This window comes from Paramisgurnus dabryanus, chromosome 3 (assembly GCF_030506205.2).
Source record: "Paramisgurnus dabryanus chromosome 3, PD_genome_1.1, whole genome shotgun sequence".
In the NCBI taxonomy this organism is placed as follows: Eukaryota; Metazoa; Chordata; class Actinopteri; order Cypriniformes; family Cobitidae; genus Paramisgurnus; species Paramisgurnus dabryanus.
In genome coordinates this window covers 33,807,259-34,320,991 of record NC_133339.1, presented here as the reverse complement: position 1 = coordinate 34,320,991, position 513,733 = coordinate 33,807,259, and the positions used below count along the sequence as shown (strand labels likewise).

Here is a 513,733-nt window from a genome sequence, read left to right as displayed (position 1 = left end):
CCTATTTAATTGCTAAAAAACAACGTTATTTTGTGTATTTGGTAAATATACAAAATAACCTCATACCGTACATTTTGGTAGCTCCAGATTTCACTATTTTCCTGAAACGCACAGATCTGAAAAGCGTTGTGTCCCTTATTGGACAGCTAATTTGTGCATTGTGATTGGCCTGAAAATCTCTGAAGTCAGCAGGAAATGTGACGCTCCTTACCATGTTTGAAAGATTCGGACACAATGCAATGCTAACAGGAGTTCAATTCCAGGCTGTGAGTCCGAAGCGGGAGGAATTATGGTAATTTCGCCCTTCTCTACATCACCAATCCCAGGAAGTAAACTGTTGCCTACAATCCATGTGTCTGTTGTAGTCCAAGAAAAGAGATTTATGTTGGATAAGATAACTTGCGTCATTGTTTACTTTGGGGTTTGTACCTTTTGCATATCGTTAACATGTACTAATACACACATACACATCAAAGGAAATGTAAAAACGTGAATCTGACAATAGGTGCTCTTTAAATGTAAATGATTTTATAAGGATTTTACAAGCTTTAACAATCATTTGTTGCAATAATATATTGTTTTTAGATTTTTGCTGTAAAATGTTATGTCATACAACAATAAATTAGTACAAATAAATAAAATAAATCACATGGTATCATGTGATATATATAATGTGAATAGCTGTTTTGTTTAAAGTTATTGATTTGGTGATTAATGGTTGATGACTTCTCCCAATGTAATAGAATACAATTGGTTGCATTGTTATGTGAAAAAAAACAGGCTTAGCCTAATGACTAATGAATGCTTAATTCATAAATTATAATTAGACGTATTATCTACTGTATGTAGTGCATGCCAGGAAACTACGGGAAGTGTCAGTTACATAAGGAAATTGTGTGACATTAATCTTGTATAAACAAATACAAGCGATAACTGTTAAGCAGGCTATTATAGTCATTATTTGGCCCTGTTTACTGTGAGGTGACAATATATAGTTGTTTCTGTAGAAATACAGTACAAATTGCTGTAATACTGTGACAACTAGTAGCCAGAAATGTACTAAAAATTCACTACAGTTTCCCTAAGAAAGAGGCAGACCTGCTAACGAATAAAACATTGGAATCACTACAAAGCACAACATGGGTTAAGAAATTTCATCAGTCAGAAGTGATTCAGATACAGTCGCTGATAGACTGCTGATCCCAAAAACTCCCACGCCTGTAACAAGATCACTGTTCTATTGTCAAGAACTTCATCATCTAGTGCAGAGGAAAAGATCATGTTGCAACTGTTTTAAAACTCAGACAAAGCAAAAGTTCATGTTTATTATTCACATAGTCAAAGCTGTAACAATAAAAATTATTGCATTCAGTTATTAAACTCCCAATACGTCTCAAAATTATAACAGTGCTATATTATAGCATATAAAGTATTAGTTAAAGCTGGATATCGATGCTATTGATGCTTTGATTATATGGCTTGTACATAGACCACTTGTACAGCAATCAAAATTGTGGGCAGGTAGTTTATTATTGCCCAAAAATACAGCCAGCCTTTGTTCATGGAATACATTTTTTTTTTAATTCTGTCATGTTTTCCACACCTATAATTTACCTCCACATAACACAAAAGGACAAATAATGAATAATTCACAGAGCTCTTAACATTCAACAGAAGCATGTGGTGACGAGGGGTTGTTAACATTTAAAAAGAACAAATTATTATAAGGCACAATTGAATCTTATTCCTGTATATTGATTTAAAGATATCATTTATTACACACACAGAGTTGGGATTTTTTAAAGGGGATATATCAGTGCTATAATTGGGTCCGCAGTGCTTCTATCAACCTAGAAAATGTGAAAAGATTAACCCAGACCCAGTATCTTAGTTTTGGTAAACCACAGCATGAGAAAAATTGTGATGTCAAAAGGGGATAATACCGCCCCTTAATCTACACTTTCCAATCACAGCACTGCCATTTAGTGCAGAGATCAGCTCATGTGCAAAGGTACACACCCAAAAACGTCACATACTCTGGAGACACAAGATTTAATTTACATCTTAAAAAAGTAAATGTCCCCTATAAGTGCTTCATAGCTGAGATTTTCAAAAAATACGTCCACTTTGGCCCTCTAGTGGAAATCCATAAAACTCCAACTTTGTGAAGAAACACCGATTTGTTTGAGCTTCATGGATAAATGGATCAGTAGCCTACAAGTGAACGGTTTAAAGCCAAAATTACAATACAATTCAGAATATTAAACCTCTGCCTTCCACTGAAAAGAAATCACAATTTGAACAAAGGTGGGTTAGATGAAATATCTTATGAGAATGTAAGTAACAAATCGATTGCATGATTTTTTTTTTTTAAAGCATAATACACTGTAAAAAAATACGCAGCATTTTTGTCAAATCAACACATAACTTCAAAAATAAAGTTTATATAAGTTATGTTAACTTTTAAAATAGTACTTATATTAGGTTGAATGGACTTGCAAATTTTAACACAGTACTGTATGTGTCATTAGGGCCCGAGCACACCGGGGTGTGAGGACCCTATTGTTCTTCAAGGAGTTATTATTAGGGCCCGAGCACACCAGGGTGTGAGGACCCTATTGTTTTTGCTCCGTTTATTATTAGGGCCCGAGCACACCAGGGTGTGAGGACCCTATTGTTTTTGCTCCGTTTATTCTTCTTCTTCTTCTTCTTCTTCTTCTTCTTCTTCTTCTTCTTCTTCTTCTTCTTCTTCTTCTCCGAAATGGATCGCATTTTTGAGGGCCTAAACATACCCGAAAACTCATGAAAATTTGCACACGCGTCAGAAGTGGCGAAAATTTACATGTAGTATAGGCGTCAGAAGTGGGCGTGTAGAAATGGCTCAATAGCGCCACCTGCAAAATTTCAAGAGAACAGCCCCCCTACTACGAAAAACGTACAGACACGAAATTTGGTAGGGTCATCTATTACTCCAAGACCTACAAAAAAGTCTCTTGGAGCTAAGCTCTAAACCCCACAGGAAGTCAGCCATTTTGAATTTTCTCTGTCATTTTTTGACATTTCCAAGCGTCGTACTTTAACAAACTCCTCCTAGAGATTTAATCCGATCATCATCATATTTGGTCAGTATCATCTAAAGGCCTTTGCGATGCTAAATTGCGGAGCTTTTGACTTTTCATTGGAGGGCGTGTCCGTGGCGGCCTGGCAAAGTGTAATGTTTCGCCATGAAACAGGAAGCTGATGTAATTCAGGCATACATTGTCCGATCCGCCCCTGACTTCACACGTTTGATAAGGGTCCAGGCCTGAACACATCAACATGGCATAATTCAGTAACACTCATAGCGCCACCTAGAGGCAGCAGGAAATACCATGTTTGATGCTGTGACTTACTGCTCTTAGGTATTTAACCATATCAACATCATATTTCACCAGTGTAATCTCAAGACCTTGTGTGATGATAAAAAGCAACGACCTTGACTTTTCATTAAAGGGCGTGTCCGTGGCGGCCTGGCAAAGTATCGCTAATTGAATCGCATTTTGACAGGCTAAACAAGCTCAAAAAGTCATAAAACGTTGCACACACGTCAGAAGTGGCAAAAATTTACATGTGGCATAGGCGCCAGAAGAGGGCGTGCAGAAATGGCTCGATAGCGCCACCTGCAAAATTTCAAGAGAACAGCCCCGCCGCTACGAAAATCCTACAGAAACGAAATTTGGTAGGGTCATATATCACCCCAAGACCTACAAAAAAGTCTCTTGGAGCGAAGCTCTAAACCTCACAGGAAGTCAGCCATTTTGAATTTTTGCTGTGATTTCTGTGCAAATTTTGTCATTTCCAGGCTTCGTACTTTAACGAACTCCTCCTAGAGATTTTGTCAGATCGTCATCATATTTGGTCAATCTCATCTAAAGGCCTTTGCGATGTTAAATTGCGGAGCTTTTGACTTTTCGTTGGAAGGTGTGTCCGTGGCGGCCTGACAAAGTTCAGCGTTTTCGCCATGAAACCGGAAGTTGTTATAACTAAGGCATACAATGTCCAATCTACCCCACACTTCACATGTTTGATAAGAGTCTTGGCCTGAACACGTTTCAATGCCAATATTCAGCTTCAGTCCTAGCGCCACCTAGAGGTAGCAGGAAATGCCTTGTTTTACGCTGTGATTCACTGTTCTCAGAGATTTAATCAAATCATTATCATATCAGGTGAGACTGATCTTAAGCCCTTTGCGATGATAAATTGCGAAGATCTTGACTTTTCGTTGAAGGGCGTGTCCGTGGCGGCCTTGCAAAGAGTTATGTTTCTCCATGAGAAAGCTGTTGTAACTCAGGCATGCAATGTCCGACCTGTCACAGACATCATACGTTTGACAAGGGTCCTGGCCTCAACACATCAATGTTACAACAATCAAATACAATCATAGCGCCACCTGCTGCACAAAGGAGGTGTGGCACTTCAAAGTTCCTTTGAATATCCGCCTATATTTACCCACTGCAATTTTAAACCCCCTGGTTCATTGCTTTACTAAGGCCATAGAGTGGCGGTGCACATGCGTGCGAGGGCCCTTCCATCACTGCTTGCAGTTTTAATTAGGGCCCGAGCACCGAGGAGCAGGCCAGAATGGCCTGCACCGTGGGTGCAAAGCCCTATTGTTTTTGCTTCGTTTATTATTATTATTATTATTTTCCGAAATGAATCGCATTTTTGAAGGCCTAACCATGCTCAAAAACTCATGAAATTTTGCACACGCGTCAGAGGTGGTGAAAATTTACATGTGGTATAGGCGTCAGAAGTGGGCATGTAGAAATGGCTCGATAGCGCCACCTGCAAAATTTCAAAAGAACAGCCCCCCCACTACGAAAAACGTACAGATACGAAATTTGGTAGGATCATCTATCACCCCAAGACCTACAAAAAAGTCTCTTGGAACTAAGCTCTAAACCCCACAGGAAGTCAGCCATTTTGAATTTTCTCTGTCATTTTTTGACATTTCCAAGCGTCATACTTTAACGAACTCCTCCCAGTGATTTAATCCGATCATCATCATATTTGGTCAGTATCATCTAAAGGCCTTTGCGATGCTAAATTGCGGAGCTTTTGACTTTTCATTGGAGGGTGTGTCTGTGGCGGCCTGACAAATTTCAGCGTTTTCGCCATGAAACAGGAAGTTGTTCTAACTCAGGCATACAATGGCCAATCTGCCCCACGCTTCACATGTTTGATAAGGGTCTTGGCCTGAACACATTTCAATGCCAATATTTGGCTTCAGTCATAGCGCCACCTAGAGCTAGCAGAAAATGCCATGTTTTACGCTGTGATTTACTGCTCGTAGAGATTTAATCCAATCATCATCATATTTAGTCAGACTGATCTTAAGCCCTTTGCAATGATAAATTGCGAAGATCTTGACTTTACGTTGGAGGGCGTGTCCGTGGCGGCCTGGCAAAGAGTGATGTTTCGCCATGAAACAGGAAGCTGTTGTAATTCAGGCATACATTGTCCGATCTGCCCCCGACTTCACACGTTTGATTAGGGTCCCAGCCTGAACACATCAACATGGCATAATTCAGTAACAGTCATAGCGCCACCTAGAGGCAGCAGGAAATGCCATGTTTGACGCTGTGACTTACTGCTCTTACAGATTTAACCATATTAACATCATATTTCATCAGTCTAATATCAAGACCTTGTGTGATGATAAATAGCAACGACCTTGACTTTTCATTAAAGGGCGTGTCCGTTGCGGCCTCGCAAAGTATCGCTAAATGAATCGCATTTTTGACAGCCTAAACAAGCTCAAAAAGTCATGAAACGTTGCACACGTGTCAAAGGTGGCGAAAATGTTCATGTGATATAGGCTTCAGAACTTGGGGTGTTAAAATGGCTCTATAGCGCCACCTACAAAAATTTAATAGAGCAGCCCCCCCGCTACGTTAATCGTACAGATACGAAATGCGGTAGGATCATTTATCACCCCAAGACCTACAAAAAAGTCTCTTGGAGCAAAGCTCTAAACCCCACAGGAAGTCAGCCATTTTGAATTTTCTCTGTAAATTGACGGCAAATTTTGGCATTTCTGGCCTTCGTATTTTAACGAACTCCTCCTAGAAATTTAATCAGATAATCATCATATTTGGTGTGTGTCATCTAAAGGGCTTTGCAATGCTAAATTGCAGAGATCTTGACATTTCAATGGAGGGTGTGTACGTAGCGGCTTGCCAAATTTCTGTGTTTCTCAAAGAAACAGGAAGTTGTTCTAACTCAGGTTTAAAATGTCCAATCTGACCCACGCTTCATAGGCTTGATAAGTGTCCTTTCCTGAACACATCAACATGGCAATATTCAGTAAAAGTTATAGCGCCACCTGCTGGAAGCAGGAAATGACATGTTTTACACTGTGATTTACTGCTCATTGAAATGTATTCAGATCATCATCATATTTGGTCAATCTGAACTTAGGGATTTCACAATGATAAATTGTGAAGATCTTGACATTTCGTTAAAGGGGCGTGTCCGTGGTGGCCTATCAAAGTTTGATGTTTCGCCATAAGAAAGCTGTCGTAACTCAGGCATGCAATGTCCGATTTGTCACAGACATCATATGTTTGACAAGGGTCCTGGCCTCAACACATCAATGTTGCAACAATCAATTACAATCATAGCACCACCTGCTGCACAAAGGAGGTGTGGCACTTCAAAGTTCCTTTGAATATCCACCTATATTTACCCACTGAAATTTCAATCCCCCTGGTTTATTGCTTTACTAAGGCCATAGAGTGCCGGTGCACATGCGTGCGAGGGCCCTTCCATCACTGCTTGCAGTTTTAATTATTCTTATTCTTCTTCTCCGAAATGGATCGCATTTTTGAGGGGCTAAACATACTCGAAAACTCATGAAAATTTGCACACGCGTCCGAAGTGGCGAAAATTTACATGTAGTATAGGCGTCAGAAGTGGGCGTCTAAAAATGGCTCGATAGCGCCACCTGCAAAATTTCAAGAGAACAGCCCCCCCACTACGAAAAACATACAGATACGAAATTTGGTAGGGTCATATATCACCCCAAGACCTACAAAAAAGTCTCTTGGAGCGAAGCTCTAAACCTCACAGGAAGTCAGCCATTTTTAATTTTTGCTGTGATTTCTGTGCAAATTTTGTCATTTCCAGGCTTCGTACTTTAACGAACTCCTCCTAGAGATTTTGTCAGATCGTCATCATATTTGGTCAATCTCATCTAAAGGCCTTTGCGATGTTAAATTGCGGAGCTTTTGACTTTTCGTTGGAAGGTGTGTCCGTGGCGGCCTGACAAAGTTCAGCGTTTTCGCCATGAAACAGGAAGTTGTTATAACTAAGGCATACAATGTCCAATCTACCCCACACTTCACATGTTTGATAAGAGTCTTGGCCTGAACACGTTTCAATGCCAATATTCAGCTTCAGTCCTAGCGCCACCTAGAGGTAGCAGGAAATGCATTGTTTTACGCTGTGATTCACTGTTCTCAGAGATTTAATCAAATCATTATCATATCAGGTGAGACTGATCTTAAGCCCTTTGCGATGATAAATTGCGAAGATCTTGACTTTTCGTTGAAGGGCGTGTCCGTGGCGGCCTCGCAAAGAGTGATGTTTCGCCATTAGAAAGCTGTTGTAACTCAGGCATGCAATGTCCGACCTGTCACAGACATCATACGTTTGACAAGGGTCCTGGCCTCAACACATCAATGTTACAACAATCAATCACAATCATAGCGCCATCTGCTGCACAAAGGAGGTGTGGCACTTCAAAGTTCCTTTGAATATCCGCCTATATTTACCCACTGAAATTTCAATCCCCCTGGTTCATTGCTTTACTAAGGCCATAGAGTGGCGGTGCACATGCGTGCGAGGGCCCTTCCATCACTGCTTGCAGTTTTAATTAGGGCCCGAGCACCGAGGAGCAGGCCAGAATGGCCTGCACCGAATGGTGCGAAGCCCTATTGTTTTTGCTCGGATTATTATTTTTTTTTTTTTTTTTTTTTTTTTTTTTTTTTTTTTTTTTTTTTTTTTTAACACTTTTGGCCATTTTGGGTGCCTAAACATACTCGAAAACTCTTGCAATTTGGCACACACGTAAAAGTCGTCCGTCATTGCGACCGGGCAAAGGCTGGAACACAGGCGTGGCACGGGGGCTCTGTAGCGCCCCCTGTAATGCAAAAACAAAGATTGTTGCGCAGTTCGGGCAAACATGTACGCACATGTACGAGAGTTGGTACGCATATAGATCTCATCGACCCGAACAACTTTCGCCCTCTAACATTTAAGCTCCGCCCAACAGGAAGTCGGCTATTTTGGATTGTTTAAAAAATGCATGCCTTGAACTTTTAAATACTCCTCCTAGAGGATGCATGCGATTGACACCAAACGTGGTGAACATGATGTCGAGACATTGGACTTGCTAAATTGCGAAGGGATTTTTGATATCTTGAACGGTGTTGCCATGGCGAGGCGACAAATTTATGGCGACATCAGAGAAACAGGAAGTGTCTAATATCAAAGGCAAAAAATGTCTTATTGTGATGACACGCGGTGTGTTTGTTCGTCTGAAGATTCCGATCGCATCGATGTGCCTATTGTGACTCCCGGGTATAGCGCCACCACCAGGCGCCAGGAAGTGTGTCAGTCACAAAGGTGGATTTTTTTTGACAGTTCCATGCGATGTTCTTTTAAATACTCCTCCTACAATGTTTATGCGATTGACACCAAAAGTGGTCAACATGATGCCAAGACATTGTAGATGATAAATTGCGAAGGGATTTTTGATATCTCGAACGCTGTTCCCATGGCAACCTGTCAAACTTTACTTTCATTTTTAAGGAATATTTAAACCTTACAGCTGCATGCGGTAAACTTTTAAATACTCCTCCTGGAGAAATAATGTGATTGACTCCAGAAGTGGTCAACATAATGCTGAGACATTGTAGATGATAAATTGCGAAGGGATTTTTGATATCTCAAACGCTGTTCCCATGGCAATGCGTCAAACTTTACTTTCATTTTAAAGGCTTATTTAAGCCTTTAAGTTGATGCCGATGTTCTTTAAAATACTCCTTCTAGAATATTTATGCGATTAACACCAAAAGTGGTCAACATGATGCTGAGGCATAGTAGATGATAAATTGTGAAGGGATTTTTGATATCTCAAACGCTGTTCCCATGGCAACGTGTCAAACTTTACGTTCATTTTAAAGGCATATTTAAGCCTTACAGTTGCATGCAGTGAACTTTTATATACTCCTTCTAGAATAATCATGCAATTGACACCAAAAGTGTTCAACATGAAGCCGAGATATTGTAGATGATAAATTGCGAAGGGATTTTTGATATCTCAAACGCTGTTCCCATGGCAACGCGTCAAATTTACTTTCATTTTAAAGGCATATTTAAGCCTTTCAGTTGACGCCGATATTCCTTTAAATACTCCTTCTAGAATATTCATGCGATTGACTCCAGAAGTGGTGTACATGATGCCGAGACATTGTAGATGAAAAATTGCGAAGGGATTTTTTATATCTCAAACGCTGTTCCCATGGCAACGCATCAAACTTTGCTTTCATTTTCCAGCATATTTAAGGCTGACAGTTACATGCTGTGAACCTTTAAATACTCCTCGTAGGAAGTCGGCTATTTTGGATTGTTTAAAAAATGCATGCATTGAACTTTTAAATACTCCTCCTAGAGGATGCATGCGATTGACACCAAACGTGGTAAACATGATGCTGAGACATTGTACTTGCTAAATTGCGAAGGGATTTTTGATATCTCGAACGGTTCTGCCATGGCGAGGCAACGAATTTATGGCGAATTCAGAGAAACAGGAAGTGTCTAATATCTAAGGCAAAAAATATTTTATTGTGATGCCATGCAGGGTGTTTGTTCGTCTGAAGATTCTGATCGCATCGATGTGCCTATTGTGACTCCCGGGTATAGCGCCACCACCAGGCGCCAGGAAGTGTGTCAGTCACAAAGCTGGATTTTTTTGACAGTTCCATGCGATGTTCTTTTAAATACTCCTTCTAGGATTTTCATGCGATTGACACAAGAAGTGGTCAACATGATGCCGAGACATTGTAGATGATAAATTGTGAAGGGATTTTTGATATGTTGAACGCTGTTCCCATGGCAATGCGTCAAACTTTACTTTCATTTTAAAGGCATATTTAAGCCTTTCAGTTGACGCCGATGTTCTTTTAAATACTCCTTCTAGGATTTTCATGCGATTGACACAAGAAGTGGTCAACATGATGCCTAGACATTGTAGATGATAAATTGCGAAGGGATTTTTGATATCTCGAACGCTGTTCCCATGGCAACCTGTCAAACTTTACTTTCATTTTAAAGGCATATTTAAGCCTTACAGTTCCATGCGATGTTCTTTTAAATACTCCTTCTAGGATTTTCATGCGATTGACACCAGAAGTGGTCAACATGATGCCGAGACATTGTAGATGATAAATTGTGAAGGGATTTTTGATATCTCAAACGCTGTTCCCATGGCAACACGTCAAACTTTACTTTCATTTTAAAGGCTTATTTAAGCCTTTAAGTTGACGCCGATGTTCTTTTAAATACTCCTTCTAGAATATTCATGCGATTGACGCCAGAAGTGGTCAACATGATGCCGAGACATAGTAGATGATAAATTGCGAAGGGATTTTTGATATCTCGAACGCTGTTCCCATGGCAACGCGCCAAACTTTTACTTTTATTTCAGGCATATTTAAGGCTCTTGACGTGCTTAGATTAACCTAAAAGTCGGCACAAACATCAGAGTTGTCGGCTGTTAAGTGTACACAGAAAGGTCAGATATAGGCGTGTCTCTTAAGTGGCTCACTAGCGCCCCCGTTTGTCTAAAATGTGGGGTTTCTTTTACCTACAGACCCCAAATGGCTCAGTAACAACATTAAATAGCCCACTGATATTTACCCACTTGATGCCCTTGCCCACCGTGCATCGTTTTCTCGGACGCACCGCGTAGCGGTAAAAAAAACGTGCGAGGGCCCGCCATTGCTGCTTGCAGCTATATTTATTATTTATTCTTCTTCTTCTCCAAAGTGAATCGCATTTTTGAGGGGCGAAACATGCTCGAAAACTCATGAAATTTTGCACACATGTCAGAAGTGGCGAAAATTTACATGTGGTATAGGCGCCAGAAGTGGGCGTGTAAAAATGGCTCGATAGCGCCACCTGCAAAATTTCAAGAGAACAGCCCCCCCGCTACGAAAAATGTACAGATACGAAATTTGGTAGGATCATCTATCACCCCAAGACCTACAAAAAAGTCTCTTGGAGCGAAGCTCTAAACCCAACAGGAAGTCCGCCATTTTGATTTTTTGCCTTGATTTTTGTGCAAATTTGGTCATTTCCAGGCTTCATACTTTAACGAACTCCTACTACAGATTTAATCCGATCATCGTCATATTTGGTCAATCTCTTGTAAAGGCCTTTGCGATGTTAAATTGCGGAGATCTTGACTTTTCGTTGGAGGGTGTGTCCGTGGCGGCCTGACAAATTTCTGCATTTTCGCCATGAAACAGGAAGTGGCTCTAACTCAGGCATACAATGTCCAATCTGCCCCACGCTTCACATGTTTGATAAGAGTCTTGGCCTGAACACATTTCAATGCCAATATTCAACTTCACTCATAGCGCCACCTAGAGGTAGGAGGAAATACCATGTTTTACGCTGTGATTTACTGCTCTTAGAGATTTAATCAAATCATCATCATATTCAGTGTGACTGATGTTAAGCCCTTTGCGATGATAAATTGCGAAGATCTTGACTTTTCGTTGAAGGGCGTGTCCGTGGCGGCCTGGCAAAGTGTGATGTTTCACCATGAAACAGGAAGCTGTTGTAATTCAGACATACATAGTCCGATCTGCCCCCAACTTCACACGTTTCATAAGGGTCCCGGCCTGAACACATCAACATGGCATAATTCAGTATCAGTCATAGCGCCACCTAGAGGCAGCAGGAAATACCACCTTTTATGCTGTGACTTACTGCTCTTGGAGATTTGATTATATCAACATCATATTTCATCAGTCTAATCTCAAGACCTTGTGTGATGATAAATAGCAACGACCTTGACTTTTCGTTAAAGGGCGTGTCCGTCGCGGCCTCGCAAAATATTGCTAAATGAATCCCATTTTTGACAGCCTAAACGAGCTCAAAAAGTCATGAAACCTTGCACACGTGTCAAAAGTGGCAAATTCATGTGATATAGGCTTCAGAACTTGGGGTGTTAAAATGGCTCTATAGCGCCACCTACAAAAATTCAATAGAGCAGCCCCCCCGCTACGTTAATCGCACAGATACGAAATGCGGTAGGATCATGTATCACCCCAAGACCTACAAAAAAGTCTCTTGGAGCAAAGCTCTAAACCCCACAGGAAGTCAGCCATTTTGAATTTTCTCTGTAATTTGAGTGCAAATTTTGCCATTTCTGGCCTTCGTATTTTAACAAACTCCTCCTATAAATTTAATCAGATAATCATCATATTTGGTGAGTGTCATCTAAAGGGCTTTGCAATGCTAAATTGCGGAGATCTTGACATTTCAATGGAGGGTGTGTATGTGGCGGCTTGCCAAATTTCTGTTTCTCAATGAAACAGGAAGTTGTTCTAACTCAGGTTTAAAATGTCCAATCTGACCCACGCTTCACAAGTTTGATAATTGTCCTGTCCTGAACACATCAACATGGCAATATTCAGTAAAAGTTATAGCGCCACCTGCTGGAAACAGGAAATGACATGTTTTACACTGTGATTTACTGCTAATTGAAATGTATTCAGATCATCATCATATTTGGTCAGTCTGAACTTAGGGACTTCACAATGATAAATTGTGAAGATCTTGACATTTCGTTAAAGGGGCGTGTCCGTTGTGGCCTATCAAAGTTTGATTTTTCGCCATGAGAAAGCTGTTGTAACTCAGACATGCAATGTCCGACCTGTCACAGACATCATACGTTTGACAAGGGTCCTGGCCTCAACACATCAATGTTACAACAATCAGTTACAATCATAGCGCCACCTGCTGCATAAAGAAGTAGTGGCACTTCAAAGTTCCTTTGAATATCCACCTATATTTATCCACGGAAATTTCAATCCCCCTGGTTTATTGCTTTACTAAGGCCATAGAGTGGCGGTGCACATGAGTGCGAGGGCCCTTCCATCACTGCTTGCAGTTTTAATTAGGGGTCAAGCCACGAAGTGGCGTAGACACCTATTGTTATTGTTAGTTTTCTTATTATTATTCATCCTAGTTCTTCCGCCATTGAAGTCAATGGCAGCCCATAGAACCGTACGTAGGAAAGTTATGTAATTTGGCACACATGTAGAGGACAGTCTTAGAAGTTACTATAGCAACATTGGTGTGTCTAACTCAAACCCTCTAGCGCCACCAACAGTCCAAAAATCCACTTATGTTCATGCTCATAACTTCTGACCCGTGAGTCCTAGACAATAAATTCTTGTTTCCTCTGAATCCTTGGCTCATGATGATTCAATTGCACACATTGATGTCATTTGTGTCATGCACATCTTTCCGCCATTTTGAATTTTCCGTAAAACCTACTTTTTCGAACTCCTCCTAGAGCGTTTGTCCGATTTGCATGTCATTTGGTATGTAGCATCTAGAGACACCCCAGACAAAAAGTTATCAAAAGCTTTTTGATAGACCAATGCGTTCTCGTATACAGTGACAACATATAAGGCGGCGAGCACGCCAAAACGGACGTGAGGCCGTATCTTCGCAAAACTTTTGTGTATCGACACGAAACTTGGTATATGTCATTACAGTCATGACCTGAGGGTGCCTGCAACGTTTCGTCTCAGCGCCACCTAGTGGTCACGAGATTCGAAAAATGCTTATTTTTGCTTATAACTACTTCAAACTTGAGTCTAAAATCATGAAGGTGGTTTTGTTAGATTCCTTGAGGCATGCCGAGTCAAACGATAACAAACGGTTTTCGGTCGGCCATTTTGGGTGTCGGCCATTTTGAATTTTCTCATTAAGTTCAGTATTTCACAAACAAAATTGCGTATCGCTACGAAATTTGGCATGGTTCATCAGTGACATGTTCTGAGCGCACCTATAAATCTTTAGGACAGCGCCACCTAGTGGTCAGGATATGTAAAGAAATTGTTTAAAATCTTTATAGCATTTGATTCATTTGCCACACTGACATGAGACTTCACTCTATTGATTCCTTGGCTCTTGCTAAGTCCGACGGTACCAAATATGTCTGAGTCAAACCTACTTCCTGTCGGCCATTTTGAATTATATTGAACACCTACTTTTTCGAACTCCTCCTAGAGCGCTTGTTTGATTGGCTTGATTTTTGGTACACATCATCTAGAGACACTCTAGACAAAAAGTTATCAAAAGCTTTTCGGTAGACCTATCCGTTGTCGTATTACACATCAAAGAATGCGAGGGCGAGCACGCCAAAATGTGTTTGAGCCTGTATCTTCGCAAAACTTTTGCGTATTGATATGAGACCTGGTATATGTCATAACAGTGATGACGTAAGGGTGCATGCACCGTTTCGTCACAGCGCCCCCTAGTGGTCACGAGATATAAAAATTTCTATTTTTGCTTATAACTACTGCAAACTTAAATGTAAAATTATGAGAGTAGTCTTGTTAGATTTCGTGAGGCATGCCGAGTCAAACGATACCAAATGGTTTTTGGTCGGCCATTTTGTGTGTCGGCCATTTTGAGTTTTTTTTAAGTTCAAGCATTTCAGAAACGCAATTGCGTATTGTTATGAAACTTGGTATGGTTCATCAGCAACATGTTCTGAGAGGGCTTGTAAACTTTTTGGCGCCCCCTAGTGGTCAAGAGATTTGAAGCTATATCTCTGCATCTCTTTATCGTATTTACACCAAATTTGGTGGGTGTCATCACAATCATGACCTGAGTCACCATCTATTGTTTTGGTCAGTGCCCCCTAGTGGTCAAGTCATTTAAGGCTATATCTCCGTATCGCTTTATCGTATTTACACTCAATTTGGTATGTGTCATCACAGTCATGGCCTGAGGCACCATCTATTGTTTCGGCACAGTGCCACCTAGTGGTCTCAAGATACAAAAAAATTGCAATTTTTTTCCCTAAAACTAATGCAAACTTAGATCTTGAATCATGACCGTCATCACGTATGAATCATTTTTGCCATGTTTGGCTTGACCCCGGTATCGCTGCTTGCAGCTATATTTATTATTATTTTTTTTCTTTTTCTTCTCCGACTTCAGCGGGACTTTAGAGGGCCTAAACATATTCGAAAACTCATGAAATTTTGCAGAGATGTCAAGAGTGATGAAAATTTACATGTGGTGTAGGCTTTGGAATTAGGCGTGGGAAAATGGCTCTATAGCGCCACCTACAAATTTTCAACGAAGCAGCCCTCGGACTGTGTTTGACGTACAATTACGAAATTCGGTACCCTTCTGTAGCATGACAAGACCTACAAAAAAGTATCTTGGAGTGAAGCCGTAAATCAAACAGGAAGTCAGCTATTCAGAGTTATTTTTGTGATTTGGGCGCAGTTTTTGTCATTTCCAGGCGTCATACTTTAACTAACTCCTCCTACAGTTTTCGTCGGATCATCTTCATATTTGGTGATTCTCATCTTAAGGCCTTTGTGATGCTAAATTGCGAAGGATTTGACTCTACATAAAAATTTGTGTCGGTTCTGGCCCGACAAAGTTTGATGTTTTCCAATGAAACAGGAAGTTGCTGGAACTCATGCATACAATGTCCGATCTGTCCCAAATTTCACATGATTGCTAAGAGTCCTGACCTGAACACATCTACATAACAATTTTCATTTATAGCCATAGCGCCACCAGCTGGCAACCTGAAGGAACATGTTTTAGCGCCACTTTCAAATATTGAATGAAGCAGCCCTTGGACTGTGTTTAACTTACAATTACGAATTTCGGTATGCTCATGTATTATTACAAGCCCTACAAAAAAGTCTCATAGAGCAATGCCCTACACCAAACAGGAAGTCAGCTATTTTGAATTATTTCTCAGATTTTGGCTCAGTTTTTCTCATTTCCAGCAGTCATACTTTAACTAACTCCTCCTACAGTTTTAGTCGGATCATCTTCATATTTGGTGATTGTCATCTTAAGGCCTTTGTGATGCTAAATTGCAAAGGATTTGATTCTATATTAAAATTTGTGTCTGTTTCGGACAGCCAAAGTTTGATGTTTCGCTATGAAACAGGTTGCTGGAACTCAGGCATACAGTGTCCGATCTGTCCCAAACTTCACATGATTAATAAGAGTCCTGACCTGAACACATCTACATGTCAATAGTCACTTATGGTCATAGCGCCACCAGCTGGCAACAGGAAGTGACATGTTTACACTGATTATGCAATGTCCGATCTTTCCCTAACTTTACATGATTAATAAGAGTCGTGGACTGAACACATCTACATGTCAATAGTCACTTATTGTTATAGCGCCACCAGCTGGCAACAGGAAGTGACATGTTTACAATGATTATGCAATGTCTGATCTTTCCCTAACTTCATATGATTAATAAGAGTCCTGGACTGAACACATCTACATGTCAATAGTCACTTATTGTTATAGCACCACCAGCTGGCAACAGGAAGTGACATGTTTACAATGATTATGCAATGTCTGATCTGTCCCGAACTTCACATGATTAATAAGAGTCCTGGACTGAACACATCTACATGTCAATAGTCACTTATGGTCATAGCGCCACCAGCTGGCAACAGGAAGTGACATGTTTACACTGATTATGCAATGTCCGATCTTTCCCTAACTTCACATGATTAATAAGAGTCCTGGACTGAACACATCTACATGTCAATAGTCACTTATGGTTATAGCGCCACCAGCTGGCAACAGGAAGTTACATGTTTACAATGATTATGCAATGTCTGATCTGTCCCAAACTTAACATGATTAATAAGAGTCCTGGATTGAACACATCTACATGTCAATAGTCACTTATGGTCATAGCGCCACCAGCTGGCAACAGGAAGTGACATGTTTACACTGATTATGCAATGTCCGATCTTTCCCTAACTTTACATGATTAATAAGAGTCCTGGACTGAACACATCTACATGTCAATAGTGTTGGGCAAGTTACTGAAAATTAGTAATTAGTTACAGTTACTAGTTACTTCTTTTAAAAGTAACTGAATTACTCTACCAGTTACTGTATATCAAAAGTAATTAGTTACTTGTATGTCTGCTTTTTAAATGTAAATATGAACAGTACTGAACAGTCAAACAGTAAAATGATATGGATGGGCTATTTTACACGTAAGACTCTAATATATCACATACTGTAGGAGCCTATTTTGCTTTAGATTCATCCTTTGAATATTTTTGTTAGAAATTATCTTAATATGTAAACTTAGTTTATTTATGTATATCATTTAGACCATTTAGACAAATATTCTGCATGTTTACAAAAATATATAATGTGTTAAAATTGTGTAGTGTCTTAAAAAACTTGGAGACAATTGTGTCAACATGTCATATTTTCTAAAATAAATTATAATTTTTCTGATTTCATATTTATTTTAATAAGTTAGAAACGTCTCCGCTGTGTCCTGCTAACAGGCGCGATGCGCGTGCACCAGTTGAGGCAAATTATGGGTCCTCCGAAGGTTAGACCGTCTCATTTCAGTTCTATTTGCGAACTTCTGAGCGCCTTGAAAGGCCGAGTGCTCACCTTTTATCACATGCTTAGTAGGGTGCAGCCCTTGAATTGGAACACAGCTTGTGAAGCTTGCCGCAGGGACTGCGCTCTTTGGTCATATATTGTTTGATTTCTGTTGGATTTAAATGATACACAGGATTAAAGGAAGATATTTAATCAGAAAACGGAGTAGGCTACGTGGATTGTTTTGTCGGACGGACACAGAGCGAGTGGATTGTTTTGTCAGACAGACACAGAGCGAGTGGATTGTTTGTTCGGATACGGAGAGAAACTAAAACTAAAAGCAAGCTCACACATACTATGGCGTTTTACCACGGGTGTACAGCGCAGTGTGAATATTTTAGTGGAAACAACAATCGCGGATCGTTCTCTTCCATGAAGCCGATGTAAACATCTAAGAATATATGAACATTTCTTAGATTTATTACCTTTGTGGACTACAAATGCAAGTTGATGTCATACTGCGATTGCTTGGTGAAGATAATTTACAAACATGAACCTGGATGGATTATGACTTGCGCACAATTTTTAAACAAAGGTATGTTGTCCCGTTTAGATTTTTCATGTTCATTCTATATGCACTGTCAGCTATGATGAAGTGTAATGAATCATTGCGCCGCCAATTACGGTCCTGCGACATCAGATATGTCTTGTCTATTTTTTACAAAATAGAGTAACGCGAGTAACGAACTCATTTAAATTTCAGTAAATGTAATTGCGTTATTTGATAAAAAAATACTTCGTTACATGCTCGTTACTGCTAAAAGTAGTGGAGTTACAGAAACCCGTTACTTTGTCACTATGATGCCAATAGTCAGTTATGGTCATAGCGCCACCAGCTGGTAACAGGAAGTAACATGTTTACAATGATAACGCAATGTCGGATTTGTCCCAAACTTCACATGATTGATAAGAGTCCTGGACTGAACACATCTACATGCCAATATTTACATGTAGTCACTCAAACTCACACACACTCGCTCACTCTCTCTCTCATGCTATCTTACACGATGCTACCTCGCTGTCATTTGTAATTAGCAACAGGAAATGTGGCACATTATACTACACTTTTAAATGGTTCACCTATGTTTACATGCTTAAATGCCTATTTACTACTGTTCCCTTTCATTCTTATGCCACGGCGTGGCGGTGTCATGTGTGCGAGGGCCCTTCCATCACTGCTTGCAGTTTTAATTTTGTGTTGATTTTGTGTTAAAATAAAACACAAGTTGTGTTAAAAGTAATACACAAAGTGTATTCTGGGATATCGCATTTAGTGTGTTTTCCCAAAATCAACACTAATGTGTTGTTTTTAACACATCCGTTCTAAAAGAGTGCAGTGAGTGCACCACATGGCCTTATGAATAATTATTTGTGCGATGCGGGCAAAGGCCAGTGTAATACTCAAACAGTATATGTAAAATGTGAAAAATCACATTTCAAAATCACAAATCTATTATGTTGAGTTAAAAAAGTCCTTTAATTCAAACTGCACAGTTACACAATACAGCGATTATTATACATTTATGCTGTGCTGGACCACAATGATGAACTCACAGGTCATATTACATACAAAAAATCATCTGTTGGGTAGCAATATGTCATTGCCAATTACAAGCTTACCTGATGGATAAATCTGCCCTACATAGACCTATTATAAATCAGGGTAAAGTATGCTATTTGTTTTTGGCCTACATGGATTTTTTATGTACTTAGTTGTAAGATAACTATAGTTAATAAAAAATATATAATAATAATAAATATAAATAAAAAAGGATGTTGTTTGTTTAAACCTTGGAACATGAACATAAGGATTTCTATGATGCTTTTATTGTTTTGTAGCTTGACAGCCTCTGTACATACAGTACTTTTTGTTGTATAGAAAAGATGTTGTGTTTTACAAAAAAATGTTTTACTGAATTTGAATGACATGAAGATGAGATGTGACAGAATTGGGTGAGCTATTCCATTCATTTTTCAGTGTACCAGACATCTGTTGGTCCAAAACCTGTCCTTGCAAAAAAATAGCTCGAATAGAAGCAAGTAAATACTTGTGAATGAAGTGTCTTGTAACAAATAAACAATTGTCGGTGAAGGATGCATGGTTAAGCCTTACATAAAATGCAGTAAACGCTGATCCACAACACTTTGACTGGACCTGCAATTTCACCTCGGAAAAAGATGTCTGTGCCGTAACATCAGCCATCAGCCACACAAGCTGAACTCTACAGGAGATCCATGCCTTCATTTCCCCTCATGTCTTCAACCAGCAACAGAAATACTTCAGCAGGGGTCTATCATCTCTCTCTCTATCAATGCTCAGATCCGAACCAAATTGTTGCTGTAATTTCATGAGAGAAACAGCTTCAATTGATACATTTTCTGGCATTAGAAATCATGTTGAACCCCCAAACAGTGCATATTTTCCTATTTGGATTTCCTCCCATATAAACACATTTAATTTCAATCAAAGTGAATATGTTATAATCTAATTATATGCTTGGTGGGCCTTGTTTTGTTTCTCACAAACCATCATCTAGAATATTTATGTTTTTTTTAATATAAATTATTTACGACTTTCATGGTCTTTGAATGTCTGAATGTCAAATTTTCAGAATTTAGTGACTAATGAGAATGTTAACCCTACTCAGCAAGTCAGTCCCCTTGGGACTTTTCCTCTTACATTTATGTAATATGAACCCACACATCTTTAATAATCAATATGAGTTATTATCCCATGAGATCCATATTTATAATCTAAATCATATGGAGGATATAGTGTTGAAATATATTGCTTCTATGCTGAAACCCTTAAAGGAAAACACCACAGTTTTTTTATATTTTACTATGTTCTTACCTCCACTTAGACAAATTAATACATACCTATCTTTTTTCAATGCATGCACTTAATCCTTGTACAGCGCGTCATAAATGTGTTTACAATTAGCCTAGCCCCATTCATTCCTTAGGATCCAAACAGGGATGAATTTAGAAGCCACCAAACACTTCCATGTTTTCCCTATTTAAAGATGTTAGATGAGTAAGTATGGTAGCACAAAAAAATGTGGTGATTTTTTTAAGCAGATAAAAAAAAGAGAAATATTGTATGCCAGAAGAGCACTCGGGTGCAGCAAGAGGGGGAGTAGTCAAAGTGCTCCAAACTAAGTGCTCTTCCACCATGCAATATAGTTCTCATTTTTTATCTGCTTAAAAAATCGCCACGTTTTATTTTGTGCCACCACTTACCTGTGTAGCTACTCGTGTGAGATTCTTAAAATAGGGAAAACAAGTGTTTGGTGGCTTCTAAATTCATCCCTGATTGGATCCTAAGGAATGAATGGGGCTAGGCTAAATGCTAACACATTCACAATGTGCTGTACAAAGATTAAGTGCACGTATTGAAAAAAGATAGGGATGTATTAATCACCCATGTGTTATTATCACCCATGTGTTATCTGGCTCATACTTTATCCTGGGTCAGGTTTCAGATCTCACACTAAATTTAAGTCAATGTTTTTATTTGCATTTTTAAAAAGTCAATAAGAAATGAATAAGATTGATTGGACAAGTGTGACACGAAATGAGCATGCAACCTGTTTTAATAACCGTTGGTCCATCTGTGAAAATGTTGAGATGTAAACCAGCTCCGGTGTCTCAAACGTAATCCTCTGGTGAATGTGTTTGCTGTCACTGTTCAACACAAATGTTTCCCTCAGGTGCATAAACTAAATATAGTGTGTGAAAGCTTCTGCAACAGTACATTCATATTTAATGAAGTTAGCATCGAGTTTATGATTGATTGCATAATGCTAAACAACTCGCTAAAACATCACAACAATATTCTAATCAAACGGGGCAGGGTTGCTTCCCAAAAAGCAATTTTGCGTTTAAAAGATGTCTAATAGCCATCCAAACACAGCCCAGACATCTAGGCTAAAAGAGGCAAGATCTGGGTGATCTGTCAAAATGTAACTGACGTCTAACCCAAAAATAAATGATAAATAAATGAAACCAAACATGTTGTTGATGGAATTGCATACATCGCATTTTGGCAAAAATGACATTTAACCAAATTCAAGTTTATTTTGGCTAGAAGTTGGTTACTCATAGCCAGACTAGATATCAAGTCTATATAACCTAAACGGTGAAATGGCGGCTATTGCTTGCTAGGTTAACCCAGTGTTAAAACAAGGTTTTAAAGGGGCCATGGCATGAAAATCTGACTTTTTCCATCTTTAAGTGCTATAATTGGCGAGCACGTAAAAAATTAGGTAATTGAAATTTGGTTCTCCTTATGATGTCATAAGGAGATCTTATTATAATAATACATCCCCTTTTTCTGCACTATCCAACCATGGCACAGCCATTTAGTGCAGAGATAAAAAGAGAGAGAGAAAATAATTCGCAGCACAATTGAGTTTCAATTGCAACAAACCACCATCATTGCGTGTTTGAATTTCATCTGTTAATTTGCATGTTAAAGGACACGCCCAAAACGCCACATTTTTCCTCACACTTACAAAGTGTCAATTTTAAAATGCTATTATAAATTATCTATATGGTATTTTGAGCTAAAACTTAACATACGTTTTCTGGTGACACCAAAGATTTATTTTACATCTTAAAAAAGTTTTGTGACATGGCCCCTTTAAGAATTAGTTCACTGGAAAAATGAAAATTCTGTCTCTATTCATTGTTTTGTGTCACATGTATGACTATGAAGTGCCGCAGGGATGACACATTTTTTTGTAGTGGGACATTGATTCCCTCGCTAAAAAAAAACATCTATTTTTCCTATAGACTTTTGGATTATCACTAAAAATAAGCTCTGTGTTTAACAAAAGTTTATGACACACATTTTGTCTAACTAGATAATTTTGCACAGATTTTATTAATTTTAAGTATTCATTTTGTGATAATCCAAAAGTCTATAATGTTTGGGTTAACTTTCCCGCTAACTTCCAGGGTCAGCATACACATCATCCTGCGGCACTCTACAGACATGTTGAAAAACTACCTAGCCACTCATTTCCATATTAAAAAGTTTCATAGGAACGATGTGAGAAATATTTCAAGCCCTTTGCACAGTTGCTTACTTTTGCAATAAAATAAGAGTTTATACTACCTGTTTTGTATCACCTACAAATACATTTTAGCAAACTGAAGCATATTTTCATTTTGAGAAGCAGTCGACCGTTCGCTTTATCTAGTGGAAATAAACCGGGCAGACGCTTGAATTCATTGTTGATGCATTTCATGTTCGAAGGACTACACATAGCCGCTGAAGCGACGGCAGGCACGCGCGTTTGCTGCGTAATTTCAGGGTCAGATGTTATTCGGGGGCATCCTTTGCTGAATTAATTACATTTCCGAGTGCTTTCCCTGATAAATCCTTATCCCTGGGACAGCAAACTGAAACGGGAAGCTGATAAATGTTATCAGAGGTAAACGAAACCATCAGGGTGACTTCGGTGCGTCTCCACGGTAACATTCAGGTCACTTAATGTAGATTCACACCCATGCACACTTTACTTCCACAGAACCTGCAAAATGGGCGGACTGCCAGTTGCCCCCTGTGATTAGTTTATGGCATTTGTTGAACCAGCAGTTCATGTCTAATCAAACAAGGAGATTGCGCACGGATTGGAATGGCTGGATTCATTTGATCATAGCGAGACATTCTGGGTGACTTCCGTCAGGGCAGTGATGGATAACAACAAGACAGCCTAGTAAACCAACAAGAACGTGTGGTACGCTTAGTCATAACTGGAAATGATGCTGCGTTCCAGGCAACCCGTAACCCGTAACTCACGAGTTCAAAACCACGCCTCACGACTCTGAACTGGGAGTACATCGATCTAGTACGAGTTCACGGGTGGGAAGTCACGGGTTTGACTGCCGTTCCAGTGCACTTTCACCGGTAGAAGGTTGTAAAAACACGAGTTACGGGCTGCCTGGAACGCATAAGGTCGTGAGTCGTGGTTTTGAAGTCGTAACTCACGGGTTTAAAAACCTGCCTGGAACGCACCATGAGTTCAGGTTCAAACTGGAAACACCAATAAACTGTAACTACCACAAAGAGTGAACAAATATACAGATAAACACCAGAACAAGCCTTTATTGTCCTTTCTGCCCAGAATGGGCTTAAAACAACCTGTCTAGTATTTCTATATTCATGAACATTTCGTTATTAGTCATAAATTGACGGTGAAGATGAGATGTTTGGAGTGTTTGACGGGTGCAGTTCATTCATTGTGCCAAAGGGGGCACTGTTGGGCTGTGCTTCTTTCTATATTACACTGCAATGGTTTGTAGGGGCACTGTCACAGTTCAGCTGAAAGGTGCCAAGATTTAACATGAAAAATTGTATATTTTTTTGCATTAAAAAGGCTTTTTATTAATATCGTATTACAAAAATACATGTACTTTAATGAACAATTAAAGAATAAAAGCTATTAGTACGTTTTTAAAGGTGGTTAGATAGATACAGATTTATGGAATGATGCAACCTGTAAGCCAGCAGCTTAAGCATTTATTGATATTGCATTTTATCTCATGACAGTACACCGTAACTCCCACACATACAGTACGACTTAATGATTACACATCACCAAGCACCCACACATTTAAACCTCGTATGTGCTGTGCCAGTTAGCTTGTACCGGACAGCAATAAAACATCGCTTTTCAGGGTCATTCATATAAGGTGTCAGATGCACCCACACGCATTTGCATAAAGTAATTATTCTCTAACCAATATGTTAGCCATGCTCGTCGGTGCTTATAGCGAAGTTTGTACTCATCCAGATTGCGCTGTAGCTCACAGCAGTGTCTTTCCTCCGTTGCGAGATGAAGGATTTTCCGCATCTGCTTGGTCTGTTATGAGGCATACTGAGTTTGGCAAGGAGACAGTCAGTCAAGCCTCGTAATGAGTAATGGGGGCTGTTTATCAAGGCAACAGGCGGACACAGACTTGCCCTAGTGTTTTTCAAACAAAACAGATACAAAAAGCAATTTTAGTACCGTGAATGATCGCTGCCATATTACATCGTTCTTGTGAATGTGATTGTGCGGCACAACAAGAGAATATGCACAACCCTTTGTAGCTCAAAGCAGTACAAGGTGCCTGATTTCCTCAAAAGTGATACTTTCTGGCACTTAAGGGAACCAATCAGAAATCTTAGCAGACATGGATACATACTCTGGAATCTGTCCAGAAAGCGTATCTTTCTTTGAACAGAGGAGGATGTTTATTGCCATGAGAATGTATCATTTATCATCCTGGCACAAAGATACATTTGCACAAGATCTTCAGTTGGGAATTGATGTGTATCTGACCAAGGGTTGAGGTACTTCACAGACAGTGCATGACTTCTTAATCCAGGCCATGTTATCTAATCTCTCTGATATCCAGCACCCCTGTCCTCCGGCATAGTGACTGCAAACCCCACGGCCACACATGCACTACATGTTTGATGTCTCTTTTTCATCTGATTGCCCGCCCCTCATGGCTCTGCTTTAGATAAGGGGAAAAAATGATTTATTGGATGGCGGTGAGGTGAGGTAGCCCAGATGGCTCAGAGTCAAAGCCCTGCTCATTGAGATATAACTGTGAATGTGGACAGCAGGGATGGGCTGTGACAGGCTTGAGGAAATGTGGGATTGGGCGGAGACGCAGGGTACTGGACTCAATGAGAATCTTTGGGACAAACACGCCCTGACCCCAACGATAAAAATTATTATTTACTTATGTTGTTCCAAAGCCATGTTTTCATATCTGCAGTAGAGCATAATTTTGGAAGAATTACCTGGAAACGGTTTTTCATGTAATTCAAGTAAATGAGGACTGGGTCATGCTGACAGTACAGACTGAAATATAAGTTATTTCCTTGTTCACTACGCCAGTGTGCAAACAACTCTAACTAGATTATCAAATAAGTGAAAGTTGAACAAATATCATTTTGACCAGTTTTTTTCTGATCAATGGAAGTGGATGGTGATGGGGTCACTATCCACTCCCATGGTAGTCAAATATTGTGAATTTATATTGTGAATCTGCATTTGGATTTTGAAGAACAAAGAAAGACACTTTAACAAATGACATTAGGGGAAACTTTAACATTGCAAAGGTCACGGGTTTGATTTTTAGGGAACACATATGGATAAAATACACTAACATTTGAAGTGGATCAAAACCTTTCCTAAAAGTGGTCTTAAAACCAATATCCAATACCCGTTCTTGTCTTGGGACAAATTTGATGAACGTTTTTGATCCACTTCAAATGTTAACTAGTATAGCTTGAATGCACTTTAAGCCACATCTTCCACATGTATAAAATGTACAAATTTCAATATTTGGATTTGATCACCTATTTAGGAAGTTTTCATTCACTTCCGATAAATGAATGGGCAGTTTTCCAGACAGAGCGTATCCTAGTCTCAGACTAAAATGCATGTTTGAGCTACCTTAATTTAAAAACACGTACTATCTTGGCATATATCAGTGCCCAGTGGTGCCAGTGACTTCTCTTCCGAGGGGCGTGAATTCAAAATATGTGTTCGGTGCGTCAGGTGAACCATGTGCATCATGCGTGATGTCAAAATACAAGCCTGCTGTGCATGTGTCAAAAGAGTTTATGTTAAAATAGTACTTAAGAGACACTCACTTAACACTAATCTCTAATTACACATGAGATTAATGTGGCAAATGTTAGCGTCTCTTTTATCATAACCCCTTGGAAGCATCTGCAGCAGACCCGTATTTTGACATGACACATCATGTACATAAATTTACATGATGGTATGAACAGATATTTTGAAATGACCAAACACACATGGCGGGCTAAATACATATTGTGACGAGCTTCGCATCGTGCGCCCTTGAAAAAGAAGTCGCTGGTTGCCACTGTCAGTGCCATTGTTTTGTCTCAAGATGCACATCTGCATTGTTTTTGTTTGTTTGTAAAAACTACTTTACCTGTTCATCCTACCCCCTATAACACCAATTATGAAAAATGGCAGCTCCTAAACTATTTCACCTACATGCCGGCATGATTGTGATATATTCTGAAAGACACTTGTAACTTTATTTTAAGATAAGTTTAAAAAAAAAGAGTTACACATGTTAACCCCTTAGCATTCCTGAAAATGGCAAAAAAATCCTAAAAAGGACACAAATTGTACCTTCTGTGTTGATTGTATCCTAAATTGGTATACATCGCTCGAATCACAAGAATTTCATTATTTTAATTGTTTTATTTGATGAAGTTTTCTGTCAAATAATGTAGTGTCCCTCCCACAATACACTGGGATTTTAAGGGGTTTACTATAGTAGAACTGAAATGTTATGCACAAACAAAAGTCCTGTATCAATTTACACCCTGTCCACGAAGCCACCGCAAAGAGTAGCCATGTTGTTTAGATATTGAGATGGTGTTTCATGTACCAAAGAATGTCACACAGGTTTAAAACATCACACTCAGGGTCAGTAAATAATGTCAGATTTTTTTAAACATAACTAAACTACTTATCTTTAAGCATACGAGACAGACCATTCTCAGTTAAACAGTTTACACAAACTATTTATTGACTGGAAACAGGACCTGGATTTGAAAAGCATAAAGTAAACAGGTCCTGCTGTTGCATGCTTTGTTGCAGCATTGTTGCACGCAGACAGGGTTCTGAAACAGATGCAGAAGCATTTATACTTGAGCAGCTTACCATATGCATCATCACTTATCAGAAAAACGAAACGGCCTAGTGGGAAAACAATGCACAGATCCACTCGGGTGCAGCGACAAACACGCAATAATCATGTATACTGTCGAAAATCCATCACAGGCCTCTTTGATTATGAAAAATCTCAGGAGGAAGCGAATCATTGCTGTGCATTGATGAATAACCCAGACGTCATGTGACTAAACAGCCTTATCAAATATTCTCTCAGCATTTCTGAGTTGACAGTTACAGCTCAGGTAAACACAGAGAGGTTCATTTACGAGATGCATTGGCATAAATGCTCTTGCGCAAATTTGTTAACACAGTTGAGATGAAAGGAGTTGGTGCTGATTATTTGTATTGCATTAATGGAACATAATCTGTATTCATGAAACAGGGGTTGTATCCTGCTGGGATGACTGAGGAAGTTTTCAGCCATTCTTTACCTTGTTTCTTTTGTTTTATTCGTAAGAACACAGACCTGACCAAGGTATTGTCCATAAGCAATGAGACATTTCAGGGTGGATAAGGTTATTGTATGTGTGGCATTTACAGTCTTATAAAGCATCAAGCTCAAGCTAATAGGTTTTAATGACAATGCAACCATTACGATATTAAAGGCGGAGTCCACGATGTTTGAAAAACGGTTTGGATAAGGAGACGGGCCGACTACCAAAACACACTTATAGCCAATCAAATCAAATCAAATGCCGGGTTGCGTATGTGTGGGGCGGGTCTATCAACAGAAGGTCCAGATTCTATTGGGGTAGGGGCGTGTTTGTTTAGGTGATTTCAAATATCAACATTGGCTTTCAAACATCATGGACTCCGCCTTTATGCACGGCTGTAACTGGATTTTTACATTCTGTGAAGAGAATTTAAAAGTTGCCTACATCCTGCTGAGGTGTTCTGAGAGGTTGAAAGGTCATTGCTTTGTGATTGCCAAGGTGTTCATGTATTTGGTAGATTGTTTTAATGGTCACTAGATGGTTGTTTACTTGCCCAAGTCAAAAAATTCAAAGATTTCCAAGATTTGGGTGTAAAATTAACTTTCGGCCTGTTTGTTTATCAGTCTGGCTAGTGGCTACCCAGATAGCATGCAAACCATTGAAACAATGTTAAAAACAGTTGATTTGTCAATGTTAACTGCATGAATTTGCACCATTCATTAATATTGAAAAAATATTGAGATTTCAACAAATCACCGTTATTGTGATCAGTGTTTGCTTTAGTTGGGTCCTTGACCCTTGTTATTCACTAAGTTAAATCTTTCTTTTCTTTTTTATTAGTGTTTGTATGTGTTTATATAGAAACACTTGTGCATTGGAAAATAAATATGTGTTTCAAAGTTAAGTTGAAACTTATTGCTTTTTGTGAAGAAGTCAAGATTATATAAATTTAAGCTGCTTTACATGATTATGTTGATCCATTTTTGACATTTATAATTGTTTTGGTTTGTAAATACACTGTGACAAGACAAATAGAAAAATTGCTAAACACATTCAGACATCATTACTCATCCTACAAATCTCGACAATGGTGACAATCATCAAACAAATTCATATAAAACGATCAACTGCAATGCATGCTGGGAGTTATAAATTAGTTTAGTACTACGATGATACCAAGCATGCATTGCAGCATGAAGCTTTCTTTTGTTAATCGTCACCATTGATGAGATTCATAGACCGATTCATGATATCAGAGATAAATTCAGTAGTTTAATTATTTTAATGTGTTTTTGTAATCCTCAAAATAACAGACCTGACACGGTTTCCAACTAGTACTGTGAAATCAACTTTTTGCATAATTTTAACAGTATTTCATTAATATCATTTAGGTATATCTACAAGAATTAAACTACTTGATAACAATAGATCTTTGTTTTCTTTGCGATAGCAGATGTATTTTAAAACACTGCTTCAGCAGCCAAAGAAAACTTACCATTAAAACACAAGAGTAAAGGGTCCAACTAAAGCAAACACTGATCACGATAATGGTGATTTGTTGAAATTTCAATATTTTTTCAATATTAATGGAAGGTGCAAACGTGATATTGATTCAATGGTATTAACATTGACAAATCAACGATTTTTAACATTGTTTCAATGGTTGCATGCTATCTGGGTAAAGTGACCCTGGAACAAATACCTTGTTGAAAACAAAAATGTTTCCTAAAAACGAAGGGATACAGCGAGCATCACAGCTGTTTGTAGAGAGGTTTGGTGGTTAAACAGGAATTTAAGGATCTTTAGCTAAATAACATTGGCTCAGTGTAGTAGTCACTTTAGCTATCATTTTAACTAAGGTAATTTAGCTTGTTATCAAAAATAATAGAGTGTCTCTGTTGTTACTGATTCTTTGTGGAAGTCTACATTTGGGCCATAAATGCCATTTATGTTGTTGACAATGCACTCTAAAAACATCGTGTTCTTTTTTATGTCAAAGGCGCCATGAAAATAAAATGGAAAACATTTGTTTTGGAATATTGTGACATTTGTGAGCTTCCTTCTTTTAAAAAAAATCATGTGCCCTCATAATCTATAATCAAAAATGCAAATCTCCTTCTCCAAATGATCTCTCTTTACCTCTGTTCATATAGTATAGCAGGTGGGCGGGGTCCGGGAGAAGATCTCTGATATAAGCAATAAGCAATACGACCTAACTTCAAATGATTCAATCAGATCTCAATGGACAAATTTAAATCCAGCCCTGCCACGTGGAAAATAAGCCAATCACTACTTACCTTTCAAGGTCACTTTAACCTCGGCGAGCACTACTTCAAGGCAAAACTTTGTCAAACTACTGTTATATCATAAGAAATCCAAAACAGCAGTCTGTCACCTCAATTAACATTATTTCAAACATATTCATTTTCTTATAAGCTGTTTACTTATCTAATCTTATGACAGGTTTTAAAGCTACAAGGTTAATTATATATAATCAGATATGTCATTACTGTATTGTGAATTTGACTTATCATGGTAAATGCTTTACAAATGGAAATGTCTTTTAAGAATGTGATATACAGCATTGCACTGCAGTGGTGAATAAATCTTTCTACAGGTCTCATGAACATGTCAGAGATGCCGAATGTATACTATTCTTCACAATAGTTTTTTAGACTCTATTCTGCATGTAAGTCTGACTGTGAAGTCACAGAGCACAGACAATTCTGCCTTCATTCACTCGTGTGTGAAAACATATGCAACTCAGCCTTTTCAAGTTCATTTCCTTTTTTCCTACATTGAGGCCAAGTCAAGCTGTTTATCTCTGCAGAACAGAGAGCTGTTGCGCACATATTTACATAACCAGAGTTATGTTAATATATATAAACAATAAGAGAGCTTGTGTGCAATGACTCGACCTGGTGATAGAGGAAGAACAGCACAATATTGTATATTTAAAAAGTAGGATCTGAGATAAACCTTATGAACAATAGCCATGCAGCATGTTTATAACTCTTACAAAATGTCCTGTGACAACCATACCTCTGCCAAAATACCATACTTACTACAATTACTTATGTAATACCATAATGAAAGTGTTATTCTTTAAACAGAGTAGAAGCTTACAGGATTTTTTTAAATATAATTTTGTTCACAACTGGTGCCAATGCCAAGTTAGTATTGTAAGTTAGTAACATTGAAAACTTTTTAACGGGCTTTTCTATTTGAACTGAGTCTTAAAGTCGCCAAGAAACTGAAGTAGCAATCGTCTTATTTTCCCCATGGTGGTGTATATCCGAGTGAAACAGCTTCTGAAATGAGAAAAGGACTGGACTTGAATTCATCCATTAAGAACTTAGAAGTTGGGTCATGTAGCTATTTTGTTTCACTGCAATCTTTTCCTGGACCCTGCCCACCTGGCATACCATATGACCAGAGGTAAAGAGAGAGGGTAGGAGATTCTTGTTTTTTTATTAAAAATCTTTTTTATTCTTTTTAAATAATGAAGCACACAGATAAGTCATGTGTAAAAATATTCTAAAACAAATTACAGTTTTTCATTACAATTTCATTGTCACTTTAAATATCCACTGAAATGCAATAAAATGTGCAGCTTTTTTGATTTACGTAATTACAGCATTGACGTAATTACTACTGAAACAGGAAGCTAGGGCGGGACATATTGAGCAGCTCCTCCCACTTTTAAAAAGCTAATAGTATTTAGTTTACCTTAAAGCCTGTAATCTGATGAGTGGCTGAAGTGCAGAATGATTTATAAATTGTGGATTTGTACTGGGAGAAGTGAGAGACTTTTTTCATGCATATCTTCTGAATGTGAATTTTGCCAACCTTTTAGAGCACAGTTTACATACTCGTATTAAAAGCCAACAAACTTTGGCTGCGTCCAAAATCGCATACTTTGACAGTACTGAATTAGATGAAGTACCTACTCATCGACCATTGAAACAGTAGGCACTAGTATGAGTATGGATAGTATGAATGAATTCTGACGTACTACATCTGCCATGTTGATGCAATTTAATGCAATTTAAACACAAGGGACAGCTGTTTATGTATGTATTTGCATTTGAATAGCGCCTTGTTACCGCCTTTGGACATTTTTAATAAAATAATGCCTCTTCTTCTTCGTTGAATAACTCCTCTCCCAGGGGCTTACAGGAGAGTAAAGGGTTAACTTCGGGATCCTTCCGGAAGTAGTAGGTCATCCTGGTATTTTTCGCCTACTGTTTTTTGAATACTATGAATTCGGACATATTCTTCGACTCGCCTACTGCTTTTCTACTACTATATAGTATGGAAGTAGACGGTTTCGGACGCTGCCTTTGATATTAGGGGGACTTTTATATTCAAATGTGATGTATCGATCGCTATTTACTCCCAAAATACAATTGTTTTTCTCTCACAAACATATCGTTACACTTTAGAAGACATTTTACACCTACCGTTTAATGACATTACAAAGCTAGGAAGACCAAGGATATTACTTAATATAAGGACATTATTATTATAAAATGTGTTCGGCTAAAGAAAGGAAGTACACCTGTGGCATTAAGATGAGTAAATTATGGGGTAATTTTCAATTTTCTGTGAATTACTAGCCTACTTGAAAAACTTGCTGTAACCTCAGTCAGATTGATTTATACTACATGCTACTTCATAATAGAGGTCGAGCGATAATGGATTTTACCGATACTGTTAACTAAGTTGGTCCCTATGGTACTTGATGATAACCGATTAATCGACCGATAGTTTTTAAAAAGGATGCTGGATAAAAACGAACATAACACTTAAAGTGAAAAAGTGCTGAAATATATTACAAAAGTAATACAACAACAGTACTGAAAGATAAAAATGTGCTAAATGAAATAAATATATTAACTATATTAATAAGTGAATACTTCTGTGAAATACTCCAACTGGTAAAATTGAAATTACATAAATGTGTATTATTTGTATAGTCTTGTACTTTTTTGCTTCTGTTAAAACATTTAATGATTATCTAATCAAAATAACAAACAATATATAGCAGTTATAATAAAAAAAGAACTTAATTCAGATTCTGATTAGTTGGATATGTTAACGTAGCCGACAGCTGCATATAGTTCATTTTATCTTATTATTAACTTAAAATATGGATAAAAGTACCAGCTGGAAATAAACGAATGCAAATCAATTGTTATAATCATGACATTAAACATTTGGGCTGCATGTATTTTTGTTTGAGGTACTAATAGCATCCTGTCAGTCTTGACTACAAACTTAGTTCCTGCTGTTGTTTCTCTGCTAATGCAAAATCTATTCAGCAAATTAATTAGTTCATAATAATAAAAAGCAATGGATGAACAACATGGATTCTTTTGCCCTTTGCTGATTGTCCCACCAATGAACTATCGGTGCCGATTAATCGGTAAAACCAATAAAATTGGTTTATCTCAACTTCATAATATTTTTTTACATTTTTTATATTTACAAGTGTATTGCATGCACATATAGAAGTATACATGAGCAACGTAAAATTATGCCTAAATGAGTTAGATGCGGTTTTTAATGTATATAGGTATACTGAACAGATCAACCTAAGGCATTGCAGCATTACTGAAGAGACTCTTTGAAGGATGGCAGAAAGTATTGCCTCCAACAGCAGCAGCCAATGGGTCTTTAGCAGGGCGGGAGGTGAGCGAGAGAGAAAGAGAGAGAGAGGCTGCTGCTCTCAATGGAAGTTGCTGTAAGTGCATTGGATATGTATACTACACTTCACTCGCTTTCAGCCGGAGCTACGTACACTCGTTTCCAGTCAACAGCCGCTTGTTGCTTTAGCTCATATACAGTACGACATTTTTAAAGTAAGCCGGTAACTTGTATATCTCACTATAGTTATTTATCCATTCATTTATTCGTGTTGGTTGAGGTCGTTATACAGTGCAGAGTACGCACTACGCGTACAGTTTGTGTCTCTCACCGGTTACCGCTGCAGCATGTGTAACGTTTGAATTTTTGTCGATAGTTGATATAGTTATCCAATAGGTTTGTGATATGTCTGCTTGTTCGCGTTGAAACCTTCAAACATTTTGAAATAACAACAGAAGGACCAGTACTGCAAAGTCAGGAACTACAGTATGAGAGGATTCTACCATCACATTTTACACGAGACTTTCATCGTTTTCAAAGTGGGCTAAATACTATTTACGAGACTCCCTAGTTTTATTTTCACCTTATTCCGGAAGATTAAAGATAACGAGACAGCTGGAAAGTGAAAACTGAAGGAATGATTCGTTGTAAGGTTGTCAGTATGATGCCTGAATGTAATGACAGGTAGGCGCAATATATTCATAAACCTATTACGACTTTGGCAGCATCAAGCGTATAAACTATTAACATATGGCATATTAATCGCCGATATCACCAGGAATTTTCAACTGGACAACATTCATGCTTTATCCAAGTAGTTTTGATGCAAGTTAATAAGAATTAAAGTTGTGGTTGCTGAACGGAGCACACGCGACACACGGACATCATAAAAGTGGCGTCACAGCGCGAGGCTCCAGAATGAGCGCCAGCGGATCGTATCCCAAATCCACAGAGAGACAATTCACAGGTCTGCCCAAAGCACACAGATCCGGGAGACTAAACAGGAAAGTGGATTGCGCGGAGAGCAGACACGACTCTTTCTGGAAAACCTTTACTCGCACATCGACCCAGCACAGACTGGCTTTCACGTGCATGGACGGGAATGCCATCATGTATGATACCCAGAGCACATCTTCCAAGATTTTCACACATTGTCACGGGAGGAATGTCAGCTGGAATGGAAAAAGAAAGTTTGCATTGTGCACTTGGAGTTGGTGGGCGTTTTTCTGCGTGCATGTCCACATGTTGAGAGCAGTAGCACAAGGTAAATACAATCTTATGATGCCTTTTACACCTGAAGTAACACATATGACACAACAGGTTTCGTTTAGGTCATGCATATATGTTCATGTGGATGTGATTTTATGAATCAGTATGATTGGTGCCATATTGGAGATATGAATAGTGCTTGATCAATGTGTTTGACACTGATGTCACAAACTTGATTTCAATGATAATGGTGGTTGAAAATATTTGTCTGTATGTGCAACAGACAGTTGAGCTGAGATCTCTGGACATGAACAAAGGAGGAGTCATTAGGTCAGACTGCATGCATGGTCACAGATGGCATATGCATCATTCAGCGGTCCCCTCTATATAGTTTCTCATAGGAGGAATATGATGCATACATATGTATGGTGAGGCACGTGGGGAGAAGTGTAACAGTTGGTATGCTGAAGAGAAACTTACTGGATTTTTCCTTTTGTATTTCTTTTTTAAGCAAGCCTGCAATGCATTTAGTTACATTGATTCAAATGACAAAATGTATGTTTTATTAATAACTTACAAAGCAATTTGGAGGTAAGAACAAAACATTATGTTCTTAGAGAGGTCACATTAGAATAAGTGCAGTTTGCTATTTATATTTATGAGCGTAGTTATTGTAGACATTGGAGGATATAATAGAAATAATCAGTCGTGCATGATTATTGATGATGGTACTTTTATGTCTCTGCAAATTATTTTATTAAAAAAAATAACGCAGCATGCCTCATTAAAAAGCACATTTATAATTTGCTAATACTGCACAGATTAGAGTCATTTTAGTCCATCGAAAAGATAAATGATCTATAAAAAGCCACTCAAAATTCTGATGAATAGAACCTTATCCGGCTTTAAGCTCTTTCCACCCACAATACTTGTATTTTTGTCACATTGAACGTGCTATTTGCATTCCTTAAGGCAATTATTGGCAGCATGTTTTGTTAAAAAATAGGCAGGAATTGTTTCAATCAGATGCAGACTAGATTGAGCCATTAATATTAAGTAAAATATGTACATAAGCCACAAGCTTTGCGTTTTGTTTTTGTAACGAAGATTTTGTGAATTCACAGGATGACACAAAAGAGATAAAACTCCATATCACATTCACACTGCATGTCTTAGACAAACATGTTTGAGTTTCTGTTTTGCATGTGTCCCTTCACAATGTTCCCAAGATAAGCACTTACTGTACAGTACTAGAGATAAATCCCCATCACTATCCAGAAAAAACATGGTCACTTTTTATGTATTTCTCTCACTTTGTTTGAATGGCAGATATATTGTGTGTACATATCATAAATACTGTCCCGAGTGATGCTTCAAAGTCTACACATCTGAGATTAATGGTTAACTTTAAGGAACCCTAAGTGGACGCTTAGATCATATATGGACCAACGTATATTTGTTAAAAGCAGAAATAGCCAGTTGGAGGTGTACAGTTATTTAACGCACGATTGCAATATTTTATTGCACGCTAGTTCAAACTTTATATACTTTATTTAATTTCTAAAGGTTCAGCGATGTTGTTTAGGTACGTGCAGTGTCAGCCCTTTACCAAGTCCTGTGTCAAGGTCTTTGATGTTTGGAGAGCTCCCAGCACTGTTCTGGGAATGGGCTAGATGTTATTGATCTGAATTGAGAAGCCAACCGCTTTCGGAGCTCGCGTACCGGGATGAGGTCAACATTTTAACCTATTACATTGCATTTACATGGGATGTTTCTGTTTAATTCCTCAGTCACCACAACCACACAAAAATATAAATCTCAGCACTGAGATTTATTTCTTTAAGATGTCCCCTTTATTTTGAGACAAACTGTGACTACACACTTAATGTTCCTGCTTATGTCCAAATGAAAAACTGCTTGTTATAGTCTTTAAGGTACTTGGCTCTCATATTGATACATAAAATGCCTGGCAAATCTAGATTTTGCTTGTGTTTATATTTGCTCAAATCATAAACCTCGCTGGCAGTTGAATTTTCTGGCTGCTTGGGTCTGGCAGAAGACCACGGTGCCCTTAAAACCAAACACTGGGGCAGAGAGGGAGTTTGTCAAGCAGTAGCAGGTGCACAATCCACTGCTGTGCTCCAAATAAAAGTCTCTGGGCTAATGATGTTTGTGCCAGAGCATTGTGCAGGTAAATGCAGTTTCTTTCAGTGCCTGCGCCCTGTATATAATCTGTTAGCTGTGCCAGCAGACAAATCCGTAGTACTTATTTATTGCTGTAAACTTTTATATTTCATTGCCTCGCCATCTGTGCAATCAGGCACTTCAGAAAAAGTTGCTTTTCACTCACCGTTCTTCTGTATCAGAAAAATCTGCCTCGACTCGGATAAGAAACATTGGCAGAAAGCGCAGCGACGCAACTCCATGTGATTTCCTGACTGCAGTCATTTTGATTATTGATTTGCACACAAATCTTTGCGTGTACATGTAATGCACGAGCTGCCATTCATTCCACAGCTGTGCAATGCTGCCAGCTTGTCCAGGTGAAGGATAACACACAGTAATTCATGTCAAAGTTGAAAAATGGCCTTCTATCCTCCAGATTAAAATGATGAGTAATTCCCAGGATGAAGAATCGTGCTGGTGCCCCTTAACGTGAATTCAATTTTTCAGCTCTCTTTCATGTACTGAAGGTTAATAATCACGTCCGTTGTTTCTCAGAAAGGTTAATGAAATTATGAATTGTTTTTCAGGATTTAGATGACTCAAATTAGGGAATGTTTTACCTCTTTTGTTTGCGTTGCTCAAACCTTTGATTGCGTTTTCAACATTTCTATGAACAGATTTAATACTTTAAATATAAAAACTAGGGATGCACTGATACAAAATGCCTGTGCCTTCATCCAGGGTTTCCACGGGTCCTTAAAATCCTTAAAAGTTTGTGAATCTGGGTGGGGGGGTTTCAAGGCCATGGGAAATTTTTAAAAATATACAAGAGTTTTCTTGAAAAAAAATCCATATTATTCCTTGTGTAGTGTAGGATAATATAATAAAAATTCTAGCCTTTTAAGCACACATGCTTAACTGTTCGCTTTAACTGCTTATATCTTCTGTATGCGAATGTTGATTCATATAATGCTTTTTTTGCATAGTTTTGTTTGACACATGACGTCTCGGGTTACGTATGTAACTGTTGTTCCCTAAGAAGGGAACCAGATGCTGCGTCTCTCTATCACATACTTCCTGCGTCCCTGTAACGCCGTCTTTGGCAATATTTCAGATAGCAATATACTTTCTAGCTCCCGCGTCACCCTGTCTTTGTCGTTAAGCCTCAACATTGGTTGAATTTGATATAAACATTCAGACGCACTTACCCCTGGAGGCGTCCCCAAAGTGTCACCGCAGTGACGCATTGCGAGTTCCAGGGGCGGATCTAGAAAATTATTTATGGGGTGGCAAGGGGGTGGCATGAGAACTACAAGGGGTGGCAATGAAGTAAGCGTCCTTGCATGGTTGTCGTGGATTCAAGAAATTATATACTGTATATACTATTTTCAGTGAACACTGGACCTCAAATTTTTATAACATTAATAAACGCAACAACAAATGTTCCTATAAGTAAGTACCCAAGCAGCTACCTTAAGCATCTCTGTAGCACCCTTTGTCTTAATACTAAGTTAATACATACAGCATATCAATATCTAAAAACACTGACTGGTTGAACATAATGGTATAAAGACAGTTATATAAATAAAATAGGATTGCCTAGTTTATATTCATGTAAAACATATTTGAAAGGCACACATCTCTTTCTCTCATAACCCTCTTCTTTAATCCTTTCACTCACTTCATGATGGATTTCTGTCTTTTCACTTCTTTTTAGCTCTTTGCCATCCATATGTTTCTTTCCTTCATTACTTCATCTATTCCTTTCCCTTCCACAACATATTTTTCTGTTTTATTTGTACCTTCCACTCCCATAGTATTTGATTTTTCTATTATTTTTGGTAAAAAGAATGGATATCAGCCTTTCTTTTCATAATATCCTGGAAAATGCGGCATTAAGTTGTCTTTCAAGCTTTCTTAACATACACAACACTGAATAGTTTTGTCTCCTTAACGAAGACAAATAAAAACATTAGACTATATCATAACGAGCGATTTCATATACACGTATGGAATATTTTGATTGCTGCAGTAGCTAAGACATGACGGGCTAACTCTAGAAAGAACTGCTTAAAATATATTTACTCCTTACACAAACCTGCAGTTCAGTTGTTTTAACTACCAAGCAACTACCTCGTGCAATATTTAACATCAGTTTAATTTTTGTATTTTTATCCTGATGCAACATTAATCTATAAATATGACCGTATTTAGTACTCTGATTTGCTGATGTGATGCTCAACTTAATCACTTAAAGACACTAAAGAGAAACCACTAATGTTTTGGCAGCATGTGATGATGTGAGATGCTTTATTAGATCAGAATTCCTCGCTACAGACGTGAAGAGACTCTTTCTTCATGGGCATAAGTTGCACGTTCATAAACATTCTTGCCTTTAACCTCAACGATGGAAAAGTAACGTTTGTGCTTTTTATACTTTGTGCTTGCGTCCGCTACCTTTGTTTTGAGCTCGTTGTACTTTCCATCGCTCTGTTGTTGTGGGTTTGTGCGGCTCGGAAGGGATGGACTGCAGCGCGAGAACCGGGCTGCATGTGAGTGCCTTGGATGGGGCGATGCATCCTTTCACCGCAGTTTCCAAACGTCTCCAACCACGCCAGAAAAGATCGCTAGATTTGTCCTAGTCGCTTTTTTAATAAAGTCGCTAAAGGGGTCTAAAAAGTTTCTTAATCTAGCGACAAAGTCACCAAGTTGGCAAATCTGCGCGGACTTTTTTTTACACTGTAAAAGACTTTCTGCTCGGACTGACTGCATGCTTGTGTATGAACTCTGCTGCCTCTGGTTGGCTAACGATGGAAATTAAGCCAATCACCATCAGCTATGTGGTTGTCCCACCCCGTCTAAGACACACACACCAATCATCGTCAGATATGTGTCTCCCACCCCCAAACACACGCAGAGAAAAACTACATTGCCTTTCTGGTTAAAAGAGCCTACTCGGGTATAAATTATATATATTAGGATACCCGCGCTGGGGTGGCATATGGGGTGGCAATGCTTTTATTTAGGGTGGCAACTGCCACCCCGTGCCACCCCGGTAGATCCGCCCCTGGCGAGTTCCCTCGAAAGGGAACTGTAACAATGTATCTTTAAAGGTAACATAATGTAACCTTGCTCTTACTTAAAATGTGTCCCCACATTTAGTCCTTCAATTTGAGGTTTTTGGACCTGGAAAGTTCTTGAAAGGTCAGTGAATTTGAAGTTAACTAAGGTGTGGGAACCCTGGATATCAGTATTCAATAACCCATAATAACTTCTACCAATAATAATAGATTGTGTACTTTTTACTCATTTTTTCAAATGAATATGTTGTCCTTATCCTAAAAGTGCACAGATGTCTGAAATGTCTGTGCCGATAGCGATATTCGATTAACCAGAATTACATCTTATGAAACTGTAGGGGTGGCACGGTTCACAAAGCCCATGATTCTGTTCGTATCAAGGTTTTCGGGTCACGGTTTTCGGTTATGTACAGTTGTTGTTGTTGTTTTTTCTTTTAATCGTTAACACTCCAGAAATTTACTTCAGCATATGATATATAGCTTAATTATCCACAATTTGCAGTCCTGTCTCCATTTTCCAATCGTGCCTTGTTTTGTTTACTTTTGGTTACTAGGTTACCAATACCTCCATCATTCCCTCAAACAACTGGATGGAAACACACCAATTTAATATAATCACACAGCTTAAGTTCTGATGTGTTTTTTCGACCGCTTTAAAAAAAAAAACTGATGTCCGCTAATGGGAAAAAACGCTTTTCTGTTGATACATTGGTGCATCTACAAAATAAACCACACATGGGAAGAACATTCAAACTTTATATGCAATTAATTATTTAAAAGACAAAACACAATATTATCAGCTCAACAACATTCATTTGTTAGCTAGAAATGAATGTATTTGCCAGTTAAATGCAAACTATTACTTAGAGTATTCCCTATAGTGAAAAGACATACTGACGGTATAAACTTTGTTACGATCAATCCCAAGATTTAGAAGCATTTCAAATCAAGAGTCCTATTGATTGCCTCTTAACATAACTAGGGTTAAGATGCAATGAAATGGAAAATAAATTGGGAAATTATACATTTGAAAATGAAGTAGATTTAAACAGAAGAAATATCATCCTGAAGAATTCATATGTCAGCAGGATTGTAACGACTGGGACTTTAAACGGGTGATAAATGAGAACAACTTTGCCTGGGAATGGCTAAACCAAAATTTACTTCTTTAATTAAGAAAAATCTGTATTGTCGTTTAATCCCAGCTGTATAACACTGTATTTCCTCATTAAAAGCATTACTTTAGTTATTAATGTAAGTTTATCAAAGCACACTACAGTGTTTTAGCTTTTATGGATCTGGTGCTTTTTGTTAAGTTTATGATGGAATTACAGGGACTCATTCACAAGAGTTTATATCAAAGTATATTCCTAAACTACATGCATTCAATACAGTATAAAGACCAAAGCCTCAGCAAGAGTCACTATTAATATTATCCAGAGTGATCTAGCGCTGTTTCTTAAACAGGGGGCCAGGGCCCACTGGGGGACCTCAACAGATTTCCAAGGGGGCCTTAAGGGTGACTTAAAATTATTCAAAATAAGACAAAAATGGCATTAAAATATGATAAAACAACCAAAAATCAAAATATGTTTTTATTGTTCGGTTATTTTTGTAATAAATAACCATCTGTCTACTCATGCCAAGCTCTAGAACATTCAATAGAGGATTATCACGCTGATACGTACTAGTGTGCACGTCCACTTCCGGTGGATCGTAATGCCAGTTCTGCTGGTCCAGATTGAACAGAAAAGTTGTTGAGAAAGGTACGCAAAGGAACAATGGTTTTGTAGAAATGTAGTAAAGTAAAAGATAATTTGTTGCAAAATGTAACAAAGTAAAATTCAAAAGTATGCACTATAGATTCTACTACACTCTAAAAAATGCTGGGTTGTTTTTAACCCAGGGCTGGGTCACTATTGGACAGAACACACTGCTAGGTTAAAATAACCCAACTGCTGGGTTGTTTTAACCCAATTGCTGGGTTATTGTCAATCAACCATGTTGAAACAACCAAGCAGTTGGGTCATTTTAACCCGGCAGTGTGTTCGGTCCAATAGTGACCCAGCCCTGGGTTAAAAACAACCCAGCCTTTTTAGAGTGTAAAGTAAAGTATAAATATGTGGGAAATTTACTTAAATTACAGTAACAAAGTATTTGTACTTTGTTTACTTACATTCCACCACAGGATGTTAGATACCTAACCTAACTGCGCCGGAAGTGGACATGCACAAAGTTGACAAGTCCCGCCCACGAAACCCAAAAGCGTGATAATCCCCTATTGGGTATAGATGGTGTGAGTGGGTGGGCCTATAAATATTGTTTTGAGTAATGGGGGGAGGGGGCAAGAAGTGATAACTAGTGGTATCTGGCATGTTGTCATGTGAAATTACACAAAACGATTTAAAACAAAATGAAACTCGCTCAACAGACATGCATCGATTCTTTTAATTGGAATGAAATGAACTTGGTTATTTCATCATAGGAGCTTTTAGCAGCGTATCAGCAAAGTAACATTTTCAACAGTGGCTCTTAATAAGGCATTGATCTTCACTATAAAAAGTTAATAAATATATCGCTAAATTGCTAAAACAAAAAAGCACACAATGAAACATGTTGACTGAATGTCGATATTTTCAGCACAAACTCGTTTGAGAGCTCGCTTGTATTGTTTGAAGAAACTGAAAAGTAATCAAGTGTTTATGATTCCTTAATATGATGAATTAAGCCAAATTCCTTTGAAAAGACTGATTGTTGTCACAAAACAGTGATTGATTGCTTTATTGATTAACTAAGCAGACTACTCTGAAACAGGTTTCATTCTTACAATAATATGTCAGAGATTCATCATTTCTTTCATTTATGGACGACCTGGTAAAACACGATTAAAACCAGTATAAGTTATGTCATGTCATTTAAATGTTAAGGGGTAAAGGGTGTCTGACAGTGTTTCAATACTGAAACTCATATTCTTCAGATTCAATTGAGATGCTGGTGACTATAAAATGATTTCAAAAGTCATCGTATGACTGCTTGCAAATCTTAAACAGATTTAGCCAGTGCTTTTCGATTCACAGTCATTTTATCTGACATTAGAGACCGTTTTAAAAAGAGTGGTCACCTGTTGCGATACTTGGCAGGCTTTATTAAACCCCAACAATAAAAGTCTTTGAGCAATAACAGTACTTCTGTTTATAAGGACTTCCATATGTAAGCTAATTCCTGAGGTTGAGCCGGCACACTTTCAGCTATTGTGCATAATAGACACAAGATGTGTTTAACTCAGTCTAGATAATGGGGCTTTGCTAACTTAATAGTCTGAAAAGTAGCTTGCGTTGACCTTTAAAATCTTAACAGCCTTAGATGTTTTTTGTGTGGGCTTTAAATTTCATTTTGCTTTTTGTTTGAGGATTTGATCGTCAGTTCAGTGCTTTAATCTTAGCAGTGTTTAAAATAGCAACATACAGTATTTGCCATGAATTTAAACGTACGGTAACCTTTGATTGTAAATTGGGCAGTTCTGACTCTTCTGATTGGATGAGCTGTATTTTACTGCACTTTTAAGCAATATTACACAAGCAAGACACCGCTCCGCGCATTATTAAAGATCATTTTCTTATTGCACCATTGCCTGCTAATTTACATTTATGACATTAAGCAGACGCTGTCATCAAAAGCTACTTAGAAAAGTGATTGAGCCTCACTTGATTCCAGATCAGTCCATGTTACAGGTCTCCACACATACTTATAAGAGAAAAATAACACAGTTCTTCTTTAAGGACACCAATTGCATGCTCGAGTCTGAAATGCTGCAAGACACAAACAAACCGAGTCAAAAAAACAGTGTAACATCCCAATGTTTTTCTGTCAACACTTGCAACACTGCAACTAAATTACAGGACCAGAATAAACTGTTGTTTACAATATTAATGCATAAAGTTGTTTGAAACTTGTTAAAGTCTGTTTAAAGTCATATCAGAGAATTGTTTCTAATCACATTATAAATGTTGGAAATGTTGCTGAAACACGTTACAAACACTTGGGGCGTGCTTGAAATCATGGCTTGATGATGCACTGGAGCCCCCGAGAACTGCCCCGCCTCTAACACTATAATAACTAGAGTTAGTTAGCTTCAGCGTTTCGCCCACCCAATCACGAGACGCCAGCTTTCCCGCAATTGGCTGTACTTTCAGCGCAGACAGCGGGCACACCCCCAGCGTTTGAGAGCAGATAATACAGATTTTTCCCCAAAGATTTTAATAACTTTTTTATTTGGGTGAGTAATAGTAATAGTATTGCGTAGCCAGAACTTTATATGCTTTGAATGGCCAAGGACCCCCCCAAGAGGACATATGACTGACACGTAAAGCAACCAATCACGCGTGGCTTTGTGCCGCATAATGTTAAGAGGAGAAAATGTCTTCACGATAACAGACCGTATCTGGTTGCATGAACTGTTTAGACTGGTCTTAGAATCAATTTTGATGACTAATCTCATTTGAATCCAAAAAGTAAGACTGATTAGCACTAACTAATTGCTAGTTGGTCAGACACAATCTTAAAGGAACAGTATGTAAAAAATGTATATCAATTAATTATAAAATGGCCCTGATATGTCACTAGACATTAAGAAATCATTTTCATTTCAAATACTTATATCACTGACAACAGTGGTCTGGCCAGGATTTTGTCATTTAAAAAGTGGAGTTGCAGCCCTGAACTGATGTTTATGTTGTCATTTTGTGTATTGGCCACCAGTTGTGTGATTGCAGTACCAGTTTTGGCCACAATCCTACAAACTGTTCCTTTAACTTACTGGCTATGTTTATGCAACCGGCCCCAGGTGTGCAACCACTAAACCATTTCATTAAGAAAGCAAAAACTCTTGGACGTCTTTTAAAACCTTTAAAATCAAACTTTGTTTGGTAGGCTTACTACTAGAGTACAAAAATTAGATTGGCAAGCATGTTTTGAAAGAAAATATTGTTGAACGTCACTTTGAACAATATTGACTATGGCATTGTTGTTCATCTTGGTTGGCTGGAGGACAAAAACACACATGGATGTTGGAAATTGGTAACACTTAACGATAAGGTTGTATTTGTTAACGTTAGAAAATGCATTAGCTAACATCAACTAACAATGAACAATACAAGTTTTTTAGCATTTATACATTTTTTTTACAGTTTTTAATGTTAGTTTTTATTGACTAATGTTAACGGTTACAACTTTTGATATTGAAAACGTATTAGTAAATGTTGAAATTAACTATGTGTTAATGTTAACAAATACAACCTTCTTGTAAAATGAATTGCACAATGTTTCAGTATACTCATCCACACAATTATTAATCTCATAATGCAAATCTTACACCGTTTGAAGGCTATCACAGGCTGTCTCACTCTATTGACCAATTTTATTTTTATGTTAAACATTAACATGAGCAAATATTTTCTGACCATTCACGTTTTCTTTGCAAATAGAATTCGAACAGTTTGTGCTCTTGAAAGCATCTGTTTAGTGCCCCATGTACTGAAGTAGGTCACCTGTAATGCCTCGTTTAGACGATAACATGAATGAGATGATGTCGCTCTGCTACTATTAGTCACTGGCGGTCTGAATGGGGCTTAAATCTGTTTAGACAGTGGGCAGCATGGGAACCAGGCTGTGGTTTCACAATAACACAGTTGTTATCAGCTGAAGTTTCTCCATGGGCTAAAAGAGCAAAAGCACAGAGTTCAAAGGAGCCGAGGCAGGAAACACCTGTTGAAGTGAGCTGTGCCGCCACCACGCAGAGATTGACACAGTGACATTCAAAAGCGAATTCGTGCCGAAAGCCACTTTAATCACAGGGATCATAAAATTGCAGGGCCGCCCATTAGCACCAGCTCTGAATTCTTATTTGAAAAGAAAGGCTACGAGTACAGGGCTCAACCTCCTGCCAAATGCCGAGTCGCTATGGACTGGAATAATTATTTTACACACTCAGCATTTCCATGCGCTGCCGGATTATTGTCACCGTAATCACTATTTCCCTCTTTAATATATGACTCAAGAACTCCATAGGCAAGCTGTCAACTGAATCTGGTGAAATGGTGAAGTCATTTACATTTCTTCACTCCTGCTATGCAAACACAAGGTGTGCTTTGAATGTCAAGATCAGTAGAAGTGGATTTCCCTGCGATTTTCACACGCAACATATGTGAACACGAGCTTCAGTGAAGCTTTGTGTTTTGAAACAGAGACCGGCTGAGCATTTGAACCTAGCACTTTGCCTTTTATGTGCCGACAGTACAACATTTATAATCAGGCAAGTGTAGTTGAATTACATTAGTAAAAGATAATGGAAAGTTAACTGGTCATTATTTTGAAATAAACCCTGATAGCGTGATCTTGTTTCACCCTAAAGGGGTTTATTTAGCAATGATGACCGACCGTACATTATTTTGATTACTACATAGCTTCTTGGCAAATAAATAAATGAGCTGAAATTATAAACGGAGAAGAAAGGGACCGGAAAAATCTACTAGAGACATGAAACTTTCATAGTGTAGAATGATCGAATCAATGTTGAATATTTGGCCACAGAAATATTTTCGATTTAGCTATTATAGTAATGTACAATAATTGTGAATGTGGTTTATTTTTTAGTATTTGGGATATTCATTTTCTTAAAGAAGGCATTTTGACACTAGTAGCCACATAATTTGACACACTGTCAAATGGGTAAAAAATGTACCCCAGCTATCACTGGAGCTGTACCCATTCCAAAAGTACAGCTTTGCATGACTGGTACCAATGAGAGCTTAGCTTATTAGTACAAAAGATACATTAGTATATTAAAGGTACATATTTCTGTTCATAATATATACATATCTGTACCTTATGGTACATATTAGGACCTTTTTAAAGGGTACTGCCCTAGTGACAGCTGGGTGCATATTTTGACCATTTTTTCTTACAGTAGCCTCTTTCACACAGTAATTCTGGTAAATTACCATGAATTTACCATAATGAGTTTACCAGTAAATACAAAAATGTGCTGTTCACACATGCAGTGACTTTCCGTCTTTTTACCAGTAAGACATCATTCACACATCAGTATCAAAGTACCGGTAAACTCGGAGAGAAAGCGGAAGTTACCTGTGGCGCGCGGCTGGTGAGCTCCGTGTCGTATTTGTAAACAATTGCGGGTAATGACTTAATATCATCGGTCTGTATTTTGTTGTTTTCACATCTGTGGCAAACGGTCGCGAAGTTGCTCGTGACCAAACAACATTGCGTTAGGCGCCGTCAAACGGAACCTGCGTTTGCGCATTAGGCTTCACAGAAATTTGACATTTGTTTAATAGAGAATGTCAAAATATAAAGAACTAATTTTTGAAAATTTGCTCATTCCTTATCATTTTGCCAGCACGGAACACATATTATACAAGGATCAGGGGTGATATACCAGGTTGTCTTTTTGAAATAAGTTCCTCATGTTGACCTCTCAAAAGATGCCTCATGGGATTACGATTAGGCGGAACTTAACTCAGTGTTTCTATTTCCACTTAAAGCCCTATAAGTCAGTAAAAGGCTGAACGCTTTCCCCCTGAGACTATAAATTTGATTTCCACATGCCTCCCTCTGTGCAATCGCTTTGAGAGGTAGCATACAAGCATGAATGTATAAGATTCCTTGGCTTCCTTTAAGTATGTGACTGATGTTGAGTGGGTAATAGCTCTAGTAACCAACCCATGGTCATAAAGGCAGCCCATGCGCTCTGTTGTGGTGGGGCAGTATGAAAATCAGCATGACAGGACATTGGGGGTGAGGAGGGCGTGTGACTCCGCCAGCTGTGGTGGCCGCTGGGGCGCACGGTGGCAGGTGGTTGATTTGTGACCAGTGTACGGGTCGCCAGCATCCTGACCCGAACCCTGTGACATTATGCTCTCAGTTGCAGACTGTCAAGGATTGTGCTCACATTTAATTATGCAAGTTTAAATGAGCTCTCTGCAAAATTAACGCAACAGTTGGCTTGGCTTTTTCTGAATTTAATTAATTTACTTAATTACTTTATTCTCTAAACTTAAGATGCTAGGTTGCCATGCCTTAGAATTTGCCACCATTTTAACAATTACCTACCTTAAGCTGTTTTTTAGAACTTTTTTTAGTTATAATAATTAGGCATAAAAATGATTGAGGAAGTAAATAAAATCAGTGTTCATAAATATCTTTTTACCCCCTTCATTCAAAAAGCATGAAAATGTTTTTTTTATAATTTGAGCTGTTGGATTTTTCTGCTAAAAAAAGTTAGTAATTTTTCAACAAACGTAACAATAACTTTGTTTCAAACAGAGGCAAAAGTTACGAATTGCAGCTTTAAGAAAGACTTTCTTGAGCAATTTAAAGGAACAGCTTGCCCGAATATTGTATATACTCTTATCCTTTACTCATTCTCATGTCACCTCAGATCTACAGTATAACAAATTATTTGCAGAATAAAAGTATTTGTTTACATCATGTTTGTGTGTGTACTGTGTATAATAATTCTGTATATATAAATACTAGGGATGCACCAATAGGATTTTTTTGGGCCGATACCGATTTAAACAGACAACTTCTGGCCGATACCGATACCGATATTAAACACTTGTATACAATACTATACAGTTGGTCTATAAGCTAGTTTATTTCTGCATCAAATTATTTTTACTGAACATGGATTGGATCTTATTAACATTCAACTGACCAACATAATAAGAGAGGCACAAATTAAGCTAAAACAAATATAATAAGACAGCATGACAACCTTAAAAGGTGGTTTTTGCTATTCAGCATTTATTTTATTAACAACATTAACTCATTTTTTACATAAAATGGATTTCTTTATGCAGTTAATTAATAAACAATCGGTATCGGCCTTTCTCATGCTATTGCCGATATGCCGATGGTTTCAAATTCATCAAAAATCGGCCGATAAATATCGGTGGCCGATACATCGGTGCATCACTAATAAATACACACATATGTATATATTTAATAAACATAATTTACATATATACATTTGCATATTTAAAAATAATTTATATTATATAAATATTTAATCTATAAATATTTTTTCTTAAAATTATACATGCATGTTTGTGTTTATTTGTTTTTGTATTTTTTATATTTATTTATGTACATTATAATTATACACAGTACACAAACATATATGATGTAAACAACAACTTTTATTCTGCAAATGCTTAGTTGCGATTAGAGTATCAGAGTATTTTGTCTTATTGCATTAAATTTTGCATCGATATGTGTACATGAAAGCTGCAAGTTGGTTATTTTTCCAGATTGATTGATTTAATCTAAATAAATAGAGGGCTCCACCCTAGGGACATGGATTAGTATCACACAAGACCATATCCAGTAGAGTAGACATTATGATCTGTTGACCCTATCTAATTTTCAGTCGACATATTCCATGTGGTCATTATCATCATCCTTATTGTTGTACTCATGCTTATGCAGATGGGTCAGTTTCAGAGTGATGCATCAGCCCTACGCAGAAATGTCAGTGGATAGTGAGATGTCGCTTGATGAACCGCTTCTAATTCCAGATTCTCACTATACATGCACACATATTGGCCGGGCCGTGATAATCAGGTTAATCGTGTCTGTGGAAGATGTAATTGTAGCCATAATGTGGAGAAATAGCCGCTCGTTCCTGCATCTGCTGTTGGCTAGTGCCGCAGGCTCACGGATCCACATCATTTAAATGTTAACATCCATGTCCCTTTAAATATCACCACATTGCAGGAGCCAAATTGATGTTCGATAATCGCGGGCACAAATGGACTACATTCATATGAATTAGTGTGCGGTCCAAGCATGGCTGTTTATTTACAGCACATATAGAGATGATCGTCATACCTGCGTAATAACAAATGCATAAGAATGACGTAGTATGCGCATGGCTGGTCATCAATGCTTTGATTGCAGTTTAATCAGCATGCACTTGGTACAGTACTGTATGTTTTCCTCCTATATAGGCAGTGGGACAGCTTGTATTTGGACACATTATGGCAATTTTATTCAAATCAAACAAAGCCAAAGAGTGACTGCGTGTATGATGGCGACAAAGTGTCTTTACCATGCATTATCAAACAAATGAAATGCAAATTTGCAACTCTCTCCAGGGCATTTGGACTTAAAATACTTGTATAAACACAAAGAGCCACCACTTTCCCAACGTGAACCAATTGTATTTCACAATCAGTAGCACAATGACAAAATGTTGACAAACACACTATATTTGATAGACGTACATCCCTTAAAGCCCTCAAGGGGGGGTTTTTACCTCCAGTCTTGAAAAAGCAGAAAAGCAATTTAGGTAATATTTGCATTTTATAAACCTATAAAGCATTGCTTTGAGGATTTAAATGAGTTTGTCTATTTTCCGGCCAAGAAATGAATCTGTGCCGCCGACGATTGTATGTCAGTACAATGAAATCTCTCTAATGATATCGTACTTACACAGACAGTTTAACCGAAGTACAGTACAGCTGCTAATATGCTTGCCACACATTTATATCAAGGTAAACTGTGTGCTGCCCGCGGAAATTACAAGGTCAATTAAGCCCGATAGACAAACTGATCATTGCCGGGTAAGTAATTAATTGTTATCTGAGTGCAGAAAATGTGGGCTGTGCAGGACACAGGTGCATTCTGGGAGAAACTGTGCATGTGATAAGAGCGTCTTAATTTGTACTAGTATGTTGTTTAGTCACAGATAAAGCACACAGTACGGGTAGTAAAAAGTCAGGGTTGTAGTTAATTCAACTTTAAGGTAGCAGTTTAGTATTGACACTGGGGTACCATTGGTTGGTATTGTACCAAAGTTTTGTTAAAAAAATCCAACTTAAACAATTAACATTGCTGCATGGAGGGATGATTTAACAAAGAAAGCCATTATCCAGCCTTAATGATGATGTTGTTGTTGTTGTCAGGGGCAATGTATCTTGGGTGATGAGATTGTGTTTTCATGCTTCTTTTGGAGCTCTTTGGTTCACTAGATTTAACCATCTTGTTGCAATTGTGTATGAGTATGACAAACGCTGAGAGAGGGAGAGAGAGAGAGGGAGAGAGAGAGAGGGTCAAGCACCAGTTTCCCAGCTTTTTGTACTGAAGGTGACTCACATCTGGATTCTGAGACCTGCAAGTCGAAATCTGAATTGAAAAAGGCTGCACGCTTCTAAGTGACTGTTCTCTGACCTTTTTTTTTACTACCTGCTTTTAATACATTTGTCTCAATTGTACTTGAGAACAAAGGATGGTTTTCCGCTGTGATTGAGAACATGGGACGCCGTGAAAAAAGGCAGACATTTATTAATTTTCTAATTAGGAGCAGTACAGCTCCTCAACTGAGTTTTTTCATGTTTTTGAGACAAGGACAAGAACAATTGTGAAAACAATAGGCATTCACTGAAACGGCTCAAGGGTTCAGTGTTCAATGGACCGTTGGTTTTATTTGATTAGAGAGTCAAGAAATATTTTCTTGTCTTTTTGCATGTTGGCAAATGGTTCTTAGATGCATTCATTGACCCCAGTCAAGTGTGTTCGCTTCAGAACTTTCACTTTTATCTGAGATTAAATTCATCTGTTGATAAAAGAGAGGGATATGGGTGCCTTCTCGCAAGCCCTTGTGCCATAAACTCAACAGCTCTTGAGCAGAGGTTGCAGCTGACTGTATAGCCTTTGTATATTCACGGGTGAGTGCTATGACTAAAAGTTTATATTACATTTGTGATTTTGCTATTGGCAGAGGCTTTTATTCAAAGTGACTCACAATGTGTTTGTTTCCTGAGAATTGAACCCATGACCTTTGTGCTGTTAACACAATGATCTAATAATCGAGCTACAGGAATGCTGTTTAAATGTGTATATCACAAACTAGACTTATTAACACTGTTTAAAGGGTTCATATTATGAGACTTCTTTAAGATGTAAATAAATCTGGTGTCCCCAGAGTACAGTATGTGAAGTTTTATTTATTTATTTATTATAGCATGTTAAAACGGCCACTTTGTTCTGTTTTTGGGTGTGTCCTTTTAAATGCAAATGAGCTGATGAAATGCAAACACTGGTCGCAATGATGGTGGTTTGTTGAATTGAAACTCAATTGTGCTTTCTATCTGCACTAAATGGCAGTGCTGTGGTTGGATAGTGCAGATTAAGGGGCGGTATTATTATAATAAGATCCCCTTCTGACTTCACAAGGGAAGACAAATGTAAATGAGCTTTTTTTCACATGCTTGCAAAGAATGGTTTACCAATACTAAGTTACTGGGTTGTTTCTTTTAGGGCTGAACGATACATCGAATTTTCATCTTCATAGCGATATGAACTCACGCGATGAACACATCGCAACAGACAGCCTTGACGCGATGAATGAAAGGAAAACGGTAAGCGCATGTAATAAACGTTTGACCTATCAGGTTTAGTCCTGAAGACATGGTTTGCGCGTTCATGCTATTAGGCCAATCAGGGGAACCCCCAAGTCAGCTACGCTCAGATTGGTTTGTGAGGTGTCAGTTGCGACGCTGTGCCTGTTAGCAAAAATTATGGCGGAGGAAGGAGAGAAGAGAGAGGAAAATGTGTTGTCAGACGAAGACCTTGTGGTGAAAAGGAACAGCATTTCAGCTATATCATGGAATTATTTTGGATTTAGGAGAGATGGTGCCGCACCAAAAATGGTTCGGATCAAAAATATAAGCAAATGAGTCAAGTCGGGTCGGACCTCGGGCTTAATCTTTTACACTTTGTGAAAAAATTATTAATCATTACCGCTGTTCATCGTAAAGAAAGTCTGGTCTGGCTGCTGCGTGCATCACAGAGAGGGGCGGGGGATAGCAATAAGCTCCGGCGCGGATCAGCAACGGATCCAGACCGGAGCTGCCGGCTTCAGAGCGGATCCGCCCCGGAGCTTATTGCTATCACTGCGTGCACGCCTGTTGTCTGGAGAAGAAGAGATGGAGAAAAGTAAAATTGCCGCAGGTAATTCACCGTTGCTTGCTACTACAGGAGGAAAGGCCGCTGGCTGGGTACATGTTTGAGTTCTTTGTATTTATTATTGTGTCATTTTTATTTAAGGCACATTTATTTAGCCTATATTTAAAGTTTATTGTTTCAGTTGTTTGTATTGTTAAAAGGCATGAACATTAAAGCTTGATTTGAATTCCCGTCTGCTGGTCATGATAATAGCCTACGTGTATGAGAAAAAAAAGGCAGGGGGGGTCGGAGGGGTTGGGTCGCGGGTCGGGTTCGGACAGATAATTCACGTTGATGTGTCGGGTTATATCGGGTCCGGGCTTTAAAAGCCACGGGCCGGGTCGGGTCGGGTTGTAATTTTCAGGCCCGTTGAGAACTCTAATGTGAATGGCCCCTAAAACATGAAAAAAATATAAAATATTTAACGCAACTCACATCGTCATCGCAACATTAAACAATGTCACCGCACATCACAAATTTCCCTCACATCGTGCAGCCCTAGTTGCTTTACACCTTTTTTAGGTTGAAAAAAGCACCAGGGACCCAATTATACCACTTAAAGAGTAACTAAACCCTAAACCAACTATTTTTAGTTACTGATCTTTAAGAATTATGCTTTATTAGTGCTGTTCATTGATTTTAATAACTTTTTTGCCATTTGGATATAAAGTGTTTCAATACTGCAATATATGGTGTAAAAACGTCTGAGTGCTGCCCTCTTCAGGTTGAACAGTGGCTACTGCAGTTGAATTTTCCTATTGGGTATTGGGTCCAAAAAATGACTAGTGACGTAAGCAGGTTCAAGCTCACCACGCCCTTGTTACGATCTCACCACACACTTGATACGAGCTTAGTTCGTCCCCTCTCCGTTGGGATCTTCCCACTTTTCTTGCATTTTTCAAATATTGCCAGTGGGCGGAGTCAGGCTCTGACCAGGGGTTTAGTTACGCTTTAAACATGGAAAAGTCAGATTCTCATTATATGTTTCCTTTTAAAATTCAACCTTATATTTTATACATAATCAGGTAAAAACTATTTTGGACAATCCAACAAATTAAATAGTTTACAATAGTAAAAATAGTTTATTTAAAAATATAAAAAGAGTTTATTTGGATGTGGTTTAAAAGAGATAATTCATGGCAAATTATGTGTCATCAGTAAGTGTATACGTTAAGCAAAGACTCACACTAATACATTAGAAATGTGATTACTCACTCTAAATATCACTGTAAAATAGCCACTTTTCAAAGACCTTTGACCTCACATCAGTTTCCTGAATTGTGTATTAAAGCACTCAATTGCGATGTTGCTAAGCAACCATAAACAACCTACTGTTTCCACATCATGCATGAGTGGCACGTCAAAATTAAATGGCCCCCTATTATAATCAACAAAGCTGCATACACTAGAAGTGGTCTGTATGCCGCGACAGCTTTCTGCTTGGGCTTCAGTTTGATTAGTGTCTGATTTAGTGCTTGGTGTTGGATTTATCCCAGGTATCAAACTGCGTAGCAGGATCTCTACTGGCTGACACCTGCCATCACACATTATATACTGTCATAGCCCTGGTGTCTCCCGTCCACTTTTATTCTATAGATTCTGGTGAGGCACGTGGCGTGATCTTGCCCGTGAGAAGTGAGTGATGAAAAGGAGACGACGTGCGGAAGGTGTGAGGTGACACATCTGACAAACTATAAATAGGGCGTCTGAGAGTACACACTAGCAGGCGCATGCTGAGGTGAGAGCATCTCACTGAGAGACATACAGGCACTCAGTATAAGCGAAAGAGGGATGGCTTCTCTGACTGGGGGTGTGTCCTTGGGGGACGCGCTGGTCACATCCGTCTCAATCCGCTGTCACTCTCCGGTAACCCAGTTTGGTCTCATGAGAAACCAAACCACTTAGTGACCCCATCTTATGTGATGTTGGCCTAGAGACTGACACCCTTGTCTAAATGTAAAATTTGATGTGCATTAAGTGGACCAAGGAAATTTAGTTTTTTTGCATAATTTGATGTTCAGTTTTGGAAATTTCATCTTTCCCTATTCATGAAGGCCAGATGGACATACAGGGCTGTTATTTTAGCCCAATATGATGGTTTTATGGACTTCACCATCTAGCTTTCATAAAAGTTATTGCTTTTTTGGAAGGTATACTTTATCAGGCTATGGTGAGCCTGACATAATCCAGAGAAACCAGGCTGTCAGATTGCCAGGGGCCAGATATTTTCCTGGGACTGTGCTTCGGATTGGCAGTGTCTTAGTCAAAATAATCACAGCCAGAGGCTGAGGCTCGTGTCATTGGTAGAATGAGGATTATTATGTGGTCATGAAAAATAGCTGCTATTTTGGTGGTAATAGAGTACTTGTCTATGTGGAAATGGGCGAACAACAGTCCTTTGTTATATTGAAGTGTTACAATTAAAGAAAAAGATGGTAGATTATAGAGAGAAAGTAAAAAGAGAGATCACAAGAGAAGAAAAACCTAATTGCTTAAGTGAGAACCACTTCCCCAACTCATTGTCATCAGTAAGAGAATGTTGGTAGGCTACCATTGAGTATTTTGGACACTTTAAGTAGTGAAGTGGGTTTTTCATTAGACAGAAATACTTCATTGAAGCACGTAGCTACTCTAACCTACAGTCCCTTTCTTTATCAGAGTAAGTTAGGTTTCTGAAAATAATTAGAAAGAAGTCACTCAAGTCCTGTGTGAACTCTGCAAGGAACTTTGTGCATTCAACTGAGTGTTGGAAAGCTGGAAGAAAAGGGCAGAATACATGTTTGCTTTGGCTATTGGTTTTTCTTAAAAAAAATACAGGCGTCCCGGAGCTGTTGCAGGTACCGTTACTGAAGACAAAAACAAGTGATGTGTGTCATGTGTAGCGCCGAACCATAGACGCCATGTCGCATCTTTCCATTGTAATGAATTGAAGCTAAAAATGTCTGATCATGGTTGCCGCCATGTTACGTAATAAAGTCAGTTTGGAGCCGAGGCATGCGCAGAAGGAATTGTCCGTGGAGCCGGAGGCGAAACCATGGTATCAAACATCAAATAACTAGCTAAAATGAAACTTATCACAAAAATGCATATCATATACACTCACCTAAAGGATTATTAGGAACACCATACTATATACTGTGTTTGACCCCCTTTCACCTTCAGATCTGCCTTAATTCTACGTGGCATTGATTCAACAAGATGCTGAAAGCATTCTTTAGAAATGTTGGAGCATATTGATAGGGTAGCATCTTGCAGTTGATGGAGATTTGTGGGATGCACATCCAGGGCATGAAGCTCCCGTTCCACCACATCCCAAAGATGCTCTATTGGGTTGAGATCTGGTGACTGTGGGGGCCATTTTAGTACAGTGAACTCATTGACATGTTCAACCAATTTGAAATGATCCGAGCTTTGTGACATGGTGCATTATCTTGCTCAAAGTAGCCATCAGAGGATGGGTGCATGGTGGTTATAAAGGAATAGACTTGGTCAGAAACAATGCTCAGGTAGGCCGTGGCATTTAAATGATGCAATATGGCAATAAGGGACCTAAAGTATGCCAAGAAAACATCCCCCACACCATTACACCACCACCAGCAGCCTGCACAGTGGTAACAAGGCATGATGGATCCATGTTCTCATTCTGTTTACGCCAAATTCTGACTCTACCATCTGAATGTCTCAATAGAAATTCAGACTCATCAGACCAGGCAACAATTTTCCAGTCTTCAACTGTCCAATTTTGGTGAGCTTGTGCAAATTCTAGCCTCTTTTTGCTATTTGTAGTGTATATGAGTGGTACCCGGTGGGGTCTTCTACTGTTGTAGCCCATCCGCCTCAAGGTTGTGCGTGTTGTGGCTTTACACATGCTTTGCTGCATACCTCGGTTGTAACGAGTGATTATTTCAGTCAAAGTTGCTCTTCTATCAGCTTGAACCAGTCGGCCCATTCTCCTCTGACCTCTAGCATCAACAAGGACTGCTGCATACTGGATGTTTTTCCCTTTTCACACCATTCTTTGTAAACCCTAGAAATGGTTGTGCGTGAAAATCCCAGTAACTGAGCAGATGTGAAATACTCAGATGCCTGCCTGGCACTAACAACCATGCCGCGCTCAAAATTGCTTAAATCGCCTTTCTTTCCCATTCTGACTTTCAGTTTGGAGTTCAGGAGATTGTCTGACCAGGACCACACCCCTAAATACATTGAAGCAACTGCCATGTGATTGATTGATTAGATAATTGCATTAATGAGAAATTGAACAGGTGTTCCTAATAATCCTTTAGGTGAGTGTATCAGCATAACAACTACCTTAAAGGACCAAAACCATATTTCTGAAAATCGTATTGGAAGTTATTGGAAATAATTTTTTATTTAGAGCAGAGTCCCATTCGTTTGAATTGGAGAGGGCGGGGTTTATGACTTGTACTGCAGCCAGCCACCAGGGGGCGATCAAATAGCCATAGACGTATGAGGCACACGCGCCAAACACACATCAATACATATCAATTCCAATAAGTACAAATTTTTCACGTGTGGAAGAATGTATTATCAAGCTATTTAGTGGTGAAATTTATTACAAAGCGTATAATTGGGATTAACCGCCATGTAATTACTAAAATCTCATCTAGATCTCAGGCGTCTGAGGCAAGATTCCACACATCATTCAAAATCTGTAGGAATGCCCTCGCTGTTTCCCAGTGGCAGGCACAAATGACTTGAAAGACTTTAAGTTCACAGTTGTAATCGCAATGTTAAATGTTCCCTGTGATTAAATCAAATGCTCGTGAAGCCAGGATACTTCACAGAGCCGCAGTCGAGTGCATAGCCCGCAGTCAGACTACAACTCTTGGGATCGTACTGCAGTGACATTACTTGTTTGTCCCGAAGGCACCTGGTCTATAAGTAGAAACTAATTGACAGGGATGGCTGCAACCTTGCCTTTGGCCAGCTCAAGTGCACTTTGAGAAAGCCCGCAACCATACTGAATGGGGTAATTAATCTACTGATAGAAACTTGTTTATTACGCTTCCCTTGACTTCTACATTTTTTTTAAAGGGGGAGGATGTATTAAAGGCTTCTAGGGAGGTTGCTTAATTTCTCACATGGCTTTTATACCTCTGTGTTGCCTGTAATTGAGTTATCAATAAAATGTTGATGCCCTGAGTTCAGAATGGATATTTCACTTCAGATTATTATATGTTAATCCTTAAATCCATCAGTAATGACGTATTTTTTGATATACTGTAGTTAGGAACGTACCTAAGGGCCATTATCCAACACTGTAAAACCTAAAAGTTAACTCAACTCAAACCATTTAAGTAAACTGGTTGCATTATTTTTAAAACACATACATTTGCGTACTGTGAACTTAAACAAATTGAATCATATGCAGTTATGCACTTAGTTTTAAGTAGTTCACACTACTTAAATATAAGTGCATAATTGCACATGACTCAAGTTCACAGTACTTAAATGTATGTGTTTTAAAACTTAAATGGTCTAATGCAACCGGTTTACTTAAATGGTTTGAGTTAAGTTAAATGTTAGGTTTTAAAGTGAAGGTGTGTTTTTCAGTAAGGAGCCGGTTGCTTTTAATAAATGTTTATATTTTAAACACCTCACAAAAATTGTACAATTATGCAGTTTTTGTACTTCAGTACAGTTATAAAAAAAATAATTTTTACAACTTTTATTTATAGTAATATTTTACAAAATATTTTGGTCAAATCGGAAACATCCCGCCCCATCCCATCAAAAGATCAGATGCATCACAATATGACTAATACAGTATAAATTAAATTATTTATAAAGACTTTACACTAATATCATAAAAACATTGTTTTAGTCCGATTAGTAGTTTAAAGAAGCAGGGTGTCACTTTCAGTGTTGACATATTCATTTATTGTAATTTAGTCATGTTATATTATGGTGCACAACACTGCATGCACCCAATGTAGACAAGAGATATGCTGGCCCCTATTCCCTATGAAGTGCACTATGTTGGATTAGTGAATAAGTGAACAATTGAGCAATTTACACAGGTGCTGTACACATAACTAAAGTTAGACTGATGACTTGTTTGTTATTGCCAACACTAAGCCACTATATATATATATATATATATATATATATATATATATAAAAATATATATATAAATATATATATATATATATATATTTGTTTGTTTTTTGTTTTTGTTTTTTTGGAACTTGCTTGTTGTATCCAACATCACATATTGGATTTTCTGTTTTTGGTGAATAGATGTAGTACGACCACAGACTTACCTGCTGGCAACTGAAGTAGGTTATTTTCTCTTTTCAAATTTCTGTTTATCATTCAAAAGAAATGAATCCAAACATGCTGAATAAGGAATTCACAGCAAGGCAACTGATATCAAAAACGTCTGACGAAATGAAAAGGGAATACGCAGAGAACAGAGATACAGAGTCATATTGTCTGGAAGAGGGCTGTACAGATTGGAAACATTGCGCTGGAACGGTCTACATAACAGAACAGAAATGCAAGGTAGTCAAAATAATTCATTGTGTGCTGTTATTATCTCTACATGTAGTCAACATATCTTGGTTGTAAGGCAAGGTTCTTTGGGTAGAAGTAGCTCTTGGGAATCTTTAAGATAGTGTCTGTGGAAAAGCCTTAATATTTTTGATACTTATCGTGCTTCCATTGCCAACCTTGTTTTATATTCTTCTGATATGACTTTTTTGATGAAGCACCGTTTTAAGTTAGTGTGTGTGTGGTGGTAATGGTGTTTGTTTTGTTTTTTAAATCTATATGGCTGCCAAAAGACTAATTAATTTGTGTACTTAAAAGATATATATATCATTGCTGTCTTTCCAAAGCTTGTACTGTAGGTCTGAATTCATTTTTTTCCTGATCTCTTTTAAATGATTACACACTGTGTTGTCTAAGTTGACAAGCACTTTTTAATACTTTTTATTGGTTAATATTTGCAAAACCTACTTACAAACTGGCAGACCTATAATAATGATTTATGACAACAACAACAAAAAAAGGCAAAATATGGAGATACAAGATTTCAGAAGGACAGCCATGATATGTTTTGTTGTGCTCTGTGTCTCTGTCTTTGCGAACAAGAATACATATCATATAAACACCTGTGTCCGAACAAGTGCATACGGTCAGGGTCTGGTGAACCAGAAACTAGCATAATTAAACTTTTATTTATTATAAAAGTAAATTACAAATGAGGAAGCATTTAACATTTTGTATTAGGGGCTAACAATACTGTAGCTACGTTTACATGCAGTCAAATAATCTGTTTGTAATCGTATTGATGGCTCAACCGAATTCAAAAGCATTCATGTAAACACCTTAATCAATATGATTGGGGTTGATTGGATACAAATTTCGATCGTATTGAGAGGGGTGGGGTACTCCGATCTGTAATCCAATCAGCACAGCAGGAGAAAAGTATATTGTGTATGCAAAAATACATTGTGCACATGCACAGAACATTTGTGCTGAAGTTCACGTCTTATATTTACCCCTTATTTACATCTCACAGAAACATGCAACAGCAACACTCATTATTAAGTTAATGGGGCCACGTACTCAACATTCTACGGCATTCATATGTACCTTCATAACATTAGGCTACATAAAGCAATAAAATAACATTGTGCCTTTTGAAAATTGTTTTTATTGGCTATATCTGAAAACTTTCTTTATATAGAAAACAACTTTCTTCACCTCAGCTTTGACTTTAATCCAGACATAAAGCATGAACTCAATGAGAGATGCTGTCCGCAGTGTGGTGTTGCCAAGTCCTCTGCTTTTTCAAAGTCAGATTTGAGCTACTGTTTAACCTGTCTCCACGGGTAGTTTTCTTGCGGGTTAAAGATGAAAGGATCTCGTTCATTCGTTATTGGTATTTGGACTGTAAATAGTCAATAGGAATGCTTTGGAGCTAGTTTTGAATGTCCATTGGAATGGTTTTGATACGCGAAGCTGGCAACCCTGGCATTGTGCTTGCACAGACGTTTGGTTAGGATTATAAACAATGTACATGTAAACGAACATTTTAATGTTTAGGTTGGATATAAACTGTATTGTCACAACCTTCAATCGTATTAAATTAAGTTGGATTGACAAAATTTTGGCATGTAAACATAGTTGACACTACTTGAATACTAGTACTAATCATCAACTTACTAACAAGTCGATTTTGAAAATATAATTTTGACAGGCATAATCATTGCGTAGCAACAGACTTTCCCATCTGTTCTCTCTGTTAGATTTATACATCCATCCATCCATCCATCCATCCATCTATCTATACTCAATAGATGTTAGATAATGTTCTTCAGGGCATTGAGAACCCTGACGATCAGACCACTGCCGGTGTTTCGCTGTGTTCACTCTTGTGAGATGTGCTGGCTCCTCATTACTTCCGGCTGCTACACATCCATTCATTGTCACCAAAGGTGGCAACACTGGGCTTTTGTTGTTGGTCCCTCATTATAATGTGCAGGTACCAGGAGTGAAACATTTCATATGAGTGAATGTGTTACTTAGATTACTCATCGTGAAAAAATTGATGCCGTTCATGATTATCCTTGGATGGTGATTCTATAATAGCCTCATATTTATTTTACAGAGGCTGCCATTTAGTGTTTAATTGGTTGTTTCAATATAAAGAAAGCAGGGAGGTTAATAGCAGGATATACAATGTACAATTTAATGACAGCATGTATGATAAACAAAGAGAGCCTTAATTTAAATGCACTTAAATTATGTATTATATTGCTTTTGAATAATGCTTTAAAAAATATATTTATATGAATTTGAAAAAAATCCATACACATGTTTACTTTCTGTTATTCAATCCAACCATCATCTGCTTTGTGCTTTCTAAAAGTACATAAAGTACATACTACACTGCAATGATAAAGTATGAAGTTTTGGAATACTCTACAATGTCACAAAGTTCCTCCCTACATGTATTGTCAAAGTCACACGGAATAGCTCTTGTTTTAATTGTGAAGTAATGGTGTGATGTCAGAAGAGCGTTTATGACATCAGTCCTAAAAAATCAAATGCTTCTGTGTGTTGTTCATATTTATCATCAAGGAGCGAGTGTAATCACACGGTTCATTAGTTGTGTTGCTTGTGATGTACACTGTATATTATCTCTAATGATGCCAATCTGCATCAAGCCAGTTTGAAAATCGTAAGCCCCCCTGGATACTAGCCAAATGATTTTATAATTAGATGAATTAATTAGGTTAAATCAGAAAATAAGAGTCAAGACACGCAGATAATGGTCTTGCGAGGCTTCAGGTTCAGGCGAGTTAAGGGCTTAAGTTCCAATGCTTACATTGGCGCTATGAAAACATCTTCATAATTGGTCTGTTAAGTCATTTACTCATGAACACTCTGTCATGCATTTTAGATCGATATACGTGTAGGGCGATATGGCCCATTTTGAGATTGTCCAATTGTCAGCCTGTGAGATCGGCGATACACGATAGTATCAGGGGGCATGCAGTAGTTTACTCATTTATTTATTTGATCATTTTTACTCATTACGACAAGTCACTTGATTGGTGGATAAAAAAGAACAAGAGCAACACCGTCATGATGACCGCAACCTTCTTAAAACTGATGACATTAATGCGAGCGCGTCAATAAAGCCCTGGCTCTCTAAAATTTCCTGTGGGAACAACACACTCGCTTGTTTTAACCCTCTGTGCGCTAACAATCTCTCTGGGGCAAGGAAATGTCAGAGCTAGGGCTGCTCAATTATGGGAAAAATCATAATCCTGATTATTTAACATGATTACTTAATGACTATAAAAACATGCACCTGGGTGCACACACACAATTCACTGCTTTTGTTTAGTGTAGTTCCAGACATGTGTCAAGCAGTGGTGCTCTCAGAGGTGCCTTTAAACACATGGGTCCAGCGGAACGCAATTCATATTTTAAACATGAGAGATGTACTGCTACAACTCCTTGAAATGCATATCATAAACAGGATTACTACCTAGTGATCTGACTTCGGACAGAGTGCAGATCTCTCCACATGCGCGAGAGATGCGCCAAGATGCAGCGGGTTATATTTTAAACAAAAGGGATAGTTTTACTCAGCTCACATGAAACACATATAACTGAACAAATACATAAGGATTACTACTTTAGTTTATGTTCAGACTTCTGACAGATGCGAGAGTGCGTGTACGTGAGACGAAGAGAAGCGCAGCTGCTCATGACGCGCTGGATTTATTTCAGGTGCTAGAAGGAGTCCAAGACGCCTTGACTCTCTTGCGGAAAGTGAAGCCCACAAATGCGAGGAAAAGCATGCCAAGTGCATGTTAATGTGAAACTGGGATGACAATAGTAATAACCATCGCCAACTATCGTCATCAAAGCCTGCTATTGGCGATATGTCTGAAGACTGTCGATACTATCATCTATCGGCACAACCCTAATCGATATACGTCTTACATCAGAGATGTGACCTACAGTTCAGTCTCCACTTAAAAATGACTTCTTATTGCGTGTGCATCCTTATCTTTATTTGGTCAGACAACTGATAAAAGCCTTTTTTGGCAACCTTAGTAAGTCTAAGTGTATATGGGATTGAATTGTTAGTGCAAGACTACTTCACTTTGTAAAGCTGAGGGGGTGCAGATCAGTATCCTTTTAGCCTCAAGGGCCTGCACTCTTAACTTTATATTTTAAGCTGTATTTATTAGTTAGGTGTGTAACAGTTAAAATTTCACACATTTTATTTTTTAGGTCTGCTCCGAATGGTAAATTCTTGGCCGAAGCTGAATAAAATGAAGAATTCAGCTGAAGGCCGAATACTGAATAACCAAACATTTTCTTTACTTTCCTAATTATTTTTCCAATTTTCTCACCATTGCACAAGTTACATTTTCGGAATGTCCTTTTTACTATATTTATTTCACATTATTTAACAATTACATTTTTTTTAACATTCCAGCAGTCATTTTAGGGCCTTTTACACCTTGTCAGTTCTCTGATCAGATAGCTATAGATAGACTTGTTAAAACTGTCCCATTTACATTCAACCACTTAAATGAGTTTTGGCTTAACGTATATTAATTCGATCTTCTATTCCCGCGCAGAATGCAAATAACCTATTCATTACTCTGCCTTAAGAAACTTGCATTAACTTGCTTAATGCTATAGCATTATATGTAGGTATGATGACAAATTTGTCAAAACCCCCAAAGCTCAACATTTATCACATGACTAGAGCAGACATTCCCATTTACAAAGATACAGGAGGACCGAAAAAGTTATGTTATTTTTAATATTAGAAATCAAAGGAAAAGGATTCCTGCAGTTTTGATGTTCTGAAGGGTCTTTTACTAGACTAAAAGACTGTAGTCTTTTACTAGAAATGTGACTACCAAATTTCCTGACAAGAACCCTGATGTTGTTTTAGTACCAAAAAGAGGATCTTATTCCGGAGTGTGGGCTTATTCCGGAGTATTATATCTTTTTTTATTGCCATCTTATTTGTTAACCTAATTTTCAGGGGTTGTAAATCTTTAAAATAAAAAAGTTCTTGAGAATCGTGAGAGAACAGTAATCTTTATTTTAAGCAAAAGAATGGTGATTCTCATTTTATACAGAATCGTGCAGCTCTAATAAGCCTGTTTGTCACTGTATGACTTTACTGATTCTAGGAAGTTTTTATTACATACCGCTGATGCTCTTCGACATGATATGAAGAACTAAAGTCTCTCGTTCTCCGAGCTTGTGCATTTAGCAAATACCCAGGATCCCAGCTGCCGTGTCTTTTATCATACGCTGCATGGTGTTCAGGATGCCGTGATTTAAAATGATAAATTAAACTTTTAGTGCAGTATGTTTTCGCATCTTTAAAATGCCTTTATTAACATGTTTGCTGGATTTGCACGCCTCTAAGTATGCGCTGATTAATTTGATCGCGTCATGAAAGACCTTATTGAGACTGCAGTGTACACTATGAGTTTATAAAATGTTCGCTTAAAGGATAGTTCACAAAAAAACTTTGTGAGCCCCATTCACTTCCATATTAGAAAAAAGGAACGGTTTGATTACAAACATTCATTAAAAATATTTTTTTTTCGTGTTAATTAGAACAAAGACATTTATACAGGTTTGTAACAACATGTGAGTGAGTAAATGATGACAGAATTTTCATTTTTGGGTGAACTATCTCTTTAAATGTGTGATATGACTAAATAGTATCCTCTATTGAAACGAGTAGAGACATAGACTCTGAAAAAGTATTCCTTACGTCATGCCTTAAAAAACTGATTCACAACTACAGCCAAGCAACTTTGCGCAAAGCACCTTAACCCACCATTTGACCCACAATTTCACATTGAAACCCCCTGCTCTAAACCACAGCACCAGTAATATTAATAGTAGCCAACAAGGCTATTGTAGCACTTTTAGCAGCACACAGTTGCTAGTTATCTGGTAGTTATGTCAATCATAACAAGATTTATCAATATTACAAAGCCATCTCTCAAGTTACAACCTTTTAGTTGTATACTGAAACTCTGGACACAAGTCATCAATACCGAACATGTCCTAAACAGCAAGCTTGTTTGTTTCAGTCCGCTGGCTAATTGTACATTCTGAGACTGTAATGAGCAGCTCAAGCTGTTTCTGCCACTACATTTCCAATATTAAAGATCTGGCAGCCAAGCTTAATCAATGAGATACATTGGAGTGTACATCATTTCTCCTTATCGATGCAGCACTGAGAGAAGCTAGTTGCCAGAATTGCAGCACTTTTTCCTCGTAGTTACGATCAAGTCCTCTTGCCCTCATGTGCGATTCTTTCTGACTCATCAACAGATTCGAGATGCAGAGATGAGCGCTTTGAACGGTCAGTACCGTAATTTTAGAGCAGCGAGATACTGTAGTCAATGTTTATTGATGCAGAGATGTTGTATGTGTGTCAGACTTTTACTTTCTTAGTTTTGCAGACAATCAGCTGTTTGAGAACAGAAGATCAGAACATGATCAGATTACAAAAACATACAATTAAACAGAGATCAACATGTGCAACCATCATAGAATAGCAGTTTTTAACCTGAAATGAATGCGTTTGCCTAAGTATGGATGAAAAACAGCTCTGCACAAGTAATCAAGTAAGGACACCCTGTATAATTATGTTGGTTTAGGGTCACGTGAACCTGACACCAATCAGAGGCTTTTATTCAAACCGGTAACTGACAGATACTTAACAAATAACTCTGTGGGAGAAAATGTGGCAGGCATTCAGAAAGTTTCCGATGTGTGTTTAACTTCAGGTTGGTTGAAATAGTTTTTTTTTTCATTCACAACTGAAACTAAAAATATTAAATGAATAATAATTTCACCTCACACTGATTTTCCATTGTTGCCACCTGTTTGCCATAACTCCACTGCACAGTTGTACATTTCTGGCATAGATCGGGCAAAGACACCTTTTAAAATACAAGTCTGTATGCATATTAACACCACTTACAGTATTAAAAATGGATTGTTGAAGATAATAAAATGGATACAAATGCAGTGTTTTGAAAGTGTTGAATTTGCAGACGTACAGGAACCTGTACACAGTGCCGTGTGACAGCTTAATGTGACGGCTTTAAAAAAGCTGTAACCACTCTGACACTATTTACAATAGGCATAAACCTTCGCATTATATTATAAAGGTGTCAAAGAATGCATTAATACAATATGTTAAATTGTTCTTTGATGTTTTATTCAGTGCAAAAATAATCCAAAGACGGTTTTATGTGTCCATTTACAACCCTAGGATTTTTCCTTATGCTGCGTTTACACCAACCGCCGTAGAGGCGTGAAGCATGAGTGATTTCAATGTTAAATCAATGCTAAGACGTGTTGACGCTTGTCTGGAGGTCCCGCGGCGCGGAAGAGGCGTATGGCGCGGCACGGAAGAAGCGTTTCCGCCTAATTCGCGTGTCTAGCTTGCGCGAACATCGAGAATTGAGCGGTGTGCGCGGTATGGTGCTTTTTGTGCATTTTGCAGTTCACGCGAATTTGCGGCTGACGCCCGAGTTGAAAAATTTGAACTTTGGTGGAATTTCACGCCGCGTTAACCAATCAGGAGCCTGCTTGCTGCTGTGGTGGCAGCCCCGCCTGGAGTCACTCATTCAACCAATGCTTGATATTGTCCGTAAGCAGTCACCTGGAGCTATACGACACAAGTTTTTATTTCTATAGAGGAGACAGGAATAAAAAGGACCTCGCTTGGAAGAGTGTCAGTGAGGACTTAGACTTTTGCACAGTACTGTATATCTTCAATTTATGAAAATATGTGTCTGCTTTCAGTTATAAATATGGCCCACCAGTTCTTATGCCAAAGACTCTCACCAGCACATTGTGCCAATCAGCACAAACCCATATGGCAGTAAAAATGCCATGATCACTTTTTCCATTTTGCTTTTCAAATGTGCTGCGGTATATTCAGACCTTTCTTTCCCCAGCAATTTTTCCTCATTGAAGGTATTTTTCCTGGAAAATGCACAGCGCTTTTCCGCCCCCTCTAACACTGCGCTGTTGCTTGGGCATTCTGGCATATAGTGCATGAATCAACAGATACCTGACAGTGCACCAATCAATCCATGAAGATGTGGCTTTTTATTTACAGAGGCTGCCCGAGAGATCAATGCTTCTCTCTTTTCATTTAAAAGGGTATAAACAATCATTTTAAAAAAGAATAGCTGAAAATCAACAGTCAGCCAGTTTTGCATTCAGATTTTAAGTTTTGCATGCAGACCAGACAATACAGACAGAATGGGCTGTTTTCAGTACTGTGTTATCCAGCTGTTAAATACATTGATCGCTCTTTGATTAGATGCTTCTCTACATGACTCCCACATTTTTATGTGTCTGGATGGAAAAGAGCAAAACAGACACAATTAGTTGGGTTTTTTTTTCAGTATCACCGACTAATGAAATTCATCTAATGTTCAGGCTCGCACACAACTATCTATGAATTCTAGTCTGTGGCGCCAAAGGTCAGTGGTAATAAATGAAGCTCTGCGAAAGCGTCTGCAAAGCAGACATTCCCAGGCTTTATTTGTTCTTTGTCTTAAGTCCACTGTCCTCCTTTTTCCGGGAGTAAGGCTTTTTTTTTGATGGACCAGCTGTTGGTAATAACTTCTACGTCTTGGAACTCCATCTCTAGTTAGGAGGAATGGACCAGGACAGACCTGACATTGATAGGCTCTGAATTTATAAGTCAGGTGTGCATTTCTACCCAGACAGAACAGTCATTAGTGCTGGAACATTAAGCACCAGTGTGTTTTTTTAAATGACTTTCTCATGCGGTGCAGTCTGTTATCTGCTGCGGTTCTCATTTGAATACACTACGTAGGCTCGCGAGGGCCTGTGCACCTCAGTGTGGCGTGGCGTCTGTTTTTAATTCTCCTCCGCTCGCGGACCTCCACGACCCGTTGCGAGAGCGCCAGGATTAAGATTAAGTCCCCCTGTTGTTCTCGCTCGCTTGGATCTATCGGCGCTATCTCGAGTCGTCGCTGGACTGTGTTTCAATCAAGTCTGACGACAAGGGTTTACGCAGTGGGAGTTCGGATATGCTTCCGTGAGCGGAGCAATCACTTACGTGCAAGTGATTTGCACATACATGAAAACATCTCGCCCGGATGTTCCTGCCTTGCTCTGATCATAACCTCAGGGAAAGATGACTAATTTACAGCTGCACTCTGTGCAAGTGACCTCGAGTTAATTATATTACGCTATTTAGCAGTACGCACTTGATAGAGCGGTATGGGAACGTATTGGAAATGTCAGTTTGGTACACTTCAAAAATATTAATTAACAAGTTAGCGGCTTCCTCGTTCAGTGTTTGAATGATAATTAAACTTGAGCATGTGATGGAGATGTGTAAGATGGGCTCATATCACACTATTTAGAGGTCCTATATTTAGGGACTGTCAGAAAGAATCTCGGTTCACATCGTTTTCTTCTTTTATTTAAAGTACAGAGTGTTCCTCTAAAGGCAATGATTACTAATGGCTGCTCTTAGCGTCTCATTTCTGACAACGTGTGCTTTAAAGTCGAATAAATTGGGCATATCTCAATCTCTTAATCTTCTTCTTATGTTGCTGAATAAAAAGTTGTGCCCCATTGCTCGGTTGTAGGTGTAAAAGTTATATTTTACCCATCGGATTTCTTTATATCACACCTGAACTGTTCAGGCTAGTATTATCTCTTTATTGCATGAAAGGCAAGAATAAAGCTGGAGAAATACTGTTGACATTTCATTTTAATTGTTACGCGTGATCCTGTTTATCATTTACTATCTTTTTGTATGTAGCACAGAGAATTGTAACAAGTTGTAGTATAGACAGTAACAACACAAACAATCGGCTTTCATGGAAAACATGTAACTTCTGGTAAACTCTGCTAAGAATAAATAACAACAAAGTCCTTTTAAAGTAGATTTTTTATATAACAAGCAAAATAAACAACACATAGATTACCTAGGAAACCAAAACATTTGTTATTTTCGACGAGGTATGTGTTTAAGAGTTCACTTTAGCAACTAGTCAGACCATTAAACAAACAGAAACCTGTTTATACAGTGTAGTATACATCAATAAACTACAGAATTAAAAAGGTATCTACCCTTCACCCAAAAAGTTTCATTGATATATTTTTAATGGATAACATTTTTTTTCATACAATAAATTATTATAAACATTTGCCATTAATCGTTTTTCTGACATACATGGTATGAACAATTTATTTTTGAATTTAGCAAAATACCAAAAAACTATTAATTTAATTTTAACACAAATAAATTAAGCAAACTTGCTTTTATTTCAAATTTCAATTAACGGCATGCAATAAATCTAAGTTGTGATAAAATTTTTAATTGCTTTTCACTGTAAAAGTAAAAGATGGATCAACTGGATCAAATTGTAAAATGAATTAAATTGGTAACTAAATAGTTAAGCCTACACTGTAAATATGTAATTTTTACTTTTTTGTTACTTTAACTTAACTTGATTTATTAAGTTATGGCAACTTTTCACAAGCCAAAACTTAAAATAGTAGGTTGAATTAACTTGCAAAACCAAGTTGTTTTAACTCCGTGTTGCACTGTAAAAAATACTTTGCTGCCTTAAAATTTTTTGTTGAATCAACTCGGATTTACAAGTCATTTCAACTTACTATTATTTATCTTGATAGAGATGAGTTGTTATAACTACAGGTGAGTTGTTATAACTTATTACTTTTTTCAACTATATTTTATAAGTTGTGACAACTCATCTGTGTTGACATGACTTGTAAATCTGAGTTGATTCAACAAAAAATTTAAGGCAGCAAAGTATTTTTTACAGTGTGCTTTTGCAAGTTTTTTTAACCAAACTTTTCGGGCCGAGTACCAAAACACACTTGTAGCCAATCAGTAGTAAGGAGCGTGTCAACTTAGCGACATTGTTGCCTGGGTGGCGTATGTATAAAAAAAGGTCCAGATTGTATTGGGGTAGGGGAGTGCTTGTTTGTGATTTCAAATCTCAACATTGGATTTCAGAGATCATGCACACTGCCTTTAAGTTGAAAATGTTCAAATATTTTATGTATTACCAATTTTTTTTCACCTTAAATATCCACTTAAGTGAGAAAATGTACGTTGAAAAACGTTTTAAGGTTTTAGGCGTTACCAATGGAAGTCATTTTTTAAGTTGATCCAATTTTTACTTTATATGTAGCTCATTTTAAAACGTTTCCAAGTTTAATTAAATTATGATGAATATTATTATAAACTATAATCAATTATTTTACTGATAAATTGCTATTATTAATATTAACTGTTAAAACTGATATAGATATTATTATTTTTTTATGGATAGTAAAGAAAATGTGAATAGAAAATAGAAAAAAATTAATAGAAAAACCGACCACCCTGTGCTTACAATATGCAGAGATTTTACTGAGGCTAAGGGTTGCTACTTAGAAGCTAAGGCAGTTTTGATTCGTCAACATTTTTGGTCCATTACATAACTCCCAGACTTCTGTTTTCCATTTCATAGCTGTGATGACTTTTGGCTGGTAGTGTACCAGAAGTACTACTCATAGGGATCCTATCGCTATGGGAACCGCTGAGGTAATAGAGAGGTAGGTTACTCACGATTGGCTCACTCAACCTGAAATCCAACCGCCTGTGTTTCTTTGGAAGCCTGACCTGAGCCAGGTATCACAGCGATTCGAACCCTGGGTGCGAGTGGCGATACGCAACATGAAAAGCTCGGCTTCATCCGAGCTCCTGTTATTAAATTCTAATGACTGCACCTCAAAAGAAAATATCAGCCTCCATCAGTGCAACATCAACAAAACTTTACCAAGAGTCTGGTGTGCACTGCATATCATATCAGAAACAGAGCACCCGGGAGACTGACAAAAAAGAAAGAGAGAAAGTTATGTGCCCTGGTGCTCCTGCCGAATAACACTCCACCCTACACATGGTGTGGTCATGACTGATAAAATTGAGTCTCGTCTGGTCTGTGTCCTGGAGATTTTCTCATGCACCCTTCACCGACGCCTGACCTCTCCGAACCTTAAACCTCAAATGCCAACATTCTTTTACCAAATGCAAACGCACATTTGCAAAAGTACATATTTGCCTTAATGGGTAGTCGACTGATCTGTGTTAATCAGCCCTTGATAGGTGGCAAATTTTTGCTCATCTGCACCAACCACTGTTACTGTTGACCTGTATCTCGAAATGCCATTCGGCATCGCAATATTTGCATTGGAAACCTCAGAGTACCAGGTGGTTACATTCCCTGTGAAAGCACGTTTACCAAACACACACAAACCAACGCGCACATGCGCACCTGTCAAACAATGGTGTCTTATGTCCTGTCTCTCTTTGAATTTTTAACCAGTCTCAGCTAAACACTCAGAGCTCTGCATGATGTAGTGACACAGCAATGACACTGAAGATTAGCCGCGTGGTGATGTGGCGTAGATCAAAGGTTTTTAAACGATGGGGGTTGTGCTGATACTTGTTGAATAGCTCTTTTATGTGTGCTAACATTGGTATTCAGACAGAGACTGGGTCACCATTCAGTCGCCAGCGTCTAAAGGTGGGGCGTGCACCTCGCAACAAACCCACATGGTGTAGCGTTACATGGGTTGCTAAGAGGCAGGAGTGGACAGAGACAAAAAGAGAAGCCCCATAAACAATGCCATGCTTTTACTGCTGTCATACAAGGGGACATAAAGGGAAGGGCAGATGGTTTATTGAACGTTTGTTATTAAACTGTGGCTAATGATTCTGTTTGACCCTACTGCGGGTCTGGTTCAGCCGGATGATGTTTTCAACACAGAGAAAGAATGGTGTCTATATCTATGATGTTTATATCCTTTTTTATCCCAAACTCCATTTGTCTAATGATAGATTAAATGAGGTGATAAATTCCATTTTTAATGACTTCTAAAGGTCAGAGAGGTACTTAGCATTTTTTAAGTAGAAAAATGATCCTCTTTCATAATCCTCTTTTTTTTATACAGTAATACAATAAAGCATTGATCTTACAGTGGATGTTTTAGGAAATAGTAATATACTAAATGTCCGCAATGCGATTTAAAAAGATTTCCTCCAATATGTTCAATTAGATTTTTCCTAAAATAATACATTTCTGTCATCATTTGCTCACCCATGTTGTTCTAAACCTGTATGAGTTTCTTTATTATGCTGAGCACAAAAGAAAATTTTGACAACCGCACAGTTGACAGTACCCATTGACTGGAAAAACAAATACTATGGAAGTCAATGGCTGCGTCTGAAACCGCCACTTCCATACTATATAGCAGGCGAAACAAAAGCAGTAGGTGAGGCGAGTAGTATGTCCGAATTCATAGTATTCCAAAAACATTAAGCGAAAGTACCCGGATGACATACTACTTCCGGTTAGATTTTGCCGTGTGCATACAATGGACACTTCACTATATATCCCATGATGCCCTGGGAGAGGAGTTATCCAACGAAGAAAAGAGGCGTCGTCATATTAGGAAATGGCGGAAAGGCTGTATTCACTCTGGAATGACGTGACGTGATGACGGCGTATGTCACGTGATGTATCAATGCCGGATGTAGTACATCCAAAACTCATTCATACTAGAGGTCTTCTCAGGTCCAAAGAAATGTACCCAACCCGAAATGACCCGAATCACTTTATACCCGAACTCGACGTGCATAAATAAGTTTTTTTTTTAAGAAAGACCCGACCCAAGAAAATTAGACCCGAGTCCGACCCAAACCAGTGGCAATTTTTTTTTACCTGAATGTAAACGGCTCTGACGTGTGTGCAGACGCAGCCCCGCACGGAGAAGTCAGACAGAAAGAAATCCCGCTGGTCTCGCGACTAATTTGGCGAGCTGCTCATTTTGTTTTACTTTGTTATCTGACAACGACACAAAGGTAACCGCTTAAATTTAGGCTACATTTAAAATTGACTGACATGTCTGTCTCAATGAAAATTAACCTAACACAAGCCATACAATGTCGCAAGCGCTCATGGCAAACAGAGGAGAGATTTGAAAAGGACATTGACGCACACACGCAAGAGAGTTCGGGTCTTCAGGTCCGTTAGGCAGAAACTCATTAATTTTAAATTACCCGAGACCCGAAACCGCTATTATTATTCCCGACCCGTGTCCGAGGCACTTATGAAACTGTTAGACCCGAACCCGATCGGGTCTCGGGTCGGACCTCGGGGTTTCGGATCTAAGTGGCCCGTGAAAGCCTCTAAGGGCGCACTCACACTATCCAAACCAAACCACGCTCGGGCGCGTTTGACCCCCAAAGCCTGGTTTGTTTGACTAGTGTGAGCCCGGAAGGCTGTGGTGTGAGCACAATTGCGCCTGAGCGCAATTCAAAAGGTGAAGATGTCAGTTGCGCGACCACTCACCTTCATCTGCCTCCGTAAAAACCTTTTGATGCGAGCAGCGGGGTTACGTGAATGTCCGAGCGGCACACGTGACAGATAAACTAAGCAATATGATGACATGTGAGAGGGCTGTCTGTAATCGCGCACCAAACGACTCCGAACAAAAAACACAGACTTATCATTACTGTGGGTTCCAGTGTTAAGAGAGAGCTTTACTTCCTGCTTTTTTCAAAACAATTGAATCTTAATGACGAAAGGGCGCCCGGACTCGAATCGATAAAAAAGTACAGTGTGAATGCGTGCACAAGGGGGAGTAGGGAGGGGTGACAATCGCGCTGGGGCATGGTTTGGTTTGGATAATGTGAGTGCGCCCTAATACTACCAGGATTCATACTATAGACTAGAGTACCTATGTTTTAACTGTCAGTAAGTAGGTACTTCATCTCATCCCAGGGTTTCCAGCAGAAAATGTGTTAGTTAAGGTGGTAGGATTAGACGGGTGGGCGGTGCTGGGGGCGTGGCTTACCCGTCATGATAAAAATAAAAATATTTTAGTTCTCCGAGATGCACTTGACGGCCTTTTGTGCAGCACGCCTTTTTTTGGATGACCTAGTTAAGGCGGTAGGGTTAGGTGGGCCCTTTCTTTTACTGTCTATGGGTGGGCCACCTGAACTGCAAAATGCTGCGGGAAACGCTGCATTCAGTACATACTGTCACAGTATGCGGTTTTGGATGCAGCCAATGGGTAGCTTTAACTGTGTGCTTTTTGTTATTTATCAAATGGTTCCTTTGTGGATAATGTGAGTAAATGATGAAAAAACTTCAATTTTTGGCTGGTATTACTTGTTAACATGTTTTACGCTGCCTCATACAACTTTAAAATGCATCACACTGTGTAGTATGTAAGCTTATGATGTTTATGCATGTTTGTAGTGTACAATCGATTGTGTGCTGCGCATATACCTCATGCATGTTTGATTTATTAATATACAAAGAACAAGATAAAAAAAAAACATAACATTAATTATAAATTATAATAATACCCCTGGCTCAGTTTCATTTTCTTTTTGTGGTTAATATTAACATCTGATGGGAGATGCCATCTTTATCACTTTCAATTATTTATCCCGAACGTATTAGTAGTATATACATTGATTAATACAAATTAAATTAATTTATTGCATTAAATTTAATTAACCAGCTGAATCACAGTGCCAACACACTCCAACCATATGTTTTATTTATAAATATGCACTATGTACTGACATCGCGTTTAATAGCCTCTCTTATTACACAATCATAGATGAATCTGCATTAAGAAAATGAAATTTACCATTTAATTGCGGATCGTGGTTTGTTATGTGTCTAATGTTATCCTCAGCCTCCTAGCCTGACCCGTGTTCAACAGTACTAACATCCTTTAAATATACTGATTTAATGGAAAATAATCCACTAAAAACGCATTGATGCACAAAGTCATTTGATTCACATGTAGTGCTAATATACAATCTTATTATTTTACACGTCTCAAGTTTAAAAACGTTTATCAAGTTCATCACATTCAGTCTTCTCTGCTGTAGCTCTGTGTGGCTGACAGTAACTTCTGGGAACTCTTGGGAGACTCCATGATCCGCCATTGCTGTAAAAAAAAATATTGGAGTGAAGAAAGGTTACGCGACTCTCTTCCTTAAGTGCTCTCAGTTAGGTCAAATTCATTGTGTAACGTAATACATTATTAAAACATTAGTAAAACAAAGCAGTTTTACTTTGTGTAATATTTTTATTGTGATTAACAATTATTATTTGTCAGGCGCAGTTATCAGTGTGTTGTAGACAAAATTGTATTTATATGAATCCACCATGCGAGATGTGTAATTGCATTCTGCATAATGCATTAAGCACAGATTTTTGCATTGAATTTCCTAAGTGAATCGGGTGCTAAAGCAATGAAGTGCGTGCAAATAAACAATACAGTCAGCCCACACAATTAATTCTTAGTGAATTCCCCACAGTTTTTTTAAAAGGCATAAAGATTTGAAAGACCAGAGGCTTTCCTTTCATGCTTCCACTTTTATCTCCGTTGTTTTTCACCTTTTCAAAGTTCTCATTTTTAGACTGACAGGCGAATCCTTGTAGAAAATGATTGAAATCGGTGACCTTGATATTTGCCGTAGGACCCCGAGTTCAGAAGGTAATGACTTTTAAATAGTCCAGCAGCTCTGAATGGTTGAGCTGTCTTTTTGACATGTCTACAAATCCAAAATGTCAGAGCGTGTGAAGACTTTCTGCTGTTCAGCCTTGAAGAACATTTCTCAGCAGGTCTGAATAACGTCAGTTCAAAACAACTACGCTAGCTGTAAATGGTGGGCGATTTTCAGCATCTCTCGGTTTCCAGCTGTGTAATAGCGGCATTGACAGAATCGTGAATGCCGTTATTAATTTCACTGTGACATTTTGCATATCATTTAAGGTAGGCATTGATGCCCACTGACATAATGAACTGACAATTGTGAGGACTGGAGCATTTGATGGAGGTTTCAACTGTATTGAGGGAAAAGAGAGACCGATTGTGAGTATTCAAACAGTTGCAGTGTACTAAGTATTAGAGTCTATGTGTATCTCTAGAATTTGTAAATCTTTCGGTGCTGCAATTCTGTTAGTAATGACACAGATTTGAGTAGATTAAAGCCAAGTTCACTCCATTTATTTTCTGTAGGAAAACTAATACAGTGTTCTGTTCTGGTGTGCTGGAAACTTATCCTCTATCTGCTTGTTAAGTCTGACGTCATACACCGCTTCCAGGTCCAAACGATCTCAAAAGCCATGATTAAATAACAGAAAAATCACGTTAATACACTCGTATCATAATGCAAAAGTACCAAAAAACCCAACCCTAACAAAATCCAAGATGACCAAGATTGATGGACATGAAAATGTATGATGTGAACAAACGCCTGTTTAAATAATATCCTATATTGAAGTGAGTGGAGACTTGGACCCAGAATCAGTATTCCTTACATCATGACTTAACAAACAGCTTGTTTTTTTGGGCCATTTTGCCTTTATTTGAAAGACAGTAATTAAGAGATGACAGGAAAGTACAGAGTGGAGAGATATGGGATTGGCAAAGGAGCCGGGATTCGAACTCAGGTCACCAGAAGTGCGTCTGCACCATATGTCGGAGCACTGTCCATTACACCATTGGCTCGGACACAAGCGGCTTGTTTTACCAGAAGATTAACAAGTCACATTCAAATAAAAATTTCTCAAATTTAGGATAGCTCTGTCCTTGATTCACGTTTTTACATTTCCTTTGATGTATAAGTGTGTATTAATTTTAACGATATGCAAAAATGACATTCCCCAAAGTAAACGATGACGCAAGTTATCGTTTCCAACATAAATCTCTTTTCTTGGACTACAACAATTACACGGATTGTAGGCAACAGTTTACTTTCTGGGATTGGTGATGTAGACAATTCCCAATTCGGTCTCAGCCTGTAAGTTAACTCCTGTCAGCATTGCATTGTGAGCAAATCTTTATATATAACCGTGACTTTTGTTACGCGGTTCGGTCGTTTGTCCACACGGAATCGCACATCACTGAAACCGAAAATTTTTGAAAACCCCTGCCAGAGAAAGATTTTTCAGAAACACCGGTTGCAGTGTTGTGTGTAGCCAGTACAACCGGAGTCTTTGTTGATGATTAAGGCTTCTGATTGGCCAACGTGGCTTAAGATTAGGGTTATATTACCGCCTGCTGGTGTGGCATGATCTTGACAGCGCGTGATCACGTGTTTTTTGCGTGTTCATGTAGGCAGAGATTTATTTTAAACCGAGCATGTGTGGAGGGGATTTTTTTAAACCACAGGAGGAAAAACTTCAGTTAAATACCCTTGTCCGTGTGGACTAGGCCTAAAATGAGGAAAAAATGTAGGGTGGGACTTGATTTCGTCCATCAGGAACTGATTGGATCGTTGGAAGTTGGGCGTTGCCAACAAAACACAAAGATGATCAACTGCGACGAGTCCTCAAAAGCTCCGCCTTCGCGTCATTACTCGTAACAGGAAGAGAAGTTGTTTTTATAGAGGTTAGAATTAACATTTTGATTAAATATAATGAACTAAAAAATAAATAAAGTGCACAGATAAATCATTTATAAATAAAACACTACAATGTTCCATTAAAAATAAATGGTTATGTCATTTGAACCTTATATTTATGTTTGCTACAAAACATGAAATGCAACAGAGGGGAAGTTATTGGAAGTTCTTCCTCAGTATTTATTTTGATTGACAGGTGATGGTTTGAACTCAGGGTAAGTTTTAACTCTCAGTTTCGCTACTTCAGACATGGATGAGTTCAACTGTCTGAGACTGATTCAGAAGCCTTGATTTCCCCAGAGATGAATTCACTAGTTGTTTGCATAAGGACTCTCAAATAGGACAAAAGACCCTTGAAAAACTTTAAAGACTAAAATCGTGAAATGTGTTTAAAATGCAAAATGTAAAAGCAGTGGTAAATGTTTCTATATTTATACCATCATTATTACTGTTACCAGGATAAATGTGTGAAATTATCCATATTTCGCTACTGTTACTCTCCTATAATGTTAATCAGAAAACATGGCTAATTTTTGGTCTAATTTTTCCATTCTTTCAGATTTGTGCATGTGCTTGAATCCACTAATGTGTGCCACATCGGTCTCCCAAAATCAGAACTCTTCGTGTGTCATTTTACATGCCAGTCAGTCCGCAGTCAGACTCAGTTGTCCGGAAAAGGCATTGGGCTTTCTAATCGGAGTTTTCAAATCTGCACAAATTTTCTGGGCTATGAAAGTCTCATAATGCTTGGCTTATGGATCTTCTGCAGTGTGAATGCTAATGTTTGTTCCGCCATCTCCAGAAAGTTTTCCTCACCTGTCTGTTTTATAGGGTCAATGCAGTGAACACAGAAACTTTTACAAATGTAAATAATCCTCATAAGCGGACCTCTCTAAGCAAAGTATTGCAACCTGCATTATTAAATATAGATTATTTTCATTAGATAGTAAATTCACATTAGCGTTATTTCAACTTAGAGCTGCATCTCTGTTGTTTTAACTGTGCGGCTGTAACAGGGAAAGGCTGCTGCACAACTCTGTTATGACTGGATAAATGACCTTATCTCTGATTAGCCAATGCAATCTCTTATACTTCTGGTGAGAAGCTTAGTCTGTATCCACAGAAGGTGATTTACCGTCACCAACACTTGTCAAGAAAAATGTAACCGTCTCATTCCTGGCCTGGCCTTCCTTTCCAATACATCAAGAGAGCAATAATATCTTTCAGGATCGTTTTCCTGAGGGATGGCTACCTTATGTCAATGTGTTTTACACAATAGACATGTTTGGGTCTTGAGTTGTTCGACCATATGGTGCATAGATTAAGGGTATTAAAAATGAAACCTTTGTGATCAAGATTATTAGTTTGCATTGAAACTGTGATTAAGGACTGTAAGACAGGAAACACCCAATGCCATTTTGGTGCAGCTACAGATTTTAATGGATGCCAAGCTAACGTGCTTAATAAAGAGCACAACACTATTAACTTGTAGAAAGGTCTATGAGACATTGTGTTATACAGTATGTACTGAAGAATGCATAATGGGATTGTTTGCTGTCAAGGTAAATTGATATTTTAGTTTTTAGATCTGCAATAGTGGAGTGAAAGTCGAAAACGACCTGTCAGTTATGTTTCATAATTTGGAGTCAATATCACAGAGAAAGTACAGACGGAAGATTAAGAAAGACTAAAAAGGCTACATTGTACTATTTTCCAGATTTACCTGTCACCATGTAACCCCATGTTAATTGAAAGTTGATATAATTAAATATGATAAATAAATTATGAGCACAAAAGTATCTTGTGCTTGTAAAAGCAACCTTAAAGCAATTAAATATCCTTTAAAACTATCCAGATTACAGAAGAAACTATAAAGCCTATCATTAGAAAAGTCTAAAGAGGCATTCACATTAGACTTTGAGCATGCAAATATTTTTCGACATTACTGAAAATATGGACAAGGAGTGCTTTGTTAATATAAGTTTTTTTGGCTTTGTGCATTTTAGCTTTTTAGTAGAAAAATGTCATACCGTGATGTGATGTACCGTGTTTCTACTGGTCACATGTCTCCACGTGATACAAATTTGCAGATTAGAGTTCACCAGACTTAAACTTTGGTACGCAGTGCAATACGAAATATCTATTTTAAATAAGTATTTATGGACCTCAGCAATGAGCTTCTCCACAGTGTCATCGGTCATTTCAAATGCGTGTGCACTTGAAGTTCAAATCGATTTGATTGGTTGTCAATTATTTATCATTCATCAATTAGAAAAAAAAGCTCAGAAAAGGGATCCAATCGATATCATTCATTGTTCTTTTTTTGTTATAGTTGTGGTGTGAACTCCGCTATTCTCTTTAATATAAAATTTTTTTTAAACTAGATTTTTTATACTTATTGTTAATGGTTATATTGTGAACAGCCTTTAACAGTGTAATTTTAAAAGAAGCTTAGCAACTTCCAAAAGTGACAGTGCCCGTTGGCGACAGGAAGTGGGCGTGTCCAGTTTAACCTTATGGAAATTATGAGTGACTTTAAGAAGCGACTACCAATTGGAGTGGAGCAGTGGAGTTCACATCATCTAATGAGAGGATGGTTAACTGATTTGTTTATCATTGTTACTATGCCAACCAGAATTAGGAATGCCTCCTAATGACCTCATTAAAAGCGGGTGTGCCTCATACTCCTTGTGGGTGGCTGCAGTACAAGTCATAAACCCCACCCTCTCCATGTAAACGAATGGGTCTCTGCTCTAAATAAATTATTATTTACACTTCCAATAAAAAAATCTGCCTCTTGCTCTATGGACGATTCCTTCTGCCCATACCTTGGCTCCAAACTGACGTTTTTACATAACATGGCGGCGACCATGGTCAAACATTTTTGGCTTTATTTCATTACAAGGAAGGAGGCGACATTGCGTCGTCCATCTTTTTTTACAGTCTATGATTAAAAGAGACAGCGACAAAGTTGCTGGTCGTGTGCATGCAGCATAAGACTTATGCCTATATATTTGATCAGTGTTTAACAATGCAAATCTATAGGAACCGTCATTTTGTAAAACCAAATGTGTCCAATGCAGAATTTTACAAGGCGCTTTATTAAACATATTCTTTGTATGCTTGTGGTTGGTTAATCCAAGACAGATTTTTATACCAGGTATAAACAGAGCCTCAGGCAACATTGTTAACATGCAAAATATAACCATAGGCAGGTTAAATAATGTGCTGTAGGATCCTCACTGTTTATGTCTAACAGATGGAGTCTGAACTTTAAGTCCCTGTAGAATTGTTACCCACGGGCTGCCTTGAATTTTGCAATTCCTTCTGCCATTTTGTTCAATAATTATCTGAATTTATGTAAATATTATTCCGGTGTCATTAGACATGATATATATTACAGCTAATAAATTGTGTTTGTGCTTTGTTAAATTCATTGCCCAAGGCAATTTCTAGTTCATCGTACGAAACAATACTTCCTCTTTACTGATAAAGATGTACATAGATTATACAAAATAATTCCCTTGATTTATTGAATGTTAATCATTTCGGTGTAAATAACCGTGGTAATTTCCATTTGTAAGTGATTAATCCGAAATCAAGAGAGGCGTTCATGTGTCATAATCACGCTAATCTGCATCTTTACCCAGAGTCCCTGTGTGAGGGCTCAGTGATGTGATCAGGGCTGTCCTACACTTTCACAGGGGAGGATTTTTAAAGGTCTTTTGATCTGGATTTCACACCACTTATCCTCTTTATTGGCTGGTATCCTTTCTGCCCTTTTTACAGCCAGGTACAGTACTGAATAACTGACAAGTGACATGCTGTGCTGCTTTTGGCTCTTATTGTACCTTTTTTATGTCACCAGTTCTGAGTGTGTGTGGACACATACAATATGATATGAGATGGCTGAACTAATCAATTCATTCGCTGTTGAGTTTACTTTGAAGTTTGGACATGGAAGCGTGTGTGTGCATCTTTGAAGGGTTTTACAAAGATCTTTTGGTGTTAGAACCCAATATGTTTTTGCTATCTGTCTAATTGAAAAAGCTTTTTTAAAAATGCTGTCTTGTTAGAAGGGAGTCCTCTCTTGTGAATTGCTTTTTGGATTTGAATACTGTTGATAGCTTTATCAGGAGTTAAATAAATAGTCCGCCAATAAACAAAGGGCCAGATTTACTAAGCGCTTGCGCCAGCGTAAACCATCATTTTGGCGGTAAATAGCGATGTCGGAATTTACTAAAGACGCGCAGTGGATCATTAGCGCTGAAAAGGTGTGGTCTAGTTCTTTTTGCGACTGACCTGATTGCATATGCATTTCTAGGAGTTTCCCTTTCAGACGCAAACATTTTGGGAGGAGACTATTTAAATGATTCACGCAACGCGATTTACTAATGTTTGCGCATGTGTTATGTATGGCATTTGCGCGTCTATTTAACGCCGAAAAAAAGCATGTCTTAAATCATTTTGCGCTCGAAATGGCTGCAATTGTTGTTGCTAGGAGGAGACATCGCAGAAATCAGAGACTGCATGGTAGAAGGGAGAGGATTTCCAGGATCATTTTACCAGATAAGTTCACGCGTCTCTCTGCCTTTATTTATCGGCCTGTATATCACATGCACCTGCAGGAGCATCATCTCTGCTTATTTGCAACCATGCGCTAATTTGCGCTGCTCTTTGTAGATTGGTTGGTCATTATGGAAATCAGCTGTTGCGCCTGTGTTATTTAATTAGCGCTTTTTTAGTAAATAACCCGCAGATATCACCACTCCCATCAGCGCATTTTTGGAATTGCGCTCATGCGCTAATTTGCCCTGTTTAGTAAATCTGGCCCAAAATGTCTGTCGAATTTATTCATACAGTATATCACATCACATATTTTCTTCAGTGATATGTCTGCTTTTCTGTAGATTGCTATTTACACAATTAAAGGGCAGCATATGTTTGCTTTATGACAAGTCCTCTGAAGCTATACAATATGTTTTAGGTGATGAACAGTTGTTTTTAGGTTGTAGTAGAATTTAAGGCTGAAAATTATTAGCTGAAAATCTTCCTCCCTTTTGTGGCTCCTAAATCTTGTGTGCATTCAATCGCATTATGTTTGATGTATGTGATGTCATAGTGTTTTTTTATTTATATGTAAAGCATTTTTCACCAAAGAAATCGTAGCAAAAACAGGGCCTTACAAATCCTCAAGCCAAAGATGACACTGGCATTCCCAATATGTTTCAGGAAAGAAATCTTGGGAAGAGTCACACCCACACACACATATTTATAGAAATTATTTATTTATTCTACTACTATAATGAATAGAGTAGGAGTCTATGTAAGGTTGTTAGTTGTAAAATCTGATGTTCACTAGTCGCTTCTTAAATGTTTTTTTTTTTCAGTATTTTATCAGTTAACAGACAAAGGAACACGAGCGCAACCTATTAAACTAATAAAATATCAATATCTCACAGCTGCCATTTCATTTACATTTTTAAATGATATATGGCTTCTACCTAGACTGACAAACACCAAGATTTAATTTCATGTCTATTCCCATTTTATTACTAGAAATGTTCAATAGAAATTTTAGTGTGAATCAGTCTATGCCGGACTTAAGTCAGGTTTCAAATGATTCGATTAACTGATGATTATACTATCAGTGGATTATATTATCCTCGAGTTTTGTCTGGTGATGTCTGGACTCCTGCTGGCAGCTCGGGGCTTTGCCTCGCTGGTGGTACAGCCGAAAACCCAGTTATCACGGCAGGAGATTCTTCTTTCTAAAGCAAAATATTTTCTGAACCTTGTCACATTATTATCTGGTTTTCTTAAGGGAGTCCATATCTTTCCTTAATGGCCTTTCCATTCACTTTTATCATTATTATTTATATCATCATCATTTGTTTTTTTCTTAACTATCTTGTGTGAATCAAGATCATTTTGAAGAGGCTATAAATGTAGAATTTAGAAACAAAATAAGTGAACTGCAGCCAGCAACTCATTGCTCTGCCCTTGTGTAGACATAGTGACGTGAGCCTTGGCCAAAACAGTAACTGAATGTGATCCACAGACATCATGTTGACAGATGAGGTGAATTAAAATTAAGTTAAGGGACCACAGAAAAAACGTCCTGAGTCCTTCACTTAAACATTAGTCTACAGGCTTTCTTAGACAACCTAAGAAGGTGGGGAAAGTCTCTCTTTTTTTAAGCTGTTTACACTAAAAAGTGATTAAAGAGCACCTATTGTCCGATTCACGTTTTTAAATTTTCTTTTGTGTGTAAGTGTGTACTAGTACATGTTAACTATATTCTAAAGGTACAAAGACCAAAGTAAATGACAACGCAAGTTTCCTTCCTGGGATGGGTAATGTAGACAAGACCGACATTATCATATTCCTCCCGCTAAAGACTCACAGCCTGTAAGTTAACTCCTGTTAGCATTGCATTGTGACCGAATCTTTCAAACATGGTAAGGAGCGTCACATTATTCAGGCCAATCACAACGTACAGATTAGCTTGCTAATCAGGGACACAGTGCGTTCCAGGAAGAGCGTGAAATCTGGAGCTACAAAAATGTAATTTGCGCTTAAAGCCACTGTAAGTAAAGTTGGCATGTTTCAATCCTAGTAAATTACTCTAAAAGTACTGGAATAAATTTTGTGGTAAATATACAACAGCATTTCATAACACACTGGACACTTCAGTACAAAATACGCATAATCTTTTGGATGTCAGTAGGAGGAAATATCCTCTTAAAGGCTGTGTTGTCGCTAGTGATTTTTAGATAGATTTCTAGGGGTGTCCTCAACTAAGGATTTACATATTCGAATCAGAATTTTCGAATCTTTCCATAGTCGACCGATAGTCGAATCATCTATGTTTGTGTTCATGGGTTGGGAGGGGGCCAGACCAGGTACAAATTGGTAACTTTTATTTTCTTTCACAAGCAGCACACATAAACAACTGTCTGATGTGACCAAAACTGTCTTTCAAGTAATAAACGAAGACAAAACTGACGATGCATTTATATATATATTTTTTAAGGTAAAATGTAAGGCAACATTTGTTTAATTATTCCTCATAACATTTTAAAACCACGATCTAAAGAAAAACACACAAAAATACATTTTGATAACTTAACCTAAAAAAATAGCAAAGGTGATCCTGCCTTGGAAACTCCGGCTACAATTCAGTGTTTTTATTAAATTTGGAGATAGCGCGTCAAAGCAGTCATGACCAAAAAAACCAGACAAATGAGAAATGACAAATAATTTGTGATTGTGACTGTAAATGATAAAAACTAATCTTTATATACAATTCATTAAACTTTAATTTATAACAAGAAAAACACTGAAATTAATGATTTTATACACACTACGCGTTATTATTTAGCACAGAAATACCTGCTTGCTTGCTTTGACTTTGATCATCTCTGTATTCACTTTAGATACAGAAAGACCGGATGATATTATTTATTTCAGGAATCTCTTTGCTATCATTTGAAAGTGAACACCGACTGACCATAATATTAAATCACAAGAAAGACATTCGTGTCAGGCAGAAATAGGTTCGGTGCAGATACTAGTTTCCGTTTCATCACCGAAATAAAAAAAACTCCTTACCTGTTTTGTAGTTTAACTTTAAGATAGACAATATAACCACTCTGTTTTAAATACATTTTAAAAACTTATACTCGTCGAAAAACATCCGTTTTTAAATGTTTAGTTTGATCAACTCCTAAATATGAGATGCAGATCACCTAGCCCGTTCGGCTAAATTACATGCGCAAGTATGGCCAGCACGCAATAGCGCAACATCGATACAACGAAAAGCTATCCAAAATTTACATACTTAAATTAGATCGGAATTTACGTTTATAATAAATACAATTTTTTAAATAAAATAAGGTCAGAAGTAACAAAGTGCAGAACAAATATGCAAAATGCCTCAAGTGCACGGAAACAAAACACAAGCCAAATAGTTAAATCAGATAACCCAAAATGATTTATAAATAAAATAAAATATAGAAATTATTAAAAGAACGAAAGTCATAGTTTAATTTGCCAGCTTTGTCTTTTAAATGTCGAAACAAAGAGGCAAGGCTTTATTAACATAGAGACCTCTTATGGACGTGAAGCCCAGTCACAGGGGTTGTTGGATTTATTAACGCATTTTAAAAATATTTATTGAAAGCTGCTACTTCACATATTATTTGCAGCATTATCATAATATGCAGTATATTAATATATTGTGAGAAAGCTGTTATATGTGAAATCAGATAATGTGTGCACCCATATACGGCCAAAATTGAATGATCCTCATTTCATAACACATCTGCGACGATTCGACTATGAGATTGGTAGTCGAATCAGGCTTCTCCTATCGATGCATCGAATCTTCGACTATTCGGGGTCACCCCTATAGATTTCTTTATTTATTAGATTCTTAAATCCTCTTTAGTGAAATTGGTAGGAAATAACGGACTAATAGTTATGAATAGTTTAAAGGGACACTCCACTTTTTTTGTCTTTTATAATCAAGGACTTTGCTGCGGTAACATAGCTGCAGGAGGGGCGATGATATTACACAGTGCCCAAAAATAGTCCCCTGCTATTTTTTAGCACGATGCTAATGGTCTAATCAGATTCAATGGATTATGCTTAGCTATGCTAAAAGTGGTACCACCAGACCCGGAGATCAGCTGAATGGATTACAAAACGGTACAAATCAGATGTTTAACTCTAAGGGAGCTGCCTATTTTCAAAAAAAGTGGAGTGTTACTTTAAATATTTGATATTATAAAGATCATGGAGTTTTTTCTTCATCAATAGGAACATGGAAATACAGTGAAACTAAAATACATATGCAGTACTTTTGGTGGCCTTGATGTATTATATTTAGTATTATTAGCAGGAATGCACAGAGGGGTCGTATTTATTATTGGGAATATGTTGGAGCAGGAATAATGCTGATATGCTGTCTTTATAATAAACCCATTATTATTGCAGTCCATGTAAACATGACCATGGTTGTTTTTTAAACTATTGGTGCAGAAATCCAGTTAATCCCCAGGAGTTCACAAACTTCTGTTCATGACTGTATCATAATGCATTATTAGACCAATACAATACCAAATGGGCCATTAGCTGACAAATAAACGGTAATGCTTTAGCAAAGGATTTAATGCACTTTGTTAAAATCGTTTATTCCTATTGTCACTGCAATATCCCATCTTCTCCTATTACATATGGCATCATTCAATATTTGCATGCTTTTGCAACAAACAAATGCTTGAGTCATTTTAAATGCAGCTCTGCACTCAACAAATGCCTTAATGCAGAAACCACAACTCTGCCCACTGAAAGCCATCCCTCTTTCTCCCTTTCTCTCTCTCTCTCTCTCTCTTTCTCTCTCTGTCTCTCTCACTCACACATACACACACACACACAGAGTTTGGTAAACACACATATTGAAAGGTATTAGATGACATGCATATTCAGCGTCCACGGGAAGAATATGGATGTGCGGTGCACAGTAAATCAATAAGCATTCGTATAAGCATCTGGGATGGTGCCATACATTTCAAATCAGATTAATTGTCCCGTGGGATGGCTTCCCAGTTTTAGAAAAGACATAGTGGAGATTTTGATGGATCGAATGTCTTTATTCTTCCCCAACAAACAAGTCATACGTCAGTGTATTCAAATCATATTTGGAATCAAATGAAGCGCTGCTCGCAATTGCACTGTTGGAGTTTATTGCCTTTAAGAATGCGGCGACCTGCTGAGGCCAGCATATATTGTGCTGCACCGTCACCTGAGAAGGCAAAACGTGTGTGGACCGTCTTTCAAAAGAAATCTGCAGCGTTCTTCGAAAAGCATTTCTTGAAGTACCTGCAGAGTGATTTCACGTCTTATTAATTTCTGTTTGATTCATTGTTTCGGTGTTATCCCTGGACGTTAGCATTGTTGGCAGAATACATTACATTCTGTTTTCAGAAGACTTTCTGTTTCATTGTTTGGTTCTGATTCAATTTTATTGACTGCAGTTAGACAATCAGTGCAATCTGAATTAAATAGCATAATATTAAGTCCTATGTCATGGCATAATTGGCGTAGTTGTGGACTTATGATTAGAGAATTGGAATTGTAACACAAAATTTTGAGTCTCACGGCTGGCAGGTTCCGACTTGCAGTGCGTGTATCTACTACTCTATGGATGGGTTAAATGTAGAGGTCACATTCCAAGTATGGGTTATCAAATGTTAAAAAAATTACGTTTGTACAGCTTCCCACTAATTGCATCTCATTTTATTCATTTTAGCAACATAGGCATACAACTGTTGAATCTGAGGGCTCAGTAAAGACCCCAGATTCTGCATGAAGAGTCCTGATAAAGACCTGCTGTGACACGCCAATAGAAATAGATCAAGCAGCTTTAATAACATTAGAGGCAGCTCTGTGGCTTTGGTTCTTTCTAAGTGCAATACCACATCAGAGTAGGAATGAACCGGTTAATGGCTTCAAGATATACTGAGGTTTTAAAGAGTCAAGGTTTTAAAATCACTAAAATTTTCTCTGATACAGTTTCCAAGGTAGGAGCTGTGTTTACGCAATATTAATTAAATCATTTAGTCATGTAACTAATTTGATGTTTACATTTAATATATATTACAAAATATATTTTTTAAAAGATTATTATAATTTAAAGGCTTTATTTTTTACCTGGCACACATATCAGAATCATATCATTCCCCGGTTAAATAAGGCATACCGCAGGGATCAGTTCTAGGTCCTATCCTATTCTCTTTATATATTTTACCTCTAGGAGACTTTATCAGGAAACATAACGCAAGTTTTCACTGCTATGCAGATGATACCCAGCTTTACATCTCCTCACATCCTAGCGAAACCCACCAGTTTTCTAAGCTCACAGACTGTATTAGCGATATTAGTGACTGGACGGCACGTAACTTCCTTATGCTAAACTCCAGTAAGACAGAGATACTTATTATTGAACCGCATTGTTGTCTGGCAGCACTGCATATCACATGGCATTTAAATGTATCTGTAATGTTTTGTTATGCCTGTGCTTTTCAATGACTACTGTAGATTTTATTAAATCTATGCAAATGTCAACCTGACATTGAAAACATGTTTTATCCATACTGATATCTTAGATGTCAATATTTCATAGTTTAAATACCCATGCAAGGTCTATATAAAAACATTTTCAAGCATTTTTAAAATTATTTTCCAGTAATAATAAGTTAATAAGTGCAGCTTTTGGAATTGTCACGTCCATAATGAAAAAAATACATCCAAAACATTGTTTTGTTACTTATTGTCAGGAATAGCGGACGAATGAACCCAATAGCAGACGGTGACGGGGAAAACAGAAAAGACTTTATTATTAAACACAGAAACAAAACAACTACGAGGGGGTACAGAACATGGAACACGATATCAAGACAAATAACAATAAACTTGACAAGATATAGGTTGCCTAGAACCGACACGAGCACAATACAAAATTGATCCTGCACAGAACTAAAGATACACTTACATTAAATAGAAGAAAGCAAACAAGATAACGAGCGGGAACAGGTGATGGGAGAAAACCAATGATTACTAATAAGCAGGAGAGCGAGGGGGCGGGGTCACAAGACAAGACACCGGAGGCACATGCAACACAAAAACAAGGCATGAACCTCCACAAAAGGCCTGGGACTGCCAGAACTCTGCCACCATGACAAAATACAAATATAACACAAGACTTCAAGGCAGAGTCCTGACACTTATAAACGTGCACACAAAAGTTAGAAGTATTTTTTTTTGAAGAGCCATCCCAAAAGTATTATTACTTTTGGTTTGTGCATTTTAATTCACAGAATTTCTACAAAGTATGTTGCCCTCTACAAACATCGATAATGTGTAGTTTCCTCAACTAAAATAAAAAATTATGTATAGAGTGATACTTTTCTGATGTCTGGACTCTATCATTAAAGGTCTAGCAAAGTATAAACAGATGTTTTAATATGTTAATAATAAATACATTCACTGAGAGTTTATATACTTCAAATTTTGACTGCAAATATCATGTTCGTAATGCTGGAATTACTTATTTATTAATTATTGATGTAATATTTCAAACGTGATAAACTGCTAGAAAAATCTTTTTTTTCTCATTATCCTCTATTTAAGGTGGACATAAGATGGATTTTTAAGCTCTGAGCATATTACCTTTAATAAACGTATTGTTGAATGAAACTTAAGGTCATTCGCCGTCTGAAATCGTACATTTTGATTGATCAAGAACAGCTTGACTTTCGTTTTGTGATTAAAGCCTCCAGCTGTCTCTCCAGAATTGACTTTACCTTCCACTACAGCGAATTCCTTGCTCTTAAAGTGCTCTAACCCAAAAAAAAACACACACAGACAAAAACAACCAAACAAACAAATGAACTCACAGCCGCAAATGGCTTTCATGAACTCGGGCTTTATGTGAAGTGTCTGAATGTGTCACAGCGGCGCTGAGCCATGCTAATTAGTTAAGGCGTAACGGTTGAGCGAGAGTTCTCTCAAACAGAGAGCATGCTGGGATGAGTGATGAGCTTCTCTGCAGAAATGACATTTGTCAGCCTGATAAACCTGCGTGTTTTAAAACATTTTAACTAAAATTAGCTTAATGTGGATCCCGCAGCAGGTGTCCACACTCCCTCAATGACTCTAATTGGAGAAGTTCGCTGTGCTGTGGGAAGAAACATCTATGCGACTCTGGGATGCAACATTAGTGACTTTGTTTTGTCAGTGTTACATATTTGTCTTTTGTTGACAATTCGCATAACTATTGTTGCGTGGGAATTGTTGACGGTGTCTGGCAGATGATCTGTCTGGAATAAATCACACTGTGAACTAATTCTGATACTGCGAGTTGTGTGTTTACGAATGCGTCACAGCTTTTCCCTGCCAGATGCGGTGGTCCATTGTGGGTTTTTTACAGTTTATAATTGAGGGATTTACGCTGTGATAATTTAAGAGACCATGAAAAGCTAATGCTGTGGCTTAGCCGGCTGTTAGGGTGCTGCAGGTTTGCAGTTATCACTGTAAAGCAGGACGCTTTGGGCTATGACTTGTTTTTATTTGTTTATATATCATTATGTAAATCTTTAGCTGTCAAATTCCCCATCACATTGTTTTCTTTAAAATAATTTATTTCAAATTCATTGTTTCTTAATATTTTTAGTACAAGTGATTAGATCAGTGTTTGTATTGGATGTTATTATATCATTTCAATTTTTGTAATGGATTTTTGCAGGTTGTTAATGAAAACTGAAATGAAAATTAAACTCCTTTTTCTAGACATATTTTGTATTCCATTCACACATAATCATAATGGCTCCTAATAGCCTGATATTTCTCTGACTCATAGTATTGGCCTATCAGAGATCATCTAGTTTCTGCCATCCAGATGTCTGCTCTGTCAGGTCCCTGCCTCACAGATCTAAGGCCATTAAACTCAGGTTAATTTCTCATTACACAACTTCACAAGACTTCAGCTCATCATCTTGGGGGGAGACTCATTGAGCAGGCAAAGCTGATTCCCGTATAACCGCAACAGAGGTTAATTTGATTCTTCGACTTGTCTGGAGCTTACAGGTCTTCCCAAACTAGCTTTTTCGTCTTTTCCACTGGTAAAGTTACTTCCAATTTCAGATCCATCTGTTCTGTTGGATTTCAATTTCTGACCTAGCAAAGCTTACAGGCAGGTAGGCGAATCCCCTATTTCCCTCAGCTGTGTGACCTCTCGCCCTGACTTAATCTGGGAGCGGAATTCCGAGAATAAGGATTCATTTGTTCCCAGAGCAAAAAATTGATTGTTCAGATGTTGCCATTTTATAGCTCAAGAGGCTAAATGGAGGTATCAGTTACGTTTTAAGTATTCAATTTGGACAAAAAAAGTATGTAATTAATATATAACTGGCTGAGATTGAGCCATTTGTATCTTGGCAGTTTTCAGCACAGTTTGAGATTTGCAAAAATCTCCATTTATTCTGTATTGTCTCCAGGAAAAACTGCTAAAATATCATGCAAGTCAGTCAGCCCAACTCTCTTTGAGACAGACAATAGGCTGATCATATCATTGGGTTTTACAAAGATGAAAAGACTTTAAGTGCTTTTGTAAAACACTGTTGTTTAAAATGATCTATGCAGGTTTCTGCCCTAGTCCAAGTGTAAAAAGAAGGAACAGAATAATCCGAATGCAAATGATAAGCGTCACAGTTTGTTGCTGACATGCTTCAGGATGCATGAATGAGCAGTCTGAGCTAATTTGAGTGGCGGCTCTGAGATTCTGCTCTTCTGTATCTCTTCTTCAATGGGGAATATCCAAAGTTACTTGGTTGGTTTACACTGTCAATTTTGAAATATTTGGTTTGAAACCCAGAGCTTTTCTCATTTAAAAACAGTCAATCTTGGCACAGATGAAGAAAAATAAATGGGGAAAAAACAACAGTTGCCTGACATCCATATGAATTGCCAAGGTCTGATGTCTCAGTGTGTACGTTCAAGGACTCTGTCATGCGATAAATCTCGATTATCTCATGAATTGTGCGCTTCTTGTGAACTGATGGAGATACAAATGGCCTCTTTCAGGCATTGTTTATTGGTGAAGCCTTGGCCACTGTCCCTGATTCTGTCCATGTACAGAAATCACACACATGTGCTTTGATTCATTGTTAGCGGCTTAATGAAGAGAAGTATAATTTTGTTAATCAATATTAAATTGAAAGATTAAGAGTTTGAGTTGGTCTCCAGTAGCAACACCAAATAGAATTTTAAAAATGGTTGTTTCCAAAAATACTCATGCTACTAGTTGATCCAACAACAGTCATACAAATTAAAAGTGCTATAAAAGGTTCTTCACAGCTATGGGGTGGGGATTCCTTGTCCTGGAGGGCCACTGTCCTGCAGAGTTTAGTTCCGGCACTAGTTAAACACACCTAAAAATCAAATCAATGTCTTCAGGATATCTTGGAAATAAAAAGCAGGTATGTATGATAAGGGGTTGGAACTAAACTCTGCAGGACAGTGGCCCTCCAGGACCAAGGGTTCCCCACCCCTGCCATAGAAGAACCATATTGGTTCCCCAAAGAATCTTGAAATCAAAGGTTCCTAAAATATTTTTTTTCTTTATATAGCCTAGATAACCTTTTAGAATGACAAATTTTTTTGTAAAGCTTGTGTTAGAATGTTCTTAAAATGGTTATGGAAACATACAGGCAGAAAGGTTTCCTCTGTGGCATGGTGGAGCACCTTTATAGGATAAAATATAAGATATATAAGATATATTTTTGTATAGTGTTTGTAAGCACATCAATTAATATAAAATCATTTTCTACACATTTAGTTGGGATAGGAGAAAGAACAACAAAATTGTATAGAAAAAAATGAAGGCGTAGAACTATCTCTATGGTTTAGTAGTGCTGGGACGATGCACTTATCTCCTCCTATTGAATACTATCTCAATAACTGTGTACTGATTCTATATATAACGAGGGCATAGTGGTTAGAGCGTCGGGCTTGTAACCCGAAAGTTGAGGGTTCGAGGCTTGTGTCTCGGATGTCACGGTGAATTGCGACTGTGGTGCCCTTAACCCTGCTCCCCGGGTGTTGCAGCGATAGCTGCCCAATGCTCTGGGTCTGTGTGTGTTCATGACTTGCAGTGCGTGTGTTCACTACTCACTGGATGGGTTACCGTACATTGGCAAATACTTCACTTCAGAAATTGTTGCTATTCTTGGGAATTGCGGTTTTATGATGTTTGCGATTCGAGTTCACAATCTTTCTTGTGGGGGTAATATTACAGCCTGGGAAAGGTTTTATCGTTCACTTAAAGAGACTGTATATGATGTATATAATTCCATATTTGAATATGAAATGCTGAATGTATTTTTTTGGTCAACTATCAATTTGCGTTGAACACAGACTTTTTGTTTTTTGTTTAACCCTGGAGATCCCATGGGTCAAATTTGGCCAATGTTAATTGCTGCTAAGAAAAGGGTTCTTGGCTTCTCCAGTGTTAAATTGTTACCTGTCCAAGAGTTTCAGTCAAGTGACATTTTTCACAGTGCAGGAGCTCCTGTTGTTTGCTTATATCAACCAGTAATGATGTTTGCTATAAGAAACTTTGCGCCATTGGCAGAATTGATGAATGATTTAGTGTCTAACCAAGTGAGGAGCTAATGTGTGCAGTTGAACGCATTCGATTAGACAACAGAGTGCTGCTGTTACATTAGAGAATCACCATGTCAAAGCAATCATCTCGCGGCATCAGACGCAGCACCAGTAGTCCATGAATGTTTTTTATTATTAGTTGCATGCCGTTTTTTGCAGGCGTGTACAATAACACTGTCCTTCAGTGGGTCTTCCTGTCTTTAGTAATTAACTCTCATGGCTGACTAGTGACGACTTGCAAATTTGTTCGCAAATGAGAAGAGCTGCTTGTCAAGCCGTTAGACCGGCCTCCCTCACTGATCTTCATTGGAGATATATTAAAAAAGTCTCTGTGGCTCAGAGCACTCATGCCTTATGCCTGTTTGCACGTCTCATTTGGCCTAGTTGGGCTCGGGTGGTGTATTATCTTGACTGTGTGAATAATTATTGACTGCCCTCTCAAGGATCGCTCTTTCTCATTCAGATAAATGAAGCCAGCAGACAAAACGCTGAATTCACATATAAACATCAGACAAAAAAGTATATTTGCTTCTATTGCTGTTTGATTTTCTGCTATGTTCTGCCAACGACTGGTTTTTCCATGAGTGTGAAATGACTCAAAGTTGCTTTCCCACCGGCGCTCCACTGATAATCTCAATTAGCTTAAAGATTTCAAGTTGAGAATTTGGTATTTAGATTTATTTCCTAGTTGCAGAAGATTTGCCAGGGATAGATACTGTCATGCACATTGTTTACATCAATAGCCACATCGCATCATCTCTGAGATGGACGGACGATACGACACGGCTCGCGCAACCACGGCCTCGTCTCGGAGCATTATGTCTGTGTGCCTGTACAGCCTCCCCTGACTGGAGCTAATTTGTCCTGGAGTAAGATAACACAGGAAGCCATTTCTTCTGGACACCTCGTATCTGCTTCTATCAGTTCCCCGCAATGCCTGACAGTTCTGCCCTCTGTTCCTTAAAATGAGATTTTCGTAGCATGAACGCAAGGTGAATAAACATGCCTTGATACACATCAAAAGACTCAGGCGAGTGTGGCAAGAGGTTAACTCTCTCATCTGCTTTTCATCAGTGTCTTCAAAGGAAGAGTATTTTTCCTCCTGAATGTGCTGGTGGGTAGAACAGGGCTGCTCACAACACCTGCGTCTCCCTCACAGCTTATACAACGCTCCCGCATTCCTCAGGTACACTTACAGTGAAACAGATTGATGCGAGTCTGCCGTACGGGCTGCATTCACCTTCAAAGAAGTGGGTATATATCTGGCACCTGTTCAAATCCCATAGTTCGCAAAGAAATAAGTGTTTCTGACAGATATTTTTGCTTTAAAGTTGATCTGTGATTGAGTATACAAGCATTGTTTTTATTTCTAGTACAAAGAATGAATTTCTTCCTGTTGGATTTGTATTTATTATAAATGCATCTCGTTCGTTATAAATAGTGGCGTGACGGATCGTAGTTGATCCATGATCCGTACGGATCACGGCCCACGGTTCAGCTTGCATGCGTTTTTCGGATAAATACACAAATTTAAATAGGGAAAGTTTATCATGTGCACGTGTTTCAAAGGCTTGCAAATGTTAACATTCAAGTGATTTTTAACAATTTATTCGCAAAAAGGTGCTTAAGTTTATTGTGTCTGGTTTAGGTCCAGTCAGACGTGATCATCACTATGCCCTTCAAAGATCAGAACTCATGATGTGTAGACAACTACTGTATAGAGAGAGTTGCGCTGCTATGTCTCATCCTAAAGTCGATTAAAATACATCTGGCAAATAGAGCAATGAAAAACAATGTAACATTCTTATGTGGAGCAACTGTTTATGCTGTGCTGTTTGGAATTCGCCCTCCGTCTCTGTGTGTGCGTGGGCTTTTAAGTGCACTCTGTAGTGCATACACGGAGAGACGCATTTCAAAAAGCAAGCGAGAATAAAATCTTCCTGTTCTTGACAGGACACATACAAACAAAATGATCTCAACAGTATTTTTTTTCTCATAATAACATTTTTTTATGTCTAAAATTTGTATAGATAAAAACCAGTCCATGCTTAGCTTAAAGAGACAGTAACCTCAATTAACCTTAAGTCTGTGTCATTAATGTTACCCAAGACAGTGTTTCCCATAGGTTGAGGATTTACTTGTGGTGGTAAACTTTTCTGGAGTGGGGTGGTGCGGCACAGCACAGAGTGGGGTGGTGTGGCTCAGCGCAGTGAGGGGGGGTTAGAATAAACTGGTCAAGCAAAGGTTTATGATCTATTTATTATAGTAAATAAATCATTTAGAAAGATATTCACATATTAAATAAATTATACTAAGAGCATTAACAAAATAAATGATCATCTATTTACAAAGATGACAGTTTCTGTCAGAGCAATGAATTTTTCTCTGCTTTGAGAAAAACTTTTCTAAGGCCTGCATGTATGGAAAGGCTTCAGGGGCAGGTCCGTTTATACTAATCCGTAAGCATGCAGCAAGGTGCTCTCCTTGGAGTTTATTTCGCATATCAGTTTTGATCTGAAACAGAAACAAACTTGCATAACCATTTTGGAAGATAGCACAAGATCAAATTAACTGACATTTCACCTTGTGCTCTCTTGAAATATGGTTTACAATCACTTACCCTGTTCAGTGCAGAGAAGTCTCGCTCGCAATTCACACTTGACACCGGGATGACCAGGGCAACAGCAGCCAGTTGACTAAGGCAAGGGTAAATGTCTGCCCACTCATCAAATTCACTGGCCAGCTTTTCCATAATTGCTCCTTGACTTTTGTCCTACCAGGATAGAAAAGAGTTTATAGAAAATACAAAAATGTCATAATTGAATCCTGATTTAAAGAGAAATCATCCCTGCAAAGTTTTAATTAGAGTTTAAGGTAATATTTTAAAAACAAATACAGACAACACAAAAGTTATATATTTTATGTTAAAGGGATAGTTTTTTAAAAAATTTAATTCTGTCATCATTTACTCACCCTCATGTTTTTACAAACCTGTATAAATGTCTTTGTTCTGATGAACACAGTGGAGTGAATGGGGTCCAACAACGATTTGGTTACAAACATTTCTCAACATCTTCCTTTGTGTTCATCAGAACAAAGACATTTATTAAGGTTTGTATCAACATGAGGGTGAACTATCCCATTAATAGTACTAAAAGAACCAAGTCTAACTTTGAATGCTCCTGACAGCACATGTCCTTTGAAAGACATCCACTCTTGGACAACTGTGGCATCCTGTCCAGGAAGAAATTTTCTGGTGAGGGTCTGCAGGTGGGCAATGTTAACAGTATCATCCAAGGTTGGTGCTTGTGGCCCAAGCACACTGAAGGCTCCAAGGATGTGTAGATTCACAAATCTGCTCTCAAGATTGCTGATGAGGCTGGTGATGTAAGGTTGAAGGACCTGCAGGGATGAATGACAAAAATATTTTTCAGGAAATTGAGTTATAAAGATAGTAATTCCTGAAAAATTATGGTGAAAATGTATGCATTTACATCTCTGAGGAATCTGGTCCACATCTCTTCCCGCCTTCCTTGTTCTTTACAGCCTCTCCTGCTCCTCTCCTCTTCATGGGTAATGCTAAAGGACCCAAGTACATCCGGGTCATCAAGGTCCTGATGAAATCGGGAAAGGAATGACCCGGTGGGGGGAGTGTCACTTGCCTCCATGATGCCTTTCAATACTGTGATTGTGATAGGAACCTAATGAAAAAACAATAAACGAGCCATGACACCAATCATATAGCATATTATATGACATAAATCAGAATTAAACTGGAAAATACCTGCTCTTTGATGTGTAGAAAGTTGACGTCTGTTTTCTGGAACACTTTGGACAGACGTGCAAGATGGGGCAACACATCAGCCTGTAGATAAAGTGCAGCAACAAATCTGTAGGTGGCACAGAATGTGTACAGTCCTCTGGCCACTGGACACTTTCTTATTTCTGCCTCCTCAGCTAATGTAGCAAAGACAGCTGGAAGATTCTTCTGTAGGTTCTGTATGGCGAGGTGTTGTGAAAGCCATCGGACATCCTTCACTGCCTAGGAGTAGAATGTTGATAAGTATTAAAAAAACAACATGATAAACTTTAGGCTATATGGATACTGTATACAAAAGCAATGAAAGCACACCTTGATTTTCAAGTCACTGATGCCAAGGACGCTGGCTACTGACTTTAGTTTTGCTGTTCGATTAGCACTGTTGTGGAAGTACAGATGGAGGTCTTGGAGATGGTCTCTGAATGTTCCCATGTACTTGACCTCGTTGGATGAGTCTTTGCATGCAAGAGCAAGACGATGCGCAGCACATGCTACTGAAACGAGCTTGGGGAAGCTGTCAGCAAGTTGCTTTGCAACCCCATTAACCTTACCTTTGAAGAAAAAAGGACTGTCAAATAATATATAAAAAACAGTGTATGTTATAGAGTACAATTTGAAATACTGATTGATAATAAATGTAATACCCGTCATTACAGCTGCACCATCAGTGCCAATACCATATAGTCGGTCTACTGGCAGCTCTTTTTTCTGTATAGCATCCTTTACAGCAGCAACAATTGTATCAGCTTTACCATCGTACACAGATACCATGTCAAGAAACTGGTTAAACACTCGTCCTTCTTTGTCTAGGTATCTGAAATAAAGTGATGCTTAATGGCATATGATTCAAAGGTATTAGCATGTTATTGTTTTATTTTTTTAACTTTTAACAGCTCCCATATTCATACCTGATATGTATGTCAAGCTGTCGGTTTACAGAGACATCCGTGGTTTCATCTATTTCCAGGCTAATGGCTTGAGAAGACTTGATATCCTTCAGGAGTGGCTCCTCAATTACCATTGCCAGGATCTCCAGCATCTCGTCTATAATTCTGTGGGATCTGTAGTTGTTTTTCTGATCAACCTTTGGATTGATTAACAATTTTACTATGTACATCATATGCAATGGATCAGTTACAGACTTAGTCACCATTTAAATCCAGTTTACCTTCAGTTTCTTAAAATAATCACACCCCAAAAGCTCAGCCAGACTTAACAGTTTGGGGTAGTTGGTGTGGTGTGCTATTTCATTTTTAACAAGCCAATACAGGCACTTGAATCCTCCTATTATGGCTTCATGCTCAACAATGATGTTGGGTTCGAACGCCTGTACCACTGAGTAACCTATGCAATCAACACAGGAATGCCACGTTGAAAAAATAAAACTTATTTGGTTATGTAATTGCATATGATAAATAATAACATACCAGAGGCAAGTGAAATCTGCTTTTCAATGCTTTGTTTATGAGGCTCAGAGGCAATGTGTCGCTCCAGGTAATCTTTTCGGAACACAAGAGCTCCAACTTCAATAAACGTCCTTTGTGCAGGACCTTTTTTTGCTGTTGGCTTATGCTGCCTGCACATACGGCAAAACATTCCTAAAACAAAAAATGTATCAATCAAATGTGGTAAGCTTTTAAAGCTTTAACACATGCTAACAGTCCTGGTGATCAGACATACCATGTTTTGTGAGGTACAGCCAGGACTTGAACTGTGGCATGTCTAGCCACTGTGGGTTCCACCCAGATTTCCTGTGCCTGGGATTATCTAAAATGAATGCATTATGTTTGGAGAGTCAATACATTGTTCACATTGTCACATTAACTTTCTCCGATATAGCAGGATACCTGTAGCGGTGGTGTCTTCTTGGGCAACTTCACTTGCTGGCCTTATAGCTGGCCTTTCTGTCACTACACTCGTCCCTGTCTCATCCACTACACTCTCCCTTGCCATGCTGCCGCATGGCTCTGCACTTTCACTATCTGATGTCTGGGATTTGGAATATTTCTTGAATTATTTGGTCATTAATTTCCAACATCATTTACTGGGGTTTAAAGGGGCCATGGCATGAAAATCTGACTTTTTCCATGTTTAAGTGCTATGATTGGGTCCCCAGTGCTTCTATTAACCTAGAAAATGTGAAAAATATCAACCCAGTAGCTTAGTTTTGGTAAACCATTCTCTACAAGCACATCAAAAAATAGGTCATTGAAATTTGCCCCCCCTTGTGATGTCATAAGGAGCTATTGTTATAATAATACCACCCCTTAATCTGCACTATCTAACCACAGCACTGCCATTTAGTGCAGAGAAAAGCACAATTGAGTTTTAATTGCAACAAATCACCATCATTGTGATCAGTGTTTGAATTTAATCAGCTCATTTGCATTAATGCTAATAATAAATTATTTATATATATTTTGAGCTAAAACTTCACATATGTGCTCTGGGGACACCAAAGATTTATTTGACATCTTAAAAAAGTATTGTGCAATGGCCCCTTTAAGGCAAGAATACTGCCTGATGTTTAAAACAAGGCATGTTACCTGATAAATGAAAGCAATCATTTCATATTAAATACAATATTGACTTTTAACTAAAATTATTTGCTAATTTAGTTTTCCAAAAGCATGTTGTCTGACATTTCCATTGTTAAAACTTTGCATCATACCTCTGGTCTTCTTTGTCTCTCTTCGTCGTCTTGTCTTTTTCGTTTAAAATATGAGTCAATTGGCTTCATTGCTAAAAGAAAGAAAAAGTCAGTCAGACTTGTTATTTTAGTCCAGTTTTCCAAGTCACATACAAGCATCTACAAAATAGGTTGATACTTTGTGCAAAACTGTCTTGTGCTAATGTTAAATATGATTAAATTGCAACTGAAGTCGAGATAATCTGGTGATGTGTATGTGATTGTGATTACATGTTAACTGTGGGGTGCAGTTGCTTTGGTAGCAGGTTTCTGCGTGCGATAGAAATGTTCATGTGTAGTAAAATAGCCAAAGATGTTCACCACGTTTTCTACTATATCATATGCATTATGCATCATAACATATTATTAGATCATTTAACTTACTTTTTAAGAGACTATTAAGAGATTTTTTTTTGCCATGAAAATGATGAAATTATGCAGGATCCATAGCGGCCGGTGACTTATCTTCCGAGGGGCAGTTCATATGTCGCTTTGAAAACATGTATGTTCGTTGTTCAACCACGTCGAAATGGTTTCACTCACATAACACTAAACTCTGATTACACATAAGATTAAGCGAATATCTTGCAAACTTTGCATTCGTGCCCCTCGAAAAATAAGTCACCATCCACCAATAATTTAGTTGATTTTGCATTTTCGTCTGTGTTCACGGAATCGCGAAAAACTGGAGGGACTTATTAAGTCTATGTTGTTTAAATGGATATCATATAACGTTAGATGACTCGGAATTCCATTTTACAGTTTTAGCGCATTTTTAAACTTAGGCTGACATGACGGTTCCCAGCTGAAGCAAAAACTATATATATTTTTAACAATTAATCTTTGTTTGGTAAAGTAAAATAAAGTCAAGATGACTTACCTGGATTAGGTCTTGAATGAAACAGCTGCTCAGTATATGCTGCAGTTTATCCGATTTGGCGCGTTGGATGATGAGTTTATGACGCGCTGAATGATGAGTTTGGCGCGTGCATCATCTTCACGGTCACCCGACCCCCACCGTTCCCTCTCTCTCTCTCTCTCTCTCTCGCTCGCTCGCTCGCTCTCGCTCTCTCGCTCTCGTTCTCTCTCAACAAAACTCGGATCATCCAGTTGATTTAAAAAATACGGGAATTCGTAAAGTGATTTTTTTTTACCTGGGCGGGTCTCAATTTACCTGGGCGCAGCGCCCAAGTAGAGCCTATGTATGGGAAACACTGCAAGACAAAGAGAAAATCACTTCGGTAGCTCTAAAAAAAATCATTGTATTTCATTCATACAATAAGACAGTGTTATTATTCATTTGATTGGATTTCTGTACCTAATGCTAATTTTAGATCTTACTTAATGTGCAACTTTGTTCTTTTTTATAAATGTTTGTAATTTCTTCATTTTTTATAAAATTTTTCCCACCCCTTTTTTGTTGATCCGAAAAATTTTCCGATCCGTGCCTAAAAAACATTATTTGACCCGAACCTTGACTTTTGTGATCCATCACACCCCTAATAAAAAAACATACTTGTCTGTGTAGACAGTGCTTAAATGTGCAGGATTTAATACAGGTTTTTCTAAGCAGATATTAGGACACGCAGTATAGACATTTAAGGCGGAGTGCACAATTTCTGAAAAACACTTTGGAAAAGGGAGTCGGCCCGACTACCAAAACACACTTGTAGCCAATCAGCATTAAGGAGTGCGTCTTCTAACCGAAATTGTTGCCTGGGTTGCGTATGTGTGGGGCGGGTCTATCAAAAGAAGCTCTAGATTCTATTAGGGGAAGGGGCGTGATTGTTTGGGTGATTTCAAATAACAACACTGGCTTTCAAACATTGTGCACTCAGCCTTTAAAAGAAGCTTTTGAATGTATAAAATTATGGTAATGTATAATTGCAAAATAATTGTACATTAGCAATACCAGCTGCAAAAACAATAGTCTGTAGGTTTTCCTTTGGACCGTTGTATTTATAGTGTTATCTAACAAGCATGTGCATGTACTGTAAATATTAGCAGTGCTTACTGTAAAAATAACAGGCTGTAGCATTGTATTCGTAATGTTTATTCATAATTCATATAGTTCATTCATGTATATTAGCACTGTAAAATAATAAACGTCTCTACTGGTGCATAATAGATGCACATAGATATGTGTTTATGTATATGAGTTACAGTAACTCAATTAGTAAAGCATTTGCTTTAGCTGTGTGCAATCCCAAATAGCACACATACTGATAAAACATGTATACCTTAACTGCACTGCAATACACCTTGGATGAAAACATCTGCCAAATAAATGTGGATACATACTTACTTGAAGCTATAATGTTACTTTGGTTCTTGCAACGATATAATCAGAAGATTATAAACAGTGTTCATAGTGAGTGTTTGGTATCAGTTTCAGCATGGCATTGATTAGAATAACCATTCCCATGGAGGGAGTATAGCTCAGAAAATGTTGTGTTTGTGGTATAAGGGCCATCGGCAGGATGAGGGTGCACCTTCCCTGGGCACTCGTGCAGCTGAGACGTGCCAGATGATGGGTGGTGGCATCTTAGTGATTCAAAATGAGCCGCCAGCCAGCAGTGTGCACAGAGCGTTGTGTGCCCCAGAGACATGGCTATCTCTTCAATCTGCTAAACAGATGTTGATGTTGCTAAAGAGAGTATTGAGTTTTATTAGAGACTCCAGTAGGGGATGGAATTTAAAGGTTTGGGTTTTTAAGATCTAAAGTATGGCTCTTGATGAAACTGGTGAACTGTGTTGGGTTAAAATTATAGCCTAGGGGGTAGGGTTGAAGACTTTCATAAAAAAAATGTTGAAATCAATCCCAGCAGATCTACTGTATGAGTTTATGGAGAAATATCTACCAGTACCTATAATGTAAAGTAACACAGTACGGGACACTTATTTGCTATTACCAAAAAGTGCTTGTGTACTTTCTTATTGATGGGAGGAAAACGTGAAGTGCTTTAAATTGAATAAAGTGTATGAAGGTTTTTTAAAAGTATTTTAAGGCATGCAGATATTGAATTTGAAGTAAAAGTGAAACAGCTCAGAGAGAAGTGTTCAACATTTGTTTCCACACCTCATTTAACCCTTGTAAAAAAAAAAAATACATCACAGCGGGCCAAACGCTGCAACACTGTTCTGTATGTGTGCATTCACTCTCTCTAGTAGCTATGGATCTTTCTCTCATTATCACCAGGAAGCAGAAATAGAAACACAACTGTAGCTGTGAACCGCTGTTCAGCGATGAAATTTGAAAGCGTTCATTTTAGTAGCGTTATTTAGCTTGACAACAACACACACAGTTACAAAATTGTTATATAAAATGGTTACTCAAACAGTATTCTGTTCTCTGCGTTTAACCTTCTTTTTATAGTTTCATCTGGCCTGCGATCACACACTGTCACACGCTTACACCTCTGATTGGCACTTGCTGGATTCTTCGTACGTTTTGTAAGCGCATTGTTCGCACGAAGAAACAGAAAAGGGGGAGTCTGGCCAATCAGAGACCTTCCATCCCAGGTCTGAGGCTCTTGAAAGACGGAAAATTTGTTGAGAACTAAGCAGCGAATCAGACATTCAGATCCTGGCCTTTATTTCCCACACAGGTGGTTAAGCAGACAAGGGTGCGCTAATTCCTTTCCGACGAAGCGGTCGGGGGACACGTGCTGACTGACAGATGATGGGCAACTTTGGAAGGGATCAGACAACTTCTATAAGACGTTTGAAGTGCCGGGATCAGGGTTAATTACCCATATTTAAAAATGTGCTATTTTCTATACCAATTATGAGTGCTTCACTCACTGCAACGGTTTTTGAGTCGGGGTTGTGGCTTTAAATGCATATAATTATCCGTAATTTGTGGGCGATTAAGACTCCCGCCCACCTGTGACATCGCGCTGTTTGAAGTCGCACTGACTCCTTGCTGTTGTGCTTCTGTCTGTTTAGCCATTGTAACACTTCATGTTTGTAAAATACATTTGTTCAATATTAGGTTCAAGTATGAATACATGCGTTTGAGTGCGTGCAGCGCTGTGCAAATCGATCGTGCTATGACATCCGTAAGAAACATTTGAAAGTCTAATAATAAGCCTAAGGATCAATGAGTACGTTTACATGCACAGAATTAGCGGATAACTATCAAAAATCTGCTTATTACAGAAAACTGTTTTCATGCGTTTACATGCAAATCAATAAGCCGGCTATGCAGACAAATGCGTTTACATGGGACTTGAAGACTTATCGGTTTTCTCGCAGGCAGTGACGTCACCACCTATAGTACACAATAGTCGTTCAAAAAGTCAACGGCATATCTGTGTTAAGCTGTACTGTTGTATCTCTTCTTGTGTGTGACGAACCTGTAATTGTAACATGAGCTTCTATTTTAACAGGTTCTCTGCCAACTGCTTTTGTCGAGCGGAGACTTTTATGCGTTACTTTGCGCTTACTTCCGCGTGCGACGTTTATCTTTCATACTCGGAGACATGCGCACATGGACAAAACCGTGAGAAAGCCGGTTAAGGTGTTTACATGCCACGCAAAATCGGCGTAATGAGCAAAAAACTTCCTGTGCCGATAGTTTTTTGCTGACGCCGTTTATGAGCTTTCCCCGATTAAAGCAACACCAAAGAGTTTTTTTTACCTTAAAATAACGCTTCCAAAACAGTTTCAGTCGTTCATCCACTCTAAGCAGGGTGAACAGCACTTTCACATTCGCTTTGCAGCCCTCTATCGACCAAAACCGCACTAAAGAAGTTTCCAAACGTCGGGTAGTGGTCCTGTAGTCCGAGTGAATACTACAAAAACTTGCTTTACGGCAGACCTACAATCCAATCAGAGCCAGCTATGCCTCAGTATTTATGACAGTGGTAATGAACAATTACGCTTCTAACCTGTAGGGGGAGCAAAGAGCCAGAGTTCTTTAGTGTTGCTTTAAAGAAAACAGTTTTACGCGTTTACATGACCCCACGTGTTATCAGTTTATTAAGCATAATCGGCGTAAGACTGTGCATGTAAACGCACTCAATCACTGGAATCGCATTACAATAACATCATAGGCCGATAAATCTGCGCAGCTGCGACACATGTCGTCAAACACAGCTTACATCTGAGTCAGTCACAGGTGATCCACAGGGTAGATAGGATGAGAATGGCAATGTCCACGATACAGTAGATTTGTGTTGTATACCCTGTTTGATGGTGATGTGAAGACCGAGTGGCAACCTTCCGATCTCTCTGATTAAGCCAATACGGAAGTGACTTAAACTGTAATTCATCGAAGGCTGGCTCCAAAAGGTATTCAATTCAACTAGACCTCCATGTTAAAATTGCCATCTTTAGAGCAGAAATAAATATTTTTGCAGCCAGGTACAAAAAGTGTTTTTGGTCTGTATAGCTAATTTTAACCTTCATGACAACTGTGTGGGGTTGAATTATTTTGTAACTCATCCGTTTAAATTAAATTAAGCTTTAAATTCTGCATAATTAAGGGCGTGACCACTTAAGTGAGGGCTGAACTGCCACTGCTGTCACTAGACTTGAGCTAGACGGGCATGGTTTGAGCAACCAGCCACCTCAGCTTCACCCACGTCCCACCTCTTTAGCCATTTTTGGTTATCCGCGAGTGATTCGCTGTGACGCGCGGCCAAGATGCCGACGGCAGGCAACGCCTACTTTAAGCTTCAAAAACGATCTTCACAAACCAATGGGTGACTTCACGGACACTACATCCATTTTTTTACAGTCTATGGTGAAGACACCTTGTGCTGTTAGGACCGATGCACATCTGTAAAGAAAATGCAAATTTCTCTGTAATGGCCGAAAGAGAAATTCAAATTTGCAGGTCGCACATGAGCAACAGGTTGTAAAAATGCTCACACTGCGTAAAAATGGTCTTCAATTGCAACCGCATTCAGGAGCCCTATGATGACGAAAGTAAACAAAGATCGATTCATAAGATTGGCAAATTTAGCGAGTACCGATCGAGTCATTTAACCGATACCGATCTGCGGACGATTGATCAGAGCATTTCTATTTTTCACTACTATCTGTTTAGAGTAGGGATGCTAAACAATTCATCGCGATTAATCGTTAGCAGAATAAAAGTTTTTGTTTACATCACATATGTGTGTAAACTGTGTATAATAAATATGTATATATATAAATATGAACACATTAACATTCAAAAAATTTTTTTATATATTAAGTATTTATAATTATATATAATCTAAATTATACATAAATATACAAATGTATATACACATGTAAACATTTCTAAAACATATACATGCATGTGTGTACATTTATTTATACAAAGTTATTATACACAGTTCACACACATATATGATGTAAACAAAAACTTTTATTCTGCTAAAGATTAAGTACGATTAATCGTTAAGCATCCCTAGTTTAGAGTAAACGAAAAGATCCCAGGAATTTGATATTTGTTGCTTTCTTTTTTTAAACAGTACTCGTACCGTGTGACCGCTGAACCAAGGAACTTGTACGTACCGAACAGTGGTTTCTGTATACCATTACACCTTTATCCAATATGCAAACCCCTGCAAGTGCGATTTATCACTCTAGAACTGAATGTGATAGTTAAGTGAAAGGTAAATAAACCTGAGAGTTGATAGATCCCAGGGTGCTGGTGTTATCTTACCGTATAGAATGAATACGTTTATTTTGTTCTCATTCCCAGCTGGAGCAAACTAACTTTTGTGCATGTTTTGCAAGATCTAGTCTCGTCCTGCTGACTGTGCCAAAAAGCCTCTGGCTCGCAGTCTCGGCCCAACAGGAAGTACTTCCTTCATTCAATTAAAAGCTATCAAGGAACTGGACACAAATTATATTGAGTAACAAATCATGATTTAATGCGGTTTTTTTATAAGTTGGTACAGTAACTACATTTAAGACTACACTGAACTTTTTTCTCTTTTCAAGCTCAGCCCCACTGTATAAAATTTGTATAAGACTTAGGTTTCCTTCAACAATCACTCTGTAATTTCATTCTTGGTGTTCCACTTATTGAAGTTTCACAATTCCAGCAAAGAACATGATGTTATCAACCATCTCACTTACTGTAGCGGCTCGATTCAGTCGAAGAGAAACTGATATCATCAAAAAACGCTGCACTGGCAGCTAAATTATGGGTCACTCTTTTGCAAACCCGCACTCTTTTTTTTGAAACATTGAAACGGCTCTGAAATGATTATTAGATTGAAATGAAAGGGGAAGGCCTCTCCTGTGTCTGTTTAGTGGTAACTGGAGAGGCTGCTCATAATTCAGAGCATTTGAGGAGTTGAGAAGAGGTTTTCTTTGAACTGCCTGTGTAGTGGTTAAAAAAGAGAAAATGAGTATAACAAACTCAAAGCATGTGAAGTAAAAATACCACTCCAGCGTGCTCAGCCGAAGAAAGATGTTGTTTCATGTAGTATTTTAATTTATTTGTCTATCCATGTGGCCATACTTTACAAAATCATGGAGAGATTTATGGAGTTACTACGCTTTTTACGGATTCCACTTTGGTGTGTAATTTTGTAATTTTTGAGTTTAGATGGGCTTTCATTTTAAAAAATGTATTCTTTTCAACAAAATCTCAAAACTTTTCTAAAGCTTTGAGTTGAGGATGAACAAAGTATTTAAATAATGAGAGAGAATGATCTGCAGCGGTCCTCTGGGCTGGATAAAGATGCTTGTGATAAGAAGTTGTATGTCAGTTCTTTACTGAAGATCTTTGAAGAACCAGGCATCATTTGTTCAATACTACAAAAGATCCTCATTTATGCACAAAGCCTTAGAGTTCAAGGTTTAGACACATCTTACAGTACATGTTTTTATTGAGGAGCGAGTGTAATGTAAAGAAATGGAGACATGGACTCCCTAAGTCCCTTTAAATAGCCTCAGAAAACATAAAACTCATTTAAAGTTTTCTAAAAAGTTTGAAGCGAATTTCTGAAACGTGCACAAGTATTTTTGAGTTAACACAGATTGTGCGTTGAGAGCTAAAGAAAGGCAAAGTTCTGCACTATATAATTCATATTTGTTTTAAAACTATATGTACATAACACCTAGCTCTTTAGCAAATGCATTTAAGAAATGTTCATATTTATAGTACATTCAGATCTAAAAGCAGCATAGACCTTGGAGTAAATTCGTCTTAAGTTTAATTTGATATGAATTGAAATTAAATATGGACTATGAATGAAAGACAGCTAAATACATTTCTGCATAATTGTTGCACTGAATTAAATGCAATTAACAAAAAAGTGGTTTAATGAACAATTACACAGAACTCCTCTCACCTCATATTCAATTAAAATGCCCTCTGTATTGTTCTGCTCTTGAGTCTTTTTTTAGCTGATGAAACATTGAACATTTCCACAAATCGGATGACTTATAAGCTTACAATGCAGTGCATTTTGCTTTGCAGTCTTTGTGGACTGTACCTGCAGACAAATGAATGGTTACTGTTTTGAATTCAAGTAAGTTTTTACTTTTATCCTTTTACCGTACCTTTTAACATGAACAGTCAAACTTCAGATATATCAGATTAATGTTCACGCTACAAAGCTCCAGATTGATGCAGATGCAGTTGGAAGAGATTGCGTCAAAGAGGCAGAAATCTGAGTGCTGCTCTGCGGATTGACGCCATGCCTTAGTAGGCAAACAACAGATGGAGGAGCTTCTTGTTCCTGAAACTTTGAGACACAGAGATCCCCGAAGATCCTCCCAATCCATCTGCAGTACACGGTTGGGCGTGTAGTTATGACACGTCTCTTAATCGAACCAGCGCGCCGCCTCTGACCTCGTCCCTGAGGCTGCCTGATAAGAAGACTTCCGCCACCTGCCATGCGTCAATCACAGACCAACTCTCTTAGCTCTCTGGGAAAGCAATCCCCGTAGTGATGTCCCATTAGATTACCTTTCCAATATCCCACACATCTCTGATCAAATCAACTGCACAGCCAAATTTATCACTGCACTGTAAATACAATAATTTTCGAACAGTTTAATAACAGGGCATGTTAATATGAACGAAGTGAAAATCCATTTTGAAGTGGTTGACGTTTTTTTGGAATGTAGTAAATGCTGCTTTTATGTGTTATCGGAATTATCGTAAATGCTAATTTCCTAGTCAGGAAACGGCCTCTCAAGTCGTATACCACTCGTGAACTCAAAGCTACCTCTGATGCCCAAGTTTCCGAAAAGGGCGGCTCATATAATTTAAATATGGTGGACCGATTGAAGTAGTTTAGTTTTTCTTCACAGCAGCTACATTGCCATATCTTGTCATTAATGTCTTGCATATTTACATATATAAATTTGTATATTTTATGCATGACCAAAATACAAAGCAGTCTCTTGGCAATTTCTATGTTTTTGTGCAATTCATTGTGGGAGTTTCATTATTGTTTTTTTTACAATTATAATCATGTAACCACTTCGTACGAGTTAGACAACTTGTAAAGTACCTACAAATTCCCATGAGATCAGGCTGGAAAATAGCATGTATTTGACTTAAATTCCAAAAGCTGCCTATGTATATAACATGGTGAAAAAACGCAAAAGAGTAGAGGATGCTTAACTTTAGACGCAGTTGGACGTATGACGTATTGGAGCGTATTTCTTTACCGAAAGCCACGGTTCGTACATGTTTCGGTAAGTTTTTTTCGAACATGACAGATTCATACGTAACAATCTTGCTTTATATCTTTTATGGGCAATTTCAGTACTGGAAGTACAGTGGAAGTCCTTATATGGGCATTTCACACAGAACAGCGGCGCACACCCCAACCAAGAGCTGGCACAAAATCAACATCACCAGAGAAGTTGTTATTGTTTGTGAGGGAAATTTAAGCTTGTCCAGCTTTCCAAAGAACCCAGCATTATGGAAACATTGGATATAGATTGTTTATCCAGGGTAGCAGCGGAATTGTGCATGTGTGTTTGTTTAACTCTTTCCCCGTCATTGACGAGATATCTCGTCAATTAAGAGAAAACGCTTCCCCGCCAATGACGAGATTTTCTGTCTTTCCACAATACCGCTATTATCCCTTCCGCAACTTTTTAAACCCGGAAGTATTGCCCTATGGCAAGCTGCTGCATGTCCGTGTCTGTTTTAAAGATGGCTCTGAATGGGATCTCTATAAAAAGTCTGTCACAAAAATGGAATTATCTCTGCTTTTTGCTCAAAATATGGTGTTTTTGCAAAAACCTAACCATATTCAAAAGCTGATTGCAAAAGAACCACTAAAGGTAGGATGAAACTTTTTTTTTGTTTGAAAGCAGAGGGTCTGTTCTTTCATTTGATATATTGTATGTTTATATATTTAAAGAAGAACATTTTCTGGAAGGCATTAAACTTTGGTGAAAATCATGAAAAACGCTTGCGCTGGCTGGCAATTTTTTGTTAAAACGCTGGCGGTGAAAGAGTTAAAGGGATAGTTCACCCCAAAATGAAAATAATGTCATTAATGCCTCACCTTTATGTCGTTCCTAACTCGTAAGACCTCCGCTCATCTTCGGAACATAGTTTAAGATGTTTTTTATTTAGACTAAGAGCTTGTTGGCCCTTCATTGAAAATCTACGTAGGGTATACTGTCCATGTCCAGAAAGGTAATAAAATCATCATCAAAGTAGTCCATGTGACATCAGTGGGTCAGTTAGAATGTGGTGATGCATCCAAAATACATTTTGGTCCAAAAATAACAAAAATGATGACTTCATTCAGCATTGTCTTCTCTTTCGCGTCTGTTGTGAAGCGCATGTGTTATCTGGTGCACTCTAGCTGTTTTTTTTTGTGCTCCTGGGCTTCGTTTTTAGGTCTGAGGGAGACACACAATGTAAGTTTCTTAAAAAAAACTTTGCAAACATGTCTGAGGATAACACGTCATCCACGTCACGACATGGGGGTGAGTCATTAATGACATTAGTTTAATTTTTGTGGTGAACTATTTTCCTTTATCTGTGAAATTTGTTGAAATGGGGTCAGTCCCAAACGGGTCATGAGTCGCAAACGCTAAATGAAACTGCAACAAATATTTGTGTTTTGTTGCCATTCGTCGCATTAGTGCATATAATAGGGCTGTAACGATTAATTACGCAAATGCGCGTTTTTTAAATGAATGAATTTTAATGAATTTCGGTGAATTCCTAGCACATCCAAAAGCCATAGGGCGCTCTTGTGCAGAAACTCCACCTGTGCCACAGAGGAACTACCATTACAAACACTATTCTAGGAAATGTCTATCTAAGAATATTTATATCGCCATTCTTCAAATTGTTTCAGGTATTTTCATGATAATAAAGAATATTTTTAATTGAGTGTGTTTGACAAGTGTTGCTTTTTTAAATGCACGTTATAAACAAGATTTAAAGGACTTCCTACTGAACAAACGCCGTTATGCATGCATAAGCTGGAAAATGAAATCCTTGCCATTCAGAATCAATTTCAGACAGGTCTTTTTAATGGGACACGTGATTTATCGTCACAGCCCTAGCATATAATGTAAACACATGAACCTGGTTATTGGCTGGTGTTGAAAGATGACCAGTAAGGGAAAACGCCAGGCTGATGCCCACTGTAGGCGCTTGCCAGGTTTTTTCAGCTGGGCACTTTGGTTGCTTTGATACTTCTGCTTTGTCGTTAAACAATGCACTGGTTGGTTGATTGGTTGTTGTAATATTTGAATAGTATGGTTCCAAAAGCAATAAACGCCATTTTTGAAAAAAATTAGTTACTGTCAGAATCAGTATTATATCAGGTCAGTATTTTAAAGTAAATTCTTAATTTTACGCAAAATCCAATATCCGCCGTGTTATTCTGTCATCTTTTCTCCCTTTTCCCCAAAACGCAATAAACGCCACTCCTCCTTTTCTACAGAATGCAATAAATCCGCTCCACAAATTACAGCGCACCATTCAACACAATGTAAACAAACAATGGCGGCCCGTTGAGTACACAGAGTCCTAGTTTTCCTCATCTACTTTGTACTTCGTGATCAACAAACAAACAAAAAAAGAAATAATACTTTAATAGCATTGATAAACCTGTGGTTTTCATCTTGTCACTTTCTTGGTATAGAAAACACGTTTTTACCGAAATTTGTCAAAATGGATTTATTGCGTTTTGGAACCAAACTCTTCATTTGTCTCACCCCTCCTCCAATGTTATTGGATGACTGACCGAGAAGTGACATTGATGAGCTGAGTGTTTCACCTAAAGTTGAACATTTTTCAACTCTTGATGCTCAGCGCTGAGCACAGAAAAACTGCCGAGCACCAGCCCTTGGCACGGACAAAACCTGCCAGCTGCTAGAGTTTTACATTTAAATCTAATAACTTATACATTTGTGGACACATCATGCATTAACTACCCAGTTTTCAAATTGTACCATCACTGTACCATTATATCAGCAAAGTAGTTTGTTGTAACAGACATTTTTGTGAAATCTAATAATGAAATATGTCATGAAAAGTTCAGATAAGTTTTCAGTAGTTTGATGGTTGCACATATTCTTACTCTACATTGTTCTGTAGGTGTGGTGCCTCAGAGGATGCATGTTGTTAAGATCTCTTCAAAAAATGTTACCCCCTGCTTTTATGTCTCTCTACACCATCCTGTCCAATTAAATGTGCCTAAAAAATTCAACAAGCTTCAGTTCTGTATGGTTTAGATTTTTGTCCTTCAGAATTCTTATACGGTTTTATCTTCCAACCACACAGAGCTGCTGCATAGCGGGATGTGGAAACAAACACAGAATCAGAATTCCCAGTGATCTCCCAGCACATGATCAGAACGTTTCAACAACAACAACCTCACATAGAGCCTGCTGTTCAAAGTCTTATGAGAAACCCTCCACGGGGGTTCAATCAAAACAGATACCCGGCCAAAAGTTTTGACGCTTCGTTTTCATTTGAGGAGCCCTCCAAATGTGGAGGATCAGGCTCGTTTAGCCAAAAATGTTTACTTTGGTTCCAAAAACTAGAAGTGGAGATGGAATAAAAAGGGTGAGAATCAATGAGCAAAGTTTTATGTGCCCCACACGTAAAATAACAAATTCCCACAAAAAAAGCATCAACTGTAGGGTGTGGACTACAAAACATGAAAGATGCTTTTTATGAGCATCTCTATAAAGTGACTCCCTATTTTACAACATATCAAGGAGATACAGAACGTGGAGTGCAGTGGGGACAGCAGACCTTCTGATAAAATAGGACTTGCTGTTCGATGGAATAAAAAGCTTTTTAATTTCTCTGGTTTGGCTAGGGAGCAACAAACAGGCAGACAGTGTGCGCATACTGTAGGAGGGAAGTCTTCCACCTCTCCCATCAGAATAAAGACCCAGCATGTGTGTGGCTTCGGACCGCAGCGTTCAAGTGTTTCTTAAATAGAGGGTCTGGCCTGGGTGGGGAGTTCCTCCCGCTAGGTTCATTAAAATGGGACAAAATTGTTTTCTTAGCTGTCACGGTGTGGTCGTTCAACGCAAGCTGAGGTCAGGCAGATTTGCGGGCGAGGACACTTTTCATCTTGCTGTTGTTTGTTGAGCTTTCAGTGAGACAGCCTGTAAGGCGTGTGTATAGTGCCTTTGTTTTCAGAGCATTATGAAAGAGCTTTATCTGAGTCAGCTAGATAAACAGTAAAACATCTGTACACTCCAACCTGATCTTGTGGAACAATGGTACCAATTTCACGTGGCAGCGATCTCATGAAGTGAATAGTACTAAAACATATCATTATGCAAAAAACCCACAAATGAAACCCACAAATGTCATGGGATAAAAGCAGATTGAAGTTAAATGTATGAATGACATCTGAATAAGCCAGCTTGTAAAATAAGGTACACATTGCAGATTGTGCTATATACATTCACTATTTTATTTGTGACTGTAAAAGTCACATTTTGCGCCATGTATCTTATAACTGTATGGGGTGGTTTCCCAAACAGGGCTTAAGTCTAGTCCAAGACTAAATGCTTGACTTAATTGAAAAACAACTTGGACTGACAAATCTTAAAATATGCCAGTGCCAAGGTGCACACAAGCTATTTTTTTGGATGGTATGTTTGTAAAAACTACTTAAATTTCTCAAAACAACCTAGTCCTGGTTTAAAGGCGGGGTGCATGATCTCCGAAAGCCAATGTTGACTTTTGAAATAACCTACACTCTCAGAAATAAAGGTACAAAAGTTGTCACTGGGACAGTACCCTTTCAAAAAGGTACAGCTTTGTTCCCAAAGAGTGCATATTAGTACTTCAAGGGTACATATTGGCAGTTCAACGATACATATTTGTACCTACATGGTAAATATTAGGACCTTTTTCTAAAGGGTACTGCCCTAGTGACAGCTTTGTACCTTTATTTTTGACAGTGTAAACAAACACGCCCCTACCCCAATAGAATAATCTGGACCTTCTTTTGATAGACCCGCCCCACACATAGGCAGCCCAGGCAATAATGTTGGTTACTGCTGATTGGCTACAAGCGTGTTTTGTTACTCGGGCCAACTCCCTTTTCCAAAGTGTTTTTTAAGAATGATGCACCCCGCCTTTAATCTAATCCCTGTCCGGGAAACCACTTCTACTGTATGTCCTATAATGATGACCATGACCTCTAACCTATAACCTTTTCTTTCTCCCCTCATGCTTTGCCTCCCTGTGGTCTTCTGGTGTGTCCTGCTTTAGGTAAGAGCACTGCAGTTATGATTAACCTGCAATCTGTTTTATTAATCACAATAGATAATGACTATAAGAGCTTCTTTATTCCGTGGCCAACATATGATGATCTTAAAAATTGCTTACAAGAGTTTTAAGTTGTTATTTAAAGAAGTATAAGTGATATTTTACTATAACATTAAGAGAGGTTTATTTGGCATAAAGATAGAAATTTATTGCAGTAATTTTTTTTTGCACCATTTCATGGTGTTAGTTTAGGATGGGACTATAACATCTGTTTGGCTGACTAATTACCACTGATTACTTAATAACAATGATGATCATCTAATGCAAATTACCATTCATAAAAATGGAAATTACAAAAACAATGTAAGAATTTGGATGAAAAATATGTGTAATTATCATGTAAAGAAAGTCACAATAGATAAATGCTAACAATTTAAAATTGCATAGTACTTTTTAATGCTCAATATAGCCTTGTTTTTTATCTGTTTGATTTTGTTGGATACGTTTTCGTGAGATTCAGCTCAGTATGCTACAGTATACAGTGAAAATCTACTCATCGCTGCGTTGCATGGTTAAAGGCGGGGTGCATGATCTCTGAAAGCCAATGCTGACATTTGAAATCACCTAAACAAACACGCCCCTACCACGATAATATTTGGACCTTCTTTTGATAGACGCGCCTCTCACATATGCAACCCAGGCAACGATGTCGGTTAGTAGACATGCCCCTTACTGCTAATTGGCTACAAGTGTGTTTTGGTAGTCAGCCCGACTCCCTTTTCCAGAGTGTTTTTCAAAAATCATGCACCCTGCCTTTAACTTTTTATGCCACTTTGGTTGCCATGATATGGAAATATGAACTTCTGCTTTGTCGTTGTATGATGCACTGTTGGTCGTTGTGGTATTTGTCCTGCCCCTCCCTCCTCACTGTGATTGGATGGAAAAGTAAAAATTGACATTGACGAGCTCAACGTTTCAATCATTGAACATTTTTTTAAAGTTGCATTGTGTAACTTTTAAAAAGATCTATTAACAGAAATGCAATATAATGCACACAACTATATTATTAGTGGTGTACAGTGGTGTATCGTTTTATTAGATTGAACTATTTTTATCTAGATACACCGCGGTTCCCCTTACATGGAAGTCACCATTTGATTGGACAAACTGCTCTACAGAGCGCATTTTGTCACTATGTTGTCTCGGACGACAACATTTGTCTTGTGGCGTAGCTTCACTATGCATTTCGAAAGTAAGGGGTGAGGTTGCAATTCACAATCTCACTGATAGATGCCACTAAAAATCTACACAGTGAACCTTTAAACACTCGGCGAATGATAAAACGCGCTGAGTACCTGGCACTTGGCACAGAATGAACGCTTAGCGCCTCTCCAGCTCTCCGACGTTTTTTAAAAACACGGTTCTCCCATAGCAAACACTTAAAAAATATGCTGGACTAAGGAAAAATCACTTTGGTGGATACACCTACTCGCATTCCTGCGAAAATAAGCCGTTTTTCCAGTTAACCAGCTCATGCAGCTCATATTGTCTCCTTTTGGCATGTAGATATATGTGCACAGTCTCGAATGTGAAAACGGGCAGCCGTGTGACATTTAATTCACGTGGCTGATCAGCAAGGGCAGCCATAATTTACAAATCCATTGCCAGCCTTGTTATTGCAGATACCTAACAGGTTTTTCACTTTCCTTGGGCAGACCTGCCCAGCTTTCTTAATTCCACCTGGGAGCGCTGGCCGAGCTCTGGTGCGCCTGGGTACTTTACCAAGCACCCGTCCTACCTCCCTCTTTCAAGCGTACCTGCATGAGCGCGGCTATGGAAATGAGTCTGCGGGAAGCCCCGTTCCCAGGAGGTTTGGACAACTGACAGCATGACAGAAAGGAGCTGACGGTGCCCATCCATTTTGCCTCTTTGCAGCACCGCTAGGTGAACCACGCAATTACCAATTCCATCAAATAGATTTTCCTTGCAACTCTGGAGATGAAACTCTCTGGTAGGGGAAAGAAAAGCACCCTTGGAAAACAGTCTCAGGACCATTTCCATGACCTGCTGAGAGATTTGTTATACTTCTGCCAAATCCCAGCGGCTGTCTTGTGTCGTGATGGAGTAACAGGGTATGACATGGTGCTAGAACTGGGGTCACTGACGTCTAACTGATCTGCGGTACCATCAAGTCACTTTGAAAACTCCAACTTTGCATTTATTCATGAGGTGGAAGAGGTGAAGAGCGGTTATTTGTGGTTATGTCAAATGGAGCTCTTTCATATGATGTATATAAAGTGATCTGTAAGTAGATAGATATATGCAGTTTACCATAGTAAGGTTTGCATCATTTGTTTGTAGATGGCATTGGACTTGAAAAACGTTTTGGGACTACTGTACCTCTGCATCGTATTTAGCTCTTGACAATTTTTTTCCTTACCTGTGAAAACATCCCGGAAAAGTTATCGCTGACAGTCGAAAGTTTATACTAATGGTCTTGAACTCTGTTTTATTGCGGTGCAAAAGTCAGCGACTGTTTCCCCCCAAAATACATTACTGCTCAAAGCGCATTGTATTTCTCCATCTGTCTTGTTCTTCTGTATGCAGAGATGTTTTTGTTTCTCTCTGTGAGGGATTTTCTCTAGCTACATGCATATTCATCAGTTGGCCATTATCTGGGCCTATAGGGGAAGGGCTCAGTTATTGCCAGCATCATGCTGAATTCTGTTTGGTTGTTCATAATCCATGACCTCCCAGCATTGCCACATGCTGTCAAATGAGGCAGTAAGGTATTGCTCAGGAGGTGTGGGGTTGCCTGCACTGTTGCTTAGTACAGTACAGTTTATTCACTCCATCGCATTAATGTGCAGTAAAGTGGACTACAGGTTATGCAATGAAATCTGAGTTTGTGGAAGGTTATGTACTTTCTTTGCTCATTAGCCAAACTAGTTTTAGCTGCGTATTTCAAAGTTTGTATTTGGTGTATTTAAACAGAGAGGACAAAAGCTGATCTGTGCATTAGGGATTGCGGTGTAAATGCAACCTAATAGACCTGCCACTGTTTATTGTGTGGTTAATAGTACTCAAACAGTAAACCTCTCACTGTCTTTGTCATGTGCTTCTGACTATTAACTTGAATAATTACTGTAAAATGATGTTTACATAATTGGGAAATTCATCAAGGCTGAATGTAATTGATTTATTTTAATTAGCTAGTATTTATATGCACATTTAAATAAAGTATTTATGTAAAGGAATGCACTCTATAACACATTAAGTGGTTGCTGCGGCATTGAATATCATGAAATTTCTCTTCCTTATGAGTATGGACTGCTGAAATATATCTCAACAAGCCTAGAAGTGAGCTTTTCTTGTTGAACCGGTCATAAATATGAATGGTTTCTTCAGAAGTGCTAACACATACCCCAAATCCAGAAAAATGTTGAGTTCAACAGTTATCTGTTGCACAGTCCCCAGAGTGCTCAAAAAATGAGTGTGTCCGGTTAAAACGGGGCTGGGGATAGCAGAGGTGAAGCACTTACAAACCTTGACTTTGGATTACTGAGACACAACATGACAAAATGATCCATTTATTCCTCTGTAGCCAAGTCCATTCCAGTTTTCCTTTAGTCTTTGGCTTATATGTGTCCCCAGAGTCTGTATCATTTGTTAGTCCATCGAGCATCTGGGTAATTCAACGCACTGAATCATGCAATCGATAATGTGTCACGCACAAACTTCCTTTTATAAAGTCCTTTTCACACTTTTCATCATCTGAGCACGAACAGAAATGACTTTTTCTATAGTTTGGCGCATCATCAATCCCATGGTTCATTCTGCGGTGTCCTCACCTGGGCACACACAGAGATATTTCACAGTCTGTGTCACACGATTGCTTAGAGATGCGACTCTGTATGTACGAAGAACTGAGGTTAAACCCATTATTTATTCTGGCAATAGTGAATAACGGATGTAACCATAGCAACAGTGACTGAAGTAAATATAAAAGATGGCGACTTGCATTAGACAAAAGTTTATCCTGTCATGTCGTAATTAACGCACAATAGATCTGAATAGTTTATTGTAACTACAGAGCAGATCAAAGGATATAAATCACACACCGAGCACAAAACTGATGACAGCAGCTTTCTTTTGGATGACACATGGCTCATATCCGTCCCTGTGAGTCACTGACACCACAAAAAAATCAACACAGATCATGGCTGTGTCTCAATTCCAAGAACGTTGGAATTGCATTCTCGCTGAGATGCCAGGCGACCTTGGAAGAACGAATTGAGAAAGCCGCGAGAACACAGAACACACTTGTGAGAATTAAGATGTGTGTGATCTTCCTGTTGGTCACCTGACCTCTCCTGACCTCTCTTTCACTGTCCTCAAAACGGGCTGATGTCTTCCTTGTTCTATGAAGTCCCTCCTTCAGAAATACGTAACGAGTTCTGATTGTAGTTTGTTTAGTGTGTTGTGATTCGACAGCAGCTTAGCTTGCCGTTAGCTTAGCTAGCGACTGATGTATTTCTGTGGGCGAAGGTTGGTCAAAAAACTGTTCTACTGACGTCATTAAAGGGGCGGTGAATTTGTTGATTTTGCCTAAATTACCGTATACAACACAGTAAGCGGGCATCAGGATCTAAATTGCGGCTGGTAAGTCCTTCCTTATCACTAACTTTTTATATTTCTATTATTATATTACAGTCGTATTCTTAAGTGTGTACCTTTATTAATCGTTTAATGTTTTAAGTAAATTAAAACAGTCAAACATTACAACAGGACATATCAAGCAATCTATTCTAACAAAGCAATATTTAAACGCAGTAACTTAAATAATGTAAAATGTTTTATTGCTATTTTTTTTGTTAGATCCAATATTTGTGGTGCTTTTAATCACAGTCTCTCTGCAAATCCAGCATCAACTTCTTAACAAATGAATCTGCGGTACACAAAGTAAATAAACACTCCCCACCCGAGCTGGAACTTCTTCAAAAACAAACTTTATCCACGCATTCCTAATGTTATGTTCTGAGCCTCCGTTATCCAGCGTTTGTGTTCTTTTCATAGACGGTTCTTCCACAACTGAAAACTGCGTTTCAATGGTTACACTATTATAACAGATCACCGCGTCAAAATAAAAGTTTCTTAGAAAAAATATATTTCATATTTAAGTAGTTTTGGTTACATTTGGTAATCTTTAAAGACATGTTTACTGATTGTTGAGACTCATGTGTGTCACGCGAAGCTGTTGGCGGGGCTACAAAAGTGGTCGTTGTATTTGGCTTTGGGGAGGTGCTTCAATTGTACTCTGACGTCATATTTCTCCGAATTCCTCACTCGGTTGGTTATACTGGCTTGGTGCCAAAAACTGTTATATTTCAGTAGCACGGACGTTTTCAGTTCTGAAACTTGCAGGATGTTTATTTAAGTATGATGACCTCCCATAAAACAAATTATCAAAAATTGAGAATTTGATTCACCGCTCCTTTAAAGCAAGAAGTAGAGGGCTGTAGTCCAAACCGGCCGTTCGCTGTAGGCTTTGAAAGGTGAATTCTGGCAAAGAAAATACATCGCCTGGCAGTGAACTTTAAACTTTATCATTTTACAGGTATTATTTATGCTGTAATAGCAATATTAAAATTCTAACTAGGGTTTTAAAAATGGGATCAAGAAGAACGTGACCTTTAATACTTAAAATGTTTACAAACAAATGTTTACTTTAACCAGCATCTCACTCTCGCACGCTCGACGCAGTTAAATAAAGTTGTGCATAGCTCTTCCTTCCTCCGCCATCGTTTTGCCGCAGTGACTTCTGGGACGTAAAACGATTTCAGCGTGCAAGTCTGCACTTAATGCATCTTCGATATCAAGAACACATCCAGGTATTTTTATGCGTCCCCTGTACTTGCGTTCTTAAATATTGGAGTTGAATTGGAGTTGACGTTAATGATGACATAGAGCGTTATCACAAGGACGGAAGATCGCTAAAGAGCGCATATTGAGAAACAGCCGATGTGTGTACTGTATGTGCACTTTAAAGTGATGTCACATTGTATAATGTAACAGACAACTGGTTGCCATTGGTTGTTGGTATGGTGTTATGCACATGGTGCAGAATTACTAAAACAGGCTTTAGTTTCCTTAAAATTTGAAGGGTTTGTGTATAAATTGTGGTCTCCACTTTTGTTAGTAACTGAACTGTTGGTAAACATAACTGAATTTAGTATGTAATTTCTCTTTTACACCAATATCAGTATGTTAGAGCGTTCACGCAGCATGCTGAAGCAGCACGGCAATGTTGATAGATATAATGGGTTGACACACAAGTTAAAGCAATTACACAGCAACATCATTTAAGTGTACTCTAGTTTGTTAAATGTTAATGTATGGGGTGATTAAGCTAGACAATATTTAAAAAGGATGAGTTAAGCTGAAGATCATTACTGGGATCATCACTCAATGCAAAACATTTATAAATATTACTGATGAACTTCAGTGTTAAGAACATTTCAAGCAGGTTGCATAACAGGGGTGTTTAACGCATACTGATGTGTGATTTATGTATATAGGGAAATTCATACTGAGAGTATGTAAGAAAATGACTTGCCCTGCTGTTTTACTGTATTGTAGCTCCCAGTTTCAACATAACCGAGATTAACAGAAGATTCACAGATTTGATAACTGTTAAGATAAGTATGAATAGTTAATCCGCTACTGTCTGTTGTGATTTTGACTGACATTTACAATGTAATTAGCATGCCAACATAACAGTTGATTTCATGGTGAGCGCCGACAATTATTGCATTCAAATCGTCGGGGCATATCGCTCTTTTAAAGGAATAATTGCTAGACACTTCAAATTTATTAAATGATTTCTTTTCGGTGGAAAGAATATAACGGTACAGAAAAGCAAACATGTTTTTCAGCAGTGTTGATGGGTTCAGTTAGCAAGATGTATTGATCTCTTTAGAGGTGGACAGTACTTAAAGGGATAGTTCACCCAAAAATGAAAATTCTGTCATCATTTACTCACTCTCATGTTGTTACAAACCCGTATAAATTTCTTTGTTTGGTTTGAGAAACAAACCATTCGTGGACCCCAATTTCTTCCTTACTTATCTGTATTTTGGTCTTGGAAAAACTTTTACTTCATTACATTCTAAAGCATAGAATCATACTGTTTATGTAAGGATTAATTGCGTAGGTGCGCATGCGTACATGCACATATGTATATGCATGCGTATAGGCTTATATATAATGCATACATATATTTTAAAATAAAAAAATGTAAACAAGGATCATATATACGTTTCTTAACAAACACTGGTTTCTTTTTCCGCTGGTCAAGCAATGCTTAGGTTACTTAGCAACGACAGACGCTCTGGAGCACCCACGCGCTTTGAAAAGGAGGAAAGCTGTGCGGTCACGTTTTCTGCATGTTTTAGACGTGAAATGTGATGCAAATGAGCATATGTGCTTGGCCATTTCAGTGGGTGCTTGAGCCCGACCCTGGAGCACCCACGGTATTGGCGCCTATGTGCATGCTGTAGCACTTTAATCCGTAAAACAACATCTTTTTGAGGTTATAATGTTTCGGAAAAGGCGTTCTGATGGTGTACTGGTAGTGCAGATTATTACTTCTTTGCAACCTTGAGTGACCAAGAGAGAACAACTTGTTCCAATGTACCGGCCCCGAGCAGCGTGTCATCAATAAGTTGCCTCCCCTTGCAAATAGCGCACTAACTCTGAGTCTGCTGGCCGTTTGCATTCACACGAACTTGAAGACATCTTGTTGTGCGAGATTGTAAATTGAAATTTTCATTTTTGTGACGTGCACACCAACGCGGGCCCCACTTCACCACCGCGGGTTGCACTTCACCACCGCGGTTGTGCAGTGCTTATTACAACCGGCACAGCCCTAGCTGGGGGTGTATATCATTTTCAAATAATTCAAAGGACCGGAGTCACTTATTCAGCTTATACCACGGTTACCAGGTGGTTATTTTAAGACATATGACAAGTTAGTTTTGCATTTTACATAAAAATCATTAACGCCCATGGAACATTTCTCAACCAATGAGAATAAAGAATTCAACAGGCCTGTGGTATGCACCTTTATGTTGCATATTCAATTTTATTCAATACCTAATTACATAAAAATGTTATGCTTTTGGCGGGATGTGTAATTTTTGAAAAACACTTTTTAAAAGGGAGTCGGGCAGACTACCAAAACACACTTGTTGCCAATCAGCAATAAGGGGCGTGTCTACTAGCCGACATCATTGACTGGGTGGTGTATGTGTGGGGCAAGTCTATCAACAGAAGGACCAGATTTTATTGGGGTAGGGTTGTGTTTGTTTAGGTGATTTTAAATGTCAACATTGGCTTTCGGAGATCATGCACTGCGCCTTTAAGTAAGTACTAGATGTTTAATGTACCTAAATATTAAATATAAAATAATAACTTATGTAGTGGAGTAAAAAGTATGATATTATTCTTTGGAATGTATGTTTTCCAAAGAAAAACACTTATAAAATACAAATCCTTGAAAAATGTACTTAAGTATAAAGTAAATATACTTCACTACTCTAAGCCCAGAAAACATATTATGCATGAATTCTCAGTAGGTGCGGCCTATTCTAAAGGGGTCATCTTTATATGCTGTTCCTGTAAAGGGTCGGCCCCTTTAAATTACCAGGGGGAGTATGACTCACAAATAAATCATAAATAGAGCATATATATAGAAAAGATTTTTCACAGCATTGTTCCTTTAGCCTGAATACGAGTAAATTCAGCGATTATGTTTTCAGATGTAAAACTCTATATTGAACACCTGAGACAAACTTGAAATTTTTATTTCAACGCTTTAAAGAAATATAATCAAGTAGCTTTTAAACACAAACCCATATGGACGGTACGGTATATGTATTTTTAGCCGTTTTGCAGCGCTTTTAAACGTGTTGGTCGCCAAGCAATGTTTAATGGACATTGAGCGCAGGTGTTTCAGTAGGGTAACCATATAGATATCGTACATTAAGTTTGACGAAAAAAGTAATCAAATACCTTATAAAACCATATAAAAGTGTACGTGTGAAGAGAACTGTGCTCTGTATAGCTAGTGGAAGAACATTGCGCTAGCAGCACAAAAGGTCATGGGTTTGAACCCAGGGAACACGTTCTTATAAAAATGTATACCTTGTAATGCACTGCAAGTCAATCTGGTTTGCCAAATGCATAAATGTAGAAGTGATGGGGCTGAGGTCAAACGTATATAACATTGTGGCATCTCTAACAGGGTTTATTTATTACAACTGACTTGCAGAAGTGCTGTGGATGATGTTTTTGCTCTATATCATCAGCATGCTCTAGTTTACATAGTGTTCAAAACCTTTTCGCCTTGTATTTGCTTTGCGACAGAGGAATAAATCTTGCTTGTCATCTCACCTTTTTCCCAACCATGTTCTTCCAGACAGTATGTGACAGCACAAACACAATGTGATTAAAGGCAAATTTTGAAAAAAGGACAGAGCTGAGGTAGCGTGTTTCATTTTAATGCTTAATCGTCTATATTTAATAGATTCATGATTTGGATGTCATATTTTTTCTTGATTTAAACATATTCTTTCTGAAAATAATAATAATAATTGAAACTTTGGCAGAATAATTTAGCTGTTCCCTGGTAAAAGAATTAGACTTAAAAGAATGGCCACTTGATTCAAGCGTCCCATTAGAATACCTTCTTTCCCATTGTTTCTGTGGAAGCCCTTTGAGCTCAAATTGACAAAAAGGAAGAAAAGGTATTAAATATTCATGGGCTAAGACTCATTAAACGTATCTGAAGTGTCAGTCAAAAGCAGGTCTATTTCTGGGATAAGAGCAATCTCTGCTATTTGTTTCCCTGGGCCTGTCTCTCATAGCTTCCAGAACTACCACTGGCACATTTCTCCGCTTTTGATGTCGGGAAACAGTCACACAACTTTTCTCAGCTTTCGTGTGGACTTGTCAGATTCATGAGCGTTGAAGGCTTGAGGAAGTTCACAAAGACCTCACATCTTGTGGTTGCAGCTGCCATAGAGAAAAGGAATCTCGCATGAATCTTCAGCTTTTCTCCATTCTGCTGAGAAGCTTGACAGACTCAGGCTGCAGTTCTTTATATGCCTCCTTTTCACCTAAATGGTTTTGGTAGTTGTGTCTGAGCCAGTGCTGACTGCTTAATCACATACTGTAACCCACTCAAGAACAAACACACAGACCACATCTGATTACCAACTTGCTTCTTTGGATGCATTTAAGTTGATAACATATTCAGAGTAATCTTTTCATACATATCCATCCATCTGTTTTCTGATCTCATATATCCTATGGGCCAGGGGAGGGCTGGGTTCTATCCCAGCATCATAGGCAGGGCTCTACACTAACTTTTTGCACTGGTGGCACTGGTGCGCCTTTTTTTCTTAGGTGCACCAGCACAAAAGTTAGGTGCACCCAAATTTTTGACTGCACTGCGCGCACAGACTCATAATTAAGGCTGTTTCACGTGGTATGCGGTGAGCTTTCTCGTGTATAGTGGAAGCGTTTTGTGCAGCATTTAGTGCAAATATGTTTATCTTCATCGGGGCCTGCGTGGAGAGCTGTGTCCTTCAAAGGGACAGTTTTTTGGGGTGCACAGGCAAGGTGTGTGGACCAACTCCGCTTCACCTCTGTATCCCTCCGTTTTGCCGCTTTCTCGCGGTTGCCGCGTACCGTGTGAAACTCGCTTAACTAGGGAGGGAGGTGTCCGCCGTTCACTAGTGTGTGTCTAATGTACATCTGTTGTTGAACCAGAAGACGGCTTTCAAGTTGCGGAGACTTTTTACGCTTGAACGGCTGGTCGCACTGGTGCAACCTCAGATTTTTTAAAGTCACACCATTGAAAAATTAGGTTGCATGTGTGACCAAATTGGTCATACTTTCGAGCCCTGATAGGCCGCATTTACATCACGTTTAACCCAAAACAGTAAACTTTTTATATGTTTAAGCTGTTCGTTTTCATGACAATGGCATTTTGGTATCCTTTTGAAAACAGGTTTTAAAGTGCAACCCTAGTGGGGTAGCACTGTTGCCTCACAGCATGAAGGTCACCAGTTCGAGACCCGGCTAGGTCAGATGGCTTTTTTGTGTGGAGTTTGCATGTTCTACCTGTGTCAGCGTGGGTTTACTCCCACAAGCCAAAAACATGCAAGTTAGGTACATTGGAAATGTCAAATTGCTCTTCCACAACCTGGATTAACTTGTGTGGATCAACTTGTGTATGAAGTTCTTGCCATGAATATAGCCATAGATGCTGGAATGGCGTAAAGAAAGAAAGAAAGAAAGAGCAATCTACTTTTTATGTGTCATACTTGAAATAGTTATAATCCATCTTGAAAAACGTGACTTACTAAGACTAGTCCATAGTAGTGACAACCAGAACAACACTTGTGGCTTACAGGACTTTGTTTGTGCTTCTCTACTCACTACTTAATCCTCTTCGTCCCGTGTGTGACCCATAAGGCCGCTTTGTGCTACTTAAGATACTGAATTTGTTAATGCTTCTCTTAAAAAAAGTGTACAAAATGTGTCTGGTTTCGCACCTGCTCCAGAACCCTTTCAGCGTGGTGGAGGACCATTATGAAGAACACATCTGTGCCTGTTTATGACACTTGTTTTTGTCCTCGGTTTTTCTGAAAACAGAGATGCTCATTCCTCCAACTCAGAAGATTAGTAGAAATATTGTTTTTTCACTATGAGCTCTACGATGCTCATTAGAGTCTCCTCCAGCTCTCAACTGACTGACCGTGTTGTTTCTCAATCACCTCAACAGTCTCTAGTGAAACCTCACTCAACGTGGAGAAAGAATGGCCGCAAATATTCAAATGTGCAGTCTGTTCCCCTGGCGTATGTATCTGAAGCCCTGCCACACTCAAATAGATGAACATATGTCTCTTAGCTGAGTCAAAGCTAATTGAATTAAAAGATGTCTGCACAAACTGGGTGAATAACAGGCCGGTCTTGAATCAAGAAAAACACAAGGGGAGAATTTGTGCTTGGAGTTTCACAGTGAGATATGACATGCTGAGCGTTCAAATGTTGAAAAGTTAGTTATGCTGTTATCAAATGCATACATGTAAATGTAATATAAGGGTACATTTAAAGGGTGCAAAACTTTTCCGTTGTGAAACTGAGTGAGAACTTAATCATCTGTCAATCACATACTGAGTCAATAATGAAAAAGCTCAGCATTGAAGCAATCGAATTGGATTAAAACTGCCTCATTTTGTTTATCTTCTCTTTCTTTGAATTTAAGTCACTGAAAGTGTTGAGAAGTACCTCCAAATCTCTTTGGACTACAGCTTCTTTTGATCGTCTTTGTATTCTCAATTCAAAGTCAATTTTAATCCTGAATTCATCCCTATTTTTTGTACGTTTATGAGTATACAACACATGGAAAGGTTATACTTTTTGAGGTACAATATTATACTCTAATGGTGCATTCACACCAGCCGTGGTAGAAGCAGCAAAACCCACTATTCGCTAGTAGTTGGACTCTTGAACATTTAAGTTTACTCGCTTAATTTTCACGTGAAAGCCGTGCGTGCAATCCTAGTCATTCATGACAATTACGCGGAAATTCGCGTCATGGGAGTGGCTTCTCCGACTCCACTGAGACTCTACTCGCTTTCTGTAATCAGCTACACATCACTACTGCAGCAAGGTCCTGATTGGTTAAAGTTCAGATTTTTCAACTCGGGCGTTTCCAGCGGCAACGCTCAATTCTTGTGGAATGCCCCGTTGAATGCCAATTTGCATCTTTTCATTGACTAAACATGTAAATCACTCATGCTAGCCGCCTACCGCATCTGGTGTGAACCCTGCATAAGGACTAGTGTTGTCGCGGTACCAAAATGTTAGACGGTACCGATACCAGTAAAAATTTGCGGTTCTCGGTACCAATTTCGGAACCAAAGCAAAACACAAAAACGTGCTAATTAAACACTATTTTATTTATAAAGTTAAAGGTCAATACAAAGGTACAGTTTTGTACCTTTTTTCTAACAGTATACACGACAGTGTATTCAAAAGTAAAATTCTGTTTATTTATTTATTTTTAAAGTAATTTTGGGGGCATTTTTGCCCTTAATTGAAACTCGGGTCACCAAAAGCATCTTCCTTTTTACGACATTTTATAACAACAGGTCCATAAAAACAATGCATGCCAAGCCAGTAGTTGGTGATGTCACACAGTATCTGAACGTGTAATATGCATGCGCATGACCTCTCCAGTTTCACAAATTCATCTTTTGTGTAGTTCAAATAATTGGTATTGTTTTTAAAAACATGCACTTTGAACCACGTTTTTGAAACATTTTTTGGTTTTGCTTTGTTGAAAACAAAATTCTTCCTTAATATAGTTTGGCTAACCAGCTGAAAAGAGAATAGCTGCTTGGTCAGTTTAAACCAGTATATTTTTCCAATTTGGCAGTATTTTCGAATGCCAGAAGTGTAATCCAAGTTTCTTCAAATTTTTCCCCTTACTTCACTGTTTGTATCCTTTCTCCTACAGCTGTTTTCCAGAATATTCTCTTCTAGAGATCAATTCATGACTTTGATACCCAACGGCAGGATGTGTGTTTAGATGTGATTATGTCATCCCAGGAACATTTACGACACATTGCACAAGGCTTCCTGACCTTTGATCCCCCGAGTACAGTGATTGGTGCCTTCCCACAGCCACTTCCTGTGGGCTTCTCTGCTTTCTCACAGTGATGTCTGTGTGGCAGGACAGAAAGTGTTTGAGACCAGGACATAGCTGAAGTCAACAGTTTCCCCTGTTTTCGTGCGGGATGGTCTTATCATTGCTATGCCTGTCCGTCGGCCGTCATGAAACACCTTCCTGGGCATCCAGGCGAGCTCTCTGGGGTGTTTTTCCTCCTCAATCTTTTCCATGAGCTGCCAGGAGTGAAAGGCAGGGATCTGATGTAGTAATTAATGAGGCTGGAGAGAAGGGTCGCGCCGGCTGGCTTGGGTGTCGTGAGGGCACCCTACGGGGAGAACAGCGGTGATACAGTATTCAATTAAGAGCTTCGGCATGCTCTGACAGGATCCCAGCAGGGGCCTGACATAGCACTAACCAGACACTTACATGCCTTGGAATTAGACACGAAATAATAGGGAGCAAGGATTACCTGCTGATGAATGAATTGACCGATGGAATACGTATCCGACCTGAGGCTGATTGTAATTTCATCTCAGACTGCTATAAGAAAGTGTAATATGTAATTTCTAGATAGTATTAGTGGCTTTGCAATCATTTATCTAATTTTGGATTCATTTAATGGTTTCTTTTCTTATCTCTCAAAGCATGTTCTTTTTTTTACTTCTGACTAAAATCTGCTTCTCTTTCCAACTTAAATAGGACTGTATGATTGACATGTGAAGTGACCAGTAGGCTTTGGTTTTATGTGAAGGTTAGGTGTGTATGTAGTAGGGATGCACCAATACATATCGGGCCCAATACCAAGCTCATATACTTACGCCGATACCAAAGACCAATACCTCACGTGACATTCTTTATGACACTTTATTACAAATTTGATTGTCTTGTTTTCTGTGATTTCTTTAGCACTTTGACAGCTTTGTGAGAGGCAGGTAAAAGTTACATGCATTACGTCCTTGGTTTTGCCCTTTGGAGGTTATTGGACATTGTGAAATTTTGGCTTTGAAAATTTGTGATAATAAGCACATAAGAATGATTTGTTTTTTCATAATATAAGTTGAAGTTGTTAAAAATTAAGATGCTGATATGTAGGGCTGGGCAAAAAAATCGATTTTTCGATTAATCGTTTTTTAAATCGTGGTCGATTAAAAATCGATTCTCAAAGGCCCTGAATCGATTTTTTTTTTTTTTAATTAAATAACCTGATCCTGTTTGATCAAGGAATGCGACTGTTTTGACTTTTTTATGCATTTGTATGCATTTGAAAATTAGAGATGGGTTCTGTTTTAATGTACCCAAGTGTACCTAAAATAAAAAGGTGTAATATACAGTTTGGTGGCTCTTAAATTATTTTTATTAATTACCCACTTGTAAACTTATGTTCACTGTTTTTTTTAAATAAATAAAGTATTTTTATTAAATCTATATTCACTGAATTGAATCGAGTATTAAAATCGCTCCATGAATCGCGACACCGAACCGAGAATCGATCTGATAGCTTATGAATCGAAATCGGATCGATCCGGAACATCTCAATCGATATCCAGCCCTACTGATATGTTCATTAGTCTCATTGTGTTTGTTCTTAGAAAATTGCCACATGAAAAAAAAACAGTACAACAAACATCGGTATCGGCGAGTAGCAGGGAAAATATATCGGTACTCGTACTTGATCCTTAGAAATAGGTATCGGTGCATCCCTAGTATGTAGCCTGGCTAACACCAGACCAGTCTCATAGAGAAAAACGCTTCCCTGCCAAAAACAAGTTTTTGCGTCAATCTGTATTTCCGCTATTATGCAGTAGGTGGCACTCTTACCAACCTTATAAAATACTACAGCATATACAGATCCAAAAGCAGTTAATATTCTCGTGTATGTTTTGATCATCATTCTGAATCTCATGTTTAACAAAAGTAATTTACAAAAATTTTATTATCTCAGCTTTTTATTTAAAATTTGGTATTTTTGAAGAAACCAACCCATATTTGAGAGGTGATAAAAAGGGAACAAATGAAGATAGGATTTTCTTTTGTTGTTGTTTAAAATCAGATGGTATGTTTTTTCATTTGATGTATTGTATGTTTATATATTTAAAATATATATATATATATGTAAAGCATTTAACTTTTGTAAAAATCATAAAAAATGCTGACGCTGGTGGGGAAAGAGTTAATAGTGACGTGGTTGCCAAGTATGGTGGCCCATATTTAAAATACAACCTGTCAGCTGTGAGACTCGAACCAGTAACCTTTAGGTTACAAGTTTGACTCTCTGGTCCCAGACTTCAATGAAAACGTTTAAGAGATTAATGTTAAAGGCAAATTTACGCTGAATAAAAAAATGAGGTAAAAAATATTTTACTTACCTTAAAAAAGAATCATAAGCAGCAGGGTTAATTTTACCTTGAAAATGTCCATACTGTATTTGACCAAACCATGGTTTGAAACAACCCAGCAACCGATAAAAACCGATATAATTGTGGATACATAACAAATATAAACAAACACATAAACAAAACCCGTTTACAGATAAATCCCGACTGCTGAATGTTACATGAAGCCAGCCAGTTACTGTAGATTGATCTGGATGATTTCTTCCCATCTCTTTTCATGTTGGTGTGTGGTATGCACCAGACAGTGAATGGACTGTGGGTGGTTTGTAGGTGTGCAAGCTGAGCCTTTGTAAACCTGTGATTATTTGCAGCCTGTATCTCTGTGGATTCTCCGACATGTAAATACAATTACTAATGTACAAATCTGTTGTGGTTTACAAGCAGACATTGTCCATCTGCTTAGCATTTCATCACGACACGACTTGAAGGACACAATGCTCGTGTGCTGTTGTAAAGACATTGTTATGATCACCTCTGAGGAAATCTCCACATCTCCACAAACCACCGCTATCCATCCCTAGACGAACCTCCATCCTTTCGCACTCCGCTTTGTTGCAGATCTCATAATTTTTTCAGGGCCGATCACACTTGATGAGTTCTGAGACCTTCTATTGTTTATTCATCTGCTCATCTCACATTCCTAATGGCCACGTGTCCAAGGCTTGTACTAACTCCTCTAAGACGCTTGTCCCACAGTGACTCTGTTTCAGGTAAACAGGTCTGGATAAAGCCAAAGCGCAGCTGCGTGTCTGGGAGGCCACTGTCCCTAAATATCAACCACAGGGATGTGACGGCTCGGATCATCCGTCACGCAGGTGGTTTCCTAGGACCGCCTGACAAGAAGGAGCACTTGTTTTCAGCAGGAGATTAAAATATCTCTCTGATCATATTCAAACAGACACCTTTGGTGAGATGAGTCAGGAGTTACGACCCCTTCAAAGGTTTTTGAAGTGTCCTGACAATGGAGTCGAATGCAGGATGACAGGGCGCGTTGTGAAGAAAGAAAGGAAGGAGCACGTTTCTGTTTGGCTACTAAACACTATTGAATTCTCCTTGGTCTGTGGCACAAAATTGGTCGGAGAAAAGTTTTTTAAAATTAGATACTTAACCTTTAGAAAGTGTTGACTGTCAAACTCATAAAGTGAAACGGAGTATTGAATGAACTGATGCACTTTTTGTTCATATTCTTTGTTATATTTGGAAATTCTTTTACCAAAATGATGACCACTGTGCATCAGGGATAAAACGAGGCTTACACTTTAAAAAATCCTGGGCTATTGGGCTTTTCTGCTTCTCTGCAAATATTGTTTATGGTATTTTTCATCAGTCTTGGCAAACAGAGGAGAAGTTTGAAAAGGACATTGACGGACACACCTGAGAGAGTTCGGGTCCTCGGGTCCGTTCGGCAAAAACACATTCATTTTAAAGCAACACTAAAGAGTTATTGCTCTTTGCTCCCCCTACAGGTTAGAAGCGTAATTGTTCATTACCACTGTCGTAAATACTGCAGCATAGCTGGCTCTGATTGGACTGTAGGTCTGCCGTAATTTTTGTAGTTTTTACTCGGACTACAGGACCACTACCCGACGGTTGGAAACTTCTTTAGTGCGCTTTTGGCCAATAGAGGGCTGCAAAGCGAATGTGAAAGTGCCATTAACCCTGTTTTGAGTGGATGAACCACTGAAACTTTTTTGGAAACGTTATTTTAAGGTAAAAAAAACTCTTTGGTGTTGCTTTAAAATAACCCGAGACCCGATGCTGCTAATATTATACCCGACCGGTGTCCGAGGCACTCCTGAAACTTTTAGACCGAACTCGATCGGGTCTTGGGTCGGACCTCGGGTTTTCGGATCTAAGTGGACCCGTGAAGACCTCTAGTTCACGTCACATAATCACGTCACTTCATAACGTTCCCATGGCAACAGTGGACATGGCTGCGCTTGTGTGAAGTAAATGCAACATTTTTCAACTTTCTGCTAAGATACATGTGATTTTTGCTCCGAAAATATTTTGCGCATGGAAATCTGGAATTTTGGCTGCAAAAGTGCGGCGTATTTGAAAAAATGCAGCCCTCGCATAAATATAAGGACTTTGGATGATTATGCTTTGAATCATGCAATCAAAAAATCGCGTTTTTCTGGAGGGAGTGTGTAACTGTACCTTTAAATGCAAACGAGTTACTGCTCCTCACTAGAGCTGGGTATCGATTCAGATTTTCCAGATCGATTTGATTTCGATTCACAAGCTACCAAATCGATTCAATTTCGATTCTCGATTCAATTTTCGATTCTGGTTCTCGGATCGGTTTTTATACTCTATTCAACTCAATGAATATAGATTTAATACAAATTCTATATTAATAAAAAGAACAGTGAACAGCAGGTTACAAGTGGGTGATTAATAAAATTGATGAAGCACCTGAAACCGTCATTTTAAGCACTGAATGAATGAATGATAGGCTTGCCTCTTGCTCCTAGGTAACATGCGCTAGGCAAAAAAGAGGGTGACATCTAGTGAAGACGACTAGTAATTCGATTAATGTTAATCTTACGTTCAATGTTTGCAGAAATAAATATGAAAGAAAAAAATCGATTCTGCACTTTGAGAATCGATTCTGAATCGACCATGTTTTAAAGAACGATTCATCGAAAAATCGATTTTTTTTTGCCCAGCCCCACTCCTCACTCACTTACCAAAAGAGACAGTAAGTGCTTTCAGTTAAAAAAAGTCTGATTCAGTCTGATTTCTGTGAATACCGTCTGAGAGTATCCCACTATTGAGACTATTGACAACTCGCTTAAGGCGGAAACTATGGTAATGCAGGACTGTCACTCAGTTTCCATAGGCGGGGCTTAATCAGTGTGACATCACATTAACAAGAGAGTCAAAACAGCATGTCTAATGAGACTGCTTTGGTTTTCCGGGGATAAAAAAGAAGTGGTTGGATGTTTTTCCATTGTAGGGTGGTCGTGTTCACACACTGCCAACACGCATATATGTCCAAAAACCTTGTAAAAGTGGATTTTGCATAATAGGTGCCCTTTAAGACGTGTATTAAAGAAAGTTTTATTTGCCATTTCCGTAGGGCTTAGTCTTTAATAAATAGTTAATGGCCACGTACTACTCATTTGAAATATGCTAATTCGAAAACTAAATCAGCGCCATGGAAACAGTTTGGCATTCTAGTGAGAAATTAATTAATAAAATTGAAAACTCAAAATAAAAGGAGAAACAGTATCCCACCGTGCAGCAAAAAAATACAGACTGTTAAATCTAAAAGAAGTGCAATCTTAAAGCTTCACAAAAGGGCATAAAGCGATGGCATACGTTTGAAGTATGGAGCGGCATTAATAAAGAATACTTTAATTAGTATTGGAGTGACCTTTTGTGCATCCATTCGGAAAAACACTCGGGCAAGGACATGAATTCAGGAGACGACAGCCGACTGTTTAGTCAGTATGAGTAGAAGCTCATGACCGTACTGAACCCACCGCTGTTCGGCAGAAGTCATTTACATCATTATTTCTACCATTATATTATATCGGTCCTAACAGAGTGTAAAGAATGTGAGTGACAGCAGAAGATGATATCCGTCGACTTTCAATAGCCACCTCACAATATGAGAGCACCTTGTCTGAATGTGACAGCAACAAAGGCAGAGATGATAGGAGTTATTACTGTACATTTACGTGAACTGAGCATGTCTGATTGGACTGAAAGATGTCTAAATATCTGGCTGGCATGGCAACAGCGTAAGATAATTATAGAGCACTTTCGTCATTTCTCAACTCTGTCATAGAATAAAATACGCCGTTGGGGTCCGCAGGCCGAATCAATCAAATAATCAGTTTTTAACTGTAAACCAGGGCATCTATTACTCGTCTAAGGATGATTATTGCAAAGCGTATCTTTGATCAGCGCAAATTGCTTTTGCAACATATTCATAACAGCTTATTTAAACTGCCGGCTGAGGAAAAGCCCTACGTATTTATTGCAATGTTTGGTCAGGTCCCACATCTCGGGCGTTACGGATTGCGGGTCAGGTTTAATATCTGGCAATCTGCCCGTCCCAATCTGTGTTTTAGCTGAGTGGAATAATGAGAAGAATGGCTCTCTGTACGTTTATTACCATACCTCATTCTCAGCAGAAGAGGATTCTGTTCACACCCCAGCTAATGGAATTCATACAAGCTGTTTATCATTGGATCAGTTTAATAGACAGATATTAGTGCTGTTCTGGGCTTATGTATCGCCTGTGAATATGCTATCAGCTCAGAGAAGATTGCGTCTGCACATTGTGCCTGCATTTGTTCAGCATGGCCAGAACAGAGAAACAGACTTGTAAGGTAGATTATAAAATTTCTACCCTCCATGTATAATAGAAACATTTTGTTGTTTTGCCCTCTCTCTCTCTCTCTCTCTCTCTCTCTCTCTCTCTTTGAGGCTGTTTACACCTGGTATTAAGATGCTTTTTGGCCAACCCGTTTACACCAAAATTTTTGTGAGCTTGTCCACTTCCGACCACATTCAGAGGTAGTTGAAAATGCATTTGACTGGATTGCTTTTGTGGTGTAAAATGTGCATGTGGTCAAATGTGTTTGAACAGCTTTCTTTCGGCCTATTGCTCTAATGTGATCTTTTAACATCGATCCCGTCTTTTATTTAGCACAAGCTTCAGCTCGTTTTAGGCTTTCATTAAAGGCACACCGCAGAACTTTTTGGCCACTAGGGGGTGCTAGACATGTATTTTTTACATCTAGCGCCCCTAGAGGCCACAAGCACCGCAGCACTGTCGCAAAAGGAAAAGAAGACAACTCTTTAGGTCACAAAGTGTGCCTTCCAGCATGTCATATGAATATAATTTCATGGATTTTATTTTTTTCAAACGGCAAACGATCACGTAGCTCAGATTTACAAGCGAGTTGTAATGGTGGTCGCTTGGTTAAAGTTTATATAAAAAAAATATTGCCTTAAAGGGGAATCGAACTCGTATTGCTCGTGTCATACACTGTAAAAAAAAACTTTGCTGCCTTAAAATTTTTTGTTGAATCAACTCAGATTTACGAGTCATGTCAACAGAAATTAGTTGTCACAACTTATAAAATATAGTTAAGAAAAGTCAACTTAAATTTATAAGTTATAACAACTCACCTGTAGTTATAACAACTCATCTCTAGTCAAGATAAATAATAGTAAGTTGAAATGACTTGTAAATCCGAGTTGATTCAACAAAAAATGTTAAGGCAGCAAAGTATTTTTTACAGTGTAGGTCCATGACGCTACCACGGCACCACAGTGTCACATGATAAAAAAATAGTGTTCGGGCACCAGACAGGACTTATATAAGCATGCAATATAACATTACTTACTAGTCCAAAAGCATGACGGGCAAGTCAGCATCGGCCAGGAACCCCTCCTCCTGCTTTAATTCACGGCAGCGAGCGAACGCTGGCCCAATATTGATCCTCATCCTTCCTTTTATTCTGTCACTCTCCTGTTTTTTCTTTTTGGTTTCCCCGACAAAACCTTGGGTTTCTTTTCTTAGTTGCTGCTTTGGCCATGACAAAAACATCAGGGAAATAAGTAGTTGCGCTCTCACGTCCGAATTTGAGGAAGTGGAGGAGGTGACGTTTGCTGTAAAGCAGATTTTTGTAGTTCTTTTTGTGCTCGAGTTACTACCTGAAACCCCAAGTTTAAAAGTACGAGTAAAAGCGATACAGACCCCGTCAGGCTATGGTAGACATGTCATTTAACCTATTTTAAGTCGATGTACCATCACAAACTACAACTACAAAGCGTCACTTTAATAAAACTAAAGCGGCTACTCTTCGCCGCTTTCATTTTTGTTTCATTTTGCGAGTGTGTGAAAGTTGCCTGAGCTTATATCATAATTTGCGCACAAATATCAGAGAAAGCTCTTACATATAGATGTAAAAAACGTTGTGCAGTATGTTTACTGACAACACAAGCAGCAGACTCTTACATAATATTAGTTTGCGTCAATTTAAACCCATAATTTCTCCTGCTCACGTTTGTAAGAAAGCAGAGGGATTTACCCAAAGATCAACCCCTCAAAGTAATTAGGACAGAAGCGGTCGAAAGTAGACAAAAGAGATAGATTAAAACACCAGGTGAACATGAATGTGTCTCTCTCGTCCACTAGCAGGCCAATCGACCAAAACACATCATAATTCCAGGTACAATATAAACAGCCTCTCTCTCTCTCTCTCTCTCTCTCTTTCTCTCTCTATTCCTCTTCATGTCGTTCTTGATCTCACTACATTTCTTTGCAGTTTTATTGTAATGTATTACCGAATGTAGCTTTTCCAGCACATTAAATTAAGCGTAGAATTGCACTAAATAGCTCAAGCTAACCTTCTTAACAAATGTGACAGTTTGATCAATACCAAAGAGATTTGTGTAACATTGTTAAAGTGATAATTCACCCAGAAATCTGTCATCATTTACTTAAACCTGTTTTGTTCTCAACCTATATAGTTTTTTGTACTGTAACAAAAATTAGATATTGAGCTGAACTCGAAAATTGGATTGTTCTTTCCAATAAAGCTATTACATGGCTTCAGGAGAATTGGAGTATTGTGCACTACTTTCTTTTTGCTTTTTTGTAGTTTAATTTAAAAATACCTTTTTTTATTTTAGTATTTTTCATTAAATTTACTAAGAAAATGATGTTTGAATTCTTCCTTTAACCATTACAAGGCAATACTGTGGTATCATGGTACAGTGATGGTACTGCGTCATATCAGACCTTAAAGGATTAGTCAATTTATCTTAAAAAAAATCCAGATATTTACTCACCACCATGTCATCCAAAATGTTGATGTCTTTCTTTGTTCAGTCGGGAAAAATTTATGTTTTTTAAGGAAAACATTCCAGGATTTTTCTCATTTTAATGGACTTTAATGGACCCCAAAACTTAACAGTTTGAATGCAATTTAAAATTGCATTTTCAAAGGACTCGAAACGATCCCAAACGAGGCATAAGGGTCTTATCTAACAAAAAGATTGTCATTTTTGGCAAGAAAAAAATATGCACTTTTAAACCACAACTTCTCGTCTTCCGGTCCGGGGACATGACTTTTTTAAGATGTCAAAGAAATCCCCAGAGTATGTATGTGAAGTTCTAACTCAACATACCATATAGATAATTTATTATAGCATGTTAAAATGGCCACTTTTTGGGTGTGCCTTTAAAAATGCAAATGAGCTGATCTCTGCACTAAATGGCAGTGCTGTGGTTGGATAGTGCAGATTAAGGGGCGGTATTATCCCCTTCTGACATAACAAGGGGAGCCAAATTTCAATGACCTATTTTTACGTGCTTGCAGAGAATGGTTTACCAAAAGTAAGTTACTGGATTGATCTTTTTCAAATTTTATAGGTTGATAGAAGCACTGCGGACCCAATTGTAGCATTTAAACATGGAAAAAGTTTTTTTGTGATTTTTGTGATATGTTCCCTTTAAAAAAAATCATCCTACAGTACATAATGTAAAGAACAATCTGTGAAAATATAACCTTGAAATCTTTAATGTTGGCTAAGTCAGGTCAAGTCAAAGATTGAAATTAAAGTGAAATTATTGACTGAGTCAAACTTTGATGCTCCTAATCTCAAAATTAGACGATGAGACTTTAGTCTTACAAATAAATGTGACCCTGTCTGTAAAATTAAAGCAAAAGTACAAGTAGTGTGCTCATCCAATGTTTTTTCTTTTTTTTCCTTATTTTTTGAGCTGGTAAACCAGTTGGGGTGAAGCCGAGATGTTTTCAATCATGTGCTATCAACACGTAACATGCAGTGACTTGTACTGCAGATCTACTTTACGTTGGCTTCTCCAGTGCCCTTGTATCTTTTCAACAGTTACAAAAAGTGGATTTGGTTTGTTTGTCCCATATTTACTCCTGGGCTCAAGCACTACGGTGAGGGGATAGCCTTGTTTCATATTTGTCATGGAGCCACAGCATATTGCAGGTGTAACTCAGACCCCCTCCTTAGACAGATTGTTTCCCCCCATGACTGTGAGTTATTGCATGGGACCACATTTCTGTCAACAAGCCCAGCTCGGGGACCAACCAATCATAATCTAATCTTCTGAATGGGTTCGCTGCTGTGGGTGATTGAAATTGTTTATTGTACGTGACACAACATTTCAAGTCCTGATTAAAAGAAAATATACACAGGAACCATATTGACCTGTAGACTTTTCAAGGCGTCTTGGAGGCAAAGGGCAAAGCAGAAATATTGTCTCAAAAGTAAAGATTGAAATGGGACATTAAGGATGCAGAACCATAAATGAGCGTTTCTGTATTGTTTATATTGGTGTGACAGCATCAGGCACGTGCACAGATAGGGCTCAACCTGTGCAGAACACATGCCCTTTTTGTCCTTACACTCCGAAGTGCCCTTTTTTGGAGGTGTTTTATTTTTTTTTTAAATATATAAATTAATGCTATTGTTAAACATTTACGTCTGTCTGTGTGTTTTACAAATATATTTATCAAATAAAATTATTAAAAAACTAAATATTTTTGGATCCGCTCAAACTGTCTGTCAAACCTCTTAACTCCGCCCCCTGAGTGCAGCGAGCTGAAGTTCCACAGCAGTCAGAGGCAGCTGAACGTCTTGCAACGGTAAATAAGTATCTTGTTGTTTGAGTACAATGCTGTGTCATTACGAAAGAAACACTAGTATGTATATAACGGCGCATGTTTTATAAATTTGAGCAGAGCCCAATTATCCATAGACGGGATTGGTCGAGTAGGCAATCAGGGGGCACTAAGGGCTCCAAACTGCAGCAAGGGCTGGCACAAAATGCGACCAAATTGAGTTTTTGACAAAGCGCGAGCAGTTTTTAAACAAGTGTTCACCCATGTGAAGGGCACCCGTGACAACAATACGGAATGCACGGTCGGGTTTTAACCGCTTTTTTAGCATGACGCGTCTCAATCGTTAAACTAAAGTCAACACATCTCACGCGAGAAGACGCGCCCGCGCGGGTAAATGTTTAGCCTACATTAACACCAAAAACATATCAGATTAGAAAGGTCTTAGACATCAGATGCCCAGTTGGGAAAACTGGATAGAGACGAAAAACGTGTAAAGGATACAAGTATGTACATTATATTGCCCTGTCACTCATTACAGTATGCAATCTGGATATAATTTATTGTATATGCATGTATCTTATGCCTTGAATTAGTCAAGGGAGTTGTATGATTATTTGGTTCATAACTTTTTATTCTGAAATTAACTGCATCGAGTTAAGTCTATTTAGTATTTAGTATATTTTTTTAGTAATGCAGTTATTTGCACCTTCAAAAGACCAAGGTTCCTGGTCCTCAGCTCCAGGTAGGCAGATACATGTTGAATATGCTTATGGTATGGCTATAGTATAGTATAATCTCCTATTTTGATCTTTAATATCCTATTTCCCCCTCTTCTCAATCACATACATAAACATGTTAACCAAATAATACAAATTAGCTTATAAAACCAAACAGAATACCTTTTTTTCTTCAAACATATTTTTATGTAACTTTATGTATGTAAGCAGAGGAAAAAAATTAAATTAATATATTCTACAATTAAATAAGAGCGAGCACTTCACAAACACATGACTACAAATAGGCCTAATACAGACAAACACCCAGGATGTAAATTGTTAAAGCCAACTTACAAGGGCAGATATCCTTTGCACTGTATAATGCCAAGCTATCATAAAATGTCATTTTTCATTCATTAATAGTGATTTTTTTTCAATCATTAATAGTGAATAAATAAAAAGCTATTAAGATGATTATTAAGTGATATTTATTTGGAGGGGGTGCCCTTTTTCAGTTTCAGCACATGCCCCTCAAAAGGTCTGTGCACGGCCCTGGACAGCATGCATTATTAGAAACTATCAAACGGACGCTTGTGTCCTCTTTTGATAATGCAGTGTTTCCGCTATATACATTCAACCGCGGCGGCCCGCCACTCCTAAAACATCCCCGCCACGCCTGCGGTTGTGGATAGAAGGGATATAGCAAACGAAATCTCGTTGGATGAGCACTGTTTTATCCTAATTCTTTAACCAAACCCAACTCTAAACACAAAATTTCACACGATTGTATGATGTATTTGTATCCAATTTAGCCAGAACCGCTGTTTTCATCCTAATAATCCTACCTCCAAATCTAATCCTTAACTTTTCGGCATTTGCTGTATCCCTTCTAGACAAAACCCACAGCGTCAGCTCGCAAAAAAGCTACCGAAATGTCCGCTCTGCGAGACTGGCTGTCTAGAAATAAATTCCTTTCTGGATTTGCGTTGTTCACTCATTTATAAATAAATCTCCTAAAATATCATAATTTCCTCCATGGGTTTAGTTTCATGCACAAATAGATTTAAATCAACAGAGGATTAGGGTTTCTGTTTTGAGAAATAATAATAAAATAAAAAAGCCTATACGAAATATGTTGCACTTAAATAATTATTAAATTGACAAAACGAATAAAAAAGTATTTGAGTTTCTGTTCTTTTTTTGTGACGCGCTCTAAAACCAAACCAGCAGAAAGCACGTCATGTTTTTAATGATTATAAATAAGCACAAGGTTTTCTCCTTATTGTGAGTTTACACAAATAAAAATACATCATTTGAAGTTTCGAATGTTGTTTTACTTTTATCTTTATGACTTTAAATTTAGGGTAATTTAAGCTGCAAGGTCATCACGCATATGACGTTCACCGGCGCATATCTACACCAACACAGCGCAGGGCTGCGAGAAAAGACATTATTAAACTTTTGATTTAACATATTACGAGTTTTTTGGACATTCATTTGGAATCACTGTACTCATATTATCAACTTATCGGGCCATTAGTTATTCAGTATAGGCTATAAGCGCAGCGCACTGCTGAGCGCTCAGCTGTCAGTCAATCGTCTGTGCTTTAGATCGACACTCACAAAGTTTCACATTAAATGATAAGATATTGGTCCCAAAACAAAAGGCTAAATACTGAATACTACTTATATGCGACTGCAAGACATTAATAGTCGAATCTGTTTGGAAGGAAACTTACATTATTCCCGTGGAAGAGAAGAACGTTGGTAATAGAAACTTGAGGCAGACGGTGAGACTGTTTTATCTGTTTTCAGACGAAACAGCAGGGTCGGGGTACCCGCGGGTGAACCGCATAATATTTGATCTAACGGGTGTAATAGGCTATTTGCGTGTCATTTGTGTTGTAGATGCAGGTCGGGACTCAATAGACAAGAGTAAAATGCGGGTCTAACATCCAAGACCAAAATTCGACTCGTTTTTAAATGTCCCGTGCTTATTTGTGTTTAAGATCTGTCTGAAGACCGGTAAAGGTTTATATTTAACTGCGCGATTTGCGGTGTGACCGGCTCGGGGTCACAGTCTTTATGTCAAATGGTACGGGTGTGAAATAAAATTGCTGCTGATGTCGGATAACTGGTCGGTTGTTCTGTCAATCACGGCGGTGCGGATTATCAAACAGGACTGCATGACTTTGTAACAGCTCTGTACGCTAAACACGAGCACCAACTTGCAATGCACACTACATTAAAACTACAATGAAATATCCGACGTAGCTGTGTAACGTTTTTTTAAGAAAATACAGTTTAGATCAAACATTGAAAAGCAATATGCTATAAATATAAGGAAAAGTAAATGACAGCGTGAAAATTATAAAAAAAACATGTTAGTTTACTGTAGCCTATATTCTACATAAATTTTTTTTTTACATTTATAATCCTCATGGGCGCCCCCTGCCGCCACAGCTGAAAAAAATCCTAGAGGAAACACTGTAATGTATAATAAACATTTTCATTATTTTATAAATGTCTGTTAACAAATAGTAAGAACACAGCTGTCTACCAACTTTTTAGGCATATATTATTTTAATACTGTATATATGAAGTATTGTGCAACTCAGGAAAAATGTTATATGGATAATTAGTAATAATGTTAAACCAAATAAATCAAATTAGGTGGCATTTGTGTTGGGACTACAAATGTTGTGATTTTCACAGGTAATTGTGGGATATTGATTTTATCCCATGTCTTTCAGTGGTAGGCAGCTTCCTAATATTCACATTGAGCATTAAAAAAGCATTCAGTGCCCACCAAACAGGTGTTTCGGTGTCTAAATGTACACCTGGGAAGGTTGTGTGTTTAAAGTCAAACATGCACAGCTGTTTGCTATTTCTGTCTCCCTGTGATGAGTGGTTTACTTTAGATTCTTTCAGAATGTGTCAGTTGTGTTTTAAGCCACCTTGGACAAGATGGCGGCTAGCTCTTGCAAACCTTATGTGAACCGTAAAAACAGTATGTGATACGTTTGAACATGAATGTTAAAATATCCAATAACCAGGGTTCCCACGGGTCCTTGAAATCTTTGAAAGTTTGTGAATCTGGGGGGGGGGGGAATCCAAGGCTGTGGGAAGTTTTTGAAAATATACAAACATAGATACAGGTCATTGAAAGTGCTTGAATCTATTTTATGCAAGAAGTTTTATGAAAAAAAATCCATATTATTCCCTGTGTAGTGTAGGATAATATCATAAAATTCTAGACTTTTTAAGCACATGTGCTAAACTGTTCGCTTTAAATGCTTATATCTTCTGTATGTGAATGTTGATTTATACCAAAATGCTTTTTTGCATAGTTGTGTTTGACACATGAAAACGTCTCGGGTTACCCATGTAACTGTTGTTCCCTTAGAAGGGAACGAGACGCTGTGTCTCCCTTGCCATACTTCCTGCGTCCCTGTAACGCCGTCTTTGGCAATATTTCAGAAAGCGATATACTTCCTGACTCCCGCGTCACCCTGCCTTTCACGTTAAGCCTCACCATTGGTTGAATTTGATATAAACATTCAAACGCACTTACCCCTGGAGGCGTCCCCAAAGTGTCACCGGAGTGACGCAGCGCGAGTTCCCTCGAAAGGGAACTGTAACACTGTATCTTAAAAGGTAACACGATGTAACCTTGCTCTCACTTGAAATGTGTCCCCACATTTAGTCCTTGAATTTGAGGTTATTGGACCTGGAAAGTCCTTGAAAGGTCCTTGAATTTGAAGTTAACTAAGGTGTGGGAACCCTGAATAACTGTTTCTGCCATAATTGGCACAAGAACACAAAATAACGACATCATGTCGTAAACATGCAATGTGACGAGTGATTGGCTGGTACCCACTGAGGTCAAACGTGGGACATTTAAACTGGGATGTCGGCTTCGTCTTGAACGTGGTGTTAGTATTGTACTGCGCGTGTGCCTTGAACACACAAGACCATCATTGAAAACCAACACAGCCTTTCTCAATTCATTTGCACAAAGGAGATTATGATGTAGGCCCTACATTATGTTAAATCTCAGATCAGACGGACCACCAGAATGCAAGATCTCACTGTGCTTTATTATTGTACATGCTGTCGATATCGCGTTCGCATCGCTGTTTGAAGTCTTCAGGGTATTTGGGGTAGCATTTCCTGCGAGAAGACTTTGATATGCCTTTGAAATACTGCCTAGCCTCAGGCTTTCCCACTGTGATCTCGTATTAAGACCCACCGGGCTTGTGTGTTTCTCTGTACGGTCGTGTTTATCTCGTCCCGTTAGCGATGAGCCTCCAGTGTCTCCTTTCACCGTCGCTCAAGCGCACCGACCCCCGAGCTGCACGCCACGGGCTCATGCCGCTTCGGTTCGACAAGCGCTTGATCAGGTTTGATGGAGAGGAAAGGGTTCAGAGTATACAAAAGCAAACGCTATACACTCAGGGAGGTCAGGGTGCTTGTCCAACCCCTCCGTATGTCATTCGCGAGGGGGACCGGTTGAATGTAATGGCTGTGAAATGAAAGGTGAGGCAGCAGTCTTGGCTCATTCGTCAAACGATGGGGCGCTGGGAAATCGGGGCGGTCCGCATGTGTATTCCCAGCGTCCACAGCTGTCAACGTGAAAGGCCGAATGACTGTTTAAATAAGAGATTCGTGTTGGAGTTAAGCAGAAATTGAAGGCAAGAAATGGATGTTGTATTCTGTACATGTAGCTTTAAGGCCACACATAACAAACAGGCTCGCTGGTGCTATTGATTCAAAGTTGAGGCTATTTATGTTCCAGTGGGGACATGTATATGAGAAAAATAGACTATAAATGCCAACCTTCATGTTTAAAGTGAGAAATAAGAAAAATGTTCCTCTAACTCAACATTATACAGTGGAGCCATAAAGTACTGTGTGCTTTCTGAACACTTCAACCACTTATCTATACAAATGCTGTCTGCAAGCAGAGTTAAAAAACGCATTGTCTGATAGCAAATGTGGATAAGGGTTTCATCTATTTTAACATTATTCCAGCATCTATGGATGGCGAGAACCAATTAGTCTATACACAAGTTAATTAAACACATTGGGTGAGAGGCTATTTGGCATTTTCAATTTACCTGACCCGCTTATTTTTGTGAGAACTGAGATGTGTGCGATCTTCCTGCTGGTCACGTGACCTCCCCAGATTTCAACGCGCAAGTCTGCACTCGATGCATCCTCGATATCAAGAACACATCCGGGTATTTTCATGCCTCCTCTGTACTTGCGTTCTTGAGAATTGGAATTGAACTTCGACTGTTAATGATGACGTAGAGCGAGAACATGAGGACGCAAGATCGCTGAAGAACGCATATTGAGAAACAGCCCAAGACTATGGATGGATACATCAGCAGTGCTAATGCTAGCGGGGCTAGTGCTAATGACAGCCGCCCCAACTAGCCTTCCGCTAAACCTCCAGCTATCACGTCAGATATCACGTCCATTGACAAAACCCACATGTACGTGATATGCAAGGAAATATGTAAGGAAATGTCAGAGACGATTCTGGAGAGGCTTGATGAACGTTTTGATGCATTCGACATAAGTTTCAGTCTGTGCTGTCCGTGCAAACTGACCTGCAAAACCGCATGGTTAGTCAAGAGCAAATGACCAGTGCGCTCGAAGAGCGTGTGGAAATGCTTGAAACTAAGTGTGAAGATTTAGCAAAGCACGCCAGTCAGCGTCAAACCAAATTACTAGATTTAGAAGAAAGGCCTCCTGACCTAGCCAGGGCTCGAACCGGGGACCTTCTTGCTGTATTTAAACAGTGCTACCCACTGAGCCACTGTGCTGACCGGATAAGGGTTTTAAGCCCACATTTTTGTATGTACTCGATCATTCTTTCCGTATTCCTTAATCCAGGATAATAATGTTTACCCTGCTTATAGATATGCTTGTCAAAGTTTAAATAACCAGAAAGTGTCTGGTGCTCTTGTCTCATAATTGTTTAGCTTTGTTTAGACATTTATTACACACATTTTAAACATGGATTAAAGGAGCTGTGTGTAAAGTTGAATATGCCACTGCAGCCTAAATTCAAAATGTTGGAGACGTTTTTTACCCAACAGCACCACCTCGGGTGGCTAGATACATACAGGAGTGCAACTGATGATGAAAAGCATGTTAATCTCATGTTTACATGTTTTGACCCCATTTGTTAAGGGGTATGGAGGGTTGTAACAAAATGTAAATGATTATGATGTGTTCTTTTATTTATGGTGTGTGTGGCAGCCAAGGACAACGACAACAAGTGTTGTGTAAAATCTGTGATTTATTATTTACATGGGATGGTGGTGGTGACACATGAAAAGGTGTTTATTACTATTTATAATATTTATAACAGTCGATGCACACAAAAGGGAAAAGGGACAAGAGTGGTGCCAAATCAAAGAAAGTAACATAACACTAACAAACCAGGCAAACAAAGAAAAGCAACAGCGGTAGAACAACCGAATTTCGGGATATTGGATTGCGGTGAGCTTATAAAGGCGGTAGCAGTGGGCAATTGGCTTAACGTGAGAAATCATGTCATCAGGTGAATATGAGTGACAGGAAAAATGACCAATGGAAGGTACCTGTATAGATGATAAGTGGAGACAGATAAAAGAGAAACACCAAACAAAAGACAAACAGCACAGGATGTAACATTACTGTATGTTTGCACGTTGTTTTGTTGACTGCAAATTAGGGCTGGAACGACGCGTCGACGTAGTCGATTACGTCGATTACGTAATTACGTCGATTTGCCGGAAATGCGTCGATGCGTCGCACTGTTTACATTTTGAAATGAAGGCGGCTTCAGCTCCGACCGGGTGATACAAGTGTTATACCAAACAGACAGAACGCGCTCAAAAGTGTGGGAATAATTTAAGCGGAGACCAAATAAAACACATCCCGTGTAAAACTGAAATGGCATACCACAGCAGCGCAACACCTGTGTATGATCATCTTAAAAGAAGAAAACCTGGAGCTCTCCGACCTCAAAATGACGAGACGTCAGCGTAAGAATTTGAACTATTACAGTAAGTTTTTATACTTACTCTATAAACAACAGAATCAATACATATTGTGCTTAATACAGCTGCGTTTACATCTTCGTTTAATACGAGCTGCGAGACGCCTGACAGACGTGACATTGCATCGCTTCTGGGCAGTATGTTGAAACAGTAAATAAAGAGCAGGACATGTTTTTATATTAAGAAGTTATGAAATAATAAGTTACTGTCACATTGAGAACTGATAGGCATGTGCCCGCGTGCACTGAAAGCCAGCTGGCAGTGCGGAGTTCCCAATGAACGTCTTTTTTGCGAATATGTGCGCAGATATTACAGAAGCTCGTCTTGTAAGGTATTCCTGACATGCGTTTATTTAAAGTAACAGCGGCGTAAACGCTGTTTATAAAATATTAGAAGATCATACTAACTGAACTTGTTTTTTACCCGGAACTTAAGAAAAGTTAAATGTTAAAGTTAAATGAGAATGCAGTACTACTAATAGTAATAATATTAACAGTAATAATATAACCATTACATCTTATATAAGGGTTCATGAATCACAATGAACTTATTTTTACTTCAGTCTGAACTAATGCTGAGTTAATGCATGTACTAATCATAAACAAATGTTTAAAATATTAATATATGCCTATTTTATTGTTTAAGGTGAATAATGCCTCTTTTAAAGTGGCACTGCCACTTTATTTTTCATGTTGAAAATTTTGGTTTGTGTGTTTGTTTAATTAAGAAAATGCTTAAATAAAATGTTAGCGTTAATGGCAGATGTTACATTTATTATTTGTTGGGGAATTATATGTATAAAAAAATCATTAGACTATTCGATTAATCGAAAAAATAATCGATAGATTAATCGGTTGAAAAAATAGTCGATAGTTGCAGCTCTACTGCAAATTACAAATTAGCAGTGGGCAGAATCACACTGACCTGTCAGAGTAAGAGTATTTCGGGAAAATGTCTGGCCTTTTTTCAAAATCTCGGAAAAAGACAACAAAAAAATATCGCCAAAATTGTATCTTATTTTTATGTTGGTCAGTGAAATGTTAAATAGATCCAATCCATGTTTAGTAAAAATAATTTCAGAAATAAACTAGACCAACTGTATAGTATTTAGGGGTGTGACGAGATCTCGTGCGCCGAGATCTCGCGAGATTAAATGTGTTTTGCGAGATTAAATGTGTCTAGCGAGATTTCTTGTAAAGGTGAAATGCTGGCCGTTTCTCAAATAAAAGACTGGATTCTTTGGAGGTTGCATTTTTAAACTGCATTTACTTCATAAAGACTGTCTTATTAGAGAATATTAACAATTATAAAGTTTACTAATTATTTAGTTAATCGCAACTTGTAATATACTCACGACATGCGAATGTAATGCTCAGATAATTAACTGAAATAACCTGTGATGACGTATGCAGCCTGCATTTGCGACCTCCGGAGGATGCAGCTTTCTGTTAGATCCTTTTACTGTGCATGCATTATATTCTGTCTTTTACAGCGTTTGCTTTTTTGTTTGGGTTTCCAATAATGTTCGTTTGTGAACTCGTGTGAAGTCTGAGACGCGTTGTTTTTGTCTGTTGATCAGTGTCAGATGTGAAGTCTCAGCAGATTAAACCCTCACTCAGAGTTAACATGATTTAATGTCTGCATGTTCTTGCTCAAAAATGACGGTGGCTGTATCATTTATATTGTAAAGAAATGGACATATATTAAATATTCAAATGGGTTTAAACATTGTTTGGCTAAAAATAAGCGTTTCTCACCTTCTAAAGTGAAAGTGAAAGTGAAGATAGCGTTTTTTATATAACATACATAATGCTTTCTATTTATAGGACACAAATTTAATGTGTTTGTTAATGTAATGTTGTCTAATGTAACTTGGTTTTAATACTTTATTTGAACAATTATTGCATCTTCGTTATTATGTAATTTTAAAGGTTACTGCTCACTTGGGTCTATTTTTATTACCCCAAAATAACAAATTACTTCATTATCAGTTAGCAAAATAATTGTTACTGTAGGGACAGTCCTTGATTAGTTAAAACTTTTAAAAATGACGTGATTTCAGTTTCTTATTCATTCATTTTATCATTGAGTATTTCTTAAAAAGTGTAAAAATATCGTCTCGTCTCGTTCTCGTGAACCCAATCTCGTGTTTCTTCTCGTCTCGTGGATTAAGTGTCTCGTCACACCCCTAATAGTATTGTATAAGTGTTTATCGGTATCGGCATCAGGCAATAGTTGTTAATCAGTATCGGACCCAAAAAATCATATTGGGGCATCCAATAAATGTTAGTATTTTTATTAAGCACAGTCAAAAGCTTTCATACGGCTTTTTAAATGTACACATTTGTTAAAATTTTTGTCACGTAATTCCCTTTTCGAATATAAAAGTCTCACCCACTTGATGTCTTTCAGTTCTTTATTGGATTCGTGACTGGAATTTACACTAGAGTAAATGAAACACTTCTTTATCTGCATCTGATTCAATTCTAGAGACACATAAAAATCCAGTCACACATATACTGGCCTTGGGTAATTTTAACCAGGCATAGACATTGATTCAATAAGTCAGGTAATTGCCTTAACATTGTGTACTGTTCACAGGTGACAGAGAGGATTTCCTTTAACAATACAAGGTCGAAATACTGTAATGACTCGGGGGTAGAGATTTTGGTGATAAAGGTTAAATGTACGAACTGTATTGTACTGGTGGGCATAAACGGTGCCTGTTCTGTCATATTCTGACTCATCTACAGTAGTCTCGTGTACCTGGTTTCATTTATCAGAAATGGCTTACAGTTTCTCTTTCAATTCAAAGTGAATAAAAAAGCTTAATTTTTTTCTGTACGTTTCTCATTAATGTTTAATGCTTTTGTGTAATTAATTTGCTTTTGGTTAAACAATTAAAATTACTTTGACCCCGATTAACATTTTATATTTTGTGCATGAAAGGAAACTTTGAGCCTTCTAATGATATTATTCTTTATATTTCTACTTTCACTGAGTGATAAGCAGTTAAATATTGGCTGATTTTCCACAAAGTTATAAAATTTAAGAAATGTTTCTGTGTCAAAGTTTGTTCTCGAGTGACATTGAGGCAAATTTTAAAAAGCAACAGATCGAATGAGATTCAAGAGCTGTGGTAGACTTCAAGATGCTCTTTACACAAAGCTATTGCACTATATGGCTTCAGAAAACTGAGTCTAGCACACAATTCATATGAATTACTTGTTTTTACAGTACTTTTTTTAGCTTGACACCCCCTAGACACAGAATACTTGTGTTTTTATGGAAAAGGGCAGCGTGACATTCTGCAAAACATATTGTTTTGTGTTGCACAGATGAAAGAAAATCACACTTGTATGGAACAACACGAGGGTGAATAATTGATGACGGGGTTTACAAAAAAGTATTTTTCAATAAAAGAATGTGCCACATAATTCCTATGGCTTTGAGTTTAGCTGAAATTTCCCTCTTTTTTTTTTTTTGTGGTGCTGTCTGAGACATATTTTTTGCTTCCCATTTTTGTTAAACTGAAATAGGTTGAAACCCCTCGATAATTGACAATAATTCAATAACTCGCACATATTCATCCTCTCCAAGGTGAAAGCATTGTCCTGTGCCCGCACCTCATTCTGCATGCAACTCCATCAGTGCCAGGACACAATTGTCATGAAAGATGACAGCAATATGAAGCCTATTTTTTACTCACTTTTAGAGAGTGCCTTCATAGCATCGCACTCATCTCTGGGGGAAAAGGCCATTTAAGTCTGGTGATTGAGGATTGTTTTCATATCGCATCAGTCACCCGGTTGATCTCTGCTGCGTGGCATCTGGTGTCAGACTCTCAAAAGTGAGGAATCGGTACCTGTTTAATGGCTTTCGTCTCCTCATCAAACTAATTGGCACTGGGGTCGAGCTTCACAATTCAGGGTTGTCATAGTAAGCCTGCAAGAAGTCTTTATGTATTATGTATGAAATATGATGTTTGTTTGGTAATAATGGGAAGTATATTAAAGCTGTAAGCCATGAGATGCTATATTCAATCACAGTAACAGCTAAATGTTTACATTTGCTAAAGGTTTTTTTTGTTAGAGCTCCCATAACACAAGCTGTTTCTGCATATCTGATGTTAATCAGGAGTACCTATAGGGTAGTATTACAGCCTTCATATCTCCCGAAGAGTCTTGTAGTGCTGGGCAAAGATTAATCATAAACAAAATAAAAGTGATTTTTTTTTTTGCGTTATATATGTGTGTGTGTTGTGTGTAATTATTATGTGTATTTAACCACACACATACATATATTCATTTAAGTTTTTTGTAAATTTATGTATAATGTTTTAAAAATTTAGTAATATAATATAGAATAATATAAAAATATAAATAAATATATATTTACAAATGTAAATGTTTCTTAAATACATACATGAATGTGTGTGTATTTATATGTAATAATTACACAAAGCACACACTCATATATTATGCCAAAAATCACTTTTATTTTGTATGCGATTAATCACGATTAATCTTTGCCCAGCACTAGTTTTTAGTTTTATCAGATTTATAAAAGACAGATTATCTTTAGCGCTTCTTTCCGATAACATACGAAAAAACACGGAAGATGGAGTTACGAGCTGCCAAAATATTATGTTAAAAATCACTTTTTATTTTGTATGCGATTAATCACGATTAATCTTTGCCCAGCACTAGTTTTTAGTTTAATCAGATTTATAAAAGACAGATTATCTTTAGCGCTTCTTTCCGATAACATACGAAAAAACACGGAAGATGGAGTTACGAGCTGCCAAAATATTATGCTAAAAATCACTTTTATTTTGTATGCGATTAATCACGATTAATCTTTACCCAGCACTAGTTTTTAGTTTTATCAGATTTATAAAAGACAGATTATCTTTAGCGCTTCTTTCCGATAACATACGAAAAAACACGGAAGATGGAGTTACGAGCTGCCAAAATATTATGCTAAAAATCACTTTTTATTTTGTATGCGATTAATCACGATTAATCTTTGCCCAGCACTAGTTTTTAGTTTAATCAGATTTATAAAAGACAGATTATCTTTAGCGCTTCTTTCCGATAACATACGAAAAAACACGGAAGATGGAGTTACGAGCTGCCAAAATATTATGCTAAAAATCACTTTTATTTTGTATGCGATTAATCACGATTAATCTTTGCCCAGCACTAGTTTTTAGTTTTATCAGATTTATAAAAAACAGATTATCTTTAGCGATTCTTTCCGATAACATACGAAAAAATACGGAAGATGGAGTTACGAGCTGCGGGGCAACATTGAAATCACTCGCGCTTGACGCCTCTACCGCGGCTGGTGTGAACGCATCATTAGGCCACCACCACCAGACTTGTTGTTTTAGAAATTTTAATGTCCATCCATATTTATTTTTCAATCTATTTTATTAAGATACAAAAAGAAAATACAGGAAATATGTAAAAAAAAATCAGGACTAAATGTCGTCTTTAGGCATCGTCTGTGTTTAGTGTGACCTCTCTTGGCACTAAACACATCTTATGGGTTTTTGAGCATGAAGTAAAAAGGCTAATTTCTTTAAAATTAGAAATTAGGATTTAATTTCATTTAGGTTTAAGAGATATTGCAGTTTCCTGCTATTTCTTAAGTGAAAGGGGACTTTACCCTAAAAAATTGACACATCACTTTACATTTTTATACTGTTTTAATACTACACAATTCCTGTATTTTCTGGATCTATTCTATTAAAGAGACACAGTTATATATGATCACTATAACATTGCAAAAGCAACAAATCTAAATGTGGCATGGTGGCCTAAGACGTACTTTTGCACAGTACTGTAGACAGACTTGAAGGAACAAAATAGCCATTTTTGTGTAAAGTTCACTGTAGAACCACAATAAAATAAAACTTTAGCCTAAAAAAAATGTGTTTATGGTTTTCTTAACAGCTATAGAAGAATAGCAATATATTTATATCTAAAACATCTCAACTTTACATACAGAGTGTGTCAGGTTTCATTCAACAGTGTTTTGGTAAAATTCTGCCAGCATCTCCTCTAATAGTTGGTGCTTTGCGAGTGTAAATGTAGAGAGTAAGTCATCGCCCCAGGACAGCCTGCAGTTCCATACATCAGCAAAGATGCTGTGAGAGTTCAGACAGGAGATCACAGCAACGCCAGGTCAGCATGCAAATCTAACAAATGCACCATGTGAGTTATTCAGCCCTAAAACCATTGAAATGAGGGGTGACCTACCCGGGCATGAAATACCCTCGGACTGTTGGCCCACAGCAGCTGCTGGGTTTATGCCTCCCTGCAAAGAGGATGCATCATGCAGGTTGTTTACGCCCGTGTTTATGGCGATTTAAAAGAGATGCAAATTGACTCCGGTAATTCAGTGGATGCCATTTTCGAAATATTCAGCAGGGTAAGCGAGACGACTTGTTTTGATAGACACAAATGCTTCTATTCCAAGATCTATTCCAGAACAAATCCATGCAAATTTACATGCTCTTGTGTGTGGGTTCAGGCAAACATCTGCATCAATTGACTTGACTGTCTGTGACGGTGCATAGTCATCTGAGAAGGTTTGTTTCAATAAGGCAAGAAGATCCTCCCTAGGGCTACAGAGCCTTACACAAACAGATGAATGGTTACAGTGCTCGCTAATTTGAAATGCATTGAGACTTTTGTTTGTCTGCGCTGATGGAATGCAAAAACAATTCATGACCCAATACGTCTGCAAGATTGCAAATTTGATTGTGTAACTATTTGGATATATTATATAACTCATGTATGTTATACCACACACAAAACTTTTGTGTCCTCAAGCCATAACCTTACTGTTCACCATTTAAAGGTGCAATCTGTAACTTTTAGAAGGATCTCTAGACAGCTACCGTAGCATCTCATTGTGTTTCGAAATTGAGGCTGGTTTCAATTCGCAATCTCACCGCTAGATGTTGCTAAAACACATTACATTTTTAATGTTATTAAAAGCTACCGAAAAGTAGTTGAGTGCCTTTATCCAGTGGCTGTGTGGTCTGATCAGGGGAATTGATTTGAAAAACAGGATTTCCTAAAGTCATGTGTTTCCCAAGACATGTCAAAATGTTGACCAGAGGAAATGTAGCCCATTCCTCAACAGCATGCTCATAACACATAGATGTCAACAGATCGCTTTCCTCTGAAATGTGACAAAAACGCATCTCGCAGGCGTGGTAATAACTCTTGCGTGAAGGTAAGGCTGGCCGCCATTGATTGAATTGAATCAGTAATTCTGTCAGGCTAGCCTAAATGATATTTTTTGTCTACAGGCCCCGAGAAAGCCAATGTTTTAGTATCACACCTGCTAATGTAGCAGCAGGCAGTTTAATAAAAGATCCTGCAAGATAAGAGACCTCATTAATAGTATGAACAGTTAATGACCACCGGGTCTTCTTTATACATGTCATTTCACAGCTTTGAAAAGATGAATCTGAATGAAAGACGTCCACGTTTACCTTTTCAGGTATTGTTGGCCTTACACTCTTGCTGCATATTCAAATCAAATGGCTCATTTGAAAGTCAAAAACGAAACATTGTTTGAGATCCTATTCATGGTTCGTTTCCTTGTTTCCAGGCCCGAACATTCATAAGACAGATGTAAAGGGTATGTGTCTGTGATCTGAAATTCCTCTCTCGCTGTGATTAGTTTTTAGTGTATCTTAACAATGAGATAAAGAAGTCCACATTAAAGTCTGTGCATGTTTTTAAACCTGTTTTAAAGTGTAGAGTGGCTTAAGGGGGTCACACAGCGGACGAGAAGCACAGCGCCGGATCGCATCTAGGACAACTCGGAGGTATTGTACACCTGAAGTGCACATTAAATAGTGCGTGCTTAGTCAAATAGCGTCTAATTCAAAATGCAAGCAGCCAATGTTAATTGCTAACGATTTGGGACAAATATGATGTTATTTAATGTTAAACTATGTGAGGGATTTGAGCAGCGTCCATAGCCGCCAGGGCCACCGGTGTTCGTACATTCATAGAAAATTCATCTGTTTTGTCGTTCAGTCATCAGTCGTTGAACATTGCGCTGATGGGTTGTTGTGATATTTTGTCCCGCCTCTACTCCACTGTGATTGGACGGCTGAGTGAAAAGTGACATTGACGAGCTGAGTGTTTCACCAACGTTGAAAATCTTTCAACAAAAATGCAGAACAGCGGCGCTCAGTGCAGACGCATCCCGCAAGCTGCTGCCATTTTTTAAAAGCGCCTTGGTGTACACGCCCCCTAACTTCTGTTGTACAGTACCTAAGGAAAGTGTGACATGTTTATTGTCATTTTATATGAGATTTTGCAGTGTTTCATGGTTTCTGACCAAATCTAATTAAGGGATAATGTAGAGGCAGCCGGTAGTTATCGGGAAATAAGCCCCGACAGTGTGTATCACACTGAAGGGGCTTATTTCGCGATAACTACAGGCTGCCTCTACATTATCCCGCTTATTACACGGCTACTTGCCACATAAGAAAAAAAACTGGACATGAATATGAATTTGAAACATTTTATTGGCATATTTGTTTTAAATTAACATTTTTATCCTTCCGCGAAACTTTGCACAGATGCATAAAATGATCGTAATACCTTATTAAGATGCTCTGCTTCATAATTGTCTGTCTCCATTTTTTTCTCTTTTAGCCAGTCTTTGAGAAGTTTTAATGCCCATTCTGTATTTTTTTGTGTGTTGGCTTTGTAGCTGTCATGCTCTATTTTGTCAAGTTCAGTCTCAGTAAGCTCTCTGTGTCTTGTCGTTGTTCGTTCTTCTATCCACTGTTTAAATGTTTTGTTTTTTCAGTACATGTTAAAATTAATGTCAAAATTTTCCATTGGCGGTTGTCCAGTATTTGTCACAAGATGGCGCCAAACAGTAATCTTTATTGGCGCGGAGCGATTTTAATCGTACAAGTAGTACCGGCTATGCGTTATTACTTTGGAGCGGTTATTATTTGAAAAGAACGAACCTGCAAATGTCTCAACTGACCAATCAGAATCAAGCATTCCAGAGAGCCGTGTAATAAGCAAATGTATGACATTGCCAATGCTATTAAAGCACACAAAAAAACACTTAATTTGAGATCCTGTTGGGATCAAATAAATCATCACATTTTGCTAAAACATCTAAAGTTAAAATCACTATGACGGTACATTCAGATGGGGCATCAGTGTTTACGCTTCTCATTTACTTTGAATGGGTGACGTCATGTGTTGCCTGAACAACTGAATTGTGGATCCGTCAGCACACTGGTGTTGCTCATGGCAACTTCTACTGTGAGCAAGACCAGTGAAGCCGACGGATCCACAACTTTCTTAACTTTACAAGTGTCAACACAGGCATGAGCCGTTTACATAGCCTTACTGTATGCAAATAACCAAATGCAGATGCTAGCCAATTATGTTTATGAAAGACCGGAAAACAGTGGAGCATGTGTTGCGGTCCACTGTGATTGGCTGTTGTCACTATTACGATCAGGTTAGTTCAATGCTATAGACACGCCCCTGTCGAGCGTTAATGCTGACGCCTTGTGTGAATGTATTTTCAATGCAATTTTCAATGCAACTTTTCACTAAGAATGTTCAAACTATAATTGTATTGAGAATTAGTACTAGTGGCATTTTAGATCCCACTTTATAATCTTTATATTTTGTAGTGAATGTTTATTGACAAAGCTAGCTTAAATCCGCTTTGTCACTTGGCGCTAATAGAAAAGCATCGGGCTGAGTGTGATCACTTTATTATTGGTAATCCTGTTGAAGGCCATTAGAATAAATCCTCTCCTTTCTCTTTCTTATTCCAGCCCTTGATCCATTGTCAGCTTTAAGAGTTTTTTTTGTTAATAATTATCCTACAATTATAGCTGTTTGCTCTTGACGATGAACAGGGAAATTGTCCTCTGTGCTTTTCTCCAAAAATTAAAAGGAAAAAAAGCTTTGTTCAATTGGAAATCTTTTGTTTAGGGCTCTTGTCTCTGGTTTTAATGTTTTCATTCAGACGGTTAGCCCTCCAACGTCCACGAAGGACAATTAAGAGAGAGTTTTTCTGCCATATTGCAGTGCCATGCTAATTAATTAGCGCGCTGTAAACTAACACGCTGCTGTCTCTCCACACTGTTATTTCAGTGCTTTAAAGACTATCATTAACATTGTTTTCATAGGCTTCTGATTGAACGAGCTTCCTCAGTGAGAAGAAAAAGTCTGGATAACTGAGAGTGAAACAGCATTTATAACCTGCTTAGCTGTTGGCAGGTTGCTGAGCATAGGTTGACTCAGGGGCAAAGCTAACTGAGCTTGTCTATCAAGTTAAGAAAACTCCCGTGTGCCACTACTGTAACAAATATTTTTCTGTTCCTGTTAAGATCTGTGGAATTGCTTCTCTCTACCTGTCTGTCTACTGTATGTCTGTTATTCTTTGAGCACTTTAGTAATTTAATGAAAAAGTGTGCATTACACAGAGCCGATCCTGGCCTTCTGGGGGCCCTAAGCAACTTTGTGAGGGGGCCCTGTCTCTGCTTAAATGTAGCTATAAATAAAATGTTAAATAAAACACGTTTTATCTTATAGCTGTACATTTTTGCCACATGTACATTACTGTGCCACTCATCAGAATACTTCCTAAAAAATGCAGAATCCCGCCAGCTGCTGCCATTCAATTTGAAACAATTGAACACATAGGCCGGCAGTAGGCGTAAACGCCTTGGTGTACACTACCTTTTACTTCTGTTGTAAAGTACCTCAGTAAGGTGTCACATGTTTACTGTCATTTTATTTGAGATTGTGTTTCATGGTTTCTGATCAAATCCAAGCAAATGTATGACATTGCCAATGCTAACTTTTTTTTTTAAAGCACACAAAAAGCACTTAATCTGAGATCCTATTGGGATAAAATGAACCAAAACAGGCAAACTCAACTTTGAAAAAGCAATTCTTGAAAACAATAGCACATATCAATACAAAGAAAATAAAATCAGAAAAAAAGTTATTTTTATTAAAAATTGTTATATCTTTCAAACACTAGGTGGCGCTGTCTTTTACCTTAGGTATCTGCAGGACTTCATGGGAAATTTTGGCGAAATATCAAATTCTGTGCCGATACATCACATAGTTATAATACTACTTTATATATTGAAGCAATGATATACATACAGTGCAGACACTGAGAACTCGTGGATTATGCACTGTAAGCAAAAAATATTCAAGACGTGAAAAGCGAGCGATCTGGTTAATTGTCGTTGGGGAGACTCAGCTCACCTGTCATTCAGAGTGGTAAAGGTTCGGTTAATGCTGTCTGGCGGAGGCGAGACAGAGAAACGCTCCTCTTACTCCTGAATGATTTAGAGTTTGACCTTAGCGCTGTTCCTCAGCGCTGAGACAGATGCAGCACTTCCTCTACAGCTTGAGGACAATCTGTGCTCTGCTGTTTGCCACAGATTTACGTCCTGCCTGGGCAAAGATTGTTGTCCTGTGTAGTTTATGGTTTGCAGCAATAGTCTATACTGGGTTAACTCAAGATCCCTCTGTTCCTCAGCCTGTTACGCAGCGCCGTTGGCTTGCAGGAGGTAATAGGTCAACCATCTTTTATAAGGCCATTGTTTAGGAACCGGTCCGCTGTTACCTTTATTGGATGAAAAACTGTCTGTCCTCTGTGAGTGTGCTGCAAATAAAAGCAAATGTCACATCTAGAATGAGATTTTTCATGTCGACGATCATTTAAAGGAACATGTAGTAGATCTTTACATTTTAATATTATCAGTTTTTATCCACCAGTCTGTCTCTTTTGAGAACTACATTTACATTTATGCATTTGGCCTTACGGTGCATTCAAGCTATACATTTTGTGTGTTCCCTATGAATCAAACCTACAACATTTTGCAATGCTATGCAATGCTCTACAGTTGAGCAGCACACATCTCCTCAATAAAACATTCATATTGAAAGATGATGGTGCAGGATGAGTTTTATGGCACATTGTAATGCAGAGGATTAAGGATTAGCCCTAAGTATGCTGATAAATTAAATAGCTTGAATACTCCGAATGTTGCTTTAGATGAAAGTGTTTGCCTATTGTGAGAAAGTGTAAATGCCAAATGAATCACACATTCCTACTGAGGACATGATGCAGGATGTTAATTATTTCTCATGGTATTTGCATAAGCCATAAATATATACTGTACTTTTTATAATGGATGTTTCCAGGGAACGTCTGTGCTCAGAATTACAAATGTACAATACGTCTGGTACCGAAATGATTCAACCTTATTTCCCATGATTCACACGGACATGCAGTGCATATGCTCAGGTAAACAAAGACGGCAGATGTTTCACTCAGATTATTATCAGTGTATTTAAGCTGCAAATTAAAAGCCGATGTTGATTCGTTCGTGCACGTTCTGTCATTCCTGTACGGTTTCTTGTGACTTTGAAATAATTGCCTCATGGGCTGCGAGCAGGAAGCCTCAGTGAATGACAGGACTGGGCAGAAGGTCAGAACAACATCTACCTCCGCCGTGTCCCAGACTGGGAAAGACAGACAACCTTTTCCTTTACTCCATTCTGAAGTCTAGCTTGAACTTCAGGGTCAGATTGGATGCTGTTTTTGATGGGTCATATCTAAATAAAGAATTAAAGGAGCTGAATTGATCAACTCTGTCAAATAACTGTTGTCGGCTACGCTTTTAAAACAACAAAGTGCCTCAAGGGAAAACCTTGCGACAGTCTTTAAAACAAGAATAAGTGGCTATTTCAGTCCATTAATGATTTTACAATAACAGTTATTTTGTAAATATCCGTCTCTAAATGTTGTGTGTACGGATGTATTTTAGTCTGACTCATCCGAGGGTCTGTAAAGAAAAATAAAAAGGCTAACACACGTACACAAACCCACACACTAACAGCTTTTCCAGTGGCTATAAGTTGGACAGCATGTTTTTCTCTATGTGTGCTGCTTTTAATTAGTCTAAGATCCTTTGGATATTGTAAACATAGAAACAATCTCTGTCTGTTGCGTTTTTCAAATTGCAGAAGAGGGCAAAATATATTGATCGTGTTGGTTGTGTACTACCAGGTGAATTCCCATTTGACTAGTTTAGAAATTCAATTGACTTTTAACCAGAATTGACAGGTTTCTGTAATATTAATACTCTGCCAAAAGCAATTGGATTTTCACAGACTTTCTTTTTGTCTCCTACTGTATCTTAGTTGGACTGCTGACACCTTCATTACAAATATATCCAGTGGGCAACATACCGACCACATTGACGACAATTGACAATTATTATTGTGTTATGCTAAGTTACATGTTACGCCACCAATAATAAAATCTCATTGGTCCAAAACACGTTCTACATTATTAAATTATATGCAATAATAACTATTCTTTAAAAAAATTAAGTACATTTAAGTACAATCAACTTGGATTGACAAATCATTTCAACTTTTATTTTTTATCTTGACGAGTAGTGAGGAGTTCCTGTAACTTGTAAAATAAAGGCAAAATAAGTTAAGCTAATTCAACTTTAGTTTATAAGTTACTCATCACTAGTCATGATAAAAAATGAAGGTTAAATGCAAGTTGATTTTACTTAAAGGGTACCTATTTCATTGCTAAACAAAAACATTATTTTGTGTATTTGGTATAATACAATGTGTGCGTGCGGTTTATGGTTAAAAAAAAACGCAATCTGTACGTTGTGATTTGTCTGAATACCTCTGACGTCAGCCCGAAATGTGACGCTCCTTACCATGTTTGAAAGATTCGGATATAAACCGTTGCCTACAATCCATGTATTTGGTGTAGTTCAAGAAAAGAGATTTATGTTGGAGATGATAACTCAATTTTTGAATCTTTGAACGGCTTCACACGAATCCTTTGGGGATCTCTGAGAAATGTGGTAAAATTACATTTATATTTTTGAGAAAATTACAATGTTTTTTTTTTTTTTGACCTTGCATGCATTTAAACCAGTTGTTGGGGACTCCTTAACAATATTAGGAAGCTTAGAAATTAGACTTGACTGGCACTTTAAAAGATTGTTTTAAAAATTGTTACAAAGAATTTGTTAAAGAGAATAACGGAGTTCACACCACAACTATAAAAATAAAGATAATAGGAACGATATTGTTTGGATCCGTTTCATTGCGTTTTTCTTCTGCTGATTAAAATGTCTTTTTATGTCTGGATTGGGAAGTCAGGAAGTGGTGTTTTTATTGATATAATACATACATATGTTAAGCATGAGCAAGCTGACAGGATATATGCCCATGCCAGTGAAGAATACATTTAGGACAGTTTTTTGGTCAGATTTTGGAGGATAGATGTTCGACATTGAAAACTAAGAAAAAACAGAAGGCCATAAACATTTTTGTGACTGTAACACTTTATTGTTAGTGTAGACGCTTAGTTGGTTATAGTTATCGTTCAAGTTTGAATGTCCCATTAAACCATAAAATCGAATATGTTTTGATTAGCTATGTTTTTAAAACTTCCGCCGGTATTTTATTTTATTTTAAACTGCAAAAGGATTTTAAACTGTATTGTCAGTGAGTGTAAACCCAGGGAAACAAAATAAATCCTGTCAGCCTCTATTTCTCTCTGTCAAATCCAGGTAATTTATGAAGCATATAAATGCTTCTCTTGTAATCGTTGTGATGCTAATGCCGTGGGCTGAATTCAACATCATCACTCATACAATGTACAGGATACGCGGGTTATTCATTTCTGTACAGTGCATATCTGTACTCAGAGGGAAGTGTAGTGTGGCTCTGTGACTCACAGTATTCAAAGACGCTCTTGTTTATCGATGGTTCTCGACTTCATTGCTCTAAGGCTCTTTGCCCAATTTACTCCATCTACTGCAGTCAGCGCTCCCACACAGACATCCAGACTCCCACACAAGTCACGTTAACCCCCGTGCCCTGTTCGCGGTCCCTCACTAACCGACCCTATACTCTAAGGATGCATATTCACAATCCAACGCTACTGTCACCAGTCTGGGTTCCCCGGCGGCAGAGGTGGGAGTCGGTCATCTTTACTTTTTACATTATCTACCTTTTCATGCAACAGCACAGAAGGCCACTGAAATCTTTCATGCCCGAGAGAAAACTGAAAAATCTCCACGCTTCTTTTACGCATTGCATAGGGCTCGATGAATGCTTAGCAGGAACGAGCTCTCTAATGCTTAAAATTCTGCATGAAATCTTTCCTCCTGCAGTCAGAGAAGACAACTTTACCTTGGGCATTTTATAAAACATCCATTACCCATCTACTCATGGTGATATTAACTGTAGCCAAACCGCGTAAGCAGGCGTCTCCAGGGCACTGCGCCCATGTCTTATTACTTCTATTACAGGTCAGACTCTGTGCTTTAGGCGGTCCACATTTATTTCTGGTCTTCCTGTTCATATAGGATGCTCATAATGCATTTAATACATTCAATGGAATGCTATCATATTGCACTATGGTAGATGCATTGTTACAGATATATTTACTTTTATCCAAAGCAACATATATTGAATTCAAGTTTTTGTATTAGTAGGGATGCGCGGGGAAAAAACTAACGCGGGGTTAGTTGTAACATGGACTGTTTAAATTGTTTTGTTTTTTCGCTGCCAAAAGACGATTTCACACAAATTATTGGAAATGTATAATATTTTTCCAGAGAGTTATTGATGAACGAGTGTTTTGGTGCCATGTAAGTAAATTTTTTCATCATTTTGTTTTTTTTGTTTGTTTCTAAGTTGGGTGTGTAAGATATCAAATCCAATGCTTTGTCATTAATCAGTGTCTTGTTGACTAAAACATAGCATCATTTTGAAATATGTCTGCAGCTCTTAGCAACTTTTTTGGTGTGCTTGAAAATATTTTGACCCAGCGGGGTTAATTGTAACGCTGTGTTACAACGAACCCCTCAGCACTTAGATATGAAAACCGCTAATGTTAGCGTAATTCTTGCTGTTGTTTTAAATCGGCTACACACAAATGATTGCTGGCTGCCAACAAAATAAATGTGCCTGTCTTATCAAAAATCGTGTGTCAAATTTATTTTTGTTCATATCTTTAATATTGATTGAATAAGGTCACGTCAAAGTTTGAAATCATAATGAAATAAATATCTAAAATCAGACTTTGATGCTCATTATCTCAGAATTTGATTTCTTCTTTGAGTCAAATGTTTTGTCATAATTGTGCTGCTTTTTCTCACATATTTAGACATTTGTATCCATTTATAATTGAACTATTGTTAGAAAAGGGCTGGATGAATGAATACAGTGTGGATGTCTGTCTATTATAGACAGATACATAAACAATATCCACTTTAAGTATATAGACAAAATAGTACTGAAATATTTGCCTGCAAACTTAATTTTTAGCAAGTGTTACAACTAACCCCCTGCCTGTTACAATTAACCCCACCTATGGGATAAGTTGTAACGTTTGCACTTCTGTCACGTTTGGTGTAATTATCCAAGAATGGTAAGTACTAGAAACAACCTTCAAATGTTCATATGTAGCAGAGATGTGCGTGTTGCTTGTGTAAAAATATAATGAATCAAACTCAAATATTTTTTGAATGACTGAGCCAAAACCAAAAAGCGTTAGGTTGTGCCCCACTCTCCCCTATGTGTGTTTCATGGAGATCAAATCCATGACTTCTTGTTGCTCTACTAATCCTCTATTAAGTGTGCTACAAGAATGGTATTGCCTTATTGAAGTCTTGCATGAATAAGAAGGTTTTGTAACTTGACTTTTTGTCTTTAAACACAATGCTGATGGCAAAGGTGTCCATCTGGATGTGTTTGGTTATAGCAATAGTGCTTTAAACAAGATAAGTGCAATATGGCAAACAGCTTTAGCATGCTCATTAAAAGGCTACTGATAAAAAATCGAACTGGGAAAAAAAGGAAAGTTATTCCTACTTCATGAAAATCTTTCACATTACAAATAGAAAGACATTGTGGCATCGCATACTGTACAGTGTCAGCACCATCACGTTGCTGTAGAAACGCACTTCGAATCCCAGTTTGGTAACAGTTACAGATGTCAGCCTCCCACTGCGTTTCAGCTTGCAGAAGCCCTCTGGATCTGCGCCAAATATCCATAACTAAATAACCTTCAACATGAGCGTCTGTGCACGACTGGCAGTCCGTGGGATCGGGACCGTAATGGCTTCAATGAAGCATCCGAGTGCAGAGGCGTCCTCATACAACATGATTGATAGGAGCTTAATTCAGTTTTACTGGCCTCTAATGATTCTTTTAAAGAATGAGATGGGCTAGGACAGGCCCGAGAAGTGATGGAGGCTCTTTTGAAGCGTTCCCGAATAATGAATGCATCCATTATGCAGCGTAACCAATGTCTGTATAGTGTTCGAATGATCACCGTGGTATAAAACATGGATCTCAACGCGTTATTGGTAATCATTGGTCATTTACGGCCATCCGGTCGCATTTTATATTCAGCATCGCAGGGTTTGATTGGCTGCGCACCATTTTTGACAGATAAAATGTCGTTTTTTTTCACAGACAGCAAATCGTTATTACTTTGCTTTCCCCTGTGTGTTCATTCTTCTCTGACCTTAAAATGCTCTTTTTCATCAGGCACATGATATTTGGTTTCTGTTTTAATATTGCTACTTTCAATCCCATGAAACCTACTATAGCTTCTAGAAAGAGCAGGGAAGGTGTGTGCAATGACAAAATAATATATCTGACAATTTATGAATATCAGTTGTTTAATGGTGAACACACAGCTTATTTTCTAATTCACGTGTTGATTTAAGAGATTTTTCTGCACCAACTGGCCCTGTACAAAGTAGTTATTGTACCGTAGTTAAATACCAAATTGAAGTAATAATCTCAGTCAGGTGGCTGAACATACAGTATCCAGACTTAAGCACAGTAAGCACTGCTCAGTATTGAGTTTTTAACAGGAAGTTCCCGTGAAATAGATAAAGCATGGTTGTATCTATATTAAAATCTATTAGTCTGGAAATTGTTACAACACGTTGACTGACAGTCTAAGTCATATTCATAAAATTTAATCTTTAATCAATTTCGTGTTTTGTAGCCTAAACAGGAAAAAACTTCCAGTTTTAACCTTACCTGTCAATCCTCCCATTTTCCCGGGATTCTTCCGTATTTTCCGTTCTATCCCCCCATCATCCAGTTTAAATAATTTCCCGTATTTCTCTCGTTTTTTATCTGTTTATGAAAAATCCCACTGACCATATTTGATGTTTGCTACATTCACCTCTGGTAAACCAGGGGCGATTGAGGTTTGAGGATGAATAGCCGCACACTGCGCATGTCCAGCAACTCCTGGCGTACACAAACTCGCACATGGGTGTGAATATTTTATAACTTTACGTGTTGGGAAAAACTGCTTTTTGTGCTTAACTGCTTATCTCAAAAGGTGCAATGTCTGAGAACTATGTGTATAACAAGTCCCTTGCAGATGAAAGAGAGCCATACAAAATAATAAAAGGCATACCCATCCATTCCCTTTCGTAATAGTTTTAAAATCCCAATTTTGACAGGTATGGTTTCGGGATAGGGGATTTCTATAGTATGTCAAACAGTTGAGGTTAAAATATATACGATAGATCTTAAGCTATAAATATTTCTTATATTTACATTTCAGTAAATCATTTGTTCTGATAAATGTTATGGCATTTACTTAGAGATTTGGTTTCTTCCTTCATTGTTCACCCATGTCAGGTATTTCAACACTACCTGACAATTTAAAGGTGGAGTTTGTCATTTGGAAAGTTAAGTTATGGCCTAATGGTTAGAGAGGCAGTCTTGGTCGGAGCGGATGGTATAGTGGGCAGCGCTCCGACATCTGGTGCTTTCGCACTTTCAGCGACCCGAGTTCGATTCCCAGCTCGTGGTTATTTGCCGTTTCCATACACCTTTCTCCTCCAATGATATTATGCAGTGCCCGAAAATAGTCCTCTGCTATTGAAAGTTACCAAGGGGACTATTTTCAGACGCTGCGTAATATCACTATCTGCTGCAGCCATGGTATGACAGCAAAGTCCTTGATTATTATGCCAGAATGAGAGTTTAGTTCCTAGTCATATCGACCTAGACAATTTCATTTTTTAATTTTCCGTCAGTCTTAGTACACGATGTAACTAAAGAAGAGTTGAGTTTTAAATAGGAAAAATATTGAATCTCTTTGGTTATTTTTGAGTGTGATGCTAATGGCCAAATAAGATTCAATGGATTATGCTAAGCTATGCTAAAAGTGGTACCGCCAGACCCAGAGATCGGCTGAATGGACTCCAAAACGGTAAAAATCTAATGTTTTACTCTATGGGAAAATTATCCTATTTTTTTTAAAAGTGGGGTGTCCCTTTAACTTTAGCCTGATGGCTTTGAAAGCATATGCTCCCAACCTTCCTGTAAATCACTGTTCAAAGCCACACTTCCTGCAAAACGCATAAATGCACAGCAGAACTGAACCGAGACAAAGATGATAAAAGTTAGGAAGTTGATGTTTGGCTGCCATTCTCGTTCCGACGTAAAATGTCTGTGTGAATTGATTCTAAATGCGGCACAGCAAAGGTCATATTTACCTTGTCTTGCAGGGGGATTTTGTGTTTTTTATGTTTATTACAGTGATTTAAGTTGTAAAAAAGTGTGATTTATTTAACCTGGTTTTTCTAACATACCATTAAATCTCACACGTCTGTGGGTTACAACACTCACGATTTGCTACAATTTAGATACACAGGGACGACAAAAAATGTCCTAAAATGATTTATAAACACAGTGACTGGTAACATACTAAGTGCAGACATGAGTTAACACACAGTGAAACGTGTAATTGAACCCTGTACCTCATGTTATGATGCTCAATAATGAGTTTCAAGTGATAAAATTGAGGAGCATAGATCACCATTTCTGTCAAAATTTAAATAATGATAATATCTGAATGCGCTTGGCAGGTATTATATGTCCATCAAATACTTTTATTTCAAAATTGCTTAATCCCGGCCTCAGGCCATTCAAAAATACCAGTTTGTTGTCAGAATCAATTAAAAGATAAAAATACTAATTTACAAGGAAACATGTCAAACACACTTAGAGGGTTTTACATCTGAGCTCTTCAAATGTTGACTACAGGGGGACTTTAACATAGTGATTGCTATCAGGATATGAAGAGTATTGTAGAGAATCACCTATTACATCTTTAAAGGGATAGTTTGGCCAAAAATGATATTAAACCCATGATTTACTCACCCCCAAGCTGTCCGAGTTGCAAATGTCCATCGTTTTTCAGACAAACACATTTTCGGATATTTTAGAAAATGTTCTAGATCTTTCAGTTGATTAAATGAAATGTTACGGGGTCCACCCATAGTCCACGACCTTCAAGTCCAAAAAAAGTGCGTCCATCCTTCACAAATGAAATCCAAACGGCTCCAGGATGATAAACAAAGGTCTTCTGATGGTAATCCGCGCGGTGTTGTTGTAGAAATATCCATATTTAAAACTTTATTAACGTAAATAACTACCTTCCGGTAGCGCCGCCATCTTAGTCGCGTCCGCATTCAGGATGAGAGCTTACGCAGCCTACGGAGGTTACTCTGCTGCTGCTCTGTGCCCCCGCCCTCCGAATTTGTCATACGTAACTAAGAAAAGTGCGTACACTACGCTAATACTCTCTCCTGAATACAGAGGAGTCGAAGATGGCGGCGTTACCAGAAGGTATTTACGTATTTTCGTTAATAAAGTTTTAAATATGGATATTTCTACAACAAAACGGCACTGATTACCCTCAGAAGACCTTTGTTTATCATCCTGGAGCCGTTTGGATTTCATTTGTGAAGGATGGACGCACTTTTTTTGGACTTGAAGGTCGTGGACTATGGGTGGACCCTGTAACATTACATTTAATCAACTGAAAGATCTAAAACATTTTCTAAAATATCCAAAAATGTGTTTGTCTGAAAAACGATGGACATATGCAACTCGGACAGCTTGGGGGTGCGTAAATCATGGGTTTAATATCAGTTTTGGCCGAACTATCCCTTTAATCACCTATTAAACTACACATAGAAGACTCTTCCACGCAGGGCTTAACCTAGATGCTTGAACATACAAGCATTGAGAAGCATAGGGAACCAGCAGCGACTCACTAAGTACAACAAACAATAGAGAAAATATAAGCCCAGACTAATCCCTTAATAAGACCAATTAATAAGATTCACCTGCAAACACATAAGCAAATATTGTCAGTTTGTTACATAAACTTTGCCCTTTCTATAGATCTCAATGTATCTATTTTTCCCATTTTAGACAGTTCTGTGAGGGCGTACAGATTTAAAATTCCTTTTTAGTGATATAAGCCTGATCTGGAGTAACAGGATGTGTTTAAATACAGTAATTGATGCTAAAGGCGGCAAAGCAAAGGTCATATTTACCTTGTCTTGCAGGGGGATTTTGTGTTTTTATGTTTATTACAGTGATTAAGTTTTTTTAAAAGTGTTATTTGTTTAACCTGTTTTTTCTAACGTATCATTAAATCTCACACGTCTGTGAACACTAGGGCTACAACACTCACGATCTGCTACAATTTAGAAATTTAAAAATGTCCTAAAAGGGTTTATTTTAAAAACACAGTGGCTGATAACATACTAAGTGCAGACATGAGTTAACACACAGTGAAACGTGTAATTGCATTTTTTGAAATGCGCTCTGACAGGTTGCAGAATGAATGAAAGGATTAAATCCTGTACCTCATGTACACGGAAAAAAATTATTCATTCAATTTAAAAATTGAGTACGGTAAATTAAATGAATAATTTTTGAATGAAGTAGGGTAAACTTTTGACATTGATATACAGTACAGTAACTGTCAAAAAGTCTCAGTTTATCTGAATTCACCCTGATTTGGCCTTAGTTCGAAAGATGATTTCTGGAATGAGATCTGTAAGTGAGGTGTCGTTGAATAGCACTGTCTGCATGTCTATGCTTGGGTTCGGATGAACAGAAAGAAATAGTTGAGACACAATGAGTGTGTTAGCCATGAGATGCCAGACACAACAGAACTTGTGAGATGCTATGTAAGCAGCCGAGCGACACCATGCACGTTTAAGTTTGGCACGTGCAAAGATATGTATTCATTCGTGTCTCTGTCTTCATCAAAGCCGTGAATCCTTTCGGCACGGATACATACCTACTAGCAAACATCCTCCGTGACAAACGTGCCAGAAGGAAATTGTATGGTTGCAGTACTTTTCTATGGCACAATAAATGCTGAAAATGAGGATTAAAAATGTACACTGCCTGAGTTTCTTGATCTGTATGTGGTGTATTGATATTCAGTGAATAATGTAGTCCGATAAGCACGTAGGACAACAGGCCAAGTAATGATAAGTTTTTGATAAGTTGATAAGTTGACCTCAGTATTAAGAGTGCCAGGGTGAGATTACTGGTTGTGATGGGTGCGTGTGCATGTGAGAGGGGACCTGCTGTAATATTAATATCTGAATGTTGTAACACTGATGATTTTTGAGTTGTTTATGTGGATGATAGACATCGAGGTAGATGGCTGTTTAGATTATTACCGCAGCTTGGCATATTTGAGACATTGTTGTTGTGAGTGATTTTTTAGTTCACAGTCTCCTCTTAGACGGCAGTGAGATTCAGTGGGGAGCAAATGAAACTCGACACTCGGCTGACCAGATTTATCTCCTATTAAAGTCTCAGGTGTGTCCTGTTCGGATCTGTTTTAATTAAATTCAGGAAACAGTTAAAATTCAACGCGAGTGTTTAGCAAAGACTCTGCACGTCTGCTGACTGTTTTCTGTTTTATGAATTCAGTTTTATTATTGTTTAATGTATCTTCTATTTTAGAATTTATGTGGTAAAGCTTTCACAATTTAACAGGTAAGACCTGTTGAACTTTGTTCTTCCAGAAAAAGTTTCTTCACATTGGGTGTTCAGAGTGAATCTTCAGGGTCTACAGTATCTGTGCTGGGCTGTGAGTGGACGTCTCCACAGTGATGTGTAGACAGGACTGATTGCTCTCTGTCTGTGCTGTCAGACAATGTCAGACAGTGGAATGATCCTCCTCCACCATCCAGCCAGGAATAAACTTTAAAAGTTTCACTCTACATGCAAAACGCTACAGATTTTTTGATTAAAAGTTTTTACTTTTCAAGATAAGGTTCTAATTGGTATTCTTAAAGAGATTTGTCCTTTGGGTTATCGCTTCAGGAGTAATTATAGTTAGTTTAACAGTAATCTGACTTTTAGAGAACATTTGAAACTGAACATTGGAGTTTTCCTAAAAAGTACTTAAAATTATTGTTAACCCAATCAAAAAAGTTTCTTACTCACAAATTGGTAAGTGCCTTTTTTCACAAAGCGACTTACAGTGCATTACAACAAGGTATACATTTGGTGTTTTGTGTGTTCCCTGGGATCCCTTTTGTACCACTTGAGCTATACTCCCAGCTAACAGAAAAAAGTTCTAAGAACGTTCCCTGAAAGTTCCCAAGGTTCCCAAAAACGTTCTGCCAACGTAAAAAGTGTCCAGTTTTCTTGACGTTCTAAGAACGTTTTTATGTTGTCTCAATGTTAGAGGAATTTTACATTTTACCATTTTTAAACGTTATGACAATGTCATGTTTTAATGTTCATACAATGTTTAAAACAACAACTGTTTATTTTGCTTAATTGTTATGTAAATGATAGAGAAACATTGCATTTTATTATTTTATAAAACATTATTTCTGAATGTTCAGTAAATATATTGCTGTAGAAAACACAATTCACTTATTAGGCTTAGATGTTGATGTTTTGTTTAATTTTAAGTCACCATTATTGTGATTAGTGTTTGTTTTAGTTGGACTCTTGACTCTTGCCTTTTTGCTTGCTAGTTTTGTCCCTGGCTGTGTTAACTTTGTGTATATACACCACATTTGTTATGAACATGTAAAGTTAATAGTGTAATTCTGTGGTAGTTGGTACATAATGGTAAAGATCACTTCCTAATTAATTTACTAATCAAAAGTTTATTTTCTGTCAATAATGTAAATGAGATCCAGCACTTTCACAGCAGTTTGTCATTAAGGAGTGTATATATACATAATAATTACACACAGCACACACTCATATATTATGCAAAAAATCACTTTTATTTTGTATGCGATTAATCGTAATTAATCTTTTCCCAGCACTAATATTAATGTGTTTTACCTGTTAGAAAAAACATGATTTTATGATGTTTATTAGTGGACTTTAAGTTTGGATTAAACTTGAAACGCACGTGATCGTTGTCATCAATGAGGCGACCAATCACGAAGAGCTGTGTCGTCATCACAACTGGCATGAGCCAGCCGGCTACTCTCGAAACGCTTTCGTGTAACTTTAAAACCCTACGTCAGAATCACATGCCTGTAGCCCAAAAAATTACTAACCGGCATGCACTGCTTCAAGTCAGCTGTCGATCCGACTGTGCAGCGCCGCATGAAGTCGAACACCCCTATTGTTCATGTGTGTGTGTTTTCATGACCTGCAGATGGGTTAAATGCAGTGGCTTTTCAATTACGAGTTTTGTCATTTATTTGACACCTTTTCAGATCTCTTTTGCTACAGTAAATATAGAAAAATCTTTTGAACGTTCAGTGTCATTATGAACATAATTTGAGAAAAATTGCTGCTGGATTTGGCAGTATATGCAATCTCAGGTGTTCCCCTTTTGTGTTAATGATCCAACAGAACTTGTCAAACGCTATGCACTCAGGTTCAAAGCTGTGGCTAACACTTTGATTTGTAGTCAGCTCATCAAATGGATGGTAATGAGCTAGTTTTGTCAGCTCTGATTGTCAGTGTGTGGGCTTTACTTCCTCAGACAGACTGACAGATAAAAAGCACCCAGTACTCCCAGGAGCCCTTTTAAAGGTAATTGAGTTAAGAGTCAGAAGGCAAGCCCGCGTTTTCCATTGAGTGCAGAGGTAACCAGCACTGGGAGGCTGTTAGCTTCTTATCTGACGTTACGATTGATTGCAAAAGGTTCGTGATTCGACAAGCAGTGTGATGTTAATTGCATGGTTTGGTGTTGGATGTTTGAGCTATACTAGAACATGTTAAGGCTAATTCAAACTGATCCAACAAACTCATTCATTTTAAATTTGATTGTTGGTGTTGGTTGGAGCTTGTTGGATCATTGTAAACTGGCCTTTCACCGTTGCCGATAGCTACATTAGAAAAATTCAGACAGTGTGTTGTGTTTTGTCTATGGAAATCAATTGAATCTGTACCAGTTTAATGGAAAAATGTGAATATGTTTGTCTAAAAATTACTTTATTTTAGAGCTCTAGACATGATGTGGGCACTAAAATGGGAGGTACTTTTATGTTGCTTTTTATGTTGCAAACCATTTTTATGTTGCTTTAAAAAAAATGTTTCTTCAGAATACTCTTTTTGCAGCCAGATTGTGTAGTGTAGGGGTTTTCAAACCTTGAAAAAAACTGGGACTGGGTATGCCTCATACATCTTGAAAAGTGAAGCTGTTGGCTCTTTGATCGCCCCCTGGTGGCTGGCAGCAGTACAAGTCATAAACCCCGCCCTCCCCAAGCAAACGAACGGGACTCCGCTCTAACTAAAAAAAAAAATTACACTTCCATATAAAATTTTCCAAAAGATGCCTTTGGTCCCTTTAAGGTAGTTCTTATCACGCAGATGGGTGTTCAATTGTTCATTTTTGTGATAAGTTTCATTTTAGCTAGTAATCTGATGCTATATAAACGGGGCGTGACATTATAATTGATATGTGTGACTGAGCGGACTGTCGGAGCTTCAAGGGAAGATTGAAGATAAAACTAATTTTCGATTTCTTTGTTATTTCACACACAGATAAAATTAATTGTATTTAACTTACCTTATTTTAGCAAGACAGTCAAACGAGACTTTCAAAGGGCTTGGTTGAATTGGACATGCAAACGTTTGGGGGAAAGTTTGATACCGCGGGTCCGACTCTGATTCCACCCCAGCTAACAGAAAAAAGTTCTAAGAACGTTCCCTGAAAGTTCCCAAGGTTCTCAAAAACGTTCTGCCAACGGAAAAAGTGTCCAGTTTTCTTGACGTTCTAAGAGCGTTTTTGTGTTTCCTCAACGTTAGAGGAATGTTACAATTTACCATTTTTAAACGTTATGACAATGTAATGTTTTAATGTTCACACAATGTTTAAAACAACAACTGTTTATTATGCTGACTTGTTTGACTGTTATGTAAATGATAGAGAAACATTGCATTTTATTATTTTATAAAGCATTATTTCTGAATGTTCAGTAAATATATTGCTGTAGAAAACACAATTCACTTATTAGGTTTAGATGTTGATGTTTTGTTTAGTTTTAAGTCACCATTATTGTGATGAGTGTTTGTTTTAGTTGGACTCTTGAATCCAGTAGTTGGTACATAATAGTAAAGATCATCACCTAATTAATTTATTAATCAAAAGTTTATTTTCAGTCAATAATGTAAATGAGATCCAGCAATTTCACAGCAGTTTATCATTAAAGGTGCCATTTGTAATAATTGAGGTAAAAGATTTTTAAAAATTAGTTACACGCATCAAAAGAATGAGAAGAAATAAGGGCAAAGATGTCATTAAAAAAATGACAAGGTATAGTGCTGCAGAAATATCAATCTGAATTAGCATGCTAAATTACTAGCTACAGCCCGACTGGTGTTGTAATACCAGTTTCGACCATGGGAGGCGGTATGCGGGCCACGCACATAACCGCCAGCCAAACTGCAATACACGAATAAGTGGGAGTACAGCCCTCTACTACTACCGCTGCGTCCGAAAACTAAGGCAGCTGACTTGTTGATTTAAGATTTATGAATGCAGCTCAGAGAAATGCAATTCGGACAGCCATGGATTCGGACATGCCTTGATGCCTTCCTGCCTTGCAATAGGGGTTTCGGACGTATTTCAGTTCAGGGAAGAGAGCGGAAGAATGGCTAAAGCAAGAGACATTTACCACTACCACAAACATTTGCTGCAGGGAACAACGCGCTCGGAATCACAAATAAAATATGATAAATAAAGTAACCGAACCAGAGTAAATACTGGCACTGCTTTTCATCGCTGGAGACAACTAATGAACATGAAAGAAATGAGATTCGACTCCGAAATGACAACTTTTCTTTTCGATTGGTAAGTAAGATGCTGTTAGTATTTCGCTAGAAGTTCACTTATAATAGGCATTGCCATAACCTATGCTCAGCTTGTACATGAACTACGGCTTTGTGCAGTAAATGTGGCTCCATCTGAAAGCAGCTGATGGCGATTCACTTTTAATCAATAAACCGGCTGCTTCACTGACGAGAAGCGCAATGACTATCGCATGCAAATTATTGCGCATCCTTAGCTGTTAACGTTTAATAGTTAGCTCTACCCACGGATCTGATCCGGTTTTCACCCGTTATCTACCAAGCTGATGCTAAAATGTAACATTAGCTAAGAAGCTTGAAATGTCTTCGATTATAATGAACACCAAATGGACGCACGAAACGTAGCGGAAAACATTGCAATTTTAATGAAACCGAATGTTTTTTTTTGTGACTAATGATAACTTAGTTGCTAATGTAAATCAAACTTGATATATGCTGCTGAATTTGCAGCTGCTAAATTAAAATAGACCAACTCACTTTTCTGGAGGTATACTGCCCCCGTCTGTTTGGCGTGTGGAGTATGAATTGATTTTTTTTGGGGCGGACATGTTAAATGGTCCCTTTAAGGCGTTTTAGAAACTTTGGACAAAAAATATCCGCTGTATAATTGGGACGCACAAACATCAAGAATCAGAATATGAATCTCAACCATGGTGACAAATAAATAAAAAACTTCATGCTGCAATGCATGCTGGGTATCAACAAATTACAAATCTCATTCAGGACTCCCAGCAAGCACTGCAGCATGGATAAATAATGTTTTTTTTTTACAATTTTATTTGTCACCATGGTTGAGATTCATACTCTGATTCTTGAGGTTTGTGCATCCCAACTAGACAGCAGATATTTTTGTGTTAAGTTTCTAAAACTCCTTAATGACAAACTGCTGTGAAAGTGCTGGATCTCATTTACATCATTGACAGAAATACACTTTTGATTAGTAAATTAATTAGGTAGTGATCTTTACCATTATGTACCAACTACCACAGAATTACACTATTAACTTTACATGTTCATAACAAATGTGGTGTATTAACACAAAGTTAACACAACCAGGGAAAAAAACTAGCAAGCAAAAAGTCAAGAGTCCAACTAAAACATACACTAATCACAATAATGGTGACTTAAAATTAAACAAAACAAAACATCAACATCTAAACCTATTAAGTGAATTGTGTTTTCTACAGCAATATATTTACTGAACATTCAGAAATAATGTTTTATAAAATAATAAAATGCAATGTTTCTCTATCATTTACATAATAGTCAAACAAGTCAGCATAATAAACAGTTGTTGTTTTAAACATTGTGTGAACATTAAAACATGACATTGTCATAACGTTTAAAAATGGTAAAATGTAACATTCCTCTAACGTTGAGACAACACAAAAACGTTCTTAGAACGTCAAAAAAACTGGACACTTTTTTTGTTGGCAGAACGTTTTTGGGAACCTTGGTAACTTTCAGGGAACGTTCTATAACTTTTTCTGTTAGCTGGGACGGAGGATTCCTTCTGCGCATGCCCTGGCTCCAAACTGACGTTTTTAAGTAATGGCAGAGCCCATGGTCGGATATTTTTGGCGTCAATTCATTACAATGAAAGGAAGCGACGTCGTGTCGTCTATCTTTGTTTACAGGCCATGGTCAGGATTCACTTGTGGGTCGCACAGTGGGATTAGGTGTGTTGCGCAAAATCACTTTGTTGTTGTTGTGAATGATACAAAAATGTTTTAGTCCAATTAATGATCAGCAGTGACAATGATTTTGATATGATATAAATTATTTTGATATTTTAAATAAACTGAGATTTCATTAGTAAAATTAGGAAGGAAAATAAAAACTACTAAAATATAAAATGTGTATTTGTATCATATTTCTGTTTAAAAAAATATGTTGGTGGGTCCCGGTGGGATATGTTTATACATATTTCAGTGGGTTGCAAAATGAAAAGTTTGGGAACCACTGGTGTAGACTATAAAAATGCTGAGTTGTTTTTACCTGTGGTTTGGTAAAATATGGACAAACCCAACAATTGTTTTTTAATTAACCTATTAAACATACATATCACCTTCAATTTTGGACTGAGCATAGGTGCATTTTAGACAGTTTGGATGTGAGACACCATCTCCAACTAAACCTACAATAGTCAAGACTGAACTTCTTGTCCTTCCGGCCAACTTCACCATCCACCTTGGGGCTGCATCCCCAACAGCCAAAACCTTGGTGTAGCCATTGATGACCAGCTGACATTTTGTGAACACATTGCAAAGACAACACGGCCTTGCAGATTTGCACTATACAATATTAGAAAGATCAGGCCTTATCTGACTGAGCATGCAGCACAACTTTTTGTCTAAGCCATGGTTATTTATAGACTGGACTACTGCAGTGCTCTGCTAGCTTTTTGCATGAGCAAAATGATTCAGAATGGAGCTTGACTGGTCTTCCAGCCAGGAGTCTAAAAAGCATATCACGCCTTTCTACATCTTTCCACTGGCTACCGCATCAAGTTTAAGACATTGCTTCTTGCATTCAGATTGGTCTTTGGTTCTGCACCGACATATCTCCAATCCCTCTTACACATTACATCCCATCTAAAACCCTGCGGTCAGCAAATGAAAGATGCCTTGTGGTACCTTTTGCTAAAAGGTACAAAATCACTCTCCCGCTCATATACCTTTACCATTTCTTGCTGGTGGAATGATCTCCCAAATTCTGTCTGGTCAGCCACATCTCTCAAAAAAGCATTTAGGGGTTGCGCACACCAAAACTTTTAAACGCGGCTGAAAACACCAATTGCCAGCTGTATTTTCAGCTGAGTGCCAGCTTTCTTCAGCCGAGAGCTTTGGTAGCTGTGGTACTTAAGCTGTGAGCCGGTTGGTTGTTGTGTTACTTGTCCCCCCCTCCTCCACTGTGATTGTACGGCCATGTGAGAACTGACATTAACAGGCGGAGCTTTTCACCCAAGGTTGAATCTGTTTCAACTCTCGACGCTCCGAGTGCCAGTTTTCAGCTGCTGGCTTATTTGAAAAAACCCTGAGCTTACATTGAAAAAAATTAAACACATAAAAGCTTTGGTGGGCACGGCCCCTTAAACTTGTACTGGACTTCTCATGTTATTGCTTTCCTAGGACTAATCGCTTTGCTGTTTTTTTGTAAGTCGCTTGACTCGCTTCATATAAAAGTGTCTGCTAAATGCCTAAATGGGTTAGTGTAGACTTCCGTTGATTTTGAAACCTCTCGCCATCAAGTTTTTGTTATTCTCATGTGTCATGCCAAGTTAAGAAAGTTAAAGTAACTGGCGAAAATGCAAGGAAAGGGGTTTGATATCATCAGCGTATCCCATCAGCCCGGTGACAGACCCATTGCGTTCACTTTTAGCCAAGCTGTCTCCTGTCGGAACTTTTCATCTTTGATAATAATCCCGCCAAATTGAATTTCCTGCTCGGGCCCTGCTTATGCATTCCCGGAGCCGTCCCGCACCGGTACGGTCCACTGGAGAGGCGGCATGCTGATGAGCCTCGCACTGCATCTCCGGCTTCATGCGCAGACAAATGGAAAGTGAAGGCTCCATTGAGCACACCTGGCAAAATGGGAAAGGTGGAGTAGACAGGAGACGCCCGTGCAATACCTGTCTTAACAGGCATCTGCCTGAGTTGCACAGGGACCTGAAACAGATGGGAAAGGTCTTCCTGTAGATGTAGTATACCTTAAATGTGTACGACGGCCTGTTTTTAGATAAATAGCACGAATTTAGAAAAGTTGATGTCAAAACTAAGAAATGTTCTGCCATTTTTACAATTATAATCATTTTGATCATAAATAACATTCATTTTGAATAGTTCGCACACAGAGATGTTAAAAAATAGGTACATTATTGTTGCATTGATAAGCAAAAGTACATGTTTCCATATTTCTTAGTGGGAGGTAAAGAACTGATTTGGTGCATCTTTCATTCTGTTCTCTTCTTCTTTTTGTCTGCTTGATTTGAATTGAATGAGAATTTGCTGAAGGCTTGTTGGTATTCACAAGGCTGGACATTTGCACAGCATATCAAACAGCATCTCTCAAGAGCAATGTACAGTCATTGTGAATTCTTCTTGTTGCTTTCATTGGGAATACTTAAGGCACTTATGCTAACACAATCAAGGACTTCATTGGCTTTTTCAACAAGATGACGGTGCTAGATCCAAACTAATAACAGCCATCATGTAATTACGTTTTTGTGAGAAGAGGTTTCACAAGCATCGTCTAAACCTCTTATATTTCTCTTATATAGGCTGCATACAAAGCTCTTTTATTGCAAAAGTTTAGATTTTTAGGTTGTAGCTTTTTGATTTATTCACTTATTTCATTTATAATTGTCACAATTTCTTGCAACCAATAACAATCAGTTAGGGAATAGGAATGTGCACAGTGCACTGTTGCCTCATAGCAAGAAGGCGGTTTAAGCCCCAGCTGGGTCAGGAGGCTTTGCTGATTGGAGTTTGCATGTTCTCCCTTTGTCAGCGTGGGTTTACTCCAGGTACTTTGATTTCAGTCCATAGACATGCAGGTTAGGGTAATTAGAGATGCCAAATTGCCCTTCCCCGAATTGTGTGTGAATTATCTTGTTTGTGGTTTAACCAGTCTGATGAAGAGCCTGCATGCTTGAAACGTCACACGCTAGTAGATTTTGTGTGCCCACGTTACATTTAATCCTTCACTCGATTTTTGGTCGAGCACCCATTTGAGATTGTGCGCATGCTTTTTTACCAGTTCTTGCCATGAATATAGCCTTGGTTAATAGAGTCCAAAGGAATAAACAAAACAAAGTTTCTCATAAGCATTTTTCTAACCATTAGAGGCAAACAAGCTGGATTGACTACAGTGTGTATAAGACTTAGTTGTAACACAGACTGTTTACATTGTAAACTCAGGCCATTCAGAAATACCGTTTTGTAGGCAGAATCCATTAGGAGTCGGAAAAAAAAAATGCCCATTTACAAGAAAACACTTGCATGCATACACACAGTACATATAAATTGATACAGTCAATACAGAAAACATGTGCAGTACCACAAACATTTCTCAATAACCTGCATTTGTAGTTTAGTTTTAATAAATGCTGGCCTTGGGAGGAAATTTCGCACTACATTACAATATCACTAAATATTACATCAAACTTGTTTAATAATAAAAAAAAAGAAATAGGCTGTTTTCTACAATACGTCCCCTTGTAAAGCATGAGAGAGACCAAACTTAAATTAAAAATGCATTTTCACCTCATCTTCACAGCAATAAGAATAACAATGAGGGTAAAGCGAATCGAGCTGTCAGAGAGGAGCTGCCAGCTAAAGATGTGAAATACGTATGAAAAATGGATTGATACTAAAGGCAGGAAACTTTCTAACAAGATGCTCCGAGCCCCCAGTAAGGACGATTAAATTTGGATGCACAGTTTCCTCGCCACTCTTATTGCTTTTTTATATTTACAACCAACCATAAGGCCACTAACATTTTACAGGTTTTATGCTGGTGCGGGAGGAGTGAAATAAGAGCCTGGCACGTTCCTCCACGTTTGCCTCCAATATAGAAAAGCATTTTTACGTGGAGCTTGATTCCTCAATGATGGTTGAGCCCCTGACGGGTGTGCGATGTCCACAGCTGTGCCATGTTAGGTGTCTGTGAGTTTCTGAGTCGGATATGTGGTGGGTTTAAAATGCCACAGGGAGATGCTCAGCCCTCAACACTATTTTTAATTAAACGCCTTAAAGGTAAGCCGGTAACAGTCCTCACGTCTGGCTTTTCAAAACAGACAGAGAGGAAGTAATATTGTGTCCTAACAAGACACATAATGATGAAGTGATAAAAGTTGTTCCTTGTAAAATCAGAACTGACCGTTCGCTGCAAATTACAAGCATCTATTTGTGTCGGTGTAAAATGTGTTTTGATTGGCTGTGTGGAAAAACAAGTTTTTGTCACTGAAATCTTCAGGGCGCAGTGAGGACATGGTGAAACGTTGAATATGGGAGTTAGAAAGACAGAATGTTTCAGCAATACCACAGTGATTGAATTTTTAGTAATTACTACAAATGCAAAATGTTCATCTCAAAGCTCTAAAAGCCTCAAGCAAAAAGAAAACAGCTCTGTGATTAAAAAGAGATGCCCAACTAATATCCATCTTTTATGAGGAAAGGAAGCCAATTTCGTCTACTGCATCACCAACTCTGCCCTCCCTCTCTCCAACTTTTTATTTGCCTGCTTTATTTAGGCTTTAAATGACATCAGGATGTCTATTGAATAGAAGCTCTAAAAAATCATTTATATTTTGGAAGCTTGTTTTTGATTGAGTCATATGAAAACATAGAAACAAATAAAAAATGCAACCAAATGTGATTTAAATACACTGTTAAAAAGTTGGTTCAACTCAGTGTTAATTTTGACAGCAAATTCTGATATAGTCTTAGTCTTTTGAATAACACACCATGTAGTTTTAGTTGAAGGCAGTGTACTGTGTCTTCCATTCAAGAGACGATAACATCATCAAACCCATAAAAAATGACATGTAACACTGACTGTCTTTTCAAATGGTCACTCGCAGATATTACTCTGACCTCAGGTACACTGTGCCTCACAGCCACCACCTGGAATCTCACTGGCCCTTCAATCCCAACTCGCACATTTGCTTCTTTCATCTTGTTATTTAAAGCCTCATTGATATGCTTTACAGCAGAGCCGCTGCATCTGTCTTCAATCCCCACCATGTGCTGTACAGCAGGCTTGTGACCCCTTGACATTTAACCTGTTTAACCGAAACACTGCTATTCAATAGCCTGTACATTAGTTAAATGTGCCTGTGTGTACTTGTACATAAAACCAAAAAAAATCAATATAAACGATTCATAATTGGTTCCTTTTTGTTTACTAATGCATTTGTATCATCTCAGTGCTAGAATCTGAAGAGAGCAGGTTTAAAAAATATAAAAGCCCTCATCATTGGATCGTAGTTATTTCAATTGTATATTCCAGCTGTATAAAAGAGCCATTGCATGGCACAATTGATTTGTCTGAGCTCATAGGGAAACATGGCAACGATGGTGACAGAAGTCAAATTCACTTCACACCGTTGTGCTGGCTGTAAGTCGTCCTTTTTAAAATCAAAGCTCAGAGCCTTTCTTGTGTGAAGTGTGGAGAAACCCGCAGATGGAGGATTTAAAGGTTTCACGCTTGCTGTCTTTGGTTTTTTTTTGGCTCTTTGAGGTGCAGTCGTGAAAGATTTTTTACCTTTATAGGAACGTGTTGTGATAACCTTTGTGTGACTGTGTCTGTTTGTTTTCTTATACTGAGAAATTAAAAGTTTCTGTTGGACAGGCGAATTGTTGTGCCTTTTTTACAGCGACAAGACTAGGGATCCTAATCTTTTCAATTAAAAATTGTTCTCAAAACTTAAAGGTGCAGTGTGTAACTTTTAGAAGGACTCTTGACAGAAATGCAACATAATATACATAACTATATTATCAGTGGTGTATAAAGACCTTTCATAATGAACCGTTATGTTTTTATTTCCATAGAATTAGTTGTTTTTATCTTTATACACAGCGGGTCTCCTTACATGGAAGTCGCCATTTTGTGCCGCCATGTTTCTACAACACCCCTTAATGGGCAAACTTTTTTACTAAGTTGTCTCTGACGATGACATGTTTGTCTTGTGGCGGCTACCGTAGCTTCTCTATGCGTTTCGGTGAATGATGGACTGAGCCATTGGTTGCAATTCGCAACCTCAACACTAGATGCCGCTAAAATTTACACACTACACCTTTAATAAAAATAAGAAATGTTTTACAATCATCATAAAATGATTGCTATGAGTTTCATTGGTTACAATTTTGACAGAAACTTAAAGCATCTAGTGATATCCAGATACTGAATTACAGAACTCATACGACATAATTAAATGTGAATCGACACTGTTCACAAGAACCAAAAACATTTTGCTGAAATAAAGAATAAACTTGCCCTTCATGTTCAAGATAATAATCCTGAATTTAGAATCTATCTTTAAGGTTCATGATTCAGGTCAGAATAACGTGACAGGGAGTGCCTCCACTTATCACTGCCTTTTCATGTCTCTCTGCAGTCGATGTGGCCCCGTACTTCAAAACAGAACCAGGACCTCCGGAGATCCACCTAGAAGGAAATCGTCTAGTCATGACCTGCCTGGCTGAGGGCAGCTGGCCCTTGGAGTTCAAATGGATGTTTAACAACACCGATATCACAGCCTTCTCCCCTGAGTACAAGTAAGTGGCTGCTTTCATCTTCTAACACTGTGTGTTTACCAGACACGACCCTGCTACATGCAAAAAAAAAATATTTTCCATTTAATCACAGTTTTGATCCCAACAAGTCACGATGGCTATACGCAACTGTGACGTCATAGCTGACAGCTCTACCCACACAGAAATCTCATACGATGGAAGTTTTGTGCATTATGAATATTAAAATCCACAAAAAAAGCGACATGAGATAACTCACCTCAGATCTTGAAAATAAATAATAGGAAAAAATTAAATCTTAAATTAAGAAACATTTACTTGATTCAATATTTCACCTGCGCATTCAGTCTTCATGATTAATGGTAAACAAACTTGGCTTGCTGTCCTTGAAGAGAGCTCTTAACCTGAGCTCTGAACCTTCAGAGAGGGCGAACCTGATGCCTAAGCTCGAGCCCCAAGTTCAACCTGTCCTGCAACAGAACTGCAGAGAGGAAGAAAGAGATTAGTGAAGGAGGAGGGATACAGGTAGAATTGCAGCTGGATGCAGAGGCCTGGATGGCTGCCTTATATTCACTCATAGTAATAATTGACAGGCCTGAATGTTAAGGCTCCTCCCAAACCTAACTCTAAGTTACGTATATATTATGCATATATAACCTCTTTTCCCAGAGAAGGGAACAAGACGCTGTGTCTCCTTGGCCATGCTTCCGGCGTACCTGTACACCCGTTTCGGCACATGCAAGCTATAGTGGGACTTCCTTTTTGTCCTTTTATGCTCTCTGGCTTCCACCTGTGACGTCACACCCAACCATTGGTTGAAATTTGATATACATACTCAGATGCTGTCACGCTGTAGGCGTTCCCAAAGCGTCAGCTCTATGACGCAGAGTGGAGTTCCCTCGGAAGCGAACTACATTAAACAAAATGACCGAAGATACTGAGTGTTTTCTAAAAAATATATTTTTTTTTAATTTAAGACATTATTTTTTGCAGTTTGTTGAGTGCGTATTTTTTATAATGTTAAATTGTTTATTTTATTAGTTTGATTACTAGTTTAATTTTTCCAGGAATCTTTCTCAAAACTTTTTTATTTTTTATGAAATATATCGTTAATTTGAAGAAAATACTACTGATGCACCGATGTATCGGCCGCCGATATTTATCGGCCGATTTTTGATGAATTTGAAACCATCGGCATATCGGCAATAGCACGAGAAAGGCCGATACCGATTTGTTTATTAATTTACTGCATAAAGAAATCCATTATATGTAAAAAATGAGTTAATGTTGTTAATAAAATAAATGCTGAATAGCAAAAACCACCTTTGAAGGTTGTCATGCTGTCTTATTATATTTGTTTTAGCTTAATTTGTGCCTCTCTTATTATGTTGGTCAGTTAAATGTTAATTAGATCCAATCCATGTTCAGTAAAAATAATTTGAGGCAGAAATAAACTAGCTAATAGACCAACTGTATAGTATTGTATACCAGTGTTTAATATCGGCATCGGTATCGGACAGAAGTTGTCTGTTTAAATCGGTATCGGCCTAAAAAAATCCTATCGGTGCATCCCTAGAAAATACCTTTAAAGAGTAACTAAACCCCAAACCAACTTTTTTTAGTTAATGATCTGTAAGAATGATGCTTTATTAGTGCTGTTCATTGATTTTAGTAAGTTTTTTGACATTTGGATATAAAGTGTTTCAATACTATAATATATGGTGTAAAAACGTCCGAGTGCTGCCCTCTTGAGGTTGAACGGTGGCTACTGCAGTTGAATTTTCCTATTGGATGTTGGGTCCAAGAAATGACTCGTGACGTAAGCAGTTTCAAGCTCACCACGCCCTTGTTACGATCTCACTACACACTTGGGACGAGCTTAGTTCATCCCCTCTATCTCCGTTGGGATCTGCCCACTTTTCTTGCATTTTTCAAATATTGCAGTGGGTGGAGTCAGGCTCTGACCAGGGGTTTAGTTACGCTTTAAAAAACAAAAACATTTGAAAACATGTTTCCAGCAGGCAATTATTATACTTTGCTTTTGAGTGGTTTTCATTTTTAAAAGTTTTTTTCTCAACTGTTTTTTCTTGTTGTTTATGACCCTGAAAGGACAGATACCACATTATAAACTTCAGAATCCCATCTTATCAGTTTAACAACCTTGCAGATTTCAATTAGGAACCCTTTTAAAACTTATCATAGGAAGTTTAGCAGCATAGCACTTAAGATCCACTGGTCTACTGGGTTCAAAAAAGTTAGGGTTTATTGATACCATCTGTGACGTACTACTGAAAAGAATTTCTGTTTAGTTAAAGTAATGCACGTATAAATGACTGCAGGGTTTACAAGCAAAAATGCCTTAATTATTGTTCCATACCAAAATGTAGTATTTCATTAAAGGTACAATGTGTTAATTTTAGGAGGATCCATTGACAGAAATGCAATTTTATATACATAACTATGTTTTTAGTGGCATATAAAGACCTTACATAATGAACTGTATTGTTTTTATTACTTTAGAATGAGCAGTTTTTATCTACATACACCGGGGGTGCCCTTGGAAGTTGCCTTTTTGCACCGCCATGTTTCTACAGTAGACCTAAATGGGCAAACTGCTCTACAAAGCATATTTTGTCACTTTATGCTGGTGTCTCAGATGAAAGCATTTTTGTCCTGTGTCAGTTACCATAGATTGAGGGGTGTCGCTAAATTTACACATTGCACCTTTAAAGCAACACTATGTAGTTTCCATGTAAAATTGACTTACAGCTCCCCCATGTGGTTAAAAAGCGCAACAGTGCCTGGTATCAGACACTCTTCTGCAGGCAGGGGGAGGGGCGGGGCTGTGTGCTCTACCCTCCACCGCCACTTTCAGAGTGTGCTTGTAGCAGCTAGGAGGCTGCTCAGGTTACAGCAACAGTACAATTTGTCCAGTTAAAAGTTGTTCTATCACTGAAATAATTTTAGAGACATTATTTAAAGGTAAAAAAAACTACATAGTGTTGCTTTAATATTTCTTAAAATTGTCATTTCAATATTAGTGCTATGTTCGAGGCAGATTAACATCTCCATCTTCGACTATTTTAATATATTTTTTTAAGGAGTATGTGCGTAAACAGATCATGAGACTATATGTTCGAAACATTGAGTCTTTAACATCCCGAAGTAATGCATTGCCACAGACGCCCACTGCAAGACAATTATTATTAAAACAAATTAAAAGACAGCAAAGTCTGAATTATTTTCTGTTGTACAATACTATTACTATGTATTAAACCCAGAACATTAATTTATTCAAAAATAAAATGACTTGAGGTAAAGCTGATTGGAATAATTGTTGTAATGAAGGTTTTCTAGAGAGATTCCTCTAGTTTATGTAATAGTACATTTAATCAACCATGTAATTTCCTAGTTGAGTTCTCCTCATGTTGTATGTTTAATTTCCCAGTAATAATAGCCTCTTAAACTGACCTTTTTTAATCAGCATCCAACCTCTGTAGCGCACAGCATTTCCACAGACATGTGGAGCGTTAAACCTGCAGAGGAATCGGCCCTGCGGGTTCCCTCTGTCTTAATAGAAGACTTTTGCAACATCTCCCGGCTCTCCTTAGAGACAAATAATACATGCATTCGTTTTACCTTAAGTGCACCGCTGACATCTGATTCATAGTTAGTGTCAATTCTTTACATTAGATGTTTTGATTTATCCTCCATTTACGAGTCGTATACACGGTAAAGTATGGGCTTCACATCTTCCAGAGTTTCCGTATACAAAAGGTATTTTGTCCATCCCTGGAATTGGTCTGCTCTAATTGGTATTGCTTTTCCTATTATCTTTCGTCACCTATGTAGCACGCGGTAATGCTGTCGAGGGATGAAAGCCACCTTCAGGACGCACGAGCCCACTGGGTGGCATTTTCAGAGATGTAAACAGATTCTGCTAAGTAGTGAGCAACAGCACATTAGTCATGTGTTCGGCACATTCGGAAATGCCAACACACTTTAATGCTCCTTCTTCTTTCGTCACCTCTGCTTTTGGTCAAAGCAGCCTTTTTGGCTGTAATCTGATATTTGTCATCACAGAACAAAGCTGTGCGATGTTTTGATGCCCCGTTTTCACAATAAAGTGCGAGCTGGTGAACAAAGGGTAGTTTTTAACCCAGCGCCTGTAAATCGAAATGCATTCGGGTTTGAATGTGTAGGCAAATAGCTATAGGGAACTGTTATGTTTGATGGTTTTAATACAATTATGTAAATGAACCAATGGCATGTTTTGGAGCAAAAAATAAGTGGTATTAAAACTATCTGCCTCAATGCTAGAGGGTTGTAGATGGTTTTAAATGGTTGTTAGGGTGTTATTTTCAACCTAGCATTAGGTCAAAAAGGGATGAACCCAACCGGCTGGGTGGAAATTTAACCTGCAGTATGCTAGGTTGTTTAACCATTGTTGGGTCAGATATTTTCCGGGGAACTTTAACCCAACAGTTGGGTTTGTCCCTTTTTGACCCATAATCCATTTTTTTTCTTTGAGAAAGAGTGATATGCTGGCTGAAGCAAGTACCAATAATGAATTTTGGAAATGAATGAAGTTAATTCTCTTTCTCTCTCACACACACTTTCAGGTACACCATCTCCTCTTTGCAACGCTCCGATATGGGTGTTTACCAATGTGTGGTGAGAAACAGGATGGGCGCTTTGCTCCAAAGAAGAGCCGAGATACAAGTGGCATGTAAGTTTTCATATCACACATCTCATACACCTAGAAAGACATTTATCTTCATCCAGTTCGACTCCTTGGTTTCTCTTTATCTTCCTCATTACACTTGGTTTTCATTTCCAGTTGTTTTAAGCACATGAATGTGATGTAAAAACTACATCATTGGGATTTATGTCACCCAATTCAAAGCGCAGTCCTTCGTTTTGCATCGTGATGCAATCTCGCTGCGCAGCGTGGCATGAATAAATGCCTTTGATTGAACACCTCTGCAGTTTGTGGCCAATATGTTAAAAAGCCTCTGTGGTCTTGAATGTATCATTAGAATCGCTTTGTATTTTGATGCTCTGTTCCAAAAACTAGCGAGTTGCCTACGGGGGCAGCATTTTAAAGGCATTATTGGCACGCACCCAACACTTTTCTGTTCCAAAAGGCAGACATCTTTATCATGCTGCTGTTTTAAAGACCTCGCCAGATTTGAAGGCACGTCTTCGTGTATCTGTAGCAATGAAAACGCATTGCAATGGGTTCGGTGCCAAAACATCCGGAGCACAGTTGGTGCCAGCGTGTAGTATTTCAAATATTATGTGTTGGTTTATATAGCCTTACACTGTCATTGCTTGTGCTGGCTTGTTAGATTTTGCAACAGAGCTTGAGCTGTACCATCTTTACACTAAAGACTAATTAGATCTCTGTTCTGGCAGACATGGGCGATTTTATTGACAATGACCAAAGAAAGACGGTGACGCAAGGAAGGGCCGCCATCCTTAACTCCCCGACGGTCAGCGGCTTCCCGCGGCCACAGGTGACATGGTTCAGGGACGGCTACAAGATCATTCCCAGCAACAGAGTGTAAGTAGAGCTTAATTGCTTGTCTAATCTTAAAACGTTGCCCGCCACCCCAACATCCGTTCATTAGGAAAGTTCTGGATGACCCGGCACAGGTCCCTTGGCTTTTGGTCCACGTTGCGCCTTGTAAGAGATGTAATTACCTTCAGTGTTCAGCTTTAATCCTTCAGGGCATCCGTTTACTGCAGCCCACACCGAAATAAAGAAAAGAGTTGTGTAAGACATGGATACCGTGTGCTTTGTGTGTGTGCAAGTGTTTTTTTTTTATTGCTTTGTGACAGAAGCGTAATGAATGCCTGTTGGTGGCTCTTCTTTAATCTTATTACGGTACTTCTTCATTGCCTTTTTCTAATTAGCAGCTTACCGGGCAGAGATCGACGAGACCGATCCGATTTGCCGTTGTCAGTCAAGTGTCTTTCATTTAGACGAGACTCCAATAAAAGCTTGTCTAATGACTCGCCTCACGCTCCACCTATACAGCACTTGGCCCGTTCGAGACTTGCATTTGATTTCAACAGCCAGCGTAATTGAAAAGCAAGCAGACTAACTAAGGGTAAATTAGAAGCGGACTCGTGCTAGTAATGCTTCAAGCGAAGGCAGACAGGTGTGGCATCTTGTCTCGAAGAGACAATTGCGTTAAATGAAACAAACGTAAAATATTTAAAGGGGGGAATAAATTGCCTGTTGGAAATGCAGTGAAAAACGAAAAAGGCGGCGTTATGGTCTTGCGAGAGTGTTGAGAAGATTTAAGGGCTGTTTACACTATAGACGATAACTATAATAGGGCGGCAACTAGAGATTATTTTTATAATCGATTAATGAGCCAATTATTTTTCTATTAATCGATTAATCTGATAAAATATAAATATTTAATTAATTAGATATTTTCACGTATTATAAGGCACTAAATTAGGGTGTTCACATGTAGGAGTGTACTTTTAAAAGTGCAAAAGCCACAAACTACTACAGAATTTTACTCATATAATATTTTTGATTTAGATATTTTAAGCCTTGAATAAAAAAGTTTGTGCAGCTTTTAAATAGTAAAACATATTTAAATGTCAAAATATCCAGAAAATTAATTCAAGGATGTGCTGAGAATTTTGCCACAGATTAATGAATTTTCATCTTCAGCTTTAGACCTTAAAGGAATAGTCTACTCATTTTCCATATTAAACTATGTTATTACCTTAACTAAGAAGAGTTCATACATCCCTCTATCATCATAGTGCGTGCACGTAACCGCTGGGGCGCGCTGCGACACTTCGATAGCATTTAGCTTAGCCCCATTCATTCAATGGTACCACTCAGAGATAAAGTTAGAAGTGACCAAACACATCAACGTTTTTCCTATTTAAGACGAGTAGTTATACGAGCAAGTTTGGGGGTACAAAATAAAACGCAGCGCTTTTCTGAGCGGATTTAAAAGAGGAACTATTGTATGGCGGAACAGCACTTTTGGGAGTACTCTTTTGAGCCAATTTGTTATCGTTCGGTCGTGTTGATATTGTTGGACGCTAATGTATTTATTGTTTTTTTTTTACATTTTGCGCACTGAGGTACAAAAATTGTCAAATGCCGGACTGTAATAATGCAAATATTTGTTTTTGTTCAGAGGTAGAAATGCACATTTAGTTGAAAGGCTTGTTGGAAAGATGGATGTATATGAGAGTTTCCAGCATAGATGCAAAGATGCCTTGGCTCAGATCCAGCTCAGTAATTGGACGGTTGCTCTCCCACTAGTATTTTGACAAGATATAGCATCATGACAGAAAGCAGGTCACATACTGTACATAAAATCAATATGCAACCGCTGACAGTGTTCGCCACCGCATATACAGTGATGCATTTGAGCATAAGCATGTGCTTGAGAATCCGTGCCTATGGGAATCTAGCCGGTCATCCCAGGCACGAACACTGTTTCTTTGACCCTTTATGTGGGCCATCTGGTGTCTGTGTATCCGGGATCAAACCCACAGACTCGCGCATCCCAGAGGACGGTAAAGGAATATCAAGCAATCATACATCCAGCCAAGCCCATTAACGCACTATTGGATGTGATGTCACATCCTTAATTGTTCTGTGGCAGAGGCAGAAGCAATGCAATCAGCTTAGCCATTTAAACTGGCACTATGCGTTACTGGGCAAAATCCCCAGGATGGACTCTGGGAAATTGGGCTGTACTTCATAAGCACTTGACTGGCACGGGCATTACATTAACTGCCCTTATAGGATCAAAGTTTATCTATGTGCTCGGATCCAGGGCCCTGAATCAATATTAACTTGGTGTAACATAAATCTGTTTGTGAGTCTCGTAAGATGTTTTTGTCTCACAATTGATAAATGCTGATAGATGTTTTGCAAAGACACTAATGTCCACTGTAAAATGCTGGAGAAAGGGAGGAAAATGAATGCTTCCATGTTGTAGAAGTTCTTTTGGATTCTGCATCAAATAAAAGCTTTTTGAAATGCTTGGTACGGAAATCTACTGTAAACTACTCTGACCATGCCAGTGGCAATTTCCCAGTCAAAATTACCCAAAATAACATTGCTGTTTCATCGATTGAGTTTTGAAGGAAAAGGAAAAACAGAGGAAGATATGTTAGCTTTTTAAAATTCTGCTCGATTTCGACTTCGAGGATCTGTTTAGTATGCCAAACTGGTCATGTCAAGGCTGGCGCAAGCAGACTTTTCTGTCAACAATTTAGCTTCCTTTATTATCTGATTTACTGATAAATTCAAATGAGTCAGGCCAGATCCACACCAGAGTTGCCGACTTTGGCACGGATTCGGTGCTGGTCCGGCTCGGAGTCATTTTCTGTCTGGGAGTTGCCCCAAAAGTATTTGGGCACTTAACTCTTTCCCCACCAAGTGAAAACGCTTCCCTGCCAACAACGAGTTTTTCCAGCAATCCGTAATTCCGCTATTATCCACCAGGTGCTCTTTCCCAACTTATAAAACCTGGAAGTATCCCCTTAGGGTAAACAGTTCAAACTCTGTGTATGTTTGTGATCACTCTGAATCTGATTTCTATCAAAAGTCCTTCACAAAAGGCAATTATCTCTTGAGCTTTTTGCTCAAAATGATGTATTTTTGAAGAAACCTACCCATATTTTGTAGGAGATAAAAAGAGAACAAATTTTTGTTTGAAAGCAGAGGGTCTGTTCTTTCATTTGATATAGTGTATTTTTATATATTTAAAGAAAAACTTTTTCTGCAATGCATTAAACTTTTGTGAAAATCATAAAAAATGCTGGTGCTGGCTGGCAACTTTAAAAAAAGAAAAACGGTTGCGGGGAAAGAGTTAAACCATACTTAAAGGGATAGTTCACCCAAACATGCAAATTCTGTCATTATTTACTCAATCTCAAGTTGTTACAATCCTATAAAAATATTATTGTTTTGCTGAACACTAGGTAGATAATTGTAATAAGCAAGAAACAGGAGCATCATTAACTTCCATAGTAGAAAAGAAATGAAGAGTTTTGTTGCAAAACGAGATTTTAACATTTTTGTCAAAACATGTTTATTATTATTTTATCATGTTATTATTATGTTTTATGGTGCTAATTAGCTGTATTTTTTAAGTTTTGAAGTTTTAAAACAAAACAAACCAACTGCAGTTGAATTGATATTAATTGGAATGCACAACCAAAAAACAAGATTATCTCGTTTTGCAACATAACTCTTCAAATATACTATGGAAGTTAATGTTTACTTAAAAACTGTTTGGTTGCATTATTAAGTTTTTTCTCTTTATGTCCCTACTGAAAAATCCAGCTAATACCAGCTTAAGCTGGTTTAAGGTGGCAGTAGCAGGTTTAAGCTGGTCCTCCCAGCCTGGCAAAGTGGTCAAGCTGGTGGGTCAGCTGGTTTTTCAGCCTGACCAGCTAAGTCCAGCTAGACCAGCTTAAAAAGTGACCAAAACCCAACTACCTACACCAACAAAACCAGCTAAAACCAAGCTGGGAGACCAACAAAAACCAGCTTATGCTGGGCTTAGCTGGATTTTTCAGTAGGGGTGTGATTTTCTTGCATTGAATAAGAAAATATCTGAATCTCTGTATACAAATGCACAGCTATCCTAGCAGAGAAACCACATGTTTAGTATAGAACATTAACTATAAACATTTGTTTAACTAAAGTCTGAATAGTTTTGCATCTACTGTTTTGTAATTTCAAACCTAACCACCCTTTTTGTAAAATGTTTAGCTTGGTATCTTTTGCATTCATTTAGATGCGGTTTGGTATGATCTCCTGCTATCTAATGCAATGACTTTCATATATTTCTGTATGTGACTGGAGTATCCAAATACGTTTTTGGGTGGCTGTATATTTCAAGCTGTCCATTAGGGATTCTGGTATGAAAATGTATCTCATTGAGATGTAGACAGCAGCGTTTATTGATATCAGATGTGGTGGTCATATTTATTCCAGTGCGACTCTCTCCATTTTTATTTCAAGTGTTTGTTCCCTTTACCCTGCAGGTTTTTGCCTTTGTCTTGATATCGGCGCTCCGAGTTGTTTGCTCAGCTACGTATACGATGTACTAATCAAACTTTGCTGTTTGATAGCAAACCGAAGATTCCCTAAGAAGAAGACATCATTTAGAGCGTGGTCACATGTTGAGCCGTTCAGTATTTCAGCATGGAAAACTTGTTATGCTTTCCTATTATTTCTTGAACTTTGGGACTTTTCTAGTTTTAGTTTTGCTTCGGCCTCAGAAATATCTCTTTGGTCTGTTAATGTAGCGTGAAATAAGCGGCCGTGCAGACGCTCTGTGTGATTTCTATCTCTGCTGCATGCTGGGGGATAACCATGCCACAATCCAAATGGTCCACAGTCGTTTTTATTTCACTCCTCCTCTGTTTGGTTATGGCTTCCCTTTACTCATCTCTCTTAATTTGTCATTTTTCGGCCATCCTTTCTTCTCTTGGAACCGCACAAAAGCCGAGAGTTGTTAAAGCAGAAGGGTCCAGTTGTGAATGCCGGCGCAGGGAAGGAGAGGAAAGCTGAGGCCTTTGAAAGTCACTTTCATTGTGCCACCCTTGCCTTCCCTTTGGACAGCATGAAACTTTCATGATGGTGATAATTACCCCATTGGTGAGAAGTGCTCTGTGTTTCCACCGTAGATGAAAGTGGCAGGTTGGAAATAAGATATTGTGTCTACCTCTCATGGCTTTGTCCTTGCGTCCTCCTCTACCTTGTTGAATTTTTCATCATTCATTATTGAAGAGAACTTTGATGTTTCTACCCATTACGAGCCATTCAGCCACCCATTGCGCTCAGCACATGAAACAACTTTGTTGCTAGAATCATGTCATCCAAAGCACCACCAACAAGAAACAAGACAGAAGAAGTGCAGATTACTTTTCTTGTTATAAGCAGCAAAGCTGTGGGGTTTATTTTAATGTGTCATGTCACATTCACATATAACCCGGTAGTCATGGGAGCAATGTATGCTTATCACGACTTCCTTATTTCTCCACTCAAGAAGTCAGAAGCTGTTACTTGCATGACTGGTAAACAGCTGCATGGGGGCATTACAAATATGGCCACTGACTTGCTTAAAAATGCCTTTAACAAAAGTCGAGGGCTGTCGGGGGAGCCGTTTTTCGAGTCCGCTTCCCAGGAATCCGTTTGAGATATCAAATGCGCTCCGAGTTGAATTTTGCCCGTAATGTGTTTGTGATTTGCTTTTATTTCTTAAATCAAGTTAGCTTGCTTTTCTCATCTTCTTTATTCGGCAGTTTGTCATCGTTCCACGCACTCCTCTCCACAGGTTGTAAATGACGTGTTAGACAAATACAATCAGGAGGAAATGACACGATTGATAAATACGTCTTTGTCTTATCACTCGCGAGAGAGTTCAAGCCTTTGCTCATTACAGACACGTCCATTTCAAATCAGTGCCGTTTGGCTCGGAGGAGTTCGGTGAAAAATGACGTAGGTTTTGCTAATTCGATGGAGGCCGTTTATGGAGTCTGGTTTTAATACACCTGCTGGGTGGTACTGCCCCCTTTATGAAGTTAATTATTGAGAGCCATCATCAGTCAGTAGGGGGGATAAGCGGGTTGGGTCTGCTTCGGCCCACATTTGTCTTCATCCACTCCTTCCTTCACTCTTAGAGTACATAAATAAGTCTGTTGACACTGCTTTAGCAAAGACTCAGATTTAAGTCAGAACAGTCAACCCAGTCTCACCCCATGGCGTCAATACTTGACGCCACTTGACCATGCGTCAACAGTTGACGTGGAGGGTATACCTTTCAGGTCATTTTTTGACGAACTGGGGACTTCAATACTATTAAGTCCGTTGCATTCTCTTTCCTATTTTCTTACCATTTTCGCGTCGGTTAAGGGTTAGATTTACATAACGACATCCCTACCCAAACCTAACCCTAACCCCAACGCCAGGTGACAACTGTTTAATTTCGCGTACCTAATAGTATTGAAGTCCCCAGTTCGTCAAAAAATGACGCGAAAGGTATACCCTCCGCGTCAACTGTTGACGCATGGTCAAGTGGCGTCAAATATTGACGCCATGGGATGAGGATGTGTTGGAACAGTACAGTATATGAGACAAATGCACAAGGCATCTTTCACACGTACTATAGCATATAGTTGTCGACATCCTATTTAATATTGAACCATTAAACTCATGTGTTTTTGATAGGTATCTTAGACTACAAAAGTTTGTCCCAAATAAATACAAGCCCATATTTTACTCACCCTCAAGCCATTTTAAGTATATATGACTTTCTTTCTTCAGCCAAACATAGTCAGATTTATATTAAATAATACCTTTTCAGCTTTATAATGGCATTGGATAATGTCCCATTTTAAAAGCTCCAAAAAGGCCATCCATCCATCAAAAACGAATCCATACACTTATTAAATGTCTTCTGAGGCAAAACGATGGGTTTTTGTAAGGAAACATTTATATTTCAAACTTTATAAACTGCCGGCCGTAGGCGTGATCACGAAAGAGTTGAGGTCAGTAAAAGATCGGTTTTAGGCCTAAATCTGATATGAATCGGATACTGTACATGCATTCACATCTGCAATGTAAGCGGACAGATCAAATATTCCCATCGCAAGAAGTGTCGTACCTCATTGATAAAGCGACGTTGGTCAGTGACGTCAACTCAGGTGGACATGACATCACATGACTCTTCTTAGCAGCACAAAGGAGGACGACAGCTCATGCAGTAACATGGCTGCAGGAGGTGCAATGATATTACGCCGCAGCCGAAAATTTTCCCCTTGGTTACTTTCAACAGCAGGGGACTATTTTTGGGCAGTGCGTAATATCATTGTGCCTCCTGCAGCCATGTTACGGCAGCAAAGTCTTTGATTATTACGCCAGAATGAAAGTATAGTTCCTAGCCATATCTGCCTAGAAAATCACAACTTTAAATTTTCCGTCTGTCTTAGTATACGATGTAACTACAGAAGAGTCAAGTTTTATATAGGAAAAATATTGAAACTCCTTGGATAATTTTTTAGCGCAATGCTAATGGTCTAATCAGATTCAATGGATTATGCTAAGCTATGCTAAAAGTGGTAATGCCAGACCCGGAGATCGGCTGAATGGATTCCAAAACGGTAAAAATTAAATGTTTAACTCTAGGGAAGATAGAAAATTAGCATATTTTCAAAAAAGTTGCAAACTACAACTAATTTTCATGAGTTGCACCGTCCAGTGTTGTTCTTTACAGTGTATAAAGAACAACACACGTTAACAGCAGGTACTTTGGAGTAAAATGCATACCAAAAAAAAAAAACAGAGTGAAACACTGCCTAAAGTAAAGCTGGCAGCTCTAGGGTCTTTTTACACTTGGTATTAAGATGTGTTTTCATCGATCAGATCACAAGTGGACGAGAGAGACACATTACGTTTACACCTGGTATTTAAATCCGTCTCTTTTGTCCACTTTCGACCACTTCTGTCCTGAATACTGTGAGGGGGTGGTCTGTGAGACGGTGGGCGAGTCTCTCTGCTGTCATTCAAACGCGAGCGGGAGAAATGACGAGTTTATATGGACGCAAACTAATATTATGTCGGAGTCTGCTGCTTGTTTAACAAGTAAACATGCTGCACAGTGTTTTGTACGTTTAAATGTTGGAGCTTTCTCTGAATTTTCAGCGCAATTGATGAAATAGGATCGCGCAACTTTCACGCTTTCAAAACGAAACTACGGAGAACACCCGCAGTAGTTTTATCAATGAAAGGCTAAAAATAGCGCTGTTCACCTTATGTTCATGCCAGAAGTCAAAAAAAGACATAAAATTTGTGTTTAATACTTCAGATTAGATAAATGGGCGGAGAGAAGGCGGTCGCGTGTGGCTGTTCGAACACATTCAACCACATTGCGTTCCGCAACTACAAAGCGATCCGATCGAAAGTGGTTTCGACTACCTCTGGATGTGGTTGAAAGTGGTCGAACGTGGACGCGTTCAAAACGTTTTGAACACCGTTTACACCTGGCATTAACGCCGTCCACTTGTGATCCAATCGACGAAAATGCATGTTAATGCCAAGTGTAAACAGCCTCCTAGAGTCCAAACACTTTGACACGGTGCATGCTGTGCTCTTCTCTCCTCAGCATGCTAGATGCTTAAGATCCTACCCGTTTCTCCTGTGTGATTAATTACTACTCTTGATCAGTTATGTGCAAACCTCAATAAAATGAGTAACATAACAACTCCTACATATTTGTTGACCTCCTAAGGATTTCTAAAGTCAAAATGACCATTTGGTATAAAAGAGTAAACTGCTGTTTCGCACATTATTGTAAAAGTTTCACAAGTTGCATCCAGTGAGCTGCTGAGCCATTGCATTTGATCTCTAAAGGATCTCCAGGGCCTGTGGTGTCCAGCGAAAGTAGCCAGTAGAGTTACAGGCAGCAGGATACCGCTGACTGGAAAACCATGAAAGGAGCTGAAGCTTGGAGGAGCGCTGTGCCCTCATCTCTTCTTTCACACCTCACAGCCAGAGGAACAGGAGGAGCTTGCCACCATACAGGACGTCAAATCAAACCTCTTCAGCAGAGCGGATACACACACAGCTCTTGTGCTGCATACGCTACGAAGAAATCCCATTGCACTAGAGGAATTCTTCTGTTTCCCTTTCAATGAAAAACGAGGGGAAAAGATGCAAGTTGCAGATAAGAAAAAAGTAATCAAAATGTGAATGAATAGTCTGCCCTGATCTCACACGCCTGACTTCCCCGACGCCCACATCGGTTTTCCAAAGGCAGGCTGTCTGTCTGACAGGAAGCTGTTAGACACAATATAGAAATGTTGGGGTGGCTCACAGACAGAAGGGTTTTGTGGATTTGAGACTATTTTGGGGGCCTCAGCTTACGGGCATCTCTGTTGAATGTGAAGTGTGATTAAATGCTTCTAAAGAATGATCATTGACTCCAATTACACATTAATCAGCAGCGTTATCGAGCGAATCGCAGAATGATAGATAATTGCCTTTTCACCGGCTATTCCTGAACAGTTGTCTGATCATAGTGAAAAAAAGAAGAGCCTTGCTTGATGCAAGGGAAAATATTGAGGCGGTGAAGTGATAAATTGACCATAATCAGAAAATGCAGAACAATTATATTATGCCAATTATTTCATCTGGTTTATGAAATGAATAGACCCTTAATCATCTACACTTTCAACTTTTCGTTATACTCGGCTGTCCCATGTCTTTAACATTGTATAATTGTTTGTGGGACCTATGAAATTGAATAAAGTTTTTTGTAATTAAGTATAATTTTATTAATTTAGTTTTTTATTGAAGCTGACATAACACAAGATGTTTTTGCCAATCTAATGTTAATCTTGCTTACCTATAGAGTAGTATTTCATCATTCATATGTCCAAAGAGTCTTTCGTGTTGTCAGATTTATAAAAGAAAGAACAGGCTTTCCGATTTTTGGCGGAAAAGGACGAATTCTTGAAGGTGTGCGGTGGGCGGAGCTGAAGAGTTACGAGTACATGCAGCTTTGCATGCTACTTTTGGATTCACAGCCGTCATAGATGGAAATCAAACTTTAAAAAAACATTATACATTTGATCCAGAATCGGATACTGAATCAGTAATGGACGAACAGAAACAACAGCAGGATTACAGCCTCTCTATCTGGTAATTAATCCTTGTTTGTTTATCCGCTATTTTAATAAAAAAGCAACGCCTGTGGTTGTGACTCCTAAACGGGGTCTTTTAAAGTTTGGACCACTCCAACAGTTGTAAACAAGTGTCAAACTGAGCCTTGTTTGTAAAGCAGTCCTCTCCGAAATGCAGCCAGGGAACAAACGAACTCATTCGCAATTACGTTGCTGTCCAGGAAAAACGAACTGCATCCACTGTTGTCTTAAGACAGGGAAAGCTAAATAAGGTTTTCTTCTCCTAACATCCAAAAACACACTTCTTTTGTCAAACTATCTTGCTAAAACAAAGTTGTCGCCTGCTGTGCAGTGATAGCCTACCGGTGACTTCTTCACGATGAAGCAATGTTAATGCGCGTTCTCGCTCTCATTTGACATGCAGGGCAGGCATGCTTTTCTGGGGGCAAAGGCCCATAAAAGGAATATGGGGTCAATCAGTTGTAACCGATACCCCCATTTGAAAAAAACTTTCCGAAACTTGTAGGATAAAGGAGGAGTGAGTTTGGCTCAGAAATACACTGCTACAAGCTCAACTGCTTTTTTGAAACTTTGCTTATGTTTAGCATGAGGACTCTTAAAACTGTGTTAATAAGTCAGAATTCATGAAATAGCATTAAACCACCCTTTTAAGAAGACACATCTATCAAATTTCTTTTGTTTTGTTTTATTGACTTTTTGCCCACAGTTGATGAGTTAAGAGATTAAAGGGATAGTTCGGCCAAAAATGATATTAAACCCATGATTTACTCACCCCCAAGATGCATATGTCCATCGTTTTTCAGACGAACACATTTTCGGATATTTTAGAAAATGTTTTAGATCTTTCAGTTAATTAAATGTGATTTTACGGGGTCCACATCCTTCAAGTCCAATAAATGTGCAACCATCCTTCACAGAATAAATCCAAACGGCTCCAGGATGATAAACAAAGGTCTTCTGAGGGTAATCCACGCGGTGTTGTGGTAGAAATATCCATATTTAAAACTTTATTAACGAAAATAAATACATTCCGGTAGCGCCGCCATCTTAGACTCCTCTGTATTCAGGAGAGAGTATTAGCGTAGTGTACGCACTTTTCTTAGTGACGTATGACAAATTCGGAGGGCGGGGGCACAGAGCAGCAGCAGAGTAACCTCTGTAAGTTGCGTAAAGCTCTGATCTTGAATGCGGACGCGACTAAGATGGCGGCGCTACCGGAAGGTATTTATTTTTCGTTTATAAAGTTTTAAATATGGATATGTCTACAACAATACCGCGCAGATTACCATCAGAAGACCTTTGTTTATCATCCTGGAGCCGTTTCGATTTATTTTGTGAAGGATGGATGCACATTTTTTGGACGTGGACCCCGTAACTTTACATTTAATAAGTGAGAAAATCATGGGTTTAATATCATTTTTGGACGAACTATCCCTTTAAGAGAAAATGCTTCGCTGCCAATGACGAGATTTTCCAGCAATCCGTAATTCTGCTTTTATCCACCAGGTGCTCCCTAAACAACTTATAAAACCTGGAAGTATCCCCTTAGAGTAAACAGTTCAAATCTGTGTATGTTTTGGGGATCGCTCTGAATCTGATTTCTGTCAAAAGTCCTTCACAAAAACGCAATTAATGCTCAAAATGTGGTATTTTTGAAGAAACCCACCCATACCTGAGAGGTATGAAATATGGGAACAAAAAGAGAACAAATACATTTTTTTGTTGTTGTTTGTTTGATTAAAAGCAGAGGTTTTGTTCTTTCATTTGACATATTGTTAAACATTTTCTGAAAACATTCCAGAAAACATTTTCTGGAAGGCATAAAACTTTTGTGAAAATCATAAAAAGTGCATTTTTAACCCAATCAAACGTTAATGAAAAACCACAAAATCAAGATCTTATGCTGTGTTAAATTTAAAGTTTTGGTAGTTGCAAACGTTGCCTGGTATAAAATGAATGGAAAATAAAATAGATTGAGTGACCCTTTCTTTGAAATCCAGTCTGACGTTTATTTCAGTCATTGATTTCACTTAACTTTAGTTTTTGGCATGACCTTACTCAGTCAATATTAAAAATATCAAGGTTATATTTTCACAAAATGTTCTTTACACTACTTAGTCCGATTCTATATACAAAACAGAAAATCACCAGAAGATGACTTTAACTGGGTTTCACAGGCAGGGTCACATAATATTTGGTTTGACGGATGATTGATGATCATTTCTATATAATTTTCTCTTAAGGCCATGTTGTGATCTACTTGTGGAAAGTCAGTGGTTGCCACTGTAACAGAAAAACACTTTCTTTTTTGACGTTATTGGAAGTGTCTTCTTTCAAAACACATCCCTGAAGTCACCAAAGATTACGCCTAGTTCACCACCCCTTTTCAACTGAGGTAAAACTGGACTGAAAGGTCTAGACGTGTGAAAGGAGGAGAGGTCTGGGGTTTGTTGAAAAAGATGAAAAGGAAGATATCTATCCCCAACATGTTTATCCCTTATTCTGCTTTTCACAGAGCGACCGGCTTGTCAGTCAATCCTTTTATGTGGCGCACTCTCGCTCATCCCCCGTTTCATGTCTGGAGATGCGTGCGCCTGTCTCGGTGATGGCGAGCAACAGAAGTGTGTGGGTAGACGGAAAGCAATCTGCTCTGAAAAGCAAGATCAAGCTGAAGATTTCGTGTGTGACATATTGAGACACTTCTTGTTGTAGGGACGCAGCCAAACGGCAGATGTGGCGCATAGAGACGCAGGCGGCAGCAACGGCGACCCGGAGTTCATTTCGATGATTAATATAGTCATAAAAATAAATGGTGAAATGTCAGCCTATTATGAAGCTCTGACTTTTCTCCAACTAAAATCTCATATGCGCAATTAGTTACCTGTTGAGAGCATAATTCACTTTCAAAGAAAAAAAACGGCCAGTAAAGCCTGGCAGAGCAGCCATTTGGATTTGGCTACAAATTATGACATAATGAAGTCACAAAGAGTGTTTATTAAATAGGAGGAATTGTCATTGAAATTGTCTTTCGGACTTTCATCGAAAAGCCCATTACTGCTCGCCGTGTTTAGCTAAGGAACAAAACAACTACACCTTTAATTTTGAATTTAAGAATAGGATATTTTCGGAAAGCAATGTGGTCCAACGATAACTGATTGTGCATTAACTATTAAGCATTGCGATTTATTCCCGAGATCCATTTGTCATGCAAATAGACCATTGAATAATGCATACGTTTTGACTCATAAATAACTAATTTATGCAATTGCTCAGCACTTTTTAAGATAAATACAATTAAAGGTCAATAATGATTAAATAAACACAGTGAACGTTTAACATTTTTAAATGGCGACCGTAAGGCAGTTTGCAAGATTGGATGAGAAACGTATGAAAAACTTTTAATTTATTTCTCCAGTTCCCGGCACACAGTGCTGTATTTCACCTCAGACCTTCTGAAATCCGGCTAAGCTTTACATCAGAGGGCTTTTAATTCTCAACATGCTTACCAAAGCGTATGTTAGCTGGAGGCTGACTTCCAGGCAATCAATTTTATAATTGAATTAGAGTAAATGCTACAGCGCGTTTTGACATGCAGGGTTGTTGTGTCTGTCCATCTGTCGCACCGCTGCCGTTCTGCTGGTGCAGGAAGAGTCGCTGTAGCCCGCAGAGTCCAAAGCTGCTAGAGAGATCAAGACTCACAGCTTATGGACCTGATGGATACGGGTCAGTCCTGCGGTCCTGAGCCTTTATCTCAGATCTTCTTTTAGCAGTCCGCTAAAAGTACCAGGTTGAGGGTAAACACCTTTGACGGAGAATTAAAGAGGACCTATTTTAAAATTCACATTTTTAAACATCCTTTGGTGTGTAAGTTTGCAGGAGTACATGTTAACGATAAACGTGTAAGATGTGAGTTTTCGTCACCAACTTAAATCTCTTTTCTTGGACTACAACAAACACACGGATTGTATGCAACAATTTACTTCTTGGGATTGGTGATGTAGAGAAGAGCGACATTATCATAATTCATCCCACTTCGAACTCACAGCCTGTAAGTTAACTCCTGTCAGCATTGCATTGTGCGCGAATCTTTCAAACATGGTAAGGAGCTTCACATTTCCGGTATTCAGACCAATCACAATGTACAGATTAGCTGGCCAATCAGGGACACAGAGCTTTTCAAATCCATGCATTTCAGGAAGAGAGTGAAATCTGGAGCTAAAAAAATGTATGGTATGTGGAAAATACGTGAACACATTGTATTACACCAAATACAGCAAGTAACGTTGTTGTTAGCAATGAAATAGGTGCTCTTTAATTATTGGATTTAATGAAGTTTTAATAAAGGGATATAGTCCACTTGCTATCTTATTGTGTTATTGTGGTATAATCTCTTTCAGATAAACCCATCAGTGGTACAGTAGGTAAAAATAATATATGGTTACATATGGTGTCTGTTATTTAGCTTGTGCATCAGCGCGGCTACAGTACTTTGTTTCTAAATGCAATAAAAGAAAAATGTTAGACACACACATTTTATCAGTACAAACATTTTCTACTTTACATTTGAATGTTAAACGTTTAGTCCTAACAACCTCATAAGTCAAGGACTTTAATCTACTATATAAGCGTTTAGGCAAACATTGCAAGGTTTATTTGAGTTAGTCGTGCACTACAAACAAAGCAATATGTTAGACGGGTGGCACAATTAGAGCTAGCGTGTTGTTTTTACTTCGGGCATTATTCTTTTTAATCCTATACATTTGCTCAAGGTTGCTGCTTTCTAATAGGGAACACGCACCAGTACCATTGCTGTTCGGCTGCTATTGGCTAGTCAAGAAAGGCCTGGCAAACTAAACCTAATTTTTGGGTGATTTATGCCACTTTTTTGCAGCTTTTCTAAATGTGTCATTTTGCTGATAAGCTCTCGCTTCTGTGAAAGAGTCCAGCAGTTCATACTTCAAACCTTTAATTACATGTTTTCTGGGATAATGTGCAAAGATTACAATAATTTCGGTAAACACTGCTTTTCATGTCGGTGCAGGAAAAATAGCTTTTTGGGATGGATCTAATTATCACTTGCAGTGTCCCACAAAAGAAGGTGTTGTTAAAAAACAAAACACAACACTTGGCAAGCCAAAAGCATTGTATTTCTGTTTTATTTAGATGAGCATCTTTTCTGAACTCAGTGGAACGCTTCGCTTTTTGTGGTAGGACAAGATTGTAAATAAAGCCTTTTTGAGAAGGCTGAAGGAAAGTTTCTCTCTGGTGAGTAAAACTGGGTCATGTTTGCTGAGAACTTGCCTATATAGAGGATTATATAAAATTAGGGTAAAGAATTTGCAGAGGTATTTAAGTTTTAGGTGAATCATGGTGCTTTTGAAACGTAGGATTAAATAATACAGAAGTTTAAAAATATACAGACTCTAATCATGCTTTACATTTCTTTTAAGAGTAGATATATATTTAATGTAATCTAACTTCATTTATAAATGAACATCCAACGTACTAACTTTTCAAATGATGGTTTGTATTTCTGCAATGTTGCATTGGGTAGCTCCGCCCATAGAGACATTTCCTTGGTCAACCACCTTTCCATAGTTCCTGACTGTTAAGGCCGAAGTATGGTCCTTTTTAACCCATAGAGTATCCGCTTACAGTTCGTGTGACGCAGTTTTCGTTATTGGAAGAGTACAAGCATAGTTGAAACCCAGTTGAAACGTTTATTGTATGTGTAGGTTGCGCATGTGCCTACAGGATAATGTAGTATGTAGCCCAGGAGAAGCATTACTTTTTATCGCAATGCACATGCATCGAACGTCTGTGTGCATATGAGTCAAATAAACTATACTTTGCAAGGCTGTGTGTCTGACTGTGCATGTACGTTCTTGTACATGTAAAACAACAGACTATACTTTGGGCTTTAGCATAGGTGTCACTTTCAATTAACTATCAATAACATTATAAAAAATTATTTCCGATGTAATGCTTAACTCTTTCCCCGCCATTGACGAGATATCTCGTCAATTAAGAGAAAATGCTTCCCCGCCAATGACGAGTTTTTCCGTCTTTCGACAATACCGCTATTATCCACTAGGTGGCGCCCTTCCGCAACTTTTTAAACCCGGAAGTATTGCCCTATGACAAGCTGCTGCATGTCTGTTTGAAAGATCGCTCTGAATGGGATCTCTATGAAAAGTTCGTCACAAAATGAAATTATCTCTGCTTTTTGCTCAAAATGTGGTGTTTTTGCAGAAACCTACCCATATTCAAAAGCTGATTACAAAAGAACTACTGAAGGTAGGATGAAACGGTTTTTTTTTGTTTGAAAGCACAGGGTCTGTTCTTTCATTTGGTATATTGTATGTTTATATATTTGAAGAAGAACATTTTCTGGAAGACATTAAACTTTTGTGAAAATCATGAAAAACGCTGGCGCTGGCTAACAGCTTTTTTTAAAAACGCTGGCGGTGAAAGAGTTAAAGGGGCCATGGCATGAAAATCAGACTTTTTTCATGTTTAAGTGCTATGATTGGGTCCCCAGTGCTTCTATCAACCTAGAAAATGAGAGAGAGACAAAATAATTGACAGCACAATTGAGTTTCAATTGCAACAAACCACCATCATTGTGATCAGTGTTTGCACTTCACCCGCTCATTTGCATTTTAAAGGACACACCCAAAACGGCACACCTACAAAGTGGCAATTTTAACATGCTATAATAAATAATCTATATGGTATTCTGAGCTAAAACTTCACATATGTGCTCTGGGGACACCAAAGATTTATTTGACATCTTAAAAACGTATATTGTGCCATGGCCCCTTTAAGCGATCATTAAAACAACACCGTACACTCTTATGGTACATTCACACGAGGCAAAAGCGTTAACGCTTCTCATTTACTTTTAATGGGTGACGTCATGCATTTTCGAACTTAAGTGTGGATCCGTCAATGTCGCGTCACTTCCATAGCTCGTGTTAGAAATTGAACATTTCTTAACTTGTCATGTGCCAACGCAAAGTGCGAGCCAGCCAATTACGTTTATGCAAGACCGGAGCATGTGTTGCGGCCACTGTGATTGGCTGTTGGCCATGCTTCAGTCTAGCCTTCCTTCAAGCGTTAACGTTTTCGCCTCGTGTAAATGTACCATTAGAAAAAGCTATCTCTAGGAAGGTGCCCTTTAAAAGGTCATTATATGTACCACTAGGTGCAGATTTTTTCCCTTTTGAGGTATCAATATCTACTAAAATGCGCTCTTTACGTACAAATTTGTACCTTTGGAAAGGGTACTGCTCCAGTGACAGCTTTTGTTTCTTTTTTCTAAAAGAATGTATGCAATATCATCACTTACAACTGCTACCCTGATAGTGTCATGGTTTTTTCATACAGTATAGCCCAGACAGAATACATAATGTTTAATCTTTCTTTGTCTTTGCATTGAAGACCAGCTTGATTTCTTAAAGTGTGACCTTCCCAGTTTAAAATACGTTTTTTTTGTGACAAATTATGCAGTAGATGATCTGTATCTCAAAGACCCGGCAAACATCACGAGGAACACTAATCATAAACAGACAAGCTTGTTGTAATTCAGAGAAGTCGCACAGGTACTTACAGCTTCTCACCTTAAGGTGACATTCGAAAGCCCTTTTAATCATCCCTCTACCATCCAAACACCTTCATTCATCTGCATTACACAGCACTACTGGCCAGCCCCCATTCCTCTTTTTTCCCCACGCGTTTTTTCCAAATCAGGGTTCGGAGAGCTTATCTCACCTCGTGCGAGGTGAAAAATCGAGTCGAGGATGTCTTCGTTCTTTGTTATTGAACAGATGTATCTGATCGATGCAAATCTACTAATGAGACTCCAGAAGCCTCCCCCTTCCCGCTTTACGTATTAGAGCTGCGGGCCGCCTGCTTTAATTGAGAATTAATTACAGATGGGAAGGAGATGCTACTGGCATCATTAAAGGAGAATCGGAGACACTCCCCATCCCGTCGGTGGTGAAAGGGTAACGCTGCACGCTTTAGCCCCCTTCACTCAATGCTGCTTCGGTCCTCTTTTGAGAGATCATTAAATAGCTGAAGGCGCAGATCAATAATGGCTGATTGGTGGCATGTATTGGCTAAAGCAGGTTTGCTTCACATATGAGCAGAGCTGAGCAGCGACAAACCACAAATGTCAAAGGGTCCGTTCACAATCCATTAGACAGGCCCCGCCCTCAACTGGTGACATCATGCATTTGTTTCAAGGGTGAAGTAGAGACGGTAATGTTATTTTGGGTAATTTAGCTCACTTTATTTTACAGATTCTGTGCTGATATTTCTTAGTTCAACTTTGCATAATTCTTGTGGCTTAACTGTTAGCAGTGCCAAAGACTGTGGGTTCGATTCCAGGGAACACACATATACTGATAAAATATATATTAGTATTTATTTGATCTGAATTAACAGATAACCTATGGTATAAGTACAGTCATACTGCATGGCAAATAAAAAGTAAACTCCCCTAATCATTCAGAAAAGCTCGAGAGGAATTTCCAGATCTCCTTGAGTAAATTATAGCAATTATACAGCTAGATTAAATTCAATACATTATTCACTTAATTGAAGGCACTGATAATTACTTATAATTATCATCTGCGGTTCCAAAGCGTGATTGTTGCGCACTGAATTTCTGTCTCCTAGTTGATGCTGGTGTTGTGAAAAAAAACAGCATGAATGTTTAAAGCAGGGAGAGCAGACATGGGCGTTGAAGAAGCAATGCTTCAATAGATAATGACCTGACGGTAATTGCATTTCCTTGAATAGTCAGTGTTTGTTTTGTGGTGTCACACAAACAGCGATGCCTGTGATTGTATAAGAAAATAGCAACTGTCCAGGTAGCTTGATAGACATACAAGTGAGATGCCTATCAAGTATTTCATTTCAAGGACATGTATAGAGAGAATGTGTTTTTCAATGAGTCTGCGCATTGAGAACCTGAAAACTAGCTCTCAATACTGTCCCTTGAAAAGACTACTTTAGTTTAGGTCTGGTGTATGCTGGTTAATATGTTGGTTTGCTGCTGGTGAAGATGGTTGACTGACTTAATGGTGAAGACGAATGACCAAAGATGTCTAAAAATCTTAAATTTTGTATGATTTAAAGATTTGTCAATGTTAAAATGTAGCTCAGTTGTAGAGCATTGTGTCAGCAGTGATATAATATATATATATATAATGTTACAGTTCAAGTGCAAATCTGAAAAGAGATAATGTGGTGATACGACTGCTCATGAGATTGTCATTGACTGTTAACTGTGGGATGCAGGGTTGCTATGGTAACAGAATACAGCGTGCTTAAGAGAGTGAGGTGAATTAGTCAAATAAAGCCAAAAGTGTTCCCTACGTTGTCTACATCCTATCAGGACAGATTATAGACCCCTTAATAGCCTACCACACTATGACGTCACCGCTCTAGCTGGAGGCAAAACATAAGTAGGAATTAATAGCAGGCGCGCTAAAAGTTTGAGGTTTTGACTTAAAAATGTTTTCTTCTTGTGTTTTTTGGCTGCCAGAATAGAAGGAACGGCACTTTTGGTTCAAAACTAAAGTTTTACCGGATCCCGTCAGACATTCCTTCACAGAAATCAAGAGTGGTTGAATGCAATATGGGGTACAGACTGATGCCCGTGTGTGCAGTGCACGCTTTATATCAGGAAAAAAAATTATCTGTGCATATGTACTGGTGTGTTGCTTTTATCTAGTACAAATCAGCAAGTTACTGTTTTATAGGTGAAACGTCGCCAACCTTCAGCGCTATAGCTTAACTCTTTCCCCGTCATTGACGAGTCATCCGCAATTCCGCAACTTATAAAACCTGGAAGTATATCCTTAGGGCAAACAGCTGTATGTCCATCTAAACGGGGTCGCACACCAGACGCGCAGCTCAGTGCCGCGCCAAGGACAACTCGGAGAATTGCACATTAAATAGCGCAAGCTTTTAGCGTCTACTTCAAAATGCTAAATATACATTAGCAGCCAAATGTTAATCGTTTAAACTCATAGAAAACAATGTGTTAGATTTTTTTAGAACGGCGCGGCGCTGAGCTGCACGTCCGGTGTGCGACCCCCTTAGGTTTTGAGGATCGCTCTGAATCTGATCTCTTTTAAAAGTTCTTTACAAAAATCTAATTATCTCAGCTTTTTGCTTAAAGGTGCCATTTGTAATAATTGAGGTAAAAGATTTTAAAAAAAGTAGCTACACGCATCAAAAGAATGAGAAGAAATAAGGGCAAAGGTGTCATTAAAAAAATGACAAGGTATAGTGCTGCAGAAATATCAATCTGAATTAGCATGCTAAATTACTAGCTACAGCCCGACTGGTGTTGTAATACCAGTTTCGACCATGGTAGGCGGTATGCGGGCCACGCACATAACCGCCAGCCAAACTGCAATACACGAATAAGTCGCATGTGTGGGAGTACAGCCCTCTACTACTACTGCTGCGTCCGAAAACTAAGACAGTTGACTTGTTGGCTTAAGATTCATGAAAGCAGCTCAGAGAAATGCAATTCGGACAGCCATGGATTCGGACATGCCTTGATGCCTTCCTGCCTTGCAATAGGGGTTTCGGACGTATTTCAGTTCAGGGTTAAATGGTCCCTTTAAAATTTGGAAACCTACCCATATCTGAGAGTTGATAAAAAGAGAACTGGGATAAAACTTTTTTTTTAAGCAGAGGGTCTGTTCTTTCATTCAATATATTGTATGTTTATATGTTAAGAAGGGCATTTTCTGGGAGGCATTAAACTTTTGTAAAAATCATGAAAAATGCTGGCGGGGAAAGTGTTAAATGTTACACAAACATACAGCGATAGATCGTGTGTGTGCCATTCTTCATGGTCTCTTAAAAAAATCCACATTGCTAATCATAGTTAGCCCAGCGATAGGTTACATTAGACAATAAGCCTTGACAAAATTCCCCAAACCACCAGAAAGTAATTCATATGTTGTCTAGGAAATATTCAAAACCTGGTTAAAGTTAATTTACAAAAATAGCTGTCACAGTCCAGCAGAATCAGTGACTGTACAAATTCGGACAGTTACGAAGTTTCTTCTGCATCCATGTTTAATAAATCCCTCCTAAAACGTGCTAGCTTACGTTTGTCAACATTGCGGCCACGCCTCTTTTTGCCTCCAGCTAAGCCCCGCCCACCCGGAGATGTTGCAATGTTTACAAACTTTTAAGGGGTCTATTGGATCATTTTATTTATTTATGAGATTTATTTATTTTTTGTGATCATTTTGTGATTAAATGGCAAATTATGCAGGATCGTGTTCCATGATTGTGGAATCGCAAAAATGGAGGGACTGGCTAGTTGTACAGAAATACTTCTACATGAGCAGCCTTGCTTTCCATGATTGGTCCGATAGAAAACATTCTAGCTTTTTTTTTGCATAGGCATTAAAATTCAGTCCAGCGGCTGCATCAGCCTTTTGAATCTGCCTTATGTTCAGAGAGCGTGTTACTCTCTGTCCTCCGCTGGTGTCAGCTGTTAATGCCCCCTGAATGCCATGTGCATATTTTGTCCGGTAATGCAGTCATCATCAGATGCTGGAGCTTTGCCCTGTTGACCGCACTGATATGGAGTAAAGTGCCGTGACTTGGCCGGGCCATGCAGAGGTCGGTATTTCCCTGCATCAGTCCATTCTGCAGCAGGCAACACCTAAAAACCTGCTGCCATCAGAGATCATAATCCAGCCCCTATGATCTGCCTAATCCACATTCTTAACCAGTCAATAGAAATTTTGCCCATGCTGTTTCTTCTTTAACCCTGGCTTATACTAACAGATGGGTTTGATAACATTAGAGTCCAGTGGTCTGGCATATTTCTTTGTAATCAGACTGTGTTTTCTGGGCTTGGAGCCCACTGCTAGATCGCAAAGTCAAATTCTTATCTCTCTCTTTTTTAACTCTTTCCCTGCAAGCTTTTTAAAAAAAAATTGTCAGCCAGCGCAAGCATTCCAGAAAAGGTTCTTCTTTAAATATATAAACATACAATATATCAAATGAAAGAACAGACCCTCTGCTTAGAAAAAAAACTTCATTTGGTTTTTTATGACCTCTCAAATATGGGTAGGTGTCTTTAAAAAATACTAATTTTGAGCAGGTTTTATAAGTTGGGTAAGAGCACCACCTGCTGGATAATAGCAGAAATACGGATTGCCGGAAAAACTCGTCATTGGCAGGGAACCGTATTTCTCTTAATTGACGAGCTAACTAGTCAATAGTGGTGAAAGAGTTAAAGTCGCACAATGGTTCTTGTTTTTTCCATAATCTTGTGTGGGACCTGGTGTCTCATTTATAAAACTGTGCGTAGGATCTTTACTAAACGTTTACGTGCACCCAAAAGCCAAAAATGGTAAACAAAAAATAAAACAAAGCAATGTTCCCTTTATAAATCACAGATCACCTGCAAGTGTGTATAAATTAATCATCCTCTGATCCCACCATTCAAGCCCATTCTCCAATAAAGTTTGTTTATAGATCACAACCTTTGCATGGGAGCTGGTGTACGCACGTTTCCAGCCCCGTTTTATATGTACGCACGCTTTATAAATGAGACCCCTGGTCACTGATGGGCTTTAGCTTGATGCTGTAAGTATCTGCTGTGGACTTTGGCCTTATTGCAGCACACAGCTTGGCTCACTGAAGCGTAAAGTTCTTAATAGTGTTGGTGGCAGATGCGAGATCAGGCAAATGTCCACATCTCTTCCTCTTATGTTCCTCATTATAGTCTGAAGCGTCCCACTCATCCATAAGCTACAGTAATATATTGAATTTTTATCAGATTTGGAGAATTAGGAATCAGTGTATGTGCATTTATCATTTTGAGGTATTTACAAAAACAGATAATGGTTTTGCGTATGAGCCGTGGGGTTCTTGTGGTCATTGAAAGTGTGTGAATAACAACGAATTTTAAAATTGTGATTCCCAGGCCTGGGAGAGTCATGGGAGTTGAAAACATTATAAAAAACCTAAGTGTGCACATGACTGTGCGCCCAGATTGCATCCCATGCTATCACAAATCCATCAGTGCTCGAGCTTTCTATAGTAAATAAACCCTACTGGGTGCAGGAAGTGCTCATGGGAGTTTTAGTTTCGTAGTGCTGCATTGCTTATTGTTTATTTTTCACATGACTTTGAAGAAAACTACTAAAAATGTTTATTAAGCCCACCAGAGTGGCTAGTGGAAGTGGTTGACTTACCTATCTCACGGCTGAAATCTACCCACATTTGGTAGATTGGCAGGTGTTTATGTCACCCATTGCTTAGAGTTTGCAGAAATGTACTCTTGACATTTTATTAACGGCTTTGTAAGTTGTTTTTAAATGCTATTAAAGGAATTTCTATCTATTATGGCAGGGCTAGTCAACTGGCGGCCGTCGGGCCAAGTGCGGCCCGCCAATCATTTTTATCCGGCCCGTGTCACAGTCTGACAGCCATAGTCTGATCTAAATTCAGCGTGGTTACTTTCCACTGTACATGACAAATGACGGCCGAAAACACGGAAAGGGAGTCAGAAAGAGGCTGGGTGGGGTGCCAACCATCTGGTGCGTAATTATCTGATCCAATTCAAGCTTTGGATGCATTAAAGAAAATAAACTTGTGCGACTTTACCGCATGTGACACAGCGAACAGAAGTGACGTATTTTAGTGTTCAAATCAAAACTGTGTGCAAAGAATTATTTTTTGTTTCAATTATTGGTAACCCTTTAATACTTTAAAAACGATTGATTACTGGTAAGTAAATTATTAACTATAAATATATTTGTAAGATAAAAGGTTCTTGCACTGGATTGAACTTATCTCCCATGACAGATTTACGATTAAACTGCAATTTCATTACGACTGCCACTAGGGGGCGAACTCCCGACAGTTATATCTGTATGTGATCAATGTACAATGGAAAGGCTGTTTAGCATATATCTATAAAATATAAAAAAAGAAAACATGTAGTGCAGTTTTAGTATATATATGTTGTGAATACCTGACATGTAACAATTAATGAGTTAAACAGTTATAAACAAAATATGTTTAAGAGTGTTGAACTTATACTATCAACATTTGGCTCTTAAATGTTAAACTGCAATTGTTTTAAAATATTAAAAAAAGAAAATATGCGTTTTCACTGATTAAAAGGAAACACTGGATACAAGAAGTGTGCTTTTTTTTGAAAATGCATGTTATTTAATATTTATTTTTTTAATATACTACAAAAGTAACACACACACGGTAAAAGTAAAAAATATATATAAAAAGTAGAAATAGGGGTTTGGCCCACGTCATAATTACAATTTTAAAATCTGGCCCCCGTAGAAGAGTAGTTGAAGACCCCTGTATAATGGGCTTGTATTGGCTGCCTTTTCTTCAGTATTTTATATATTTTCTTATAAAAGAATTTAATATGTTGGCACAATTATATTTTGTCAGATCAAAAGATTTTTAAAATCACGAGAAACATTTCATGTAAGTGTTCAAAAACGTAATTCTTACAAAATACATGATTTTCACAGCTGAAGCATAACTTTACTTTTTTCACGGTATGTTTCACCAAGCCTCGAATGGGCTTGAGTTTCATATTAAACTAAACTCATGCAAAATGAATTAATATGTAAATAAATGAATGAGTTTTCTCCAAGGCCTCCTCGCCTCCAAAGACCAATTTACAGTTAATACACTACATGCTTGTGCCCTGACTAATGCTATTAATCAACAGTGCCACAGTTCTCAGTGCTTATTAGGCAGAGCTGATTGGCTTGTGTTTCTCATGTTTTATATGCACGCTCATATCTCTACGGTGGAACAGAGTGCATGTCAAGCATGGGAGGCTTCCTCATACAATTTCTTTGGTGCTGAGGCCCTTCATTGACAGTTTTGGCCTCCGGTTTCTTCAGACAGACAGACCTATCTATCGATTTAACAGACCCAGTCTGTATGTAGCTGGGTGATTCTCACGAAATCCAGATTTAGGTGTCCAGCATCAAAACATTTTAAAAGCCCTTGAAGCCAAATGTTCTCCATATAAGAACTTACTATTATCATTATTTTTAGAGGATTTAAAACATATTTCCCATATAATTATTTACATTTGTTTAGATTATCATTATCAAAAATTATTATTACCGCAACATGATATTACATTAAATATATGCATTTATAAACCCATGTTTCGGTAATGAGAACTAAAAAGTTGTCTAGGTACTATGACAATCAAAATTGTAACTTTTATTTGGAGAGAAAAAATAAGAACTGCTTACTTGGTAGCCATTTTAAATGCCACTGTCACTTATGTCCCTTACAACAAATGTTTTTTGTTTTTTTTTTGAAAATGTTAGTTCCTTTAGGGCTTAAACAATGATTGAAAATTGTTGCGGAGGATGAGAAAATTGGTCTTGGACACATGTATATTCCTTATTATTGTTTACCAATGATCATCAAATACCACATGTTTTTTTACTGTACTGTAAATGTTTATAATTATAAATATTTCCATGTCAAAGAACCCAAATCTAGTCATGGACATGTTGCGGTAATGAAAAATTCCCCCTTAAATCTGGAAAAATCAGCTAAATTGGTTTTTATGATGTCATTTGAAATCATGTGCAAAATAGTACATGAAGAGATGTTTACAGTATAGCTGTATGCTTATTATTATTTTGACAGCATTTACTTTTATTATCAAAATGTTTCGTGACACCTCGCAAGTCTAATTTCTCGATAATCACCCAGCTGTGTGTTAGAGATCGTGTCTGATGTGCCATTCCCAACTGATTTGTCACATTAGTGTACGTAAAGATATTTTGATCGGACATACTTTAACAGAAGACTTCCTGTAACATGTTTCCGCACTGTGCTGCATCCACTCCCTATGCAAAGACACATCAACTCTTCTGTTATGAGATTGTGTCTTCCACGTTAGATTTTTTGACAACAGCAAATTGAATTTCACATGTCTATTTGTAAAAAGTCATTCATCATTTGCTGTTGGCTAAACAATATATGATGTGATATGATATAATGGCCTTAAAATATTACAGGCGTGAAATTTAAAGCATTTGTTACACGTCACTGTTAAGCCCTAGCGTTGAGGACTTTGTGAGTCAAGAATTACCTCTGAAAGCTAATATATATGGCACTTTTTTATAATTTGCCTTGTGTAATGCAAATTCACCCAACGAAAAACCCAGAAAACAAATGTTTTTTTTTTGTCTGTAGGGCTTGAATAAATGACCTGTCTCATCTTAGCCACCCACTATATTCAGGCTTTCTCTTTCTGATTTGTTCATGAAAATCAACACGGCCCCCAAATGAAAACTATTTTATTCAGCAGAGAGCTGCTATAAATAAATTGATTTTTTCCAATGGAATTTGTCTTTGTTTGGAATGTTACAGAGAAGCAAACGCATCAAAAAATCCTGTCCTGTTATTGCCTGGGGTGTCTTATGTTAAGCTTTGAATGTCAGTCTCAGTTTTTTTTATACAGTTGCTACTGTTTATCTGTAAATGGCAGAATCGTGGCTCCCTCTCACGTGAGGATACCAGTGTTTTATATTAGATATATTTTTAATTCTGGGCAGGACTGTAACTAAAAAGCAGATTTTGTACATACACCTGTCTCTTTCATCAGCAACAGGAAAGCAGTTGAGCTTGGCCAGTTATACTGCAGACGGTTTTATTGCAATTTAATGGGTTTCAATGGGACTGGCACCGGACTGTTAGAGCGAATTTGCAAAACAATTCCACCTCATAGTAATCCCATAGTAATGACATGTCTAGCTTTGAATTTTCAGGCTGATGTGTATTAGGGCTGGGCGAAATGGCAAAAAAATCTATTTTTTTTTTTAGTCGATATCAGTAATTGTCAAGATAAATGACACATCTTTATTCCTGTCAAATTTTAAGGCAGATTTTTGCTCCTGAATGGTTGTAAAAACCAGACAGTTATTTATGGTTTTAAAATACTTTTAATTCAGATCATGACAAATACTCTACTTTCCAAACAAGTGATCAATTGAGGTAGAATACAAATTAGATTATTACTAGTAAAATCAATATCACAACGTTGTCTTAATGCCCTTGCTGCTAGTGCCTTCATCAAAAAATGCTGCATTCCTTCTTCCGTGCACAGCATTCAGTTTTTTCAATTATAAGCTACACTGCTTATAAATAAATAACTTGCCCGATTGTGACTAAATGCATTTTACTTTTGGTTACTAGGTTACCAATACGATTGTCATTCGCTTGAACAACTTGATAATACTCACCTAATTCGCATTTGTGTTTCTTTTTTGCAAATTTAAAAAGATTTGCTTCATGTTTGTATGAAAACCCAGCTACTGTCGCTCATTTTTTGTACTCATTTTTCTTACTCGTATGGATAGCTCAATAGTATTGAAAAGCTTTCATGTAAACACCTTAATCAATAAGATGCAAATGAAAATCACATAATTCTGGTCACAGAAACATGCAATAGCAACATGCATTATTTAGGTAATGGGGATGCTGTGTGCTGAGTGGCGTTGCCAAGTCCTCTGCTTTTTTAGAGTTTAGATTTGGCTACGGTTTAATATGTCTCTGCGGGTTGTTTTTTTCTTGCGGGTTAAAGATGAAACTGGACTATTTGAACTGTGAATAGTCATTAGGATGCTTTTGGGATAGTTTTAAATGTCCATGGATGGTTTTGATGCGTGAAGCTGGCAACCCTGGCTGTGCGTTTGCGCAGACGTTCGGTTCGGATTATATAGAATGTACATGTAATCAGATTGCAATGTTTACGGTGCATGTAAACTGTATTGTCATAACCTTCAATCGTAATAAATTCAGTCGGATTGACAACATTTTGTGCATGTAAACATGTGATTTTAAATCAAGACCGCATGAGGCATCCGGAAGTGCAGTCTGCAAAATGCCGCGCAGCATTACACAAACATTGTCGACCACTTATTGAGCTATCAGTACTGTTTATCAGAGAAAATTATATTGGAACTATCGAATTATCACCCAACACTAATGTGTACTATGTAGTAGTGGTCAATATGAAATTTCACAATGACTGATGCCAGTATTACAGTAGTGAGTAGGTTAGATCCCGACCAGGCCCACACAAAACCCACAGGTTTGTGCGTAATAAATGTGTAAATTAGATTAAATTCATTTTATTCAACATTCAGTTTATTCGGTATTCATTGATGGTGTCATGAATATGCTAATTAGGATAGTCCACTTTAGACATTTTGTTATATAGACAAAGTATTTTTGCAGCTTCTTGTCAGCTATCAGTCATATCTGCTAATACTTTATTGTGATGATCGCACAACAGACATTTTGATGACTAGTATTTTTTTTATTGTAACCAATAAAATCCTTTTCTCTAGCTGACCACAGGCGGAAGTTTGCGGTTTTTCAGCTTTACACAAATATGCAGTGTCTGATATTAATGGAAACTGATGGGCTGGGTAGAAAAGGACTACAGTATTCAGAGAGGCTCTTTAGTGGAGGGGTCTGGCCTTTTGGCTATCTGTACATGAATGAAAAGTCTTTGAGGGGTAGTTGAGTTGAGCTGCTATAATTATTCCACAGTAATGGTAATTACTCAAAGTAAAGAGAGCATTTGTGCTGACAAGCTTGGCGGTGTGGCTTTGGAGAGATCTGGCCTGTTCTTTGAGCAGACGAGAAGCCCTGACTTAAGTATATTATTCCTGAACTGTATCCCTCTTATTTCAAAGAGAGGAATAAGGAGGTATTTCAAGTGACTGTCAAGATGGATCTCACCAGAAGTCTCAGTGGAGTGACTTTGCTTAACGCTTCTTTAACTCGGGAGATCACGGTGGGATCGGGTAATCTGCATAATCTGATGAAATGTATACCTTAAAGGAATAGTTCAACCGAAAATGAAAATGCTGTCATTTACTCACCCTCATGTTGCTTTAAACCTGTATAAGTTTCTTTCTTCTGTTGAACACAAAAGAAGATATTTTGATGAATAATGTTAAGCACACAAATGACTGTACCTACTGACTACTACCATGGTATTTGTTTTAATGGGTACCATCATTTTTCAAACCACCATCTTTTGTGTCCATCACAGATTAAAGAAACTAATTTTTGGGTGAACTGTTCCTTTAAGTGGCTACCACTGTATATGCATAAATGTATTACAGTACATTAAAGGGATAGTTTGGCCAAAAATGATATTAAACCCATGATTTACTCACCCCCAAGCTGTCCGAGATGCATATGTCCATCGTTTTTCAGACAAACACATTTTCAGATATTTTAGAAAATGTTTTAGATCTTTCAGTTCATTAAATGTGAAGTTACGGGGTCCACGACCTTCAAGTCCAAAGAAAGTGCGTCCATCCTTCACAAATTAAATCCAAACGGCTCCAGGATGATAAACAAAGGTCTTCTGAGGGTAATCCGCGCGGTGTTGTTGTAGAAATATCCATATTTAAAACTTTATTAACGTAAATAACTACCTTCCGGTAGCGCCGCCATCTTAGACTCCTCTGTATTCAGGAGAGAGTATTAGCGTAGTGTAAAGGGCTGGGTATCGATTCAGATGTTCCAGATCGATTCAATTTCGATTCACAAGCTTTCAAATCGATTCGATTCCGATTCTCGATTCAATTTTCGATTCCGGCTCTCGGGATGCTTCCATACCTCTTACTTTTTATGTTAAGGTGGCATCAACGTCGATGAAGCACCTAAAACCGCCATTTTATGCACTGAATGAAAGAATGACAGGCTCCTTGGTTACATCGCGTAAGGCAAAAAAGAGGGTGACATCTAGTGAAGAAGACTAGTAATTTGATTAACGTTAATCTTACATTCATTTTTGCATGGAAAAAATATGAAAAAAAAAAAATCGATTCTGCTCTTTGAGAATCGATTCTGAATTGACCACGTATAAAAAACGATTAATTGAAAAATCGATTTTTTTTACCCAGCCCTAGTAGTGTACGCACTTTTCTTAGTGACGAATGACAAATTCGGAGGGCGGGGGCACAGAGCAGCAGCAGAGTAGCCACCGTAGGCTGCGTAAGCTCTCATCCTGAATGCGGACGCGACTAAGATGGCGGCGCTACCGGAAGGTAGTTATTTTCGTTAATAAAGTTTTAAATATGGATATTTCTACAACAACACCGCGCGGATTACCCTCATAAGGCCTTTGTTTATCATCCTGGAGCCGTTTGGATTTATTTTGTGAAGGATGGACGCACTTTTTTTGGACTTGAAGGGCGTGGACCCCGTAACTTCACATTTAATCAACTGAAAGATCTAAAACATTTTCTAAAATATCCGAAAATGTGTTTGTCTGAAAAACGGTGGACATATGCAACTCGGACAGCTTGGGGGTGAGTAAATCATGGGTTTAATATCATTTTTGGCCGAACTATCCCTTTAAGCTATTTTACGTTTGTTAAAGGTAAACAGGATTAGTTTCCATGTTTTATTGCCATAATACGTCGTAGCTTTTATATTAATATATATATATTAATAAGCTAAAGTTTTATTTTAGTTCAGAAGTGTCAGAATAATATAGATTTTTTCTTATATAAATATCCTTCAAGACTTTCAGGGTTTTCTGACAGAGTCACGTCTTTTTTTAATTAGATGAACACTGTCGAATAATATTTAAGATCACTAGCACAGTACGGTGTTGAAGTGTATAAAATGCATTTCTCAAGTTCATTAACATTCATGAAAATGAATTCTCTTCTCCCCGAGAGCAGACCATTTATATTATCTATCATTACTCATGATACCAAGATCCTAATTAACTACCATGGCCTATAGCTTCATTTCTGCAATGTCAGGTTGTGTAAAGAAATTATTTTCAAATTTAATATAAAAGGAAAATAGGGGATACGGAAAGGTTAAGAGAGCTGTATATATATTATTGTTATTTTGTTTCTTCTTATTTTGTTTCAAGATCTCGTCAAGGTTCACAGATGGAGAATCAGTAGGTTAAATTATTACCGAGCAAATCATTTTTAATCAGGCTTTGGAAGTCATCCATAATGAATTGCACGCAAAGACTTTGAAATGTCAGATAGCACTTGAAACCCCCAGAGCAGACGGGTGCGCACCATCCAGACCCACACAGGCTGCTGGGTTACTGAAGGAGCAGACTGAGACCTGGTTGCCTGGCAACCTCATTAATTCTCTCATCGAGAGCTATTTGCATCGGGCGATTCCAAAGAAATTAGGTTTTTAAAACATATTGTGTTACAGCAGATCAAAAACAAGTGTTTATGGATATGGCATTTTTTCCTCAATTTGCTTAATTAAGTCCTTCAGGCATGAAAACTCCCACACTTTTCAAAAAAAAAAAGTCAACCGCTTAGTATTTCTTTAAAATAGTAAAAAACTGACAATACCTGCTGTGTTGATTGTATCTTAAAAAGGTTTACATCATTCAAATCACATGAAAGATATGAGACTGTTTAGCTTTTTATTTTTGAGTTGTTGTATGTCATGAGGCTTACTGTCAAAGCATGCAATGTTACACCCAAGGTACATTGGTACTTTAAGGGGTTAATGTATAATTTTTAACAACAAATTACATTTTCACCAAGAAAATTAAATCAATCACATGGCCTTTAATTAGGTAAAAGGAGCGTCTTTGTTTTTCCATGTACAGTAAGTCTGTAAACAAAGAACAAAGAAAGCAAATGAACAAATAAAAACAGAACAAAGACACAAATTAAGTACACAGTGCTTTATGAAATATTAAAAGAAACAAACATAACATAAAAAATACTCAAGAGTAAAACAACTATTATTTTAACCAATACTGAACTGTAATACAAAATATACAAAACAATGTTCACACAAAGCTTTATGCTTTTATAAACCTTAAATATAGACAAAATTGTATGAGCTATGATGTTCTTTAACATTACATTTTCCATTTATGCATTTTGCAGGCACTTCAAAATTATCTAAAGTTTAAACTAAAGCGATTTACTGTACAGTGCTATACAAGGTATACATTTTTAATCAGTATGTGTGTTCCTGGATTTAAACCATGACCTTTTGAACTAACGTGCTATGTATTGCCATTTTGTGTGTCCTATCCAGTCATTTTAAGTGCATTTGCATTCTTCAGAATAGCTCCTCTTGTGATTGACAGAAGAAAGAATAGACCTTATTTATATTGTTTTGTACCTGAATGCTAGTCATTCAGCCATCAAAACACATAAAATACAAATTATCATGAAGTGTTTTGAAGTGTTTAAATTGGAAAGGACATTAGACATCATTTGTTTTATTTTATCTACACAATACAGGCTGAATAACATAATAATAATAATAGCAACAATTGCATTTAGAGAAACTCTGCATAGTGTGTAAATAACCGACCTGAACAGCTAGTTGTTGATAAAGTATTTAAACACGCATCATGGACATAACAAGTCTCTCTTCTGAAAAATAAATGCCTAGAAGGGGAAAAAGTCTTCTGTATGCGTGGTGCAGAACATAAGGCAGGAGCGTTTGCTTACTAGTGTTGCCAGATCTTGCTAGAAAAAACAGGGAACATGAAAAATCCAATACTAAACCAAAATAAATCCAAATGCTTTACCTCAAAGATCAAAATATTGTGTCCTGGTTTCTTATCAACACCAAAAACCTGATCGCTTCGTCAGCCAAAAGCCATACACGGTTAAGCGTCACAACAGTATGTTAGTGCAAAAAAGAAGGGGACCTGGCAACACTGCAAGATGCAGTGCATACAACACACCAAGACGGAGGTTTATTGCAAAACAATGCTGTGATATTATTTTGGTAAAAGCTGTGAATAACAAGTGGCTGATTGTTGGTATAGTTACCTCTGTGTCAATCATCGCTTTTTTGGAAAGCATGGAACATTCAGGGGATTCACTTTCGCATTTAAATGCGATTGTCACTCCTGAAGTTTGCAGCGTGTAGACTGCTGCTCTTGTTAAATCCACATACAGCACCCACAGAAAACAAAAGTGGCAGTCCGGAGGGCAACCATTGCAAAACCTTGTGCATCAAAAAGAATAGTGCATGCTGCGTTTTCTTTTGGTGCAAAGGCTCACAACAACACAGCATTTCTGATAAGGCACGTCTATCTCATTATTAAGTCACAATGTCACTGCACCCAGATACTGTATGCTCCCCACCCTTTGTACTTCTGTCACTTCGACTGCATCCCAAGTGCAAGCTGACAGTCTCAGGACCCAAAGACATAGCCGTCCCGATCGTAGTCTGTTCAGGGTGCCACAGAGATGCCCTAAAATATGGCTGGAGAGAGAGTTCAGTACTCCGCGTTGACAACCGCAGATATATACATTTTGCATTCAGTGTTTATTTTTTATACTTTGATTGGCAATAAAACTTCTGCCTTTGCATAGTTTGCGAAGTAATGGTAGAACAGACCCATCTGTCTGTGCTTTAAAAAAAATTTTATACTGTAGCTGCTTACTTGGTGAACTTGTAAACTTTGCTTCTGTGCTGTGTTAGTTCATCTCTCAGTGATTGTGACTGTAACGGTGTCATGCGGTGGCTACAGGACCCGCAGAGCAGAAAGAAAGATAGATGAGTGACTGCGCTAGCGCAGGTGTAATTGCATGCAGAGTGTTTGCATGTTTAATGTTTTCCTGAAGGGTGAACCATGCCACCCACAGGTCTCAGCCGGTGTCTTTGTGTGCAAAAAACCAATGCATTTCTACATATAAAATGTTTACAAAGCAGTAGATTAAGATTCATGGGTTTACGGGGTTTCAACCCCAAGTCTGTGGCTTTCCTTACATCTCAAATTCACATCCAATTAAAGATACTTCACCTGTTGCGTCCACACTTACAGCCAAACTGTATTTGTTTATTTCTGTCACAAAAATGACAGTCGGTTTATATCACTGTAAATTCCCAGTACAGTATATGCCTGGGCTTGATTATTTACTCAAATATTGCAGCAGAAAAGATAGCTTATACTGTATGTGTGTGCAACCGTGTTTATTTATCTCTCCCCGCTTCCCAGCTGAAGTGTTTGGTAACCCTCACCCTGAAGGTATGCAATGCTAACTAATGAAAAAGACTTTTGATCCAGGAAAGAATGCTATTTATTTCATTTTTATGGGGGCGGCATAAAAGCACACGCATTAAAAGTTAGCTTTCTGGAGAAACCCTAGAGTTATGTGGTCTGCCGTGTTTGGTTCCGGGAGAGACGCAGAGAACCCATTTGATGTGACTTAAAAGTTGTGTAGATGCGGCGCGTTTATTCGCTTTGTCAAACGATACCTTAGGCAGGACTTTTTTTAGATGCCGAGTTGAAGAGGTTGGAGTTTCGGTGAGAGCTTTAGCCTGTAACACCGCCACGCTCTTCAATATTTAAAGCGAGAAACTATTTAGTCTGGATGTCTTTTTTTTGCTATTGTCCTGGCGGAAATATTGCTTCAGACTTGTTTATATTTAATCGTCTGCGTGATGTGGACCTGAATATTTCATTGAAGTAAGCAGAGGAGATGCCGGGTCGGTGCGCTCGGCCAGGCCACGTAACGATCCGGGAGATGTTTGGATTTATTTGCCATGCCCTTACACAAACTTGTTAGATGTTAATGCATAATTAACAGTAGGTTTATTATACCAGCCTTGGGAATGGCAGCTTTTACTTAGACATCATGAACAGTTCAAGTTGGAAAATTGGCTCCGGACCGACTCTCACTGATGTGCAGAGAAGCAAACAGAGCAAACAAGGTAATTTTCCACTATGAGTCAAGCATAGCCATGTAAACCAGGATTTAAAAAGCTGTTTAAAGAGATATTTAAATAGCATTTCTGCCATTACAGCAAACTGTCTCCCATGATTTTTTTTACACACTGGTTTAAAAATAATGTCTGTTGAATAATGTCTTATGTTGCTATAACACTACACTCTAAAAAATATATTGGGTTAGTTCAACCCATGGCTGGGTAAATATTAGGCAGAACCAACTGTTGGGTTATAAATAAACCAGGTTGAAACAACCCAGCATTTGTGATGAAACAACAAAGCATAGGTTTATTTATAACGTTCACTATAGTAACTCTCACATACCTACACGTATGAATCTTACAGTATGAAAATGGTAGTGACAGGTAGGACAATTGACTACTTAAGGGCTCATTATAGTTGTGCGTACATCCTACGGCATAGCCACAATGGCGTAACAGGCTAAGTGTCGGTTTATATATATATACTTCTGCGTTGTTGTCCGCGTTGACGTGCAAACACAGGCGCAGATTGCTGGTAGGCAGTATCCTCACGTGTAACCCCTCGTTCAGACAGCCAGCGACATTATCGCTGTGTGTCGCTCGTCTCTTTCAATGAGGCGTTTCTAAATCTGCTTGTCATAAACAAATGAGTACCATCCACGCCAGAAACTGACGAGAGAAGGATGATGTGAACTCCACTGCTCTCATTGGTAGTCGCTCCCAAAATTCGCTTGACATTTGCATAAAGTTAAACTTTTCTTAACTTTCTTGCGTCGCTGGACACGCCCATACGGTTGCCAACGGTCACTTTCGCTCGTGTCGCCGGAAGTCGCCCGGTTTCCATTGAAATGAATGAGATCGCGTCGCTCTGCTACTGCTGGTCGTTGGCTGTCTGAATGGGGTGTAACCGCAGTAGCAGCTCAACCATCATAGAAGAAGCAGCTTGGCAAGTAAAAAATTTTCGACGAGGCATTTGTTCAAGAGATCAGTTTAGCAACTAGTCACAGACCATAAAAAAAATGAAACCGGAAGTAAAGTTCGGATCCAGACGCATATCACGTGCGTCCGATGAAACCGTCTATACAGGGGCTGCACTTTTTCAAATACGCTGCACTTTCGCAGCATAAATTGCAGATTTCCACGTGCAAAATATGCGGGCTTGCATGATTTCATAATTCACACATTTTTGTAGCAAAAATCACATATATCTTAGCAGAAAGTTGAAAAATGTTGCATTTACTTCCCACAAGCGCAGCCATGTCCCCTGTTGCCATGGGAACATTATGAAGTGATGTGATTATGTGACGTGAACATCATTGAAAAGCTCAAAAAGCGGCAAACAGTTTTTGCAAGTTCCCGCAAAAATGAAAATTCTCTCATCATTTACTCTCATGTTGTTACAAACCTGTATAAATTTCTTTGTTCTGATGAACTCAAAGGAAGATATTTTGAGGAATGTTTGTAACCAAACCGTTGTAACCACATTCACTATCACAGTATTATTTTTAGGGATGCACCGAATCCAGATTTTTTAGGTTCGGCCGAATCCACCGTTTAAGATTCGGCCGAATCCGAAACGGAATACTGAATCCTACTCGCATCCTTATTCCATTAACACAGTAAAACACATTAATGAATTATACAACGTCCACAGCATGTATTTTTCATTTTATTTAATTTTAACTGTACATTATGCCAGGATGACAAGTTGGAAAACTATTTTGACAATTACCATAAGCCTATGCATAATGAAAGCGATGCGTTGCGACACGCTCGTTTTTCCAATAAGCAAGCAGCTCCGCGCTGAAAACTATATTTAACTTTGAGTTAGAAGCTCCGCTCATCAATGTCAGTTTTCACACGGCCATCCAATTACAATGGAGGAGGGGCGGGACATTACCACAGCAACCAACCGGCTCACAGCTGAAGCATCACAGCTACCAAGCGCTCGGCTGAAAAACAGCTGGCATTTGGTGTCCTCAAGGCGTTTTGAGCCGTGTTTAAAAGTTTTGGTGTGTCCAGCCCCTAAAGCTCACCGAAAGAAAAAGCTCATCTCCACGTCAGCACCCGATGTGTGTAATCAACGGCCGCGTGACGTCGAGCAGCGTAGCGCAAGCCTAGGATTCGGTTCGGTGGAAAAAAATTCTAGGATTCGGCCGAACCCGAACCCCGTCAAAAAGCCCAGTATTCGGCCGAATCCGAATCCTGGATTCGGTGCATCCCTAATTATTTTTCATACTATCAAAGTGATCGATTTGGTTGTAAACATTTCTCAAAAGATCTTCCTTCTTGTTTATCAAAACAAAGAAAATTAGCGAGAAAATTATGACAGAATATACATTTTTGGGTGAACCATTTCTTTAAAATGAACCCAAGAGAAGTTATGACTCCCATGGGTGTTTGTAATCTATCATATATATATATAGTTTAAATTAAGATTTTCAGGCCCAGGAAAGGTATGGCATTTTAAACATATCTTAAAATGTCATGCTAATACCTATATTATACATTTTTGTTGTTTGAGATTTATATCTATAATGTTGCTTGAGAAATAGCTTTTTCTGTAATTGCTCTTTGTGAAAAGGCCTTCAGTCCCAGAATTCCATCGATCAACAGTTATGGGAACCTTGATTAGTAAATGTCATTGTTATCTAGGTTCTACTTGTATTCTGTAACTTTTGGTAGGTAATTTTAATGCATCAATGTCTTCATGGCCTTCAGATGTGCCCACGGTCCTGTTGCTGGAGATTCACATGGATTATTCAGTGTTATTGTGCTGGGCTGAAAGAGTAACAGGGTTATCTTCATCTCTACCATACAAACCAGCAGCACATTCATCACAGAGAGGACATTTCAGAGGACTGTGGATTTTAATGGATATTATGAGAGCAAACGTTGAGATCCTCCTGTGGTCTGGATACGGTCTGCCAGAGAGATTTTCTGCTGTCATTACATTTACATCATTGATCACCTGAGCTCATGTTCAGCTTCTCTTTGTTTGTGTAAAAAGCGGGAGGTAAAACATGATGTTCTACATGACAATAGTTTCTACTGTATTTAAATTACTAGCACATAATTATGATTAAAATATTACTTTTCTTTTGTGTATGGATCTCTTCGTCTTCTATCCTATCTTCTCCTGCTCTCTCCTCCTTTAATCATCTCTTCTGTCCTGTCCTCTGCTCCTCTTCTTTCCTTTTTTCTTTTGTCATGTCCTCCTCTTCTCCTCACCTTTTCTCTCCTCTTCTGTCATCTCATATTGTCTCATCTCCTCTCCTGTCATATAATCCTCATCTTTAGTGTTCTCTTGTATCCTATCCTCTTCTCTCATCTTCTTTCTTTTCCTCTTCTGTCCTCTCCTCTTCCTCTCCCCTATTATTTTTCTCTCCTCTTCCTCCCTCCTTTTCTCTCCTCTTCTTTTCTCTCCCCTCCTCTACTCTTCTCTTCTACCTCTTCTGTCCTATTCTTAATTCTCTCTTCTTCTGTCCTGTCTGCTCCTCTTCGTTCTTTTCCTCTTCTGTCCCCTTCTCCTCTTCTCTTATTTTCTCTCCTTTTCTCTCCTCTTCTGTCATTACCTCAGATTTTCTCTTGTCCTCTCATGTCATATCATACTCTTCTTTCCTCTTCTCTTCCATCCTGTCATCTTCTCTCCTATTACTTTTTCTACTCATTTTCTCTCCTCTCTTCACCCTTCCCATCCTCTCCTCTTCTGTTCTTTTATGCCTTTTCTGTCATCTTCTCTTCTCTCCTTTTATTTTTTCTCCTGCCCTCTCTCTCATCCTTTTCTCTTCTGATTTCTTCTCTTCTGCCCCTCTGTCCTATTCTTAACTTCTCTCCTCTTCTGTCCTATCTGCTCCTCTTCATTCCTTTCCTCTTCTGTCCTCTTCTCCTCTTATTTTCTCTCCTGCCCTCTCCTCTTCTTTCCCATCCTCTTCTCTTCCGTCTTCTTCTACTGTTATCTCTGTAGCTCTTCTGTCCTCTCCTCTTTTCTCCTCTTCTTTAATCTCCTCCTTTTCTCTTCTGTCCTGTCATATCCTGCTCACCTCTTCTCTCCTCCTTTTCTCTCATGTCATCTCCTCCAATTTTCTCTCCTTCTTAATTCTCTCCTCTTTTGTCCTTTCTGCTCCTCTTCGTTCTTTCCCGCTTCTGTCCCCTTCTCCTCTTCTTTTTTGCTGCTTCTCTTCCATTTTCTTCTCTTCTTATCTCCGTAGCTCTTCTGTCCTCTTCTCTTTTCTCCTCTTCCTTTTCTCTCTTCTCCTGTCCTCTTCTCCTCTTCTGTCCTGTCCAATCTTCTTTTTGACACTTAATTTTTTTTCTTTGTCACATTTGTTTTGTATTTGTGTATGTATCAGTATGGACCTATTCTCCTCCTCTTCCCTTCTATCGTGCTCTCCTCTTCTCTCCTCTCATTTCATCTCCCTTTGTCATTTCATCTTTCCTCTTCTCTTCTACCTTTTCTGTACTATTCTTAACTTCTCTTCTCTACTGTCCCCTTCTCCTCTTCTCTTATTTTCTCTCCTGAAATCTCCTCTTCTCCACTCCTTTTCTCTACTTTTCTGTCATCACCTTATATTTTCTCATGTCCTCTCCTGTCATATCATCCTCTTCTTTCCATCCTGTCATCTCATCTTTCTTTCTACACATTTTCTCTCCTCACCCCTCCTCTCCTATTCTGCTCACTTCTTTTCTCTTCTGTATTCTTAACTTCTCTCCTCTTCTGTCCTGTCTGCTCCTCTTTGTTTCTTTCCTCTTCTGTCGTCTTATCCTCTTATCTCTGTGGCTCTTCTGCCCTCTCATCTTTTCTCCTCTTCTTTTATCTCCTCCTTTTCTCTTATCTCATCGTCTGTCCTGTCCAACCCTCTCTGTAGCACTATTATTTTATAATTAACATTTGTTTTGTTTTTTATGTATATATGTTTACAGATCAATTCTCCTCCTCTTTTCCTCTGTCCTGTCATATCCTGCTCTCATCTTCTCTCCTCATTTTCTCTCCTTCTATCATGTCATATTTCCTCTCCTCTCCTCTATTTTCTGTCCCTTATCTTTAATCCTTTTCTTTCCTTTCCACTCCTGTCCTCTTCTCTCCAATCCCCTTCTCTTCTGTTGTCTTCTCCTCTTCTCTCCTTAGCTCTTCTGTCCTCTTCTCCCTTTTCTTCTCTCCTGTCCTCTTCTCTCTTTTATCCTGTCCAATCCTCTCTGTAACACTTATTTTTTTTCTTTGTCACATTTGTTTTGTCTTTTGTGTATATGGATTTATTCTCCTCCTTTCTCTTAACACTGAGCACTTTCTAGCCTGGTTTGTGGACTTCAGAATGCACACTCAAACGGAGGGAACAAAAAGTGTGAATTGTGAGAGGTCAGGTTGAAGGGACAGGGGTGGAAATTCTGTCTTTTAGTTAGGACAAAGGGTCTATAGAGGACACACAGACTTCTGGTTCAGCGGCTCTCCAAAGGTCCTGCGCTTCATCTGTACTTTAAGTGTGTTTTTGAGACCCTTCTCTACCCACACAAAGCACAGCAGCACCTCTTGCCCACAGACCACCTTAGGCAACCGATCCTCAAACAAGAACATTGCCATGACCTGATTTCCTTTACTTGGCGCTTTTATTTGTTTGATCCCGGGGCTTTCACTCTCTTCCGTCTGCCCCTCAAGATACTTTTACTGCTCGATAGTCTCACATAAACAGACATTTAGACCGCCTTTTTGCTACACATCTATGGCACATTTCCTGGCGAGATAGTTTCCCTGCATGTTTTACTTAAAGACACACTTTGATCTCTTCTGTTGCGGCATCATTGTGAGGTAAACACTTTGAAGGCTGTGTATTCCCTGATTCCGACATAATTCCAGGTCACACCGCCTCAGGGTAGCAGAGCTTCTGTCTCTCTGCCCACTCCCAAGGCATCAACGCAGTAAGCTTTTCTGTCCTCAGATGAGGGTGGGAGAAGAAACTTTTCAGAGGCCTGGGAGCATCATAAATCAAACTGGAATGACAGTCAGATCTACACAGCTGGGCTCCAAGGAACTAGGAGCACAATATGAGTTGCTGACATTTTAATTACTTTGTCATACATCCCAGACCGGTAAGCCTATTTTGAGAGTGTAATTTATGGCAGTAAATGAAAACAAATATTCTCTAAACCGGCTTTTTGAAAGCTGGTTCTCGCCATGTTGATTAATGTATTATCTCTAGCGGCCCGTCCAGTGCCTAGGAGAATTAGGTCCTGGACCCCACCGACGTGCCCACGCTTCTTAGCATTACAGAGGCTTTATAGTGTGAATGGCTTTTCTGGTTGCAAAGAACTGAATACAGATATGTCCAACTGAAACAGCAGGTACTGAATAATCATTCGTTTTTTACAAAAGCAATTTTTTCGTTACTTATCAAAAGAGATGTTTTGACTGTAAATTGATCTTCAGATTTGATTGTTTCATATTGAAAATGGCGGGTTGGTCAAATGACTATGGCACTATACAAATTGGTGCTTTTGCCTGGAGAGGCAGTGCGTCTTTTTCCACAAATCAAAGTTGCCATCCTCGTATAATTACATTACCTGGGCTTTCCAGCACTTTTTCTAAGTGAATTAACATTTTACGTGGCCCCCAACTTTACGTGGCATTTTTAATAAGTTCATATCAAAAAATCCTTAGGGATCAAAAGAAAGCCTTCCCAATTGCTTTCCCTCTGTGCTTTGTTTACTAAACATCGAGTCGGGGCCATTCATTTTGACAATTGTAATGGAATACAAACTATCCGGACTAAACATAAAATCACTTTATATACACAGGTTGCATCGATTGCGCTCGCAGCATAAACCAGGTAAACACTAAGCCCCCGCCTTCCCCCGCTTCACAAACCTCCGCTGGCAGCGTTATACGGCGTAGCGGCATCTCGCATCTGGCTATTACACCTTTAAATCATCACGAAGGTGAGCTGTTTATGTACACATGAATTGAAAAGCTCTGACGCTTGCCAAGCTATTTCACCCTTTGCATATTTAAAAATTAAAAGTCCATCAAGTCGAGCCGCTTTGACCTTTTCGAGCCGTCGCTAGCATCTGTGAAGGGTGCCTTTATTTCCCAGTAGCAAACCAACCCGGATCTGCGGCCAGGTGTCAGGGTGCAGACTGCGATGGAATGTATTCTCATCAGTGGTCGCCGGTCCATCGCAAAGCCCCCAACCATTTGCAAACTTTTGATGGATGTCTTCATTTTAATCTCCACTTAATCACAAAACTGCAAAAGAGGCAATAAGCAGAATCGAAGTTTGTTATAATTGCACGTCAATATCGTTTGCAGTTGCTGCTTCTGCAAAATCTTCTCTTTTTTATTTATTTGTCTATTTGAAAACGTCTCCATGACTTGACAATCTTTCGTAGAGAAATAAGTAATTACTTCACCATTTGTAAGCCCAGTGTGTAGGAAGACGCTACAGGTCCCACAAACCTGAAAAACTAATCATAAGTTTCAAAGCATCCCCAAGTCGTGCTCAGCCTCTTAAGGGCTTTTCGCATTGGTCACGCCTGAACAGAAAATCTCTTAGACAACAGTGATGTGTAATTGAGGATGTCATCAATTAATCAGAAATCAAGGGAGGGGAATGAGTCTGTAGATGAGTAGGAGTTAGGGACGGAGAGACGCAATCCTGTCTTTCTTTCATCTGTGGAAATAAAGGGAAAACAATTTCATTCAACCTACGTGGAGTCGGATGTAATCAAAGCGCCTCTGTGTTCTTCGTGGCACGCTGGTGGTTTAAGATGGTAGATTCGCCTTAAAGAAGCATTGGGAGACTGGCACCTGATTAAATTGATAATGATACACATCTGTCGCAGTGTCTTCACAGCAAACCTGCGAGTGATGGATGAAGTGTGGCATGTTCTGATGGATCATTAGAGCAGCAGCTTTGTCATCAGTCAATAAGTGTCTGAATCAGATAGCCATAAACCCTGCTTTACTGTTGTCAGAGCAAACTTTTGTGCAAGTATACAACTGTTTGCAATTCGTCATCCTGTCTTTTTGTAAACCCATCTAAAGTCATTTTGGTAACACTTTACTTGAAAGGGTGTGCATATGACTGACATGACACCATAATCATTTTATGCACATTGATGACAACTGTCATTAAGTGTCATTTGTTCAGTTATTTGTAATGAAAATATGACATTGTTTGAAATGTCTTTGTTATGACAACTTGACATTAACCAATACATCTGAACTTGTCATCACAATTGAACATTTTACCAAGATAACATAACTGACCACTTTTTACCAGTGATACAAATTGAATTTGTCATTAAAATATCATTAAGTGTTAATACTCTGTCATACAGTTTTATAACAGCGTCATGAATATTCTTCATTTCATAAAGTTCCCTCCAGGTGTTACGCTGCGTTTACACCAACCGCGTTTCAGGCGTCAAAATCGTGTGTACCACGCCTAGTTTGCCGCTTGAACAGTTTAAATGCATTCGCGCGACTAGAGCGATGTAGACGTAGGGAAAAAGCAAGCAATTGATGCACGTCAGAAGCCACATCCGCTTCTTGTGGGAGGGGCAAGTGCTATGCGGTTGTCTGTTTGCAGGATGACTGATGTTGTTTGTGCATTTATCGAGAGAGTTACCGGTTTGTATTTAGTTACCTTACTTCAGGGGGAAAATAAACGGTGTGGGTCGATAAACGTCACGTGACTCAAAAGTGAAATGTGTATTAACAACTTACCAGGTTGCCCAATGTCCTCACTGACACTCTTCCAAGCTTGGTCCTTTTTATTCATGTCTCTATAGAAATAAGAACTTATGTCGTATAGCTCCGGGTGACTGCTTATGAACAATATTAAGCCTTCATGTTAAATGAGTGACTCGGGGCAGGGTTGCCGGCACAGCAGCAAGCAGACTCCTGATTCGTTAATGTGGCGCAAAAAACAACCAAAGTTCAAATTTTTCAACTCGTGCGTCAGTCGCAAATTCACGTCAAATGCGAAATGCACAAAAAGCATCATTCGCGTGTACCGTGTGTACCACGTCATACGCTGAGTTCGCGCCATTCATCCGCGCCGTGCTAAACGCCGCATCAACGCGTCTTTACATTGACTTAACATTGAACTCACTCGCGCTTGCCGCCTCTACCGCGGTTGGTGTAAACGCAGCATTAGAGAAATAAAATCAATCATCCAGTAATAATAATAAAACTAATTAAAATTGATAAAATTATATTGTTATATTTAAATGAAAACAGTACAATAATGGGTTTAGCCATGTAGCGCTGGGTCCATATCACTGCAAAAACAGTTAATTACATTAATTTAATTAATTTAATATTTAGTTTCTTTTATGTCAGAAAATTTCAGAACCCTCTGTGTGAGGAAGAACAAGTTCAAGTTGTCAGTTTTTTATGTATTTCTAAGCTGCATACGTCATCAAGACTGTCTTATTTCAGAATATTAACAATTATAAAGTTGACTATTATACTTAGTTAATCGTAAATTGTTGCAGTATGCCTATGATTTGCGAATGTAATGCTCAGTTTACCTTAACTCTTTCACCGCCAGCGTTTTTAAAAAAAGTTGCCAGCCAGCGCCAGCGTTTTTCATGATTTTCACCAAAGTTTAATGCCTTCCAGAAAATGTTCTTCTTTAAATATATAAACATACAATATACCAAATAAAAGAACAGACCCTCTGCTTTAAAAAAAAAAAAAAAAAAAAAAATACGTTTCTTCCTACCTTTAGTGGTTCTTTTGTTATCAGCTTTTGAATATGGGTAGGTTTCTGCAAAAACACCACATTTTGAGCAAAAAGCAGAGATAATTCCATTTTTGTGATGGACTTTTCATAGAGATCCCATTCAGAGCGATCTTTAAAACAGACACGGACATGCAGCCACTTGCCATAGGGCAATACTTCCGGTTTTAAAAAGTTGCGGAAGGGCGCCACCTGGTGGATAATAGCGGTATTGCGGAAAGATGGAAAATCTCGTCATTGGCGGGGAAGCGTTTTCTCTTAATTGACGAGATATCTCGTCAGTGGCGGGGAAAGAGTTAATAAACCAGTCTTGATGACGTATGCAGCCTGCATAGTTGACCTCCGGAGGCTGCAGCCTTCCAATTGAGAAACGACCAGAAGTATTTCCTTGCCTTTTTCAAAACAAATATTGTTGCATTGTCCCTCTCTCCCTCGCCACCAGGATTTTCCGCAGTGGTGCTCGTTTTTCCTCGCTTTTGTGTGAAAATTGTCGCTCCAAATCCAAGTAAACCGATGTGTTTAGGTCTGCCACTTTGAAATACGTCAAGCGAGTGACAGCGGAACGCAGCAAATGAGGAAGAGAGAAGTTTTTGTAGTTTTTTTTGTGCTCTGATTACTACCCGAAACCATATGTTTTAAAGTACGAGTAAAAGCTATACATACCCCGTCAGGCAATGGTAGACATGTCATTAAACCTATTTAAAGTCGATGTACTATCACAAGGGTCTTGAAAATTTATTATGAAGGTTGAAAAATTACATGGTGTCGCTTTAACAACATTATTAACACTTAATGACATTTAGTTTTTAAATTAATGACGTTTTAATGTTAAAGGCACACAAGGCAAGTCTGAGTATAATTTCTCTACTAGCTCCCCCTAGTGTCTGGGAGTAAATGCTTTCTATATCTGAGACTTTACAGACTGAAGGACACCGGGTCGGATACAGGGAACTTGCAAGTGGGGTATTCTTCCTACAGACGGTAGGGGCGGGCGAGAGAGTCTTCATTCGTCATTTAACCATATACCGACTTACGAAGATGATTTATTAACATAAAAATGCTGCCTTGTGTCCCTTTAACCCATGAAACTAGGTAGTTTCTTAAGTTGATAATTATTCTGCTATATCATGTTTATGACAGATTTATGACAAGTTATGATGTATTGGTTTATGTCAAGTTGTCATAACAAAGATATCTCAATGTCATCTTTGCATTCAAAATTACATAATTGAACAAATGACACTTAATGACAGTTGTCATAAACATGCATAAAAGCTCCTTCATGTTCATGGCACGTTTCAGGCCATGATTATGAAGGTGTCGTGTCAGTCTTATGACACCCCTTCAAGTAAAGTGTTACCGTCATTTTTTTGTAATTTACTGATTTCTACATAAAATCATCCTACAAAGATAAATTTGTGAAAATATAACATTGATATCATTAATATTGACTGAGTATGATCATGTCGAAGATTTCACAATAAAGTGAAATCAAAGAGTAAAGTCAGTTAGATTATGAGACTTTAACATATTAAATATTTAAAAAAATTCCCCATTATGGGGGGATTTAAAAAAAATACAAAACACACAGGGAAAATCTGTTTAAGTTATTATTTGATATAATTGGTCAGTCTGAACAATTATGGCTGTTATATAAAAACCAAATAAACACCAGTTACAAAGACACAATAAATGCTCTGCTAGAATGCATTTTAAATCATTAGGATAAACAAATGGCCGTGTAGCTTAATTGGTTGAGCTTTGCGTTAGCTATACAAAGGTCATTGGTTCGATCCCCAGGGAACACGCATACTAATAAAATGTAAACTGTGTAATGCACTGTAAGTCGCTTTAGATAAAAACGTCTGCCAAATGTATAAATGTAAATTAAGAGGTGCCTGTGTTAGATAATACAGCTTTCAACATACATACTGTTGATATAATCACTGGTTTATTTTTTGTATGTATTTTAATACATTGTATGCATTCTTGTCTCCCTCAGTGGCATTTTTGTCCCAAACCCTCGTTGATTTTATTCCCAGCATAACCAATTCGTGGGTTTCAGCATTCAGTTCCCGCATTTAGACACAAGCCTGTGGGTGTTTTCACATCAACAGCTGTATTTCTGTCCGTAATGACCCTTATCGCTCATTGATTATCTCAGTTTGTGTCAGAATGAGGGATCGTGTACATTGAAAACGCTCAGGGTCCCATGAAATTTCTCCACGCTAGACATCTCCCAGTCCCGAAGCGCAATGAGTTTACTGCAAAGATAGTTTTATGGAACCCAATGAACATCAGTCCGGCGCTAATTAAAACGCTGTCACTCTATTCCGATTGCGAAATTTGTTAGGCTACCAGACTAATTGTCGATAATGGTTTAACAATGCCCTATTTCATTCCCTTTGTTGTCCTCCGCAGAGCTATAACATTGGAGAACCAGCTCGTGGTGCTGGCCACCGGCGCGGCAGACGGCGGGAGATACTACGTCCAAGCTGTTAATGAGAAGAACGGAGAAAACAAGACAAGTCCATCCATTTACCTGAATGTGGCAGGTAAGTAAAGAAGCTGGAATCTCTTTATATCATTTCTATTACCCTGTATCTAATGTCACACGGTCAGCCACCGATACAGCCCAGACAGAACTATCGACTTGGCAGGTGAATTACGAGTCTCGCTTTGACGCTTTTCCTATTTTGTTTTTGTACCACATGACACGTTTTAATGTATGCGATTCAACCATGACCATCGACAGTAGAAGCCTGCTGCTTTATGCGGCTTTCACATAGGATGCGGTGTGCGCTGCGCTCGCCGCTGGGTTCGGCGCAGCCAAGCGATTGTGCTCTGATGGCCAGACCAAAGTAGGCGGGGTTTTCAATAAATTACTACAGTGTTTATATTTGCGTTAAATAGTCGACGAGGAATACAGAGACTGATGTTGCTCATCTCCATTTCACGTAACTTTAAGCATACCTACAACAAGCTGCTTGACTTAAACCACACCTAACATGCCAACTTGAATTGCTTACGTGTTTCCATGACACGGCTTTCCTTCCGATGTCTCTGTAGGAGCATAAACTTGTATTATAAAGCTCTGAGAATCCCGAGTATAAGCTTTCGTCCATTTTGTTTTTTGGATGGCCCATTTCTATTGGCCGCGCGGGTAATCGTCACAGAGCGCAGCGCAAAAGTTAAACTATTTTGAACTTTGACCGCGGCGTGAGCGCAAGCTGCGCTCCGCTGCGCTCGCGCTTTGCTCGGCGCAACAAAAAACCGCCCTCGCGCGGCGCAAGCCATTGAAATGAATGGGTTTCATAGCGCAGCGCAGCGCACACCGCTTCCTATGTGAAAGACCTATTACATTTTGAAGCTGACAAAGGTTTCTGGTTACTGCACTGCAGGGGTCAATAACTACTCTTCTTCGAGGGCCAGATTTTAAAACTGTAAATATGATGCGGGCAAAACTCTTTTACCATGATTTTTTACTTTTATATAATTTTTACTTTTACACACATATATATATATATACATGAGTCATATATTAAAAAAGATGCACACTTCTTGCACACATAGTATTTTGCATTTTAATTACGGAAAACACTTTTTTTATATTTTGAAAACATTTGCAGTTTAACATTGAAAGAGACAAATGTTAATTGTTGAACTATGAACATTGCACAAAAAGTGCATAAAGTGTGAATAATCAACACATTTTTATAGCACTATACAGGGCCCGGTTCCCCGATAACGTTCACTCTTAGCGTGCTAAGAAGACTCAAAAAGATATATCTTACCAAAGTTGTTGATGTTCCTAAGTGTGTTCCCCGAAGTGTCTCTTAGGAAGCTTCTTAACACGCTGCCTCTAAGAACGACGTACAATGGCGCTGTCCCAAGTGAAGGTGCTGAATTATTTGCGATCCATCACTCAGGGATCGATTTTCCACTTCACGCGAAGGTGCATTACGACGTTAAGAAAGACAACACGTTATATACAAATGGAACATTACTCAAATTATTCCAGTCACATTTATTTTAACATAGTTTAAGTTATCCGTAAAATATAGACTATTAATTAAATGATCAAATTGTCAGTAATACGGGTAGACGAACCGGGTATCCCTCGCTCTTTATCCACCCTCCTTATCCCGTTGTGCCACTTGTGCGGCTTCTTGACATGGGTTTTGACTTTAAAAAAATATGTAATACACTTTTATACGACTGTTAAGGTACTTAACAATCAGAATTGATTGCAGTATTTCTGTTTAATGCGGTAGGCTATTGCTTACCATTAATGTTTTCAATAAAAAGCAACCTAGGTAGAGAATATGGTCTGAGAAGATCTAGCAGCTCCATAATGAGTTGTCTTGGAAGGCGATTTTTTTATTTAGCCTCATCAGGCAAAATGTCAAAAGGTTTAAGGGTTGACGAATAAAAAAATTGGCATGGACTAAACAGTTACGCGGCCGGTGTTGTGTGGAAGTCTGTTCCCCCTATGTTTCCCTTTAGTGTAGTGTTTTTATAGCATTTTTATCACATTATACGTTTATTATTTATATACATTGAAAGTTTTAATGGCTACTGAGATGTATATGTGTGCATTTATGTAATGTATCTTGACTGTTCTTGATTGTAAGTCATTTATTTTTACAGTATGAATCATATTATATGTATAATATATATTTATTATGTTTGGAAACATAACAGTTTTAAAACAAACAGTAGAGAAAAAAAGAAAAGAAAAAGACAGGCTATGTTAAAAGACATAAAACTGTCACATATGAAATATTTAATAAATTGTATAATAGAATACATGATATTATTGCTTTTTAGTATAACCAATTGAAATCTTTAATCTTTCTAAATAAATTATAAATGTAACGTGATGAAAACGCTATAAACATAGAGGGAACAGACTTCAATGAGGAACAAACACCGGCGCCGTCTTTGATTTATTAGTTCTGATACCAAATAAAGTCAACTGCATAAATAGTCCTGTATCCATTGCAAACATATTTTATTATAAGTCTTAAAAATGTCCATAACATAAAATCATTGTCAGCATACCATAGTTTGACTTGCACTGCGCTGCACTGATTTCTAAAGACTGCGACGATAGCGTTTTGCGCTCAAACAACGCTAAGAGAGAGCTTACGAATGGTCCAGACCAACCTTACGAAAGTGTGACTTACAGAAGATATACTTAGCGTACGAACGTTTTGGGAATCGTGCCATAGAGTTAAGAGAGAGGTTAAGGAATAGGTTAAGAACTACTTAGCGATAAGAACGTTTTGGGGAACCGGGCCCAGAGCTCTTGAACTTCTTTTGTTTATAACTGTTTAACCTTCATAAATTGTTACATTTCAAGTATTTACAACATATAGGCATTCTTCTCCTCATGACTTAAACTGCACTTCATTGCACACATTTTAAATATGTATAGGATAAACCGCCTTTCCATTGTAAACTACATGCGGATGTGACTGTCGGAGTTCGCCCCCTAGTGGCAGTAGTAATGATATTTCAGTTTAATCGTAAATCCATTTAAACAAGGGAGAGAAGTACGGTGATGTACAAAATTGTGCAGAATTATATAATATATACATATATATATATATATATATATATATATATATATATATATATATATATATATATATATATATATATATATATATATATATATATATATATATATATATATATGTTAAAAACATTTAAAGTACATGTGACTCTGGTCTTAAGTAGCTCGGGAACATCTTTAGCAATGGCCAACAATACATTGTATGTGTCAAATTTATATTTTTAATGTCAAAATCATTAAGTAAAGATCATGTTGCATGAAGATATTTTGTAAATTTACAAAAATAATTTATCATTACTAATATGTGTTGCTAAGGACTTCATTTGAACAACTTTAAAGGCGTCAGTATTTAGATTTTTTGCACCCTCAAATTCCAGATTTGCACATTTTGGTTTCTCTGCCAAATATTGTCCAATCCGAACAAACCATATACCAATGGAAAGCTTATTTATTGTATTCTAGAAATCTAGACGCACCCTAGTGGCCGCAAAATATATTTGCTGCAAGGGTTTAGTCTAGGCACTCACAATACACTTAACAGCTCCAAAAACCAAAATTTGGTCAGGCCAATCACATCGTGTGTAGCGTCTGTGGGGCGGGCTTAACATGATGACGACAGAGCTGCAACGAATGGCTGCTGCTGCTGGCGAACAGCTTTCTTTTGAAGCGGCTTTGGCCGCGACTCTGGAGGACTTAGACTTATGTTTTTCTTTGAGAGAAGAGCAAATAACCCTACTGAAGTCCTTTTTAAGCAAGAAAGATGTGTTTGGAGTTTTGCCGACTGGTTACGGTAACTACGTCACCTTCTTCGTTGTTCTCATTGGTCATAGCGCTATCCTATTGCGTGCAGAGGCATTTTGAGGGACAACCTTATATCCCGCCCCTTGCATTGAGCCGTTTGTGTGAAGAGTTGCCAGACCATACATCTTGATGTAGGTCTGGCTAACCAGGCTATATTTATTGATGTATAAATCAAAAAATGTACCCTTGGTTTTGTGGTCCATAGTCACATACGTTAAAATCTGTACTGTGTAAAATCTATAAAAATATGTTTAAAATAGGGATGCACCGAATCCAGGATTCGGATTCGGCCGAATACTGGGCTTTTTGACGGGGTTCGGGTTCGGCTGAATCTTAGATTTTTTCCACCGAACCCTAGGCTTGCGCTACGCTGGTCGACGTCATGCGGCCGTTGATTACACACATCAGGTGCTGACGTGGAGATGAGCCTTAGGGGCGGTTCACATTTCGTGGACGCGCCGTAAAAAACTAACGCATCACATCGCATCGCTTTCATTATGCATAGGTTTATGGTAATTGTCAAAATAGTTATCCTTTTTTATAGTTAAAATTAAATAAAATGAAAAATACACTGCTGTGGAAGTTGTTTACTTCATTAATGTGTTTTACTGTGTTAACTCTTTCACCGCCAGCGTTTTTTAAAAAGTTGCCAGCCAGCGCCAGCGTTTTTCATGATTTTCACCAAAGTTTAATGCCTTCCAGAAAATGTTCTTCTTTAAATATATAAACATACAATATACCAAATGAAAGAACAGACCCTCTGCTTTCAAACAAAAAAAACCCCGTTTCATCCTACCTTCAGTGGTTCTTTTGTAATCAGCTTTTGAATATGGGTAGGTTTCTGCAAAAACACCACATTTTGAGCAAAAAGCTGAGATAATTCCATTTTTGTGACGGATTTTTCATAGAGATCCCATTCAGAGCGATCTTTAAAACGGACACGGACATGCAGCCGCTTGCCATAGGGCAATACTTCCGGATTTAAAAAGTTGCGGAAGGGCTAATAGAGGTATTGCGGAAAGACGGAAAATCTTGTCATTGGCGGGGAAGCGTTTTCTCTTAATTGACAAGATATCTCGTCAATGGCGGTGAAAGAGTTCATGGAATAAGGATGCGAGTAGGATTCGGTATTCGGTTTCGGTGCATCCCTAGTTTAAAAGCATTGAGTTCAAATTTGTGATGATGAGCATGATGACTTTTTTATAGGTAATTCTTTAAATATAAAAAGTAAAATGTTTTAATGAAAAGTACACATTAACAGCATTACATCAGCATTAATTTTACTTACTTTAATTCTTTGTTTTTTACAATACCTCAATTAAAATTCAGCAATTAGGTCTAAGATTTTAAAGGCATTGTCAATCCAGCTGTAAATGTGAAATAAGCCTGGTAAGAAAAAAATGCCAGAGATTAAAGTTATATGGATAATCTGTTGGTTCTAGTGAGATGAGGTCTGGTAGCTAAACATTATTTTGTTGCATGTGCCATCACTGCTCCATCAAAACTAATGCATGCATCCCATCCATTCACATATGACCGTTAAAGGGTTGGAAACCCAGGACCAAAGAAACATAAACTATCTTTTTTTATCCTAATGAAACCATGATTTAAAGCTTGAGAAAATGAGCAAGGCAGAGGCTGGAGAGCATTAATAAAGACCAGCACTGTGCTTCTGTACCAACTGTGGAGTTAATAATTGAATTGAATTATGAGTTTTAATATCCAGATGAACGGAGCGCATTTATTCCTTCCCAAAAAAGCCTTTTGCATAGGGGGAAACCTGTTGATTTCTTCTACATTTGTTCCGGTTTGCAGATTATCACATCAGCTGATTAGCACACAATCTGTGAATACAATACAGATACAATTGCATTATCATAATGAATGTGTGTATGAGCGTGCCGTGTATGTGTTTGTTTGTTTCTGAACCAGGGATTTGTTAGGTCGCAAAGCTTCTTTTTGGTGCCGTTGAAACTAAGAAGTTAATTAATTTTCCTATTGAAGCGTTAACTCCACTGATATTTGGGAAACAATGACGGCGGGCAAAGATGAAAGACTCAATCACGTGACTGCACTGTGGCATTTCCATCGCAAGTCTCGTTTAACACTCCGCTTTTTCAGCAAGTACACATGGAATGGGACAAGGAAATAAAGAGTATCCTTGTGGGAGCGGTTCTCCTGATATCCTGTTCAGTTTGCAAACAGAAAACTGTAGAATTCCAATGTCAAAACCACCCTTGTCGCTTTCTTTATTTAAAAAATTACCCAGAATTCACCCCAGAGCTGTAACTCAGGTTAAGACTATTAATGTGGAAAGGAAGAACAACCTCTGTCTGGAGATCCCTGACTTTGGTCCCGCTGTAATTAGCGGTGTTTGCTAAAGCAAGCATGACTATAAGTATTGCTCATACAGAGGGTTAGGGATTTGAACAAACCCTAAACTTTAATGCACTGTTCACAGTACAAGTGACACGCAGCGACAAAGTGACACAAACCCATTAATTTCAATGGAGGGCTGCCAATTTTCGGTGACACAAGCAACGGCTACCACTGGTGGCCAATAGAGGTGTATCGAGCAGTGCGACAAAGTTGAAAAACATTTAAGTTTATGAAAATGAAAAGCGATGTTCAGAAGTGACAACCAGTAATGAGAGGCTAGAGGTCACATGATCCTTTTTTTCTCAGCACATGCACTGTAAAAAATGCAGCGTTTTTTTGTCAATCAACGTATATTTTTATGTTATTTTTACTTAAAAATTAAGCTAAACAATGTCAACTTGTTTTTATCAGTAATGTCTGTAACGTGTTTTCCAGACATGAAACAATGGCAGGATCTAGAAGTTCAAAATTAAAGACTTGAACATGAGAGAAAACAGAACCCTTACAATGTCAACTTTTCAAAGCTTTGAATCAATTGAACCAATTGCTTCGCAAATTGATTCAGTACCACACACACTGGCAAAACCTGCTGGTCAAAATAATGTAAAAGCAACAAGATCTGTCCAAACATTTGACACTTTTTACAAAATAATATCAAGACTTTTCTAAAAATATGTTTTAAGAAAAAAATATTATTTAACTTAATTAAGCCATTTTTAAAAGTATATTGTGTGTTTTTAGTTTCAAACAAAGCATTAAAGGTGACATAGAATGATTGAACGGAGTATTTATCCTTGTTCTGTGATGTGACATGTAGACAAAAAAATTTATGTTTGGGTCTGTAATGCTTTAGAAGCTTCCTAAAAACCTCTCTCAGATAGCTCTATTAGGGTGGGGGATTTTAAACAAGTGGTTTTGCACCTATTTGGCTCCCCCTACTGGCTTACCTTGCAATCTCATTACTGATTGGCTGACTTTGCTGCCACTCAAAAAATGTAGCCAATTATTTTAAAGTGGTGGGGCAGTGAGATGCCTGTGATGTCACAAACATCAGTTTTTCAGATTGGGCCGTTTTCTGGCTGACATTTCTAAAAGAGGAATTTCTATGAGACTGAGATGTTTAGCATGTTTAGCACTTTTTGTATGTTTGTGAATGTGGGTATACTACCATTATTCACCAAAGACAAGGTAAAAATGTTTTTTCATTCTCTGTCCCCTTTAAACCTAACTCCCCTTTTAATTAAGCACAAGTTTGTCATTAAATCTGTCTATTAACAAAACGTAGACAAAATGGTAGTGTTATTAGTCAGAAGGATGAATGTTTTATGCATTAACATATATTAATGGTTGCAACTAGGGTTGTGCCGATAGACGATAGTATCGTGTATCGACGATCTTCAGACATATCACCAATGGCAGGCTTTCATGGCGATAGTCATGACGATAGTTGGCGAAAAAAATGTGAACTTTGGTGGTTTTTCGCGCCGCGTTAACCAATCAGGGGCCTGCTTGCTGCTGTGGCAGCAGCCCCGCCCGGAGTCACTCATTCAGCATGAAGTCTTGATATTGTCCGTGAGCAGTCACCCGGAGCTATACGACACAAGTTCTTATTTCTATAGAGACAGGAATAAAAACGACCTCGCTTGGAAGAGTGTCAGTGAGGACATTGGGCAACCTGGTAAGTTGTAAATACAGTACTCTCTCGATAAATTCACAATCAACTTCAGCCATCCTGCAAACAGACAACCGCATAGCACTTGCCCCTCCCTTGCATTTATACTGTTCAAGCGGCAATATTTGTGGGGGAGACATGATTTTGACGCTTGAAACATGGTTGGTGTAAATGCAGCATTAAAGCCTTGCTAAAATCATGTGACTTGGCCAGTTTGAAACACTCTTCGAACCACTGATTCAAAACAACAGATTTGTAAATGTTTCGAAGCCTCATGAAGCAGTGTTTCCAAAGCGACCATCACTAATCGCAGGTAAAAACTTAAAATAATAGGTGAATAAAACCTGTGTTTTAACTTCATGCCGAATTTTTTTACAGTGTGCAGCGACAGAAAGATGGAGGAGAGATTGATCCATCCCATGGTTTATTTAAGGGACAAAATTAATTCAAACGCCATTTTCAAATGGGGCTTTAGTATTATTATTATACTCGCTGTGCAATCTCCGAACCTGGGGGGTTTTCGTGGACCCAGACAGACTGGCGTTTGTGCCACAATGGAAAAATCATGCTTTGATTCTCGTGCATTTTTCATTGTAAACTTCTTTGGATGAAGTATTTAAGTGTTTAATCTCAGGAACACATATACTAATAAAATGTTTAGATTAAATGCACAAGTCACTTTAGATAATCTAAAATGTTGATAAGATTAATATTTTATTTAGAAACATTGCAACGCACAGACAAGGTAACGATTGCAAACAAAAATCGATCTCACTTTCATTGCTTGAAATATTGAGTGAAATGCCTTTGTCAGGTGTGACATGAACTCTATTTGGAGACGTCTGTCATGGGCTCAGTGCTCTCGCACCTTTATTATCCCTCACATGTGAATTCAGAAAGGTCACCTGAAAGCATGCGACCATAGTTGATTAATTGATAATACTTAAGAATCTGTTCAATTACAGTTGAGTATCAAGAGTGATTTCAATCTACAGGGTCGCCGTGAGGTCGCTATGAGGTCTCCAGTGTCAGATGTGGCACGTTTTGAGATTTTATCATTTTAATAGAGGCTGAATCTATTAGACCATATTGTCGTAAGCATGCAGACGTGGTTTGTCTGACACAGACAATTTATCTGAATGTGGCCTGTCTGTCTTAGTTTTTTTTTCTGGCAAAAGCAGCATTTTAACTCTCACAGCAGCTTGATTTATTTGAAAGGAAATAGGCTTCGACTAACCAGCTCAGTCATTATTTGCCGTTACTAATGATCTCATTTGGAGGCAACTGTGTGCTTGGTTCTGTTTCATTTCTCTCGGCTGAAATAATAATCCACCATTTTAAAACCGAGCTGGCACCTCTGCGGAGATGTTTACAGTACGTTGTCTGATGTTTCAGTGCGGTTAAATAACATCAAGATTCACATCAAGCTTTATGTCCATAGGTGGCTTTCTTGGCTCACCCGTTCATACTTTGTCGCTGTCATAAACATTGACTACACAGTAGGCACTAGACAACAACATTAGGCTGCATTTCAAGAGACATCATTTTGGGTGGATTTTAGAGCAGCATCACATGTATCACAGAATGCAATCCCACAATGCATTGCAGCAAGCTTAGTTAGATTAAAAAACATATGCTGACATGATGTATGTTATGCATTGATATATGTAGTTAGATTTAATTAAGACTATTTGGCTGAATTATACTTTGTGTGCTATGCAAATATATACAGAATGAGTAATGTAGCTTATCTTAAATATCAGTCAATACTGCCCATATGAGTCTTCATACAGTGGCTACCTTAGAATAAACCGCCTTTGTAGACGATAAGGCAGCTCAGTAGATTTTAAAATAGAGCTATAAAAGATTATAAACAACATCACAGTTTGGAAGTTTGGGGTTTATTTAGTGTGAAATGTGCTCGGTTCCCTTGGTTTTCATTTAGAAAGTGAAGATGCTTTGCTTTCTGACTACAACTGAGTTCTGGCCCGCATGTGAGCAGATATTGAATTTATAGTGGACATTGAGGATCTGGATGTAATGTTCTGTCCGGGTATCTCGTGGGTACCCTGAAAATGGCTTTCAAGGAAATCAGTTTTTCAGAGCCCAGCTGCCTTTCATCATTTTGGATTTTTGAAAATAAAAGCGAACCAAGGCTTTGGCAAGTAAAATCATTTACTGTTCAGTTCCTAACACGCTCGTTTGTGCACAGACAGAATCAAAGCTTTACCTGTCCCTGGCATCAACAAATCTGTCTCAATCAATGTAGGTTCTGTGGCTGTCCAATTAGAGATTAGCTGTTTAAGATCTTTAAATTGAATTTGGCTAAAAAACATAAAAACTTAATAGGAGGCCATGACATGAGTGTGCCTTTCCATATTTAAATTTTTCCTATGTTTAATGATTGCATACGTTCTTAAAAACAGTATTTTTTAAGTATTCTTTCATTCTTTCATTCATTCATTCATTCATTCTTTCTTTCTTTCTTTCTTTCTTTCATTCATTCTTTCATTCATTCATTCATTCTTTCTCTCTTTCTTTCTTTCTTTCTTTCTTTCTTTCTTTCTTTCTTCCTCCATCATTTCTTTTCCCCCTTCCTTTCTACCTTCGTTCCTTCCCATTTTTCTTTCTTTCTTTCTTCCTTTCTTTTCTTCTTCCTTCTTTTTCTTCTTCCTTTCTTTTCTTTCTTCCTTTTTCTCTCCTTCCTTATTTTCTATCTTTCTTTCTTCCACCCACCCATCCTTTCTTGCTTACTTCATTGCTTTTTTCTCTCTTAATTTCTTCTCTCCTTCCTTTCTTTCTTCTCTACTTCATTCCTTCCATTATCTTCCTTCCTTTTGTTCTATCTTTCTTTCCTTTTTTTCTGTCCTTCTTTTCTTTCATCTTTCTTCCTTTTTTCTTTCTTTCTTTCTTCCTCCATCATTTCTTTCTTTCCCCCTTCCTTCCTTCCCATCTTTCTTTCTTTCTTTCTTTCTTCCTCCATCATTTCTTTTTCCCCCTTCCTTCCTACCTTCGTTCCTTCCCATTTTCTGTCTTTCTTTCTTCCTTTCTTTTCTTCTTCCTTCTTTTTCTTCTTCCTTTCTTTTCTCTCTTCCTTTTTTCTCCCCTTCCTTTTTTTCTATCTTTCTTTCTTCCGCCCACCCACCCATCCTTTCTTTCTTACTTCATTGCTTTTTTTCTCTCTTCATTCCTTTCTTCTCTACTTCATTTTTTCCATTATCTTTCTTCCTTTCGTTCTATCTATCTTTCTTTCCTTTTTTCTTTATTTCTTTCCTTTCCTCCGTCCTTCCCACCTTTCTTTCTTTCTTTTTTCTTTCTTCCTCCATCATTTCTTTCTTTCCCCCTTCCTTCCTACCTTTCTTCCTTCCCATCTTTCTTTCTTTCTTTCTTTTCTCTCTTCCTTTTTTCTCCCCTTCCTTTTTTTCTATCTTTCTTTCTTCCGCCCACCCACCCATCCTTTCTTTCTTACTTCATTGCTTTTTTTCTCTCTTCATTCCTTTCTTCTCTACTTCATTTTTTCCATTATCTTTCTTCCTTTCGTTCTATCTATCTTTCTTTCCTTTTTTCTTTATTTCTTTCCTTTCCTCCGTCCTTCCCACCTTTCTTTCTTTCTTTTTTCTTTCTTCCTCCATCATTTCTTTCTTTCCCCCTTCCTTCCTACCTTTCTTCCTTCCCATCTTTCTTTCTTTCTTTCTTTCTTTCTTCCTTCCTTCCTTCCTTCCTTTTCTTCTTCCTTTCTCTACTTCATTTCTTCCATTATCTTTGTTCCTTTTGTTCTATCGTTCTTTACTTTCTTTCTTTCTTTTTTTCTTTCTTTCTTTCTTTCTTTCTTTCTTTCTTTCTTTCTTTCTTCCTTCCTTTCTTTTCTCTCTTCCTTTTTTCTCCCCTTTCTTCTTTTCTATCTTTCTTTCATCCACCCACCCACCCATCCTTTCTTTCTTACTTCATTGCTTTTTTTCTCTCTTCATTCCTTTCTTCTCTACTTCATTTTTTCCATTATCTTCCTTCCTTTTGTTCTATCTTTCTTTCCTTTTTTCTTTCTTTCTTTCCTTTCCTCCTTCCTTCCCACCTTTCTTTCTTTCTTTTTTCTTTCTTCTTCCTTCATTCCTTTCTTTCCTCCTTCCTTCCTTCCTTCCTACCTTCCTTCCTTCCCACCTTCATTCCTTTCTTTCCTCCTACCTTTTTTCCTTCCCATCTTTCTTTCTTTCCTACTTTATTCCTTTCTTTCTTTCCTCCTTTCGTTCTTCCTTCGTTCTCTCTCTTCTTCCTACCTTCCTTCTATCCTTTCTTCTCTACTTTTTTTCTTCCGTCCTTCCTTCATTTTGTTTGTTCTTTCTTTTCCTTCCTTTTCATTTCCTTTCTTTTCTTCCTACCTTTCTTCCTTCCCACCTTTCTTTCTTTCTTTCTTTCTTTCTTTCTTCCTTCTTTCTCTTCTTCTTTTCAATTTTTCTTTCTTCCACCCACCCACCCATCCTTTCTTTTTCCCCTTTCCTCCTTCATTCCTTTTCTTTCTTTCCTCTTTCCTTCCTAACTTCCTTCCTTTCCACCTTTCTTTCTTTCTTTCTTTCTTTCTTTCTTTCTTTCTTTCTTCTTTCTGTTCTTCCTTCCTTTCTATCTTTCTTTCTTCCACCCACCCATCCTTTCTTTATTTTTCCTTTCATCCTTCATTCCTTTTCTTTCTTTCCTCTTTCCTTCCTAACTTCCTTCCTTCCCACCTTTCTTTCTTTCTTCCTTCCTTCCATCCTTCCGTCCGTCTTTCTCTTCTTCCTTCCTTTCTCCTTTCTTTCTTCCATCTTTCTCTCGTTCCTTTCTTTTTTCTTTCTTTATTTCTTTTTTCTTCCTTCCTTATTCCCTCCATCCTTGCTTCCCTCTTTTCATTCTTTTTTCTATCTTTTGTTTGATATGCATGTTTCACTAAATAAGCACCACATTTCTAACTTAGCATCATCTTAAAAGGTGCCAAAGAATGCATAGAAATAATATATTAAATTGCTCTTTGATATTTACATAGAAGGTAACTTTAATAAGTGAAAAATGATTCAGAAACGTTTTTACATGTCCATTTACAACCCTAGGATTGGTACTTTGAATGAAATTCTCAATTTTCGCCGTATTTGGCAGGGTCATGAATAATAATATTGAGCTCTGCTCTGAGGCTCATGCCAGTAGCTCACATTAGTAAACAGACCTTATATGTTTAAGCCTGTATCAGACAAAAATACAGATTTTGAGGAACAACTAATTGTTTGGAGATTGCGCTACCTGAGCAGTCCCAACTTTGTTTTTAGCATTTTAACAACTTTGTACTTAATGTTGGGGACATACATCATCAGGTTTACATAAAAATAAGAAAACAAATGCGTTTGAGGCTCATGATATGTCATTACCATGTACAGAGCTCTCTTATTATTCATCTATGCCTAGGTTAATACAGTTTTACATCCTATGGCACCTTTAACCCTTGTTTGCTTGCTCTTTGTGGGATCTCTCTCTCTTTTTTCTGTCATTCTTTCCCTCATTCTTCTAAACTTTCTTTCTTTGAAAGGCACATTGTTTGGTGTTAGTGATTCAGAATAACAGATCACCTGTGAGTGTGAGTGAGCAGCTCTTTTAAAATGTCGTTCCTCAAGGGCAGCCGAATATAATAACATTTCTACATTATTTTGAATGAGCAGCTACTGTTGCTGCAGGGACAAATTTATGCCACGCTCAGTCAGCGCTACGTGATAAACACTTCCACCTGCAGCTATCATTTGCAGGTCCCGTTCCCGCGCTTCTCATGTCCTGAGAGTGAGCCAAAGCTTTTGCCGAACCCTACCTAAAGAGGCAGAGAACGCAAGGCAACGATTTCCATAGGAACAGCTGGACCGTCATCGGAGTGAACAAATGACAGCGTGTGGAATATTGCATAAACTGTGTCGTTACGATTTAATGAACACCTCCATAAATTTTTATCATGCCCTTCCTGCTGGCAGATTACATTCAAAGGAAAGCTGCTTTCTTGTGTTGTAAGCTGACCCGAGAGAATAAATATGATTAAAGCAGAGCCTTCTTCCACACGTTATCAGCTTTGATTTTTTCCCTTCACTTATTGTTATTATCGCCTTCATCCCACTACAATCTTTCCACTCCGCCCTCTCCCTTCAACCCCCCCCCACCCTCCACCTGCCTGATTTCCTCGAGGAGTTTCAAATTAGCTTCGCCGCTCCGGCAAGCCTTTCATCCCTGACACTCAGCACCTTGTTTAATTGGCTATATCTTAAACAAATAGGTCTCCCGGGAGATCGTGTTTAGTTTGTAATATCTCAGATTTGATAACTTGTCACCTGTAATTTGAGCCGAGATTGATAGGAGGCGACAGCGGGCGTTTTGAGGCCCGCCAACAGACTGTCTGCCGAAGAGATCCTCCGCTTCTTCTCATTAGCGTAGGAGAGACACGCCGAGGTTCGCCGCTCGCAACAACTCTTGACGGAGAAATAATAAGATGCCTGTCAGCTTTCGCGATAGTAAATGTTTATAGGTTTACGGGCGCTGTTAACCTGTTTAGATGATAACATGCATGATTATAGAAAGCGGAAGTGTCAAACACTGGCACTTCTTTCTGTTCTTGACAAGATTTGTCTAACGTCATTGTTGTTTTTGATAGTTTGCCTAAAGCAGTGGTTCTCAAACTTTTTTAGCATGCGGCCCCCCTTGTGTATGGTACATTCCTTCACGGCCCCCCCAAAGACAATTTATGAAAAAAAAAACTTTTTATTTAACATAACATTAAATTATACAAAGTAGTGCTGTTTCATGATACAGAATTCATGATAAATAAATGTATATAAAATGTCATAAAACTGGGGCCCTCCTGGCAGTTTGAGAACCACTGGCCTAAAGTAATGGACATAGCATCAGAAGTAGAGAATGCATTAGATATGCCCCACAGGACCTGTGTGAGTTTCTTCCTTGCAGCGATGCCCAAGGACTTAATGTGCCTCTCGAAAACAAATCGTCAAACTACTTCAAAGTTAGAGCGAGGACAACATTGTCAGCATCCTTACAGTTTTTCTGAATTGCTAAAACACATTTTTTGAAACCATCACTCATTTTCTCAAAACCTTAAACACAAATCCCAATTTTAAACAAAATTCACAGAACCCCTGACTCTTGTAGCAAAATCAAACAATTCCTTCAAAACCATTTTACTTGTTCTCAAAATCAAACTAAGCTTTCAAATCATACACACATAAGTCTATAATAGAAAACACTACAAGCATCCATTAGACACTACCTTAAAAAATTGAAAACACAACATCCAGGAGATCTGCTTACAGAAAAATACATGTTTTTTGTACATAACAACACACTTGACAAATACTGTTAAAAATCTATATTACTGTAATCACAAGTTTAGTTCAGTGAATATAGTGAATACTTTACTGTAAGTACTGCAAGTAATAGTAAGTTTTCAATATTACTGTAAGCAGCACTTGTATTTTGTAAAAAGTCAGCAATCCAACTGCAAATTTTGCCAATTGCATCGTCTCTGGTGTCCTTTTCTTCCTCATACTCTTCATCTGCCTCTCAGACTGTTTCCAATCCACACAATTGGTAAAAAATACCATTAGATAAAAGTGTGTAGAATTTTGAGTTGTTGTGTTTACTCGATGATAACGGTGTTGTAGTTGTGTTCAACTTTTGCCTGCCTGTGTTTAGCATTTATAAAACAACTTCATTGCAGTGTGAAATGTGTGTTTTAGTGAAAAGTTTGTGTTTAGTGTTTTGCAAAAAGAGTGCATGATTTGACAAATGGGTTTAGGCCACTATGAATTTGGTTCAGAGATTGGGGTTTAGTGTTTTAGCAATTCAGAAAAACTGTAATATAGCTGTCTTTGCTAATAGCATTTAAAGCAATCCAGATGTGTCTGTATTGGTTGGACATTACAGCGATTTTAACAGTTCTGGGATTTAACAGTTGAATGTTTTTTTCTGGCATTTGGATCAGCTGCAACCCAAAGCTCTGCAAATGTTTTTTATCAGGTAACTTAACTTTGATGTAGACTACATCAAAAAATGAAATGAGTGCACTTCATTTTGGGGGGTTTTCCCCTCGAGAGGAGGAAACAATTTAAAGGCAGGGCGCACGATTTCGGGCCGAGTACCAAAACACACCTGTAGCCAATCAGCAGTAAGGAGCATGTCTACTAACCAACATTGTTGCATGGGTTGCATATGTGGGCAGGTCTATCAAAAGAAGGTCCAGATTCTATTGGGTTAGGGGTGTGCACCCGCCTTTAAATATTCTGTTTACAAACAGTTACAGAAAACCCTGCATATTGCGTCTTTAAAATATGCATCTTATGCACATGGATACTTCATTATATTTATATGGAATACTGTTGTTTAATTAAATACATTTTAAAATAGTTTTAAAGGTGCAGTGTGTAGATTTTTAGCGGCATCTGAGGTTGCGAATTGAACCCTCTCTTTCGAAGCACATAAGCTGTGTCCCATTTCAAGGGCTACTACCTTCTAAGGACGTATTTTAAGACCGATTGCATCACGGCAGCGAGACATGAGGCTAGTAAGGCCGTTCCAATTCAAAGGATGCTTAGAATGAAGCCACAAAATGCGTCTTTATTTCTCTGCACTGTTAAGGATACAATGAATGGAGGCTTTCCCAAGATTCATTGCGCACCTGCAACGGCTGGATATTCTAAAATAAACAATTTAAAGCTTTATTAAATAAAAATGTGTATTTATCCAGAAAACATTTTTCTTGTCACTGTTTAAGTAAGTTATATTTCGTGTTTATGTTGCGTATATTTCTAAGGTTGATTAATTTGATATACTGTTGAATCTATATCAACGTGTCATATTTTCTAAAATAAATGAATATTTTTTCTGATTCCATATTTATTTTAATAAGTCAGAAACGTCTCAGCCGTTTCCTGCTGACAGGCGTGGTGGGCGCGTGTAGCAGGTGACGCAAATTTTGGGTCCTCCGAAGGTTAGACCGTTTCATTTCAGCTTGAAAGATCAAGTGCTCACCTTTTAAGGTTGTATGCTTAAAACGTCACAGCCCTTGAATTGGGACACAGCTATAGAGAAACTACAGTATCCGTCACCGGACAGACATGTCATCGTCTGTACAGCAGTTTGTCCGTTTAGGGCTTTGGTAGAAACATGATGCATCAAAATGGCGGCTTCCATGTAAGGCGACCCACAGTGTATGTAGATAAAAACAGCTTGTTTTATGCTAATAGAAACAATACAGTTCATTTTGTAAGGTCTTTATATACCACTAAAAACATAGTTATCTATTTTATATTGCGTTTCAGTCAAAAAAATCTTCTAAAATTGACAGACTGCACCTTTAACACTTGTGGCTGCTAATAGACACTTTAAACTTTTTTTATATCAGCTCCCACTTTCTTCCCAAATACTTCTCGTCATTTAAGTTATAAAGATGTCAATGTTTAAAATGCGTGCAAAGAAAGCCGCTTCACTGATGCAGAATAAACGTGAAGCCTGTTGACCATACACTGCTTTTCAGTGTTCCTAAAGGAAGTACAGAATGATTTTGCATTGATCCCCTTTTATAAACTCATAGATCTGGATTCGGACGGCAATTGAATTATCACACAACCTTGGTGTTCATCAAAAAACTTTAGGTAGTTTGGATGGGGATTTTTATGCGGGTGGTCGGCGAAAAACATGAATTCGGATGGCAATTAGATCACAGCCTATCTCCTGTAAATGATAATTTACCCCTGAAAATACCTTACATCCCTACGTGAAACAATTACCATCCGAATAGTGCTCGTGTAGTGTAATCATACATATATTACAATTAACAGCCACTTTTGAATGTGTCTCTCTTTCTGACCTCATGAGTAAAGGGAAGTGCAATTTAGCAGCAGGACAAAGTCATAGACATGTATTGCTCAAATCTAATTGCATTTTTAAATGAGACCGTAAACACAAACAGAGATATGCACAGCACAACATCTGCAGTAGCGAGCTTGTGACCCACAACCAAAGGCCTTGGATTAGCATACGATTCCTCCCTCCCGTGTGTTGCTGGCATTGAAAATAGCAATAATAATATTCTAATTTAATGACACTGCATTTTCTTACAAACAGTAGGAGCGAGAGTAAACATAATTAAATCAACAGTCGCACAAGCTTTGCCAAAAGCCGGGCCCGTAAATATGTGTCGATCAGACACTGTGCTTCTGTGTGCATGCCAGCAATGAAAATATCAGATGTGTTTTGGGAAGATAATCAAAGCAGACATCACTTCTAAATTCGAGACAGCCCAACTGCTATAGCTGGCACGTCTGTCCTTGGATATCAGCGTGCATTTCCGCTAGTACTCAAGGTAGCACAGGTTTGCGGTCAGTACGATTTAGTTTAGTCACTCAAAATCACAAAGTCAGCTTGGCGTTCATATGCTGGTGGAAGTAGGTCATGGTGGTACAGTGGTTAAAGCTGTTTACCCGCACGTTTCGCTTCCCACACCGCAACAAACGGTGCATGTAGATGAGGAATTCACGGCGGGTTGGTGTGTCGGAGATATCTCCTTCGCGAAACTTGCGGAGCGATTGTGATGTAAAAATAAACAGCCATCTCTTTTTTGCAGGATTCACACTGAGCACGGGGGTCTCTACCGGCTTTTATTGTACTGTAGCTGTGCCGAGACTCAAAGTGTCACTGCAATCATTTTTGTATATCCACAGTAGCATTCTATTTCATGGATTGTAAACAGATGGCAGAGGCATTGAAGTGAAGTGTTTGCATATGCAACCGGCATCATACTAACATCAGAATGGAATGGGGTGAAATATATAAAAATATATATTTACATACACACACAAACACAGACGCATACGCCTCCCCTCAATATAAGAGCGCTTTCGTTGTTGTGCCCCATTCAGGCGGCTTATTTCGTGTGAAAGAGACGCGCCTGCGAGCAATGATAACAAACTTTTCATTCTGGGGAAAAGTCGGTAATGCGGTTTGCTGGTAATAACATTTTTAGTGCCTTCTAACCTTTTTATGGCAGCATTTGCAAGAAGTCGTACAGCAATACAGGGGAGACAATATCCGTAAACACAATCTTATTTTATTGTGGCCATTTTGTTTGTGTTTTGATTGTAATCCGTGTTAAGGAATGGTATTTTTAAAAGTAACACGTTTACTGCATTGGATTTTTATTATCATAAAGTAACTAAGGATAAACATAAGCCATCATTCGCCTACAACTCCTACAGTGCTTTTGTGAAAAATGTTTTTTTATATTATTTAATTAAATAAACAAGTAATGCACATTGCTTATTAAAATATATGTACTCTCACCTAAAGGATTATTAGGAACACCTGTTAAATTTCTCCTTAATGCAATTATCTAATCAAACTATCACATGTCAGTTGCTTCAATGCATTTAGGGGTGTGGTCCTGATCAAGACAATCTCCTGAACTCCAAACTGAATGTCCGAATGGGAAAGAAAGGTGATTTAAGCAATTTTGAGCGTGGCATGGTTGTTGGTGCCACACAGGCCGGTCTGAGTATTTCACAGTCTGCTCAGTTACTGGGATTTTCACGCACAACCATTTCTAGGGTTTACCAAGAATGGTGTGAAAAGGGAAAAACATCCAGTATGCGACAGTCCTGTGGGTGAAAATGCCTTATTGATGCTAGAGGTCAGAGGATAATGGGCCGACTGATTCAAGCTGATTAACCGAGGTATGCAGCAAAGCATTTGTGAAGCCACAACACCTTGAGGCGGATGGGCTACAACAGCAGAAGACCCCATCGGGTACCACTCATCTCCCCTACAAATAGGAAAAAGAGGCTACAAACTGCACAAGCTCACTAAAATTGGACCGTTGGAAACTGGAAAAATGTTGCCAGGTCTGATGAGTCTCGATTTCTATTGAGACATTCAGATGGTAGAGTCAGAATTTGATGTAAACAGAATGAGAACATGGATCCATCATACCTTGTTACTTCTGTGCAGGCTGGTGGTGTTATGGTGTGGGGGGTGTTTTCTTGGCACACTTTAGGCCCCTAAGTGCCAATTGGGCATCATTTAAATGCCACGGCCTACCTGAGCATTGTTTCTGATGTCCATCCCTTTATGACCACCATGTACCCATCCTCTGGTGGCTACTTCCAGCAGGATAATGCACCATGTCACAAAGCTCGAATCATTTCAAACTGGTTTCTTGAACATGACAATGAGTTCACTGTACTAAAATGGCCCCCACAGTCACCAGATCTCAACCCAATAGAGCATCTTTGGGATGTGGTGCAATGGGAGCTTCGTGCTCTGGATGTGCATCCAACAAATCTCCATCAACTGCAAGATGCTATTCTATCAATATGGGCCAACATTTCTAAAGAATGCTTTCAGCACCTTGTTGAATCAATGCCACGTAGAATGAATGCAGTTCTGAAGCCAAAAGTGGGTCAAACACAGTATTAGTATGGTGTTCCTAATAATCCTTTAGGTGAGTGTATATATGTATAATATGTGCCCCAATCTGTGAAAACACAGCTTAAGTAATTTTTTTATGATTTTTTGATTTTTGCATAAAATCATCCTTCGTAATGTTAAGTAAATTGTGTGAAAATATAATCTTGATATCTTATATTGACTAAGTAAGATCATGTCAAAGATTGAAATTAATGATTAAAATCAAACTTATCATTAGATTATGAGACTTTATCCATTACGTAAATTTAACAAGTATGATAATTCACAATACTTTAGATCCCACAAACAGATAATCTGGTAGGGTGTGCTTTAGGGCGTTGTGTTATCCCTGACAATGATAAAACATTAAATCACAGAATCTTGGATAATACGGTTTGTTGTCATGTGGATAAAGCAGCTCTTATGTTGAGTCATAGTGCAGTAAATTGAACACACACACAAAGTCACCGGCCAGACCTTTCACAAACTCCTTGGCAAACAGAAGCATCATGGGGAGTCAGAAAATCAGCTGGCTCCTCATCTATTGTTCACATTCTGTATTATTAAGATCATGTGCATCATTTCTCATTCCTCCATCTATCCGAATCACCTCTAAAGCAAATTGCCGGAAGTCAGATGTTAATGCAGCGACCATAAAGGGACACTTACCAAAATACTGTTTCCATTTACTATTGGTTTGCAACCCAAGGCCAAAAGAATCATAAAAGTGTAAGCAGAATGTAACTGGAGCCACTGATGATACCGAGTTACTGGAATGACTTCAGCATTGGGCTGGCAATTTGTGACAGCTCAGATATGCTAATGGATTACGGTCATTTTGCACACATTTGTTAAGCAGGGGACATTTTGGCTGTTGTAATACTGGCACAGGCTTCACAGCACTTTCAGTGCAATTAAAGGACAATTAACATTCAAAAGTAGCATCAGATTGAGGGCGTTCACATACCCGTCTTAAAGTGCACCGTTAAAAACACGGTTGTTTGTGTATTTGGCATAATACAATGTGTTCGCTTGGTTTATGGTTCAAAAACACATTATTTTCCACATACCGTATATTTTTGTAGCTCCAGATATACTGCTTTCCTCAAACGCATTGATTTTGTACAAAACTCATAGATTTGAATGTCCCTGATTGGCCAGTTAATATGTACGTTGTGATTGGCCTGAATATCTTTGACGTCAACCGGAAATGTGACGCTCCTTACCATGTTTGAAAGATTCGCTCACAATGCAATGCTAACAGGAGTTAACTTACAGGCTGTTAGGCTGTGAGTCTGTGTGTTTGTTGTAGTCCAAGAAAAGAGATTTACGTTGGAGACGATAACTCAAAGCATCGTTTACGTTGGGGTTTGTACCTTTTGCATATCATTAACATGTACTAATACACACTTACACACCAAAGGAAATGTAAAATCGTGAATCGGACAATAGGTGCTCTTTAAAGACACAGAGGCTGTTTTGAAGCATTGTGAAAGTCCTGCTGTGGCCTTTATGCTAAGAATGATTCATGTTTGATCTTAAGACCAAAGACTCATTTCTTTTAGATAAAATTAAATTATGGAAAATCTTTACAAATGGTTTGAGCAATTTTACTAAAGTGAATAAAATAAGAGCTTAGCATTGCATTTTCACCAAAGTGAGAAATGCCATCTCAGTTTTAGGTTGTAGGCCTAAATCTTTTAACAATTTTTGCATTTTAATCCTGTTAGATTATTTGAATATCATTTATTACAAACGTAGATTTTGTTTAGGTCCCTGGGTGAGAGTCTCTGGTAAGACTAATTTTCTGATTTGAAAAGAAACATTGGCAGCAGGTGTGTACGCCTAAGGGAACACGCCGACTTTTTGGGACTTTTGCTTATTCACGTATCCCTCAGAGTTAATCCATACATACCTTCTCCGTGCGTGTCGTAACTCTGTCTGACGTACCCATCGCTAGCCTAGCTTAGCACAAAGACTGGAAGTAAATGGCTCCAGCTAGCATACTGCTCCCAATATATTTAACTGTATACATACTGGGAACTAGGGATGCTCCGATCGATCGGCCGCCGATCGTAATCAGCCGATAACGGCATTAAATGACGCGATCGGCACTCGCTAAATCCTTATGACGAAAGTTTATTACTTGCATTCGTTTTAAAGTTTTGAAGATTTAAACTTCCATTTTCCTCACAGCTGCTCTTGTTTGCAGACACCCGCCGCACGCATACACAGCAGCCTGTCATCAGTGCACGTGAAGAGAACGATCTCTCCCACGTCTTAAAGCTACAGTATCCTAATTCATCTCTCAATAAAATTACTCTCTGCTCATCAGTGAAAAACTGTTGTACTTCATACGAATGCGTGTATATTTAATTCATACAGTAAAGACTGTGAATTGTTTTATTTTAATTACTTTTAACAGACATAAACCTTTTTAAAGGCATATTACATTTCTCTTTGCAAGAAGAAATATTTGTTGTGCTTATTTATTTGATTCTCTATTAAAACAATAATATACCTAATTTATGGTTAGTTTCATTTCTACAAATGGTGCAAACTCTGCTAGATTATAGATAAAAGATTCCCATTCCACTGCCATTCTGTGATCGGCACTGATCGGCGACCGGCAGATCATGATCTTTGTGATCAGTAATCGGTGATCGGCCCCAAAAATGCTGATCAGAGCATCTCTACTGGGAACTATATTCTCAGAAGGCGAAGCACTGCTACAGAGAATATAGTTCCCAGTATGTATATGGTTAAAAGATGTCTGTGTCTTTTATTTGCACACTCTGTGACTATACAAATCACAACATATAAATATGAAAATGTTAAGGTTATTTTGTCACTTACTGGGAGCAGTATCCTAGCTGGAGCCATTTACTTCCAGTCTTTATGCTAAGCTGGGCTAGCGGTGGGTGCGTCAGACAGAGTTACGGGATGCACAGAGATGAAAAGGTTATGTACGGACTTATCTTACTCTGGGGGATACGGTGAATAAGCTTAAGTCCCAAAAAGTCAGCGTGTTCCTTTAAACGTGACTGAAACATCATATGGACGCCCACTGTGGGTTGCGCCGGTTGATTGTTGTGGTATTTGTTCTGCCTCCTCCACTGTGATTGGACAACTGAGTTAAGAGGGACATTGATGAGCTGAGCATTTCGCCCAAAGATCAACAATTTCAACTATGGGTGAAATGCTCAGCTCGTCAATGTCACTCTTCACTCAGTTGTCCAATCACAGGGGAGGAGGGGCGGACAAATACCACCATTTCTTTCAACTCTGGGTGCTCGGCGCTGGGAGTGGAAAAACTGGACAAAACCCACCAGCTGCTGGTGTTATTGAAAAGCACTGCGCTTCTATTGGAAACACTTGAAAACATACGCTGGCCGCAGGTGTAAATGCCTTGGTGTACATGCCCCCTTACTCCCCATACCTTTTACAAAAAAGCACTGTGGTAGTTTCTTGATAAAGCAAAAGTATCATTCAGAAATACCTTTGATATACAATTCATTATGGTGCTCCTGTAAAGCTCAGTGGTAGAGTTTTGCATTAGCAGCGCAAAGGTCATGGTCTCGACCCCGGGAACACACATAAAAAATGTACTTTGCAAGACGCTTTAAGTCGCTATTGATAAAGCATCTTCCAAATGCATAAATGTTCATGTAAATGGTGCCGAATGATTGATAGTTTCATATGCCATAATATTTGCATGGTACTTTAAGGAAAACCATGGTATCACTAAAATAAAATTACTATACCATTAAACTGCCACAGTCCAAAAAAGTCATGGTGCTACCATGGCAACAAGTCTAATAAAAATGGTAATATGATGGTACTTTTTGTTAGCTCCAACTGTAATAGAAGTCACTGCAAAGTGGCTCTATCTGTTCTTTTAAATGCATTTTTATATTTAAATAGTTTTTAAAGTATAATTATTCTCCTGATAAACAGCACTCCCTCTTTTTAATTTACCTGCTGGGAGCATGGATCAATATGAAGAGAAAGATTTTCCTGTGCAGTCATAAAAGGGACGGTTGGGTTTCGTTTCCCCTCTTTTTCCATTTTCTCACACGCCATACCACATGTTTTGCCACCGGCATGCTCCTCTGGGACAACAGCCGTCAAGTCAGCAGTTATGTACAGTAGGAAGCCTACCGATGTCCCGCTATTGTGTACATATGCACAAGTGCTCTGTGAATATAACAGGCAGCCTTCATCTCTAAACCTCAGACTTTCCCGAGGCTGCACATTGCTACTCTCTCACTGTGTCTCAGGGGAGTGGTTCTTTGACTGCTGGATCATTAACCTCTCACTGAGCGAATGCCCTTCCTCTCCCTACACGGCCGGGGAAGAAATTCCCCCTTCAGCAGCTCAGGAAAGAGCAGAGAGCTGTATCCGTATCTCATGTCTGCCACCATTTCCATCCCCTCCTTCTATTGGTAATGTTAGAAGAGGGAACTACAAGAGTCACTCAAAGGTACATAGCACATTCAGTCCTGTATAAGGATCTGGATGTGAGAAAGAAATTAGTTGTTTTTTTTTCAAGTTATAAGCTTGCATTGTCATTTGAGTATCATTGGAAAGAAAAACTGGCATTGCAATATAATTCACAGACCGTAAAATACAATACCGTTAATTTGCAAAATCCTCTTTGGTTGCATGCAACAATAAACAAAGAGCGTGATTGTAGTCTGTTAAGCATCACGATTTATGAATCTACCAGTTATTTTATTGTCGCTCAGACTTTTTGCCACTCAGTGGGCATAACCGTAGTCACTTTCACCAAAGGAGACGTCACGTGCATACACTTTATAATGTATAGTGTAATAGCAAATTGTTAACAAATTAAAACCTTAGCCTAAAGTGTTACCCTTTCTTGTATTTTGTAGGTTGATTTTGGTTCAGTCAATCCTTATTTTTAGTATACTGTAACTTTCTCAGACTACCTTTTTAGCAAAGGCTTGTGGTATTACAGAATGTACTGTAGTTTTATACTCTATAAGCAAGTTTAGTTTGGTGTTGACTTCTATTACTGTAATGGCCTGCTTTGATCATAAAAAAACTTAAACGAGACATTTCCATAAGCACAAAGCCAGAGGTCGAAAGCCACGGCGGACTCGTATTATTTCCCCATCCTGCTCCACTGTACATGGTTAACTTCATTTCCACTCCAGTCGGCTCAGACTCCAACCGTGTAATTTTGCCGGGAGATGGAACTTCGTAATGATCTCCCGTGTGAGGTGACTACAGGAGGACCTCTGACACCGGAGATTGGTGTTGAGGGAGTGTAACATTTAAGCCTGTGAGATAGCCTGCAGCGCTCCGATCAGGCAGTCCGAGTCTCTCCACAAATCCTCCGCTCTGTGGATTTAGGTTCTAGGCGTTTGCCCCTCTTACTCATTCTGGGTTTTACAGTGATGCCGTAGTCGGGCTTTGTTAGGCATCTTTAGTTGAAGTTTGTAAAATAATGATTTCAAAACATGCTGTCAAAACATACAATTTTTTATCTGTTTTTATCTAAAATTGCATTAGTTAATAACAGATTTTGTCTTATTATTATGTATATTAATGGACCAACTTGAGTAACTTTCAAATCAGCTAGAAAACTTAAAAAAGTTAGCTGTTTCACACTAATGTTTATCTAGCATGTGAGAGTTTTTTTTTTTTCGAAAACAAATGGCTTTCAATAAATTACAATTACTGATCATTACTGTGTTGTACACCTTTCAAAGTTCGAGAGTGACATCTGCATTTAAAGGAACATTCCACTTTTTTAAAAATATGCTCATTTTCCAGGTCCCCTAGAGTTAAACATTTGATTCTTACCATTTTCCCCAAAATAGTCCCCTTGGTTAATTTCAATAGCAGGGGACTAGTGCGTAATATCACTACGCCTGCTGCCGCTATGTTACATCAGCAAAGTCCTTGATTATTACACCAGTTTGAGAGTATAGTTCCTAACCATATCTGCCTAGAAAAACACAACTTTTAATTTTCTGTCTGTCTTAATACACAATGTAACTACAGAAGAGTCGAGTTTTAAATAGGAAAAATATCAAAACTCTTTGGTTATTTTTGAGGGCGATGCTAGTGGTCTAATCAGATTCAATGGATTATGCTAAGCTATGCTAAAAGTGCTAGCGCCAGACCTGGAGATCAGCTGAATGGATTCCGAAATGGTAAGAATCAAATGCATAACTCTGAAAAATGGAGTAACTCTGGAGCTGGAAAATTAGCATATTTTCAAAAAAGTGGAATGTCCCTTTAAATGCGGGAGTGAATTCTTTAAATGTCTGTACGGGAAAAGACTCATTCCCGAAAATGCCCTGATTGACACAGAGGTTGTATAACTACAACTTTCTGCCGTCTTGCGTGGTTACCATTTACTGCTTTGACCAAAAAAATGTACAGAATGCTGGCTTGCAGTGTTGCCTTGTCCAGATCTTTTTTGGTCTTACATGCAGTTGTGGTGCTTAACCGCTTTTTGCCTTGGCCCATGAAGCGATCCAGTTTTTGCTGGTATTATAGTGGGAAGGTGCCGGTCCCAATATTTTGGTCTTTGAGGTAAAGCATTTGGATTTATTTCGGGTTTATTGTGGGACTTTTCTTCACAGTTTTTTTGTGTGCAAGGTCTGGCAACACACATGAGTAAATGCCCATACATCTGTGATTTTCTGCATCGCGCAGATATTTTCATCCTTCTAGGCATTTATTATTTTTCAGAAGAGAGACATGTCATGTCTATGATGCATGTTTTAATACTTACTCAACAACTGGTTGTTCAGTTCGGTTCTGTACACAATTGTCAGGGATTTCAGGACGTGAACCCAAACGCAGACGATGAGGGGTTAAATAAAAGACACTTTAAAATACAAAACAAGAAAACAAAGGCCCATGTGAGGGCAAACAACATTAAACAGGGCAACAAGACTAAAACAGAAAAATCACAAAATTTGGCACATTATAAAACACTAAACTTGAACACACAACAGTACAAAATAGTGATGTTAGGTTCTTGAACGAATCGTTCTTTTGAGCCAGTTCTCAGGAAGTAACCGGTCGAGCCAGTTCATAAATCGAACTTTAGGTTTTTTTTTTAATAGAACTTTAGTTTTGGCCATAGGTTCTGGGTTGATGACGCAGGACGCACAGATGAAATAGCACGTCGAACTAAAAAAGAACCGAACAAAGTTTGTCGATGATTGCCGAGGCGATCACCGATGATTCTGACGGATGAGTTGCTGACACTGCGTGTGAATCACAGAGGATTTGAACGAGCCTGATATGCGAAGTTTCTTGTTTTATTAGTTTCTTGACATGCTTGTTTTATTAAAAAGCTTTAGTTTTAGTAGGAGTTATTGTGCATGCAAATCATATTGTAGTTGTTTAAGGAAGACCAATGAGTTTAAAAGACAAGTTTATTTATTCTTTATACTTACACATCCACAATTGTGCATCGGTGTCTTTTAGGAATCTTATTCAAGTTGTAGGCTAGTCAAAACTGGTATCTGGCATTTACAATTCGCGATTGAAACTGTGACCACAAACATTACTAACTTGTGAATGAAAGGCTATAAATCAGCTATGCCTTCACAAAAACAACTTTTTATTTGAATGTTTTAATTTGTTGACACAAACGACTTTATTTGAATGTTTCATTGCTACAAGTAATTAGAAAATAAATGCGTAGCAATGTCATTTCTTGATGACGTCAGGAACCGTTGAATCAGCTTTTTGAACCTGTTCAATGAGCCGAACTGTCCGAAAAGAGCCGGTTCGCGGAAATGAATCGGACTTTGCATCACTAGTACAAAACTAGACTAGGCATAAGATCACACGACTCATAGGTAGTAGGACAACACACGAGTGAACAACATCAAACACAAGGACTCTTAAATAGGGAGAAAATAAATTACAAACACCTGAAACGAATCACAATTAAGGGACCGGGAAAAGGTGACGAGACCCGGGAAATGCGAGGTCAGAATAAATCAATACTAAAACCACGCATCTCCCTCATAGAACACTGTACTGTCAGAACCCTGCCATGCTGACTAGACCTATATACAAACAAGGATCTGGCAGGATCCTGACAACAATACGCAGAGTTTTTGTATTGAATTCGGTTGTCACTCCTGTATAATTACTGAAGTGTGTGTAATGATTAGGCACTTAAAGTTACACAGATGCAGTGTGTACATAGACAATAAATTAAAAAAACTGAAATAAATGTTATTGTTTTTATTTAAAAATATTCAGAAAATCTAACAAATGGTAAAATAAATGAAGCTTGGATGTGTCAGCGACAATACATCTGGTTTAATCTCATTAATAATGAATAAAGTGAAACAAAGCAGTTGTTCTGCATCAATTAGTAAAAGATAATTTTTATATGATTACTGAATAAGCATTTATTTCAAACGGTTCTGATTTTATTGCTGTCCTGAATCCTGCGTTCTCTTGTTCAAAGGCATCACTACACAATAATTAATTTGTGCAAAAGCAGTTGGTGTTCTCATTATTTCACAGACACTGTAGCCCAATTTGAATTACAAGACCCCATTCTGGATAAATGGACAAGCATGCGTTTATTTGACAGGGCCGGCTGCCAATTCCAAACATTTATTCAGGAGAAGTCTGAAAGGCACTTTCACTTTAACCAGCCTTTGATCAAAGCAGCGAGGAGAATCTGTGCAGGGCTTTAGTGTTTCTGACCCCAGCCGTACAGCACGTTTTCCCACCGTAACAGCATAATTAAACTATTAATTGGTAAAAAAAAGTGTCCTCACCTTCTTTTATTAACATGCTCAGTGACTGGGAATTATTTTACTATCCAATTAGACGCTTATTTACACCTGGTGGGTTCGCCTTCTCGCCGATATAGTGCTTTAATGAAGCGAGGCACAACAGAAAGCGAATCACACGCCGTGCAGTCTCGTGCCACTCTGCCATGCCCTTCTTTCATGTCGAAATGCCGCCCTTGTTTGAGGTTTGAGGCCGGCCCTCTGGTTGCCTCTCAATTTGATTGACACAGAGCAGTGAGAAGGTCGACAGCATCAGCGGGTTGTCTGATGCTCGGTGAGCTGTTGTCCTCTTTGTTTTCTCACCATTCTTAGTAGGTAAGTGAGTGAGAAAACAATCACATGTTTGAACTGTAGGTCACAGAAAGTGCGATCGGAAACGGGATATTTGAGAGAATACACACCAAATGACCTGGTGGACAAACATCTTTGATTACAGGGCTTCACAATTAATATAAGAAGTAACTGAGATTATAATTATGGTTTATATCAAGGGTCTCCAACCTTTTACGAGCAAGAGCTCCCACATGGAATGGAAATTGCAAGTGTCAGTTAATATTACATTACAATTATGCATTTAGCAGACGCTTTTAGCCAAAGTGAGTACCCATGACCTTCTGCACTGCTAACACAATGCCTTACCACTGAACTTTACAGGAAGCTGTACAGGAGATATAATTGTAATAATTATAAAATCAAATAACCATATGGAACCATAAAGTCCAACCATATGCTTATTCATAGACATTACAAAGAAATGCAAGAGTTAGTCGATAAAATGATCTCCCGAGCAGAGAATGCAGTGTATCCCCAATGCCATCAGTGAAGACAGACGTCACGTGACTGAAGAAGAGCTATTTTAGAGTCTTCATTTTTAATGAGTTCTCTGAACTCAATCTATTGTCCGTGGCGAGAGCTAATGCGGTGTGTTACCTGGCCGAAACAAGCTCGACAAAAGCTTTAACAGTGCTTCAAGCTTTTTACGCCTCGTCCAGCATACCTGAACCGCAAATGCAAGTTGAGTGGGGTCTGCTCAAAAAAGAGGTCCATTAAAGTGAGAGAGGTAAAGAGAAAGAATATGCCTATGATTTATTTAATAAAAGGATTCTGTATACTGTAGGTCACACCAGATTTGAGGCATATTGTGCATTTGCAGTTTGTCAAATTCGTAGTGATTGCCCAGGGGAAACCTGTTGATTGACAGTAGCTTAGTGAAAACTGTGCGGTTATATAAGATTAAAGTGGCTTGCTTACCCCTGAGAGAAAATATTTTTTTGTCTAATTTAAACCTTTTTATTGTCAATTTCTCAAGAGGAAGGAGGAGGATCAACTAGCATTTTTGGTATCAAGGACTTTTCTTGCGAATTTTTACTATCACTCCTTACATTTTTACACAAATATCTGTATGTTCTACTTCTTGCAGTACATTTTTCATAACCAGGCTTGTTACTTCACGTTTAATCTGTATTTGGCATGATTAGTGTATACTTAATTTGACTCAAACGTGTACGCAGCCGTTCAACGCATATGCATTTTGACAAACTGCAATACCTCTCCTGGCCTAACGGCGTCCGTATGGAGCAGTGATGCAGTCTTCGACTCATAATGTAGGGCTGTCACAATGATTAAATAATCGTCTCATTGCGATTGTGACCTCTTTTACTTTGACTTGAGTGAAAAAGTGTAGTCAGTAGTTTAAAACATGAGTGTCTGTACTTCTACTTAAGTGAAGGATGTGTGTATTTTTGCCATCTCTGGAAATGAGAGACCGTAGCAACTGAGGAAAAACAAAGCAATCATGGTTTTTAACTACCCGCATTTTATGTTGGGTGACAGCCATTAAATCCTAAATGCTGCATTTTCAAAGCCCGTAAAGAGTACATCTTGACCCACAAACCAGGCTAAAATATAACTTAAACCAAAAGTACATACCAAATGTTCGGAGAGAAAAGAACATCAGCCAGTTTACTTTTAATTGCACTCCCCTTATGACAAGGTCACACAACATATTGAAATATTGCAAATGGGGATATGTCAGTTTGCATATCACAATGATCTGCAAAAACTGAATGTTTTTATTATTTCAAAGTTATATATAGCCAGTAATATGAGGATGCAGATAGCAAAGAGACTGGACTGATGTGTACTGTAAGTGCATGAGCATTATCTGACATGTGGAAGATGATCAGTAATCAAACAAGTTGTTGGTGTATGGTTGCTAATTATTTATTTATTTGAAGTCTTTTATAAGTATATTATAGTTTAAACAGAGTTTACAAAACATTATTTTTATTGCATATCAAATATTGCATTAATTAAATATAAAAAAAAAATCTCAATATTTTTCGTGTGCAGCTCTGATGAGAACAAAAAAGTTTAAACCACTTATGGGTCCAAACGTTTGATAATAGGCTTTATGCCCAGCTGCACTACTTCCTGAACTTCAGTCAGCTCCTTGTTTCCTGTCTGGCATTATTGGACAAACTGATTAATCCAGGTGTGTCTGATTATTGTTGTTGTGACTACTGAGGTCAGGCACACCTGGATTAATCAGTTTGTCCAATAATGGCAGACAGGAAACAAGGAGCTGGCTGAAGTTCAGGAAGTAGAGCAGCTGGGCATAAAGCCTATTAATCTATAGTTATAGTATATTATTAGCTTATTTTCCACAATATCCAATGTGTAGCATAATATTTAAGTATAGTGTTTGATGCTTTGAGAGTAGACTATGTCCCAGCCAGCAGTTATAGGTTTAAAAGATGTCTAATAGCCGTCCAAATAACATACATCCCCCAAGTTATTTTGACAAAAACGACATGTAACTAAATGCCAATATATTTTGGCAAGAAGTGGGTTACTCATAGCCAGACTATATCGAGTCTATAGTTAACCTAGATGGTGAAATGATGGCTATTGCTTGCCGGGGTGCTCGTATTGTCCATAGTTTTGTGCCTTTCACCAAACCAGGATCAAAAATTCTCTCAATCTTCCCTATTCAAAGAAGCTGAGGTGAATGTAGTCTCCATTGTTTCAGTCTACCATTACTTTGAAGCTCTGCATCTAATTTAGGGGAAATAATGAAAGGGCATGTCTAAAATGTGAAATTCAAAGCGAGCAGGCACAGCTCAGGCTAATTATCCAATGTCCCACACCTACTGTACCACACGCTTCCTGAACACAGTTTTACAAAGCTGATAATGAAGTCTCACTCATGGCCCTTCCAAGAAACCTTCGATTTAGGGGCGCACTCACACTATCCAAACCGTCCCCCAGCTTTCTACTACCCCAGAAGCATGCACTCACACTGTACTTTTATTGTACAGATGTCATAGAGGAACCATTATGGTAGTTCAAATAATTTTTCTCCACCACAAGAACCTTGTGTAAAACAGAAAGAAAGGTTCATCGGATGTTAACTGTTCCTTATGGAACCATAAAGCCAAAAATTGTCCTCATTTTTGTTCGGCTTATCCCGTAAGGATGCATCGCACCGAATGGATTGAGTTTGAGTGCTGCTGGTCCGCCTATGTATCCCAAAAGTGTTAAATGTGAGAAAGATGGAGTAAGGCCACAGCGTAGCTATTGTGATTGCCTGTGGAGAGAAGGCAAGCCAAACTAGCAATGAATATGGATCACACAGACACGGCAGCCAGGGACAACAATCCTGTTCAAATCCATTTAGGTTGAGTGTGTCTAAATAGGACCTGAGAATCAACCTCGGCCTCCGGGACCTTAGGGACAACCCGGCAAAGCAGTCCATCCACAACATCCCCCCTTTACCTGACAAAACAAGTGACAAAACACAACAAGCCTGCAAGGATCCCCTCCTCCGTCGTACCATCAACAAGCATCGAAATAGCCACAGCATAACCAACACCTGCCAGCAATTCACCTTAACCGAGAAACAACAAGCACTTCAAATCAGAAAGCACACAGCAGCTGTCAGTGCCAGGTGTGGATGAGGTCAAAATGACAGTAGAGACAACAGTAACAGACAATTCACTTCTTTGTGAATGTTGCTGTTTTTAGGTTACATCTGTCACAAGGCAAGTCCAGATTTGAAATGCTTTCTTGTTTTCTGTTATTTGTAATATTTATAAAGGAAAAATCCCCCCTTATAGAACATAAATTATGGAACAAGCATGTGCTGATATCCTTAGTGCTGGTTTATCTCATAGACCTTCAGGTTATGCATGTCAAGCAGGCACCTCAGACCAAATGTTGAACAATGTAGGTGTCCGTCCTTTTGTTATACAGAATCGCACTATGCCTCCTGTCCACACTAAAGCGACCGTGCAAAAACAAAGCAAATATTTGTCTCACAGGCATGATCTACAAATGCACATATTTTCCTTACAATTTTTTCTGCTGTTCCTATGGGCTCCTGGCTTGCCGATTTGGCCCGTTTGTGTGACAATACCTTCTGAAGTAGCTCCTACACGTGCCTTGATGTCTCTCTGGTCCCTGAATCTTTGAATATTTTATAGCTCCGACATCTTTTTTTCCCCTGTCAATCTGCCAGCGGTCCTCGAGTCATTTTTGCTTTTTTATAGTTGTGTTATCGGATCACCTTTCTACGCTTCATAGGAATTCATTAGCCATTGTGTAAATTAGGGCTACGGCGGATTTAGGGGAGGAAAACAAGGACGTCTTCACCCTTCTGCTTCTATTTATTCTCTCCCCGTTCTGGTTTGTTCCTTCACATCTCGGCAGCAATTAACTTTAGGTCATGTACTTGTACATTATCTTTATATGAGTCTCGTGGTTGTCGTGCAATACAAACCGACCCAAATATAGATGTACACACTATATACGGGCAACGTAAGCTTTTTTTGTCATATTCATCATCTTACTGTCAGAGTTTGTACATATTTTTATGTATAAATGTGACCCTACCTGTAAAAAAACAACTTAAGTTATTATTTTATTTATTTATTGTAAAGAACATGTAACCTTGATATCTTTACTGTATGTCAAAGAAATTATTGTGAAATCAATGATTGAAATCAAACTTTGATGCTCCTAATCTTAAAATTTGATTATGAGACTTTAGCCTGTTCCTTTGGTGGTCTTGGTTTAAAGGGATAGTTCACCCCAAAATAAAAATAATGTCATGAATGACTCACCCTCATGTCGTTCCAAACTCATAAGACCTCCGTTCATCTTCGGAACACAGTTTAAGATGTTTTAGTTTTAGTCCGAGAACTTTCTGACCCTCCATTGAAAACCGACATACGGTGTACTGTCCATGTCCAGAAAGGTAATAAAACCATAATCAAAGTAATCCACGTGACATCAGGGGGTCAGTTAGAATGTGTTGAAGCATCGAAAAATACATTTTGGTCCAAAAATAACAACAATTACGACTTTATTCAACATGGCCTTCTCTTCCGCGTCTGTTTTGAAGTGCATGCGCGAGACCAAAGTCACTAAAGTCACAGTGACACCGATGACGTGTTATCCTCAGACATGTTTGCGAAGTTTTTTTTTTCAAACTTACAGTGTGCGTCTCCATCAGACTGTAAACGAAGCCCGGGCGCACAATAAAAACAAAAGAAACAGGTGGGGCGCACCAAATAACACGTCAGCCGCATCACTGCAATCATGTGACTTTAGTCTCACACATGCGCTTCACAACGAAGAGAAGACAATGATGAATAAAGTTGTATTTTTTGTTATTTTTGGACCAAAATGTATTTTCGATGCTTCAACACATTCTAACTGACCCACTGATGTCACATGGACTACTTTGATGATGTTTTTATTACCTTTCTGGACATGGACAGTATACTGTACATAGATTTTTTAATTAAGGGTCAACAAGCTCTCGTCCTTAAAACATCTTAAAGGGATAGTTCGGCCAAAAATGATATTAAACCCATGATTTACTCACCCCCAAGCTGTCTGAGTTGCATATGTCCATCGTTTTTCAGACAAACACATTTTCGGATATTTTAGAAAATGTTTTAGATCTTTCAGTTGATTAAATGTAATGTTACTGGGTCCCCGACCTTCAAGTCCAAAAAAAAGTGTGTCCATCCTTCACAAATTAAATCCAAACGGCTCCAGGATGATAAACAAAGGTCTTCTGAGGGTAATCCGCGCGGTGTTGTTGTAGAAATATCCATATTTAAAACTTTATTAACGAAAATAACTACCTTCCGGTAGCGCCGCCATCTTAGACTCCTCTGTATTCAGGAGAGAGTATCAGCGTGGTGTACGCACTTTTCTTAGTCACGTATGACCAATTCGGAGGGCGGGGGCACAGAGCAGCAGCAGAGTAGGCTGCGTAGGGTCTCATCCTGAATGCGGACGCGACTAAGATGGCGGCGCTACCGGAAGGTATTTATTTTCATTAATAAAGTTTTAATATGGATATTTCTACAACAACACCGCGCGGATTACCCTCAGAAGACCTTTGTTTATCATCCTGGAGCCGTTTGGATTTATTTTGTGAAGGATGGACACACTTTTTTTGGACTTGAATGTCGTGGACCCCGTAACATTACATTTAATCAACTGAAAGATCTAAAACATTTTCTAAAATATCCGAAAATGTGTTTGTCTGAAAAACGATAGACATATGCAACTCAGACAGCTTGGGGGTGAGTAAATCATGGGTTTAATATCATTTTTGGCCGAACTATCCCTTTAAACTGTGTTCTGAAGATATACGAAGGTCTTACGAGTTTGGAACGACATAAGGGTGAGTCATTAATGACATTATTTTAATTTTTGGGTGAACTATCCCTTTAACATTGATATACATGACCAGTCTGGGCCTTTAAAGCTAGGATGTTAATGCAAGCACGTGCCCTACTTATGTACAACACAGTGCAATTACACTACATGCATACACTTAATTCACTGTGTTGGCTGGTATTTGTCCTCTCTTTTTGCCATGCTGCCGGACAGCGAACAAGAGGTACCGCGGATCGCATGGTAAGATATTTTTGAAATAAAAACAGCACAGCTAGGATGAACATTTTTCTTTATGGTGCATTAGCTAAAACAGATACAAGAATGTCAGTCATTACTCAAAGAAAACCATTAGTACCGCTGTAACTTCTGAAATGTCTTGGAGCGCCTTCGGGTTCAGATAGCAAGAATTGGTTTAATTAAATGGATATTTTATTTGCGCTACCTGTTCTGGAAAACAACTTGTTCAGACACTTCATGGGAAATAATTGATTTACAACTGTTGACTGCTTATAATGAATAGTAAGACTGGCAAATTGTTGTAGATTTGTAAAACACACATTTCACTATGCAGTGTGCTATTGAGAAAACACTAAAGAGTGTGCCCTACGGGCAAAATAACGGGTAGTAAAACCAAACATTATTTTTCTCTCAATAACTCACGCTAGCCATTCAGAGCACAGATTCAGCAGGCCAGGAACACTTTGAAATTCAATTATTTGAGTACAAGACTAAACCGTGATAACAGGCGTACGCAAACAAGGAGATAACGTATCCTAATATTTAACTGACAAAACAGAATATACCAAAGCTCTTAAAATAAAGCCTTTTTTTACTGAAAAAATACAATATGGCCAGCGTTCTCATGATAAAAAGAGGGAATTGTGATGTGTACTGGCTCCCTGATGATTTCGGTCCGATTATTGCCTCTCATGGCCACAGGTGAGGCAATGCATGCACTGAAGCAGAATGAAGCGACTAGAGGAGACAGACTCGACGCCCGCCAATCAGATCTCGCGAAACGCCCTTCACGCTTCACAAGATCACATCACAGGAATTACACTCTTAGTGCTCGAAAAACAAATATGAGTTTTCCAATAATATCTTAATGTCTTGCAAAGGGTTACCCCATCTGCAAATACTGTACAGAGGGAAGAAGGGAGGCACTTGTGCCCCATGCAATCTGTTTCGGTCTCGTCTGTTACAGACAAAAAGCCCACTGGAGGCTTAAGTGGAGGAAATTCATTTTATTACTGGATTCCTGTTTACATTGTGTTTGAAACTTACATTAGCTTATATCTTGCGAAGCGTGAACAATTATTTATTTTGCGTTTTGTGAATACTGGTTGTTAAAAGCCGGAAACTAGCGAAACAAAAAGTGTAGTTTTTTTTTAATTACTGTATTGTTATTATCAAGTAATATTTTCAACTGTGAACTTCATCTATTCTGATAAATAATAGTAATATTTGCTGAATTTTTAGCCTAAGAGTATACACATATATTATAATGCAAAAGGCATTTTTCCGACCTGACCTTTAAAATTCTTTCTGTGATACATCATACAATTCCAGACTGTAAGTACCTTTGACATAACCAATATTAAGATTAGTGGGCAACTAGTATGGATTTTTCTATATACAATTCATAACCATTCTGAACATGCAACTTTGTCCTCCATACGGTCTTTGACACATTTAATAAATCATCCCAATGCTGTCTTTAATTGGAAATGACCGTCTCTTTTAGGACACCCGTAGTATCGCATGAAGTTACTGACGTGCTTGAATTTTTTAGAGACTGAACTTTCTGAAAGTAAATGAAGTTCACTTCAGCTTCCTACTTTATGCATTTCGTCAAATTCAACATCAAAGGCACAATTCAGGCATTCGACTTAGTTATTTAAATCCTCATTATCATATGTTCTCAATATTTTAAATATTCTCTAATTTCCGATTTAATAGGCAGTGTTTAATTTTTTACAATTAGAAGAGAGATATGCCTGGGTCATTTTAAAAATGTAAAAACCATATTTTCACGCAATAATGATTTAGCATAACAGTCAAATGAGGGGGTGGAGAGAGAACCCGACCGTTTGAAGCACAGGACCAGTGCCAAAAAATTCATTATTTAAAATATTGTGTGCTAGCGAGGCTCAATTCCTCATCTCTCTAATTAAGTGTAAATGAATACACTTGCTAATGTGAGATTTGTTGATGAGTTATAAAAAATATGTTTTTTTTATAATTAAGGATCAGTAATAACAAAGTACTATTTGTATGTGCATGCATTGTAAGTTTGGATTGGAATTAAGTTACAGATAAACTTCTCTTTTCTGCCCTGGTTAGATTCAGATGCCCTGGCAGACCCTGTGGCTCCAGTGATTGTAATCCCACCCCGAAATGCTACAGTAGTGGCAGGGGTGAGTGAAGCCACACTGGAGTGTATAGCAAATGCACGGTGAGTTCATCTGGACAAAAAAAATCATTATTCCAAACACAACTATAATTCATTTGATATTTCATTTTTGAGTTTGTGACGCAATTTAAATTTCAGAAAAAAAGCATGGTAGCAGTCGGAAGCTGGTGTTAATATATATAATATATATACTATTATACTACTATTACTTATACTGTATATACTAATGTATATACACTTGTAAATTAACAAAAAGGCAAGCTGGAAAGATTTTTGCTTTGCATTTCAGCTGCAAGGGCATTTTGGAGGTGAGAAGTTTAGTATTGAAACTTGCACAGATGTTTTAAATAGCTTGTTAACTCATTCCCCGCCGGCCTTTTTTGTGAAAAGTTGCCCGCCAGTTTTTTTTTGTGATTTTCACAAAACCTTTACAAAATGCCTTCCAGGAAAATTTTCTTTTATAAATATATAAACATACAAATATATCAAATGAAAGAACAGACCCTCTGCTTTCAAGCAAACAAACAAACAAAACTGGGGAAAAAAACTTTTATCCTATCTATATTTTATGTTTATAAACTCTTAAATATGGGTATTTTACTTCAAAAATACAAAATTTTCAGCAACAAAAATAAATGCATTTTTGTGAAGGAATTTTGTTCAAAGATCAGATTCAGAACCATTATCAAAACAATAATAAATAATAACATAAATAATGTTTTACTTCAGTTTTTTATAAATTAGGTAGGGTATAACAAATTACCCTAAAAACGTATCAATAAAAAAAAATTTTCATGCAAATATTTTCTCTTAATTGACGAGATAACTCGCCAATGGCGAGGAAATTGTTAAAATTAAATTTTCATCTGACAATATAGTAAGTATCTTTGCATCGTCTTCTCCTGCAGCCCTGTGGAGAAGCTGAGTTTGGTGTGGCGGAGAAACGGCGTAGAAGTTGCCAGCGGCGTGGGCTCCTTTGGCAGACGCTTGACCATCATCAACCCCACAAGCACCGACGTAGGCATGTACGTGTGCGAAGCATCGCTGCTGGACAGCAATGTGAAGCCGGCGGAGGCCAGAGCATTCCTCTCCATCACAGGTAAACTACATCATCCAATAGCTGCATATCTTCTGTCTGACACAATGCTTTCACAGCCATACGTCTACGGGGAAAATCCACAATCTTAATGGTTTCACTCAGTGGGGAGTGATGAACAGCAAAGCGCTGATAGATATAGCACGACATTACTGCGCATAAAACCTGAAATTACACACTGTATTAGCCAAGCCAAGAGCTTTTAGGAGAGCCTCAGGCATTATAGCTATCGGTCGCAGCACTCTATGAGAATATCACAAGATGATGTTACACATTAAGGATCATCCCGAACACATGCCACTAATGTGCAATCAGACATATTTTTACGTCATTTGATTTACTTAATAAGAGAAACCACGCACGTCTTGTTTTGAAATGGAGAATTGATAGGAAATGAATGTACAGTATGGTGCTCATTGCATGACAAATATTAAGCTGCGTTATTTTAGTTTTTGTGTGTGTGTTTTTAATGAATACCTTTTGTGTTACACCGCAAAGTGAAAATGGGCAATTAAAAATACATTTGTTGTGGGAGTGAATATAGCCAGGTGGCATTTTAAAGGGATAGTTCATCTAAACATGAAAACGCTGTTTTCATTTACTCACCCTAATGTTGTTCTGAACCTGCATACGTTTCTTTATTCAGTTGAATACAAAAGATAATATTACTGTAGTATGTAGTGGGGGTGTAAGAAAATATTGTTAGGTGTGCACATCGGGATATTTAATTTGGGGCACCATGCACATCGGGATTTTTTGTTTGGCACACCATGCACATAATAATCACCATGACTGTAAATATTTTATATAAATAGTATAAATACTAATTATTAATGATTTGCTGGATGGATGGATAGATAGATCTACAATACAATAGACAGCGTATGCTATGCTATATACTGGCTATATCTAAAAATTGTCAGATACCACGGATTCAACTTTAGAATTAGCTCACTAACCCTATAATAGGAGGAAAAATGATTCTGTTACTTAAAAATAGTCATCTGTATTGTGATTTAACACCTCAATTTAGATACAGAGATGAACAAGAAGAAAAACATGCAGGAGACTAATTGATTTTACATTGAAGAAGATGGTTTATTGAATATTCTTAGTTGCATTCTTGATGTTCTGTCTGACTTCGTCAATGGTCTGACCGACTTTGTCTGACTAGAAGCAGATTTAGCAGGTGTTATACCAAACACAGAAAGTGGAATTTTCTGTTTCACAACATTCTCATGCCCTTATAATATAAAAAACCTTGAATGGCGAGCATCAGAAACCCATATATTCTTGTGAAGACAATACAACACCAACATTAGTTACACTGCAACTAATAAAGTAAATAAATAAAAACTAGTAAAGAATAAGAAATGAAATGAAATGCAGATGTATGTCTATACCTACCCAGTCTCACAAAGTTTCGTGATATAGTCACGTATTTTTTTGATTCTTTTTTCGTGCTATTATCACGAAATTTCGTGTTTTTTCGTGATCGTATAACGAATTCCTGTTTTCGTGTGATTATCACGTATTGGTTACTCAACTGCTTTTTCCTATTTTTAAACCATTGTCGCTTCGGTTTAGGGTTAGATTTGGTGCTTGCATTAGAATGTCACTTTATATATTGGTTTATACTATTTTTTTTTATATATTTTTTTATATGTCGCCTGGCGTTAGGGTTAGAGTTGGGTTTGGTTAGGGATGTCATTTTATGTAAATCTAACCCTAAACCGAAGCGACAATGGTAAGAAAATAGGACAAAACAGTTGAGTAACCAATACGTGATAATCACACGAAAACAGGAATTCGTTATACGATCACGAAAAAACACGAAATTTCGTGATAATAGCACGAAAAAAGAATCAAAAAAATACGTGACTATATAACGAAATTTCGTGAGACTGGGCTGGTCTATACAGTACTCTTGAGTCATCTCTCAAATACACACACAAGTTACTTTTAAGAAACGCAGATGCTAAGATCCTTCAGATATATAGATAGATTGAACTTGTACGACTACATAAATCACTGCATGTACTGTGCTAAAACTGATTTTATTCCTCAAAGATTTCTTTATCTCCAAGCGAGTTTGATTGTCAGTCACACTGTTGTTGACAGCAGTAAACAGATTCTTAAGAATCTCAATTAACTGTCTCCTCAGTGATTAATCTTGAACTTTTTCTCTGGGATGTAGGCGTCAGATTGAATTTGCAGTTTTTTCTGTGTTTGCAGATTTTTCACAGAGTTCATACAGTACAGCTCATCAGATGTTTCTCTGTACAGTTATATATATGGAAACCCATCGAGCTAAACAGCATATTAAATATTTATGTCTTCGCCTTAAACTCGGTGTCCATTGGAGAGTGGAGCTGACAGGTGTTCTGAGCACCACGTGAAGTCCAATACATATGTATAGAGTGACGAATCCGTATCGGGAGCAACACTGAGTTGACTTAAATTGATGAATGTGGGCTGTCAGTGTGGCGTTGCACATAAGTCAGGAGATTAGCGACTGTTTGGATGACTGTCTGAATTAGATTCAAGATTGCAATTTATCTGTTTGGTTGTGTAAAACATGCACTTCAGCTTTTCAATTGTAGATTTCTCTTAAGGAAACATGCGTCACAGCTCTCTCAAGCTTAATTGTCTACAATAATGCCAGCTTTACAGCACTACAGAGAAAATTGAAATTGATCAAAAAATGCACCTACAGTATGAATGTTGCTTTTCGTAAACCTCATGATTAACCTATCTAAATTATTGATTTAAAGGAATAGTCCCATTTTCTTAAAAGAAAAATCCAGATAATTTACTCACCACCACGTCATCCAAAATGTTGATGTCTTTCTTTGTTCAGTCGAGAAGAATTATGTTTTTTGAGGAAAACATTCCAGGATTTTTCTCATTTTAATGGACTTTAATAGAGCCCAACACTTAATACTTAACTTAACACTTAACAGTTTTTTTCAACAGAGTTTTAAAGGACTATAAACGATCCTAAACGAGGCATAAGGGTCTTATCTACCAATACGATTGTCATTTTTGACAAGAAAAAAAAAGTACTTTTAAACCACAACTTTTCGTGTAGGTCCGGTCCAGCGCGACCTAACGTAAATGCGTAGTGACGTAGGGAGGTCACGTGTTACATATATAAAACGCACATTTGCGGACCATTTTAAACAATAAACTGACACAAAGACATTAATTAGTATCAGTTGATATACAACAACGTGAACGGTCCTCTTTCAACACACTTGTAAACACTGGGGCGGAGTTTCGCGTTCGTTCTCTGTGACCTCTTGACGTCATGACGTATTGCGTGGGGTCATGCTGGCGCATCACGACCGGATCTACATGACGAGAAGTTGTGGTTTAAAAGTGTATATTTGTTATTTTTATTGTCAAAAATGACAATCGTTTTGCTAGATAAGACCCTTATGCCTCGTTTGGGATCATTTAGGGTCCTTTAAAACTCAGTTGAAAAAAACCGTTAAGTGTTGAGTTAAGTATTAAATGTTGGGCTCTATTAAAGTCCATTAAAATTTAAAAAATCCTGCAATGTTTTCCTCAAAAAACATAATTTCTTCTGGACTGAACAAAGAAAGACATCAACATTTTGGTTGACATGGTGGTGAATAAATTATCTGGATTTTTCTTTTAAGAAAATGGACTAATCCTTTAAGTTTTATCAGAAGTAAGAAAGTAATAGGGGTGATTAAGCGATTTAATTTTCCTTTATAGGGCACATATTATGCAAAATCCACTTTTTGGACATAATTGTGTGTGGGCAGTGTGTGAACAAACAACCCTACAATAAAAAAAATTGTTTAATCCCTATTAGACCAAAGCAGTCTCATCAGACATGCTGTTTTCATTCTCTTGTTAATGTGACATCACAAAAACAAAGCTTCTGGTTAAAGCTGACTGGTTAATTTTAACCAAAGCTTTTCTAAATTAGTTTGTAAGCACAATATAGCACTAAAGCAGCTAAAGATATTATTGTCTAAGACTGCATTCACAAAAAATTAGATGTATTTTTAACCGAAAGTGCTCACTGTCTGTTGATAAGGGAGTGAGGAGCTATAGCTCATTTGCATTTAAAGGTACAGACATAAAGACAGCCCCTTTTTGGCTTTTGCTATAACAATGCTATTTTGAACTGACACATTCTGGGCACACTTTAGACCTTTATAACGTCTTGGAAAAATGTGCATGATATGTGCACTTTAAAACCAAATACCATACTGTATGAATCTTCTTACAGTATTATGCGGGCACAATAAATTGCAGATATTTGTTGTTTTGGGGTCATAACAGATGTTTCATGACTATGAAATCTCTAATGAAAGTCTTCAATATAATGAGTGCAGCCTCAGTGACCATCTGTGTCTCTGCAGGATGTCCAGATATTAGAGTAGAGGATGACGTGCATTGAGTGAAGTGAACGAAATGTGCCCACCAGGGCTCTCAATCTTAATGCGACCCTTCCACATGTCCGACTCCCATCACAAACGTCAAAGACACACGACTACATAAACTACACAACTCCAGCGTTTCACTTTTGACAGTTTTTGAATTCATTACTCTTGCTCCAGTAAACTTTCACTTGCTATAGAAAAGGGAATAAATTTGTCCCACACCCATCTGTGCTCAATGAAAATCTCTTTTTTTTTTAAATGTGTTTCCTCATTTCCATCGATGGCGTGACGTGATTATTTTTTAAACCGTTTATGTATTTTTATACCTTGAAAAAAATCACCTTTGAGCCACGTCTGTGTGTTCTGAAATAAGCTTGTTTGCTTTTCCAGAGGTGCCCTATTTTACTGCCGAGCCCAAGAGGAAGCTGCTGGGAGAAGTGGAGAAAACTGTGGATATCCAGTGTCAAGCTCGAGGTGAGCATTCCTGTGTTGCTGTAGTTCAACTTGGGATCACATCTCATTTTGCATTAAGAGTAATTAAAGGTGACATAGAATGATTGAACAGGGTATTTTTCCTTGTTCTGTGATGTGACATGTAGACAAAAATGTTTTTGTTTGGGTCTGTAATGCCTAAGAAGCTTCCTAAAAACCTCTCTCAGATAACTCTATTAGGGTGGGGGATTTTAAACAAGTGGTTTTGCACCTGTTTGGCTCCCCCTACTGGCTTAACTTGCAATCTCATTACTGATTGGCTGACTTTGCTGCCACTCTAAAAATGTAGCCAATTATTTTAAAGTGGAGGGGCATTGAGATGCCTGTGATGTCATAAGCATCAAGTTTTTCAGATTGGGCCGTTTTCTGGCTGACATTTCTAAAAGAGGAATTTCTATGAGACTGAGATGTTTAGCGTGTCTAGCACTTTTATATGTTTGTGCATGCGGGTAGACTACCATTATTCACCAAAGACAAGGTAAAAATGGTTTTTCATTCTCTGTCCCCTTTAAAGTTTTATAAGTATTCCCACTTCAAAAGTAGTGGGAATAGTTTGTAGTTTGGACCCATTTTGATCTTTGAGTGCTTAGAGCTTTTGTAGTTTCCAAGCTAAAAGTATTTACAGCATCTCCATTCACATTTAGAAATGAACTCACATCGGTTTATTAACTAACTCAGAAGTGTGATGATGAATCTGATGATTGTTTGGATGTGATTCCTAAAATTTCTACAATTCGGAGAATGTCACTGTCCCTTTATCGAGGACAAATGGCGGCCTTTTGAAAGAGTGAAGAAGGGTTTACGATTAGCCATGAGATATGAGGTGCTGATGGGAAAGGGCTTAAGCCATTATCATTATATAGTGAAGAAATGGGCGATGAAATGGTGTTGGTTTTCTGCCCGTTTTCTAATAGCGTCGAAATAGACCAGGGGTTCTCAAAGTCCGGACTCCGGTCCGGATCCGGACCCGACGGGAACTTGATCCGGACCCGCGTCCACTTCATAGTACAAGTGCATTAATTTCCATGTGATTGATTAAATGTGTGCATTTGCTACTTTACAAATGCATATTAAACTTGTAAACCATTCGTTTAGTTTTCTTTTCTTTTTAGATTTAAGAGTATTCCTGGGCCGAAAATAAAACGAGTTATTAAAAAATTTCGTCACAAAAGTGTCACGCTGTAGCCATCACACCCAGATATTATGCACAGCTACTTCATGTACTACGGCTTTTGATCATTAAGTCCTTATCAATCTGAAATCACTGTTGGTTTGAGTCGTTTAAAACATGCATTTGAAAAATCAACACTCGTCAAACATAATCTTTATACATATTCTTTATTATCATGAAAATACCTGAAAAGGTTTGAAGAACAGCAATATAAATATATCCTTAAGACATTTCCTTGAGCTGCGTGTGTCTAGTTCTTCGTCTGCAGCGCATATTAAGTTTCTGCCCGAGAGCGCCCCCTGGCTTTTGGATGTAGCGGTATTTCACTTTAATTAATTGAGAAGCATAGGAAGCATCATCAGCCAATTTATAGGTGCACCCCTTATTTTGGTCAGTGTCTCTGCTTACCAACCACACTTTTTTGCCATGGTTTATGCTTCTGATGGAAAACAAACAGTGCCATTTCTCTCATTAGGTTGCTCTGTATCTTGCACCTGGTTACTTTTGGCATATTTCTTGTGTTTATGTTTAAAAAATGTTTTTACTTTAAATGCAAAATACACTTGTTATTTTTTTTCCCAAACCATTTGTGTTGATTTGTTATATAAACAAATGATTTACATAAAGTTATTACTATGCTTGACAATTTTTGTAATAACCATTTTTTCCGGACCTATGAAAATGATGAGAATTCAGATTTGGACCTTTGAATGTAAACTTTGAGAACCCCTGAAATAGACAGTCAGCCCGACGGTTATAACCGTACTTATGATATTTGTCCGCCGTGGTTCAAGCTCGGCTCGGCTGCAATTTCAGCGAAGGTAAAAATGATCCCTCAGCATCAGATGGGCGGCGAGAAATAAAAACAACCAAGTCACAGCGCCGCATTCTCGAGAGCTGAAAAGGAATCAATCCATTACCTCTTTTATGTGCTGCTTCTGGGACCATTCACACTTTTTTATGCGTCTGGATAGAAGGGAATCGGTTTTGTTTTGAGAAGTTGCGTCTCTCCGGAGCAGATTCGAAATGATTGAAACTCAAAAGGATCAATACAGAGACACGATCAGAGCCTCTACATCTTTTGATATGTCATTGAAGATTTTTGCACAGCGAAGTCTGGAGCCTGTAAACATGGAATGATAAATGAATCTGAATCATACAATCTGGTGGTCTCCTCAAGAGCCACAGCAAGTGATGATTGTCTCTGTTAGTTCCTTTAGCTGTTACTGAAATCTTTATCCCCAGAGAGCACACTTTCCAAGCCGACGAATATGCTTAGAAGCGTGCTGGCGGACTCTGTTTGGAGGCTTAAGGCCTTAGATCATCTCATTTCCAGTTGACACTTCATCTTTTTTATGTCCCATAAAGGCACCAGCCTGCATTTTCAAAATGTGGCCTCATACCAAGAATGGAGATAAATATGATGTAATTTCACATACGCAAAAAAGATTCACTGAAACTTGAAATTGTGGACACTATAATATAACACTGCTTTAGGCCAGGAAAGACACAGACAGTAGGAGAAATACTATACTATTTTTAATAAATTTCTTAGATCTGACCTGCTGAACCCACTATGTTGTGTTTACATTGTATAGGGGTGCCCGTTCCCAAGCTGGAGTGGTATAAGAATGCCGTTCCCCTTAGTAAACTCAACAACACGCGCTACAAGGTCATCTCCAGCATGGGTCTTCAGGTCAGGAGGCTGCAGCCCAGCGACGTTGGAATCTTCCAGTGTTTTGCCAGGAACTCGGCTGGAGAAGCTCAGGTCCACACTTATCTGGATGTCACGAGTAAGTCAGAACTCTACCGTGCTTCCTTATCTCAAATTTCCCAAAGGAAAAGTTTAAAGGTCATTACATACTCTTCCTCATGTTGTTTCAAACCCGCCATGGTGTCTGACGTGTCTTTACTGGAATGGAAAGTCGTATTAGTTCAGATTGACACTTTTGTTCAATTCTAAGATATACAGTTGCTCTCCACTTGCTACGGGGAGTGATATCCAAATCGTTAAAAAGCCCTGACTCAAAAGTATTATTCTTTTTTTGAATAAAACACTTTTCTTAAGAACTTTTATCAACAAAGCAAGGTCTGGTGGATGGTAAGATAATCAGTAAATAATGACTTCTCAGTCTGTTACTTACATAACACTTACACAGCTCGTAAGCTTGAATAGAAAAAGCGCTGCATTGCAGTGCATTCTTCAACAGTTTGTACTTTTGTTTTCCACGGAGGAACAAAACAAGGGTTTGAAACAAGCAAAAGTGAGTAAATTAATTGTATTTTTGGTGAAATGCTACTCAAAACAAACGATTTAAAAGGGGACATTTAACAAGCCTTTTTTAAGATGTCAAATAAATCTTTGGTTTCAAGGTCAATTATTTTCTCTTTTTCTCTGCACTAAATGGCAGTGCTGTGGTTGGATAGTGCAGATTAAGGGGCAGTATTACTTTAATAAGAAACCCCCTTCTGACATCACATAATGTGCTCTGGGGACACCAAAGTTTTATTTGACATCCTAAAGAAGTTTTGTGACATGGACCCTTTAAAGCTACAGACACGAAAAAACGTGTTTTTGCTCCCTACCAAATAGAGCCATTTTGTACATGCTATAATAAATGATCTGTGGGATATTTTGGACTTGAAACTTCAAAGACCCATTCTAGGCCCACCTGAGATTTATATCACATCTTGTAAAATGGGCATAATATGTGCCCTTTAAATCTAACATATTGTGTCTATAGCTATCAATTATTGATGCAAACAAGGGCATCAGGTGTGACCAACCAGAGGATGTATCTTATCTCAGCCGTTTCGCAGCATTTCCCCGGTCTGACAGATGTGTCTGTGGTCATGTGTTTCTCTTCTATGAGAGATGTAAACGCTCCCTGTGGAGAGTTGCCTGTCTGGAGTTGATTACATCGTGGTGTATGTCGGGCCGCGGGCCCTGATCTGTGCTGGATGAGAACATTAAGATCCCCTCAGAGGAGCACTTTCATCACACTGATAATTACCACAGACCCGACTGCACATATTTATGACAGGTAGATTGCCGTAATGATTGTAACTTCGAGCTGTGTTGACCTTTGTATCATCGGATTCTCCATGATTGCACAAAATGTTTTCGGAAGCGCTTCAGAGTGCAGAGGTCATTTACATATAAAATACTTAAAAGTGCGTAGCAAAAACATCTTGTTTAAAACTAATATAAGTAATGTTTCGACTTTCTTCTATCTAGTTTAAAATTCACAGAGTACATATTGTAAGTATAAACCGTATGAACTAAAACTAAGCCATTTGTAGGCTGACATGGTGTCGGTTTTTTCATAATGGCAATAGGGGCTGAAAAATAAACTTGAATTAAATACTTAATATAAAATAAAGTAGTTTTTTACAATAGTGACACAATTCTCTTGTTATTATTTTAAACTTAATTTTGATGTTTATTTAGGTATATGTACTGGAAAACAAGACAAAGGGCCATTTCTTTCACCAGGCGCAATGCTACGTCAGGCACTAAGGCAGTGTTTTTTTCTAGGTTCAACCATTTTCATGTCCAGCACCACATTGTTTAAATAATAAATGCACTTGTGCCAATCTGTTCGCCCCAGGGTTTCCCACAGCATATTTCAGTTAAGGCGGCCCGCCTAAGCTTGGAAACCCTACCGCCTTAAGTAGTTCATAAAAAAAATTTGCTGAACATCTCGGAGAATGCATCTCGGAGAATAGTGCGCACCCGTATAACACCGCGAGCGGGGACGCGCGCCACACGGCTGAAATGAGAAAGACGTGGTCCGGACCGTCACTGTCTGGAGGATAACTAGCCAGTTGAGAAAACATCTCGGAGAATAGCGCAGACGCGCTTTACACCGTGAGCCGAAATGAGATAAGACGTGGTCCGTCATGTCTGGAGGATAGCCCGTTGATAAAACGCGTGTTTGTGAGAACTGTAAGTGGATTTATGTTTTGGGGTTATTTAAGCCTGTTATTGTATTAGTTCTTGCAATTTTTAAGTTAGCTGGTGATTTTGTTGTTTGAGCAACCTGCTAGCTAGTTTTCACGTGCCTGTTGATTAGATATAATCAACTTTGCTCACTTTATTTATGTGCATTATTTACATAATACAGTAGTTATACTCCTTTAAGAAAAATTACGAAATAATCAGTTTTTACAATTTTTGTGCTATCTATCATCGTTCGCCAGACGTTCTACAACATCTGCTTTAGTTTGTGTTTATTAAACCTTTAGTTTAACTTCATCACGCAGCTATTCCCATTAGAGGTACCTGTTTAAAACATTTAATTCATTAATAATCTAGTATGTGTTCATTTTCTGTCATAGTTTCTTCAAAATTAAGCTTTATTTGAGTGTTTTAAATAAAAAGATTTTAATTTTCATCATGACGCATACGCCCCGCCCCTTTGATTGCCACGCCCTCGGACACGCACAACCCTACCACCTTAACTAACACATTTTCTGTGGGAAACCCTGTCGCCCATAGGCGCACTGGTCTGAAAAAGAGGTGTGTTCAGGTACATTGTTGGTGTGTTGCTATTTAAAGGCTGAAAATTTATTTTTTATCTAAAGACACGCACACGTTTAGCAGCACACAAACATGCCAAATATTAAAACTGAAAGGATGACAATGTAAAATACTTTCATTGAGTACATAAAGATAAAGATACCCACTATACTGTCATAATAGAGAGTCAGTATCAGAATGACCTATTTGCAGTAATGATGAATAAAATTGGTTTCCTCTCTGAAAAAGCATTCGGTATTTGCTCTTGCAATTCTGTAATGCATGCAAATAGCGAATCTGTCGTGGTGCAAGCACAACTGGCCTTTAAAGGGAATGGGAGATGAGAGTCTCATTGGTGTATTGCACGGTATGCCCAAAACACACCCATGACTCATTGCGAGAATAGGTACAACCCTTTTGGACAATGCACGTTGGATGTTAAATAATATAATTTAAATGCAGTACCTGTACAGAAATATATATGTTTTTTTATGTTAAAATAGCACTAAGACCCTCTGACAAGATGCCCATCTCAGAATTGGCACCAAGCCAGTTTGAGACCCCTTGCTTCGATAATAAAAATACTAAGAAATCTGTTTTTCAGTGCATCCCATTCCCAACAAAGAAACACAGCCTCAACCTGTGATATAAGTTTATGGCAGAAATATCTTTCTGCCGGCCAAAGAAACGCTTTTGAAAATCATTACTTTTCCAAAGCTAGTGGGGTAGAAATTTTACACTTCAGCTAATATTAAGGGTCAGAGAGAGTGAAGAAAAGTTAAGTAAAACTAAATTATGACTGTTTGTTGCAACCTTGACTGATATTAACTTTAGAAAAAGTAGTGCTGGTATAAAGACCTTTTCGCCCCAAGAAAACTTTAAAGTGAAACTCCTTTGTTTGTGCACTCAACCTGTACGATTGATATCCAGCTAAAGATCAAGCATGCAATGCAGCGCACTGTGTCTCGCTTATTGACTTCACATATCTGGACTCTCTCATTGACCGGCAGTTCAATCAATGATGCGTTAGTTCGTCTGCAGGCTTTATTATTCCTGTATAGATCTGTTTCATGCTAAAGTGATCAAGGACAAGTACAGTAAATGAATGTTAGTGTGGCATGTAATCGCTCACCATGTCTTTATCTCCCCAGAGAGGATGTGAACAGGGTCACTGCAGAAACATCAGAGCATAAGTGTTGATTTTCAATGCCAGTCTACCTCTGATTTTTAAGTGTATATGATTGTGTCAGGATGTAATGTTCAAGTGCTCTGGCAAAGAACTGAGATAGCTTTACAATATATGAATTTTGGAGAGATAATAGCCCTGTATGAAAAGTGAGCCGACTTGATGCCCACATAGACAGCTGAAATTGAACGTCATAAGTGACAGATTTTGGACGCTGTGCTCTGTGCGTCATATAAACTGTGCCAAGCATACAACAGGCTCTATTCCAGTAGAGTCTGAGATTATGTTGTTGCCAAAATCATGTGAAAGCAGTAACATATGCCATTATTGCTCAAAATAATCACATTATGGGATCGCCATTTTACCCTGAGGATTACATGCGGCTCTGCCTCATAATTTGGTCGGACAGTATATTTGTAATTCTGCCTGTGAAAACCAAGCTAAATTGATTTTAAATCATCTTTAATGTAAAGAACATTATGTGAAAATACAACCTTAATATCTTTAAATGGGACATTTCACAAGACTTTTTTAAAGGCACACCATGTAACTTTTTGGCCACTAGGGGGTGCTAGACATGTATTTTTCATGTCTAGCGCCCCTAGAGGCCACAAGCGCCGCAGCACTGTCGTAAAGGAAAAGACGACAACTCTTTAATTCACAAAGTGTGCCTTTCAGCATGTCATGTGTCATATAATATAATTTATGTGTTTTTTTTCAAACGTCAAAAGATCGCATAGCTCACATTTACAAGCCAGTTGTAACGGTGGTTGCTTGGTTAAAGTTTATATAAAAAAATTGCCTTGAAGCGGAATCGAACCCGGATCAACCGTGTCGTAGGTCCATGACGCCACCACAACGCCACAATGTCACATGATATAAGTCTCTCTCTAAACTCTCCAAGTATCCTTCAGTAAAATTCACGTAAAAAATGACTTATAAAAGACTTATAACATTACTTACTAGTACAAAAGCATGAGGGCCAAGTCAGCATCGATAAGAAACCCCTCCTCCTTCTTTAGTTCACAATATAATTGACCCTCGTACTTATTTTTATCCTGTCACTCTCCCCTTTTCTCTTTCTGGTCTCCTCTGACAAAACCTTGGGTTTCTTTTTCTTAGTTGCTGCTTCGGCCATGACAAAAACATCAGGAAAATAAATAGTTGCGCTTTACGTCGAATTTGAGGAAGTGGAGAAAGTGACGTATGCCGTAATCAGATTTTTGTAGTTTTTTGTTTTGTGCTCGGGTTACTACCCGAACCCCCAAGTTTAAAAGTATGAGTAAAAGCGATACAGACCCTGTCAGGCTATGGTGGACATGTCATTCAACCTATTTTAAGTCGATGTACCATCACAAGGGTCTTAAAAATATATTATGAAGGTTGAAAAACTACAAAGTGTCACTTTAAGATGTCAAATAAATCTTTGATGTCCCCAGAGTATGTATGTGAAGTTTTAGCTTAAAATACCACATAGATAAAATTGTTAAAATTGACACTTTGGAGGTGTGGGCAAAAATGTGCAGTTTTTGGGTGTATCCTTTTATGGCCTGTTTATGTACAAATATTTTATCAGATGTACCTTTTGTTTACACGGCGACTGCGTTTTTGGGGCTTAAAAACGCAAAAAAAGTAAAACCACCCTCCAGAGTCTTAAAAATCTTAAAAATGATCTACCATCACGTTCCCGTCTAAAGGGTAAAAACGCAAAAAGTCTTCTCATGGTGGATCTTTTACATCAAAGGCATGCGCAAGTTCAAGAACATAACAACAAACATCGAATTATTTCCATTCATCGGACCTTCATGTGCCTTAAGGAGTCTTTCCAGCAGTTCTAAATATTCACAGCTAGTATTACTGATCAGAGAAGGTGCATTCATTACCCCAATCAAATTTTTGATGTCCCAATTTGTCGGAGGCAAACCAGGCTTTGGACGAGACCTGGGAGAACAAGGAAGAAGGTTGTACGCAGGCGTGCAGACTTTGTGTTGTTGTGTGTCAGTGTTTCACATTGCCACCTAGCCACCTGGAGTGCATACTACATCAAAAATCACACACTTTTGCGTCAACATATGCACGCAGATTTCCCCCCCCTTAAAAATGCTCGTTTAACGCAAAATAAAAAGTGATAACGCAACGTCACTTTTGCGTTTTCTTTTTAGATTGTTTCCATGTGAACGTAGCCTTAAATGCAAATAAATTAATATATATATATATATATATATATATATATATATATATATATATATATATATATATATATATATATATATATATATATATATATATATATTAATATTCTAAATGGCAGTGTCGTGGTTGTATAGTGCAAATTAAGGGGTGCTATTATCCCCTTCTGACATCACAAGGAGAGCCAAATTTAAATGAGCTATTTTTTCCACACGCTTGCATGCTTGGGTTGATCTTTTCACATTTTCTAGTCAGATTTTCATGATATGTCCTTTTTAATATTGACTGAGTTAGGTCTGAAATGAATGTTTTAAATGAAACTTTGATGCTTCTTATCTCATAATTAGATTATGAGACTTAAACTTGGATTTCACAGACACGGTCACATTTAAGCTTCTACCTTTTGAAACAAACACACTGATGCCTTCTTCCTCAGGCAGCTCTGAAACAGAGAAATTGAGTTTCTAAGCCATGGCATCAGTATTTTTCTCATAAAAAAGAGGGTTGCACAGAAATTATACACCAAGCTGTAATGGGTTTTGTTTTCCTGCCTCGACTGTTCCAAATTAATATGGCACATTTTCAACGATGCATCCAAATGGCGCTTTTTTCTCTCAACCGGGATTACGTTCTACTTTCCAAATGAAAATACCTATTCATTTACACATCTCTAGCCATTAAAAATGACCTACTAACTTCACAATGCATTCATTATGACCACCCAATCACAATAGCATAATTAGATTAATGCCAGTTACCATTTCAGGCTTGAAACACACATTTGCAGGCATGTACTGGTTCGTAATAAAAAGCATCAGCATTTTAGGGGAAGTATGGACAGTGCAGTGCTTTAATTCTATTTCCTAGCTTAAAATAATTTGTGTGTGTTCCATTGGGGATTTGTGGATGGACTGTGTAAAGTTTAAATGGGAGATTCTATGAAAATCGAACTTTTTCCATGTTTAAGTGCTATAATTGGGTCCCCAGTGCTTGTATCAACCTAGAAAATGTGAAAAAAAATCATCCCAGTAAATATTTTCTGCAAGCTTTTGAAAAAATAGGTCATTGAAATTTGTCTCCCCTTGTGATGTCAGATGGGGATAATACCGCCCCTTAATCTGCACTATCCAACCACGGCACTGCCATTTAGTGCAGAGATCAGCTCATTTGCATTTTGAAGGACATTGCATTTTGAAATTTTACAAACTTTAACATGCTATAATAAATTATCTATATGGTATTTTGAGCTAAAACTTCACATATGTGCTCTGAGGACACCAAATATTTATTTTACATCTTTAAAAAGTCTTGTGAAATGTCCCTTTCAAATGAGGCACACGGTCACAGACAGAATGTTCCGTTTTCCCATCTCATTAAAAATGCGACGGTGTGTCCTCCAGGCATTGCTCCAGAATTTACAGCAGCACCGGTTGACATCACTGTCACAGATGGAGCAGTGGCCACGTTCACTTGTCAGATGTCTGGGGCTCCTAAACCTGCCATCACCTGGAAACGAGGTAAGTGTAATGTGATGTTTCAATTATAGCATTGCTACTTGAGTTTGGGCCACTGAGTCAAGCCCATAAATCAGGTTAAGTGTGCAGGTTGTGGATGTCAGAAATACCGGTTCTCCTTCACTAAGCCGATACAAAAAAAAAGTAAAGTAGTAACTTAAACACTATTTTTAACACAGTATCAGTACAGTATGAGTACTCAAGTATGACTGACAACACAGCTGTCTTGCATGCATATCAGTGTATTTTTTTAGTAAAGAGTGTGTGCCTCGTGAAATATATGGTGTACATCTGAAATGTAAAGGTAATCCTTATATGTCCAGCTCAATGTAAACCTTCCTTGTCAAGCAAGTTTGTAGAGTGTGTAACGTAAACACAGCTGGTTATGACAGAAGAAAATGTGAAACAGAATAGACATCTGTGGTGTCACGTTTCACAATATTGTTATTGTGAATTTGTTAAACATTAATTCATACATTAGCTTTTAGCATAAACTGTATTTTGGGCAGTTTCCCAGACAGGATTTAGATTCATTCAGGGCTAGGCCTTAAGCCGGGTACACACCACAAGATAATCAGGCCGAATTTGGGCCAATTTTACAACAATCCTAGGTAAAGTCCCGATCGTCTTTGTGGTTTAAACCGATTATCTTGTCAGATTTTCCTGTGGTGCACGGTGTGTTAAAGGGATAGATCACTTTAAAATGAAAATTCTGTCATCATTTACTCATCCTCATGTTGTTTTAAACTTCCATAGTAGGAATAAAAATATATTTTGGAATTTATTGGGTACCGTCAACTGTGGGCTTACCATCATTTATCAAAATATTTTCTTCAGCGTTTATCACAATACTTCCAAAATATTTTTTCCTACTATGGAAGTCAATGGTCACTATCTGCTGTGTGTTTACCATCATTTCTCAAAATATCTTATTTTTTGTTCATCAGAAAAAATAAATTCATACAGGTTTAGAACAACATGAGGATGAGTAAATGATGACAGAATTTTCATTTTAAAGTGAACTAGCCCTTTAAGAGCATCTGAATCTGCTCGGAAGCACGTCAGGGCCGCTCCGATCTCAAATTATTATTTTAACATGTTAGCAAAAAGCAAATTATTATTTTAACATGTTAGCAAATCGCCATGTTTGTTTACTGTGAAGTCACGTTTGTCCGCGAGAGAGATTGTGAGATCTGATGGTGCATGATGTGCTGTCATGACCACATAGCGGCACTTCACACCCTATAGGAACAAAAGTGTTAAATGGTCGATTTTTTCATCATGTTTGTGGTCTCTAACATTTTGAAAATCTGATTTAAAAAATCTTTTTGTGTGGCCCTAGCTTTTGTTATATTAGGACATTTAGGTTGTTTTTACAAGCAAACCTTACAAAAAATAATACTGGTCTTCAGACAAAACAATGCCACTGATATATGTTAGGAAATGTCAGTGCAATATGTTTTTAAATTAAGGCAACTCAAACATGCATTTTAGTCTGGAACTAGGATAAGACCTGTGAGGAAAACCATCCCTAAATGAACATTGGTAATTTAAGGATTTACTTATACATTAAAATCATTGACTAATGCATTTACTGTACTATTGTTACATGCAGGGTTCCCACGGGTCCTTGAAATCCTTAAAAGTTTGTGAATCTGGGGGAAATAATTCAAGGCCTGGGAAATTTTTGAAAATATACATACATAGATACAGGTCATTGAAAGCGCTTGAATCTTTTTATGGAAAAAGTTTTCTGGAAAAAAATCCATATTATTCCCTGTGTAGTGTAGGATAATATCAAATAATTCTAGCCTTTTAAGCACACGTGCTAAACTGTTCGCTTTAAATGCTTATATTTTCTGTATGCAAATTTTCATACCAAAATGCTTTTCGCATAGTTGTGTTTGACACATGAAAACATCTTGGGTTACTTATATAACTGTTGTTCCCTGAGAAGGGAACGAGACGCTGCGTCTCCCTTGCCATACTTCCTGCTTCCCTGTAACGCCGTCTTTGGCAATATTTCAGATAGCAATATACTTCTTGGCTCTTGCGTCACCCTGTCTTTGTCATTAAGCCTCATCATTGGTTGAATTTGATATACATATTCAGACGCACTTACCCCTGGAGGCGTCCCCAAAGTGTCACCGCAGTGACGCAGCCCGAGTTCCCTGAAAAGGAAACTGTAACAATGTATCTTAAAAGGTAACATAATGTAACCTTGCTCTCACTTGAAATGTGTCCCCACCTTTAGTCCTTGAATTTAAAGGTATTGGACCTGGAAAGTCCTTGTAAGGTCCTTGAATTTGAAGTTAACTAAGGTGTGGGAACCCTGTACATGTGTATACATGTGTATCAAGTGCAAATGCCTCTTAATAAATCGCCGAAACCTTTATGATAACCATATAAACAAGAACATGAAAAAACACTACCTGCTCATACTGTAATTTACTCTATTATTGACTATTATTTATTTATTGTTTGGAGGCTTTTGTCATTGATATAACTTTGGGAAACACTAGACTGCTAAACTTTTTCAGATATCATTAATCTCCGAACTAACTTGTATGTCTTTTGGCATGCCGTTGTTTTGTTATGTTTACTAGTGTTTATATTACACACATTACAGTCGCAGGCATCCTTGCTGTAAATTGATGTACTTTATGAGGCTGTGTGTCTTGAGCTATACAGGAAGTCATTAAGATGTCTTTGTTTGTAAAACTCTTTGTTCCAACTGATTGGCATGACAAAAGATAATTTCATGCAAGAGTAATAAAAAAAATCTTATATTATATTACATCTGCTGTTTTGGCTATAGTCATTTCCATAGCCTTCACAATTATGAAGGGGTGTATATTTATATATATATATATATATATATATATATATATATATATATATATATATATATATATATATATATATATATATATATATATATATATATATAATAGCAGCCCCCCTAACAAACCAGAGAAGGATTTTCCTCCGGGAAAACTTTAAGCTTGTAATAAAATCCTCCGTGCTTCAGCTTTATGCATACCAATGTTCTATTAATCTCTTATATGAAGGAAAGTAAGCTGTTGAGCTGATTTGTTTGTGTGTCTGCACATCAGATTCCCAGATTCTAGCCAGCGGTTCGGTGCAGATTCAACGTTTCACCCTGCTGGAGTCTGGAGGTCTACAGATTCAGCCTGTGATTCTGCAGGACACCGGGACGTACACCTGTTTCGCTGCTAACTCGGATGGTGCTATCAACGCTAGCGCCTCTCTCACCGTATGGAGTAAGAGAAACACTTTTAAATACCATACAAATGTTGTTGGTACCAGACCAGGCGATCTGCAAAGCTGTGGCCCAACTTTGTGACAAACTTGAGAGCTGGACCTGCTCACTAGCAAAGGCTTAACACATTAGCTACATTTACATGCAACCCAAATAATCTGTTTGAAATTGGATTGATGGTTTAATCAGACTGAAACGTTTTTTATCTGTCCAATTGGTGTCAATCCGACTGAAATTTTGAACAGATGGAAACAGGTTTAGATCCATTTAACAGGAGAAATTTAAGCATGTAAACCAGTGGCGGCCGGTGACTTGTTTTTCAAGGGCGCACGACGAGAAGTTCGTCACAACATGTATTTAGCCTGTCATGTGTGTGGCTCGTCATGGATTGGATTGGATGTGAACCATGTGCATCATGCGTCATGTCAAAATACATGCCTGCTGCATGTGCGTCAAAAGGGTTTATGATAAAAGAGATGCTTGCGTTTGCCAGATACTCGCTGAGGGGCTGTTTACACTTGATAATAATATGTGTTTTCGTAGATCAAATCACAAGTGGACGAAAGAGACACAATCTATTTACACTTGGTATTTAAATCCGTCTCTTTTGTCTACTTTTGACCGCTTCTATCCTGATTACTTTGAGGGGGTGATCTGTGGAGACTCTGCGAGTCTTTGCTGTAGTTTAAATGCGAGCGGGAGTAATGATGGGTTTAAATGGATGCCAACTAATATTATTCAAGAGTCCACTGCTTGTGTTGTAAGTAAACTTGTTGCATAGTGTTTTGTACATGTATATGTAAAAGCTTTTTATTTCAGCGCAATTGATGAAATAAGCTCACGCAACTTTCACACGCTTGCAAAATGAAAAAACTAATAAAAGACGCGGAGATCAGCTGCTTTAGTTTTATCAATGAAAGCCTACAGATAGCGCTGTACACTTTGTGTTCACGCTAGAAGTCAGAAAAGATGTAAAACATTGTGCTCAGTAGGCTACCTCAGATTAGTTAAATAGGCGGAGAGTAAGCGGTCTCATGTGGGTGTCCGAACACATTTAGCCACATGCGCGTCTACAGTACAAAAACAATTCGATCGAAAGGGTTTTCGACTACCTCTGAATGTGGTCAAAAGTGGACAGCTCAAAACGTTTTGAACACTTACCACCTGTCTCCAGCATTGTCCACATGTGATCCGATCGATGAAAATACAACTTAATAGCAAGTGTAAACAGCCTCTTAATCTCATGTGTAATCAGAGTATACTGTTAACTCTTTCCCCACCATTGACGAGTTATGTCATCAATTAAAAGAAAACATTTGCATAAAAAAACGTGTTCCTGATGAATTTTTATGTTAATCTCCAATACCGCTTTTACCCAATTTATGAAAAAACTGAAGCCAAGACGTTATTTACTAATTTTAAACTCTGTGTATGTTTTGATAATCGTTCTGAATCTCATCTCTAACAAAATTCCTTCACAAAAATGCAATTATTTCAAAAAAATTTTTTTTTTAGAAAAATACCCATATTTAAGAGTTTATAAGCGAGAAAAAGGATATAGATAGGATGAAATGTTTTTTCCAGTTTTGTTTGTTTGTTTGTTTATTGTTTGTTTGAGAGCAGAGGGTCTGTTCTTTCATTTGATAAAATTGTGTGTTTATATGTTTTTTGGAGAAAATTTTTCTGGAAGGCATTTTGTGAAACTTTTGTGAAAATCACAAAAAATGTTGGCGGGCAACTTTTCAAAAAAAGGCTAGCGGGGAATGAGTTAAGTGAGTGACTCGCGAGTATTTTGTGAACGTGAGCGTCTCTTTTATTATAAACCCTTTTGACGCGTGTGCACCAGGCACGTATTTTCACAAGACACATGATGCACATGGTTCACATTTTATCATGAAGAGCCACACACGACACTCGCGCTCCTCGGAAAAAAAGTGACTGGCCGCCACTAGAATAAACTGATGTGAACTGTTTTCTCAATCGGTTTTAAAAATACTTTGTTCACATGCAATAGCAAGTTATGGGCAGTGAATTTTTTTGTGTATATTGTTCATGAAAAACAATTTTCATTTAAAACACCACATTAGCTGGGTTTCCACCACCCCGGTTTTATGCACATTTTAAAGTATTGCATAAGAAACGAGTGATGGAAATGCCAGATTTTGAATAAAATAAGTTTTTACACTCACTTAAGGTGGTTTGCGAAATAAAGTATATGTGAATTTGGCCAAATACATTTTGACATAAAGAACATTAAACCCACGTGACTGAACATCTAGCTGTATCAGCAAACGTTGTTTTTACCATATATAGGGCTCAATGTTTTCGTAAAAGCCTTGCTGCTAGTGCCTTCATCAAAATTTCTGAATTTCTTCTTCTGTGCACAGCATTCAGTTTGCAGTCCTGTCTCCATTTTTTAGCATGCATTGTTTTATTTACAGTACTGTTGGTTACTAGGTTACCAGTACCACTCGAACAACTTGATGGAAACACACCTAATTCACATTTTGAAATGATTCGCTCATGTTTGGATAGAAACCCAATTGTTGATGTATTGCGACATACACATTTATATTGTTTTAGTGATCTGGTTTTGTTTCTGTTTTTTTATTTTTTTTATTTTGTGAAGACATTATTCTGCCTTCAGCCTCTAAAAGGCTTTTAAGTTCTAGATCAGCAAGTTTATGAGCTGGTTTTACTAGGACAGACGTTTCTTTGGTGAAAATGGTCCAGGTCGAGAACTAGTGTTGGGAGAAAGCAGGATTCTTACATCACCCTCCCTTCTTTTAAAGAAATAAAGTCTCTCAACAGAGAAGGATTAAACCATGCCATGTAAAGCAGCAACATTGTGAGACAATGTTTACAGTACCCAGACTTGTTATTACACGCTGATCAGTGCATTTAAAGTCTAGTCGTTGTCCCAGCAGGAGGGAAACAAACCCGACTGATGAGTTCATAGGAGACTGTGATGCAGGGAACCTCAGTCATCCGATTCTTAGAAATTTTAAACTCAACCAATACATTGTAATTGTTTTTTCCTCAAGGTCGCACTGCCATATCCAACCCTCCCACTGACAGACGTGTCATCAAGGGGACCACGGCCATTTTGGAATGCGGAGCGACCCACGACCCGCGCATTGCTGTGAGGTGGGTGATGACGATCGCATGGCCGCTAGTGGCCTGGTTTCATTCTCCACACCCGGTTAGATTGTAATGTTAATTCAAAGTGTCAGCCTACGGGCCTTGAAGTTGATTCAAAGTGCAATCCGTAATGCCGTACAGTTAATTCAGCGCTAATATGCTGGAAATCAAGGTAATGAGCCGGCGCTTTTCCCGCGCACCACCCCCTCCTTCAGCCTGACTGTGACAGGCTTCTCCATCTCTCCCGTCTCTTTCATTTGGCAGGTACGTGTGGAAAAAAGATGAGGAGCTGGTGAGCCAGACCAGAGGAGGGCGTATCAACCTGCAGGAGGGAACCTTGCACATCAGTCAAACCTGGTCCGGGGACATCGGGGACTATACCTGTGATGTCATATCTCAGGCCGGCAACGATTCAAAGTCAGCCCGTCTGGAGGTCATGTGAGTGTCTAACCGTAGCTTCCCTTAGGCTGTGAGTTGATGGATGCGTGTCACCTTCTGGTTGTACGTAGTCATTATTCTTCTAGCTAGCTTATAAGTGTAAGGATGTAAAATATACTGTCTGCACAAGCTTAGGGTTGGGAAAATGTTCCCTTAAGCTCCCTTAGGCTCCCTAGAGTACATGCAAGTGCACACAAAAATGCAATTTTTATTCCTGTATGGATTCAGGGATGTAGCACCTCTACTGAAAGAGGTCTGATAAATTCTCAGCATTCTTACTAGTGGTGTTTGAAACATTGTTATTATTGCTCATGCTTGCCCTGCTCTCAAAAATAGTTTAAATCAGTTTACCGGATCTAGCTAGTCTTCCACCCAGAACAGGATGCTCGGGTTTGGTGGTTTTGTGCATTTGTCATCTGATCAAGTTGGGAGATTAGCAAACCAGCTTATGCAGGTTTAGGGATAGGGTAGAATGGGGTTAGAGATTTAAAACAAACCTTCAACCCATTGAGTTTGGCATGTAACTCTTTCAGCCTGTTTGTGAAGAATTTATAAGAATAAGAATTTATATATCATAAAATTCTAGTTAAGGGTAAGCGTTAGTATAAAGCAGGGGTTCTCAAAGTCCGGACTCCGGTCCGGATCCGGACCCGATGAGAACTTGATCCGGACCCGCGTCCACTTCATATTACAAGTGCATTAATTTCTATGTGATTGATTAAACGTGAGCATTTGCTACATTACAAATGCATATTGAACTTGTAAACCATTCGTTTAGTTTTGTTTTCTTTTTAGATTTAAGAGTATTCCTGGTCCGAAAATAAAACGAGTTATTTAAAAATTTCCTGTGTGACGCTGTAGCCATCACACACAGATATTATGCACAACTACTTCACGTACTACGGCTTTTGATCAGTAAGTCCTTATCAATCTGCAATCACTGTTGGTTTGAGTCGTTTAAAACATGCATTTGAAAAAGCAACACTCGTCAAACATAATCTTTATACATATTCTTTATTATCATGAAAATACCTGAAAAGGTTTGAAGAACAGCAATATAAATATATCCTTAAGACGTTTCCTGGAGCTGCGTGTGTCTTGTTCTTCGTCTGCAGCGCATATTAAGTTTCTGCCTGAGAGCGCCCCCTGGCTTTTGGATGTAGCGGCATTTCACCGTAATTCATGAGAAGCATAGCAAGCATCATAAACCAATTTATAGGTGCACCCCTAATTTTGGTCAGTGTCTCTGCCTACCAACCACACTTTTTTGCCATGGTTTATGCATATGATGGAGAACAAACTGTGCCATTTCTCTAATTAGATTGCTCTGTATTTTGCACCTGGTTACTTTTGGCATATTTCTTGTGTTTATGTTTAAAAAAATTTTTTACTTTAAATGCAAAATACACTTATGTTTTTCCCAAACTGTTTGTGTTGATTTGTTATATAAACAAATGATTTACATAAAGTTTTTCCGGACCTATGAAAATGATGAGAATTCAGATTCGGACCTTTGAATGTAAACTTTGAGAACCCCTGGTATAAAGTCTCGAGTCTCGACTTGTTTCTATGGCAAAAAATACAAATAATCAAATTTGACGAGAATTTGGCGTGAAGTCTCTCACTCTTCCATGCATAAAAGCAAAATGCCCACATATCCTGTGCATTAGGGGGCGTACACACCAAAGCTTTAAAAGGGACACTTCACCCATTTGCATTAAGCGTTGTATCGTTAGATCCCCAGTCATGTTTTTTGAATGTTCGTGCATCATTTCCTCAGTTTCCGCTGAGACTGAAGAAATAGAGATTTCAGTGTTGCACTTCCTTCTTTTAATGATGTAAAATCATCATTTTGCATCATTGAAAGCAGGAAGTCCAATATCTTTTTTGAAACCCCTTTTCTCGGTCAAATAGGCACTAAATTCTTAATGTATGTTAAATTTCGACTACAAATATGACACACTTTCAATAAAGATTAATGTTTTACGGGTGAAATGCTCCTTTAAACGCAGCTGAAAACACCTGGAGGACGCCGAACGCTGGACGACAAGCTTAGCTTTAGTGTTAATATTGTCAGACGAGGCAAAACTAAATATGTTCGTCAACAACCTTTTTTTCCATGACTAAGACTAGACGATGATGAGAATGCACAGACCACTGACTAAAACTATATTAACATGCATTATTGTTGACGAAAAAAGACGAGACTAAAATGTTTTGCATAAAATAAAAACTAAGTCTCTTCATTTTCGTCTACAATCATCATTCAAAATCATTCAACTAGTGTATTTTGTCAAGTGATTATGACATTTAACCAATATTTGAGATTTGTGAAACACTATTTGACTGAAATCAGAAATAATCTAAAAAAAGACAAAAATGTTTTTACTAAAATTTGACTAAGATACCTTGAGTTGTCTTTTAACTAAAAATAGACTAAAATGATGAGACTTTTAGTCGACTATAACTTGACTAACAAAATAAGGGGCCCTATTTTAACGATCTGAAACGCAAGTGCGAAGCGGATCTTGGGCGCTGTTGCTATTTTCCCGGCGGGAGAAATAACTCTTGCGCCAGGCGCAAATCAATAAGGGGTTGGTCTGAAGTAGGTTCATTATTCATAGGTGTGGTTTGGGCGTAACGTTAAATAAACCAATCAGAACGCTATCCAACATTCCCTTTAAACGCAAGGGCGCAAGTTCCATGGCGGGTTGCTATTATTATGACGGATTTACCAGGCGCACGCCAGGAGCGGTTTACAGCCGAGGAGACAGACGTTCTTGTAAGAGCAGTCAAAGACAGAGAAGTTGTTTTGTATTGGGATAGGAGAAACCCCCCCAAATCAGCGTAGATTAAACAGGCGTGAGAGGAAATAGCCACAATTGTCTCATCAGCTGGCATCCCCATTGTTGCGCTAAGTGCTACAATGATGTCAGGAGACGGGGGAATCCCAAGCTTGCCAGCATAAATCAGGCACGCCGTGTAACGGGAGGTGGATCTGCCTCAGGACCTGACGCCAGCAGAGGACATCGCTGCGTCCACCCTCACCGCTGAAAGGGTTTGGGGGCTTTGAAATCGGACCCAAGAAACGCAAGCAAGGTCCAACCACAAAGTACACTTACAAATCAAGTTCATATACGTTAAGGTTTCTTATGAAAATATTTTAATCGTTATTTGCATGATATTTTTTTAACGCAGCCACACAATAAATAAAAACTATCACCACAATGCTCACCACTATGATTCCCCTTATCTCATGTGTTAATATTTTTTTTGTAAAAATTTATGTTTGCAAAAATAACTGTTGCATCTGTGTAGATTAGATAAGCAAAGTGTGTGCGCGTTGTGCACGCTATACATTATGGTCAAGCATGCGCCCTTAAAATAGCATAATGAACCACGCGCAACGCGCCACTGACTTTAGACTACTTTTTTTGGTCAGTGGCGCAATTGTTTTTGAAACTGCAAAATAGCATCAGGGATGGTTTGCGCCGCAAAACGCCTCCTTTTTTGCGCTGAACCGCCCAGGGAGCGCAAGTTCATTCCCTAGTTTGCCGACGTGCGTCTGTGACGGGAAAAACCCGCTGTGTGCCGGTGCAAAATACGAATGATACATGCGTCACTGACAAAGTCAATTGCGCTGGGTGCAAGATAGGGCCCAAGATATGTGAATGACTGAACATGACTAAAACTAGCAAGGACATTTGGCAAAAGACTAGCTGTGGGTTCACACCAGATGCGAGTTCAACGATTTGCGCGAGTAGATTACATACAAAGTCAATGCAAAGACGCGATCAGATGCGTCCTCATGTGGGGCGATGCGGATGACGCGATATGGGTGGCGCGAATGCCACGAAAGCACGCGCTATCCCCCAATTTTCTTTTCATGCGAAAGTTGAAAATATTGAACTTGAGCGAAAAACTCGCATGAAAAGAAGTTAAATCCCACAAGTAATGTAGATGGAGTAACGTGATGCCCCGCCTTTGGTGTGTACGTTGCATAAGACTAAGACTAAATAAAAAATAGGTGACAAAATTAACACTTGTCGGAGTTTTTCACCCAACATTGAATCTCGTTCTAATCTTGGCGCTCAGTGCCAGCTGCTGGCTGTTCTGCGCTTCCATTGGAAACAATTGAAAACATACGCCGGCTGCGGGTGAAAAACGCCCCCTTAGACACACCAAAGTTTCCTCAAATTTGATTATTTAACAAGTGGAGACTTCATACTTACGCCTACCCTTTACTAGACGTAAGATTTAGTCTCAGATGTACGCTACGCCTAGAAGGTGCAACAGGTGTAAATTCTACGTAAAGCACATTTTATGTCCAGACTAATCTTACGGCCGGGTTTACGCCCAGCTGGTGCAACCGGCCTCCGGTTTATTAGTTACAAAAAGTTTCATTTACAAGACCACTGTACTTTTATTAAAATGTATGGCTTACTTTTTACTTTCTTTGGCTTTTTGTTTCTTCGCCCCACTGTGGCATCTGCATACACTATCCGAGCCGAATGCCGTACTCTCAGCAGGAGCGTTTCAACTGACCTTTTCTTCACTAACCTTCTTTCACTCTAACCTTTCCATTTGGAGTCCAATGGCTTATCTACAGATTTCATATTTGTTAAAGGTCTTGTAATTGTAAGCATAAAAAGCATTTATTTGATCAAATGAAGGGCTTTCGCGATGTCTTTTAGTTTTTTGTCTATAAAGACTAGCTTTCAAATGCTAGTTACATATTTATGTGATAGAGTGCTTTTCAAACTCTATCCAGAAAGGAATTGCACTGACCATCTCTCAAAAGCTTTTGACCTTTTGTCCAGTCTTTGAGTGGATAGATATCTTCAGCCCAGCTATTTGAAACTTCATTTCAAATCATTTTGGCGCCTGGTGAGTCCTTAAACCCAAAATAACACCTGAATCGTGGTGCCATAAACATTTTAACACTTAAAGCCTTTGCTTTCTACTCCCTACCACAACATGATAAGGGAATAAAATCCCCTCTAAAATGAACTGCTGGAAGACAGCAGTAACCAGCGGGTGTGTGGATTTTGTGCAGATTTCACGAAGCTAATGTTGTGTGGAACTAAGACTCATTATCTGTGTGGGGCTTTCTGGCTCCTCATTAAAGTGAAAAGATGCTGTGGTATCAGATGCTGTCTTCCCCAGTGGTTGAAGTCACCAAGCCGTTGTCTCTTCTTCACCGTAGCCCAATGCATCTTCAGGGATCACTTTGGAAATGAATCCTGATTATTCTGTCTCTGAAAATTGCATCAATCAACAGATTTTTTAATTTAGCTTCAAGTGTTGTCTACAATTATTATCTAATATAGAAACTAATCCTTAGCCGTTTCTCAATATGCGTTCTTGTCTGTACTTGTGTTCTTGTGGACTTGTGAAACGTCATCAGTCGCGGACCAAGTACTGTTCCAAATCAAAGTTCGCATCAAGCCCAAGTTCACATAAAATCCCTGGATGTGTTCTTGATCTGCCCATTTTATCGAGGATGCATCAGAGGAGACTTGTGTGGTCTTTTTTTTACTTATCCTGCCAGATTAAAACATAAACATTGCAAATAACACCAGAATTTAAATTTAATCTACGTACACATATCCTAAAAATTTATTTTGTGTGACTGATACGCTGTTTACCAGGTGAATTTAGATCATGATTTTGAATGAAAGTCAATAGCTGTGTCCAAAACCACTCCCTATCCACTATATAGTGCACTATATCGGGTGTCGGCCATTTTGTAGTGGTGTCCGAAACCTGAGTGAACAACTCATTCCCTACATTCGTTCAATACTTTTTACCCACAATGCACTCTGATTTTGAGGGTACATTCAGGATGTACACTCGCTCACTCATATTTCCCATGATGCAACAGGAGACGAACATATAAGTGGAATCAGCTCAAGGATACTGACAGTAAACACCAAAGATTTACGTTTATAAACAATTTTTTAATTCTTGTTGTCAGTTATTTTTTTTTTTTTTAAATAAAAAAATTCAAAATAATTGCTATATATATTTTTTTTAAATATAATAAATATTTTTATTACATAAACAACAGTAAATAAATATGACAAGCAGTTGTTTTGTTTTCTTTATTCATAACTAATATAATAAACATGACCAATGATGTAACATAAACTTTACTGTTTCACAGTACAATCAATAATACATCAGTGTCTGAAATCATTTTCACTCATTTTCGTTCCCTTTCTCCCCATATAGTGGACTCAATTGTCATTTGCTATATAGGGAATAGTGAAGGAGTGAACGAGGGAGCGGTTAATGACGCAGCTACTGATGCCCTTTGCCGGTTGGGCTTACCAAGATGGCCGCTCAAACTCTGCACTGGCTTCACCTCACGCTGTTACATTAAACGTTCTGTACACAATCCATTAATTTATATAGATCAGTGACCTTCATGTTCCTTTAATTCTGAAAGTGTACATTTTTATCTCCAAAGGTTAAAAAAAAAATTATTTCCTCTTGATTTGACCAAGGGATTTATCCTAAATACAATTATTTTGCTCCTTAACTCATTAAATGTATTTTTACTTTTCAACACCCATTTTTGTTAGGTTTCTAGAAAGTTCTAATGATATAATCAGAGGTACACAGAAGAATCAATTCTCATACACCTGTGGAAACTTCATAGTCCTCCCTGCTAGTTAAAAAAGAACACAGGCATGTGATGAAATCTGAAGCTTCTCTCCGTGGGTTTAATTTAGAGGAGAAAACAAACATCCCAAGCACATCTTTTTGTGCTCAGTGAGTGCCTGCTCTCGGCAGGAACTCCATTTTCCAGAAATTATTAATAAAGTAATAAATAAAATAAAAAAGTGAGGGTGAAGGCGAAACTTAAGACAAACATAAATGACTGTCTGTCTAAAGCCTGTGATACACTGCAGGATTTTTGCATTCCTATAAGACCATAACCTTATCACACTGTGCGATATGGAGTGTTTAAACTTGGGTACGACAAGCATGTAGACCAGTGGCGAAGCTACGGGTGGGCCTGGCCGGGCCTGGGCCCGCCCACTTTGAGTTGTGGCCCATCCAATCAGAAGGCCATTTTCCAGACAAATGTGTAAATAATTTAACAAAAATAAATAATAGTACTACGAATAGACGTCTTATCACACTATAATTTCATATATGTAATACAATTATAAATATAATTAAAATATAAGTGCAAGTTTGCATGTTCAAGCAGTTTCGCAGTTTTCTTTTACCCTATTGGTGCACACGCTTGTCAACATGAAACGTTGAATATGATTCGTCAGTCATTGTTAGTTCCGCCTACGCGCGATTGAACTGAATTTGAAAACAGCGAGTCGCAAATCATCAAGTTTAACAACCTTTCCACGATGAAATCTGCTTATGCCTGTTTACTTTTGGAGACGGAGACTATTACATCACTCATGGAAATGTTGGATTACTGAGGACATCTTTTCAAACGTCAACAAAATGAAACGAGCACGTATTACGTTGATAATGACTTCATGCTGTGTTGAAAGACCTATAACGTTACGCTCATCGATGATAAATGCTCGTCTGAGAAATGTATTTCTGCTTTTCTTTGCGCGAAGGGACATTATGATCATATTGGACTTTGTTATTATGAACCAGAAGCCCCGTCTCAGACTACAGGACATGTAATGGTGAGTTTAGACATTTTCTTAATGTTTATAGTGGTGTCATTATTATTTACAGTTTATAGTCAGGAGTATTACTCCAATCAACTATTTAGGGGGCTGTATGATTTAATGTTGTTGGAATATTTACACTTAAATGACAACACATGCAATTTTGTATTGCGCCATGTTGTTTGATGGCCATTGTCTCATTACATAACAATCTTTCGAACGAGTTCTTTAGTAAAATCACTATCTGTTGAATCTGTCGTAGCCTATGACGCTTTCACGTCATGCATTTTGCTGAGGAGGAATGACATATTGTTCGGATCTACGTTCACGCAACGTAAATAACGTAAAAACTAATTCCGTTACTAATTCAGTTTATATTGAGTTCTGTGTTTTCAAGTGGGTTAATAATTTGGTGGGGCACTGCTCATAGACTGTATAAAACAGGCACAGCCCCACCTGCCCATATACTGTAGACAAGCTGGTTGGTTATTTAAGTTGTTTTATAAATTTCCCCTTGAAACATTGTGCTGCCTGCATGGCATTAAGGTAACTTGGCTTAGGTAGCGTGCACCAAAGCTTTTAAACCCGGCTGAAAACGCCTGGAGGACGCCAAATGCCAGCTGTTTTTTCAGCCAAGCGCTTTGGTTGCTGTGATACTTGAGCTGTGAGACGGTTGGTTGTTGTGATATTAGTCCCGCCCTTTCACCCACTGTGATTGGACGGCTGTGTGAGAACTTACATTGACAAGCTAAGCTTTTCATCCAGAGTTGAATATTTTTAGACCACAGCACGGAAAAAATGGACAGCTGCTGGCTGTTTTGAAAAAAGCCGCACTTACATTGGGGAAAAAAATATACGCCGGCCATGGGCGTAAACACTCCCAATTTATGTACATTCTATGCTTTGCCCACCCTGTTTTATAAAGGCCCACCCACTTGAACATTTCTGGCTTCGCCACTGATGTAGACTGTACGATGATGACACCTATTGAATCGGAGGCTGTGACGGCTGTGTCATACGTTAGCGCAACGTCACCAGCATGCGCTAATGGTAAACAAATACTGGGGACAGACAAAAATCGTGCAGTGTATCTCGTTCATAAGACTGGCTGTGAGATGATAGCTGAATTTGGAATCAGTGCCTCTTTGAACTCAGAAGAAACGGGTGTTGGGGTAAAAGTATGAGGAGATCTAAAAATGGGCCGGAGGGCATGTGGGGAGGGGCAGTTCCCAATCCACAATGCTAGTAGTGGTCCTTTAAAACCCTGTGATTGATGTCTGTTTGCCTTGTCTTCAAATCCAAAGTCTTTTTTGTTGTCTTTTCTCACAGCGAGCTGCCACACTCACCTCGAAACCTACAAGCCAGTCTGAACTCCAATGACAGCCGCAGTGTGGACCTGTCCTGGATGAGACCCTTTGATGGAAACAGCCCCCTGCTGCATTATGTGGTGGAGCTGTCAGAAAACAGTGAGATACATATATATACAGACATACTTGTACATCGTGATTTCAAACGATCCTCCTTACTAGTACTTGGGCCTTAAGTATTTGGGATAAAGGTGCTATACTTAAAAGTATATGAATGTCATATTTTTAGATTAGTATCTTACAGGAATTTATAAGTATTTTACAAGGTGGGTAATTCGTAGGAATTCCTATAATGTGAATCACACAAATGTGCCATTATACAAAAAGCAGTAATAAAGCCTAATCCAAAACCCAATGCCATTGAGGTGAAAACGGTTCACACTAAACCATACAAATTAGATTGTATGTATGAATTAGCCACCTCGTAAAATAGTTATGAAATGCTGTGAAATTGTGTTGGATGTGTCAGTAGGAAGACATCTAAAATGTATACTGTTAAGGGAACACTGTTGGGAACAACTGCATAAATAAAATATCAATCCAAGAGGATTTTTTAAATAAAAATAAGTTTGTTCGAACAGATATATCGTTCAAAAATTAAGACAAAAAATATTTCTGGACAATGTCTAGTTGTCCAAACTACGTGAAATTTAATCTGAAAGTCAGAATTGAACATGCCGGTGTTGAAGAAAGTACTCGGCTCAATTTCTTATTCACAATATCGCTATAAGTTGCAAAACAAGTACGCCACTGTTCTCGGTCTCAGCAGTACAAGCTGAGTTGATCTCGGTTAAGTATGGTCGCCCCTCGACAGTGGTGTAAAATGCTATGGCGTACAGAACCTGGGAAAAACCCACCCAGATAAATTGATCTTCCCGGGTTGGAACAGGACAGTGAGGAATGTGTTGGAGTGAAGGTGAAGATTGCTGCCGTGGGCTTTAATAGAGCCGGGAAGTCCCATTAGGAACAGCTATCAGGACCAGTGAGAGAAACCTGCTCTGTTTCGGACGGCAATTTTGCCGTCTGCTCTGAGATAGCAATGCAATTAAAAATTTTATTTTTTTGCATTTCCAGGTTCATTCTTTCATTGTTAGGTAATCATATAAAGTCTCATTGTGAGCTGTTTTAATCAGTCAGAATTTGTTGTATTATTCTTTTAATATGATTTTTTTTTAATCATTTTTAAGTGACAGGGACATTTCTTTATAAGACTAAGAGGCCAGTCACACCAAACTCGTTCTAAACATTTGGAAACCCAAGGCACTGCCTTTCTTGGAAAATTTAAGAAAGAGCAGTGCGGCTTCTTATTTTGCTAGGCAACAACTGCATTAACTAAAGTGCAAGCGTTTGGGAATTTTTTTTTGCTACAAATGTACAAGCAAAGCGATGATCAAGGGTGAGAGGTGCACAAACACACAGAAGACAGTGAGTGAGTGCAGTCTCCGGTTGTTCCAAGCAATTGTAAACTTTTGGCACTACAAAGAAAAGGCCCGCCTCTCCCCGCTCAGATGGCTTCTTCAAAAACGCTTTCAAGCTGTCACTGGGGCAGTACCCTTTAAAAAGATCCTAATATGTACTTTTTGGCAGAGGTGGAAAAAGTAATAAAATATTGTTCTCAAGTAAAAGTAAAGTTACTTTTATAATATTTTACTTAAAGCGGAAGTCCACCCTAAAACAACATTATGCTCCAACACTATATTTCATCACATATATGTATTTGATTGTGCTGCCATCAAATGTACTAACTCCATATAAAAAATGAAAGCTTTTAACTACTACAGTAACGGTGATTTGACGTGTCGTCAAATTACGGGAAGAAAAATGCATGACTACATAATTCTGAACGTTCTAAATGGGGGCGGGTCTTGAGGCGAGATGATTGACAGTAGATGATAACGTTTTTGATTGACAGCTGCACAGGAGCTAACGTTAGCTTGCTTTGCTCGTGTTCATAATAACAACAACATGATAATAACTTCCTACGTAGTATGTTTACAGTAGTTACACAAAACAAGCAACAACAAAGCCAATAGCCAAATGATGTTTTAGATATTTTTACAATTTTACATTACCTGAGTCCGCGGAAGAACTGGGCTGAAAACAGTACTCAAAATCTTCCTGACGAAAGTGCTGGCTGCATATTCAAATTTTCGAGTAGTGGTGGGTCAGCTGAGGGTCGCGTTGATGTCAACAATAAAAACTCCCGATGGCCTGAATTTGTTGTCCTTATATCCACATACTGCACAGGTTCTTGTCATCTTTTATCGAGGGCTTTGGTGATTTCCCCTTCAGAGACTGTTAAAGCGGAGTTACTCTTTGGATGGGTTCGTCTGCTGGCTAACTTCAAGTTGACTTGAGTTGATTTGAGAGCAAGTTGAGCGGTAAAAGAAGTTAGGCTTGTTCAACTTCATGTGGCGTTGCAAGAATCGACAGCCGGATGACGTCAAAGTACCGCAAGAGCGATTCGCGAAATCATACGGAGGAGTTTGCTTTTAAATCGCTCTCGCGGAACCTTGACGTCATCCGGCTGTCGGTTCATGCGACACGCATGTAGTCAAACAAACCTGAAGACTGAAGGTGTGTTCGAGATCATCCAGCGCTCCGCAGACCGATCGGCGATGTTTGCCGCTTGCAGTCGAGGGAGGAACTGAAGACGGGGCCGTCAAGCCGGACACCTGCTGCTTGCCGTAGTGACGAGTGCACCGTGTTTCCTTGTTTTAATCGCAAATGAAGTGAATTAAAAGCTGAATTTGATAAAAACAAACCTTTTAATAAAAAGTTGCAACCAGAAACATTTTATATTGAATATTTTAATTGCTGCTTATACTGTATACCCGAAAATAACGGGAAACAAGCCTATATTATTAAAATACCAATAGAGTTTGTTATTTTCATTTTTATTTTATTACACGACACAATATAACATATTTAAGCATATTAAAGTGTTTTTTCCTGTTTTAAAACATGAATTTATAATGTTTATTAGTGGAACCAAAGGTTGGATTAAACTTGAAACGCACGTGATCGTTGTCATCAATGAGGCGACCAATCACGTAAAAGCTGTTACGTCATCCCAACTCGGGGCAGCCGCTCTGGAGAAGCTGCATCGGCTGAGCTAGCCGGCTACTCTCGAAACGCTCTCGCGGTACTTAAAAACCATATGACACAGTTACGTGCCTGCAGCGCCAGCTGAAGTCGGACAAAAATACTAACCGGAATGCACTGCTTCAAGTCAGCCGCCGATCGGTCTGCGCAGCGCCGCATGAAGTCGAACACACCTTGAATCGAACAGCGGTTAGTGGGTGGAGCTAATGACTCAGTTTCGCGCAGTGCATTCTGGTTAATTGAGTCCATTAAAGACCGTTACGAAAATTCAGCTTCAACACACTATCAATCTAATAATCGAAATCGTGCAAATTTCTTTTTTTTCTCTCATGTAAAATGCAAAATGGACATAAATTACCCGTGATAACAGGCTAAAATGTCTAGATTGGACTTCCCCTTTAAGTAAAAGTAAAGTTACTGGTCTAAAAATCTACTCAAGTAAAAGTAAAAAGTAAATCATTTTAACTTTACTCAGAGTAAATGTTACTTTTTTTTAAAGCGGGGAGAGGTGGAGGATTCTAGTATAGTTAAAAAATGACAAGGGAATATAAATCTCAAACTAGTTGTTTTAATTGTAGGAAGTTAGGAACATACAATTAAAGTGCAATAACAAAAAGTTAATCAAATAAATAAGCTTTTTTAAAGTAAGAAACATTTATGGAATTGTTTAATGATTCTTACATGTGAGTTATGCACTTTTGAAGGCGGTCAGCAGCTTGTAAATACAATCACTATAGTAAAGTTGTAATTGATGTATTGCTGATAACATACATTATTTTATGAAACTATGGTTTAAATGAGCTTATAATGAGATGAGTGCCATGGCTTTATATTTTTGACACGTTTATTATCTTCTAGCTTTCCTGACCTGGGTACCTGATGTCAGACCTTTATTCTTCTCTCTCTCTCTCTCTCTCTCTCTCTCTCTCTCTCTCTATCTCTAATGACCTGCGCATTATCGAGGACGTTCTGAAGTTGTGTTTGACTTCACGCGAAGCTGTTAGACCTCGGAAGATAATGCGCATGGTATTAAAAACGCGTCGTGCAAATGAGCGCTAAAAACCCGGTCGTTTCGTACTCAAGAGCATGAATTCTACCTTTCATAGGAATGAAACACTCGCTTCGCGTCAGTGGAAAGTGGTCGCTTATATATGGCCAGGGGTTTCTTTCATAAGATTTAAACTGAGGAGGGTCTGCATTAGCGCACGCCTGTCCGTCTCCATGGTTCTTTTTGCACGTTCCCCGGATATGATTTAAAATGTAGCGAAGTACAATACTTTAAACAAAACATACTTAAAGGTGCAGTGTGTAATTTTTAGAAAGATCTCTTGAGAGAAATGCAAAATAATATACACAACTATGTTATCAGGGGTGTATAAAGACCTTTTTATAATGAACAGTTTTGTTTTTATTACCTTAGAATGAGACGTTTTTGTCTACATACACAGAGGGTCCCCTTACGTGGAGGTCGCCATTTTGTGCCGCCATGTTTCTACAGAAGCCCTTAACGGACAAACTTTTTTTACTAAGTTGTCTCTGACGATGACATGTTTTACCGGTGGTGGCTACAGTAGCTTCTCTATGCGTTTAAAAAGCGAGGGGTGAGCAGTGGATTGAGCCATTGGTTGCAATTAGCAACCTCACCACTAGATGCTGCTAAAATTTACACACTGCACCTTTAAGTAAAAGTAAAAGTACAGATTTTAAAAACGACTCAAAAAAGTAAAAGTACACAAAAAAACGACTCAATTACAGTAACGTGAGTAAATGTAATTCGTTACTTTCCACCTCTGCTTTTTGGTATTTGGTACCAATATGTACTTTTGAGGTATTAATTTGACCTTTTTGGGAACAAATGTGTACTTTTTAAAAAGGTACAACCACAGCGATGGCAAGGGACCATTTTTGACATTTTTTTGACAGTATACAGAATTATTGGCCCCTTTAATATTTCATGTACATTTATGCATTTGATGCATATTTTTTTACTTTTTTTACTTACATTGCATTCAAGGTATACATTTTATCAGTACGTGTTCCCTGGAAATCGAACCCCCAACTTTTGCATTGTTAATTGCATTGGTTATTTGTATTAAAGGTCCTTTTCTTTTTGTGTTCAGTGTTTCCTCTAGGATTTTTTCCAGCTGTGGCGGCAGGGGGCGCCCATGATGATTATAAATGTACATTTTTTTTTTAATGTAAAAAATAGGCTACAGTAAACTAACATGCATTTTTTATCATTTTCATGCTGTCATTTACTTTTCTTATATATATAGCATATTGCTTTTCTATGTTTGATCTAAACTGTATTTTCTTAAAAAATACGTAAGTTTTATAGCTTCATACGGATCTTTCATTGTAGTTTTAATGTAGTGTAAAAGTTCGTGCTCGTGTTTAGCGTTACAGAGCGGTTGCAAAGTCACGCACAATCCTGTTGATAATCCGCACCGCTGTGATTGACAGAACACCCGACCAGTTAGCCATCCGACATCAGCAGAAATTTTATTCCACAACCGGCCTGTTTGACATAAAGACCCCGACCCGGTCACACCGCAAATCGCGCAGTTAAATAGAAACCTTTAATGCTCTTCGCAGACAGATCTTAAACACAAAGCACGGTGCCATTTAAAAACTGTTACCTATCGGAATCCAGTCGAATTTTGGTCTTGGATATAAGACCCGCAGTTTACTCTCGCCTATTGAGTCCCGACCTGGATCTACAACGCATATAGCACGTTAATATTATTACACCTGTTACATCAAATATTAGGAGTTTCACCCGCGGGTACCCCGACCCTGTTGTTTCGTCTGAAAACAGATGAAACAGTCTCACCGTCTGCCTCCAGTTTTTATTACCAACGTCCTTCTCTTCCACGGGAATAATGTAAGTTACAAACAGATTCGACTATTAATGTCTTGCAGTCCCATTTAAGTAGTATTCAGTGTTTAGCCTTTTGTTTTTGGACAAACATCTTATCATTTAATGTGAAACTTTGTGAGGGTCGATCTAAAGCACAGAAGATTGACTGACAGCTGAGGGGTCAGCAGCGCGCTGCGCTTATATATTCTGAATAACTAATGTCCAGATAAGTTGATAATATGAGTACAGTGATTCCAAATGAATGTCCAAAAACCTCGTAATATGTTAAATCGAAAGTTTAATCATGTCATTTCTCGCAGCTCCGCGCTGCATCCGTGTATATGCGCCTGTGAACAGCATACGCGTGATGACCTTGCAACTTAAATTACCTTTAATTTATTGCCATACAGATAAAAGTAAAATAACATTCGAAACTGTAAATTGTGTATTTTTCATTTGTGTAAACTTACAATAAAGAGAAAACCTTGTGCTTATTTAAAATAATTAAAAACACAACGTGTTTTCTGCTGCTTTGGTTTAACAGCGCGTCAGAAAAAAAGAACAGCAACTCAAATACTTTTTTAATTCGTATTGTCAATCTGATAATTATAACATATTTCGTGTAGGCTTATTTATTTTATTATTATTTCTCAAAACAGAGACGTAGCCTAATCATCATCTGTTGATTTAAATCGATTTGTGCATGAAACTAAACCCATGGAGGAAATTATGATATTTTAGGAGATTTATTTATAAATGAGTGAACAACGCGCAATCCACAAATAAATGTATTTCTTTTAAGACAGCCAGTCTGGCAGGGCGGACATTTCAGTAGCTTTATTTATTTTGCGAACTGCCGCCGTGGGTTTTGTCTAGAAGGGATACAGAAAATGCCGAAAAGTTTAGTATTAGATTTGGAGGTAGGATTTTTAGGATGAAAACAATGGCTCTGGCTAAATGAGATACAAATACTTCCTACAATCCTGTGAAATTTTGTGTTTAGAGTTGGGTTTGGGTGAAGGATTAGGATAAAACAGTGCTCATCCGGCGGATTTCGTTTGCTGTATCCCTTCTATTCACAACCACAGGCGTGGCGGGGATGTTTTAGTCGTGGCGGGCCGCCACGGTTGAATGTATATAGCGGAAACACTGGTGTTTTTGAAGCTTTGATTGTGTTTACAGTGCGCAATAACACGTGTTCATGTTTCACATGTAAAAAATGCAGTATTTTTCACATAATTTATTTATCTGTATAGCGCTGTTTTCACTGTCCTCAAAATGGGCTGATGTCTTCCTTGTCCTATAAAGTTCCTCAGAAATACGTATCGAGTTCTGATTGTGTAGTTTGTTAAGCGTGTTGTGATTCGATAGCAGCTTAGCTTGCCATTAGCTTAGCTGGCGACTGACGTATTCCTGTGGGCGGAGTTTAGTCAAAAACTGTTTTATTGACGTAATTGAAGCAGGAATTAGAGGGCTGTAGTCCAAACCGACCGTTCGTTGTAGGCTTTGAAAGATGAATTTTGTCAAAGAAAATATATCACCTGGCAGTAAACTTTGAGCTTTATCATTTTACAGGTATTATTTATGCTATTATAGCAACATTACACACTAACTATGGTTTAAAAAATGGGATCAGAAAGAACGTGACCTTTAATATTATTTGTATTAGGCATAATATAATGTTTAAGAATGACCCATTTTGTAATTTTTGTATTCATTTGTATAATTGTGTACCAGATTCCCCTTGGAAAGTGTACTTGTCCGATGTGGACCCCACTGTGACTGGGGCAATGGTAAAGGGACTAACTCCAGCCCGCTCATACCAGTTCAGGGTCTGCGCTGTCAATCAGGTGGGCAAAGGACAGTACAGCTCTGAAACCAACAGGTAAGAGAGAAAAGCTGTTACTTTGGACATAAATGCATGTTGTCCAGCCACTGTTTTCATTGCTTTGTTCGAATCATCAGCTCTCTGTGATCATGGATGGAAAATAACAGGAATCTCAACTATCGCATAACACTTTAACCTATTGCATCAGGCTTGTCCTTGTTTAAACTCAGTATTACTGAATTCACGACACATTGTGATTTTCTCTTTCACGTCATAAGCAGCAGGTTTCTGTTCTCACCTCTCGGTCTAATCAGACCCCTGAGTCGCTTGCTTTCATAAAGCCTGCAGTTGCAGGTGGCAGACGTCTCGTTTCCAAAGGCTCCTCCATCTCTTATCTGCTCCAGATGTGGCATAACACTTCATTTCAGGAGAAAAGAAGGTGGTGTTGTCTCACTTTAAAATTAATCGGTTTTATTTAGCTGCGCTTTGAGCCTGGCTTACATATATAGTTCATATACTGTATATAATTCCTCTGCTAAACAAGTACGTTTTCGGCATCCAAAATTCAGTGTAATGCACTTACTCTCCTGACTCCCATTTTTTCACATCTCCTTTTACATAATAATGCCTGCACGTCTGTCTCTCTGTGCACTGCAAATTTCTAAATTAAACATTTTTGGTCCTAATCTATGAATAATTTATGTATTAGATTTATTTTGAAACATAATAACTTCATTTAGGTTAATGCGGCGTATGATATGATACCGCATTCCACTTTAAGGACCTATGGTAGCTTCTTAACTTTTGTTCAACCTCATTTATATCCTAATTCCACTAAACGTGTTTGCATTACACATTTAAAGGCTTTGTTTGGTAAAGAGCAGCCGGCTAAAAGCAAGTCATGCCTGCATTCATTTTGCTATCATATCATTATGAATATCCATCTGAAGTAGACTTGATCTTGACTGCTCATTACTGTATTTATTTTTTATTTAGTTTTGTATGAATATCTGTTAGATGTGTGGGTGCTATATGTGGGTGGGTTAAAAAATCATTTAGACTTTTTAGTACAGAACATACAGTACTTTAAAAATAAAACTGGTAGGTCTTGGTAATTTACTGTCACCTCATATGACCAACACAATTTTTAAATCTCTTTTAAGCACAATTAATGCTTGACTTGTGAGTTGGCGGTCCTTTGTTCGTGTCCTTAATGCAATCTGACTACCTTTAAATATGTCTTAAGTTATATGAAAACTTAATTAAAAAAAGTGTCTGTATTTAGCGCTGTATACCAAGAAATTATTACTTAAAAAAATCAAACAGAACATGGACTTTGGCCATGTCTTCACATTTGTTTCAATTATACTATAAAGCAAAAAACAATTCCATTCATAACATTTAGTAATAATGGAAGATAAATATTTCCTATAGAATCTCAACCTAAAAATCTTAAACCCCATTAAAACAGCACGTTGATTATGGAAAATGTGCATAAAATTGGCAGTGTGCCTTCTGTGTGAATGCAAACACGTTCCGTAATTGATTCTAAGATTTTTCCCGAAACTGCTTTACTTAAAAAACTAGTTTAAAACATAGTTTTATTAAATTTGTTTGAACTGTCTTTATATTTCAATACATAAGTAAAATGTAAGTACTCTAAAAAAAAGAGTATAAAAATCGAGTGTCTGTAGACCTCTCACGATTGTTTTAAACACAGCTAATTATTTCCATTCACTCCACCCCCTCCCTTCTGGGTTTCTTCTAAAGCCACGCCCCCAAAACACATGAACATGCGACTGCTTTGCTGGGAGAAGCATTTACCTCAGACGAGCGGAGAGGAAGGAGCACGGTGCATGTAGTTACATCATGTCACAATCACATGTAATAATACTCCTAACTTTATCACTATGAATGAATATAAACAAATAGGATGGCTTTTAGTACTCACTATCAAGCTAGCATATCGATACTGGTAAAGTTTCAAATATATTTTGTTTGATTTGGTAACGAACGAGCTAGTTATATTTAGCCTATAAGACATCTAAAACAGGTTGCATTGATACAAGTTTTTTCATTACCATTAGTTACACTGTGATGAAGGTGAATTTCGTGGAAGATTCATAACAAGGTGTTTTGCATGTAAGAGTTTCCGTGATGAAAGCATTGTTGACTCTGATGAGGACTACACTCCGGAGACAATACCGCTACCGCATCGTCGACTCGAGGAAAAGCCACGAGATATTTACTCTTGTTTGATTTCTTCATTTATTCCTTGTTTGCCTTCGCTGACTGCATATGCAGGTACTGAGAGTTCTGAATGCTCTTTCTCTGCCATACTTTTGCTCTTCCTAGAGTGCCTCGTGCACTGGATAATCAATCGGTGTGCGCATGTGTGGACAGATCCCATAGCAACAGGGGTGGTGCCATGGTTGCGAGAGAGAGTGACAGTCGCGCAAGCCAATCATTTTGTTTCGTCCCGAATGGTAATAATGAGCTGTGTTTAAAACAGTCGTGAGAGGTCTACAGACACTCGAGTTTTATACTCGCTTTTTCAGAGTACTTAAATTTGACTTATGTATTGGTATATTAAGACAGTTTAAACAAATTTGTAAAAAAGTTTTTTAGACAATTCCTGCCTATTCTGCCTTTGTACAGGTGAAAAAAATGTATTGGGTAAAAATTACTTCAATTGGTAACACCTAAAATATTTTTAACTTAAAGTGTGAAAATATAACTTTCTAAAACAAAATATTTTTAGTGATTAAAAAAAATTTAAATTTTTTTAAGCCTCATGCAGCGTGTGGTGAGGAAGACGAAGAGAATGAGGAATTTCCTAGCCTGGGAAAACCCAGACAACTTCCGGCAAATTTAGATTTGCTCTGCAAGTAGTCTGGCAAAAGGCCATTCAAGCCCATTTCTAATGCGGAGAAACCATGACACCAATCAGAAAAGTTGGGGTGGGCTTCACAAGATGACGACAGCACAGCAGCAACGGTAAAGCAGATTTTCTACATTACACAGATTGATGCCGCTGTGAAACATCACTCATTCGAATCAGCTATCGCGTCTGTTTTAAGCGATTTAAACTTTTCCTTTTCGTTAAAACCCAAGCAAAGAACAACGCTCGAAGCCTACATATCTAAAAAAGATGTTATCACTGTCTTACCGACTGGATTCGGCAAAGTCTGATATACCACCCAGATTGGGACTTAGCGAGAGCGGCGAGCCCTCTGGTAGGGGTGAATACATAATCCCCTTCATCGCTCTGATTGGTTTTAGATCTATCCAGTTGCGCCCAGAGGCATTTGAGCAAGGTCCGTTGGTGTTGCCCCTTTGGAAATGATTTTTCTATGAAGCCTTGCCCCAGACCATAATAACTCAGTTACTACTGAGAATGGTCTGGTTTTAACCAGGCTAGGAATTTCTAAAAACATATAAACTTAAATTATGAATAAAACAACAAACAAACAAAAGGCAGAAACAATGCTGTACGGGTTGTGAAATAATAGAGCATGTGTCATTGACACAAGAGTTTTAAATGCAGATTGACATTCACAATTAAAAATGTCTGCAAACTGGAATAAAGCTTTTCTCACTACTGCGCTGAAGCTAAAATCTTTTGCCATCATAATAGAAGAGCACGTCTAGGGCTAGTTTATGATCGAATCAGAATCAAAAAAATTTGTTTCCAGAGAGAGAAATATAATGAGCAAACTTAAGATTTCGGACAATCATTGGCAGTGGGAATGAACCAAAATAAAACAATCCCCAGACAAATCTTGGAAACATTTTCCATATATTATCCGTAATTTGTGTGTGTAAAGGTCTTGAAAGACATAGATTACACAAAAATGAAAATTCTGTCATCATTTACTCACCCTCGGGTTGTTAGAAACAAACCTGTATAACTGTCTGTTCAACACAATGGGAGACATTTAGACCAAACTGTTTTGGAATACCATTGACTTCCATAGTATCTTCCCTACTGTACAAGTAAAAGGTGTTCCTGCTTCCTGCTTGATTACAAATATATTCTTTTGTGTTAAGCAGAACAAATACATTTTAAGTTAGGTTTCTATGGAAACTTATCCTAAAAACATGCTATCTTTCCATCCACGTCACCCTTTGTCCTGTCACATCTGTCAATTTTAGGCTTATTAAGCCGAGGGAAGAGTACATGCATGACAAGCCCATTAAAACACAGCAGTGTAGCACTTATTTTTCTGCCACTGGGTTTGTCCTCAGATGAAGAAGAGCTTAGCAAAATCAGCATTAATATCTAATCACAGGCCATAATAAAAGCCTCCAACATTACTGTTGATTCAGAGCTAATTAATAAATAGTTGTTCTTATGTATCATACAGATGATTGCCTTATTTTTCTCTCATCCCCTCACAGGACACTTTGCCACACAAAGTACACCACACTACAATTAATAAACACTTCAGCTGTGTTTTTTATGTTTGGAGACAGATGTTTAATGGCCGATGGCACAGTGCAAGTGTGTAAAACAAATGTGTAAATAGGCATTGCCAGAAAAGCTCTGTTCGATCGAGCGCTCGTTCCTTGCGGTCATAATAAGGCAGATTTACGGAGTGCTGTCTGTGGAAAGCTTCATGATATTGGTTATAGAGGACATTAATTATGAAATAGACTTCCGGGAAGAAATAACAAGTGTGGTCAGAGGTTTAAGAGGACTCTGGCAATAAATCTAAAAGGACCCAATGATCCTGTTAAAGTTTAATGCACATTTAACTGTCCATTAATATGAAATGTAAAGAACAGAATGAGTCAGTGGACGTTATTAAGCATGCAACACCAATTCGTTTTTTAAACTTCGTTAATTAACAAAATGCACATTTTTAGGTGGAATGAACTGAACATTGGTTACAATGTTTTTTTTTTGTTAATATACAGTATGTAAAAGAGGTTTGACAGTTATGGGTTAGTCTGATAAATGCTAAACATGTGTGTTTACTTCAATATGTACTTTATTATATAATTTACTTTATTAACTCATTCCTCACCAGCCTTTTAAAAAAAAAAGTTGCCCACCAGCTAGAAAATGTTCTTCTATATATACACTCACCTAAAGGATTATTAGGAACACCTGTTCAATTTGTCATTAATGCAATTATCTAATCAACCAATCACATGGCAGTTGCTTCGATGCATTTAGGGGTGTGGTCCTGATCAAGACAATCTCCTGAAATCCAAACTGAATGTCAGAATGGGAAATAAATGTGATTTAAGCAATTTTGAGCATGGCATGGTTGTTGGTGCCAGACTGGCCCGTCTAAATATTTCATAATCTGCTCATTTACTGGGATTTTCACGCACAACATTTCTAGGGTTTACAAAGAATGGTTTGAAATGGGAAAAACATCCAGTATGCGGCAGTCCTGTGGGTGAAAATTTCTTGTTGATGCTAGAGGTCAAAGGAAAATGGGCCGACAGATTCAAGCGGATAGAAGAGCACTTTGAAATTTATATAAATTAAAATCAGTTTTTATAAATTGTGTCGTGGAAACTTGCAGAATTACAGATTACCATAAAAACTCGTCAGGAAAGCTGTAACATGGGCTGCTAACACAGAGAGATGAATCCATATGCAAGGAGGTTTTATTGTAAAATCCCCGAAAAGGGCAGGCAAACAAATCCACAGGGCAATCCAAAAGAGTAATCCAAATAAACAGGAAAGAGTCGAGGCAGGTAGCAAACAATCAGAATCCAATGTTACAGGCACGGGTCAAAACAGAAAGACACAGAACAGGAAAACAGGATAACAGGATGTAAACATTTGGTAATGCAGCTGTGAGACATACAATACTTTGTGGGGAATGATCAGATTTAACCGTTTATATAGTGAACAGACAGGAAGTACAAAGTGAAGTGGAACATGACAAGATTTCAAAATAAAAGCCAGAACAGGATATCAAAATAAAAGTACAAAACACAAAACAAAACAGAACACGAAACAAAACCCTTACAAAGCGTCATTGGCAGGGAAATGTTTTCTCTTAATTGACGAGATAAATTCTCAATGGCGGGGAAAGAGTTAAAGTGGTCATCAAGTCAGCAAACATCTGTTTATTTCATTACAAACCTTTTATAGTAAGCTAAAAAGAATGAAGTCTTGTAAGGAGATTTTGCATGTCTTTGTTTTGAATATTTTCCATGAATAGGCACTGCTGAAGTACATTACATAACTTGTGTATCTCATGGAGCTGTTTGTTTTTACAGTGTTTTTGAGCTGGATTGTTTTGACGGGAAATGTGTTGAGGTCTGACATATTTTGATGTTTGCCCAAAGCCCTTCATTTTTAAAACTTTCACAATATCAGTCAACACGTAGGAATTGAGACCTTTAATAAACCACAAAATAATCTCTAAAAGACAAGAAATGTTGCTCTATCCTTTCAGGATGAAACAGATAGTGATGTTTTGTTCATTTCTTCAAAGGAAAGCTAGCAAGTACCACTGGGTTAAAATTGACTCCTCCACCAGACATAAAAAGCTGTGGCCAACAGTAAACTATGAGATGGTCTTATCCTACATAATAGTGATATTTGTAATTCAAACGCTTGAATAGCTGGGTGAGTGCTGAACCAATGAACACAACAACCCTACGTATAAACATACAGCTGTCATTTAAGCAGCGATCTCACATATTAAAGGCCTGCGGTGCTTGAAGCAGCAGGTCTCTTTAAAGAAGCCATATACGTAAGAGCTTTTGTTGATGTAGGCGGATGTAACACAGTGTATCTGGTTGGTGAATGGACTTCTGTAACACTTAAACGGCCATATTGTTGTGCCCTGGAGTGACTTAAATAACCTGAATCCAGCAAGGGCAGGTGGGCTACTGAATTAGATATAGAAGAACATTTTGTATTTTCTCTCCAGACTGATGCTGAGAGAGGAACCTCCCAGTGCTCCACCCAAAAACATTGTAGCCAGTGGCAGAACCAACCAGTCCATTATGGTGCAATGGCAGCCGCCTCCAGAACCTCAGCTGAATGGAGTCTTAAGAGGCTATGTGCTCAGGTAATGCATGCACACATTTTACCAATAAACACTGTCTGATGTAATGAGTGGAAATGCCATTCTTGTTGTTTCCACAATAATGTGGCTTCCAAGATTTCATTGGCGTTTCAGTAGTGTGATTTCAGCCAAGCTGTTTTTTAAAGGTTCCCCTAATTCATCTTAATGTTCTGAGAATACTTTAAGTAACCCATGAAATAATTCCCAAAACCTGTAAATTCTGCAACCCTGTTTTGTTTGTTGGAGAAGCCAGACATAGCAACATTGGTTAGGATCAAGATTGTTTTCACTTTATTAATGAAATTATATTCTTTGTTGCTGGAAAACTGTTGCAGATGCGTATTTACCTACACCTTTTCATATGAGCAGCCAGTCAGAAATTATATCAAGTTTCATGAACCGCTTTGTGATTCAGACATGACTAAATGTATTCACTTGTAGGTTAGACTTGAAAAATCAGATGTTAATATAATTACATCAGCAAGGTCATTCCGTAAAGGATTTGTCAGACTGATTCCAAAAGATAACTTGAGTCTTTTGGACCAAGTTAATAAGAAAATTCCCCTAAAAGTGTTGCTCTTTGATGAATCAGACTACAGTGGTACATAATAAAGGTGCTTAACAGTAATGCCACAGAAAATCCCCAAAGTATCTTTTAGTGGTGCTTAAAGCACAGTACACAAGCTGATGGCCATGGTTGGTGCGTCATCTGACAAAATCTTTCCAGTGTGTTTCACATCTTCTGCTAGAAAGTAGGTTACCGTCGTCTTTTTTGGGCGATTCACCTTCTCGAATCAATGGAGGCTCTCGTATGGGAGTCAGATCATTCTGATTGGCTGTGCACATAAACAAAAACGGAAGTGAAGAAGCAAGCAAACAACGATATGAAGAAGGAACTCACTAAACACTAATATCATTTATTGCATTTTTTATTCAGATATGTGAATATTTTTAAAAGATACATCTCATAATATGGATGTTTTTTTCTGCCAATTTGAAATAAATAAATTAATGATAAAAATGAAATGGGAACTAGATTTACAATTTCATTATAGACAACTGTACAATTTTTTTTAAATTAAATCATTTTATATTTATTATGATAATGCATCATAATGGAAAAAAAGCAATTGATGATTTGACTTTTAATTTACTTGTATAGTCTCGAGGCAATATTGCAAAAATTAAAAGGAAAACCTAAAAAAGGAACTGCAACATTTTTTTATTAATGCTTATGCAATAATAGTGACCAAAATCCAATTTCATTTTATGTTCTATTTTATTCCATAGTTTTTATTTTTACTTTTATTTTTAAAGTCAACTTGCAAATTCTATGTTAATCAGTGGGTGGGGTTAACTTGCTCACATAACAAATCAGCAACCTATTTTAATGATCTAAGCGCATGGTCTAAAGCACACAGCACAAGTGCATTTAGGGCGTGTCCGAATCCCCTTTTGCTAGTTTAATGATGGGAAAAATGGTCTGTGCGCCTGGAGCACAGTCTAAAAGGTTTGTACCTATTCTCGTAATGTGTGTTTTGGGCGTAACATGCAATAAACCAATGAGAATCTCATCTCTCATCCTCTTTAAAATCTGTGGGGTAGCATTTAGAAAAATCTAAATAAATGCAATATATATTTACACTTTTTAAAAGCAAAAAACTCTGCTCACTTTCCAAGCTACAGGTAAAACAGCCCTTCTGCCAGCTGATCTCCGCTTCACGCCTTCTAAAGTCCTGTAAACTGTCCTCATTTATAAGGCTCAATAATAATCTTTTAAATTTTAATCCTTTAATTTGTCATATTTAAAAACATTTGTGTGCTGCTGCACATCCATTGTGTGTAATAAGCAAGCGTGCATTGTTGTCCCGTTTATAGGCGCATATTACTAACGCGCTCTTTAAATAGCAAAAACAATATTGCGCCATTGACTTTAGACCATGTTTTAATTGGTCTATGGCATAATCTATTTTAATTGACTCAAAATAGCAAAGCACCAACAATGCACCTGAACACACCCACAAATGGGCGCAAATGCATTTGCTATTTAAAACACTGTGACGCTGGACTTGATGATAACTGCGCATTGTGCTGCATTGCGTCAGGTGTATTATAGGGCCCTCCGTGTCTCAGACAGTGTTCATTGCTAGATTTAGTGACTTTTAGACCTCTTTAGGGATGTTTTTTAGTAAATTACTAACGTGTGTCTCTACCCTAAAAGAACAATTTTTTACTTTTTCTAGTATGAAGAACTTTTTTTCCACTACATGAAATGTTTAAGCAACAAAAGGCTTTTGTGAATTTTTAAGATTATTTATGGAACCACATATTATTTGACCACTTTTACCCTCACTTTAAACACAATTTGTGTCCTGGGAAAGACAGAGTGAATGTAGCTAATCATTACCTACCCCCTAGAATGGCTTCTAACAGAGCAGTGACCTGGAAAAAATCATTGTCGTTTACTATTTGTCCATCGATTCCTCTCATGCAGGTACAGGCTCGCGGGTCTCCCCGGAGAGTATCAGCAGAAGAACATCACCAACCCAGAGATCAACTACTGTCTGATCACAGAGCTCATCATCTGGACCCAGTATGAGATTCAGGTGGCCTCATACACAGGGGCGGGTCTGGGCGTCTTCAGTCAGCCTGTCACAGAGTACACACTGCAGGGAGGTGAGACCTCATTTGTGCTGTTGAGTCGTGTTGTGCTTCTTTAATCTTCTATGTTTTCATTTTGCTTTAATCATTTGATCAAATAAGAGGCAGGATTTGCGCTGGTTCAGACCGGTCGACGCAGTACTTGTTTACATGACACGCTGAGGTCAGCTTGGCCCTCATTTATTTTAGACCCCTCTTTATAGAAAGCCGACTTTCATGATAATCCTCTTCAAAACAATTAGGTCCATTATCCATGAGGTCTCTTCAGACTTAATTACACCTCCATGAGAAAAGACTCTCTGAAAGCCAACTTGGGAAGTTTAGTCTTCTGATTGGCCATTTGGATGATTATCTGAGGAACCGCAAACGTATCTACTTAGCATTGAGGGCCCTATTTTATTACTCATGGTCAGATGAGCCCTCTTGATGACATCAATGCGATAATTGAAACGAAAAATTATAGTCACAAAAAGGGCTGTTTAAATATAGTAATTGCATGAAAAACATTGACCGGTTTCGATTTTCTCTTTCCACACAAGAAAGTCAGACGAGTTTGAGTGAATAAATGATCACAAAATTTCATTTTGGGGTGAGCTATTTTAAATGAGACAATGTCATTTTTACTTCTTCCAGTTGATTTTAAGGAATAAAATAAATAAGCACCAGGTATATGTGCGGTTTCAGCACACGTTTTACACGTCGAGGGATTTGAGGTGGGAAGCTGCGCCTCTGGTAGCTGAAGAGCAGAGACTCAGCTGCATAATGAATGTGTTTACACCGCTTGAAGAGCGAGCTATAATTGGCAGAGTTTTAAAAGATAGTCTTTTCATTGAAAATAAGTCAAAGCTTGACAGACAACCTGAAAAGATGAGCCTCAGAAAAAAGCTCTCACTGGGCAGACATGAATATGCTTTTTGTATGAATTTTTGCCAGGGGGTTATAAATGTACGCAACTGATTCCACAAACATGTATTGCACAGATGTAGTCGAAAATTAAGTTTAGTTTGAGACAACAGGTAGGATGCAGTCAAAGCTGCCCTTATAGAAAGCAATGATTATGGCAGAGATCCGGATTGTTATGACAATTATGTTGTGGCTAATATAAAGCTGTTACTTTTATTCGCTTCGGCCTTTTATAAGAACACAGGATATATAAAAGAATACAAACTGAGCCTTGTTGCAATTGTAACATCGTATATTTTACTGGCCTGCTTTATTGGTTGATATTAACGTGAGTTAATAATGTTGTGGAAGTTATTAAAAACACAACTGCAAACCATAAAACCTCTGGCTGTTTATTCAAAAGACCTCAATAAAACTGTGACTATATCAGAATCCCTCAGGAGGTGGATATGGCTCTGGTGCTGTGTTCAGATATGTTAAGCGCTGTTTGACCCGGTGCACCGTAGACTGTATATGACTGTCAATTTATAAGGATTTGTGTATTGAAAGCATCTTGTCATATCAAAAATACAGGTCTGATGCAGAACTGAAACATTACTGTTTTTAGCATTAAAGAGCACATTTTGTCCGATTCACGTTTTTACATTTCCTTTGATGTGTAAGTGTATTAGTATGTTAACAATATGCAAGAGGTATAAACCCCAAAGTAAACAATGACGCGAGTTATCGTCTCCAACGTAAATCTCTTTTCTTGGACTACAACAAACACACGGATTGTAGGCAACAGTTTACTTCCTGGGATTGGTGATGTAGAGAAGACCGACATTATCATAATTCCTCCCGCTTGGACTCACAGCCTGTAAGTTAACTCCTGTTAGCATTGCGTTGTGAGCGAATCTTTCAAACATGGTAAGGAGCGACACATTTCCTGCTGACTTCAGAGGTATTCAGGCCAATCAGTAATTCAGTACAGATTAGCTGGCCAATCAGGGACACAGAGCTTTTCAAATCCATGCGTTTCAGAAAGAGAGTGAAATTTGAAGCTACAAAATGTATGGTATGTGGAAAATAATTTGTTTTAACCATAAACCACACAAACACATTGTATTATACCAAATACTTAAAATAACGTTGTTTTTTAGCAATGCAAAAAGGTGACTTGACATGATCTATATCAGTGGTTCTCAAATGGGGGTACGTGTACCCCTAGGGGTACTTTGGGGTACTGCAGGGGGTACGTGAGAGAAAGTGGAAACTGACATTTAGGAATAAATCAATAAAATCTGTAAATCATGATGATAGTATTTTACATGACATTAGGACTACACAAAGATGCATTAAAAAAATCATAAATTTTAAACACATTGTACAAAATGCATGTACGAGTTCAACCTGTTGATCTTGTCTGGCGCACGCGCTAAGGTTTCAGTTCAGCAGCTTCAGCAACAGAGATACACGGAGTCTGCTCCTGTTATCATTTCATACTTAAAGTTTACTTTCTTTTGTGGTGTTGCTGAATATATATATATATATATATATATATATATATATATATATATATATATATATATATATATATATATATATATATATATATATGTATATATATATATATATATATATATATATATATATAAGTAAGTAACAACTGTCAGTGTTGTAGATATGTTTTATTTGGTTAAATGTATACCTCACTCTCATTTCACTGTATTTTAAAGCTGAATGTTGTTGTCTGGTTAAGGGGTACTCGGCTTGAATCATAAAAAGGGGTACTTCAGCCAAAAAAGTTTGAGAACCACTGATCTATATGAACAATGTATCACAGTTTATGCAAAAATGCCATACAGCAAAAAAAATACTCTGGCCAGAAATATGTTTTTAAATAGATTTTGTAGAAAGTAAAGCTTATTATATTTTTGAATTTGAAAGTCTATTTAGTTTTAACCTTCATATATCAACATATATTTCAAAAAAACATTCAGGGGCAACAAATACATTGCTCATTTTACCCATATGGTAAAAAATATTTTGCTTTTTAAAATATATTTAAAAAGCTGGATCCCCAGTTAAAGATTAATGTTAAACTAGATAGTAAAGTTTGAAGACAAACTTTATGTTGGCTTGAGAAAGCGTAGCCTGAACGTTTAAAACGGTTTGACATAAGTTTAGTTTAGTAGGCTATCTGGCTGTTAGTATGTTTAAGTATGAAGGTAGCATGATTAACCATGAAGCTAGCATGATGTTAGCATGATTAACATGAAGCTAGCATGATGCTAGCATGATTAGCATGAAGCTAGCATGATGCTAGCATGATTAGCATGAAGTTAGCATGATTAGCATGAAGCTAGCATGATTAGCATGAAGTTAGCATAATTAGCATGAAGCTAGCATGATGCTAGCATGATTAGCATGAAGCTAGCATGATGCTAGCATGATTAGCATGAAGCTAGCATGATGCTAGCATGATTAGCATGAAGCTAGCATGATGCTAGCATGATTAGCATGAAGCTAGCATGATGCTAGCATGATTAGCATGAAGCTAGCATGATGCTAGCATGATTAGCATGAAGCTAGCATGATGCTAGCATGATTAGCATGAAGCTAGCATGATGCTAACATGAAGCTAGCATGATGCTAGCATGATTAGCATGAAGCTAGCATGAAGCTAGCATGATTAGCATGAAGTTAGCATGAAGCTAGCATGATGCTAACATGATTAGCATGAAGCTAGCATGATGCTAGCATGATTAGCATGAAGCTAGCATGATGCTAGCATGATTAACATGAAGCTAGCATGATGTTAGCATGATTAGCATGAAGCTAGCATGAAGTTAGCATGATTAGCATGAAGCTAGCATGAAGTTAGCATGATTAGCATGAAGCTAGCATGATTAGCATGAAGCTAGCATGATTAGCAGGAAGCTAGCATGAAGCTAACATGTATTGCGTTGCTAGGGTACTAAGTTTGGTTGCTAGGGAGAAAATTGGCATCCCATAATGATCACACTTCAAGCCACAAGTAAAACGGTCCAACCCCCGTGTCTCTATGATGTTCTGAAGCGGAGATATAAGGCTTTGTTTATTCCGTTGCTAGGGTACTAAGTTTGGTTGCTAGGGAGAAAATTGGCATCCCATAATGATTACACTTCAAGCCACAAGTAAAACGGTCCAACCCCTGTGTCCCTACGATGTTCAGATCCAGAGATATAAGGCTTTGTTTATTATGTTGCTAGGGTCTTCATATTTTGTTGCTAGGGGCGTGGCTTAATACCTCAATAAGAATCCTAAGAGACTGATTGGATGCCTGAGTAAAATGAGCCCACCCGTATGTCTCTATGACACTCTGGTGCAAAGATATCCATCTGGGCTTTCTATATTGGTAGTCTATGGGAGATGTTGCTAGGGTACCCAAAATTGTTGCTAGGGGCGTGGCTTAATAGCTCTGGGGTGATCCTAAGAGACTGATTGGATGCTTGAGTAAAATGAGCCCACCCCCATGTCTCTAAGACACTCTAAAGTGAAGATATTCCATCTGGGACGCTTTTATTCCCTTTTATGGGCATGTTTCCTGCCCCATTATAAGTCAATGGGAAATTTTGGGGGCCTCTTACACCCCAGGGGTACAGCTTACACCCCATTGTGAGGTATGTTCTTACACAGCCTGTCAGCCTCCTTAAATGTGGTAAGCCACAAGTTTCTACAAGTTTCTCACTCGCAGCTATGACCCGTCAAAGTTTGTCTCAATGTTAAGTCAATGGAAATTTTGGGGTGTTTCAGCGCCCCGTTTAGGAATTCGGAAGGTCCCATCAGTTAGAAAAGATATAGCACACCTCGTCAGATCAGACCGAAAGTCTGTCCAAAGTTTGATGGCTGTAGCTTGAAAGCTCTAGGACGAGTTAGAGTTAGAAATTTTAGTCTCAGAAGAAAAAGAATAATAATAATAACTAGATAGGTACATTTCCTGAAGAAAATGTGAAGTGGTGCTTGCCGTGGCAAAATTCTCGGGACAATATATGATATTCTCCAACCCAAAAGTAAAACGGTCCAACCCCTGTGTCTCTACGATGTTTTGATGCAGAGATAAAAGGCTTTGTTTATTCGGTTGCTAGGGTACTGTATTTGGTTGCTAGGGAAAAAATTGGCATCCACTAGTGATTACACTCCGAGTCACGAGTCAAACGGTCCAACCCCCGTGTCTCTACGATGTTCTGATGCGGAGATATAAGGCTTTGTTTACTCTGTTGCTAGGGTACTGTATTTGGTTGCTAGGGAAAAAATTGGCATCCCATAATGATTACACTCTGAGTCACGAGTCAAACGGTCCAACCCCCGTGTCTCTACGATGTTCTGATGCGGAGATATAAGGCTTTGTTTACTCTGTTGCTAGGGTACTGTATTTGGTTGCTAGGGAAAAAATTGGCATCCCATAATGATTACACTCCGAGTCACGAGTCAAACGGTCCAACCCCCGTGTCTCTACGATGTTCTGATGCAGAGATATAAGGCTTTGTTTACTCTGTTGCTAGGGTACTGTATTTGGTTGCTAGGGAAAAAATTGGCATCCCATAATGATTACACTCCGAGTCACGAGTCAAACGGTCCAACCCCCGTGTCTCTACGATGTTCTGATGCAGAGATATAAGGCTTTGTTTACTCTGTTGCTAGGGTACTGTATTTGGTTGCTAGGGAAAAAATTGACATCCCATAATGATTACACTCCGAGTCACGAGTCAAACGGTCCAACCCCCGTGTCTCTACGATGTTCTGATGCGGAGATATAAGGCTTTGTTTACTCTGTTGCTAGGGTACTGTATTTGGTTGCTAGGGAAAAAATTGGCATCCCATAATGATTACACTCCGAGTCACGAGTCAAACGGTCCAACCCCCGTGTCTCTACGATGTTCTGATGCAGAGATATAAGGCTTTGTTTACTCTGTTGCTAGGGTACTGTATTTGGTTGCTAGGGAAAAAATTGACATCCCATAATGATTACACTCCGAGTCACGAGTCAAACGGTCCAACCCCGTGTCTCTACGATGTTCTGATGCAGAGATATAAGGCTTTGTTTACTCTGTTGCTAGGGTACTGTATTTGGTTTCTAGGGAAAAAATTGGCATCCCATAATGATTACACTTCGAGTCACGAGTCAAATAGTCCAACCCCCGTGTCTCTACGATGTTCTGATGCGGAGATATAAGGCTTTGTTTACTCTGTTGCTAGGGTACTGTATTTGGTTGCTAGGGAAAAAATTGGCATCCCATAATGATTACACTCCGAGTCACGAGTCAAACGGTCCAACCCCCGTGTCTCTACGATGTTCTGATGCGGAGATATAAGGCTTTGTTTACTCTGTTGCTAGGGTACTGTATTTGGTTGCTAGGGAAAAAATTGGCATCCCATAATGATTACACTCTGAGTCACGAGTCAAACGGTCCAACCCCCGTGTCTCTACGATGTTCTGATGCTGAGATATAAGGCTTTGTTTACTCTGTTGCTAGGGTACTGTATTTGGTTGCTAGGGAAAAAATTGACATCCCATAATGATTACACTCCGAGTCACGAGTCAAACGGTCCAACCCCCGTGTCTCTATGATGTTCTGATGCGGAGATATAACTGTTTGAATTTTATGTTGCTAGGGTGCTCAAAAGTGGTTGCTAGGGGCATGCCTTAATACCTATGTAAGAATCCTGAGAGACTGATTGGATGTCTGAGTAAAATGAGCCCACCCCCATGTCTCTATGACACTGTGGTGCAAAGATATCCATCTGGGCATTTTATAATGGCAGTCTATGGGAGATGTTGCTAGGGTGCCCAAAATTGTTGCTAGGGGCGTGGCTTAATAGATCTGAGATGATCCTGAGAGACTGATTGGATGCCCGAGTAAAATGAGCCCACCCACTTATCTCTACAACACTGTAAAGCAAAGATATCCCATCTGGAACAATTTTATTCCCTTATATGGGCGTGTTCCCTGCCCCATTAAAAGTCAATGGGAAATTTTGGGTGCCTCCTACACCCCAGGGGGACAACTTACACCCCAATGTTATGTATGTTGTTACAGAGTCTACCACCCTCTTCAAATGTTGTAACCCACATGTTTCTACAAAATCCTTGAGCGGAGCTATGACTCGTCAAAGTTCGGCCCAATGTTAAGTCAATGGGATTTTTCGGGTGATTTTTTGCCCCCCTTTCGGAAACCCTGCACCCGATCACTTATAAAAGATATAGCCACCATCTCCTCAACAAGCCGGTTGATTTGAGCCCTCTTTCATGGGTCTGCGACAAACCGTGCGGGACGAGTTACGCGCCGAAATTTTGTCCAGAAATAAGAATAAAAATAACTAGATAGGTACATTTCCTGAAGAAAATGTGAGTGGTGCTTGCCGTGGCAAATTTCAGGGGACAATTTATGATTATACTCCAAGCCAAAAGTAAAATGGTCCAACCCCCGTGTCTCTACGATGTTCTGAAGCAGAGATATAAGGCTTTGTTTACTCTGTTGCTAGGGTACTGTATTTGGTTGCTAGGGGAAAAAATAGCATCCACTAGTGATTACCCTCCGAGTCACGAGTCAAACGGTCCAACCCCCATGTCTCTACGATGTTCTGATGTGGAGATATAAGGCTTTGTTTACTCTGTTGCTAGGGTACTGTATTTGGTTGCTAGGGGCGTGGCTTGGGAGTGGCCAATTATGTGCCCAGTGATTACACTCCGAGTCACAAGTAAAACGGTCCAAACCCCGTGTCTCTACGATGTTCTGATGCGGAGATATAAGGCTTTGTTTATTCGGTTGCTAGGGTGCTCAAATTTGGTTGCTAGGGGCGTGGCTTGGGAGTGGCCAATGATGTGCCCAATTGTTACACCCCTAGTCACAAGTAAAACGGTCCAACCCCCGTGTCTCTACGATGTTCTGATGCCGAGATATAACTGTTTGTATTTTATGTTGCTAGGGTGCTCAAAAGTGGTTGCTAGGGGCGTGGCTTAGTAAGTCTGTAAGGATCCTGAGAGACTGATTGGATGCCTGAGTAAAATGAGCCCACCCCCATGTCTCTATGACACTGTGGTGCAAAGATATCCATCCGGGCATTTTATAATGGCAGTCTATGGTATAGGTTGCTAGGGTGCCCAAAATGGTTGCTATGGTAACCTTACATCCCATTGTGGGGGACGTCCTGACAGAGTCTAGCACCCTCTTCAAATTTAGTAACCCACATGTTTCTATGAAATCCTGGCTCGGACCTATGACCCGTCAAAATTTTTGCAATGGTAAGTCTATGGGATTTTGCCCCATTGACTTTTCATTGGGGCACTTTTGGGCACCTCTTACACCCCAGGGGTACAACTTACACCCCATTGTGATCCATGTTCTTACAGAGCCTACCACCCTCTTCAAATGTTGTAACCCACAAGTTTCTACAAAATCCTCGAGCGGAGCTATGACTCGTCAAAGTTGGGCGCAATGTTAAGTCAATGGGATTTTTTGGGTGGTTTTTCGCCCCCCTTTCGGAAATCCTGCACCCGATCGCTTATAAAAGTCATAGCACACCTCTCCTCAATAAGCCGGTCGATTTGAGCCCTAATTTATGGGTCTACGACAAAGCGTGCGGGACGAGTTACGCGCCGAAAAAGTGTCCAGAAAAAGAAGAATAATAATAATAATAATAATAATAAGTATGCAAGATAGTAATAGTGATGCTTTGCATAAATGCAAGCACCACTAATAATAATATCCCTGAGCAATAGTAATAGTGATGCCTTGCATAAATGCAAGCACCACTAATAATAAGTTTAATAGCAATAACAATATATTGGCTTTTTCAAAGCCAACATAATAATAATAATAATAAGTTTAAGTGCAACAACAGTATGTTGGCTTTCTCAAGCCAACATAATAAGTTTAATAGCAATAACAATATATTGGCTTTTTCAAAGCCAACATAATAAGTTTAAGTGCAACAACAGTATGTTGGCTTTCTCAAGCCAACATAATAATTGTTGTTTTTCACTTGTATTGAAATTGTAATTTTTTTATTAAAACCTCTAAAACCCGTTTTCTTTAATCATGGAAGTAAAAAAGCAGGCTTTTAATTGCTTTAAATGTATGGCTATCCAATATCATCAAAAAATAATTTACAAGTATGTAAGAAAAGGTTTTTACTCTAAAAATACTTTATTTGTAACAAACAGGAGACAAAGAATTTACAAACGGCTCTCCGCACGTTTCAGCACTCGGACAGCATCATGAGTTTTTTTTAATCATTACTTAAAAATGTTTCTCATCTCACCATATCCACAGGTACAGAGTCATCATATACAATAAATCTGTGAGGTAGCATTTAAAAAAACATTTAAAAACAGATGCATTTGTTTAAAGCAAAGCATTTATTTACTTACCAGACTGCAGGTGAAGCAGCTCTTTGTGCCTTCTAACGTCTCATAATCGGTCCTCATTTATGTCCAAGAGACTCAATAATAATCTTTTATTTTCAATCCTTTAATCTTTCATATTTAAAAGCATTTTTGTGCTGCTGCGCATTCATCTATGTGATAAGCAAACCTGCTTTGTTGTCTCGTTTATAGGCACATTTTACTAATGCGCTCTTTAAATAACAAAAAACATATTGCGTAGTCTATTTTAGTTACCTCAAAATAGCAACGCACCAACAATGTGCCTGAACACACCTTGTTTTCAGACCAGAACGCCCATGGGCGCAAAAGGGGGCGCAAATGCATTTGCTATTTAAACAACGTGGCGCTAAACGTGAAAATGATAACTCCGCAGGATGGATACTAGCAAAAGACGCTTGCATCACGCATTGCGCTGCATTGCGCCGGGTGTAAGATAGAGCTTTTAGTTTTTGAATGAAGTTAATTGTATTGTACGTTGTAGACCAGGGGTAGAAAACGTCGGTCCTGGAGTGCGATGTCCTGCAGAGTTTAGCTCCAGTTCTAATCAAGCACACCTGAACAACTAATCAAGGTCTAAAGAGGCACTTGAAAACTACAGGTAGACGAGGTTTTATCAGGATTGGAACTAAAATCTGCAGGACGTCGGCACTCCAGGACCAACGTTGCCTAACCCTGTTGTAGACAAATCTAGTTTACACGTGTAGTCTTCACTTGAAATAATTAGTTTTTTCTAAAAAGAACTGACAAGCTTACAATTCTTGTTTGATAAAATAAACTCGTTCTCATTATAATTCAGAAGATGGAAATTATAACAGACTCATCAAATAAATAAATCTGATTCTCCAAAAAAAATCCACATCAAGATCCATTTTGACATGGAGAGACATGGAGACAATATGCTAAACAGGGTCCATAAACTGTAACAAAGCACAACATTAAACAACTGAACGGTGACTTTACAGAATTGACAATAAAACAACATCAATAAATTGGCAATAACTGACAATAAATCAACATCAATAAAACAAAAATGAGTTAAACTTTCCATGTCCCTTTTTACTATTTTAATGCCCCATCATTTCTCATCATTTTATCATAAGTCTAAATAATCAAAATATTCAGGGGCGAGGGATTATGGGTATTTCTCGTGGCATTTTAAGTATTCTAAAAAAAAATGTTATATGTTTTCACGGATTTTGTTGGTTGAAGTTACATAAACTAGCTACAGAACTATATTACAGAAGTATTCAGACAATGGTGTAAAGTATATGTCCTTGGCTCTAGTTCCTACAGCACCACCACAAGGTGTGGAGGCCAAAGCAGTGAACTCGACCACTATTGAATTTACTTGGAATCCACCTCCTCAGCAGTTCATCAATGGCATAAATCAAGGTTACAAGGTAAATCCTTTTCCCATTCACTGTCGGTCAAACATACATGATCATATTATAAAAGTTGGAGAGTAAACAGGAGCTGCAGGTAGCGACCATTTCACATATGATTTATGAGTCATGTTTTCTCAATGAAAGTTTTAAAGGCTGTTTGAGCATGCTTAAATGACATTGGTTTGACCCGCAGCTGATGGCTTGGCCTGAGCATTCACCAGAAGAGGTTATTAGCGTGACCATCACCCCTGATTATCATGGAACACGCCACATCGGGTACATCAGCGGTCTGAAAAAGTTTACCTGGTACTTGACGTCAGTACTGTGCTTCACCACACCGGGGAACGGACCCCGCAGTGTCCCCAGACTGGTGCAAACACATGAAGACAGTAAGTAATCTGTCTGTCAGTCCATAACCCATTTATCCATATTTCAGTAAATCCTGTTACTATTGTATGTGAAACAGTCTGTCTGTACTTCACAGACTTCATTTTACTTACTTTATGCATGTTTTCGCTTTTATATTTGTAATCTGTGGAATCGCTTTATAAAAGCAATAAGTTAAGGGCTAATGCTGTGTCACATAAGACTTATTCATGATACAACACAGCGTCTCGTACCGTATTGCTTATTTAAATATCAGTGAAGAGTCATACAGCGCATACACAGATGATACAGGTTGTAGTGGTTGAAGCATAGGGCTGATACACAGATATTTCTGAGCTCCTATGAAGAAACAAGCTGGCACATTTCTCCAGGGACAGGGTGATTTTTCCTGTAATAAGTGTACTGTAATTTAGTTTGGATAAAATTGTTCGGTAAATTACCACTTACTATCCCCCCAATAGCATTTGCACCAAGTGGTATCAACTCTCAAAGTGCTTAATCGGTGAAATGTACCACAGTCATTAACATGGTAATTTACATTATTGTGAACCAGAAAAGAAAAACAAGGTACCTGTTGCAGGAACTATCAAAGCTTCCAGATAATTACATTAAAGCAGAATTATACTGCGCAAAATGTTGTTTATTTAAAATACAGAGAATCCCAAACCACAGATAATTGCTTTTATAATATCTTTAGGTGACCACAAGCGTTTGCCCTTTTACCTCAGCACCATGACATTGTGTTGTTGCTATGAAACTCTCTGGGCTAGTGTGCGCATGATAAAATACTAAATTACACCATGTCTTATAAAAGTCACTTTAATTAAAGTGCTGTTCAGACTCCAGCATAAATACTGATCTCTGGGTCAAGTCCACATAATTATACCAACATCTTTAGGTGTCTGTGACACTACAAGTGAGAAATTAGCTTGGCTAATTTTAAGAAAAATGTTAATGGAAAAAATTGAACCCAAGCAGTGTTTGGTTGTGCGTGTCGTGTTTTGCTGGCTCTCTTTGCTGGACATTTGTTATGGTCCTCAGAAGGAAAATGGTTTCATGTCTTAATAAAATACTTAATAATATATTATGTTATGTGTAAAAAGGCTGTGTGTTAGAGTTAGATTAAAATGAACTAGATTGCAATAAAATTCACCTTACTGGGAGGACTAGATAAACCAGGAAATTTCAAAACAAACATGTTTGTATGTGTGTTTAGTCCCAGGTGCTGTTGGTCGCCTGAGTTTTACAGAGATCTTGGACACATCTATGAAAGTGAGCTGGAAGGAACCTTTGGATAAGAATGGTATCATTACCGGTGGGTATCTATTATGTTTTTTTTACTGCTTTAATTGAAACACAACTCTAGTAGGGATGTTAAATTAAGAACAACTTGTCTTTTCAATAGGCTTTATGCCCAGCTGCACTACTTCCTGAACTTCAGCCAGCTCCTTGTTTCCTGTCTGCCATTATTGGATAAACTGATTAATCCAGGTGTGCCTGACCTCAGTATTCACAAACAAACTGATTAATCCAGGTGTGCCTGACCTCAGTTGTCACAACAACAATAATCAGACACACCTGGATTAATCAATTTGTCCAATAATGGCAGACAGGAAACAAGGAGCTGACTGAAGTTCAGGAAGTAGTGTAGCTCCTAGTTTTTTGTTGTTGTTGTTGTTTTGCAAAATATCCAGTTTCACTAAAAATACATCATATTTCAGAAATTTCATAAGCACAATTTTATGTTAACTTAAAATGGTCGTTCTTCCAATATTCTATGTTCTCAAAATAATTAAGCAAAAATAATCTTTCATAAATAAATTTGGTAACACTTTACAATAAGGCTGTATTTGTTAACATTAGTTAATTCATCAGTTAACATGAACCAGCAACAACTTCTACTTCTACTTCTACAGCATTTATTAGTCTTAGTTAATGTCAAACTTTTTTAGCTTTATAGCTGTATAGTGCATCCCTTTGCATCCCCCTCAAACAAAATTCATAACATAAAACAATCTCAAACCTAGAATTTTAAACTAAACATATTAAATTATACATAATTTATGATGAATTAATGTCTTAACAAATGTTATAACCCCCCCCCCCACACACACACACACACACACAGACACACACTTTTTATTTACATTTTCAATCTCCATAATTCTATAGATAATGCACAATGAACACTTGTGTTGGCATTAAAGCAAAACAACATTGTTTTTCAATAATTTTCTATGTTCTTATACCTCAACTTACCTCAACTTACCTCAACTTAGAGGAATTCATATTTATACTTAATAATTATCTTTTTTCAATGCATGCACTTAATCTTTGTACAGCGCATTGTGAATGTGTTAGCATTTAGCCTAGCCCCATTCATTCCTTAGGATCCAAACACTTCCATGTTTTCCCTATTTAAAGACTGTTACATGAATAAGTATGGTGGCACAAAATAAAACCTGGTGAATTTTTTTAAGTGGATAAAAATGAGAACTATATTGTATGGCGGAAGACTCTCGCTCAAACTTCAGTCAATATTACTGCACCAGTGGTCGAAGTGCTAAGTGCTCTTCCGCCATACAATATAGTTCTCACTTTTTATCTGCTTAAAAAAAATTGCCATGTTTTGTTTTGTGCTACCAACCTTACTCGTGTAACTACTCATGTAACCGTCTTTAAATACGTAAAATATGGAAGCGTTTGGATCCTAAGGAATGAATGGGGCTAGGCTAAATGCTAACACATTCACGACGTGCTTAACAAAGAGTAAGTGCACACATTGAAAAAAGATAGGGATGTATTAATATGTCTAAGTTGAGTTAAGAACATAGTAAAATATTTAAAAAACTGTGGTGTTTTCCTTTAACAAACATGAACAAAAACTAAATTGCTCATCGTTAGTTTTATGTGGATAGATTCAGCCAATCCATTTACTAATGTTAACAAATACAACCTAGTAATGTTTAACCATAAATCTATATAATTTTGTTTGCTCCAGCTCCTGAAAACTCTTAAATGAAATCTAATCTGCCCCCCTCTGTTTAAATGTAGACAAACATTGCATGAGACAAAGCAGGTGGGGCAGTAAAAGATCTCAATTTTCATTTGGCAACTCTTTGATGATCATATAACTTTATTAATGGATACGCTTCTATTTAACACATCATTGGGTTTTTGCACAAAGGCAATTATGGCATCATTGTTTGCATTGAGTCGGCAGAAACAATTCTCGCTTCCTGTTGCACAGCTGTTAAAAGGTGCTGTTGTGATATGTTTGTGTGAGGTCGCCTGTCTCTGTTCAGTGGGTGTGAATGCATGCTTTTTAGCAGTCCGGTAATGCCATTTATCCATATTATGCTCAAATCGGTACCATAAGGAATGAAAAGAAATTTAATGAAAGAAATGTTAACTGCGATCAGGAGACTCATTAGCATGAGTTATCGCTGAAAAGCATGAAGGGTAAATCTGTGAGAGACTGTGAAGAACATGTCCAGCTCATATTTCACCTTTAACTCCAAAGGAATAGGAATTACATTTTGCTTAAGCACACTTTCTCCTCAATTATAATTACTGTAATGCAAAAATCATACTGGAATATAATAAATGCTGCTATTATTATTAAACTGTGTAAGAACAAGTATATTTAATGGTAATATCTGTTTGCACTGTTTAAATGATTTACTCTGATGGTGTCCTGCCCCAGACAGATCTTAAAATAAAGAGAACTTAAATGCAAAACCCTCTAAGTGCATCTGCCATGTTTTCGGTTTTAATCAGACTCTTAATGGTTTCTGCCAACAAATGAATGGCCGGGATTAAACAGATTTGAAGTGAAAGTATTTGATAAACAAATAATTTGGTTAATATCATTATCTCATTTTTGACAGAAGTGGCGTTTAGCGGCTTTTGCATCTGAACTCATCAAATGTCAATTTGAACAGTTAACCAAGTATGCTATAGCAGTTTTGTGGAAAAGATTAAAAACATGACTATATATATATTTTTTTAATTATAAAGAAGCATTAAGTTCAAATCATAATAGTCCTAAAAGACTTCATTTTCTGATTTGATGATGAAATATGAGCTGGGCGTTTTCGTACAAAGTCTCAATAGGCCTGAGAAAGAATTAGATGAGGACTAATGAGCCAGAGATAGATTGATACTGGACGTAGATTAACCCGAATGAGTTACTGGATGTAGATTGAGAGCAAAGAGACAAATGTTATCAGACACGCATTAAACTAAATAGCTGCTGTCTATATCAATGCACACAGCATTGTTGCTCTTTGAATGTTGGGTATGCCTGTTCTCCAGCAGGCTCTCCCAGCGCAAAGCTTGATTTATGAGCGCCTCAATGGAAAAGGACATTCAGCGATTGGAAACACTGCTGACTGTGGAAGAAAATACTCCCAATAAACAGCGAATTACATAGGATCTCTGCTGGCTATTAGTCTCAGTTAGATGTGGGTTAGGGGCCAGAGCCCCAGGTCTAGACAACTCACTACTGCAGTTCCCCACATTTCACTCGCCTTGTTTGTTAGGAGCTATTGTTTATTTCAAGTTCAAGACCTTAGAGAAAGTCCCTCGGGCACAGTTGTCATCACAGGTTAGCCAAATTGGAGTTTTGGGCCATTAGGTTTCCATTTAAAGCTCAAACTATCTCTTTAAACTCCAATGAATGGGATTGGTGCGTTTCAGGGTACCTTGTGTCCTGGGAGGTCCAGGGGATAAACCAAACGCGGGTGGCGAGGACGTTGTCGAACACCACGCTGGATTACAAGGTCACCGGCCTGACGTCCCTCACCACTTACACGCTGGAGGTCGCGGCTATGACGGAGGCAGGCGTGGGAACTATAACATCCTCCACGATTTCCTCCGGAGTGCCACCAGGTACATCGAGGGTCCTATTTCATATCCATACTGTAGCTGTTGAAAATACAGAACTGTATTGTAAAAACTGTTATTATTGGAGCTATTCAAATTTACTCGTGTACAGTGCATAAACAGCATGGAAATGAATGATGATCTTTTAAGCTGGACTTTTCTGCTCAGAAGCTGGAAGTTGTTGCCCACGCACTGCCATAAATCAAATATGGCACTAAAGGAGAAATATTCATTTATATTCGCTTCAAGGCAGAATTTCTCTCAAATGCTGAACTGGCTGAACGCCAAGCCAAACCATAATGTCTGCTGATAAATTGCATATTGTGAGACATTAGGGAAACAGACGTGTACTCGGCTCAGCTGGGATTTCAGGCAGATGCTAGACTATCGACTGTTATTTGATTTAATTCCAGTGTAATTTCATCAAAGGTTTTTTTTTAACCAAATGAGACTTCTTATCTCAGCACTTCAAAAGCATCAGAATCCCTTTTCTGACCGAGTCACCAGTGCATTTTCGATCTGAATATTATACATTTTAAATAACCCAGGCATGTTATTGAACATTTTTTAGAAGCTGCGCTTTTAGATGTTTCCTGTTTATTGATGGTTGCGATGTGCCGGCGTTACTTTTTAACATTTCATGATTTTAATGCAGAACTTCCAGGACCTCCATCAAATCTGGTCATTTCCAAGATTAGCTCACGATCGGCTACGCTGAAGTTTCGTGCAGGGGATGATGGGAAGACGACCATCTCCAAGTGGATTGTTGAGGGGCAGGTGAGCCATATTTCACTGCTTTTTTAATAATGTAGTCTACCATGTTACTGGACATAAGCTGTACTGTACATCTAGTCCATCTCTGCAGTTTACACTTATGATATAATGTCTAACTCATTCCCAACCAGCCATTTTTTTAATGTTGCCCGCCAGCATTTTTTTGTGATTTTTGCACAAATGCCTTCCAGAATTTCAAAATGTTCTTCTAAAAATATATAAACATACAATATATCAAATGAAAGAAAAGACCTTCTGCTTTCAAAGAAACAATTAACAAACAAAACTGGGAAAAAAAATGTTTCATCCAATCTTGATTTTTTTTTTCTGCTTATAAACTCTTAAATATGTTTTTTTGTTTGGTTTTTTTAGCAAAAAGCTACAAATAACAAATAATTGCATTTTTGTGAAGGAATTTTGTTAGAGATCAGATTTAGAATGTAATCAAAACATACATAGAGTTTGTAATTAGTAAATAACGTTTTTGCTTCAGTTTTTTCATAAATTAGGTACCGTACTTTCTGGATTATAAACCGCACCGGAGTATAATCCGCATCATTCAAAAATGCGTCATGAAGACGAAATAACATATATAAGTCACAGTGGACTATACGTCGTGTTTATTTAGAAAATTATTTCACAAAATCCAAGCCGAAGAACAGACATTTAACCTGGAAAGGCAAGTTATTCAATAAAACAATAGCGGACAGAACAGCAGGCTGAATAGATGTCTGTACATTAAAAGTAATATTATCAGTTATTTAAACGATAAACCATAGCACACAGAACTTACCTGGAAGGTTGAATAGGCTAAATTAACCAAACAAGCCAACTAGCGTGAAGTTCGCATAGTCGTCATTCCACATCACTGAATCCATTGAATTACATAACTACAGAAGCAGCTAGGGCGGACTCTCACGGCTGTAGACAGTAATGTTGTCTCTTGCCTCAAAAAAAAAATTTATTCATACTGACTTACAAGGCTGTAACACGCAGCACCAGCCAAGTTATGAAAAAAAACCGCGGCTTATAGACCGAAAAATGCGGTAAGTGCCATCTAGTGGATAATCGCGGTATTGGAGATTAACATAAAAATTTGTGTTTTTTTATGCAAATGTTTTCTCTTAATTGACGGGATAACTCATCAATGGCGGGGAAAGTGTTAAAATGTCATGGGTGATGAAAGCTTTGTCTCCTGATACTTTAAATGGGCATTTGGTTATACAGCATCTTGACACAAGTAAGGAAGAACCCGGGGTAAAAGTAAAATTTCATCACCGTTTTGTGCATCTAAGTCCTGAAAGATGTTTTTGACCACGATAATTACATTTCTATAGCGGGAATTCTTATACTGCGTTGTATTTCTGGTTTCATGTGTTACAGTACTGATCAATCTATAGGTTATTTATTGCTGTAACACATCCTGAAGTTTGCCCTCTCAACGTCTATTCAACGTCCCATCATCAATTCCTTACATAATGTATACCTTGTAATGCACTGTACTGTTAATCGCTTTGAATAAAAACATCAAGTGTAGATAGTATGTAATGTAACCAGAGACATAATTACTTGTGACTTGTTTATTTTTTGTTTTAAGCATACATTCAATCTATTTACATAGGTTTGGTGCATACAATTGGTGCATAATATCCTATTTACTTACTGAATGTGCATATTGTGTATTATTCACTGTGTGCATATATAACAAACGTGTTTCTTATGGCTTATGCGAATTGTTTAAAAGTTAAAAAGTCACAGAATTATGTTTGCATAATTATTTCTATTACATCTGAGTATTGTTGCACATCTCTGCCTGATACTAAAGATACTGTTGACACAGTTTCTCTTGAATTTTGGTTTCCTCGGTTTAATGAAAAAGAATCTCATCTTTTCATATTAGTAGCCAACACCATGTAGTTTCAGAAACGTTTAAGGGTTCAAAACTGCATTCATCCATCACCACAGGGCTGAAAACTGTCAATATACATACTGTACTTATCACACTTCTCAGTTCACATCGGCTCAGCACTTTCATTTTAACAGGAATAAAGCACAGTCCCCGTCCTGATTGCCCTGCGCTGTATTGAAAGCGCATCCTCGTCACATGCGGCTCGATGAAATGACGACAGATTAACGTGACCGGCTCCTAATTTCTAACCGACATCAACTTGACGTGACCAAGCCCGAGGCTCTCAAAGGAAGCTTTAGCTTTTCATGTGGCGGCACTTAAATTTCTAAGTTGATTGAGGCCGGGCTATCTGCGGCTGCAGAGACCTGTCATGGAGGGAGAGAGAGATGCTGCATACACACCCGCTATGAAATACAACAGCGGTCTCAAGCATAAGGTGCCACGCGTCGAACATCTATCACGTTGGCATAAATGCTTACCGCATACAGTACACTCCAGTGGTCATAGTAAATCTTTTTGAGTGCTGGGAGCTTTGATTGGTTTAGACTTGGCTCGCACAACGTGTTTGAAATGGGGCAGTGGTTGGCACTGTCCGGGACTCAATTGAAAACGCTTTAACCTGAATTCCTGCCGAAGGACTTGTTCCCATAGAAAACACTCTAAAAACCTTTGGCCTGTGACGTGCTGGATATAATGAAGTGCAGTGAGTGGATTTTTTTTCTTTTGTTTGCTTCACTGGTCGGACTTTGACTCAACAAATGCTGAGATACCATTTTTAAAGGGTCTGAAAAATGGTCCCTTTCTGATGTTTCTAAATGGTGTAGTAGATTAATATCCAGGTACTGTCCTGTAGCCAGACTATCAACATAATGTCCGGTCCACAGTGTACTTTTGTCCAAGAATAATAGGAAGTGGCTTTCTGACGGACTTATAAACTGTTAGAGAAAATGGTTTTAAGATGTTACTGGGCCTGTATCAATCCCCATAGTCCCCCATGTTAATTATGCCAAACTTTACAGGAGAAAATAATATGTTTACAGCCTCTTTACCCATTTTTGGTTATCCACGAGTGATTTGCGGTGACGCGTAGCCAAGATGGCGACGGCCCAAAGTTCTTCACAAAGCTATGGGTGACGTCACGGGCACTACGTCCATATTTTTTACAGTCTATGTGTAAACATATATACAAACCACTGATTTTCATGGTCAAAAATACAACTTTATTTATTACGGTACTTATTTTTTATAGTCCCACTGTAGTAAAAAAAAAGGTTTATTGTTATTTATATGTCTCTGTGGCGTTTATAATATGCTTTAAGACAAACCATGTGCAAACCATCATTTAAAGCAACACTATGTAGTTTCCATGTAAAAATGACTTACAGCTCCCCCATGTGGTTGAAAAGCGCAACAGGGCCTGGTATCAGACACTCTTCTGCAGGCAGGGGGAGGGGCGGGGCTGTGTGCTCTACCCTCCACCGCCACTTTCAGAGTGTGCTTGTAGCAGCTAGGAGGCTGCTCAGGTTGCAGCAACAGTACAATTTGTCCAGTTAAAAGTTGTTCTATCACTGAAATAATTTTAGAGACATTATTTAAAGGTAAAAAAAACTACACAGTGTTGCTTTAACACATGCTTAGTAGTTAAAGGACAAGTTCGGTATTTTAGACTTAAAGCCCTGTTTTCAGATTGTTTATGGTGAAATAGAACGGGTTTGACTGAAATTTCGACATTTGCGGCTGCCCTGAGAATTTTCGCGTGTTTGTGTTTCAGCTCAGACCTCTACAATGGGTTTAATGGTGCACTGGAACAATCCTTCCTAAAATGCATTAAACTTTCGTTTACAAAGACGTGAAACTCACCGAGTGGTCAGGGGTGTTCACTGATACGCTCACACAAAAATCGCTGCAAAAGAGCATTCCAACAGGTTTTATTGTAGTTTTTAACCAACTCCATTGACTTGTATTAGATGTCCTGTGAGGTACGGTATTACTCCGCGCCGGGAACTTTGTTTCTATTCTTGCAATTGGCAATGGCGGATTAGTGCCACCACCTGGGCTGGAGTGTCTATTATTCAAGCTCTAAGCGGAAGAATGTACGGGTATGAGGCGTTTGGAAAAATAGGTCCACAAGTTGCAGAACTCATGTGCGGTGTGTAATAGTCTAACCTGCTAACCTCAGCCCTAAAACAGTTAGTGAGGCAAATGCGCACTTCAAGTACAATATGCATTGTGAAACCGGACTTGGCAGTTATGTGTCTGAAACTACTCATATTAGCATCTATTTAGGCATACAATATATATGTATATATATATATATGTATATGTATATATATATATATATATATATATATATATATATATATATATATATATATATATATATATATATATATATATATATATATATATATATATATTTTATCGTAGTTTTTACCAACTCCATTGACTTGTATTAGATGTCCTGTGAGGTACGGTATTACTCGGCGCCTGGAACTTTGTTTCTATTCTTGCAATTGGCAAAGGCGGATTAGCACCACCACCTGGGCTGGAGTGTCTATTATTCAAGCTCTAAGCGAAAATACATATATATATATATATATATATATATATATATATATATATATATATATATATATATATATATATATATATATGGCTCGAGCAGTGCGGTTGAGTAGAAGCGAATAGATCTGAATATACTAAAATGAGGGAATTACATTCAAGCTTTTTAAAGCATGTAATTACTGTCACAGGAAAAACTTTTTATATGCTATTATGATGCATTTAGTGATAAAGTTATTGGCTACAGGGAGACTTTAATTTATCTAGCTCACTAGCAATAAACAAAACTTTTGAATGTTTTTCAAAGTCATGGCTTTCAAAAGAGACAGATCGAGAAGGAACTCTAAAAAAATGAATTGTGCACATTTTGTTCAGTTAACTTAACCGAAACAAGTTAATACAACATGGGTTTTAAAAATTGTCACAACGTTTGCACTTTGTGTTGGGAATACATACATTTTTGTTGTCATAACTATAGGAAGTGGATCTTTCATTTCCATCATCCGTTGCAGGGCATGAGACTACTTTTTGAAATGAAGTGTTTTTTATGCATTTTTAAATAAAGAAAAGACTTGTTAGTGTTTAATTTTGTTATATTTATATATATATATATATATATTAAACCAAACTTTTAGAAGATATTAAAAGTCAGGGAATCTGTTTGCGGCTTGCCATTTAAAAAAGCTTTCTCTTTAGGTGGGCAGTATCGGTGAAGAGGAAGAGTGGAAGGTGATGTACGAGAAAGAAAATGACCCTGAAGCTCAAGTGCTGGAGGTGCCCAACCTCTCTCCATTCACACATTACAGGTCAGTGATGTTTTTATACAAACACACACCAGCGCCAACTGCTACATAAACAGCATTTAATTTATTTGAACCTTAATATGAACACATTTCAAATGAGCGTAATTAAATAAAGACAAATGAATTACTTCAATTAGCATTGCATATTGAACACACATTTACTGTGTGCATGAACAAATAAACCCAGTTTATACTCAGGTCAATACACACAACAATGCTTTTCTAAAATACTGATCTTTTCGATGCTTTTTGACATCTTTGTAATATGTGTCTTGCATTAAATAAAGTAAATTTAAAAGAGAATTACACATAGAAGTGTAAATCACTATGGGGCCGTATCTATTTAATACAGGCAGTACTTTGGCAGTCCCTATACTTGGTGTAGTGATAACTCTAAAAACATTTTGGTACTTGGCAGGTGTAAACAAGACAAATAGATGCTGTCTAGTGACAGCTTTTGGTTAGAATAAGAAATATTCTGTAACATTAATATTTAGATACATCTGTATTAATGTCTGTTGTAATAGAGTTAAAAAGGTGTTCCTGTATCTCAGTGTTAAAAGATTGCAGTAGCAGCACTAAAGGTTGTAGATTTGAACACTCATAATGATATAATATATATCTTGAAATGCTCTGTAAGTCCAATTTCCCACTCTTAAAAGTGTTTTGATGCAGTTGTCTATACCTGTCAATAGTGAATCTTGGTTGTGAAATCCAGTTGTCACACTAAATAACCAAACTCTGTATGTATAGAGCAGATTAAGCAGTCAGAAAAGCATATTATATACTCTTAATCATGCACTTCAATATTCAGTTATCTAATTATTGCATTCCCTGTATGTAAAGCCACTGTTGGTAAGTTTATTATCTGGCCTCATTTGTTTGTTTCAGACAGCTTGAATCATCTTTAAACGTTCATGATGAACTGCTTTGGCTCTGTGTTTTTCTCTACCCTGCAATTTATGTCAATTCTTATGGATGTTGCTACAGTCTCTCCGTTTGTTCTACACGCTGATAAACTTTGATTTTATGGTAATTGGTGCAATTAGAAAGTGAATTGCAAAGAGCATAGGGCTTGAACAGAGTTCATTTCTGACTTTACAGCCATTTATTTTCCACTCTTGAGTTTAGTTTGGTTTAACAATAGCTAATGCAGATTGATGTACTGTTCGGTTGGTACAGGTTCCGAATGCGTCAGGTGAATATCGTGGGTTCGAGTCCAGTCAGCGTGCCCTCCCGTGTCATACAGACCCTGCAGGCCCCTCCTGATGTGGCGCCCAGTAGCGTGACAGTACGCACGGCTAGTGAGACCAGCCTGTGGCTACGCTGGATGGTAAGTGGCTACACGTATGCATTTGCTCTCCGTGAGCAATTTATCATACAATTGATCTAATAATTGAAAACTTAATGAATAGTAAAACTATCAATTTTTCAATTGTGTTATTCCTTGCTGGAAATTTCTCCTATCAAATTGTTTAACTAAATAGATTAAAATGATTCTTGCAATCTGATGGTCGCAGTTATTTCTCATATATCAAAAAGTTTAATAATAAGTGTAATTTAACAGTTACATATCTCCAAGGAGAAATATGAAACGAAATAGTAGATTATATTCAACCGACTCAAATTCAATTATTCAAGGTCTTGATTCATATTTTAGTAAGAGGTAAGAAGGACTCCTAAAATGGGTTCGAGGAAACTATTACATTCACTACTTTCAACGCTGATGTTCTGACAGCATGTCATTATCCAGTAGCACACATGAATACAAGCCAGGACGTTGAAAGCAGGGTGTTTTTCTGCATCTATCGATTTTCACCTGAAATAAAGAATGCTGACATGCAAGAGCTAGTGGACAAATTGACTTTCTCAAATTGAGGCTTTTTACCTGTCAAATTAAAAGCAAATGAAAGCTGATGTTTGCCAGTTTGTGACATCTCACTTATCTGTTGGCACCCAATCAAAGTTTTCATTTTCAGTTCATTTTTTGAGGCACGTAAAATAAGAGGGATTGATAAATATGAGGTATGCATTTACGTTTAATCATTTGCATACAGTACTGCAATATGAGGCAAGCTTGATTCTCACGAAATCCAGATTAAAAAGGTGTCCAGCATCAGAATTTTTTATAAGCCCTTGAAGCCTTTTTTTGCACATATAAGATTTCTTTTTATGAACTTACTACTATAATCATTATTTTTAGATGATTTAAATAATTTAATTTAAATATTTAAATATAAAGGAATTTAAATATTTCCTATATAATTATCTAAATTTTTTAGACTATCATTTTCAAAAGTTATCATTACCGTTACATGATATTACATAAAATATATGCATTTACAAACTTATGGTTCGGTAATGAGAACTAAAAAGTTGTCTAGGTACAATCAGGGGCGATTCCAGGATTTTATAAATGGGGGGGCACAGGGGGGACCAAGAACCAGTCAGGGGGGGCCAATCAGAAAATTCAAATGAAGATAAATACTGTTTTAGAAAATATTAAGCAAGGTTCCCAAAATCTTGTGCAATGCCACGTGCTCTAATATAGATGGTATTAATTTTTTGTATTTTGCATGGATTAGACAACACAGTTCTGTTCCAGAATAGTTCACTTTAAATAAATTGTCATAATTTACTCGTCCTAAAGTTATTTCAAACATGTATGAGTTTTTCTTCTGCTGAACACAAAATAAAATATTTTGAAGAATCTTAGTAGCCAGAAAGTTGATGAACCCCATTGACTGCCATGTTATTTTGTTCCTACATATGAAGTCAATGGGATCCATCAACTGATTTTGGTTACCGACATTCTTAACTCTTTTCTTTTTTGTGTTCAGCAGAAGAAAGAAACTCATACAGGTTTGAAACAAGTTTAGGTATATGACCATTTAAATTAAGTGAACTATTCCTTTAAGTAGGTTATCTAAATTACACAGAGTTGCGTGTAGCTGGTATATTAGTTAACGTTCTGACATATCAGGATTTTGGGAAAATATTAGCCCCACTTAAAAATGTGTTTTTCTACGCTGTCTGATCTGACTTTCATTGTTTATTATTTTTATTTTAACACAACTGAATGCTATTTTTACATATTATCTGTTCTGTTGTCAGACATAAAGAAAGAGTTTAAAATAGTGACTAAACACGACCCAATAACACCTCGTGTTTAATCCAACCAGCTGTTACTTTATACTGCTAAAATCCTGATTTAAATGCGACATTGTCTGATACAATTTACATTGAAGAGCTGATACGAGGTGATTTCGGATTACCTGTGCGTCTCATGCAGGGTTGCTCTTCTCATCTGATTGTGTTTATGAGCGCTTTTAATTTTAAATTAAAATTGCTTTTTAGTTTAATTGTAGATTGCGTATAGCGCAGACAATTCAGCGCAAATTCAAAAATATCAGAGAATACTGTTACGCGTGCGCGCGCACGCAAAACGCACCATAGGGAGAGAGAGAGCTCGTGCACAGAGAACTGGTGTGTGTCTGTGTGGGAAAACACTACTAACCTTTAAGTCGTGATACTCGATCAACAGTCTTCTCTGTCAGTAACATCTGTTGACTGTTAACTTTTACGTGAAAAGACAAGTACACGGAGGAACCCAGGTGGAAAACACTGCCAACTTTTAACTCCTTCACTCAGTGTCATGTAAGAGAGGCACTGTCGAGGTTCCGCACGCAGCAGTGAGAAAGCGTGCACGCGAGCGAGAGAGAGAGAGGCGCTGCTGAGCGCTTGCAAAAGCGAACGAAGCCGTTTTAAATAGTAAAATAAAATGTAAATGGTTATCATGAGAAATCTATTTGATTTGTGTTGATTTGTGCCTGTGTTGAGTCTGTGGCGGGTTGCCCGCTCCTTCTTCGCGTTCGCACGAGTCTCAAATTAAACAGTGATTGACAACTGGTCCAAAGGTGCGGTGGGTGTCTTGGTGTCTCTTTCCTCCTGTTTAAAAACGCGCAACTATTGTGCTCGCTTCGTCTTCGCGTTCGCGGGAGTCTCAAATCAAAAAGTGATTGACAGCTCTCTGGTCCAATGGTGCGGTGGACATTTTCAGGTTGACAGTAAATCTAGCTGGCCCAATGAGATTGGAGGGGGGGCACCAGGGGGGGCCAATCATATTCCAAGGGGGGGGCGGTGCCACCCCATGCCCCCCCTCTAGACACGCCCCTGGGTACAATGACAAACAAAATTTTAACTTTTAACTGGAGAGAAAAAATAAGAACTGCTAACTTGGTAGCCATCTTGAGTGTCACAGTCAATAATGTCCCTTCCAACAATTTTTTTTTTAAATGTTAGTTCCTTGAGGGCTTAAACAATGTTTGAAAATTGTTACGGAGGATGAGAAAATAGGTCTTGGACACATTTATATTCCATATTATTGTCTCTACATTTACCAATGATCACCAAATACCACATGTTTCTTTACTGTAAATGTTTATAGTATAACACGCACTGAAGCTTTTTCTTTTTTAGATTTTTTAATCATAAATATTTCCATGTGAAAGAACCCAAATCCAGTCACGTTGCGGTAATGAAATTTTTCCCATTAAATGTGGAAAAAAAACAAAAAATGGTTTGTATGATGTCATTTGAAATCATGTGCAAAATAGTACATGAAGAGATGTTTATAACTGTAGGCTTATTATTTTGAACGCATTTACTTTTTTTATCAAAATGATTCATGACACCTCGCAAGTCTAATTTCGCAAGAATCACCCCAGCGTGATTGTAGTGAAAATGTTTAGGAATCTAAATCTTGCTTTTGATGTTTCCAATGACTGTTTAGCAAGACAAAGGGAACATACAGTGTCAATGTAATACCTGTCCTTTACAAGAAGAAATTTATAGAGATATTTTATGTTATCAAGTTCTGGTACGTTGAAGCAGTTTGAGTTGAAAGAGCTAAAGTGCACTGAAGCAATCTGCTAACACAATTAAGCAATTTCGCAGGTTATATTAAGTTACACACTAGACAGAATGTGCAGCTGTCATTGTCATAACAACAGTTTAACTTGAAATATGAGTCTGAAATAAATGTATGAAGAGTTCACAATGCAGTAAGTACCCATTATTTTCAACCCAGAATTGGGTCAAAATGGGACAAACCAAGCTGTTGGGTTAAAACAAACCAGCAAATTTTGCATAATAGCTGACAATACTGTAAGTTGGCTAAATTACTATATATGGTTTGGTATCTCAATAATATTGACTTCTTTTTTACCATATTGGAATCAAAACTGTAGAATTTAAAAGTATCGGAATTGATCAAATTAAAACAAAGCACAACCCTTAATGACCTCTCAATGTTTTCCTGGCAGCCGCTGCCGGAAACCGAGTACAACGGTAATCCTGAGAGCGTGGGCTACAGGATCAAAGTGTGGCGGGCAGATCAGCGGGATGAGGTCAGCACGAGATTGGTGAACGACCGTCTGGAGAGAGAAATCACCCTTGAGGGTCTTGAGGAATGGACAGAGTATCAGCTACAGATACAGGCCTACAATTCCATTGGCCCCGGGCCCTGGAGCGACACCGTGAAGGGCCGCACACGCGAGTCAGGTGAGACGAATACACAAATACACTGGCTTTTTGTAAATGATCCTAATGCGGGTTGATCGTTCTTTGTTTCCGTCTCTCTCTATCGCACGAGAAATAGAAACATATTTGCCACCTGTGTCGCAGAGGGAGGGTCTTTAAATTTCCATTCTCTGGATGATCACATTCGGAAATGTAAACAGGTTGCACTTAAATTGAATTTTATTTCTTTTATGTGATCGGCACCTCACTGTTTTCCCACTCAATACCTCCATTCGTCCTCACTCACAAGCAGCTCTAAATGCATGCTTGCACTGCAGATAAGAAACAAGATGATTGGCTGCCTGGCGTCTGTAGTTATCGTTACTGTTGCTCCCTACGAGAGAGATTTATGGCCCCAAATGGTTGCAGGGTGAAGCAGAACCTCGAAAATTACTTTTTAAAGGTGAAGTGCGTCGTTTCTGCACCAGTAGATAGAAAAAAGAGTTGCGAAAATATTAACATTTTCTGTAGAAAATGTTTGTGGTTTATTAGTCAGTTAAATGTGGTGTTAACGGTGAGCTGTTTAGTTGCTAAGATGGTCTTAATGGTTACTAGGGCACTCCAGGTTGATTACAAGTATCAAACTCTAGAAAGTTAAAATAGCTCACGTAATAATCTATACAATTCTCTAGATATGGCTCTTTGATGCAAGTCTAATGATTTTAGGTATTATTCATGTCTGTGGCACATACAAGTAATTTACAGAACAAGTTATGCAATAAAGTTTAATACATAAGTTTAAGAGTTCATTCAGTTACTAAATTATAGGATTAGTAATCATAGTCTTGTCAGTGTATGAACCATTAATAAATGTTTTCAAAGTCACCTGTAGTCAATAATTTTATCTATTAAAGTGACATATTTTAACTTTTTTTTTATAAGAAGGTGAAAATAATTTCTTTATGCTAAGGTGACCAGATTTTTAAAATGAAAACCGGGGACATTTCCTATTTAAATTGTCAAAATATCATTAAAATCTAATTTGTTGTTATCTATGAATTAAAAAAATGGGGACAAAAATGACTTATTATTTCTTACTTTTGTCTTGTTTTCAGTACAAATATCTAAAAATTCTTAAATCAAGATGCATTTTCTTGATAAGCAAAATCCCCTAAGAAAAATCTAACTTTAAGACAATTTTTTTTATTGAAGCTTAAAACATGCAAAAAATCGTTTTCTTAATTCTTTTTCTTGAATTAAGTAGTGGCTGTTTTTTTTTTGCTTGTTTCAAGCACAAATTTGATATTTTTTTGCATTAAAACGAGACTTATTTTCTTAGGTCATTGTGCCCATCAAGAAAATGCAATTAATTGAACAATTTCTGTAGCCTAAATCCAATTTTTTTCCCCTTTTTACAAGAGACATACCTCATCAAAAATGACTTCTAGGGCGGCCATTCCCAAACTGTGGTCCGCGGACCACTAGTGGTCCGTGAGGGTACTGCAGGTGGTCCGTGTAAAGGCAAAATAATAATATGTATATTTTAATATACAAACTCGTTCATATTTTGGGCAAACGTGAACTGAACGTACTGTATTACTGCCTAATGAACGTTACTGTGAACTCATTAATTCTGGTGCCTGTGAACGGCACGCTCTCTCAGTTTAACGTCGTTCAATAGGGTGCCAGATTTGTATATTCTTCCAGGCGAAAACCCGACTAAAACACTGTAAACAGGCCTTAATGTGTAGCGGAAAAAACACCCAATCTGGCAACACTGCCACCAGTCAGTGTTCACCAGTCACGCTGCATGTGTCATCAAAACAACACAGACACAGAACAACACATAAATTCCTGCCACGCCACTCAAATAGTTTAACATTAAATAACATCATATTTGTCTTAAATCGTTAATGATTAACATTCCGGATCTCGAAATAGACTTTGACTAAGCTCATGCTATTTAACGTGCACGTGTGGTGTGCAATACCTGCGAGTTGTCATACACGCAATGCCTCGCAGCGCTTCTCGCCCGGGGTGCGACCCCCACCCGGCTAGCCTTTCAAGGTATGTGCAAGCAATATTGCAAATACAAAAAAAGACAGCCAATGCTAATATAAACTCTGGTTGGATAAGGATTTAAAGTTGGACATGAAGATGAAATCTGACGCATTTAGCTTCAGTGTTAAAACTGATCAAATAATTGCTGTCTGTGGTTCTATATGGGCTATAATGGCAATCTTTAAAAAAAATAATATGGGAAAAAATAACTATAAATTAGTTAATTTTTGGAACTGTGAACTAGTTCAACATTTTCAAATATGAACTATGAACTGAACTAGTTCATTTTAAAATTTGTGAACTGTGAACTAAACTAGTTCCAACCCATCCTCACCCCATTTCGTCAATATTTGACGACACTTGACCATTCGTCAATATGTGACGCGGAGGGTATACCTTTCGCGTCATTTTTTGACGAACTGGGGACTTCAATACTATTACGTCCGTTGCATTCTCTTTCCTATTTTATTACCATTTGCGCGTCGGTTTAGGGTTAGATTTACATAATGACATCCCTACCCAAACCTAACTCTAACCCCAACGCCAGGTGACAACTGTTTCTAACCCCAACGCCAGGTGACAACTGTTTAATTTCGCGTACACTGTTTAATTTCGCGTAATCTAACCCTAAACCGACGCGCAAATGGTAATAAAATAGGAAAGAGAATGCAACGGACGTAATAGTATTGAAGTCCCCAGTTCGTCAAAAAATGACGCGAAAGGTATACCCTTCACGTCAACATATGACGAATGGTCAAGTGTCGTCAAATATTGACGAAATGGGGTGAGGATGTGTTGCTAGTTCATGTAGAAAGGGAACTTTCCCAACACTAAGAATATGTATATAAATAATACTGATATAAGGTTAAGAAACCTGTTGTACTGATGTGATGACCAGTTATAGTTTTAGTGCTAGTAAGACTATTTAGATGTGCAGATTAATTCAGGACTTTGTGTAGACATATTTTATAATAAGTATTATGAGGTGGTCCGCGAAAAATCCTGATTACAAATAGTGGTCCACACACACAAAAAGTTTGAAAACCCCTGTTCTAGGGTACTACTTAAGCTGATTTCATAACATTGTAAACGTGAAGAACAGAAGGAACAATGCAAAATGTAAACATATTTAGCCTACACAAACACATGCTCAGAACCACATTGTGTTCAGTTCACTTCATTGGTTGATTAATTTAATTTGACAAGAGTAGTTAGTACCTTAACCCCCGACAACTTTAACTGTTTTCATATCTTATGATAACTTGATTGATGATAATGACACTTGTCGCTTTCTCAAGTGTCTCGTAGTAAATTCTTCTTCTCTAAAGCAGTGACGCGCAACCAAGTAATAAGTAGCTCGCGGCCCCCTCTGCTGGTGAAAATAATCATTACATGATTGCTCTGGTCTGGTGCTACAAACGCTATGTTGATCGGGTTTTCAGTGTATTTGCTGGTTGATTTGGACGTGCTGTAAAACGGGGACATTTCCGGGGACAGCTCCAGTCGGGGACAGAACACCAAAAAACTGGACTGTCCCCGGAAAACGGGGACGTCTGTTCACCTTACTTTATACCTTAAAGGGACACACTTTTTTGAAAACAGTCTCATTTTTCAGCTCCCCTAGAGTTAAACATTTGATTTTTACCATTTGGGAATCCGATCCGCCGATCTCCAGGTTTGGCTGTACCACTTTTAGCATAGCTTAGCATAATCCATTGAATCTGATTAGACCATTAGCATCCGCTCAAAAATAACCAAACAGTTTGACTCTTGTGTACCGCCAGACGCGGAGATCGGCTGAATGGATTTGTCAGTTCCAAAACTGTAAAAATCAAATGTTTAACTCTAGAGGAGCTGGAAAATAAGCATATTTTCAAAAAAAGTGGAGTGTTCCTTTAAAAGTATTTAAGATGTAACTCTACGTCTTTGCTTCATGTAGTATAGACGGTTTCAGCAGTAACAACATAAACAAGTGGCTGTCACGGTCCGCACGTAACTTCCGGTAAACTCCGCTAAGAATAAATAACAACAAAGTTCTTTAAACGTAGTTTATTTATATAACAAGCAAAAAAACAACACATAGATTACCTAGGAAACCAAAATATTTGTTATTTTCGAAAAGGCATTCGTTCAAGAGATCAGTTTAGTAACTAGTTAGACCATTAAAAAAAACTAAACCAGAAGTAAGGTTTGGATCCAGACGTGTATCACGTGCATCCGATGAAACCGTCTATATGTGGATCTATTAATATGCTAATTAGCCCCCGCCTAATTAGCCATCGTGTTTTTGAGACCAACTTTGGTAAACTGCAGTTTAACGGAGCAGCAACAGTGGTGACTGATGAATTTGCACATGGTTTATCTTTGGCCATACGGTATCCACCGATGCACGATTTTTGCCATCCTATAAGATCATTAGACTGTTTAAACTTGGGTATGACAAGCATGTAGGTTGTACGATGATGACACCTATCGAATTGTAGGCTGTGACAACTGTGACTCGCATTAGCACAACGTCATCAAGCATACACAACTGGTAAACCAATACCATTTCACAGGACATAGCAGCAAACACACTGGCCCTCATTTATCATTCTTGCGTAGAAACGGGCGTATATGTTGGCGTAAGATTAATCTTACCCTCCTCTCACCGCCTGATTTATGAAGCTGTGCGTACGTCTGAAATTCAGGTGTAAGCAATATCTGCCCTTCATAAATGCCATGGCTGAAAACGATCGTCATTAGAATAACACGCCCATATAAATTCAAGTCTCCACCTCCCCCACGCCCTCATTTTACGACATTGACACACGAAAGACGGCAAAGAAGAGAAACCGGGGAAGTGGAAAGAAACAGAATTGTTTTATTTGGGAGTTTAAAGAGCGGGATTAAAGACACATTAATAATTGCATGACATTTTGTAATATTTTTATTATTATTTTTATTATTAATGACGCTTAATTGATATTTAGAAGAATAATTATTTATTATTATTATTATTATTTACTGTTGCCTACATCTAAATTATATGTCTGCTTAATGGTTCGGTTAAGTTTTTTTAAAATAATATTTTAAAAAGATGTAGTAACTTTTGTAGTGTTTTTTTCAGTTTTTACATACAGTTGTTTGTTAGCTAAGATCCAGTTTGATATGGAGCTCCGTATATAATTCAAATTAACAATTTGTTTCCACGACATCCACATGTTTTACTAGGCTAATACATAATTTGAAGTAATAATAATTGTAATAGTAATTACGAAATATTATAATAATTAATTCCAAGGAACAAACTGTTGAATATTGGGAACGAATTTTATATATATGGCCATACTTTAGACTACATAAGAAAAATAAGTGTCCATAATGTAGCATAAAAGATAGTTCGTGGCCATGATTTTGTCCGCATGTCATCATGATCGGATTTATGGCTTCATTCAACACAAGCATTTTACCTTACCTATTCATGTGTAGCTATTTATTTATCATCGAATGGTATGTAACTAGCTTACCTTTTGATGCATTATTACCATGTTTTCGTAGCACATCCTTGTGCTTTCTTGCAATGTGCCGCTTCAGATTCCAGGATGAATATTTGCTAACTTTTACAGTCTCTCCGCACTTCCTTTCAACGTTTTCTTCCTGTCCAATCTTAACTTTGATTTTTACTTTACATTTATGTATAAGGCTTGAATTCCATAACTTATTGCTAGACGTTTTTACAGATTCTCGAACTAGCAAATTATCAAAGGGCGTTCTGGGTTCAACGAGCGGTGCTGAGTCAGCGGAATTTTTAGAGAGGCGCTTTGATGGTAATATTACCGCACTGCTCAAGGCTACGCTCCGCTCCGCTCACATGCTTTGCCCTGAAACGTCAGGTAAAGCGCCCAGGATCTCAACTGAAGGAATACATATGCCTACAAATCAAATGCTTTCGGTAAAGTCTCACAAATTAAACATTGAAGTACATGTTGCATAAAAATAAACACTGAAGTTTATAGTTACTATGTTTTTGTTTTTTTACAGTGGGTCATAATATATCATATATTTTTGTTTGTCAGTGCGTTTTGTGGTGTTAGGATTTGCGCATTTCTCAAAAAAAAAACTCAAAATGTGCGTACACCACCTCCTGAGCTGGCGTAGGATTTGAGCGTGCCGTACGCCAACGTCCATATTGATAAATCTCAAAGTCACCGTGGTTTTGGGTGTACGCCAGGTGTACGCTGGAAATTTGGCGTACGCACTTTTGATAAATGAGGGCCACTGTGTGTTGATCATGCCAAATTTCTGACACTGTCAGAAAACTATCATAGGCTATCTTTGGACGCAAGACCGGGAAACGTCCGTCTTTGAACTTCTGTCACTCTACGACATAGGACCACCAATAAAGAGCCACGATCACAAAAATCACCACAATTGTTTTACGATGACAATCTTTCATCTGGGACAGCCAAAAATAATGCAGTGTATCCTGTGCATATACATTTATTTACCACGGAAGACTTTAAAACACTCCCATCTATCTTCCATTGTTTGGACAAGCAAGTAATCCCACCTTATACACATGTCCAAACTCATCGTTCAAGTCAAACTGTTATGACTTACCCAGTTCCTCCACTCCAATAAATACATAACAGTTCTGTTCCATTAGTGGTGCAGTAATGACACACTGCACCTTTAATAATCATTTAAAAGCTTTCACTTGAGTCTATCATTATGTCATTTTCAGCCAGCAGCCCAGATGGGAAGAACATGCTGGACTGGTGATGCTGCCAGATTAGGCCAGGTTCCAATGGTCCGTCTGGCGCTAAAGTTTACAGGTCTTTGCAAGGTGCTCACGCTTAGGCTCTTCATCTTTGCACTCGCACACTAATGCTGTTTGCTTTCATATCAGCACCACTTTCTTTTCTCCCTCATGACACAGGCGAGGTGACTTATTCACAGCGTGAGATTACTCGGCACTTGGGTTTGTGTGTTAAAGCACAGTTTGAAAAGGAATTGTTATTTGTCTTTTTTTGTTTGCGTAGTGCCATCAGGGGCTCCGGAAAACGTGACAGCCGAGGCCATGAGCTCCAGCCGCATCCTGGTTACATGGGGGCCGGTTCCTGAATCACAGCAAAATGGCAACATTCTTGGATATAAGGTGGATACTTGAGTACTCTCTTTGTTTGTGTTTTTGTGGTTATATTCTTTCTTCTTCACAAAAATGGAGACAAAGCACCCGAATGAGGTGAAGTGCAGTGGTGTCTGCTAAAAAAACATTTCAGGATAGATAAAGGTTTAACCATGCTCGTTCAAACCATGCACATGGAGCTATTGTGTTTGATTTTCTTTTATTTAGCATTTTTATTTAAATGTTTAAAATGAAACTTCCTTGTAAAATTCAATATCCTAAATCTTAAATGTGATGAATGTTTAAAGAGCACCTATTTTCTGATTCACGTTTTTACATTTTCGTTCGTGTGTAAGTGTCTATTAGTACATGTTAATGATATGCAAAAGGTACAAACCCCAAAGTAAATGATGACGTGAGTTATCGTATCCGTAAATCTCTTTTTTTGGACTACAACACACACACAGATTGTAGGCAATAGTTTAATTTCTAGGATTGGTGATGTAGAAAGACCGACATTATCACAATTCCTCCCGCTTTGGACTCTCAGGCTCTAAGTTAACTCCTGTTAGCATTGGATTGTGACTGAATCTTTCAAACATGCTAAGGAGCTTCAGTGTATTCAGGCCAATCACAACATACAGATTAGCTGGCCAATCAGGGGCACAGTGCTTTTCAAATAGATAAGTTTTGTACAAAATCACTGCGTCCGAGGAAGGCAGGACATCTGGAGCTTCAAAAATGTACGGTATGTGGAACATAATGTGGTTTTTAACCATAAACCACGCCAACACATAATAATATTAAAAATAAAAATAATAATTGTAATATACCAAATACACAAAATAACGTTGTTTTAGCAATGAAATATTGGGTCATGTGAAGGGCAAAATTTACTTGGATCCTTTGATAACATATGTAATAGATAATGTACAGTATAGTGAGCTTGTCAAAATATACCCTGGCTAGGAGATCAAAGTCTTGTATTCACTTGACTATACAGTACCTTGTTTATTAGACGGCTAACTTCCAAAATACCTAAAAATATTGCTATATTAAATATTGGATTTTTCTATTTTAGACAATGGAGTATGAAACATACTTTAGCTGTCATTATACAAGAGTATAAAAGAAAAAGGGTGCAAATTGAACATAAACTATCATTTTATGACAGTTTGTGATGCAAGAAACCTGACATGACTAACTACTAGCACTATTTCTTGTGTAGGACATAAATAATATAAGATGAAATGACCCCTTTAACATCGCACGCTATATATAACAGCATAGCACCATAATAAACGTTTTCCTAGAAGCCCAATAAAGCATCAGTGTTTGTTCCAGTAGCCTCTTTTATTTTCATTTTAAATAATGAACCGGGCCGTGAAAGCGTTCATTGAAAGTCTGACCCTTGCGGAAAGACAAATATTTGCAGTCAGACGTGTTGCTGCGCACCCATATGTTCAGAGAAGCTTCTCTGCTTCAAAGTCAACAGTAATTAAGACAGACGGCTTTATCGAAGAAGCAGCCTGCTGAAAAATGGGCCTGGAGGAACAAACATCACGTAATTCTGCCACATTGCACAGCCGACGATAAAAGTCATGTCTTGGTGTTTCGATTTAATGTGATTTTACAGTAAACGACAGCTTTTTACGATTACAAAATCACACAACGGTGAGACCTGAGTACGCTATAACTTATGCTTTTTGTCTAGGTTCTTTACAAAGAGAAGGACTCGGATTCGGATGCTCAGGTGAACGTGGTCAAGGGAAACATGACGCAGTCCACCCTACTGCGTAACCTGCGGAAATACGTCCAGTATGAGATCCAGGTTTTGGCTTTCACACGCATCGGAGACGGCCAGCTTAGCAGCCCCCCGCTGCTGGAGAGGACTAAAGATGATGGTGGGCAACTTTCCTCCTCGATCTAAATCACTAAGGGGTTGAATTCACTACAGTTGTACCACTTATGCACACAAAAATCTGCATTTTAAGTCACTGAACCACTCACAATCCAGTTTAATCAGATGCTAAATGCGCTGTGGGTATTAAAATTTAGTCATGGTAATGTTGTAGTGCTACCACACCTCGTTTCTATGTAAATTAGACTTTCACTGTATTTACAAGACTCAGTGCTGTTTGACTGAAGCAATTAACGCTATGCAGTTATGCACAGAAAGTTTAAATAAAATAAAAAAAAGAGGTGTACACTTTTATTAATTATGGCAGCTGTAATTCATCAAATAATACAGAAGAGGCTCATATCCACACCTGTGGTGCTGTCAACCTAGTTTTGGCATTTTAAAGAGTTAATTCAAGTATGCCAGATCATCTGCAAGGTGGTGAATTGTGCCATCCACATTCTGTTAAGATGTAAAGACGTTGTATTTCCTTTAGTTGTAAAGCAACACATTCATCTTAAGCAGATTTCCCTTAGAATAATTGAAGCAGTTTGGTAAATACGCTGATTTTGCAGTTTTGTTTATTAATTGATATTTTTGCCGTTTAATGGCTACACAGAGACTTGAGTGCTGTAACTCAACTATTTGGCGTATTATGTGCACACTCCTTGACCAAGCAGTTCACATTTATGAGCTGTCGTGAGTAATGGGCATTTGCTCTAAGCACAAGAAGTGGGCAGATTGATGCGGCCTTGAATTTTTATAGAACAGAAAAGATAATAAAACTGACGTTCAGTCTTTAGCTCTCACTCAAGCCTCGTGTTTTTTTTTTTAAAGTCTGCTTACGCTTTTGACATTCAGTATGTGCGTTTCAAGAAATGCTTCATCTCCGTCGTGAGTGTTTTTTGGCTTCGCCTTCGCTAAATTGATTTTCTCTCATTCGCCGCTTTCCGGCAGCACGCACGCATTAAAATACCACCCTGTTGAGACTGCCATTTTACAGCGAGATTTGGTATAGACACATTTGGCAGGGCAAACGATATGGTAAATTAAAAAATTTACGACATCGCAAACTACTTTGTCGAGGGCGGCCTTCGAATGTTTACTTTATGGAGTGCAGCGTAAATAGACTTTGAAGGTCTGGATGAAACGGTGAAATGAAGGCTTCCAGAGGAAAAAGTCTTGATAGTTTGCTGTCCATTACTGATGTTTACTGTGGACAGGATTTCATGGACGGATCACACAGCGAAAACTAATGCACTCTATATGAATGCTACTGTATAGAGACAGCAGGGCCATAAGGCAAATAGACTAAAGCAGGGATATGGCACAACTAAAGCTTTACTCAAGGTTGCTTCTGTCACATAGGAAACAACTGATATACACAGTGTGCCGTGAAGCAATATATAGTGCACAAACTAATTGAATTGCAATTTATCTCCCTTTTAACTCTTTGAATTCAATCAGGCTTGTTGCACTTTGAACCATCATCAGTTCTATATGGAAATTTATATTTTATCTGATTTGATTTGATGAGAACAAAAGAAACTTTAACCACCTTTTTTATATCGAGGGCAGCCAAATGTAATAGTTTATGAATAAAGGATTGAATCAGACCACATTAGTCAATTACTGCTTTTAATGTTGAATATCTATCTGGGTTAAGGCTTTGTTTTGTAATTATTTGAGGCCATCAGTCGATTTTTTTTTTTATGAATATTTGTGACTCTGTCTGTGAAATCCAGGCTTAAGTCTCATAATCTAATTTTGAGATAAGGAGCATCAATATTAAAGATATCAAGGTTATGAGGTTATCAAGGTTCATTATGATTTGTAAATCACAAATTTAGATGAGTTTTTACAAAATGGGTCACATATTAAACTTAAAGGGATACTCCAGTCAAATCTCAAAATTACCCCATGATTTACTCACCCTCAAGCAATTCAAGATACAAATGTCCACAAATGAGCACATTTGGAGTTATTTTAGTAAATGTCCTTGCTCTTTCAAGCTTTATAATGGTAGAAAACAGGGATCAGGGAACCCCTCTTGTCTTTAAACCCCAAAAACGTGCATTCATCTTTTACAGAAGTAATCCACATGGCTCCAGGGGGCAAATAAAGGTCTTCTGGGGATAATCAATATGATTTTATAAGAAAAATATCCATATTTCAAACTTAAACCGTAATAACTAGCTTTCAGTAATTGTTTAGCATAATGAGCATTCTTTACCGTTGCACAGTGACTCTCATGAATCACGTGAGTCCAAGATGGCGTGAGTCCTTACCTGAAGCAAGTTATTATAATTTTATAAAGTTTTAAATATGGATATTTTTCTTACAATATTGCATTGATTACCCGCAAAAGACCTATTGGAGCCATGTGGATTACTTCTGTAAAGGATGGATACACTTTTTGGGCTTCAAAGTCAGAAGTTGTCCCTGATCCCTTTATTCTCCAATTATAAGCTTTGAAAAGCATGAAAGTTTACTAAGACAGCTCCAAATGTGCTCGTCTGCAAGATGATAGACAAATGTATCTCAGATTGCTTGAGTACATCATAGGGTCATTTTGATATTTGGCTGGAGTATCTCTTTAACAGCAAATTTTACTTTTAGTAGTCTTCATTAAAGGATTATAAATACAAACGCTACTTCTCTCATTAAGGAACTTAAAATATATAACATGATAACACCATATAAACTGTAAATACAGTATATACACGGTAAATAATATTATCACTGCATGTCTCATATATTATTTTGGGAACAGGAACAGTATTAAGCTTCCCTAACAGATGCCTCTCAATGTCTATGATGGTCCAGCCCTGTTGCCGAAAGCACACTTGTGAGCATTTTTACTAGCAGATAGAAGCCTCTTCTCCCAGCCTGTGAGAGCCTTTAAAGAAGCCCTCTGCTGTATATGATATACAGGGGTTGGCCACAGAGTCATATTAATAGAGTATATGGGCCTGTGGTCAGTCAGCTCTGTGCTGCTTAACATTCCTGTAAGTGAAGCCCCCCTAACTCCCCCCCCCAGATAGGCAGCCGCAGAGAGCTCAGACCATTTTACCACCACACTTTTATGATGGAAGCGCTGGACCCGGGCAGCGTGTCTGACCGTCTGTGCTCATTCGACCTTGCCAGCAATTATCTCTGTGTTTGCCTTTTAAATTCCCCTCCAGAACAGGATTCATTAAGGACTGATGGTACAGCACCGCTTCTGATGAACCGCCCCTGTAAATATAAAGGGGTTGCAGGGGCTACAGGAGGTTAATTCTAAGCACAGTCTCCAAACAAACATAGTTTAAGTAATTTTTTACTTTTTTCTAAAATCATCTTGCATAATGGAAAGAATATTCTGTAAAAATATAACCTTGATATTTTTCATATTGACTGATTAATGTCATGTCAAGGATTGAAATCAATGTGAAATCAATGACTGAAATAAACTAACAATTAGATTATGAGACTTTAACCTGGATTTTACTGAAAGGGTCACTTAAAGGCAATGTATTTATTTACATTAGCTTTTTGCTAATGGTAAAGATCGCCAAAAATGCTTTTATTAGTAAATAAAGGATTAGTCAATTTTCAGATAATTTACTCACCACCATGTCATGCAAAATATTGATGTCTTTCTTTGTTTGGTCGAGAAGAAATATGTTTTTTGAGGAAAACATTCCAGGATTTTTTTCATTTTAATGGACTTTAATGGACCCCAAACTTAACAGTTTTAATGCAATGTAATATTGCAGTTTCAAACGATCCCAAACGAGGCATAAGGGTCTTATCTAGCAAAACGATTGTCATTTTTGGCAAGAAAAAAAAGTGCACTTTTAAACCACAACTTCTTGTCTTTCTCCGGTCCTGTGACACGCCAGCGCGACCTCACGTAATACATCATCACGTCAAGAGGTCACGGATGACGTTTCGAAACTACGCCCCAGTGTTTACAAGTGTGGAGAAAGAGGACCGTTCTGACATTGTTGTGCGTCGAATGAACAGTTTATTGTTTAAAATGGTCTGCAAATGTGCGTTTCATATATGTAACACGTGACCTTTCGAAGTCATTATGCAGTAATGTGAGGTCATGCTGGCGCGTCACAGGACCGGAAAAAAGACGACAAGTTGTGGATTAAAAGTGCATGTTTTTAATTTTTCTTGCCAAAAATGACAATCGTTTTGCTAGATAAGACCCTTATGCCTTGTTTGGGATCGTTTTAAACTGCAATATTGAACTGCATTAAAACTGTTAAGTGTTGGGGTCCATTAAAGTCCATTAAAATGAGAAAAATCCTGGAATGTTTTCCTCAAAACACATAATTTCTTCTCGACTGAACAAAGAAAAACATCAACATTTTGGATGACATGGTGGTGAGTAAATAATCTGGATTTTTTTTTAAGAAAATGGCCTAATCCTTTAATATTAATTGTATTAATATTTTGCTAAAGGCAGTAATTAATATTCAGATTTTTTATCGTAGCTTCACAATGAGAAGATTTACATGATTCTTGTGTCAACAGCTAATAGACTTTTTGCATAAGCGTTATCACCATATGAGTCTCATGCCATGCAGAGAGCCGCTAGCAGAATGATGAATGTTAGCAATTGGCAAGAGAAAGAGGCACCATGGGAAATGCTGTACTGTAAGAGCATCTACTTGTGGACACGTGTCTCTTCGGCCCCTCACGCAATGACTGCAAAAAGCAATACAAATCAAATCCTGTCAGACGTGTTAGATTTATAAATTCCTTAATGTTCAGGAAATGAAACAGAGAATCCACCTAACTGACCGGATCGACTGGGGGAATCTGGAGAGAAATAAGGAAACGATCGAGGGAGCTGATTGCGTTTGTTATGTGTTCGTTCATCGAGATGATCCTGGTACAAGACAACAGCGGTGCTTGTGGTAAAAGCTCAATTTAAAGCATCCTGTACATGTGTACGTACCTCAGACACAGCACTATACCGGCACATTATTGGATTCACTCCATGTTATCTGCCACTCCGCATGTGTCCTGTTAGTGGATGTATAGGCCTGTCACTAATGCCTGGGAGGGGGTGTATGTGTTTAAAGGAAATACACTGCAGCGCGGTAAAGAAACATCTCACTTAATCAAGACCTGTTTTACCAGAGGGCTCTATTAGCACCGGTGGCACACTGTGTCCTTTTGAGTAGGGCGCAACTGTCATTAGATCCTCGGGTTATCGCTTGGAGCTCATCTACGCAATAGTCCACCCCACAGCAAGTTTTAGTAGTCAGCAGTTAAGGCTTGACGATCTAACAAGGCTTGTGAATCAGAGATGCGTTATGCTGCGTTCAGACCAGCTGTGGTAGAGGAGTCAATGTATAGATGCGTTGAAGCGCGTCTGGATGTCTCGTGGTGCGAATGAGACGGTTAAAGCGACGCGGTAGACGCGATTCGCCTCATTCGCGCGTCTAGCTTGCGCGAAAGGCGCAAATTGAGCATTGCCGCGGGAAACACGCAAGTTGAAAAATGTGAACTCTGGCGGAAAAACACGCCATGTCAACCAATCAGGAGCTTGCTCTAGTAGTGACGTGATTACAGGAACCGAGCGGAGTCGCAAGAAGCCCCTCCCATTACGCAAATTACCGTGTGAATGTCTCGATGACTAGAATTTCACAGCGGCTTTCACGCGCGAATAAGCGAGTAAACTCACAATGTTAAAGTGGCAAACTAGACGCGGTAGACGCGAATTTGACGCCTCAAATGCGGCTGGTGTGAACCCACGGTTAATGTTGGAAGGGGTGGAGTGAATTGGTGTGCGATGTGGTGATAGTCGTAGAACAATATGGCTTTAAATACCTTGGTCAAGGGCAAGACGACAGAAATCAGTCTAAAGTTTAGTCACAAAAGTCGTTCCTGTAGTTCAACTGGTAGAAAATTGCATAAAGGTATAGTTTACATATAGTATAGTTTCACAGAAAAATGTTTGTGTTCTTTTACCCGACAGCCCCCCAGATCTCTTCAGCATTGTAGAGGATTATAGAGAAGCACAAATCACACACATTTACAAATGTAGAAATCTACAGTAGTTATTTTTCTCAGACTTCACAACATTTGTCTTGTGGTAATGTGCAAGAACAATAATTCTGTGAACAGATGTGTTGAACACAAGCACTCGCTCTTACTGACGAAATCCACTTTGTTTTCCACTGGAAAGATTTCATTTGGAATATGTTCATTAAACTGCTGTAAGGTTCATGCTGTCACAGCTGTCTCTTTCCCCACTTTTATCAATTTTTCTTGTGTTTTTGTCTTTATATGAATGTTGGATTTTTTTTGTTGTCCTTTTCAAACCAGCTTTTTACAATGACCTTATCTTGACGTAAATACCATTTCAGAGTCTCGGGAAACAGCTGCTTCTTTGAAAGCTAAATAACCTGTATTAACACTCTTTGATTTCATCTTCTGGTTTGGCAAAAATTCAAGTAGGTTTAGGTACTTATACAGTAGGTGGTGTAATTACTGGGGCTGTAAGAGTTATTTGATGTTTGTGTCTAATACTTGGTTTGTCCCTTTCCTCTCAAGTTCCTGGGCCACCCATGAGACTGGTGTTCCCAGAGGTGCGTCTGATGGAGGTGAGAGTGGTCTGGCAGCCCCCTGTGGACCCCAATGGCATAATTATGGGTAAGAGAAATAATCGAGACTAAGATCCTAGTTGTTTTACTTATGTCAGAGACTTTGCTCAGATTTGCTAACATCACGTTTACACTTTTCTAGGAAATCGGGAGACTGTTCTCCAAAAATTACCTCATTGTTTGTTTGTTTGTGCAAGCAGCTTATTACGACCTACAGTAACGTTTTAGGGATAAGCGCCCTCTAGCGCCCAGCAGATTATTACAACCTGTGCATTAACTGACAAATTAACAACTGTATTAAAGTATTACAAACAACTTGCATTGCAAACCTTGCGAACTGACACCATAAGAGAGCTTCATATGAATGCAACGCACACATTCAGGTGTCTTTTAAAGGTAAACCGGCACATTAGAGCATGATGCAGTCGGTCATAAGAGCCAAGTGTTTCACAATCCATGCTGATGTAAAAATACAATCGGTTTGCAGATAGTGATCTCTTTTGTTTTATTTTTCTCATATAAATTGATCGATTGACCTCAGTACACTTTGAATATTTGTACTTTTAAAAAAATGTCATCATTACAAAATTATACCTCAATGTATAATTTCATAACCCAGTATATTAAGTTTCATCTGCTGCTGGTAGAGGCGCTTATTTAGTAAACACATCTGTGGGTCGTATTTGGGGGAATGTATAAGCAACCCATTAATTATTGGAAATTACAGCAATAATAAACTGGGATAAGTGAAAGTATTTTAACATCTGTAAAAATGAAACAAGCTAGCTTTAAGATAAATCTTTCATTAACATGAGGCAGGATGTTGATTTGATTAAAATATGATAAGCGTAATACCAGTTAATGATCGTGTTTGTTTAGTATCTGCAGTTTGTTTTAACTTTCTGGACAAATTGCTTTATTACAACTTCTAGGATTGTTTTTTTTAACAGCGCAGCAATAAACACCAACTGTTTGTGATATTCATTCTTCTTGTGAGAATGATCTCAACTGACCCATGCAGCCAGGATTCAAGTGCAAAGCGGCTTTGATATACTTCATCTCACATTAAAAACAGTGTCCTCACTACTTGATCTGGCCTGCATGAGAGCGTGAAATACATTGGACTGGCAGCATTGGGCTCGGCGCTGCTCAACATGTTTCTCCCTTCCACTGTGTGAATGTAGCCATGTCACCGTGCACCTGAGACTAATTCCTCATCTGTAGAGGAGAAAATCCCTGCACTTTAATGAGATTAAGCTGACTAACACCTCAAGTGAATGAAGCTCTAAAAAGTCGCCTGCCAAATCGTGCTGCCTGTGTAAATCATGACTGAGAAGAATACCCACAATCCCTGCGATGGAAACATGGCATTGTTTTTTTTTTACTTCTGTTTTGATGGCGTTCTATTCACGGAGCATTAAAGTGAATTAAAAATAAGCTTAAAGATTTGAGCTTTCTGGAGATATTCAGGAAAATCTGGACTTTGTTGCGGTGGAAAATACGATTAAAACCATATGCACGGTTTGTTTTCATCTAGAATGTGGCACGGCACGGCTGTTTAACTAGAAGTCTTGTAAACGCTGTTTGTTTGCAGCCAACCCCGAACTGTAATCCGGTTTTCACAGCCACTGAAAAATGTGTTTGTTTCTTCACTTCCCAGAAGACTAAACAGACCTGACCGCTAATGTCGATGGCTGGCAGTGGGAATTTGCTTTTGAATTTGCAGCAGATAGAGTAGGTTTGCTTAAATCTGACTTCAGCCGGCTGACTTTACAAGGAAAACTGAGAACATAAGGCAGTTAGCATGTACAGATCGGTGTCGCATAATGTTTTAAAGCTTTAGTGAAATTTTTTTTTTAAGAATTGCTTTTCAGTTAATTGTAGTAAAACACTATTACATTTTACAAATGTTAGTTATCAACACAATATACAAAACCCTGTAAGCATGCAGTCTTCCCCTATGAAATGTAACATTCCTTTTGACACCTTAAGCTCAAAGTATAGTTTTTTTTTTTATATTTGCATTTTTTTTGTATGCAAATATACGCACACGGTTGGATGCACAGCCTTGCAAAGCATAGTGCGTGCACTGTACGCGGACCCTTGCCGTATGCTTAAAAAAAAAAACATACTTCGGCCTTAACTCTTTCCCCGCCAGCGTTTAAAAAAAAAAGTGTCCAGCCAGCACCAGCATTTTTTATGATTTTCACAAAAGTTTAATGACTTCCAGGAAATGTTCTTCATACAATAAATCAAATGAAAGAACAAAACCTCTGTTTTTAAACAAAAAAAGTTTCACCCTACCTTCATTTGTTCTCTTTTTATCACCTCTAAAATATGGGTAGGTTTCTTAAAAAATAAAAAATTTTGAGCAAAAAGCTGAGATAATTGTGTTTTTGTGAAGGACTTTTGATAGAGATCAGATTCAGAGCGATCCTCAAAACATACACAAGAGTTTGAACTGTTTGCCCTAGTGCAAGGATTCCCAAAGTGTGGTACACGAGCTGCCACCAGGGGGTGGGCTAGAGGAAAAATGTAATGGCGGTCTGGTTCTTTAAGTGGGATTTTTCCATACAATAAATGAATAAAAAACATGAACAGTAAACATTTCCTTTGTAATCGCTTTTATTTTAAACTAAAAGCTATCATTTATTAGATTTTGATAGAAACGTAGAAGACAGCTGCTGTCTTTTTCTACGCACTGCTCTTCTGTTATTCACTGCAGCCGCTAAATGCGTGTCAACTCGTTTCATTCATTACATATATATTATAAATATGCTTAACTGGCTGAAATCAGGGAAACTGTCAAGTGGGACGTCTTATGATAAAGTTGTAAGTCATGAAGGAGGATTTTTTTCTATGGCAAAAATTGAAATAATGAAATGTGACTAGACATGGGCGTGTCTAATGCAGAGGATACGCGAGCAATGTGTTTTTTCATGCATGGTAAAGAGAACGCTAATTAATTATATAATAAAATACATAAATACTTACAAAGACACTGTAGGGAACTTATTAAAAGCTTTCATTTAATTTTGTTTTAAACTTGAGCTGTTATAATGAATCTGCAAACTATTATACCTTTTGTGCGAACAGTAAAGGCTTTTGTGAATGTGTTTGATGGGTCTGCACGTGACGCACGCATCTAGAGGGAGAGCGCACTGGTAAACATGAGGAAAGCTCTCATATGTCATCTATTAGCTGACAGCAGTAAGAGTAAGTTTTTTACCATAGTAAACTCGAATGGCGTCTAAATATCACAGCGATTAAACGCATACACGGGGCGTGGTCTGGTCGTAGTTTCAAATGGTGCAACAGGCGTAAATATTTTTCAAAAAGTTATGAGTTATCTCGTTTTGCAATGAAAGTCTTCACATGATTAAACATGAGTTTTTATGGCGAGAAAACAAAGCTTTGTTGCGTTATTTTTTTTTTTTTTTTGAAGTGGGGTTTGGGGGTGCGCAAACCCGATTGGGACAAAGAAGCAAGAAAGAAGATGCGCAAGAAAAAGTATGGGAACCGCTGCCCTAAGGGAATACATTCGGGTTTTATGAGTTGGGTAAGAGCGCCACCTGGTGGATCATAGCAGAAATATGGATTGCCGGAAAAACTCGTCACTGGCAGGGAAGCGTTTTTTCTTAACTCTTTCCCCGCTATTGAAGAGTTATCTGGTCAATTAAGAGAAAACATTTGCATGAAAGAAACATGTTCCTGATGAGTTTTAATGGTTATCTGTAATATCGTTCTTACCCAATTTATAAAAAACCTAAGCAAAAAATTATTTATTAATTTTAAACTCTGTGTATGTTTTGATAATCGTTTTGAATCTGATCTCTAACAAAATTCCTTCACAAAAATGCTATTTTTTCAGCTTTTTGCTAAAAAAAATATTTTTGAAGAAAAATACACATATTTAAGAGTTTATAAACAGAGAAAAAAAAATAAAAGATAGGATGAAACCTTTTTTCCTCGTTTGTTTGTTTGTTAATTGTTTGTTTGAAAGCCGAGGGTCTTTTCTTTTATTTGGTATATTTGTATGATTATATATTTTTAGAAGAAAATTTTCCTGGAAGGCATTTTGTGAAACTTTTGTGAAAATCACAAAAAAAAAGCTGGCGGGGAATGAGTTAATTGACGAGTTAATTTGTCAATGGCGGGAAAACAGCTAAGAGACCGTTTGGTACTTTTGGTGCATCTCTACAGCATTAAGGAATGACAAATTAATGTCCTTCAACTGTGTATTGTCCCACATTTTTTTAACAGGAGCTATTTAAAAGGACATTTTTATCCTTAAAAACTTCATTTTAAATGAGTTTCAGGCCTTATGTTGTTACAAATGTGTCAGGCCCTATGCCGATCAAGAGAAGCAGAAGGTTTGTGGAACTGAGAAACTGGGCAGACATCTGCTTGCCAAATCAAACCAGAGCTCAGATGTAAAAACATAAGTTAAGTAAATGTAAAGGCAATTGCAAAGACGAGAGCGCCACACACCGGGTGTTATTTGCACTTTGTTTTCATGCCATACTTTAGCAGATCAAGAGATGTTGGTATGTACAGTAAGATTTCCAAACATGTGTTTAATTTGCTTCATGTTGAATAGGAGAAATGCATCGCAAGAGGAGGTTTTCCTCTCCATTTTTCCTCTCAGATTTGGTGGCAGAGCGCTGAGGACCTTCCCGCCCTTTCTAGCAATTCTTTGCCCCTGTGACAGCATTTCTGTTCGACTGGTAATCACTGACCAATGAATGAAGAAACAGCTGCAGGAGTCTGTGGGGTGGTGACCTAGCCAATCATATGGGCCAATGCCCTCGCAGTAGAAACCCTTTCCCCAAGCAGAGCCCCGACAAACAGCACGGGTCACAGACCTCTAAAGCTGCGCAGACGCAGAACGAAATAGCTGCTTTCTAGCACTTTCTACCCAAGGCACTCTCCCTGTCTACAGAAATATAGACACCGACATGAAAGTAACCAGGAAGAGAGCGTGTGGGGACGAATATATGTTATTTTCACTGCCCCTCATGGCTGAAGTGGACATTAGGATGAAATGGCAGCCTCATAGTGCAGCTACGTGGGATGGCCTAATTTTGTTTTTGCACAGCCAAGGGCCAGCATGCAGTGCAAACATGCCGAAAGAAAAATAGTCGGACGCTCAATCTCACCCACGAACGAGCTCTGCCCACACATTTCATTTTCAGCATGTTTCCAGATAATATCATCATTTGTTTTGCTTGAGGTTCGCAACACGTGTTATTTCCTCAGACGAGATGCAGATGGTCACTCGGCAAAACCAGACTGTGGCGTCTAGCTCCGCAGCACTGCTTGTTCGGTTCAGCTGCCTCAAACATATCATATTTTAGAGATGCCATGGCTTGTGCATTTATGAGGCACAAACAAATTACATTTTGTTCAAGTGTTTTGGGAGTTTCTCCGTGTATTATATTTGACACTTGAATTGAATTTGATATAGGGAGTGATGGCAGGGGACATCACAGATGAAAGGCATTTGAATAAAAAGTCTTCTCGCAGTAAAGTGAAGAAATGAATGCGGACGTTAACCAAAACTGCATTTAAAGCAGATGCTAGTACCGCATTTTCCAGTGTGCTGAACCCTTTTTGAAAGTCGTCATTCGTCATATAAACCGGCTTGTTTTTGTGCAACTGATTTTTCTCTTACAAATAGTCTGTGTGAGGAGATATTTTCCTCCTGTCCTTTATGTATTTTGAGTTCTCAAAAGCAGAACTGACTGAAAACAACTCTCCTAGTCTGGGGAAATGTTTTTCAGACTTTTGATGTGGGTAGAGGCGTCTTAAGCTGTTCTCAGCACAGAAATAAGGATAGAGGATCAAGGCTCACCTCAAATGATCTAATGACTTTGTTGTAGGATACCAGGTAGCTTACCGTCTGGATTCCGGGGATCCCAACCAGTTCATCACAGTAGAGGTGGGACCAGAGACACGTCAGTTCACCGCCTCCAACCTGACCCCAGAGTCGGCCTACGTCTTTCGCATCTCTGCCAAGACCAAGCAGGGCTGGGGCGTGCCTGCACAGGCTGTTGTCATAACTACTGAGATTAGAGGTGACTCGAACATCTACACAAATTTGCAATTACTGTATATAACCTCACACCGAACTTGTTCCTGGATTGACATTTCAATTGACCCTCCTCCTAACATTTGCTCAACATAAGACTAATAGATAAGTTTTTTCAGAAACAATAAGCAATAATAAAACCCAAAAATGATCCGAAAACATCCTTTTAGTGTTGTGGTCGAGTCTGAGTCAAGACCACATCCAGCTTTATCTGACTTGGTCTTGAATTGGACTCGAATACTACACTATATCCTTTGTTGAACATCTAAACATCTATTGAAATCTAAATTAAAACTGCAGTATGTAACTTTTTTGTAAAAAGATGAGCATCAGTACATAAGCAGTCACCACAAATCAAATCTGTACATTTATATTGATTTATAATTTGATCTGTCAGATCAGATTTCACAGGAAATGTCAGTTGTCTTTCAACAAATGTAAATATAGTACATAAAGTAACCTGCAATTATACGTTTCACAAAGAGATGCCAATATAAAGGGCGAAAGTTATGGATTGCACCTTTAAGCGTCTTTTTCTTTGTTTTCTGTTTTTTAATTGTGCGAGGTTCAGCTATGCATGTTTTTATTAGGAAATCTGTCATCCCCAACTTCCTTCACTTTCTTTTTTTAGTCAAATTTGATGTCACCTAAACCACACATTATTATATTATATTATATTATATTATATTATATTATATTATATTATATTATATTATATTATATTATATTATATTATATTATATTATATTATATTATATTATGCATCCTGCACATTGGTGGTGGTTGAGAAGAATCCCCCTTTCATATGTAAAGCGCTTTGAGTGCTGCAGAAAGTGCTATATAAATCTAATTAATTATTATTATTATCTAACTATTTGCTTAGTTGTTGCAGCACTAATTATAAATAACTATTTAGGCATTGATTTAGATACAGTTACTGTTAAGTAGTAAAGCTTTACTATGCATTCTCAGAAATGTCACAAGTACAGACACATACATTTATAAATGATTGTTGTTCTGTACTATTATCTAACTATCTCTGTGATTTTTAGACTGTAACAGACTTATATATCAATCGCTACTGTGGAAATAACAGATTAAATTATAAAACAGACGGACTTGTGGGTTAAAGATGGAATGTGATTACATATCAACCCCTGACCTCCAATTGATCGGCCTCTTTAAAAACTGCTCGGACGAGACCGCCGCAGTCACAACTTTAAATACCTTCCGTCGCGCATGATCTGCATCTTTAATGACGATCGATGCGGGGCACCTTTAAAATAAACAATTATGCCTGTCTGTATCGATTTCTCCCATTAAAATCGATCGGGTTATGCAGTTGTGTGTCACGCAGGTGGGCAGGTGGGAAAAAGGCCAGGACAAGACCTGCTGACCGATGCATGCCCGTGTAAAAGAACCCTGCCCAGTGATTAACAACAGTCAGCAGACTAGCTCGACCTTTGCACTCACCCGTCACATCTCCCTCTCTCTCTTTCTCCTCCATCAGAGCGACCTCAACCTCCACAGCACCTGCGAGTGCCTCAGGACCAGGTGCAGTCACGCAAACTGAACATCAGTTGGGTTCCCGGGTTGGACGGCTCATCTCCCGTGCGCTACTTTACCCTACAGATCCAGGAGTTGCCCAGTGGAGACTGGCTTATTCATTCTTCTGCTATAAGTCACAATTACACCTTCTGGGAGGTGGACAGGTAAGCCCCTCTACACCACATGCAACACCCGTTCCCGAGCCCGCCCTCAAATGACCTGATTTCACTCTCTGCTGCGTGTTCGGTGTAGGGCTATAGGGGAGGGAGTGTTATTAAATGCGTAGGAGTCTCTTTCCTGCACCGCAATTTATGATGCTCAATCCAATTTGAGCGAGCGAGAAACAATCGCTTCCATGGGCTGCCGGTGTGCCGCCTTTTTGCATATGAGTTATGTTGGAGCCGCAACCGTGATTATATGGGCTACGGAATGGTGTTTTATATGCATTCAGAGGGCTATCTCATCTTGATTATGATGAGTCTCTGTTCTCAGTTGAAAACTCTCTCAGCCATCAGCTTTTGAGTGCTTTTTTAAACAGCCAGATTGTCGCTAAATGGATTATTCAAGGACCGATTTGCGTCCGTACCAGCTGGAGGCTTTTAGGAGGGGGCACCATGGGAAAAATATTCCCTTTAACCAGGCAATACCGAATAGTAAAAGGCCTTCTTTAGAACTCATTTCAATCGACAAAAATCGGTTACGAGACTTAAATGACATATTTGGTTAGTTAATGAGCTCAATTGGCTTGTGCAGTCTGTTTTGGGTAAATGGGAAATGAGGAAATTAGAAATTAAAGCAAACGATTTTTCCTCTTATTCCCATTCCTTTCAAAGCAGTTCCGAAGTCATTTTTAAGACTAGGCAGTAGTGCTTGAACGTTGCGCTAAGGTCACAGGTTCAAATCCCAATGCATATAGATATATGCATATGCCAAGTGCACTGTAACTTTGGATTAAAGGGCATAAATATAAATACATCACAAGTGGCACATACGTCTCTGATGTCTTACTATGATTTAAAGAGTTTGTATCTTGTCCTCACCGCTCTGCCTTGAGTGTTTTAGGAAAAAACTCTGTAATTGCAAGCCCGTGCCCTTGGGCTTCAATGGATTGTGTCCCTGACATTTATAGATACTAGCTCATATATGCACTGCTGAGCCACATCATTTGTGATAGGAAAGGTCTTTGTCCGATATAAGAGATCTCACGAGCTGTGCAATCCCTCAGGCTGAAACCCTTTACTTCATACAAGCTGAGAATGATGGCAACTAATGATGTTGGAGACAGCAAGTACAGCCAAGAGACGGATGCAATTACGACTTTACAAGATGGTGAGTAAAGATGAGCCTGTTGCACCCATTGGCTTTGCTTGATGTGATATTGATTGGAAAGCCATTGAAGAGCTATGTTCTTATCTTCACCTTTCACTTGGAAGGTGAACTCTTAAAACTGTCTCGACTAAGAATTAATCAACACTACAAAAATCTGCTCCTTTATCTGTTTGGTTTGGTTTTCCAGTAGAACAAAATAGTGGTGTTTCAATTTGATTCCTGGGAAACACTTAAACTTTTGAATGTAAAGCTTAAAGTCTGTGTAAAGTCATTTCAACGTCATTTCATTATAAATGTTAAAAATGTATTGGTTGTGTGCGGGAATTGCTTTTTAGCAAGCAACACAGGCAAAACACTATCCCACTATCTCTAAATAACTTATGGTTCACAACATGTTCATGTCGTTTACATTATATGCACTTATGCGCCAATTGCCAACAAAACACAGACATTTGATACATTTTTACTTACCACCTGCGACTTATGACCCGGGTGGGACTGCCCCATTTCAACGAAATCCATAAGATAATGCTCCGTTGCTACCATCGATAATTTCCCTAACATACAACAACACACTTCTGTGGTGACGTTGATTTCGTGTCAGCTCTTGGTTAGTGTGCGTGTGCTATTCTGTTTAAGGTGCCCATATACTGTTGGGACTTTCACTGTACTTCCTGCACAAACATTTTTTATCCAATAAAAATAAAGTAAGATTGTTACGTATAAATCTTTAATTTTTGGAAAAAACTTTCTGAAATTTGTATGAACCCTGGCGAAGTGCATTCGGCACAGAAATACTCTTGTCATAAGTCCAATTGCTTTTTTGACAATTTGCCTATGTTTAGCATGAGGAATCAAACCCTTAAACTGTGTTAATAAGTCAGAATGCATGAAATACTGTAGCTTTAGATCCCCTCTTTAAACAGTGACTTAATGATGCACTGGAACCAACGAGCATGGCCCCACCACCACTAACACAATCTAGCATTCAATCAGTTTTAGCGGTATTTGAAAGTAAAGAGAGACGGAAAAAAAACGTTTCATCCTACCTTCATTAGTTCTCTTGTAATCACCTCTCAAACATGGGTAGGTTTCTTCAAAAACACCCAATTTTCAGCAAAAAGCTGAGATAATTCCATTTTTGCGAAGGACTTTTGATAGAGATCAGATGCAGAGCGATCTTTAAAACATACACAGAGTTCTATATATATATATTTATATGGGATGTAAATGGATAAGGAGATTTAACGGGTTCCGTCGGTGGTCGTTGGTCAGGCATCGGCTGGGCATCACGTTGAAGGACGGCCAGTAGATCAGTGGTGTGTTGACCTCTACGGCAGCCGGAACTGGGTCTGTTTGTCTCAATGTCCTAGGGTTCGAGGACGAGACAGGAAGAGAGAAACAAAATCCTATTAGCGTAGGGGCCGTTCGTATGTAATGCAAGTGTCACACTGTGTTGTGTTTTAATATATGCTTGGCTCCAGACAGGCTAGCTATTGCGGAGTTAGTATATTACCCAGATGAGTTATTTTGTTAAAGAAAAAAGTCTTAAGTTTAGATTTAAAGTGATCGACTGTGTCTGATTTACGGAAATCAGTTATCTCAGCATTTTTCTCAAAATTGGTATTTTTGAAAAAACCTGCCCATATTTGAAAGTGAAACCAAATAAAGGAAGGATAAAACTTTTTTTTAAAGCAGAGGATCTATTCTTTCATTTGTTATATTGTATGTTTATATATTTAAAGTAGAATGCTTTTGGAAGGCATTAAACTTTTGTAAAAATCATGAAAAATGCTGGTGCTGGCTGGCAACTTTTAAAAAAAACCCTAGTGGAGAAAGAGTTAATCATTCAAATTTGGCTGGGTGGTTAATATCACAGTTTTCTGTCGTGTCACAAACTACTGATTTTACACAGACTTTAAATGCACTGTAAAGTGCTTTGTATAGAAGCATCTGGCAAATGCATAAATGTAAGAAAGCTAGAAAGGTTTTCTTCAAATGCAAAACTGTGATGCGAAACGGTAACATCAGGACGAGTCTACTGTACCCATTTGTCCAACCAATGAATAATGTTGATGTCAGAAACCATTCTGTTTGGTTACACACTGTGCCTTTAAGAAACTGTTTTCCGCAGTGTAAAGAGAATTTCCATCGCGTTTTACGTGAACGTATTCATGTGTTAAATGTTGTTTTCTGTGCCATCGCAGTTCCAGACGAGGCACCTGTGATTCAAGCTGTGAAACCCTCCACGACAACATCCGTGCTGGTGCAGTGGCAGGTACGATAATGCATCCTCACTCCAGCTGGACTGAACTTCTGACCCCCATTACGTTTATCTGATGGGCAGATAAGAAAGCAGCCCTGGCCAGAGAAGAACGCCCGCATGTTGCAAGCAATCACTAGTTAAATTACAGCTCTGTTTTGTTTAATGATTTGAGTTTTGTCAGTAGGCTGTCTCGCCCTCCTCTGCGCCGCTTAGTATTCCTTATGCAGGTGCGCACAAATTAATGACATGCAGTATTGATACCCGCACATTTACAGAGCCCACAGAGGGCTTCGGCAAGCCCGGGATAATGAATACCCCTGCACGACAGCGATCCCGCAATCTGAAGGGATATTAATTAGTAGCTGACACCTTTATTCACTGACCTACGAGTCCTGGATCTTCTCACCACTGTTCTGTATCAGCCGAACCGTAGGCAGAGTTGATTACTCTGAGCTTTGTTAATTACCCACCGACTGAATGGCTCTAGAATTAAATCCTCATCTTTTATTTATCTTATCCATTTCACACCGACACGCAACGGAAGATCAGTCACTGCCGGCTGTCAATTGGCTCTGAGGCTGCTTTTTATCAGGTTTTTTAATAAGGACAGTGAAACCAGCCAGTGGAATGTGACCTTTAATTTAATCTGTGCCTTTGCAGCCGCCCAAAGAAGAAAGTGTGAACGGAGATCTGGTTGGCTATCGTATCTACTACCGCGAGCTGCAGTACGACACGGCTCCGCAAGAGTCAAAAAGGGCCGTCAACAACTCCTTGCTACGCACCGAACTGACAGGTAGCTCTTCATCAATCGGAAGACGTGCAGTGTTTGAACATAACCTCAACCCCCATCTAGTTATTAAAAAATACATTTCTCTAACTCACAATCTGACATGTGCTTTCGTGCGGAGACGAATAATGTGTTTCGCTAGGAATAGGAAGTTGGAATAAATCGGGGTGATTTAAATTACTAAAATGAATGTCGAAATCCTGGTTGTGCGGTCAGGTCTGAAAGTTATCTGAGCGCTCGGACACCACCCCTGCTCATCCTTCCTGCAGTTAGAGAATAAATTCTGGACGGATGGCTGAACTCATTACGCGCTCGGCCTGCGTGAGGTGTGGCATCATGAGTTTGAGCTCAAGTGTTCGACGCTGAGCACGCCGCCGGCGTCTTTCACCGCAGCACAGATCCGGCTGCTAAATCTCCTTTGACAAATTGGACTCAGCAGTGTTGACAGCATTTAAATGCACGAGCCCAGAGCAGCCGAGCACGCAGGAATATTTAATTTCTTTCTCTGTGTTCGGCACCGGTCAGGGCAGGAGCGCAATATCTCCCTTCCCTCTTATCTTACATGTTCAAATCTGAGGTCTGCTAAGTGCCGAATATGCTTCCCTACTGAAATCAGCCTAAATGCCAAGAGGAAATTACTGAAGCTACGCTCTATTTGTTCAGGCTTAAGAGCTTACGTTGAAAAGTGAACAGGTACTTCAGAAGCTAAGGTCCCTGTCACTTTCTGGTCACGTCAGTTTATGTTACTTTAAAGTGCTGATATGTTTTTGGAAATAAATGATGTGAAACGTGCTTGGAAAATGTTTTCGATTTAATCAACAGTAACGCAGACAAGACAAAAATACGCAACATGACAATGTTATGTGCTTGTGAGTGTGTGTCGATACCGTAAGAACACAATTCATGTTTTTGTGCAGCTGCGCATCCATGTGCGTGATAAGCAAACCCGCGTTGTCGTCCCGTGTAAAGGCGCATATTTCTAACGCGCTCATTAAATAACAAAAACATATTGCGCCATTGACTTTAGACTTTAGACCAGGTTTTTGTTGGTCAATGGCGTAGTCTATTTTAGTTGCCTCAAAATAGCAACGCGCCAACAATGCACCTGAACACACCTCGTTTTCAGACCAGAACGCCAATGGGTGCAAAATTGGGCGCAAATGCATTTGCTATTGAAACATTGTGGCGCTAAACGTGAAAATGATCATTGCGCCAGGTTGAAACTAGCAAAAGACACTTGCGTCGTGCAATGTCAATGATAGGCCCCTATGGTGGAAAGGACCAAATATGATGAACCATTTGCAAGGGCCCCCTTCCTAAACTATATATTATAAATTATATATAATTTATGTATAATATATATGTTTGTTTGTTTTTGCATAAAGAAACATTTAAAAATATCGTTCCCAAACTTAATTAAATGGCTACATAGTTGTTATTTACTATTTAATTACTTTGTCTTTTACCTCTGGACCCCCTTGGATCTTCGGGGGGACCCCAGTTTAAAAAACCCTGCTCTGGGGACATTTACATTGTGATAAACAGGAGTGACAAATTGTAAGCATAATTTCTGATCATTTCTTTTTGTAAACTTCGGTGGACAGCTGCGTTCTTTGGTACAGTTTTGCAACTGACAGAGGCAAGCGGGTATTTATTTTTTGATAACAAAACCAAAGGTTCCCAAAAAGAACAAAAGTAATATGTACAACTCTTGTCCATTTTGGCGGTGCCTTATTCATAGCAACTGCCTAGCAACATCGTAAGCATACCATGGTTCAGACCGAAATAATATAATGTGATCAGAGACCACCAGCGGGGGAAAGAGGGAGGGTTGAGCAATCGAACTAAGGTTCACATCAGGCAATCGAACCAGGTATGAAAGATCAATCCTGATTTTTTCCATACAGCATGTTATTTATATTCGTAGTGTACTACCATATGGGAAAAATCCTCCTTCAAGATGCTATTATGTTATGTTATAAATCTGCACCGCACTGTGTGTAAGTTCAGGGGTTTTACTTCTAATTGAAATAGGTTTTTCCCAATTGATGCCGGAGCAGTATGTTTAAAAAGTCTTATTAGGTCCCTAATGCACCCCAGCTTGTGTTATAGCGCTCCGTATTGACTTTCGAATCATTAATCAATGACTCGCTTTGGTTTCTCGTGGTGTTTGATTCGAGTGCAGGCAAAAGCAGTGATGAGCTTTGTGAATTTCATCAATCTCTCAGAGATGTGTGTGTGATGAGCAACATTGAAAACCAAAGGTTTACTGCCGTAATGAAATATCTCTTTGATTTGTGCATTTTCATTTCTGCAGCCTTTACATCAATGTATTTGTTTGCTCTTTTTCCCTTTCATAGCCAAAAGCACTGTGAAAACCGTCAGCAACCCTTCATTAACCGAATTCGAACTAACACGTAAGTATTATTCAGCCATTCCTCATTTACGTTGCTCTGCCTTTGAAGTCCAAAATGTTCAAACCCCCTTTGGCAAAGCTTGCTATCCCAAATACTTTGTCTGTTTGGAGAACAAGATTCTTCCTCTAATCCATCTGCCCTGACCAGGGACAATCTGGCCTCGAGATATTCTCAAAGTAAATCTCATTGCACACCATTTGACACCAGAGACATGTGCTCCCATTAGATCATTTCGTCAATACTATTCAAAGAGCTAGAAAACAGTGTTGCCATAGCTTTCAACCGTCACACCCAAACTATTTCGTTTCTGCACTTTTAGAAACAGCAGGTGGTGATCTTTCAGATCTTTTAGTTTCCACCCAAATGAATTCTCTTTCTTCTTTTCTGCCATCTCAAAGCCAACATACGCCTTTCAAGTGCCCTTACAGACCATCTTCTTTTTGTAATTTTTGATTCTCATTAGAGCTGCAGAAATACAGGCGCTATGAAATCGTGATTACGGCCTACAACGTCATCGGCGAAAGTCCACCGAGTTCTCCAGTAGAGGTGTTTGTCGGGGAAGCAGGTAAGCACGTTTTTTGTTAGTGGTGTGAGAATTAGGATGCATTTCGGATAACAGATATCATGCAGAGCTCATCTACTCTTGTATTTTTTGTGAAGTACATGAAGTCCCGGTAGCTGTAGCCATGTATAGGGCACAACAATAATGATTTCTGTTTGGCTGGTTGTTGGGCCAGTAAATTAAATTTGTACTCATCCTGCCAATATTTTCAAAGGATCCACAACAAAATGATTAATGTATTAATTAATCTTTCACAATAGCTATAAGTTCATAAAGTATGAGGGCATGCAGTTTTGACATCCATGTTATAGTTAAATAATGTTACTTCCATGACATTTTTAATGGAAATTCATAATTTCCAGTAATAATGTACATCACAGAGAAATAAAAAAGTCATAGTGAAAGGCACCATAAGACATCCATTTTGTTGAAGGAAAACACCACAGTTTTTCAATATTTTACTATGTTCTTACCTCAATTTAGACAAGTTAATACATACTTATCTTTGTTCAATGCGTGCACTTAATCTTTGTACAGCGCCTCGGGAATGTGTTAGCATTTAGCCTAGCCCCATTCATTCCTTAGGATCCAAACAGGGATGAATTAAGAAGCCACCACACACTTCCATGTTTTCCCGATTTAAAGATGTTACATGAGTAGTACCACAAGTAAGTATGGTGGCACAAAATAAAACATGGCAATATTTTATATTATTATTATTTTATTATTATTACTCCCACTCTTGCTCAAATTTCTGTCAATATTACTGCACCTAAGTGCTCTTCTGCCATTCAATATAGTTCTCATTTTTTATAAATCACTTAAAAAATTGCCATGTTTTATTTTGTGCCACCATACTTACTCGTGTAACTACTCGTAACAGTCTTTAAATAGGGAAAACATGGAAGTGTTTGGAGGCTTCTAATTTCATCCCTGTTTGGATCCTAAGGAATGAATGGGGCTAGGCTAAATGCTAATACATTCACGACACGCTGTACAAAGATTAAGTGCATGCATTGAATAAAGATAGGTATGTATTAATTCGTCTAAGTAGAGTTAATTTTAGAGGTTCATTTTAACTGTCTTTTTCTGTGGCATTCTCACGGATTGGTTACTAAACTGTTTTGTCCTATTTTCTTACAATTTTCGCTTCGATTTAGGGTTAGATTGACATGAAATGACATCCTTACTCAAACCCAACTCTAACCCCAACGCCAGGTGACAATTGTTTAAAGTTTAGAAAATATAAAAGAATAAATCAGAAAAAATAGGAAAATTGGTTTGAAAATAGGAAAAAGCAGTTGAGTAACCAATCCGTGAGAATGCCACGGAAAAAGACAGTCCGTAGCAGGGCCACAGAAAAATGCGGAGATCCGTGAGAATGCCACGGAAAAATTAGCAAAAAATTCAGTGACTATCCCACGGAACTTTGTGAGATCAGGTTGAATATGTAGATGATATGTAGAGTTTTCAAGTACAGAGCTGACTGACCAGCATGCTTTCCTGACATCATCCCAGCAGAGGATTTGTTTAATCACAGAGCAGATCCGCAGTGAAACATCCAGATGTAAACCACTGTCGATGGATGTTCCTTTTGCAGTCCTTCAGGCTTGTGCTGTAATGCTTTCAAGGAACAGGGCAACATGCTCTTTCCAGAATCCTTCAGGGAATAATGTGTGACATGAGCTGACAGATATGAATTGTGTTCTCTTAGTGAAGTGGCATAAAGAGGGAACACAGGGACAGAGGGCAAAACTGCTTAATGTAATAGAAACACAAACCCACTTAAAGGGATAGTTCACCCAAATATGAAAATTCTGTCATTATTTACTCACTCATGTTACAATACAATACAATACAATTGTATTTGTATAGCACGTTTAAAAAACAACTTGCATTGACCAAAGTGCTTGACAAGGAAAGGAGAAAAATACAATACGAAAAACACAGGACATCAAACAAGAAACACAGCATAGGTGGATGACGAGAAACATCAAGGTATATTAAAAGCTTTTGAGAAGAAATACGTTTTTAGGGAAGTTTTAAAAAGTGTCAAGGTTTGGGTGGATCTGATGTGAAGAGGTAGGCTATTCCATAGCTTCGGTCCATAGACTCCAAAAGCACGGTCACCTCTATTTTTTAAGCTTGGTTTGAGGGACAGATAGTAGATTTGAATCACCCGATCTAAGTGATCTTGACTGGGAGACTGGATGAATCAGTTCAGATAAGTACTGGGGAGCTTGGTTTTGTAGAGACTTAAAAACAAAAAGTAAAACTTTATAATCTATTTGAAATTTAACCGTTAAAAACCTGTATAAGTGTCTTTGTTCTGATGAACATAAAGGAAAATATTTTGAAGGAATGTTTGTATCATGAGCCCCACTCCCTTCCATAGTAGGAGAAAATATTATCAAAATATTTTTCAAAATATCTTCATGTTTATCAAAACAAAGACATTTATACAGGTTTGTAACAACATGAGAGTGAGTAAATGATGACAGAGTTTTCATTTTTGGATGAACTATCCCTTTAAAGCTGAATGCAAGGGGGCTTCACTTATCAACTATAAACTCACATACGTCTGGTTATTAAAAGTTACTGTAAGGCGAGGAGGAGAGATGAGACACTTATTAGATTTCTTTGCTGATGACAGAATGAGGATCCTCTACTATAAATTACACACAGTCCCTCAACTGCCTATTAGTTTTGATCCTCCTAGTTTTGATTTAACTTTAAATACCTGGAGAGAGTTTATCCAGATCACCTATAGATGCATTAAAATGAAAAATTACAAGAGAAGTACAGTATATTTAAAAATTTATTCAGAAGTAATAAACAGAAATATAGCAACTATTGGTTTAGGCAAATAGAAAAAGGTTTATTAAATTTGATAGTTCTTTTGGTGCTGAATTGCAAAGCAGCTTCAGAGTTCAGAGGTCATCATTAAAATGACTTATACCAATGGGCTGTTGAATGCTTTTTCTGATTGGTTGGGAAATGTTACATGGGTATGCATTATTTTTTTGATGAACGCACACCTGACCTCTCAAGTGTCTTAAAATAATCACCAGAGCAATGTCTGTGGTAACCGTGCATCTAAAAAAATGTCTGGGTTATATATAATGGGTAAATATTGGACAGAACACACTGCTGGGTAAAAATTGACGCAATGCTGGGTTGTTTTATCCCAACTGCTGGGTTATTATACACTGTCAGAAATAAAGGTACAAAACTGTACCTTTTCTGTCACTGGGGCTTTCAAAAAGTACAGCTTTGCACCACAGAGAGCTTATTAGTACCTCAAAAATACATAAAAGTATCTCAAAGGTACATATTGGTACTAAAGGTTTACATATCTGTACCTAACGGTCCATACAATTACCTTTTTAAAGAGTGCTGCCTCACTGACAGCTAGGGTACATATTTTGACTTTTTTCTAACAATCTAGGTCCTTAAGGTACGGTAATCTACCCAAAATTGTATTCCGTTTTGTATTCCTGTAAAGGTACCAAACTGAAACTTAGGGTACAGCCCCAGCAACAGAAAAGGTACAGTTTTGTACCTTTATTTCTGACAGTGTACCCCATGATTGCTTAACAGCAACCGAACATTGGGTCATTTTTAACCCAGCATGTGTTTTGTACAATATTTATCAATTATGGGTCTAAAATAACCCAGTTATGTTACCAATGGTGTGGTAGCTCCGCTTCACGTCGTGCCACATTACCACTTTGGGTGTGCATTATTTTTAAATAATTTAATGGCCCATCGTCAATATATCAGAGTGTTGTGTTTATGCACATCAGTAGTGTTTATTTATATATTATGCTTTTAAAAATGACTTAAATATCCTAATTTAACCAAGGCCTAGTCCTAGTTGAAGATAATCCCTGTCTGGGAAACCACCCCTTTAATCCCTTTAAGTTTGATCAACCAAACAGCTTTTGATAAATTTGTATCGCCCCCTAGATGCTACTGTAGCTTTGATGCAGAATGAACAAACATTGTAGGAGTGTCTTAAAGACCTGGCATCACTTTAAGGGCCTGGGACATTGTGTAAACAAACTACTGTATTGTTTTCACTCTTTATACTTTCCCATCCACTTCAAAAAGCATCCAGGTTTGGTTCTTCTTTTAAAGAGGACTCAAGTGTACAAACACACAAAAAAGACCTCATGGATCTGAAGTGCCTGCAGTTATGAAAGATTGAACAGGCTGAATAAGCACTGAGTTTCTTGTGAGCTATAGAGAAGGCAAGTTTAGCTCTCTATTGTCATCCACCCTATAATCAGACAAACCAGCTTGTAATGCTGAATCTCTAACACTTTTCAAGTTGAGCTCAAGTTATCCTGTTGCTAAAAACAGTCATTTTCTTTGTGTATATATATATATATATATATTGACTGAGTAATATCTAGCTGTCTGGCTGAAGAGCCCAGCTTTGCATCGAATGAGCTGCCAGAAGAGGAAGCCAGGATATGACATTCCAACTATTCCACAGGAAACTAATAATTGTTGTGCTGTTTTAGATACATGACAGAAAATTGAATATGTATCACCTACAGGGCCTAAAACAAATCTATATTCGCGTGAGGCATCTCATATGATCAATGAAAGGGCCTTCAGTGAAAAACAATCTCCTACTTCAAGCAAATAGATGCATTTTATCCGCATTTCAACGATATGCTAAAAAGTATAGAACGCGGACAAATTGCTACAAATGTGAACTGTCGTTTTTGCTATTTAATTCCGCTCCAGCCGTGGTTACAGGCTGACACTGCACAGACAGGATGTTGTTAAAGCTCTTTCCTCGCTGCAAAGTTATGCATTTCAGCCAATCACTGCCTCCATTATTTATGGGTTTATAAGTAGGATTGTTCAACTAGCACTGTGGCATTAATACGAGCAGTCAAGGCGAGAGTTTTGGCACAAGACAGGGTTGTGGGGATTTTCTTTTACCTTTTTCACCCTTTTGCAGAATTTTTAGCCTCCTCTCGTAGGGGGTTTAATGAAGCAGTAAATATGAATCTGTCATAGGGAACTCAAGCAGCTGGTGAAGCAGGCAGGGTTATCAACATCAGGTTATTAACAGCATCATTAGAAAGGGCCAGGCGTGGAGATAACTCCCAGCAGCAGGACGGGGGACAGCCAAACAAACAAATGAATTTCCCGCTGATTAACGTCAGGTTGGCAACATCGGAAGATAGTCAGAGAGCGGAGGTGAAGGGTGCAATGCCCTTAAATCCTTCCTCCACTGGCATGCTATAGTCAAAGTGCAGAAACCATAGACTGTAATTCTGTTTCAAATCTTGGTGATTTGCCTACTTAGACTGCACAGTAATCAGTTTCTGGGGTTCCAAATGGCAGACATCCTTGGCTTTTAAAATACTTCATTTTGGCCAAACTTTAAAGGTGTAATGTGGCACTTTTAGAAAGGATCTCTTAAAAGAAATGCAATTGAATGTACATAACTATATTATCAGTGGTGTATAAAGACTTCACATAATGAACTGTATTGTTTTATTACCTTACGGTGAGCCGTTTTTAATCGACATACAACGCGGGTCTCCTTACATGGAAGCATAGATATGTACACTAGATGTCGCCTTGGCTACGGCAGTTCTTTGGACCGAATGCGTCAACTAGAGCCGCCATCTTGAAACAAGGGAACTTGGCATCAGCGTCATTGTAGGCAATGGTGTAACAGAAATAAAATCACCATAAATCGTCATAAACGCGATTTTCTTGATTTTCTTTTGGTTCGTTTCAACAGTCGGACATGTATTTAGCATTAAGTCCAGGAAAAAATTTAAGTTTTGATTTTATGAAAATTTACTTTTTCTAACTGTAATGCATAGTGCTAGTAGGCCTAACATCCATACGCAGCACAAAAGTCCAGCATCGTCCATGAATTCGAAGTACAGGCGGAGATAGCAGCTTTACCTAGCTACTTCCTATGACAAGAACCCTGTTCTAAGATGGCGGCGGTTTTGACGCATGCTCAGAGCCCCAAGGCGACATCTAGTGTATATACGTATCTATGACATGGAAGTCGCCGCCATGTTTCTACAGTAGCCCTAAATGGACAAACTGTTCTACAGAGCGCGTTTCGTCCCTACGTTGTTTCAGACCATAGATATGTACACTAGATGTTGCCTTGGGGTTCTAAGCATGCGTCAAAACGCCGCCATCTTGGAACAGGGGTCTTGAAATAGGAAGTAGCTAGGTACACGTAATGCAGCTATCTCCGCCTGTACTCCGAATTCATGGATGATGCCGGACTTTTTGTGCTATGCATTATATTTAGAAAAAAGTAGATTTTCTTAATATTAAAACTTGCAATTTTCTCTGGACTCAATGGTTCAATATACTCATGGTTTGGTCTGCGTCACAGTTTTAGGGTCACGGTTTTGGTATGTGTATGTTTATGGGAAAATTTAATTATTTATTGGGTTACAAACACCTAACACTTTGGTCATAACAGGTTCTTTACAAAAACAAAAACCCATCAACACATTAGGCCGGTGACACACTGGATGGGTGCCGTAAGCGTCTCAGCTGCATGGCGTGTTCGTTTTTAATTCGGCTCCCATGATAAAAGGTTAGAGCTTGCAGACTGCCTGCCTGCGGTTCTATTTCTAGCATGCACGCATTTAGAAAATTCTATTTCTAGCACGCGTGCATGCTAGAAATAGAACCGGCACCTATTTTTCTCACAACACGTGTGTTGGAAGCGTTTCCAGGCAAAAAAGAATAGGAAAATATGTTTATATGTCATTTTGTACACACATACATATTAATAATTAACATTTAGATTTTTGAAAGTCTATAGGTTGACAAAAATTCAGATATAAATGTAATTTAAAAATAAATGAATAAATAATTATCGATTTTCAAATATTGTACCTGTCAAACATAGTCTATTTTTCCGTCAATACTGTTGACTGTGTCCTTTATCAGTAGGCTTTATATTTATGCCTGGTCTGTCCGCTGCCTCCCTCTATGTCACCCACACAACAAAAACCCCACGCTCACGCCACGCAGCCAGCGTGTCACCGGCCTTGGATGTATTGCCTTATGCAAATTTTACAGTTTTGTCCACGTTTTCTTGAGCATCGCTGCTGCAGTAGACTAAAAAGGCGCTCTAAGCGAATCTGTGTAATGGTAATTCTTGTTGACGTTCAAAGTGTTTAAAAACAAAACGGAGCGTAGCTAACTCCTCCCCTCCCTTCCGTGCTTTGAGTCATGAACGCCCAACCCCAACTCCCAAATCCTTCTTGTCGTTTATTGGCTGGAACACGTTTGTTATGTTTTGTGGTGGTAGATTTGACCACTTTGTTTTTGTTGCAGTTTGTGAAGCCTGGGCTGTCTACAGAGACCTCTTTTTTTACAGTGTGTTCAGGGGACAGGCAGCTAGCAGATATTGAGGAGATCTTTACTGTATGAAACAAAAAATGTTTTATGGTCTAAAACGCGTGAATTCGCTTAGAGAACATTTAAATGAAGCTGCCGGTCCCTCTATTAGCCCCTTTTCTCTCTTTTCTCTTTCGCTTGCCGCGCTAAACAGTCCGCAACATACACCAACAAGTGAAGAGGAACTGTGAGGTTGGCAACAGATTTGCATACCACAAGTTGATTGGACAGAGCTCTCACGTTAACACACACAGAGTGTATTCAGAACCATTGCGTTTTATACGTTTTTTTTTCAACAAACTATATTAGAAATGCATGGTCGAACCAAACATGGTGCACCGCGATGTGTGCCGAACCATGGGAGGATTACGTTCGATTCTTTACCGTGAACCGTTACACCCCTACTAAATACATGTTTGACCGTTGGAACGAACCAAAAAATATCTAGAAAATCGCATTCATGACGATTTATGGTGATTTATTTCCATTAAACCTTTGCCTACATTGACACTGGGGCTGTTTACACTTGGTATTAAGATGTGTTTTCATCGATTAGATCACAAGTGGACGAGAGAGACATATTACGTTTACACCTGGTATTTAAATCCGTCTCTTTTGTCCACTTTCGACCGCTTCTGTCCTGAATACTGTGAGGGGGTGGTCCGTGAGACGGTGGGCGAGTCTCTCTGCTGTCATTCAAACGCGAGCGGGAGTAATTATGAGTTTATATGGACGCAAACTAATATTATGTCGGAGTCCACTGCTTGTTTAGCAAGTATACATGCTGCACAGTGTTTTGTACGTGTGTATGTTAGAGCTTTCTCTGAATTTTCAGCGCAATTGATGAAATAGGATCGCGCAACTTTCACGCTTTCAAAACGAAACTACTCACTAAAAACAGTTGGGTTAAAAATAACCCAATAAATAACCCAACGGTTTTTAGAGTGCATGTTAATGCCGAGTGTAAACAGCCTCACTGATGCATTAAAGAGAAGGGGCTCCCATGTTTCAAGATGGCGGCTTCATTTGACACTTTTGTTCCAATGAACTGTCGTAGCCAAAGTGACATCTAGTGTATATATCTATGGTCTGACCTGTGGCAGCTACCATAGCTTCCCTTTGCATTTCGAAATGGAGAGGTGAGCTAAAAAAAAAACACAATGGACCTTTAATATGTTAAAAGTATCAATAAAAGTTAATCAGTTGAATAAAAAATTGGTGTTTTATGTTTGTATCTCTCTTAGAATATCACTTTGTTAGCTTAACAACATTAAATTGTATTAAAATAAACTGCAAGTTGAGGCTGATCCGTACTTCACATAAAAAGCACTATTTAGTGTTTTTGTATTGCCCTGCTGAACAAAGCATCTTAAACCAGATTTAGGTTTTAAGTGATTTGCAGCCAGCTCAGTCTGGTCTGGTTTGCTGGTTTAATAGGGTTTTGGACTTGTCATCTGGTCAAGCTAGAGCGTTTCAAATCTATCACTTGAAAGGTTTCATTTGAATAAGGAAGTCAGTCTGTGCAGACAGCGAAAAGTAGATTTACCCTTATTATAACAGCTCATTCAGTTATGCTTCTCGAGCCAGCCCCTCTTGAACTCCACTGTCCGTAGTCGTAATTTAGTCCCGCTCATAAATGATTCAGCCAGCTTTAGTACACATAAACTCAACTTTCAATGCCCAGAAATAGACCATCTTTGGTGCTCCCACTGCCACGTTCGGTTTTATAAAATTTTCTCTTTTTTTATTTTGGATTATTGTTGTCTGGGGGTGCAGCTGTATCTGCTGCTGTGATTTATGTTGGATGGGGCTTGTGTATTTGCCGCACTTACAGCAAATGACATTTAACGCAGTCACAACAGGAATGCGACCACGCAGGAGTTGCTTTTTTTAGTAACCTGTAGAGATTGAGTGTGATGTACTTACAGTATTCGCTCTGCTCTCCGTCAGCCCCCTCTGTAGCTCCCCAGAACATCCAGATCAACACCTTGTCATCCACGCAGCTGGAGGTACAGTGGGAGCCGCCCCCCGTCGAGACCCAAAATGGCATCATTCAGGGATATAAGGTAACACCCCGTACCACCCATCTCATCTCCCTCATACTTTTATTGTCTACTCTCTCTCTCTTTCTGTCTCTTTATCCTCCCCTTTACTTCTGCTGTCATTTCAAGCTCTCCAGGGCAGAAGATTAGCTAGACTCGCCCTCTTTCGTCTTTATTTTCTTTAGTCCTCACATATTCACTATAAGAGATAATGGTGTTAGACAGTACGTTTTAAAGTTATGCTCGTCAGGTTGTGAATTAATGATTGCGGTGTTAGGGTTAAGTGAATTCCTGCTAAAATATACATGACGTTGATATAAAAATGTCCAGGAGCCGTTGCAGTAATATGGCAGATTCATGTTAATCCAGCTGCTTTCACTGAATGTTGTGAGGGTTCAAGCCCACTGCAGGATAAAAATTAAGTGCTGCAATTTATCTGTTCATTAAAGAGTTTTAGTGTTTTGTCAAACACAAATATAGTCACATAAATCCTATTATTGAACAGACTTTTCTGGTTTTAAATGCTAATTGGTGATACATGATATCCTGTAGCTATTATAAGTAACATTTTATTAGTACTGTTTATATTAACGTGCAGCACCAATTAAAAGCACATTCGGTTGTTTTTCACATGTCAGAGACTGTGTTCTAGCACATAATGAATTTGCTCAGAGAAAAATGTTTTAGGGAAATTTGTGTATTATTTAATGTAGTTTAAAAAACATATATAAAATACAGTGGCCCAAAATGTAAAGTCACACATTAAAATAAATGTAACTGCATTAATAGCAAAACTGCAGTGGGGCGGCAGTGGCTCAGTGGTTTATGTAGGTTGTCTACAAACCAGAAAGTTGGTGCTTCAATCCCAGCTCCACCTGACCAAATGTCGAGGTATCCTTGAGCAAGACACCTAACCCCAGACGCTCTCGACGAGTCGGATGGGGCCTTGCATGGCTGACACTGCCGTCGGTGTATGAATGAGTGGGTGAATGTGAGGCAAATTGTAAAGCGCTTTGGATGGCCATGGGTCTATGAAAGCGCTATATAAATGCACTCCATTTACCAAATCATTACATGAACGTTTTTTAAGATAAAATCACTTTTCCAGCAAACAATTTCATTTCAAGAAATCTGTTCGGATTACATGTATAAACCAAAAGCTATATTTTCCGGACTATAAGTCACACTTTTTTTCATAGTTTAGCTGGTCCTGCGACTTATAGTCAGTATGAATTAATTTTGACATATACGAACCAAGAGACAACATTACCGACTACAGTCCGCTATATGTATGCGCTCCTGTATTTATGTAATTATATGAATTCAGTGAAGCGGAATTGATGCGCATTTGGCTTGTTCTGTTCGTTTGGCCTATTCAGCCTTCCGGGTATGTTCACTATGCTATTGTGTATCGTGTAAATAACTGTTTTATGTTACGTTAACGTATTGACACCTATTCAGCCTGCTGTTCTGTGTGCTATAATTTAGTTGAATAACTTTCCATCCAGATTAAATGTCTGTTCTTGGGCTTGCATTTTGTGAAATAATTTTCTATATAAACGCAACGTAGTCCATGTTTTTTCCTCTTCAATACGCATTTTTGACTGATACGAATTATACTTATTGTCCGGTCGATATGGTACTCTACATTGTACATTTACACTTATACAGTATAGACGGTTTCATCGGACGCACGTGCGCTGACGCAATACACATCCTGAAATTTATTACCGGTTTCGTTTTTTTAATGGTCTGACTAGTTGTTAAACTGATCTCTTGAACAAATGCCTCGTCGATAATAACAAATGTTTTGGTTTCCTAGGTAATCTAGGTGTTGTTGTTTTTTGCTTGTTATATAAATAAACTATGTTTAAAGAACTTTGTTGTTATTTATTCTTAGCGGACCACGACAGCCGCTTGTATATGTTGTTACTGCTGAAACCGTCTATATGCACACATTCACACATTTGCAATTGAGTAATTTAGAATTGTGGAATGGAAGTAACAAAGCGATTTTTTTCCGAGCCCGGATAACATTTGCATTCCAAACTGTAACAGCATCTTTAGCACGCAACCCTTGACAGAGTTGACAAATATTGCATTATTTCCTCACTATTTTGCACATGTAAGTCCAGAAAGCTGTTGTCAACCAGTCAATTCTTAAAGCGGTCATTTTATTGTTTCTGGTTTCATGTGTTAGTTAGTGCTTTAACACATCCTGAAGTTTGACTTCTCAGAGTTTTTCAAAATAAAAGTAAATCTGGTTTAAATGTCAGAAGTTCATGTCACAGGTTCAACACTTGTTACTTTTGTCCCGCTTCTAATACTGTTGCATTATGTTAAAAATGTATATTATACGGAGCCCCTAAGGGGACATGGAGCAAAAATTAAATAAAGTTTAGTTTCATGTGCTCACGTGAAGCTATCACGCGAGCACGTGAAACTATCGCGTGCTCACCTGAAAGCGAGCACGCGATAGTTTCACGCGAGCATGCAAAACTAAACTCGAAAAAAAGGTTTCATTTTTTCAAGGTTTTTTTACTCCAATGTCACCATAGGGGCTCGGTAATATTATTCTAATTTGATTTAATTTTTTATAGTGTTTAAACAATTCAAGTTTGTACTGTCGGGTTGCTATTAAAATATTTGATAAAACTAAAATTTTAAATGAAAATATAATTTCATTATTTTTGCAAAGATAAATTACAAAATATGGTTGAAGTTACATATTAACAAGGTCATATTCATGTATATTTACTAAAACAAGTGTTACACACAAATCTATCTTGTGTCGTTTACATTTGTTAAAAATTCCACCTGCTATTGATAGACCACACTTGTGAGTTATTGACCACAGCAAAAATATATCTCTGTCTAAAACAATTACGTTTTTCTGAAAAATAGTACTTTCGTTCCGCTCCCCCCTACTTTTGTGGTTTGTGTTCGTATTTTCATAGTTTAGGTTACTGTAAATTTGACAATAAACTTGAATATATTCAAAACAAAAATATTTACAAAAATGTCTGGGTGTCAGATCTTAAACTGATGAAGTCATGTATTTGTATGTTAAACTACTAAAGACACTGCAACAATGCCCATAGCACCATTATGTTTCTCTTGAAGCTGATTTTTTTGTTTTGAGCTTAAAACATTTAGATATTCAGCTGGTCTTTGCATTACAGATTCACAGGTCATCAAGTTTATCGAACTTGAACTTTGGTACACAGCAAAAGAAGAAGCATCTTTACATTAGCTTGTATTTTGTCTCTCCCACGTTCATATGCATATGAATGGAAGTGAACAGTACATGAAGTCTACTGTTGTTTCACCATTAGTAAATCATGTCCATAGATAATACAATAAACTACAAATGGACACCAGTTAGTGAAGAGTAAAGTGTCTCATTATATTTGTTATCTAAATCCTAATGTATTGTGTCTAACATTGCCACATTAGCATAACTGCATAAACAACACAGCTTTTGTACATCAACGCTTACTTCTGTAGTGTCATATGTGTACTTCTCATCTATAGATTCTTTACTGGGAGATGGACAATCAGAACGAAACCGAAAGATTTAAGATTCTCTTCCGGCCCGAAACCAACATGAGACTGAAGAACCTGACCAGTTACACATACTACATGGTGAAGCTATCTGCCTTCAACGCAGCGGGAGACGGCCCGTTCAGTGAGGCCAGAAGGGGGCGTACTCTTCAGGCAGGTGAGCTCCCGCACAAATCATCTCTACTGCCATTATATTCCCATTCGCGTGTGATCCCCGCACCGCCCTCCGACCCGAGCACAAACTTACGTAGCTTTAATGGCTAAACTGTAAATCTGACCGCAGAGAGCGTGCCAAGGGCGATACGTCCACTTCCATATTGTCTTCTTCTCCATGCATGAAAAACAAGCCGACACCTGATCATATTTTGGGGCATGTGGTGTTATATCACCATTGCATCACTCACATTAGCAATTCATGTGTTCCATGTTAAATCATTCAGTCTATGAATGTTGTCGAAATGGATTACGCTCAAGCGGGGAATGATTTGACCTCAGGCTCCACCTTGCTCAAATGATGGGGAGGGGCTCTTTACCCACATGTCACCTCAAAATAAACCATTTAAAAATTATTCAAATGGTCCTGATGTGACCTCATTTGTACAAACAGAGGAAACTCAACCCCCTCTTCCTCACTTTGACATTTCCTGAAGCAACAAGCCGCACTTGCGTAAGAGGACAGATTTGGACAGATTTGCACAGCGGACAGCTAGCATTGTAAAATCAAAAGACTTATTATATTTGTTTCTGTTTATAATACAAACAGGTCCGCATTTAAAGCTGTTGTAATAGATAATGCATGCACACCTATAATTGCATATTGGTTCAATTTTTTATTTATGCAGTTGATAAATTGCTACAGTATGTCACCTGACAACCCTAAATGCCCAAGTTATACTAGTATCAACCCACTTAAAAGGTCAATTAAATTTAATTGCTGCCTTATTTAGGTCAAATTAACACAATGCTGAATGGAGTTATGTAGTCATGCTTGTATTTAGACACTTTAATGTAATCACCATTTTATAAAAATCAACTCTTGGGTAGAGATAACAGATATATTCTTTTGTCTTTACAGCCCCCAGTGCCCCCAGCTTCATCAGTTTCTCTGAGGTGACCAGCAGCACCCTTAATGTGTCCTGGGGGTTCCCGTTATCTCCCAACGGTGTGGTGGAGGGCTACAGGGTGGTATATGAGCCCACTGCCCCTATTCAAGGTCTGCCTGCCATTACTGTGTTACTGCTGTAATATTCTTGCTGAATTTCGGCATGTGTTTTTGTCTGATTTTGATTTAAAGTTGGATCATTATTTATGTTTTGTACCCTGGCAAGGTTTTTATAACCTGTAGCTGACTTTGACAAAACTGCTTAGCTTTCATATTTGTAGCATTGGCTGAATTTCTTTACATAACTGGCGATGGCTATTTTGAGACTGTGCGTGGTTTGCTAGTGAGAAAATGTATTGAAGAAGCTGTTCAGCCAAAAAATGTTACTTTGTCTTTATTTGAACTCCTTATTGATTTCTTTAAAGATAAAAAGATGACGTTAGGCAGAACATCTAAGCAAATATTTATAATGCCAAGCCTTCTGGAAGTCATACATTGATTTTTATGTGTGGATCAAACCTACATTTAAGTTTTAAATTTACTTTACTTGAAGGGGTGTTCATAAGACTGACATAACACCTTTACTTGATGTTGTTACAAATGGTGTTACCACATTTTTTCGTTAAAGGGATAGTTCACCCAAAAATGAAAATTTTGTCATCATTCACTTACTCTCATGTTGTTACAATCCCACATACATTTCTTTGTTCTGATGAACACAAAGGAAGATATTTTGAGAAATATTCGTAATCAAACCGTCCGTGGACTCCATTAACTTCCATAGTAGGAAAAACGGATACTATGGAAGTAAATGGGGTCCATGAATGGTTTGGTTACAAACATTTCTCAAAATATATTCCTTTCAATTTTCATTTTTGTGTGAACTATCCCTTTAATGTTTTTGTAAATGTTTCCAAGACTATGTACAATGTTGTACAACATGTAATCTTGTATGTGTCTCAATCAGGTGTGACTAAAGTGGTAACTGTGGATATTCGTGGTAGCTGGCAGCGCTGGCTGAAGGTGCGAGACCTGACCAAGGGCGTCACCTACTGCTTCCGCATACAGGCCAAGACTATCGCATATGGGCCAGAAGCGGAGGCCAACATCACAGCGGGGCCTGTCAAAGGTGAACTATACATCCACGAACAAGTAAACTACTAAACATCAACAAAACTCTCCAGACATTCACATTACACATTCATCAACTAAGGAGGTTGGAAATCTACAGTAGGCACTGAAAGGATGAATATCTCACAGTAGACATTCAGTTTTGATTTTTTGTTCAACTGAGTGCATGTTTTCCTCTCTGTGTAGGATCTCCTGGATCACCTGTAGAAATGTCCATCACAAAGACTGGCTCAGGGCTAAACATCAATTGGACACCTGGGGAGACAGGAGCGGGTCATGTGACCGGCTACGTCATTGAAGCACGTCCCTCAGGTACACTGCTTAAAAGTTTTCTCAGTGCATATTTCATTTTAGATGTAACATGAATATTTTTTACGTGTGTGCAACCATCTTGCAAAGTATAGTTTATTTGACGCATCCGCATTGTGACAAATGCAATCTCCTGTGCGTAAACAACAAAAACGCAAATTTGTGAAAATGATGACATCATCTGCACACGCATTACAATTTAAGACCTTTTTTTGTCATTTTGATGATCCATGTGATCAAGGATTGTTTTGACAATTTTGTCGACTGAATGTGAAACATGCAAAAGTCAACGTTTTTAGTATATGGTTGTCGTAAATGCAACTGTCAAAAATACATGATTCTCTTCCTCATATTTATGTGACTTATCTGTCACCAAAACATATCAGACATCCTAAATAAACCTCTCATTGCAAATTTAATACTGAGCCAAAATCATTAGACTGGATATAAATCACAACAGACGTTTTTTCCACGTAAGCAGTTTTGTCTCCCACAACACATTGATGGTCGGACCACAGTTTCATTTAATGCAATGTTCATTTTAGACCCCGCATGCAGCTGTTCATACTAGTAATAGTGTAAATGAGTTTATTTAATGAACATTTACCAGTACTCGCAGTTGTTACTGGTTTACATTAATGTAAATGACCTTTCCATGTCATCATGATTATATTCCCATTGAACAGCGTCACATCATGTTGGCTAATGAAACAGCTGCTAGCCCCTCATGATTTCAGCATCTGCTAAGCAAGTGTAATGGGACCCAATAATGAACTTCGTGCCTTCAAGCACACACTATTATTTTCACTGAACGTGACTTTTTTGTCTGCACAGATGAGGGACTGTGGGATACTTTTGTGCGCCACTTGCCTCCCACCAGCACCTCTCACTCTGTGAGTCTGGACCGTCTCAGACAGGGCATCAGCTACCAGTTTAGAGTACTGGCCGTCAATGAGTTTGGCTACGGTGAGCCTAGTGCGCCCTCTGCTGCTATGTCAGGTAACTTGCACTTTCCTCCTGACTTCTGTGTACTGTGATGAATCATTATGTAAACTCAGTATTGCATTAGTGTCTAGATTATTTAGGTGTAATGTGAACTCCAATGTGATAATCATCCGAAGACGTTTCATTTATTGGCTTTGGCGACATTTAATTTTTTACTTATGTTTTACTGAAATATCAAGTTCATCTCAGGGATTAAGGGACTGTTCAGCAAAAAACTGCAAAGTCGGCAACACCAAAGCTTCAAAAGTACTGTATCAAAAGACTTTATTATTAAAAAGTATTGCATAGCATGTAGGTAACATTTCGAGCATGCAGCCTCTTCATCAGACCAATAAACACCACTGATATCCCAATATTTATAGACCTACCTCCAAGTGATCAAATGTCACATGATCCTACAATGTTCTCATAGGTCACAATATCACAAAAATGACATTAACCAATTAAAATAACAAAATATAACAAAAAGGAAGAATACATTTCTCCATCATCTTTCAGATGAACACAATTTGAGTTATTTATAGTAAATGTCATGGCTCTTCCTAGCTTTATAACAATAAAAAGTAGTTATTATAGTTTCTAAAGTTTTAAATATGGATTATTTTTACAAAATGGCATTGATTACCATCAGAAGGGCTGTATTAACACCCTCGAGCTTTGTGAATTACTTCTGTGAGAGATTGGATGCACTTTTTTGGACCTTGTTTTTTACTTGTGTTATGCTTGGAAGAGCAAGGACATTTACTTAAGTAACTTAAATAGGCTTTATGCCCAGCTGCACTACTTCCTGAACTTCAGCCAGCTCCTTGTTTCCTGTCTGCCATTATTGGACAAACTGATTAATCCAGGTGTGTCTGACCTCAGTAGTCACAAACAAACTGATTAATCCAGGTGTGCCTGACCTCAGTAGTCACAAACAAACTGATTAATCCAGGTGTGTCTGACCTCAGTAGTCACAAACAAACTGATTAATCCAGGTGTGCCTGACCTCAGCTGTCACAACAACAATAATCAGACACACCTGGATTAATCAGTTTGTCCAATAATGGCAGACAGGAAACAAGGAGCTGGCTGAAGTTCAGGAGGTAGTGAAGCTGGGCATAAAGCCTATTGTGTTCATCTGAAAGATAATGGACATATGTATCTCAGATGGTTTAAAGGTGAGTAAATTTTTCTGTGAACTATCCCTTTAAAGAAAATTGCTAACATTGCCATTATATTTGGTCGGAACTTTACTTCTGGTTTCTGTTTGTTTAATGGTCTGACAAGTGGCTAAAATGAAGTCTGGAACAAATACCTCGTCAAAAATAACATATGTTTTGGTTTTGCTAAAGACAAGGGGAGACGGCGATCATGGTTTACTGCTATGTGAAGTGAGGTTTATTTGGCAGCCGTTTGTAGTTAACATTGTATACAGTTTAGTACACATTTTACACAATGCAATGTTAGCTCAGTGTTGTTTTTTATACGCTTTCGCTATGAAATAAGAACTAAGGTAATCTACTTGTTTATTTTGCTTGTCAGAAATAATAATTGTTGTTATTGATTCTTAGCGGAGTTTACCGGAAGTTACGTGTGTTACACGAAAGCGGTTTGTTTATGTTGTTACTGCTGAAATCGTCTATAGACAGAGCTATAAACTAAGGGTAGGCCTATATACTGTAGAATTGGTCACTTTATTTGCTATTTGAAGCATTTGATAAGAAACGTTTTAGTTTGTATATACATGTTTGTATTTAAAGGGCACCCATGGTCCGATTCACATTTTTACATTTCTTTTGGTGTGTAAGTGTGTGTAAGTACATGTTAATGATATGCAAAAGGTACAAACCCCAAATAAAACGATGACGCGAGTTATTGTCTACAACGTAAATCTTTTTTCTTGGACTACAACAAACACACGGATTGTATAAAGACCGACATTATCATAATTCCTCCCACTTCAGACTCACAGCCTGTAAGTTAACTCCTGTTACATTGTGAGTGAATCTTTTAAACCTGGTAAGGAGCGTCACATTTATGGCTGACATCAGAGGTATTTAGGCCAATCACAAAGTACAGATTAGCTGGCCAATCAGGGACACAGCGCTTTTAAAATCGATGAGTTTTATACAAAATCAGTGCGTTTAAGGAAGAGAGGAAAATCTGGAGGTACAAAAATGTACGGTATGTGGAAAATGCAACATGATCTCACGAAGTTCCGTGGGATAGTCACGGAATTTTTTGTTCATTTTTCCGTGGCATTCTCACGGATCTCCTCAAATTTCCGTGGCCCTGACACGGGTTTTCTTTTCCGTGGCATTCTCACGGATTGGTTACTCAACTGTTTTTTCCTATTTTCAAACCATTGTCGCTTCGGTTTAGGGTTAGATTTGGTGCTGCGTTAGTATTTCACTTTAAGTATTGGTTTATACTATTTTTTTTGATGTATTCTTTTATATTTTCTAAACTTTAATCAATTGTCGCCTGGCATTGGGGTTAGAGTTGGGTTTGGGTAGAGATGTCATTTTATGTAAATCTAACCCTAAACCGAAGCGACAATGGTAAGAAAATAGGACAAAACAGTTGAGTAACCAATCCGTGAGAATGCCACGGAAAAGAAAGTCCGTGGCAGGGCCACGGAAATATGAGGAGATCCGTGAGAATGCCACGGAAAAATGAGCAAAAAATTCCGTGACTATGCCACGGAAATTCGTGAGATCAGGTTGGGAAAATAATGTGTTTTTTGAACCATAAACCATGCAAACACATTGTATTATACCAAATACACAAAAAAACATAGATTTTAGCAATAAGAAATAGGTGCTCTTTAAAAGTGATTTTTGTATTACAAATAAAGTGATTTTGAGGAGCAAATATGAGCTCATTTGTTAAGATCTCTTAAATGTAAAGGAGTGAGATTACTGCAGGAAAAGCAGAAATATGTGTTTTATTTCCATTCAGTCTCATTACTGTGTTAGCCAAACCATCGTTTTTTATGATTTTAATTTCCTACAGTCTTGGCTACTCTTTGGACTCATAACCTATTATAAATATTTACCTTTAGAGATTACCTTGTTTTCATTGGACATCCTGTGATGAAGCAACCACGATCAGAATTTTTAGTTCATGGACTATGAACAGTCAACATCCTTATCAGAGATGATCCAAGCGATTTCTGTTTTTACTCTATATGGAGAGTTAATAAATGAAGGCGAGGTCATTTCTAAAGCTGAAGCCTTATAAGGAACCTCAGGCACTGCAGGTTTATGTTTTGGACAAATATAGTCAAGACCGTTTTATCTCTGAATGTTATACCTGAGATAAAATCATAGTACTGTAGAAAGGCCTGACGAGATGCAATATGTGACTCAGTCTGCAAAAACCCAGTTGAAGTCATTTACATAAAATCATGAAGAACTAAAATATAAAAATATAACTTTGATATCTTCAATATTGACTGAGTAAGATCATGTCAAAGATGAAATCAAAGACTGAAATTTTAAATTATGAGACTTTAGCCTGGATTTCACAGAGGGTAAGATATCACAACAGTATAGGAATGACATTTCTTGACGCCATTCAGTAGACGAATGTACTTTATTAAGAAGCCAGCCCTTTATAAATCAGTACATAAAATAATGAACTACTTATGGTAATAGCGTAATTGTGAATCAACCATCATTTAGAAAACAAATCAGTCTGAAAAGTGCTGAAGTGGTTTTAATTGACGATATTACAAGCTGCGTTATGATTCATCATCATTTCACTTCCAACCTTGACGAAAGCACCAAGCAAAATCAGAATTTGAAAGCAAGATCGCAATGTTATCATCTAGTCACATAAAAAGCTGTCTGAAAAAAAGACAAATGGCTTCTAATCTGTCTCTATCTCCCTGTATTTTTCTTTGACAAAGTGCGCAATGTTGCTTCAGCAGGTCATTAATCCGGCGTGGTAAAAGTCCTGGAGCTGTGTTTATGAATAAAAGCAAAGCGTGTTATCAACTCCTTTGTCATGGGATTGAAATATTCATATCACAGGCACGTTACAATCTTGAGTTGATGTGACCGCAGCTCGATATTGCTGTCAGAGCAGTCCATCAGAGCCTGTCAGAGATATGACTGCCATATTCAGTCCTCGCTCTCCTTTGCTCCAGAGCACTAGAGATGACAAGATAGACACGTGTGAAAAAAATATGCGTCACTGTTGATCTGAACATCTTAGGCCGTCACTGCTGCATCTGAAGGAAGAGCATCTGTTTTGAGGGACGAATGCGTTAAAACCTTTTGGCTTGTGGAGGAGAGATTTTATGTTAGATATTTATGAGTAACCACTCTATAAAGTAAATGACAACATTTTCAAAAAAAACCCAAGCTCAAAATGTATCAGATTACTAGACAGAGCAAACATTCCCATTTACAAAGATACATGGATTATAAAAATCTGTTGAGGATTAAGAAAGTTATGATATTTTAAATATTAGCAATCAAGGAAAAAGTTAAACACTCACCTAAAGGATTATCAGGAACACCTGTTCGATTTCTCTTTAATGCAATTATCTAATCAACCAATCACATGGCAGTTGCTTCATTTAGTTGGAATTAGTTTGTCATATTCAGACTCAGACCCATGGTTTTTACAACAATGCCTGCAGTTCAGTTGTTCTGACAGGACGTTTGCTGATCTACCACCACAAACGTGACTACCAAATTTTTGCAATTTATTAACTCTTTCACCGCCAGCGTTTTTAAAAAAAGTTGCCAGCCAGCGCCATCGTTTTTCATGATTTTCAACAAAGTTTAATGCCTTCCAGAAAATGTTCTTCTTTAAATAAATAAACATACAATATACCAAATGAAAGAACAGACCCTCTGCTTTCAAACAAAAAAACCCGTTTTATCCTACCTTTAGTGGTTCTTTTGCAATCAGCTTTTGAATATGGGTAGGTTTTTGCAAAAACACCATATTTTGAGCAAAAAGCAAAAATAATTCCATATTTGTGACGGACTTTTCATAGAGATCCCATTCAGAGCGATCTTTAAAACAGACACGGACATGCAGCAGCTTGCCATAGGGCAATACTTCCGGTTTTAAAAAGTTGCGGAAGGGTGGATAATAGCGGTATTGCCACCTGGTGGATAATAGCGGTATTGCGGAAAGACGGAAAATCTCGTCATTGGCGGGGAAGCGTTTTCTATTAATTGACGAGATATCTCGTCAATGGCGGGGAAAGAGTTAAATACCTTCTCCTTCCTAGGTTTCAATAAAATTGAGTCAGTACCAAGATAAAAAGTTATATATTTTGTCAAAATATAGCGGTTAAGCACACCGACCGGTTAAAAGTGACACAAATTTTCAAACAGTCGCTGTAAATTAAAAACACCTCATTACTGAAAGCTCAAAATATCAAATGCTTCCAGTGGCCCTTCTTCACGTATTTATTGTAGTATTTAGTAAAAACAATACTTCAACCATGCGTCGAGAAGTGTACATTGCATGACACGCATCTTAAAGTAACAAGCAGGTTGAAACAAATGTATCGCCCCAGAAATTCGACGAACGTGCCCCCAAGGTCAGCATGGCTATATAAAGGCCTAACGACCAATCAAAATTCTATTAGTTGGTACATCACTTTACACTTTCTAAAGAGTTTTATTTTCTTGACATACACAGCTCAAACGGACACGCCATTTTATGAGGAATGGTGGTTTCTGGTCGTGTTGGCGCTTTGTGGTCTCATTCTGCTATTGCTGGTGACTTTCGGACTCGTTCTGCATGGCCAGAACAGAAAGTACAAGAGCTGCGGAACAGGTGTGACCTGAACCAAACCATTTCAACATCATTTTAGTCAGGTAAGGTTTTTTGCCGTGATGATGATATGCTAACTGCCGTAGGTAAAGCTGTGTCCACGGTGGAGGAGACGGTCACATTGGACAACGGTGGCTTCACGGCTCTGGAGCTCAACAGCAGGCCTGTTCATGTCAAAGGTGTTTTTTTAAGGAAGAATGGAACCAGGTAACACAACTTGTGCTAACCATATATTCAAATTCAGGTGCCTGGATTGCAATGTGATTCTGCACATATGCTGCATCCTCCACAACCTTACACTCATTATTTAACTTTGTGGCATGCAAATTGCATTCAGCATTAATGTTTTTTTTTTTGACACATTAGGACCATTACATAATTTGAATAATTCATGTAAAGAATTGGACCCTAAAGTAAATAAACCCCACTACCAGCAGCTGCTGCAGTTCATTCATTGCACTGTAAATTTCTCATTGTGCCTTCAACATTACATCATCTCTCACATGATCATCAGCACACGTCGTCTTCTCATTGGTGCATTAAAAATACTTTTATGCTTTACGTTATAAAAAACATGTTAACCATCACTTCCATCAAAATATCATATATACTTCAGTCTTTAATAGCAATTTGAACCAAGAATAGATGAGACGTCCTCCATACGATGTGCTGGCGTCACACATGCAATGTTACAGTGCTCTCTCTCTTTAACCAGGTCACCGCCCCGACCCAATCCAGCCGGACTGCGCTATTCAGATGAAGACATCTGTAGCAACTACAACGGTGTGGTATCTACAGAGAGCACAGCACTGACAGAGAGAGCTGCAGATATGTCTGAATCTGAGGTGACGTCTCTACCACACACACACACACTTGCTGTGTTGTTTGTGCTCTCACAGTATTCACATTTCTAGTTGACACAGTGTAATGAGCTCCTACTTTGTGGCAATATGGTGACAATAAAGAGAAATGATGCATACAGTATCACAGACAGTAAAGTTTTAAAACCACATACTATATTAGAACAATTATGCATTGCCGTTTCAGCCAATACCAGCAGGTGATCGTTATTTTAATGGCATGGCGATATAATAACTAATAATTGAAATGTATTTATACATTTGTAGTATTAAAACTTATACCACAGGCCTGTCGAATACTTAATTGTGGTTAACCATGGTATAAGTGGAATAATATTCCTTTTACTTTTTTTAAATGTCAAATAAATCTTTGGTGTCTCCAGAGTGCGTAAATAAAGTTTTAGCTAAAAATACCATATAGATGATTTATTATAGCATGTTAAAATTGCCACTTTGTAGGTGTGAGCAAAATATGCCGTTTTGGGGATCTCTGCACTAAATGGCAGTGCCATGGTTGGTATAGTGCAGATTAAGTGGTGGTATTATCCCCTTCTGACATCACAAGGGCAGCCAAATTTCAATGACCTGTTTTTTCACATGCTTGCAGAGAGTGGTTTACCAAAACTAAGTTACTGGGTTGATCTTTTTCACAGTTTTAGACTGATAGAAGCACTAGGGACCCAATTATAGCACTTTATGCTTTATCCTTTAAATTGTTTAAAAATAATGCACACCTTGGGTGCATTATTTTTGAATAATTCAACGGGCCATCGTTAATTATTCCTTACATAATATGCCGTGGGAAAAGATGTATTGTATAGCATTAAGGTAAAGGGTCTAAGATGCTGTATTACATTTGGAAAATAATCCCTGATAGTTGGTCTAGTGTTTTTTCCCTTCTCTCTTTGTTAATATTTGATATCCATACTTTTTTTGGTAAGTAGCCACATTAGGATCCTGATCACACTGATAGGTGTATTGGTCAATAATGACCAGATGACTGTATTAGTTGAAGGAACAGTTTATAGAATATATCTGAAAATTACTTGCACCGTGTTATATATTTTGTTGACTTGGATACTGTTATTCTCAGAATTTTCAAATAATGTGAGAAATTTTACCTGTGTAATGTAATCTGCATGCACCACTGTGCAGATCGATCACCGTATGATATCAAAGCATCACAAATGCATTTACAAAAGCACTACTATATGCCGATCAATCTGTGTGAATTACATAATGTGGATTTAACAGTGCTTAAAAGATTTATTAGACCCCCACAGCTACCCTAAATTAATAATATTAGTGATTACGAAAATCATTTTTTTTTATGGTTAAAAAGCTGTGTAGCCACAGTAGTATTTCTAATGCTAAAATATAATTGTTGTTATTTAAGAATTTACTGTTTTACAAGAAAGGCAGAAAAATAGTAAAGCGCTTTATTATATTTTTATATTATAGTATTAACTTTACGACCTTAACTGGCACCTGACTTTACTTTCAATATTTTGCATGTAAATTTTATCTATCACGACAAACTATGTATCATTGGAAAAGTCTATGCCTCTAGAATACATATTTTAACAGTGTTTTATAAAATATATCTTGTAGGGACGGTAATTGATTCATTTATGAAAAGAGTGTGCCTCAAAACATTTATATTCTGCTAAATGTCACTGTCCCGCCAGCAGGACGCCTACATTTACTTCAGTGTTGTGCATGTGAATTCATATCCAATGATGACAAACTATGTTTGTTTAAAAGCTCTAAGTGTGTAGTTCTTATTTTTTTATGCATTTTGGGAGAATTATGACATAGTGAGAGTCAGTTTCTAAAATATCTTACAGCCACAGGTAGGCCAAATTAGTTTTTTCATTTTTATAACACTAATACCCTACTCGAAACCTAAAAAAAAAATCATTACAAACTATATATAAGTAGTTTTCACATTTCAAGGTCATCTGATGATAGAAATAATGTAGTGACAGTTTTTTGTTACATGACCCCCCCCCCCCCCCATAGGAAGCATATTAACTATTATTTATTCATAAAACTATATCCGTTTTATAAATCTTCAATAATGTTGACAAACTATATATCATTGGAAAGCTAAAGAATGTAGTTTTCATATTTCAAAACGTTTTTGCATTAATAATAATGCAGTGATAGTAATTTATTAATTTGTGACAAGAGTATGCAGCAAACCGTTGACACCTAGTGGCCGTTGTTGGTAAAACATCTAAAAGTGTCACACAAACCTTACTTTGACACAAACTTGAAATTTGGATAACAACTACTTGAGACCTGTGGCTTTATCTTTACATTATTACTTTTGTGAAACACATTCATTTTATAAATAAAATTATAAAATTGTTAATGTTATTGCATTCTTTTTATTTCTTAAAATAAATGTAAACTGCTATAACAATTTGTTATTTAATATTTACACCTCCATACACTTCTCTGAGAAACCTGTTTTCTTTAAAACAAGACCAAGACCAGGCTTTTAGACCAATAAATGCCAAAGTTATATTAATTTGAAGGTGTACATCACAGTTTCCACAAACTCAAAAGGGATTTTAAGGGTTTAAATTAAATTTGACACTGCTTTCAAAATAGTAAAATGTGGAACTCTCTAAAAAGGAGTCTGTATTAAGGCACTTCACAATGCTGGATGGTCTTTGAGACAGACAGACAGACAGGTGGTCTAATAAATGTGTAATTTTCCCTTTCATATTTCAGGCCACAGACAGCGAATGTGAAGAGGATCCAATTAAACACTCATTCGTAAATCACTACATGAGCGACCCCTCTTACTTTAACTCCTGGAAGCGGCAGCAAAAGGGGCTCAAGCAGACCCTGGCATGTTCCTACGAGGACTGTGCGAGCGGGGACGCAGATTCCTATTATCAGACAGTGGTCACGCAGCACAGCGTCGGCGGGGTCTACACCCCCACAGGCCAGCCCGCTCCTGGCTCACGGACTCCTGTCACGGGATTCTCCTCCTTTGTGTGATGGACGGAAGCCTCGGTTTACACGGTTACAGAACGGGGATTTTCCGATATCAGCACGGACACTACGAGAGACACGACAAACGCTGAATGCGGATCGGAAGATTTTTTTATATGCCAATACTGAAGACTTTACAGGACTGGAGATAATCAGAATTATCGTTACTGTATTTGTCCCTAATGTTTGCAGCCTTGTCTGTCTGTACAGATGCAGGACATAACAGAAAGCTCTTGTCTGTGATAAGGGTGGCACATTCTCTGAATTAACATTCCTGCCTCTGTTCCCTTTACTACGTTGAAATGAAAGACTAAATGAAGAAAACATGCTGTGATAGCTGTGTACTTTTGTCTTGTCAGTGTCGCTATTTAAACACGATGCATCCGAGATCTTAAAGCTTAAGAAGTGTAAATCTTCTCTAATGGATCTGATCCATGAGTAATGAGGCACGAAGCTCTGAACACAAGATGTTTTCAGTATATTCTGTATAGACTCACCAGCAAGAAACCTATAGAGATGTTTAGAAGAAGCCAGAAGTCAGTTTTTTGTCTCTGTATAAAGATGGTGAATTGGCCAGATGTGTTGTGATGTGCATCAGTGCCATTACTTTTGGTCACACATACCGAGATTATAATTTTGATAATTTTATCTGTTTGGCCTTGCTTAAACACTGCAAACAGTCAATCTGAAATTATTTAATGAATGAATGAATGAATTGTATGTGTGGATAACAGTATGCATTGCACATATATACTGCACTCTTGAGCCATAAAGTCTTGTGTTTCCTTCTGTTCTTCAGTATGATTTAATTTTTGCTTAATGATTTATATCACTTTTATGTTCCTAGTAGTGTTTTCAGTAGTTCTGTTGTACTTTTATAACAAAAGTACTGTTAGTTGATTCGTAATGATGATGAATTTTCTTGAAAATGCCAACACATCCATCAGACAAGAGTATGCTGTAATGCAAATGTTTGTTTCAATCCCACCAAATGTTTTAGCACAAGTGTGTGTCATGGATGGACAGTGAATGGTTCATACAGTAAAACAAGTTTGTGTTTTTTAAAGGGAAAATTAAATGTTTGTTGTTGACTTCAACGCCTCTAACTACACAGATGTCTCGTTGCTGTTTCTTCAGTATGCACCCAAGTTATGAAAGCTGTCACAAATCGGTTTTATATGGTTTTTAAAAGCATTTCATTAAATAATCACTTGCATTACAGAGTAGTGTAGCTGTATTTCTCGGTATAAAGTTCAACACAGTCCATCACTGATGATATTTACTATCCTTTATGTCTGTTCAATGGATTAAGGTTTCATTTTTTGCAATGATTTGAATGAAAGCAAACGGTGTGAACCTAATAAATAAACGTGCATAAAATCGGAGGTTTCTTTTTTCTATTTTAATATTTAATTTAGATATTTAAAGAAATTAATAAAATATTGGTAATTTCGTAATGATAATAATTTTATACTCTTAAACGAAACAGTTGTTGTTTAAAAATAGTTTGCTTTGTCTTATTCGCCGTCTTGTGATCTTAACGTAACTGACGCGTTACGTCATCTCTGTTCAACACCGAGTGCTGTAAACGGTAATGAAGATAAATCTGTTGTAATCTAACCTGTTGATTTCTTCCTTAAATGGTCGACCAGCTCACCTGTAAACAACGCCCACTTTCGCATGATACACAACGCGATAAATATAAAGCAACAGGAGTGTCTCAGTCAGGACTGAAAGCTGCAATCGTAAAGGCTGGAGGTGTCGTTTAAAATCAGCAGAAAAACACAATGGTTGATCTGTCATATGTATCTGTCACCTGGACCCTAGTGGTACTGCTCATAAGTCTCCTGTTTATGTAAGTAGCACGCAAGTGTTGACAACAACAACCTCAGTGCCACATTTATAGATCAATTTAAGGTCTTTATTAATATCTATTAGATGTCAGGTAAGGTTAGTGTGTGTTTGTAATCTAATATTTTTGTCATTGATCATTCTGTATTGTATTATAATTTTCAGATTCATAACTAGCTGTATCTAATGAATGACAGTTTTAGTTACATTAGCAAGTGGTTGTTTGAGATTTATGTATCGTAATTGTTGCATATTGGATTGTGTAAGATCTATAAATTGCTATAACAAATGGATATTGATCACATTTTAGTTATGGTGTTTGGACTCATGGGTTTTTTAAGAAACTGGGAATTCCAGGACCAAGACCTTGGCCTTACCTTGGCACGTTTCTCTCATACAGAAAAGTGAGTAATATGTTATGTACATCATGTAGTAGAACAAAATACAAGTGAATTACATTAAAATTATGATGTTAGTGAAAGGTTATTTTTCATCCCTCATTGATTTTTGTTGTATTTGTGTTGTTATTTAGGGTTTTTTCCATTTTGATACCGAGTGTGCTAAGAAATATGGAAAAGTTTGGGGGTGAGTGCCCATTAAAACATTTAGTAACTGATCAATAGTTGTTGAACATTTAAATGAAGTTTCCCAGCCAGCAGTGCTTGGTGGGGCCAATGTAGGCCCCATATGGGCTTGCAATATGGGCCCCAAGTTGGTCTTGCACCCGGGTTCCATGCTGGCCCCATCTGACTTAGCCCACATGAACCTTCTGTAGAAACTAAAGCCAATGTGGACTAAACCAAAGCCAAGTATGGGTGTGGTTGGGTTAAAGAAGTGATGAAGTTAATTAGATAATGAAGAAATGAATGAAGTGATGATTGACCATTAATGATAAACACCTGCTGTTAATAAACAGAATCACTAAAGAAAGATGAACAAGAAGAGAATAAAGACAAAAGACCAGCAGAACCACAACAACTACAAAAAATAAATAAACATTTCTTGGTGGAGCCAATGTAGACAGCAAAATCACGAGTGTTAAATTACATTAACACTGCTTAATGTTTATATAGATCCACACTACAGAGTGTTAAAAAAGTAACACTGAAGCATCTTACATCTTACTTGTAGAGTTTTTTATTAACATAGGTTTAGATGTTGGCTGTTTTATTTTAAGTCACCATTATTGTGATCAGTGTTTGTTTTAGTTGGACTTTTTGTGTATTCCTTTCATATTGCATATTAAAATTAATTTAATACCTAATTACATAATAATTTTGTACGTAAAAGTAAAAAAATTACTAGATGTTTAATGTACTGAAATATTAAATATAAACCAAAAACTTGAAATGTAGTGGAGTAAAAATTATGATAATATGCTTTGGAATGTATGTTTTCCAAAGAAAAACACTGATAAAATACGAATACTTTAATTTAACTTTTATGAAGAAAGTAAAAATACTTAAAGTAGTGTCTGCCTCTGGGAATAATGAAATAATAAACTATTGCCTGGGTTGCAAAATATTGCATTTTAACATCTAAAGTTAATTTAGGACCCTGACGTGAATGTATGGTAAATATACAGCTTATAAATAAAAAAAGAAAATCATTGTAAACCAATCAATTTTCCTTTTTTTTACTTAGGATCTTTGATGGAAGACTCCCAATATTAATGGTTACTGACCTGGAAATGATCAAAGCAATTATGGTTAAAGAATGCTATTCTACCTTCACCAATAGACGGGTAATCAACACAAAAATATTTTGAATGTGAAGATGACACAATGATCAGTCAATAGTAGGGTCACATAAAGATTAGAATGCATTTAAGCAGTGGCAACCTGTGACTTTTTTGTCGAGGGCGCACAATGCTAAGTTTTTCACAAAATGTATGTAGCCCGTCATGTGTCTGGTTCGTAATTTCAAAATATGTGTCCTGCGCGTCAAGTGATCCTATGTGCATCAAGTGTCTTGTCAAAAAAAGGTTCCTGCTGCTGACGCGTCTAAAGGGTTAATGATAAAAGAGATGCTCGCATTTGCCAGATACTCACATAATCTCGTGCGTAATCATAGATTACTGCTAAGGGAGTGTCTTGTGTGTATTTTGTGAATGTGAGCGTCTCTTTTATCATAAACCGTTTAGACGCGTCTGCAGCAGGCACTTCTTTTGACAAGACACAAGATGCACTTAGGATCACTCGACGCACAGAACACATATTTTGAAATTACGAACCACACACATGACACTCTGAACACATATTTTGAATTTGCACCCCTCTAAAGAGCAGTCGCCAGCCACCACTGCATATAAGGCCTTTTAAAATAAGGATTTTGGATTGGTTTAGGACACATTTGAAGCCCTGGCCGGCCCTTTTGCTGATGGTGTATCTATAGTTAAAGATGAGAGATGGAAGAGGATCCGCAGTTCACTGTCACCGTATTTCACAAGCGGACGGCTTAAGGAGGTAAAATGAACTGTGTTTCCGCAAAGTGTCTTATTGTATTTCTGTAGCTGATTATGTGATTAACAGTTGTTTTTATATGTTTCAGATATTTCCTATAGCTGAGACACATGCAGAGCGGTTTATAAAAAATATGATGAAGAGAGATCTTGAGCAGTCAGTTAAAATTAAAGAGTAAGTGTGACATTCATGTAAAGTATATGCATGATGTTCAAACGCAGTGTATAACACAGTTATTATATTTTTCTTGACAGCGCTGTCGCCTCATACAGTTTGGATGTTGTCACCAGCTCGTCCTTTAGTGTTGACATTGACTCCATTAATAATCCTGATGACCCTTTTGTTGGAAATATCAAGAAGTTTTTCCAGTTTAATTTTTTCAGTCCTCTTTTTTGGTTAATAGGTAAGTCGTTTATAATAATAATAATAATGGCTAATATTTTAGTTAATACAGGCGTGTCAGTATAGTTCAAGATAATGTTACACCATTAGCAGTTCATCTTTTTTTTACCTAAATTAATTTACTTTTGTTATTTCAGCTCTGTTTCCCTCTGCTGGAAATATTTTGGCCAAAATGGGTATTACTCTTTTCTCAAGATCATCTATTGATTTTTTCTACAGTGCTCTGAAAAAGATAAAAGATGAGCACAACAAGGAATCCAGTGTATGTTACGAAATCCTGTATGTATTTTTGTAGTGATAATGGTTATGGCGGAGTAGATATTGACTTGTATTTCTTTATTAGGGCCGAGTAGACTTTCTAAAGCTCATGATCCAGAGTCAAATATCTGATGATCAAGCTGAGAAGACCACAAGTGACCAACCTGTTAAAGGTAAGTGAAAAAGTACAAAATGTAAGATGTGCATGGCCACAATTAAAGATTTCTTCTTCTGATGTGAAATATTTTGTCATTTTGCCTAAACAGGTCTTACCGACCATGAGATCCTCTCTCAGTCATTTATTTTTATCCTGGGAGGTTATGAGACAACAAGTACAACTCTTTCCTTTCTCCTCTATAATCTTGCAACTAATCCGGACTCCCTGCAAAAGCTGGTTGAAGAGATTGACGCAAACTTTCCTGTCAATGTGAGAAAACTGACCAAATGAAACTTATTTTTAAAAGTTGCTTATCATCACCAAAACAATGAAATGTAAAATAACAAAATGCATTGTAAATGTTGTGTTTTTTTTATTATTTCACAGACGCCCAACACATATGAGGCATTGATGAAAATGGATTATTTGGAAATGTGCATCAATGAATCAATGCGTCTCCTTCCAACCGCCCCACGCTTGGAGAGACTCTGTAAGAAAACTGTAGAGATCAATGGGGTGACCATACCCGAGAACACTTTGGTTGCAATTCCTACATATGTGTTAAATCGTGATCCAGATCTCTGGGAGTCCCCTGAGGAGTTCAGACCGGAGAGGTGATGTGTTTCATCATATTCTACTAATAGAAACATTACTTGAATCTTTATTACATGCTGTTTATTAATAAACACACATAACCATTTAATTATAAGTGAGCAAATCCAATTATGTACATGTGAAAAGTGACTAGAAAATGTGCTCTCAGAGAGAAAGTGAGAGTAAATTAGTTTTTATTTTTGTTTGAAGGAATCCCAAGAATAATTTACGTCCTCAAACCCTGCCTTGTATTTACAAAACTACTCTGAAACTCAGTTACTGACGGACTGTAATTTTGTGTGAAAATTATTATATAAAAGTATAACAAAATTATTATTAAAGCTACATACTTTATTTCAAATATTTGAAATAAGTTAGTAACAAAACAAATTTGGTAACTTTTTTTAAGATACTGACTGCCATGTTTACAAACATGAATTAATGGGACAGACTGTACATCTGCAAAAGCAGACATTGGTTTACATTGCAAAACTGAATGTGTGTAATATTTCTCTTAAAGGTTCAGCCCAGAGAGTAAGTCAGAGGTTAACCAGTATGTTTTCATGCCATTTGGACTCGGGCCCCGAAATTGCATTGGAATGAGATTTGCTCTGATGATCATGAAACTTCTTGTTGTGAAGCTGCTACAGAACTTCAGTGTGGAAACATGCAAAGAGACGCAGGTTGGTATATTGTCACCCCTGTATAGTACTATGAAACGTGCATGTGATATAGCCAGATAACAAGAATATTTAACTGTGACTGTGCTTCCTAAGCACAAAAAGATTAATGCATTGTTTGTATTTGTCCTTTTTTTTAGATTCCTCTGGAATTGAATCCCATGTTTCAGCCAAAGGTTCCCATCACACTGAAGTTCACACCGCGATCTCACAGTGACAAAATAGAATAGTTCAAACTACAGTAATGCAGTGGCGATTCATTCAAGTCACACCTTAGTAAAATTATCTAGAAGATATTTGCTAAGATGTTTAGACATCATTTCATTAAAAGGCCAAATTATGTCAAATTAAAGTAAATAACTTTTTTATGCAACTTTTTATGTTGCCATTTCTACCATATATAGGTGAGTGTAATGTGATGTTTATTGCAGTAATTATGTTGCTTATGGTTGTATTTGTGTGAGTGAATTTTGTTTTCTCCAGTATAATAAATGCAGTGTTTAAAGTCACGTCATGCATTATGTTGAATTATACACACACACACACGTTATATAACAATTATATAATGTATATATTACAATTGTCAACATTTAAAGTGGATGAAAAAATTTCATTAAAGCTGTCCTAAGACAGGGGTATTGTTCAAACTTTTATGAAAGGTTTTTATCACCTTAAAATGTTGACTAGTGTCTTTTACAGTACACTCATACCAACTACATGACTTTATATAGATTTTATATATCGTATATATCATTTAGATCACATCAAATACATTTCATATCTAACTTAGAATCATATGATTTGTAGTTTCTATATGCATCTTTTCAATCACATCTACAATACATTAATTATTTAACTAACCTTATTAGATTAATGTTGTTGCATTTATTGGTAGTAAATCAATTTTTTTATAATGATACTTGCAGGAACACTTATTATATTACAAACACTATAAATATCTGTGTGCACTTGTGATTTAATTCAACATTAAAAACTCTTTCAAAGCTAATATTAGCACATCTCAGTCTTACATTTGATGTTACATGTAAAAAAAAAATGAACATCTAAGAGTTTTAATGTGTAATTTTGTATAAACATGAAAAGCCATTCACACCTTGTGTGCAGTTCACATGTCTGCAATCTCAGAATAAAAGATAGCGCACATTTAAAATATTTTGTAAAAATTCCTTTTTTTTACTAGTTTTTCTTTAAAATGCCAACAGAAAAAGTACAGGACATTAAATGTCCCTAACTGGATGTCTTGTTGGTGTTTCTTCAGTATGCACCCAAAACTTGAGAAAACCAAACGTTATGAAAGCGGTATCACAAATTAGCTTTACACAGTTTTTTAAAAGCATTTTTTTAAATAATCACTTTCATCACAGAATAATGTAGCTGTATGTATTTCTCATTTTAAAGTTCAACACAATCCATCACTGATATTTACTGTTTCTGTCATCTTTATCAATCACCTGGACCTTGGTGGTACTGCTTGTGTTTATGTATTAAGTATTTTACAAATAATGCAACCTGTTTATGCAACGTTTATTAGGACTAGCCTACTGTATAACTGTTTAAAAATCTAACAGGTGTCAGGTTAAAGGAATAGTCTACTCTTTTGCCATATTAAACTATGTTATTACCTCAACCTAGACGAATTAATACATACCTATCTTTTTTCAATGCGTGCACTGTACAGCGCGTTATGAATGTGTTAGCATTTAGCCTAGCCCCATTCATTCCTATGGTACCAAAAAAAAGTTTTATTTTGTGGCACCATACTTGCTAGTATAACTCCTCATGTAACAGTCTTTAAATAGGGAAAACACGGAAGTGTTTGGTGGCTTCCCTGTTGGGTACCATAGGAATGAATATAGGCTAAATGCTAACACATTCACGACGCGCTGTACAGTGCACGCATTGAAAAAAGATAGATATGTATGAATTCGTCTAAGTTGAGGTAATAACATAGTTTAATATGGCAAAAGGGTAGACTATTCCTTTAAGATACAGTAGTGATTGTTTTAGTTTAATATTTCCTTCTCTGATCATCATCATACTGTAGTATATTTTCTATTGTAAAAGATCTAGGTAATGGATGTCATTAGTTAGTGTTTGTTTTGGTTGTAGGCCAATATTTCTGTCATTGAAGTGTGTGTCATGGATGGACAGTAAATGGTTCATACACTAAAACAAGTTCGTGTTTTTTTAAAGGGAAAAATTAAATGTTTGTTGTTGACTTCAATGCCTCTAACTACACAGATGTCTCGTTGCTGTCACAAATCGGTTTTATAAAAGCATTTCATTAAATAATCACTTGCATTAAAGAGTAGTGTACTTGTATTTCTCAGTATAAAGTTCAACACAGTCCATCACTGGTGATATTTACTATCCTTTATGACTGTTCAATGGATAAGGTTTCATTTTTTGCAATGATTTGAATGAAAGCAAAAGGTGTGAATCTAATAAATGAACGTGCATAAAATCGGAGGATTTTTATTTTTATTTTGATATTTAATTTAGATATTTGAAGAAATTAATAAATCGTCTGCTATTGATTTGTCCATTGGGTGGCGCACTATACACTATTATTAAAAGAGGAAGTGTAGCGTAAGGAGCCGCAGAAACTTTACTCTCTCTCTCTCTTTTAGGGTAAGGAATTTCGTAATGATAATAATTTTATACTCTTAAACGAAACCGTGCTTGTTTAATAATAGTTTGCTTTGTCTTATTCGCCATCTTGTGATCGTAACATAACTGAGGCGTTACGTCATTTCTGTTCAACACTGAGTGCTGTAAACGGTAATGAAGATAAATCTGTTGTAATCTAACCTGTTGATTTCTTCCTTAAATGGTCGACCAGCTTACCTGTAAACAACGCCCACTTTCGCGTGATACACAACGCGATAAATATAAAGCAACAGGAGTGTCTCAGTCAGGACTTAAAGCTGCAATCGTACAGGCTGGAGGTGTCGTTTAAATCAGCAGAAAAACACAATGGTTGATCTGTCATATGTATCTGTCACCTGGACCCTAGTGGTACTGCTCATAAGTCTCCTGTTTATGTAAGTAGCACGCAAGTGTTGACAACAACAACCTCAGTGCCATATTTAAAGATCAATTTAAGGTCTTTATTAATATCTATTGTATATCTCATGAATGTCAGGTAAGGGTGTTATTTTTGTCATTGATCATTCTGTATTGTATTATAATTTTCAGATTCATAACTAGCTGTATCTGGATGACAGTTTAGTTACATTAGCTAGTGGTTTTTTGAGATGTATGTCTTTGATCATAATTGTTGCATATTGGATTGTGTAAGATTTGCTATAACAAATGGATATTGATCACATTTTAGTTATGGAGTTTGGACTCATGGGTTTTTTAAGAAACTGGGAATTCCAGGACCAAGACCTTGGCCTTACCTTGGCACGTTTCTCTCATACAGAAAAGTGAGTAATGCATTAATTATATGTACTAGAACAAAATACAAATGAACATCAAATATTTTTTTTATCCCTCATTTATTTTTGTTGTATTTGTGTTGTTCTTTAGGGTTTTTTCAATTTTGATACGGAGTGTGCTAAGAAATATGGAAAAGTTTGGGGGTGAGTAGCCATTAAAACATTTACAAACTGATGTTAACTTATCAATAATTGTTGAACATAAAATGGAGTTTTTTGTAATTCCAGTCTTTTTAAAAGAAAATTGTAAAAAGAAAACACTGTAAAAAACTTCTTTAAAAAAATATTTTATTTTATATCTGAAATTTTAGCAAATATACACATAAACATCGCAATGACCTTGTCTGTAGAAATTACAGTATTACTGTTGGCTGGTTGCCAGTAACTTGCTGTAGATTTTAATGTATGTTATTTACTGACAACAGTTTGTTCAAAATATAATAAACATTAACAAGTGTTTTTCTTCTTTACAGAATAAAACTATAAAATATCAGCCTCATGCAAAGCATTTTGGAAACCAGAAATCCTCATCAATCTTTTTTTTTTTTCAGATTTGGTTCCCAGAATGCTTTGCGTGAGGCTGTAATTTTTTGTTTTACTCTGTAAAGATGCAGACTTGTTAATGTTTAATGTTCATTTAAATTTGAACAAACTGTTGTCTGTAAATAACATACATTAAAATCTACAATAAGTTACTGGCAACCAGCTGACAGTAACTGTAATTACTACAGATAAGGTCATTGCGATGTTTATGTGTATATTTGCTAAAATTTCAGATATAAAAATTAAAGAAAGTTTAAATTATTTTTAAAAAATCCATATTAGCCTAAATAAAGATGTGTCAAATACTCGAAGGGTGCATCCCAATTCAGGGGCTGCGGCCTTCCAAGGCCGTCTTTGAAGGCAAATTACATTACCGGACCACTATGAAGGCTGTCCCAATTCGAAGGCTCCTTTACATACAAGCCTCCAAATGTGGCCTTTTTTTCCCCTGAAACCAATGATCCATAGATGTATCCTTCACAGCCATGGCTATCCCAAGATTCAATGCGCGCCCGTGATGTCTGGGTATTTTGAAATAAACATTCAAAACTGTAGTTAAATAAAAGTGTACATTTAGCAAATTAAAGGTCCTTGTAACTGTTTAACTATTATAAATGATGTTTTAGTGATGGGAATTAATAATATTTCTGCAATATTGTGCGTGTTACATTGTATATTTCTAAGATTGGTGAATTTTACATACTGTTGGATAGTTTTATCTGCATCAATGTGTCTCATTTTCTAAAATAAAATAAAAATATATCTACCTTCATATTTATTTTTAAAAGTCTAATAGGTCTCAGATGTTGTGTCCCGCTGACAAGCATAGTGGGCGGGAACAGCAAGTGACGCAACTCCCCTGTAGGCTAGACTGTCTCATTTCAGTTCTCTTTATGGCCTTTAGAGGCTGTCGTCTTCAAATATCGAGCCTTGTCTTCAAAGTCCGTGGCCTTAAAAGGATCCAGACCCTGATTTGGGATGCACTCAATGTCATGAATAATGAAATAATACCATTGCCTGGGTTGCAAATTATTGCATTTTAACGTCTAAAGTTAATATGATAAAAATAGCTGATAAATCAAAAATCACTGTAAACCAATCAACTTTCCTTTTTTTAACTTAGGATCTTTGATGGAAGACTCCCAATATTAATGGTTACTGACCTGGAAATGATCAAAGCAATTATGGTTAAAGAATGCTATTCTACCTTCACCAATAGACGGGTAAGCACATCCAACACAAAAATATTTTGGAAGTGAAGATGACACAATGATCAGTCCTTATTAGAGTCACATAAAGATTAGGATACATTTAAGGCCTTTTAAAGATAATGATTTTGGATTGGTTTTAGGACACAATTGAAGCCCTGGCTGGTCCTTTTGCTGATGGTATATCTATAGTTAAAGATGAGAGATGGAAGAGGATCCGCAGTTCACTGTCACCGTATTTCACAAGCGGACGACTTAAGGAGGTAGAATAAACTGTGTTCCCGCAAAGTGTTTTATTGTATTTCTGTAGCTGATTATGTGATAAACAGTTGTTTTTATATGTTTCAGATATTTCCTATAGCTGAGTCACATGCAGAGCGGTTTATAAAAAATATGATGAAGAGAGACCTTGAGCAGTCAGTTAAAATTAAAGAGTAAGTGTGACATTCATGTAAAGTTGAATGAATATGCATGATGTTCAAACGCAGTGTATAACACAGTTATTAAATTTTTCTTGACAGCGCTGTCGCCTCATACAGTTTGGATGTTGTCACCAGCTCGTCCTTTAGTGTTGACATTGACTCCATTAATAATCCTGATGACCCTTTTGTTGGAAATATCAAGAAGTTTTTCCAGTTTAGTTTTTTCAGTCCTCTTTTTGTGTTATTAAGTAAGTCATTTATAATAATAATGGCTAATATTTTAGTTAATACAGGCGTGTCAGTATAGTTCAAGATAATGTTACACCATTAGCAGTTCATCTTTTTTTTTTACCTAAATGAATTTACTTTTGTTATTTCAGCTCTGTTTCCCTCTGCTGCAAATATTTTGGCCAAAATGGGTATAACTCTTTTCTCAAGATCATCTATGGATTTTTTCTACAGTGCTCTGAAAAAGATAAAAGATGAGCACAACAAGGAATCCAGTGTATGTTACGAAATCCTGTGTTTGTGTGTATATTTTTTTAAAATAATGGTTATGGCGGAGTAGATATTGACTTGTATTTCTTTATTAGGGCCGAGTAGACTTTCTAAAGCTCATGATCCAGAGTCAAATATCTGATGATCAAGCTGAGAAGACCACAAGTGACCAACCTGTTAAAGGTAAGTGAAAAAGTACAAAATGTAAGATGTGCATGGCCACAATTAAAGATTTCTTCTTCTGATTTGAAATATTTTGTCATTTTGCCTAAACAGGTCTTACCGACCATGAGATCCTCTCTCAGTCATTTATTTTTATCCTGGGAGGTTATGAGACTACAAGTACAACTCTTTCCTTTCTCCTCTATAATCTTGCAACTAATCCGGACTCCCTGCAAAAGCTGGTTGAAGAGATTGATGCAAACTTTCCTGTCAATGTGAGAAAACTAGGATCCAAGTATAGGAAAACATATTTTTAAAAGTTGCGTATCATCACAAAAACAATAAAATGTAATGCATTGTAAATGTTGTGTTTTTTTATTTCACAGACACCTATCACATATGATGCATTGATGAAAATGGATTATTTGGAAATGTGCATCAATGAATCAATGCGTCTCCTTCCAACCGCCCCACGCTTGGAGAGACTCTGTAAGAAAACTGTAGAGATCAATGGGGTGACCATACCCGAGAACACTTTGGTTGCAATTCCTACATATGTGCTGAATCGTGATCCAAATCTTTGGGAGTCCCCTGAGGAGTTCAGACCGGAGAGGTGATGTTTCATTAATAGAATCGTTATTTGAATATTAATAACATGCTGTTTAATAATAAACACATAACCATTTAATTATAAGTCAGCAAATCCAGTCATGCACGTGTGAAAAATGACTATACTGCTAGAAAATGTGCTCTCAGAGAGAAATGTGAGAGTAAATTAGTTTTTATTTTTCTTTGAAAGAATCCCAAGAATAATTTACATTCCTCTAAACCCCACATGTATTTACAAAACTACTCTGAAACGCAGTTACTGATGGACTTTAATTTTGTTTGCAATTATTATATAAAAGTATAACAAAATTATTATTAAAGCTACTTTTTTTTTTTTTTTTTTTTTTGAAGATACTGACTGCCATGTTCACAAACATGAATTAATGGGACAGACTGTTAATCTGAACAAAACAGATATTGGTTTAAATGGCAAAACTGAATGTGTGTAATATTTCTTTTAAAGGTTCAGCCCAGAGAGTAAGTCAGAGGTTAACCAGTATGTTTTCATGCCATTTGGACTCGGGCCCCGAAATTGCATTGGAATGAGATTTGCGCTGATGATCATGAAACTTCTTGTTGTGAAGATGCTACAGAACTTCAGTATGGAAACATGCAAAGAGACGCAGGTTAGTAGATTGTAACCCCTGTTTAGTACTTACATCTATGAGACCTGCGTGTGATATGTAATACAGCCAGATAAAAAGGATATCTGACTGTGCATAGCTTCCTAAGCACAAAGAGATGAATGCATTGTTTGTTTGTGTTTTCAGATCCCTCTGGAGTTGAATCCCATGTTTCAGCCAAAGGTTCCCATCACACTGAAGTTCACATCAAGAGCTCATAGAGACAAAGAAGAATAGTTCAAACTACAGTAATGCAGTGGAGATTCATTCAAGTCACACCTTAGTAAAATTATCTAGAAGATCTTTGCAATCATTAAGATGGTTTGACATCATTTAATCACAAGGCAAAGTTACGTAAAATCAAAGTCTTACATAATCACATTTTGTTATGCAACTTTTTATGTTGCCATTTCTACCATATATAACTGTAATGTAATGGTTATTGCAATAATTATGGTGCTTATGGTTCTATGAGACAATTCTTTTTTTTGCCAGTATAATAAATGCAATGTTTAAAGGCACATTGTGCATCATTATATATTATATATAATATAACAGTACCTTTATATTACACAGTATATACACAGTATATTGCCTTTACTAATTTTAAAGTGGATCAAAAAAGTTCATCAAAGTTTTCCTAAGACAAGGGTATTGATCAAACTTTTATATGATACTTACAGGAACATTTATTCTATTACAAACACTACAAATATCTGTGTTGTGACTTAAGTCAACATTAAAAGCTCTTTCAAAGCTAATATTAGCCCATCTCAGTCTAACATTTGATGTTGTGTTACATAAAAAACAAATGAACATCTAAGAGTTTTAATGTGTAATTCTGTACACACAAAAAAGCCTTTTACACCTTGTGGGCAGTTCACATATCTGCACTCTCAGAATAAAAGGTAGCCGACAGGAAGGTACAAAAGTTGTCGCTGGGGCGGTACCTTTTCAAAAAGTATGCTTTTGTTCCTAAAAGGTACATAGTAGGACCTATTCAATAGCCTGTCCCGGTTAAAAAAAAGGCACAGATTTTGTACTTTTTTCCTAAGAGTGTGCTAGGAGGAAAAAGCACAAATTTAAAATCTTTTGTAAAGATTCCTTTGTTCCTTAAAACTTGTTTTTCTTGAAAATGCCAACAGATAAAGTACAGGAAATTAAATGTCCCTTACTACATACTGTATGTCTTGTTGCTGTTTCTTCAGTACGTACCCAAAACCAAAAGTTATGAAAGCTGTATCACAAATTATCCCTTTCCTTACAGAATAATGTAGCTGTATGTATTTCTCAGTTTAAAGTTCAACACAATCCATCACTGATATATTATCACAATCCTTTATGACTGCTTAATAGAGTGAGGAAATTACGTATTAAATAAAAGCAAAAGATGTGAAGCATAAAAATGTGCCTAAAAATATATTTATTTCAATGTTATTCCAATATAATTTTACATCTGTTTTAATTTAAGGAAAAGTGGGTCACAGTAAACGTAAGCTTTTACATTTTGTCCATCGGGTGGCGCACTTTACAATGTTAATAAAAACGTGAAGAACATACAGTAACAAAAAAAACAGGAAGAGATATTAAGGCAAAAATCAAAGATTTTCTCTGTTCTAAGGTGAGTTTGATAGCTACGATATGTTTATGTTTGATACTCTTTAACTTTCTGTGTAAACTTTCTTTGTTCCTGTCGTTGTTTTGATCTATTTGTTGTTTCATCTGACCAGTACATTCACACTGATATCTCTTAACGGTAACGAATGAAGATATATGTGTCAAAAGTGTAATAACCTGTTGATTTATGCCTTATTTGGTGCTCCTGCTCACCTGTAAACCACGCCTACTTCCGCCCCTACATACAAACCATCAAGATCTGCTGTGTGCATTAATGTCGGACGATACATAGAGCAACACCATCACACAAGCTGCGTTTCATTAAACTCATAAGACATGATTGATCCGACATCTTTATCTATCACCTGGACCTTGGTGGTACTGCTTATAACTCTTGTGTTAATGTAAGTATATACAAAATTTGACAACAATAATGCAACCTGTCAATGCAACGTTTATTAGGACTAGTCTACTGTATAACTGTTTAAAAATCCAACAGGTGTCAGGTCAAGATACAGTAGTGATTGTTTTAGTTTAATATTTCCGTCTCTGATGATCATCATGCTGTAGTATATCTTCTATTGTAAAAGATCCAGCTAATGGGTGTCATTAGTTAGTGTTTGATTTGGTTGTAGGCTAATATTTCTGTCATTGATCACACTGTAGTTATGGTGTTTGGCCTTATGGGTTTTTCAACAAACTGGGAATTTCAGGACCAAGACCTTGGCCCTTCCTTGGCACGCTTCTGTCATATAGAAAAGTGAGTAAGCCATTATGCACATTTATATATAATAATAATTAATACACAAAAACATTTAAACTGCAGTCGTGTGATAAACACCCTCTATAAATTCTATAGTTTGCATATCAGGACATAATAAAAAGTGATTATTGTATTAACAAAAACTAAGTCAAAATGAAGAGGCGATGTGTGAAAAAACTAAGTGCATCCTGTGATTAAGCAGCTTGCAGAATCACCTTTAACAGCAATAACTTGAAGTAATCTTTTTCTGTATGACTAACAGTCTCTTGTGTAGTTCTGAATTAATTTTGGCCCACTGTTTTTTACAACTTCAGTTTATTGGGGTTTGTGAGCATTTGCTCTTAAGGTTCAGTCACAGCATTTAAATCGGGTTGAAATCTGGACTTTGACAGAGCCATTACAACACCTTGATTATTTTTCAGCCATCTTTGCTTGTGTGTTTGTGCTTATCATCTGTCAGACAGATGGCTCACATTTAAAAACTAGATAACTCAGGGTTTTTTTTTCAAAAATCAACTTTTTTGATTGTGCATTCAAATAAGTGGCGTAAAAATGGATGCAGAATATTTATATATATATATATATATATATATATATATATATATATATATATATATATATATATATATATATATATATATATATATATATATATATATATAAATATCAACCCTTTCACGCGTAAGTTAAAAATATTTTAACTGTCCCCTTGTGTTCATAGCGATGCGTGACACACCTCAGCCACAAAAAATAAAAATAACAGATGTATGCTATTCGTTTTATTTAGTTTTTCCTTTTTTATTAAAAAATATTCACTAAATTGCTTACCGCCATCTTGATCTATAAAGAGATGAGCTCTGTAAGTGGCTGTTTGTGCTGATATGCTCTGTGTATAATGCCCAAACATTTCCACTTTGGTCACATTTGTGATCTGTTTTTTTTTTCAGATGCAACTTTGCAACCATAAACTGTGCTTAGAAATGGCTTTATAAGCCATTCCCAGATTGATGGGCACACTAACAGTTGCTTCTCAAAGTTAATAGCTGATGTCTTTGATGTCTTTGCTCCATGGTATTGTGTTAACACATGAATGCTCCAGACCAGTGAATCAAGCATTTACCCTCTTAATTCCCAGGAAGCAGTAGGATTGTAGTTTTTCAGATATGGCTTCTCCATGTGGCCTTTATGTTAAATAAAAAATGAAACAGTGCAATATGTCATGGTCATCAGAGGATGTATATACCCTTATTTTGAGACCAGATTATTATAATTTTTTTTTTAAATATGAAAAACTAAATAATATAAAGAAGGTGTATATTGTTTATCACATGGGTGTGTTGTGCAGCAAAGAGGTTATTTATCTTTCACGGTTTTTCATTTTGTGCAAATGTATTTTAGGGTATTTGCAATTTTGATATGGAGTGTGCTAAGAAATACGGAAAAATGTGGGGGTGAGTACCAGTCATGCAATTATTAAATTGATAAAGTATTTAATTAATGTTAATAAAAGGTGCACCTTTTTTTCTTGTCAAAGTACCACCACAGAGTTGTGTTTTATTAATATATATATATGTGTGTGTATATATGTATATAATATATGTGTATATATGTATATGTATATACGTACAATAAATAAATAGCAGGAGATGAAAAGTATGAAGAGATAAAATGTATATAATAGAAACTACGTAAGAGGAATTATATATAGGATATGTAAAAGGAAGAATGTGCAACATTATTCAATAAATAAAGTAGTATACCGTGTAAGTACAGATACACAGGTATATTTGTTTACCTTAAATATTTAACCGAAATTTAATGTGTGTATATCTATGACTTTTTGTATCAATCACTAGTTTAGCACAGTGTTTCCCAACCTTTTTTTGCCACGGCACAATTTTGATAAGTAAAAAATCATACAGCACACCACTTTCACAATAAGCATTAACAATCTGCACAAACCTGTGTTGCAATGCCTTAATGACTTGTTAAACTGGAATATTGTTCTGTATTAAACATAGTATTCACATTTATTGTGAAACTTGATCTTGTTTTGATGAACACAAATGATATCCTGTCTGGAATTGATGACAGTAACTTTGTTATTTTTCCACGGCACACAAAAAATAAGTGGTCAGGGTACACTAGTGTGCCATGGCACAGTGGTTGGGAAACACTGGTCTAGCACACCACCATTGTTACATTGCTGTGATCTGTAATATTACAGTGCCTATCACATTGCTACAGCTTATCCTGTTTGAAAGCTGATGTATGCATTTTCAATGAAACATGTAGCTGTGTAAATCTATTCACTTTGCTTTTTTAGTTTATTTGTGTGCCTTGATTATCATTATGACTGCAAACCAAAAAAAGCTCTTTTTCTGCCTAGGATCTTTGAAGGAAGGCGTCCAATATTAATGGTTACTGACCTAGAAATAATCAAAGTGGTTATGGTTAAAGAATGCTATACTACATTTACCAACAGAAGGGTAAGACCATCCCCACAATCCCCAAACACAAATATATTTCTGAAAGGTGAAGATGAACATTTTGTGATTTTTGCAGAATAGAAATGAAGCCCTGGCCGGCCCTTTAGCTGATGGCATCATTTTAGTTAAAGATGAGAAATGGAGGAGAATCCGCAATGCACTGTCACCATATTTCACAAGCGGTCGACTTAAGGAGGTAAATTCATGTGTTTACCTAAAGCATCTCATTTTATTCTTTTAGCTCTTATAGCTTTTATGTAATTGTTTTTTATATATATGTTCCAGATGTTTCCTATAGTTGAGACACATGCAGAGCGATTTGTAAAAAATATGCTAAAGAGAGACCAGGAGCAGTCAGTTAAACTCAAAGAGTAGGTGTGACATTGCTAACTTTATTTAACATTTGTTTAACTTATCATTCTGTACTAAAAAAAAAACTTTTCTTTACAGAGTTATTGGACCGTACAGTTTGGATGTTGTCACCAGCTCTTCCTTTAGTGTTGACATCGACTCCATAAACAATCCCAATGACCCTTTTGTTACCAATATCAAGAAGTTTGTCCAGTTTAATGCTCTCAATCCTCTCTTGCTGTTATTAAGTATGTCATTTATAATAAGAATAACTTTCACCGACAGTATGCATTGTTGTAAAACACATTACTTTTTTGTTGTTTCAGCTCTATTTCCCTTTCTCACCAATATTTTTGCCAAAGTCGGTATAACTCTTTTTTCGAGATCTTCTATGGATTTTTTCTACAGTGCTCTGAGAAAGATTAAAGACCAGCACAACAAGGACTCCAATGTATGTCACTATTACACTTCTGTTGCTGTAGTCAAAGACATTTCTCAAGTATATTTTGTAGAGATGTTGAGTAGATAATGACTTATCTTTCTCTATTAGGGCCGGATAGACTTTCTAAAGCTCATGATCCAGAGTCAAATATCTGATGATCAAGCTGAGGGCACCACAAGTGACCAACCTGTTAAAGGTAAGTGAAAAAGTACAAAATGTTTCATATCAGACATGCATCACAGATTAAATACACTGTTATGTGGACTTGATAGGGCTTACCGACCATGAGATCCTCTCTCAGTCGTTTGTTTTCATCATGGGAGGTTATGAGACTACAAGTACAACTCTTTCCTTCCTTCTCTATAATCTTGCAACTAATCCGGACTCCCTGGAAAAGCTGGTTGAAGAGATTGACGCAAACTTTCCTGTCAATGTGAGAAAACTGACCTGTATAAAAAACGTTTTTTGTTGATATTTTAAAAAGTTGCTTCTTCAGACGTCTTGTTTATTTGATTTCACAGACACCTATCACATATGATGCATTGATGAAAATGGATTATTTGGAAATGTCCATCAATGAATCAATGCGTCTCTTTCCAACCGCCCCACGCTTGGAGAGAGCCTGTAAGAAAACTGTAGAGGTCAATGGGGTGACCATACCCGAGGACACTCTTGTTGGAATTCCTACATATGTGTTAAATCGTGATCCAAATCTCTGGGAGTCCCCCGATGAGTTCAGACCGGAGAGGTGATGTGTTTCGTCTAACAGACACATTTCTGTTATTAGCATATTTGTAATGTTCGTCTAAATATTATTAGCATTGTAGTTTAGAGAAACATTTACTGAATACTTGCTAGTTGCATATTCTTGTTTTTAATCACTGTGTTTAGTCCAATCACATTCAAGCACGTTCCTCACGCTCTCATGCATACATTATTAAATATTCAGAGCCACTCTAACCAGAATGAGCAGATCATGCACAGACAGCACCTTAGCTTAATAAACTACATTTATTTTAATTTTGTAAAGTTATTTTTTAAAACCACTTGTTATTTTTTTAATTACAACACCATTAATTTGATGTTAAACTTGGGGCCAGTCTTTCCTCATTGCAAATACTGTTTTCACACAACACTAATTTTGACATATCATACATCTGCAAACTCAAATATCTGTTTCATACAACTTTGAATTGCAAAACTGAATGTGTGTAATATTTCTCTTTTAGATTCAGCCCAGAGAGTAAGTCAGAGGTTAACCAGTATGTTTTCATGCCATTTGGACTCGGGCCCCGAAATTGCATTGGAATGAGATTTGCTCTTGTGATCATGAAAATTTTTATGGTAAAGCTGCTACAAAACTTCAGTGTGGAAACATGCAAAGAGACACAGGTTGGTATATTCACCCTAAACTTACTGTTTAGTATTTAAATCTATGAGACAAGCTTGGATAAGAATAATATTTGAACCCTGCCTTATTCTACATAAAATCATCCTACAATATGTAAAGAATATAGCCTTGATATCTTTAATATTGACTAAGTAAGATCATGTCAAAGATTGAAACCAATGACTGCAATCAAATTTTGATGCTCCTAATATCATAATTAGATAATGAGACTTTAGCCTGGATTACACAGACAGGGTCACATAGTAGCTAGACAGTAAATAACTTCCTATTTAAGCATAAAGAGTGAATGTATTGTGTTTGTTTGCAGATCCCTCTGGAGTTAAATGCCCTCTTGCAGCCAAAAGTACCCATTACACTGAAGTTTATACCAAGATCTCACAGAGACAAATAGTTTCAACTAATATGAATTTGCATGCTTTGGTAAAATGATCAAGAAGATATGGTATCATTTGTGAACAAGATGTAAGCAGTTTTGATTAAAGTATAAATCTACACTAGTTTAAAGTTAGATGAATAATAATAATACGGTTTATTTATAAAGCACCTACCAAGTTCAAGGTCGCTATAAACAGACCATCAAACACAGTTACATGTATTACACAAAACATGTAAACATACACAAATACATAAATTCACATTAATTAAACAGGAAACACTAGACAGAGGATGGCTGGAAGTACTGTAAGAAAAGATTTTCGTTTTTAGTTGTGATTTAAATGTTTCACAAAGAGTTAGTGTAACAGTTTCAAAGCCACAGCACTGAATGATCTACTACCCAAAAGTTGAGAGACAAAAATTAGGTACCTAAGCAGTTTTAACCAAAAATTAGTCAAATAGATTTTATCTGCAGATACAGCAAAACCACACTGCATGGTTTAGGATGTAACAGTAGACTTACATCCTATCAATGAAGACTAAACAGGAAGTGATTGTTTGTTCTCACCAGCTTTACACACACACATGCTTTATACACAAAACGCTGAAAAACTAATGCACCTTGTCATTATTTGAATGGGATAACAAAATTGCATTCATTATTATTACATTAATAATTTAAAAGATAATAAAAAATTAATATGATTCTTATTTGATTATACTAATCATAAATCCTGTTGCGTCACTCTGTATTTTCTGTTGACTTCAGCAGTGGATGTGTGGTACACTCGTGATTTCAGCTGACGTTATAACTCCATTCAAAGCCTCTTTTAAAGATTTGAAGTGTTACATCTGTCAAATCTGAAAGTTTTGGTGCAATTTTCTAAGAACAAAAATGCTTTTAAGAACTATGTGCACCTAACCTGTCTGTTATGGAAAAACTTGCATTAAAAGATCTATAAGGATGCCAATACAGTTTCATGTGTTTTGTATTTATGCCTTCCTATTTGCATAGATAGGACTGGATTTTAGGATCAAGGTCTTTGTTGCCAAGATTTCATGTTTAGGAAATCCTGCTGTTTTTTTCCTCCCCCACTTCCTGCTGACTCAACTCCCAACAGTCTTAAATTATTGGTTAATACTTGGATACTGTTTTATCATTAAAAATGTATCTGCTTTACTGTCATGGGAGGACAAACCATAGTTTGATTTTAATCAAATCATTATAGAAATCCAAAACATGAAAAGTTTTAAAGATTTTATTCATGCAGAACAGACGAAGAAAGCCAAATAAATATGGTAGACAACCCAAATGACATTAATAGATAAAGAAAACAGACACACTATCTATATATGCTTATTTGTAGTTGTTTTGTTTCTTGTAATTATTGTGCTTGTTTTTTATTTGGTTGTTCTGATTTTTTGCAAAAGCCTAACCAGTAACGAGGGCTGCAAACTAGCTTTATGATCTATGTACACGGCATCGGTTGTCTCTGTTTAACGATGTTTAGTGAATTGTCCCTGTTGAAAAAACAAACAAATAAAAAACAGATCGTTGATAAATTAGTAAAGATTGACACCTTGTGGTGGCACTTAAAACTGCGCACACATTAGTGTGTTAACCTGTGACGTTCCATCATCCGGGTACTCCGCTATCCGGGGTTTGTGTCTACCTTGTTCTTTCACTGTTTATAAACAGAAAGAGCGCAGAATGGTCGATGCGGCGTGACGTCACTCCTTCAACCACGTCACATTATTTTGACCTTTCAAAAAGTTTTTCATTTTAAACGAAAAGTATTACACGTCAAAAACGACACGCGTCTAGTTACAGTCCGAGTGGTCGAGCGTGCAATCGACATCAAATTGTGTTATTTTTATTGCCACATGCAACGCACGTGTCCTCCGGTTCCAGGAACTGCAATAATATTAACCATCTCTTTGCCAGGGAGCTCAGCGCTACACGGTGCCATTTCGAAATTCGTCGACGAAGAATAACTATAGGACCAACTGAACAGTTCAACTTTACTTTAAACAAAAAAATATCAAATTAGTCATTTCAAAACAATCCAAATGTAAACGAGTGGTTCGGAAGCACTCTCCTCCAGTCCGCGAATCCGTCTCGTATTTTCCATCCACCAGCTCCATGTTTTGACTACCACCACCAACAGCAACAGAGTGAACTCTGCCAACACACAGCCATTGCGCTCGCAATCCCCACTGTGTTTTTCAACAAAATGGCTGATTTAGGGGATGATACCGGAGCGAGAGCTCTGCTGGCCCTCAAATCTGCTCCTTGTAGCCCGGTGCGTATTTCTATCCCGCCCATGTACGCTTCGTCCGGGATCACATCATCCATGCCCCTCTCCCCTCCGGCGCAGGCCCTCGCTCGTCTGGAAGGCAGGGACTTCGAGTTCGTCATGCGCCAGAGGACGGTGACCGTGGGCCGCAACTCCTCGCACGGCTCCGTGGATGTCAACATGGGCCACTCGAGCTTCATATCGAGAAGACATTTGCAGATCACTTTCGAGGATCCGCATTTCTACTTGCGCTGTCTCGGCAAGAACGGCGTGTTTGTCGATGGCGTTTTTCAGAGAAGAGGCGCACCTTCACTTCTCTTACCGAGAGAGTAAGTTAATAACATGGTATATTTATTACCTGGTTTAAATGGTCTTATTTAACCTGATGGCGAGCACTTGTTTACACAGAGAGCTAAAGCATTCCTGATAAACTTAGCAAAATTAGATGCATTTCAAAACAAGGGATTAATATAAAAGGTTTAATGAAATGTCAGGATAATCCCCGTGCAAGAGCGGTCACTAGAGCTGCAGTTTATAAGGTTCAATGTTAGTTCCTAATAACACGCATGTGCACACTGTGTGGATGTAAAAGTTACATTTGAAGCATACTTATTTACGTAGGCCCAAATATATCCGATAGTGCTGTGTAAAATAAATCTGCTATAGAGTGTAGCGAGTCGATGAGCAAAGTTTCAGATGTCATTGGAGCTTGCATACAAACAGTTGTGTATGCATATTGCATGTATGTAGTACCGCTTTGACCCTTGGCGTGTTTGTTGTTAAGGTTGGCATGCAAGAGAAGTAAAAATACAAACATTAAACGTTTCTCACTTTGACCGCAGGGAGCGTGTGTTTAATAGAGACTGGATCCTGCATATGATTTTGTGGGCAGATGTGAGATAAAGGCAGGGTTTATGACAAATTTCAGTAGTAACCGCTTTGTGCTTACAAGCAGAGGGAAAAACCTTGTTGTACTACAATGAAGTAAGCCGCTCGACAGTTGAGTAATATGTGCGCTTGTTTATATAACAATGTCCTTTTGTTTGTTGTGCTTGTTTTATAATGTAAATAAATATTACGATGTCAAAAAAATCAACTTTCAGATTTGAATCGTTTGACTGCTGATTGTTAGCGTTTTAATTCGAATTGTGTTGATTTCTGTTGAGACTTATTTTTAATTCAGTTTAAAATTGCTGATAAACTATTGTCAGGCAATGTAGAATCATTTGTACCATCAAAGGTAACACTGTTTAGTTGTTTTGCTTATACAGCAGTCTAAATATTGTTTATCTCAATAATGAATTATGTTTAGCAATCTGTCAGTATTCCTAATTCATTAGATATCATTGATGAAGTCTGCCACAAGTAAACCTGTTTCAGTATCAGTAATCGGTATGAAAGTAGTTCATGCTGTTGACAGTTTTAGGCTCAAATGTACACAAATGATTAAGAAGTGGTTAAACTAGTTAACTGGATCAGGTGAAGGTTTCTAAACGGTACAGTCAGCTAATGTTGTCTAAAGCACTATTCGGACGGGATTAGTTTTATGGGGGTAGATGGAGTAATGCAACTTTACCACAGTACGTCTGAAATATTTGCAAAGTGAATCGTCTTATGCAGAAAAAACTTAAAGAGCACGTATTTCGTTGCAAAAAAAAAACATAATTATTTTGTGTATTTGGTATAATACAATGTGTTTACGTGGTTCACGTACCGTACATTTTTGTAGCTCCAGATTTCACTCTTTTCCTAAAATCTGAAAATTGTGATTGGACTGAATTCCTCTGACGTCAACTGGAAATGTGACGCTCCTTACCATGTTTGAAAGATTCGCTCACAATGCAATGCTAACAGGAGTTAACTTACAGGCTCTGAGTCCAAGCGGGAGGAATTATGGTAATTTCGCTCTTCTCTACATCACCAATCCCAGGAAGTAAACTGTTGCCTACAATCCGTGTGTTTGTCGTTTGTTGTAGTCCAAGAAAAGAGATTTACGGAGATGATAACTCGCTTCATAGGTTACTGTGGGATTTGTACCTTTTGCATATTGTTAACATGTACTAATACACACTTACACAGCAAAGGAAATGTTAAATTGTGAATCGGACCATAGGAGCTCTTTAAGGTTGTTCCACCATCTACAACGCAGATTTTACAAAAATTTCTGAGATCGAAGTGCTGTGTGAATGAGGTTTAGGTGGAGATTAGGCAGTCTTTTGTGGCTTCAAAAACTTGAACGTCTACACCACAAAAGCAATCCAGTCAAATGCGTTCATTTTCAACTACCTCTGGATGTGTTCAAAAGTGGATGAGCTCAAAACGTTTTACAGCTGTATTTATTGTCCACCTTTGATCGGATCAACCGAAAGGCATCTTTTACTGTAGATCTTCATAAAATCATTGTTTAGTTTTCCACTTCATAACCGAATTGCTTCTAATATGTCTCAGTATTGTGCCATTTTTCTTATCAATGCGGAGAGTAGATCTGTGGAGTTTGTTGTCATGGAGGTCAGAGCAGCTATTCTTACAGACTGCTATGAAAACATGGACAGACTGAAGCAGTAATGGGCGCATGCCAAGCCAGCCATTCAAAACAACTGCACTGTGTATGCTGTAGCATTAAAAGTGGCTTCCTGGTGCAGCACTTGTGTAAATACGTCCAGTGGAGGTGGTGCACCAATTCATCATTCTCTGGCAACACTACCGACAATTTAAAAACACACAAGAGGGATGAAAGGGAGGTGCATACTGTTCCTAAGTTCACAAACCCAAAACAACTACATAAACATTTCAATATATTATTAAGAGATCATTATTAGAACATTTTGTGTTTGTTTTTACTATGCACAAATCCCTCTTAAAGGAACCTTTTACACAGTAATTAAAACATTTTGTGATTATTTACTAACCCTCACATCCAAGCTTTTATGGGAAGAATATTTCTGTGAACTGTTGAAGAATATCATGGCTTTCTCTTTATTACAATCAAAGTAATGCTGCATGATATTAAAGAAAATGCCATGCAAAATAATAGCTAGCTAAATAATACAACATTTTTACGATAATTTTCTAACTTATATTTAAATATATATTTTTTAACTATCATGCATGTTTCACATTGTCTCGCCTGTTTTTTTTTTTATCTGCATGGACCTGTGTAGTAAAATCTTGATATATTTTACAGTATGCATATTTGGGATATTTCGATAATGTCTGTATCTTGCAACCCTAAGTGTGAGTAATAAGGACTGTGATGGGACTGTCAAGCTAAAGTCTTGTGGAAGGAAAGTAGTGTGCATGGACCGCCCTTATGCTGATTTACGAAAAACCATTCACCTTTTGTCTACCCGAGAAGAAAATTATAGTTTAAAGATGGGAACGGCATTAGAGTAAGTAAATGGAATTAAGTACATAAAAAGAGTTGGAGTGCACTGTTTGTTTAATGACAAACATATAAGTAAAGTTATTGTTGTTAATCCAAATCCCCAACAAACCTCTCTGCCGAAACAAGTGCATGTTTTCATCTTTTCATCATGAATTCATCTCTTCTTTTGTTTCTGAGTGGGTTAACTGTTAGTGTGACGTTACGCCTGCAGGGGAAATCTTTGACAAATCTTGTTTTGTGCTACCACTATTCCAATATGTAAATTGAATGTTTATGCCTTAATGTATCTTTGTCTCCATACAGGTGCACATTTCGATTTCCCAGTACGGTTATCAAGATCCAGTTTACGGCGCTCTACCACAAGGAGACACAGAAAGAGGAAGATCCTGTATCGCCTGCGAGACCCCTTTACCCACAGATCTCTCCGCTGAAAATCAGCATTCCTGATAATGATTTCAGAAGTATGAGGAGTCCACTTCCTTCACCCACAGGAACTATCAGGTATGACTTGCAGTGTCGTTAAAAGGGTAAAAATGTTGTCATTATTTACTAGGGTTGAGAACCGAGAACCGGTTCTTATTCAGCTGTACAAGTAATATGACAAAAAACTTGATTCAGCAGCTATAAATCTTTAATCATATGTTTTGAATGTTTGAGAACTACTGCTCCTAACATGGCCACTTCACCAGGTAGGATCTTATGAGGACTATTTCAACAGGAATAAATGATATAGTGACTGAAAATATTAGTTCACTTTACATTGAAAATAATTTGATAATGGTTAATAAACACAAATGGAATTGTTTAAGTATTGTGCATTATTTTTCATATTTCTTTTATTATATGGGATCGGAAGCGTTAATCGTTAGGCAGAACTGGAATCGGAAAATTTCTTACAATACCCAACCCTATTATTTACTCACCCTCATATTGTATGAACCCCCATTGCCTTTCTGTCAGTGCACAATTCTCTGTGTCCGAACTGTTGTTTAGGCAGTTTTAGGATGTTTGCTTTAAATGTAACCACAGCAATATCCTCAACACAAAAGTAGAGGAGTGAATATCTTAAAATATAAGACACAAGTCAAGTGGAGCTTTATTTACAGGGGTGTAAACTTGTCACCTTTCTGCAAAATTTTTAGTTTTTGATCCATAATAGGTCATTCTTGTGATTCGTCTAGATCCGATCAGTTTTTGAAAATGAGGGGGGTCTGCGACAGGGTCGCAGTAAATGAAATTATGAAAATCATGTCCAGCTATTGTTATGTTTTACAATTTATAGTCATAGTCACCTTATTTGCTGCCGAAGTTTAAGCAGTCCATTTGCGCCTGATGCTGCATGCCGAAACATTACATCTACCGCCTGTTACTTTAATATCATGTTTCTACATCATGTTTCTAATATCAAGTGCTACAGAGGCAACGATATTAAGGTTTTGGTAGACGTTGACAATTCTTAGTATTTTTTCTGAAAACCCTCTGAAGATAAGGATATTTATCCTAGAATAACATAGGTTTTAGGCGTTTTAGGAGTAAATGGGTTAAGCGAACACAACTCATAGTATTTTCTCATTCGAGGTTCACGCCCACGTCACATTGCTGGGTGCGTGGTCACAAAAGCTTTACATTGTACACGTATTTAAGCACCGCAGTTTTAAATTAAGAGAATGTAAACAGCTAAAAGAGAAAACGCAAGTGTAACAGTATATTAGATCCGGACTTTGGTCTTAAAGGGGAAGTTACCTAATTTAACAAATAGCATTGAGAGAAAATACAAATTCCTGTAACATTTTACAAAAAAGTTTTTATTTGTTCACATTAGTAAATGCATTATAAAAAAAAGAACAGTATATTGCAGGGGTTCTCAAAGTTTACATTCAAAGGTCCAAATCTGAATTCCCATAATTTTCATAGGTCCGGAAAAACTTTATGTAAATCATTTGTTTATATAACAAATCAACACAAATAGTTTGGGAAAAACATAAGTGTATTTTGCATTTAAAGTAAATAAAAAAAAAATAAACACAAGAAATATGCCAAAAGTAATCAGGTGCAAAATACAGAGCAACCTAATTAGAGAAATGGCACAGTTTGTTCTCCATCATATGCATAAACCATGGCAAAAAAAGTGTGGTTGGTAGGCAGAGACACTGACCAAAATTAGGGGTGCACCTATAAATTGGCTGATGATTCTTGCTATGCTTCTCAATGAATTACCGCTACGAAATGCCGCTACATCCAAAAGCCAGGGGGCGCTCTTGGGCAGAAACTTAATATGTGCTGCAGACGAAGAACCAGACACACGCAGCTCCAGGAAATGGCTTAAGGATATATTTATATTACTGTTCTTCAAACCTTTTCAGGTATTTTCATGATAATAAAGAATATGTTTAAGATTATGTTTGACGAGTGGTGCTTTTTTAAAAGCATGTTTTAAACGACTCAAACCAACAGTGATTGGTAAGGACTGATCAAAAGCCGTAGTACATGAAGTAGCTGTGCATAATATCTGGGTGTGATGGCTACAGCGTCACACAGGAAATTTTTAAATAACTCGTTTTATTTTATGACCAGGAATACTCTTAAATCTAAAAAGAAAAAAAACTAAACGAATGGTTTACAAGTTTAATATGCATTTGTAAAATAGCAAATGCACAAATTTAATCAATCACATAGAAATTAATGCACTTGTAATATGAAGTGGACGCGGGTCCGGATCAAGTTGCCGTCGGGTCTGGATCCGGACCGGAGTCCGGACTTTGAGAACCCCTGGTATATTGTATATAAGCATTTATTAATTCTTGTTTATGTCATTACAGTAATTGATGTTAGTTTGAGGTGTTTAAAATTTGATTAAAAAATTTAAATGCTAAAATTAATAAGATTTTCAATTAATAAATAAATAAAATACAAATTATAATTGATAACTGTTTTATATATATATATATATATATTTGTCACCTTTTCACCCCTGATAGGTTTGCATCCCTGTATTTAACGCTCCAGGGTTATTTTGAAGCTTGGAAGGATTATTGGTTATTATGTGGGTGGATGGTGACAGAGGTGGGCACTGCATTTGGCAGATGCTTTTATCCAAAGTATCTAGAAGTATGTTCGTATTTTGTGTTTTTTGCAAGCACAGGTACGTTATTTTAAATGTAAATATGGGGCAAGCACCCTTAAGTAGGCGCGTCGGCATCACACCAAGTTTTCAGAATGTGGTGTCCGCACTGCCGGTCATGCAACAAAAATCAACCAATCAGTTGCATTTTTGTTCTATTAGAATATTGATAAATAAATATTGATAAAGCTTTAATTTTAGGTTGTACTATTCCTTTAAATATTCCAGTCAAACCCAACAAAACTTCAGTAAAAATTAAATCTTAAATATGAGTGGTTGTCTGCAGCCATTAGGTGATGCATTTGGGAACACTTCTGGATTGTTTGATATTAAACTATGTCCTTCTTTCACCATCTCTTTAGTCTTTTAAAAAAATTTGCACTGTTGTTTTGTTTTAAAAAGTATGAGGTGCACAGTAGCGAATACTGAACATATTTTTAAAACTCTATTAATAATGGGACTTGACAAGAGAACAATAGGTTTTGCATATTGTTATTGTTTTAATGTCAGTCCTTTCAAACAAAAATGACATCATTCCCAAAGCGTTTATTTAAATTAAAGCACCAAGATTTGCATATAAAAAGAGCTGCTTGTTTATAATGGTCCTCTTGAGCTGTCAAGCTTTATTGTTTACAGAAGTTTAAAGCATTAGTGGTGAGAAAAGTCTGCCCCTGGTGGCCTCTCTTCTATTCTGCACCACGTGTGGCTCTCAATGCAAGCATGCTGTGTGCACATACCATATATGGCATGTGCTGAGCTCGAAGCCCTCTGATTGGTCGATCGGAAAGTGTTGTGGTTTGGTGTTTTGAGCCGCAGATAGTTTCCTTTTTCCGAGGCCTTCAAACACCCCCCATCCCACTCCTTGGACTACTGCTGACTACTCCTACACCCAACACAAACAGACACATGCTTTCTGTCTATCCTGATTTGTCTTCCCTTACTGGGGGGGGATATTTCCTTCTATTCAGCTTTTTAGCCAGTTTGACAAGTTTAACATGACTGTGCTGTAGTTTCTACTGTAATGTTTTCTGTTGTATTTGGGTTGTATCAGCGTTCAGGATCGTTGTTGGAGTGTTGGATTAGGGACTTTTCCCAGACTCTCGCCTGCTGGACAAACAGCAGATGTGTTTGAAGCTCAGAATTCCACACACAGAGCTAATGTACAGTACAACCAGCATAGGACATGTACATCATTTTGTACATGTCAACTTACTATTACATGTGGAAATCTGCAGGCATCTGGTTAAATGATTAATGTCTCAGTCACTGTAAAGTAAAAACATTGATTCTTTATGTTAAGTTTATAATATTACTATTTTTCATATTCATTGTACCCATTGCTTCACTGTTATTATCTCACACAAAATGTTCTTGTAAAATATACTTTAAAGGGATAGCTCACCCAAAAATAAAAATTCTGTCATAATTTACCCACTATCATGTTACAAACCTGTATACATTTCTTTGTTCTGATCAACACGAAAAGAGGGTATTTTGAGCAATGTTTGTAACCAAACCGATCATGAGCCCCATTTACTTTCAAAGAAGGGAAATAGTACTATAGAAGCGAACGAGCGGATTACAAACATTCCTCAAAATATTTTCCTTTGGGTTCATCAGAACAAAGAAATTTATTTTTATATTTGACTTTTTTCGTGTTTAAGTGCTATAATTGGGTCACCAGTGCTTTTCTCAACCTAAAAAATGTGAAAAAGATCAACCCAGTAACTTTGGTTTTGGTAAACCATTGTTTGCATGTGAAAAAATAACTCATTGAAATTTGGCTCCCCTTGTGATATCAGAAGGGGATAACACTGCCCCTTAAACCACGGCACAGCCATTTAGTGCAGAGATCAGCTCATTGCATTTTAAAGGACATAAAAAAAAATCACGGCATATTTTTGTTCACACCTTCAAAGTGGCAATTTTAACATGCTATAATAAATAAATTATCTACATGGTATTTTGAGCTTATTCTTCACATATGTACTCTGGGGACACCAAAGATTTATTTTACATCTTAAAGTCTTATGAATTGTCCCCTTTTAATATCAGCAAGTACGTTTGTAGTGCATTGTTATATTTCTTGTGCTAAATAAGTATAAAAGGGCTATTTTTATACTTTTATAAAATTATAGGGCTGCATAACAACGAATCGCAACTAATCGTTTGCAGAATAAAAGTTTTTGTTTACTGTGTATAATAATTATGTATACATAAATACACACACATGCATGTAAAAGTTTAAGAAAAAAAATATTTGTATAAAGTATTCATACTCCATAAATCATATACAAATAAAAAAATGTATATACACATGTAAATATTTCCTAAATCTATACATGCATGTATGTGTATTTATATTTACATAATTATTATACACAATACACACACATATATGATGTAAACAAAAACTTTTATTCTGCAAATGATTAGTTGTTATGCAACCCTAATTGATTATCAGTGTATTGAAATGAATAGTTGTGTAAACTTTTTTTTCTTTAATAACGAGAAAATAAGTATGTAAAAAATTTTACTAAGTGTATTTAAATTTACTAAGTTAAGTACATTTATCAAGCTTACTTAAAAAATGTGTACTTTTAGTCCTTATTTTTTACCTGGGAGTATTTGAGGGTAAAAACATACACTCCCACACACCACTTCAGTTTGTAATGCTCTGTTTTATATTTATCTAATGTAAGATAAATATTTGTATTTATTTCCCTTAGTTAAAAAGGTTAATAATCGAACTGTGTAAAAGTTTTTGTAAATCATTACTGCACGCGACCTTTTGGAATCATGTGGATTTGCTGTGGCTAAGTTCACCGACCTCACTGTTTATAATTCAGCATTAGTTTTTGAACTTGAGTAACACTGAAAGTATGACTTGTTATTGGTTTGTATGCGAATGTGAGGTTACATGCTTGCTGAAGTGGATAACCCTTTTAGTCCTTTTGTAGCAGCTTCAAAGCAACAAGTATTTTCAAAGCACAAAGAGGTTATTTTCGATATTAATATATTTTAACTATGTTGTAACGTTGAAAAAAATCTGTATATAATAGTGAGGAAAATAACAAATTCCTATTCCAGTAGGAATACAGTAGCCATTCATTCATTTTTTTCAACTTCCAATAGGTAGCTCTGTTGGTAGAGCATTGGCTTGCAGTGTATCATACTGTATTATGGGTTTGATCTCCATCGAAGACACATACTGATAATGTACACCATGAATGCACTGAAAGAGGACTTTCATGTCATGACTAAGCAGAAAATGCATCCAAAAGCATTTGTGTGCTTGCGCTCCTGCTGTTGCTAAGCAACTATAAGCCACACCAAAGTCTTTTTAAGGAAGTTTTGTCTCTGCGCCACCATGTTTGCAACGCCTCCATGTCCTGCTAAAACCGTCAGATAATGCGCATGCACAAAAACCATCAACCACCATTCTTTAACACATGATGATTGGGGGACTAGACCGGCCATATTTAAAACGCACAGATTTGAAAAGCTCTGTGTCCCTGATTGGCCAGCTAATCTGTATGTTGTGATTGGCCTGAATACCTCTGACGTCAGCCAGAAATGTGATGTTCTTACTACGTTTGAAAGATTTGGTTGCTAACATGAGTTAACTTACAGGCTGTGAGTCCGAAGCGGGAGGATTTATGATAATGTCGGTCTTTACTACATCACCAATCCCAGGAAGTAAACTTGCCTACAATCCATGTGTTTGTTGTTGTAGTCCAAGAAAAGAGATTTAAATTGGAGATGATAACTTGCGTCATTGTTTACTTTGTGGTATGTACCTTTTGCATACTGTTAACATGTACTAATACACACTTACACACCAAAGGAAATCTAAAAACGTGAATCGGAGCATAGGTGCTCTTTTAAATAACGTACTTGTTCTCGCAAAAGCTCGAAATGTGAACAGGCTTTGGATAAAAGCATCTGCCAAATGCAGTAATGCACATCCTTCTTGCTTTTAAATAGTCTTTTACTATTCTGAAACTGTCATAATGCGTTTTTAGTACTAAGACTTAAAGCTATATAGAAGGTGTTTGTTATCTTTCTATTTGTCCTCAAGTTATTGTTAACGTGGTCCAGCTGTTTTAACCCAAATCTTCCGCTGTGCCATCATGTAGACAATTGCCTTCCCCCTCACTGCTTAGAGAAAGTCTGTTTGTGCCCATACAACACAATGGAGAGTGCAGCACAACAACCTTATCTGAGTCCTCTGTTGTGCCCTGCTGTCAAAACGCCAACAGTAAAAAATAACACAGGAGTGGGGGGGTGTTTGTGTTGTTAGATTTACTGAACCGTTGATGATAAACAACAGTCTTAAAATAGCACTGCTTAGGATATGTATCTGTCAACTTCAGTCTAACTAGAGTTATTATTACTTCATTCGGGGTACTGTTTAGCTAATGACCCAGTTGTTGTTCTGTTTCTTATAAGATTTACTTTATAGGCCATGGTGCCACCTACTGGCACGTTGCTGTTAAATGTTACATGCATAACAATGTAATGAATTCAGTAGCAAGTACTTTTTTTAAGTCATTTTTGAAATAGCTCATCAAACCTAATCATAAATATTATTTATTATCATGAAAATACCTGAAAAGGTTTGATAAACATTGAAATAAATATACTTATAGGTGTTTCCTGGAGCTGGGTGTGTAAATGATACTTCTTCTGTGACAAATATTTAATTTTTAATTTCACCATTATTCGTTGAGATGCATAGCAAGCAGGATCGCACGATTTATCGTCCCAGCCTTAATGTAGTGTTTTGGGATACTTTTTTCTAGTCTGTCAGTTTGTTAAGGGTCAAAAAGGTTAAACAGCAGAAACATGAAGCTTGTTTTTAGTATGTTGATTTTTAAGAGAAGGAAAGGTTTCTTATGCTGTGAAGTTGTAGAACTGCTTTTCTAGATGGATAAACTTTTTTCCTAAACACCGCAATGATTTTTGAGCAAAGTCCTCTAAGTGCACAGAAGAATATTTAATGAACGACAGCACACATTCACAATGGAAGAGTTTTTTACTCTGTTAAAGGAAGTTTCCGAGAATATATTAGGATATTGACCGCATTTTACCTTTATTCAGAAAGGACAGTTAAGAGTGACTAAAGACTTTTTAGAAGTGGAGATTTTTTTATGTATTTAAAGGGTTTTGCAGAAAAAGAGTCAAATTTATGTGACATTTGTGAAAATAAGGCATTTTACTTAAAGGTCAAGTTCGGTATTTTACACTTAAAGCCCTGTTTTCAGATTGTTTATGATGAAATAGAATGGTTTTTACTGAAATTTGGACATATGATGCTGGCCCGAGAATTTTCGGGTGTTTGTTGTATCACCTCCCACCTATACAATGGCTGCACAGATGAACTGGAACAATCCTTTCTAAAATGCATTAAACTTTCGTTTACAAAGACATGAAAGTCACCGAGTGGTCGGGGTGTTCACTGATATGCTCACACAAAAATTGCTGCAAAAGATGCTTTCCAACAGCTGTTTTATCATAGTTTTTGTCCAACTCCATTGACTTGTATTAGATCTGCTGTATTATTCAAGCTCTCAATGGAAGAATATACGGGTGTGAGGCGTTTGGAAAAATATGTCCACAAGTTTACAACGAATGGTAAAACACCTGATGGAAAGCTTCTTTTGCAGCGATTTTTGTGTGAGCATATCAGTGAACACCCCTGACCACTCGGTGAGTTTCACGTCTTTGTAAACGAAAGTTTAATGCATTTTAGGAAGGATTGTTCCAGTTCATCTGTGCAGCCATTGTATAGGTGGGAGGTGATACAACAAACACCCGAAAATTCTCGGGCCAGCATCATATGTCCAAATTTCAGTCAAAACCGTTCAATTTCATCATAAACAATCTGAAAACAGGGCTTTAAGTGTAAAATACCAAACTTGTCCTTTAATGACTTATAACCTTTTTATTGCTATTAAAGTGAAATTACTGAACCTAAACATAAGAGCCTGGTATATAATGATTATTTATAAGAAAAGATTTCAGACGCACTTTTTTGCATCTGAACGCTTCATACCGTAAATGAGATCTTCATACACAATCTTCTCTGTACCCAGTGTTCCCAATTCCTGCCCAGCGAGCCCTCGTGGAGCAGGCTCTTCAGGATACAGATACGGATGTAACGTCACCTCGGACCTCCAGCTGGCAGCTGAATTTGCAGCCAAAGCCGTATCGGAACAGCGAACTGAAGCCACAGGAGGAGACAGTCCTAAAGTAAGAACCTCTACCATCTCTGTAATATAACAGCTTTACCATTAAACAACTGTAAAAGACTTTAAAATGCATTTGAATGCAATGTGTCTGTATTATATTCCATCAGGATGAGTCCAAACCTCCATACTCGTACGCTCAGCTGATAGTTCAGGCCATCTCATCAGCTCCAGACAGACAGCTAACACTAAGCGGCATCTACACTCACATCACCAAACATTATCCGTACTACAGGACAGCAGACAAGGGCTGGCAGGTTAGTATTCTGCAAAAAGCTGTTTTCGTTTTTGTCAAATACATCTTTGGTGTCTCCAGAGTACATATGTGAAGTCTTAGCTTAAAATACCATATACATAATTTATTATAGCATGTTAAAATTTCCACTTTGTGAGTGTGAGCAAAAATTTGCCGTTTTTGGGTGTGTCCTTTAAAATGCATTTGAGCTGATATCTGCACTAAATGACAATGCCGTGGTTGAATAGTGCAGATTAAGGGGCGGTATTATCCCCTTCTGACATCACAGGGGGAGACAGATTTCAATTACCTGTTATTTCACATGCTTGCAGAAAACGGTTTACCAAAACTAAGTCAGATTTTCATGATATGTCCCCTTTAAACTTTTCAGATTTTGCTATCCACTAGGGCTGTGGCGGTTATCATGACCACTGCACCATCGTGGTTGCAATATCTTCAATGCTTTGATTAATAAGCTGATTAAGGGGCGCTTTACATTTTGTATCTAAAACCACTCTGAAAATGCGCCCGTGCGTGTGTGTGTGTGTGTGTATATATATATATATATATATATATATATATATATATATATATATATATATATATATATATATATATATATATATATATATATATTACAATTAAACAATGTATTTCCGACCAACAATTAAACCTGACATCAACTGTACCATAACTTTCGTTTCTCATCTGATTACCCACAAGCCTTTTTTTTTTTAAGGAGCCCGCTAGCATTTTTTATGATTAATTTCACAAAATGCCTTGCAGGGATATGTTCTTCTATAAATATATAAACATACAAAATATATCAGAACCCTCTGCTTTGAAACAAACAAACCGAATTTTGAGCAAAAAGCTAAAATAATTAGCATTTTTGTAAAGGATCAGAAATCATTTTCAGAACAATTATCAAAACATACACAAGTTTAAAATTAATTAAATTAGTTTTTGCTTCACAATTTTTATAATTGTCTGAATTTTTATAATTGTATACAGAATTATATCCAATATTTTTAGCATTACCAGTACAGTACAAAAACTGCCGTAGGTTCTTTTTTCAAATGTATCATTCACATAGTACTGGAAATACGACTTTTTGGTTTTGTTCTGCTTTTTTGTAGTACGTCATGCAACGTCAAGCATTGTTTTTGTTCTAGTGTAAATGATCTGTAAAAATAATCTACAGTCTTTAGACCTCATTCTGTCCCACCTTGTTTTTGCAGCTAGAATATACCTTTTGTCACTGTGCAGTGTAAACAAAGTCTATAACATTTTTACTTTAAAGGGACACTTCACCTTTTTTGAAAAATGCTTATCTTCCAGCTTCCCTAAAGTTAAACATTTGATTTTTACTGTTTTGGAATCCATTCAGTCGATCTCCGGGTCTGGCAGTACCACTTTTAGCATAGCTTAGCACAATCCATTGAATCTGATTAGAAGCCAAAGAGTTTTGATATTTTTCCTATTTAAAACTCTTCTGTAGTTACATCGTGTACTAAGGCTGACAAAAAATTAAAAGTTGTGATTTTCTAGGCAGATATGGCTAGGAACTATACTCTCATTCTGGTGTAATAATCAAGGACTTTGCTTCCATAACATGGCTGCAGCAGGCGTAGTGATATTACGCAGTGTCCGAAAATAGTCCTCTTGGTAACTTTCAATAGCAGGGGACTATTTTCTGCCTAAAAAAAATCACAACTTTTAATTTTCTGTCGGTCTTAGAACACGATGTAACTACAGAAGTGTCAAGGTTTAAATAGGAAAAATATTGAAACTCTTTGGTTATTTTTAAGCGTGATGCTAATGGTCTTATCAGATTCAATGGATTATGCTAAGCTATGGTAAAAGTGGTCACGCCAGACCTGGAAATCGGCTGAATGCATTCCAAAACGGTAAAAATCAAATGTTTAACTCCAGGTGAGCTGGAAAATGAGCATATTTTCAAAATAGTGTCCCTTTTTAACATTGATAAACCAATATTTCTTAATAAACCAAATAAATTCTTGTGAGCTTACTCATTCCCATTTACTTTGGTTTCAGAACTCCATCAGACATAACCTATCTCTGAACCGGTACTTTATCAAAGTGCCACGCTCACAGGAAGAGCCAGGTAAAGGGTCGTTCTGGCGTGTGGACCCCTCTTCGGAGGCCAAGTTGGTGGAGCAGGCTTTCCGGAAGCGCAGACAGCGAGGAGTTTCCTGTTTCCGTACACCCTTCGGTCCACTTTCGTCCAGGTGGGCCCACTCACATCCGCAACCAAACCAGTGTATCCTGGGGCCAGTCTTATAACACTGAAACTTTCTAATGTATTAGCTTGTTAGAAGCCTGCTTAGCTTGTTCTGTTTTCCCTGTTTTTTTCCTTCTGTCTGTTTCTTCACTGGGCAGGACAAAGTAAGTCTGTCGCCTCTTTGTATTTGATCTTTTTTTGTATTGTAGTCTGTTAAGAATTATTAAGTGCAGCTTTAGTTTGGCCTAGGGATGTTCACATTGACCGTTTAAACGTTTACCGAAGGTAAGAATTTATGACCGATTAACATTATCAGTTAAAAGAAAAAAATATTTGTTAACGCACGGTGCGTGTCTTCATGAGCCGACAGACATTTCGCCACGTTTCTGTCTTTAATTTGTGAATGTCCTGTAAATGACACAAATTATTGCTGCCCTGACGGTCTGATTAAGTAATCATTTGTATGCGAAATCATTTGTGTGTCTCGCGCACATCCGGACAGACGTTCGCTGGTGGCCTCTGACCCTGACCATAAACATCTCTCTTTTTGCACAAATGGAGAAAGACGACGCAAAAGCTAAACTTTATGAAAAGCGTCCTGCTTTAGAAATGGCCACTGTGGTAGATGAAAAAGAGGCAATCTGCCCTGTTTGGATATTAATCCTCTGGACCGATTGCGTGTTCTTTGATAAGGTAATGTTGCGTGAATATCTGATAATGTATGAATCCTGGTTCTGTTGTTGATCTGTCGCTGCTGTTTGCACGTTCAAATGAAATGTTTTGTTTTTACTAGGTCACAGTCAACCGTCAACTGTATTTTTACTCAATGACAACTTAATATTAAAATCTTATTAAGTTAAAGGTTAATGTTCGGTTTATATGCTGCGGTTGTCGTTCGGGAAAATTTACTGATATGAACATCCCTAGTTTGGCCCTTACATGCTCTGCTTTTGAAAGCACTCGGTAATGTTGTAGGTTTAAGGACAGAGTCCAAAATTAACACTTAACAAATGCAAGACAAATTTTCTGAAGTGAGTAAATAAGTAGGCAAGTTAATTTAAAACAGAAATGTTAAAAAATTACAATCGCATTGTAGTAGAAAGAATACACAATGCTAGCATGAGACCTTAGCTCAAAAACAGATCAGGTATTTCTTTGTTCATACTTTACTTTCCCCCGCCCCAAACTTGTGCAATTGGCTAAACCAGAAGTATATATTTCAAACAGATAGAGCAATGTTTTAAAAGAAGTGACATCTTAGAGCCACAATGTTTATACACTTCAGGAAGTTAACCTGAGAATGGTTTACTTGGAGTTGTTTCTGTACATTAAACTGGAAATGGACAGTATTTTAATTACACCAGAGGTCAAAGTTAATTTTGGACCCTTGTTAAAGAGTAACATCCGAACATATTCGTGTTGCATCTACTCGTTCATGTGATAGGATGTTATGGGGAGCAACTAACTGATCATTCTGTTATTTTCAGGAGTGCTCCAGCATCTCCTACCCACTCCGGCCTCCTCTCTCCTCACTCAAGCGGCCTCCAGACCCCTGAGAGTCTTTCACGGGAGGGATCCCCAATGTCTCACGAACATGACTTTGGTTCAAAGCTTGCTTCTGTTCCTGAGTTCCGATACACACAGAGCGCACCAGGTAAGCAAGTCTCACAACATGTGGGAGTCTCACACTGTCCAAACCAAATCATGGTTCAATACTATCAATATTTTTAAAACCATCAAATCGTTCTGTGTGCGTCAAACGACCTCCGCCGCCGCTGCTGTAGTTGTCACTGTCCAGTTGTCTGCCATAAACGGCAATTCAGCCAATGTCTCAGAAGTTAGAGGGAGTAAGAAAATGGCAGAAAATTTAAAAACACCTGCAGCTTTCAAAGAGTATTGTATTGTATCGTATCATGATACGCACCGTATCATGGCCCATGTATCGTGATGTGTATCGTATCGGGAGGCCCTTGACAATACCCAGCCCTAATCGCACTGCTACGCTTCCATTATGAGCTCGCATATCACGTGCCTACATTTGAAATAACTTAAGTGCACAAAGATGTGATATGTGAACAGCCCCTAACGCTGCTGCATGCATCTCCTTTTGAATTGCACGTTCCGGGCCTGAGCCCAAGTGAACTGCGCTCGAGCCCACCTCTGCAAGCCGGCCCGGGAGCAGTTTGGTTTGGATAGTGTGAATTCGCCCTGACAGTGTTGAGAAGAAAGTAACTACAAGTAACAACATAATTAACTTTATATTATTCAGTAGCATGACTAAAGTTTAAGTCTACAATAGTTTAGCTTATAGCCGTTAGTTCACCAACATATAGCACCAGTGTGCTCATGTCAACCTGAATTCGATTCCCGTCTGTGAGTTTTTTTGCAGATCCCGCTCCCCTCTCTTCACCCAACACTTTCCTGTATACGCTCCACTATCAAACGTATTTTTCAATTCTGAAGTAAAACTACGTTCAGACTGTAAACATTAATGCTCAATTCTGATTCTTTGCTGAGATCCGATTTTTGTTTTTGACTGTTCACATTACGTAGCTAATATCAGACACCTGTGTGAACTGGTCGTGATCCTGAACTGCATCACGTGTGCAAAAGAACAATAATACGTCACGCTATTGTTTCTTACTCTCTTGTAATTCTCTTAGGCTCTCCAGTAAGTGCTCAGCCTGTAATCATGGCCGTACCACCTCAGCCTTCAGCTATGATACCCAAGCCCGTGGCTTACATGCCGGCCTCCATCATTAGCTCATCCCAAGCCTCCGGTCAGGCCATCCATGTGGTGCAGCAGGCGCCAGCTGTCACCATGGTGCGTGTAGTGACCACCAGCTCTCCCAATGGCTACATCTTGGCCAACACCATCTCCTCGGGATCGGGAGATGGATCTGGAGATCAAAGAGGTAAAGGCTAATAGATAATTATTACATTTTGTTGTGTTGATTTGAATGTAAAAGCTTTTTTTAACCCTTTGTTTTTTTTTGTATTCAATGTTTGGTATTCTCTGTGGTAGTAATTCACACACCCAGGGTTAGAAGAGATGCTAATCTAGTTTTGAATAAACCTTGGTATGCGTGGAGTGTGAAAGCCAGTAACATTGTCTATTTTATAGGTGCAATGGATGAGATGCCTGTGGTTGGCAGTCGAGTTATTCAGACTGTTGGCAGTCACATGAGTTCGATCAATAGGGGACAGCAGAGCTACACAGTTGTTCAGCAAAGTGCTATTCACCAGCTTCCTGTGCAGACGATCGCTCAAAATGGCAAACATGCTCTACCTGTCTCCAGTGTATCATCTCATGCTTACAGTAAGTGTTGCATGCGTAGCATATTTTATGTTTAAAAAGAATTTATCAAATCAAATGAATTTCCCAATGTAATTTATTTCTGTGGCCTTTCTGTTGCTCTTAGCTCTTACCAATCCACTTCAGATCTTGGCAGCCCAGGCATCAACATCTCCACCCGTACTGGTCCACAGACCCTCCAGCATGGAGGCTGAGAACTCTGCCAGCCATGAGCCGGAGCCCAAGCGGCCCAAAATGGAGGAGGACACCATTGTTCCAGTCCCCCAGCCTGTTATTGTTGCAATGAACCAAGAGGCCAGCGAATGAACGAGTGAGTGGATGAGTTGCTGATGGATCTTCAAAACACATCCCAAAATATCGTTCGCTCAACGTGCTAACATATTGAGGGGAACGTGTTTTGTTTTCTTTAAAACAAGAACTTAAACGACACGCCCAACACGGGTAACCGATCGAATGTCTTTGTAAGAACAGCTTAAGCATTGTGTTTCATGGGGGTTAATTCATTGAGCTATTTCTGGCAGCATTAAAATGTTTTAATTTTGTCGGGGTTTTTAATCTTGTAAGAATGTCGGATTGTCCCTTAAAGGTATGAAGAGAGGTACATGTGCTAAAAGCGTGTGCACCCGAGTAGTTCCTCACAAGGTACAAGTTGAGAGAGTTGTTATTTTCGGGATGGGGTGGGACCAATACCTATGCAGCTATATCATAGCGTGAGAGCAACAGTCTCATGAAATTTCAGCAGGTTATTGAAAGGTTCAGATAAAGCTGTGCATTACGACAGCCATCTGTGCTGCCTTTGTGAGGATTTCATAATGTGTCTGTTAGAAATGCTGTCCTTATCAAAATATAATTGTTACAACTGAAGCACATAAACCAACCGGCAAAAATGAAATAGAGGCTTTTCTAGTTCTTTAACTTACAAATTTATAGTGTACTATATATTTTTCTGTGGAGGGCTCCCTCCCTGCTTGTTTATTAGAAATGCTAATTTCTAAATTGGTCTATGTTTAGCTCAAAATTAAAAATGAACTTAATGAATGTAAGTACCGTTTGTTTATTTGTTATGGTTTATGGCAGCCGTTTTTGACCTAAAAAAAATATATATATTAAAAAATTTGAATGTGTGAATGTGAATACATTTTTGCTGTTATATGTTTAATAATGACATAATTGTACGTTTAAAATTAATCGTATTTAAAGTAGCTCAGTTTCATCCCAATTTACATTTTGCCAAAATGATGCTTTGTAAATTTTACATACAGTACAATATCACCTGGAATGTGTCAATGAATGACAGCAAGTACACATTAAGTTGCTGATTTATAACTTTTGAGAGGGGCTTATTTTCAACCAAACGCTTTACCATTTCTAAGACCCAGGAATGTAATTGAAAAATGCTGATTTTGATTCTTCATTGACTTCCTGTGATCCTATAATAATAATCACAGAAGCCACAATGTTCAGTATTTTTCTGAGAAGTTGAGACCTCACAGTTGTTTATTTAGAAAGCTTATTTTAGTAATAAAATCAGCCTTTAATAAGACGTTCGGATTTTACTAAGAGTAAATATATATTGTTAAAAATATTAAAGAAGTGTCTAAGACAATCACTAATCAAATAGTTACCGCTTTATACATGCAAATAAAATGCTCCACAATGCGTACTTTACAAAGTGAAATGCTACAGAGATCTAATTTGTATGCTAACGTAGTGTTAATTTTGTAGTACAAATAGAAAGCATACTTGAACAGACCAAATACATATCCTTATATAGTTAGTGCCTTAGTGCTCTTTTGCTTTTAGGACTCTTTAAACAGTTATTGTGATAAACTGCTCAAACGCAGACTGCAGACAAACACGTTTATTTTTAAAATACACATAAATCTTGAAAAATTTAACAGCATCCTGACTGGTATAACTACATGGCTGTAGACAAACAGATTAGGATGACGTCTATTGTGACTGAGCAACACAATAAAAGAAGACAGGTAATCAAACCTGGCTAGTTTTCCTTGATTATTTAACACGTGATGTTTTGCATCAGCACTGCCCTGTTGATTTTTAGCACAAGTCGAATAGTATCTATCATTAAGATGGGTTTCAAAAGCATTATTAAAATGTTTTGAGCATTTGAAGAGAAGCTACAACCTATGGTGATGGCATACATTCAAGTGTATTCTGTTAGCAGTGCAGAATAGTCGTCTATATAAAGGCAATTTTGAGATTTCACCTCATTGAAGATGTGACCCTTTGATATGTCTTCTAAGCGATGTTGGATACATTAAACAAATCGCACTATTCATTTTTTAGTAAAATTCATTAAAAAATAATGCATTTGCAGATAAATTTTGTTTTTCTCTCAGACAATGAATCACATTATTGGTGATTAAAACCGCTTTCTGAAATTTCTATGTTGTTATGAAAAAAATAACAAAATAGTTTTGTTGTTATCTTGCATTGTACAGCACACTTGCAATTAAATGTCACTGCCTAAATGTTTTTCATACATTTTTAACAATCTGCCACGGTGTGTATGCATATTTAACCATGGAGTATTTTTCACAAAGATATTCTGATCTCTTTTTTTAAAAAAACTTGTTTGTGCTTGTGTTTGTTGCATATTGGCATATGCAAATGTCTGTACACTAAATATTTCTAATTTAAAATGAGCTGATTTTTCTTAACGTGTTGGACATAATCTGTTTCCACTGTACACAAAACACCCTCACTACCACGCCTTAAAATTATCACCGTATCTTGTTTTAGATCATGCCATTGCATATGTCAACAGGTCCACAGGTTTGTCTGTCTTTCATTGTGTATTTTAAACAACACAGTGTATGAGAGCTTTCCTTCTGTCAATGCGGTTTATGTGATGGTGTATCTGGAAAGAATAAAAATACTTTATTGGCTAATCTTCATTTAGAAGTTGTGATAATGACCTCTTCTGTTTTGGATACACGTGGCTGATTGTACAGGTTTTGTAGGTTTGCCTTTGCACCACTATTATGTTATTTCTTTTCAAATCTTCATATCATAGAGACTTTGCTGTGTATTATGCTTGATTCTTTCCAGATTTCAGGTCATAATTTGCTTCCCGTTTATATTATTAAATCAACACGAATTTATACTCCTGTCTCTGCCTGAGGAAAAAGTCTTCAATATGCTAAAATGTAAAAAAAAAAAGTTTGAGCTACAACCACAGTGTTATGTGCATGTACATAAGATCACTAAATTCTAAATGGCTATGGTTCATTGAAGAGCAAACAATGTTTATTTAGAGCTTCATGAATATTTCAGGTTTTTGTGTCTATGAAGATAAGCCATAGAAAGAAAATTTTCATCAAACAATATTATACATTATTATTCATTTTCCTTTCATTTTTTAAATGCAATGTATCAGCATATTAGGCATAGGCCTGTGGACTTCATAATAGGAATTACAATTCAAGTCTTGTATTAATGGCCAATACCTGAACATCATTTTTATTTTCTTCAAACAATGTCGCATTACACAATAAACATTTATTAATATATGTTATATATTTATACAGTTAAGGATACTGCAATTTTTCGTTATGGTTTTGGCTGCCTTTTAAATAGACAACACAGAGGACAGTTTCACTACCAGCAAACTGTTGTCTTACTCGTTTTGCAGCAAGCTATAAGCTGATTGTAGATAAATTGTTGATGTGAATATTTAGTCAACAATTCTCACTCCCGGCTATGTTGACAGGAGGACACAGGACAATTGTTTTTAACGGTAAATAAACCTCACATTCAATACTCAAACTTTGTTTTTGTCCTTTGTTAGTGTCCTACTGCAAACTGTTAATAATAAAAACAAAAAATCAAACATACCATCAGTGACAATTGAAATATAGCCGTAAATATCTGTTCAAAGAAATCAAATGGTATACAGTTTGTATGCAGCTGAGCCGTTGTCATTAACAACAAATTATTACAAATAAACTGACGCCATGTTTAAATATAAATACACCCACGTGACTCAGATGCGTCTCCATGACATCATGGAATTCAGAATGTATGACGCCATACAGAACGCGTCCCTTCTCTGGCTATATAAAGCGCATTTTCAACTTTGTTGGGTCATTTCAAGGTAAGGGTAGCAAAGGTACAGCATAACAATTCTTCAGGACAGGTAGGAAAAGACATGTAACCTATAGAAGCCATTATGATAAACTCGTGTGTTAGACACCAACGCTTTTGCTAATGCCATGTTTAATTAACGTGTTGTTTTTTTAAGATTATTATGCTAAAATATGCGAAAAATTAATTTACATCTGGGAATGGAGGTCGTGTGCGCGTGCGTGCGTGTCTCTGTGCGTGTCTCTGCGTGTGTGTGCGTGTGTGTGCGTGTGTGTGCGTGTGTGTGTGTGTGTGTGTGTGTGTGTGTGTGTATGAGGTACGTGTGCGTGGGTGGGTGTGCGTGTGTGTGTGTGTGTGTGTGTGTGTGTGTGTGTGTGTGTGCGTGTGTGTGTGTGTGCGTGTGTGTGTGTGCGTGTGCGTGTGCGTGCGTGTGCGTGTGTGTGCGTGTGTGTGTGTGTGTGTGTGTGTGTGTGTATGAGGTGCGTGTGCGTGGGTGGGTGTGAGTGTGTGTGAGTGTGAGTGTGTGTGGGTGTGTTTGATCAGGGTTGGAGCTAAACTCTGCAGTGCTCCGGCCCAGATTTGAGCAACCCTGCAGTAGACTGTACCCATTGACTTCCATAGTAGGAATAACAAATACTTTAGTTTGTAAGTCAATTTACACTGTGTGTCTTCTGTGTGCTAACCATCATTTATCAAAATACCTTTTGCGTTCAACAGAATAAAGAAATGTATACAGGTTTAAAACAACATGAGGATGAGTAAATAATAACAGAATTTTTATTTTTGGATGAACTGTCCCTTAAAGGCCCTTTAGGTCGCTCCAGGGTGCTCTCCATTAGATTTGCTTGTTTCCTAGCTCTGGATGCAGCACTCTAGGCGGGATCACCAGCTTCATACCCACACCATCATGCACACAGCTTTATGCCCACAGTTTCATACCCACACCATCATGTGCACAGCTTCATGCGCACAGCTTTATGCCTACAGTTTTATGCGCACAGCTTCATCCTCACAACTTCATGACCACAGCTTCATGCACACAGCTTCATGTGACATCAAAGTATAGTGAAAGCGATTTAGCAGCAGTACTGTTGCATCACTTTCGTGAAACTTTGGAGCATCTAACACGCTATTCTGTTGTTGTATATAAGGCCATACAGTGGGCTTAAATTGTAATGTAACGGTTATTAAACTTTATTTCATTATGTCATCCATGAACATTTAGGCCCAGTTCCAGCTGCCATGATGCCGCCGATGTTTGCCCAGCAACAACCAACCGTTTTCTTTTAACTTTTACTTTTTTTATTCCTATAAAGTTTTATAATACAGTATTTATAATATACTATATTTTCTATACAATCTGATAGGTCTGGCTCTCTCTCAAGGTTTTTTTTCTACCTAGGACTTTTTCCCCACTGTTTTTTTCTCCTAGGGGTTTTTGAAAAAGTGCAAGATAAATAAAATTGGATAGAAAAATTGATTTAGGACAAATATGTCTGGAATAATTTAGTTTTTTTCATAAATGTTTCCTTGATCCTTTGCCTTCTGACACACAATAAAGTTTAAATTAAAGTGCACCCATTTTATTGCAAAAAAATATTTTGTGTATTTGGGATAATATGTGTTTGTGTGGTCTATTGTTCAAAAAAACATTATTTTGCAAATACCGTACATTTTTGTGGCTCCACATATCATGTCTTTCTGAAACACACTGATTTTGTACAAAGCTCATTGATCTAAAAAGCGTCCCTAATTGGCCAGCTAACCTGTACGTTGTGATTGGCCTGAATACCTCTGACGTCAGCTGGAAATGTGACGCTCCTTACCATGTATGAAAGATTCGCTCAACAATGCAATGTTTACCTTGGGTTATGTAATTTTTGCATATAGTTAACAGGTACTAATACACAAAGGAATTGTAAAATCATGAATCAGAGGATAGGTGCTCTTTAATTCAATAAATTAAGTGGTTGACAAAATTAAAACCCCTTAATCTTTGCTTCATGGACAGAAGTGTACACGCACAGGAAATGAAAGAGCAAGACTATAATGCAAAATATTTTTTTGTCAAGTAAATAATTATAAATCCTACAGAATGAAGATAATACTGGTAGGCTACATACATGAAGGGGTGAGCCTACAATATCCTCAATGTGGATGAAGCACGCATCCACACACAAAGAATTGAATAAGCCTTTTTGAGATTTTTTACATTTTCCCAGTCAGTCACTGTGCAGAGAACACACACAAACACTCCAGTCAGGACTGAGCTAGATTGATGAAACTCATACCGCACATGCTTAGTTATTCCCATTTAATTTTCTAGAGGAAAGCAGCCATATGTGACCGTTCCTTATTGAAGCATTATAATTTCTTATTTCTCTTAGCTTCTAAAAGGCATAGCTAACATTGTGTCAGAGCTATTGTGTCAAAATAACATAACAAGTTTCATCATGGCTGTCACTGTAAATTACGTTTTCAGTTCATTCTGTAGCAGCAGAACAAAGACAAAAGGTTTACTGTAGCAGAGATGCTTAATCTTATTTGAATCTAATAAAGATTGCCTGTAATCATATTTTGTTATCTTTGCACAGTCTCACCCAACACAATTTGTTTTATTCTATGACATTAGACTTGTGGTAAAAAATCTACAATATTGTTTAATTGGTTTAAGCCTGTGCAGACACTGAGAACTAAAGAAGTCGTTATTGATAATTCATGAAATTGCTAGTAGAAATCACAAAAAACACCATGCCAAGTAGGACTTATTTATTTCACTGTGTTTAATTGAATCAAGATTTGTTTGTAAATGTTAATCTTTTATAAGTGCATTTTAAGTTTAAACGTTTAATTTTTTATTTTACATTCAAAACAATGGAGTCATTGAATTAAAAATAGACTGCACACAAAACAAGGGTTTTTTATATGGTGTTTTGGCATTAGGCTTGTTCGACTTCATGCGGCGCCGCAAGAATCGACAGCCGCATTACGTCAAAGTACCGCGAGAACGATTAGAGAAATCATACGAAGTCTAATTTCGTTTAGCTCTCGCGGTACTTTGACGTCATCCGGTTGTCGGTTCTGCATGAAGTCGAACAAGCCTGCAAAAAACCATGTGATTGCCCAGACTGCGGTTGGTCTTCATCGCTGCCGCTGAGAAAAGTAACACGTAGCATGTGACAACGCTGTCTGCGTGGTTTTTTAATTTTTATCTATGGTTTTATTGCTGCTGGTGGACGATATTTTACATCTATTGAAAGCTTGTAAGAACAGTGAGCTGTAAAAATTGTACTATCTTGTCAAACTAATCTGCAACGTGTTGTCTCTCCGTTGACGCTCCGTGTAGAGGCGGAACTATTAAATCATGTGATGTGCTGTCGGGACATCACAGCTGACGGAACAAAATAATGTTCATTCTTCTACAATGTATTGACATGTTTTTGTTATATCTTGCTTAAGATGTATTCTGCCGCAACGGAGAGTTTAATAAAGCAGGCAAGGTAAAACTATTTTTTATATATCATATCAAATTCTTGTATGTTTTATGCATAGCATCCAGTACTTTACAAGTCGCGTGACTGGTTGTTTTTGCCACAAACCCCTACTTTTCCAAAGATTTTCATTCAATGTCACATTTACGTTCAGAGAAATAAAGGAAGATGAGTTGCAGAAGTTTTATATACGAGTCTTCAAGCAGCTTCACGCCAAAGATCTGGGCGGAGACACCGTGGACTCACTGCAGAGACTCCGTCTGATACTTTCTGCCACCAAATATACCAGAGAGTAAGCAGTAAGGTCTAAACCTTAGGAAGTTTGCATATTAGTGAAGTACAGAAGATATATTTTAAGTGAACACCTTCTTCTCCATCAGAATTCCATCAGATCTGGTGATGAAGCTGCAGACAATCCTGTGCTCTTCTGCCTGTCCAGAGCAGCTTCATGTTTTGTCCTGCTCCATACTCCGGGAGATCTTTCTCAGTGTGTCCAGCCTCTCTAATCTCAGTCATGACCACAGGACCATTAGCTATGTGGCCAGTGTTGTTCTTTCTCAGGTGAGGCACAGGCAGCACTCATGTTGCACTTTTAAGTTGTGTTTACTGTATGTGGACTCAAGCAATCATCTTAATTTATGTAGGCTGGAAATAAAGAGACGGTGTTGCCTCTATGCCACCACTTGCTGAAAAGCTTGGAGTCTCGACTGTCTGAGGGCCAGATCTCCAAACATGCGCTTTCTATATTATCCAGAATTATCAGTGTTTATCCGGATATTCTTACAGATGGTAAGATTGCACCAATGTATCACAGTGGATCCTTTAGTCTGGGGTCAGTGTTTGTTTGCTCCTTGAAAATCTATGCTATCTGCACAGCAATTTAAAAGGAGTGTGTGTAAATTTTAGGGCCATCTAGTGGTGAGATTGGGAATTGCAACCAACAGCTCACCCCTTGAGTTGATCTTCTTATAATAATACTGCCCCATTATCTGCACTATTCAACCACGGCACTGCAATTTAGTGCAGAGAGGGAGAAAGTGAGAGAAAATAACAACTTATTTTATAAAACATATATTAACATATATTTTGTTGTCATTAAACCCAGATCAAGTGAATCTTGTCAGTCGTAAGATGGTGGATTGGTTGCGATATGCAAGTATGCAACAAGGAGCCTCTGTGTCCTCTGGGGGATTTTTTAGTGCACCGAGAACACGTCAGGTTGAGCATGTTAAAGCATTAAGCTCACATACTGTTTATCATTTTACTGATAATTGATGTCAATGAACTGATGGTTACCTGGCATCATTGTCTTTTCATCAGCCAGCTCCATTGACTGAGGTGGATGGTGTGGTAACCGGGGATTTCTTCACTGTGCTGTGTGTGGGTCAGAGCTACACCGATGATCAGTGGATGAACATGTACACGTTCTCCATGATCAGAAATTGGCTGCTTACTTACGACACGGATGGGACTTCAAATGCTGAGACAGGTAGGGTGCTCATCTGGAAGCCTCCTAACTCCTCATTCCTTGCCTCCTCATGGTGCACTTTAAGAATAGAGATGTCCTGACTCCTTCAAGATAGAGATGCTCGATTGGTTTCTGGGTCGTAGGACTTAGGAGCAAGGAAACGAGGAAGCATATTAAGAAGCACCCGAGTTTTGAGTTAGGGTGATATTGTTACTTTGTTTACCACATTAATTAGAACATGTCATCTTCATATTCCTTGCGGAAGTGTTTAATTTTCCCCTATCAGAGATTTACTTTGTTTTATGTAGTTAAGTGTAGATTGGATTTCTCAAGACTGGATTTTCATTTTTACTAGCTCTACTAAAAAGAACATATATTCAATCACAGCACCAAGGTAAGATGCATATGAGATCTTGTATGCATATGAGATCAATGTAAAGACAGTGAACTTTTTTCTGCCTTAAGAAATCAGAAACACCCTTCACCAAATCATTAACATTTCTCTAATCAGAATAACAAAGCTCTCATAATCCACATATATTTACTGATTGCTGTTTATATGAAACTGATGTTCAGAATGACATGCTAACTTACTGTATACTGTAAAATATATGATGACCTCAGATGCAAAAGCCACTAAATGCCAACTCTGTCAAAAATCCTCTTGGCACGTATTATATGTTTTTTCAAATATTTGCGCTTCAAATTCGCTTAAAGCAACACTATGTAGTTTCCATGTAAAAATGACTTGGCTCCCCCATGTGGTTGAAAAGCGCAACAGTGCCTGGTATCAGACACTCTTCTGCAGGCAGGGGGAGGGGCGGGGCTGTGTGCTCTACCCTCCACCGCCACTTTCAGAGTGTGCTTGTAGCAGCTAGGAGGCTGCCCAGGTTGCAGCAACAGTACAATTTGTCCAGTTAAAAGTTGTTCTATCACTGAAATAATTTTAGAGACATTATTTAAAGGTAAAAAAAACTACATAGGGTTGCTTTAACACCAGCCATTCAGAAATTCCAGTTTGTTGGCAGAATCCATTAAGAGTCTATTAAAAAAAAGCTCATTTACAAGAAAACATGTCAGACGCACTTATAGGGTTTTGCATCTGAGCTCTTTATATATGTCCATTTTTTTAATAGTGTGTTAAATGGTATTTAGTATGCATTAAAGTATGCATCCTCTTAAGTCCTAACAAATAATAGAGTAAGTTGATACGGTTTCCTGTCATTCATTACAATAGAAATACAATACCATATAAAATTTAAAATATTTAAGAATAATGGCAAAACACATATGTAACTATATGAATTGTGTTTGAAAGCATTGAAAACAATAAAAAAAATCTAAACTGTTTTGACATCTTCAAAGTAGTCACCCTTTGCTTAGGGATAGTTCACTCAAAAATGGAAATTCGGTCATCATTTACTCACCCTCAAGTTTTTACAAATCTTTATACATATTTTTTTTGTTTTGCTGAACACAAGCGTAGATATTTGTAATCAAGCAGGAAACAGGAGCACCATTGATTTCCATAAGCAAAATACTATGGAAGTCAATGTTGCTCAAAAACAAAATGATTACAAATGATTTCAATTTTTGACGTGACCTTATTCAATCAATATTAAAGATATGAACAAAAATAAATTTGACACACGATTTTTGATAAGACAGGCACATTTATTTTGTTGGCAGCCAGCAATCATTCGTGTGTAGCCTATTTAAAACAACGGCAAGAATTACGCTAACGTTAGCGGTTTTTATATTGTAAGTGCTGAGGGGTTCGTTGTAACACAGCGTTACAATTAACCCTGCTGGGTCAAAATACTTTCAACCACACCAAAAAGTTGCTAAGAGCTGCAGACATATTTCAAAATGATGTTATGTTTTAGTCAACAAGACACTGATTAATGACAAAGCGTTTGATTTGGTATCTTAAACACCCAACTTAGAAACCGAAAAAAACATATGATGAAAAAATGTACTTACATGCCACCAAAACACTCGTTCATCAATAACTCTCTGGAAAAGCATTATACATTTCCAAAAATTTGCGGGAGACCGTCTTTTGGCAGCATGAAACAAATACAGAAAAACCAAAATGCTCAACCTTGTGCGACAATGTAAACAGTCCGTGTTACAACTAACCCTGTGTTTAGTTTTTGCCCCGCGCACCCCCACTATAGAAAGTCAAATCAAATTTCATTGTGAGTTACAGTACACAGTATGCTCAGTATACACAACAATGAAATGTTTTGACACACTTTAAGTTTGATGCTCGGCCACAAATCCTTTAAATACAAGAAAAATGTGTCTAGTAATAAATACCATACTGCAGAAATAATATAAGTAGTAAAGTAGTATGTCATTCTGAACATGCCACCTTCCTGGTGTCCAGTGCTAAACCCTGCATCGTCATACAGATCCTGTTTGTTGAAGTGTGTGCTGTAATATGCAGTTTTGTTAATGCAGATGATCGCTCGGAGGTGGACAGTTCAGTGATGTCCATGGTGTCAGCGACATCCTCCTCAAGCCGACTGCTTCCTCCCAAAGAAAGGCTGAGAGAGAAGGCGTTTGAGTACTGCCAGCGGCTCATCGAGCAAAGCGACCGCAGTGAGTCATTCAGATCTTTTAAAAACCTTTATTAAGGCCACATTGTATGTGCTGCTTAACCTTTTTGTTGTTTTTAAACAATGCAGAGGCCTTGAAGAAGACAGATACAGAGCTACAGAAAGCAGTAAGCATAGTTATACTTATACCAAAAGTGTGGGATAACTTTTTGGACCCTACTGTATGCTCCATATTAACTCAATATATGATTATTTATCAATAATGTTAATGGTGTATATTAAATGGCACGCTAGCAGACCGTGACTCTTCATTGTTGTACAGTGTATTGTTGAGGCGGTCTCTATAATGGACATCATCTGTGGCGAGGACCCGTCCTATGTGTACCGTGCTTTTCCTTCCATCAAAGCCCTGTACGGCAGACTGAATGGAGATCTGGCCTATACCAGAGCACTGCTTCCCATCGCTCAGTTCTACCTCAACCACAGTAAGTCACACACGTCTATCCAGAATCTCCGATAGCATGACATCTGATAAATCTGTGCGAATGTCTCTGTGTTGCTCATCAGGTGAGATGGCCGCGGTGGATTCGGAGGCCGTGTTTCGTCAACTCTTTGGCCACTGTCCTGCCGAGCAGTTCAACGAGCCTATGCTTGCCTTCGAATTCACCCAGTTCTGCCTTCTCAATGCCAGCACGCTGCAGACCAGAGTGACCGGCTACAGACAGAGCTTTCCCAACCTCCTGAAGGTGATCTCTTGTTCCTGTGATTTTTTTTTTTTTTACATTATATGCTAGTTAGTGACATGCTAAACGACATAACATGTGCTATGTCTAACAGTTCTTGGCTTGGAACAGCCCCGGGTTGATTTCTGAATTTGTAGAGCTACTGCCATCATTGGTAGCTCCCGATACAGCCATTGAGTTATTGCACACCATCCTGGATCTGCCCTGCTTAGCAGCAGCCTTGGACCTTCAGCACAGGTATATGTCACTTTACTAAGTATATCGAGTAAGGAATAATTGACGATGAGCTGTTGAATTATTCGCAAATGATGCACACCCAATGCAGCATGACGTAAAGCGGAGTTACACCACGGATGTGCATTATTTTCAGATAATTTAAAGGACCGGTGTCAATTATTTCTCTTATATCACAATAGGCTTTATGCCCAGCTGCACTACTTCCTGAACTTCAGCCAGCTCCTTGTTTCCTGTCTGCCATTATTGGACAAACTGATTAATCCAGGTGTGTCTGATTATTGTTGTTGTGACCACTGAGGTCAGGCACACCTGGATTAATCAGTTTGTTTGTGACTACTGAGGTCAGTTTAACCAGTTTGTCCAATAATGGCAGACAGGAAACAAGAAGCTTGCTGAAGTTCAGGAAGTAGTGCAGCTGGGCATAAAGCCTATTACCACAGACATTGCTATGGGGGTTATTTAAAGATATTTCACAGGTCAGGTGTGCGTTTATCGAAAAATAATGCATACCCTTGAAACATTTCTCAACCAATCAGAATAAAGCATTTAAGTGTCCTGTGGTAATAATGGTGAAAAATCTATTAGTGAATAACATTAGTTGATTGTGCTGATGTGATCTTGCAGGTCAGCTTTCTATCAAACCTCGTGGGACCAGCAGGGGGCGAAAGTGGCTGCTTGTCTGGATGCCTTCCGCCAGCCATCACACAGAGGTCTGTTTCTGTACATCCTCAGACCGGAGGCCGGGACTGGAGACACTATAGACAGGTACCACGTAACGAAACGGCTAGGCTGTTGTTCTACTAAGTATGTATGTTTGGTTTTGCCACACGGCATATTATTATTAATTTTACTCTTTTGGTTATAGGTTGAAAATGCTTCACGAGATCTTAGGTGACATGGCAGAAATTCCACGAGTTGTACGGTGCGCTCAGGTTATCCCGGTGCTTCTCCATGTGTATTTCAACACTGTCACACAGGTAACGTTTAGGGCTTATGGTGTAATTTTATATATATATCATTATATATAATTTGATTATTTGAATATTTGAAGAGTTTGGTTCCAAAATGCAATAAATCCATTTTGACTAATTTTGGTAAAAATGTGTTTTCTATACCAAAAAAGTGACAAGATGAAAACCACTATTTTCTGTTACAAACTTTCACATAGCATCTTTAGGTTATAAAAACATAAAAAATTCTAATCCATATTTTTTTTTCAAAATGGTATAAATCTGTTGAATCAATATATAAATGTGCATTCATATTTGCCATGTTATATTCATTTAGTTGTGGTATACACTGATTGAAAATAAATAAACATTAAAGGGATAGTTCGGCCAAAAACGATATTAAACCCATGATTTACTCACCCCCAAGCTGTCTGAGTTGCATATGTCCATTGTTGTTCAGACAAACACATTTTCGGATATTTTAGAAAATGTTTTAGATCTTTCAGTTGATTAAATGTAATGTTTTGGGGTCCACCCATAGTCCACGACCTTCAAGTCCAAAAAAAGTGCGTCCATCCTTCACAAATTAAATCCAAACGGCTCCAGGATGATAAACAAAGGTCTTCTGAGGGTAATCCGTGCGGTGTTGTTGTAGAAATATCCATATTTAAAACTTTATTAACGAAAATAAATACCTTCCAGTAGCGCCGCCATCTTAGTCGCGTCCGCATTCAGGATGAGAGCTTACGCAGGTTACGGAGGCTACTCTGCTGCTGCTCTGTGCCCCCGCCCTCCGAATTTGTCATTCGTCACTAAGAAAAGTGCGTACACTACGCTAATACTCTCTCCTGAACACAGAGGAGTCTAAGATGTATTTATTTTCGTTAATAAAGTTTTAAATATGGATATTTCTACAACAACACCGCGCGGATTACCCTCAGAAGACCTTTGTTTATCATCCTGGAGCCGTTTGAATTTAATTTGTGAAGGATGGACGCACTTTTTTTGACTTGAAGGACGTGGACTCCGTAACTTCACATTTAATCAACTGAAAGATCTAAAACATTTTCTAAAATATCCGAAAATGTGTTTGTCTAAAAAACGATGGACATATGCAACTCGGACAGCTTGGAGGTGAGTAAATCATGGGTTTAATATCGTTTTTGGCACAACTATCCCTTTAATAGCATTAATCAAAACACTAACTTTGTCATATTAATAACACTGTCATTGCTGCGGTTATACTTGGGACTTCGTCGCTGAACTTTTTTGACAGCAATCATCTGTAAAATGTTTTGGTCCTGCTCGATTTTTGTTGAATTCAAGTAAAATGATGAAAAATTTTTCATAAGATCCCCTGAGATTTATGTGTTAGCATGACAGAAGCTTCATGCTGTCGTGTGAGAACAAGCAACAGCTGACATTTTTCCGTCTCCCGAGTGCCTCTCACGGAAATTATTCGATTTTGATGGCTTACGTTTCTTCCCCGCCACAGAAAACCACCACAGGTTTGTCAATGTATTCTTTTGTTTTTGTTTGTTTGTTGATCATGTAGTATAAAGTAGATGAGGAAAACTAGGATTCTGTGTGTATTCAAAGCGCCGCCATCATTGTTTACAATGCGTGGAATGCTGCGCTGTGATTTGTTGAGGTGATTTATTGCATTCTGCAGAGAAGGAGGACTGGCGTTTATCGAATTTTGGGGAAAAAGGGAGAAAAAAAACAGAATAACACGGCGGATATCGGATTTGCATAAAATTTTAATACTGACCAAATACAATACTGATTTTGGTGGTAACAATTTTTTTTTAAATGGCGTTTTTTGCGTGTTGGAACCAAACTCTTCATACACAGATATGTATAATTACTAATAAACAAAACAATTATGAGATAATAAATGGTGTTTTATTTATAATAAAATGTCACTGTAAACAACTCTATATGCAATATGCAAACAAATTTTCTTTGTTGCACTGTTTCTTATTTGTGTTTTAAAGATGGCAGATCAGAAACTGATGAACCAGCTGATGCTGGTGCTGCTTGAGAGAAGCAGTCTGCTGTACAACATCAAGACATTCAATGCTGAAGTTCAAAGGTCAGACATTTCTTTTACTTTTTATCTTATGGCTATTTTGTTTTGGATTAACTAAGGCCACCATACATTAAGGCTAGAGTATAGTTTGTTTAGCATAGTTTATTTGACTCGTACCCGTACACATACACTTGATGCCTACATATACTTTGCATAAAACTATACTTCAGGTTTAAGATTTAAATACTATGGATTTCAAATGGAAGTACGTTTTTTTTTTTTTTTTATAGGGTGTTCAGCACTCACTTGCAGACCTTGTGTAAACTCTACCCTCCACTGATCGTGGATCAGTCCAGAGAGCTTCTGGATTTCGCTGGTTCCCCTTCAAACATTTACAGTAAAGAAGACTTTTATACTCATGTGGTGAGGACAACAAGAGCTCCGTGATCATTAAAAACATGCCTGTATATTAGCTCTTAAGGTGACTGTGTTTAATGTTTTCATGCAGGTGTGGGTCATCGGTGAGTATCTGTCTGTTTCATACGACCCCCGCTGCAGCGTCGAGCTCATCACCTCTTTTTTCGAGAGTTTGGAGGCGGTGCTGTTTGAGATCACGCAGGTGCGACAGTCAGCCAGCCCCCCGAGTTTCTCCCCTCGACTCATCACAGTGCTCATGACCACATTGGCGAAACTGGCCACACGAAGTCAGGACCTCATCCCCAGGTACACCGTACGGGTCCAATCTGAAGTTCATCTTTATTGAGACTTTAGCCTAAAAAAAAGTATATATCTTGCAAAATCGTACTTTTACTATCTGTCTGTTATATTCTCAGGGCGTCGCTCTTCCTGTCTAAGATGCGTCTGTTCGCTCGCAGTGCTCCTGTGATTTCCTGCTACAGCGAGGAGGACACTGAGGAGATCATCACTCGAGCCCATGAACTCATTAATCTACTCAAGTTACCAAATGTAGCTCAGTTTGTGTTAGCCCCTGCAGCGGGAGTGGACGGCCCCCGCTGGCACAGGGACACCAACACCTCATTGCCTCAGAGCATGAGAACAGTCAGCACACTTCTCCAAAGACACTCAAGCTTACTGCCCACATAAATCCTGACTTCTGGATTATACTGAGAGACATTATATCTGAAAGACGGAGGAAGAGACGACATGAGAAACTAAAAATGCTAAGCACAGCGACTGAACACGAGTTTCAGTTCTGCTTGTCTTCTGGAGATTGAGACAAACAGGAGGCAGGATTTGTAATCAAGTTTTTTTTTCTTGATTTATTGATATGATTGTCAGAGAATTGTCAATAAAATTTAAACATTGTGCATTCTTAGGTTGTATTGATTAACGCCACTTAGGTTTTTAAAAGAAACAAAACTAACAATACAGCCATCAATATATAAAACATAAGACATCTGATATTAAAAACAGTTATGTCTGCATTCACATGGCATTAAGACAAAATGGGTTACAGTGCTGAAAATTAGTTTTCGTTACAGATGCTCCTTTTGTTTTTTATTTTCTAGGTTAAATACAAATGGTGCTTTGTTCACAGGATCATTGACATACATACATACATACATAGTTTGTAAAACCAAGCAAAACTCAAGTTTACAGTAATGCACTTGTGCAGTGGATAGAAATGAACATACAAATGCACACTCTTCCTAAACTTTACCCAAGTGTGATCAAAACCCAAATACAAAATGGCACTTTCTATGACCATGTAAAGCCAGTCATGTTGAAGCATGCAAGGACTCCAGAAAGAGAGCAAAAATGGATTAAACTTCTTTCACTTACAGTAGTAGTCCTGCTGCTTCAATGAAGATTTCAACTTCCTGACCCAATAACACATCTTTATACTTAATGTAAGTACTTTAACCAAAACAGACGAAACTGTACACCTCTGCTTAAGAACACATCGAAATCTTGTGCCCTATAGATAGACAGACACTGTAAGTGCATTAGTTTTTGTCTTAACTAAATTACGAAACTAAATAAATTGTCAGCTGTGGTAAACAACAGCATACCAGATGTTGTCTTGTATCGAACCCAGAACTGTCCTGTCATATAACAACCGGATTTACATGAACAACAGCTTCTGTTTTAAAAGTACCCAGCATTACGAAATAGCACTGAACACGGAAAGGGAGCGATCATTGTTTACTTTTACAGCTTTTTTTGTATAGCTTATAGTGCATCCAAGCTATACATTTTTATTCAGTAGATGTGTTCTGAGATTGAACCCTTGGCCTTTGCGTTGCTAACACAACACAATGCTCTACCAATTGGTCTACAGGAACAAAATCTATATCTAATCTCTATAACAACAAATAAAATAACACTATTGGGTGGTTTCCCGGACAGGATTTAGATTAAGCCAGGACTGGGCCTTATTTATATTAGGAATATTGATATATTTAAAAACAGGTCAGTGCAAGCTTTAGTTCTTAAAGGCGGGGTGCATGATTTTTTAAAAACGCTTTGAAAAAGGGAGTTGGCCGACTATCAAAACACACTTGTAGCCAATCAGCCCCAAGGGGCGTGTCCAACATCGCTGCCTGGGTTTACATATGTGTGGGGTGGGTCTATCAAAATAAGGTAAAGTTTAGGTGATTACAAATGTCAACATTGGCTTTCAAAGATCATGCACCCCGCCTTTAAGCCTTGTCTGGGAAACTGCACCTATAACGGATAAGTGGCTTGAATGTTTAACCTCATAAAGAATCATGTTGTCTAATCTAGATTTCTATGTGAAATTTCACAAACCAATAACAGAGGATTTATTAAATAATACTTAGAAAGTGATTTTGAATACTTTAGTTCATAAGCTAGCTGCTTTATGTCTCACACAGGATAAAGAGGATCGAGTAGTATGTTACTACATCACAGTAGTGTATACTTTTAGTAAATATGAATTATTAATTCATACTGTAAGTGCAGTTTGTATACTTCAATTCAAATGAAGTTTTTAAAGGCAGTACGTGTAGCTCTAGATACTTTCATAGATATCTTAAGTCGTAAACACTGACATTAAAACAGTACTTTATGGCAGCAGGTTAACATTACACCTATAAAAATGACTCTCTGGAAGGTGCTAGCAAACGAAATCATTTTTCATAAAAATATAAAAAACATTTTAATACAATAGTACTAGAACATACCCAACTATGATTAATTGCGAGGGATACAAAGGCACATGGTGGTCAAACCCTGGACGTGTAAAACACGCATGGGCTTTTACAAACGTCACCTGGATATTTTTATTTGACTGGCCCCGGATGCATACAAGTACCTCCAGATGGCGTAATAGTGTACGCCGGCCCCTACTGCTACGAAGACGTGCCAGATGGCATGAGCGAATGGAATGAGGCCGTCACTCTTGAAGAAGACAATGCCCAGGCAGTAGAAGACTCCGCCCACTGACAGCTCGAACACGCCTTCTCTGTTAGGCTAAAACAAACGTGGATACACCGTTTTAAAGGGTGACTGACCATTGATTAATTATTTAAGGGTCATTCTATAAAACTTATCATATTATGTGTTTCCATCATATGTGCCTTATGTCTATACTATTTATGTTTTTAATAAAAAATATTATTTGAGATGATTTCATCAGTTGTTCGAAAAGTAAATGGACAATTATTTTTTGTCACTTTATCTTTATCTTTTTCTATTAACACAATAGGTTATATTCACTCATACCATTGACAGAAGAACAAGGGCAGGAAAAGCTCCCATGGCAGTGTAGCACAGTAAGTCTAATATTTTGTTCCTGAAACACAACACAGATATTTCAATAAACAGCTGCACAAAGATATTCTTTGACTTTAATGTCATTCACATTCTCAAAAACGTGCCTACTTTTCATGATAAAAGAAGACGTAGGCAGAGCCAGCACAAGCCATGATCCACACCAACCAGCGCATGTGAACAGCCCAGGGTCCTAACTCTCTCAGGTTCAGCCTACAGCACATAGAATACAACACAAATAGACAATCATCCCTGTGAAGCTTTAAAACACTCCTGCCAGACATAAACACCATGCACTTACTTACCAGGGTGCGTATGAAGCGGCTATAAAGAAATATATCACCATTCTGTCACACATGTGGAATCGCTGCTCCACCTTCCTGTTATAGCAAGATAGAAAGAAATCTACTATTTGTATCAATCGTAATGTGATCTTTAATGATAAATGCATCACCTCAAGCAAAAGTGTCACATAGAAAAATCATACTATTTAAATGTACAGCATCTCTGTACCGACTTCTTCCTGAATATGTATTGTAGTTATTTTAAAGGGATACTTCACTGAAATTTTGTCATTATTTACTCTGTTTCAGATCTGTATTAATTTCATTGTTATGGTCAACACAAATGAAAGATGTTTTGAAATATGTTAATAACCAAACAAATCTGGGGCACCATTCACTTCCATCATTTATATATTTTTCCCACTATGGAAGTCAATGGTGCCCCAGATCTGTTACAAACATTCTTCAAAATATCTTCCTTTGTATTCAGCAGAACAAAGAAATTTACCCAAGTTTGAAACAACTTGAAGGTGAGTTAATGATTACTGAATTTTATTTTATTTTCGGTGAACTATCCTTTTAAATATTTAACTGCTTATAAATAATGGCTTTGTACATTTGTCTTTGTTCAGGGGTGACTGACTTTGCGGGGGCATAACGTAGCAGAACCTGATCACACATACAATGGAAAGTTCTGAACATGAACCGACAGGCCCATGTGATTGCATCTAGATTCATCAGAATGTGTAGACGACATCCCACATGCCATCGCGTATGACAGGTGGAATCCAGTTCATATATCTTTAAGTTTTTATTAAATGTGTTGACTGGTAGTTTCCTCTTAAAGGGACACTCCACTTTTTTTGGAAAATATGCTCATTTTCCAGCTCCCCTCGTTTTCAAGCAGTAACTTGGCTGCAGGAGGAACAATGATATTACGAAAATAGTCCCCTGCTATTAAAAGATACTAAGGGGACTATTTTCGGTTGCTGCGTAATATCATTGCACCTCCTGAAGCCATGTTACGGCAGCAAAGTCCTTGATTATAACGCCAGAATGAGCCATATCTGCCTAGAAAACGGCAACTTTTAATTTTCAGTCTGTCTTATACATGATGTAACAACAGAAGAGTCAAGTTTTAAATAAGAAAAATATCCAAACTCTTTGGTTATTTTTAGGTGCAATGCTAATGGTCTAATCAAATTTCATTAGATTGTGCTAAGCTATAAAAGTGGTAGCACCAGACCCGGAGATCAGCTGAATGGATTTTGGCATAAATTCATAGCAAAAGATCTTTACATGGAAAAAGTTCTCATAATATGTCAAGCATATTTCTATTGGACTTTTTTCTAAATCTGTCCTGAATTGGTAAATTGCTCCCAGGTGACTTTCTCTAACAGACAGGAACATCAGGAGGTGTAGGAAGACTGCACTGTTATTCCCACAGCACTGCATGTACAGTTTTCCCTATGGAGATTGTCCTATGTTCACATTTCTACTTTTTACCCTTTGTGCAGTGCTGTCTTTCTCTTTCTGTATTGCAATGAAATGGTCTATCAATAAATTACAGTAAAAGCATAAATGCGAATCTTGTGCAGTCTTTTGCAATCTAACTCCCACAAGGTATAACCTACAATTTACAATAATTGTCATCAAAACTTTACCCATAGTTTACATCAAAACATCCCTCCAGAGCAAACTATTATGTTGACAACATGACTAAGTAATTTAACTGTCTAATCTGTACACAATGACTTGTCATTCTGATGGCACTGACATGTTCATTAACACAGATATTTACTTTTGAGAGATGAACTAAGGATTTTGAGCAAGAGACTGCAGGCTTTTGCAGGAAATCCATTTCGGTACGAATTGTTTGAGAAATGCACTTATTTTTTGCAAATGTTGAGGATGTTTTGAGAACATTTTAACTGAGACGTTATTGTAAAATATTAACTGTGCAATCCATACATTATGTGTCGGTACAGCTCAAAGTAAATTTTTTCCATGTTGATTATGATTTCAGTTATGAGCGTGAAACTGGTCTTCATGTGCGTGAGTCATCACAGGTGATGACAATAAATAATCAGACATCTGTATGCCAGCAGATGACACATGACCACTCTTTGTTTGCAGTAAATTCAGGATATTATTTCAGGTGTCATTTGTGTTTGTTGTTAAATTGTTCTGTCAACATTAAAAAATGGATATAGCAGTCATATTAAAAAAAAAATTGTTGTATTATCCCTTCCTCAAAAACTGATTATAGATTGCAGGAAAGCATGATGGTGATTTTAAACCAACAATATAACACTGAACAGCAGTATAAACACACAATCCTCTGAAAAACTCACCTGAGATGACTCTTCTTCCAGGTTACAGTATGAAACATGGTAGACATGATGAAGAGTCCAGACAGACCTGTACCATACATCCATGCGGAGATGGTCTCCCACTGGTCATCAGACAGTGAGTATAGCATTGAGCTTCCCAGGATACTGGGAATGATCCAAAACTGAATAAAAGACAACAATCAATATGATTCATGTGTTTCATGTCCAGCTATACCAACTCCCACATCTTACATTTGTCCATTTTGCTGAAATATTTACTGAAATTGCATCATGTGCTGAGGAAATATTTAAAGCATTTATAATACAAAATCCACTTTTACAAGGTGTTTGGACATAAATGTGCGTTGGCAGTGTGTGAACACAACCAACCTGCAATGAAAAAAAATCGATTGACCCCTTCCATTTTATATATAGCTGCTGTATTTTGCTACTTATGTTGTCGATTTTTCTGTGTTTTTCCCTGCTTCTATTAATATAAAGCTGCTTCCTATTGTGAAAAGCGCTATGTAAAAAATAAACTGAATTGAATTGAATGAATCCCCATTAAACCAAAGCAGTCTCATTAGACATGCTGTTTTGATTCTCTTAGCAATGTGATGTCACACTGATAAAGCCTCGCCCACGGCTGCTGACTGACAGTCTTGTATTACCATAGTTTCTGCCTTCAGTGAGTAAGACGTTGTCTGCTATTTTTCTGTGATTTTTTTGCGAAATCAGATCTATTTTAACCAAAGCATCTCTTTTGGTAAGGGATAGGAGCAATAGCTCATTTGCATTTAAAGGCACACACACACAAAACAGCGCGTTTTGCTCCCACTCAAATAGGGGCATTTTGGACATGCTATAATAAATGATCTGTGGGGTATTTTGAGCTGAGACTTCACAGACAAATTCTGGACACACCTGAGACTTATATTACATATTGTAAAAATGGGCATAATATGTGCACTTTCATTTACATGTTGCCTGTATAACTCTGACAGATTGTCCTGTGTATCCGGTCTAATCTTCTTAACATATCTCACAAGCCTTATTGATTTTCTACATGAACTGTTTACAGCAACTCTAGCATAAACAATTAGACCTCAGTTGCACCTCAATTCGTGCTCATGCACTTAAATTCATTTACGTGACATAGACATAAGTAAATTAGGTGCTGTTACAAAGAACAACACTGATAAACAGCATGTGTTTTATTTTAGGTGTTTGTGTAGCCAGCTGGTTTATTAACCATTTCAACCAGATATAGACATATATGAATAATTTTCTAACCAGATACAAATGTTCTTTCATTTTTGTCAGCTTATGTTGCTGACTAGCACACAGAACTACATGTCAGTTTATGCTGGTCTTTAGCCAAGCATACCCATGTGTACCAAAAGATGGAGGGGATTTGATGTTTAGCAAATGTCTCGTGGCGCAGCTCGTGAGCTGGGCATGCCAGATGTGTGGCTCTGAGAGGTGCGGATTAGAGATGTTTTTCAGCACCAAGGCCATAACAGTCAACCAGCTCACAATATACAGAAATAAAGGACAGCACAGACAATGTGTAAAAAGGCGTTAACTTCCTTATATATATTTATTCATATTTAGATAAATAAACTAATACTGTTCTGTATCACATTAATGGTATTAATTGTTTGCCGATGTATCACCAGCACCATTACATCACACATACTTTGTCGTGAAAATTATTAAAACTGTGGTTTCTTTGTGACCTGTTTAATCCTTTTTTGTTATAAAATGCCATTAAAACCTCTTGTCTTTCTGCCAAAATAATCTCCAAAGCCACAAGTTACTGTTCTGCTCAATACGAACAAACCTATGTAGTTTCTGTGCTCTTCACACTTAAATCTTCAATGACATTTTTTTTTAAAGTTGCACTACAATGCTGATTTTACTGCTCTGTTATGTAACACATCGACAACATATCGAATTTGTTTGTAGTAAAAGACTTACTCCATGCGTGGCACAGTTGGCCGCATGCTCATACTCAGTTGGCTGGTATCTCTTGCTGGAGGGGACACGATTGTTCATAAACCTGAAAGAAAAAACTTTAAGAATTTAGTGCTTGATTTCTAACAATGAGGTGGATGTATAATTGTTCTAGATTTAACTTTCTGAATGATCTTAACTTTTTTGCATTCATTTAGTTGATATTTGGTTACTTTTAATCAACTTAATTAACTTTTTTTTAAGATAAACTGACCATTACAATATTTAAGGTTATACATTTTCATTCAACAGTAAAAAATATTATGGAAATCAAATGCCAATAGCAGCAAGTATACAACCCCATTGGAAATATAAATGACAAATAAAATGACTGCAAAGGGATAGTTCACCCAAAAAATAAAAAATCTGTCAATATTTACTCACCCTCATGTTAGTCTAAACCTGTATGAGTTTTTTTATTCTGTTTTATTTGTAACACAAATGAAGATATTTTGATAAATGATGGTAAGCACACATTTGACGCAACCCACTGAATCCATAGTAGGAAAAACAAATGGGTACCATCAACTATGTTATAAAAAAATATTTATAAAAATTTCATCATTTGCATGGATTTGGCAAAATACCACAGTCTGCATCCAACATCAGACATTGTATTCTCTTATTGAATGTTTAAAGAAACATCTGACACAAAGACAATACTTACATGAGACATAACTAAGAGCTTACGTAAGTCTACTAAATAAGAGCAAAGAGCAACCGTTGAACAATAACAATTTACTTCGGGTTAAGCTATACAAACAGCTAGAAGATTTATTTCTAATGGGTAAAAAAGAAAGTGAAAACACTGTTAGACTGTGACTTAACTCTGAACAATGGATCGCATGCTGGTTATCATCAGGCAAATACATAAACAGCATATAATGTTCAGGTTCATAAGCGCTGTCATTTTGAGTCACCCCAGTGATAAGATATGCATTTAGATCACATTTTGAATTTTCTTGTGTTTTATGTTTTTTTTTGCATTTGTATGTAATGACAAAGCTAATCCCCTTCAATATTAGGCCTTTTCTGCTACTTACATTGAGCCGCTGATGTATTGAGCGATGATGTCATAGTCTCCATGCCAACCTGAGGCTTAGGATTTTCTTTTTTTTCTTTTTCCCGAACACTCTTTATCAGAGTGATTTAATTAATGTGCATGAGGACACAGAGAAGCGGGGTAGACTGCTAACCAGTGCAAATGAATCACTGAAGGGCCCTGCAAATCCTTGCTTTGGCTTTTGATTACATTTCTTGATTGTCATAGCCAAATTGTAGTCTTCTTGCAGTTTATCAATGCTGCCATTCGCCTCCTAAAAATCACGGTTACATAAAGTAATTGCCATGTTTTGATCTGTTATGAAACACACTTTCATAACACTCTTATGTTCTATTTTTAATTCACTAAATACTTTATTAAGGGTAAAATAAATGTTATTTTAATTTACTATATTCAGATTAAATATTCAACAAGTTGTCAAAGCACTGCAGAGAATTCATGAATGAATGTTTGATATTTCTCCAATATTTTTTTGTGTGTGTGTTTCTGCTTGGCCTTTGTTAATGGCACAATAAAACACATTTTATGGCTTATGGTTTTGTAAGTATTTTAACATTTTCAAATCAATTGTCATCATATTCCTGCGGTTAAATATGATTATTAACCCTGGCCATGACTGGGTTATGGTTTTGATTGTTCTGGGTTATAGGTTTGATTTCCATTAAACATAATATAGTGACAAAATGTAATCCTTGAATGCACTGTAAGTTTGGATAAAAATGTTAATTTAAATGTACATCTCTGTAAAAAAAGAAATGCAAACCTGATCTGCAGCATATCACAAAATAAAAATGCCACAATGAAAATGTTGTGAATGTTTGCATATAATAGCGTCTCTCCAGCAAGATCATACACAGTGCTGGTGTTAAGTTTCTGGTAAAATGTCCTCTCAAAAAAAGGTTCAGTCAAAGTGCCTACTCATGTATTATTAGACAGACAACACAGCATGTGTATTGTTTATATGAATGTATATAGCTCTTCTGTATGTTGTATAGCCACTTATTTCATTTGAGCATCTATTTCTTCTGTGAGCTGGAACAATTATTGACTGACTGACTGACTTACTATTGAATGTGCTTAACACTTGTGACGCAAGCCAGAACATCCCGTTCGAAACCTATAAAAGACTCCCAATCCAAACAGGCATTCAGATAGCTACAATGCAAGATCTTGTATCTAAAAGATTCAAAAGAGGATCCAAACCAAAAGCACACAAGAGGCTGTTCATTTGACAGTACTTGACAAAAGAGAAGTGTGGGGCATTCTGAGGATTCAATGAAAGTGTCAGGTTGGGTTTATGACTACTTGAGATTTATATTAAGTTAAAACACTGGCACTAAAATCCAAGTCTTAATCATTTATGGTTAAACTATTCTTATTATATGTGTTAATGAACGTTTATTATGCATTATTTTGTAAATAACAGAGTTTTGTGTTATGCCCATGATATTACGAAATATTATGACATAAAACAACAAATGAAAATGCTCAAAGTGAAATTGTAAGGATATAACTTTTGTCCATGTCAGCCAAAGATATATCTATTGGGGCAAGCCCACTGAGTTAACTTCGTATGAACTAGGGGCAAAGATCTCAAAAAGCAAATACTAAGCTGGTTCACTTTTTGCCAGATATGTGAACTGACATTAAATTTATCATACAACATTATTAACACATCTGTACATTTTACAGGCAAATTATGTGACAATACAGTAGATAGTACGCATAATAATTACTTATTTATTATTCGTTACAATAATTAAAATAATATGTGCATATCCCTATACCATATATCCATACATTACATACATAATTTAATCAACATTTATACATCATATATACAACAAACAAACAAAACATTCCCTTTCACAACATTCCCTTTCAAGGATGCGCTTCTATGGGGTACTAAATACTTAATAACTTTAGAAAAGTAAATATTTCTGACTTATTTCTTTGCCCGCAACAATATAATGAAAACAATATTCTAACCTATTATATGATGAATGTAGGATATATAATTTTACCTGCTGAACTTCGTCCTCCTAAAATCCATACTGCACATATTTGAACATGTTTACTCCGGATGGACAGACAGAACATAAACTCCGGATGTTTCAGTGTCCCAAACTCAATGCCCCCCTTCACGCGCACGAGAAGACTCGGCTATGCTCAGTCACAGCACGTGAGCAAAACTACGAGATGCGCTCGCGACGGTGATAGTTTTTGCATTTATAGGCACGACCTTTCTCTCTCAAAGGAATGTTGTGCATGTAACCGCTGTGTTGAATCCTCACTCCGCCCCTTTGCTTCCTTCCAAGTGAACTTCAAAAGCCTTCTCGGGCAACCGAAAAACAATTTTTCTCCATCGTTTGACATGTACCGGATGTCTAGTTTTTGGAGACATTAACACAGAAAACTACACCAGGATCAGTACACTTTTATCTAAACCATTTGACACAATTTCTAAAATATGGGAATTTTATGGATGTAATATAACATTTTAAATGAAGTACTGTTAACTGGTCGCATAACATGGTACACAGTTAAAAACTATTCATCGATGTACAGTACTGTATTGACACAGTAAGTGAATTGTTGTAGTAATGACATTTTACCGTCTGCAGAGCGCGAACTCCAAAGCACACGAAGCCCTCTGCTGATTCAAAAAGTTTACTACAGCAAAATATCCATCTCATTAATCGCGATTAAATATTCTTTGGCCTTTATTGTTTGTGTTAAGCAAAAATGCAATATTATAAAGAAATTAAAGTTCATCTTAATGGTCCATTGTCTCTCCCACAGAATGTACAGCCATGCATTAGTAATGATCGTCTGAATGACCTTGCAATGTAAGCACTACAACAATAGCATTTTAAATTATTTAATACGCTACTAATTCGGTCATAATGGCTTAAGCATTTTGGTTTTGACACACTCCATATTTCATACAAATTGTATCGGTGTTCGCAATATACTGTGTATCATTAATGAGGCTTTGTCCAGAAAAAAAAAAACATTCTGGTCACGTATTCGTTTCCTCCGCAAAACACTTTCAAGCCTTTGGGATTTTTCAACGCGTAGCTGCGCAAACCATCGGTCTATGACATTGCAGTACCGCGAGAACGCTTCGAAAGTAAAGCTCTCGCGATACTGTGATCTCATATGCCAAAGTGTTTGCGCAGCGTGGCATGAAGTCGAACACAACACTGCTGATATCGAATCAGGCGCCTTTCCCTTTAATTAGCTACTGCGTGCAGAAGCGACTGCGCATGCGCCAGACAAAGGCGCAACAGTGGCAGGAGAAAAACAACAACATTCATTGGAACGGGGTGGAATTTATGGCAGCGCGAAGAGACCCCAGACCTCATTGATCCAGTATCACCTTTTTCATTTTGGCTTGATCTGTAAATGTTGCCGAGCCCATGAACCTGGCCAGTCAGAGCGGAGAGGCCGGCTGCAGCCAGCTGCTCTTCGCCAACTTTAATCAGGATAACACGTAAGAGAGCTCCGCAGGAACAATGACACGAACTTACCTGCAGCTGCCCTAATAGCCCATCTGCATTGTAAACACACTTCACGATAGTAGCAGAACGATCCGATTGAAGTTGCCGAATAAGTTGAATATGGTAGAGGCCCTTCAGTTGTAGCTCGCGTGCAGTGTCGATGGGATGTAAAAGCGTGCTAACTAGCTAACACACAGTCAAGGTTTTAATTCTTTTAGAGTGCTTGAACCATATATCCCACCTTGATATACTTATACGTGTATTTTTACGTGCTACCCCTGACGTAGTTTTATTTAAAGCAATCCTCGTAATACAGCCGCTGTAAGACCACGAGACACAAGACAAAAACAACCAGCTATTTAGCAATAGCGCCCATGCTATTGAGTAAGTTGTTTATATGCGTGAATGTCAACTGCATTTAATGGTTAAACCAAAGATTGGATGTCTGCTGTAGCAAGTGTCAAACAGATCTGTTCGTAGTGTGTTTAATGAAATGTTCAACTGTCACAACAAAGCAAAAGTACTAAATGAGCTGTCCATATATATATATATATATATATATATATATATATATATATATATATATATATATATATATATATATATATATATATATATATATATATATATATATATATATTTTAGCTATCTGATCATTAGTGAACTGTTAAAAGAGTATACTGTATTGTATCTTTAAAAAAGACTAGTTTTTTATTTAGTTTGATCTTTTCTGAATGAATGATCTGCCTTAATATGTTATCTAGTTAACCAATCAAAGCTGTGTTTGTACTAATGTTACTTCTTCCGGCTGATCCTACAGTCAACACTGCCTGTATTTTTAGAAGCAATATACAGTGATACATTTAAACACTGCAAACAATTAAAAAATGCATTGTGTATGTGAGCCATTTGAGACAATGGTGGTCACACCACCATAAGATTGCAAAACAGCCCTTTAACACCGTTCACCATGGTGTCAACAACCTTCTTTAGTCATCATCAAGCAAACCAGCAGATCATGAGTAAATGGATTTGTGCTAAATATGGATTTTTTGTACCTCTTTGTCTTACAGATCCTTAGCTGTTGGAACCAAGTCTGGTTACAAGTTTTTCTCCTTGTCTTCAGTGGACAAATTGGAACAGATATATGAATGTAGTATGTTATTATTTTCCTATTATGACATCCCAAATACTATAGTGAAGCACATTACATCCTGTATGGTAAAACTTATCCTTCAAATTGCGCAAAATTGACATTGCAACTTGAATATGAGGCTAATTGGCCGTATTTTCAATTCGCAATGTCAATTTGCGCAATTTAAAGGGTCATGGAAATGCAAATATAGTTGCAGTCCTTGGTGCTGATTGGTCAATACAACACTTAATAAAAACACAGTTTATCTAGTTATTGTGTATCCTAGTTTCACACCCATATAAGTCAACCAATAACCTTAATTTACCTATTAACGAAAGACTTGCAGTAACAATAAGAAACTTACTTACTTAATGTTTTAATGAATAAACTGTGTATCAAAACAGCGTAATAACAGTCATATATTGTAAATGTATGATAACAGCCATTCCTTTGCTTTCCACTTTAAGTGCTGACAGATCTGTGTGCTTATCTTTTTGCTATGTGAAACATGTTTACTCATTTCTCTGTATTTGTGCTTAGCTGACACAGAGGATGTGTGTATTGTGGAGAGACTGTTCTCCAGCAGCCTTGTTGCTATCGTCAGCCTTAAGGCCCCTCGAAAACTGAAGGTGTGTCATTTTAAGAAAGGAACCGAGATATGCAACTACAGCTACTCGAACACTATACTGGCTGTTAAACTAAACAGACAGGTGAGTCGTTTTGTGTCCATGTAGGCAGTGGGGTACATGAATGGGACGCCAGCGTCACATGGTTACTATTGTACTTGTGCTATTTTTGCAGAGATTGATAGTGTGTTTAGAGGAGTCACTCTATATCCACAACATTAGGGATATGAAAGTACTACATACCATTCGAGAGACCCCTCCAAACCCTTCAGGTGGGTAACATTGCTGTCATCATTATTGTCATTTATTGTGTTTTCCAGTCGTTGTAATATTTGTATTCAAATGTTATTGTGGTCACTTATGTTTTGAAAAACTGTAAGCATGGGTTCAGCCATATGGCAACTTGTTAGTAATAAACATTTTGTTACTAAAGATGCAAAGCTGTCACTGGGGTGGTACCCTTTTAAAAAGTACACTTACTTAATGTTACATTTAAAGGATACTGGCTCAGTGTCCGTATTTCTGACAGTGTAGTAACTAGTTGAGCAATGCAATACAAATGTCTTATTTCTAAATTATTATTAATATTTTGTAATTACAATTTTACAGGACTGTGTGCCCTGTCAATCAGTAATGACAACTGCTACTTGGCCTATCCAGGAAGTGCGACAATTGGGGAGGTACAAGTTTTTGACACGGTGAACTTGGTAGGTGAAGTTCAGGCTACAGTTTTGCCATGATTATAGTTTGAGGGATGTGATAAATTGGGGTGGTTGATGTTTTTGTAATATTGTTCTCCAGAGGGCAGCTAACATGATCCCTGCCCATGACAGCCCATTAGCAGCACTGGCGTTTGATGCAAGCGGCACTAAATTGGCCACAGCCTCTGAGAAGGTACAGCTACCGTTTTATATATTTTATTTATATATATGTATGTATATGTGTGTTATTTACAACCTTGCATTGGTTCTAAAAGGAACAAAACAAGCCATTGATCCAGAAAATATTTACATTTGATGCAACAATTGGTTGAAACATAGTTTGGGTTGGTCCTTTTTTCGCATGTATGAAAATAATCCAGCATTTTGTAATAACCCAGGGTACTGTTGTGCTGGAATCATGTATAAATCATGGATTAATAACTAATTCAGGGCCATTCTTCATCATTTCTCTAACTTTTCTTGGTTTTATTTAGGGCACTGTAATCCGTGTGTTCTCCATTCCCGAGGGCCAAAAGCTCTTCGAGTTTAGGAGGGGAGTAAAGAGGTATTGTATTACATTACTGTCGATCTGTTATGTTTTGAAAAAGCCAAGTTTGTTTCTTTATGAATGGGCGCACAATCATGCGCTGTGCTTTATTTCTCATTGACAGATGTGTAAGCATCTGCTCCCTTGCCTTCAGCATGGATGGACTCTACCTATCTGCTTCAAGTAACACAGAGACCGTTCATATTTTCAAGCTGGAGATGCAGAGAGAGAAGTCAGTGTAATGAAATCCACTGGAATGAGTGGTTTTTTAAAACTTCTGCTCAACACACAACCAATATCTGAAACCATCGTTCTGTGCGAAAATCTTTCTGATAGGGCTTGCACAATAACATTCTGAGCATTGCTTTATATTTCTATTACATTTTGTAAACGTATAATCTTTTTTATCATAGGCCTCAGGAAGAACCCACTACTTGGACGGGATACTTTGGGAAAGTATTGATGGCCTCCACAACATATCTGCCTGCCCATGTGACAGAGATGTTCTCTCAAGGAAGGGCATTTGCTACAGTCAGATTGCCCTTTTCTAATCACAAAAACATCTGCGCTTTGGCTGTGTAAGTATTGTGCTGCTTTAGTTTTATTATAAACCAGATAGGATTTCTGAGTTGCTTTTAAGGTTAATGTGTGTCTTATTGGTTTTGGTTATTAGAATCCAAAAGATTCCACGGCTTTTGGTGGCGGCATCCGATGGTTATCTTTACCTGTACAACCTGGACCCACAGGAGGGTGGAGAGTGCACACTAATGAAACAACATAAGTGAGATCATTCATGCCATTTCTTTATACCAGGGGGGTGCCCAACCCTACTCCAACACGCATGTCTGTAATTATCAAGCAACCCTGAACACCTTGATTAGCTGCTTTAGCTGTGTTTGATTGGGGTTGAAGCTAAAATCTGCAGGATGGTAGCCCTCCAGGAACAGGGTTGGGCACCCCTGCTTTATACCATTGGTCTGTGTTTTCATAAAAGAATTTGATGCTTTTGATTTTACTGGTTGCCAAATATTTCAGTAAAAAGAAAAACCTGTGTCCTAACTTGGCACAAATTCAAACGGCATCAATTGATGTTTAATTAGTTACCAAGCTGCTTCTCTCTATCTTTAGCATTCTCTCTCTGTATCTATCTCTCTCTATTTCTCTTTCTCTGTCTATCACGCTCGCTCTATCTATCTATCACTCTCTCTATCTATCACTCCCCTCTGTATCTCTTGCTATCTTTCTATCGCACTCTCTCTCTCGGCCTGTCTGTCTGTCTGCCTGCCTGTCTGCCTGTCTGTCTGTCTGTCTATCTATCACTCTCTCTCTCTCTCTGTCTATCACTCTCTCTGTCTATCACTCTCTGTCTATCACTCCCTCTGTCTCTCTCTACTTCTTTCTCTTTCTCTCTCTATCACACTCACTTTCTATCTATCTTTCTGTCTATCACTCTCTATCTATCACTCCCTCTGTATCTTTCGCTATCTCTCTATCTCTTTCTCTCTCTATCACACTTGCTCTATCTATCTATCCCAGTGTAACTCTCGCTATCTATCTCTTTCTCGCTCCATCACACTCGCTCGCTCTATCGCTCGCTCTATCACTCTATCCATCACTCTATCCATCACTCTATCCATCACTTTATCCATCACTTTATCCATCTATCTATCTATCTATCTATCTATCTATCTATCTATCTATCTATCTATCTATCTATCTATCTATCTATCTATCTATCTCTCTCTATTTCTCTTTCTCTGTCTATCACACTCGCTCGCTCTATCTATCTATCACTCCCATCTGTATCTCTTGCTATCTTTCTATCGCACTCTCTCTCTCTGCCTGTCTGTCTGTCTGTCTGCCTGCCTGCCTGTCTGTCTGTCTGTCTGTCTATCTATCTCTCTCTCTCTGTCTATCACTCTCTCTGTCTATCACTCTCTGTCTATCACTCTCTGTCTATCACTCTCTCTGTCTATCACTCTCTGTCTATCACTCCCTCTGTCTCTCTCTACTTCTTTCTCTTTCTCTCTCTATCACACTCACTTTCTATCTATCTTTCTGTCTATCACTCTCTATCTATCACTCCCTCTGTATCTTTCGCTATCTCTCTATCTCTTTCTCTCTCTATCACACTTGCTCTATCTATCTATCCCAGTGTAACTCTCGCTATCTATCTCTTTCTCGCTCCATCACACTCGCTCGCTCTATCGCTCGCTCTATCACTCTATCCATCACTCTATCCATCACTCTATCCATCACTTTATCCATCACTTTATCCATCTATCTATCTATCTATCTATCTATCTATCTATCTATCTATCTATCTATCTATCTATCTATCTATCTATCTATCTATCTATCTATCTATCTATCTATCTATCTATCTATCTATCTATCTATCTCTCTCTATTTCTCTTTCTCTGTCTATCACACTCGCTCGCTCTATCTATCTATCACTCCCATCTGTATCTCTTGCTATCTTTCTATCGCACTCTCTCTCTCTGCCTGTCTGTCTGTCTGTCTGCCTGCCTGCCTGTCTGTCTGTCTGTCTGTCTATCTCTCTCTCTCTGTCTATCACTCTCTCTGTCTATCACTCTCTGTCTATCACTCTCTGTCTATCACTCCCTCTGTCTCTCTCTACTTCTTTCTCTCTATCACACTCACTTTCTATCTATCTTTCTGTCTATCACTCTCTATCTATCACTCCCTCTGTATCTTTCGCTATCTCTCTATCTCTTTCTCTCTCTATCACACTTGCTCTATCTATCTATCCCAGTGTAACTCTCGCTATCTATCTCTTTCTCGCTCCATCACACTCGCTCGCTCTATCGCTCGCTCTATCACTCTATCCATCACATTTATCCATCTATCTATCTATCTATCTATCTATCTATCTATCTATCTATCTATCTATCTATCTATCTATCTATCTATCTATCTATCTCTATCTCTATCTTTCTCTATCTTTCTCTATCTATTTATCTCTATCTATCTCTATCTATCTATCTCTATCTATCTGTCTATCTGTCTATCTATCTATCTATCTATCTATCTATCTATCTATCTATCTATCTATCTATCTCTATCTATCTATCTATCTATCTATCTATCTATCTATCTATCTATCTATCTATCTATCTATCTATCTATCTATCTATCTATCTATCTATCTATCTATCTATCTATCTATCTATCTATCTATCTATCTATCTATCCCTCTGTTTCTATCGGTGTTTCTCTTTCTTTCTTTCTCTCTATCACTCTCGCTCGCTCTATCTATCGCTCGCTCTATCTATCTATCTATCTATCTATCTATCTATCTATCTATCTATCTATCTATCTATCTATCTATCTATCTATCCCTCTGTTTCTATCGCTGTTTCTCTTTCTTTCTTTCTCTCTATCACTCTCGCTCGCTCTATCTATCGCTCGCTCTATCTATCTATCTATCTATCTATCTATCTATCTATCTATCTATCTATCCCTCTGTTTCTATCGCTGTTTCTCTTTCTTTCTTTCTCTCTATCACTCTCGCTCGCTCTGTATCTCTCGCTCGCTCTGTATCTCTCGCTCGCTCTGTATCTCTCGCTCGCTCTGTATCTCTCGCTCGCTCTGTATCTCTCGCTCGCTCTGTATCTCTCGCTCGCTCTGTATCTCTCGCTCGCTCTGTATCTCTCGCTCGCTCTGTATCTCTCGCTCGCTCTGTATCTCTCGCTCGCTCTGTATCTCTATCTCTTTCTCTCTCTATCACACTCGCTCTATCTATCTCTATCTATCACTCTATCCCAGTGTAACTCTCGCTATCTATCTCTTTCTCGCTCTATCACTCTATCCATCACTCTATCTATCACTCCCTCTGTTTCTATCGCTATTTCTTTTCTTTCTCTCTCTATCACGCTCGCTCTATCTATCACTCTCTCTATCTATCACTCCCTCTGTATCTCGCTTTATATCAAACTCGATCTCTTTTTATCACTCTCTCTGTCTATCACTCTGTCTATCACTCTCTCTGTCTATCACTCTATCACTCTATCCATCACTCTATCCATCACTCTATCCATCACTCTATCTATCTATCTATCTATCTATCTATCTATCTATCTATCTATCTATCTATCTATCTATCTATCTATCTATCTATCTATCTATCTATCTATCACTCCCTCTGTTTCTATCGCTATTTCTTTTCTATCTCTCTCTATCACGCTCCCTCTATCTATCACTCTCTCTATCTATCACTCCCTCTGTATCTCGCTTTATATCAAACTCGATCTCTTTTTATCACTCTCTCTGTCTATCACTCTGTCTATCACTCTCTCTGTCTATAACTCTCTATATATCTATCACACCCTCAGGATCTCTTGCTATCTTTCTATCACACTTGCTCTCTGTCTATCTTTCTTTGTCTGTCTGTCTGTCTCTCTGTCTATCACTATCTCTGTCTATCAATCTCTCTGTATCTCTCTACTTCTTTCTCTCTCTATCACACTCACTTTCTATCTATTTTTCTGTCTATCATCTGTCTATCTATCTGTCTGTCTATCACTCTATCTATCACTCCCTCTGTATCTTTTGCTATCTCTCTATCTCTTTCTCACACTATATCAATCTATCCATCTATCCATCTATCTATCCCAGTGTAACTCTCGCTATCTGTCTTTCTCTTTCTATCACACTCACTCTCTCTCTCTCTATCACACTCGCTCTATCCATCCATCTATCCCTCCATCTATCCCTGTGTAACTCTCGCTATCTCTCTTTCTCTTTCTATCACATTCACTCACTCCATCCATCTATCACTCCCAGTTTAACTCTCGCTATCTCTTTCTCTCTCTTTCTGTCTGTCTGTCTATCACTCTCTCTGTCTATTGCTCCCTCTCTATCGCTCTCTATCACATTCGCTGTCTATCACTCTATCTGTCTATCTATCACTCAGTCACTCTCTCTGTCTATCACTCTCTCTGTCTATCACTCAGTCACTCTCTCTGTCTATCACTCTCTCTGTCTATCACTCAGTCACTCTCTCTCTCTCTGTCTATCACTCTCTCTGTCTCTTTCTCTCTCTATCACACTCGCTTACTATCTGTCTATCATCTGTCTTTCACTCTCTCTGTCTATCACGCTCTATCTATCGTTCCCTCTGTGTCTCTCGCTATCTCGTTTTCTCTCATATTTATCTCTCTCTCTCTATCACTCCCTCTGTATTTCGCATCTCTCTTTGTCTTTCCCTCTCATGCTCTCTAACTCTTTTAATCTATCACTCCCTCTATCTCTCGTTATCTCTCTCTATCTCACTCTCTATCTCTATCATGCTCTCTCTGTATTTCTCTATCACACTCGCGCGCTCTCTCTCTATAAATCTCTTTATCTATTCATCTATCTATCTCCCTCTCTCTCACTCTCCATCCATCCATCTATCTATGTTTATTTTCCTTTTTTAGCACCTTTTCATTTATTTAATTTGATGAATTATGTCACAGTTTAGGATGCTGCTGTCACTTATTAATATGTTTTGTCAACTACCCCCCATTCATTCCATTAGGTTAGATGGAAGCGCGGAGCCAGCAAATGAAATTCTTGAACAGACATCACATGACCGGCCACTCGTGGCACAGACATACAGTGCTGCTGTTGCCAAAGGTAAGAAAGGTGAAGGCAAAAATGTATTCATATTTTTTATGATGTAGCTCAAGGCCTCTGTTAAATGTTTCTGTGGCGTGCATTGCCTCAGGTTACACTGAGGATCAGGGAGCGGTAGGGGGTGCCGGACTTGAGGATGATATAAACAACCTACACCTGGATGAAGAGAACGAACAGCCTCCCTTAATTCTGGAAACAGACTGAGGCTCTGTCGGTCACACCCTGTGCAGAAGATGAATTCGACAGAGTGATGTTGCTGCTATGGACACGACAAGTGTCCCGATACGTGTGACCCGATAAAGGAGAGGGATTAAAAGAGAGATCATTTTAAAGCAAGCCTAGCTGTAGCCTTACTCTGTTGTTGCGTATAGATGTTTTCCTTTCCCCACGCTTGTGGCTTTATAAAATCTGGTGAATTTTTGTTTTGATTTTTTTTGTTTTTAACTGTCCAGAAATGTCATTTAATCAGACCAAAATATGAGATCCAAGTTGCAGGTGTCACATCTCTCCTAGCTTTGCATGTACATGTGCCAAGAATAGAAATGCTAGATAACCTTTGCTTTTGAACTTGATGTTTCTGATGTATTTGCCGGCCATTTCTGCTCTCGAACTTTGACAAACACTTGCGTGTTTGCGTATTGTGTCTTTTTAAAATGTGATTGAAGGCTAACTGGCTTGCAAAGCCTGCCACATCACTACATAGCTGTGCAGTCCTATACGAATCGTCAAAGTGTGGCTATGCCGTGGCACCAAGATGTGAATTTTGTCCAGTAATAGCAATGTATATTACATGTTAATATGATAGCCTGGTTACAGTTACTGTTTATTATGCCATTGATGGCTAAACTGTTTATAACAGGCTTGCTTTTTGTTTTATGTTGAATTTTTGCATTTATAAGCACATATGCTTTAGAATGCTCTCTTTTAATTCATCCCATGCCACAAGGACAATTTGGTTAAAAAATTTGTCACACAGAAATTATATGCCTATTTGTGCTTACTCCTGGTTATTACTTAATTCGAGAACTTTAAGTTCCAAACATGTACGTAACATCGATGACTCATGACAGTTTATGAGACAATTCAGTTGTTGATTTGCTAAGGAACTAGATGGTGAAAACATTGTTTTTAGAGGTAGTTGGTCACCATCTTGTTTCAAGAGACATTTTGTTTTATGCTTAATGAAGGAAGTTCATTTCACATTTCATGCCTTGTATCTTTCATTTTCTTCATAAAATCAAAAGCAGATGATATCTTGTGACAAGACAGGACATAAACTTTAGAGGTTGCTAAAGGATTTTGTAAGAAGGAGCGAATTATCTTACAAAGACACCGGTCCTTTAGTGCAATGTTACAGAAATATTTGCCTTGTGACAGTGAAATGGAAAAATCCTGCAGCTTCGGGGTATGTTCCCACAGACATCCCTGTGGACTGCAGTTTGTTAAACAAACATGGCTGAAGCACAGGTCACATGGTCTGGCAGTTGAACCAGAACAACGAGTCAAATAATAATAAAAATAAATTATTACATAATAATAGATATTCAGGATTCCTGAGTTTTTGTGACAAATTCGACGACTGGGGCTTATAAATGTGACTACCAAATACGCTAGCCAGTGTATGCAAACAATATAGGCATTCAAAGACACTGCCTGAATTCTTCAATGGAGCTCTGAAGATCATTTTATGCATGGTTGTTTTTTGAGCATGTTTTTGATGATGCATAACACACGTCAACATCATTAATCGACTTGTGTCCTCATCAGCCAGTAAGCTCTAATGCCCCAAAGCCACTTTAATCAGTTTTATAATGATTTTTGTATAAAATGTAAATTGTTCCATATAAAGATTAAATAAACCCTCTGTTGAAAAAGTTTATTTAATTAGCATTTTATTTATTTGTGTGCTGTAATGATCAACCGTATCAATTAATAAATGTTAAAAAAGCAGCATTATTATATCTTTGTTATAGATATTTAAAATAGCTGCAGTCAGGGCCGGCTCCAGATATGAGACGAAAGGTGGGCCAAGTGATATTCCTGGTGGGCCGGTCAGATTGGGGGGGTTCTTTAATGCTTAAATCTCACACATCTATAGTTTTAATATCATATATCTAAGACAATTATAGGGTTGTTTGTTATTGTTGTGTTTGTGCTTTCTTCATTTTTAATATTTTTTTGTACATATTTTGGAACTATTTAGAAACACATACATATACATATATATATATATATATATAATGGTTAACATGCTTATTTTTTACATTTTGTCTTTTGCATTTGTAATATTTTATTTTGACCACTTAACAAATCTTGTATAAATTAAGTAATTAATTAATTATTTAAATAATTAATTAACTTTAAATTTGATAAAAAAGGGCCAGTTCTTTCAAAATAATTATTTATCAACTAAAACACACCTGTTACTTGAGTGAAGCATGAACTGTAAGAATTGGGTTTATTCTTGTAATGTTTTGTTTAAAAGGGGCAGTTCTTTTAAAATAATTTACATCAACTAAAACAAACTTGTTACAAACTAAAATTGTATCTGAAATGCTGTTTTCCTTAAGAATTATTCTCATGTCTGTAAATATTGTTCAACATTACACATTTTTGGCCAAAAGATTGTCTGTTATGTGGTGTGGAGCCAGGGTGGACCAAGTCTCTGATTGGGTGGGCCAGGCCCACTCTGGTCCCCCGTAGAGCCGGGCCTGGCTGCAGTTAATGGGTTAACAGAAAAACATTCAGCATGCTGCACCACAACAATCAGTCATATTTTTTATTAGTATAAACTGTTTCTTAAGATTCAAAGCAACGTACCTGCAAGTAGGAAAGCATTTATGACCAGCATATCAATTAGGTAAAAGTATAAAGCTTTTTGGTTCATCCAGAACCTGTTTTCTAAGTCTTATCATCATAAAATCCTTACATCACCAAGGCTGTTTATCAAAATATATATCTTTATAAAATGAAGAGAAAGCTATGAAAATGGCAAAAAGCATGTAATAAAAAAAAATGTTCTGGAGTATGCTATTGCACTATTAGACAATCTTGAGGTCCTTCATTGCAGATTCGAGGGTCTGAAACAAAAAAAATAAGTCGTTTTATACTTCACAACTGTATTAACGTTTTGAGATTACCTTTGAAAAAAACAGTAAATGAGTACAATATTACCTTAACATCCCAAATAGCCATTCCTCCATCCATACCAGTGGTGCAGAATTTGGTACACTTTGCTTTTCCCCCACCAAGAACTGAAATTTGGCTGTTTCAAAGCAAATCCAAAGGCATTAACAATATGTATGTGTATTACATAGGTTTAATAAATGATGAAATGCCTTACCTGATGCTGTTCTTGTGCACAGACTCCAGGACGGCCTCTTTGGTGTCACTGGTGGCTTTCTTATCCAGGTTTTGAAAGCGCTCCCTGGCTGTCATGCCCTTCTGAGCGCTCTGTTTGGGCACATCCAGTTTACCACCGAAAGATAGGGCGGCTTTATCCGAATTATAGACAAAGAGCACTGGGTAGCAGTCATGACCCTGAGAAAGATTTAAAAAATCAGTGGACCTGCTGACATCATCAATGCAACGCAAACCTAAAGATACTTACAGCTGCCACTAGACTGTTCTCCGTAATGAAGGTCACGCACAAAAGAGGCAAGGTTTCTGAAGTCAGATTGGCCAATCTGCCAACAAAAAGTAAAAATAATTTAGACCGTGAAAACATTTGCGATGACTTCTTATACTGTTGTATACTATAGATACTTACACAGTGGTCTTGCCACCCTCTGCCACAGCTACGGTGCTGTCATGGCTGGCCCAGGCCACACGGTTCCCGCTGTCTGAGAAACAGACGCCATGCACCCAGCCGGAAGTTCCAGTGGATTCAAACATGACCTCTCCGAATGGCATTTTAGAGCCCCATGCTGTCGCAGCTGGCTTCTCCTCTACTTCTTTGATGTAAGCAGAAAAGATCCTGGATGGGAGATTTAGCAGAATTTGATAGAATGCACAAACTAACGCTAATAATAACACAGTTCCGATTCCTAACCTGCATTTAAAGTCACATGATCCAGCTGCCAACAGCACATTATTGGGGTGCCAGTCCAAACACAGAATGGTGGAGCGGATGGGCTTCTTAATGTGCTTGCACACCCACCTAAAGGTATGAGAAACAGATTACAGATTATCATACACTTTGGACCCACAGAATGTTACATTATACACCTTCTGAATTGTTAAAACCATTTTGAAAACATTGATTTAAACCGAATTGTTCAAAAATAAGAGCAAACCCATCTGCCTTATAAGTAGATTAACCAACATTCTGTCAGAAGAGGCTCAATATCCATTTATCCTACTGATCCTCACCAGTCATTTTCCTGCTCAAAATAGCACACTGAGATCAGACGTGAGCCACTGCCAACAGCAAACTTGTTTTCTTTGGGAGACCATTTTACACAGCGTGCAGCACGATTGATCCTGAGAATGACAAGGGTGGGCTTCCATGTGTCCCCCTTTAGCGTCCACACATAGGCGTTACGGTCGGTACCGCAGGTGACAATGCGGTTGCTCTCTGGAGCCCAGTCAATGCCTGAGGGATTACGACATGGTTGGATAAAATAATGTCATGCAATAAGGTCCCACTGATGTTCTGTGAGTATGTAGGTCAGATAAACCTTATAAACGTACCTGTCACCTGCCCATTGTGTTCCTTTAGCACATGGATTTTGTTCCAGTTGTTTCCATCCTTTTTGTAAATATGGACGTCATGGTTATTAGGACAAAGTGCAATTTCTAGACAAGAACCAAGAGTATAAAAATTCAGTGTGTACACTGTAAAAAGTGAACAGTTGGATCAATTAGAAATTACTATTGGTAACACCTAAAAATGTAAGTTTAGTACCTAAAGTGAAATCTAATGTTGAATAAACTTACATTTTTTAGCTGTTACCAATTTAAATAACTTAATTTTACAGTGTATACTGTACATACATGGCCAAGAACTAGTCTATACACAAGTTTATCTATCCACACACGTTGGCATCTCCAGTTCACATAACCTGCATGTTTTTGGGATACATGCAAACTCCATACAGAAAGACCTCCTGAACTAGCCGGGGCTCGAACCGGGGACCTTCTTGTTGTAAGGGGACCGTGCCATGAGTCACCCTACATAAATGTTTTTTGTGTTAAAGGGATAGTTCACTTTAAAATGAAAATTCTGTCATCATTTACTCTTCCTCTTGTTGTTCTAAACCTGTATGAATTTCTTTTTTCTGATGAACACAAAAGAAGATATTTTGTGAAATTATGGTAAACACACAGCAGATAGTGACCATTGACTTTTATAGTAGGAAAAAATATTTTGGAAGTATTGTGATGGTAAGCACACAGTTGACTGTACCCATTAAATTTCATCATATATTTTTATTCCTACTATCAGGGGCGTCATGCACCAATTTTTTTTTAAGGGGGCACAGTGTGCACAGCTCACAGAAATTTGTGCATACACAGACATCAAACAAATATAATTGACCTTTTAGTCTTTTTCATGGCACTTACATTTCTAACAATCTGAACACCCCTGCTTTCATGCAAAAACCTCCAAAATAAAAGTGTTGACTGAATTTCATATCAAATACTATTCAATCAGAATAATGACATATTGGTATCATATTTACATCTGAAACAGCATGTTTTATTTATTTAAGTTTTAATAAATTACTTGTTTAATTGTGTGATTAATTTTATAGGATAATGCAGTTGTTGTGCAAAATGCATGCATTGATGTAATTTTAAATCCATAAAGGATATAAACAACGAAAATTACATAAGCCAATGTAGAAATATACTAATATAACGTTGAGACTGTCACATTTAAAACCATACATTTTCTACTATTCGCTGTGTGTGTTCCATCTTTCTCAAAATATCTTCTTTTGTGTTCATCAGAAAAAAGAAATTCATACAGGGTTAGAACAACATGAGGATGAGTAAATGATGACAGAATTTTCATTTTAAAGTGAACTATCCCTTTATAAGCTCAAAGTAAGGGTTGGGTTAATGTTTTTTTATAAGTGTTTTAAACATGAAAAGTATAAAACGGTTTTTTTCCCAGATTTGTTATAATTTTCTCTTTTTTCAAATGTTTTATTGTTATGGACATGAATAGTAATGTTATCACTTTTCTTAGTAATCACAATTTTCATTCAGAATACCTAAGCAACAGCCTAACTTAAGCCTGAATATGCACTATAACACTTTATTTCTGCAGAATAGCACTTTTGCTCCAACATTTTTCATAGGTGAGCTAAAAACTGTTTGTTTTAAGGGCAGCAGTTAAACTTGAAAGTTACTCGTCTCGTCTTCCTGCTGTTGCTCTGCGCTGCGGTCTGCTGAGAGGTACGGCATCAGCAACAAAGCACCATTCATGGTAAAACAGGAAGTCTGGGTGAAATTACTCATTACTGCTTCTCTCATCAGCGTGGAGAAAAAGCAGGGCGGCAACAGTAAAAGATGTCTTTAATCGTATAAATGTCTGTTTATAAAGTCATTCACTGAAATGCAAACATTGAGGGACATTTATTCTTTAACTTTTTGCTTGTCCTGTGTGTCTTTGGTGCTGCAGGTTTTTATAAAGTAAAGAACAGTGCGCTAGAATAACATGTTGTCTTTTAAGATGCATATCTTTGCAGAATAAGGTTTCCGGTACCTAACTGGCCCTCAGGGAGCAAACGGTGGTCACATAATGTTAAATGGTTTAGCAAAAGCTAAAAGTGCAGTGACAAGACGTGACACAACACAACACTGTGAGAAAGTATGTTAAACAGGTTAGATAAAGGCTGTTGCACAATTGCGACAATCATGTATGCCATCATTTCTCTGTCAAAACATGTCTACGCTAAAACCAACACTATGATTCGAGGCCAAGTCACTGAAAGCTTGTGAAACTCACAGCACTCTTCACTTAAAGTCAGTAAATAGCTTCCTTGAAATAATGCTTTCACGTGATCACACAGGTCAGGTACTGGAGGAAACGACTGAAGATGCTGCAAACTGAGCAGAGGTGGAAAGAGTACTGAAAATTTGTACTCAAGTACAAGTACAAGTAGTTGCTAAAAAAATACTCAATTACAAGTAAAAGTACTGGTGTTAAAAATGTACTTAAGTAAAAGTACAAAGTACCCCTCTTAAAAACTACTCAAGTACAAATTACTTTTTAGCCGGTGATATTTATTGAATAAACATTAAATCCATTGAATGAAATCAGAGATATGAATGGATTAAAAACAGGCAATTTGTGTTTTATACGAATAAACACATAGTACAGGAATTTTGTCTGTTTAAAGAATGTTATATGATTTTAACAGCAGCTATATTATTTCATATTGTTTCTTCATATAATTTTTATCAAGTTATAAAAATGGTCTAATGTTATTATTATTAATGAATTATGATACAACATAAATAAGCTTGTTGGGTTATTTTATTTAAAAACAGATTTTTTTACATTAACTCATTCCCCGCCAGCCATTTTTCGAAAAGTTGCCCGCCAGCATTTTTTATGATTTTCACAAAAGTTTTACAAAATGCTTCCAGGAAATTTTTCTTCTAAAAATATATATATCAAATGAAAGAACAGACCCTCTACTTTCAAACAAACAATAAAAAAGTGAAAAACCGTTCCATCCTTTTTTTCCCCTGCTTATAAACTCTTAAATATTGGTGTTTTTCTTTACAAATACACATTTTTTTAGCAAAAAGCTGAAACAATTGCATTTTTGTGAAAGAATTAAGTTAGAGATCAGATTCAGAACGAATATCAAACATAAAATTAGTAAATAACGTTTTGGCTTCAGTTTATCCATAAATTGGTTAAGTCCGCTATCTAGTGGACAATCGCGGTATTGCACATTAACATAAATTCTTCAGAAACACGTTTTATGCAAATGTTTTTTTTTCTTAATTGACAAGATAACTCGTCAATGGCGGGGAAAAGAGTTAAAAATATTATTGGACAAGAAAGCTTTCCAAAAGTACACTACTAATATTTCAAAAGTTATCAGCATTTATGATTTAGCACTGACATATGTGTAATTTAGACAGGCTTTCAGTGCAGTTACACTGCTACGCCAGTGGGACGCGGCAACAGACGAATTTGATAAAAAGAGTCCTTATTAGACTGTTTATTATTATAAGCTTAAAACACTGATTCAATATGAATAATACAATGTTGACAATGACATGAAATTTAACTTTGAGCACCATTTTACAATGTTAAATCTTTTTTTACGGTCTACGTGCTCGTCACCTAGGTAACTGAAGCTCATGTTTTAGGTATGTGACAAAAAATATAAATACATATATAATTATAACCATATGATAGATAATAAAAAGAACTTTAACATGGTTTTTAAATTATTAAAATGTGATAATTATTAAGAAAGTTATGGAATTTTTTAACTCGAAAATTAGGGGGCATTTTTGTACCCAATTAAAACTATAAAACTATGAAAAACTTCCGCTTGACCAAACACTTTAACACATTTCATTGTTTCTTTAATATTTCTTAATTGACTAATAATGCTTGCGAGCAATTTAAATGGTCAGATATTATTAATACATTAATTGATGATTATGTTATTTATCATTAATAATAATTCAATAAATGCATGCATGTTGCATGCATGTATTTATTTATATGTTTGACAAAATTATGCCAATAATGTAATCTAGAGATTCTAATCCTTCGTTCTGTATGATTACTTTAAAAAATAATGCACGGATTGATGAAAACGGAGAAGTTTTGGAAGCCAATATGATTGAATGGGCGATTCTGCTTTTGACAACAACGTCACTTGCGGATCTTAAAAAAGCACATGCGAATGTTACAATCAATCCCAAACTTCACCTAATTCAAGTTAAATGTATATTCTATCAAAAGTATTTGGTTTGAAACAAAAAATACTCGCCTTCATAGAGGATTTCAATGCCAAACACGAGAGAAATTTTGCTTCGCTTATAACTTTCTTCTTACGACAGCAATCTTGGAAATTCGAACGTGAGAATCAACGTGAGGAAGTAATTTATGTCACTAGTATATGGGCTTTAGAGGTATTCACAAAGCAAAGATATGACAGATTTCCTAAGTCAACAACGCGTCTGGCGCTGAATACCTGCTGGGAACACAGCCGTGGGAACAAAGCGCTCGTGCGTATTACGTCATTTTGTCACATACCTACATGTTTCAAGTGATGTTTTCTGGCAAATTATCGTGAGGTCTACCCAACATTAAAAACGAAGACGATCAAATAAATATGGTTATAAGTCTTCTTACCATAATGTGCTTTTTGAGATTAGAGGCTGAAGTATTGTAAGCCGAAATCACTGCAGATGGCAAACAAAGTTTGCATTACATTTACACGCTGTCTCCTTTCCTTCCTCTGTTTGAACAACTCCCAGGTGCGGCCATGGGCACTCATCATCCGGTATTTCTTTTGAATTTTTAATTAATTCAGCGTCCATAACGCCAAAGTTCTTTGACATTAAAGCACTAAATACAACGTCACAGTGAAGGACGCAGAGACCGGGCTTTTTTCCGGTTCAAATACAAGGGTTTTTATTGGCCCGCCCACGATCAATTATTTCTATTGGATATCCAAATGCTGTCAAAGATTTGAATATTAATTTGATTCAAATTCTACAAGTACTTAGTAACGAATGTGATTTTCAAAGTAGCGAAGTACATTACTTACCTTAATTTGTACTTAAGTACAAGGGAAATTACAGACTTAAAAATGTACTCATAAAAGTACAAATACACGAAAAAACTACTTAATTACAGTAACGTGAGTAGTTGTAATTCGTTACTTCCACCTCTGAAACTGAGTACTTACGGGTCCGGTCCTTGTTCCAGGCATGGCAGCTGATAGGTTCAAGCAGAAAGCTGTGATAAGCCATTTCTGTTTCTCTGCAACTTAAAATGATAATTTGGGGATTTAATCACTCTTAAAGGCTAACCTGAAATGAATGCATGATCATTCACTTCCGCAGGCCTTAACAGAAAATGAGAAGTTGAAGTACTTCCTAATAAAAACCTAAATAGTATTCTTTAGTTTTGTGATTGTAAGAGCAAACTTTTTCTTATTTGTAACAAATTAAAACCAGATGAGAAAGGAATGTGACATAAATCCAGATGTTCCCAGGAATACAAATAAAACACCTCTATAATAATCTCCATTTACATATAACGGTGCTCTCTGCTCGCTCTCCCTCCGAGTTGTCTTCGCAGTAAAATCCGTCTTGTAGACCGTTTCAAACAATTAAAGTATGTATCCTGTCACTAAAAACTTAAACTTAGAATTAAATAAATACTACAAGACTCTTTGTAGCTGTCATTCTGGATGTGTGAACACGTCAGTGCATGTTAGTGAGATTGCAGCATTCTTAAATAAGCCTGCTCTATACAGAAAACACAAAAACATCTACAGATAAACAAAACCACATGTTATTCTACTTACCCGGGAAACTGTAAAAAACTGAGATGTGTGTGGGGGGTTGCCAAAGCCTGCAACAGAAGCCCGAGTTCGTGGACTCTGAACAGTCAACACAAACGCTGGCTTTGCACTGAATGAGAAGTATTTCCTTAGTCGTTTTTCTCTCCAAAAATGCTCTACTTCCCCTTCCTTCTTAGAGACATATAAACCACTTCCCTCTGTGGGCGGCTGTCTACTGGTGAGGAGGGTTTTCAGTTCAAATCATCCAATTTTTTCTACCATTCTTATTACATTACTTTAACCCTACATTTGCACTACTGACTCAAAATTGTGTGTAAAATTATTTGAAAGACTGCATTTTTAAATGCTATAACCTTGACAGAGTATTGCAAGCTACAGTGTGAGATGTGGTTGCACCAATTCATTTAGCAAAACAGTTGGAAGCCAAGTCCTTTTGTGTTGGCTTGCTTAAAACTTTTGGTAACATATCTGTATTTTTTCCAAGCATGACACAGGATGGACAACGCTGTCTATATCAGTATGGTCTTATGTGACTCTTTATCTTGCAAAAGAAAGATACACTGAGGTCAGATTTCCAATCAGCTTGCATTTTTTCCAGCTGTATATCTTAAACCAGGGAGAAAACCCATCTGTGAATTATTTTTTTATCATAAATCAATTGATAAAGGTGATTATGATGTATCTCAAGTCTGTAAATATTTGTTTTGCTTTGAAGAAAACGGAAGAGATATTTATCGCAAAACGCCATTTATCCCCAAATTACAGAGATGTGATTGGGGATTTTTTGGGTCAATATCGCCAAGCTGTACAGTAGGTGAGTTTCGCGGACAGGGTTTAGATTGATCCAGAACTAGGCCATAGTTATATTAGGACATTTAAGTAGTTTTCCCCTCACAAAAATCATTACTGGTGTGCATCTTGTGATACAAGAATACAATGGCAGTGATATCATATGTTAAAGGTGGGGTGCACGATCTCCAAAAGCCAGTGTTGACATTTGAAATTACCTAAACAAACACGATCCCTACCCCATTAGAATCTGAAACTTATTTTGATAGACACGCCCCTTACTACTGATTGGCTACAAGTGTGTTTTGGTACACGGCCTGACTTCCTTTTCCAAAGCATCTCTCAAAAATCGTGCACCCCGCCTTTAAGATACATCAGTAAAGGTGTTTTTACTAGGATAAGCCCTGTCCAGCCCAGTAATTCTTACCAACGCACAGGCATTAAATCAAACACAATGAGACTGCATTCCCAAATGGTGTGTAGTATATGTTATTTATTACTAGCAGACCATTTACATAAAATTCTCCTTTTAATTTAACTCGGCTCCGGTTCAGCTGGAGAGCCAGAACACCTTGATTAACCATCATACACTGCTGGGGTGCCAGCTTTGGCATAGACTTTTTCCTTAAAAAAAAGAAACAAACAAAAAAAAAACAACAAAGATCCTAAACCCTTTATCCATTAGTGTTTTCCGTTTAAGAGTGTCACGTCAGTTCACACCGCTGCTCAGTGCTTTGTTTCATTTAAAAACTTTCAGAAGTGTTATCGGAAATCTCCTTGTTAGTCTTCAAGCGGCATTGCTTGTGCTGTGTCATGCTAGTTCTGCGTGAGTTTTACATGATCCGCAGACCTTGGATAGAAGACTCTAAAGTCTGTGGGAATAAATGGGAAAACGGGGTCAGACATCTGGATAATAATAATTTGAAGATAACACATAAGAATAGTGTTTTCATACCTTGAAATCCCATATGGTCATCGCTCCGTCAATTCCTGTAGTGCAGAATTTGCGACAATCTCTTTTGTCTCCTTCATATATAGACACTTGGCTGCAAAGAAAACAAATAAATAAATACAACTGTGCAAAAGCACGCCTTAACAAAATCTATAGGTTTGACCTACGTGATGCTGTTCTGATGCAGTGTTTCTAGGGTGCTATTGCGATCCTCGGTGGTGGCTCTCTTGTCCATGTTGCGGAAGCGCTCCATGGCAGAGATGTTGCGTTGGATGCTCTGCTTTGGAATGTCCAACTTAGATATCAAGGTCAAGGTTCCACCATCATCAAAATTGAACAGCATAGGGCAGCAGTCGTGTCCCTGACGGAGAAAGCTTTAGATTACATCCTGAAATCCAGAGGTACATAGCCAAAATGTAGGAAACATAAAAGACTTCTTACTGCTGCAACAATGTTGTTCTCAGAAACAAAAGTCACACTCAGCAGGGCAAGGAATTCTGTCTTCAACTGGCTTGGCCTGAAACCAGAAAAGCATGCCGTTACGATCCTGCTGTAGTTTAATCAAAAATGAAGTGCAAAGTATGACATAATTCTGAACAAAAAAATTTTTTTTGTTCGCATTCCACTTTATGACTGCATTCAGTTCAAGTCATGAAACATGGGTGCGACCTTCGACTCCACCTACTCTGGCAAAACACCTTCACCAGTACATTTTTTCAATACTACCATAAATAGTATTTTTAATAGTCTACTACCAACCAAAGCAAAAATGTTTGCAAAAAGTATATTTCTACTCTTCTGCAAAAAACAAAAAATATTGCGAATATACATAAGGGCCTAAAATCCCATTACGTCATTCATAGAAATGGATGTTAAAAAAAAAAAGAAGAGGCACATCATAAAACATTAAAAAACAAACCAACTGGTTATTATACTCACGTTGAGGTTATTGTGGGGTCCACTACAGTTACGGTGCTGTCATGGCTGACCCACGCCAGTTTATTCCCACTGGCTGAGAAACAGACACTGTGAACCCACCCTCCACTGCCTGCCCCACCAAACTCTGCCATCACCTGCCCGAAAGGCATCTTGGACCCCCATGGAGTTGAAGCTGGTTTTTCTTCCACTTCCTTGATGTACGCAGAAAATACCCTGTACAAACATAATTTGTGTCAATCTGTGATCATGCTTGACCCACCTGCACAGCTAAACCAAAAGTGTTTGGATTTCTTCCAATTTGCAAACCTAAATACGCAAACCTAAAGTTTTACCTGCATTTGAAGTCGCATGACCCGGCAGCCAGAAGCACATTGTTTGGATGCCAGTCTAAACTGAGGACAGTTGAGCGGATTGGCTTTTTGATGTGTTTACTAACCCACCTAAACACCACAAGAATCATATCATTATAAAACTTGGTTATTTCACTGACAATCCCATATAAAACACGGTAACTTACCAATCATTTTCAGACTCAAAGTAGCAAACGGATATGAGTCGTGCTCCGCTCCCCACTGCAAACTTGTTCTCCAATGGAGACCATTTCACGAATGTGGCAGCACGGTTGATCCTGAGAATAACAAGGGTGGGTTTCCACACGCCATCCTTCTGACTCCATACATAAGCATTCCGGTCGGCTCCGCAGGTCACAATGCGATCACTTTTGGGAGCCCAGTCAATGCCTAGAGATTAATTCAATATCAGATACATTGGCCACAAGGAACCGAATTACCTGAATTATTGTTCTCAATAAGTATGCAGCACTTTTACCTGTGATGTGTCCATTGTGTTCTTTTAATTCGTGAACTTTCACCCACTGATTTCCACTTTTCTTGTATATATGGACTTCGTGGTTGTTTGGACTTATAGCAATTTCTGTAAATCAAAAACAATATGACGTGAGACATTATCGCAAGAATATATAAAGCAGTGTTTCCCAAACAGGGGGTTGGGGCCAATAGTGGGGCCTCAGCAGATTTCCAAGGGGGCCTCAAGATGACTTAAAATTATAAAAAATTGGACAAAACAAGCAAAAGTCAAGATGCTTCTTATTTTTTTGGCCATTTTTGTAGCGAATATACATCTGTCTAGTTATTCCAAGTTTAGTGAATGGGGGACTTCAAATATCCTTGTGGGCAATTAAGGGCCCTTGGAAGTGAAAAAGGTTGGGAAGCACTGACATAAGGCAGGCATAACTAATAAAAGAAGACTAAATAGCTCTCTTACGGGTCCTGTCCCGGTTCCATGCGTGGCATGTGATGGGTTCCAACAGAAACTGGTGGAGTGACATTATCTTCAAGTAATTCACAACTCTGTCTGAAAATAAACACACAATAATTATTTAACAACTAAGATTATATCTGCTGCACCTAAACAGGACCACCAAATAGCAATACATATTGTTACAATAACACGATCACGATGAACTTGCCTTTCGGATATTATGACTTACTTTATAAAGGAAAATAAAACCAAAATCAGCACTAATTTGACCCGAAACAGGCAGCACGGAGTTAAATCGCAAGCATCGACTCATCCACCAACAATATAGTGTGTTTAAATGTATATACTGGAACCAAAACCGCCAGTTCGACCGGAAAAACCGGATCGTTGCTGTCAGTTTCTCGGTTTTAGGGCGTGGATGGGGCAGAAGATCAATATCTGACGCCGTTGGCTCCCATTAGCCAGCTTACTGTCTGCTACATTAGCCGAAAGCTAACCCGAAAAAACCCTAGCAGTTCAACAAAAATAACTCAGAAAACAGGTAAAGAGACTATGTGTAAAACGGCACAGGTCTACACCAACATATACGACCGATAACACTTTAATCATGCGAATAAAGACAAAAAAAAATGCTGGTAGTCTGTTAAATTTTACGATCAGGAAGGCCTTGTTCAAGATGCCGGGTCGCTTCGCTCCCTGCTGACGGAAAAAGGCATGACACAGGGCCCGTTTACCTGAAGTGATGCTCCGCCGCTCGTGGAAATGTCGTTGATGGTGTTTGTTCGCCTGATGGACGGACTTGAATTCGCGGACTCTGGACAGTCGACACGAATTCACTCCGGCTGTTCGCTCGCGCTCTCTCGCTTACAGATTACGGCCTGTCAAGGAATCCAGGAAATGGCACACGGCTCAGTGCGCATGCGTACGCACAGGAGAACAGTGGGCGTGTTCCTGCGCGCTCACTGTTGACTGCGAAGTCATTCAGAAGGCAGTGGCGTTCACGGGCGCTTGGGGCTTTTGATCTTCTTGAAAGGATGTAGTTAATCGTGTTGGTATATTCATGATGTTTTAACTGTGTTTCTCTCATATGACGTAATCATTGTGTATTTCTGCATATATTCTGCATTTTTAGGTCATTTGAGTCATCATAAGTCATTCAAGCCCAACATTAACATTTGTGGTTGCTTTTTTTGATCGTTCATCAGTAGCATGGACCTCAATTATCAGTCCTCTCTGATCCTGTCACAAAGTTATGTTTGACTCTATTTTATATTTAATGAAAGTTTTATTATGTTTTGAAGAGCATGCATCTCACACACAACACATTTCACAATTAACATCAGACAGAAATGCAATCTTCATTCCTTTGCAGAACTGAAAATGCAATATTTTGCACATAGTTTCTGCTTCTGATGGTTGAATGCATATTTAGGCTATGAAATTTTTTGCTTTTAACTACCAATTAAAGTATTAGCTGTGTTTAACACATATTACTATACAGTAGTTTTGAAAATATATAAATTGTATTAAGATTTTACTCAGTTAAAACTCTACTTAATACTATATAGACATCAACATATTTAAGTGAAAGTAAAACAAACTGTTTTATGTTAAACATTTTTTTCCAAATAAGAAGTGAAGATTTTTTTAAGTAACATTCTTCGAAATAATACTTAAAAAAAGCATTTTAATGAAGTACAGTCCTTAGCAAAATTGTAAATGCTTTTTGTAAAGGTTGCTTTGGATAAAAGTATAATGTATAATGGCTGTATAAAATTAAATTAAATACATCAGTTTTGTGTAATATTGAAGAGTTTATCCTGGTTGAAGTTTGTTTCATTGTGTGTATTGTAAATTTGATAGTGTGGCATACTTTGATCTGCTGTTGCAGTCTCTCAAGGGTCTTTACCATCTCAAAGTTGTTCTTGTCTGACTTCATTTTTTTCTTGGACTTCAAAGCTTCGGCACATCCTCTGGGTTGAAGGAACTCTTATTACATGCTGATGGATTTTCCTTTAAGGATGTGAAAAATATTATACTAAGATTGTCCATTTTGATGATTATATGTGATATATTTGTATTATATTACCGATCCAGTGATGAGCATAATGAACATTTGTTTGAAGTTATAACCTTGTCATTTTGAATTCCTCTATTCATGAATTCTGCGATCAATATCTGCTTTGGCCTAGGCCAGCTCCAGCTGAACATAAACCACTTTAATACAATACAAGCTTAATACAAAAAAACATGCAAAGCAGTTCAGCAGATCAAGACAACATTTATTTTTCATATTACAAACATTGTTTAGAGGAAACCGGCCAATGTAGTGATTCTTAAATAAACCTCCCCATTACCTCCAGAGAGACTTCAGCCTCCTCCGGGACAACATTCAATTCGACCCTTCTGCTTCTTCTTGGCTTTTTGCAGTGAACACTTCTTCCACATTCACCCGGTTGTTCCACAAGATTTTGATCTCCTCTAGAGGTCAAAATATCCAGTGAACATTACATTTAGTTTAACATTGCTCTGAATGTGTGTTTAAAGACAGTATGAAATAATGTTTGTATAAGGGTTTTCAAAGGCATTCTTCAATTCCAGAAAGGGACTTGTTATCTTTTTTAATTATTTGATGACTCATTGTAAGCAGTCTTGTGCTTGTAGATCTGTGTCACGTAGGAAAGACGTTTCCTTGAAAGCTCTGTCAGCAACTCCTCAGGTTTCTCACTCCATTCTGCAATTGTCTTATTAAAGCTGGGCTGCTTCTTGTCCAGCACCGCTGCAGCTGCATTGGACTGGAATGACAAAAAGAAAAAAATCTGTGTTACTTCCCTAAATATTCCCCTATTCTCGCAAACCTCCCAAAATAAGCAGCTGGGAATCTTTTGTAAGTCAGTACTGAGTTTTTCAACCTCTTTCTTTCTTTTTTGCGGCCTTAAAGGGACACTCCAATTATTTTTGAAAATCTGTTCATTTTCCAGCACCCCTAGAGTTAAACATTTGATTTTTACCGTTTTGAAATCCATTCAGCTGATCTCTAAGTCTGAGATTTTTTAACAGTACCACTTTTAGCATAGCTTAGCACAATCCATTGAATCTGATTAGATCATTAGCAACGCGCAAAAAAAACCCAAAGAGTTTCGATATTTTTCCTATTTAAAACTTGACTCTTCTGTTCTAAGACTGACAGAAAATTAAAAGTTGTGATTTTCTAGGCAGATATGGCTAGGACTATACTCTCATTCTGGAGTAATAATCAAGGACTTTGCGGCTGTAACATGGGTGCAGCAGGCGTAGTGATATTATGCACTGCCCGAAAATAGTCCCTTATGTTCAATAGCAGGGGACTATTTTCAGGCACTGCGTAATATCATTGCGCTAAAAGTGGTACCGCAAACCCGGAGATCGGCTGAATGGATTCCAAAATGGTAAAAATCAAATATTTAACTATAGGAGAGCTGGAAAATTAGCATATTTTCCCAAAAAGTGGAGTGTCCCTTTAACAGCTTCCTTAGCCTCCTTCTGTAGAGGGGCAGTCAGTTTTCGCCTGATGATAAAAATGATAGATTGTGAGCTTGCAAACTGTTGTCTACTAAATTCCTCATTGGTCCCTGGCCTGGCGAAGCTGGTCATTTTTTGTGTTTTAGAAGTGTTGGCTAATATTCAGCTGGTCAAAGTGAACTAAACACCAGGTTGGTCAAAGGGGAGACCCACTAGGATCAGCAAATCACCTCAGGTTTCAGCCGGGTCACTGATCTTGGTTTTCTCCAGTTTTTGCTTTCATGAATGCCATCAATCTCATACTTGGTCATCCAGGGGTCATTTCAGTATTTGGTTTGGATATCCATTTTGCTGCATCTTCATTTCCTCCCTGTTCAATCTCCAGCTGCTCTTTCATAAAGACCGGGTCAGGATGAGCATTAGCCTAAAAAGTGACCGCTACACTGCAAGCCTTCATTTAGTCAGTATGCACCCGTTTGTCTCTGCTTATTTTTCTTGGTTATATCTGAAGTATTTTAAGTTTAAGGTAAGGGATAATGTAGAGGCAGCCGATAGTTATCGGGAAATAAGCCCCGACAGTGTGATCAGGACCCGACGCGAAGCGGAGGGTCTTGTATGACACTGAAGGGGCTTATTTCCCGAAAACTACCGGCTGCCTCTACATTATCCCGCTTATTACACGGCTACTTGTCACATAAGAAAAAAAACTGGACATGAATATGAATTTGAAACATTTTATTGGCATATTTGTTTTAAATTAACATTTTTATCCTTCCGCGAAACTTTGCACAGATGCATAAAATGATCGTAATACCTTATTAAGATCCTCTGCTTCATACTTGTCTCCATTTTTTCTCTTTTAGCCAGTCTTTGAGAAGTTTTAATGCCCATTCTGTATTTTTTTGTGTGTTGGCTTCGTAGCTGTCATGCTCTATTTTGTCACGTTCAGTCTCAGTAAGCTCTCTGTGTCTTGTCGTTGTTCGTTCTTCTATCCACTGTTTAAATGTTAAGTTTTTTCCGTACATGTTAAAATTAATGTCAAAATGTTCCATTCTTAATTGTGGTTGTCCAGTGTTTGTCACAAGATGGCGCCAAACAGCAATCTTTATTGGGGCGGAGCGATTTTAATCGTACAAGTAGTACCGGCTATGCGTTATTACTTTGGAGCGGTTATTATTTGAAAAGAACGAACCTGCAAATGTCTCAACTGACCAATCAGAATCAAGCATTCCAGAGAGCCGTGTAATAAGTTCTTATAAACTATAGAAAATGCTGGGTTGTTGATTGGCCAGCTAATCTGTACATTGTGATTTGCTTGAATACCTCTGACGTCAGCCAGAAAAGTGACGCTCCTTACCATGTTTGAAAGATTCACTCACAATGCAATGTAACTTGAAAGAAAGTATTGTGTACACTGTAAAAAGTGAAAGTTTATGTGTTTACCATCGCTTATGTGTTTACTTTGGGGTTTGTACCTTTTGCATATGGTTAACGTGTACTAATACACACTTACACACCAAAGGAAATGTAAAATCGTGAATCAGACAATAGGTGCTCTTTAAAACAACCGAGGTTAAATTACAAAAGCTGGGTTGAAAATAACCTAGCATTTTTAAGAATGTACTGTATTACCAGATTCACAGTATTTTTGGTTTACACTGTTAAAAGTGAAAGTTGAATCTGCTTAAAAATTACTTTAAATGGTAACACTTCAATTTTTTGCAGTGTATAACTTTCCAGCGATCTCTTCATCAGTTTTTCCAAGGTCAGCGATGCCATGACATGCATGATCTGGTCTTCTTTGTACTTCCAGTTCACAAATCACTGTTTTAATTACTAACATTCCACATTAACCAAATCAGGTGTTCCCAAACAACTTCAAATTATTTCAGAACTGACATTTCTATAACAATCTCAATCTCACCCCTGCAGTTCCCTCATGAACCCAGATGTTTGCAACCATTTGTTTAAAGAAAAAAACTGACCCATTATCTGACAAATTATGATAATTTATCTGACAAATTTTTGCTTTTAATCGCATTAAACCCAGTCTGGGACTTTCCATCTGTGCCAGCCTTGAAATAGTTTCTGCCAAGTTATCCTCTTCCTCACGAACATGGGCACCTGGGCTCATCTGTATTTAATGCAAGATAGTTGTAACCTTGTATCAATTTATGGTGTGCTTATCTTGTAAGCCAATGGCCACTCCTATCATATGTCACAAGTAGTAAATTTCAGGTGATTATCTGACTCTTACCTTGCCCTTCTGAACTCAAATCATCATGCATTCTTCTATGCCTTAATAACCTTCTTATCTTTCTCCAGCTTGATTTGATCTCTCTGCATACATGTTTTTGATATGGCATCACAGTGCTCATTTCTAAAGCATTGGCCTGCAAGGTGGCTTTCTCCGGTTCCTTGTGTAGATAATGATCATATACTGCTTAATACCATCATTGATTTATATGTTTACCATCACTTATGTGTTTCTGATGGATTTGCCAGGAGTGACATCACACGCCTTTCTAGTCTATTTCCAAGTTTCTTAAGATCTTGTGGCAGTCCTCGTCACTGTTTCTTAACCTTAACTGTAACACAAAGGTATAGTTTACAGAACTAGTCAGACAAGTATGTAGCAATGAATTGTGTTTAAGAGGATTGACTATTCTTTATCCGCTGAAACTCCTTGAGAGCTTTTATATGTGGTGCCTGGTAAAGCTTTCATCCTTTTGGCCAAGATCTCCCGTTAAAATGTGCACTTTGGCATCCAGGACTGAAAAAGCCACAGCATGTATTTTAAACCTAATAAACTAAATTATTTCAGATCATTATGGTGCTTTAACTTTAAACGTGTCAATCAACAACATGTGTCTGCTTGATTTCACAGATAACAGATGTGCAGAGAATTTACAGCCATATTTTAGTGAATTTCTCGATTGCTTTCACCTGTTTTTCTTTCTCTGACTGTGCCAGAGTAGACTCTATGCCTTCCAAGTCCCTTCTCAGATCCGTTAGCTCTGCATCTGCCTTGCAATTCCTTGCAACCCTTCCTAGAATTCCTTTGTACCTTGCAACCTCTTAATATTCTGGATTTGCTCTTCCGTATTGATCTTCCATATTGCTCTTCTGCTTCAACAGCAGATCTATATCTTGTACCTAAAGTTTCATTTATCATTAAAAATGAAAACCAAAACCAGAAACACACTGTAATGCACAGTCTCAGACAGCTACCAGAACCTAGGTCAAGTTACTCTTTTCTTTAAGGTGAATAGAATATGAAACAAATGAAATTTTTGGGTGCACTGTTCCTTTAAGAAAAAAATGTGATTAAAATACCTGATTGAACTCAAAGTGAGATGCCGTGCAGTTTATTCAGCTGTTGGCGTTGAGACCACAGACAGGAAACATCAGAGTTAAGAACTACATGTTAAAACTTTATGCATATTGTTATGATTATAGAGTAGTACCCTATAGAAAGCTGAGACAGTCTGAAAGGAAGACCCCTTTTTTTGCTTCCCCCCTGCTGCAGCTTCCTCCACTGGACATGGAGGATTTCTGGCAGAGTCCACCATCTTATTTAGCGGGTCTTTGTTCTTCTCTATCCTGTGATATTGTTTCCCACACTGTTAGAATTTTTTTTTTTTTTGCATTTTAGGCATCACTAGCCCTGCTGAAAAAAATAGCATACCAGCAAGACCAGCACATGTTGTGTTTTGGTGCTGGCTAGTGAACACCAGCTAAACCCGCATAAGCACCAGCTAAACCTCACCAAACCAGCATTAGCACCAGCATCCCATGCTGGTCATACCAGCAAGACACAGCATGTTGTTCCCATAATTCCCATGCTGGTCCATGCTGGTTTGATGCTGTTTTTTCAGGAGGGATGCCAGTTCACTTTTAAAAGGCCTTATATGTACCATGTACAGACATGCAATATGTACCTTTAAGGTACCAATATGTACATTTGAGGTACTAATATAAACTCTTTAGGTCCAAAGCGATTTTTTTTGAAAGGGTACACGTGACAGCTAGGGCAGGGGTTTTCAAACTTTTTGTGTGTGTGGACCACTATTTGTAATCAAGAATTTTTGCGGACCACCTCATAATAAAATATGTCTACACAAAGTCCTGAATTTATCTACACTTCTATATAGGCTTACTAGCACTAAAGCTATAACTGGTCATCACATCAGTACAACAGATTCCTAAAACATATTCTTAAAAATATATATTTTTCTTAATAAAATATATTCTTTTATATTTTTTTTTTGCCTTTACATGGACCACCTGCAGTAACCTCACGGACCACTAGTGGTCCGCGGACCACAGTTTGGGAATGGCCGAGCTAGGGTACATATTTTGACCATATTCTTTGATAGTGCACCTGGGATAATCAGCATATGACATAGATGAAAATCCAGCAAAAACATAGATTTTCTTCTTTAAAGGTGCCAAAGAATGCATTGAAATAGCATGTTAAATTGTTCTCTGACATAGAAGTTACGTGGCTTTATTAAGTGCAAAAATGATCCAAAAACGGTTATACATGTCCATTTACAACCTTAGGAATAATCAATGGTTTGGAGATTGATAATGGACATTTCCATTTTGTGTTTTTTTTTAGTATGAACCTGCAAAACGAAACTGTAACGTCAATAGTAGAACTTTAGCTAGGGTGACCATATGTGCCATTCTTCCTGGACGCGTCCTGTCCAGGATTTCGGTGCGTCTTCCGGAAGTCATATTTGTTGACCGCATATGTCATTCAGTTAGAAACATAAGATATACAATCGTAGTTTCATTCTTACCTTAAAATGTAACGGTTGCTTTTCTGTAATAATAATAATAATCCTCTATGACGTATGCGGTCGACAAATACGACTTCCAGAAGACGCACCCATAATCCTGGACAGGACGCGTCCGGGAAGAATGGCTCATATGGTCAACCTACTTTAGCATATAGCATTAACAAGCATATAGTGCCAACTCAGCAGCAGTCAACTTTGTTTTAGCATTGTAACAACATTGTTCTAAATGCATCTAGACTGTAACATCCCAGTTGATGTAATGTTGAGATTGGCCTGTTTTCCAGATGTCTTTTGCATGCACGAGGTTTACATAAGAATGAGGAAACCATTGTGTTTGAGGCTACGAGATGTCATTACCATGTACTCTTATTATTCATCTATGCTTAGGCTAATAAGTTTTTCCATTCTACGGCACCTTTAATTATACACTTACAGTTTCAACATAATGCACCAGCTCAAGAATGGACCTCCAGACCCTTCTTTCTTACTTCTGTCTTAAAGAAATTGCCAAGTCTTACTTATTGACAGTGTATCTTATAGATATTTATTTTTATGATAGATATTGTCCCTCATTTGAATCAACATCTGCCTGCTCTTTTTCAGGTTTTTGTAACTTTTCAAGAACAACAGAATTTGGTACAATATAACAAATTTCCTCTAACTTCACCATCACCATCATCCATGTTATCCACCACAGTAACACGTGACTAATCCAAACATATTGCTTGGGGTTTGGCATCAGAAGCCGGGCCTCTGGAGAAAAGACAAAATGGGATCTTTTTGGTTTCACAGTTCACCAGGGAAATTATGGTGTTTCCTGCAGACTCAACAATCAGTTATGATTTCTTCGCTGATAGAAAAAAATGTGATAGCCATGTTGTTGAGAGATTACACGAAACTTCTCTCCAACAGATCTATGAACTGATCGATATTCCATACAATAAACATGTTAAGGAGATTCAGAACCGCTTTAAGTTTCCTATGTGGTAGGAAAACAAGAGAACATCTCTCACATATCAAGAAGAGTTGTTTCTTTAAGTATTGCCAAATGCCTCAGGGTTAGCCTGAATAATTTGATCTTCCAGGGAGCCCTAAAAGAATACGGGTAAACGTTTGGCTGTTCCACAGAAAAGAGATCAAAACCATTTACTTTACCTTGGAATCTAGAGCAGGCTTCCCTGCCGTGGCACCCACATTGGCAAAGTCCTGGATGACCTTTATAGTGTTTTCAGTCTTACTGGCACCAGATTTTCCACTAGGAAAATAGGGTATTTTAAAGCTTTTATTTTAACTTTTCTCAGGGGTATATTCCTAACACCAGTACAACTAACTAACAAATGTATCTATAAAAACTAACAGGTCATTTAAAGCTGATTTCACAGTTAATTATTAACATAAATATCATCTAACATTCTTTTATGAACTCGCTTTCTGTAATCATAGTTTCCATAGAAGGAAAGAGCATGACCATGCATTACATCTAGAAATCTTTTGTGATTGATATAAACAAACCGTATGTGTTTATTGGGTTTTCATGCTCTATAAGCAAACAGCAAAGCTGAAGGTTTTCCATATTATTTGTAAAAGATTCACATATAAGATCTAAATGATAACTGCAATTTTCTTCAAATTGGCTTAATATTTTCTCAGCCATCATCATATCATATTTTATGCATTCCCCTTTAACATCTTGCCCCCATTTATTGTTATATTGGATAGATTTAAATATTTTCTTATGTGATGCTTCATAATTTAAAGGCAATTATATGTGAAATTTTGCCATGTATCATCTGCTTATAATGCTCTGTTTTTAGAACACACACCGCGACATTGTAACTGTATTACTGTTATAGGATAGGAAGTAAAGGGAAGGTTTGTGATCTTAAGATCAAAATAGATCCCTACAGCCGCAAGGACCAACATTCAAGATTATGCTAAAGTTGCACTTGCACATAAATGTAAACCGAACCGTTATATAAATAACCATCATCAAAGTGTAGAATATTAGTTACTATAAAAGTGTATCTGCATGTTAATACAGTCATTTGACAATTTTACTTAAAGGGGACATATCATCAAAATCTGACTTTTTCCATGTTTAAGTGCTATAATTGGGTCGCCAGTGCTTCTATCAACTTAGAAAATGTGAAAAATAACAACACAGTAACTTAGTTTTGGCAAACCATTCTCTGCGAACAGGTGAATTAATAGGTCATTGTAAATTTGGCTTGCCTTGTGATGTCAGAAGAGGATAATACCGCCCCTTAATCTTCACTATCCAACAACGGCACTTCAATTTTGGGGCTGTTAACACTTGGTATTATGATGTGGACGAGAGAGACACATTACGTTTACACCTGGTATTTAAATCCATCTCTTTTTCGACCGCTTCTGTCCTGAATACTTTGAGGGGACGGTCTGTGAGAATGTGGGCGAGTCTCTCTGCTGTCATTTGAACGTGAACAGGAGAAATGACGAGTTTATATGGACGCAATC

The 513,733-nt window shown here is 37.9% G+C and overlaps 10 protein-coding genes across 19 annotated transcripts; 7 read left to right on the top strand and 3 right to left on the bottom strand.

The window, feature by feature from the left end:
• The first annotated feature begins 33,653 nt into the window (after positions 1-33,653).
• sdk1a (sidekick cell adhesion molecule 1a) lies at positions 33,654-410,385 on the top strand. 4 transcript variants are annotated; one of them, XM_073814026.1, is made up of 46 exons: positions 33,654-34,835; positions 183,426-183,585; positions 188,184-188,290; positions 188,980-189,127; positions 236,202-236,335; positions 272,404-272,430; positions 274,534-274,645; positions 275,512-275,702; positions 280,511-280,594; positions 283,382-283,576; positions 291,082-291,198; positions 294,312-294,479; positions 297,523-297,625; positions 297,884-298,057; positions 307,042-307,178; positions 314,782-314,929; positions 321,778-321,918; positions 324,410-324,591; positions 335,174-335,289; positions 335,468-335,663; positions 336,878-336,976; positions 340,363-340,554; positions 341,204-341,325; positions 346,490-346,599; positions 347,779-347,929; positions 351,921-352,158; positions 359,202-359,317; positions 361,002-361,191; positions 367,746-367,844; positions 373,678-373,872; positions 375,397-375,598; positions 376,660-376,763; positions 378,971-379,041; positions 379,690-379,822; positions 382,177-382,233; positions 382,697-382,798; positions 392,159-392,274; positions 395,785-395,971; positions 396,890-397,027; positions 397,884-398,045; positions 398,234-398,359; positions 399,191-399,355; positions 405,014-405,151; positions 405,241-405,355; positions 405,864-405,993; positions 408,751-410,385. In XM_073814026.1, exons 1-46 carry the CDS (start codon positions 34,490-34,492, stop codon positions 409,021-409,023), a joined length of 6,717 nt encoding a protein of 2,238 aa, XP_073670127.1. In that variant the 5' UTR covers positions 33,654-34,489; the 3' UTR covers positions 409,024-410,385. The 4 variants fall into 4 exon arrangements, with proteins under 4 accessions (XP_073670127.1, XP_073670126.1, XP_065118052.1 ...); XM_073814025.1 differs by having other exon boundaries at positions 405,235-405,355; XM_065261980.2 differs by lacking the exon at positions 272,404-272,430.
• An 82-nt stretch (positions 410,386-410,467) lies between these two features.
• LOC135744085 (cytochrome P450 3A30-like) lies at positions 410,468-415,890 on the top strand. Its single transcript, XM_065262085.2, has 13 exons — positions 410,468-410,872; positions 411,179-411,272; positions 411,401-411,453; positions 412,513-412,612; positions 413,214-413,333; positions 413,419-413,504; positions 413,585-413,733; positions 413,870-413,994; positions 414,076-414,163; positions 414,257-414,417; positions 414,535-414,761; positions 415,262-415,424; positions 415,562-415,890. The coding sequence occupies exons 1-13, from the start codon at positions 410,805-410,807 to the stop codon at positions 415,649-415,651; spliced, it is 1,524 nt and encodes a 507-aa protein (XP_065118157.1). The 5' UTR covers positions 410,468-410,804; the 3' UTR covers positions 415,652-415,890.
• Positions 415,891-417,985: 2,095 nt separating this feature from the next.
• LOC135737617 (cytochrome P450 3A27-like) lies at positions 417,986-423,456 on the top strand. Of its 2 annotated transcripts, XM_065255401.2 has the most exons (14): positions 417,986-418,073; positions 418,285-418,486; positions 418,780-418,873; positions 418,977-419,029; positions 420,552-420,651; positions 420,780-420,899; positions 420,985-421,070; positions 421,158-421,306; positions 421,439-421,563; positions 421,652-421,739; positions 421,833-421,993; positions 422,105-422,331; positions 422,791-422,953; positions 423,098-423,456. In XM_065255401.2, the coding sequence occupies exons 2-14, from the start codon at positions 418,419-418,421 to the stop codon at positions 423,185-423,187; spliced, it is 1,524 nt and encodes a 507-aa protein (XP_065111473.2). In that variant the 5' UTR covers positions 417,986-418,073; positions 418,285-418,418; the 3' UTR covers positions 423,188-423,456. The 2 variants fall into 2 exon arrangements, with proteins under 2 accessions (XP_065111473.2, XP_065111472.2); XM_065255400.2 differs by lacking the exon at positions 417,986-418,073 and having other exon boundaries at positions 418,096-418,486.
• A 968-nt stretch (positions 423,457-424,424) lies between these two features.
• Positions 424,425-431,369, top strand: LOC135744379 (cytochrome P450 3A30-like). The gene is made up of 14 exons (XM_065262490.2): positions 424,425-424,571; positions 424,825-424,971; positions 425,234-425,327; positions 426,729-426,781; positions 427,720-427,819; positions 427,896-428,015; positions 428,105-428,190; positions 428,270-428,418; positions 428,497-428,621; positions 428,721-428,808; positions 428,885-429,045; positions 429,134-429,360; positions 429,842-430,004; positions 430,331-431,369. The coding sequence occupies exons 2-14, from the start codon at positions 424,904-424,906 to the stop codon at positions 430,412-430,414; spliced, it is 1,518 nt and encodes a 505-aa protein (XP_065118562.1). The 5' UTR covers positions 424,425-424,571; positions 424,825-424,903; the 3' UTR covers positions 430,415-431,369.
• A 577-nt stretch (positions 431,370-431,946) lies between these two features.
• Positions 431,947-454,176, top strand: foxk1 (forkhead box K1). Its single transcript, XM_065262195.2, has 9 exons — positions 431,947-433,024; positions 436,384-436,581; positions 445,300-445,456; positions 445,563-445,709; positions 447,746-447,939; positions 449,420-449,586; positions 450,596-450,847; positions 451,057-451,251; positions 451,355-454,176. The coding sequence occupies exons 1-9, from the start codon at positions 432,633-432,635 to the stop codon at positions 451,552-451,554; spliced, it is 1,902 nt and encodes a 633-aa protein (XP_065118267.1). The 5' UTR covers positions 431,947-432,632; the 3' UTR covers positions 451,555-454,176.
• A 4,425-nt stretch (positions 454,177-458,601) lies between these two features.
• On the top strand, positions 458,602-468,833 carry ap5z1 (adaptor related protein complex 5 subunit zeta 1). Of its 2 annotated transcripts, XM_065255407.2 has the most exons (18): positions 458,602-458,858; positions 459,004-459,141; positions 459,230-459,410; positions 459,494-459,638; positions 459,955-460,067; positions 460,170-460,338; positions 460,673-460,711; positions 462,784-462,924; positions 463,011-463,048; positions 463,204-463,366; positions 463,449-463,627; positions 463,719-463,861; positions 464,486-464,626; positions 464,727-464,838; positions 466,809-466,906; positions 467,134-467,266; positions 467,352-467,566; positions 467,677-468,833. In XM_065255407.2, the coding sequence occupies exons 1-18, from the start codon at positions 458,818-458,820 to the stop codon at positions 467,945-467,947; spliced, it is 2,460 nt and encodes an 819-aa protein (XP_065111479.2). In that variant the 5' UTR covers positions 458,602-458,817; the 3' UTR covers positions 467,948-468,833. The 2 variants fall into 2 exon arrangements, with proteins under 2 accessions (XP_065111479.2, XP_065111480.2); XM_065255408.2 differs by lacking the exon at positions 460,673-460,711 and having other exon boundaries at positions 458,605-458,858.
• Positions 468,834-468,972: 139 nt separating this feature from the next.
• mmd2a (monocyte to macrophage differentiation-associated 2a) lies at positions 468,973-480,157 on the bottom strand. 2 transcript variants are annotated; one of them, XM_073814024.1, is made up of 7 exons: positions 479,829-480,157; positions 475,197-475,278; positions 473,238-473,398; positions 470,905-470,979; positions 470,711-470,812; positions 470,552-470,621; positions 468,973-470,299 (listed from the first exon to the last, which is right to left on the bottom strand). In XM_073814024.1, the coding sequence occupies exons 2-7, from the start codon at positions 475,272-475,274 to the stop codon at positions 470,096-470,098; spliced, it is 690 nt and encodes a 229-aa protein (XP_073670125.1). In that variant the 5' UTR covers positions 475,275-475,278; positions 479,829-480,157; the 3' UTR covers positions 468,973-470,095. The 2 variants fall into 2 exon arrangements, with proteins under 2 accessions (XP_073670125.1, XP_065111484.1); XM_065255412.2 differs by lacking the exon at positions 479,829-480,157 and adding an exon at positions 478,320-479,408.
• On the top strand, positions 479,575-490,326 carry wipi2 (WD repeat domain, phosphoinositide interacting 2). Of its 2 annotated transcripts, none has more exons than XM_065262886.2 (12): positions 479,575-479,791; positions 480,872-480,954; positions 481,474-481,643; positions 481,735-481,831; positions 482,169-482,266; positions 482,361-482,453; positions 482,755-482,825; positions 482,932-483,039; positions 483,221-483,385; positions 483,481-483,588; positions 488,350-488,447; positions 488,539-490,326. In XM_065262886.2, the coding sequence occupies exons 1-12, from the start codon at positions 479,718-479,720 to the stop codon at positions 488,649-488,651; spliced, it is 1,278 nt and encodes a 425-aa protein (XP_065118958.1). In that variant the 5' UTR covers positions 479,575-479,717; the 3' UTR covers positions 488,652-490,326. The 2 variants fall into 2 exon arrangements, with proteins under 2 accessions (XP_065118958.1, XP_065118882.1); XM_065262810.2 differs by having other exon boundaries at positions 482,932-483,045.
• An 886-nt stretch (positions 490,327-491,212) lies between these two features.
• On the bottom strand, positions 491,213-499,128 carry arpc1b (actin related protein 2/3 complex, subunit 1B). The gene is made up of 10 exons (XM_065255411.2): positions 498,971-499,128; positions 498,347-498,426; positions 493,140-493,244; positions 492,819-493,041; positions 492,499-492,606; positions 492,217-492,423; positions 492,058-492,133; positions 491,791-491,987; positions 491,622-491,712; positions 491,213-491,527 (listed from the first exon to the last, which is right to left on the bottom strand). The coding sequence occupies exons 2-10, from the start codon at positions 498,408-498,410 to the stop codon at positions 491,489-491,491; spliced, it is 1,110 nt and encodes a 369-aa protein (XP_065111483.1). The 5' UTR covers positions 498,411-498,426; positions 498,971-499,128; the 3' UTR covers positions 491,213-491,488.
• Positions 499,129-500,234: 1,106 nt separating this feature from the next.
• On the bottom strand, positions 500,235-503,842 carry arpc1a (actin related protein 2/3 complex, subunit 1A). 3 transcript variants are annotated; one of them, XM_065263397.2, is made up of 10 exons: positions 503,663-503,842; positions 502,932-503,017; positions 502,476-502,580; positions 502,165-502,387; positions 501,980-502,087; positions 501,648-501,860; positions 501,150-501,225; positions 500,876-501,069; positions 500,712-500,802; positions 500,235-500,628 (listed from the first exon to the last, which is right to left on the bottom strand). In XM_065263397.2, exons 2-10 carry the CDS (start codon positions 502,993-502,995, stop codon positions 500,590-500,592), a joined length of 1,113 nt encoding a protein of 370 aa, XP_065119469.1. In that variant the 5' UTR covers positions 502,996-503,017; positions 503,663-503,842; the 3' UTR covers positions 500,235-500,589. The 3 variants fall into 3 exon arrangements, with proteins under 3 accessions (XP_065119469.1, XP_065119417.1, XP_065119542.1); XM_065263345.2 differs by having other exon boundaries at positions 502,932-503,021; positions 503,663-503,841; XM_065263470.2 differs by lacking the exon at positions 503,663-503,842 and adding an exon at positions 503,158-503,300 and having other exon boundaries at positions 502,932-503,021.
• Between the last annotated feature and the right edge of the window lie 9,891 nt (positions 503,843-513,733).

Coding starts and splice junctions, on each gene's coding strand:
- sdk1a (XM_073814025.1), top strand. CDS start 34,490: ATGAGCGCCAGCGGATCGTATCCCAAATCCACAGAGAGACAATTCACA. Junction 307,179..314,781: donor GGTGGAGCTGTCAGAAAACA/GTGAGATACATA, acceptor ATTGTGTACCAG/ATTCCCCTTGGAAAGTGTAC. Junction 321,919..324,409: donor TTAAGAGGCTATGTGCTCAG/GTAATGCATGCA, acceptor CCTCTCATGCAG/GTACAGGCTCGCGGGTCTCC.
- LOC135744085 (XM_065262085.2), top strand. CDS start 410,805: ATGGTTGATCTGTCATATGTATCTGTCACCTGGACCCTAGTGGTACTG. Junction 413,995..414,075: donor AGCACAACAAGGAATCCAGT/GTATGTTACGAA, acceptor TTTCTTTATTAG/GGCCGAGTAGACTTTCTAAA. Junction 414,418..414,534: donor ACGCAAACTTTCCTGTCAAT/GTGAGAAAACTG, acceptor ATTATTTCACAG/ACGCCCAACACATATGAGGC.
- LOC135737617 (XM_065255401.2), top strand. CDS start 418,419: ATGGTTGATCTGTCATATGTATCTGTCACCTGGACCCTAGTGGTACTG. Junction 420,652..420,779: donor CTACCTTCACCAATAGACGG/GTAAGCACATCC, acceptor GATTGGTTTTAG/GACACAATTGAAGCCCTGGC. Junction 421,307..421,438: donor TCCTCTTTTTGTGTTATTAA/GTAAGTCATTTA, acceptor TTGTTATTTCAG/CTCTGTTTCCCTCTGCTGCA.
- LOC135744379 (XM_065262490.2), top strand. CDS start 424,904: ATGATTGATCCGACATCTTTATCTATCACCTGGACCTTGGTGGTACTG. Junction 426,782..427,719: donor AAATACGGAAAAATGTGGGG/GTGAGTACCAGT, acceptor TTTTCTGCCTAG/GATCTTTGAAGGAAGGCGTC. Junction 428,191..428,269: donor CAGTCAGTTAAACTCAAAGA/GTAGGTGTGACA, acceptor TTTTCTTTACAG/AGTTATTGGACCGTACAGTT.
- foxk1 (XM_065262195.2), top strand. CDS start 432,633: ATGGCTGATTTAGGGGATGATACCGGAGCGAGAGCTCTGCTGGCCCTC. Junction 445,457..445,562: donor CAGGAGGAGACAGTCCTAAA/GTAAGAACCTCT, acceptor ATATTCCATCAG/GATGAGTCCAAACCTCCATA. Junction 450,848..451,056: donor TGGATCTGGAGATCAAAGAG/GTAAAGGCTAAT, acceptor TCTATTTTATAG/GTGCAATGGATGAGATGCCT.
- ap5z1 (XM_065255407.2), top strand. CDS start 458,818: ATGTATTCTGCCGCAACGGAGAGTTTAATAAAGCAGGCAAG. Junction 463,367..463,448: donor TCAGTTCTACCTCAACCACA/GTAAGTCACACA, acceptor GTTGCTCATCAG/GTGAGATGGCCGCGGTGGAT. Junction 467,567..467,676: donor AGTCAGGACCTCATCCCCAG/GTACACCGTACG, acceptor TTATATTCTCAG/GGCGTCGCTCTTCCTGTCTA.
- mmd2a (XM_065255412.2), bottom strand. CDS start 478,357: ATGTGCAGTATGGATTTTAGGAGGACGAAGTTCAGCAG. Junction 475,279..478,319: donor AGGAGGACGAAGTTCAGCAG/GTAAAATTATAT, acceptor TTTTTCTTTCAG/GTTTATGAACAATCGTGTCC. Junction 470,300..470,551: donor CCCTTGTTCTTCTGTCAATG/GTATGAGTGAAT, acceptor CGTTTGTTTTAG/CCTAACAGAGAAGGCGTGTT.
- wipi2 (XM_065262810.2), top strand. CDS start 479,718: ATGAACCTGGCCAGTCAGAGCGGAGAGGCCGGCTGCAGCCAGCTGCTC. Junction 481,832..482,168: donor GACCCCTCCAAACCCTTCAG/GTGGGTAACATT, acceptor ACAATTTTACAG/GACTGTGTGCCCTGTCAATC. Junction 482,267..482,360: donor TTTTTGACACGGTGAACTTG/GTAGGTGAAGTT, acceptor ATTGTTCTCCAG/AGGGCAGCTAACATGATCCC.
- arpc1b (XM_065255411.2), bottom strand. CDS start 498,410: ATGGCTTATCACAGCTTTCTGCTTGAACCTATCAGCTGCCATGCCTGG. Junction 493,042..493,139: donor ACACAATGGGCAGGTGACAG/GTACGTTTATAA, acceptor GTAATCCCTCAG/GCATTGACTGGGCTCCAGAG. Junction 491,988..492,057: donor AGAACAGTCTAGTGGCAGCT/GTAAGTATCTTT, acceptor AATCTTTCTCAG/GGTCATGACTGCTACCCAGT.
- arpc1a (XM_065263397.2), bottom strand. CDS start 502,995: ATGTCACTCCACCAGTTTCTGTTGGAACCCATCACATGCCACGCATGG. Junction 502,388..502,475: donor ACACAATGGACACATCACAG/GTAAAAGTGCTG, acceptor ATTAATCTCTAG/GCATTGACTGGGCTCCCAAA. Junction 502,088..502,164: donor TTTGAGTCTGAAAATGATTG/GTAAGTTACCGT, acceptor TGTGGTGTTTAG/GTGGGTTAGTAAACACATCA.